This window comes from Microtus pennsylvanicus, chromosome 6, assembly GCF_037038515.1.
Source record: "Microtus pennsylvanicus isolate mMicPen1 chromosome 6, mMicPen1.hap1, whole genome shotgun sequence".
Classification (NCBI taxonomy): Eukaryota; Metazoa; Chordata; class Mammalia; order Rodentia; family Cricetidae; genus Microtus; species Microtus pennsylvanicus.
Genome location: NC_134584.1, coordinates 9,906,798 through 10,483,513, shown reverse-complemented (window position 1 = coordinate 10,483,513; position 576,716 = coordinate 9,906,798). Strand labels below are relative to the sequence as shown.

The window sequence follows — 576,716 nt, the reverse complement described above, 5'->3', positions numbered from 1 at the left end:
GTTAGTCTCCATGCTCCCAGGACTGGGCCTGTCAACTTTACCCTGCCGCCTCTGTCTCTGAGATGCCCTTTCTGATCTCAGGCTTGTGAATATTCCCTGTGAAGTCACTCTGCATCCCACGGCTACTCACTGGTTCTGCTTGTCCTGCTGCCCTTTCTGAAACATAGCAAACCCCTGTTTTCCTAGAACGGGAGGGAGATGTCTGCAAGGCACCCCAATTAGTTGAGGGAGCCTTGAATTCTGGCTGGAGTAGGTTACATCTAACTCGGGGCAGCAGTCGGCTATGATCAATTAGTAATGCCTGCCACAGGCAGTGGCTAGAGGTATATGGACATGCATGCTAAGTATTTTACATGTTACATTGCTAACATGGGTCACTTTCCAGAGGGTAAGGTAAATTGCCCTGGCTGCTTTCTTGGGCAATTGGCTGGGTTTCTGGTATATAGATAAACCCACCCATCTGTCCCAGGACACCAGCTACACGGATGGTTTTATCTACAAGCAAAACTTCTAAAACATTGGCTATAGATAAACTTTACTGACATACATACATATATGTGTATGTGCACACACACATACGACTAGGGGCAAAATCATATCACGTTCTTAGCATCATCTATGCATGAGATTTGAATCACATGTTCACTAACTTTGCACAAAGCTGGGTGTATGCATAACATGCCATTTCGCTTGCTTGAAGACTCCATAGGAGATGAAAATACATAGAAGGTTATTATAATGTTCATTAAAATGTTATATTATTAGACTAAACGTTGCATTAGGATATTCTACCGGTGATTTTCAGGAGAGGAACCTATCTTTTGTACTGAATAGTAGAGAACGAGCAAAGGGCAGAGAAGTCTTCTAACAGCATGACAAGGGCGCACATGCCCATGTGTTGACTGCATCACGGCACGTTTTCAGCTTGATGGGCTGGCATGCCCTAGTAACTTCACTGCTTAGGAGACTTAGGCAGAATATGTTGATGTCACCTTAGGTGGCACAGAGAGACCTTGTCTCAAATGACAACAGAAGAAAAGAAAATTGAAAAGATATCATGTTCCTGAGGCTCAGAATTCAGCTCCTTGCTGCCTTTCCTAGGAGTCGTGGTGAATTTAGATGCCAATATGTCTCATAGGATGTCATTTTTCTAGTACATAAGGCAGAACTTATTAGAACCCCTGAGGCTTCCGGAAGATGTAAAACACAATACTGGCTCCCATGCCGACTCCTGGGGGCACTACCAAGTGAGGCAGGCATTTTGGACCTGAAACTGCCACCGAAGCAGCTCTGATCTAGTTTGACTTCCAAGAGAGTCAGCTAATGTTCTGTCTGAAGGAGGCAGGCTCTGGCCAAGCATAGTCCTTATCTGTTCTTTGTCTAATGTCAGCTCCGTGGCCTGTCCCAAATTTTCCACAGCAGATGGGCATATTCTTTGCTTCACCAGGGTCATAAGGTATGACGAAGGGGATGAGATGACCTTGGCTCTGAGACGTGCCAGAGGATGCTGGCTGGCCCTTCTTCCATCCCCACAGACCACACGGATTGCACAAAGTAAAATTACCTTGGGTTCTGTGAGAGCTGCTTCTCACACTCCAGGGGAAACTTCTGGCAAGCATTCTGTGTCCCTAATGCCTGGAGAAGCATAAAGCCGCTGCTTAGCTTGACAGCAAAGCCTGCTTTGCCAGTTCAGCACTGTCAGCAATAAATTTAATGTTTTGTACATAATCTGCCTGACCCTCGGCTATCTCTCGGTTCTTCCCCAGTTTTGGCAAGGAAAAGCAGGGCTAGATGTTAGCCTACAAAAATCATAAACCTTTGCAGCACAGCCTCTCACTTAATGTGTGCTTGAGCTAGACATTAATTCAGTTCTATTCCCACGACTGTCCCAGATATTCCAATCTCACTGCAGATAAAGAACAAAGAATCAGTTCCATCTTTAGAGGGTTCATAGCTCGGAGAGGACACTGGTAATTAAAAATAAAATCAGAGGAGCCTGTGCCAGGGGCTTGAGAAGAGCAGACATGTAGATGCTCCAAGCGCTTTCCATAGCACGTGAGCACAAGCCCCATGTCTAAAGATGCAACTTTTTGCTGCTGGAGTTTGGAGTAAGCTGAGATTTAGCAATTCAAAAGGGTTTTCAGTCCCTCCTGTGCCATCCCTTGCAAAACACTCAGGCTAGGAGGGAAGACAGTTCCATTCCAGAGGAATACAGAGTATAGAGAAAGGGAGGGCTCCTCATCCTTCCTGTAAGCAGGAGGGGCTTTTCAGAGCAGAGGACCTGAACCCCCCAAGATGGCCTCCTCAGATCAGAAATCTGAGGGAAGGAGCTGTCAGTCAGAATCGACTGTTCTGAGGTAACCAGCTGGGGAAGAGCCTCGTGTGTGGGGTGTCTGTGTGGCTATTTTTTCTTGTTTTTGTTTTTAGGAAATATTCTTGAGTAGAGTGGGTTGTAGAGGGAAGAGAGATGAGGGATCACAGACAATACTAAAGCTGGATTTCCACACTACCCTCTCACTAATAAGAAGTTATGATGTGGGAGTGTCATATATCAATCTGTTGATTTCATTGGTTAAGAAATAAAGAAACTTCTTGGCTGGCCCTCATAGGTTAAAACATAGGTGGGAGGAGTAAACAGAACAGAATGCTGGGAGGGAGAGGAAGTGAGCTCAGACTCGACAGCTCTCCTCTCGGGGGCAGATGCCTCAGAGAGACGCCATGCCCCGCTCCTGGGCAGACACACGCGATGAAGCTCTGACCCAGGATGGATGTAGGCTAGAATCTTCCTGGTAAGACCGGTGCTCACAGATTATTTGAGATGGGTTGATCGGGATATCAGAATTAGCCAGTAAGGGCTAGAGCTAAAGGGCCAAGCAGTGTTTAAATGAATACAATTTGTGTGTTGTTATTTTGGGGCATAAGCTAGCCAGGCGACTGGGGTGCTGGGGATGCAGAACCGCTGCTCTTATCACTACAAAGTTACAAAGGACTTAAAAGCTGTTTTTATAACTCACTTTAAATTTTAATAGATTTTAACTTTCAGAACAATCTTGAATTTACAGGCCAACTTGGAAAGTCCCGCTAAGGAATCCCATATTCTATGCTGCCATTTCTTCCCGCAGTCAACACCATACACCAATTGAGTAAATATCTCTGATGCATTAATGAACTAATACTAATGCGTATCTTCATTATTTTCATACTTTACTCAGTGTTTCCATTTTGTATACCCATTGCCTTTTTTATGTTCCAGATATTACAGGCCGACACATGACATTTTATTGTCAATTTTTCCCTCTCTCCTCTTCTCTCTGACAGTGTCTTGGCTGGGCATTAGGAAAATGATGGAACTAATAGACCATTGTCATCCCTTCAGGTCAAGGGTGCATAGTCCCAACAGGAATGTTTGGCTGTTGGTGTTGCGCAGTCTTTTGATTGAATTAGATTTGGGCAGTTTGCACCTCTCTAAACTTACGCTCCCCTCCCCTATTCTTTCTAGAGTTCTGGTTTGGGAAGGTTGTCAGTGTATGCAAACACAGTTTTCTTGTGTGCGATGCATGCACCCGTTCCTCAAGGCAAGAATCTCTACATGGACCATGTGTATGTTTTAAATTTTATTTGTGTGTGTGTGGTGAGATAAGCACCTCACACACGCCATGGCACCCATGTGGAGGTCAGAGGACGATTTTTGAGAGTTGTTTTATTCCTTTCCTTTCCCCCTGGGGATGGAACACAGGCTTCCAGTCTCAATAGTAAACACCTTTAGCTGCTGAGGCAGCCAGCTGGCTTGTCTGTTCCTACATGGGAGCTGTCTCTTCTTCCCATCTGGAGGCGTATTTAATGGCCTTTCTACATGGATTCAGACCCCAGATACTGGTTTCACTGCAGTTTTGTTTGCTCTCATTTCCACGTGTCTTTGAGAACTCTTTCGGCAGACGCAATATTTAAGAACTACTCTCAGCTGGGAACTCTTCCTGCGGCTCTTGATTCCCATTGACAGACTTCGATCCACATGAAATTTTCCTTTCCATGTCCCCCTCCTGCCAGGCTCATAGATGTGCCTGGCTCCTCTTGTGTGTCTTCTAACCCATCCTAGAACTGTCCATTTCCCCCAGGAGTCTCAGTTGTCTTTGTAGGGTGACAGCCGAAGATCTGGATGCTGACTATACTCCTTGCTGCAGGGGTATTGTTTCTTTCAGGTTTCCAGCCAATAAAGCAAAGAAGAATAGGGACACAACACAGGCCAACCTCCACTATCTGTGACTGTTTAGACATATAACCACTAACACATGAATTAAACTAACTTAACTACAACTTTATACTGTTGTTTATAGCTAACTCACTATGACACAGACCATTCTAGATGTCTCCCACTTCTTGTTTGCAAAGTCTCATTCCTTCAGTGTGTTCAATTTTAGTGGTGTGTGTGTGTGCACATGTGCATGCATCCATGCATGTGTTTATTAGTCTCACCATCACTAACTTACTGCCCTGCTTGAGTTCTGTGTTTGTATGCAGTTTCTTTTATCTTTATTTCTGCAGAGTTTCCTCCTCTCCAGCATCATGTAATCCAGAGCTCCCTCACTCTCTTCTAGGATGTCTTTTGCTGTGCTGGTTTCACAGTTAGCTCCTTTAGTTGAAAGCTTAATTCTTCCCTGGCATGTCCCAACTTCTTCAATCAGTTTGGAGTTTGCATGTACCAAGGTTGATTCCTTGATCTCTAAACTAGGGATTTTGACAGACGCACAATGTTCTGTATTTTCCTTTAGTGGCACACAGATCACTGACTGCTCTGCGTGTCTACTATGCTTCACGCTTTCCTCTTGACCACAAATAACCGCTGATAACCATCTTCATAGGTTTTGCTGTTTTAAAAACGCTACAATGTATTTGGTATGACACAGGACATAACCTTCTAAGAATGGCCTCTTTCAGTTGTCGGTGTGGACTTGGGTTCTTCACACCTCTTTCTGTGGCTGATAGCTCATTATATTTGCTCCTGAATGGTATTCCATGGAACAGGCATATCACAGTTTATGATCTCACTCATTAAATGGTCTATTACTTTTAGTTTGGATGTTTATGAATGAAGTTGCTAAAACATCCACACCTATGTTTTTGCACGGACATACATTCTAACACATGGGATACGTGTCTCTAAGTAGCACTGCAGGATCACATGAGATCATGGTTTGAAAGAAATCGCCAGTTGTTTTCCGAGGATCTCACAGCATCTTGTATTCCCACGAGGACTGGTTACGAGTGGCTCTGGTTCCCCATTTGAAGGGTTGGTATTGTAAGTCCTTTTGATGTTAGCCATCTGGTGGGTGAGAATAACATTGGTCTATCTTTGGTGAAATATGGTCCAGTTTGCTCAGGGTTAAGACAAAATTTTTATTTTCTTATTGTTTACTTTTAAGAGTTCTTTGAACATTTTGGATACAGCCACTTGTGTAATATGTTCAAATGCTTTTAATGTATATAGTTATTGCTTTATTATTTAAATGGTGTTTATTATTTAACGCATGTTGTCAATAGGTTCTTCATTATTATGCCACTTTATGCATTTGTGAATAACTGAAATGTTTATAGTGTCTACTTAGTTCAAGATTAAATGGCATGAAAGCATTGGTTGTGGCTCTCCAGTAGAAACTGACAGTGGGCGTGTAAATGCAGCAGTTTTCACCAGTGCATACATTTTGGCACATGTGGGCAGAGTTTTGGGGAGCTTGGCTGCCCCATCACTTGTTAAGAGTTTTTCGCAGCTCTCTACTGGCAGGGCACAGCAAGAGAACCACAAGGGGACTGGAAAGGAATCTTGTGAGCTGCCTTCTCTACCTGCCTGAGCACCCTTCCCCAAAGCAAGACGAAGACGGAAAGAAGCAACCATCTCGTGACACTAGGCTTCTGTAGCTCCCCTCCCCCCTTTAAAAAAATTCCAGAGAAGCTCATCAAGATCTTTGAATGGATCATTTTCAATTTCTAGTCATAAGAAATAAAAATACAGTTTTAAAAGTTTCTTGAGATAAATCACATTTTACGTCTCCCTGGATCTGAGTGTGTATGGATACAATAGTGCAGCGAGCAGGGCTTTACCAAGAAAGAGCACACAGGTTTGACAGTGCTTGCAGGATTGCGGTTGTAAGCAGAGAGCTGCATAAATTCAGCAGCTGGGAAGAACCATAACACCTGACATATCTGCTGTGCCTCCAGTTCTTTCTTCTCCACATACAGTTAGATTATAAGCCATTTAAATTTACACTGTAGAGTCACAGTCTCCTAGCATTGACTGGCGAGGTACACTGTAGTGCTGACTAAATGCGCGTCTGTTTTGATGTATGTTTCTGTGTTGGGGAGAGGGCTCATGTGGGTAAAGTGTTTGCCACATGAGCGTGAAGACTGGCATTCAGGTCCCCACCACCTCCACAGAAGCTGAGCATGGGAGTGGCCGCTCTAAGGTCCCTGGAGCTCACTGATTAGACAGACAGCCTAGACAAACTGGTGACCTCGGTCTCTGTGAGAGGTTCCGTTTCAAAAGCAAAGATGCAAAGTGATGGCACCTGATGCCAACCTCTGACCTCCGCACATGTGCCTGGGCAAGTGTACTCACAGCCCCTCACACAAATAAATAAAATGAATGAATGTGTGTCTCAAGTTTATAAGACAGCACATGGTAAATAAATATAAACTATTTGTGGACACAAAGACAACAAGTACATCATGCCTTGAATTTACTCGTAAGCTTCGGAGCAAGGCTCAGGCGCATTGCTCCTGACGTGTTTCCCCTGAGAGCTCACCTGCCACCCACATGAAACCACACTTTTCATTCATTTTCTGAAATCTGTACCCTGCATTGATCTTTCCCATATGGTACAGGCTCCAGTGTCTGTAGGTGGAGACTGTTTGTTTGTCTCCCAGCCGCCTAGATCCTAAATAATCACACAGAAACTATATTAATTACAACACTGCTTGGCCCCTCAGCTCACGATTCTTACGAACTAACTTTTACATCTTGAGTTAACCCATTTTTATTATTTTGTGTTTTAACATGTGGCTTGTGGTTTACAGGTAAGGTTCCGGGGACAGGTGTCTTTCTCCTTCTGCAGCTACATGGTGTTTCCCTAACTCCACCTTCTTTTCTCCTCTATCTCTGCTTGGAATTCCTGCCTTGCCCTATTCTGCCCTGCCAGAGGGAGGCCCAAGGCAGCTTCTTTATTAACCAATGGTAAGAAAGCACATCCACAGCGTCCAGAGGGGAGTCCCACATCAAGTATCCTTGGACGTGACTTGCAGTCTATAGCTCCAAACCATGTGTTATTTCACTTCTTCAAGTGTCTCACTCTTAGAAGAGGGCACAGGGAAATTTGCTTCATGACTTCATGAATGGGTGGTTTTGTGATGAGTTCATTCTCATTACACGTCTGTGTAATGTTAGGTTTTGTTCACTTACTTGAACCTATATTTTCTATCCGTAAACAGTGCTCACCTTCTCTGTCTTCTATTGTCTGATAACTGCCAAGTGCCGCTACACCCTCACGGCCCTTTATTAGTCCAAAATATCATAAATATTCATGGAGTCCCTTTGTAGATGCTAGAGATACCTCCACCTGGAAGAGACCATGGCATTGTAGAGGCAGCTCTGAGCTTTATGGCTACCTCCGCTCAGCACATCAGCCAGCCATCTGTTGATAGGTCAGCTGTAGCCACAGCTGTGTTAACCGTTTCTCAGCCACGCTCTTCTACTTCCAGTTAAAGTGCCTGCTTCGATAAATAAGACCTTCCAAAAGGAGAGAACACCCCTTACTAAAACAAATGAAAATCTGAAAAGCCGTTTTTTTGTAATAGTTTTCCTAACTTGTGACCTGCCTGAAAATAAACAACATAAAAAATTCACTATGTCTCTGTTATATAATTTTCCAGAATCCAATTAAACACTCAATTGATTAGTGAGCATAAAATGCATGTACATAATAATACTTCTGCTTAAAGTAGGTTGAGGGAGGGTGGGGCTCCATCTCGCACTTGTATTTCAAAAGTGGGACAGCGTTATAATCACGAAGAGCTCATCTGTTTAATGTTACGCATTATCCCAATGAAAAATGAGAAAAATTTCTTCTCCACTATTGCCATCTTTTATACTTTATATTAATTTCCTTATATTTATTTAAAGGTGAATTTTCAATGTTTATGTAAAAGCGCTTCTACACATGCCGGGCCGTGTGGTATATAGGTACTTAGCAAATATGAAGTAATTTAATTGTCAGTCCTATAGCAAGGCTGTTATTCCACCCATTCTGCAGACACGAGAACTGAGGACTGGACTCCAGTCAGTGCGGTCCACAGTTTGTGGTCCTTCCCAGAACACTAGGGTCTCATCAGCACTTACAGCCCTGCGTTTATCGGCTTCCGGGATGAAGCGGGCTATGACGCAAGCACCGCATCCCAGTCCCACGCTGTGTCTGTCTTTACTAACTATGAATGGAAGGCAGTAGTGAGAGGAAGTATGATCCCAGAACAGGCCACGCCCTTCTCAGAACGGTGACAGCCAAGAGGATGCTGTGCTCAAAAACACATTACCTTACTTGGCAGAAAGGAATTTGCAGACGTAATTAGACTTGCTAAACAGCTCATTTTCAAGTAAGATCTTCCTGGCTTGTCCACGTGGCCTTGGTGTTATCACAGAGCCCTTAGAAGCGTTGGTGGGGTGAAGACTAACGAGATTTACAGTAAGAGAGATATTTAATGCGCCATTGGCGGCCTCAGGAACAGGCAGTCCCATGTCAAGAAGTGGAGGTCAGGCTTCTGGCTGCAAGGAATGAGTTCTGCTCGTGGGAAGAGTGAGCTTTCCCCTCAGACCTTCCAGGAAAGAACACAGCCCAGGTACACTCAGGCAGATTCTGGGCAGAGCATCCAGGCCTTCTGCACTGGGCTCCTGATCCATACAACTTGGAGATGATAAAATGGTCCTTAAGCTGCCAGGTCTGTAGGCTTTATCATGTAGCAATGACACACTAACACAACGGCTTTACACAAGTTCCCGAACAAACACCGAGCCCAGACACTAAAGCGTCCCCCACGGCTCGCACACGTAGGGCGGGTGGAATGAATCAACAGGACAGTCCCAGGCTGGTTTGGCAAATGTGCCTGTATGTCTTCGCTGAGTGTGCAGCTTATGGCAGAGAACTCGCCTAGGATGCACAAGGACCTCGGTTTGATTCCTGCATTATAAATAAAAAAAAAATACACTCTTGCAGTGAGGGGGGCTTACCAGAGAGTCTAAACGAGGAAAATGACATTTTCTCTGTATTTTAAATAAATAGACTCAGTTCTGGGAAACAATGCATATTAATATTTAACCAGCGAAGAATTGAGAGCAGAAAATCTAACCATTTACCCAAGGCTGTCACAATTGCATAGAAGGATGAATTTACATTTTAATAGGCTGACGAAAACAACAGATGCTAGGCTCCATTCCTTCCAGAGGCAACTTTGAGTCCTGAGAATCAGAACAGATACAAAGCCAGTGGAAATCAGTGCACACACATACACACACACACACACACACACACACACTGACTGCTAGCCCGTGCGTGTACAAGGCTGACTGGGTGTGGTTTTCCTTTCGGTTCTGCCCTGTGCATTTCGCATGTGTTGCGAAGGAGGAATGGATGTGCCCAAAGGAAGGCATGGCCTCACATCCACATCTGTCCTTTACACAAGAAGCATTTGATGTCCCAACCACTACTTTTCCACCAAAGTCAAAGGAAACCAGATCAAAATGAAACCACTGAGATTTCAAAATGCTGATCGGCAGACTGCGTTTCTATGGGCTTCTTTGGCAAAGATGGCTCAGTGGGTAAAGGCCCCTGACACTAGATCTGGCAATCTGAGTTTGAGCCTAGGATCCTGGAAGGGAACCAGCTCCTACGAACTGTCCTCTCACCTTACCCCCTTAATACACATGCACATAATATAAATAAAATGTATTTTTTTTAAAAAAAAGTCAGCGCTATAACCTGGCTGAGTTTAAACTACAGAAATTTGTTCTCTCCGTTCCGGAGACTAGAAGTCTGAAGTCAGTGCTTTGGTAGGGTCACTTGCTTTTGGGAGCACCTGGTGAGACCTGATCCATTATTAAAAGCTACTGGTGGCTGCAGGCAAATCTGGCCCTCTCTTATGTCATGGCATGACCATCTCCTGTCTTCATCCGAAGTAGTGAAGGACCACGACCATTTATTTGTTGACGTAATTCAGGATCATCTCTCAAATGCTTCATCACACACTTTAGAGTTTAGAATTGAGATGTGCCTTTTTATTCCGGGGTGTGAGGTCCTCACATGACTCATCCTCAGCACTGGTAGCTAAATCCTGTGAGAAATAGTATGTACCTTCGCAAGTGTGGGGACAACAGAGAAAACCAGAACATAAGGGTTCTCCCTCCCTCCCTCCCTCCCTCCCTCCCTCCCTCCCTCCCTCCCTCCCTCTCTCCGTCTCCCTTTCTCTCTCCCTCTCCCTTTTCCTCTCTCTCTCCCTCTCTCTTTTTGTGGGCAGCAAACCAAACTCTACAACAGCCAGTAGCAACAATAGCATAAATGATTTAATTTGGATTTTGGGTCAACTTAAACCATCTTAAACACGAATAGAAATACTCTAATTCTTAAGTGGGAAAAAAATTAAACCCTGAGGAAGTTGAGCAGTTCTGGACAGCTGAAGTGCATAACCTTTCCTTGTTCCAGATTTGGGAAGAGTCTAACACAATTTGGAAATTAAGAAAAATAACATGCTTAAATACATAGATGTAATTATTTCACTTCAATTTAAATAAGCTTGGCTATCAGGATCAATAATTCCAATTAGAGTTTGCGGTGATTAAAAAGAGAGAAAACATGAAAGCAAAACATAACCCGTTTGTACAAGTATTTTTATTTAGCAAGTTGTGATTGCTATTAAGCTAATTTCCAGTATTATTGTTATCATTGTGTTATGCTGTGATGGAATAGTGTTTGCAGTATGGAATATGATAGAGAATCTGTAATCAGCTTTGAGTGGACAAAGCGATCATGATAACATATTTAATTTAGATGACTGAAGGAGTGTCCAGAGCACCGAAGGAGGAAAGAGCAGACTGTGAACAACCCTACCACCCTTAAAATCCCAAGCTCTGCATACAAAGACGTGATAATATACTAAATACAAAATGACCACTGCATTTTGAAATTGGTTGTATATAAAAATCTTTGCAAGCCTTCCCAAAGGTAATTAGGTATTGATAAGTAAATTCTGTTTGTATAATTATCTCTGGAACAAATACATCTCACTAATAAAACTTTGCACAGAAACGGCAATATTTTCTCCTTTCTGAACTGAGATATAATTTAGCAATGCAATTTTCAGTGCACTGAGATTGTTCTGAGGAGTTTCAAACATCCGAGGTGCCCATGTCACACAGGAGACAGCTGTGGGGATGGCAGTGGGCATAAGTGTGCAGGTGAACATGTGGTATGCTCCCTGTTAACATTGATAGGCAACTTCGCAGGCTCTGGAACCACCCATGAGACATCTGGACACATCTGTGAGGGATTATCTAGACTCTGAGCCTTCGGGAATGCTCTGATGCAGTGGATCTCAACATTCCAGAAGACCCTTTAATACAGTTCCTCATGTTGTGGTGACCCCCAACCAGAGTTAATTTTTTGCTACTTCATAAATGTAATTTTGCTACTGTTAGGAATCATAATATAAATATCTGTCTTTTCTGATTGTCTGGGCAACCCTTATGAAAGGGTCATTCAATCCCCAAGGTTGAGGACCTCTGTTCTAAGGTATTATGTCGATGAGGATAACTGGGGTGAAAAAAACCACCCTAATAGTGGACAGTGTCATTTTCTGGGGTGTGGGTCCCGTGAAAAAGAAGTGAAGCTAGCTAAGACTTCACATCTTGCTCAGCATGGATGGAATGTGACCAATTTCCCTGTCCTCCTGCATCTTGATTCCCTACCATGATGAGAACTTGAGCCGAAATAAATTCCCTCTCCCAAGCTGCTTTTGCCAGGATATCTGCTCACCAGAGGAGTAACTGTGATTCCAGTGTTATCCCTGGTAGGTTCCAGAAATTAGACCTGCAAGAAACCAAGCTGTACTCAGGCCCAGCCAGCAGGCCCAAATTGCACCCTGGAAAGAAAGTGGTCCACAAGATTCAAGGTTTTTATTTTTTTCTTCCTTTTTTATTTTTTCACAGTGCTTGCAGGCAGTGTGGTGTCATTTTTGACCTTTCCTGTCATTGATGGATTTAGCACGGGTGAGGAACGTGCAGGAGGAAGGCTTGAGTTTTAGCCTACATGACTAAGGTTCTTGAGTCAGTGTGTTTCTAAAAGCAGAAAGATGAGGTGAGAACAGGTGTTTCATAACCTTGTTTCTAACTACAAGGGGGCAGGGCAGCTGATGCAGGAGGTTGCGGAAGCAAATTACAGCACATATATTGCTTCTCCTCCTCCTCAGCCTCTTGCTGTGCTGCCCTTGCTGACCAGTTAGCCTTAGCGATCCTTCTCTTTCCACCTTCAGCTCCAGGACTACAAGGACTACACACCGCCACACGTGGCTTTTCTCAGGCGCTGGGGCTTTAACTCCGATCCTCATGCCCGTATGGCAGGTCATTTTCTGAAGGAGCTTTCTTCAGATCTTCTGGGTGGAGACTTAACTGCTGCTTCAGTCTTGCTATCATGGCCTGTGTGAGTTGTCTGTAGCTTTATTTGCTCCTGGGAGGTCAGCTGCATTTGCGATTTACAGATTTTGTCTAGATTTGTCTAGATTTTCCGAGTTCCCTAATGAGCTTCTGGATTTCAACTGTTTCCTAACACCTCCTATTTCGCTTTCAATTTGATTATTTTCAGCTCCCCTGGCTTTCAGTTAGTCTGAGTAGGGGTTTCCACCCTACTTCTCCTTCCTATCCAAGTCTTTGCTTGATTTTAGCCACTGAACTCTCAGTCCATTTCACTAGTTTCTGCCTTAGTCTGGTGCGCTGTGTCTACTGACTTCAGCTTCTGGATTTCTGAGAGCACAGAGGAGCAATGTCAGATCGAGTAAACAAAATCTAACTTTCTAACGTAAGTGTAGACTTTGCTCTTAGAACCGTCTCAGCTACACCATAGAGGTTTTGACTGGCTGGACTATCATTGTTTAATTCTAGGCATTAAAAAATATTCCATCCCTGATTTCCTCAATGAATTTTTTAATTCATAATTTATTTTCCAATTTTCAAATATTTGTATGCTTTTTTTTTCTCTTGCTGACTTTTAGTTTTCTCTTACTGTGGACTAATAAGACACAAGGAATTATTATTATTGTTATTATTATTTAGTTTGTTAAGTGTCTTAGTTAGGGTTTTATTGCTGTGAAGAGACACCATGACCACGGTAGCTCTTATAAAGGTAACATTGTATTGGGGCTTGCTTGGTTGAGTCTCTTATCATCCTGGCAGGAAGCATGGTTGGGTGCTGGAGATGGAGCTCTGAATTCTACATCTGGGTGGGCAGAAAACAGAAAGTGAATGTAAGTCGCACTAGACCTGGCTTGAGCACTTGAGACCTTAAAGTCTGCCCTCTAGTGACACATTTCCTCCAGCAAAGTCAGGTCTACTCCAACAAGGCCACGCCTAATAGTGCCACTCCCTATGAGCCTATGGGGCACCTATTCAAATCGCCACATTAAGGCTTGCTTTGTGGATTACAATTTGATCAATTTTAGAGATGTCCCATGCACTGCTGAGATAAATGTGTGTTCCCTATCTGTTGGATGAATGTTCTGTAGTTTCTAAATATCCTAAAGTTTCTTTGTTAAGTTTTGTCTAGAAGTCCTATCTAAAGATGAGGCTGTGATCTTGAATTATTCTCCCATAATTATATCAAGTTCTATTTTATCTTGAATATATTTTAGTGTTTATTTTATGGAATTGGTAACCCTAAATTTTGGGGCAGGGAGATTTATGATTACTATGTGTCCTGGTGAATTGCTCTGCTTATCAACATGTCTTTTGACTAGCTTGGTTCTGGTATCTGCTTGATCAGATGTGAAAATGCTAACATAGCTCATTCATGACCTCCATTTGCTTGGTTCGTTGACTTTTATCTTTTGATTCCTGGGTTTTGAATATTTGTTCCAGTGAGGGATGTTTCTTAAAGACAATAGGAATCAAGATCATGTTTTTAATCTAGGCCTTCAGTCTGGAAGTTTTAATTGGTGAGTTGAGATTACGTTCATTTAAGGTTATTCTTGGAGTGCGTGATTTCCTGTGGTTTTGTTAATTTTTCTGCGTTGTTGGGTTGCTGGTGCTCCTTTCCTTTCTGCTCTGTTAGTATTAAGTGATGCTGGTTTACTGTCTCAGGTTGGCAATGCCTCCCAGGCTTTCCCTCCTTCATCTGTCCCTCTCATGAAAGGCCTTCTTTCCTCTTCTCTGATATATGAGATTGTCTTTCTTATTCCTTGGTGTCTGCCACTCCTTTAGGTGTTTTCTGCAGTACTGGGTTTGTTGTCATAACTTTTGCGTATAGAACAATATTGCTATTTCTCCCTCAATTTGATAATTCTGATGGGTATAGTAGTCTCATTTCCATTTACTTTCAAGAAATCAACTTATTATTCTATGCTTTCTGGACTTGCAGTGTTGCTGATGAAAGACCCAATTGTTATTTTGCTATTTTTGCCTTTGTAAATGAGTTAAAGTCCCTTCACCTCCCCTGCAGCTTCTCATTTCCTTGCTTGTGCTTTGGACATCTTGATTATGATATGTTTCAGAGAGATTCTTCTCCAGCCATGTCTCTTTGTGGCTCTAACTGCTTCTTGGGTTTTGGCGTCCCTTTCTTTTTCTAGGTTTAGGGAGTTGTCTGCTATTTTAATGAATAAAATTGTCCATCTCTCCTTCTAGCCCATGGATTGTTATCTTTGGTGTCTTCAAGATACTTGAGTTCTTGGATTTTTTTATTTTCATTAATATTGTTCTCTGTATACTCCTGAATGTATCATTTAATTGAGACTTTGTCTTCTATCCATGAAATTCATTCTCATTTCTTTTAATTTTGAGAGTATAGTATAATATACCACCAAGAGTATAGTATAACATCAAGTGTATAGTATGGTATGGTATAGTATGGTATGGTATGGTATGGTATGGTATGGTATAGTATAGTATAGTATACCACCAAGAATATAGTATAACATCAAGTGTATAGTATGGTATGGTATGGTATGGTATGGTATAGTATAGTATAGTATACCACCAAGAATATAGTATAACATCAAGTGTATAGTATGGTATAGTATGGTATGGTATGGTATAGTATAGTATAGTATACCACCAAGAATATAGTATAACATCAAGTGTATAGTATGGTATGGTATAGTATGGTATAGTATGGTATGGTACAGTATGGTACGGTATAGTATGGTATAGTATAGTATGGTATGGTATGGTATAGTATAGTATAGTATAGTATAGTATAGTATAGTATAGTATACCACCAAGAATATAGTATAACATCAAGTGTATAGTATGGTATGGTATAGTATGGTATAGTATGGTATGGTATGGTATGGTATAGTATAGTATAGTATAGTATAGTATAGTATAGTATAGTATACCACCAAGAATATAGTATAACATCAAGTGTATAGTATGGTATAGTATGGTATAGTATAGTATAGTATACCACCAAGAATATAGTATAACATCAAGTGTATAGTATTGTACGGTATAGTATGGTATAGTATGGTATAGTATGGTATGGTATGGTATGGTATGGTACGGTACGGTACGGTACGGTACGGTACGGTATGGTATGGTATACCACCAAGCTATTCATGCTGCCAGTGCACCCTTAGCTTATGGTGCCATGCTGGTCATGGATGTGGTTCATAGCCACCACAGCAGGGCAGCAGTGTCGATTGCCTTGCTCTTGTGGAATTTGTATGGAGGATAGGCCTCCAGGAGGAGACATTCAGGTTGGTTCCATCTTAGGGGTATCAACCCTGTTCCTGAAGTTTATAGTTCTTTAGCAACATGGACCTACCTTCTATCTCTGGGGGGTGGCCAAAGGAACAGTAACAGGCTGTATGTTTTGGGAGTCTCTTGGATGGACCTGACCTACAACTCAGAAGAGAACTTCTCATATCTGGTTTGGGGGTTTTTGTTAGGTGGTCTTTGGCTCTAGGAGGGAGCACTGTAAGCAGAGATGAGAAAACTTCACACACACACACACACACACACACACACACACACACACACACACAATTATGTGTATTATAAGGTTTTCTTAGGTATGATCCTTGTAGAGTTTCAGACATCCTTATTATTTGACTCCTCTCTATCCTCTGTATTTACCGCCATTCCTCTCATCCCTAGAGAGCTTCTTCTTTCCCCATTTCCCCTCTCAGATGACTTCCGACCTGCTGTTCCCCTTTATCCCCCCTCCCGCCCGTTCTTGTCTGTTGATGGTGCTTTCTATTTTTAATGAGTTTTTTGATAGACAAATTGATTAATCCTTTTCTTTCTAGAATTTCTGTTTGTTTTTTTTCCAGAGTATAAATTTCTTTGCTCTTTTTACTTCTATATATATTTTTTTTTTTTTTGGTTTTTCGAGACAGGGTTTCGCTGTGGCTTTTGGAGCCTGTCCTGGAACTAGCTCTGTAGACCAGGCTGGTCTCGAACTCACAGAGATCCACCTGCCTCTGCCTCCCAAGTGCTGGGATTAAAGGCGTGCACCACCACCGCCCGGCTACTTCTATATATTTTAAATTTCTCCTCCAAGTCACCAACTGTCCCGTCTACTTTGATTTCCCTCTGTTCATCTGCTTATTTGAGCCTTGATTGTGGTCACTGATCTTTTCCAAAGATCACGCACTGAACATTTTCTGGCATTTTGATGATCTCGTGATTGTTTCTGGCATGGAGGAACTACAAACTTGTAGAGGTGTCAAAGTGGGTAGGTGGCTCATATTTCCTGTGTTTCTTTGTTGTGTTTTTTATGTCTGTCAAGTTGAATATGTCCTCTAGCCTTTGTTTGCACACTCTTTGGATTCTTTTATCCTACTCGTTCACTTTGTGTGTGTGTGTGTGTGTGTACATGTGCATGTGCCACACTATGTGAAAGTCAGAGACAACTTTCAGGAATTGATTCTCCCCTTCCACCATGTGAGTTCAGAGGATGAGGGTCAGCTCTTCAGTGTTGGAAGAAAGTGCCTTTACCCTTTAAGCCATCTCACCAGCCTCTTTTGTAAAATAATGGGCATTTAATAATAAACATAACATTCATTTTTATTGTGATGATGCAAGTTTGTGATTTTTCTTGCAACTTTTGTTCACATGCCTTAGTAATATATAATAACTGCTTACATTCTTACGTTTTCATATGTGTGTGTATTTTTGTCATCTCTAATCTACCCGAGCACTCTCTTGTTCCGCTCCCTCTCCTGCTGGTCTCCATCCTCTTCCCTCTTAGCTCGCTCCTTGCACGGTGTTTTGTTTTCCACAGTTTATTTCGGTGACCCTGACACTTGGTAATCTTTTCTTTTTTCCACATTTGGTGCTCTCTGTGACTGGGTTTCTGAGGGGTGTGGAGGCCTTACCCACCTGTATTTGTTCATGGGAGCTCATTTTGGCCCTACATAGCAGGATACTAAGCCAGGTTCTGAGACTCATAGCTAATTTCAGACAAAGGGGTGTGTGTGTGCACATCTACTTTGGAAGTGTCATATAGATGTCTGTTGAGAATCTCTCAGCTTTGAGCCCCTGTACCACTCTTCTGCTTTTATACCCACAGCTGGGTCTCCTCTGGATGTCTCTCTAAGGATGCTTTATTTACTTCTGTGTAGTAATAAGGGCGCAGGGGCTGCGTCCCCAACACCCCAAGCCGCCCTTATTACTACACTTCTGTCTGTATTTCTAGACACAGACTTCTAGATCTGGCCACACATGAGAACATGGGGTATAGTCTGGGGGCTGTGACTAGCCGTACCCAGTACCAAAAAGCAGCATAGTGCAGCCGGGTACTGGTGTGGCTGTTGCTTTGTGGGGAAAATCCTGCCTGGGCTTATTTCTGTTTTCTTTAGCTAGTTCTCTTATAGGAATAGAATCTCTGGATTCTTAGCCTTTTTTCCCCAATCCCCTTTTGATCTTACAGATGTGGCTTCTAATCCACCATTTTATTTGGAAGTTCTTTTTTGTCTTTCTCACTGAAGGCTGATGTGAAACAGAGTGCTCTAGTGGACCACAACGGGCATCATCAGTGAAAACAGGCCTTTGTAATTTGGGGGCTAGGATGATGAAAACAGCCAGAAATTCCTCTCCTCTCTGTGTGCATGCCCCTTTGAAATGTGACAGTGCTTTTCTTGCCAAGGGTAAGACTCCGTTTCCCCACCTGCCTCTCCCAAGCTAGGCTGGACTTGTGGCTTGCTTTGATTAGGGGATCAGAAAATAGACATGAAGCGCTTCTGGACAAAGGTTTTCTGAGACCTCACAACTCCTATCAGGCCCTCTTTCAGGGAGACTATGAGTGTTCAGGTAGAAGCCTTGAACCAAGGGATCCACCAACCATCGGCATCTAGTACCCAAGCAACTGAGTCCTAGCTGCCACCAGACATCTGAAGGTGCATGAATGACTTGTAATAAAACCAACAGAAGAACCTTTTGCTGAGCCCCACACTCAGCAAATTGTAGAGACAACCTATGCTCAACCTACGCTCATAGAACAGTTGAGACAAAAAAGTGTGTTAAGCCACTAAGTTTGAGTGGTGTGCCCCATCAATCAGCCATCTTGGTTGATGCACATGTCTGTGTGTAATCTAAATTACACACATATTCATAATATATCAAGGTAATTTTATCAGCAGACTGTATTAGAGACTGTGATCTAATCTTCGTTACATTTATAAGGAAATTCAGATGTTAACTGACATTTCCTTCATTTTTATTGAGATAAATTCACAGACAGCTAGATTAAAGGGGTCTTTAAAAATGAACTTGAGGAACTCACTCATTAATAGCTGATTCTTCTGTAGACAAATGATATTAAAACCAGATTGAGGTGAGTAGATTACTGTCTTTGTTTTTCATTCATTGTGCTCACGTGATCTAGAATGCATACTCAGTCTTTGCTAGACATGATTGAAGCCATCACTAGGGTCAGAGAAGACAGCATCCATTTGCCTTCAGGAGAAAAGATTGCTCCTCTCTTGGCTGGGTCTGCTCTGATGAGTGAAGGACAGCCTGCATAGGCTGCAAGGGGCATGGAAACCCACGAATGATTTTCATCTAGAAAAATTGGAATATAAGAAAGCTATAATGAACTTTTGACATTATTTCTTCTAAGCAGGGAGGTTTCTTTACAAGAAGAAACCAGAGTTCACACTGATTAGGTCCCATGGCTAGGGAGAATATGATTGCCTCAAGTGGAAATGTTTTAATTAAAGAGGGAACTTAAATGGAAAGTATGCATTAATTTTATGTTGTTGCTAAAACAAATGACCGCAAAATCAGTGGTTTAAATGAACTCTAATTTATTATCAGATATTTCTGTAGGTCAGAAGTTTGGCATAGCTCTAAGGCTGAAATCCAGGGGCTTGCAGAGCTGGGTTCTGTTACAGAATCCTCGAGAAGAGGTGTTTCTTTGTTCATTCCAAGGCAGCTATAAGTCATTCTATGGGTGATGTGCAATTCTCCTCTGTATGATGTGAATACCAGTGGTTAATAAAGAAACTGGCTTGGCCTGATAGGGTCGAGTAGAGCTAGGTGGGGAAAACTAAAATGAATGCTGGGAGAAAGAAGGCAGGGTGAAAGAGAAGCCATGTAGCCCTGCCGGAGACAGATGCGGGAACTTTACCTGGTAAACCATAGCCTCGTGGCAATACACAGATTAATGAAGATGGGTTAAATTAATATGTAATAGTTAACCAATAAGAAGCTAGAGCTAATGGGCCAAGTAGTGATTTATTTAATACAGTTTCTGTGTGACTATTGTGGGGCTGAGCTACCAGGCAGCAGGGAAACAAACAGGCGATCTCCCTACAACACATGGTCAGTTGGATCAAAGTCCCCATTTCCTTGCCGGATATCACTTGTAAGCCAGACTTAGGTACTAGGACCTGTCTTCAACCCTGGCATGTGGTCTCTGTGTCTCAGGACCAGTCACCCTCCCCAAGTCCCTCTCTAACTACCAAGTCACTCTTCTACCATTGACTTTTGTTTAAAGTTCTTAACTGGGTAACAAAATATTACTTCTGTTTCAAAATAGGCTAAGCTTATTTTCATTGTAAAAGTCTCCTTTCCTTATAGAGAGACATTCACATATTGGAATATGATCATCTTGGAAAGGACATCGTTCAGCCCTATGATTATAGCCTAAAGTTGGGCAATAAGAAGTAAGGATATCAGGATCATTGGCTTTGAAATTTCAGGCTGGCTACTATTGAGTGGAATTTTGTATCTAGGTGAGCACTGACCAGGGAACTGTATCATTTATTTTTCGGTTGCTGTGAGGAAAAGCCAATGGCTAAGGCACCTTATAGAAAAAACAAAAACAAAAACAAAAACCCCAAAACATTTATTTCGGCTAAGGTTCCAGAGGGGCAAGCGTCCATTGTGAACATAGCAGCAGGCAAACAAGGAAGCAGGACCAGGAAGGAGAGAGATCTGAGCCATGAACAGGAATCAGAGAGAGCAAGCTAGAAGGAGGACGATGTTGTATACCCTCAAAGCCTTCCCAAATAGTGTCACTAACTGGGGACAAAGTTGAAATATTTTTCTTTCAAACCACCGCAGGCCTGGCGTGTGTGAAGTTTAGCTCTCAGACTTCTGTAATGCCTCTCGTTTATCCTTTGACAGCCCTTTAAGTCCCTCCTACTGTGTGCAAGCTGTGTCCTAGATGAATGTCCCGCGTTGTCCCTTACCCAGCTGTGTAAGACTCACTGGGGAGTAAATGCATCTCAGGAACTCATGCTTCTCCCTGTACCAACTCAACCACAAAACACAAGACCTCCCACAGCTGCTTCGTGGGGAGCAGACCTGACCCGTCTCTCTTTCACAGCAGGTGCAGGTGATGAGAATGCCAGCAGCCAGTCGGTGCTTTCAGGCCATCCCTGAAGGGCTGTCAGAGTTAGGGTGACACAGAATTGAATGTAGAGCCCACAGACTCCTCATGGCTTTTCTCCCACCATTGTCTGCTTCGTATCTCCCAACACGGTGACATCCAGCCGGGGAGGACGCAGCTTCCATGTTGGTACCAGCTTGATTTCCTCATGATCTGTGATTCAAGCATGTGATGTCTTTGGCAATATGGTGTTCTATAGGGCAACCAAGAATACAGCAATAACTTTTTTGTTTGTGAGTCTATGGGACCTGCTGACCAACAACAAGAAAAGAAGAAACCTGCTCCTGCCATTGGTCCTTTTATTTGGTAGCTTACGATGTCTAGGAGAGGTCTTCCTTCTACCCTTTATTGTAGCAAATCTCCATTTAAGCTACGTTAATAAGTGTATGTATTAGTATAATTTAGGAAGTCTATACAGTAAAGGTTTTCGTATGGCTTTTTCAAAGGTCTTTAGTGCTGTTTTCCTTTCCTATTCACCTCTATACTGCTCTCCCATCCCAACTTCACTAACCTTCCCTGCTCCCTTATTGTTCATTCCCCCACTGTACAACTCCCTATTCTATCTCCCGTCTCCTGACTGACTTCTGTAGGCTCTGAAATTTAAACACACAAATCTGAAGACTCAAAGCTAGCATCCGTAAGTGAGAAAGAACGTGTGCCACTGTCTTTCTGGGTCCCCTCGGAATGATGACTTCTAGCTCCCTCCATTTACTTGACAATGTAATACTGTATACTTAATTCTGCATATGCACCACATTTTCATTTTCCACTCATTAGGTGATGAGCATCTAGTCTGCTTCCATTCCCTGGCTGTTGTGGATGGAGCAAGTACCAATGAGCAAGTACCTCTGTAGTAGGATGTACTACATGCCCAGGAGTTGAAGAGTTGGATCATATTGATCTTTTTCTAGCTTTTTGTGGAATTGCCACACTGATTTCCATTCTGACTGTGAACCCTTTGAGCTACAATAGCAAGTGTCCTGGGAAGAGTTGCTCAGTGGCATGAATGTTACAGACATAACCAATCACCTTCTGATTGGATTTAAGGCCTGGCACCATTAGTGGGGAGAACCCATAGCTGGCGGAGCATTAGCCTGGGAGAGCCTAGTGCTCTTCTGCTAAGTTGATTTAGTATCACCCTCCCCTATCTCTTAGCTTTACACTACAGATTAGTGCGTCTCTCAAACTTCGTCAAAGACAGTAGATGGTGATGTCACGGAGATCCACAGCTGGTCCATATGTAGATAAACGAGACTGTGGAGTTTTCAGTCCTAACGATGACATCTACATCACACCCCTTCCCCTGAAAACTAAGGGGTCACATCAAGCAAGAGGCAGTCAAAACTTGTCAAACCCAGAGGTGGTGAAGGACTACGGCGAGACAGTCTTTTCCAGCTCCAACATGGCGATCACACCCACTAACCCAAACAGCTATGACTATATGCAGGAGAGCTATAGAAGATCAATCTAGACAATCCCAGCGTGGATGGCAAAAGTGTCATGAAGTCCCACCTCTAGCTGAGGAGGTATTAGCAACTGATGGATGATTGGGGAGGAAGAGTCGGTTTTCTTCAGGACAATGGCTCCTGAGAGACCCCTGACGCTCCAGGAGAGGGTCTCACACATCCATGCAGCACTAAGTAGACTTAGTAGGTTTAAAATAACAAAGAATACATAAGATTTGGATGGTATAGTGGTGCTAGGGGTAAAGGAAGCATTGGAGGGGTTGGGCCATGGGATGTATTTGATCAACACACACTATTTGCAAGCATAAAATTCTAAAACAACAAAAGGGGGTACCTGTGGTGCATGCTTGAAATTCCAGCACTTGGAAGGCTAATAAAGGAGGTTTACTGCAAGTTTGAGGTCAGCCAATTACTTGCATATGTGTATCAAGAGTGCCAGGCCAACCTGGAGCTCACTATAGCGAGCTATAGAATGAGATCTCATATTTAAAGACGAGAGTGGCGTGGCATGGACCCTTGATCTTGTATTCAGACTGACCTCTTGATCTGGTGTGAATGTTCACATCAGGTTTTTCCTCCCAGTAGCTTCACACAGATGGTGAAGTGGTAGTAGGCCTACCCCAGCATGTCCCCGATTTTTCATACTGAGAACAACCCAACTGGGAACCCGAGGAATGGCCTGGGACCATTTCCATTGCCTGACAGCTGCCTCACTTCCTAGGAGGCTCAGAGAGCTGGAAGAACCCAGACTGTAGAAGGTAGTTCTGTGGCCGCAAGGCTAGAATTGGAGTGGAAGGAGGTTAAACCTGAGATCTGTTGTGTAGGACTTGCTATCCTTCTCCACAGGGCATGCTCAAGTATGTGGCCATAGTTAGGGATCCAGCCTTTTAGAAGCTGGTTCACCTGCCTCAGTCCCAGCATCTCTGGCCCTTCTTCTCCTGGGACAGGAGTTCAAGGTTTCAGTGATTCCCTCAGTAATGAGGATCTAGAGATCAACTGCCCACTTTGGGAGTCAAAAGCTTCTTTTATCGGTTTCTTTAAAGGTTAGCAAACTCTAGGGGGTATCAGCCTTGCTGTAAAACTAATAACAGGTACATTTATTAAATCTGGATGCCAATTTGCTAATTTGCCACGGAGGAACGGGCTTTGTAAGCTCAAGGTTGCTCGTATCCAAGGCAACCTCTTCTGATCTGAGAGCGCAGACCAAGAGCAAAGGGATGGAGAAAGGCCAGATGCTGTCGTCGTATTGTGTCTTCTGCAGGTCTCAAAATGATGCTTCAGTGATTAGCAGGCTGTATTGTACTGTTAGGGCAGTTTTACAGCAAATGCCATTTTTTGATTTTCCATTTCTCTAGACTCCCAGCAGGCCTGTCAGGAGAACACATTGCCACATATTGGCTGGAATATAGTTAAATAAATAACGTTTTTTAAATTGGATTATCAACCAATGTTGTTACCAATTACTCGCATATCAATATCAAGTTATTTGGGGTAAATTAATTTGACCTGTGGGTTACTCATCCATTATTGATTATTTACTAGGTTGAACTCTGCGAAGTAACTAGTGTGCTTTATCACAGCGTTTACGGTACACTGCGGAGTTACTCAGCCTGTGGTTCTCAGGCCGGCAGCACTTGTCAGGGACATAGGGCAATGGGCTGACCACTGCTTACTGAGTCTCCCGAGACAGAGCCCAGGAAATGGCTTTAACATGCGACTGTGAGAACTGCACGGATCCTGCTTACGGCATGAGTTCACAGGCTTGTATCCTGCCTGCTTTACTGCGGGCTACCCTTCAGAAAGCTACTTAACCTCTGAGGGGCTTGTTCCTCATCCGCAAAATGAGGTCACTGGTAATTGTCACCTCGCAGGGTTGTGCGAGATTATGTCATTATGTACAAGCTGCGGGTGAATGGGCGCTAAAGGAGGAGACACTTTCTGTGTTGCTGTTATTGGTCTCGCCGTTCTAGACATGGCAGACAGAGGCACTGGTACTTTGCTCTTTGCTCTGATTCTCTCACCTCTCAGACACTCATGAGCTCCACGGTCCTAGGCAAATACCATCTATCAGACCCTACTGGTCACTCTCTTTATTTCTCCCCCCCCCGTGTGTGTGTGTGTGTGTATGTATTTATGTGCCGTGCACCGCGCCCCCGTGTCTGCACTCTGTGCGCTGGCACCCAGTTCGCGAGCTTCGGGCAAGGGGGCTGGAGGTTAAAATACACAAACACACACAGACAGAGAGACAGCGACACGGGCCATCCTTGAATTCCCCAAGAATGGCCCCTTTATTGTGTTCAGGGGCAGATTAGATAGGGATAGCCACGCCCCAGCCAAACCCACCAGAAACCACTCTCCTGCCATCAGGAACTCCTGAAGGTCTCGTGCTCAGAGCAGCTGTAGGCACTCAGATCAGGGGATTACAAGAAATTCAGGATCTGGGGCCTCACTGCTCCCAACATTTATACATGTATGGGGATGCACATGTGTGTGGGTGGGAACACACCTCTGAACACAGAGCCCTCAGCTATGGCTAGTCTTAATAACCAGCTTGCTCTGGGAACCTATGTCCCTGGAAGTGCAGGCTGGGTCCCACACTCATCAAGTCTTTATGGGGATTCAAGTTCTGGTCCTCTTGCTCCTGTAGAAAACACCTTAACTGCAAAGCCTTTGCCCCAGCCTTGTGTCCGCCTCTTTCACACTGCAAACCTACCTCACAGACAGCATAACTGTTTAGTATCATAGCAGTTTCCCGTGCACAGACTTGCTGTGCTGCAGCTCTCATAGCCACAGTTTCCCGTGCACAGACTTGCTGTGCTGCGGCTCTCATAGCCACAGTTTCCTGTGCACAGACTTGCTGTGCTGCAGCTCTCATAGCCACAGTTTCCCGTGCACAGACTTGCTGTGCTGCAGCTCTCATAGCCACAGTTTCCTGTGCACAGACTTGCTGTGCTGCAGCTCTCATAGCAGTTTCCTGTGCACAGACTTGCTGTGCTGCAGCTCTCATAGCCACAGTTTCCCGTGCACAGACTTGCTGTGCTGCAGCTCTCATAGCCACAGTTTCCTGTGCACAGACTTGCTGTGCTGCAGCTCTCATAGCCACAGTTTCCTGTGCACAGACTTGCTGTGCTGCAGCTCTCATAGCCACAGTTTCCTGTGCACAGACTTGCTGTGCTGCAGCTCTCAGGCAGCATTTCCACCCTGCCAATCTGAAACCACTCCCCTCCAGCCCAGAAATCCTTACTCTCCTCTCTCAGGCTGTGGCTATCATCTCTCTAGTTTCTCTCCCTGAGGATTTGCCTATGCCTCTTACTTCACATCAGTGAGACCAGATAGTACCCATCTTTCTTTTTCTGGCTTATTTCACCTCTTTGAATGTCCGCTGGGTTCATCCATGTGTCAGTGCTTTCTTCTTGTTGAAAATGCATACTATTCCACCATGTGGACATGCCATGATGCTAAGCTCTGAGAACCGTCTGTCTGTAGGTGTAGATTCAAGACACCCCAATCTCTTGTTCTGCTGGGAACTCGAGATAGAAAGGGGTATACAGCCATGTACAGCTTCAACCAAAGTTGAAACCCCTGTAGTTGAGGCAAATCTCTCTCTATACAGAAAGTATTGCTTCATTTTCTCTAGAAAACCCCATCCATTACACATCCCCCAGACGTTATGCCTGCCTCTGCTACCAGCAAAAGTGCCACAGTTTAAAACTTCGGCAGCACTGGAGACCCTCCCAGTCTAAAGATGCTGTCTCTGTCAGGAAAGTATTCAGCTCTTGAACACTCACATGTGCCAGGCACTGGGCTGGACCCTAGAGCATAATGCTGCTGACACCGCCTGCTGCCATGCAGACTGAAAGAACTCCATGCCCTGGGTGCGGTTTGGATGGGGGCTTTGCAAGGTGACAGATTGGCTGGCAGAATGTCGCAAACAGTTACCAATCAACTCAGAATGGGCAGCAAAAAAACCACCAGAAAGGGGGGAGGGTCTGACTTAAGGTAAAACCTAAAAGGAACTTCCTGGACCTTCTGAGGAGAAACTGTGATCTTGGAAAGAGAATGGAAAGTTCTGGAGAAGTTGAGAGGGCATTCCTTCTTAGCATCTGCATTTCCTCCCTTTCCAGAGTGGTGGCTGAGCAGGTCTTGTTGTCTATCGCCCTGTTATGTTGTTATTACTCATGTATTCATATCTTTTGCCTTTTTTAAAAGTTCAAATGTTCATATGTGTTGTTCTTGTGTCTGTGAGAACCTCTTCTCACATTGTGTTGGTTTGAATAAGAAGTATTATCTCCAGGTACGAGTATTTGAACTCTTGCTCCCGGGTTGGTACTGAAGGTCGGACAGGTTGTGGTATGAAGTGCAGCCTTGCAGACGGAAGTCTGTAGTCCCACCACCTTTCCGGTTTCTGTGCTCTGCTTCTCTGTGTGTGACAAAGGCATGATCTCTCAGTTTCATGCTGCAGACAACTTCCGTCTTTCTCAGAACCATAAGCTAAAAGAAGCTCTTCACTCTGTATGTTGCCTTGGTCATGGTGTTTTATTGCAGGAACAGAAAATAATTAATACAGAGATATTTCAGCCTCTGGTTCATGTAGTAGGAAGTCGCTTATTGGTCCCTGACTGCTCAGCCCTGAAATAATCACACAGAAACTGTATTAAATAAATCACTGCTTGGCCCATTAGCTCTAGCCTCTTATTGGCTAACTCTTACATCTTAATTTGACCCGTCTCCATTAGTCTGTGTATCACCACATGACACTGGCTTACTGGGTAAATTTCTGGCATCCATCTCCAGTGGGACTTCTAGGCTTCTCTCTTTCTCCCAGCATTCATTTCTGTCTTCCTGACCTACCTAAGTTTTGCCCTGCTATTCTTCCAAAGCAGCTTCTTTATTCATTAATGGTAGTCATAGGATACAGAGGGAAATCCCACATCAGGTTCATGAATTTGGAATAGTGCTTTGGGGCCTAAGAAGGTCTTTGCAAACTGTCTGTTTATAATCTTTGTTCATTTTTCTTTTGAAGAATTCTCTGGCTTCCCCCACCCAGCTTTGAAATTTCTCTCAAAGTTAAGTGCATCAACTCAGCCACAATTATTTTTTTCTAGTGATCAATTATATTTTTAATACTGTTTATGGTCTGTTTGATGACACAGAACTTAAAATTTTAAGTAATTACATTTATCAATGTTTGCAGTATAATATCCATCTTCAGTTACTCTTTATTAAGCTACACGATGCATATGGAAAGACTTGTGGTTCAATGAGGTTTGACAAATACATGCCTCATGTAACCACGTCTGCAAACCAGATGTGGAAAACTTCGCTTCTCTGAGAAAGGGCCTCATGCCATGTTCCCATCTATTCTAGCCACATTCCCTGCCTGGTCCACAGACCATTGCTGCCCCGACTTATACCACCAGAGATTAGCTTTGCCTCTTTGAATATTTCACACGGGTGGAGTTCTGTTCAAGCACTCTTGCCTGTCTGGCTTTTCTCCTGTGTGTGATATTTTTGTCTCTCACCCCAATGTAGTATGTGTGTCGCTATTAGGAACAAAGCCACCATGAATGCTCTGTCGTTTGTCTTTCTGTGGACACATTTTTCATGTGTTTACAGATCAATGGCTGGGGTGGAATTGCTGGGTCACACACAGGGTGGACGTTCAGTCTGGTAACAGGGTGATCGATTCTGTTCCAGAGTGACTGCATCATTTACTGTACACCAACAAGGAAGACTTGTTCCAACAGTTCCTATCCACCGTACACCTTTCACTCCTTAATTACCTAACTTCTCTATGAACTCAGAGGCAACAGGATATAATTAATCCTTCCCAAGGATGGGTTTGCCACTTGTCTCAAAAAAATTCATTAAATCGCCCTGCATGGCCTATTGCTTTAAATATGGAAATGCCTTTGTATGTGTTTCCCTTCCTTGGCCAGTGCCTTTAGATCCTTGGTTTTCCCGGGTTTGTCCCTCGGTTTCCTCTCTGTTGATTCATAATACACTTCAATAGCTCATAGAGAAAGTCCCTGTCCTGCATTTTTTTTATTCAACAGATTTCTGGTGATTCTCGTGCATATAATTATGCAAAATGTTCACTATTTCTAGAAATTTGATTTTTGTTAGTCAAGCAACAATGAAAGAATAGATAATGAAGTCAAAATCATATTCCAGCCTTCTGAAAATTGTTGCCTCTGAGATAATAACCCAAATCTACTTTATAACCTGTCTTCTTCCTGACTCATAATAACCACATGTATTGATGGAGCGCAATGTGATAATTCCATAAATGCATACTATGTGTTTCAGGTCAGGATAATTAGCACGTACATCTCATTGTTCCTTGTGTTCGGAACCTAGACTCTTCCAGTTCTTCATAAACATCTGAGAGCTTGCTGTGAGTTATGGTGGCTGTGTTGTAGATATTAGAGTCCGCTGCTTCTGACTCACTGCATGTCAGAACCCACTGTCCAATACCCTCGACTCCCTCTAGTGATTAACGCTCCACTCCTGTTCCTCTCATCTCAGCCAGAATGGCTATTATCCAAAAATCAAATATAGCAAACATCACTAAGGATGCAGAGAGAAAGGAACTGCTATTCTGATGGTGAGAGTGATTAATGCTCTCACTATGTTGTATAGTTTTGAGGGGGCGTATCCTCAAACCTCTAGCAATGTGGCTGCCATGCACTCTAGCTACCCTATGTCTAGGTATGCAACAAAAATTAAATTGGCATATCAAGTCATACTCATGGACCCATGTTTATTATATCAGCATTCACGATAGTTGAGATATGGTAAGAGCCTAATGTCCACTAGTCAGTGCGTGTATGTGTTTGCGTGTGTGTAAAAATGGTGTGTGCATGCATGTGCGTATGTATAGAGGATGTTCCTTACCCATGAAAAGGATGAAATCCTTTAATTTCATTTTTAAATGATTTTTTTCTCCCCTAACAATCACTTATAATTTTGTATGGTTATAAACTCTGCCTTTTAAAATTTATTTTTAGTTATGGTGAAAGGGTAGCCATGCCCACATGAGACTGTTTTGCCTGCTGAAGAAGAGAGCCCTCTAGAGCCGAAGTTCCTTGTGGCTGTGAGCTGCCTGATGTGTACATGGACTCTGGGGATTGAACTTGGGTCCTCTGGAAGAGCGGGGTTTGTTCTTCACCACTGAGCTATCCTGGCTTGTGAAGTGGATGGCACTGGAGCATATGTTGTTAAGTGAAAAGAGCCAGATGCAGAAGGACAGATACCATCTATTCCCAGCCGTAGGCAAGAGCAGATTTCCTATGGCTTTAAAGGAAGCATTATATTTCACAGAAAATTTAGGAAAGGTGTAAAAATTCCATATCTAGTTGGAGTTCAGAAGCCTTTTTAATTAGAGCCTCAGGCATTATGGGAATTCCTATGGAAAGTAATTTTAAAAGTCTATTTTGGGAGGCGAATTTACATTTCTTGTTAATCTACTCCAGATATGGTCATGCGGTTCTCAAGACCCTTCACCAAAGCCCTTCCATGTGCTGTGAGCTCAGATGTGAAGTCACCTTTAGAGGGTACAAGATTGTTCCCAAGAGATCGCTGCCAAACCCATGCTGGCTTCTGCTCTCCCTTAAACCTCGGAGCCACCTTATGGCTGTGGGACTCGGCTTTAGGAGAGAACAGTGTGACTCAGTACAGAAAAGGACAGTGTAGTTAAGATAGATAGGGCTCGTTTTTAGTTCGGTACCCAGTATTAGATATAGTAATTAAAAGCTATACATACATTTCTTGTTTGGGCCGGGACTGAAGTACATTGTTTGTTTGTTTGCTTGCTTGCTTGCGAGGGAAATTGAACCAAATGTCAGGCCGAAGCTGACTGTGCACTCTGCTGGGAATAGAGGTTTGCATAGCCACTGTGGGCAACGGCAGACTAGGCCTGCTAGGAAAGCTGAAGACTTCCAGAATTACCATGAGCCAGCAGTTCAATTTCTAGAAATATATATATATATATATATATATATATATATATATATATATATATATATATATATATATTATATATCCCCAAAGAACTGGTGCAGAGATAGATCTCTAAAGGTGACACAGCTCAAATATCCATGGACAGATGAATGGGCCAAACAAATGTGGTATATACACACATACATGTACAAGAAAATATAATTGAGCCTAGAAAACAAAGGGAATTCTAATGCATATTACAATATGGTTGAGTGAGAACAGTGGTTTTCAGCCTGTGGGTTGTGACACCTTCAGGGATCAAATGAGCATTTCACAGAGGCCGCATAGATCTCCTGCATATCAGATATTTGCAGTACGATTCATAACAGTAGCAAAGTTACAGTTATGAAGTATCAAAAGTTATTTCATGGCTGAAGACCATCACGACATGAAGAACTGTACCCCAGGGCTGCAGCAGCAGGAAGGTTGAGAACCCCTGCTTTGAAGGGGTAGATCCAGCAGGGTGTGATTCTTCTCCTGCACCGTATTTACAGCCAAACTCATAATGAAAGGAGGTAGAACAGAGGTGGCCAGGGGCTAGAGTGCTAGAGTGGAGAACGGCAGGTTACTCTTCAGTGGGCTCGGAGTTTCAATTTTCCAAGGTGAATAAGTTTTAGGGGGTGGGTTGGAGAGAAAGCCTTGGGTGTGCTTCATGCCGTGAAGCTGATAATTTAGAAAAGGTTTGAAATGGCAGACTTTCTCATATATATATATGTTGCTAGAAGGAAAGCTAAGTTGGGCCACCATAGAGAGTCTCGCTTAAGGAGAGAATACTGCCTAGCATGTACTAAGCCTGGCTCCATCCCAGCGCTACCACAAGGTATAAGAAGAGGAGGGGGATATTAAAAAAAGAAAGAAAGAAAAATTGAAAGCAAATTTTAAAAGTAAATCAAAAAAATTGTTTAGGGTTGTATAATTAGTTAGAGTGAACTGAGGGAAAGAGGTGTGCATAGTGTTCGGAGTTTCTACGGGTCAGAAACTTAGAGTGTGCACATTCGATATAGCCTCATTATGTTGGCAGGCACTCTGTCACAGGGACATGCCACTGCAAGGAATGCTCAGAAATGCTCTGGGAGGCAGAGGACACCTTTGTAGGAACACAGAAACAGTGAAGCTCACTTCTCATGTAGTAATATGTAGCTATACGAATATACACAGAATAATTTCAGTCAATGCATGTCTGATAGGCTGGCACGTGAAGCTGATGGGAATATGCAGGAGGACAGGGAAGGCTCCTTTGCTGCATTCAAGGTGACATTGATCCTGGGGGCTCAGCTCTAGGTGGAACTGGCATGGTGTAGAAGGCTTGCAGGCTACTGAGACACAGAGGGTGTCCGTGAATCTCAGAATGGCATATGTACTGTAGAACTTCTTTTAGTCTTAAAATTCCCATGGGCACTAAGGGCAGGCACTGAATCAACTGAGTGAAATCGTACCCAATCAATTGTGATGAGATTTTTCTATTGATGTTGTATGTATAATTGTAAGTTTAGGTTGGGGTTTATTTTTTCAATTGATGACATTTCTAAGATGTTAGATATTTCTTCATCAAGTCTGCTTTGACTAGGCGTGGTGGTGTAAGCCTGTAAGCCTGTCAACCCAACACTTGCAATGCAGAAGAAGCAGGAGAATTGCCACAAACTAGAGGCTGGCCTACTCTTCCAAGTGACTAGAGGTTGGCCTAGTCATGCAAGTTAGTTATTGTCAATTTAGCATCTGGAATATCTGATGTTCCTAGGTCATTATGAGATGATGTCATAAGCTCTCTCTCCCCTGTTTCTAGCTTGCTTGGCTTCTCAAACCCAAGTCCTTATTGCTCTCTGTGGTGATGTGCATTTGAACAATTATTGCACCCATTATTTAAAGTATAACTTTTTATACAGACCTAAAAAGTTAAGATAGTGAGAGTCAGTTCCCTGATACAGCTTCAGAGCTGGTTGCGTGGCTCCTCCCCATGTCTGACATGACTTATAAAGAGATAAGATCTGATGATGATGTGTGGTAAGTCTAGGCCTCCACAGAGGCTTGGGCAACCCTGTAGCAATGGACCCAGCCACCCTTCCTGGTCAGTGTGCGTGATCTTTACACTCTGACTTTTATTTTCTCCTCTCATACTGCCACATCTTTTGCTCTTTATTTTAAGGTACAAATGCAGAATTTAATGCTTTGTTGTTGAGAATTTCATGGAGGCATATAGTAAATATGATTGTATCTACCCCCTACATTTTCTCTTCCAACTCCCCTGACACTGCCCCCTATAAATAGATAATCTTCAGGTCCCATCTCTTACCAAGGAGATCCTTTTGGCAGTGGATAGCTTCTGGGGAGGGGACAATATTTTTTTTTCTGAGAAGGTGACCACTAGTAGGTTCTCCGTGCTCCAATGAACGGTCCCTCACCTTGCATCTGGTCAGCACTACCTAAACTTAGTGGATAATTTTCTTTAAAGAGACAGTTGTTATTTTTAATGATTCCTTAACAAGGAAAACAAAGTTCCCTTTGATAAAGGCAGCCGTGAACAAGTCCTGCACAGATACTGGGTTGCAATTCTTTTTTTTTTAAATTTATTTATTTATTAAAGATTTCTGTCTCTTCCCCGCCACCTCCTCCCATTTCCCTCTCCTCCCCCCCCCCCTCAGCCTGAAAAGCAATCAGGGTTCCCTGTCCTGTGGGAAGTCCAAGGAACCCCCACCTCCATCCAGGTCTAGTAAGTTGAGCATCCAAACTGCCTAGGCTCCCACAAAGCCAGTGCATGCAGTAGGATCAGAAACCCATTGCCATTGTTCTTGAGTTCTCAGTAGTCCTCATTGTCCGCTATGTTCAGCGAGTCCAGTTTTATCCCAGGCTTTTCCAGACCCAGGCCAGCTGGCCTTGGTGAGTTCCCAGTAGAACATCCCCATTGCCTCAGTGTGTGGGTACACCCCTCCTGGTCCTGAGTTCCTTGCTCGTGCTCTCTCTCCTTCTGCTCCTGATTTGGACCTTGAGATTTATGTCCGGTGCTCCAATGTGGGTCTCTGTCTCTGTCTCCTTTCATCACTTGCTGAAGGTTAATATTAAGGAGGATGCCTAGTTTTTCTTTGGGTTCTCCTTATTTAGCTTCTCTAGGATCACTAATTATAGGCTCAATGTCCTTGGTTTATGGCTAGAAACCAAATATGAGTGAGTACATCCCATGTTCCTCTTTTTGGGTCTGGCTTACCTCACTCAGGATAGTGTTTTCTATTTCCATCCATTTGCATGCAAAATTCAAGAAGTCCTTGTTTTTTATTGCTGAGTAGTACTCTAATCTGTATATATTCCATACTTTCTTCATCCATTATTCCATTGAAGGGCATCTAGGTTGTTTCCAGGTTCTGGCTATCACAAACAATGCTGCTATGAACACCGTAGAGCATATACTTTTGTTGTATGATAAGGCCTCTCTTGGGTATATTCCCAAGAGTGGTATTGCTGGGTCCAGGGGTAAGTTGATCCCGAATTTCCTGAGAAACCGCCACACTGCTTTCCAAAGTGGTTGCACAAGTTTGCATTCCCACCAGCAATGGATGAGTGTACCTCTTTCTCCACAACCTCTCCAACAAAGGCTATCATTGGTGTTTTTTATTTTAGCCATTCTGACAGGTGTAAGATGGTATCTTAAAGTTGTCTTGATTTGCATTTCCCTGATCACTAAGGAAGTTGAGCATGTCCTTAAGTATCTTTTGGCCATTTGAAGTTCTTCTGTTGAGAATTCTCTGTTCAGCTCAATGCCCCATTTTATAATTGGGTTGATTAGCCTTTTGCGGTCTAGTTTCTTGAGATCTTTATATATTTTGGAGATCAGACCTTTGTCAGTTGCGGGGTTGGTGCAGATCTTCTCCCAGTCAGTGGGTTGCCTTTGTGTCTTAGCGACATGGGTTGCAATTCTTGAGCAATGCTAGAATAGTTTCTTTTCTGTCAGCTTAGAAAACACACACTCTACTACCCCATTTACTATTTTATATAGCAAGGAAAAACTCCTTCTTAGAAATCACCAACTGTCCTTTGTTTCTTACTGGAAGTTTTATTTTCTTGTATGGCATTTCTAAGACCAAGCACTGCCTCTGCAATTGTCTCCATTTGGGCAGTAAATAACTTATAATTGGGCTTGCGTTTGTAAATACATTGTTACCTGAAGACTGCTCTACTCAGTTTTAATCCATAGCTGTAATTGTTGGACCTTCTCACTTGAGGTAAGGGATAGCTTTTTACTATTTTTATTGCTGCCTTTAAGAACATCTTTAGAAATATCTGGAATATTATACATAACTTTAACAAAACTTTCTTTTGCTCTAAGACATTAACAGGGATAGATGAAGTTTGCATATTTCAGGCTCTTGGAAAACAAATGCAAAGCAAATGTAAATGCAACTCTCTGTTTAACACACTTTTGCATGGTGCAGAGCCACTCCCTGGAACATGAAGCCATAGTTACGTTTCATTAAAACTCTGTATTTGAGACAGAGCTTGCCCTGGGACATGTTGCTGCTGACTCTAGGTTGAATTACCGAAAAAAAATGAGAAAATAGAAGGTGCTAAAGGTACATTCCAGAGAGGAGGGAGGAAAGCCATCCCTTAGGAGGCATTGTGGGAGAAGGAGATGAGGCCAGGATCTTCCAGAGGAATTACATGGATGTGATGCTATTAGAGTCAGAAGAGTTTGCATAAGTCTTTGGCACTTCCTCCCAGCCCCTGAGCCACAGTATCGTTTTCTCCAGAGCATTTGCCATGTTCTGGCAAACAACAACAACATTGCTTTGAATCACCCCACTGCTTCCACACATTGTGGGGACACATAGCAACTTTATGCTTGGCATTTCATAGGGTCAAATGAATAGTTGTTTAATGGATGAACAAAAACAATGCCCCCAAAGTAATGGCATGTCTCTGACGCTGATGCTGAGAGTTAAGCTTATGCTACTAGCTTTTCTTTAGCAATGAGGAATTGTGGCCTTCAGGTCAGACTCAGTGTAAGAACTAGCAGGTAAAGGGTGTTAGAACATATAACAGCGAGCAGCAGGGGGGTAGCTTTGCAGAGAAGCCTAGAGAGGTCTCCTAGTTGCTGACTCTGCTACCTGCACACAAGCACACGACTTTACTCGAGCTGAATTTGACTTGAGGTCAAGATGCTTCAGAGATGTCATTGGTCACTGATGCTTATGTGTATCATGGTTTAAGTTGCTGATGAAGGAATGACAGCATTTGAGATTTTCATTTTGAAAAAACCATAGTTTGGAAAGCCTGTTTTGGACCTTGATATTTTCCCCTAGGGTTGACAAATGAGGGACCCCTGAAAGCCTAGCCTAGGTGTGTGGTCCCCATTGCTTACCTGTAGTAACTGTCTCATGATCCCATAATCCAAATGCCTTGGATCAGCTTATATAGATTGCCACCTGACTTTATGGAAAGCATAAATGTGTCATCATCTTCATACCAAGCCTCAGCCATCATGAGATGAAACAGGGACACCACAGATCACTGATGGTGCAGCCCCGTTAAGTATTGGAAAGATAAAAGCATGGATAGAAAGTGGCTCCTTCAATTTTAGTTTTAAAAGCATTTAGATACGAAAATTTGGCCTTAGTGCCAGGTCCCATCAGTCTAGGTCAACAGGAAGAATGTGAGCCCTACCAGTGTAAGTGTGAATCACTGGGATCGCTCTTTTCTATTGCTTCTTGGCGTCTTCCCACCACACTTCAACCTGCTGTGTACACATGACTGTATTTGCTTTCTCTGCTTCAGATCAAAGAATGATGTGCTTTAAATATATCTGACAACAATAACTTTTGGAATAGATGAGAGCTCATCTTGCTTTTATGGCCCCAAGCATTTATTTCACAGCTGTCTGAGTTTGAAGTGGGCTTTATGAATCCCTGTGGTAAATCATAGCCAGAAAATAAAAAGTGGACTAAATGTAGCCAACGTGGCACTCCGAGCACTTGCTGGTTGGTGTTGCGCATCTCTACACCTCCATCGTCAGGATTTCTAATCTCCTGAATTACGTTTTATGCAGGGAGGAAAATACATTTAAAAAGCAGCATTGTCTTGCTCTCTGATTGGATTTGAGACCTGGTCCACAGGAGGAAATTCTTACCAGATACTGTAACCTGCCAAAAACAAGCAACCATGGCTGAGGAAGTAGTGGGCCCTAGGGGAGAACTCACTACTTTGTTTAGCTAAATTGACAAGGCACCAAGCTGCTTTGCTAAATATTTATGTTTATATCCACAGATGATTGCTGCTTCCCCAGATTTAGTCAGAGAAGCTTCCCTTTGCAATTATAGCATTGAATGCAGAGACACTTGACTGTCCAAGGAACTTGAAATAGTGACAACCGACATCCCTAGAGAAGGCACTTATACTCCCCTCTCTAAAATTAATGGGTCATCGTGGAGGAGGAAGGGGCAGAGAGGATGTCAGAGCCAGAAGACAGAAAGAAAGGATATAAAAGCTGTCTCCTGGACAGGGCATAGACAATGCTGCCCTAACTTTATAGCAGATGCTCCTGTCTACCATGGGCCTACACAAGACTGAGCCTATCAGTAATCCACCAAAGATGAAGAAAGGGTTCAGAGGGCCCTGCTGCCCCATGTTGAACTCTTGGCTACTGATGGATTTTAGGGAGGAGTGGTCATAGTTTTGGTCCTATACCCACTGAGAAACCCACCAGGCTCCCATAGAGGGTCAAACTAAGTGGCTTCAAAATGAAGCCAAGAGTCCTAAATCTTGGGATGTGACTAATGGGGATGGAGAAGGGGGTTGATGATGATAGGGTGAGGTAGGAGCCAGTCGTGGAGAGTATGGTCAATAATACCTTGTATGAGACTGTCAGAGAGCAAAATCAATACAATCGGGAGCCAAACAACACATCAAATAAAGATCATGAATGTGGGAAAGGAGCCTGTGGTGAGGATGTGGGGCACAGAGATGACAGCGGGTATATTACCATTATGGGGGTGCATTTGCTCCTTGTTGAGCTTGTTTTTTCTTTCTTTCCATAATATTTTTACTGGTTATTTGGGAATTTTACATCATGAATCCTAAGCATCCCCACCTTCTAGTCTTCCCACATCCCCCACTGGTGACCTCCCCCTGACAAAAAAAGAAATATAAAAAACAAAACAGAAATAACAACAACAAAATCAAGTTCAATTTGTGTTGCCTGTATACTCACTGGAGAGTAGTCAAACTCCAGGTGGCTAGCCCCTTAAAGAAAACTTAGTGCTACCCTACCTGTACCCTTGCCAGAACTATCAACTATGGGTGCTACACCTCAGCATCCTTATCACAGTTTTTATGAGTTCTCTTTAGTGGCTTCTATCTAGGCTATTACTGTTGTGGGGTTGTGGTAAGGATAGGGGTTGTCACAGGAGCCTTCTATGTTCATCTTTCTCAGCTGTGAGTCTACAGCCATCAATACCATGGCAAAAGCTGCTTCCTTGCCATTTATAGTCAATGGGAGCATGGATCTTGGACTTACATGTGGTTTTTGGAGACAGCAAAGACCAAACATGTCCACACCAGACTGAATTTTATATACGTATAAAGTAAGAACAAATTGAATAAACACTTTAAAGACTCTCAGAATGCACACTTATTATTGTCTATTTAACCAAAAGAAGACAATATTCAGACTTATAATAACTGAGAAGTGAAATTTTATGAAATGACACACCTATGTCATACAAATACCTAGCACACCAAACAAACAAACACACAGAGGTCTACATTAATCATAAATCAGTTGGCCTATTAGCTCAGGCTTCTTATTAACTCTTCCTTACATCTTAAATTAGCCCATAATTTTTGTCTGTGTTAGCCACGTAGCTTGGTACCTTTTATCAGCAAGGCATTCTCATCTTGCTTCCTCTGAGGCTGGGTGATGACTGCAGACAGAAATCTCCTGTTCTTATTGCCCCACCTCTACTTCCTGCCTTGCTACTGGCCAATCCGTGTTTTATTAAAATACAAGTGACAAATCTTTACAAAGTACAAAACCACTGTTCCACAGCATTTGGTCATGGATTTTCTCACTACCCATCTGCCTAAGTGTGCAAAACAAGTGGTATCCAAGTCTTCCTTCTGTTTTATTAACAAAACTCCAGTTATCAGATAATTTTTAAAGAAGTTTGTTGAGTTCATCATTCTAAAGCTTGAAAGTCAAAAATTAGAGGGCTACATCTGACAGAGACCTTGTGCTATTACCTAGCAGAGAAGCAGAAGGTCAAGTAAGATATAAGAAAAAAGGGGTTGGGCTTGCTTGGAAACCCTCTCTCTCTTCTGTAGGAAAGGCCTTAGCTCTTTTCAATATCCTATGCATATTTCTATATAGCCACATCACCACATGCTATCCTAGGGAGAACCAGATTTCAACCAGATTTATAGGTACAACAGTATTCAAACCAATGCATGTAGTAGATAAAATAATATTCTACAACTCAAGAAAGCTCACAAAGTTTGGACAGTACTAATATGGCACCACAAGCACTTTTTAGAAGCTGAAATGCTTGATCTTGTTCATTATTGGCAATGCAAGGCTCCTTCTAGAACATCTCTGTAACTAACCACATGTGCATGTCTATTTTTATATGCAAAGGTCACTCTTCAAAGGCCACTCAATGATACTCCAACTGTATGAAGTAAGAAAGCACAGAACTTATTCCTCAGCTTTGGAGAAACAAAACAAGGTGCAGCATTCTGGGTCTTCCAGGGTTTGACAAAAGTAGCAGAGGCTGCTTTGAGCAGTCAGGAATCAAGACTAATGGAGGCCTCTGTGGATAAAACCTTGAGACCTGGTCCTGTCATTTCACTATGTCTTCTGGGCAGGATTCCCATCTGTGTGAGGCAAGAAAATAAATTCTAGAATAAAAGAGAGATATCATAAGAGCGAATATGCTCTGAGTTTCAAGACAGCAGACACATCATCTTGAACCATGTGTTCAATCCAGCAGTTGCAGCCAACATGCTTACAGATGTGTATTAAAATATACTTGACCATATATCTTCTAGATAAAGAGCAACCAGTCAATGCCAAGGGTATTACATTTAGTGGAAATGAATTAAACTTTGGATACCCATATGGTAAACTTATGCTTTATAAATTTTTTGTAGCATGATGCAATCTGAGGTGCCAGAGTGAGCATGTGATGGATAAGTGTGTGGATAGAAACCCCCAATGGTTCTGCATTGCTTCATCTTAAAATAATTATTCTAATGATATGTTAAAGGAAGCTCCAACTTCAATGACCAGAGCCCTCAACTCTAATGTCGAGAGCATGGGGTTGAGCCTGTGGTTCACTAAATGGTTGGCTTTAGGCAGATAACTTTTCAGTCTTGAATTCTTAACTGTGAGACCTGAAAAAGAAATCACTGCTTTTCCATATAACCCACAGCCATTATAGTAGACCCCACTCAGCAAAAACCCACCTCAGTCTCAACCAGTAATGCTAATATATGAGTTCATTTCAATGTCAAGGCCAGGATTAAACGAGGGGCTGGCCTAGAGATGACCCCTGAGCAGCACCCAGTCAAGTTCTGGTGGTTCGGACTGGGAGGTGGACCCATTCATAGACAGGTTCTTAGCACTGTCTCATCATGGCAAGATGGCTGCCAGCATCTCCAGTGCAGATAGGGCTGTCTTCTTTAGACAGCTCAATCTAAACTTTGAGGATTAATTCAGACAGACAATTTTGGCCTCATGTTGATCCCTGAATGGATGTTTCTGAACACGCAAGTGAGGTATTAACTGTCACACATGGTTGAATTCAGAGATAGAGCTGGTACCATATGGATAGAAAGGTCCATAGACAAAAGAGTCCAAGGAGAAGGGGTTCTCTCAAAGAAAGGCCAGGCAAATACAGGGGCAGGTGCTGGCCAGGCAAACCCTGCAGCTCTCCTGTCTCCGTTATTGCTGGGTGTTCCCTGAGCCTAGTGATGAAGCGCTCAGACTGCACTCTGCATCTTAGAGACGTTTCTGTTGGCATGACTGAGGGCGATCCCCAAACCTCTCTGCTCCTCAATTTGATTCTACCTAAAGCAGAGAGAAGACTGATTTCATAGAGTTGTCAGGAGGGCAAACGGATGTTCTTTTTCTGTTGCTTAGCATTTTAAACACTAGTATAATTGTAAGTATTTACGCTTTGCCCTCAAAGCCTGTGTCCCTAGATGTCTTCACTGTGCAACTTCTAAATGACATGTTGTTCCCATGCAATTTACATTGTTCTGACACAGATAAAACTTACAAATATTAATAGTTTTTGATAGGTACAGCAAAACACAGCTAACTGAATTTACCAAATTTAACACCGAAAAAATCTTTAGCTCAATCTTCCTTATAAATAGAGAGACAAATAGTTGAAATAAAAAAAAAAAAACAAAAAACCTGCCTCAGCCATGTCTAACAAGCTTAGGGCCCCTGGCTGCTAAGGTTGCTACCAGGCATGCAAGTACTATTTCATCAGAGTTTCCATCTAAAGAGCTGGCAGGAGTGGGGACGAATGTGACACACTGCTTAGATTTCCATTCAGTAACCTCTTCCCGTAGAGTCTTTATCTAGCCTTGTGACTAATGATCGTCTTCCTGCTAGCCAATTCTGAAAGCCAGCGTTTTTCCAGTCCTGTGGCTCTACAAACACCAGACTTGCTTTTTAGTACTTAGTAACCTTCCTAACCTCATAGGCATCCCCGTGGGCCATGCCCTCAGTGGCATTCTTGATTTTAGCTTTCGTCTAATCCTGCATGTCTTAACAAGCAGGACCAGTGTTTATGCCAATGACCCAGAAGTGATTTTTGATTTTCTTGTTTCTTTCTTCCTCCTGTCAAGGCCAAAATAGATTTGTTGCTTCTAGCTTCAGAATAATCCCAATCCACTTTCTTCTTCCTTCTTGTCAGCCGCAGTCCCATTTGAGCTAGTGATATCCCTTGCTGAACCTGATGTAGCCGTCAGGCCTTTCTGCTCCATGCTTGTCCTCTCCTGGCTTCTATGTGTGCTCTCCAAAATGAATGGCTTTTCTTCCGCCTTCTATTCTTATTCTTCTTCATCCTCTTCCTCTTATTCCTATCCTTATCCTTATTCTTCTAGACAAGGTCACATTACCTAGCCCTGGTTGGCTGGGGACTTTTTATGTAAACCAAGCTAACCTTTATTCATATAGGCTCTGCTTCCCCAGTCCTAGGATTAAAGGTATTAGCCACTATGCTACAGTTTGGAGCATAGGTCTTCCTGTACAATATATACCTTCAATCAAGCTTTGCAATGAGTTCTATACACTAAAGTTGAACTCTAGTTGCTTCTGTGATCCAAGTTCCTAATTATCAAGCCATGTCCATTTACAGGAGCATCCTGTTCTTGGGTCCTTTCCCTTGTCTCTGCTTCTGCAGAGAGAGCGGAGGTTTGAACTTAGATGTCTTGATGGCTCCACACTCTTTGTGTTGGGAATTCTATCTTCTGCTTGCTCTGCCTGGAATGCTCATCCCCAGGCCTCCCATCTCAGTCATTTATTCTCTTCCTGTAGGAGACCCCCTCTCTGACCACATGTGCTAACATGTTTCTTTCTGCATCACCGGGAGCTCTTAATTATTTTTTACATTTTTATTCTCGTCTTCCCTGCTGCAATGCAATTTCCATGAAGGTGGAGATTTTCATTTCATTCTTCACTCCGTATTCTATGCTTAGAATAGTACTCCCCCCCACTACACACATCATGAGCATGCATTGAGGTGTGGGAAAAAATAAGGCAGAAGGAAGAAACAGGGAAGAAGAGGGGAGAGGAAGAGATGAAGTAAGGAAAAAAAAAGGAGGAGAGGAGGGAGGCAAGGAGGGAAGCAGCAGCAGAGATTTGGAATTCCACAGAGGACCTTGGGATAGAGCTGAAGGCAATAGTGGGAGGAGGTGAGACTCTCTCCTCATCCCCCAGGGGCATCACGTCTGGCTTCGGTTTCCTCACCGTGACTCATAAAAGATTCTGGTTTGTAGAGACTTGAGTTCTGCACATGAAAGACTTACATGCATGGTGTTCCTCCATTGTTCTCTTTGCTAGAATGTGAATAAACTTCAGAGTATTGGATGGAGTAGGGGAGCCCAAAAAATGTTTTAAGGGGGATAAATGCGAGACAAGGGACACGTGTTTGGAAGTGGCCTGCGTATTAAAGACAACACTTTAGTCCTAAAGATCAACTGCACATGTACATGGGGAGATGAAAATGACAGATTTAAAGAATGATTGGCCTGGAAGAGCCTGGTGTTTGCCAACTACCATGTCGTGAGTTTCTAGTGGAACACACTGCATACCAGCTTTACACGGCTGAGCCGGTCCAGGGAGATTCAGAAGGACGCCAGCTTTGCACTGCTGCAGAGCTGTTACTCCCGTATTTGAAAGAAATTATTAACATACAAGAATGTTAATCCATGCACGTGTTTCTAAAAGTGAGAACTGTGTCCCTGATCATGAAACGTAAAGCACCCCGCCTGTCAGGAAGGGCAGTAAACTGTTGCTCACTCTCATGATGACTGTATCAAAGTAAACGTCTGTGTGGGGTTGGAGAGCAGAAGGATGAACACTGCAGCTCTTACCTGCTAAGAAGCCTGCCTGCGTCAATCTAGCTGCATGTGAAAACGATCACACGTCTTCTCCAGCAGCTAAATGATTTGAATATAAATAAGCAACTTTTTCCGCCTGTCAGTTCCCTCGAGAATATTTAGTGCTGTCTCCTTTAATGAGTGCTCATTACAGATGGGTGCCAGTGAACACATTTAATCAGGGTAATACGGGGTAATGATCATGTGAATTCTCCGCATCGGGTCCCGCTCCATCTGTTCCAAGCCATTTGTCCGTGTAAAACTGTCAACATTTTGAGCCTCTGACTGACAGGTGAAGCCAGACGTGCGTGGTTTTCATCTCAGTGCCAGGATTTCTCTAATGTATTCTTTACACTAAAAGAAACCCCCTGAAAGACCCAAAGGGGCTGTCTCCGTAGGAGCAGCTTTTCTTTAGATTGCTTCATTTATCATTAAAATATTTAGCTTGCTCTTACCTACTGCAACAATGCAGCCAAGGTTCATAGCTGTCTTGATTGGCGCAGTAGGTTCGTAAGAGAGACTGGAAGGCCTGACCTTGGGGGCCTTTTCTGGTAGGCAGTTTCCCAGTGATGGATGGGTCACTCTAGTAGCAATTCCACAGTTTGTACCTGCCATTCACAGACACTCTATTCCACTATCCCTCAGTGTAAGATGTTCCAGAGTTGGAGATGAAGGTCAGTGGTAAAACCCTTGCCCAGGAAAAGCAAGACCCTGGGGTCAGTCTCAAGGACCACTAATAAAATACCAGATGCACTTTTGAGGTTGTGGTAAACTGCTGGCCCTGCAAGTGCGAGGTCCTGACTCCAATCCTCCAGAGCCGAGGGAAATACAGCTAGGCACGGTGGCAAATGCTTGCAGTCCCATTACCAGAGAGGTGGAGATGGGGGGGGGTCTTTGGGGCAGCCTAGGGGTCTAGCCTAGCAGCATCTCTAAGTTTCTGTCCATGAGGGACCCTGTTTTAAAAAATAAGGTGGCTGGAATCCTGAGAAACAACATACTCAAGTTTGACTTCTGATTTCTATGCAAACATGCATACATATGTACCAGCACACACACATAACCATGCCTTTACACACATGCACCTACACATATATGTACCTGCACACACATGCAACTTCACACATATACACACCTTTACACATATGTACCTGCACATATATGTACCTGCACACCTATGCACCTTCACACACATACACACCTTTGCACACATGCATCTGCACAAACATGTACCTGCACACCTATGCAACTGCATACACATACACACCTTTACACATATGTACCTGCACACCTATGCACCTTCACACACATACACGCCTTTGCACACATGCAGCTGCACAAACATGTACCTGCACACCTATGCAGCTGCACACACATACACGCCTTTGCACACATGCAGCTGCACAAACATGTACCTGCACACCTATGCAGCTGCACACACATACGCGCCTTTGCACACATGCAGCTGCACAAACATGTACCTGCACACCTATGCACCTTCACACACATACACGCCTTTGCACACATGCACCTTCACAAACATGTACCTGCACACCTATGCAGCTGCACACACATACACGCCTTTGCACACATGCACCCGCACATATATGTGCACCTGCATACACATGCACGTCTGTACACACATGAGCACAGATATAAAACAAGAAAACATGGCTGTCTCAGACAAGCTGGCGGCTGGACTTGTCCTGGGGTAACAAGTTTTGACAGTCATTATGCTTGTTGAAGAGAAAATGACAAAAAAATTCATAATTAAAAACTGTGGTTTAAGCCTTATGAATTGTGGTTTTACTCTATTGTCTTTGTTTTTCAGGATGGCTCTAACAGTTACAGTGAACTATCTGAGAATGTAGTGGCCTCTACAGCTGCTAGAATGCAAGGGACAATAGGGTTGTCTGTGGTTGAGTTGTTGGAAGATGGTGTGTTCCCTTTCCTGTCAGTGCTGAGATGTTTACTGTTGTTCTGGACTCAGACCTCCCCCACTTCTCACGTGTGTTGTTGTGGGCTCTAGCGATCCAGGTTGCAGTAGTGAACCCTATGACCTGTGCTGGAGACACAGTAGAGACTAACCCATGCTGTAGATGCTAGGGCACTACTAGTACAAACTGACCTGTTAGTGTTGTGCCCCTGCCGTCAGGAAGCCAGAGTTAGACGTGACCCTCACAGAGTGCCTGGGATCTTTCCCTCTGCTATGTTGAGTTTGGTTCACTCCACAAACCAAGCGAGAAATGAACAAATGAACAAATGAGTGAGTTACGAGCCTCGTGGTGCACAGGGCACATCAGCCCTGTTTGCAATTGATGTGCCAGGCACAGCGGCAGGAAGCTTGAGTGAGAACAAGGAAGTCCAGGTAATATAAGGGTTTGGGGGTTCTTGGCTTCACTATGGCTTAGATGGCTGCTCCTCCATTTTTGCTTTCCTAGGCTTCAAAATGCAAAGTAAAAGCGATTTCATTTGGTGGGTTTCCTTCCAACAGAGGAAGAAGAATGAGTCCTATGTCATCACCATGCTCCAACATGGATCTGTGTGATAGTGTCCAATCCCAGACTGCCTCCCTCGACTGCTGCTGGAGGACTTTCCTGTGGATCTTTGTGTGTATGTATGTATGTTGTATGTTCATGTTGAGCGTATTCATTTGTGGGGAAATCTGAGTTCAACCATGAGTATTATTCCTCAAGGATGTGGTTCACCTTGTTTTTTTTTTTTTTATAAGACTTGGCTAGGGTCTGCTGAAATAGCTTGGTTGGAAAAGCATCAGACTGAGGTAGACTAACCAGTGAACTCAGAGATCTGCCTGTTTCTGCTTCCTGATGCTGGAAGGCAGGTGAGCATGTATAGCCTTTTATTAAAACTGTGACTCATGGGGGACTTGAACTTAGATCCCAACGCTTGTGCAGGAAGCACTTTACCAACTGAGCCATCTTCCTAGCACTGGTTTAGCCCATGTCTCATCGTATGTGGTTTATCACCTAACAGTGTTTGCAGTGGTCCTGAATGACTGATTTTTGCAGACTGGAGAACTAGTGTGGGGGGATCTTACATTCCTACCCCTGTGTCATTACTATGACGGAAGTGATTTGTCTTTATGTTGCTTGAGGATGTCTCATTAGCATTAAGTAGAATATAAATAAGTTTAGTCGTGAAGAAGCTCCCCACTAGCCACCTGAAGGGATCTGGTTACACCATTTGCTTTGACACCTAAGCAGACCTAAAAAATGCAAAAACCATCAGGAAGACATAATTTGTTTCAACAATATCTCTTTCTCATTTGACTGTCTTTGAGTTGAGAAGGAAACAGTATAAACAAATGAGTCCCACTTTCCTCTTCCATTGCCTTTCTGGTTAGCGTCGTCTCCAAAGGAGCTCTGGTCCAATTGAAAGAAAGAAATCACTCACAACTGAGACGGTGCAGAACTCTTTGTAGTATTTTAAGAAGCCATTGGTTTTTCCCTTTAAAATGCTGGAAGGTCATACATTCTTCCTCTTTTTGGTTATGATGGTGCAAATGCTCATTGGAATCCTGGCAAATGGACTCATTATCATTGTCAACACCATTGACATGGTCTCTCGGAGGAGAATGATCCCACTGGATCTGCTTCTCTCTTGCCTGGCAACCTCTCGGATCATTCTGCAGTTTTGTATCTTGTTTGCACAACTGGGTATATTCTGTTTGGCAAAGCACTCTATATTTACCGACAACATCACCTTTGTCTTCTTTATAAATGAATTGGGTCTTTGGTTTGCCACATGGCTTGGGGTTTTCTACTGTGCCAAGATTGCTACCATCCCTCACCCACTCTTCTTGTGGCTGAAGATGAGGATATCCAGGTTGATTCCGTGGCTGATCCTAGGATCTGTGCTCTATGCAACCTTTACTACTGTGGTCTTTGGCGGAGAGGCTTCAACAATTCCCAAACAAAATTTTGTAAGTTTTTTTTCTAAAAATTCAACTCAGGTCAAACCAATACCTGCCATGCCTCTTTCTATCTTCCTCCTGGGGCTCACACTGCCATTGCTCATCTTTATTGTTGCTGTTCTGCTCTTGATCTTCTCCCTGTGCAGCCACAGCTGGAAGATGAGGACTATGAGGGGCACCCAGGAGCCTTGCAAACATGGCCACATCAGTGCGATGTTCTCCATTCTATCGTTCTTGATCCTATACTTCTCCCACTATATGGTGGCCCTTGTGGTCTCCACCCAAGGCTTCCACCTAGGAAGCACAGCCTTTCTATTCTGCGGTTTGATGATTGGTATATACCCCTCACTACACTCTGTCATCTTAGTTCTAGGAAATCCCAAGCTGAAACAAAATGCAAAAATGTTCATTGTCCATTGTAAGTGCTGTCATTGTGTGAGAGCGTAGTCACTTCAGGAAGGTGATGCGGTCACTTTCCAGTGCTTGTCACTCATCACTCAGCCAACAAAGCATCCTTCTCAAGTGTATGTAATAGCATCTTAATCATCCAGCCTGAGGCTTACTGCTAGGTTTGCTAAAAATTAACTAGATTATCAGATTGCTACCATCCCTCATCCACTCTCCTTGGCTGAAGATGAGAACTCTTGGGTTGGTACTGTGGCTGATCCTGGGGTCTGTGCTTTATGTAACTGTGACTGATGTCATCCATAAAGTTAATTGATTATAAAAGCACAACACATGTTGGTGGATGATGTCAAGGTCTGTATCTCAGTTCTGATGTGTAAGTTCCATCTTGTAAGATGATGTCACTGATGAAGCAGGACAAACGAAGCAAGGGCCTTTCTGGATTGCTTGCTGCAGTGCTTATGAATCTATAATTTTTCTCAAAGTAAAAAGTTTAAAGAGAAGAAAAGCACAAGATTGGACTTACAAGGCCTGGAGAACAGAATACTAACATTCTGTGTTGGTTGCCTAAACTCAGACACCATCTCAGACTTGAATGAGTTGACTGGGTATGTCTTGATTGCAAGAATATCTTTTCCGTCTTGTTTGTTGAAGTCACAGAAAGCAAAGCCAATCTTCTTCTTTGGGTCAGAAAACAAGCTGAGGACAGCCAGGTCTTCTCTATCCATGTGAGAATGTTCACCTCTTCCAGGAGCAGAAAACCTAGTGGCAACTCATCGACTGTCAGGAAGGCTGGTAGACAGAGCAGGTGGAATTTTAAGAGGTGGAAGAGAATGAAGACGAGGAGGAGGAGGTGGAGAAAGGAGCTCTTTGTTTTCTGTAATTGTACATCTTCAACAGACAATGGCTTGCAAAGGTCTTTCATTTTGCATTTGTGGTCTGCTGCCTGGGGGGTCCTTTTGACTGATAGTAACAATTTGATAATCCCACTTCCATGTCTTCCCAATGAAGCAATATCAGTAGGGGTGAATGGGGTTCATAGGGTCTCCATCTGCTTGAAGTCATAAATACATTTTCTGTTGGGAAGATGACTTAGGAATCTCTCTCTCTCTCTCTCTCTCTCTCTCTCTCTGTGTGTGTGTGTGTGTGTGTGTGTTGTGTGTGTACCAGAGTATCATGTGTCATGCATTTTCATACATGTAAATAATGTAATTAATCACATCTGCTTCAATATCCTCCTTTGCTTACTCCTCTTTCCCTTCCTTCTCTCAAATAGTCTTTTTTTTTTCTTTTTTAATATGATTTCTGTATGTGAGAGAAAATGTGGCATTTCATCTTTCTGAGTTTGGCTAATTTCAGCTAACATAGTGATCTCTAGTTCTAGCTGCTTACCTGCAGATGACGTCATTTTACTATTCTTGATGTATCACTAACCCTCTGCTGTGTTGTATTTATAATACATTCTCTTTGCTTACTGTCGGTTGTCACATGAGTCAGTTCTCAGCTCTTGTGAACAGTACCATTCAGATGCCAGATTCTGACTGTATTACAACCCCTGTTTTAACAATGCTAATTAATAAGATATCTTGTAAGATGTGACTGCGATACTAATATTAGCAAGAGCTTTTGAAAGAATAAACAAAACAAGAATTAAACACTCTGAAGATATTGCACAGTCTACTTTCCTCCCAAACTCGTCTTTGATTATTTTGTTATTGGTACTGTATAAAAAACGGCACCCTCACTGGCTTCATCCCTCAGACGGTCTTTGTCTATTCTTCCAGCCCTCCGCACTGTCTTTCCTTTGCTTGCCCTCTTGCTCCAAGAGCTGGGCTTGCTTTGCTTTGGAGATGGTTTTGGTACAGGATCCCTGGGCTTCTGTTGGAGTTTTTGGAAACTTCACTAACTACAGTATCCAAGTTATTTAGAGGCGCCACCTTTGGGGGTGATGGTGATGAGATAAGGCGTCTCATTATAGCCCTCATGATTGGTCCCTGGTGGGTTCATCATAAGGAGAGAGTACAGAGGAGACTGGTGTGTGCACTCTTCCTCTTCCTCACTATGAGATGCAGTGCTCCCAGATGTTGCTATCAAAAAAGCACGGTAATGTGCCACACCTGACATTGACCCCAAACCAAAAATACAGGTGAAGCTCTTATTTATTTATTTATTTTGAGGGGTTGGGTAACATAAGTTGTTCATGGTATAGTAATATTGGCGATAGAAAATGTACCAAGGCAGGGCTGACTCCTAGGAGCTGTGGGCCTGAGATCTCCTCCATGGTCCACCAGGAAATCTCATAACTGTGTTCCATCGTTGTCACTTACAGCTAACTTTGGGCTCGGAGGAAGGCTCTTTCTGAAAAGGGACTAGCAGGAATATTCTGCTCTGCTTTTCACAGAGGAAAGACACAAATCTTAGTTGAGTCTCTCATTGACCAGGACTTCCCCAGACTCCAGGAGATCTGCACGGGTTCCAGTGATGAACCGTGTGACATCATCATGCACTCTCAATCTACTTGCTTATATACACAGACTTTAAAAATATTAAATGTCATAATTTGGATATTAAAATAATATGCAGCCTAGAATGTCTCACAAGTGATACATGTCTCATACACTCTTACGGATGCAGCAGCTGCTGGAGGGTAGACTACTCTGGAGTTGGAAGTGCTAGGCAGACATTAGCATCTAATGGTTACCCTTGGACTGGAGGGTAGACTACTCTGGAGTTGGAAGTGCTAGGCAGACATTAGCATCTAATGGTTACCCTTGGACTGGAGGGTAGACTACTCTGGAGTTGGAAGTTTTAGGCAGACATTAGCATCTAATGGTTACCCTTGGACTTGAGGCTAATGATTTCTTGAAGCTAATGACCAACCATCCTCAGTCGTCCAGACAGTTCAAAGGTTACGCCCACTTGGATATTTATAATCTTATTTCTCAGGTTATGAATATTCTAATTTTAGGCTTGGGTAATATGGTCTAAAAAATTTGCCCACTTATACATCTTTTGAGTGATACAACACAGGTCAGCAGAAATATACGTGAAAGTGGGAAAAGCTCCCCACTGTGACAATTGACTTTGGTAGCCAGCAAATGATAGATGTTTCGGGCAGATGGCTCCACATTGGAGTCAAATCCAAATGGACAAAGCAGGGAGAGTCACAGGCATTAATGGTCTTGCTAGGAAGTGAGTGCAGAGTCTGGTTCTATGTATTAGCATGATAGGCATGTTTGTTATTATTATTATTATTATTATTTCCCCTCATAACTCATTGGAAAACATCACACTACTGAAATGTGTGTCCCTGGAAAAATCACAGTGAGAAAAGCCATGGAGAGCTGATGGCAGTTAACAGCAACACGGGGGCATTGGATTCCCTGCTTTCTTGACAAACAAATGTAATCTTCTTGGTGTATTAGACCATCCAATACATCCTCACACACCTTTTCATTATGTTCGCTTTTGAGATGTGAAGTTAACGTTGGATTTGTGGCTGCGGCATCCAGGGCTGCTTAATCTTTTTGGGCTGACCATCACAAGTTGGTGACTACATTCTATCGTTTAAGGCATATTCAAATCACTGATGCACAGGTTGTGTTTTTCTTTTTTAAAAAAATCTGTATTGTATTGTTCTTATCTTAAATGTTTCATGGCATTGAATTAGCTAGCTATTACAGAGCACTAATAACATGCCTTTTTTTTAAGTAAATGAAGGTTCCTTTAATTTTCAGTACAGCCTTTCTGAGAAAAAAATATTCACTGCAACTGTTTTTGTGTTTGAGGATGCTCTGGACCTCGGTAACAGAGCTTGTCAGCTTCTCTCAGCTGAACTTCTCACTGATTTAGGGACTTAGGGACACACACACACACACACACACACACACACACACACACACACACACGAGGCTGATGTGTGACAGGGTAGTGGTTGCATCTGGGAAAAAACAGGGACAAAGTCTAATAGCCAGACTGAACCTATCTCTTGATGAGCCCTCACTGAACAACCAAGGTACTGAACCATGGGGAATGTCTGATTCTTGAGAGAATGGAGAGCAGAAAGTGGTGCAGGAACCCAGGCTGTGGGACTGTAGAGAAGGATGACTTCTGGCCCCAGCTGCTCCCATTTGGACAACAGATGTTAGGCTTCCACAGCTTCCTTCACTTGCAGCCCCATGTACTGGCTTCAGAAACACTGTCCCAGTCTGACTGTTGATCTAAAGCTCGATTTCTTTATAAATTTTCTAGAACATTCATAGCTTCTACTCTGAAAAATGCAGGTGGGAGTTCGGAAATGAAGGCTCACACTTCTGTCACAAAAGGTGTAATGTCATCATCAGTGCTGTTTCCCTGGGGAATAGACCCAGACAACCTGCCCTTTGTGATGAGGCAACCAAAGGTATGTTTGTATAGCATGGTTTGTATAGGTTTCCTTAGTCTACAGGTGAGTCAAAGCACTGAGTTTACAAATGTTGAGACCTGTCTCCTTGGCTCTCCTCATAAGGACACCACCTGCTCAACTGGGTCACTACAGCAGTGTCTGTATATATATATGCAAAGCCTATAAGCATCAACCAGAAGTAAGTCTCAGTTTCTCCATCTGTAGAATGGGGAGAAGAATGAAGATAGACCAAATATAACCAAGCCTGAGGCCCATTGTTATCACAAAGAACATTACTATAAGATCGAGAACTGTGATAGAGACTAACAGCAGCATAGCACAAGATGGTCAGAATGTGGGTACACATTCATGGCATCTGATTCTTTAGGTGTAGTCTTTACACATGCAAATGCACATGTCTGTTAAGACAACCTAGGGAGATCATTTAGTATGGCTGATATGAGTTTAGGGATAACCTCATGAGACTGGCTAGGCAATAAGGGAAGGTGTGTCTGGAGAAGAATTATTCTTTCCCTCTCTCCCCCTCCCACTCTCCCTCTCTACCTTCTTCCCCCCTCTGTCTCTCAGAAGCTATCAATTTGTCTGTAGCTCTTCTTCTAGGAGTGACAATTATAAATGAAGTATGAGAGAGACCATCAATTTGAGAAGGAGTAAGAGGGACATGGGAGGAAATGGAGCGAGAAGGGGGAAGAAGAGAATAATTTAAATGTAGTATTTATATATGAAATTCTCAAAAAAATGATGTAGGGACAACCTGAGTTTCCATTAGCAAATGAGGGGTGCTACATGTGGTATGCCCATCCTATGGGATATTATTAAGTATTTTATTAAGGGATAAAATATATGCTACAACAGGGATGAACCTTGAAGACATTATGCTAAGTTAAAGAAGACAGATATTGTACAATCACACATATATGATGTCCTTAGAACATGAAAATCCACGCAGACAAGATAGAGGGTAGCAGGTGCTACAGTGGGAGAGGGAACGGGGAGCCAGTGCTTCATGGTACAGAATCTCAGTTGGGAATGATGAGGAGTTGCAGGAATTTGATGGTTTATGGTTGCACAATATCATGAATGTACTTAATGTCACTGATTGGTTAAATAGTTGAAATGCCAAATGTTATAATACATACACGTATGTATGCATGCACATATGTATCTATGTACATCTATGTACATATGTATGTCACAATAAAAATAATTCTACCATAAGAAAGAAGAGGCTTGGTTGGACGGATGGATGGACTTGCGCCATTGCATCTGTTCATGGGCAGACACAGTTGAGAGCATCTTCATTGTGGGCAGCACATAGTGAGATTTTTGTGTGTTCTCCATAGCCATTGGGACTAGGCTGGCCTCCAGCTCAGGAATCCAGTTGTCTCTGTCTCGTGAGTGCTGGAATTAACGGTGTGTGCCTCCGTGGCCAGCTAACAACTACCTCTCGTAACAGCACCTCCTTCCAAGGTGCACAAGGTGTGTTAGAGGCGTTGAACACAGGAATGTGCTGTAGTTATTGAAAGTACAGTAAGGAAAACTCAGGACCTTTGAAACACATCTCCAGAATCAATCTCAGAGAAATCTAAAAAGCAATTTTCTTTCTTCCTTTGCTCTGTCCCTTTCTTTATCTTCTTTCTTTTTCTTTCTTTTTTTGTGGGCAAATGATGCTTGGCACAAATAGGCAGGGAATAGATGTTACTTGTAGTCAGATATTTAATCACCTGTGACTGGTACAAGGGAACAAGTTCTGACTGGGGATGGTCTATCTCCAAATGCCAGAAATAGACACATTTCCCTGGGCAGGAGCCTTTCCCCGCATCAGAGGAGTATCTTGAGGGTTGCTGCTGAGCCTGGATAAGTGTTAAGGCAGGGTATGACTCAGCTCAGGTGGGAAGCTTCACCTGAAAACCCATCTCTTCTACCTTCGGCATGCTTCTGGCTCTACTTTTGGCTCTATCCTTAGCTCTGTCGTCTGGCTTTATTATAGTCCAGGCTTCTAGCTCTATTTTCATGACTACTTCATTGGCCATGCATCCACTCAAGTGCACAGGGAGGCAAGTGAGTCAGTTTCAGGTAAAGCACCGCCCCTTCTGAAGGCCCCAAGGGGACCAAGTATGAATGGCTGTCTGTCTTTCTGTCTTCACAGGAAGGCAATGAATGATGTCTCGTAAAATAACTCCGATATTTTTCCTGTGGGGTTTTCAATCCTATCAGACAGGAACTGGGTGGCCATGTCCCGAGTGACTCCAGGAACTTTACCTGATTGGGGCTACAAGGAAATAAAAAAAAACCACACAGGAAAATCTCTTTTTGGATGGAGAAGCTTCAGCATCCCAGAAGCTCAGTGCGCTTATCATATAATTCAGCAGAGAAATAGGGTCATTGCATGCATACAAAGAGGGAGGTGGGCTATTGCATGTGGGTAAGCAGGAAGGCGGGGTTATTATACACCTTCAAAGAGGCAGGCTGAGCTAATCTTAGTGGAAGCAGTCTCTAGAGGGGAGCAGTCTTTGGACCATAATCATCCAGGGACAAAGAAAACCCTAGCAGGCATTTTCTGCACACTATCAACATCCTCCCACCCGCTACTCATTCCCAAGGTCTCCAGGCATGGGGGCCCTTGACATGCCAATACAAACAACACACATTCACCCAGGACGTCACACACTCCTGGGTGGCTTCTGCTTCTGTGATTCAGAATACAAATGCTTGAGCAGGTCAAGTGCATGCTGACAGTGGGCAACAGGTCCAGAAGTTTTGCATGTTTAATTAGATCTCTCTTTATTATACATAGTATAAATTAATAAATCATGCCAAAGAACATTATCCTGAATTCATTTTCTGGAAAAGCCATTAGTGGTTTTGAATTGCTGATGTTTCTGTTTAAAGGAGGGAATAAAAAGGCTCATTTTGCATCACTGCCATCGTGGCCAACATGCGTCTTCATAAATATCCTTCCACTTTTTATAGAATATTTTAGTGATTACAGATGTTTTATTAAACCGATGTAACATATACCCAGGAATAGAGGCATTTGGTGAATACTCATTGAAAAAAACAAATTACATTTGTTGTCTGATTCCTTACCCAAGATTCTGTGTTTGATTCCACTTTCATGCTTACCAACAGTGTTTGGTGGGCGTCTTTGTGTATTTCTTCTTATTGTCCTATTAGAAAAGCTTCAAGGACCAGGACGACTAGGTGTGTGGCTGGCAGATTCCTCCTCAAGAGGGCATGAATTTGTGTTTCCACTAGCAATGGACCAGCATTCTCAATCTTTAGATCTTGGCCAGCACAACTAGGTTGGTTAATTTATTTTTTCTTAATCTTTACTAATTTAATTGGTAAAGAGAGCACAACTTTAATTTGCAAAGATCTCTTTTCAAATAATTATCAAGTAACTTTTGCCTTTCATCTTCATTTAATAGGGGCTTTTCCTTATGGCGCAAAAAAACCTAATTGGCTTTTTAATTTTTCTAGATAAACCTCATTCAAGCAAGTTAGAGACCTCAAAATGAGCATGTGGAACATTCTGCACACGCTCTGTCCTGCCAGAAAGCCCCAAGTGCCCATGGTCTGCCATCTCCTTCCTGCCGTGTGTGTGAGAAGCATCATACAATCACTAAGACCTAGGGAAGCTTTCCCACCTGTGTTCTCATTCCCATCCTTTACAGCCTGTAGAAAAGAAGGCTTAGGGATTGAGCCTTATCTGACAGGAGACTATGCCTTATATGATAAAAGACTATGGGTCTTTTCTGGGTGCTGAGCCAGAATCCAAAGACTTCTGGGAGACTCCCTGACCCTGAAGGGCACTAGAGGTACAGAAACTGATTTATGTCAGTGCTGGTCCCCCGACATGTGTGCACGGTTAGTGTAACAAGGATGCTGCTGGGGTGGGTGAGCAGTGGCCGCGCACAGGCAATGCCAGGGTAAGGAGAAGTGCTGTGTGTGTGTGTGTGTGTGTGTGTGTGTGTGTGTGTGTGTGTGTGCTTGTTTTCAGTTTTTCTCTTCGGAAGACAGGAGCATCCACAGGGCACATAAATGCTGATCTTTGCCAACCAAAGGCTGACTCAGTGTTTGTATAATAAGCAGATAGCTGGGTTTCTCCTGAGCTCAATGTTAAAGTGGGAAGAATCAGAGCTCCAGCCCATATTAACTATTTGTACAGGAAAATGACATCTCACTGAGAGTGAGACACCAGGAGACAGTCACAGAATCTGTAACAATAACTGTTAACATAGCAAGAGGTCTCAGCAATTGAGAAAACTACATGTGTGCTCAATAGAACAGGCAAAGAAGGTCAACTAGGCAGTTCCGCAGAGGCTAGTACTTCATTAATATCAACAATGCAACGTATTGGTGATAGGTGGATCAGGATAGTTCCAGAGCTGGGAAATTGGCTCAGTGAGTGCTTGCTATGAAACCATGAAGACCTGAGTTCAAATCTCAAGTGCTCGAATTAAAACAAAAGAAACAACACCAAGCATGGCTGCACTTGCCTGTAACCATAGTGTTGGAGGGTAGGGCCGGGCTGATCTTGGGAGCTGGCTAGCAGGTCAGCCTAGCAGAGCTGTACACTTCCAGTTCAGTGAGAGACCTTGATTCCGATCAAGGCAGAAGGAGATAGAGGAGCACACTGATGTTTACATCTGGCCTTGGCATGTGCACTCACATACTCACATATATGTGTGCTTGCATGCACACGTGTGTACCAGCGTGTCTAGTGTTTAGTAATGAGAAATAAGGAAGCTTGTAAGTACCATAAGTGCCAATTTAGAGGAGCTCCATTATGCAGTTATCTGTGGAGGTAAAAATTCACAGAAGCCTAAAAGATGCGGTAAGTGCTTAGATAAATTACCATATAGCTTGATGATGGGCTAATCTTATGTTCATTACAGATATTAATGTTGACTGACATTTATGGACATGAGGATGTTTATAAAGCATAAAATACAGTAAATTATAACCAACAAAACTTCATTGTATGAAAATTATTATATTTATGCATACTATAATGAATGGGGCTACACACAGCAAAGTAAAACAACGGTGAGCTCTTAGCATATAAATTAAACTTCTTCCTACCTGAATTGTCTATTTTTAAATATTAAATAATGACAATTAATAATAAACAACTTTTACTTATCTGTCAGGAGAGAGAGAACATACTTCCCTAATTTCTCATGGATTTTGCTGCTCTGTTAGAAATCGCAAACCATTTCCCGGTGAGAGAAACTCTGCATTTGACTCTTAACCTGTGCCTCTTATTCAGAGTCTTCATCTGTCTGTCTCTTTCCTGCTCCATTTTCACAGGACCCAAGTCCATCCAGGTCCTCCCCTCTGTAACTGTAACTCCTAGGATCTCGCCCTGTTCTTCCGGTTCTGGTGTGGAACTTCTTTCCTCTTTGAGGCTCTAGCCAGGACCTGGAAATAGGCTATGTATCCAATTACCTATTTGTTACTTCTCCCAAAAGGATCTAAAGTTCCTTGAAGGTAGAAACAGGCTCCATCTTAGCTGCAGCTAACATTCCAAACATTTTCAAACCCATGTTTCTTGGCAGAAAGTCAGAGGTGGTGATGATAATAAACACTGAATTGGAAAACAAGTAATACCTACGTGAGCAAAATCTGGTTTCTGGAGACTCTCATAAAACGATCTGAAGAGGTGATTAAATAGGAAGGCAGGAATGCAAACAAATCACATTAGTAACGACAAACAGGTCAGAACTGTAGGGTAGAAAGGACGGGGAAATCCTAAGTGGCTTCCATGACCTAATTCGTGACAATAATCTGGAATATTCCACAGATGGCTCGAAGGGGTCCTGCCTAGCCTAGCAGCACCTCTGCAATTCTTCTGCCAGTGTGGGCACAGCACAGCTCCAGAAACAAGGTGTGGCGCTTCTGTGATTTGAAAGTCCACTGCCCTCGTTGACATTAACTGCCATCTTGACGCCGACAAAAGAGTCTGTGAGCGTGTCTATGAGGATTGGCTTTATTGCTAACTGATGTGGGAGCTTCCAGCCATTGTGAGAAGCTGGTCCTGGGTTGTATAAGTAAGTTAGATAAACAGAATCCTGAGAGTGAGCCAGCAAGCAGTGTTCCTCCACGGGTAGTACTTCAAGGTCTTGCTTGGGTTCCTGCCCAGACATCCTTCCCTGACAGCCTATGACCTGGAAGTGTAAGCCAAATAGATCTTTCCTCCCATAAGTTGCTTTGGATCAGTGTTTTAGCATCACAACAGGAAGAAAACTAGACCATCCTCCTAGGCAGGCGATTAGAATTAGATAATAACATGAGACAAATGATGAAAATTTATATCCTAAGAAGCTACCAATCATCATCATTAATCTCTACTATCATGGAGAATCACATGGGGTTGCTGTAGGTGACCCTTGCCTGTCTGAACCCTGATGCTCACGGCTCCTGGCTTTTTCCTCCACATGATTCTTTATTCCCTCTTCCTAAGACAACGATTTTGTACTATGATTTTCTGGATAGAGAATAGAACACTAATCCCATCTTTCCCATGGCAAGGTGGGCACACGTGTTTCCTGTTGTTGATGGTTCGGGAAGGCTCTTTCTGCATCTCTCTTCATGACTGGACATGCTGCCGTGGGGTGGTGACTTTCTGAGCAGTTTCTCATGCTCAGTGGGTTCTGCTTTCTTTGTTGATTAGGGGGCGGGCAAAGCTCAGGAGAGCCTGCAAATCTTTGTGTTTCTCAAGTGGCTGGGAATCAGGACATCTCTCAGAGGCCTCAGGTCTTCATCCTTAAATGTTTCTGCAAACAGATGCTGGACTGCTTAGTTTTGTCTGCTTTATACAAACTGAAGTTACTTCGAGAAGAGAGCGCCTCAGTGGTAGATTTTGGAGTGCCTCACCCAATGTGGGTGGCGCCACCAATAGAAAGGTGGTCGTTTGTTGTGTAAAAAAAGCAAGCTGAATCATCCATCTGAAGCAAGCCACTCAGCAATGTTCCTCCATGGTCTGGGTTTCAGTTCTTTTGTTGAGTTCTTGCTTTGACTTCCATTGAAGATCTAGTATAGGCTGTAAGGTGAAATCACCCCTTTCCTTCCCAAGTTGCTTTGGGCCATGGTGTTCATCCCAGCAACAGACAGAAAGCTAGAACAACCACTAGAACGTTTGTTTCAGTTTCCCCACCCTTCTTTCACACTCCGTGTTTTCTGGGCTTGTCCAACCTACACAAGGAGCTGCGCTGAAGCCAGTGATGGTCAGGATTCTCAGCGATCTGTGTGGATATATGCCATCGCCAGCAGCACTCTGCACTCTGGCTCTGCCAGTCCCCCATGGAGCTGGAGAACAGGATTAACCGCTTGGTGGGTCAGTTGCATGCTGAAAACCCTGGGTTTGTTCAACAGTGCATACTGTCTTCTTATGTTTGGAAACTCAGCGTAAGAAAGATCTGGAGAAAGTCTCCTGATACAGAGAACAGAATGATGCGCACAGTGTCCCAAAGCCTCCTCCTGACAGATGACATTAAAAGAAGACTCTGAATTAGTGAAGGAATGAATTAATACAGGAATGGAGACACTGACTTTCCCTCTTTCATGAGACAGGGTGATAGGAGTGTGAGGCAACCAGTAACACTGTATCCTCAATCCGGAGGCGGAGTGATGAGCTCTAGTGGTCCCCCTACTTTCTCTCCCTGAGTCTATGGACCTAGTCAATGGAAGACATTTAAGGTGAGTCTTTTATTCACGTAAATTACTGACAGAAGGAAGGTAACCATCTAGATGCCCGGGAGCACTTCAGTCTCTCTGAGGTCTTCACCTAGCCTTTCCCAACACTCACTATTATTAGTCTGCAGTTATTCTCAACTCTTAGTCCTGACCTAAGACAGCTGAGAAGTAAAACAGGTGCCCATACCTACTCTCAATAAAGGCCACCTCCTCTAAGGCTTGGCATCACCATGGAAGACAGGGCGGAAAGCTTGTAAAAGCCCTAAGATAGGGAGGAGGGCTGCATCTTCTGGGCATGACGTCATTGTAATCATGAGTTCACAGCAACTGTGGGTAACTGCAGTGGGTTTGCACGGGACTGGCCCTGTCAGTCACGAGTTGCGGGGTGGGGTGAGGCTGAGCTATTGGTTAATGAAAGATTTGGAATGAGTGGAAGTCACCACCTTCAGCTGTGTACCTGCTTGGGAGCCCACTAAGCTCCAATGGTCAGTTCCAAGCCCATGGTTGCATGGATGTCCTTAGTTAGATTCAGTGGGTCCCAAAGCAAAACAAGTATGAATCTGGCAAAGAATTTGTGTGCAGGAGGGGGCTTGATCTGGGCGGGAGGTGGGTGTATTAAGAATCTCATACTTCTCAGTCTGAGCTCACTGGGCATATGTTAGTAATCAGAAGGCCTTTGGTAAATGTAAAAAAAAAAGTCAAAGAAAAAATTTAATTCATATTGTTTTAGAGTCATAAATGCCCTTTTGGAGGAAGGCTGTATACATTAAGTAATTTCTTAAACCCAGACAAAACTTTGAGAATAGAAGATTCTAGCAAACCATGAGACAAGCTAAGCCCCAAACCTTTGAAGCGGGGTACGGCTTTGCTGGTGCTCCGGATGTCATCTTCACTGTTTGCCCCGCTGGGGGATTGAGGATTTTAAAAACAAGGTTGCTATGAACTGATTATTCTGGGGGGGAGGGGCAGGAGCTTGGACTAAAGGAAGTTAAAATGTCCTAAACCTACTCTTGAAAATCACTCCCTAGTTTACCCCAAGTCCTTGGTGATTTCCAGAATTCTGAAAATTTTTATTCTGAGTTTTCTCACCTCTTTCCCTTATGTTCTTGAAGGGAATTCTTGGATGTCTGTGCACTTCACTTTCTTCCTCTGTGCGCATCATCTTTATTATTCCGCCCCCAGGTAACTTCGGTCTGGCCCAGGAGAGGCGCTACTCAATGAGTTTGATTTGACCTTTGCTCCCTGTTTACCTTTCTGTGCTGCACTTCCACACCCTGTTACATGAATGTATCTTCAAAGCAAGTAGAAGCAAACTGTGTGCTTATGGCTGGCTTTCAGCATAGTGCACGTAAGGGTGTTGTTGTGTTCTGCATGCAGACGCTGTATATAAAAGCATTACCCAATTGAGGGTACACCTAGATGCATGGACATTGTAAGCTTACTAGAAATCTCAGGCCTTGATGTGATCTAATAAATGAGAAGCCAAGGGTAGGGCCGAGGTAGTGTTTAAACAAACATTCTAGGTGGCTGAGATAAGGCAATGTGTATCTGTCATGCTAGGTAAATATCCTCATAATGTGGTAGCCCTTTGTTCTCCCTGCGCACTGAACTCAGTGGCCTTGGGTGAGTTACTTACTTTAGATCTTAGCTTGTGATAAGATGGAGTCAACACGTAATCAGAGATCTGGAAGAGGTTAGGTTTTTATTCTTCATATACTCTTTATTACCAGGCCTAGAAACAGCCTCCTTCCTCAATGGCTTAAAAAGAAAAGGGTAGCTTTTGAATTTTATTGTAACATTTAAAAGACTTCATCTATCTAAAAGTTATTTTTACAATTTTGCATAAACGCATCCATACTTTTTCCTACCCAAATAATGTTTGCCTTATGTTAGAAATTCAAGTATTTTTTTATTGGTTTCTCAATTCTGTTCTTCCTTGTTTACTGGCCCACCTATTCCTATGCCACAGTGGCATTGTTTTGATGAGAATAACTCCAACATCCACTTACATCCCTGGAACATCAGTTCCCATCGTGTCTTTCCCAGAGCAGTCTGAGAAGCAGATGTCTTTTATAATCCATTTCCTGACTGGAGCCACAAGGTGTTGGAAGTGCTTCTGTGACGAAGGCTCTTCTCAGTCAGAGACGTGACATCTCCACTTGCAGAAATCTTGTTTCATGACTTCAGTAAAACCTTAATGCTGAGATAGGTGTTCCCAACTTATGACTTTCTCTAGAAATACACTTTAATTCTATGTAGCTTTAGTAGCTGCCGTGAGCGGGATATGCCGCTGTTTTCAGTTTTATAATGCCTGGTTATGAGGAGGGGAAATCTGTTGAGTGTCTTTTTCCAAATATTTAGATAGCAATATATTTTTGTGGTTTTTAAAATAGAGTTCTGAAAGTGTTTCTCTTATTACACCTTCTGAATAGTCTATGAGTAAAATTGTATTATCTGCAAAGGTAAAAACTGTCTGGTTCTACTGAGTTTCATCAGATGCAACCTCTCTACCTGGCTGCCTGGTGGAGAGCCTGTTTCTGATCCTGTTTCCACCACTGTATGTATGTAAAATGTGTTCTGGATTTTAGAGCTTGATATAATGCATCTTGACAGCTTTGGATACTACTTCATTTTGTTTTATTAAAATATCTGATAAGAAATTTTCTTTGACTTAAAACCTTTACTCCGAAGTTTCTTCTTCATTATATCTTCTTCTGAGTCTCATGTACTTATTCTTTATCTAAATTATTCCTTGATCGACTTCCTTATTTTGTTGCATTCTCCAAAGTTGAGGCGTTTCAACAAGTATGAAAAATAAACCTTCGGCGTAGGAGATGATGCCACACCTAATATTCAAAGATAAATAGGAGACTCAGAAAAAACACAAGCTACAGAAAGAATTATTACGTTAGGGAGCTGGGAAGGTGTCTCAGGGGATAAAGCACTCGCTGTATAAGCAGGAGGTTCTGAGTTGCATTCTTAGGCTTCCTGATAAGAGCAAACATAGCTTGATCTCTGCTTACTAATTAAAATAATGCATAAAAGGTATAAACAGAAATGTGTGGAAATATATTCTATTTCAATCATTATTTTAAAGACAGAAGTTAAGGTGAGATACAGTCTTGACATTCAAAATGACAGCATCAAAAAGCTACTAAAGACATCAAATCCTAGAGTGTAGGAAAAATGACGCCATCCTACATTTGTAAATTTGAATTTACATGATGTCTTAAAATAAAATATGATTTTATACATTACAAATTATGGTATGTATATATATATATACATTTTATATATGATATATATCATCAGGAAACTCAATGCCAGAAATCTTTACATAAACTATAGGATAAATCCCTACCTAATCCATTAGCATAAACTTCTCCAGGTTTTCCCTGCTACATTTTAGAAAACAAACTCAAAGGCAAAAGTTTTTTAACTGTCGATAGTGGACTTGGTAAGTAAACACCAACACGGTGCTATGGAACACCAGCCGGTTAAAAGGAAAGAGCAGGTTTGAAAATAGGAGTGCACAGTTGAGTTCTGTTCTTCGACAGAAGCATGTACGGCTGCTCATCTGTCTACAGACAGATGCCGGGCACGTTTAGAAAATAAAGGACAATTGAGATTTGAGTAGATCATTAGCTGCAACCCATAGCACTTGGGTTTTGTGTAGTTGTCGAGAGAGAAATGAAGGAAACTGTGTTGCCTGGAGAAAGGGCTTCCAAGAGTTGCCCTCCTGAAGATGTACCCTGAGCAGCTGAAAGCACCCAGGCTTTCTAAAGTTCTGTCCATCTAACCCATGCAGACGACAGATGACATCTGAGTCGGTGCTGGGCTACACCTCTGCAGAAATATGTGTTCCAAACACAACATTCTGTTGTGTTTCATTCACCGTTTTGATCACCAAATTGAACACCCTACTGTGTGTTACCTTTTGAGGCCAACTGCTTTCTGAGGCTGCAATTCTGTCAGGCAGGGAAAACAAAGGGGAATGCCATTCATTACTATTCAACACCGACATGGGACGTCACATCGTGGGACAGAAGAGAAATAGGAGTCTGTGCCACAAAGAATCTGGGGTCTGGGAAACCATGAGCACAGTATGGTGATAGGGTTTATGCTTGGGAGCTGAAGGGTGAATGTTTCCCCGGACAGAATTCTGAAGGAAGAGGAGGGTAATTCCCTCGTTTAGCCTTACCAGGGGCACCGGCATCAGACTGAAAACTCTAAGCCACAGATTCGTCTCTGCCTTATGGAGTGAGAAGCAGGAAAATGATGGCAACTGTGTCGGCATAGATAAAGGTCTGAAGGAAAGAGGGGTCTCTCCTTACAAGCCCTAAATTGCTTCTACGTTTAGGGGAAGAAAATCTGGCCTATTTTTCCACAGAAGTTCAACAATTTCCCCAGGATGTATGACATGCAGCAGGGTTAACGAAACCTCTCAAACTATGGCACACCGTGGTGGAAGTACAAAAACGGGAGCTGCGGAGGCCTGTCCTCAGCAACCACAAAGAAACTTTAAGTTTCAACTTCAAAATATTCTGGAAACATCCTTATTTTGTACAGGGAGTCATGGAATCTCTCTGTTTTAATGTCCAGCCTCCATGACAGCGTTCCGTGACTTGAGTCTTGCTTGCTGGGACACGAGTTGTTTGGGTGAGCTGTCCTAATAGATTTTGCTGGTGCATGCCCCAAACCACATGTGAGTCTGAAGCTGTATATCCTATGTTCACATCTACATCTACAATAAAACATTCTGACCGAAAGCAACTTAGGCAGGAAAGCATTTCTCTGGCTTGCAATCCCAGGTTGCACTCCATTATCAAAGGGAAGTCAAGGTCGGGACTCAGAGCATCATCTCAATGGGCAGAAGTGAAGAGGAATGGATGCACCCATGTAGTCTGCTTGCTTGCTGCTTACGCTCAGCTAGCTTTCTTCATTCTCATATATTCCAGGGCCCAGCCCGTGATATGATGCCACCAACATACAAGGTGGATCTTCCCACCTCAATGAATAATCAAAATAACTCCCCACAGAGATCCACAGCTTGATCTATATACTTCCTTCTTCAGAGTCCCCCTTCCTAGCTGATGATAGGCTATGCCAACCTGACAGTTAAAGCTGATCAGTCCATTGGTGGATTCAGATGAGCTTGTATCACCGAGATAAAGTGAACAAGGTAATCAACTCACAGAGAGACAAGATTAATTCTGACTGACAGTTTCAGAGGTTGGAGTCCATGGCGAATTGAGTCTTTTGCTCTGCCCTCTGATGGGACATCATGGCATTGGTAAGTAACAGAGAAAAACTGCCCACTCTGGGCTCAGAAGGTGGGGAAAGGAAGAGAAAAGAATCAGAACCCACAGCTTCTTCAACGAACTGGAGACCTCCCCCTGACACCATGCCCTGCTTCTTAAAAATCCTATCCCTTCCCAGGAGCCCCATTCTGCTGGGATGGAGTTCTACAAACCAAGCTAATGTCTATGTTTTTGGAATTATACCTTGCAATTATAGCCCTTACGTATTTTGAAAGCCTGTAATGAATCTTCATATGGGGTTTCTCACCCTCCCCGGTGAATCCCACTCTACGTGGAATTCCCGCTCTCCTTTTCATACCTTGTGACCCCCTTTAGCGTCTCTTCAAGTACCCAATGCTTGCTCTGCAAGAGTCACTTTTCTGCTCAAAGAGAGAAAAGAAAATAAGTTTTCCATGAGCAAATAATTTTTCCAAATCGTGTTTTCCTGCACTGTTTATCGTCAGAGTCGGTTGAATATACAATTAGAGGCACGTCCGTTGAATAGCAAACCATTGGTAGCTTTCACTGGACATAAATGTTCATTATCGAGGCATGTCCGTTGAATAGTAAACCATTGGTAGCTTTCACTGGACGTAAATGTTCATTATCAATCTTTGTATTGCCTCAAACGTCACAGTCCCAGAGCTGTGGGTAACACTGCCGATAAACACCTACGCAGAAGGCAATGCAATTGTAAATTATAGCCAGGGCCTCCTGCTCAGAGTCAGGAGACCACAGGCCTCTAGCTGTGTTTACCTAACAGGCCATTAGCAGGGCTTGACTCCCTGTAAACACACCCTTGGCCTTCCCGCACCGGCACCCTCCCGGCCTCTGCTCTACTCTACAGGTTGTCTGTCTGACTGTAGGCTGTGTGGTCTGTCTCTGTGCCTGTGAGTGGAGCTAAGCTATGGGGACAGAGGACAGTGGGAGCCCAAACCGGCTCCTTTCCCTGAGCCTCGAGTAGAGCCAGCCTCTGCTCTTGGGAGCTGAGGGGTATAATCTATTCTTTGGCTTGCTGCCTCATATTAAGCTGATAAGGAATCTTTAGCATTCGCGAAAGTGCTCCTAGTCACAGTGTATCAGGCTTAATTATAATAAAGAAAGTGTTTAATGGCTTCATCTTGAGCAGAAAGAGGACTAATTGAAGGAGATTTTCAAAAAAAATATTTTTATTCAGCGAAGCTTTTTATTAGAAAGAAATGAATTTATGGCCTCAAAAGAAAATTCACAGCAAAGGTTATAGAAATGGCAAAGTGTGTTATTTTCTTTCCTCTGTGTTCTCCGATCATTCAGCTTCTCCCCGTCCACACATGCACAGAAGAGTCCCCAAGTGGCATGCCGGCTTACCTGCCTCCGAGGAGCACTTATCAAGCAGCAGAGGAGAGCAAAGGCATCTGGGTTGCACAGGGACGCATCTCCAATTCTCAAGCTTGAGCACCCAGAAGAAGGGAACCCACAGAGGCACTCAGGAAAGGGAATCAGCTCTCTCCCTTCCATGGCTTTTACTTGTTTTTGAGAGAAAAAAACAAGTATGTGATATTAGTGAAAAAGTATTTTTACATTATCCACAAAAACAATTTATTAAAAGACTTGAAAACTTGGGAATTTCTAAAATGACTTCCTAGTGTTACATTGTGTGGTTTTTCTTTAGATAAATCAGACTAGGGAGATATGATAAGACAATGGGGCATTGCTGACTGATTTTGTTGGTTAGTCCTCTAACTTAAGGAGGAGGATTCTTTTTGGTGTGTGTGTGCGCGCGCATACATAACTGGAGGTTGAGGTTGAGGTCAGGCGTCTTTCTCAGTCATTCTCCATCTTGTTGTTTGAGACAGGGTCTTCGGTTGAACTTGGAGATCACCAATTCAGTTAGACTGGCGGGTCAGAGAGCCCCAAGTATCCTTTTGTCTCTGCTTCCTTAGTACAGGGATTACAAGCATGTGCTATTGTGACCAGCTTAATTTTGCACAAATATTTGAGTCAAACACCAACTTAAATATCCTGGTTACAAGTAGAAAATGATCTTTCACCCCCAGAAGAGCCATGTGTTTCTTCTGTGCTCTGCACTGAGTTTTCTTCACAAAATAGTGTCATGGAAAAAAAATAGTGTCATGGGTGATAGGGTCACACACTGTAATAGGTTCTTCACAAAATAGTGTCATGGAAAAAAAAATAGTGTCATGGGTGATAGGGTCACACACTGTAATAGGGTCACTTACTACCCTCACCACAGAAACAGCCGACTTCTGACCATAAAATGTCCAAGTGAGAGGAACTCTTCTTACCTCATTGTAGCAATCTCCTTTCTCCTTTTGTCATGAACAAATACAAAATATTTTGTTGTTTGTTGCCATGTAGATTGATACATATTTCAACACTCCATGAGAAAAATTAAGAACAAGGAATGTATAAGGAATTGGAATCTGATTTAAAGCCTGGTTTAGTTCCATGTGTTTATTTTAAATGGGAAGTGGTGGTCAAGGAGGACATGGGCAATAAGAATGGGAAGGTAGAGGAACCGGAAAAGAGGCTGGGGGAGCTTTGCAGAGGGAGAAAGCAAAGTCTTAGAAGCAATATCAGGAGAAAATGGAAGGAAACCGCAAAAATGGAAAAGCCAGCAGAAGATGGAGAGAGAAAAAAAGAGAGAGGAGGCATTTAGAAGAGAGGAACAATTTTAGTGGGTGCTGCTGCAGGGCAGCTCCGAGGTGCGGACCTCTCTGCTGTTCTCAAGTGAATTATATCTTTCTGCCATTACCCATATCACAGGTTTTCATCATGAGACCTCTCAATAATAGGGCTGGAGTGCCTGTCCTTTGCCTGCTCCTATTCTGGTTCCTGGAGATCCATGTGGAGGCTTGGGTTCTGATGAGGTGCTAGCCTTAAACAGAATTTCGGCCAGTGCTAAACAGTACGTTTAATGATAATATCCAAGGCCAGTGAGGGATAGTGCACTTCATTACAGTATCCCTCCCGGGGTCATGTTTCCAGCGGCAATTAGTTATCATGGGGTTTCTTAAGCTTTTGCATTTCATAGGAACAATGTAAAGGTCTGGTTTTTTTTTTTTTGTATAAATGATTGTCTTATTTTACATAGGAAAAGAACTGGGTAGGACTGTGATTTGATCTGAGGTTCACACAGGAGGGCGAGGACCATAGCCAAAAGGATATCATCCTAAAGGGCATGTTTGGAAACACTCACTTCATCATTGCGACTCTCCATCTTCCTAGGAAATCAAATCCAGATGTCATCTTCCTCTGGTGACTGTCAGAAAACACTTATTGGCATTATTACGCAGGGAATTAAAACCTTCGGGTTATATAATAAGTTATGCTTAGCTCTTCATCGTTGCAATTGATCTTACTTAAAAGTCGAGCTTCTCCCCTCAGAATGGCAGGGCAGACTGACATGCTTCTGTGATCGATTGGATGGCAAAGGGACTCAGCAGAGAAGACGCAGTCAGTGTAAGGAGCTTCTTTATCATCTCATTCTGGTCAGGTTGTCTGGCGTTGTCCCTTAGAGGCTGGCACGGGGCTGCAGAGATTGCTCCCCTGAGGAACAGATGGTTTCTTCTCTAAGAGCACAGCAGAGCAGAAAACCATGACCAGGGCAGGAGGAGAAGAGGGTGTCGATGGGGTCAGTTCCTGTCAGTGCACAGGGAAGAGGGCTTGATGGGCAAGTGGTGACAACAGCCGACTGGAAAGTATTAAGTGACAACCATTAGGGAAAAGAGGAACTTTGATTAAATGTACCTAACAGGATGCTTGCTGCCAGTGCCAGTAGAGACCAGTGGTGATGAATAACTAGACTGGGTGCAGCAGCGTAGGGCACAGGGCACAGATGAACAGCCTTCAAGTGAGGATTTGGAACTCTTGCTAAAGCGACCTAGCAGTGATTTGATGAGCTGAGGGGGATCAGAAGAATGATGGAAGCTACGAAGGCTCCTTAGCTTTTTTGCAGTTCTGAGCATTGAACCTAGGGCCCGGCACACACAAACAACCCGCCACTGAGCCACACCTCCAGGTCTAAGTAAGAATTTGTGTCACGTTAAAGAGCAATGATCATAACAGGCATTAGAGAGGATGCAGAAGAACAGGTATGTACCTGCACCTGTAGTGTGCGTGCAAATCTATGCAGCTCTAGCCACACTTTGGCTTCACGTGTTACATCTCATTGTGCACACGGTGTCCCCTGTGGTGCTTCCCTTTGGGTTTAGGTAAAATTTACAAATTAAATCGCTCTGATTTCCAGTCCCCACTCTCAGGCAGCCATTCTGGGGGAAAGTCCTTTGTGGTACATCATTTGGCAGCACACACTCGTTTACAGGGAAGGTGGATGACTTTGAACCGTTCAGCTTGTAACATTCTATAAAGTTCTGGAACAAGAGCGAACTGTGTTAGCACAGCACTGTGACTGTGCTCATGGCTGTGGAACCTGAAAGGGATGAACTGCCAAGGTTTGTTTCCTGTGTTTCCCCACAGTGGAGAAATACCGCTGGTTAATTTTACCAAAGTAAGTTAAAGCAAAGAAAACAAAAATGTAGCCAACTGATGACTGACTGGTCCCTGGTTGCCCTTCCAGGTTAGGTTTCTTGCACCCACATGGCAGCTCCCACGTGTCTGTCACTCCAGGTCCAGGGGATCCTACATTCTCTATGTCATCCTCAGGAACTGCATGCATACAGTAGCATCCGTACGTATGCACAGGGCAAATACTCATACACATACATAAAAATAGAAAGAAATATTTTTATTCCTTTATTTATTTTACATTCCTGCCCCAGCCTCTCACTTCATCATTCCCTCCCAGTTCCCCCTCCACTCCTTCCTACCCCCAATTCCCTCCTTTTTCATCTCCATCCAGGAAAGGACAGGTCTCCAAAACTTGCATTAAGACTAAGCACCTCCCCATGTATTAAGGAAGGCTGGGCAAGGCAACCTAGTATGAGAAGAAGGGCACCCAAAGCTAGAAAAAGTTGAACACAGCTCCCGTTCACACTGTTAGGAGTCCCATAAGAGGACCAAGCTACACAACTGAACATATATGCAGGGTGCCTAGGTCAGTCTCATGCAGGTTCACTGGTTGTTCATTCAGTCTCTGTGAGCCCCTGTGAGCCCAGGTGAGTTGACTGTGTGGTGTGAGTCCTCCTGTGGTATCCTTGACTCCTGGGGCTCCTACACTCCTTTCTCCTCCTCCTCCACAGGATTCCCGAACTCCACCTAATGTTTGGCTGTGAGTCTCTGCATCTGCCTCCATCAGTTGCTGGATGATGCCTCTCTGATGTCAACTGGACCAGTTCAGGCTACTTAGCCACCATTGCTAGGAGTCTAAGCTGGGGTCCTCCCCACAGACTCACGAGAGATTCTCCCATGCCAGGTTTCCACCTGACCTTAAAATAGCCCCTCCCAGAAGTCCCCCTCAGCACAATCCTCATCTGTGCCCCCAACCTGATTCCAGTCATGTTCTCACCCCCATCTGCCCTCCAGTGTCCCCCCATGACTCCCCTTGTCACCTAGTCTCTCTGTGTCTATGGATTGTAGCATAGCTGTCTTTTATTGTACAAATAATACCCACTCATGAGTGAGTACACACCATGTTTGCTTTTATCAGTCTGGGTTACCTCACTCAAGATGATTTTTTTTAGTTTCATCCATTTGCCTTCAAGTTTCCTGGTATCCTTGTTTTAACAACTGAGTAATACTCTATTGTGTAAATGTCGAGTAATTGTCTTTGTGGTATGATTAAGCCTCCTTTGGGTATATGTATAAGAATAGTATAGATATAGTTGGGTCTTGTGGCATGTTGATTCCCAGTTTGTTAAGGAACTGCCACATTGACTTACAAAGTGGTTGTACAAGTTAGCACTTGCACCAGCAATGGAGGAGCGCTCCCCTTGCTCCACATCCTATCCAGCCTGAGCTGTCACTTGTGTTTTTGATCTTAGCCATTCTGACAGGTGAGAGATGAAATCTCAGAGTCATTTTGATTTATGTTTCCCTGATGGCTAAGGATGTTGAACATCTCCTTCAGTGTTTCTTGGCCATCTGAGATTCTTCTGCTGAGAATTCTCTGTTTAGATCTGTACCTCATTTTTAATTAGATTATTTGGTTTTCTGATATCTAGTTTCTTGAGTTCCTTGTATATTTTGGAAATTAGCCCTCTGTCTGATGTGGAGTTGATGAAGATATTTTTCCATTTTGTAGGCTGGCATTTTGTCCTAATGACACTGTCCTTTGTCTTACAGAAGCTTTTTCAGTTTCAGGAGGTCGCCATTGATGAATTGTCAGTCTCGGTGTGTACGCTACTGGTGTTCTGTTCAGGAAGCTGTCACCTGGGCCCATGCATTTGAGATTATTTTCCATGTTCTCTTGGTTAGTTTAAGTGTATCTGGATTTATGTTGAGGTCTTTGATTCATTCAGACTTGAGTTTTGCACATGGTGATAGATATGGATATGTTTGAATTCTACATGCTTTGCCAGAATCATTTGGTGAAGATGCTTTTTTTTTCTGTTGTATAATTGTGGCTTTTTTTTTTGTCAAAAATCAGGTGGTCATAGGTGTGTGGCTTTATATTTGAGTCTTTGATTCAATTCTATTGATCTATTGATCACATATCTGATTTTATGCAAATACCATGCAGTTTTTATTACTATAGCTCTATAGAAAAACTTAAAATCAGAGATGGTGAGGCCTCTAGAATTTCTTTTATTATACAGGATTGTTTTTAGCTATCCTGGATTTTTTGTTTTTACACATGAAGTTGAATAATGTTCTTTCAAGGTCTGTAAAGCATTGTGTTGGGATTTAAATGGTGATTGCATTGAATTTGCATATTGCTTTTGGTAAGATGGCCATTTTACTATGTTAATCCTACTGATCCATGAGCATGGGAGATCTTTCCATCTTTTAATATTTTCTTGAATTTAAAAGAAATATTTTTAGCTGTAGCCTCTCTGTGCCCTTCTGCTTTTTATCAATCAGAAGGGTGAAATGAAATTTCATCAAATGTGAAGCCACTTGGTAAAATGTTTTCTGGGTAACTATGCAGTTAGGGTGATGTGGCAAGGGGAAAAACAAAAACAACAAACAAACAAAAACAATGGAGAATAGAAATTCTTCCTTCACAGAATCATAGTTTCTGAGCTCACCATGGAGACTGCTGTGGAATAATCCTTTTGTACACTGTGAAGATCTTTCACTCAGATGGGTTTAATAAAAAGTTGATTTTCTGATAGCCAGGCAGAAAATATAGGCAGGACAACCAAAGTAGGAGAATAATGGGAAGAAGAAGGGCAGAATCAGAGGAGATGTCAGCCAGTCACTGAGCAAGCAGAACATGTAGAAAGTGAGGCAACAAGCCATGAGCCAGGTGGCAATGCATAGATACGAAATATGGGTTAATTTAGATGCAAAAGTTAGGTAGTAACAAGTCTGAGCTATCAGCTGAGCATTTATAATTTATATTAAGTCTCCAAGACAGTTATTTGGGGACCGGTTGCTGAGATCATAACAGAAACTAGGGAGTGACTGGACTCTCCTGACATCAGGTATATCATTTGACACGTGCTTGCTTCCTGTAGGAGATACTGCTATCTCGGGAGTGATTTCTCATAGGGAAACCATTCTTCCAGCCTTATTGGAAACAGGCCCTGGAATGTGGACCTAGCAATCTCTCCATAACAGACCCCTTCATCAAAGCTGAACTGCCCCTCCTCCAGGATACACAGCCAAATACTACTGCTCACCATCTCTTCCTCCCTCTGCAAGCTGAACTGTGTAAGATTTGAGGAATATCTATCAGATCCCCAGGCAAAATGGGGGTTTCTGGCCAGTGGCAAGCTTACTTTTATGATAAAATAATTTGCCCAATGAAATTAACAGTTTGTGTTCCTCCCCTACCATCTGCAGCATAAACTTCAGTTTTATTTAGTTTTCTTTTAAACTTCATAGAACTGCAAATACCATGCATATGTTGGGTAAAGCCAGCCTAGTGAAGAGGTTGACTTGAGCACACAGTGCACCCAGCCTCCTTACTCCAAGCCTCCGAGTTTTTCAAATTTGAAGCAGTAAGAAACAAAGTCCTGAAATTAATTTGTTGATATTTCACTTACTCACATCTTAATACCTCGCCAGAGATGGTGGGTGGAGTGTAACCTACCAACCCCACCCTTCTGTCCAGGCTGTTAAAGAATTAAGAGTTTTCTCTCCCTGTCTTCAGAGAAGGGAGAGAGAGAGCCTATTCACCTGCATTTACCCACCCACCTGAAAAGGCTGTTGATCTTTCCTCTGGTTTTTGCAAGTAAACACCGCCCCTCAGGTTGCCCCAGTTTCTTTTCACAGCTTTGTTAGTATGTTTCGACTTTGCTTGAGGGAGTTTAGTGAAGCAGGTTTAGGAGTTTGCTTTGTTTTGGAAGGGGTTTTGTTACTTTGAAACAAGGTATTACTCTGTAACCCAAACTGTCCTCAAACTTGAGATGTTTCTGTCTCGGCCCATCCAATGCAGGCGAGTACCTCTTTTCTAGATTCAGAGGCTTTTCATTTTAATGTGCCTTTAATTCCTTTTTTCTTTTCTTTATGATTAATGTCCTGTGGGTACTACTTGAACAATTCTGGGCCTATAATATGATTATGAATATCCTTCCATATTTTTTTCTAAAAGACGTATTGGTTTTTTTTCTACGTTGCCAGCAACAAGGCTGTTCCCTTCTCTGCCTACCAAACATTCAGTCACGTATCAGCTAATGGACTGTATGTATGCTGGTCTTTTCTTCTAGACTTTCTATTCTGATTTGTTTGTCCAGCAATCTAAACTATCTTGTAGGGGATCTCAGAAAACAATGTTATTTTCCCTGGACGTAATCCATACTGAGCTACAACTCTAGTCCTGCAGGAACCTTCTGGATTTGATCTTAAACCGACAATCAAATAGGGGAGGTCATGATTTCTTTACTGCTGTTACACAAAGACAAGAAAAGTTAGAGGAATAGTTTTAGAGTTGTTGCCAGTTTCAAGGGGAAGGTATTGTGTTGACTAACAAACCCATGTTGGGTAGCTGGGCCTCTGGAGGACTACCTCTTCACTCAAGACACCAGGGTTGTAAAGGTCAGGGGTGCACTTTGGTCTTCCAATGCACTACACCCCTTTGTAATTTGTGAGGTCGGTGCAGGTACATTTTATGTTTGAGCTTAAGAATTCCATTCCCTTCTAATCTCTGTCTCTCCACCTCTCCCCCCTTTCTCCCTCTCTCTGTCTCTCTTCCAATCTTTTTCATTTCTGTCTCTGTCTCTGTCTACCTGTCTTTATTTATCTCTATCTTGCTTTGTTTCTTTCTCTATGTCTCTCTGTGTATCTCTTTCTCCCTCTCATACATAAATACTTATATTCTTCTCAGGATAAAAATTTTTTTTACCAGACTTCTCAGTGGATATAAGACCCCTTTGTATTTTGTAACCATGCTCCAGGCAAGGCTTATAACCAGGAAAGAATGACCGTGAGGGTGCCCTTTGCACAGATGGGCGTTCTACAGGGACAAGCATCCAAGGAGGCCAACAGGCATATTCTCAGAAAAGAAAAGTTTGTTGGAAATTTAAGTGCCGTTCCTCAAGCACAGATAAAGAAAAAGGTGTTCAGGTGGCCAGTTTTCTGGGGAACTTGGGACTATGTCAAGAGAATGACTGTTTGGTGGAAATTGTGGTTCTTGGAAGTATGAGTCTGGTGTTGGTTGGCCATGGGTGAGTTCCCAGTGCTGGGAAGGGTGGGATAAAGTTGGCAGGTGTTGCCCATCCTAGAAATAATCTCCAAGCTATGCAGACCGGATTCCCTATCTGGCAGACGTCTCTTTCCCTCACACACTTACACCCACGAATCTCTCCCTGTCACGCCCCTGCGTGCTGACATTTGAGATCTTTGCCAATACCCTAAAAGGAATGTTGGCAAGCCTGAGCTCTAGTTCTTCCGCCACCTCCGTGGTATGCGCTGTTCTGAGCTGTGCAGCGTGAGCAAGAGGAAGAGGTGGTGGGCAGAGATCAGCAGAGGCGGTGCGTCCTCTGTCATCAAATGCTGGGTGGTGTAATTGCTATAGATTTTATAGTCATCAGAAAAAAATTAATGTCTTTTGTAGAAAAGAGGTATTAAAAACATGGTTTCTAGGTCTAGGAAGAAAGCTGATTGGGAGTGAAGTCCTTGTTCGCAGAGCTGACTTCAATGGGCTCTTTAATTAGACTCAGGAAAAATACATCTTTAGCTAGTTATCTGCTAAACCCTGTGCGTCCTAAAGTGTTCAAAGACAGAGAAAGAAAGTGATCCATGGACATCAGGAGAAAGGTTGGTTGGGGGGACAGGAAGTAAACAGAATCTCTAGGTCTAGTAAGACCCCAGCCAAAGTCACATCCAGACTCTTCCCATTTTCCTGTGTCTCCGTCCATGTCAAGTGCCTCCTCCTACATGTTCAGGAAATAAAGAAATTTCCCCAAATAGACAGGGAGGACAAAAAACTAAGCATTAGTAGTGATGATCAGATGCTACATTATCAAGGTTGGTGCAGACGGTGGACTTGTACACAGATTGGAAAAGGGGGTAGAAACTTCTCCAGTACAACCGAACATCCTCTTTGCCATGTCGGTGCCTGCTGCTTCCTCCGAGATGGGGGAAATTACCTCCCAAGGGTTTCCCATGTTCCTGGATAGTTCTTGAAGATTCCATCTTTTAACCCCTATAACCCAGGAGAACAGATATTATTGCTATTTTACAGTGAGGAATTGGCTGAGAGGTAAAATCGTTTGCAGAAAACCCCACAAATAGTAAATTACAAACATAAAGTTTCTTTTGTCTGGCTTGAAAGTCTACTGTAAGTGAAGTCACTATTGCTCAAATGTAATGATGGTCTCCAGAACTAGGCTTCAATTAACCCTGTGAATTATTCTATCATTTCCTTCTCAAATAGCTTTAAAGGGCGCTGTGCAATTTCCTCGTCACGTCGGCCCTTAACATGTCCACCTTTTTGCTAAAATCTCTTAAACATTTTCTCGGTTTGACAATTCACTTTTAGTTTTTTAAGTTTTATTTAAATTGGAAACTAACAATTCTATAGGTACAGCGTGATATCTTTGCATATGTATGTGTTGAAAGAGAGAGTGTCGAGTTAATTGACACATCCACACTTTGCCTACTGTGATGGTCAGCACTAATGTTAGAGTCTAAGATCACCCGGAAGATGGATGCCAATGGGGGGTTTACCTTAATTGCAATATTTGATTTGAGAAGATCCATCTTAATTGTGAAAGATGTATAAATGGCAAAAGGGAACTGGGGAAGGCTGGGGGCACCTATCCTCTCTGTTTCCTGTCTCTCCATGCCACGTGAGCATCTGCTCCATGCTCCTGTTGTCCTGACTTGGCCCCCATGACAACTGTGACCCAAAGGAAAGCCTTACCTCTTTCAGGTTGCTTTAGTCTGGATATCTTATCAGAGCAGCAGACATGGGAACTAAGACACTTGCTTTTTTAATTTCACATGGTGAGAGCATTCAGAAACCTACTTTTAATAAATTTGAGCTAGGGTCAGCCCTCTACCCAGGGGGTCATCAGCCTCCTCTTCCTGTCTGATTGAAATGTTTTACCCACTCAACAGTATTTTCCTCCAAATGGTGTTTTTTTTTCCATCCTGAAAATAGTTGGAGGCAATCTTGAAGTTTCTAGATGATCTGAAACATTCTTCGAAGACTGCTTTATTTTGAGAGGAGCAGGTTTCCTCAGAATTCCATAGTAACAAACCGACAATAGCACCATATGCTTAGACGCGCCATGAGATCAATTCAGAATGTGAAGAAAAAGCCCCTTAGGCACATTCATGAGACAGACAACATCTTTGCTCTGTGTCAGAAACATATGAGCCCAGGTACTCTTCACTCAGATCTGTACCCAGTTCTGAGAGTTGGAACTGAGCTGCCCAAAACTTGGCATCAACTCTACAAGCCTTGTCTAATTCCACAGAAAGTGTCCTGGGAAACCGGCTTCCTCATGCCCTGTCTGCAAATGAGTTATTAATGGATCTCTTATAGTTTAAGTACATCTCAATGCAAACAATGCCTTGAAGTTTTGAAGCTGTTGAGTCTGCAATGCTTCAAATGTCGGAGTAGGAAGGCATGCCAAGAAAAGGCTACTCCAGTGTCATGGCCATATGGAGTGTCTGGATTGTGTAATGTAGAGGGGTTACCTGCTTAGGGAATAAGGACAGATAGCGCCAGCAAAGACCTGCCCATCTCACAGGGTTCACAGTAAACCTTCCAGCTGATACCAACTACTTATGAGAAATGAACGGTAAATGGAAACCACTAAACTTTGTAGAAAGTATTACAAAACCAAAGACTGTAAGTAACTAACCTACAGCCACAAATCAATGTGGGGAACCAAGATTAGAAACCTGGCTGCTGGCTTCTTGGCCAGGACTCTTGTTACTCTGTCTCCTTGGAACCAAAATTGTGATTGTGTGTGTATGTGTGTATGTTAGCAGAAATCAGAGATAGTGATGGTCACTGCCAAAGAACAATGTTCAGTTCTTGTAGGACTTGACTATTACTGTTCATAGTCAATATCTTTAAGGATTTATGTTCTAAAACATAAATTTAGTGCTGAGCACAATTTTATCTGATTTCTCTCTCTCTCTCTTTTTTAAACAAACCAAATCCATGCCATTGGTGAAAGTATCTCTGCAGCTTGACGAGAACCCTCTATTAATGCTGTGCCTCACAGTCATCGAGACTGTTTGAGAATCATGTGAATAAATGTGTAATTAGTCCACATTTATTGGATTTCTAATAATCTTTAGTCAAGAGATAATTCCACATATTACCATGAGCAAACAAATATCCTTCTTCTGTTTTATTTCTATGGTTATATAAAATGGTGGTTTGCAAAAAAATTATTCTTTAAAAGTAATCCCCAACTAAAAATACTTTGCATGGAATTGTTTATTTTTACATTTATTTAGAGATTTGTGTGTGTGTGTGTTTGTGTGTGTTGTGTGTATGTATGTATGAGTGTGTGTATGAGCATGAGTGTTTGTGGGTGAGTGTGTGAGAGAGCATGTGTGTGTGTGTTGTGTGTATGTGTGTGTCTGCTCTCATTTTCCACAGTGTGTATCTCAGTGGAGACCAGAGGACACTTTGAGAGAGTCACTTCTCCTTCTTCTGTGCTAATCCTGGGGATCCAGCTCCAGTCACACAGCGTGGATGTGAGCACCTTTAACTGCAAGCCATCTCACTGGCTCCACGCAGTATTTTAATCAGCAGAAACTCTCAGTTGCCTGTCATAAACCTGTCCTTTCCCCCTTTTCTTTACCAATGACAATCCAATTTTCTTCTATTCCCTACCACCAAGTCAAATGGCTGCTTTCTCTTGACTCTCAGAGAAACATGTGGACATATGTTTGGGCCAATGCAACACAAGTAAAAGCTTTTGGTGTGATTGCCAGAGTAGCTCTGAATATGGCACGATCCCCTTCTTCCACTCTGGACCATGTCTGTGACAGATGAAGCTCTGGCCTCTCTCTGGGTACTAAACTCATGAGACACATTCTTGGGACAGCAGAGGTATGAGCTGGGCAAATGCAGGTCGGCGTGTGTCCAGAGCACCAGGCCATGAGCTGTTATTGCTAGTGAGTGGAGTGGTTGCTTTTCTCTGTTTTGTGTGAGGACCGCTAGCTTGGGCCTTCTTTCCTATGAAGCTGAACCTAATCCTAACTGATTCAACCTGTTCAATGGTGTTATTATTATAGATAGGATTATTCTGCTAAAATGTAACTTTCCAGGGCTTTGGGGAAGAATATGGGTAATCTGAACTTTTCTACACTGTTCATCTCATCCATTACAACACATAGCCACTGCTTTGTCTTCCACATGCCCTCACGGGCAGGCAGGCAGGCAACAGGTAAGAGAAATTTGTAGTCTTTTCTGCAACGTGTTGATAAAGATATATTCCCACTAAGCTCGCTTCCCTGGTGTGGGATGGCTGTGTGCTTTATCATGGCGTAGTCTCCAAGTAGTGAGCCAATCTCTGCCTCCTGTGTTCCAGCACACTTTAGCGCAGTTAATTTATGATTGCCACTGACCTCATGCTTGGTACAAGCCCAGAACGGCCTCCTAAATGGAATTAGGGATGATTCTGTGTACACAGACAGACCTGGTGCATGCCTTGTCTGAAAACTAGCCTAGGCTGCTGTAGTGAGCCCTGTCTTCAGAACATTCCATGAGATGTGGTGCACACAGGTGATGCATGCTGGCCCTTATGAGGCTAGCAGACTTGGAGGAATGTTGAGACAGTTGCCTTTGTATTACAGATAATGATACAAAGTGACCTAAGTATCTGAGTAACTTTGGCACAGAGCTTTTGCCCCACAAACACACTCATCTCCCATGTAGGCCAGGAAGCCAAAGTTCCTTCCAGTGGCTTTTTAATACATTGAAAACCAGCATTAAAGTGGCAAATATTTGTATATTAAAAGGTGAGAACTGATTCCAGAAGCAGGACTCCAGGGAAAACATTTTAACAATACAACCTAAATATGTAACTCCTTCCTGAACCTAAATACACTTGCATGTAGTGACCTAGACGTTGGCCATGTAAGTGAAAAGTAGACATGTGCACATAATTATGCAACATGCACAAATAATATCCTTATTTGTATTACTTTGTATGTATGATATGTGTGTATGCGTACTTATGTATTGTGTGTGTGCTAGACATCAAATGTCCTCCCAACTTCTCTCTACTTTATTTTTTGAGACAGAGTCTTTATTGAACCTGGAACTCACCTATTCAAGTTAGTTTTAATAATATAAAAGGATAAACTTAGATTCCAGCCTCTTACAATTTCCACTTTAAAGGTAAGGAATCACAGTGACAACTCAAAGAAACAAGCTGCTTTCACACCTCGGAGGTTATTAGTGGTCATAAGAGTTCTACAGGGAGAGATATTACTATCACTCTTTCTTGAAAGCCAACTGAGGTTTAATTGGATCTTTTTTCTCCCCCTTGTCTGCTCTTTTACATGACTTGGCATGTGGAATGAGTATTCTCTTCAAAAGTATTTGCTCTCAGAATAAGGAGATCAATGATTCATCCTTGGTCAAATATACAGACTTTGGAAATTTTGCCAAACGGTACATCCAAATGCATACATGCCTTAGTTTCAGGCCATGACAGATTGGTTGCACTTAACTGGTTGCTCTTCTTGAGAATTCATCCATTTAAGCATCATTTGAAATGGATCCAGTTGGTGTTGATGAATAACAAGCAGAGGGAAAGCCATGGTTTCCCTAAAAACTACTCACCTGGAATGATGGGTTTTGAGTGAACAGAGGAGATGACAAGGAGCCAAATGCCAGCTGGGTGGGACAAATAGAGGAACAGTAAGAGAAATGAAGGGTGCCTGAAAACATCCTTGTAGTTTCTGGGTACCTGACTCTGAAGGCTGGAGGAGGATGGAGACTCTACAGCATCCAGAGGCCTAAAGCTACCCTTATAGTTTCTGGGTACATGACTCTGGGGGCAGGAGGAGGATGGAGACTCCACAGCATTCTGGAAAGAAAGAAGGGGTGATGGCTCAGCCAAAGCAGGGACTGTGGGTGAGTAAAGTTTGCATCTGGTGAGCACCATTGAGCTTCCTGCTGACAAAGTAGATATTTCTCTCACTCTGTACCCTTATGTGTTTTGTTTTCTTGATAGAGGTCCGTGTAAATGAATACATGAATGTGGTAAACTACAGCCACATGGTGATACACAGATTAATAAAATGGGTTAACTTAAGATGTAAGAGTTAGCCAATAAGAAGCTAGAGCTAATGGGTCAAACAGTGATTTAATTAATACAGTTTCTGTGTGGTTATTTCAGGGTTAAGCAGCTGCGAACTAACTAGCACCTCCTCCTCCTGCATTTTCTTTAGTAAATATATCCAATGGATTTTGAAACTCTAAAGTAATTTGTTATCCACTAGTGACTATTTTTAAAACTACACAAGCAACTTTTTCTCTTTTACAGAAGTTTTACACCATTTCTTTTTCTCATTGAATTTGCATTTCCATTATACTTTTCTACAGTATAAACGCTGGCATATATTTAAACTCAATTTTCTAAAATACCATATGATATTTAAAATTTCTTGTTATGTGTTTTGAATAATCATCTCCAGATTTAGTTATCATTAAAATAATTACTGTTGAATAATAGAACAAATGCAAAACTCTCTCACAAACTTTTGGTAATCACAAGAACACAGCATTTTCTCGAACTAGATGTGTCCTTAGTGAAATGATTACATGATTCCTCTTTCTTTATGCCCTATTCAATTTCCCCTAAGCTCACACGTCCCCAGACGATATTACTTATTGCTAAAATGAAAAGGGGATTAGGCATCAATTCTTTCCCTACTTTTCAGTTCTGCAAGTTCAAGCATTTAGAAAATTCACCCATATAAAGAGATGGAAATAGAATCAATTTGTAATAGGTCTGTCACTCAGCTCCCTGAACTGCTTGCAAACACTGCTCCAGCAGTCATACTGCAGATCCATCACCCAAACTCACTTTTAATGATCTATCAGCTGACAATTCAATTAAGTTCCCCCTCAATTTGGTTGAAAACAAATCACAAAACGAGCGTGAGATCCGACGGCACCATAAAGTCAGAAGCGTGGACCTCTTTCTCCCCTTTCTCCCAAACTCCCCTTCCCACCTCCCTGCGGTGATCAAGAACAGAGAGAGGAGTTGAGAGGTGGTGGCACACACCTTTAATTCTTTAGCACTAGGGAGAAAGGGGCAGACAGATGGATCTGTGAGTCTGAGGCCAGCTGATCTACAGAGTGAGTTCCAGGACAGCCAGGGCTACACAGAGAAACCCTGGAGAGAGAGAGAGAAACAGAGAAAGAGAGAGACAGAGATAGAGACATGCCTTTGTAAAAACATGCCCCCAATCCTTCTTCCAGAGGACGACAGATCCTAATCTGATCTCCGAGTCCAGTGACCTGTTACACACCACGACGACCAGCTCTCTAGATGCTGTCACCGTGCTTCAGATGGCTCCATGCCTGACCTTCCATTACCACAGTGCTTTGAGAAGATGCAGAAGCAGGTGAACATATCAAGGAGAAGATTGCATTACACCTAATTTCTTTTCCCCCTTCAGAAAGTCCTTAACAACTTTGCAGTAAAAAAAAAAAAAAATCATAGGTAGCTAACTTAAATTGTACACCAGCAGAGACATGGAAAACAGGACTTCACATCTAACATCTAAGAAGGGAATGGTTCATTTTAGCAATAAGTGATATCATCCAGGGATGTATGAGCTTAGGAGAAAAATTGAATCCGGCATTAAAAAAAAAGAAGCAAAAAAAAAATCATCTCACTAAGGACGTGTCTAGTTGAAGAAATTCTCAGAGTGAATGTATGGATGAAAGGGGCAGTGGGGAGTTATCCGAATTCCTTTCCAGGGATCCCTTTCTTGGGGTCATCCTATTTAATATTTGTATGTTCTCTCGGGGAAGGAGTGTGTGCTTTGCATGATACTGTGTGTCCTCAGCTCAAACTGTGGCTACCGTCTGAAACTCTTCAAGTGGGCTCAGGGGGATGAAATGAATATTAATTAGTCAGTGTTACCCAACAATGCTTTGTGAACTTGAATACAGATGATTTGTGTAGAGAGATAAAGTCGGAATGTTAATATTGCAAAGCCGTTTGTCGAAGTTACATCCTGAATTTTGAAATAGCACTGACATAGCCCTGACATTCAGAGAAGGCAAGGTGTAGAAATTTGTGAACAAGAATTCAGGAAATGTCCAGGTATAGCTGCTCAGCATACCAATCCCGGCACGTGGGAGGCAGAGGCAGGTGGGTCTCTGTGAGTTTGAGGCCAGACTGGTCTACATAGCAAATTCTATGCCAAAGTCAGCCAGAGCTACATAGATAATGTTTTATAAGACAAAAAACAAAACAAAACAAAACAAAAAAAACTCCACAAAAGTATCGCCCCATAAGGTATTTATGTAACTGAATCTAATGCCTCCAAAATGGTGCTTTTTCTTCCAGAGCATAAAGATGTTTGGCACAAATACTTTCTCAACTTGGGACCACATTTTTCAGATGAACTCTGCATCGACATCTGTCCATAAAGACATTTTTTTTTTGTTTTTGTTTTTGTTTTTTTGCGATGAGCTACAGGAGGAGTTGATACCTTCGTTTCAAAACTGGTGACCTAGAAGCAGATGCGCCCTTCTCACCATTTTTCATTTGATGGGATAGACACAGAGGCGTTCCAGGGGCTGCCCTAGCATCCAGAGGATGGGGAACAACAGATGGAGGCTTGTGCATCTCGGATTCATGAATTGGTAGAGAGCTCCCTACTCACCGGGGGATTTCTCATGGGATCAAGCAGCAACCATCACAGGATTGTTATTTCACAGAGCGGAATGCTAGCTACATGAGTTAGCAAGCCATAACACACGTGGGAACACACTGAAAATGTCTACAGACCAAATATTGTTGAAGGAAATTAATTGATGTCAGTTTCTATTTTATATTTAAAGGATTACAGATCATTTATATTTATGAAAACCTAATGTGTGTACCATTTGTTTTTGTTTTTTCAAACTGGCTTTAGGGAATCTGAACACAGCTTTTTTTTTTTTGTCTCAGGCTCCACTCACTCAAGCGAGCCTGCACCTGCAGACACCTCTGATCCTAAGCACTCAAATGCTAATAAAGGGTAGAGTCTATCTAGCACATTATGAATAATATTTTTTCTTTTTTTTTTTGATTTTTCGAGACAGGGTTTCTCTGTAGCTTTTGGTTCCTGTCCTGGAACTAGCTCTTGTAGACCAGGCTGGCCTAGAACTCACAGAGATCCGCCTGCCTCTGCCTCCCGAGTGCTGGGATTAAAGGCGTGCGCCACCACCGCCCGGCTGAATAATATTTTTGAAAATATTTTCTTTCCAGCAGGCATCAAACAAACAAAACAGTAGTATGTTACATTAGCAAAAAGATTAGTAGCTACCTGTAAAGTTAGAGAGAGGGTTTGGGTGAGATGTGGAAGGATTATTTCATTTGTAGCATCTGTTAATTGAGTTTGGGTCATGTAAATGTGCCTACAATTGGCAGTGTAGGAGCTGGGCTGTCCAGATATGTCCTCCACATATGTGTCTCCATTCAGTATTCCTTCCCCAAATCCAGATTTATTGATGCCATAAGAGAACGGAGATAGGGTGTATGGAGCTTCTACTTATAGCCTGCTGCTGTTCTTATGTTGTCCATGCAATTTACACAGTAATTTTGGAATTGTGAGATTTAATAGATACCTCTCTGCTGTGGGACAATGGTCTGTACTGTGTGTGGAATCCCACAGACACAGCTGCCTCCCTCATCAGCAGGGAGCTGAAAAACTCAGGATAGAATCCAGAATACCACGGGAGAGGTTTTCCTACCACTGGGCAATGAGACAACATTCAAATTCCAGAATCAAGACTGTTTGAGCAAGGGATGCTACATGGGTGTTAGGGAATGAAGGATCAGGGTAGGGGAACTTTTCTTTTTATATATCATCTCTTTTCATTTCCTTGTATTCTCTTATCTTGCTCTAGCAGGCAGCCAGAGGGAAGCTCCTAAGTCACAATGGTGGTGGTTCAGAGTGCTAGTAAAAGACACAAGGTCGTGGGGGGATGGCTGGAACTTTCTTAGGTGGACCATCAAGGGCAGAGGTATCACAAAACCAAAGTCCCCATTTTTCCTTTTCCCAGTTTTGAAGCTTAACAGTCACAAGCAGCAGAGAAGAGGAGAAATATGGGTCTGGCAGTAGCTGCCCAAAGTTGGGAGCTCCCAACTATGCCCTGGGATAGTTATATCCCCTGGGAACCTGGGGATGCTGGGAAAACAATAACATCTAATATTGCCACCTCTCTTCTACACCCCATCTTTTGTGGCTGTCTTAGTTTGATTTCTATTGCTCTGATAAAACTCACGATTAAAAGCTACGGACCCAGGTCACGGTCCGTTGGGAAAAATCAAGGCAGGAGCTGAAGCAGGACAGGAACTGAAGTAGGTTAAGAACTCAAGCAGGGCAGGAACCTGGAGGTAGAAACTGAAGAAGAAGCCACTGAAGAATGTTGCTTAATGCCTTGCTCCCTTTGTTCTTCAAGGCTTGCTTAGCCTTCCTGTGTGTATATGTGTTTGAGACTTCTTAAACAACCGTAACTTTCTATCCTGGGGGTGGCATTGCCCACAGTGAGCTGGGCTCTCTCACATCAACCCTCAATCAATAAAGTACTCCACTTCCCGCCTACAGGCCATTCTGATTGAAGGTAATTCTTTAACTGAGAATTTACTCTTCCTAGATGATATATAACTGGGTCATGTCGACAACAAACCAACCGACACAGTGTCTTTGGGCATCTTCCTTTCCTGAGCCCTTTTCCCCAGCGTCACTTGCCCCAGCCATACCACTCCACACACACTCTGGTACTTCCTTCCAGACAATTCTTGAATCTCAGTCCCTGAGACACAAAGCTTCTTAAAGCCAGTCATTATCTCCCTTGACAATCAGCGTGAGAGCTCCTTGAGAATCCTAAGCTAAAATGACACAGCAGTCCCAGAGACTGGAGTCTGATGACTGCTTTTGTGAAATCAGCTTTTAAACCGTTGTCTATTCTTCTACCCAGGCGCGCTCCAGCTCTCCAGCTTCTCTTGTTGGCAGTTTTCTGCTAAGGCTGGGGGAGGGGGGGTGACATTTCTGTTTTGGTCTATGGTCTCAAGACTGAAATAATGAATGTGTTAACGTGGATTTAGTGTCACGCACATGATATCAAACCTGTGCATTGCTTGCATTTTAAAAGGGAACTGGGAGTATGGCATTATGCAATTGAAGATGCACATGCATTAAGAGATGTATCTACAGTCTTTCCTCCCAGGGAAACCCCTGACACAAAGGCTAATTTATCAGGTTCTCTGTCTCCTGTCACCTGTATCACCCACTGTTCAGCCAGCAGATATTATTGCGCACTAAATGCAGATGTGACACTATTTCCAAAACAGAAAAGACAGAAATTCCTGGCCTTACAGAGTCTACTTACTAGTAAGAGGGAAGTGAAATTGCCACAGTGAAAGAGAAATTTGTGAAGATGGTCCCTGACATCTGACACTTTGACTTTCAAGTTTTTTCAATTTTATGAATTTTAAAAAGAAATATTCAGGGCCAGAGAGATGGCTCAGTGGTTAAGAGTCCCTGCTGCTTCTGCCAAGGACCTGGGTTGTGTTTCTAGCAATTTCCTAGCACGTATATGACAAGTTACAGCCATCCATATCTCTAGGCTCTAAGAGGAGACAGGGGCCACTTAGCTCCAAAATAATCATACAGGAACTGTATTAACTAAATCACTGCGTGGCCCATTAACTCTAGATTCTTATTGGCTGACTCTGACATATTAACTTAACCCATTTCTTTTAATCTGTGTATCACCACGTGGCTGGCTGTGGCTTACCGGCTAAAGTTCCATCTGGCTCTGGTGGGGCTACATGGCTTCTCTCTAACTCTGCCTCCTTTCTCCCAGCATTCAGTTTAGTTTTCCTCACCTAGCTAAGTTCTGCCCTGCTATAAGTCTAAAGCAGTTCCTTTATTAATTAACCAATTTTATTCACAGCATACAGAGGGGACTCCCACATCACCAGGTATCTGATACCCTTTTCTGACCTTCATAAAAACCAGGCATGAATATGGCACACAGATATTTATGCAGGCAAGACACTCATGCACATATTATATATATTAGAAAGTGATATGTATTCAGTAGACCCAATACTTTGAGGCTGAGGAGTGTGGCACATAACTTCAATTCTAGAACCTGGGAACAGGGAGCAGGGCATTATGAGTTCAAGGTCAGCCTGAACTGTGTAGCAAGAGTATCTAAAAAATAGGTAAATTAATAAATGTAATTTGAGTTTTGAATTTGGGTCTTTTCTCAAGCTGGCAGTACTTAATGCAGTCTCTTCCTGTGATGTTGGCCAGTCACAATAAGCTCCTTTTCTCATTGGTCACACCCTACAGTGTGCTTTGGGGCTGAGCTGTGATATTCCCTGGGCTGAGTGTGTTTGGGTATGCAAGGAGTTTGATAAGGAAGACAGGTTCTCAAGAGGTATCTTAAAACTTTCTGATGCAGGCCTTTGAGCAGGCCACCCTCCAAACGTTGTGTCCACTTAGTTAACCATGAACTGGAAAAGCAGCTAGGGGCTTTTGATTGTTATAGATGAACCACCGGCAGCTGCTTTGAACTGACTGCTCCTAGGTAAACCAGTGATGAGGGCATGGCTGTATACTCCTCGTAACTAAACACTCCTAAGTGTAGGGTCTGCAGGACAGCCTTCAGCAAATTGCAGAATTAGAAACCAACACTTAATAGGACATTGTTAATTAGCTTTTCCTGTTTGCCCCAAAGATCAAGCCTGGACGTTGCTCACGTGGGCCTGTTTTTATACACAGAGCCTGTTACTCAGACTCTCCTTTAACCCTCAATAAACAGCTACCAGGAACAGAATCCTAGAGAGTGGGTCTGTGTTCCTTTCCCTCTTTATCGCTCTTGGCTTCTGCACCATGCCCTATCCTCTTGAGTAGTTCTGTTTCATTAAAGCTTGTTTAACCTTCCTGCCTCTGCTTATCTTTGCTGGGGAGACCCTTGTTCGGGGACCCTTGTTCGGGGACCAAGGTGGTGCTCTAATTTTCAGTAACAGGCAGGACGAAAGTTAAGACATCCCTTTAGTTTGTGAGGAGGCCATTTGTGCCCCGGGAAGGGGGACATTGGAGTATAGTTTAGAAAGGGCACTAGGTGTGTGGGAGGAGGGGTGGATATTTAAATCAGACATCTGAGTTGGCCTCACTGAGATGGTGGCAGGTAGACAGTGCATCTGTTGTCATGACTGTCTCCATTTTTGATGTGGAGTCTCTGAGAGCTGTCAGGTCTCTCTCTTCCTTTTCATTTTCTACACCACAGGTGGCTGGTTAGTGGCATCAGGGAGACATTGAAATCACTCAAGCTCCAGCCACGCTTTCATGGACTGAGATCATGCAGCCTGTGCCTTTAACAGGACCACAGTGCTTCCTTGGATGTCCTGCTTTTGACACTGAAGTTCCGCATCAGTTTGGGGGAAGGAAAACCAACACCCCCACTCTTCTTGACAAGTCTACCAGGCAGCCTTGATCTCAAAGAAATCCCAAAACTTCAACTTCAATGCTGTCCATCCTGGTTGTTCAGCCAAATGTCACTCTGTAGCCCTTCAGTTCACTGTGACGGTAAAGTTGAGATGTATATTGAGACAGCTGAATTTGTCTGTAGAGTTATAAGAGCAGTTTCAAAGATCCCAACTACCCTGTGTCCATCCTTTTCCCATAAGAAACACCCTTTTTTTCTAAGGTCATTGTCCTCTTCTGTAACATGTTCATTTCTTGTACATCTTAAACATTTAGATGGGCAGGTCTCTTTTTGCACTGACTTCGATTCCAACAAGCTGAGATTAAAACCTTGCCACTGAGCTTGGGGCCAACTTTGAGAACATTGTTTTCTTATTGTATTCCTCATCTCCTATTCGTCTTTAATTCTGCAAAAGCTGCTCTTGCCAAGGTCATCAGTGGCCTTAACATGATTCCCTGCAATAGCCTGTTCTCTGAATGGCTGCCTTCACAGTAGCCTCAGTGGCGCTGACTTCTGCCTCTGTCTAGACATGTTCATTCAGAGCTCAGAATTGTACATCCGGCTGCTGGTGTCTTCCCACCATCAGTTCCCTGCTGACAATTCTGTTTCCTAAGCTCCAGGTAAGAGCAGCAAAATGTTCTCAAAAGAAAGACGACATCAGCTAGTACCAACCCCTTTGCTAAGTTTTGACAAGAGCTGTCAACATTTTTAGCTTTTCTTTCTGGATTTTATTCTTTATCTACTCTGAGAACTGTAGGAGCAATTGAGAGGCGCATTTCCCACAGTCCAATATGAAGCACATATTTTAACATTAGGTATTGTATTTTCACATGGTATCTAGTTATCTGTATAGCTCTTAACATTTTAAAATAAATTTTATTTTAAACAGACCTAAAAATTAAATCATTTTATTTATACTTTGTGAATGTTGTTCTTTCCTTTTATGCTTAATGTTTTAAAATTAAGTGAAGAAAATTCTGCATGTGTACAAAATATATTGAAATATATTTTACACACACATGCATGCAGGCATAAACGTGAAATTTTGAGGTCAGTTCTGTATCATGACTCTGTGAACTGTTGGTTTAGATTGATTACTACAGAAGCATCATTCTAAAAACATCAGACTAACCATCGAGTTCACCAACTTGTGCTCACATAGCAACATCTCTTAAGGCCCCTGAAGCTCTGCACAGATGGGGTAAAAAGTCAACTCTAATTTCTGATCAACCAGGCAAAAGAGCTTTCCATCTACTGGGCTAAACTTAGGTATAATGACATGAGTCAAAGGAGATGAAAGTGTTTTCTATGGACATAAAGCTCTGTGAGATATTAGCGATTTGATCTGGCTTAGCCTATTGTGTATTACACAATCAGTGTGAGGGGTGATGGAACCGCAAGCCAGCAAAACAATTGTCAATGCCCCTTTTGACTCATTTGTTTAGACACTTGGGCACCAGCTGGTGGCTCTGGTTTGGAATTTTTAGGAGGTGGAGCTTTGTCAGAGGAAGTGAGTCTCTGGGGTTGGGCCTCGATGTTATACACTGGAGATTGCTAGGTGGCAGAACCTACACGCTAAGCCAACTTCTGGAGTTGGTCTATCCAGGAAGTTTGGTTATCAGCTAAGGTCCTTTGCCACTATTGCGTATTGACTGTAATGGCTGGACTGAATCCCTGCATCAGCTGTAGGTACCAGACTGAGAGAAGCAACTCTAGACCTCGTGAGAATGTGTCTCCCATGTGGAGATGACACACTTTGAGAGGAAACAATAGATAGCTGTGAGCTACCTACCTTGTGGGGGTGGTGACTGAGTTCTTTACATAAATCTAAGGCTAGGCACAGATATTTGAATGGTCCCTTACACCACAGCAACCCTGGTTCTACTCTTCCTCCTCCTCCTTTCCTTCTGTTTTCTCTCATAACATAGAATCGTATATTATCAGGTGTGATGATTAATATTGATTGCCAACTTGACATGTTCTAGAATCTCTTGAAAGGCAAGTCTCCAGGAGTGCCTGGTAGTGATTATCTAGTCCGGGATAGTGGAGGTGGGAGCGAGGCTCTGTTCTGCGGGCTGGGGTCACAGACTGCACGGAAAGGAGCAGATGAGCATCCTTGCTCTTGGTGCCACATGACCAGCTGCCTCAGGTTCCTGCTGACACGACTTTCCTGACTTGATGGCTTCTGCCCTTGAACTCAAATGTGTTTGTCCCTTAAATATGTTTTTACTGAGTTACTTTTCCACAGCACTGGGGAGAGTAACTAATACAGAAAACACTGAAAATGAAAAGTGGAATTGCTTGCATGAGGCACTGATGGAGACAGTAGTGAGGGCCGAAGCAGGGAACCGCTTACTTGACAGGAGACGGAGCATCTGTGCCTGATCCTGCTCTGCCTCAGTTAGCTCTGCAAAGGCAGGAAGGATGTGCAGTCCCTCCAGCCCAGTCCCCTTGCAGGAATGATGAGACTGAAAATCAAGAGTCTTGAAAGGCTCTACTACTGCTCGGATCCCACCTTGACGAAGTAATATTAATTCCACAATTTTATATTCTCGTCTTCAGTTCCACCTGCTTGCTGGCCTCAAGAATGCGACCCATTAACTCTGGAATAAAAAAGAGCTTAGAATTTCAGTTTTCCCTTTCATTTGCAGTGAAATAAAGTGCTGGGAGGGTGCCAGCCCCATCTGAGTGGAGGAAAGATAGGCTGCTGGCTTTTCCCTATATGGCTGTGCTCACTTTTTCTCAAAACGAGGGTCAAGGGAACCTCATGTTTGTTTTTAAAGCAAACAACTTTTTTCCTCTGTCTAAATCAAAGTACGTACGAATATTTTAATTCTCACCCATTCTCCTAAATAACATGAGCTGTGGGCCATGGGTGCCCTAGGTGAACTTTGGAACTGAGCAGTTTGCAGGTGTCTAGCCAGCCTTACTTCAGGCTCTCCAGCTTCAAAATCCCTGTTTGCCTGCTCTGAAACCCGATAACTTCTGTCCCTTAGTCTCCAGTCTCTACATAACTGTGCCTTATGGGCAAAGGCTTCTTATGTAGAATCATAACTTTGCACATTCAATGCAACTTGAACAAGACCCAAGACTGAATGGAAAATTCAGATGGTACAACACAAATGAGTTCCCCACGCTAGGCAATGCCATTCTTTTGAATTACTACAATTTTCCCAAAACCTTGGTATTTTTGGCACATTTTGAAATAGTTGGAAACAATCTAACATTGCAATATGGTCATTCATCTTCTTTTCTTCCCATAAGCAAATCTTGAATTCCTTGTCTCCATCATCATAGCAGACACCTGGCTCTGAAAGGCAGGCGTCTGCCTTGAGATTCAGCATGTCCTGTAGACAGGATAAAGAGAGATAATTTGTGGACTTGCAGGTGACCTAATACATCAGAATCAGAGTATGCTGGCAGACACTAATCTGAATTAATAGGTCGCTCTTCCTATGACTTTACAGGACAGCTGGGTTTCAGGGCCTTTGATCTAGAGTTGGGATTGATGCACTGTCACCAGAGGCCAAATTTGGCGTGATTTTAATAATAAATTATTAATAGAACACGATTTGTTTTTATATTGTCTAGAGTTGCAACAGAAACTGGCTGACTCAGAGAGCCTAAAATATTTACTTCCTGGCCCTTGATAGAAAACCTTTGCCAGCCCTGATCTCATACAGAGGAGGTGGTGAGGACTTGATCCTTGGTACCAGCCATGTGGCTGACTGCTTCTGTCTCCACCTCCTGGTGTCTAACCTAGGATTATATAGTCGGCCTGTGTTTCAGTGTGCTCATCTGTAAGGTGGTGACAGGTACAGGATCTATGACAGCCAGTCAATGTGAAGGGTTAGCCCTGTAGACCTTTGCATCATAGCTTGGCCACTGGAGAATACCCCATATGGATTTGCTACCAATAAATGAAAGGCACAGGCACCTACACTTCCGTGGCGTAGCTATCACCCTCTGCAATCCATACCTTCATTGATCCAGCCCCACCTCGGAGCAAATTCCACATTCTATCTGTGCAGTTTTGGGGGTCCCAAGGAATAGAAGGAAACTTGCTCCAAGCAGTGAGTGGAGCAATATTCCCTATGGCAGACCTTGGAAGGCACAACTGGATTTTTCTTTACTGCCCAAGATCCTCGTACAGGACTCCAGGGTATGTTGGGATGACAGGATTCCCTCTGGGCAGTTTCTGGCAAAATAAACATTACTGGGGTTTTTCCACTGGCATGGTCAGACAACCAGCTGGGGAGCTAGGATAGAGACATGTGAGCGATGGTCAGGAAGCCTTAGTGCTTGCTACCCAATGGGAAATACTTTCTTGCCCATACCCCTGACCCCTAGAGCTCTCTGAGTGCCGCTGTGGTAGTCTGTAAGTTGTCATCCTGGAAGAGAGCCTCCTGCTGAAGCAGGAGGATTCAGTTTGAGCCTGGTATCCAGGTTCGCTTCTCAACTACCGTGATAAACCCCACACCAAAAACCAGCTTGGACAGGGAAGGGTTTATTTGGCTCACATGTCCTGCCACAGCCCATGACTGCGTGGAGTCAGGGAAAGAACCATGGGGAAAAACTGCTTATGGGCTTGCTTTTTATTCTTCTGTTCGGCTAGCTTCCTTATAGAACCTAGGACCCCTTGCTCAGGGTCACCATAACCACAGGAGGCTAAGCACTTTGATCAGGTACAACCAAGAAATGCCTCTAGCCAACCCAATTGAGGCAATTGTTCAACAAGGTTCCCTCTTTCCCTGTTTGCCAAGCTGACAGCCAAGAATCGCTGTTACAACAGGTTCTTGTCTCAGTTTAAAAAAGAGAGGAATAAAAAGGTGAAATTTGATCCAAATATAAAGAAGAGGTGTGGTGTGGTGTGTGTGTATGTATGTATGTGCATGTATGTGTATTTATATGTGTGTTTATGTGTGTGTGTGTATGCATGTGTGTATGTGCATTTGTAAGTGTGTTTATGTGTGTGTGTGTAAGAGGAAAATAAGGAGCAAGAGAAAGAAAGATGGAGGGAGGAAAATATGAATGTAGATATCCCCTACAGAAATAAGTCTAAACATTTGCAGAGAATATTATTAATACACATAATGCTTTAAGTCAATTGATAAAGTAAATATTTTCATGAGTCTCTGAACAAAGGGGCAAGTATGAGAAGCCTCCTGGATTGTGTAAGAGTCTTAATAGGAAGCCTGTGTCAGCGCAGCCTGGGTGGGATGAGACTCTCTGCAGGAAGAGTTCTGAACACTGCAGGAGAATCCTAGAGATGGGCAAGAGGACAACTGGGCACTGCCATCTTTGTCCTCTCAGTACCGACAGCACCATACATGATAGTTGATGTTGTATCCATTTTTTTATTTTTTTAATTTATTTATTTATTAAAGATTTCTGTCTCTTCCCCGCCACTGCCTCCCATTTCCCTCCCCCTCCCCCAATTAAGTCCCCCCCAGCCCGAAAAGCAATCGGGGTTCCCTGTCCTGTGGGAAGTCCAAGGAACCCCCACCTCCATCCAGGTCTAGTAAGTTGAGCATCCAAACTGCCTAGGCTCCCACAAAGCCAGTACGTGCAGTAGGATCAGAAACCCATTGCCATTGTTCTTGAGTTCTCAGTAGTCCTCATTGTCCGCTATGTTCAGAGAGTCCGGTTTTATCCCAGGCTTTTCCAGACCCAGGCCAGCTGGTCTTGGTGAGTTCCCAGTAGAAACATCCCCATTGTCTCAGTGTGTGGGTGCACCCCTCGCGGTCCTGAGTTCCTTGCTCTTGCTCTCTCTCCTTCTGCTCCTGATTTGGACCTTGAGGTTTCAGTCCTGTGCTCCAATGTGGGTCTCTGTCTCTGTCTCCTTTCATCGCTTGCTGAAGGTTAATATTCAGGATGATGCCTATATGTTTTTCTTTGGGTTCTCCTTATTTAGCTTCTCTAGGATCACTAATTATAGGCTCAATGTCCTTGGTTTATGGCTAGAAACCAAATATGAGTGAGTACATCCCATGTTCCTCTTTTTGGGTCTGGCTTACCTCACTCAGGATAGTGTTTTCTATTTCTATCCATTTGCATGCAAAATTCAAGAAGTCCTTGTTTTTTATTGCTGAGTAGTACTCTAATATGTATATATTCCATACTTTCTTCATCCATTCTTCCATTGAAGGGCATCTAGGTTGTTTCCAGGTTCTGGCTATCACAAACAATGATGCTATGAACACCGTAGAGCATATACTTTTGTTGTATGATAAGGCCTCTCTTGGGTATATTCCCAAGAGTGGTATTGCTGGGTCCAGGGGTAAGTTGATCCCGAATTTCCTGAGAAAACGCCATACTGCTTTCCAAAGTGGTTGCACAAGTTTGCATTCCCACCAGCAATGGATGAGTGTACCTCTTTCTCCACAACCTCTCCAGCAAAGGCTATCATTGGTGTTTTTGATTTTAGCCATTCTGACAGGTGTAAGATGGTATCTTAAAGTTGTCTTGATTTGCATTTCCCTGATCGCTAAGGAAGTTGAGCATGACCTTAAGTGTCTTTTGGCCATTTGAAGTTCTTCTGTTGAGAATTCTCTGTTCAGCTCAATGCCCCATTTTATAATTGGGTTGATTAGCCTTTTACGGTCTAGTTTCTTGAGATCTTTATATATTTTGGAGATCAGACCTTTGTCAGTTGCGGGGTTGGTGAAGATCTTCTCCCAGTTAGTGGGTTGCCTTTGTGTCTTAGCGACAGTGTCCTTTGCTTTACAGAAGCTTCTCAGTCTCAGGAGGTCCCATTTATTCAATGAGGTCCTTAATGTCTGTGCTGCTGGGGTTATATGTAGGAAGTGGTCTCCTGTGCCCATGTGTTGTAGAGTACTTCCCACTTTCTCTTCTATCAGGTTCAGTGTGTTCGGACTGATATTGAGGTCATTAATCCATTTGGACTTGAGTTTTGTGCATGGTGATAGATATAGATCTATTTTCATTCTTCTACAGGTTGACATTCAGTTTTGCCAGCACCATTTGTTGAAGATGCTCTCTTTTTTCCATTGCATACTTTTAGCTCCTTTATCGAAAATCAGGTGTTCATAGGTTTGTGGGTTAATGTCAGGGTCTTCTATTCGATTCCATTGGTCGACTTCTCTGTTTTTATGCCAATACCAAGCTGTTTTCAATATTGTAGCTCTGTAGTAGAGTTTGAAGTCAGGGATGGTAATGCCTCCAGACGCTCCTTTGTTGTATAAGATTGTTTTGGCTATCCTGGGTTTTTTTGTTTTTCCATATAAAGTTGATTATTGTCTTCTCCAGATCTGTGAAGAATTTTGATGGGATTTTGATGGAGATTGCACTGAATCTATAGATTGCTTTTGGTAGAATTGCCATTTTTACTATGTTAATCCTCCCAATCCAGGGGCAAGGAAAATCTTTCCATTTTCTGGTGTCCTCTTCAATTTCTTTCTTCAAAGACTTAAAGTTCTTGTCAAATAGATCTTTCACATCCTTGGTCAGAGTTACCCCAAGATATTTTATGCTATTTGTGGCTATTGTGAAAGGTGATGCTTCTCTAATTTCCCTCTCTGTTTCCTTATCCTTAGTGTAAAGGAAGGCCACTGATTTTTTGGAGTTGATCTTGTATCCTGCCACATTACTAAAGGTGTTTATCAGCTGTAGGAGTTCTTTGGTAGAGTTTTTGGGGTCGCTTATGTATACTATCATATCATCTGCAAATAACGAGAGCTTAACTTCTTCTTTTCCGATACAAATCCCCTTGATCCCTTTATGTTGTCTTATTGCTATTGCTAGAACTTCAAGCACTATATTGAAGAGGTATGGAGAGAGTGGACATCCTTGTCGTGTTCCTGATTTTAGTGGGATGGCTTTGATATTTTCTCCATTTAATTTACTGTTAGCTGACGACTTGCTGTAAATAGCTTTTATTATATTTAGGTATGACCCTAATCTCTCCAAGACTTTTATCATAAAGGGGTGTTGAATTTTGTCAAATGCTTTTTCAGCATCTAATGAAATGATCATATGGTTTTTTTCTTTCAGTTTATTTATATGGTGGATTACATTGATAGATTTGCGTATGTTGAACCAGCCCTGCATCTCTGGGATGAAGCCTACTTGATCATAATGGGTAATTTTTCTAATGTGTTCTTGGATTCGGTTTGCCAGTATTTTATTGAGAATTTTATTGAGAATTTTTGTGTCGATATTCATGACTGAGATAGGCCTGTAATTTTCTTTCTTGGTTGGGTCTTTGTGTGGTTTTGGTATCAGGGTAACTGTAGCTTCATAAAAGGAATTTGGCAATGACTCTTCTGTTGCTATATTGTGAAATACATTAAGGAGTATAGGTATTAGCTCTTCTTGGAAGTTCTGGTAGAATTCTGCATTGAAACCATCTGGTCCTGGGCTTTTTTTGGAAGGCAGATTTTTGATAATGGTTTCTAGTTCTTGGCCACTAACAGGTCTATTTAGATCGTTCACCTGGTTTTGGTTTAGCTTTGGTATGTGGCACTTATCTAAAAAAATGTCCATTTCTTTTACATTTTCTAGTTTTGTGGCATACAGGCTTTTGTAGTAAGATCTAATGAGTCTCTGAATTTCCTCTGTGTCTGTGGTTATGTCCCCCTTTTCATTTCTGATCTTATTTATTTGCGTGTTCTCTCTCTGTTGTTTAATTAGTTTGGATAGGGGTTTGTCGATCTTGTTGATTTTCTCCAAGAACCAACTTTTTGTTTCATTGATTCTTTGGACTGTTTTCTGCATTTCTATTTTGTTGATTTCTGCCCTCAGTTTGATTATTTCCAGTCTTCTACTCCTCCTGGGAGTGTCTGCTTCTTTTTTTTCTAAAGCTTTCAGGTGTGCTGTTAAGTCTCCGATGTATGCTTTCTCTGTTTTCTTTAAGTGGGCACTTAGTGCTATGAACTTTCCTCTTAGCACTGCTTTCATCGTGTTCCATAGGTTTGAGTATGTTGTCCCTTTATTTTAATTAAATTCAAGGAAGACTTTAATTTCTTTCTTGATTTCTTCCTTGACCCAGGTGTGGTTCAGTAGTTGACTGTTCAGTTTCCATGAGTTTGTCGGCTTTCTGTAGGTAGGATTGTTGTTGAATTCTAACTTTAATCCGTGGTGATCTGATAAGACACAGGTGGACACTGATATTTTTTTGTATCTGTGGAAGTTTCCTTTGTTTCCGAGTATGTGGTCAATTTTCGAGAAGGTTCCATGGGCTGCAGAGAAGAAGGTATATTCTTTCCTATTTGGGTGGAATGTTCTATAGATGTCTGTTAAGTCCAATTGCTTCATAACCTCCAGTAGTTCTCTTACTTCTCTATTAGGTTTCTGTCTGATTGACCTGTCCATTGCTGAGAGAGGTGTATTGAAGTCTCCTACTACTAGTGTGTGTGGTTTGATGTCTGCCTTGAGTTTTAGTAATATTTATTTTACATACGTGGGTGCTTTTATATTAGGGGCGTAAATATTCAGGATTGAGACGTCATCCTGATGAATTGTTCCTGTTATGAGTATAAAGTGTCCATCTCGATCTCTTCTGATTGATTTTAGTTTGAAGTCAGTTTTGTTAGAAATTAATATGGCCACACCTGCTTTTTTCTTAGGACCATTTGCTTGAAAGACATTTTCCCAACCCTTTACTCTGAGTAGATGCCTGTCTTTGTGGTTGAGATGTGTTTCTTGCAAACAGCAGAATGTTGGATCCTGTTTTCGTATCCAATCTCTTAGCCTGTGCCTTTTTATAGGTGAATTGAGACCATTAATATTAAGTGATATTAATGACCAGTGGTTGTTTATGCCGGATATTCTTATTGTTTTTGGAAGTAGTATTTGTGTGTCTCCCTTCTTTGAGTTGTGCTAGTGAAGGGTCGCTAGATGCCTGAGTTATTGTAGGCAGTGTTGGCAATGTTGGATTCCTTGGGTTACGATTTTCCTTCTATTACTTTCTGTAGGGCTGGATTCGTGGCTATGTATTGTTCAAATTTGTTCTTATCCTGGAATGTCTTGATTTCTCCATTTATAGTGAACGAAAGCTTGGCTGGGTATAGTAGTCTGGGCTTGCATCCATGGTCTCTTAGCATCTGCAATACTTCTATCCAGGACCTTCTGGCTTTCATTGTTTCCATAGAGAAATCAGGTGTAAGTCTGATCGGTTTACCTTTATAAGTTACTTGGCCTTTTTCCTTTGCAGCTCTTAGTATTCTTTCTTTAACCTGTATATTTTGTGTTTTGATTATTATATGGCGAGGGGATGTTTTTCTTTGATCCAGTCTGTTTGGTGTTCTGTATGCTTCTTGAATATTCAAAGGAATATCTTTCTTTATGTTGGGAAAGTTTTCTTCCATAATTTTGTTCAAAATATTTTCTGGGCCTTTGAGCTGTGACTCTTCTTCTTCTATTCCTATTATTCTTAGATTTGGTCTTTTTATTGTGTCCCATAATTCCTGTATGTTTTGTGATGAGAATTTGTTGGCTTTGCAGTTTTCTTTGATCAGAGTGTTTATTTTCTCTATGGTGTCCTCAGAATCTGAGATTCTTTCTTCCATTTCTTGTATTCTATTGATTATGCTTGTTTCTGTAGTCTCTGTTCGTTGACCTAGATTTTCCATATCCAGCTGGTCCTCAGTTTGTGTTTTCTTCCTTGCTTCCATTTCAGTTTTCAATTCTTGAACTGTTTCCATTATCTGTTTGATCGTTCTTTCTTGGTTTCCCAGGGTATTATGTACGTATTTACTCATTTCTTAAAATTTTTGGTTATACTTCTCATCCATTTCTATAAGGGCATTTTCACATGTTGTTTAAGGGACTCTACTGCTTTCATAAAGTCAATTTTTTCCTCTTCTTCTGTTGTATCCATTTTTAAAGTATTTTTTAATCTCAGAGACTTTTATACACGTATACAATGAAATATGATCATATATACCCCCATTTCTTCCCTTTGACTCCCCCTGCACTCATCCCCAACACCCCACACCAACCTCATGTCTTTTTCCTTATTCATTATTTATCATTCTGTTATTGAAATTAGATTTTTTTCATCTGATTAGGTTTTCCCCTCCCTCTTTCCTCCCAGTTCCTCCCCTCTTCCTTACCATTTCTGTCTCTCATTAGAAAATGAAGAGGCTTCAAAGGGATACTAATAAAATGAAATACAATAAGATGAAACAAAATCTAGTGCTTTGAAATAGGACTAAACAAGCAGACAGAAGGAAAGGGGCTTAAGAAAAGACAAAGAAACAGATAAATGTACAGAGACGCACCCCTTCACAATTCAGGAATCGCATAAAAACTTAAAATAAGAAGTTATAATACATGAACCTGCACAATAAGAATAAATAAATAAATAAGATAGAAATAAAATAAAAAACCTTGACATTATGACACAAGGAACCTCAAAAATGCCATTGTATTTGCTTTCTGTTGGCCATCAACATCTTGGGATTGGTCCTATCCTTAAGAGTAGTTTGTTTTCCCAGGGAGACTCCCTTGTAGAAAATTAAATTTTCATTTGTGAGTTGTTTTTCTCAGTGGGAGACTGCTTCTGGTTAGGGCTTGTGACCACATCTCTCAGCTCTAAGACCCCATCTAGTACAGACCTGGGAAAGTGATAGTTTCTTTAAACAGGTATGATTGTCAGATTCTGAAATCACAGGTCTGGGCCCCGATCTGTCGAGACTGACTCAATGTGTACAAAGACAGCCATGACTTTTGAAGTTTGGCACTGTCTCCAGCTACTTCTAATCAGTCCAATCAGTGAAGGTTTATCACTATCTCTGTCAAGGAAGCACTGAAGATGAACGTCAAATTCCATTGTATGCTTGTTAGTGTTTACTGTGTTGAGACCTGTAGGTGCAGGCTGGTATAGTAACAAGGATATATAGTTTGGAACTAGAATCAGATACTTCTGTATTCCTTGTGTTATTGGTTTACTTCACATGGATCTTTTTTTTTTCGCCTCTGAATCACACACTCAAAACTATAAAATGATTTTGTCTATGGCTAACTTCATATGACTGCATATGAATTCCACTATATAGGTATAGTCACTGAAGTTTTCTCTTTGAGATCAAATGTCAGCACTGATCCTGTATCTGAGATGTTCGTCTTCTGCCCCTAGCTATCACTCTCAACAAACACAAATGTTCCTTTTTAATCCCATTGCCACAGACAGACCTTGGAATACCAGGCTCCCATGACAATGGTTCGTAGATCTCAGCTAGTGCCCCACACTCCAAGCCATTGACACAGCCACCAGGTTTGTCTCTGGGTATTTAAAAGCTAGTTTGTATTGCATGATGCTCCCAAAAGTACTTCTCACAAACTTCCTCAGTATCCCTGCTCCTCTTGTCTGTTATCTTCTGCCTGGATTCTAGCATCCCATACCTCGCCTGTACTGGAGATGTTCAACCATCTTCTGGTTGGAGTCTATTATCCCCATACCTCCGCCTGTGCTGGAGATGCTTAATGATGCTGGACTGAACCCACCAGGCTGCCGACGGAGTTCATCTGGGGATAAGGACCATGAGTATTCCTGGATCCACGGCGACTCTAGGGCGGCTCCTCGGGAAGTTCCTTTTCCTGATGTGCACCGTGCTTACTCTGTTGTTCCCTTTATCTTTTCATACCTGCTCTCTGCTCCAGACGAAAGCTTTGCTCAGGCCATGTTAGGAAAACGGAAGTCCTCAGGGAATCAGGTATCTACATGTGTCGATAAAGATTCAGTTTCCACCTCAGTTGGGTCTCGCCCTGGTCGGCTTTCCCTTGATAATTCTAGGAGGACCCTGCTCCCTCCAAACACAAATCCTGTGGCCTCTTAGCTCAGCAAGGCCTTTGTCCTGGGATTACTGTGTTTTCCTACTACATAGATACTTAGAGTCTGTCCATAGAAGCATTTCAGGCAATGCTAAAACAGTCTTCCAGTGATCCACTTCTAAACTAGCCCTCTGTGCGCATGTCCCTCCAGCTGCTACAGATTCTTACTTTTCTTCGGGACAAAACAACTTCAATGAGCTTCCTGCACTGACTCTGTGCCTCCTTTCTTCCCATTAACCCTCTTTATTGAATTAGGAAATCTTTTGAGGATTCAGAAAAGGGCGCTAATCTAATGAGTGTCCACCCAAACTGCCCTGTTTGATCTTAACATTTCAGTATGCGCACTATTCCTTACTTCTCTATCAATGGAAAAACAAATCACATCTACAATTGGTGGCCTTTGTTTAGCACTCTACAGTCTTCCCTCTCTTCCGAACAGGAAGTCATGGATTTAGCATTCATGTCTGGGCCTTTTGACTACTGTGCACGTGTCCATACATTGTTCAGGTAAGTTATTTAGTTTTAGGGGTTAGTTTTTATTTATTAATAAACCAACAGTAGTTTTCCTGTACCCCTTGTCCAATGGATATATTGAAATGTGCATTTTCAACTTTACAAGAGTACCCAAAATGCCTTCCAGAGTGATTATAACAATTCACACTTCCAGAGTTATTTTTGCCAGTGTCTGATGTTAGTTTTTGCTGCCAGACTTCTTAACTGTAGCCAGTCTGACTGGTATTTAATGGCCCCTTATTTTGGTTGGCTTTTGTGATTTGGCTAAGGGGGGGGCATGATACTATGGTGCTTATTAGCCATTGAATATCTGTTCTATTTGTACATTTTTGCACTTAGTTCTTTCCCAGTGGGATAATTGGAGATTGCGAGTATACACTGCCTATCCCCTTTGTTGCTTGTGTGCCCGCAAAGTCCCCCAGAGCCAGGGCTTGCTTTTAAGTCGTGTATCCTTGCATGGACATTCTAAACTTTAACGTGGTTTGCTGCGCTGGTTTTTCTTTTTGGCTGGTCTTTGTATCTTATTTTAAGAACTCCTTTCCTAGCCAGAGGTCATGTGGATAGCCACTTATGTGTTTCTTAAATGTTTTTACTGTTTTGTTTTAATTTTTGCTTTCATCTACTTTGAAGCAGTTTGAGTGAATGGCCTGAAGGAAGTGACTCAGCCAACACTTCTACACCTGGAGGGTCAACCGCCTTAGACTCTGGTTGAGTCCCTGCTCTCCCCGACAAGCTACCTGTCACCTGTGTTAAAAAATGCCTACCTTGGCCGACTTCATAGATTCTCTGCTACAAAGTTGTTCTCTTTGTTGACTTTTGGGCTGATATTTCAGTGCTTTTCAGTCTATGTAACTGTATAAACACGGCTGAATAGCTTGCACCAACCTTAGTCCTCTTCAGGTGAAGTTTTTCTCTTTATTGGATTTCACTTTTGCTTTACTTAATAATTACAGGTCTTCTTCAGTTCCATGGAGACGGTTGACTGAGGGGTTCAGAATTTTGTGAAATGATGAAAGTGGGAAGTGTTCAGGATACAACATCCTACGTGGTTCCTGCACCAGCTCATTCAGGCCCTGTTGAGGCTTCTTAAGTTTCCTTGCTGACGAAGTCTTTCCAACTGTTCTCTTTGTTCTAAGAATCTGTTCATTTTCCTAAGGGTTCTTCCTTACGACCAGTGAATCTGCAGCTAAATGTTCACACTACTCTTTAAAATCAGTATTTCGGAGTTGAAGAATAAAATCCAGAAGAAAGGTCTTTTGCTTAATTTTTAAAATTCTTTTATAAAGAAACGACTAATGGTGAGTCGAAAACGTCTTTCTTTCTTCCACAGACTACACAGAGGGACCCAGTCTGAGACGTTCCCTGACCTTCACTTAGGAACATATTTTATGGTCAATTTTGTGAATGTTACACATTGATCTGGGTTGTCATTCCTTCTTCAGTACTTAGATGCCACATTTTTCTAGGAAGCTAGGTAGGTTGCCAGCGGCTTTCCTGTTGTGTAAGGCAGTCTTAAAAAATAAAACAAATTTTTATAGGTTGTATCTTTGCAGTCTATTAACCTGTACAATCTGTTCCACTAACGTGATACAAAGTTTCACATGTCCATCTTGCTCTGTTCTTTCTCTGGTGTTCAGATACTGAGTCTGGTTCTGCTTTCTCACGTGTCTGTATCACATTTCCCTAGGGTTCTTGAGCTGCACCGTAGATGCTTTACCTGCTGCTTTTCCATCTGGACAGAATGTTGGTAGAACTCTGGATGGTAAGCTCATCGACCTCTGCTGAATTGTGTCCCTATCTTAATGCTCTGTAGACTGCAGAATGTCAGGACAATAACGAACTCCTGATGGTATTAGTCTACTGTTACAAATGAACATCATAATCCCAAACAGGTCAGGAGTTGGCATTTTTGTGGTTCTTCCTTCAAACAGGTCAGAGTAAGGCTCTGGTGTTGTTAAAGTGTGGCTGAGCATCTGCAGCAAGGTGCAGTAAAAGCTGCTGAAGTTGGGAACGCTGGTGGAAAGGATGGAGCGGAGTCCTGGGGATCATGGTTAGGGATGACGGTTCAGACTCCTTGGTAGCCTCCTTCTGGATCTGCATTCTCAGCTCTGATGCAGAGCAGATGGATGAAAGGCAACAGGAAGTGATTCAGGGACTTGTGTTTGTTGCCTTTTTCACCATCGTGCCCAAACCAGAGAGAGAATTTAAAGAGGAAAGTATGGGAGGTTTCAGTCTCTCACCCTGGGGAGGACAAGGCAGAAGAGCTCACACCACGCTGTCTGGGGAGGACAAGGCAGAAGAGCTCACACCATGCTGTCTGTGGGGAGGAGGACAAGGCAGAAGAGCTCACACCATGTTGTCTGTGGGAAGGACAAGGCAAAAGAGCTCACACCATGCTGTCTGTGGGGAGGACAAGGCAGAAGAGCTCACACCATGCTGTCTGGGGAGGACAAGGCAGAAGAGCTCACACCATGCTGTCTGTGGGGAGGACAAGGCAGAAGAGCTCACACCATGTTGTCTGTGGGGAGGAGGACAAGGCAGAAGAGCTCACACTATGCTGTCTGGGGAGGACAAGGCAGAAGAGCTCACACCATGCTGTCTGGGGAGGACAAGGCAGAAGAGCTCACACCATGCTGTCTGTGGGGAGGGCAAGGCAGAAGAGCTCACACCATGCTGTCTGTGGTGAGGACAAGGCAGAAGAGCTCACACCATGCTGTCTGTGGGGAGGAGGAGAAGGCAGAAGAGCTCACACCATGCTGTCTGTGGGGAGGAGGAGAAGGCAGAAGAGCTCACACCATGCTGTCTGTGGGGAGGACAAGGCAGAAGAGCTCACACCATGCTGTCTGTGGGGAGGACAAGGCAGAAGAGCTCACACCATGCTGTCTGTGGGGAGGAGGACAAGGCAGAAGAGCTCACACCATGCTGTCTGTGGGGAGGAGGACAAGGCAGAAGAGCTCACACCATGTTGTCTGTGGGGAGGACAAGGCAGAAGAGCTCACACCATGCTGTCTGTGGGGAGGAGAAGGCAGAAGAGCTCACACCATGCTGTCTGTGGGGAGGACAAGGCAGAAGAGCTCACACCATGCTGTCTGTGGGGAGGACAAGGCAGAAGAGCTCACACCATGCTGTCTGTGGGGAGGAAAAGGCAGATGAGCTCACACCATGCTGTCTGTGGGGAGGACAAGGCAGAAGAGCTCACACCATGCTGTCTGTGGGGAGGAGGAGAAGGCAGAAGAGCTCACACCATGCTGTCTGTGGGGAGGACAAGGCAGAAGAGCTCACACCATGCTGTCTGTGGGGAGGAGAAGGCAGAAGAGCTCACACCATGTTGTCTGTGGGGAGGACAAGGCAGAAGAGCTCACACCATGTTGTCTGTGGGGAGGACAAGGCAGAAGAGCTCACACCATGTTGTCTGTGGGGAGGACAAGGCAAAAGAGCTCACACCATGCTGTCTGTGGGGAGGACAAGGCAGAAGAGCTCACACCATGTTGTCTGGGGAGGAGGACAAGGCAGAAGAGCTCACACCATGCTGTCTGGGGAGGGTCTTAGGTTTTTTTTTCTTTTTTGCTGTGATAAATACCATGATCAGAAGGGAATTCGGGAAGAAGGATTTACCTCCTATTAGATCTCTAGTTCTGCACTCAGAGAAATGAGGGTGGGAACCCAAGACAGCAAACTCGAGGCAGAAATTTAAGCATCGGCCATGAAGGAATACTGGTTACTGGCTTGCTAGCTCTCTGGATTCTGTTCAGCTCCCTATCTTATATGGTCCAGGACCACCTAACTAGGAATGGTACCACCCACAGTGAGCCTCACACATATGCCACAGGCCAGTCTGAAGGAGGCAGCACCTCAACTGAGGTGTCTGTCCTTTTCCCAGGCTGCTCTAGTTTTCATCAAGCTGACACAGAAACAAGCGAGTATCGTGGGTCTTCCTCCCTTAGTTCATTTTCCCTGGAAATCCTCCCATAGACACCCACAGGTCAGCTTTGTTAACCCCCATCTCTTCTCAGCATAGTCCACTCAACAGTCAGGGTAAAGAACACAGAGTGGCCATGGGGCCCAGGATTTAAGAGTCGTTTTCACTATCACTTTTGCTCACGGCTTACTTCTGGGTACAGACTAAGGTGGGGACTGTAATTCAGCCACCACATTAAGTTCTGAGCAGACTCAGGCTGGAGAGGAAAGGAAAAAAAAATCACATCTGGGGGTTTATATCTGCCCAGAACCTCACCCGGCGCTCACCTTGCTGCCCCCAACTGAGTAGCAAGGCTACATCCAGCTGCAAGAAAGTTTTGTTGTTTGTGTTTGTTTTAAAACCTGTTATTTTGCAATTCAAATAGAATCAGTCTTGTGTCATTACAGATGATGCTTGGGTGGGGTGATGCTGTTTGAGGAGCAATCACTGCTGTCAGCAGTACTGTGTTTGGAGGGAGAAACCTGACATGCTGAATTAAGGCAGTAATGGAGGGAGTGGGAAGGAAGGTCAGAAATAAGTTTTGACAGAGGACTACAAGAACCCAACAACCTTTATTCCTCCTAATTTGCTTGAGAAGACATGCCCCCCTTTGGTTAATTCTACAAATACCCCTTTTATTGAATTCAAGGTCATTATACTAAATTTAGTTGGCAAATATTGAAATAAACTTGAACAGAGAAATTTGTGCTTCAAAATCTAAATATATTTTTAAAATGTATTTCTGAAAGGATTTGTGCCCCCTCGAAGCTCTGTTTCTCAAAGACAGAAGAATGTAGAAGACATTGGCTATTAAGTCAAAATACCTTTTTAAAGTAAGTACAGCCACTCTTTGCTTATAAACACTGGAGACATATGAGTCCCAATGTCAGAAAATAACTCCAAGGAAACTAAGAGGATGCTTTATCTTCCTGCCAGAAACCATCTGCCTTTCCTGTAGATATTCCAAAAATCATTTAAACTTAGCATTTTCCTGCTCCCCATACCATGCTTCTAAAAGACAACTTGAACTGCTTTGAGGGCACAAGCTTTATCTTCAGGAAACTGGGTTGCCAGAAAACATATCTAGAAATCCAGCCACGAGTGTGTGTACTTGTGTGTGTGTGGAGCACACACATCTAGAAGGCTTTGATTTCTGGAAATGTAGCAGAAGCAAATCGTGATGCCCTACTGAACACTTGGGGTATCACTGAACATGTTCAGAAAAAAAAATAATGGTTGAAGACTAAGTCCTTCCCCTTCCAGAGAGCAAGCATGTCTTCCTGAGGGTTTGTCTGGGGAAACCCTGAATCTATTTACTGCTGTGGCCGGCACTTTAACCAGGCCACTTTTTCGAACATGGCTACGAGGTCAAAGAATGCCATGCTTAGTGTGGCTTGAATCTGAGAGGTAACTAGAAAGCAGAACTCCCCTGGGGTGGGTGAAGGCAGGCCTCTGTCATCCCTCAGGAATAACTGAGGACAAAGTCCATTGTCACATCCCTTTGAAGCTGAGGTAGACCCCGGGTAGAAATCAGACTTTGGAGGGGGCCATGCTGGAGGCTCCTCACGTACCCTAGCAGAGTGGACAACTGGAACTTCACCTTAAGACCTGAGAATCTGCACTTTATACCATATTCTTTAAAGCCCCTTCTGTATGTGTGTGTGTGTGTGTGTATGTTTCTGTGTGTGACTGTGTGTATGCGTGTGTTTATCTGTGTGTGAGTGTGCACGTGTGTGTGCATGTGTGTTTGTGTGTGCATGTGAGTGTGTAAGTGTTTATGTGTGTATAAGTGAATGAGTGTGTATATGTGTGTCTGTGAGATGACAGCTTCTAGGCATGTACCATGTTCTTTTAAAACAAATCTAGTCTCCTTAACACCACTCAAAGAATGAGCTTTCTTGGGGCAAAGGAAGCCTAAGGGGGATCTGGTGAAACCCAGCAGACTAGTGAAAGTTCACACAACTTCTCCAGTTCAAATGCCTGTGAAAACCTCCTCAGGCGGCCATCACAGTGTCATCCGTAACTACAACTGTGGACCTTCTGAATCCTAAACACAGATAATCCCGGAGCCGCTCTGAGCAATGCTACAGTGACCTCAAGCTTCCCATCTTCGCATCAGTGTTTAGCTGTGTTAAAGAGGACAGCATTAGCCAGGCAATGGCGGTGCTCGCCTTTAATGCCAGCGCTGGGGAGACAGAGGCAGGAATCCAGGACAGCCAGGGCCACACAGAGAAACTCTGTCAAAAAACAAAAACAAAGCATAGGATCTTGGCAAATCTTGGAAACCAGGGTGAAAAATTGTCTAACAACCTGGCTCATCTGCAGGGACACACGAAATGTAAAGAGGCCAGGATTCCAGGACTGTTTCTATTTTCCTTTAATTCTTTAGTAGTCTTATTACATTTTAAAGTCCGCAGGTAGTGAATCTTCCTGGGAAAGCCAGCTGTGGTCCACAGCTGTGTCTTCACGTCTCTCAGGCCGTGCTCTCTGCAGCTCTCCCTGCTCCGTTCTCTGGCTGTAATCAGGCCCTGGGAGGGGATATAAAGATGATGGGAAATGGCTGCGTTAGTTCAAAGTCATGTACTGCTTGGTATCGCTGAAGAGCGTCCTAGGTGAGTCAGGAAATGGATGGCGTTTTTCAAGTCACATGAATCAGCGCCCCAGAATTCATCATTTTCACCAGCTGTGTCATTTCCCAGCATTCCTCAGTTTTGATCCTGTACACAAGGCTCACCCGAAGCCGGAAGTAGTTGAGTGGGGGTGGGGTGGGGGGCAGGGAAGGGAAATAGAGAGTTTCAGTGTGATGACAACAGAACACCCTAGGTAAAATCATAATCACATTTAGTTTTACAGTATGGTGATTCGGGTACTTTAACAAGAAAGACTTCTTAAAAGGAAAAAAAAATCAAATTTTATTAGAAAAATGAAATGTTTATAAGCACTTTTAAACAATTACATTTTTCAGAGTGCCTACTTGGTGCTGAGTCTCAGGTATTTGGTGTTTAACAACTCCTTTTGCCTTTGCTGCTCCTGACTGACATTTCTGGTGAGCTGGTCAAGTGGCCCCAGAAGACATTAGCTCAGAAAGTTCACAGACTTTCTGCAAGTCTGCGACAAAATCGTCTTTAGCTTAGAACCAGTCCACTTTAAACCAAGAAAGCATTCTTAATGAAAATTTGGTTTCTGTCCTCACTTATTAAAGGTTTCTAATTCCAGATCACTGGTGATGAACTCCAACAGTGGTACAGTGTGGCTTGTAAATAGCCAGACTGAACCCGTTTCCTGCCCCAGTGACACAAAGTAGCTTCATTTCGAGGGGGAGAGTCTATGTGATAATCATCAGGGTGCACAGGGCTTAGGCCTCCAAGCTAAGATGAGTTTCTTTGCTTGCTTGTGAGTTTATATGAGACAGGGTCCCCCTAGGTGACCGCAAACTGGCCTTAAGCCCCAGCCCTGCTGCCTCAGACACCTGGCATGATGCACCTCACTTTTTCTTTCTTAAAAAATAATTTATTAAAAAGTGTTAACTGTTTTTAACAGTAGCAGATACGAATTAGCTAAACACACTTGAGTCTTAATTTGTCTTTCTTCACGCTGTTAGGTCCCACCCACCCACACGAAGGCTATAGGGTTCATGCGGAAGGCTGAAGTCCTCCACCACCAGACCTTGGCCCTTGGCAGGCCTCCTTCTCCCAAGAGCCTCTCAGGCTCCTGTGCCACGTAGGCAAGGGAAGGAGAGTGTTAGCAATGGCTCCGAAGCAAGGCCAGGAAACCCATTGACTTTTCCCTTCAAGACCCAGAAACCAGGAGCTGCCACAGAGAGCTAAAAGCCAGTCAAACAACTGTGAGGGATGCTTCCCAAATAAGCCCTGAAAAGCCATCCAAGTTGGGCCCCTGGTCCCCTCCGTGCCCACAGTTCCAGCCACTGTGCACTCTGGGGGCTCCCACAGAGGCTTTCAAATTAGTTTCACAGAATTCCTTTATCTGAAAGGTGACAGAAACGACAAATTGGGGGCAATTTGTGCTTCTATTGTTCTCCTCTTGAATCTCAGTAGTCCTGGAAGGGGCTGTGACACATTCCAGCTATTACCAGGTCTCCAGGTCGTACAGTGGCACATGGCACACCCTTACAGACCTCTGAACTGCCCCCCCCACCCCCGCACATTTGCAGCTCGCCAATTACCAGGGTGTGAATGTGGCCCCATGAGGGCGACCTTCGGTCCTGCAGCTAAGAGTCACTCATGAGGTCCCTTAATGCAAAAACATCCCGAAGCCACTAACAAAGCCCAAGATAGGGAAAAAATAGCCTGAAGACGCTCTCACCCCATCCTATACTGAGGGAAGGGGTCACACGTGGCTACAGGGGTAGGAACCCGAGTTTCCTGGCTCTCTTTATCCTGTGACTTTCCCATTCAACAACCACGTAAGTTGTTTAAAACCCCGTGAGTTGATCACTTCCCTACAAGGAGAAAAGAACAACTCAAGTCAACAAAACTGCCCTGCCAAGGCGATTTACTTTGCGTTCCAATATAAACTCCGAGAGGCTCAAATATCCTTGCAGACTGGCGAATTAGCCCAGCTGGCTCTGTCCATGAAGAGACCCTCTCCTAATGCAACCTGGGCCACTTGGAGGCCTCTTGCTCTGCTTCCCTGGATGGCAGATTTGTACATTTGTCTGATCTACGCTCTCCAAGTAAGCCAAAACTAGCTGAGAGCCACGTGGGCCCAACTTGCTTGCAAGAATCCGCGGCGAGCCCCTAGTCCCCCGGCCCCCATCCTGCCCCTGGCCTTCTTAGGATGGCACGGAAGAACTGAATCTTAAATTTCTACCCTCTCCCCACCCATGATCCGCCAAAGGGCGCGCACATACCTGGAGCCTAGGCAGGCCTAGTAGAAGCGCCACGTCTCTGATTTGCGTCGAGCTGCCTCCAGCCCTTTATACAGCCCAACCCGCAAAGTAGCCACGTCGGAGCGACTGGACAGGGGGCGGGTAACCTTAGAAGGTCTTGGCGAGTCGAGAAAGAGAGTCCCTAAAATGTCACCATTTGGGTGAACTTGCTCTCGGGGGGCACAAATGGGACTCGTGGGGTGTGGTGACAGCCCCCCAGGGAGTGTTTAGGGGGGTCCCATCTCGGGAAGAGGCGGGGCCAGAGGAGGGGCCTGGGCAGGTCAGGGGCGGGTGGGGCGCTCAGCTTGCACCCGGGAGGGGCGGAGAAGGGGAGGTGCTGCGGCGGGGGCGTGGTGAGGGCGGGGCTAGGCGGCCCTGGGCTCCCCGCCCCGAGCTCCGGGCCCGCGCGTCCAGCGGGGCTCTACTCGCCGGGAAGGCGGCGCCGGCGCCGGCGGCTCACGCTGTGCCCACTCCCGGGTGCTGTGCTCCGGTAGCGGGTGGGCTTCTCAAACCCTGACCGGCCGCGGCCCCTGCAGAGAGGTGGCCTCTGCATCACAGTTTCTCATTGCGGGGACGCTCCAGCACGTGCGACCCTTCTTTGGGGGTGTTCTTACGAGCGGCTACCAAGAAGAGGGCACCCAACTTTGCCACCTTGAGGGTCGCCCTCGCTCAACGCGAGCTTGCCTGCTCAGCTGCACAACTAGGGACTCCGTGCTCCTGGCGGCGGAGCTGGTCCCCAGCCCGGCGCGCTGCGAGCAGAGGATAGCTCTGGAGAAGTGGCGGGGAGCAGTAGCGGCAGCTGCCTCGATTTCCCTTGCAGCGCGCTGAAGAGGACCCTTGGAGCCCCTCCGGGCCCCGGGCGCTGGATGACTGGCAGGAGGAACGCTCCCCACATCTGGTGAGCCTGCTCCCCACCGCGTCCCTGGGTGTCGTGGCTGAGACCCTGTGCGGGTAAACTAGACCTGGGGCAACATTGGGCTGTCTGTGGGTGGTATAGGTCTCGGTTAGGGTTACTCTGCTGGCAGCTGGGTGGGGACAGCCCGGCAGCCGCGCGAGTAGGAATAGGACCACCGTCAGTGCGGAGGCGGTCGCAGTGGAGGTAGTGCACCGGCTGGAAGTTTGTGTCCTAGCCTTTGCCCAGATCCGAGCGTGCGTTGGAAAGGAGTTGGAGTGTCCGGGTGTGCGATCGGACAGTGGGCGAGCCTGAACCTCGGCCAGCACCTCTCAGGTACGCGTGGAGATCTGTGCGCGCACTCCGCGCGAAGCCAGGCTGGCGTGGTGGGAGCTGCAGCCAGCCAGGTCTGGCAATCGGAATCGCCTACCTCACAGCCCTGTGGGCTCGGGAACATTTTCTTGCTCTCTGTATAGGGGCTTTGCGGTGTTCGGGAGAATCCGGGGATAGTGGGGCTAGGACTCAACTCCGCCAGGCTGTTTTGTTGAGGTAGACTAAGGCAGAGGTGGTGAGGCCTGGGGACCCGCTAGCCACTCGCGGAGCCTCTGTGCACTGGCACCTCTGCCTCATGCGTTTCGTCTGGGGTCAGGCGAAGATCCGGGCTCGGGATGTTCGGAGGAACTGTTGGAGGTGGGGGTTAAACCCCCGCGATCACTCCTGGTACTGGGCCTAGCGTTGTTGGGTTCCAGTTCCCCTGGCTTTGGCGGGAAGCGCTTTCGTCTGTCTTTTTGTTGTTGTACCTGGATGCGGTTGCCTGGAGTTGGGCTTTAACTTTCCTGCGCCCTCAGCGTCCAGAGATCCCCGGCAGGGGGCGCCAAGAGCGAGCTTTCTGAGAGGGCGAGAGGATGCTTCAGAGTCTGTTAGTGTTTCTGTCCTGGGCAGGAGGGTAGGGAATCCTACTAGTGGTAAAACACAGATTTTGCAGTAATTGCACCCCAAAAGGTAGTTTCTGTTACCGTAGAGAGCTTTCGGTCTACTCAGAAGAAGGAACACAAAAGTTGGATGGAAGTCCTCTCACTGGAAAGGTCTCTTCGAAGACAAATTCCTACAAACTCCTCTGTTTGCAAATCTTTCTCCTTTGATAACTGGGTTTGACAAGAAGGCAATTGAAATTGCGTGGAAATGTCATAGTTATGTGCAATACGGAGAGGAGGTTCGGTTCCCGAAGAGCTTATTGGTTAAAAGGCAGGGTGTTAAATTATTGCAGCTATTTATTTATATTTATTTTAATATAGCTGTGTGTCCAGGCTTATCTGGGAAGGCTCTACTGTAACGGCCAAGAATGTGAAGAGCAGAAGTGTTATTAACTACAGAGATCATCTTTGAAAAGGAGACACAGAAAGACAAAACTAGACTTTGACAGCAAAGGGTTTTTAATACCCTATTAGAATAGTTGAATTAGCTGCTGATTAATCGCTGTTTTGCGAGAAGGTGAAGCCTGTCCCTGGGAATAAGCAGTTCACAGTTCCACTGAAGGCATAAGTCTTAAGTGGACACCTTCTACTGTAGATCACTGAAGCCACTTTTCTTTCCTGCGTTTACTCCCAACGAAATGTGCGTTTCTTTCTGCCCACTCAAATTTCTTCTGCATGCTTGATTTACATGGAAGAGCGGTTCTCCATGGGATTATCTAAGCACAGATTTCCTTTGGCTTGAGTTTGTTTATTGTAAAAGTGTTGGGGACAGTGGCTCCCCGAGATGCTACCTGTAGTCACAATGTGTGGTCATACGATTGCGAGGTCTGTGAACTGCTATCCGCTTTTCCACATCTGTAGTCAACACGTGCTTGTCCTCACGGAAGGATGTCGCTAGCGCTTTTGGGTGTCTTAATGGCAGACAGCTGCGGATCCCTGCTGAGAGCAAAGACTTTAGTCTTCTGGGCCAGAAAGCCTGAATTTGACCAGAGAAGTATTTGAGGTGTTCAGAATTTGGTGAAAATAAACTGGTATTTGTCCCTATTCATGTCTGTCTTAACTTCCTAGCCATGCCTGCAAGAATGAAGCAGAGAAATGTAGACCTCAGAGTAAAACTACTTGACAATGATACTAAGATAAATATAAGCGTGTTCTTGCAAGCTTAGCATACGCTTGGATTCCATGGACCACCGGAAGTCCTCCTATCAGTTTCTCTGTCCTCATTTTAGCCTCTTGCTGAGGGTTTCTTGCTCAAGATAGTTGCCAGTCTCTTAGTGACTGTATCAGTTGCTTCTCATACCAGAGAGGGCTGCCTAGTGGAGCCATGGCAAAGCTCCCATTAACTGGCTGATGATCTTTAAGGGCTCTGGATGTCAGATCACTGACACAGAGGCTCTCCACCAATAAAATACAGGAAGGCGGAGAAGGTTTGGGCGGGACTTTGGATACAGGCTATTCCAATGAATACATGGGTGAACATGGACTCCAGAGTTTGCAGATTAGAACCTGCCCCCAAAGAAGAGGCTCGTGTTACAGATCTCGTAGTGTGCACTACAGAATAAATCCATTCATTTACATTAAGTCCTAGCTAAGTAAACCATTTTTAGTGTAGAATATGTACAACCATTTGCGAAAAACATTTCTACTTTCTATAATAAATCCGCGATAATTCTTGATTCTAAAATTATACCAAGTTAGTATTATAAAATGTATCTGGAGTTGTTGCTATAGTTACTCAGACAAATTGCTTAGGGTATAATTATAATACCAAGGTGACAAGTTTTTGTGTTTAATGTTCAATAATGTTGAAAACACAAATTACAGTGTCTAACAAATTGAATTGCAACTAAGTATCTAATGGGGAAGCTTCTCCATGTCTGCCCACCTGCACCTGCTTGAAAATTTGTATTTATTTTCTGCAAAGTACACTTTTCTGGAATCCCCAGATGAGCATATGTCATTTCCTGAGTTGTTTATAGTGTCTCTGGTGCTGTTGTCGGCAACACAGAGATTTTCACAGATGCTCCCGCATCCTTTCTGGTTGAAGATGTACATCTAGTCCAGAATTACTGTGCGTGAAAGCCTCTCCCACCCTGCAGACATGGTGGTCTGCTATAGGTGGGGCATTCTGGTGTTTTTAATTCCCACTGATTGGTAGCATCACAGAGATGGGTCTCCTCCAGCTCTTTGGAATGTACCTTGAAGAGGTGACTGGTATATGTGTTAACTACAGAACTTATTTTTTTTTTGGTATTTTTTAAAATTTATTTTTAAGTAAATGAGTGAGCATGTGTGCCTGTGTGCTTGTGTGTGTGTGTGTGTGTGTGTGTGTGCTTTTCCCATGACAAAGTGAGTGTGTGAAGGTCACATGACAGCTTGTGGGCATTTGGTTCTGATCTTCCATCATGTATCTGAGGACCAAATTTGGGTCACCTGATTTGGTAGCAAGCGCCGTTAGCAACTGTACCGCTGTTTCAGGTACTGATTACTCAGGCACACAGCATCTATTTCTGACAGAAAAGAAACAGGGAATAGAAACTCCACTTCAGACCCATGCAGACTTTCCACCCTCAGCCTAAAATTCTGTTTTGTTCAGAGTTTCAGGAATCCTAAGTTGGTTTTAGCATGCGGATACTGACATGATTAGTTGGTGACTTGTGGAAGATCCTAGGAATAGGAAGCCTGGCCTGCATTTCACAGGGTAGTTTGAAGTCAGAAGCTTCAAAGATGGAGTTGTGTTTCATCTGGGCATGCCATTGAAAGTGGCAGGATCAATGCAGCGTGGACTCAAACAGTCAAAACACTTTGCCCAAAGTATGCCTGTCATCATCTTTTTCCTTCTCTCTCTCTCTTTTTCTGGTCCCCAAATTTATGGTTATTTAACAAGACCAAAGCTGAGTGCATCTTATTCCCCTTTCCCGAGTTCCCAGATGTTTCCCCACATGCCCACAACTGCATCTGGAAAAGTAAGTCTTTCAACTGCTACTTTTTCTTTGCATGTTTTCGGACAGGCTGTCTTATTAACAGCAAATAGGAAACCATTTCAAAAGAGAATGCCTTTGCTAAAGGGTGGCTTCTGTTGTGTTTGGTCACGAACCCACCCGTCTTTTATCTCTCAGTCCTTTTCGTCTCTGCTTTCCTGGGGAATTGGCTGACCTGCAGTTCAAGCCAAGGGACAAGGAAGCACACAGCGGAACAATTCTACTTTGCGTTGCACTTTTATGTGCATTTGAGAGTAAATCCCATTACTGCAGTGGGTAATTCAATTACAGCTATATATGATAAATAACCAGTCAGTGATAATATCAGCAGCCGACACTATTGGAGAAATAATACTGTATTTGCTGAGATGTAAGATTAACAGTGGAAGCTGTAGGCAGGTGACAGCCATGGTGGCACAAGGACATCTTGGTCACAGGCAGTGGAGTCCCTTTCTTCTGGCTCACATTCCCCAGTGTCTGGCAAGGGTGTATGATGCAGCCTTGGAAAGAAAGCCCGTCAACGGCAAGACGGGTCTGCATTGGCCAGATGGTTAGTGCTTCACCGAAACGTCTGTTGTAAATCACAGGTTGTGTTTCATAAACTCCATCCAAACACAATTCCATACACAGAAAATTTCTTTTGGTAAAAGTAGTCAGAAAAACTGGAGCTACCTTGTATCTGGAAGAGGCTTCCCAAAGCTGTCTGTACCCTGAAGGATGCCTAGGGAAGTTTACAGTGTAGCATCCTGAAACCAAATGATGGATTTTAGTAACAGCTGATTTCTTTGTTTCTTTCTTTTCCCTCCCTCCCTCCCTCTCTCCCTCCCTCCCTCCCTCCCTTCCTTTCTTTTGTTTTTTTTTTTTTGAGACAGAGTTTCTCTGTAGCTTTGGAGCCTGTCCTGGAACTAGCTCTTGTAGACCAGGCTGGCGTCAAATTCACAGAGATCTGCCTGCCTCTGCCTCCCAAGTGTTGGGATTACAGGCATGCACCACCACTGCCCAGCTTGAGTTTCTTTTAGAAAGCTAATATTTACATTTTCTGTACTGATTGTAATGCTAAGGAAGTTGGAACTAGTGGCATCCAGTAAAAGTAAATAAGTAGATTAAACAATTGGCCTGGATGTTAAACTTCTTTGGTCTAGCCATAGCTACAATTCAGCCATCATTCCTTCTGCTTGGCCTAAATGTGTCCTCAAAGAGGATGTGCTTTTAAAGCATCTTGTCATTTAAGTCCTTATGTGTTCTAGCCCCATGCTTGACTTTAGGGAATTCCTACAGGTCTATGGTTTAGGGAAACAACTTGTCTGGTTGAGAAAGACAATAGGAGATTCTTCTATCTTTAATTTGGGGTTTGCCGGCAACATTTTGTGCTCCTGAAAGAACGGTTCACTACTGTGCTGGAGAGTGGTGGTGAGGAAATGGCTGGCCAGAGTCTGGCAGTGGTGGTGGCTGTCATAGGCGGAGCAGGGACGGTAGCACCACTGTCCCCATGCAGCTCACGGATGCACGTAGCAGCTTTAGGAGAGTTCAGCAGAGGTGACGAACCATCCAGGCAGACTTGGAGATGGCCCAGAGCCATGTGGGTGAGAACCCCACATCCATGTTGGTTGTGTAGAGCCCTTGAAAAGCTAGTCTCACTGGGGATGGTGATGGAAAGCCAGGAAGACTCCCCGGCAAGGGCAGCCTGGTGGGTGATCACCAAGTGGGGCCCCAGAAAGGACGGTGCGGAACAAAACACTAGGTTGAGGTAATGATCTGGAGAAATGCACGCGGACACAAGAAAGAACTCCCAGAACTTGAAGTCGGCAATAGAACCATGTGAATTTGCCTGGCCGTTTGCCCACTTCAAGCCCACCAACGATCACACTCTGCTCCTTCCATTCAGAAAGGGCCCCAAAGCCAGAGCTCTACAGGAAGGGCAGCGAATGGCTCTACAGCCTGTCCACGGTCACCGCTGGCCCCTGGACTCCAGTCCTGCTGCCTGCTTCTAGGAGCCTGGCCTTGGCGCTCCTGCTTGGAAGGCTTTCTGTGCATTTTTCTGTGGGACTTTGTCTTTAGGCCTGGCCGCCTTGTGTCCTTACTCAAGCATCCCCTCTTCAGAAGAAGAGTCTCCAAAATACAGTCGAAAACATCTCCTTTCCCTATTCCTTCCCTTAGCCTTCATATTTTCTTTTCCCCGTTTATTGTGTGTTGCACTGCCCCACGTGATATATATATTTCTTAATATATATTTATATGTTATATAATATACTATATATTCTTTATATATTATATTTTGTTTTATTATTATATTTATATGTAATTCAATATAATATAATATATATTCTTATATATAATATACATTATAATTAATATATTTCACCAAAGTAGAGTGTAAACTTGAGATTGATGGGATTGCCTCATTTATGTCCCTTTCACCAAGTTCCTAATGATGACTGGCAGACACCTGGGGCCCTCTGGCTCCATTGGATCAGTAAATGCATGGGTAAAGACATTACATACTTCAGACTGCAGTAGAGCTTTACATGTGACATGGATGGTGAAAACGGGTTATATTTTTCACAAGAAGAAACATATTCTCATATGTTCAAATTGATTTCATGACCACAGTCTTAGAATTTAGCTGTGTCTGAAAGCCAGGAGCCATGGGGACTGTATCCTCCATATATTCTAATATATGCTAATTATACATTAAGTAGATACTTGGTAAATAAATTAATGACCTCGCTTGGCTTGGAATTAGCATAGAAATACTTTGTGTGTGTTAAAGCATAAAGAGCGAAATTCCAGGCTGTTATTTGCTTATTTAGAACCACATGCCACCCACACAAAGTTCCAGGGAACAAACTATCATCATTACATATTTTCACACATTATGACTTCAGAAAATTGTAGAAATATGCCAGGCTTTCTCATTTCATTCCTGAGATCAGGGCGATCAGCCTTGCCATCTAGTTGCATGTATATAGTTACGTAATAAGCTCTAGCAGGTAAGTGGTTAAGCAGAACGTTTTCATCTATGCAGCGTCCTACTGTTCAACAGTGGTCCAACTGAGCGCTTGATGTATGCTGTAATAGGTGTGAGCCTCAAAACATGGAACTAAGCAAAAGAAGCCAGTCACAGAAGACCACACATTGTTTGATTCCATTTATAGAAACTTCTAAAAGAGGCAAAACTATAAAGATGGAAAGTGGATAAGTGGCTGCCTCGGGCTGGCAGTGAGAGCTGGAAGAGAGACAAATGGGCGGGCGGCTCTTTCTTGGAGGATGGTGGTGCATTGTGGAGGTGTTCACCCATGTGTGCGCTTGCTCACAGTCACTGGCTTGTAGACTTACAAAGAGTCGGTTTTATAGCATGTAACCCACCTCAGCAATACGGTTAGAAATGGAAATCTGGGACATAATTTCTGCAGTTAGAGTGAATTAGACGGCCAACCGCCTAAACATAGCTCCTGCTGAATTTTTGGGGGGTTTTATTCTGGGTTCCCACAATTTTTTATAGAATTAGTGTCGAGGGTACTGGGCTGTGAGATGTACCAAGTTTCTGGGAGCCTGTGGCACTGTTTTCTCTGTTAGAGGAATAGGTAAACTCAGGTTGTTTACACATGGGCCCCTATAAGCACTCCCATTGATCCACTAAACTTGGCCGGCTCAGCTACTTCTAGAGAGACTCCTGGCTCCAGTGGTTCCCAGGCTTGTTCATGCTGCTTTCCTGCTGGTCCAGGTGTGTTGGGTGTGTGGAGAGCACAGAGCCCTGTTTCCTTAGCACTTCAGCCAGAGTCTGTAACTCACAGGATAAAGCTTCTTCACTAAGGGATGATGCTCTGCTTTGCTGGGGTCAGCTTCACCTGTTTCTGCACTGTGAGCTCTCCTACAGTTGCTGGCATTGGCTCCAGCTGGTGGGTGAGGCTTTTATTTTCTTCTTTTGTGACAGGATCTTGCTGAATAGCCCCGTAGTAGGTAACTTCAAACAACCAAACCTGAAAATGGACCGCAAGATTTTATGTTTCTTGGCATTTTCCTCTACTTCATCTATCCATCCCTCAGCCCTCTCCTGTCATAGGGTCCTTGGCTGTGTTGCTCAAGTGGCCCCTCCCACTTCAATGTCCTTAGGTGAAGGGCCTCGCACCTGACTAGAAGGCAAGTTTCAAAATGCTCCAAACCTGGACACCTTTTACGTGTAAGAGTCCTAGAGCATGTCTGGGTCTTGCTATTCTGCTTTCTGCTTTGGTGCATTCGTTTTGGCTAAGGTGCACAGCTGCAAACAGGATGTGTGTGGAGATACGTGTGAACTACCTACTGCCTGAAGTTTACTTCCTCCTCGGTTGTCTTCCAGGGGAAGTGAGTGAGTTTAGTCCTCGCCACTTGTTGACTGCGACTGCCATCTGTCTACTGCCTTAAAACCCACCCGCCTCCTGCCACAGGCTGCTCAGCTCTCCTGTGGGCTCCATGCTTTCCCCACAGTCATTGGCTTCCACATGGTGACTTTCTGTCAAAGTGTCTGTTTTGGTGCAGGTGCTCTGTGCTCCAAGAGCAACCTGTGTGAGGTTCAGAATGTTGCCACCGCCGGCCGGTGCTCTAGCTCATAGCCATCTTTTCATTGGCAAGGATGCATCTTTTATCCAACTCTGTGAAGGTGCGGGGACCAGCCCTGCCTTTCTCCAGCACCTCATCTCTCCAGTCTCTGCAGTTGTAGGGAAGTGAGACGGGCTGTCTGGTTCCACTGCAGTGTTTTATAGACCTCTTGGAGTACTCTTTCTCACTGGTTAATTCTGAGTTAGTCTCCTCGCAAATAAGCATCCCCAACCTAAGCCAAAATCAGGGTGGTCTTTACAGGATGGCCATGTGTTCCCTTCCCGGGGCTGAGCGCTTGCCATGGGAAGCTATAGGATTTATTTGTGATACTTAATTCTTCTTCCTTCTTTCTGCCCATTTTGGTGGTTTCAAGGGATCAGTAGAATACTGGTTGTGCAGGAATTATTTTTCTTGTTTAATTTTGTTTCCTTTTGTTTCCAATGAGCTAATGTTCTCTAGATTTTTAGGGGAACTTGGTTAGACATTTTGTTAAGCAGTTTGGCTGATGGTTGCATGAGCAGAGAGATTTCTGTGTTGTCAGGATGGATTTGGGCTATACAGTAGACAAGCAATGTGGCTTTCTCTTGTTTTAAGTCCTCAAGAGTAGTTGTTGGCTTGTTTGGGTTCTGATCGCTTGAGCTGGTCACAAGCGTGTATCAGTTGCAGTATGATCTGTAAACATTCTTCTGACTAGGGATGGCACTATTACCTTTGAAAGCTTTCGCTTTTTTCCCTGCCATTTGCTTTTCTGGGACGCATCTGAGATTTCACGTAAGGATTTATCTTTGGATACTGGCAGATGTGTGGGATCCTAACTTTATTGTTGCAGGCTGAAGAGTCAGAAGGGACCCTGAATATCACTATCTAGCTTGAAGGGAGAATGGCTTCATTCTCTTGTATCGGTCGATACCTTCCTCCCCCGTTTTCCCACCTAAAGTTATTAAGCTGGGCTGTAGCTCTGTTGGTAGACTGTTTTCCTAGCATGCGTGCACACAGGGATCGCATCATCAGCACCAGCACTGCACAAACTGAGGCTGTGGTGCACGTGCCTGTAATTCCTGCGTGTGAAATACGCAAGCAGAAGGGTCAGATGTTTCTCAGATGAATAGCAAGCTGGAGGCTAGCCTGGCCTACATGAGATCGTGTCACACCCTGACACCTGAGATCCTGCTCCTGTGTCACCAAAGGAAAAGTCTGAACTGCAAGCTAAGAGTTAAACGTAGACATTGACTCAAAGTTTAGTGTTTTCAATTCCTACACAGCATACAGAAATGATATTTTCCAGGGAATGAGTTCTGTATTAGTGTGATAATATGGCCTCCCTTCCTTTCAGTCTTTGCGTATGTGTGCATGTGTACATGTTGGGGGATGGGTCAGAGGTCAACTTCAGGTGCTGTTCCTCTTGACAGAACTTGTTATAGAAGCCCATCCCTACCTTCCCAGTGCTGGCCGTATATATGATCAAACCACGACCACTCCCTTCAGCTTTGTCATATGGCCTATGATTGAGCTCAGGTCTGCAGGCTTGGGAAGCGAGCACTTTCTTTCTGACTGAGCCATCCCCCAGCCCTCACTCAGTCTGTTAATTAGTATGCTCCAGCTTCACCAGAATCACCAGTCTCAGCCACCTTCCCTTGCCCAGCTATGCAGAATGAGGTTCGCTGGCTTGGCTGGGCCATGCTTGTCAGGACCCACGGATCTGGGAACTGCCACAGCTGCTGTGACAAGAAGCAAGAGTTCTGTGCTCTCCTCAGCCTTGCTCCTGGGTGTTTGTGTCACCTCTGCGGCCACTCAGTCTCACCTGTGTACCCTTGCTGGGCTGCCTAGCTGGGGAGCATGCGTCTGTTTCTGAGGTCACTTTCTCTTTACTTCACTCTTCAGCAAATCCCACTCTTCAGCCCTGCTTGCTTGAGAGACAGAGCAATGTGGCAGGGCTGTGCACACCTCTTCCCTCACTGCCTCCCCAACTTCTGCCAATCATTCTGCCTTTGCTTTAGGTCACACCAGGTGGTCATGGACTGGTGGATGATGCGAAAGTATTTTCCTCCCTCCCTCCCCACCCCCAATTTTTTTCAGGTCACAGCTAGAGCCATCGTTTCCATAACGCTTTTTATACCCAAGGATGTCCCCCTGAATGCAAGCCCTGTAGTAGGGGTCCTGGGGTGGGCTGGGGAGTGGAGTTCAGAGGTCTGGGAGGAGGAGGAATCGAGCAGACTGTGCAAGTCCAGACACCATAGTTGTTGCAGCTTCCTAGTCTACTCTGAAGTCAGGCCTGGAGCCAAATTTACTTTCTGTCTGCCAGCAGTGATGGAATTCCTTGGTCCCATCACGAGCTTGTGAAAAGAAACCATTCAAGGAAGTGCAAGCTGGCAAGGAAGAGTTGGTAGACTCATTCACTTGAAAGCTTAAGCCAGCCTGCAAATGTTATTTAACTGGAGCAGTTTCTCCCGGCCCACCTGCTGAGTTCCCCTCTCCCTGGGGTTTATTTTGGTACACGGGAAAGACAGTGGAGGACTCACAGTGGGGAACTTAACAAGACACATCTGAGAGTCCAAACTAGCAGGATGGGCTTTTAGGGTTCGACATGCACTAAAACTTCAAGGGAGTCAGAGTGTCTTAGTCTGTTTTCCATAGCTATAATGTAATGTTCAAGGCTGGGTAATTTAATAAAGAAAAGAGGGTTATGGTTCTAGAGGTGTAAGGATGTGGCACCAGGGTGGTTCAGCACTGGTGAGGACCTCATTATGGGTGGCATCGTAATGGTGGGAGCAAATTAGACAGGAAATCACAGCCGTGGGAGGGCCAATAGCAGCCTCCCATTCTTTGCACCTCTTAAAGATCCTGCCACACTCCCACCACCACATCCAGGACCAGGCTTGTAATGTGATCCCCTGGGTGGCCGTCATTCGTTATAGTAACATCTAAATGGTTAGAGTTTAGTTCCTGCATCTGTGCACAAGTTAAGGCATCATGGTGTGCACCCCAGTGATCAAAGCGCTCAGAAGACCTTTCTTAAAGGAGTATGGATTGAGTTTTGTTACTTCTTGATTTATGCCAAAGGACCAAGGGTAAAGGGAACATTGACTTACCTGGCCTTTGTAGAAGGTATCCTGAAGTTTTGATGGGAGGAGTCTCTTCCCAGTGTTGATGTATGGAAAAGGGAAGATGATCTCATGTACACGATAACAGAAACATTGACAAGTTCTGGTTGGTGGAGAGGAGTAGGAGACACTTCAAAACATGGAAGACCTGATTTGAGCCTCATTTGATCTGTGTGAATCAAAGCGCCTTAAGAATCTTCTAGAACACTATAGATGGTTTGTGGTTGTTTATTTGTTTGTTTCCCCTCATAGTGTCTAAAAACTTGTTATTTTTTTTTTCTTTTTCTAATAGGAAAAGAATCATGATCTTTGAGGGGTCATATTGTAGAGAAATTTAGTGAGATGTGGCTGGGTTTTGTTTTGTAATTATCCCTCATGTCACCCAGGACCACTGAGTCACCTTCCTTTCCTTACTTGGCAAGATGCTTAGGTGTCAATGCGGGAAGGCCTTGAGAAGCAAAGAACTCCCCCAGTTAGGGAGCTCTGCCAGGCAGACCCTGGGGGCTCCATTTAGTCTCATCTCACTTACTCTAAAGCTTGATAAAAACTGGTTCACACACTGGCTTTTTCTGTTCTTGGCTTCCCAGGCAGATGTTGGGTTTGTTTAAAGTGGGAAAAAAATGCTTGCAGCTTGGATCTTTCTAGCCGTGTGTGATCCTGTTACCTGCAGAAGAGCCGGGAAGCACCTCTAAGCGATTTGGAGCCTCATTCTGGAATATTGGCAGATTCCTTCTTAGAATAACGCTGCTGTGTTCGGTAAACTAAGTTTGCAAGTTCACCCTCAGTCTATAATCAAGGGTGCCTTCAATTAGTGGTGGCAACACATATACTTTTAATAGTTTTGAGATTTACTCTTAAGTACATTTCAATGATCTTTTGGAATTTTGTGTTTTAATTAACAGTACGCATTCCCTGAAGAATGAGCCTTTGGGACCAATCTTCCTGCCTTGAGGTTGCTGGAGATGGCCCTAAGTGGAAGAATTAGGGTCGCAATTGAAAGCATGGCAGATTGTCATTAAGAGACTTGGACAGAGGGGGTAATTAGCACATTGTTCATGGTAGAGACTCCTGGGAGGCCCTCAGGGCCAAGTGTCCTTCTTGGGTTGTTATTTAATTGCACTTTTGAATGAGCACAGAATTGGCTACTGGGTTTAATTAAGCCTGTGGGGCTAGCCTTATGAAAACAAAGCCGACAGGTATTAGGAAAGGCTGCTTTCTGGAGTCTGTAGGATTACCTACATTTATCTTTTTCCTCTTCTTAAACCAGCACCAGGGTTGACCTCTGTCAGCTGGCTCTTGGGCCTGATAATGGTGGCATGACCCAAACACAGTATGGTTGATATTAAATGTTTTAAAATGTTGGAATAAAAGGGGCGTCTGTGTCAGACAAATCCATCTTTAGTGTCTTTGCAAATGCATGCAAAGCTAAAATCACAGACACATTTATATAAAAGAGATTGGAGCACAGTCAGGAACTGTGGGCAGCTGAAGGAATATGTCAAAGTTTGAAATACATGTTTGACGGGCTTTGCCCTTCTGAGCAATTGGGAATTTGTTAGCTGTTTCTCCACATTAATTTAATTTAATTGAGTTAATTGGATTTGTTTAACCAAAGATGCCACATTTCAACAGTTAGAGATGCAAGGAGTATGCCAAATTTTATTATTTTATAGTGAATATCTCAGTTAAGTATTTTGTCCCTAAGCTGTAGTAAATCCTCTGCTTACAATCGCAGACATTAAATCTCGTGTTGATTACGTACCTTTTAATTTTTCCTTCTAAAAGAAGACATTTATTAAAAAAGTAGCTGGTGGAAGTTTCTCCAAGCCTCCCTAAGGAACTCTTTCTTGCCTTCCGCATGTGTCTCCCAGTTTGTCACCAGAAGCACATCTGTTGCTCTCACAGTAGGTTGAAGTGTTCAGAGGGTGGCTGGGCTATTTTTATCAGGTTCCAGTGTGTTCAGTGCTGGATGAGTTCCAATGATCCCAAATTAGTAACGGCCTCTTAGACATCGCAGCGCTGAACACTCAGACGGTTTGGCACATTCAACGTCATTGGATTGTCGACTGGAATCCAACACAAGCATGGTAGGCTTTGTTAAAGCTAAAGAATACCTCTCCAGAGAAAGCAACAGTGAATCTGCAGTGGTGGATGAAGATAACCGAAGGTCTGAAATGAGGAGCTGGACAGAGTGTGTGCTGTGCATGCCTGCAGCCTGTGTGCAGGACAGCTGAAATCACATGAAAGAGAGGTCAAAGGGGAAGGGTGGTGGGCCCCTCCAAAGCAGAAAGAACCTGGTGGTCATGGCGGCCTTTCATCTGTAGGAGAGGGGAGCGGATACTGTTACCAGTGTGAGAACATCTGTGACCCATGCGTGGCTTCCAGTCGTCCCAGACACACATGATCTTCTTCTTGAAAGTGTCATGTGGGCATCTCCTGTGTCTAGGGACAGGCACCACTACCACACAGATACACAGTGCTGTCCCCTCCGCCTTATCCATTGATTCTGCCCCCAACCCCGAGGTTTTTTTGTTTGTTTATAAAATAATCCAAGGTTTACAAAAACCTGGGCTAATTTCAATAGCGTTATGCTGACGTTTTCTATTGTCTTGCCATTAATTGGCATGACAGAAGGGTAGAACAGAAACATTTGTGTCTGGTTTGTTGAGTACGGACTGCCTCTTAGTTGACACTAACAGTTCACAGAGCCTCAGACCCTGAGGACACTCTTGAGGCTGTCCAGTTTCGCCCATGTCCAGGCAGGCTTTTCTGAACCTCCCCAGAGAGATGGTGAAAGAGGGGCTCACACTGGGGTCTTACTCACCAACTGGGCTGGTGATTTGCTTTTGGTTGGCCTAGCTCCACTGAAGACACTGCACAGAGGGGACCACCATGCCTTCCAGGAAGCATTTCCTCTTATTGCTCCAGGCTGGTGCTATACTCTACCCTGTGAAGACTGTGCAGGAGCTGGGCATAGCTTTATTCTCTTTGTACCTGTTTTATAGTGGCCATATCTCCTGTCCTGGAACAGATGCTAGTCATTTGCTGCAGGATACCGCATACTTGCAAATGCCCCTAATGTGGTGCCTGCCTCTGGGGCTTCCCAATGCTTTCCTGGATCTTTCCCTCTCTTTAGAAGTGGTGCTGGTTAGTGGGCCACCTAAGATAATACCTACTGAGTATCTGAGTGTGACATCCTCTGGATTTAATGGTACTTGGGTTTCAGGCATCCATTCAGAAGGCTTAGTGCAGATTTCCTGTTGCAGCTTGGTAGCTCACAGAGGATAAAGGTTTCTTCTGCCTCTTGGTTCTGAAAGTCTATGAGTAGGTGCTCTACAGTAAACACACCTACAGCGTATCTACCGAGGCTCCTTGGTGATTCAAGTCAAAGTGTGATGAAGAGGGAGTGAAGGGACCACAGTGGAAAAGACCATTGATGGCAGCCACTTCTGTGGAAGAACTACATACATCGTTCTTAAAAATAAACCCAACCTTTTCCTAAAAGCTCAGCACTCCTCACGTTGGCAGGTAAACTTCAGTCTGTATGATGATGGGGACAAAGCACACCTGAGCCAAACGATAACCCAATGTTCCAAGGGACCCCAGCAAATAGAAAAGGAATACCTGAGCCCTGACCTAGCAGCCGCTCATCAAAAAGACGACCATTCAACAGTCCGTTCTGCTCCAGCAAGCTTGTTCCCCAAAAGCTTTAAGCAGAATAAATGAATAATAATAACCTAAGCTCCTGGTCATTTTCAAGTATACTCGTGGGGTTTTACAAGGATTTGAATATTAGGAAGGGCGGTAATTGAAAGCATGTGGTTAGTTTACAGGGTGACCAGAAAGTTTGGGCCCAGTTCAGTCCATATCTTGGCACCATTTGGCAGAGGCCAATGGGTTGTTGCCTGGAATACTCCTGGTGTCAGAATTCTACATGTTTAATTTTTTGAAATTGAAATGTATCGGGTAACTTCGGTTCAGTGTCTCCGCATTTCATGTTTATGGTCTTGTCCCACAAAGCTGTTGGGGAAAGCTGTGCAGCTGCAAGACAAAGGCAGGTCACGCATGCCGCTCTCCAGGACGGTAGGTTGCCCACCAGAGGGGTCAAGTGGAACTCTGACCTCTCGCGAAGGTGCTGACAGATCTGGTGGTCAGGGAGGACGCTGTGGGCTTCTGCTTCAGCAGTGCACGAGGAAATGGTGAGCGGCAGAGTTGGCAGGCTCAGATGGGAAGCCCTTCATCCCCAAGGGCTGGCTGCCATCCCTGTAGCACATGGCCACCATAGTCAGTGGTTCCTGAGGCTTGGTGGAGCTGACAGCTGCCTGTGCTCTTGGAGGGTGATGATAACCAGAACCACCTGGGCAGCGCCACAATTGCCTCAGTGCTCGGTGGCTTTCCCCGAAGTACCAAGTTCTGCAAATAAAAGCGCCGCATCTAAGCCCCACCCAAGCTTGAGGTCTTGCCGCAGTTCAGCCTCTTAAGGGTCCTGAAGCCCTGGGTTGACTGCTGGAGCGGAAGTGAAGGCGCTTCTTCTCTTTGGCAGGGCCTTCGTATTTTTTCCACTCTTTTTGAAAGAAAACAAATCAAATCGATAATTGCAAGTGAGTATAGTTTTAGAGTTCAAGCTACCATCATTTATTACGAGGCTGCACAGCCCTCCTGGGGGCCTTGACTCCACTGGATAGCTTTCCGGGTCTCATCCAGATGCAGTCACATACTGGCTGGTCCTGGCATCAACACAGCTGGCCTCTCACAGCTGGGTGTAAGAGCTCCTCATTTGCATATCGGATGCTCCAGGGCCAGCCTAGGTCAGGCCTCTCTCCTCAGTGCAGAAAGATTCAAGAGGCATGAAATGGGAGTTTCCAGACTGTGCCCAGAAACTGGCACAGGCCTCTTTCCTTTGAATCCTTTTGTACAGTGCCAGGGCTTTCCCAGATGTTCAAGTGCGGCCTGATGAGCGAGGGGCAGAACGCACTGCAGAGGAGTGTGTGGGAGAGGAGAGGCCATCTGCCACTCCAGACCCCATGTGCAGTGTCTGGGAACTGAGAAGATCACATGCCATCCTGTGCTTAGGTCAGTCACGCTTGCCTTCAGGTCTGTGCGTACAGGGTTTGGGGGCTAACCCAGGGTAGCTTTACACACAACTCATGGATGCCAGACTTGCCTATTATAGAACAAAGCATTCTTTTAACACCAGTGGCTTTTGCTTCATGACTATTAGCTGCACTGTTTCCTGCAGCAGCACTGCCTTCTGGGTGGTTTCAGTGTACTGACAGGACAATGTAATTATAGTGGTCGTGAGAGAATATTTCAGATGCAGGTTGTATTTGAAGAACGGTCCTGATGCATCCTGAAGGAGAACTTGGACATCTGTTAAGTTGTTCCTGGCTTGAGCTAATTCTGTCCATGTATGTTAGTGTGTTAGATACTCCACTGTGAGCAGTCTGTAGTGCCAGTGGGTCTCACTCTTGGCATGAGCCAGTGAACAGAAACTATTATAGCTTCTCTGTGGTTTGATGTCTTTCTCTACTTAGAAACACATTCACTATGCAGCTGGTTTGCTCCTTGACTAGGTCCGCTGCACACAGGAGCACCTTCACAGGGAAAGGGGAGGGGTAGGAGCAAGGCAGCAATAATTGCTAAAAATACAACCAGGGCTGGGAGTTGCTGCTCCACTTTGCATAAGAGCAGACAGCTCAATGTTAGGGAAAGGGCAGCCTGCTGGTTTCTCATATACTGCTACCCTCCCAGATCCTCCACATATCCCAGGCCCTGGAGCGCATTCTGGTGGACTTTCTCCCCTAGAAGCCGTAGAGATGAAGGGAGGAAAATGGGCTCTTGGCTTGAGGGATATCCACATCTGAATATAGCTGGGTCCCTCTACCCAAAGCCTCAACACATTCAAGGTCTGGTCAAGGCTCTTCCGGCTCCATCTGGCCTCTGAGTGACTGCTATGCCCTGTTAGTCACGCTGACTCTGAGTTGTTCCTTGTGTTTACCCAGCTCTTGAATTGCATTCTCTTGACAGTGCTCCATGGAGTGTGCTGTGCCATCTGCCCCTGCAGGCTGACTAATGTCGGCATCTGTATCCCTTTGGTTTGGTGGCATCCAGTCCTGCAAGCCATGGAAAGGAAGGGAGACGCTAAGAGTGCCATTCTTCACTTGTGTGTGGGGAGGGAGGTTGATGGGGGTCTATCTTCCAGCCATTGTCAACCTGGTCTAAGGAGCCTTCCCATGGCTTGAATAGGATTCACATCCTGGCCAGCTCTCTGCCCAGCACTCTCTTTGGCTATCAGCAAGAAGAGAATCCAGGACCAGAACTCACAGTGTGATGTTGTCATACCCCAGCACTTCTTGGGGCCACCAGTCTGAGCTCTCCATTGTAGCTCTCAAGATTATTGCTGCAGAGGTCACAGGAAGAAACCAGCAAAGGCGACAAAGGACAGCATAGTTTTCATGAGAAACTGGGAACAGTGATGCTGTTGGTGAGTCTCCTTGAGCCAGATAATTCTTATCTCTGAGTTGACATCTTTATCAGACAGTGGGCAGCTATTTACATAATTGAAGGCACTGGTGAATTAATTTCGATAAAACTGGTAAACTATGTTACCTGATGACAGATCTCATAAATGCAATCTAAGAGACATTTAATTTCCTTTATCTAAACCTAGAAATGTTGGTTCATGCACGCACATCCCACTTGGCTTTTAGCTAATCGTAAGCTGAAATGTTTGTCCCCATATTTCCAATAAGCTTTGGCTCGTCAGAGGGAACGGGAAGAGGGGCCCTCTCTGGACTCAGTCTTCTGCCTTTTCACCACACTCCTGGGAGTGGCCTTATGCAGGGAGGGCGTTGCTGTGAGATGCCCAGCTCCAGCTTTGTAGCAGGCATGTTTTTAATGTACTATGTGGTTTATTAATGAAGAAAACAGCTTTTTGCAAGTTTTCTGTCTGACAGTACTATGAAGGGATTCCTAGGCTTTTAGGTCCCTTCATAGTTATTAAAAAGAGCCTCTGCAGTCATTCTAGCTCTTCATCTTTCTGTTCGAACACTGTTCACGATCAGAGATTGCGAAGACGCACTTTTTGCTGTAGGTGCTGTTATTCTCTCACGTGATAATAAACCATCCAGATTCCTGAGATGCCGTGTCCATCGCTCTGCTTTCAAAGAAAAGTGGAATTCTTAGTTGCCTGCCCAAGGGAGTTTGACCTCCAAAACCTCCTCAAACGCTTCTCACTGTTTTCATTGAAGAAGGGACTGCAAAGAAGTGCGTCTTTCTTGGTGTCCCTACTGCTCCAACACCCTGGCTTTTGTGGCAGGGAAATGCACAGCCTTTATGGTCATTTACCACCCTTGCTGATGGCCGTCTCTTTCCACCTGCATCTGAGCTGCTTTAGGACCTGTGACCCTGAAGTCCAACAGAGACAGCTTGGGGACAGGGTGACAGGACCATGTGGGGAGCTCCTCTCCTCATGGTGGATCAGGAAGCAGAGTACAGGAACGAGGGGCCCGTCCGCTATTCTGTGACCTCTTCTTAGCGACCTATGTCACTAGTCAGACTTCCCAGTCCCACAGTTGTCAGAATGGTGCCATCAGCTCGATTATAAGCCTTCAGAACACGAGTCAGTGGGCGGCATTTTGCATCTGAGCGCATGCATGTCCTATCCCATCAGACCCCAGGCCCTTCCTCAGGTTCCATGTCACCTGTGAACAATCAGTGAACACATTGTTAAGAACTTATTTTATATCAATTTCACCCTCTCTGAAAACTCTGCTTCCTTTGTGCTATCACCAGTGAGTTGATGTAAATGCTGAGTTAAACCAGGTGTATTTCAGGCTGCAAGGGCCACACGGTCTCTGTCATGGCTACTCAGTTCTGCCATTGTGTCATGAAAGCAGCCATTGGCAGCGTGCAGATGTGTGTGTGTGTGTGTGTGTATGTGTGTGTGTGTGTGTGTGTGTGTGCGGTGTGTATGGGAGGGTGTTTCAGTAAAACTATATTTACACAATCACTGTGTTTCAGATTTCGTTGACAGACTACAGTTTTCAATTCTTGTCAAAACCTTCTAATAATCTGTTTCAGTAGTTCAGCAGTGCACGCTATGGGCATCTGTGTGCGGTTCCTACTAAGATGTGATATTTCCTTGTGTGTCTTATCACCATCTGGACTGTGTATTCCATTTCTACCCATTTCTCTCTTCTCCCTATGTTTTGTTAACTTCTTTTTAGACATCATAGATGTTTAGTCCATAGTTTTTAGGGACTTGAACATCTATCACACACACATACACTAATGTTCATATCTTTGTTTATGTTTGTGTTAATGATATTTGAGAGTGGGAAAAATCCTTTTAATCTGACCAGAAAGTCTTCATTATTTTGTATGGTTATCTTTAATATCTGTATTTCTTTCCCAAGGCTACTGTAACAAACAATTACCTCATATTTGATTGCTACAGTAATCAATTCTCTCTGGTTTGGATGTTGCCTGTTGGTTCCTTCAGGAGACCCATCTGAGTTACTGACATTGTCTCATTGTCTCCCTCCCATCGCCACCCCCCCCCCCCCCAGGCCAACCTGGCATTCTTTGGCTTGTAGAAGCAGTGCTTCCGGATCTGCATTCGTGGTTACATGGAGTTCTCTGTGTGATTTGTGTCTTCACACGGCCTCCCTACAGAGACAACAGTCACTGGATCCATATTAATCCAGCATGACCTCATTGTAATTTAATTAGTTGCATCTGCAAAAATCCTATTTACAAATAGCGTGGTGTTTGCAGTTCTGAATAGACCGAAATGTGGTGTGTGTGTGTGTGTGTGTGTGTAGGGGGGAACTCCTAGGCTCCATGAACCTCCACACTCAGATGATCACGTTTCTGGTGAAGGAGCCAGGAATGCTGTGCATTTTGTTGTAAGCCTTGGTGGGGCCTAGGAGCCTCCTGTCCCTGGGGAGCCTCCTGGCTTCCTTGCATTGGATGTGGCTCAATGAATGAAGTGCCTGGTTCTTCCTAAGTGTTCCTCTGTGTGTCTGCCGGTGTGTTTGCTCCTGCCAACTGCTGTCACATATGGTTGAGGAGGGTGATTATTCAGTGGCGGTGTCTGACTTGCTCATGAAATATTAGGTCTTGTTTCCTTCCCTTCGGCTACCATCTCTGGGCTTTTCCATATCTGTATAAAAAGGCAGGGCTTATATTTGACTTGTTTTGATTTCTGAGCTTTTGTAAGTATTTTTTTCCCCACCGTATGAAAAGGTTGGAATTTTAGCTACAACATGAAAATGCTATGAAGGTTTTTTGATTTTTTTTTGTTTGGTTTTTTAAGATGGGTTTTCTATGTGTAGCCTTGGCTGTCCTTGAACTCATTGTTTAGACCAAACTGGCCACAAACTTAGAGATCTGCCTCCCTCTGCCTCCAGAGGTCAGGGACTAAAGGCATGAGCTGCCACCTGGCTGCCCTTAATGAAACCAATCCACCCTCTCTAAGAAGCTCACATCTCTCATGGGACCATGACAAGGCTGGAGTGGGGGATACACTTGTCACAATATTTAAAAGAACACTGCTGTTCCGCTCATGTCTGCTGGACTCACCTTGACCTCCGGGGCCAGGTGGCCACCTCTCTCCTCTGCACTTCACTTCTCAATCTCATTAATCCCTCGATTGAAGCCATTTGTTTCTGCTATACAAATAAAGAATGGATTTCTTGAGATGGTAGTAAACACTCTGATTAGCTATGCAAATTAAATCACTTTAATCACTCACTAATTGCTTTATCAAATTTGACAAAACACAAAAACTCCAAGAGTGTACTTGCCTGGTCTTTGGGAGAGAAAAAAGAAAATCCCATTTAAACAATAAGCAAAGGGAAGCCATATCTGTCCAAGTGTATAAAGGTCTGAGCAGACTTAATTTCAACTGAAAAGCAATTTTGTCAAGAGTGGACAAGAATTCTACATCTGGAATGCAAAGGGGCAATATGGAACCATACAGTAGACTTTGTTGGGAAACACGAAATACCATCAGTTCGGTGCATACACTGAACTCAAGGGTTTGGCTGAATATTCAAGTTGAAATTCTTTTTTATTTTTTCTGAAGGTGGGAAGCAGAAACCTTGGGGGCAGGGTGGATACTGTGTTTCTGGGCCCCCTTTTCTTGAGTTTTCCTTCTTTTCTCTGTAGTTCACGCAGCCTGAGTGCTCCTGAGGTGTGTGGTCCAGGAAGGGCCCTGAGGACAAAGGTGACCGACAGCAGTACTTCATTATCAAATCTAATGCATGACCAGGCAAACCTGCCTTCTCTGATGAGTGCTTCTGGAAGGCGCACAAGTCACCTCCTTGGAGAGGGGACAGCACCCTGGGTACCCTAAAAGCTGTGTGAGGGAAAGGAAGCACTTTGGTGGGAGAGGACTATGAAAAGGACAGTTGATGGGAAAGGAAGCTTTCTAGGACTTCATAGGCCTGAAGGAGACGGCGAGAATCAATGGGTGGTGGTCATGATGATGTTGTTGGTGCTGTGTGGGGCACTTAATAATTCAGAGCCTTAAGGAAGTGCAACGACTGGCTTTGGATCCTCTAATTGATTTGATAACCCACTTAGCAGGAATACGGCGAATGGCATCAAATCCTTAATGATTAATCTCTGAAGCTGTTTTGCTTTCATCTTTTCTTGTCTATATGTTGGACACATTTTTTTTTAAGTCTAGAGTCATTACTATGGGCAGAAGGTATTTGGATATTTTATACAAAATACAATTTCCACAGCATTTTGTAGTACTCTGAGATGTGGAGAAAAGCTACTGTTAGCCTGGGCGTTTCTGTTCCTCTACTCGCTTTTCTCTGTGCTTTTCTCTTGGTGGTCGTGTGGTCCGTTGGTCGGAGCACCGATGGCGCCGCATTAACAAAGCCAACACTCCATTCGGCGTCCCCAGATTTTCCTCACACCCTTACTCTGTCCAGGACCCCATCCAAGACGTGGTGGGACTTTATGCACCATGTCTTCCGACTCTTCTAATCTTCGACCAGTTCTCAGACTCTGTTGTTGATCACCCTGCTGAATTTGAGGAGCTCAGGTCAAGGAACTTACACAGTGTATCACAGCTGGGTTTGTATGAATTCTTTTCTTATGACTAGACTGTAGTTATGGTTTTAATTAACTAGCACATTTATCTTGATTTTTCAGTGTGTGTGTGTATGCACTTGTATGGGCAAGTTGGACACAGTGAGCGCGCACATGGAGGTCAGCAATTGGTGGAAGTCAGTGCTCTCCTTTCATCGTAGGGTTTCAGGGATATAGCTTACATCACTTAGGCTAGGAGATGGCCCAGCTGGTCACTTGGTTGCCATAAAAGGACGATCTCCTGCATGTAAAAGCTGGGCGTGGTGATGTGTGACTGTAATCCCAGAAACCCCGGAAAGGGGAGGGACAGGAGAACTCCTAGAGATTGCTAACTAGGTATTCTGTGTTTCCTGATTGATACCCAACATTGATCTAGAGCCTCCGCATGCATGCACATACATTTGTAGGTACATGCATATATCATCCTCGTGGTCACACCATGTCATGGGGGTCTGTTGCCAGTATGCCTTCTCTGATGGTGTTGAGCAGCCTCCAACCCCTCTCTCCTCTTAGTCTCCACGACTTGCCTGACCTTTCCCAAGTCCTTCCGACTCTAACCTACTTCACAACGTGTGTCAGTCCCCTCCTCTTTTCAGTCCCTTCTCAGCTGCCTCTCCCTTCTGTATCCCCACCACCTCTTTCCTGATGCTTCTTGGCCTCTTGTTTAATTCACCTATTTGGGGTTTGTGTCCTCTGGAGTCTAGCCTAAGAGGATGTACAAGTTTCTGGAATGGGCATGTGCTCCAAAGATATTGAACAGCTGAGAGCTGTGTGAGAAGGGAGACTGCAGCATTATAGCATGAACCCCCCCCCCCCCGTGTGTGTGTGTGTGTGTGTGTGTGTGTGTGTGCGCTCACGTGCAGACTCACTCTAGGCTCCCATAGAGCTCTGTGAGGAGTCATAGTGTGAACTGATATTACTTGGTGCTTTCAACCATCTTTCCCCATGGCCTCATGCATCAATAGTTATGGGCTTAGGAGATACTTCGCTCCCTTTAGCTCTTCCCTTCATGAAGATCTGAGTGTAGGTTATGACAACTGTCGTAATGATTTCTGCAGAGGCACATGATCTACAACAATGAGCAAGCACTTTAATGGGAATATGCACCAGAGTGAACCAAAGGAAGGGGACCTGGGCATGCAATAGGATGGATGGAGCGCAGGACGATGGGCCAGCCTTAAAAAGCAGCCTGTACTGGTCTGAACTTGGTCTTTGCAGTCTTGGCCTGTGCGGGCAAGCCCTCAATTGTGTGGATTTTGTAATAGTTTACTGTGCTGGGTTGTTAGTTCTTGGCTTCAGTACATGCTGCTGATTGGAAACATATCTGAGGAATTTTCCCTTCCACTTAAGAAACAGAATGCCCAGTGACGAGCCTATAAAAGACTCCCTTCAGCATTAATTATGTGGTTTGAGAAAAATAAATGGGTAAATTAGAGAATTAGCACTGGATGAAAACGCAGCAGACACGGACAAGGTTGGCTTCAGGTCTGGGGAAATAAATGCTGCTGGTGTTCTGGATCCAGAGTTGGATGGGGAAGCATGTATGTCCAGCCTCCTTTAATGCCATGTGAGAGAGCAGCATCTGATTTACACGCTCACATATGTGCTCATGTACTTACAGATGTACACGTATTTCGACTGCTCGGGGACCACGAGGCTCTGTACAATATTTTGCAAAGGCTACAGCGTTGTACTTAGATTTTCGTTGAAAGTGGGCTACCTGCTCTAGGAAAGGTCATGACTGGAACATGGCTTCACATGACATTAACTCTGTGTCTGCAGAGAGAACACAGCCATGAAGTAATGGCCAGTGATGACATGTTTTACAGAGAGGGGAAGCCAAGGCAACCAGACACGCAAAAGGAGACCAAAGCTCACCTAACATGCTAGGAAGAGAGGGGCGCACAATTTTATTTATGACTTTATAATATGCCAGAATTATTCATTTGACCATGATAGTGACAAATTCAAGTTGCAGGTGACCCCAAATGAGCTTCCATCAATGAAACCTTATATGTATTTTCTGTTCTTTTATGAAATGAAAAAAAGTAGGTAAAAGATAAACATGTCATTTTGACCGTGACACTACCATTGAGACCCACACTTCAGCCCTCTGCTCCTTTCTGCTGTGACCAGCCTCTCGCCTGTTTGAAATAAAGTGGCTGTTTTCTCCTTGTGTCCCCTGTACACACGTTTATCTGAGCAGAGAGCAACATTTAATCTGAAAGCAAAGCTGATGAGCAGGTGAGCAGGGCAGGAGGAAGGGCATTGAGAGAGGCACTCAGGAGGCAGGGTTTGGTGGCGATTCCTGGACAGAGTTTGGCTTCAACAAATGGCTCTGCTTCATTTTTTCTGCAAAGAAAATGACTTTTATTTTGACTTTTACATAAGAAAATTTGAGGAGCCTGTTAGTAAACACAGTAGCTGAGATCTTGGAAGCCATTCATCTTCCCTAGATGTAGTTGTGTGTCTTAGACATATCCTGTCTTTCAAACTGTTGATATGATACCCTCCTGATCATCAATAGCTAATTCACCTCCAAAAGGAATACCTCTCAGTGAACAGCTTAGCAGTCTCAAAAAGGGTTCATGCAGGCTTCCTTGAACTGCTAGCCGCCAAATCATGACACAGAGTCTTATAGTTATGAATGTTTGGTCTTACTTTAGGCTTGTCCTGCTAGCTCTTATAACTTATTTTAACCTATTTCTCTTCATCTAGATTTTGCCTTGGGTCTTTTTTCCTTCCTTCCTTCCTTCCTTCCTTCCTTCCTTCCTTCCTTCCTCCCTCCCTCCCTCCCTCCCTCCCTCCCTTCCTTTCTTCCTTCCTTCTTTCCTTCTTTTTTCTGTTTGGCCTACTTTGCAGCTCCCTCTGTGTCTGTCTGTCTGACTGTCTCTGGTGTCTCCCTCATTCTCCCTCCTTCTCTCCTCTCTTAAGCCTATATTCCTCCTCCTCCTTATTCTCTCTGTCCACCAGCCCCACCTATCCATTATCTGCCTAGCTATTGGCCATTCTGCTTTTTATTAGACCAATTGGGTGCCTTAGGCAGGCAAGGCGAAACAGCAACACATCTTTACATAATTCAAATAAATGCAGTACAAACAAATGCAACACATCTTTACATAGTTAAAACAAATGCAGTATAAATAAATGTAACACATCTTTTGTAGTTAAACAGTTATTCTTCAACACAAACAAATACCACATATCTTTACATAGTTATCTTACTTTATTTTATTATCTCTTTGATGCCCATTTTTTTTCTAATGAGAGATGGAAAGGGTTGGCTCTAGGTAGGAGGGAATGTGGGGAGGACCAAGAGGAGTAGAGGGAGGGTCAACCGTAATTAGGGTAAATTATATGAAAAAGATCTATTTTTAACACAAAAAGTGTGTGTGTTTCTGTGCTGAACAGTGTGTTCATTTCTGCTGTATGTATTGTGTGTGGATATAGAAATGTGTGCATGTTCATGGATGTATGTGTGTATATGAAGTGGGGGATGTGTGGCTGTCCTCTGGGGATGGGTTTGTGGACATCTGTAAAGGCAGGCTTTGAGCTGAATTCAGTGCTGTGGCATCCATAGTGAATATATAGCACAACTGACATTGCTCTTTCATTAGCTTGTTTAATTCGATTGCGTTGGATGCAAGAGTAGTATGTAAGGTAGCGGAGATTGAATTTATATTGATTTCATAAATGTCAAGCAGCTGGATGCAGACATTTACAAATGGCTCAATTAAAGAGAGGTTCTGTCAGTAATCATGTGTGAGACAGCCCTGGTTACCATAGATGCAGAGGTGATGGCCTCTGAGGACCCCACCGCTGGCTTCATGTTCAGATCTATATGTCCAGCACACTGTTTTGAGGAAGCCTACAAGACTAAAGCTGCACCATCCCCTGATGTTTAGATCTCATGCTCCCTTTGAACCATTTCTTCTTTTCTCTTTGTGAAAGCTGCTCTTTGGAGGCCAATGGAGCAGCCTCTAGGCAGCTGATGTCTTGGGATGGCTTTGGGATGGCTGCCAGCACCCCTGGGGCGTAGCCCAGGTTATGAGGACCTGCTTCTGTTCTGCTGCCAGCAGCGGAGAGCTCTCCTGTCTGCGCAGTCCTTCTATCATCTAGGAGTAGCTAGGAACATTGCACATGCCCCCAGCCTCTCTTTGGACTCCTCTGTTGCCATAACCCTATTAGGCATGCATTTTTCACACTTATTTCATGGATCACTGTCAGACTTTCCAAACACTCCCGATGTTACAAAAGCTGCTTTCCATCAAGTTGTTAAAGGGTTGCTAATTTTCAGTTGCTTAATGGACTTAATGGCTTTTGGAAGCTAGTCTCACATGAATCACACTGGGTGTTCTCAGGCCCCGCATGCATGAGTTTTAGACATCGATGCTTTAAATGGATGGGACCAAAAGGATGCACACAGGCAAGCAGGCTTTTGTGATGTGGGCTGCATGGGCCTTATACTATATGACAGCTATATGGCTGTCATGCTCTGATTGATACTTTATAATCCCATGCATAATCGATGTTGGATAAGATATACAAATATCTCTCATGTGCATGTAAAATAAAGCATTGAGTTACGTGGTTATGGGGAAATCCTGTCATTTGCTCTCTGTATTCTGCATATTCAGCCAAGATGCTAGTATAATTCAGTCTAAGTCTGAAGTCCCCAAACCAGTAGAGCCCACACACAGGGTCAAAGGTGGATGTCCCAGCAGGACAGAGGGGGATTTATTCTTTTTTTCCTCTTTGTTCTAGCTGAGCTTTCAGGGGATTGCAGGACAGACAACTAACCTGCTGAAGGCAGATTTTTGTTACTCAGTCCACTTTATCAAATGCTTGCTTGTAATGCTTTCCCGGTATTCAGTAAATTACTTGTAGGCATAGATGATGTTAAATTAGTAAACCTTTGCTTTATAGCATACCCAGAAAAGAGTAGCTAATGGGTGCAATTTTTATTTGTAATTTGCTTGCTTGAATGTAGAAGGAAACATTTTCAGGGATACCACTTTAAATTTTATATCTCTGGTGGAAGGATGAAAAAAAATAAAGCCCTGAGGATCTTATCTTTTCTTCTGAATGGTTCATGATACTTAAAGATTAAATTTAAGTTTGAATAGAATCTGTATTTACAAAAGATTACAAAGATAGGTCTTTTTTATTTAAACGAGATCTTTAAAACTATATATTTGCTTTTGCATAGGAGGTTGGGGAATAGTTTTCTGGCTGACAAAAAGAAAAGCCAGTTCTGCTGCAGTGGCAGAAGAGTGGTCCAAAGACATCCAACTCATGAAATGCAGAGTATGACCTCATACAGCGAGAGGAATTCTGCAGATGTGATTGACAGTCTGGAAGCAAGACATTGTCCAGTATTATCTCTGTCCTCAGTGTAACCATGGACACACTTGGAAGAGGGCCAAGGGGGATGACACAGGGCAGTGTGGGCGTAGCACAGACACCTTTGAAGATGCTGTGTCATTGGCCTTGAGGACGAGGAGCAACCCCAAAAAAGGGTCCAAGAACACAGCTCTGGATGTTGTGAGCATGAGGGAGCAGACATTCTTCCCAGAGCCTCTGGACAGAACATGACCTTGTCTGGAAACCCATTTTGGTTTTCTGAATGCAAGAGATAAACTTGAGCTGTTCTAAGCTACCAACTTCATAGCAAGAGTGTGTTGCAGGGAGGCTGCTTGTTGATTCCTGCCTAGCTCTGCTCTACCCTATCAACAGGCCAAGGCAGTTTCTTTATTAACCAATGGTATTCACAGAATACAGAGGGGAGTCCCACATCAAGAGTGTTAATTTGTTACACGGGAAGATGAGATGCTCTTCTCATATCTAAATAGTAAACTTTGGCTTAACAGTATTGAATTTTTTAAATTACACTCAATATTCAAGTGCATAAATAGCCTGTGTGAAATTAATAGCTTCAATACCAAATAAGGGGAGAATTAAAATGCAAAAACTTTGCTTCAGGTGACTCTGGGTATAGATTGTTTTCAGCAGCTTCTGTGGGAGGTTCTGGTACTCTGCAGCTACTTAGCATCTTACAATGAAGCTGTATCTTGTACCATGATATCAGACAATCAGAGCCTGTAAATTTGCCTGAGTTCCTTATGGTCTCACCCTTCTAACTGTCCCCTTCTGTTCCACCCCCCCTTTTCCTAATCCTCTCCTCTCTTCCCAATCTTCCTCTCTCTTCCCAACTCTTCCTTTTCCTTTCTAACTCTCCCTTTTCGTTCCCAATCCCCTTCTCTTCCCAATCCTCCCCTTCTCTTCTCAACCCTCCCCTTCTCTTCTCAACCCTTCCTTCTCCTCCCAATCTTCCCCTTCTCTCTTCCACCCTCCCCTTCTCTTTCCATCCCTCCCCCTTTTTTCTCCTAAGCACAAAGCTGGTTTTCATCTGCTTCATGTTTTCTAAAATACTACTCTAGATTTTACATATTTTTTAATTTAGTGAAAGATTATGGAGCATTCTGGAAGAAAAAAATTAAACAAGAATCTTTATCTCTTTAATAAATTTCTGGGGATCTAAAGGAACTGGAGTCATTTTAGATGAAAGGCAGGCCGGATTAAGTCTACCCTTGAAGGATAATGAGGCACTCCAGATCATATTCTGCAAAGGGGCTCTTTAAAGTTCCTAGTGCTGCTGAGACACACCTGTAACCCTGATGACTGTGTGAATTGCTTTCTTGACCTCAGCGATTACTGCTAAAACACATTAGTGGAAAACTTCACATCAATAGCACCAGAGTTATTCCCCCCCTTTACCTTTTCTTCTTCCTTCCGTGGAATAAGGCAGAGTGTTTCTTCTACTTGAGTTTGTTTTCCTTTTGTCTTTCAGTTTTCATTAATAACCCCCCTCTTTGGCTCACCCAACACTGCTTGGTGCACAACATTCTAGAAAATTGATAAACTATTCAAGAGCTTTGACTGAAATTTAGGAATAGTGTGCAGGAGAGCGCATTTAGTCAGGCTGCATTTATATGACTTTCCAAATTAGATGAAAATAATACGCTGCTGATGGAGTCAGTGTTTTCATTAAGGGATTTGGTTGTTGATGGGATGGAGAGATGCTGTCTGAGACATCCTGGAATTCTAAATGCCTTAAAAGGAAAAGCAGGCGCACAGCAGAGCTTCTACTGGCAAGGGACCAAACTCTTCTTGAGAGTCTTCCAGAATATTTTGCAGAGTGCAGCCAAATTGAACCTGAATGTTGACTTAAAAAAACCATTCTGCGTGCATTAAGAGATAGCTCAGTTACTATAAGCACTTAATTAAAAAACATGAAAAATAAGATTGCTTTATGAATCAAGTGACAAGATTTCTTTGTTGGGTCATTATTTCCCAGCGGTGTAACTTCAGACAGGTCCCTCTGGCACACTGAGCTTCAGTGTCTCCTGCCAGGGGCTCTTCCTCCTCTGCTTCCCACTCCAGTTTCTGGAGCCCTCAACAACTAGGTGTATGGACATAGTAAAATATGTCATGGAGAATGGGAGTGCTTAATTATGAAGTGATTGTCATCATTGCTGGTGTGATGGGAGCCTTTTGGGACCTATCTGCATTCTGTGGTGGGGTCACAGAGTTTGTTTGCTTTTACTTCGAGAAACACAAAAGATGGGTCTGGGCCTATTGTGAATTTCCACCTCCTCCAGTGCCAGGAACCTCAGGCTGAGGTGTGTGACTGTGTCCTCTTTCATTCCCAAACTGCAGAACAACAGCTTTCTAAAACTGTTGAATCCCTGGCTGAGAATAAGATGTCCGTGTAAGGAAAAGCCAACAGAGAAGTAACATTTTGTAGGTGCTATTATTTATATGAACTTTGGGTGCTGTTACTTAGCCTAATTTCCCCTCATGTTGCTTCTTGGTTACTACTAACGGGGGCAGCTTTGTTTGACGATTTTCCTAGAGACAAGGTAAGGTCCTTATTTTGAAATCTTTCTGGTTAGAGAGGTCTTCTGTGCATGGAATGCTCTCAGGGTCTTTGATTGGGACCAATGTCTCTAGAAAAGAATGAGTTGATGCCCAAGGTTGTAACACATGCATGAATGTGTGAAAGAGCTTAGACCCTCCTGACGTCTCATCGCACAGACTACAATTTAGTTGTTGTGGCGATTTCTATATGTGGAAGGCGTGTCATAGATACATGCTCCAAACTTGTTTAGCTCTGCCTCTGAAATTGTATTCTAAAGCTCCTTTCCTCTAAGGATTTAGAAAAATAAGTTTGGGGTCAAAACTCCTAGTCAGGAGGATGATGGAGGAAATCCCTGTATATGTGTATAATACTATATGTATAAAATACTGTAATTTCATTAATTTGAGTACAGTCTTGAAAATAGGAATTGTTTTGTAAATATGCAATTTTAATTTTAACTATTTTCTGTTACGGAATAGGTAACAAAATCATTAAAAAATTTCCCACAATTCACAAAAGTACCATTCAAATTATGACATCCTATAATGATCCATCAAAGAACACATTCACAAAGTGCTTGAGAAACCAGTTAACCACTCGTTTTTGTTTGAGATCCAGGAAAAAAACAATTACTGATGAGTCATAGAGGTTACCATTCGAGGTCAAAATCTGTTAAGTATTGGAGATATTAATGTGTTCAAACTCAGATCAACCCTCTCTAATACAACAACCACCACAGAGGCTGCTGCCCTGGACATCCTCCGTGATCACTGGGGAGTGGATATCAGATAGTAAAGAGAAGGGAAGACTCAAGGAGCAGATGAGAGACTCTGAGCTAAGCATTGGGCCGGCGGCATGGAGACTAAAAAGGCAGGGCTAAGGCCTTTCCTCTTAGTGTTCTCTGTTGACACTGTGCAGTTAGTGTAGTCTAGCCTAGAGTGTCATAGAGTTCTCCTGGGCCGGCCTGAAGTTACACATTCTTCTCTTTACTGAGTATATGTATTAGTCCTCCAGCTTTCTACACCTTCCCTCCCCCCCTGTGTTTTGAACTTCTGGATAACGTTCATGGTCAGATATCCTTTGCTTTACTCAGTGATCTCTCTATGGTTCTGCCAGATGGTATGTGCTGTAGTTTGGATCTTTAATGTTCTCCATAGCCTGATATATTGAATATATCAAATTTGTGTCCTTAGCATATTGCGATTGTCTCACCACTGTGTGTGTCCATGCATCTGTGTATGTGTGTCTTTCTGTCTGTCTCTGCGTCCCTCACCCCCTCGCTTACTCTCTCTTCAAGGCAGTCTTATTGTGAGCCGCTTCCTTTCTATCCACCCCCACCACTATACACTGTGTTGAGGCTGAAAGACAATAGAGCCTAGTAACAATAGATTGAAATCTCTGAACCACAGAGAAAAGAATAACTTTCCTCTTTGTCAGTGGATACCTTGGGTATTTTGTCACAGTGATTAAAAGTGCACCAAAGTAGTAGGCTCTGAACAAATACATCATGAATGGACTTGAGGAGTGATGCTTTAGTGAAAGATGAGCTGATTTGCCCATGGTCTCACACTAAACTTGGACATTAAAGTCAAAATCTTTGAAGGCATTTATAATGCTTTGCATGATGAAACTTCAGGCCCATGAGAGTGGGTTGAGACCACAGAACTCCTGGGGCATTAAAACCAGCATCCAATCACTCAGTTTCAGGTTGAATGACTGCTAAGTGTTAGGCAAGAGGCACTTAGTGTTTCATAGAAGCTGTGTAAACAAACCCTGTCCTCCCTCTTCTGTCTCCTGCCTCAGTCCCAGTGGTCACCGTGTTTTTGTTAATTTAATAGTGTTGCCCAAGAGAGCAGTAGCTGGGTACACTTTTACCCCACCCCTACCCCACTAACACCTTCTGCTTGGGAAGAATTATTGAATGGTTGTACATTGCTTAGTCTATTTTTGCCATTTTGAGGCTTCGGTTTGCCCAGCACCAAATTTTCACTGTAAGACATGTGTGGTGCTTACTTTTGATAGCCAACTTGATACAACATAGGATTCCCTAGGAAAGAATCCCAACGAGGGGTTGTCTAGATCAGTTTGGCCTGTGAAGACATCTGTGGGGGTCTGTCTTGATTGTTAATTGCTGTAGGAAGACCCTTCCCACTGTGAGCGGCACCACTCCCTAGACAGGAGGTCCTGAGCAGTGTAATAAAGAAGAGAGCCAGCTGACAGCATGTAAGCAAGAAATGACCCACGTGTTTATCCTCTCTGTTCTCGGCTGCAAATGCGATGCTTTGAGTTGTTGCTTTGACTTCCCCAGAATACTAGACTATGACCTGGAATAGAAAGCCAAACAAGTGCCTTCTTCCTTAAGTTGCTTTCTACTGGGGTGTTCGATACAGCAACCAACATGAATCGAGGACAAGCGTGGAGTTAGTGCTTTGCTAAGCTTCTTTCTGGTTGTGTTACTGGGGAATTGTTTGTAGTTATAAATTCACTTTTAGTTCACTGCTTATTTTCTGTTTTAAGTATTTAGTCTGTAGTAGATACTGAGAATGTCCTGATGAACAAGACAGGAAGACAGGCATGGACAAAGGACCTGTCAGAACTTCTGTTGTGCCCAGGAAGATGACTACTTTGAAGTATCAGTAGTGAAGGGAGAGGTGGGCTGGGAAAGCGAAAATAGAAAAGCCCAAATGCCACCCTGAAAGAAAGGTGACAGACACATTTTAGTTCCCTAAGAACGGGAGAAAACCCACATGGGTTGTGAGGGAGAGATGTTTAGACCAGAGACCAATACTTACTGGAAAATAGAAAGTTTGAAAGTTGTCAGAAGAGGAATGACAAATCGTCTATCTGGCCAATCACCATTCAGCAGTTGGTGGCATCCATATGAATTTTTACTTGCACTTGGAAGATGTTTTGGAAGAAGGTGAAGCCATATTCGTGGAGATGACTTGAGAAGCTTCTTCTGCAGCCCGACTCTGCTATTATGGCGGCTACTTTTTTGGTTGAAAACAGACATGGGAGGACATTTATGGGTATTTGTGAGTCCTTATGCATGGGATTGATTGTGGTGGTGGGGAGAGGCTTCATGCCAAAGAGGGAGGATTGTGGGAACTTGTAATTCTTTTTGCTTGATCATTAAAGAATGAGCACTTCACTGTCCAAGTTGAGAGCAGCGGAAAGACAGAGCTTAGGATGGCAGCGAGGAATGATCTGTCCAATTCTTCGTATCTTTAGACCCAGCTCAGTGACTCATCAGTTGCTATGAGCCTCGTGGGCATGGAGAAACTCCTTCTGGTCTGGTGTTTCTGAAGTTTCTGTTTTCACCATTGTGGCTGATACTTCTAGGGTGGAATCCAAGTTTTGCCTGGTTTGCCCTTTGACCTTTTCAAGCTTCCTTCGCTTCAAGACTGCTGGAGAAAAGACTGTATTGGGAGTTGCCTTGTGGAAGCTCAGAAATAGGGAAAGAACCAGTGGTTGGTTGGCCCTGTAAAGAGCAATGATCTCTTAACACCGTATTGTGTAGAAGGTGCAGAAAAGTAAGTCTGACGTGAGAATTGATACATTCCTGAGAAGGTGATTGAGGTTGTGTGGAAAAAGCAAGATGTTGACATTCAGATGAACTGTTTCTTAGTGGGGAGTCATTCTCTGCCAGATCGCACATTCTCTCTAAGGCTGTGCAGGAGGTTTGTCTCTGAGCAGCCAGATACCACATTCTCTCTAAGACTGTGCAGGCACTTTGTCTCTGACAAGCCAGATACCACATTCTCTCTAAGACTGTGCAGGCACTTTGTCTTCCATGGAAATCCTCACCGAAGGACAACCTGAAACTGATTTGAAGGTAACAGAGGCAGAGCTGCTACTGCACTTTTGAAAAGCATCAAGGACACAGCTGGCCCCTTCCTCTGGATTCGAATGCTCCCATATTTCAGTAGTAAAACACGATTAAGTCAGCACACCCTTGTAATTCATTGAAATTATTTCCTTCCTGGCTAAACGTCACCTAAGCTGCTGTTCTCATTTTCTCTTTTCTTACGAGAATAAACATCGTGTCATCGTAATCACCCATCTGATTTTCTTACTCATTTTAGCCCCTGTGTCAGCATTGACCATGACTGTGGTAATTATTTCATTTTAAGGTTTCTTTGGTACAAGCTCATGTTTGTGGGTCGTTATGGAAAAGGGCTCCCCATAAGGACCACAGTCGTCTTGGGGTGGCATCTATGGAACAGGGCATGACTTCAGTGTGGGTGTGAACTCAGAATCGATGTTGGTGGTACTCGGGGACTCAGCAATCGGCTCTGCTCTTTGGAGGCTCCCTCTTCACCTTGGCTTTTAAAGGTTTCGTCTTTGTGGGTTTTATCACGTTCTCAGTGTATTCACTTGGTGTGGTGTTTGCAATCAATAACAGCACAGCCTAACACCTGGAGGTTTCCCACCTCTTTTCCTCACCACCTCTACCTCCGGGTGACACCCTATCTATCACAAGGGCAAGCACTAATTGGCATCTTAAATACACCTTCCTTTTAAAATGGTTTCTCCTAGCAGCAGTCTCTTTAACAACCGAACAGCTCCACTGTCTCTGGATAGTTATTTGTGACCTAAACTAAAGGGTTTCAATTACCCTTTATATTAATTATTTTTTAATAATTTGGAAGTCTTCCTGCACATCAGAGCTGTTCAGCAGCCCATCGAAACCTTAAGTATATATTAGTATACTTTATGGCAGCTAAATGTAGATATGAACAAAGAGATTAGGTAATTTTCAGAACTCTTAACCACTTGTTTGAAGTTAATCCAATGTATATAATTGTTTAACACAATGTCTCCATTATAGAGAATATAAAATGAAATGTCTCCAACTGAATTGGCTTATCTCTAATGCTAAGTCAGTCTTTAAGCTATGCTAGAAGGGAGCCTGGATTATCTGGCTTCTGTTGTTGTTGTTATTATTATTATTATCCTTCTGCAGTTGTCATGAACTTTACGCCAGGTAGATGCCTTGGCTGAATTATAATTGAAGGCCTGTAGCCTCGGGGGTAGTTCCTGTTGACAGCTTTCATTGTTCTCTTGTTCCAGTTTTGCCATTTTCACCTTACTCTGTCTTGTGACTGTGGACAAATCTCTGCTTCGGTGAGTGTTGGTCTACAAGACACATTTCTGAGCGCTCTCTTTGACACTGTTCGTAATATTGATGACTGCAATTATAAAGCAGAAAGCCAAAGGTAGTGAAGATACGACATGTTGCCCGTTGAGCAGCCAGCACTGACCCTCCTTTTGGCAGCTAGAAATAAATCACTGTCTAAGCTTTAGCAAGTTGGTCTTTTGAAAAATCTGCTGGCAGAGAAGTTTTGGCTACATCTCCAAGACACTGCTTCATTTGTGACCTTCTACTACCAGGACTGGGGTAACTTGAGTTTGGTCATTGGGACCTCAACTGCTTTTTGTATTAGAAGAGGGAGATTGAATAAGTCCCTGCTTTGCACTGAAGAGAAGGCAGAGGGACTGAGGATGCTTTAAGAGCCACCATGTCATCACAAAGCATCCCAGCCTGTGGGTCTTGCCCCAGGGAATGCAGTGATGTCATCCAGCACACTACTTCCTGTTTCTCAAGCAGGCTACATCTGTGGTCACCCACTGGCAATTAGTGAACTTAAGTGATAAAATGTAAAATATGATTTTTAAAAATACCAAGTGGATTTCCTCTGTAGAAAAACCAATCCTAAGTGATCTTTCCTGTGAAAAGAAAATTCTTTTTCCTTTGGCCTTCCATGAGCTAACTTGATCCAGCAAAGGAATAAGAAACTGGTCATCACACCTTTAGTTTCCCTAATATGACATTTGTTAACCATTACTGGGCTAACACTAGATATTGCCAGGGAATTTCTTCCAAGTTATTGTGGCTTTTTTTGGTTCAAAGAACAATTTATGTTCAGTTAAAAATTCATTTGTGAGACTGCTAGGGATCAATGGCTGGATGTCTGTCTGGACGCCAGACCCAGGGACCTGCTAGGGATAGATGGCTGGACGTCTGTCTGGACACCAGACGCAGGGACCTGCTAGGGATAGATGGCTGGACGTCTGTCTGGACGCCAGGCCCAGGGAACTGCTAGGGATAGATGGCTGGAGGTCTGTCTGGACGCCAGGCCCAGGGAACTGCTAGGGATAGATGGCTGGACGTCTGTCTGGACACCAGACCCAGGGACCTGCTAGGGATAGATGGCTGGACGTCTGTCTGGACGCCAGGCCCAGGGAACTGCTAGGGATAGATGGCTGGAGGTCTGTCTGGACGCCAGGCCCAGGGAACTGCTAGGGATAGATGGCTGGAGGTCTGTCTGGACGCCAGGCCCAGGGAATTATGAAAATGGGATGAGTGAAAGCATTGGGAGAGAGAAAAGGTGGAGCAGTGTGCTGTGAAGGGAGCAGCTTGTCCTTTATCTTTCTATTGACATTGTACTGCCATCCAGTAAGGAACCGGAGTGAACATGACATCTCTTTCATGGTGGGTGACATGGCCATATCTTCCGTTCACCCTCGTCCTCATTCTCTAGTTTTTTCCCCTTGTATCTTTGCTTCAGCCACCCCTGCAGACGTGATGCTCTAGCACATTGGCATTCACATCTCCCTTCTGGGAGTATTTCCTTATCTTCAGACCTCCTGCAGAGTTTAACCGGCTGCTATGTTTAAGGCCAAAGCACATTTTCACTCCGTCCCCTCCGTTTTCTGTTTTCCACAGTACTTATTGACACCTGCTACTATGTTGCATAGCTCTGGACCAGAGTGCTATGGTAAGGGCCGCCCTGGATTGTTTTCTGTCTCTGCATGTGAATGCATCTCTGCAGAACATGGACTTTGTCTTGCAGACAGAAACTTCTGGTGATTGATGAATGTTCTGCATTGGCTGAGTACTTTGGTGGAAAGAATTTACATTGCCCTTTCTGACAATTATACACATGAAAACAAAGATTCATGTTCCTTTGCTTTCCCAACATTAGCCAAGGGGAAAGATCATAATTTAAAATCTGTAAACTGAAAAATGTTTAGTAATGAAGGGAAGAGTTGATGTCAGCTGTCATTTACCGAGCTTAGTTTCTGTGCTAGATATAATTCTGTGCACTTAAGGTCTTAAATGATGGCAAATGTATGACATTTATTTTTCTCCCATTACCACAAGCAGTTCACAGCGTTTCTGACATTTGAGGCAATGATCTCCTCTTTCCCCAGGGACAAGAGTGATGTCATAAGGGTGGCTCTGCAGGGCTGACCTTTTTCCATCACTGAGTGTCCAGTGCTGAAAGTGTTCGATTAAATAAATTTGAACATAACAATTTTAGAATGTTATTTAAATGTAGGATCATGACTTCACTCACTCAAAATTAGCCTGAGCCTACATGTAGTTTTCTCAGTAAGCACATGGTAGTGGAAAATACATACTAGTGAGGTCATGGATTCTGAAGGAGAACAAATTAGTGCTGTTTTCCTAAATCATCTTTCCAGGTGAAGTCTAAAACCTTACCCTGACTTATAGAGGAGTGCAGATCTCACCCTCATAAAAGATGTGTCTTTTTGTAGTAGAAGATGGTTATTGAAATCCACAACTGGTTCTAATGCAGAGAATAAGCAGCCGTGGGGCACAATCCCAACTGATACATCCACAACACAATGCCTACACCAGTGGAGCAGAGGCCATTATGGAAGAGGGAGCAGGAAGATGCTAAATGCCAGAGGACCAGAAACGGCAGTGAAATAGTGCCCTCTATATATGGTGGGGAAGCTGTACCCATCAATTGTAACTCTGGTTACCTAAACAAGACCTGCATAATGTCACCCACCACCAGTCGGCACTCCAGCTCAGATGGGGAGAATCTCACACCTTGTCCCTAATTTTTTTTTCAATAAAACAATATTTAGAAAAATCTGAAGGATCCAGGTTTCTTACTGGATCAAGTCAATATATAACCCTGTACTCACCTAGGATTATTTTCCCCAAGGGTAGCAGTTCATGGTGGTGACAATTAAAGGAAGAAGGAAGAACTTCCATGCCTGGTTGGAGTCACACAAAAGCAGCATGCAGCAACTTCCTCTTTGCAACATGAACCAAGTGTTCTTTGAATTTAAGGAGTTGTCCCTTTGATACTTTTGCATGCTGGAGGCACCATTTGCCACAGCAAGAATGCGTGGCTATGCCAACCCAACTAGTGCACTTACGGTTTTCAGTAACTGATACCCGTGGCAAGATTGATAGTGTCCTGCTCTCCCAAGACAGACAACGCTGGCCTGGAGCCAGGCAGCCAGGGCAAAACTCTGCATCTCCGGCTTATGGAGTTTCTACAGGCTTCCTCCAGCCAGCCCACTCCTACCCAGGAACACATGCCTCATCTCTCACTTGTTTCTTGTCCTACTCCCAGAGAAACCAGAAAACATGTTTTCTGCTGAGAGGCCCTCATGTTACAGGCCTTAATTTCACAGAGAACAAAAGCCTTTGAAGTCTCTCAGATAGATGCCTATTGCAAGAAATGGGCTACTCCTCTGGCCCTCACATTCCGTTTCCTGGGGTGTTCAGACTATAGGAAGCCAAAGAGAAAAAGAGTCAGAGAGGAAGCAAAGCTGGAGTCGGGACCAGCGCTTTGTTCTGTGATGTCCTGGACTGCTCTCCACACCGTGACACTGGACCCAGTGGGACGTGAAACTCTGTGTTACTCTAGAGAAGCCCTGAACCCTCTGCACTAAACACAATGTGCAGCACCTGTCTCAAAAACAGTGCAGAGAACTCGGTGGACCATACATGTCCCAAAGACAGTGCAGAGAACACAATGGGTCGTACATGTCCCAGTGAGAGTGTAGGGAACACTGCAGACAGAACATGCCTCATTGACACTGCAGGGAACGTGGTGGACAGTGCCTGTCCCAGTGACACTGCAGGGAACACGGTGGACTCTAGAAGGTTTGATTTAATGTGAGGAGAAGGCATAGCCAAACAGTTAGACCAGGGAGATACTCTGCATGGCCCCTTGAAAGCAGACCTTCTTTGTGTGAATGAACAGTGCACATTCCTGAGACCTTGGATTGCATTCGCCACAGTACACCCATGATTGTCATCTAGTCCTCACTCCTTAAAAACTCACAGTGACTTCTTGTGGGAACAAAGGACTTGGTGAGAGTAGGCAGATAATAAAGAGCATGAAGTAATTCAATACGTTCCCTTAAAATCATTTTTAAAGTATTTCATAGGAATTTATGGACATAGATCTATAAATCTTTTTGAAGAATCTCATTAGGCCCAGCCATCACTTTTAGGACCCCCTACTTCCCTCTCCATTGTTCTGCCAGGTGGCATCAGAAAGTAACAGGAGTGCCCTCTTCACCCTGGGGACCCAGCAGGACCGTCTGTGCTGACATTTAGATCTCTGCCTTATGTGGACTCAGTTGCAGGTTAGCATAATTGTGGCATGTATCCATCATCATCACAGTCTCTGGTAATTATAGTAGGCATGCCTTATCATCACATTCCATATCATTTACAGTAACTACTAGATCGGTCTGATAGAGTGAACTGTATAATTGTTAATTATACACACGAAAAAAGGAAATACATTCAGAAAAAAAAACACGTGCTAACTCTTCCATATCCAGGGGCAATTCAGATATCCAGTCTTGACTTGTAATGGCTCCAGGTAAGATAAGATGTTGGCGATTTCTGTCCTTGTATGATAAACCCATTTGGCAAACAAGCAACTAGAGGGTGTATACCAATGTGAGAGTATTTCCATGCAGTTTTGCTACCTGCTGAATTATTGTTGCCTTGGAAACAGACTTGTGAACATGTGATAGAGATGAGACCTTGGTGCTGACTCCTTCCCTGTATAATCCACTCAGTGTTCTCAGCAAGTAGAATACCTACCAGGACTGATGGCTCGTGCCTGGAATGCCAGCACTCAGCAGGCTGAGGCAGGAGCATAGTGAGATGGGTGTCAGTCTGAGCTACATAGCGTGACCCTTCCTAGAAAGAAAAGAAAAAAATGCCTATCTCACTGTCTTTTAAAATTGTTATAACTTCCAGAAATTCTGCACAAAAGTTTAAAAAATGTATTACCACAGTCAAATATGTATGTCTTATAAAATTTCGTGTTTTCTCCTGAGTTGAGTGGATGGTGAATACTTTCTCCGAGAGGCATTGCTATATTTCAGACACTTTGTTTATTTATGTGAGCGATGCTCATCACAGATGTATTATTCTAGAACTGCCTTGCACTGGAGGTAACAGGTGCAGCTTGAACAGGAGCCCAGGGTATGTGCAGTCAGGCCAGTGGCTGCATGCATCTTCTAGAATGGTCAAGTCCACATCAGTGGGTAGATTATTTTATCAGGATTGGCTTCATGTTAATGCTTGGTGCACGAATTCTGGCAAGGACTTAATAACATTTGATTCCTTTAAAAGGAATTACCGTATTCCATTGACTTTCTTCTGGACAAAACAGGAGTTGAAGTTAAGGTCAGATGAAGCAATGCACTAATCCTAATATAATTTTACCCTGACTTCAGAAATGGCACATCCACTGCCCAGAAGACTCCTCTGTCCTTGCTCTCTATCCTGTATCATTCCATGCAAGGCAGCATCAGCAGGAGCAGGAGGATCTTGCAGATCAGAAACCCAATCCCTGAGCAGCTAAGCTTCCTCCTTCTACCTCCTTTCAGACCTTCTGCTGCATCTTGTCAATTATAAAAAAGACACCTTGAACTAAAAGAAAGATAGGAAAGACAAGGTAGGTAAAACTGTGAAGAGGGGGATTCCAGCCCCTTGCCTGAGACATGTCTGCCTCGTGGTAGACACCAAGCTTCTCCAGTGGTTTCAAAGAGGAAAGGAATGTAAGAGCACAAGCCTGAGCAGATGGAGTGGCCCCAAGTGCCTAGCCTCTATCCCTCCCACCCCACCTATCTGACTTCTAGGAAAAGGCTGAGGCCCCTGTTCTCCAGAAGACACCCATTTCAAATGCTTTTGGATCTGAACAATCCTGTGTTCTTCCTGCCTGCCATTCTCTTCTCAGTGACAGTTGGGGCAGAAGGATGCTAAGGAGTCCTTGATTCAGGAAGGGATCGTGAATCTCATCCAAGAGCAGTGGCAGAAACGCAATCTTCCCAGTTGTCTCAGCTATACATTTGCTTAAAAAAATAACATTAAGAGAAGCTGACAGAAAAATGAAAGGGCACCACATTTATTTTTAGTTCTCAAGAGTTTTCAAATCAGTTGTATCTTTCAGTTTAGTCTCATTTTAATGGCTATTTTCATCTTGAGATTAACTGCACTGAAATTTTTTATTCTCTGTGGCATACCTAATTAAGTACAGGAGGGTCTCGGGGAACACAGCTTTTTAATACATACAGGCCTAATGACAGGAGGCACAGCCACTCATACAGGGTCACAGATTGGTGAGAAAAAAGACAACAGGAAGAGGAGGACCAAACCCCTACTGATGTTTCCATGGAAGCAACAAGGAAGACATGACAGAAGGCACAGTTTTGGACTGGCTAGTCTTGATACTTACAGTATCTTGGCTATAGGGACACTAGTTAATTATCAAGCCTCTGGGTCATTAATACTGAGAAGCACCTCCCCCTGGAGTGTGGAGGGATGATGGGTATGTAGCTTCAGATTATTCAGTGGAAATGCTCCAGCAATAACTGGCTGGCAGAGGGAAGTGCAGCCCCTACCCCCCAGTCAGAAAAGTTTATAGATAGCAAGTATAATAAATAAAAGCATTCACCTGTGTCCTTATATGGAAGTTCAGGGGGACAATGTGGAGTCTAGAATGTTGTCTCTGTGGACAACTTTGTATTCTCTCTCTAAGATGTTGTGCAGAACATAACATCGTAGAAGGCCTTAGGGGGCTTCTGCCTCTGAGCACCAGCCAGGAGCCAAACAGCTAGTAAGAAATGGGACACATATTTAATGTGCTGCTTTATTGGACTAAGAAGCGAGACCTTCATGACTGAGCCCTTGTCCCACCCTTTACTTCTTGTGTCATGGGCAACAATGTGACTTCTAGGTGGCTCATGTGCCTCATCTATGGTAATACTTCTTCACAGAGCTGTGTGGAGGTGAGCTGCCTAACTGGCTTACGCACCTACTCTCCGAATGTTATGATACATGATCACAGATTTCGAGGAGCAGTTGTTTCCAGAGAGTGTTGGGATACTGAGCGTCCTACCACAGATTTCTCCAAGTGTGTCACTATTCAGATGCACGAGGACAGAGGACTTGAAGCTGGTTGGTTGTCTGCCACCACCTTCATAGCAGTTATTTCCAGCAAGTTTGTCCCAGTAGGTGGACCCCACATTGGAAAGCATTAAAGGAACATAGCAATCATAGAAAGTGTGCAAAACCTTTATGAAAAGATGCTTGAAAGTAAGCTTGGAAGCACCGTGGGTGATGGTGATATTTTTCTCAAGAAGTCACTGATGTCAGGTACGCCCAGATCAGGTATCTTTCTCCATCAGCCATGGAAGCTGATGGTCTCTACCTCACGTGGTGTCACTAGCTTTCAAGTGTGTCCAGAGAAGTTATGTCCCTGTAAGCCTCCAGTGCCGTCAACTAAAGGGAGCCAGAGACAGGCTTCATAAGATGCGCTCTTTAACAAGTCATTACGTTTGGAAGACCATACCAGATAATCCAATTTAGAAGGCAGATATTGAGTTCACATGCAAGGCTATTTTAAGACCTTTTTAACCATGCATATCAAGAAACAAATGAACGGTGATTATCTCAAATGACCTGCTTAGAGCTTTGTCATTCTTGGTAGTTAGTATGGACTTTAAAAACATTCGCACTGGGTCAGTAAGAACTGGTCCATTGGTAGTCATGCATGGATGGAGGGATGCACGGTGTCGTGTCCCCCACTTCTGCAGTATTTGCTACTAATATATTTTGGAGGGACAGAATCATTATCTTCAGTTGTGTATCCTTGATTGGACCCATCAAGTTCCAATCAATAGTTTTAATCCAATGATCACTTAAACAAGATGGGTCACAAAACCAAAACAAAAATCTTCATTCTCAGACAGGGACTGGAAGAATTATTGGGGTACTGATAAGGATGAGAGGGGAATAAGAGGGTGTATCGAAGAGACAGCAATCAGAATATATTATATACACATATGAAGTTGTCAAATAACAAAATTATTCAATAAAAGTATTTTTCCACAGATGTATATATAAATGATGGGCCTCTTTGACAAATATATCATCCTCCTCCAGCCTGAATAGATTCCCCTGGAATTCAAACAGGATGGTGCCCCTGTGTATACACTGTGACACTTTGGAAGGATATGTCTATGATGTTGCCACTGAGCAGAAGCATTCTGGATTCAAAACCAAGGATTCTTTGAAAGCACCCCCATTCCTGCATTTTTAAGTACAGCCAATACAAATGTGCTGAGTTCTACCCAAATGCGATATAGAATAAAGCCCAGAGTTTCTGTCTGACTGGGCTTGCGTAGGTCATGTCTCTCATCCACAGAAGTTATTACTGTGCTCTGAGAAAGAAAGAAATCCTTTATGTCTTCCCTTCTAAATCATTTTAGATCCCTCATTAAATACCATGTACTAAGTAAAACTCTTCACTAATATCAAGGGAAATAGAGCTCTAAGCACATTAGACAGACCAGTTGAAGCAGAACTCATCTGGGTGAGATTCTAAGTGCTCCCAAACGACCGGATGCATGTGACCCAGCATTCTAGTCTATTACTTCATGGCTAAGAGAAAATAGTGGCTAAAGAATGTCGTCACTGGGCCAGGGAGACGGCTTAGCAAATACAAGTGCTCTCCACACAAGCTGGTGACCCAAGTTCAGTCTCCAGAGTCCACAGTGGAAGGACATAACCAACTCTTTAAAGCTGTCCTCCAGTCTCCATGTGCACTCTGCCACACTGTCGCCTCCATTTCCACATGTAGAAACACCACACACACACACACACACACATACACACACACGGAAAGAGAGAGAGAGAGAGAGAGAGAGAGAGAGAGAGAGAGAGAGAGAGAGAGAGAATGCAGCCATTATTCACTTGAACTTTTACCAGGCTTGCATTGCTCAGCTACCACAATTCTATCAGCAGTATAGTTAAGAGTACGAATAAAGAAGTCCATTTCTCAACATTCAGACCATGATCTTCATGCCTGCGTGGATGGTCAGTCTCCTCCAAGTACCCAGGATGGGCAGAGGTGAGTGCTAGGAGTTGGCACCACCGCAAACTGAGAAATACCAAGTTCCAAAAGTCAAGATTGCAGATAAACCACTTACCCATTGCTTGCTCAAGCTCCAGACCCCCCCCCTACCTTATCTGAGCAGTAAACAAATCTGCCCTTTGCCTTGCAGGGAGCCTCCTTTTCTGTCTTCCAAGCTATGTGCTCAACAAACAGCCTTGAAAAGATAATCTGGGACAAAAGCTGCCAATGCCTCTGGTCAGGGCAAGAAGGCTTGAAAAATCCCCTACTAATGTGTTGCCATCTCTCTTAATGACTATGGCTTCATCTGCTTTTGTCTTGATACAACTGATAATCCTACTGAACTCTTCCAGATGGTCTCTTTCATTGCTCCAGAGATCGCCATTCCCATCTTGCATCCATATCTATTTTTTCCTCATACCAAGTGACTGATTTTCTAACTTCCCTATTCACCATAATCCTCTCCAGGGCTTTCATGTCCAATATTCTGTTCCATGTGTCGTACTTAGCAGTTTTGTAAGAACAATTGTGTGTTGAATGAACCGATGAGTGTGTTCCTGATTTTTAGCAGCAGAAAGAAAAGTTGTATCATCTACTGTTTATATTACTCATTACATGAATAAATAAAGGAGTTTAACAGAAAATTATTTAAAAATTTGCAGTTATGTTTCAATTGCTAATCTGAGCTAGACCTGGTAAGGTCCAAGAAATGGCCAGATTTCTCTCCACTTAAACTCATTTTGTATTTTTGATACTTCTCCTTGCTCCAATTAGGTTTCACATATGTAGGCTGCCATCTTCTAGCAGATTGGTGAAAGAGGCCAGAAGTTCTGGGTATAAAAGATCCTGCATCAGGCACTTAAGATAGTGGAACTTATCCAAAGCTGCCAAGGCAAACGCCTTCAATGTAATTTCTGCTGAGTATCTGTGGTTTATGAGCAAGCTGGACAATGACCAAATGATTTTCATCTAATTCAGGCATTAATTGCTTTTCCATTTTATATTTCAAATGCATTTCTCTCACTTTGATTACAAGTTTTCAGGTAACACCATAGGTGAACACTCAGAAAGTGTTTGAAACACGAATATATACCACAGCTGTTGAATAAGTAAGGTGAAAGTTTTTTGTAAGGAATAATTAATTATGTTTCAGTTATCAAAGAATAAGTCACACATTTTTCACCCATGGACTGAAGAACAGATGGATAATATTCAGAAATACTAACTAAGATGATTACAGTCAAAGTTTGTTTCCCAATTCTTTCTGGTGAATTTCTGATTAGGGCAAATATCCTAAACTGGGAAGAAATTGGAAATAGACCCATAATTGATTACCCATTATTACTTACTTTCAAATGTAACAAAGAAGACAAAAGAAAAGAAACAGAAAAGGAGAGTTTGCTTTAAGAACTCCATTGGCAGTTCACAGCCATCATTAAACCACCCACGCTTGGATGGTCCCCTGGTGCTCCCGTCATCCTTTACCTTGTTGAAGACATGTTCTGCTGAGCGTATCCCTATCTCACCATGACGATGCTGTTGGGCTGGCTCTTCAGCCATGCAAACTTCCAAATGGTTCCTTTCTGTTTTGTACCTTGATATTACAGTGCTTATTGCATGACCTTAATAGGGAGTCTGCTGTGAAATAATCTTCTTGTACACTGTGAATATATATTGCTTTCATTGGCTAATGAAAAGCTGACTGGCTGGTACCCAGACAGGAAGTTAGTTGGAAAAACCAAACTGAGAATGAGGGGATGAAGGAGGGTAGAGTGTGGAGTCATAGGATTCCTGAGTTAGATGTAGAGGGAAGCAGGAAATGAATGTGCCATGCTAATAAGAAGAGTATCGTTCGATGGCAGAGAGGAAATAAGGAATATGGGTTAAAGTATAAGAGCTAGTTAGTAATAAGCCTGAGCTATTGCCTGAGCATTTACAATTAACAAAATTGTTGGCGAGGCAATTTGGAAGCAGCTACTGGGATGGGAAAATTCAGCCAACAGGTGTGAGTAAATATGCATTTAATGTGGGAACAAACTGGTTGGAACTCTTGGTTCAGGTTCTACTATAAACAATGGGCACAGCATTCTTTCTTTGGGGGCTGTGAAATGAAAGGCACAGGACAACATCTCCCTAATAGCATCTCCAGGTCTACTTGCTGGCTGGCACTGAGAAAACTTCCCAACTTGTTCTTGTAGTTATTCTTGTGATGCTTTTGCAGACTCTTTTCCTTACCCCTTCTACCTGTCTGCTCCAAGTATCGGAGACAGAGTTATTACCTGGGAATGGATATCAGTGTCCTAGTAACATGCAGGTTTAACTTGAAGCAGGGAGCCCTTCTGGTTTAGAAAAACTCTAAAATCATGGCAAGCTCAGAGAAGGAAAAATATATAACATTCTAATATAGTTTTTGACAACTTTGTTTTGAAGTGGGTTCACAGACACATGAACACAGTATTTCCACACACAAAGCCCCCCCCCCCCAATTTCTTGTTTTAACTTCAGAATGAGTCTGTTACTACATAGGATATATCTCAAGAATTTTGCAACTAAATACTAAGGATCCACAAATTATTTCTTAGAATCTTGTAGCTTGTTGTTAGATATCTTTTGCATTTAATCTGCATATTTATTATTAAAACCTATGCTTTCTCATCTAAAAGGTACAATAAAGCTTCTGCACAAAATCAAAAGAGAAAGGATCAAGGACATCTTGCAAAGTCTAGAGTGCTATGTAAATGTTGGTTTGGTGGGCAGGCTTTGAAGCTTCCTCACCTGTGATGCATGAGCAGACAGGTTGGAGCTGGGCCAGGGTTGATGGCCAGGCTTGCAGACCTCCTGGTGGCTTGGGGTGCGCAGCCTGGCTGGGTGACCACTCAGCTGCTGATAATCAGCATGTATCCGAGCAGATTCTACAGTCATTAATGTCTGATCTTCAGAGACTCACAGAGAGCAGACATGACACTCAGATGCAGGCACAGGTCTGCTTCTTACTGGGCTTAGAATGAATGCTGAAGTGAATTGAAAGCCCACTTTTGTGGCTGTGTCGAGTTTGAACTTCAGATAGACTTTGTTATAATCTTCTAGTCTATCCTGCTGCCCCCATAATAAACACTTTGAGTTCAAGGTCTACCTCCAGAATATCTGTTAGTCATTGCGATTCCCACAACACTTGGCTAATTATGCAAAAGAGCTTTATAGAGAGTTGCTGATTGAACTTGGCTTTTATTAAAAGCGATTAATTAAGTGCAGTCTTGATGGAATATCTTTGGGAGGGCAGAGCTAGAAAAGAACACGATTCCTTCATATAAAAACTGTATTTTCAAATCTCAGCTACAGACAGGCATGATATTTGGGGCATACTGGGAATAGAGTTCTCCTTTTTAAGGTTACAGTACCCTTGGAGCTGCTGCAATGAATGTGGATGTTTTAAGAGATGAACTCAAATAGATAATTTGTGCTAAATTTTTTTCAGCTTCTTAAAAGGTCAGTTCTAGATGGCGACTGGTGTGTGTCACTTTTTGTAAAGCTGGTGTCTTGCTGTGTCAAGGATATCACACACTCTGCTCTCTGTATCTGCAATTCAGCCAAATGTGGGTTGAAAATATTCTGAGCAAAGTAGCATCTATCCTGAACAAGTAAAGGCCACGTTCCTGTCATTATCCCCCCAATAACACAGTTCAATCCTCTGTGCACATGTGTGTTGTGTAAGTTGCCAGGCACTGGTTTTAATATACAGTGGAAGATGTGTGTAGATTTTATGCAAATGTGGTACCATTTTGTCTGCAGGAGCACCCTGAACATTTACAGATGTACATACCCTCACTGATCAAAGATCCAAATCCACATCAGCCTCACTTGCTGAAGGAAAATTGCATGGGGTTTCCTGGAGTCACAGACACTATGACATGGGAAAAGTTACTTTTTTTCATGTTTTTTCAAGACAAGGATTATCTGTGGCTTTGGAGCCTGTCCTAGAACTAGCTCTTGCAGGCCAGGATGGCCTTGAACTCCCAGAGATCTGCTTGCTTCTGCCTCCTAAGTACTAAGCTTAAAGGTGTGCGTCATCACTGCCCAGCTTGGGAAAAGTTACTTGCAGGCAATGTATAGCATGCATTTCTAAGGAGAAGAGACAAAAACAGTATCAGCTTTGCATATTTGTAGTGAGGAGGAATAGAATTTTAATTCCATTATCAAAGGCTGTCAGACCCCTAATTAGATTTTTCTTTATTTATTCCCTTGCCCCATAGCTTTCAATTCTGTTTTATAAATAGGATACTGTACTGACATCCTCCCCATAGAAATAATCAGTTAACAATTAATAATTAATCTTACCAGGGCACATTCTTGTGGGGTCTTACGGTGATCAAACTAGGCATGAGGGAGTAAAACAGAGGGAAGTCATTGAATAAAAATGTAAGTCTGTGGCTCCGTAATTTTGTTAATACACATGAATACATGGTGGTACCATTAAGTTTTTGATATCATGTACATATTTATATTAATAGGCTTTTTGAAAGAGAAGCTTTATGTTTATAGCACAACTGGGGAGAAAGTCCAGCTATTTCTCACAATGCCTGTCTCAAGACTGCTTATATCTCCCTATTTCTGAACATGCATACCTCTATGAGAATGGGACATTTGTTACTGTTACTTACATTGAGACACTGTTACTGTTGCTCACCTGCACTCATCAACATTGAGACATTGTTACTGTTGCTCACCTGCACTCATCAACATTGAGACATTGTTACTGTTGCTCACCTGCACTCATCAACATTGAGACATTGTTACTGATGCTCACCTGCACTCACCAGCATTGAGACCTTGTTACTGATGCTCATCTGCTCTGAGACATTGTTACTGTTACTCTCCTGTATTAAGACAATGTTACCTCCTAGCACTATGTTTGGCCATTAGTCTTTGCTCTTGGTCATAACTTGCTTTGGACTGGTGTCGAATGACATACACTGTCATTGTAGTGCCATGCAGGACAGGCAAACTGCCCTAAAATGCCCCTGAATCAACCTATTTGCCCTTTCTTGCCACTCTGTGGTTCACTACCACTGGCCTTTTAAACTTTTCTTTCTGTTTCCATGGTTTTGCCTTTTGTAGAATGTCACTTAGTTGGTCACGCTCAGCATGTAACCTTTTCAGACTGGCTTCTCTCACTTAGTGATATGCATTTAAGGTCACATCGTCTCTTTTCTGATAGCTAATTTGTGTGTGTGTGCGCGCGTGTGTGCTCGCATGTGTGCGCAAGCAATAAATAACCTTCCATAATTTGGATGGAGTACGTTTTCTCCATCCATCTCCTAAAGGACACCATGGTTGTTCCCTTTCTTTGGTACTTGCAAATGAGATAGAATCTTTCAAATGAAGTTTCTTTAAATAAGTTTTTGTAAAACTGAAGAACAAATTGGAGGCACAATATCACAGTCTCAGAGAGACAATGATACTGTAATATGGAATTTAGAACCAAATGGGAGACAAATCTATGGTCATATCTGTGAAGGTTTTTCCAGAAAGGTGTAACTAAGGTAGGAAACCCACCCTGAAGGTTGAAGGCACCAGCCCTGGACTGGGATTTGGGACTAAAAAAAAGGAGAAAATGATGGAGAAGCAGTGTTTGTGTTTCCTAACTATGAATGTGATATGTCCAGCCGCTTACATTCCTTCTGTCCTGCCTGCCCCCATGATCATTGCACCACCCTGCTGTGAGCCCAAGCTAGCCCTACCCACCCTACGTCGCTCTTATCAGGTGTCCCATTACAGGGAACTTGAGTATTGGTCCACCTGACTTTGGTTCTTTTGTGTCCATCTGTAGCTAGCTTTGGCTGTAAGGGACAGGACCTGGGCTCCCCCTGTTCAGGCAGTCCTTGGGGTTCTCTCTTCTAATTATTTTTAGTCAGAAAATTGCTAACATAGTGATCTTGCTGGCACTTTCTAGTTATTTGAATTTGAGCAATCACATATACAGTAGGTGCCTACTAGGTAGCTGTTGAATGGCTGAACTTTCCAGATGAACTCATGGGTTGCCCAGGGGCTTCTCTCAAGCCTTCCACTCAATTCCAGGAAGACCTACCACAGAGACCCAGATAGGTAGCAAGAAATGTTTGTCTAGTACCTGATATCCACTGATGGCAAGCCAATTAATTTTTTCTATGATTCCTTCACTCAATAAATATATTAATTAAACATATCCACTAGTGATTGTAATACCATCTAGTGATCCCAAGGACATTAGGGTGTCTTACCCCTTTTTGATGGCAGTGGCAGTAGATTTCTTCTAAGTCTTTCCTATTATTGTGTGTTTATTATTATTTTTTACCATTGTTTTTGGCAATACTGATCAAAAGTAATCAGATTGGAATAGAACATAAAGTTGATTGTAGGAATCTAATATGGGTTTAAGTCATAATGGTTATTGGCATTGTCTTCTCATGTAGTTCACCTGCATTTACATGTATTCCAGTGTATACATTGGTATTTGGTGAAGTCATGATGTTAACACCTTCAGATGTTCCAGTGAGCATTTCCTGGCTGCTGAGAGCAGAGCTTTAGGGTGGGACAGGCACTAAAAGTTCCATAAAGAAAGGTATTGGCCCTGTCATTGATCTCTCCACAGGGTGGCTATATTGTGAGCGACCATCCCTTGCTTCTATCCTGCTGATCTCCCAAGGGGTTTGGACAGTTCTCTGGTGTATAAGCTATGCCACAATGCTGAATAAACTAGGTAGAGTGTCTGTTGTCACCTCTTGTTCATCAGGAAGGAAACAGTGGAAAGGCAGGCTGACTTAGCGTTGGGGACGCCAGCACAGGCCACAGACTGGCTGCCAGGACCAACTCTAAGAGTTTGAGAAAGAGGCTCCCATGAAGGACATGGCTAGTGTTAAGAACACTGGCCCCTGTTTCTCTGTAAATAGATTTTCTCCTTGATGGTGCAAGTAGAGCCCAGGGAAGAAGGTCCTGTTCTCAGGCTCCATCTTGGCATGAGTCATCTTTCTCAGAACTCTGCAGACTTACTGTCTTGATAGTTACACCTGACTTGTCAGCCCTGCCTTTGCGAGCAGAGTAGCTGCACACGGCGTTTGCTCATCTGTCCATTCTGTAGTTGCTCTAACAAACACTTGGTAGCACACCAAGTTGGACACAGAAAGCAGGGTGGGAAGAGCTTTATTTTTGAAGCCATGTGAAAGAAGCAGCGAGTCGCACGGAAAAAGAAAATGACTGTCTTCTATGTTCGCCTCTCTTATTCTTGGAAATTGGATTTATGTTTTTCAAAAGTTGCAACGTAAGGATGAGCTCTGCTAAAACCAACTTGGGTCAATTTAAATTAGACTTACTGTCCTTGTCTTCACTTTTCCTTTCCGCATGTGGTCTTTTGTGAAGTCAAATTGGACATTCTTTTCTCCTTTAAGCAATGTGGGCAGACTGCAAACATGCTCTGCTCTCAAGTAAACATGCAGAAGGAAACAGCTTCTAATCATGAAAAAAATTGCTCAAATAGTTTACATACTTTCGATTAGCTAGAGATCCAGTTTGTTTGGGGAGCAATGAGACTTATTCCCGTTTCCAGTTCTAAGTCCCTGGTGTGTTTGTTTCAGATAGTGTGTGAAATGCCTCACTCGTGTGTGGTAGCAAGAAGAGGGTCATCAGTAGCAGCTTGAACCCCAGGCTCATGAGCTTAGGGTGTTGCTAAGGAACACACAGTAGCACATGACCAGAAAGCAGTTTTGAGTGGTACTTGAACACAGCCCACGTAAAGCTAATATTCCCTCGGGGATTCTGTCTGATAGGGATTTGTACTTTGAATGACACTGTTAGGAGTAATGCGCCCATCAATATGCAGTTTGTAACAGCCATTCCCTATCAATATGCAGCTGATCACAGCCGTTCCCACGCAGGGCTGTCTCCAGCCTCCGAGTTCTACTTCAGAAATCCTTTTGTTTTTAAGTGTTAAACACCTACTTCACTTTAGACAATTCCATCTGCTTCTTTTTTGACCATGCTATTTGAAGAGCAATTTCCCTCACAATTTCTGATGCTGATGGTGAGTATTGAAGATTGGACATATTCACAGTATAATTGACCATTTCTGACACGCTTTTTTAAAACATTTATCACCACCTCCATAAATTACCTGGGCTTCTACCTGTCTTGTATTTGTATCCCAGTATAGGGTCTATGTCCTAGAAAGAATTCTAATGGTAAATGCCTTTTGGCATTCTGACATTTTCTACCCTTTGCCCCATTTTGCTTAGGATGAAAGAAACTTTTGTACCCAGGCCTGACACAACACTTGCCATCTAGTAATCATCTCAAAAGCAGGTTTTAAGAAAAGCCAACATTTTGTTTTCTTTTTATTTGAACTCACTGGTGGAACTCACTGGTGGCTCAATTCTCCCTTCCCCGGTGTTTCCTTCCTCCTGGGTCAAAGCTGCTGGAGGAAATACCTCTGTTGCAGTGACAGCTTGCTGAATGCCCACAGAGCCCTGAAGAAAATGGTATGCAGATTTACCCATGATTCCAGGTTATTTAGAGAGACTCAATGGTTATGAAATGTTAACAGATCTTACTCTGTAACTAGCCACAAAGTAAACAGCCACCAGAGATGACACCTTTCAGGCCAGCAAGCTGCCGGGTATTTCTAAGATGGAACTTCGAGGAAAACAATGTATCGACCCAACCAATAAGGGAACCCAGAGAAGAGTTCATATTAAAATTCAGTTCAGAAGTGTCTTCATCAACATCTAGCATTCTTCTTCCCACATAAATACATTATACCCAACGATGTATTTCAGATCTTCTAAATGTTTCTGTTTTTAGAAAAGACCAGCAGGGGAACTGCCCATAGTAAACAGATGCAAAGTTGAGAATAGTCATTGATCTACCTTACCCAAGGGCAGGAGCATAACATTCTCCATAACAAAAGCAGAGGAAAGTAACAGTAGTCTATAAAACATCAACAGTAAGGTTTGTGTTCTCCTGTGGGCAGTTTAGTGATGTGGAATCAGTCCTTACTCGTACGTCTTGTAGGACATAATGTGTGGTGATGTGATCTTGGGGCGTGGTCATTATGTTTTCATCATATTTCCCATGCACCTGGTCATACTGAAGGGGACAGATCTGACCTGTGTGAAGAAAGATGAAAAAGTGGATGATCTGACATGAAATGGGACTCACAGGACTTACCAACTCTCTCCCTTTAGAAGGCTCTCGAGGCTTCCGCTTCTTTGTTGCAGAATTCAACCACCTTGCTCATAGTTTCTTCACACATTCCTCTTACTGTTGCCCTCTGGGACCCCAGTTCTGGACACTCGAGCTGTTCTGTTTCTTCTCTGCTTTTACTGTGGCATCTCTTTCCATCTATTCCTTTTGCTCTTGCTCGTCCTCTCTGGCCGTTCGTCCCATGGATTCCGTGGCTCACACATCTCCCTTGCCTCTTTCATCTTGCAGCTAGTCAACTTGACATTTAGCTGTGCTTATTTAATTTAACCCCTGGAGTTTTAGTTTTACTTAATTGTCAGTTATTTTTTTATTTTGCGATTCTCAAGCACGTTTACCCCCACTTTTGTCTGCTATCATTCCCATATGCAGTATGATGCCTCAAACATCCAGATGTGTTACACATGCTGATTCTGGAGTTTACTGGTACCTGCTTCAACTGTGTGGTCCCATGCTGACTCTTTACCATCTCTTCATGTTGATGTTGACTTCCCAAAAATTCTTGAGAGCTTTTTTTTTTTTTTACCTTCTCTGGGGGCAGTTTTCCTTCCCTGTGTGGTGTTTATTAGAATCAGGGAGCTGCATTCATGACATGCCCCCTTTTTTATCACTGGTCACCCTACATTTTCAGTCCAGGCACTCACACTGGGGTTGTTACCATGACAACAGTGAACACCAGATGCATGTGGTAGTCATCCTTGCTTAGAGGTTCTTGGTGTGGTTCCCCAAATATAGTGAGTGCTTATCTCGATCAATGCTTCCTCTGTGTCTAAATTTAGAGCGTTTTGGAGGCAGTAGAGCTTTTCCTTGCAGCTTCCCAACTCCCATGTGAGGATGTGGTTTCTCTGTTGAGCGATCTACTCCCTGCTGTCTTCCAGAAATTACTTTTACTCTCCTTGTTTTGTTCTCAAATCATTTAGCCTTCTAGTCATTTCCAGGGTCCTGTGTAAGGGAGAAGAGTAAGTTGTGTGTTCAGACAGCCATGAATACCTTCCCCCAGGCCAGGTTTCTGATTAGAAAGGGTCCTACAGCTTCTAGGATGTGACATGGAATACAGGGTCCTCAGATTTACAATCCCAATAAACAATGAATAATTGTGTTAGCATAAAGCCGACTTATGCTTATGCTAAGTAAATCTCTCTAAAATTTACATTCAACCCCCCAAAGCTGCTGTTTATCTGAAATTCAAATCCTATTGCAAATCCTGAATTCCTATTTGCTGTGAATCCGGCAGCATGAGCAGATGTGGAACAGATGCTGTCAACACTGTAGGCCCTGGTGCAGGGGTTGGGAAGAGAGGAGGAGAGAGGGACCTAAGTTTTCAGGCCTTTAAATGATCCTGGTCGGAAGCCCTGTTGATATAATCCTCCTGGGACCATGATCATGTGAAATGGCAGTTCAACCAAGGCTGAGTTGCCTGCTCTTGATGAGTCTTCTTAATGCTAACTTCAAAATGAACTGCACAGATTGCTCAATATCATTGGATTGTGAGTTCATTTCTTATGATCAATATACTGACAATTTACCATGAATAACAACACTTGTAATGCCATAGAGTCTACTGAGTTGGTGCTTAGCTCAGAATAGGAAATATGTGGCATTATTAAAATACATTTTTTAATTATATGTATAATATTTGCATTTAGTGTCATTAACTTCAAAGCTGTTGAATGTTGAGTATGACAACTAGCAAGATAGTTATTTGCTTATAGCTTCCTCGTGTCACACTGAGTGAGAACCAATGTGTTAAAATGGAAAACTCACATAAGAGAATTTTATATGGCCCTGATTGTGAGTGACCAATGAAATAGTGGTAGCAGTTAATTGTTGGTGACATCTTTGTCAAAGGATTAGAAAAACTATAAACAAAGCTTTTACTCTGCTTTACTGAGGGGCCAATGAACATATCCTTTGCCTGAATATTTGAAAAGAATGTTAGTACAAGTTGGAACTCCTCTTATTTTGCTTTTGTAAAACCCATGGCCACTGACAATTATTTTTTCTTTGTTAGCATAGCATGGCAGGGATTGTTTGGCCTTACCAATCTGGTCCTGTTGTCATGGAGTCAGCTCGGGTTTGCCTCCTCATCTGTCCAGGCACACATTGGCCATGCTGCCTGTGCCAGGTGGAACAAAGCAGATGTTTCAAACGTTGCTGTGGGATAGGGATCTATTTAGGGATGTGCTGTAATTTGATACATGTATATAATATTTCTTGATCAAATTGGGCCAAGTAACATTTTTATCTTATCATTTATCATTGGCTTGGAAGCCTTTAGACTTTCTTCTTTTAGTTCTTGATGAAGTGGAGACTACATTGTGAGTGACTGTCAACCTTCTGAACAAGAAAGCACTAGTGCTCGGTCCTCCTGCTTGAGTTTGGGTTCGGCTTATCTGAGTGCCTTTGATGACCTGACTCTTCACTGTGACCTACGCTTTATTCTCCACTTCTGTGACATCTACTTACTTACCTTCCGTGTGTGAATGAGATTGGGTGGGGTTCTGCTTTCAGTGCCTGGATGTCACTTCACATGTCATCTTCCAATTCCATCCATGTTTCTGACCTGATAGGACCCCACTCTTCATGAGTGAACAAGATTCTATACATATGTCATATGTGATTTATATGTTTATGTACACACACACACACACACATATATGGTTACTTATCTACTTGTCTGTTGAGCGACACCTCAATTGAGTCTATATCCTGACTGCAGTAGTTTGACTTGGTGAATATAATGCCAGTTACCCTGCGGTGTGCTTATTTTAGCTCTTCTGGGTCTTTTCACTGTGACTTGCCATGGCTATATCCTTAATTTATTAATATATATATAGATATATAGATATATACATACATGGCTCCGAAAATGTGAACAGAGTTTGCACAGAAGTGATGGCGAGGCTGTTGCAGTGAGTATTTCATGTCGGTTCATCCAGGTCTCAGTTGCCAGGGGAGTGCTCGTCACTAAAAGTAGCATACTGAATTTCTGCATGCCGGTGGATCTAAATTTCACTGGCATAATTCATCCCCACTCGGGCCTGTGATGGAAAATGAGGAAGGAGAGGAAGAGTGAAGACCACAGCCTAAGGTCTAATTTACAGGCCACTCCGAGAGTCAATCTGTTCCAGGAGAAGTGTGTGAATTATGAGTCTGCTGCTTTCAGAAGTCCATATCCGCTGCCTCTGCAGGCTCCGGGGCCACGGCAGTGCACATCTTCCAAAATGGGAGGCAGCGAGAGCAGATTTGTGATGTACAGTTTTTCTGATTAATTGAAGAATACACATGGCTCATTCCTACTCCCCAAAGCAGGGTCGCCACCAAAAAAATGTGTCTAATTGGCTAAATAAATAACTCCACGTTTTCCTGCCTGCAGCTTTTCCTCTATTGAATTATTAATGCTGTGTCCCCTCTAGATCAGCCGCAGCTAATGACTGCTTTGCCTCCGGTGGTTAATATTCTCCAATCAGCTGTAAATTGTCCTGATGACTTACTTTGCGAACTTGTAGCTTATTTTATTGGCTCAGCTTTCAAAATGGCTGGGGATTCAAGAGCATCATAAAAATTAGGTTATTTTCAGCGTTGTAATTTTTCTGTACTGAGCATAAAGTATCTAGGGTTTTTCTAATAGTCTATACCAATAGTTCTTACCTGAGGCTTAATTCTTTTCTCAAGAGATATGTTGAAGTAAAAGTCCAGAGACAGTTTTAATTGTCACAGCTTGTGAATGGATGTGGTAAGAGTCTCCAGGGAGTAATTGTACAGCCACTCCTACCTAGAGGATAGTGTTCGGGACAGTCCTATGGGACAGAGAATTTGGTAGGGTTGGGGTGGGGAGACACAAAGTTGTGGGGGGGACATTTAGATCTAGAAGGTGTTGAGGGGTGGTGAGTCAGATCAAAATAGTCTGTACAAAGATCCCAAAGAGCCAATAAAAACTCAAGGGGGAGAAGTATTTGGTTCTACACATTAGCAAAGCCAGGGCCAAGATCCTTGATTTACGTTGACTCCAAAGGCAGAAGAGCAGAAGATGAACATATGATCGTTGCTTGGTTCAAGCAGTATTTTATAAATTTTTAACTTTCTTTCCATTTATTCTTTGTGTCTTCCACATCATGCATCTCCATTCCATTCATGTACTCGTCCCTTTGTGTCTAGCCTTCCCCCCAAAATAAAATAAAACAAGATTTAATAGAAAAAAAAGAAGAGGAGAAAAAAATTAAAAGTAAAAAACAATCAGTCTCTTCATGGAAGCTGTAGTGTGACCCTGTGAGTCCTGCAGTAAACCCTTTTATCCATTTATCTTCGCTTGCAAGTGTTCATTGTAGAGTTGTTGGACTGGCTCGTGGCCTCTGGTTTCTGTTATACCCGATGCTGGACCCTCACTGGAACTCCTCTTGGTTATCCTGCTGTTGCCCAGTGTTGTGGAGATCCTTCGGCTTTAAGTTCCTGCACGTGCTCCAGCAGCTCCCAGATGGGGTGGATGTTGGGGTGGGCCTGGGAGATAAGGGTTGGGCAGTCCTCCAGTTCTCCCTTGTCTTCCCCACCAGGGTGAGCTTCTCTGCAGTGCCCTTGCTACTTCAGCCCTTCCTGTGATGAGCAAGCGGCAGGGCGAGTTCTCCCACCAGGATAACCCACCAGGATATCCCACCAGGATAACCATGATGCAGAGCGTGGTATTCTTTTCTTCTTTTTCTCTGTTCTCCGCATCTCTTGATGGAAACACTAATTAAGGGCCAGCAGCACCAGGGTATTCCTCAACCTCAGGTATATTACAAGGCAAATTTACTATGTTCATGTTTTATAATGAGGAACGGAGCAGACAGGTTGTGTATCCTTTCTCTGAAATACTTGGAACAAGAAGTGCATCTGATCGACTTTGGAATATTAACATAAAAATGTTGAGATATCTTGGGGGTGGCACCAAGGCTGAAATATGATATTCACGTGTGTCTCACATACACTTCCTACAGCCTGAAGGTTGTTTGATACAGTACTTTTGATGCACCAGTGTTTTGAATATGACCTATCACACAGAATCGAGCGTAGTTTTTTACTTGTGGTATTATGTATATACCCAAACAGTTTTGCAGCAATAATGTACAATTTACACCTGAAGAGGAGTTTTACACCTTATCACGAAGGCACATGCATCATTTTTCACCTGATAAGTAATTTAATAGTCATAAAACTCACCTAAAGTATTCACTGCAATGAAGTGTTTGAGATTCGGGAACGGCAAGCTGTGTGTCTAACCTTCTCTTCAGTATTGTGTTGTCTTCCACTCCTGACTAGGGAACTCTGCTGCTGCTGATGGACAATTTATTATGGTCCCTGAAAACTGTGGTGAAGAATGGTGAAATATATCAACTGAAGTCATGGTCACATTAAAAAATAATAAGGGATATTACACAGGAAAGGTTTAGACTAAGTTGGCTGGACGGGCAGAGGCTGTGGGTTGACTGAGCACTCTGTGCCAGAACTAATCCTGTGTAGCCCACAGCCCAGGAGTTTCTTATCCGACATCCTTTCAGAGCTCAGCAAGGAAGGTTCCCACCAGCTGTGATCCACAAACACAGTTTTGGTTTTTTTTTTTTTTATGGTAACCATTTTGGCTTGCGTGAGATCATTCAAAGCAGTTTGATTTTCAGTTCTTCATGACTAGGTATACTGGACACTTTAAAGTTGGGAGTTATTGGTTGCCTAGGTTGCTTCTTCTGAGAACTATCTATTCAAATATCCCATTGAACAATGACTATTGTTCCCCTGGTGCTAGTGTTTGCAGTTCTCTCTACCTTCTGGATTCCTGGGCTCAGTTGGAAGTGTCGCTGGTCATGGAGTTCTCCTATCCTGTAGGGTGTCTACTTGCTCAGCTGATAGCTTCCCGTGCTGTGAAGAAATGTTTATATTTCATGGCCTCTCTGCTTATCTCTGGGGATGAATGCTGGGCCCTCAGGGCTCTGTTCAGAAAGACCTTGCCTTCTGCAGTGTCTCGAGTGACATCCCCTCTGCTTCACTAGAGGTTCAGTATTTCCCGTGTTATGTTAAAGCTGCTGTTCCACCTCGAGTTGATTTTTGTACAATGTGAACAATATTAATCTAATTGCATCCTTCTGAAGAAGGATAGTCAATTTGGCCAGCAACATTCGTTGAGCTATCTTTCCCCATGGCATGTTTTCTGGACTTTGGCTTAAAAATTAGGGGACCATAGCTTTGGTGTGCTATTTATTGTTCTTTTAATGTGGTCAATTGGTCTAGTTATCCCTCTTTGTGCCACTACCAAGATGTCTTTGTCACTCGAGCTCTGTAGGATAATTCCGGGTCAGGCATAGTGGTTCATCCTCCATCCGTGTTCACACTCTTTACTGCTGCTCTACCTATTTGTGATTCCGAGTGAATTCTTGTTTTTTTTTTAATATATATTTGTGAAATATGACACTGGAGTTTTGGTGGGTATTCAATTTTGCATTGAATTTGTAGGTTTACGTCCTTCAGATAACTATATCAAATCACTCTCCTATCCTGTTATTTACTGTGCAAAGTATGCATGAGATAATAAATTTGTATCTATGCATGAAGTATGACTTTAAAAAATTCAAAAGGAAAGACACAAAGCAAGTGACAACAGGAAAAGCTGGCTGGCCTCATGATTAGAAGCATGCCTTGCCATCTATCTTTCACCTATAACATTAGCAAAGGCAAAAAGTTAGAGGAAAAAAAACCTCAGGGAAAATGGTCAGCGCGTACAAGGATTGATGAGTAGGTCCCAGCCACTGGTGGACATTAATGGAGCCTCAGTGCTGCTTCTCGGGATTTACTCCTCATCAACACCCACCTCATTATGCAATAGCTCATATCTGTGGGCTTTAACGTTTTACTAGTAGATAGCATGGTGAAGGCCCACGGTAGGTTTCTGGTTACATTAAGTAAGACATAGTACATGACCCTTACAGAGAATGCAAGATTTATTCAGGTAAACATTGAAGTGCACGAGTGGCCCATTGGTGAACTCGCTGCGTGAGTGAGCACCTGTAGTCCCACATCTCTTTGCATAATTTTGGCTGCACATACATGTGTTGTGGGATATTTAAATATGTAGAGATGTGTTACATTTGTTTATACTGCAGAATATTTCTTTAACTGTGTAAAGGCATGTTATATTTGTTTCGCTGCCTTTGTTAACAATGTAAAGATGTGTTACATTTGTTTAGGCTGCATTTGTTTAGTTATGTAAAGATGTGTCACAATTGTTTCACTTTGCCTGCCCAGAACACCTGATTGGTCTGATAGAGAGCTGAACCACCAATAGCTAGGCAGGAGAGGGAGGGAGCATTTGGACAGGCAGACAGATGGAATAAGTAGGTGGAGAAATCTGGAAGAGACAAAGGAGGAGAGAACAAGGGAGAAAGAGAGGGAGACTCTAGGGAGCAGCCAGCCAGGCAGCTGCCAGCCAGGGGACAGAGTAGGACATACAGAAGAAAAAACAAAAAAGTCCCGAGGCAAAACCTAGATGAGAAGAAACAGGTTAAGTTATAAGAGCTCAAAAGAAAAGAGTCTACGCTAGGGTGAGCATTCATAACTAATAAAAAGTCTCAGTGTCGTGATTTGGGGGCTGGTTGATGGCCCAAAAGAAAAAGCCTGATACATATGTGCGGAGTGTCTGAAAAGATGCATACCAATCTGTTTTCATTTCCTGCATCTGGAAACTGATTTGACTTTGGGAGGATGAAGAAACATGTGGTTAATTTTAATTTTCATAGGTTATTTTTTTAAAATTTAACTATTTGGTGCAAAAAAAAAAAAGAATTGCGAGTTCATTTATTGAGCACTCATTAATTTCCATGCCCTCTGCTTACACAGGAAAAAGACGTTGGGAGCTATGAACAACAGTTGTCATCCGTATTTGCCCCATCTTATGATGCTGGATCCCCAGTTTCTTTCTCACTCTTGGCAATTAATACAAAATAAAAGGCTTTGTGCTGATGAGAGAGCAGTGCATACTTCTAAAACTACTTTAAAATATTATTATAAGCTTGGTAAATATTTTTAAAACTATCTTATTCATTAAACATACTTATTATGTCCTGATTTGAAGTGTTCAGATCAAAGACTGTCTGCCAGTGCCTACCTTGGTAAATACCATGATATGGTCCTGTCTACATTTTGGAAGTGCACTTGAGGAAACAGACAACAAATAAACCTGAGATATAGACAGCAAGGGAATGTGCTTGGTGACAATTGTCTCAGTGTAGACTAAGAAGCTCTCTCTGAGGGCATGAATGGGGAGAAGAGCCAGAGGTTTAGGAATAGGTGAGGATTCCAGCAGTTAAAGTGCTTTATGCATGAGAAGGCTCACTACACTTAGAACCAGTGGACTGCTGAGCATGGTTCTGCACACCCTTAATCCAAGTGCTTGGGAAGGAGAGACAAGCAGATTTCTGTGAGTTCGAGGCCAGCCTGGCCTACATAGGGTGTTCTAGGTTAACCAAGACTACACAGTGAGATTTTATCTTAAAACTACAATGAAATAAAAGAAAAAACAAAAGTAGGAGCCATGAACTGCTGTGGTCTATGAGAGCATAGAGCGAGGTGCCACAAGGCAGGAGGTTTGGGGGTTGATCTTCATTGATCTTTAATGACCCCCTGTGGGGTGTGAGTGGCCCTTTCTCTCTTGGTGATAGAAGTGCTTCTTAGATGACTGTTAAAACCCCATGAACTGTGATATAATGAAGATGGCTTCCACTGTACCTTGTCCATGGTTGGGTTTGTACTCCATTCCTGAGTCCTTAGTATGTTTACAGAGTTCCTTAGAACCTTTCTGGTCAAATATCAGATTTCTAAAAAACCAGGGTAGTAAATGTGGTTTCTCAGATGTTCTACTAACTCTTGATCTTTTTCAAACCAGATCCCTGCCACCTGGTGGGAAGGTCTTCGCCTTTCCTTGCCTCATCTGCCACAGCTGGCATCCTTGGCGATGCGTGGCTCTGGTGGAATCCTGCCAGCCCAGCAGAGGTTTCCCCTTAGCTTTGACTTTAGACTCTGCTGACCCTGTATGTCCTATGTGATCTTGGCCTCGCTAGTGTCAGCGGAGAACCTCGAGGTGATTATTTGTGTCGTCGCCACTCACTGGCTAGTCTGATTTTTGTGAACAAGTCCAAGGGAATTGGCTCATCACCTTCCAAGGCTTGTTGAACCAGTGACTCTATTGCTCATTTGTGTTCCCTCTTGGATTTTTTTTCCCTCTTGAGGAAAGAAGCCTGTGATGTGTCCCTCGCTTGAAATCTGGTTTGTCACTGAGGTGTTGTATTTTAACAGCTGATTTCAAACTGTGTTCTTCCAGCATCTAGACCCTGCCCTGCTGATCCAGTCCCTTCCTGACTTATGAATTTACAGCAGTTCTTAGCAGGGGATGGTGATCCCTTGGCACTCTGTGTTGATGCTCATCTGCCCCAGGAATGTCTATACCAATCTAGGGAGGCCGTGCCGACCGTGTCTGAGCCTGTCTACCTCAGTGTATGTTACTCTCGTCTGTGGATCTTCTCTTCACTCCCTTCTGTCTTTCTTTCTTCTGCATCTTCCCTTTCTCCTTCCCCATTCTACTTTTAAGCTAAGACACTGACTATGCATTTCTCTCTGGACGTGGGATGTCTGTCCCTTCTCCTGTCATATGACATGGAAACACACTCAGTCTTACTGTTCTTCACTGGGCCTATTGATTTGTTAGTATTCTCCATTTTTTTCTCACAAATTCCCACACTTAGCCAATCGGTTGCATTAATTAAAGTCATATAGTTCACCAGTAATACGATTTATTTGCAGTTAGTGTTTTTCTTTTGTAATGTTATAATAAATCATCCACATGAATAGCTGCTATAATAGTTCTTTTTCTTGTTGAATTTTGCCATTCTTGCTATTATAGAAATAGAAAAGACAGGGAAAAAAGAGAACAATTTAGCAAATAGAGCAGCTACTGTTGGGGAATCATGAGATGAATAGTGCCATGTAACATGAATATAATGTAGACATTAAAAATCCTACGTGAGAAGGAGTCACATTGTATGCATGGGTTGTCTCCTATGTAAATCTTATCTGATACATTCAAGTGAAGAAAAATGTGCTTTATGTATGCCATGTATACATGTATTTCTACAACTGACTATGGATGGGGAATAAATAAGGAAATTATAATAGTGACAGAACTGGCCTTTATTGGGCAGACTATAATTTTTTTCCTTTATAAAATGTATGCATACCTCTTACATTTAAAGGAAGACAGAGCTAGGATGACATTAACAAAATGCCTGGATTTGAAGGGAAGTATTGATATGGGGCTTTTCTTCTGGTCACCCCCAGTGCCCCTCTCCCACTTGGGTCTGCTCTGTTCTTTATTCTCATTGGCTGTTGCCCCAGCTGAGCTGAGAATTTGTTGGCATTGCTAGAACATAGGGAGATGATAAAGACTCCACAGAGGTCACTGGGTCCTGTGAACCAGAACAGAAGCTTTTCATCGCATTCCTTATGCTCAGCACAGAATTAATTTCTAAAATCACACACCACCAGGGGCCCCACAGAATAACAAAAACTAAACCAAACGTATTTCAGAACACGAGGTGATATCCTTCTTGTGTCCCCAAGAGCCAAGCAAGAGCAGGCAGGAGACAACAAGAGCAAAACAAAGCAGGCACAGCTAGTCTTCCCGGAAGTGTTCATAGGATGGACATCTTTGGGGAAACAGTGCTGGTGTTTCGGAAATAGGAACAGAGAATTAGCTTCAGTAAGTTGCGTGTCCGTCTTCCACCCTGGGCATCGTCCAGTCACTCAAGGGTGCTGGAGCTGTTTCTCTACTTTTTCTGCATTCCTCCTTCAAGCAAAATTGAAAGTAAAAACATGCCATGGAGCATTTAATTCTGAGCAAACGAGTTTGCTCATAGCTGTGTCTTTCCACATGGCGTGTAACGAGTCTTGTTAGAGGGGATCCACACCGACTCATCGCTGAGAAGCACCAACAGTTATTTACCATGAAACCACCGACTTATGAAGCCTAATGATGCATGGTTGAGATATTTCAAAAAGTCTCATAGTCTTTCTAATCAGCCCAATGGCCAAGGCTTTGACAGATACGTTTTGAATTTTCCAGCGGGCTGTCTAGAATGGTCAGTACGTCTGTTTTCACTCCCGTTGGCACAGAAACCTTGTAGTCTTTCTAGTAACTCTCGGGATTCAGGGGCCATGTTACTCTTCTCCTAGCTGGTCTGGTCTCTGGCATGGACCTGGAGATTCGGAGTTAGTGTGCCAGGCAGAGGCAAGTGTATTCTCTCCAAGGACCCCTCGCCAACGTGTTTCTGGATGATCCATTGGCCATCATCAGTATGATGGAGCAATCAGCATATCCTCTAGCATCTTCGAGGCCTTCCTTTCAGCCTTTCCGTGGACAGAGGCACCTGGGGAAGTGCCCTCCTGGTTTGTAAACCCCACAGCACCTTATCCCTGGCTGTGTCCTACCAGAATCAGTCTCTCACTGAGCACTTTGCCTCTTCCACTTTTCATTGTCTTTTTCCTTAGCCAACTACCCTCACTGGAGGTTTTTCATCATAATATTTATTATTAATATTTTGAATTGAAAACATTAGGATTGTTTTTGCTGTCTGCTGACCTAGAATGATAAGGGGCTCATATCCACATCAGTCCTACTGGGTCAGGTCACCATGTGAAAGTAACACTCAACTCTCTGTTGATTCAGACCACAGATGCTTCCAGTTATGGCTGCTTTGGCGGTTACTTGATCTGCTGGGTAAGAATGGCTGAGCGAGTGAACGCTGCCATCTGATAGATTTTTGTGCTGCCATCGAAACCAGACATTTGAATTTGAATACTATTCAAAGATTTGGATAAAACTATTGTACTTGGAATTTTGCGTAATGGAGATGTCTACATTATAAAAACATTCATCTGGGGCTGTGACCCGGTGTCACCTAGGCTCACATGCCACCACAGAGATGACTCACTCCTATTTTCTTTTATTTATTTAGTTTTTGTATAATCCAGAAAGTTCTTATAATAAGTAAGTATCCACAAAAGACCGTAATTTATTTAAAGGAGAGTTTTACAAAAACCACACGGCGGAGATTGTTTCGTACCCACGCCTAAACATACTAGTTGTCCTGGAAAGACCTAGACTGCAGGAAGTGCTGTCAGGTGCCCCAGGGAGGCCAGTCTGCTGCTGGCTGCTGGAGTCTGGTCAGATCCAGACAGTCCACATTGCAATGGTAGCACCTGATGCTAAGCCCCTCAAGTTCCGCTCTGCTCAGTTAGCAAGTTACCACTGCTTACTCTGAAGCCACAAGACAGTGTTACTCCTCTTCAGGTCCACTCTGGATGCTGATGTCCCCATTGTCTGCACCTCCCTCCCAACCGTTGTAGGCCCAACACAGGTGAGGCAAGGGGAAACTTGCTGTGTACGTCTGGGCTGAGACAGACATCACTTTGTCTTCCCATTGCCTGCAGAAGCTTCTTACAGCTCCCTGATCCCCTTGGCGCTCTTCCTCCCTGGTTGCTCAGCTGGCTGACTGAGGTGTTCCAAGGATGACTTAGCGTGAACTTGTCAAACGCCTTTGAAGTTTTAGTGCCCCAAATGGTGTTATCACTAATAGAGCTGTGGAACTTTCATCTGCAGTGTTTCCCTATTTGTAGTGTTTAGTAATTCCTTTCGCAGGCCCAATGCCAGGGCAGGCTGAGGCCTGCCTAGACCGTCCGCCCACCTGGGCTCCTGCCTCCAGGCTGAGGATTGCTGCTGCCTGCCCCAGCTTGACTCATTCTGAGTGGCTCCAGGCGCGTATTTTCTAAATCCTGCTGAGGGAGAAGCCACCCAGGCTCGCAGTTGTCAAGTCTAGGCCGGGAAACTCTTCTTGCCAATAGATTCGCGTGGCCAGCTGTAGAGTATCTTCCTGAAGCATGGTCACTGTGGCGTCCTCCTGTGGGTGCCTTGGAGGTAGCATTGCTCAGGCAATAACCTGGGGATAAAGAGATGCCCCTCTGGACCCAGACAATTTAGTACAACTTACACTCCCATTCTTGGCACCTGTATCTTTTTGTGTCTCAAGTAAGAACAGCCCCCATTTTGTCTATGGGAAAGACGTGGTTTGGCCAATGAGGGTTGCCTTTGCCTCTCGTCTTAACTACTTAGCAAGGGGAGAAACAGTCAGCTCAGGTTGGCACCCACATCTGCCCACTCCTGTGATGAACCTACAACACACTAATCTCAAAAATGCAATCTTTATCTCAGCCACGATTCTTAGAACCTCTTTTGCGTGTGAATGCTTAGTAGGAGGAATGAGAAAATTTAGCTAAATATGTGTGAGACACTAAGTCTAGAGCATTAGCTGTGAGTGTTATGATAGACATTGAAATGAATCTGTGAGACTAACTAGCAGTCTGTCTTCACTTATCAGTGCCTACTAGTTGTGTTCCTTGTCTTTCCCAAGTGGGAAATGCCAGAACCCGGTTTTGAACTCTGCTCTTTCTCTGTGGGTCAGGCAGATGCCCAGTTCTCCCTCAGATCCTCTCCAATCAACCACATTCTCACTGTGACAATTGCCTCCTTGGGCATGCTGGCCTTCTTTACTCCTGCTGGCTTATCCCTGCTTTCCAGTGAAGGCTCACTTCTGTGCTTTCATGGTCCCTGGGCCGGACACCCAAGTCTGTGTAACCTCAGCCCCTGACTTTCCCCTGTAGAAAATGTAAGCAGTGGACGTCCCTTGTTTGCATGGCCCTTTGATGCCATCAAGAAAAATTGTATCAGGTGAGTTAAAGAGATGGAGACTTTGGGACCATGGCAACCAGGGGAGACCAACATCAGCTGCACAGAAACAAAACACAGGGACCGACTCTGGCAGATACTGACCTTGCTGACAGAAACTATGGAGGATGTCTGCGGTGCTGTTCTTGTTATTAGACATCTGAGTTTGCTACTAGGGTTTCACCAAAGGCCGGCTCCTGCCGTACCATCAAGGTTGAGAGGTGGGCTGTGATATCTTTTGTTGATAGTGACCCTCCATAGCAGTGTCTCCTGGGTCCACGAGGAAAAGAGACATAGGCTGTATACCTGGCAAGAGGCTGGGCAAGGTTCTTGTCCCCAGTGGGCAAGAGGAAGGATTTGCAGTGGCAAGCTTTCTCAAGTAAGAGAAGGAATGTCAGGGGCTTGGGGTCAAGAGGATCTTCTATTAAGTTCATTAAAGCTGAGAGGAACTGAGGGGCCATTTTGGTCAGTTGTGGCATGATTCTCCCCTTCTCTCCCTCGCCTTCCCTCTGTCCTTCCTCCCAGCCTCCCTCTCTCTCTCCTCCCGCATCTGCTGCTAGTGTCTTTGCGTTCCGTCGCCTGTAGTTTCTCACTGAAGTTCTAGCAGCTCATCTCCTCTCCCTTCAGGGTTGGGCTTACTCCTTTCCTAGTTCTAGAGACCGATCATGTGTCACCTTGCCACTCCAGGGGTTGGTGCATCCTTTTGTCGCAGAATGTAGCGTGGTACGCAGTTATGCCACGCCTCCCTGACAGTCAGCCCGCTAACTGTAACTGAATAGATTCACCATCTTGACACATGGAGTCACACGCACACTTTTTTAAAATGTGAGTACATTTCTGCAATTTCAAGTTAAGCATGGCAATTATTTTGGAAAAGTTGCTAAATTTAACCTCTTGGTAGTATTAGTCTATCTTCCATCAGGTTCTGATTCTCACACGAAAACTCAAGACATTCTTAACATGGACTCTTGGATAAGCAGAGAGTCGCGGGTAGTCTGGTAATCGGCTCTCATCAGGAGTATTTGTCCTCTTTCTTTTGTCTCCTGAATCAGTGAGCCCAGGATGGCCCCCTGACTCTAAGATTTGATATTTCCTTAGTGATTTGGCTGAGAGCCAGAACTCATCCTACAGCTTCGTAGTTCATTCTGGATAGAAGGAGCTGAGTGCTGAAACTAACAATGTGCTGAAGACTGTCGGGCATCTTTTAGAAACATGGGCACTGTGGGTGCCCCGCATCCCTGGTAGACCACCATTCACTTGACCACTATCACCAAGAGCTGAAGGCTGGCAGGTGGGACATGGCACCTGTTTTAAAGGCAACTCTGCTCCTCCAGACTAAGACTAGATCAGCAAACAGCAAGTGCCCACCTGTGTGCCTGCTGGCACTGTCTGCTGTGTTCTGGCTTCCACTCACTGTAGGCTGTGATGGTGAACATGTCTCTGTGCCAGGGCTGAGGCTGCAGCTGGCCCATTGGCACTGGAGCGTCCCTCTGCCGGGGCTTTGGAACTTTCGATGGAGGGCCGAATCCTGCTTGTGCTGTAACCCACTAGGAATTAAATTCAAAACAAAGCGTGTAGTGTTTAAAAATACATTGAACATGAATACATTGAGCATGGTGTAGTATTATGGGCGGCGGGGCTGCGTCCCCAACACCCCTGCCGCCTGCTCGGCTAGCTTATGCCCGAAATAACAACACACAAACTGTATTCATTTAATCTCTGCTTGGCCCATTTCTATCTAGAGTCTTCTAGGCTAATTCTCACATATTAATTTAGCCCATTTCTAAACATCTGTGTAGCACCCCTAGGTGCGCTTACTGGAAAGATTCCAGCCTCTGTCCATCCTGGGTCAGAGCTTCATAGTGTGCGTCTGCCTGGGAGCTGGGAGCATGGCGTCTCTCTCCGAGGTGTCTGCTCCCGAGAGGAGAGCTGTCGAGTCTGAGCTCACTTCCTCTTTCTCCCAGCGTTTTGTTCTGTTTACTCCTCCCACCTATCTTCTAATCAATGAAATGGGCCAAGGCAGTTCCTTTATTAGCCAATGACCTTCCTCCATCAGCATGGTGCTAAAAATGTTAAAAGTTGTTAGAATTATTTTAAAATGATGGAAAAGAAAGGGGTATGGGAGGAGGGTAAATAATTCAGAGTGGAAAAGTGCATGTCAAGACTGTCTTGGGAGACAGGAGTATTAATGGTGCCTGTTTTGGTTTTTTGTTTGTTTGCAGTTTTTCGAAACAGATTAGATGTGTGCCCCTTTAAAAGACTAGAGCCAGACACTGTTTGGCTTCTCACAGAACTGTTGCTTCTCCAGATCACTTAAGGTCAGCAGCAGACTGTTTCTGTGCTGCATTTGAAGGTTTTTTATTATACAGGCCAAGCACACTGCCTTCTAATCAGGGGCAGTCTTGTTTCCTCCTGGATTTTTGGTCATGTCTAATGATGTTTTTGTTGTCAATTCAGGGAGGGGAAGCGCTCTCCTGGTACGTCAACAGTCATAGCCACAAGTGCTGCTTAGTACCTACGATAGGCAGGAGAGACCCCTGGGCGGGCTATCTGGTGTCACATAATGGAGGCTGCATGAGATTGAGAAACCTGGTTGTAATGTCCGTAATTTTAACCTCTGCTGTGGGTTTGCCTTAATGTATAGCTGATAAAGCTGTTTGCAACATGTACAGCATTCCCCTTATTGCCACAGAAGACACACAGCAGGAGCACCAGCAGGCCCAGTGCTCCCCCTCCCCCAGGCCCAGATGAGAACACATTGCATCTCGCCTGGGCCCTTCCATCTGTAGGCTGGGCAGAGCTTAGCTCTGTCAGCATCTCCACCAGCAAGGCTAGCCCACCTCCTTGCGTGCTCCTTGTGGGTTTCCTTGGAAGTAAGAGCAGAACTGCATTGGTGGTGGCAGCCTCGGTGGCTTGGGACACCTGCTGAACCCAAAATTTTGCTGCAGAATGAGCGTATCTGTGTTTAGCCGAACTGAGAGCTCCTGTTTTGATTTTTCTCTAGTTTTCTGCTTCATGCAGTTTATATTCTGCCTGCTTTATTTTTGTAGCAACCTCATTATGACAACTGCTGGCCCAGAATAAAGGATCCTTTCTTGGTAGGTAGATTGCAACTAAGTTTTCTTAAAAAAGAAACAGTTCGCAGTGAAAATAGTTTGTGATTCTTAGGATATACCTTCTTGCCCTCTTGACATCTTTCAGTGTTGCAGTTATTATCATGGGGTTTAGATTTTTGCAAACTTCAAGCAACTATTTCACTGTAGCTGATAACAAAATTCCCCTTGCCCTGGCTGTTTCAGGGAACTTTTTTTGTGACTGCTGTATAAAAACTCTATTACATTCTTGAAGTCCTTTATTTAATTATATCCTTCTGAAACTAATCTTTCTTGTTTAAAAAGGATAGTCTTTGAACAATCTATGGCTATAAGTCATTAGGAGTCACTTTTATATATGCCTATTCAACAGAATAATAGTAATAGGTTTTCCCTTCAGGGCTATAATCTTGGTAACCAAAGGTTCTCAGCCAAGTAATGGTGTCAAGAATGGGTTTGATCTGTGGCGTGGAACTTAAACCCAATTTAAAAATGTGTTTGGCTACCCTATGATGTTGGTGTCACTACTGCACTAGTGGGCATGTGCTTTTAAGTAGGTTGTTCTTGTAGCTCGCTGTGTTCACAGCTGGACAGAACTGATGATCAATTTTCTCCTCTGGTCGCCTGCCCAGTGCCTTCCAGCCCCGTGAGTGCTGAGTGCTGGCCTGCAGACATGAGGTTTCCAGGTCAGCACCAGTCCGCCTTTTCCAGTTTAGTGACTCAGATATGTGGTATCGTTAGCAATATTATTTATCTTACTGAGAGGTTTCGTTGGGTAACCAAGAACAATGACAACAGCCTGTGACCTTTGGGTGTTTGTGGTATCCTGTTGGCCAACAACTCCAAAAAAGTTACCCATTCCTGGTACTTGGGTTTTTTGTTAGTCTCTTGTGTCTAGTAGGGGCATTGTTGCCCTATTATAAGGCAACTCCATTTTAACACAAACACACACACACAATATATATATATATAATTATATAGTAGGTAGTATTCATATTGTATTTTGGAGTAGGTCTTTGGTGTTGTTTATCCCTCCCAATATTAATAAAAATATTGATAATTAATTCACAGGTGAATCTTCTAAGATTCCTTGAGTGAGTTTTCAGCTGATACAGATCACCTCTCCCAGAAGAATCTGAGAGTCTTCCATGGGGGTTTTATGGGATGTCACTCAATACAAATCCAATCATAAAATGAGAATTTCTGCTGGGGAGCTGCTCAGTGCCTGGCATCTCATTGTTAGTGCTTGTTGGAGCTCAAAGATACTGATGCTCCCTTGTGAGCCCATGTTCACAAGGCAGTGTAGGACTTCTGCTACACAGAAACATTCTTCAAACACGGATACCAGTTCTTGCTGAAGTTTCAGTATCCAGATCCTACAAAGATGTCAATGCTGCCATTGCCACCATCAAGACCAAGCGTACCATCCAGTTTGTGGACTGGTGCCCCACGTTGGGCGCCAGATGTTCCGGCACAAAATAAAGGCAATGCAGATATCAAAGAATATTTACCAGTTTATTGTTAAACTTACTAAACCAAAGTTCCAGCGTAGCACAGGTAGCGAGGAACAAAAAGGCCGAGCCGCCTCTCCGCGCACACTTTATTGGCCGGGATTTGCCTGAGGCAAACCCCGCCCTCTAAAGGGAGCTGATTTAACCCCTTCATACATCCAGCCCCAGAAGGGGTGGCAGCTGTCTTCTGTTCGCTGAACAGTCTCTGCATGAGCCTCACGTGTGAATGAGCTGGGCTCCCTGCGTCTGAGTGCCTGGCACTCAGATATCATTAACAGGTTTATTATTACTTACAAAATCACATGTTTACATAATTGGATGGCTAGAATTTCAGGAAAGGATGTAGTTAGCAAATGCCTATCTTAATCTCAGGGATTTTTTTTTCTTCCCATATCTTGAATCCTTGAGATGGCTGCGGGGCTCAGACTTTTGGAAGGTCATTGACTTGAAGATTGAGAACACACGTGCTATCACCGAGGAGGACCAGGCCATCTGCTCACCTTCATACTCTGTGACTTGTCACCGCTTTGTCCGTCCTCCATAATAGAAACACTGACTTCCAGACAGCACATTTTCTCCCCCTTTGTTTCCTTTCAAAGTCTTACCCAGTCACATTTAAAACGTGTGACCCTAAAAGAGCTTCCCATTGAAGCCTTGAATTTCCATCTCAAAAAGTTGCTAGGAGAAAGAATTTAAGGTTTCTGATAGGGACAGAATCACTCTGGATAGTCACAAAACACTGAGGAAGAAATGAAATTCTCAGCTGAAGAGATGTCTTATTTTTAAAAAATAATAATTGAGGAGGCTCAAGAGAGCCGTGGAGTACACCGCCTAGAGCAGGTGACCCTCACACCCTTGGCCTTCGCCGTGGAGTACACCGCCTAGAGCAGGTGACCCTCACACCCTTGGCCTTCGCCGTGGAGTACACCGCCTAGAGCAGGTGACCCTCACACCCTTGGCCTTCGCCGTGGAGTACACCGCCTGGAGCAGGTGACCCTCACACCCTTGGCCTTCGCCTCCTAGTGTCACCAACAGTTCTGTTTGGCACACTCAAAGCTGTTGAAGGCTTATTGAGCCGCAGTGTGGAGGCAGGAGCATGGCATGCTTGTCAGAAAGTTAGCGAAGCATCCTCATGCACATGGCACACAGGTGACCTCTGAACCTAGTTCATGGACCCACTTTTGCAATGATTTCCAATGTATTCTTAAAGAAGAGAGAGTGCTCCCTTCAGGGCCATTGTGACTAGCGGGCATATCCCCTTTCTTTTTAAGTATCATAGGAAATTTGGGACCATAGTTTGTATAGAATCTAGAAGCAATAGACTTTTAGACCATTTCTTTCCGTCAAATTTCTGAAGTTGGTTTATCTTTGGGTCCATTCACTGGGATTGAGTTAGAGCGTTTGGGGGAAGGGTGCTGCACACAACTCCAGAAGCCTTCAGTGTCCTGGGTTTTGAGGAAGGAAGCATTCACTGGAAGATGAAAGGGAGTTTGTGGAGCAGCCTGAGCAGGCAGGGTTTTTCTGAAGAGCACTGTAATGCTGTCCTCCTTAGGGAAGGGAGGCCCCTGCGCTGTCTGTTAAACACCTCTTTGAATGGCAATTTCCAGTGGCTTTGTGAAATGATGTCTGATGGGTTCCGGTGCTTCTCCACGTTTCCCCAGACCTGCCTATGGCCTCTCCTGCTCCTTGCCTTGAATTACAGTGTTTATTTTTAAAAGCTTTTGTGGTTTGAGCCTCTGCCTTTGTTATTGCAGCTGACTGACTGACTCAACCCTCCATTTTTTTCATCCTCCAGCCACTTTGTGGTTTGGGACCCAGTTCTGCTGCATGCAGACTGGGCTAAAGGGATAGGAGTCCAAAACTGTGGACACATCTGCTGTTGGTTAGCTCCACAGTCACAGGTGCCCTTCACGGTGCTTGGTCTGCTCAGCAGAAATGTCCTCTCTGCCCTCCTTTTCTGCTCGCCCCCTCTTTGTTTCCTTGTGTTTGGATGCTTTTTACTTTTCTCCCAGTGATCATCCCCCTACTCAAATTCTAATTTGTTGGGGACCATTTAAGGGGACCAACAGGCAGCATTTGAATTCACGGAATAGACTGTGCAGTTGGCAAAGCCATGCCTGGGTGAGCCTTGGAGAGGCAAAGCCCCGGTGTCCTGAGGACTTCATGCTGTTAGTGAGCACAGCTCTGATTGTTGCCTTCATGGTCCACACATCCCTCATAATCTATGGGTTGTGTGAAAATTCTCAGGGCATGTCTAGTCCCTCACTGGGCAGTGTTACTAGTACTTACAGTAGTAATGATTGGCTTTTTCCAGCAATTGCTGCTGGAGTTGATTAAGATTCAACCACCACTCTTAGAAAGAATGTTGATGTGTAGAATTGTTAGTAAGCTTAGGTTAAGGTATTTTGATTAATGGCTTTGAGGTGGAAAATCTTAGGGGACAGTTTAAAGTTTAGAAAGACACACTATTAATAGTTGAAGAAGGGACTCATTGAGGTCAGGGAACAGGAACAATAGCAGCCTAGCTAATGGCTGGCTGATACCCCTCTTGCTAGGATGGGTTGGTCATCAAAGGTGATGATTAATTCCTTGTACCCATTTCTGCCCTCAGCTTCCTGATATAGAAAGTTGCTGATGAGTGGGTTTGTACCACGGGGATTAAAATAGAACTTACTGGTTGTTTTTCATAAAAAGTTTAGATTTGTGATTATTTTTTTTAATAAGATTACCTTTTGATATAAAAAACAAAATGGTCAATTTTTTCTTTGTAACCACACAATTCAGGCTGCCAGTAAAAGAACTGGCTGAGAAAACTGCCTTGCTTGCTTACACTCTGTTAATCTATAACAAGTTGCTTGGACATGAATGTAGGTGGGTTCTTGGAGGAAATTTGTTTTTCACCTGTAACACATTAAGTGTTTAATCATGTAAGGGAAAAGGAAAACATGATTTTTTTTGTATTCATTGTAATCATTCACTTAAAAAAAGAATTTAACAACACTGTAATTTTTATATTGCTTGAAAGATTTAGCTGGAGTATATAAGCTGTAAGGAAAAAAATTAAGAACCACCAGAAGGGCTACATCTGGATAGAGGTAAGAAAAGAAATAAAAAGATGGAAGAGAAATGATAGAAAAACCCTAAAGGTGTGTGTGTGTGTTTCCCTCTTTCTGCTGGCTCCAGTAAATTAAGTTCTGTCCCCGTTGCCTACCCCAGAGAATTGACTCTTACTCTCTGAGACTGAAAAGTCAATTGAGTGATTATCCTGCCAACTCCATGGCTCCCCCTCAATTCCTGAGCTGCTGAAGGCTGGTCCTCATGGCAGCACCAATTCTTACCTGGAATCTACTCCCAGTGTTTGTCTGGGAGGTTATTGACAGGCTGCTTTTGGAAGAGAGCCTTAACTTCCCAGGGGGCGGAGTATCCTGGAGACACATAGTTCTCTCCCTGACCACGCCAAGGAGAGAATAGCCTCTTGTTCCAGCTGCAGAGAGATGTCTATCCCCTTTGAAGATGGAGACAGTGAGGGGAAATTCTGCAGGGAGCCTAGAAAGACTTGTTTCTGTTGGGATGATGTGGCCATCTAAACACTGAAATTCCAAGCATTTGGAACAAGGAGAAGCCCCTGCTGTCATCAGTAGAGACCTGAGGTGGAAACTTGACTAGGTTAGGGCTTCCTGTGCTTGCCCTCACATTCTTTTGGTTGCTTGCATTGATGGTCAAGGCTCTGAGACAGTGTGTTTCCTGTCCACTCAGTGTTGAATTTTAGAAAGGAAAGTTGTCTGTAGGGTTGTAGCATAAATAATAAAAACCCAGAGACAGATATTGGGGTTCAACCTGAAGACCAGAAAAGCAAAGCAGCCAAGCCACTAGAGAGCTCTTACCTCAATGAAATCTTCAGACTGAGAGAGAGTGAGTTTCTGTCTCATCCTACCTTATACTCCTCTCTAGTGTTGGGATTAAAGGCGTGCACCACCACCGCCTGGCTTCTATGGCTAACTAGTGTGGGTGCTGGGATTAAAGGGTGTGCACTCATTGCCTGCTTTCACTGACCTTCAGGAAAGCTTTATTTACTAAAACACAAATAATATGCCACTATATTACCCTCTTTGTCTAAAGTGAAAAAGGAAGGCTTTAACTAGTAAAAGAAAACTATATACAATCAGTACAATAACTATATACAATATATACAGGCAATAAATGCATCAACATAGATTTTAGTCAGATCATCAACCATCCCTCTGCTTTTTTAGTCAAAATTTTAGTGGGGCCAAAAATTTCCTTTTTTATTGCCACCGAATCAGTTTAGAGGTCTTTTAACTGGTGGACAGACACATCACATGTTAGAGGTTGATAAAATTTTGGAGCAAGTTTAGATGGAGAAATTCAAATATAATGTGTATTTTTAAAAATATTGATATGCAGGACTGCTGGGTGGCAGTTTGAAAGCTCCAAGATCCTCTTCAGCCTCCTTTGTAGCAGCATTCTGCAGTTCAGACGTGTGTTGAAATAATCACTGGGAGCCCCAGAGAAGGGGCAGTTTGCAGTAATTGCAGCCGTGGGAACTGACTGGACCAGGCAAAGTCAGTTCTGGTGCTGAGATTGGATGGGAATCTGGTAATTGATTCCTGACCCAAATTTTAGAATTGGATATGCCAGTTATTGATTCGGTAAATATTGATTTCCTTTATGAATACTTTATGGCTAAGTTTTGTTTTTGCAGTCATAATCCTAGTTACTTAGTCAATGGAAGAAGAGTGAGCACAGCCTCTTGGAAGCGGTGTTATTGAACCGATACCTTCTGTTGACACATGAATTCTTCCCCTTACTTCCACTCACTCTTGTAGAAACCGACAGCATAGAAGCAGAAGTGGAGAATGACTCTCACTCTTTTTCTGTTTGTTTTGTTTTTAATCACAATAATGGAAGGGGTTGATTTGTAAAGAAGCCAGTTCCACCCAGAAGCAGTGGGGACCGTTCCTAAGATTGTGAAGCAGAGGAGATGGAGGTGAGAGCTGTGACCAGGAACAGTAAAGCGAAGCTCTGTGCCCTTTTACTCTGTGCCATTTTTTAGTTTCTTTGCTTTTTGTTTTGCTTTGCTCTAAGTAGTAAGGATCTCGCTGTACCAGAGTGACTCAACTAAATTAAGATAAGCTGTTCCTGGAGTGGAAAACAAAGTAATAGTGCTTGCTGTTTTCTACTGCTCTCTCGGTGTCTCTTTTATGCACCGTGTGTTAGGAACACCCTTTCCTATCAGATGCACAGCAGACGGGAATACATTAAAGGGGTGCCGTATGACCTGTGTTGGTATTTAGAGGTTCAAGTTAATGGCCTGTATCATCAGGAATATATTATCTCCAACATAATGAGACACAATCAACTCTTTTAGATTGTAATCATTGCTTAAATCCAGGGAACAAAGATTGCCCTTTTCTAATGAGAACTAGAAGAGGTGGCTCACATGGCATTGCTGTAATTAAAGCCATAAGAAGCCCTGCGAGCCGAAGCCTGGCCTCTTATTCTGCTGGTGACCTGAGCCACCAGCCCATCCTCCCTGATGCCTATTAACTGTCTGGATTTCTGTTTCCGAGGAGCCTCATTTTCACCACAGGGTGACTTCACAAAGGTCATTGCTCATGGTGGTTAGTGCCCGACAACCAGGCTCCCAGGGCTCTCCCAGCTTGCTGTTAGCAAGGTGAGTTATGGGCTCCTGAGACAGAGTCATCGCTTGCTTTGAGATGCGCAGGCAGCTGTGCCTCCTGAGTTTCTGCTCCCTGACCCCTTGCATCCCGCTGTGCATTGGAGCTGGCTGCCCTTCTGTATGATCCGTCCTCCAGTTTTTTTTAGTCCTGCAGTCTTCCTACACCTGCTTGTGATGTTCTATGCAGAGCTGGGGAGCAGGTACCAGTTTTCAGCTGCCGCCCATGCTCTTCGGCATGCACCAGTCAGTCTGTTCTTTGTAGTATTTTCCCTGAACTCTCTTCAAATCCTGAACTAATAAATGCTGAGCCACTGTTCCCAAGGAAACCATGGGGTTAGAATGTCCACAGAATTTGTACAAAAATTGAACACCAAATAGTCTATTTGTGGGTGTTTTTGTTAGACATTATAAATACACATATGTATAGTGCTTGTGCCAATGTTCATGTATGTGGAGGTCGGAAGAATACAAGATGTCTTCCTCTATCATGGTGGTCCCCATTTTTCCTTTGAGACAGAGTCTTTCAATAAGCCTAGAGTTTTCCCTTTTGTTCAGGGTAGACCAGTTGTCCAACAAAACCCAGCCATCCTGTCTCTGCATTCCCTAGTGTGTGCTGAGGTCACAGTTGTCTATTCACACCCAGTTTTGTGTCTGGGGTCCTCTCTTTCCCAGTGACTTCTTTCTCCAGTCCTGCATAGTGGTTTTTTTCTTTTAAACCTTATGGACAATTGAATGATATTACTACTTGAATGGCATTTGTTTAGCATTCATTTTCTTGGTAAGGGACATCAAAGACTTTGTACTCAGGAATGCTAGAACACATAGCAGCACTGTTTCTGTGCCACTTAAAACAGATTAATCAGTAACAAAAATTCTACCATGAGTAGCTAGATCAGTTGATAAGATGCTTGCATGCAACATTTTATCTCTAGAGCTAGGAGCAGTGATGCTTGCCTATCATGCTAGTTCTATGGAGGAAGGGATGGACAAGTTGCAGGAGCTTGCTAAGGAGCCAGCCTTGCCTATTTGATGAGTTTCTGGCCAATAAGATCCTGCTTTGAGTAGGGTCTGGTAGTGCCTGTCTTTTATAACAGTGTTGATTAGGAAGAGGCAGATGATCTCTGTGAGTTCTAGGCCAGCTAAGGCTACAGCCCTATAGTGAGACACTATCCTCAAACAAACAAACAAACAAGCAAGCAAGCAAAAATGAATGAACAAACAAACAAAACCCCATTCTGAGAAAACAAGGTGACAACATTTGAAGAATGATACTCAGGGTTAACCTTTAACTTTCACACACATGGGTATCCACATATATAAACACAAGGATAAATTCATACGTGCACGCACACACACAGTACAAGCATAACTGAGCAGATCTTGGGGCCCTGGCTCACTGTATCAGAACAGGGATGAGGCGGCAGAGAACTTCACTTAGAGCTCAGCTCAGATGTGCACTTGGAAGACTCACACTGGTTGTGCTGAGATTCTCAATGACTGTCTGGAAGTGGTTCAAGTTGGATTGATTTGGAAGGAAACCTATTTCAGTTCACAGATGAATCTGTAAATACAGAATCTGTGGGTAAGGAGGACCTGCTGTATTGCCTTTTCCTGCAGTGAAGTTCAGTTACTCTGTGAAATGAACATTTAGAGATACCGAGGAGGGAAGTCTTGCTCAGATGTAGGAGAGCAAAGATATGTATTTCCAACCTTAGCCTTGGTCACTGGAGCAGCACCTGAGGAGGATCATATGGGACTCACTTTGAATCCTTTGGTAAATCTCCTGCCTGAAGCAGCTCTCAGCATGCTCCTTCTCCCTGGGTGATGAATTCCACCCCTCTGGAGAGGAACCTGAGCTCTACAACCACTTTCTGAACCTCCACTCTACTTGAGCTTCATTGCTTCTACACTGGCCTGCAAGGCAGTGGTGCACTTAGCAGCATCTTCAGTAGCATCTTCAGGAGCTGACTGAATGAGAGACCTTGGGTACCTTCTGTTTTCCAGTTTATTACTGCACTTCCAGTTTCTTCTGTTATGAGCTTCCTCTAAGGGGGATGTGGGTAAAACTAGAAGAATTTTGATTTAGTACAGGGTAAAGACAGTAGCCAAAATTGAGGGAGCCCAACCTGACTTTGATCTCAGGTAGCCCTGAGTCTTCACTCCAAACATCATGCCAGTCTCTCTGACTTGTGCAGAATGCTTAGGGGAAGAGACGGGATGGGGATCAGAGATGTGGTGTGTTTGGCTCGGAGAGCAAGCATTGTCATGGGTTATAAAAAGCTGACTGACTCAATTAGTGCTTCCCCCAAACTGTGGCTTCTGGTGATCAGCAAGAGCAGCTTTGGAATTCCTGCATAGCATCTATCCCCAGGCAGTAAGCTGTCCTTGATGATCATGTCTCCGTCAAAGCTTATTGGAGCTGAGTACAAAGGGACTCCCTCTGATGATGTCAGCCAGAATGGAGATGTTTTCTGAGCAGTGGCAGTTTGTGGTGCGAGTGTCCTTGGAGGAACAAAGCTCTTGCCATGGAGACACCTCTCTCCTTGCTTTCTTTAAAGGGTTATCTTAGCATTAGAAGACATGCAAGCCACCCTGAGCTGTTACAGTGACAAGCAGCAGAAAACAGATGGACAGGCACGTGGAGGTGGTGACAGATGAGTCTGTTTATGGCCAGAGGTTCTCTCGTGATACCAGTCCTATTAACTGTATTTCCTGAAGATTATTCTCTTCTTCTTCTGTTACTTGTTATAACCATAGCTGACATTTGCTTTTCATACCTTTCTCCCTATCTGCTCAGAAAGTGACAGGTCTGTCACCCTTGACCAAGCAAGAGAAGGCGGCAAAGCAGCTGGCACTGTCTGAGATTCCTATCAGAGGGGGCTCAGGAAGCTGCTCATTCACTTCAGAATTGTTGTGTTCGATTTTTTCTCTCTCAGCTGCTGGTGTAGGACTCTATGTACCCTAGAATATGAAAACTGCAGAGGACAGATTTGGAGGAGCAGGAGGAGGCTTATCAGTGGTTGACCAAACACCGTATCATTGCTTGTGGCCCAGCAGTTACCTTAGCAGTCCTTGAACTGTGCAGTTGTCCCCCAAGTTTCAGGCTGTTTTTTAGACCTGTATCTCTTTGGCAGCACTTAAAAATAGGTTGTGAGTTAGGCCTTGTCAACAGCAAGGACAGCAGCACCCTGGGCAGAGCGATCAGATGCACACCAAGGAGGAAGCAGCCCACAGGGCAAGCGTTTTCTTTCCCCTCCTATCCCCTTCCCCTGTGCTCTCAGCTTTCTGTTTAAATGTGAGCCTTTGTTTATTATTTAATTTCCCCAGTGTTTTTGGTGACTGCTCCAACAATAGGATGGTCTGTGAGATTCCCTAGTTTCTCTCAGGGGACGCGTGAGGAGAGATGGACAGGTTTTATATTAGCAGTCTGCTGAGTTGCTGGGTGTCTGCTGGCCCAAAAGAAGAGATGGATGAGAAGCGTAATGTAGCTGGAGCCTTTTAGTTTAACACTTGAGTTTATATGGCTTGCGAAAGTGATCCCAGAACAAAGGCAATTCTTTGGACTGCAGTAGCTTGGCTTTATTTCCTCGCTATTGTTTCCTCCTCTTCCTGAGAGTTATATGAGCCTTTCTTTACAGCTCTAGGGTCCAGGCTCAGGCGTATTACTCTTGTGGAATGCTGTTGTGTCTTACAGCTAAAAAGTGGTTCATGGGCATTGTTAACTGTGAATGAACCAAATCAAACACACAATAAAGTCAAGATTAAGAAACACATTTGGAATAGAGCACAGGGTCCTTAAAATACTTGCAAGAACTTTTTGATTTAGTGACTTATATAGTAATGTCTGTTTAATTTCAGTAGGAACACATGCATTTCTTCTAAAGCCACACGTACAACTGAACCTGGACAGTGAGCAGGAACTGCCTCCAGACTTTTATATCTGATATTATCCCAAAGGACCAGAAGCAGCGTAAGCGTGTCTTTTATGTGTATCCCGCTAGGAAGAAGCATGGAGGTTGATGAGTACTTTTGGAGGGGCACCCAGATAACGAGGGTTGGATGATTTCAGAACACTGGTGTGTGAGAATCCCGAAGCAGACAGTGACAGAGAATAGGAGCCTCAGAAGCAAAGTTAGAAGTTTGGAGCAGGAGTTAAGGTCGTTTGTGGGATGCTTGCTTCGTATGTTCAACCCCAGAGTTGCAAATAAAAACAAGCAAGGATGACAAGCCTCGATGTTATGTTGTCATCCGTGACCACTCTGGAGTTACTCTTGTGACAATGAATATCATTAGCTGGAGTAATTTTTATTTATCAGTTATCCTGATATCTATACAAATGAGTTTGCTGAAGGAATTGTAAAAGTTGGGCAAGAAAGCTTTCCAAAGCTAGTGTTTATATTACTGGAAGGACATATTTTCTTACCAGATGCTAGGGCCATAAAGTGATTCTCAGTTGTCCTATGTACATCATCATGTGACAGCTCTGGGAAGACCCCTGGTCACAGAGATTCTCAGTTCATGGAGGATATGTCCCCAAGAGCAGGGGGGCAGTCCGTTCTTACATCTATCAGACTTGTAGATGATCAGAGGAGAGAAATTGGTTCTGTTCACTGGAAAGTCTGCTGGGAGTTGTAATTTCATTCTTAAGTGGATAGGATACAGCCCCACATTAGTGAAAACAGGTGCACCCAATGCTTGGTACCCAAAGCCTCTTTGGAGAATAGAAACACTTGGGCAAGGCAATAGGAAAGTTTTCCTTCATGCCAAGGTGGGATCAAGCTGAGACAAGAGCCTTTGAGTTTGGGATCTGGGGTCTCATCCTCTGTGACAAATTAGGTTATGCTCAGCACATGTCTAGGCAATCTTTAGATCCCACCAGGTTCTCTCTGTATCTCTGTGATGATACACAGAACTGGATGAACTCATGTCAAACCAGAAGGGTCCCTATGGAGATGTATTCTAGGGGCGAGCCATGCAGTGGGTTTTGCATCCATCTCGAGAGGCAAAGTGGCAGTCTCATCACGCGTCTTCATTGAACTCTCATGTTTATTTCAGGCTCCAATGGTTTTTCTTGTTGATAAACAATAAGTGTTTGCATTTATGGAATGTAGTACTATCTTTCCACGTATGTACTCACTATGTTATGATCAAATCGGAGTTCTTGGCTTCTAGGACTATCTATTTTCTTTTCTCTTCCAGTTGATTCGAACTGTTCTATCCATGACTCTTAGTTATTGTCACCTTCTGTGCTTTTGATGCTAGAACTAAATCCTCTCAAGTCTATGTTGCTACCTCTCCACCCTTAACCAGCCTCTCTCTGTCTCCTTTTCAGTCTTTGGCAACTACTATTCTACCCCATACTTCTGCAATTATCTTTCTTCTAAACTTGCCCTTGGAAGAATGTATGATGTTTGCCTTTTTGTGCCTAGTTTGCTTAGCTCCTCCAATCCCCTTTATTTCTCTCTTTGTTGTCACAAATGATAGGAGTCACTCTCTAATGACTGAAGAATAAGTATTCCAGGATCTGATATGTAGAAATTCGGTATCAATCAGTGGAAGCTTGCTCTATTTCTGTTTCTTGTGATTATGAAAGCTCCTTCACTACATGGAGGGTTTAGATGTCTCCTCCACATACTGATCTCCTTCTCTTTGGATGCTTGGCCAGTAGTGAGAATCTTGGGCCATGTGGGACTGGTAGTTTTAAGGACCCTCCATGCAGTGTCTTATAATGACCACACCTGGGCTGAAAAAGAGAAGGAAATAAGCAAATCCTTGTGAGTCACATAGAGGAGCATCCCTTCCTCAGAGTGTTTGAATCCAGACCTGCAGCCTTTGGTTTCTAGGGAGGGTATCAGATCTGCTCAGAATCTTCATAGTGGATTCTGTTGTATGGGCAGATGGCATCATGGGTAATCAAATGCAGGTGGCATAACTGGTTTTGAACACTAGTGAAGCTGCTTGGTGTCTTCATTTGGAAGAAAGCTTCAGTACAATTGGTATCAAAATGGAAGACATGACTCAGAGCCAATTAAAAAAAATGTTTTTCTTTGTTCCCCTACAAGTGTAAACTCAAAACATAGAGGTGTGTATGGGAAGATAAGGCACCAGCTGGTCTATTGCAAAATAGCCTGTTTCTTATTTTTATCCCTAATTTATGTTGAGAGATGACAAAAAGAACAGGATCGCATCTTTGGCAAGGCAAAACACCCGTGTAGTGTTACAGTCTTGATAAAATGTGAGCAAACATTGGGGTGGAATAGCTCTTTTTCCAAGTAACTTGGCTACGTGCAGCAATTCCAAAGTGAGATGAATGTATGAATTTTCATATTTTTGCAGAGATGACTGTTCTGGACAGACTTCTCACTGTAGGCTTGGCTGTGTGCAAACATCATGTCACTTCGTCTTCCAGGCAAAATCATTTGTGAGCTCAGACTACCTTATCTACATAAAGCAGTGACATGTGGGTTCACACCCAGAGACAAAGAAAGGTACTGATGAATCAGAGCTGACTGTACACAGGGCCAGTTAGTCTTCATGGGTTTGGATTGTCTTGCTGTACACAGCGTTGAAGGAAAGCATCCTTTTAATTCTCTCTGCTGAGCTTGTAGCAAGGAACTTCTTAAAAACCCCCTGCTTGTTATTTTCGTAGGAAAATGTTTAACTGAATGATTTAACAGTTAGCATTTCATTCACAATTCACTGGAAATCTCACAGCTAGCTCACTTCCCAAGGCTAAATAAGCCTCCATTTTCCTTCAGGCCCCTAGCAGCAGACGTCTGTCTGCCTTCTGTCTGGCTTTGCCTGCTATGCGTTTACAGGTTGCTGTGACTGAGATCCATCTGGACTAGTTCCTTTCTGTTTAGCGTAGTTTTGTTTAGTTTTTCAGCGCTGAGGAGGCAACCCATGACCTTGTGCCTACGAGGTGAATACCGGGCCAACAACTTGTAACCTTCGGCCCCGAGGAGCTGGATCTTGGAGTTAGCATCTCCTGTGGCTGCAAACCGCAGCTCACAGCCTGAGCCTTGCTGAAGGTGTTGTTCTGAATCTGTACACTCAAGAGACCACAGCACGGATGGACCTCAACCTCCCTTCTCTTTCTGAGTGTTGAGATGCTAGCCTATAAGAATGGATCAATTTAGCTGTCAAAATAAAAGCTGAGAGTCCAATTGCCCATGCAAATTAACCACTTTGTGCAAACACTTGAAAATTGCCTGCGTGAGAAGCAGGCTTGCTCTTTGGAAATTTGGCGGATAGTAACCTAAATAAGGACACTGTTATGAAACCTTGATGTCCTCAGAAAGTCAATTTTGAATTTTTTTTTATTTTGAACAGTGGCTTGATCTTTGGGAGCGTGTTTGCTTCAAAAGCATTTTTTGCCCCCCCCCCCCCCTTTCCGCCTATTCCCTTGCCTTTTTTTGCAGCCAAGAACATAGCTCACTGCATTGCCCCATTGGGAGGCATTCAGTAGCAAGTGTTTTTCTCTAACTTTATTCCAGCTATTGAGGCAATGCGCTGGTTCCAGGGTCAGCAATCACCACCGGCTCCAAGTGCTCACGAAAGGGTAATCTTCAGGAAGACTAAGTGGAAAACAATTGGATTTCTTTCTTCCTGAATGTTGTCAGGATTGGCTAGGGCTCTCCGAAAGGAAGTTGTTTCTTTGTGAGGGTTTTCAGTCTGTGTTTATTGTGTGTAAGTCACTATGTGCCGAAGAGACTCCTCTCTAATAGAGGGAGGCTGGGCCTGGGTGTGAAGACTCAGAGAGGAGGCACACTGCTCCGTGCTGTGCACTGCACTGTTGTAATACAGCGTTCAGCAGTGCCCACCGTTCTCTCCGGAAGCTAGGCTTGCTCTCTGGTCTCTTCCCCCACCCTGGGGTTGGTATTAATTCTATGCCCTTGGCCTGGGGTTACATGTAGTCACATGGGACTGTCCATGAGGCCTTAGTTACCTTTGGGGCTGGCCTCCAGGTTTGAAAGGCATGTGAGATAATGACCAAACAGATTCTTTATTTAATGGGTTTTAAAGATAAAGTATGGGGTTATTTTTTCAAGCAAACAGTGAACTGGTTCCTAGGGAGACTGTTGTAATTTGGTAAGGCAGACTTCCAGAAGGGGAATTCCTGGAGAGCATTCAAATGTCCCCTATGGCTGTGGTCCTTTGCATGTGGTTCTTGCCCTTACCCTATCTTGAAATAAATGTAATATGTCTGGCACAGGTAAGCCGCTGTGCAGAGGGAAACGTGTTTGCTGTTTTAGATGCAGAAATCTATTAATATCATGCTCACATCTTTATTTTAAATGCATATATAATACATTTTACCTTTGTTATGTAAGATTTCTGTCTTCCCAAAGCCTGCTTTGTGTTTCCGTTGAGCGTCTTTTGAAGACAGGGATATTTTTTTGAGAATGAAGGTGGGAGAGACAGCTGGGAGAAGCTCTGCCAGGGGAAGTGTAAGCTTCAGAGGTCCCATGACAGAGCCTTCATTCCTGCTCCTGGAGTCCGACCTTAGCCATCTAATATGTGAGTCGAAGATTCTAGTTAAGAAAATTGTACAATAATTGAGATTGATGTCAAATTGTGGCTGCTGTTGTCAGTCAAAGCCAGGGACCTGAGATTATAGACAGGGGTGCCACTGTAGCTACCCTCCACTCTCTTGTTGTCTATTGCATCATATTGGAAACTTCACATGTGCACACTGAAATTTAGTTTAGTAGGAAAACAGTGGAAACATACTTTATCCTGAGAAAGTATTTGAAAGGGCTGCACCGTGTTGGGTCTTCTACTGAGCCTCTACTTTCCCCTTTTACCTTTCTCCCTTCCCCTCATCCATTGTCCTCTCCGATAGTTTTTTTTTTTATCAAGATGGCCTGTGCTCTGTTCTCTTTTTATGCTTTTTTTTCTTTTTTTCTGGAAGGCTGCGGATTCTAATACAGCACTCTTCTCTCCTTAAGCACCAAGTGCTGTCCAGAAGGATACGCCTTTCTTTAGAGATGCGGTAACGTCACACAGCCAGATCCAAGAGTGTGAACAAAATGTTAGTGGCATACATAGGCCTTGCCACCCCATCTTTCTCATTCCATCACCTGTCAGCTGTCTGCAGGCTCCTCACAACCACAGTGCCTTCTGGGTGAATAGTGGGACGCTGTCCCCTGCTCGATACTGCTCCCCCAAAGACTCCCTCCCTGTGTCTTAGCCTAGCCTTGATCCATCATAGCCAAGTCCATGGCATGGGAACTTACACAATGGGAGAGTCTTGCCTTTCTCTCACTTCACATTGCAGTTCCTGGATAGAAGAGTCAGAGCCTCCTTGTCAATATTACTGCAAAATTCAAGGGCTTTCGTTCCTCATGCAGTATATCCTAGGTTTATTGATAGCTATTTCTGCATAGCTACTTTTTAAAAATAGACCACAATTGACAGTCCTATTTTAAAATACTTAAAACTCATTTTAGGTAGTTAATGTCTATCTAAGGAGGTGGTGTATATTTTGTTTGGGAATAATGCCAATTTGTGAGCTTTAGAGGCTGCTCTTCCAGCTCCAACCTACGCAGCTGGCCAAGGACCCTGGTCACATCTGCAGTGAAGCCTGTGGCCATTCCCTCAATAGTTTACTTTTCCCCAAACCTTCTGATTCCAAACCTGACCTGTTTCTCCTGTGTATTTTACATTTCTATCTAGTCATAAAAATACAGCCTTTCTTTAACAGACAAGGTCTATTAATTTGAGCCTGACAGGGGTTCCCATGTCTAACTTGAGGATCAGTGAATTTTTTCTAGAAAGACTCCCAGGACCTAGAAAAGCAGTTGGGTATATGTCTGTGGTTTATTTTGTCAAAGGAAACAGAAAATGTGCACTAGGATGAACCTGGAGGAGATGAGCGTATCTCTGATTATCTTTCCCAGCGGGGTAAAGTGGACAGTGTTTAATTCTAGTACAAAATAGACTGTGTACAAGAAGTAAGGTCCTTTCACTCAAAGAAGCAAACCCCTGTTCTTGGTTTCCAGGGTTTTATTGGGAATGGCTCAGGTAAGTATGCCTGATTGCCTACGTGTTTGACCCTAGTCCACAGCCCATACTGAAGTCATACCCGTGATGTGTGGTACAAAGCCCACACTGTAGACCCATTGTTAGCATAGACTATCATTACAATATCATGAAATTCAAAGGGACTCCTATAAGGCAGAACACCCGAAGAGACCAAAGTGTACCTCCCAGGAGCTGATTTGAGTCAGAATTTTCTCTGCAATTTGCAAGGTTAACAGGTTTTTTTTATATCTTCTAGTTAGGAAAGGTCTCTTGTTTGGCCTCTGGCCTGCCTCATGCTTCCCTTTCTGGTCCTCTGTAGAACAGATGTGTTGATGCTTTTAAAACCCCTAACATTTCACCAAGCCCCATTCCTTTCCTCTCCTTTGCCTTAAGTCTTGTTTCTTTCTGCCATTAATGTCCCCTGTATTCTTTTTGCTACCTGCCTTTCCCATTGGTTAGTATCTAGCGTGGCTCCTGCGTGTCTTTTTCCCATTGGACATGGGTGGTGGTCATTTTGACATGAATGTGGGGACACACTCCCCTGCCTGCCACTTCTCTGATGCCCCAGCATTTCGACTGCTGTCCCTCCTTGTTCCTTAGCCTCTTCTAGGAGATTCTTCTTCCTTTTTTCTCGTTGCCCATGAAAACTTGGTAAAAAGGCCACCTTTCTGCTTATGGTTCCTATGTCCCTGCCATGCCAATTTACCTCCTAGCAGAATTGCTTTCTTCAGCCATGCCTGGTTCTCATGAATTCTTGTGGAGTCCTTTCTGTGCTGGCCCTATGCAGGAGTTCTATCAATACACCAGGAGCAAGCAACGGTACCAGACTCTCATGCTCTGACTCAGCATGTGTTGAGTGCAGTATCTCTTGAGTTACTGCTGACAATTCTCAGGCATGACTGATGGGCTTGCTATGTGCTCCACCTATAATTTATCTAGTCGGACACACTTCATCTTTTTTCCATATTCTGACCCCTCCCCACTCCAGCTGACGCCAGTGTCACCTACCATTTCCCCCCTGAGTGGCTTTTCTTGACTGTTTCATCCACAGTTAACTCTGCTTCCCTCCAGTTTTATAGTGTTTATTGAATTATGTAACAGGGGAGTCATAGGGTGTTTCCTGTGATCTCCTGAGAGCACGGCTCCTTCCTAAACTGTGTTCTAGCTCCTTCCTGTACACTGCCACCAGGAAGTGCTGTACAGAATTGCTGTGGGACCTATCCACTGATGACAAGATATTGCCACTGCTCCAGTCTCCCAGGTTGGGAAGTCCTAGCTTGACTGTTCCTTGGTTTATTAAGCCTCCATCTGGGAGAGTTTCTCTTAGCCATTATGATACTGAGTGGAAAGTCTGTCTATTTTCATTTGACTTCCGTTTCCATTTGATTTCCAGTGTGGTTTTTAGTCTTCTGAAAACTCCAAGTTGAACTCGGCCTAAAATCTGAATTTATTTCTTGTATTTGTAGAGTAAAGGCTTAGCTGAACTTTGGTCTCCACAAGAATGTATAAATCCACACTACCCCCCGCTGAGCAGGGTGGTCAGAAAGAATAAAGCATATTTATGTTCAAAGCCATGTGCTGACGGGCACTTAGTCGGCTGTAATTGATGCTTGCATTTCATCTCATTTTCTCCATTCGGAGACGTCTTCAGAACCATGGAGGTAGCTATGAGATGAAACTTTGGGGACAATTATTTGTGCATCTATCAGAGTTCTAGTGATAATTCTGCTCTTATATTCGTAGTGGTAGATTTTTTTTCTCCCCGTAGTTGTTCTGTTCAGCTTAAGAGATTGGATCAAGGTTGATACCACGTAAAATGAGAAAAGAGTGATGTCCTCGAGAAATTGAGACAAATTGGGTAACCGATGACACTAAATGAGGCGGGCTTGCCTCCGGGACAATATAGCCTCTTTATTTTTGACTCCTTCAGTTTTCTAGGATATCATTGAGTGATCCCTGACATATGTCTTCACTGTGCCCAAGTCCCATTAGCTTCTCCATCTGGAGGACTGTTCCTGTAATGTGGCTCCTGCTAGGAGCTTGACATGTCACTGCGGTTGCTGCACCTGAGCCCATGCACCTTGGCCCACGCAGGTTTTCCTTTGAACTGCATAAGCTCCCTAAATGCTCCAAAGCCTGGTTGGATAGTGGCTGAGCTTCTGGAGAAGGGTCTTGCTGTTGCTACTTAGCCGACAGGCATGAAGCTAGTGGATATCCACTTCACTGACACAGGCCCAGTCAGAATGCTTCGAGTTTTACCCCAGTCCTCTTGCTGGTCTTTCTGTTCGGATATAGGTTCTGAAGGGGCTTGTGTTTTTCTCAACTACACATGGTCTGTACATCACAGGTGGATATTCAAGGGGAAAGAGGCAGGTTTTGTAGGAAGAGTTGTTCTGCGACCTTCTGGCTGTCCTGGCTATGACTCTCCCTGTTTGGATTAAGGAGGAATGTTCTCTTCTGCATTATTTACTCTGTTTGTACCACAAGCCCTGAGTTCTTAAAGTGTTCTTTTCTGCTTCATCTTCTTTGTCAATTACCAGAATGCTTTGTTCTGAGAATGTTATTTCTAAGTCCAGTCAAAGCTCTACATCAGCTTACCTGTGACCTTTCTTAGGGAGAATTGGAGGGCCATCATATGGAGACATTTGGTTTTTCAAGACAGGCTGGGCAGTGGTGATGCGTTCCTTTAATCCCAATGCTCAGGTGGCAGAGGCAGAGGCGGATCTCTGTGAGTTCAAGGCCAGCCTGGTCTACAAGAGCTAGTTCCAGGACAGTCTCCAAAGCTACAGAGAAACCCTGTCTCGAAAAACTAAAAACAAAACAAAAGGACAGGGTTTCTTCACATAGCCTTAGCTGTCCTGGAACTAGCTCTGTGGGAATAGAAAGATTGTGATGTAATGTTTTTTTTTTTTCCCTTCCAGAGTTGGGGACAGAATTCAGGACCTTATACTTGCTAGGCAACACTCTACTACTGAGCTAAATCTTCATCCATCACGTATTTTTCATTTCAGTCCTATGGGTTGTCCTGTAATTACTAAACAAAGTCACAGATCCAGAACGGGAAGCAGTTGAACTCTCCAATTCTGTTAGTTCAACCTAAACTATATCTAAACACGTGCATGCGGGGAAATTTTAGTAGTGATGGTTATAAAGAAGATTGTCGGGCTCAGGAGGAACAACTCCTGTATCCACATGCTGTTTAATATAACATCCTAATCAACGTTTTGTTGCCACACCCAGAGGAGATTTTATTGGTGAGGAGAGAAAAATAAGTGGAGTGTTTTACATTATTTCCTGGACTGGGCATGCCTCTTTACCTCGGGGAAAGCTCCCTGACCTTCCTTTTGGCCTCAAAGAGTTGCATCTGTACCTTATTCCTTCCAACGGATGATGTCACTGGTCATGAAGACTGCAGTGAGGCCTTGGAGTTGGCAATGCTGCAAACCAGGGTTGCACCTGGGCCGCTCTGGAGTCTTCATGGCAAGTATTTCCAAATGCTGCCTTAAGTCACTTCCTCGCTTCTTTGAATTCTCCGTACTCCCCGTAGTCCTCTCCTAGAAGCAGAAAGCCTCATTGAATGGCATTATCATGGTGTTCTCCTGTTCTCTGTCCCTAGAAACCCAGGCCATCTCTAAAGACATTTTAGTGGATTACATTTTGTACACTTCCAGCAGGTCTATTAAAATGTGCGCCGTTTTATGGAGACTGGTTGGCTTTTGATCATTATTGACATGGGCCACATGGGGCTCATGGATTAGAAGAGTTGCAGAATGTTCTGGAAGGCCTTCCCATTTTCTCATCATCATTCACTGTTGCTCTCTAGTATGTGGGTGAGGATAGAGAACACCAGTGTGCTTCCCATGTACAATAGCCAGAAACCGAGAATAGAAAAAAAAAAGGAGCCGTGAGGAACAAGGAAAAAGCAAGGGCAGGAGCTGGTGATCAGCACTGGAAAGCACAGATTCTTCCCTGAGAGCAGACAGAGACATTTCTGTTTAGATAGCCAGTAGGGGGTCACCTACTGCAAGCTCTTGTGTACATGTTTGGCATTGCAATATAGTTTTCCTGGTTTAATAGAATAAATTTATGAGGCAATACAATAGATTTTCTGGATTTTGGTGAAGTGAATTGATTTTGTGATACTGGACAAATTTCTTATTAAATCTTGTAAGTGTGCAGGAACACGTGGGTGTGTAACAGTGCAAACTCAGACTCATGCTGCACCAACATTTACAACCTTGTGAAGCCCTTTACTCTAGCGACTTTTATCTAAGATTTGCAATGAAGGAGCCCTTATTTTGATTTTCAAATGCTTAAAGTCATTCCAGTGACTTTGAAATAATGGCCCCTTGGGATGTTTCATGAGATTTTTTTTTACGTGTTGAATCACACTAAAATTTTATTTTCTCGGGCTGGAGAGATGGCTCAGTACTTGAGAGAGTATACTGCTCTTGCAAAGGACCTGCCTTTGGTTCCCAGCTTACATAACAGGAAGTTCACAATTGCCTGCCATTCTAACTCCAGGGAATCCGAGGCCTTTGTCCTGTGGGCTCCCACACTCACTTAACACAGATCCCACCCCCCCAAAGAAGTCAAACTGAAATAAATCACGGAAGAAAACAGTCAGCATTATTTTTTAAGTATATCTTTTTCTTCTTTTCAAGAAGAAAGCCCGGTGGTGTCTATAATCTAACTTAGCTCTCTTCTAATGGTGATTACTGAACTGTATACCATGTCTCTTTCTCCTGCCCTTGCTCGAGATTCTTGTTCTGGTTGTTAGGGCATTGCCGGAACTGCCAAGCCTTTATAAGTCAAGACTGCAGTGTGTTAAGATGAGCTCACTTGGCCTCTATCTCTCTTTTTTTTCTTTGTTGAAGGGCTGGTGTTTGAAAACTCGGCGTGGGTGCCCATGTGGCTGTCCAGTTCAGTGTGATTCATGACGGAGGACTCGCGGCTGTACCCTCTCTCTCCTCGGTGAGACACTTGAGTGGGAAGTGCGGAGACCAAGAATGCCACACATTTAGACGGACGTCTCTGTTAAAAATGGTAGTAAATGACAGCTTTCAGAAGGAGAATTTTTTTTAAGGTCAAGCTGTTTGGGTCTGACTGTACTGTAAAGTCACTTGGGAACCTCAAGGCCAGGAAGCGCACTGGTGACTCATGGCGCCTTCTAGTCACAGTGTGACTGCCTACCAGGTTTAATTTTGGATCTGGGCTGTGTCCTGGCTTATTTTGTGGCTTGTCCCACTGTCATCTCACTTTCCAATTGCAGGACTTCCTGAGGTGTCCTGTACCTGCTGAGAAAGGCCACAAATCCTCATGGTGTCCCCAAGGATCTATCTACTTCATCTAGTCTTTTCCTATTGTCCCGGTCCCTGAAGCCCTTTGGTAGTATGGAGACCAGCATCTTGCCTTCCAGAACTAAACCTCTACCCGCCAGTCCTTTTTGTTGAGCCTCTAAAATCCAGCTCCATGTTCTTTCTTTGGGGGAACTCATAAGTGTTTCAGACCCAGGTGGTAACCTCTCCTGTGATACCTGTGGTCTCCTTTCAGAAGGAGGAGGAGAGGGAGGGAAGGGAAAGGGAGTGAGAGCCGAGAGAGAGAGAGAGAGAGAGAGAGAGAGAGAGAGAGAGAGAGAAGGACATTCCCTATATACACTAGTCCACCAGTCACTGGAGACATCCGCTTTATTAAATTATTTATCAACCAAGTTAAGTCTCATTGTGGACAACTTCATTCTGCTTTCCAATGAAAAGAATTGCCAATGGCATACATACATACATACATACATGCATGCATGCATGCATATGTACATACATTCTTTGCACTTGTCGACTGTCACAGTTATGGGACGATGTTGCCAGTTCCCAGTTGCCTTGTATCCTGATGGTTACTAAATTGATTTTAAGAGTTCAGCTTGAAGATATGAAGAAGGGTTTGACAGAGAATATAGACTCCCCAACCCCTATGAATATAATCTGCAATCCCTACATCTCACAGAAGGACAAACTGAGGATCTGGTTTTTGTGTCTTTCTGTAGTCTACATAAACTCAGATTCGCATGGTGTCTGCAGTAAAACTCCAGCACCTGGGCATCTCAGTCTCTCCTATGTGGAGAGCCATGGAGCCTGAGAGCTAGGGAGAGCCATCAAGATGTCACAGAGTGTGTGTAGCTGGGATTTGGATGTGCTGGGACTAGTACATTACAGGAAGGGTATTATCGGCTCATGCAGGTTTCATGGGTTACCGGGCCCTGTGCTGAAGGAAAGATTCCAGCTCTTGCTCCCACTCTATGAGTGAGGTGCTTTCATGGTCCTTACTTTAAAGACGAGTAAACTGAGGCCCCCAAAGAGTCAGAAATTTACCTAAGAAGTCAGAAATAAGGAGAGGGTTTGACTGATGCCAATCTAGAATAAGGAGAGACATGCACTATTATTATTTTGGTGGTGTTTTCCTGGAAATACCAGGCCTCTCAGAGGAAAGAAAAAAAATAAGCATCGAAGTGTTGATTTTTTGAGCATAATTCGAGATCAGAAATTGACAAACTTCTTTTGAAGAAGTAGGGGAAAACATGTTAGTATCTATAAGTCTTAGATTCTCAGCTACATCATCTCAACTCTACAATTGCAATGTGACAGTAGCCACAGGCAATAAAGGAATGAATGAGACTGACCATGTTCCAATAAATCTTTATTTGCAAAGTCAAGAAGGAGGCTAGATGTGGTCCCCAAGCCTCTAGCTTGCTGAGCTATGATCTATGTGTTGTCTGGAGTGCTTCAAGATCTCATCACAAACAGAATGAGAATGTACCAGTCACCATTAAGCCCATTAACAAGATTTATAGAATTTTATCACAAATTTTAATGAAGCCCTGCTGTGCCTGCAGAACCTGGGTAGATATCCAGGGCTTCATCCATTGACATAATCTATATACCCCACGATTGCTAGGCTAAATTTTGGTACCTAAACCATAACTTTGCTCACAGTAAGACCTCAGAAGCATTACTCACTTGGCATGCTTTGTTACACATCTGGCGTGTGTAACTCATTACACAGTGAGTTCCATACTATTTTCTAATTAACCATGTTCATGCCATTTCAGCCATGTACTCTGTTCACACCACTAGATATACGTGTAGGCTAGTGTGCAGTTATTTTTGGTTGTCAGGTAATTATATTGATCTATCAACTGCACTTATTTTATTAAGATCAACGAGAGGTGTCTACAAGAGCCATGTATTTTAAAACAAGAAATATCTTGGCAATACTCTCTACACTTGAATCCAAATAGATGGTTCTGTTTGGTTTTTGTTTTTAGTTTGTTTTATTTCTTAAATTATTTACACATGCATACAAGTAAGATTATACAAACAGAGTAGGTTTTGTTTGTGTCTTTGGAATAGACATATATTTGCATGTAATGACAATCAATGAAAATCGGAACCATGACTTTGCAGGAGGGCAAGGAGGGGTAGGGAAGAGGGATGGGAGGGAGCAGGGAAGCAAAGAAATGTAGCGTTGCAATCTCCAAACCTAAGGGAGAATGCAAAGGACTATTTCTCTTTAAAGTGTGCCTGACGACCCCAAGGCATGCTTGTTGGCAGTGTGTTACTGGAAGCCCAGTTACTCTGCTTCTTGGAGCACTTTAAGCCATGTTCTATTTTTTCCTGCTCATTAACTCACTTATCCTTAATCCCTGACATAACAGCTTTTGTATACATGCCTTCGCCGAGGAGACACTCTCTCCTGTATTCTTTCAGTACACAAGCGGAAATAAAATATCTGTCTACGACATCTTATTAACTGGGAAAAGTAAATTGCCATATGCTAATTAATTTAATTGTATTTATCTTAGAGATGTGTTTATGCTCATGTAATCTCTACCCTCAGTTCGTGTAACTAGTAAAGTCTACTGGACTATACCTAGTTGTACTTTGAATATGTTATCTCCACAGTTGAGTTGTTTATAGTCTTAAAAAATATATATATATATATATTTGAATTTTCTAGACAGGGTTTCTCTGTAGCTTTTTTGGTTCCTGTCCTGGAACTAGCTCTTGTAGACCAGGCTGGCCTCGAACTCACAGAGATTCGCCTGCCTCTGCCTCCCGAGTGCTGGGATTAAAGGCGTGCGCCACCACCGCCTGGCTTAAAAATATTTTTAGAACATTTATTTAACTATTTAGTTAGTTGTCGTGTATGTGTGTGTGTGTGTGTGTGTAGGTCAGAAGACAACTTATAGGAATCAGTTTCCTCTCTCCCTGCCATGTGGGTCCAGGGAATCAAGAAGAGGTTGTGAGCCTTGTTAGGAAGTGATTTCATCCTCTGAACAATCTTGTGGACCCCTAAGCAATTTGTATTTTACAGCTATTTTTAATTTCAATGAACAAAGTAGTTTAATGTAGTGAATAACAACGATGGGTTGTATACTTTAAAGGGACAGATTCCAGTAATGCCCACGGGAAAGTTAACTATGGCTGGTAGTTAACACTCTCCTTTAGGATGCTTGTCACGAGCAATCTGTAGAGCTAACGTAGCTAAGCCATGCAGTTCTCGTTGGAACTTTTCACTTATTACAGTATGCATGCTGCGTGATTTGACAGATTGTTAATAAACCTAACTTTAATGTGTACATAATATTCTATCATATGAAGACTCTATCATATAATTTGATGCTTCTCTTGGGTTGCACGAGTCTGCACTGAGCAATCATGGAGAGGGCTGGTGGTCCATGGTCCACAGCTCCCATGCCTGAATTGAGTGTCTTCCAATATGTGCAGGCAGCATTGCCCTTTTCTTTGTGAAGCATGAATATTTGGGGCCTAAGGCAGTGCTCCATGAGCACTGACAATCAGCACGAAACCTTCATTTAACTGAGGGTTGATTCATGAGCACAGAATAACAGTGGCTGATGTAGTGTTCCTAAAGCAGGCTCTTAGACTGTTGGTTACCGTTTAAGTGTTAACAGATTACGCTTCAGGAACAAAATGCTGGAGAGTTTGTTTTGATAAAAACATCACTCCTGCCGAGGAGGTCTTTAATAATTATTTCAGTATGATAGCACTCACTCATTTTTGGTCTATTTTATTGTTTTTGTTTTGTTGGTGTTATGTAAGGGCTAATTATCTGCCGCCCTAGGACGAGGGCAGGAAACAGGCACTGTGAGGATGCTCTTGGGTATGTCTAGTTAGAAGCTCCAATGTCTGCTGAGGAATTTTTGTAACTAAAAATTTAAGGCTATTAACTCATTGTTTGCAACACTTTTTATTGTTTAACTTTTGAAAACCATACACTAATGGGGTTTCCAGTGTTTGCATGCTCATTAGCTTTCTCGTTTTAAATTTAAAGTTTATTTTAATGTTGTCAGTTTTTCTTTATAATTACTTTACTCGCTGCTTAGAAATTTAAAGTTTATTTTAACATTTTTTCTGATAGAGAGGATTTTCAAAACAAATGTTTTGATTCCACAGGAATTAATTACAATAGATGATGTTTTTCCAGTTGTTCCCCTCGTCTTATCCCACTTGTTTCGGTTTTGAAAGAAGAATCTATTGTGTTATTTTAAATTACGTGCATGTGTGGGTCTGTGTGCAGGTGTGCGTGCATTGGTAGAGGCACTTGCGGAGGTCGAGATGTTGGGTCCTCTTGGAGATGGAGTTACAGGAGGTCGTGAGCTGCACAGCCTGGGTGTTGGGAACTAAACTCGAGTTCTCTGCATGAGTTCCTAACTGCTAGCCATCTCTCTAGACCCTCTCTTTATCAACAAAATCAATCTCTAATTTTAGTGTCAAACAATTTGCAGACACCTAAATATTTGTGCAAGAAGGAAAGACTCAAGTTTTACCTTCATCTTAAGGTGGAGACCCATGTGACAGCCAGACTGTTGAAATACCTTCAGTATTTTCTAATTCCTCTTCGCTCTGAAAAGAGTAACTTTTATACTTTGGCATACTCTGCAGTGCTTGCCTATCATTTTCAAAACAATAAATCCAAGCATAAAATAAATATGTATAGCTATACCTCGATATATAATCCAGTATGCTGGCCATCAGTTTTGGATTTTTGTCAGCACACTTTTATGATACACGATATGTCACAGTGGCGTTTCCATGCATGCACATGTGGACTTCAATCACGTTTAAGTCACTGGAGCAGTTTTGCCTCTTGTCTGTGTCTTGGGTGTTTATGTGGCGTGTGTGAAACACTGAGACCAAGCTGTGAATCTCAGATATGAAGCTGAAGTCACCTGTGTGGTGTCAGTCACCCATCTGTGATGTTAGCCATGGCGTACTTACGGGGGTGACTTATGGGCATGACAGTGACATAGACCCTGGTGCTTCCAGGAGGCTGGATTCGAGAGGACCACAGCTCGGCATTCTTACCTCTTTTGCTGTTTCTTGGAAGTAAGATGAGGAACTGAAGGATACAGTTGTGACATAGGTGACAACTTGCTTATACCAGAGGAAACTCTGACAAAAATAGTAAATACTAAAAGTGATTTGCAGAACTGCAGAAATCGTTATTTTGATGCCCTTGTCCCAGCCGGGGTTTTATTTCCTGGTGTTTGCACATTCATTGTGATGACAGAGTATGTAGCTTGCTTGCACATGCTGAGTGATTGCACTTGGGGTAAACATTTAGCCTGCCATTCGGAATAATGTCACTCCTCATGCCTGTCCTTTTGTCTGTCTGTCCAGTGGAAAATCTCTGTGATAGGATCCAGAGAGGCCTGTGCAGACCCGTCTGTTCGTTACGTGCATTCCGCTCTTTGCTACCAAAGCTCACTAGCAGGAAGGCTGTCTGCTCTCATTATCCACATCAGAGTGCACCAGAATTCCCATCCCGGTTCCTGTAAGCCTGGCCTCCTATTCTGGTCTCCTCTGGGCTCGTGACCTCCTTCCTCTTCTGTTTATGTGAGCGCCTGCCTAACATGCTCTCAGCCTGGAGGTCCCCAGCTTGATGGCTGCTCTAAACATTTTTGAATTGTCACCGATGTGTGGTGAAGTCCACTATCCATGTGCCTTCCATGATGCACTGCTCAAGGCAAGCAGGGAGTGGTGTGCATGCGTGCGTGCGTGTGTGTGTGTGTGTGTGTGTGTGTGTGTGTGTGTGTGCGTGCACACATGTGCTGTTTATTCTCAGATACCCATTCGTGGGACAGATGGCAATGGGGTTAATTGCTGGAATTTGAAGATTTTGATGTGCTGGATAGGGCATTGCCTCCTCAGTTAAATTACATGTAGGAGGATCCTTTGACAGAACATGCCCAAAGGGATAAGTGCCCATGTTTGGGTGATTGGGTTTCATGGTCCCTAGGGGTTTCCTGCATCGTTTCCTCTGCAGACAATCAGAGAGACCTCTCTGCTGCAGGGTCTGCAGGGTGCTGTCCTAAGCAGCCCGTGCTTGCCCAACACTTTCATGTGGCGTCTGTGTGGGTATGTCTCTTTCAATCCGACCACAAAGGGATGTCATTTTACCGCATTGGCTTTTGCTTAGAGCCTGGGCAAAGATTATGCTGTGGAAGCCAAGGCAGAAAAAGCAACAGCTGGAAAGATGGTTGGGAGATTCTGGGAAGCACACAGCACTGTGATGTCATGTGACCATGTCCAGGGATATTTAGCTCCTCCATTGCATTGGTGAGGAATTGTGTGGGCAGTCCTGAGGCATTTGACATGCCTCTGATTTTTAGACTTTTTTTTTTCAAGTAAACAGAATTTGAGTGACTGCCCTGCTCTCTGCACAGAGACTGTATTTCTTGTGCTTCTCCTTTCTATGCAGGAGAATATACTGCTAAAGTATATTGGAAAGACTCACAACAGCCCACTTGCTGCCTACTCTAGTTTATTCTGGTTGAGGCCATGCCCCGAGCGTGACTGAGCTGGGTTTGTGCATTTGCCCTTACCGTTCTTCACTTCTTCTTTTTTTTTGGGGGGGGGGCGGTGAGGAGGTCTTCAGGCTTTATTATCCATCTCCTGCCATCCTTCCATTAAGAGTGGAATCAGCCCCAACTTTAATCATTGACCCATGAACCCTAATTTCTTTTATAGTTCTAGCTCATGTTCCCCCACATACAACCCACATTTCTTGAGGAAAACCTCCTTAAAAGCATTTGCTACACGTGTTTCCATGGCGTGCCTTTGCTCCAGCTCCTCCGGAGCCCACCCTTTATCATCCGCTAGGACTGCCTTGTCAGGAGGACCAAATGGCCACGCTGCTAAATTTGGTGCTGGAGATTCAGCTGTCTGCACAGTTAGGAGTCAGCAGTGTGTGTGCCCTTCGTCCCTCCCTCATCTGTTTAAAAATCTTATTCATCGCTTGCCAGTTTCATACACGACCAGAGTGAATTCTAGTCGCTCCCGTCTGTATTCCCCTCTCTCATCTCCTTCCCTCTCCCACAGGCACCCTCCCCAGAAGCCCCCCTTGTATTTTCATGTGTTATGTTTATCTGTGACCAACTGAGTTCACCTAGAGTTTCTTGCCTGGGCATAGGTGAGAAACCACTTCCTAGAGCAAGTGAATCCTATCAGTGACAGCACTGCTCACCCCCTTCCCAAACAAGCGTTAACAATTTGGTCTTAACCTCTCATCTCTGCTCACATTGTCCCAACCTCACCTCTCTGCCATTCAACCGCATGCATCCCATGTGGTTGAGGAGCTGCACCTACGGTTCTCATTGCTTCAGCATCTCTAGGAGTCTAGTGGCTTTAGTACCATTTATCATTGATGACTCTCATGTCTATCTCCTCCTAAGCCCTGAAATCCTAAGCCCTAGAACTGTCCATGTAACTGCCTATTCGGTTTTACAGATTAAATAGCACATTATCCTCCAGGGGAGCATGCCAAACCTGAGTTCTTTTTCTTCCCATGTTCTGTGTGTTCTCGATTGTACTAAATGCAAGTGCATTCGAGTTGCAAAGGCTCCAGGTATGAAATCCTGCTTGATTCTATTCTTTGCCTCTCATACTATTTCCACGCTATCAATAAATCTATTATCAACCCTCAATATATCTAAAACCTGCCACTTTTCAGCGCTTTCCTTGTTACTCTTCTCTCCTCTCCTTCTAGCATCTTTTCCTTAGACCTAAGCAGACACCTCATGGTCTACCCTCTTCTTTCCTCCCCTCCCCTTCCTCTGTGTTTCCTGGTCTCTTCACAGTCTCCACACCTCTTCTGCTCCATTTCCAGCCTCCTGTCTACCTCCCCTTGCCTCCTGGTTGTCCCTGCTGTGTTCTGCTTGGCATCCTTCAGTGGCTCCTTTTCATTCAGCTGAAAGCACCTTCAGTTGCCTGTAAAGCTCTTGCTCTGTATTCATCCTCTTCCTCGCCTCCTCCTCATCACTAGTCCATCTTAGTTTCTTCTTTCTCTAGCATGATATGTCAAATGGCTCTTTACATACTTTATTCTCGAGGCCATGGCATACCTGATATCTGAACAGAAAGATGGCAGGTGTGACATCTCTCATTTCCGGTTTTCTTAATTATGATTCCTTGGTGCTACTCCCGACCAAGTCACTAATTTTAAAATAATTTCACTATTTTCTTTTTATGACTTACTGTTTTTCTCTTCAAAGTTTTAACCATCTCTGATTATTTCAACATACTGTTTTATAAGTTTGTCTACATTCTGGTCTCCCCCTAGTGTAAGCTCCACTAAGGAGGGGTGATTTTATGTTAGTCACATATTGCTCCATCCTTTGTTGGATGAGAATGACCTCCTCAAAACATAATTGGCTGTCAGTAATCATTTACTTAATGTATGGAGTGATTCACTGATGAATGGATAACTGTTGCATTGCAGCGGGGGGGGGAGGAGTGCGAGTATTCAAAGTTGAATGGATAAAGCCTTGTTTCTAATTTGGTCATGCACAGTTGGACATCTGTCAGCTTGTGTGAAAGAGGAAGAAGAGGGCTCTTCCTGAATCCCAACCAGTGAGCACATTTAGTGTGTGTTCCCCTCTATTGTCTAGCAGTTGGAGATTTGCTTGTTCACCAATCCTTAGCTCTCAACTCCCCATCCCCCATGGTCTGTCCTCTCTCTCCCTGCTCAGATGAATTGAGTTAGATCCCATCTGCGTTGTGTGACTCTTGCACTTTTATACAAAGGGGATTTAACGTTGTAAGTCTTGTCATATTTTGTATATACATCTGTTTCATTCTTTTCAAACTCCTTGACCCTGGCTTGGTCACTGTGTTCATCTCCTCAGTCCTGAGCACTCCGGCATACAGCAGGTGCTGAACTCTGCCACATGTGTGATTTAACCAAGTTAATTAGATGAAATTTTATAAATCTTGTCTTATCTAATGGTTAGAAGTGTAATAAAATGTGTTCCCTTTGACTCCTGAGTGTGCTACCATTCATGTGATATGTTTATTGTATGATTTTACAATTACCAATTAGTGGACTTTGCTGTGGGCATCTCAGCTTGTTCCCATGTTGTTGAACTCTTTACGGCCTTCGTGAAGGGTCTTTGCTATTTTCCAGCTTGATTGACTGCCCTTCTCAGCCTTATCAAAGGTGAAATGTGGCCTTCCCATCCTTTCCAAATATTTATCTTACTTATTTTAATGAATATTGTTTGGGGGAAGAATTTTTTTCTCTTTATTCTCTACTGCCTTTGGACTCACCATCTTCCTGCTTCAGCCCCCTTAGTGCTGGGATTTTAATCTTAGACCACTGCGCATTGCTTGGCTGTTCATTTTGAAAGGGGATGAAAAGGAGGTGAGTAGCCCTGCCCTGCACTATAGGGTCAGGTGCAGTTGCTTTCTGGTGTTTAACATTTCATAACTCAAATGCTTGGATGACTGTCAGGGTCACGGTAGAGTTTTAACAGTGTCATCTTCAAGAAGTCTATCTTGTGAAACACAAAAATAGCGCAGTGTGGCATGGCCCTCAGGTCACAGGGTGAGCCAAGCGTGGAACTCTGAAGTTGTTTTTCCTGTAGCACAGCTATCTGAATGGACATGTCCAGAGAACAGTGAGGTGAGGGGTGAGAGCATGAGCATGCTGTCCAGAAGCAAGCACTGTGGGCTTCACCAGATAAGTAGGTACTTATTAATAGACAGGTCAAGGAATAAACAGCTGGAACAGCAAGACTTACAGGCATAGATAGCTACTTACCATTTTAACTAGATAGATGTACATAGGCAAATGGAGAGATAATGTGTAGAGAGAGCAGGTCCACTGTGCTGCCTGCAGAAATCAATGCCTAAACCTAGGTTTAAAAACTCAGCTAGGTAGTTCAGTTATGAACTCCTGGCACATTATTTAATAAGCTGCTGTAGAACAATCTGTATTATATGGTACCTCTTTAATAAGTGGTATTCACGGACTTACATATATGTACACATTTGCATATGCACATGTGTGTAGACATGTATACACAGCATGTATAGAGCCCCTCAGCCATTCCTGAGCATATTTCTCGGCCACGTTGCCAACTGTGGCCCTAGTGGTGAGATACAGATATGATGTATCTGTCAGACTAGCGTACAGTGTCCATTAGATAATAATGAGCATCCGTGAGGCATAGAAAGGTACAAATTTCTGTTATCAGTGCTCATCTGAGCTGTTGTCATGACACTAGCATTTATTTCAGAGGACACGTCTATTTTGGGACGTTGTGAAGCAGGGCTCGGTACCTAGTTCAAGCTGGCCTGGATCTCACTATGCTATTCAGACTGGTTTTAATCTTGCTGCAATCTTCCTGCCTCAGCTTCCTGGTGCTGAGACTGCAGTCATAATATAACACCATGCCTGCTGTCTACTCATCTACTCAGTTACTCAGTTCTTCTTCTTCTTCTTCTTCTTCTTCTTCTTCTTCTTCTTCTTCTTCTTCTTCTTCTTCTTCTTCTTCTTCTTCTTCTTCTTCTTCCTCTTCCTCTTCCTCTTCCTCTTCCTCTTCCTCTTCCTCTCCTCCTCCTCCTCCTCCTCCTCCTCCTCCTCCTCCTCCTCCTCCTCCTCCTCCTCCTCCTCCTCCTCCTCCTCCTCCTCCTCCTCCTCCTCCTCTTCTTCTTCTTCTTCTTCTTCTTCTTCTTCTTCTTCTTCTTCTTCTTTTTCTTCTCCCTCTCCCTCTTCTTCCTCTATTCTTCGTCATCCCAAATAGCCTTTATTTTCTAAGAATGTCTTCCTTCTTACACCAATTTGATAGTATAAAATATTTCTCAGCCACTATATTTTTAATCAATTTCTTTCATTCAGTAGCTTTATATCTTATATATTATGCTGCATTCTTATATTATTTTGCCATAATTCAGGTGTAAAATGTATCAATAAAGTCTTAGAACTACATTCCAGAATATCTTAACAGTATTGATAATAAAAAATGAATTTTGACAAAGTTAGCCTGCAATCATCAAGCGTCTGTGGGCATCCTCATAAGGGGTCTTGGGTGAGCTTGGTTTTTATGGTAGATTATTCATAACGAATTGTTTTCTGGAGTAAATCCTGAATGGTCAGATACATGCCAAGCTAGCATTTCCAATGAGATGCTCCTGATTTGTGAAGATATCATTGATGGGGGCAGCAGTTCCTTTTCAGAGGGCTGTGCACCTCTCCCTCGTATGGAAAGTCTCAAGTATAGCTACTCCTTGTCGCCTTCACACCCCTGAAGTCACCCATGATGTCTTAAAAAAGAAAGGGTTGAAAAGGCTCATGAGTAGAAGTTGCTAAAGGGTTCCTTAAAATGAAGCAATGACAAAATGGTGAGACGGCTTGATGGGTAATGGCACATGGTGCCAAGCCTGATGTCATAAGTTCTTTCCCCAGAACCTGCGTGATAGAGAGAAATGATCCTTGCAAGTTGTCTTCTAACCACTGCATGTGTGCCCCACAATGCATGTATGCACAATGTACATATGAATAAATTAAATTAAGGTGTATTAATAGTAACAACAATCCAAACATAGAGGGTTTTTGAATTTCATACTCTGAGAAAGTGGGAAAGGGGCAAGTTATTCATAGCAATGGCCAGAAGCATTTGAGTGCTCCCGGCATCCCCAGCCCTGGTAAACTTGTCTACATACATTTGTCTTCTCAACAATCATGTGTCACTACTCCTAACTCACACCATCCTCAGTTCAGAGATGACAGGGAAAAGCTGTATAGATGTCAAGAAATGTGCCAAGGTTATTCCAAGATCACCAAGATGGCTGAGGCCAGTAAATATTATTTAACTTTATTATTTAACTTCTTAATCTAGCATGCATTTCATTGCTTTTGTATCCAAAAAGTCTCCACGGAAGACCCTTGGGAGAATATTTTTAAAAAGAGAACCCGTAAATCATTAAACCCAACTATTCTCAATGTTATTGCTAAATAAGTCAGCTATAGATTTCTACAAGGAGAATTTTAGTTTGATTTCCTGGGGTTTGCAGATATTTTGAGGGTTGCACCTCACCCTTACTGCGTAATTATCTTACAGAAGACATATGATTGGTGGTGGATTTCACATGAAAATCCCACATGCACAAACATCTGTGTAAACAGATGGTGCTTCTGACCCATCTCTTCCTGGACATGGGGGTCACCAAGGACTTGCAGGCATCCCAGTGAATGTCTGGTTAGAAATCAGGCTTCTGTTATTGCTGTAAACCACTGACCAATTTCCTTGAAATTATAGGGAAACTCATGGTGAGAAATAACCTTTCTTCTCCCTCCTTCCCAAACAGATGCTTTGGAGCACTCTCAGTGAGAGTCTGCTTGCTCTAGGCACTGGGTATGTAGCGGTAAAGGACACGGATGGACTCCTGGCTCTCAGGATGCATAAGACAGTCATAACAATTGCAATAAACAAGAGAGGTGTCATGCCTGGATTCAAGTAATAAAGCATGAATAAAAGGTGATCTTGGATGAGCTTGTGGAGAAGGAGGAGGCTATGACCCAAATTAGACCCAAAGCAGTCACAGTATGGAGGATGTTTTCAGTCAGCCAGTGAAACTTATGTGTTTATTGTGGCTTTGGGAAATGCTTGAGGAAGGTGGCTGGGCAAGATTTGTTGGCATTTTCAATTTTTTATTTGAATTGTCATAGTTAACCCTGGAAAAATGAGCCATAAAGTAGGAGGGGAAGTCTGGTGACCTAGGGGAAGCCTTGTCACAGGCCACTGTGCACAACATGGTGGTAGACAGATGTGTGTCTCGGTAGAGGTGGAAGAAAATGGGTGTTGACATTTTTAGATGCCGAGTTTCTGGTGCTCTGACTGAGTATTTAGATGGGAAAGTAAACATGGACTATTGTTGGGAGCCCAGTGAAGGTCTTTGCCCTACAGCTCTCCAGAGAAACCAGGAAAGTTAAGCATGCAGAATCATCTTTCCAATGAGAAATATGAAAAAAAGCCTCTTGTTCCATCCAGAATGCTGAGAATTGGGAGTTACTAATAGCTTGGTCATCTGCATTACCTATTGGGCCAGGCCCTATTAAGCTCCTACAACCAGGACCCTAGATACCTAGTAATCTAAATGACCCTTACAGTCAGGGGTTCTCCAAGCTCTTACAACCAGGATCAGAGATACCTAATATTCTAAATGACCCTTACATTATCTGTATAGCCAGAGGCTCCTCCAAGCTCCCACAACCAGGACCTGAGCTGGCTAATAGCCTAAACAATCTCTACACTGTCTACATGACCAAGACCAGCCTAAACCCTTCCTTAGGTCCTTAAATTAATACAGGCAGCCTTCCTCTAGAACACATCATTGTGAAAGAAATGACATGTATCCTGAGTTGAGTTTTAAGTAATTATGCTTATTTGTGCACCAGGAATTGTATTATACCAGAAAACTTTTTATTCCAAATTGTACTATGTTTTAATATACTGACAATGAACTGCCTGGCTTCAGACTCCCTGAAGTCTTAATCCAGGATGACAAAGTCGATTGGAACCCAATTTTTAGTGCCATCTCTTCATTGATCACCTCCCTGCCTGCTGTGACCACCTGCAGGGTCCCCTCAGAGTATCAGTTTTTGGTTTAAATGAGTAAGTAGTAGACCATTTACTGGGACAGAAATGCCTAGGTTTTGGAAAGAAAGACAAAAATCCTTCCTGGGCCATGGTAAGTTTTGTTTTGAAGGTGTTTTTTTCTCATCCAGGTGGAGTAGGCACTTAGCACAAGTGAGTGTGAGCTGATGTGAAATTATTGGAGCTTGAAGCACATGTTTGTGGTTGCTACCACACTGCCCTCTCATGTACGAGTCACTGTAGAAGGGCAGTGTGCCTTGGTTAGAACTAGAAGACTCACCTAGGGCACTGGCATCTGCTGCAAAGCTCCTGATGGCATTTTATTTGAAGCTTGATCCTTCAGGAGTGATGTCAAATGTGACAGAAAGTCCCAGAAGTCCTTCTCTTCTTGAGAGATGTCATTCAAAATCTTGGCAGTGGGATTCTTCTTTGTTTTTCCCATTAGATTCCAATCTGGTTTTAGCGGACATAACAGGCTCTTACAGTGAGTATCTAATGTGAGTTCCTTTTAGCAGCCTCCCCCCTTTTCCTAATCAGCTCTCAGTGTGCCCAAGGAGACACTGGTCAAGGTAAGGCCTGAGCTCAATGATCTTCCCAGTTAGCTTCTTATCAAACTGCAGCATATAACACGTCAGCATTAGCTGCAGACTGCTCTTTGGTAATTGTTTTCGATTTTAATTAATAAAAAAATGTGTGTGGTTGTTCTGCCTGTATGTACACCTGTGCATGTGCTGGCTAGTTTTATGTTAACTGAGACAAGCTAGGATCACTGGAAGGGAGGCAGCTTCAGCTGAGAAAATGCCTCCATGAGATCAGGCTAGCCTGTGGGGCAAAGCCTGTGGGGCAAAGCCTGTGGGGGCACTTTCATTATTAGTGATTGATGGGGGAGGGCCCAGCCCCTAATGGGCGGAGCAACCCTTAGACAGGTAGTCATGGGTTCTATAAGAAAGCAGGTTGAGCAAGTACTGAAGGAACAAGCCAGTTAGCAGTCCCTTTCCACGGCCTCTGCATCAGGTTCCTGCCCTGTTTGAGGTCCTGTCCTGACTTCCTTCAGTGATAGACAATGATCTAGAAGTTTAAGTCTAATAAACCCTTTCCTCCCTACCTTGATTTTGGCCATGGTGTTTTATCACAGCAATCGAAGCCTAGTTAAGTGTACCGCTTGATTGCCTGGCAAACACAGACGCCAGGAAAGGGCATCTGTTCTTCAACTGGAGTTGCAGACAGCTGTGAGCTGCCAAGTGAATGACGGGAATTAAATCAGGGTCCTCTGTAAGAGCAGCCAGGGCTCAAAGTGCTCTTAACTATGGATCCATCTTGCAAGCCCTTGCATATGGCCTTTTAGCCTGTTACGTCTCCCCTCCCTTGCAAAGGACCCTGGGTGGGGAGCGGCCTGATGAGTGCTGTCAGTTTGGCCAGTGATCTCCCTTCCAGCAGCACTATGCCGTCTCACTCCGTAAGTCTCCAGCGTGCTTTGATATGATGGCTTGGAGGCGTTGTCTCATGTTGTTAATAAAATGTTGCACATGGCAGTGCAGGCAGGAGGCCAAAAGTGTGCCTTGCTACAAGGATTTTAGTTAGCCCTGCTGAGACTGTCAACACCGTTGTGAGAACATCAATCCTGTGACATCATGTCACCGGGGTTTTAGCAGTGGTGTAGAACTTTGATTTTCTATCACAGGAGAAAGAATCCATTCTATTAAGGTAACACTAATGACTCACATTTCTCATTGTTAGTAAAAGCGAGACTTGGTGCTGGCCACGGAGTCCCTGAGGCAGATGTACTTTCCAGTCGAGGAGGGTGTAGGGCTGGGCAAGGGAAGTAATGGCTGTGAACGTTCAGAGTCCATGGGAAGTACTCTGGCAATACGAGATCCCTCATTTGGATGGTGCAGGGATCACTCTTCAGTGTTACCAGGAAAACTGGATACCCATAAGCACAAAAATAAAGCTGGGTCCCTCTATCTCTTCCCTGTTAGACAAACTCAAATTTGTTCCAAGATCTACATGTGAAGTCTAAAACAATGAAACACTTTGACTTATGGGAATAGACAAGGACAAATGAGATGATTCAGATATTGAAGCGTTTATACTGACTGCCAACTGAAAGATGGAAGACCCCAAACAGCTGAAAGAGCAAAGCAACAACTGTGGACTGGGTCAAAAGGGAAGCGTTAGTCTGAAAGGGATCTATATCCTGGGTGCACTAGAATATAAAATAACCCCAACAACAACAAAATGAATAATATGATTAAAAATGAGGAAATGATATAACAGATGTTGTTAAAAGAAAATGTACAGATGGATAAACGTCATACCAAAAAAAAAAAACCCAGATGTTTCTGTCCCTCCAGGTCCCACTGCTGTTTAGTCCCAAATAAACACACAGAGGTCTACATTAATCATAAACTGGTTTGCCTATTAGCTCAGGCTTCTTATTAACTAATTCTTACATCCTATATCATAACCCATAATACTTGTCTATGTTAGCCACATGGCTTGGTATCTTTCATCACAGAGGCATTCTTATCTTGCTTCTGCTCTGTCTGGGTGATGACTGCAGACTGCCTCTTTCCTCTTCCCAGAATTCTACTGTTCTCATCACACTGCCTCAACTTCTGCCTGGTTGCCCCACCTATATTTCCTGCCTAGCTACTGGCCAATCAGCATTTTATTAAAGCAATACAACTGATAAATCATTGTCCCACAGCAAGCCAGGACCTCAAAGACAAATTCTGTATATTCTTAGTCATCTGTAAAATCAATAAAACTTGATCTCAAAAAAAAAAGTACATTTGTGATGACTTGGGTGCGAGGAAGATAGAATTAGAAGTATAGGAAGATCCAAGAACAGCTATAGAATGCAGTTCTTATAGCAGACAAGATCTGATATTCTGCAATACCATGGAGCATCTAGGATTGACAACATTATGTATGTTAGGAAGAACTAGATTCCAAGCACACAAATGTTAAAGCATGTGAGAAAAAGTTGAAAATGTCCATTAACCTGACTTGACCATTATATATATATATATATATATATATATATATATATGTGTGTGTGTGTGTGTGTGTGTGTGTGTGTGTGTGTGTGTGTGTATGTGTGTATATATATATACATATATATATATATGAATTTTATTAAGGCACTATACCCCATAGAATGTACAGTATTATTATATGTCACTTAAAAAGATACAAAAAATTCTAGTGAACCAAGCAATAAAAAAGACAGTGGAGTAATAAGTGAATTTTGCTGCTATTCGATAATGCCATCTATAAAGACAATTACAGAATTTATTTTATAAATAATCTAGAAGACCTCCCTTAAAAATTCATGACACTTGCGGCTGGAGGGATGGCTCAGTGGTTAAGAGTATTTGTTGCTATTTCAAGAGATTCAGGTTTTGTTCCCAAAACCAATGAGGTGATTCACAGCCATCAAATTTCAGTTCAGGATATCCAACGCCTTTTCCCAGGTTACATACTTTTACATGTATACATGTGATGAAAAGGCATTCATTTAGGCAAAATACTCATACACAAAATAAAACAATTATTTTAAATATTTTAATGTCTAATATTTAGAGATTGAGAATCATCTCTCAAGAAATCCATTTGGATGAATTTATATGAAGCAGCCCTATGCCTAATAGTCTGACCTTTAAAACTGTGTGTTTCTCTGTTTCTGCTGCTTCAGGTGTCAGACAATGCATACACAAATGACAAACATGAAGGTCACTAAGGGCACAATGAAGTTGATGGATGATCACTGATGATGGTGAAGGTCACTGAGGACAAGAGGAAGGAGAAGGAACTTGCCTCCACTCTCTATGAGAGTCAGACGATGAATCCCATTTGATTTCATAGTATGATTCTGGAATTAATTCATTCTTTTGGATGGGATAGAGAAAGGAAAGCTGGTTTCACTATAATTTAATGATTACTTTTTTCACACTTTGGGATCACAGACACCTTAGACTACCTCTTTGTTGTTGCTATCGATAACAGTCTAATGAAAGTTCAACAGAACATAATGGGAACACCATTGGCTTAAAGATGCTTGGGAAGATCTGAGAGAAAGAGGAATTCATGCCCGGTTCTTTCTGCCTTACTAAAGTATGTGTTTATGAATTTTTTGTTTGGAAATTCCAGGCAGACAACAGATCTACATATTGGCATGAAAACATCCGGGTGGAATTCCTGGTTCAAGGATTCCATCATGTCTTTTTGATAACGGAGAAAGCGTTGCTATGATGCACCACGCCTAAAGAAATAACTCAGGACTGCCTTTGGCAGCACCCTACTGAAATTGGGTCCCTACAGAGAAGATTATCATGAGCTCTGTGCAAGAAGGGCTTGCAGATTTGTACAACTTATAGTTCAAAAATAGTCATCAGAGATTTCCTCCAGACTCATGCCAGTTCATACACGTGGTCACCTTTTCCCTTTTCATGATCTAAAACTATGCTGATCAACCTTCTGATTCACCAAAACACATACATAACCAGGACAAACACAGAGAGATACAAACAGATGAAGTACCTACTACTTGCCAAGATTCTCCTAAAAATTCTGTTCTGTAACTAATGGAAATATGAATTTCTTAGATTTTTGGAAAAGCAGTTTGATAATAGCTATAAAATGTATACAAATTCCTTTGCCTAACAGTGATTATTCTAAACATACAGACCACAGAAATAAGAATACCAGTATATTTGAATAAATACAGATTATAAAACTAGACATTCCAAGAGAAATGGGTGTGACTCACTGCCCCCCCCCTCTCTCTCTCTCACACACACACACACACACGTGTGTGTGTGTATGAATATGGTTTATAGTTTGGTGTTTAGTGTTTTTCTTTCTGTCTCCCAAAATCTACCTTTTATATTGAACAGCAATCAATAAATTACAGCAGCTATGCTAAAAGACAGCTTTAGAGGTTATGCATTCATTAAAGAATAGTTGAAATCATTAACCCTAACTTAGAGACATACCCATTTTATTACATAAGTTACAGTAGCTTCAAAGATAATAAAATACCTTGGGACAAACTTAACCAAAAATGTGAAAGACATCTATGACAAAAACTTCAGGTCTCCAGAGAAAGACCCGGAAATGGAAAGATATACCATCTTTGTGAATCAGTAGAATTAATGTGAAAATAATCATCCCACCAAAGGCAATTTACAGATTCAATACAATCTCAATCAAAGTACTGACATAATTCTTTACAAAAGTCAAGGGGAAAAGCTTGTCAAAATTAATTGGAATCATAAAAGAAACCAGACAGCCAACGCAGTCCTGAGCACAAAAAAATTATACTGGAGAGATTTTCAGATTTCCATATGTATCTGTAGTAATTAAAACAGTATGTTACTGGCACACAACCAGACATGTAGACCAATGAAATAAAAGACCCAAACGTGAATATTCTTAAATATAACCATCTGATATTTGACAACGTGGCCAAAGAACATGCACCGGAGGAAAGACAGGATCTTCAACAAACGCTGCTGGGAAAACTGGATGTACTCTTGCAGGAGAATAAGATCAGAGCTGTACCTATCACCACGCACAAAAATTAGCTACAGTGGATCAGAGACCTCACGCTGGAACCCGAAGCAGTAAAAATTCTAGAAGAAAACATAAGCTGCAACTTTAAACGATAAACGTCTAAGAAAGGATTATCAGAAAACATTCCATTTCCCATTTTGTACTGCAAGCGAGTTCTCCTGAAGTCTGGATGCTCTATTTGTATGTGACTACAGAAACTTAGGGAAAAGCCTCAAAAGGCATCCGTTACGCTTTAAGCACAGCTTATGTGGGTAAAGGGTGAAGTGATTTCCAAGAGATAACTCTGATATAGGTATTACAGTGCCAAACATTTGAGGGGTTAGGAGGCAGGGGCTGTGGTTCTAACCTTGTTCTGGCTCGGAGACACCTAGCTAGAAGTGAACCTGCCGGACTTCCTTCCCGTTTCTCCTGAGAGTCCAAGATGCTTCCACAAAGGGGCCCAGACTCGACTCTGACTCTTGTTGCTTCCATATGTCAGGAATTATGTTTCTGACAACAGGTCTTCTCCTTTGAACCTTTCCTTCTTAGAAGATCAAGTCATCTCAGAGGATTAAGTCCCTGCGAGCCTGCCTTAGGCATTTGCTGTAAGAGATTTGATACTTCCCCTTCGTTCACTTGAGCTGTCCTGTGTGAATCAAGGAAGCTTCCTGTGTCACATTCTGATCTTCTCGTATGCATCGTGGGCGGTGATGAATGCTATCATTAAAGTAAATTCTAAGGGAGAATTCCCAAAGTTTTACTCAAAAGACGGCAAAATAGGAAGATTGACTCTGACATTACCCCAGACCATAGTTCCTTGTTGGCCCCTGTTGCTGCTATGGTTCACAAAGTGGCAGCACCCATGAGGCTCAGGAGACTGAAACAGGTTTCTCTGCTGGGATTCTTTGTGTCTCCTGCTGGGACATCTTGTGTGCACATGTCCCAGCAAGTAACACAGAGAAACAAAATGCTTTGGCCGGGCTACAAAGTCCCTTCCTGATTCAGCAGCATCTGGAACCAATGTGGCCGCCAAGGGCCCCACAGAGCACGTGTTGAGGCTATTGGTCTGGCTACAGATGGGCCAATAGGAAGGTAGGGATATGTATCAAAGTGTCTTCTCCAGACTTAATGTTTCCCTCCGTGATGTCACAGAGGAATGAAAGCTGCACTGATTTGTCTTTGCCTTGGTTTTTGCCAGTTATGTGTTGATTCTGCTAAACTGAATCCCTTGTCAGACCCCTCGATTCTTAAGAGAAATGAAGTACTCACAGATGAATAAACACAAGTCACTCAGGTGTCATTTATAATATTGTCTGTCTCCTGGCACTTGTGATGCCTGCACACCTTCAGGGAGAGATGAAGCCATCAGTAGTATTGGGGCCTAGAGGTTTGCGCCATGGGGAGAGGCTGTCTTGGTGTGTGCATGTTTTAAGTGGGTGCACACGCGACACCTAGTGATTGTTGTTTCCTCATCCCCTTCTCTCCTGGACTCAAAATCACAGCTTTTCCTCACCAACTATGTTGTTCAGCACGTTTGTATGTTTGTCCCGCCTGTATATTCTTCCTCTATAATCGAGAGCACATACCGTGGCCAAGACACAGGGAGCTTAATATACTGTGACTTGTCCTTATCAATACCAAAACCACGTTCAACTTTCTTTCTCTTGTGTGTGTGTGTGTGTGTGTGTGTGTGTGTGTGTGTGTGTGTGTCAGAGCTCCTGTTCTAGCTCGCATGGAGGGAACTTACAATCGGTATCCCCCCAGTCTTTGTGAACTGTGGAGAATTGTCAGGATAAAGAATACTTTTGAAGGTCAGTAGAATTGCTGGAAAGAGTAAGGGCTTTGACTGACCCCATTGGGAGGGAAACTCATGACTGGCTGGGATGAAATACCACTGCTGTTGAGGCAGAGCACCCAGGAAGTGGACAAGTTCTTATTCTGCTGTCTTGTGTGTACATGTTACCAGTGATCAAATGTCTGGATCCTCACAGATGGCAGGTTTTGAGAGTCTGAGACTCAGTTTGATGATGATGGGGTATGGATTCTTTTTTTCCCTCCCTCCTTCCCTCCCTCCCTCCCCCCCTCCCTTCCTTTCTTTCTTTCTCGTTGTGATTTGATCATGAGAGTAGCTCTTCCGTAGTGGGAAAGGCCTGTAGAAGAAGATAGATCGCTGTTGGCTGTCTATTCTATACCGTATGAAGATGTAGGGAGACAGTCACCTCCAAACTAGGCGTCAGGTGTTTGAATCTGCCTGTGCCTTAAACTGAGACCTTTTAGTCTCTAGAACTGAGAAGGATGATTGTGCTTCCAAGCTGCTCAGTCTGTTGTCACTTGTGACAGAGGCCGTTCTTTCTGAATGGTGGATAGGCTAAGGGTTTAGAGACCCTAAGACCTGTGATAGAGACGTGACCAAGGCATGAGGGGGCTGTCTTGAGGAACAACTGATTATGGAGTCATAAACTGAACCTTTATGATCAATCTTGTTTCCTGTGGCTATGCAAACTACCAGCTGTAATCTGTGGTACCTACTTGGCAAATTGGGGGGTGGGGGACCCAGCAAGCAATTGAGGGTGTGGAAGTTAAAAAATGCACGAACTAAAGACATAGATTTATATGAGAAATTTAAAAAATAGCAGTGCAGATGATTTATATAAATAGGTGTTAAATAGGTTCTGAATATTAAATCCAGTGAGGTCAAAAGTTTAATTAAAACTTATAGAACATAATGTTAAAAGTACTATTTTAATATCATTTGTCTGAGAATTGCATCTAATTGCATTTTCTATGGAAACTTCTGGATAAAATATAAAAGCTGTAGCATGTTACAACTATATACCGTGAGTTCCAACTCTCTCTAAGCATCAATTTTCTTATTTTATTCATAGGAGAATAAAGAAAAGACAATGTCAAACTGTTCAACGACTGTGCCAGGCTTCTTATTTAGTAGCCAGAAAATACTTCAGGGTTAAGAGCAACTGGCCTTTCCAGTTCCGTCATTCTTATAGAGCAAAATATTACCCAGATTGCTTGTTCATGTGCATGCATGTGCATGTGTTTGTGTGTGCGTATGTGCACATGTTTGTGGGTATACACATGTGTGTATGTGTGAGTGTGTGTGCATGTGGTGTGTGTGTGTGGTGTGTGTGTCGTGTGTGTGTGTGTGTAGTGTTTTTAACCCTTGCTCTGTTGACAGTTTTGATTAGATAATTTCTTCTCGTGTGGACATTTCTTCTGTATTACAGTTTTCAGCACCCCAACCACTAGCTCACTACCTGCCATTTCACCCACATTTGTGACAGACAAAAATGCTTCTGGATCCTGTAAACTGTTCTTGGGGAAGAGCTACAAGTCTCTCTTTTGAACCACTAGTCTATGTGTCCTTATGAAATGAAGGTAAGGGAAGATGCAAGTCACAAAGATTTGTGTATTTGGATTATCGCGCAACTGTGAAAGCCAGGTCTTGGACAGGACACACTACAGTTTGACAGTTGTGTTGACAGCAGTAGCAGGCACAGGAGAGAAGCTGCGGAACTGAGGTCTTCTTGAGGGTCTGTTCTCAGGTTTGTGGACGGTACCCTCCCTCTGGACTTCACTGCTGGGAAGAGTGAGGGCCGCGTTATGTTGATGGAATGCACTGAGTTCTCTCCCACTGTAATCAGTAGTAAGTTTGCTCAGGCCCCAAAGCGTCAATGCCCAGCACCTGTGCGTATCTTTGTATTAATTGCCTGGGCAGTGGGAAAGCAGAGCAAATAGAGTTGACTCTTCACTGAGAGGAGTCCAGAGACTTTCTCTGGAATTTTGAGTTAATTTTATGATCTGATGACCCCACTTGTCGTTGCTTATTTGCCTTCCTGATCTCAACGCCTGTCAAACCCACTACCATCTACTGTAGCATGTGTGCCTGATTCAGTGAATAGAGAGCCTTTTGTTTCTCCCGAGGTAGCGGCTCTTACTAAACTTGAGTACAACTTAAGGTTGCCTTTGAAGTGGCACGTTATTTTTTGTTCAGCTTCCTCAATTATGCCCCAAAGAAGAAAGTTGTACAATAGAAGATTTCATAGTCTGTATCTACCAGTTAAGTCTGGGACCTGATGCCAGTTCTGGCACCATGGAACATTTTATGAGCCTTATATGAGCTGGGGACTCTTTGAAATGCATTGAGACCATAAACCAGCAAGTGAATTATAACCATGCCGATGGTAGTTGTTTTGATTTGATAGGTGTTCAGTGGGGCTTCTATTACATATATTTTCCATTTTAGTTAAGGGAAAATTCCACCCAATTTGCTTAGACCAACCATCTGGAAATACTTCTCCTCTTTCTTGACTTCTGGCACTTTGCCATCCAAAAGCAAAAATAAAAGGGGCTAAGAAAATTATTTAAAAGGTACTGATTTAATGCAATTAATGTAAAATGAAATGCATGTTTTCATTTTTCCAGAATGTGTTTCGAGTTAAATTAAGCTGCCTTAAGTCTTTTGAGGTAACTATCCGTTCTCTCTCTGAGAATGAGCCGTTGGATTTCTTACCTTACTGGTGCTATTCATTTTGCACCTCCGGTGCCCAGCGCATCTTAAGCACAGCTGCTTTATTAGGTGGGAGGGTTCTGTCTTCGCAGCAAGCCTCAGCTGACCAGCTGAGGGCCCGGGAGCGGGGCAAAACTGCTTCTGTTCTGCACAGAGACCCCTTGTTCTCCCTTTCACAAAACTGGCTTCAGAAGCCTGTGTTTTTCATAGTAACTATGTCCAAGAATTCCTTGGTAATAGTTAACTTACCATTTAAAATTCGTAACTGATTAAGTTGAGAACTATCTTACCTGCTTAAATATCTAATCTGTGTTAGTATGGCTAGATCTTTCCCTTCTTCTTTTTATTGAGTATAATGGGGTTAGGGAGATCAGTTGTGAGATGGTGCAATTGGAAAGTAGTTGTCTGTGAAAGATTCGATGCTATAGCACAGGGGCTTCATGCATGTCCTGTGCTAGTTACGCTTTGTCTGTTACGTCTGTCAGTAATCACGGGAACTCTCTATCCTTAGTGTATGAAGCTCAGGCACAGAAGTTGGGGAACCCATAAAGTAGACCCATACAGCAGGGATTCATCTCTCTGTCTGATAACCCTAAAGGCCGGTGCTCTTGGATCAATGAAAAATGCCCATCACTTTGATTCTCTTGGTTCTGACATAACTGAAGTTGATATTCTCTTCGGATTAGCAGGTCTAGCAGCTATGCTATGCCTTTGGGTAAGGTTCTTTTTGCATTTGTGTGGATAGTCTAATAAAGAACCAGTTTTCTCAAATGTGATTGGTTGAAAGTGGGAGAATGGATGGCATCATTGTCCTCTGATAATTTGCAAATGCACCTGTTTCCCTCTGCTGACATTTATGCAAAATCCCTGGTAGTTAGCACACTGAATATACATCAGCAGTGATCTATATTCAGTGATCTAACACTGATCTATATACAATGCTCTAACTGATGATATAGACCTAATCAGAGAGACATTGTTTTTATTTGATGCTCATGTAGTGTGACTGAATTGCATAGATATCAGTATAGATAACCAAAGAAAAATTATCATATATGAAAACATTTTGTTTTACACAGAGTTGAATAACTAGATTTTGAAGGGAGCTGAGTAATTTTATGCATCATGCTTCATTTATTATAAAGGAAATTAATTTTGCTCGAGAGTATCCTTTGAAGTCAAATATTATTAGGATGATATATGATGATTATAATAAGATGTGTTTATGAATGTAATGTGTGCTTTCTTAAAATAATTATGTAATCAATTTTCTTATCACAATGGCAGAAGATTCAAAAGTTCTTTTTAACTTTCACCCATTTAGGTCAGAAATAGAGGAAATGATAATTACAAAGCAGATACTTTAGATTAAGAAAATAAATTTTCTCTTATTTCTTCTCTGATGAGTTTCCTTGCTTTTGTGACAAATTTATGCATCTATTTGAAGATCTCCCTTGCTTGAATGTATCAAAACTCATTTACCTGAGCAGAGATGGAACTTCCTGTGATTGCGAGCCTGTTAGGAGCACAAAGACCATAGAAATGATTCAGGAATGTATGGGAGTTGGCTTTTCTTAAGCACATTTGGGTTTTTGTTGTCTACATATGACGGTGACAAACCCTGTCCTGTCACATATGCTCCTGTTCTACCACTGTGGATTCTTAGCTAAGAGAAAGCACAGGTAGTTTGATTTCTCCCACTTGGTATAGTAATTTCAAACATTCATCCTGGAACTTTCTTTATGTTCGTCTTCCTTCAGTCACACACCCCAGGAGACCTCACCCCTCTCCCCAGTTCCTACTACTTCAGGGCTTAGAAACCTTTCATTGTGAAGATCCTCTGAGATGCACCAGAGCGTTTTCATCCATGTTGGTGTGCACCCCTCTCTTAAGTAAACCCTTGTTCTGCCCTGCCCACACTTATACGTCTTTCTACATATGCTGAAACATTCCCTACCTCTCTCAGTCTCTATCCCTGCTCTCAGTCTCCCTGCTTCCATTCTACCTCATCAATCAAATCTGGCTGTTAGTGACAGGGCTTTGTGTATAGCTCTAACTAGCCTTGGTCTTAGGATTCTGAGTGCCAGGATTCCAGGTGGATGCTGAGATACCCAGAAGGAAATCTTTCACTGTCCTTGAGCAGACAGTTGCATTCTTCTCACTGTTCTAATACTCAGCTCCTCATTTCTAGTTTGTCCTCTGAGTATCTTGGGTAGAGTTGTCTATTTCTTCCATAGATGGTGCAGATATGGTTAATTTCTGTCCTGTATCTTCAGAACATCCCTCGCGGGTTTCCTGGAAACAGTCCACTGTTCCCAAAGTCTTCTTGATCCTTGACTCCTAAGAGCCCATACAAGGCTGTGTTATCTAGATCCCTTCTCTGGGAATTCAGGATTTTGTTTAAAGTCTGTCCATACTCATTTTTTGTGCATTTCACAGGGTGGATTATCTGGAATGTCATAGAGTTAAAAGAACAGATACTGCTGATGGTTGGATAACAGGTGTTCTGTTATAATAACTCACTTTATTTCTAGAAGGAAAGAAAACTGGATCTGCTTGATGAAGAAAAATTATTAAAGAAATAATTAAAAGTAAGCTTTGTTTTGTTTTTATTTTTTATAGGCTTTGTGATCTGGTAGACTAAATAATATGATGTCAATCAAAATAGCCATTGCAAAAGTCTTCATGGATACTTATCTAGGATGGTGTAGGAAATGGTAAATAATGTTTTATTTGGTTGAAATAATTCCATAAACTTTAGTAAAGCAATCGGAATAAAAGGATGAGAAAAAGGAGAGGGACACCTATAATCCATAAGTTTTTTTTTTTCTGAGATTTACAGGAACATGACACTACCTTCTCTGAGGAGACAAGGTCTTTCCAGGAAGAGACCAGCTTGCCTGGACTTAGCTCAAACCATCTGTCTCACGTGTTGGGCATCTCCTATACCAGCAATGCCTTGTTATTTAGTTCCAGCCAGACTCAGTTTACTTTCCTACAAGTTACAAGTGGTGATCTTTTCTAATCATGATGGCATATGTCTCAGTTAGGGTTTTATTGCTGTGAAGAGGCATCATGACCACAGCAACTCTTATTAAGGAAAACGTTTTATTGAGGCCGGCTTACATTTTCAGAGGATTAGTCCATTATCATCATGGTGGAAAACATTGTAGTGTGCAGGCAGGCATGGTGCTGGAGAAGGAGCTAAGAGTTCTACATTTTAATCCGTAGGCAGCAGGAGGAGACTGTGAGCCACACTAGGCCCAGCTTCAGAAGACCTCAAAGTTCACCACTACAGAGACACACTTCCTCCTACAAGGCCACACCTACTCCAAAAAGGCTACGGCCCTAGTAGTGCTGTTCCCTATGGGTCAGGTGTTCAAACATGTGAGTCTATGGGGGCCATAACCACCACACTATATCTAATTTTTATTTCTTCTTTCTTACATCTCTTCCTTAATAATTCAGAAGCACAGTTTGATTCATTGACCTTGCATTCAGCCATGTTCATAACAGTAGTGTGTGCGTGGTGGAGAGGGGACTTGACTGTGGGTCATGTGAGAGAATTGAACACTGTACTTGCTGGGGACTTTGTAAGGGATACTCAGGTGTGCTTCATGGATGTGAAGCTAGGGATCAACTTTTCTATGTACCCTAAGGCAATTCAAGGCCCCTGGCTATGGACTGAGAACGAATGTCCTTGTCGTGCCTGGAGGTAGAGGCTACTGCAGTTCAGACTGAGCCTCTGTGCAAATCTCACGCCATGTGTCTGTTTTAGCCTCTTGTTTGAGCTAAGTGCTATCCAATTAGGAAGATTTATTAAATCCGGGGGCCTTTCCAGATAATCAGTAGTGCAGAGAACATTCTAGACACACTGTTTGATCTCCACATTTCCATTGTGCTAACATCTGATCCCATTTCTTTTGGCCAGCAATAAATAGCTTTGTATGCATGAAAATTGAGAATAATTTTTGGACTAGTATTTTAAGTTATTTTATTTATGGTTACGGAGTGTGCATACTTTTTCAAATTATCACAGAATAAAGGAGAAATGCCTTTATAAGAACAAGAGTCCCTCCAAAGCCACAGAGAAACCCTGTCTCGAAAAACCAAGAGTTATTGTCACTCTCAATAACTCAAGAAGAAACAGTGCGGAGGTGCAGAATGGTCTGTAGTAGAGATGTAGGCAGTGTGTAGGTCTCTGTCGTACTTACAGATTGTTTTGTTTGCTTATTTATAATCAGGGAAAAGAGGAGTTTGGATGCTTTACAAGTTAAAGACAAATGAAATGAAAGACAAAATCCTGATCTGGAGAGACTGACTACTGAATACCCAGGGAAATCAGGCAATAAAATAGCCTGGAACAAGACGCTTTTAAAGAGTGAATAAAATGAAGGGTCTAACTCTTTATCTTTTATGTGTCATCAAATAAAATTTTATGCTATATATTCTGTGTTTTTAATCCTTTCTTAGGAGCTAGCTGAGCATATTGCTACTATTCTCCTTATTAGATTACCCTTTCTTAATAGATTCGCCCTTTGTGGAGCTTCATACAACTGATTATCATAGGAGGTGTGTGTGTGTGTGTGTGTGTGTGTGTGTATGTACGAGACAGAGGGGGAAGGTTCACTGTATAGTGCATACTTGTTTGTAAATTGAAAAAGAAATGAAATTTAAGAGATTTTAAAGTTTGGATTTAGAAATAAAAATCTAAAGGCTGATAAAATTCCCGGTGTTAACTTTTAACTTCTACTTCTAAAAGTATTAAAATTCTCATGATCAAAACTCAAGTTAAAATGAAACTTTCTTTTCCCAATTAGTTGTTTTGCCTGGTACCTCCTAGGAAAGTCAGGTAAGCTATTTAGCTCAGGTTTGTAGTATCTGTGGACTGAGAGGAGGAAGAACCCTAAGCGGAGGATAGCCTGGCATACTTAATAAGAAACCAGAGCAGTGCAGGACCTCACTTGTCCAAGCTACAGAGTTCAGAAGTCTTGTCCTGCCTGGAGCTTTTGGTTTGGGTGGCTTTGGATGGCTGGGGGTGGTCGGTCTCCATTTCCTCTTTCTCCCTGGGGCTGAGCGGGTCTTCATCAACATCCAGGTGCACTAATGAGCTCTCAAGTCCCCAGAGGGAGAAATGAGCTTTGCCACAGGGAGAAACTTAGTCATTGAAGTTAAGGTCTAAAGGTCAACCAGCTAATCAATTACAGACCTGCGGCTGGGGAGACTCCTCAGCAGGAATGCGTGCGTGCAGGTGGATGGTTATCTGTTCCAAGGTATAGGTGGGGAGGGGAAACATGGGCTCCTCTGCATTCATGCATGCAGATGGATGACTGTCCCTCCCCAGGTATGGTGGGAGGGGAGAAGATGAGGCTGGATTGTGCACCCTGGTACACACAGAGACTTGGGGTTTTAGCTCTGCCTCCCCCTGGCAGATTACCAATGATTCTGTTATACAGTGTTGTTTTTTTTTTTTTATGTCAACTTGCCTAGTCAATTAATTGTTGATCAAGGTTCTCTATGGAGGGCTGTGAGAGGTACAATCGGAATCTCAGGTTCCAATACGGGATATTGTAGTGAAACATCATAGAGGGTGTTGTTGGTTTTCCTGGTGAATCCATGTGTCTTTATCCATCTTCAGTGCTGGAGATGAGACTATACTTCTGTGAACTGTCAAAGGTTAACTGGAGAGCATCATTTAGTATCAGGACTCCTGGCCTATTAAAGTCAAATGAACAATTTTTAAATGATGCTAACGTAGCCCCAGATTTTCTATGACTGTGCTTGTAGGAGAGACAAGGTAGACTCGCGGGTTTTGAAAATGGGGTTTTGTTATTAGAAAGTTGAAAGCCAAGAGCTGAATGTTCCTGGAAGGTACCCAATATTTTTTTTGCTGTTAAAAAGGTTACTTACTAAAGCATGACTTAAGCCAAATTTGTTTTCATTTTAATTATTCTTGTAGTTATTGCAATCTGAGTGGTCATTACAACTAATGATTCTAAAGTTTGAAAGATGCTAGTGCCTGGTTCTGAACTTTACTAGAGTCTTATTACTGCCACTTTTGTGTTACTTCCTAATGCTTCATGGCCTTGATTTCCTCCTGCAGTAGAGCAAAAGCATTAACAATAACCCTTTTATATCATTGTTTTTTGGGTTTAATTAGTTGATAATGATGAAACACTTATTTCTGTGCTTTCAGACATTATATGAACACTACGAGAGGTAAAAAGATATATGTTCATCTGCTGAAGGTCTCATTTCATAATGTCTGGTTTTGTGAGCATTTCAAACGTTTACTGCATAGCCAATGTGTTTAAAAATGCCTTTAGCACACTGTTGTGGACCCACAGAGCAACCACTCAAGGTTTAGAGCTGTAGATGTGCAAATAGTAGAAAAGTGTAGCACAATTAGGCAGTGTGTGCATTGCGATGGGTGAGTTTGGGCTGTCGCCATGTTCAGAGAGTCCAGTTTCAACCCATGCTTTTTCAGTCACAGTCCAGCTGGCCTTGGTGAGCTCCCAGTAGATCAGCTCCACTGTCTCAGTGGGTGGGTGCACCCCAGTTAGTTCCTTGGGCAGCTGAGGATAGGGAACCTGAAATGACCCTATCCTAGAGCAATACTGACGAATATCTTGCATATCATCCTAGAACCTTCATCTGGTGATGGATGGAGATAGAGACAGAGACCCACACTGGAGCACTGGACTGAGCTCCCAAGGTCCCAATGAGGAGCAGAAGGAGGGAGAACATGAGCAAAGAAGTCGGGACCACGAGGGGTGCACCCCAATGACTTCTATACTATCAGAGAGTATAGAAAACTGAAAGACGCCTGTAGGCTTCTATGTCAGCTAAAATTTCTGGGCGTAGAAATGTGGGGAATAGTTAAGTACCAAAGTATTGTCAGTGAGCTCTGTGTTCCTGAAGCCTGTGACGATCATATCTATGTTCTACAGTTACAGAGTTGGTTGGTTATCCTATTGCCATCTGCAAAGTAACAGAGTCAGTTGCGCCCCCGAGGGGACCAATCATTCTGGAAGGTTCATGTTTCCTTCAGTTTTTAATATGGTGACATGAAGGCTTTCCTTGTGTTTATTTCATTTACTCTGACACAGCTGGGCTGTCCTTGTTACTGTGGTATCAGAAGCATATTTCTTTGGTGCATTATGGCAGAACTATGTGTAGTAATTCATAATGTAGTTCTCATTAGAATGTATAGTACTTGTTATGAGATGGCATAGTAAGAAGAAAGCTGAAATAAAGAGATGAAAGAGATGAAATCAGAATGCTCACTTTCATATTTAGTCTGCTTTCTGTATTATCTATCTATCTATCTATCTATCTATCTATCTATCTATCTATCTATCTATCATCTGTCTATCTATCATCTATCTTCCTGTCTATTTATTATAGATCACTTCTTTGTACATAGACAGCAGTGATTCCTTTTTTTCTTACAACTTTTTAAATATTTAGTGTATGTGTGTGTGCATGTATGTGTGTGTTTGTGTACATGTGCATGCTCATGCATAATGTACCCTGCAGCACAAGTGGTCAAGAGGGTACCTTAGTATGAGTCAGTTCTCTCATTTCATGGGATAGGTCATATGGATTGAACTCAGATGGTTTAGTCTTAGTGGCAAGTACTTTGAAGAGCTGTCTTGTGAGCCTGACAACATTTATTCTAATGGGAAGCTGGGTGATTTTAATCCACTACCCCCATCATTGTAAGCATTTACCAAAATCTAAAACCACCATTTTGTTGGTCAGTGAGTTTTCTTGTAATGGATTTTTTTTTTGGCTTTTTTGAGACAGCATTTCTGTGTAGCCCTGGCTGTCCTGGAACTCACTCTGTAGACCAGGGTGGCCTCAAACTCAGATCTACCTGCCTCTACCTGCTGAGTGTTGGATTAAAGGTGTGTGCCACCAAGGCTCAGTTTGTGTTATAGATATCGTATGATTAGTAGCAAGCAGTATCCTGAGCATTTTCAGGTAACCCAGAGGCTAAGAAACTGTGGTGTGTAGTTTACTGTATGAAGTATTTCCTCTATGACAATGGCTGTCTAAATTTCACTTCATGATCTACTTGAAATTCATCTTTTATAAGAAACATTCTCATAGTGGTTTGTTTTAAACATGCACAAACTGTACATAACATACATACACCACATGTAAACACACACACATATATACACACCACATACACATTCACACATATACACACAAAAACCACTACAAACACATTTACAAACACAAGCACCCACTACAAACACATACAAGTACACGAACACACTCACACACATATGCACACACCCCACACAACACACACACACACACACACACACACACACACACACACACACACACACATTTAATTCTGGCACTAATAAGAATTGGACTTAGGGACTTTTGCATGCCAGGCAAGTATTCTAATGCTTAGCTATGCTCTTAGCTCAGTTTCTTTGCCTTTTTGTTGAAGATTCTCATTGTCTGTTTGTTAGCTCTAATTATTTTTATTTTTAATGTACTATAACAATTCTTAAACGTCAATCTTTGCTCCATTTTTTCAAATTTATCAATAAGTTCTATAATACTTGGTAAATTAAAAATAAAGATTTATTTTAATTTTTCAACTATTCATGTATGTGTGGGTCTTATAAATGGGACTGCAGGTGCCTTGTTGTCCAGAAGAGGGAGCTGCATCTCAAGGAGCTGGAGGTCCAGGCAGTTGAGAGCTCCCTGATAAGGGTGCTGGAAACTGAACTCTTCAAGAGCAATGTGTCCTCCTAACCATGGAGCAATCTCTTCATCCCTTACATTTACATCACTTAAATAATGTAGCCTAGTGCTATTCACACTTTAAATGACCACTAAATGTTCATGCTTAAATTCAGTATCTACACAGCTCACAATGTTGCTTTCATATCTACAATTCTTTTCAGTGAGTACAGAATTAGTATTCTTTTTTTTTCTGTCTAAAGCAGAAATAAATTCAAGTCTCCCTGGGTTTGATTACTGACATGAGGGTGATTTGTTTCATGTTTGAGAAAATGATTCTGGCTTTAGACTTTCCTGGGCTTTAATTACTGTGTTTAGTTTAAGATAAATCCAGAGTACAATCTATAAAAATATTCCCTATAGCCAGCCTTGCAGAAGCCAATGCTATCTTATTTAACATGTTATGAATTAATATCGACTTTTCTGCTGAACTTGACAGTAAGAGATTGCCATTAGGCAAATACTCACGTTTTGACAAATACTGCTGCTGTGGTTGTGTAGTCCTTTGAGACAGAGCCTATTTGCTGATGGTCATTTAGTCTTCTTCTATTCTAGCAAGTTCTTTGCCATTTCTTGGGCCACATAATGCAATAGAAACATAGCAGTGCCCCTGTACGTGGGTGTGGGAAGCCAGAGTCGCTTTGCCTCCTGATGTGTACAGAGCGAACCCAGACATTGTATATTTCAATTGGCCTCTCTTCTCAGTGTGTGAAATCCATCTTGCTCAGCCCGTTCACGCTGTGTCCCACATAGCTTGCAAGTGATCTACTGTGATGGTTTGAATGAGAAATGTCCCCAGCGGCTCATGTCTGAACACTTGGTCTCCAGCTATGTTGCAGTTTGGTGAGGTCACGGAACTTTTTGGACATGGAGGCTTGCTGCAGGAAGTACATCACTTAGGACAGGTTTTGAACATTTTTATTCTCATCCCACTTCCAGTCCATTCTCTCTGCTCTCGGCTGTGGCTGAAGATGTCCTCTCTCAGCTTCTTACTCAAGCCAGTTGCTGCCATACCTATCAGCCATGGTGGCTTTCCCCTTGTAAACCAAGAGCAGGATAAATGGCTTCCTCTATAGAGCTGCGTTGGGGCTTGGTATTTGGTCACAGCAACAGGAATGAACTAATACACGAAATAAGCACATTTGAAATCCTCTCTTTCAAAGGGGATTAGAAACAAACTCATAATATTGACCGTCAGCTGCATGCTCAGCCAAGCAGCCTTGAAACATAACCTCCTGTGGCCAGCAAGGTAGACTAGGATGGGTGGCTGTGGTCCCCACCAGCAGAAATGTTACCTCGGGATATTCAGAAAAGCAGACTTTCACTGTCGTCTAAAATCTGCAGAGTTGCTGTGGCTGAGTGGAAGTGTGGGGAGCCATGAGTTAGGATTCACCAACAATATTCATGAGGAGGCCTGTGCAGTCCAAGACCCTGGGGAGTCGATGTTTCCATGAGGCCAGTGATGTGCAGAGGACGGGAATGCTTTAATGAGGAGGTTGTTTTGCATACCGATTTGTTTCCCGACATGTATAAACAGAGTCTCTGAGAACATTCCAGGACACAGTGTTGGGGCCTGTTGTTTCATAGAGTGGTAAAATAATATCTTGCTTAACATTCTGTAACTTCCAAACCACGGGGCTCCTCATTAAAGGGGGTGAGAGATCATGCCTTGGGGAGCTGCTTACCTGAGTCACCTTCTTTGGGTGGTTAGATAATCTGCTCTGCAACTAGTACCTGTGGAGAGAGCCGGAGGCACTATGCTGGCTTGTGGCCATAAAAGAATATTCTACTTGCATAGGTTAGCGTCTGGTGTCACCTAGACCTGCCACCTAGCTAGTGTCTCTTCATTTATCCGCCTCTTTTCCATCCTGTGACCTGTGACTTAACTGTGTGAAGCTACTGTGACAAGTCTTGACAGAATATCATGACATCAAGAAGTTGTTTTCAAATGGTCTCTCTATTATTTCTTTTATTTTTGAGGATATAGTATAACTACATCCATTTTCCTTTTCATTTCCCCCTTCTAAACCTACATCTACCCCTCCTTGCTCTGTGTCAAATTCATGGCCTCTCCTTTCATTAATTGTTAATGTATGCTTATATGTGTATACATACATATTCCTAAATACGACCTGCTTACTTAATATAATGTTGTTCCTTTGCATGTATGGTTTCCCGGCAGACCATTCGGTGTTCAGTGAGCAGTTGGTGAGCTCTTCCCTAAGAAAGACTATTATTTCTCCTGATCTCAGTATTCCTTAGTTGCCCATAGTTCTTTAAATGGTTTTCCATAAGAGGAAATTTATAGTCACTCATCATTGCAAATACATTTTGAGGTAATTTGATTAAATAAGGATCCTGATGATAATAGCTGTAGAGGCTTGATCTGTTTTACTAAGTCTGTAAATGGTTGGCCTTGATTGAAACATTTATTGCTGGCATGAGAAGATTATGGGCTTCTAAACTACAATTTACTCCATTTTTCTTGACTTTAACATAATATAATGAAATATAATAAATGTTACAAATTTATGTTTAACCATTTGATTTTTTGACTTAAATTACAGAAGTAATCATCAGTACATTCTGGTTTAGCATCCTGTCAGGTAGCTAATGAAAACACGTATCGGGAATATTTGACAGCTTCACATTCCGTAGATGGACAAGGAGGATGCAGCTGTCCTGCAGGAGAGTGACAGCAGATGCAGGATCTGAACACCACAGGGCCATGCCGTGGCCTTTTTGGGGATGTTTACAAGCTCTGGTAGCAGAAGAGCTGTGTTAGCTCCGGCTTCTCTTTTATTTCTTAATCTCCTCTTGTGCTTCATTGCACGGTTTGTTTCTGAGGCTTTAACCCTCTCCACACTGACCGGGAGTGTTCAAAGAGAAATGCCCCACTTTTTCCCATCAGAGTATGAGGCACCTTAAAATTTAAGGTTCAAATCTTTGCTGTATTGTGTCAGTGAATCACCTCCTGCTAGTCACAGTGAGATGAGCCGTGTGAGGAACCCACTATTCTAATCTCCCAGCAGTCCACAGGGAAACAGAAATAATGTCCTAGTTTCATAATCAGGCATTCGAGCCTCAGAAAAGTGAATTAGCTCCTGCGTATCACAGGGCCAGCGAAGTGAAGGAATCGAACCAGCGTCACCTGGTAGAGGGCTGACCCCAGCCTCCCATTGTTCTCCGTTATAGAACGTAGGGCTTACAAGCATCCACTGTGCTCAGGAAACATTTAAGGCTTGAGCTATTCTGTGGTATAAGGGATACAGCCATAGAGATTATTTTTATGATGTCACTCTCTAAATGTAATCGCATATATACATATAAGATAAAGCATGTTTATGGAAATTACTGCCCACCTTTTAGTGTGTTGATGATATTAACAGCACGAGTGTATTTGTTCCTTACAAGAGTCTGCATAGTCGGATGAAGAAAGGGTTGACAAAGGTTAGTAACTCTTCCAGAGTCAGAAAGGATGAGAACACAGTATATTTTAAGCCGCCATATCTAATTCGTTTTAAGATGCCTCACTTCAGGGAAACTTAGTGAATAGTATTTACTTATGCACACAAAAAAAATGCTGAAGTCAGTCCCTTCAAGATTTCTGGTTTTATGTTTACAATATACCTAATTAGTCCTGGCTACACCTCCTTGTTAAGTGTGGGAAAGCTAGGCTGTTCATGGTGTTCTTTTATGATTGACAGTAAAGAAAAAGAGGACCAAATGAGTACGATTGTGACATGGGAGTTTGTGTGCGGGAGGTATGGGTGCATGTGCCTGAGTGTTTGTGTGTGTGTGTGTGTGTGTACATGTGTGTGTGTGGGGGTGTGGGTTTGTGCATGTGTGTGTGTGTGTGTGTGTGTGTGTGTGCATGTGTGTGTGTATGGGTGTGTGCATGTGTGTGTGTGCATGTGTGTGTGCATGTGTGTGTGGGTGTGTGCATGTGTGTGCATGTGTGTGTGGGTGTGTGCATGTGTGTGTGTGGAGGTGTGTGTGCATGTGTGTGTGGGGTGTGTGTGTGCATGTGTGTGTGTGCATGTGTGTGTGTGGTGTGTGTGCATGTGTGTGTGTGCATGTGTGTGTGCATGTGTGTGTGGGGGTGTGTGCATGTGTGTGGGGGTGTGTGTGCATGTGTGTGTGGGGTGTGTGTGTGCATGTGTGGGGTGTGTGTGTGCATGTGTGTGTGCATGTGTGTGGGTGTGTGTGCATGTGTGTGTGCGTGGGTGTGTGCATGTGTGTGGGGTGTGTGTGCATGTGTGTGTGCATGTGTGTGTGCATGTGTGTGCGTGTGTGTGCGTGTGTGTGCATGTGTGTGTGCATGTGTGTGTGCGTGTGTGTGCATGTGTGTGTGTGCATGTGTGTGTGCGTGTGTGTGCATGTGTCTGCATGTGTGTGTGTGCATGTGTGTGTGTGTGTGCATGTGTGTGTGTGGGGGGTGTCTGCATGTGTGCGTGTGTGTGCACAGTTAATTATTGTAAGACCGTACAAATACATACAGGATTTCCATGTCATAGGTCAAAAGAGAAAACTGGCTCCAATTTTTTTAAAGGTTCCTTGAGACAGTGGTTGTGCTGACTGCTCAGAGACGCAGGTATGGAGGAGATGTCGAGAGTTGAAAAAGGCAGCTGTTGGCTGTGACTCTGTTCGGCTTAGGTAGAAACCCTGGGGCAATTCTAATCCCTTTAATTCCTCAAGAAAATTCTCATGGGAAGAGAATCTTTCTCAAGTATTCCCCTACAGCCAGAAATCCTGCCTGGTGGTCAAGGGATTAATCCGTAGAGAGGCGACAGTTAAGGTCTCTTAGCCTGGTGCTTTAGGGCCTGCCTACGTGTTTTGTGACCTGAACTGCTCTTGACAGCTTGACCAGCTTTGCAACCTGCTGTGGTGGGAAGAGTGGGAGACTGGTGGTTTCCATGGGTAAGAGCTGGATCTGAACATGTGGGTCCCTACCAGTGCATAGGTGTCACATGATTGGGGTTTTGCATCAAGAAGAATCCATGTGGTTTCCAAGGTGGCTCCAAAATTCCAGAAGAACTTCTAGAGGAGTCAGGCATAGACCCAGAACCATTCTCTTTGCCTAACAGATGGCATTGTGGCCTCTGCACCCCTCACGATTGGCACTGTGGTCTGTTCATCCAGAAGGAAGTCGGTCTGGAGACTCGGGCACAGTTTCGCAGACGTACTTTGTCCACTGTCATAACTATTGTTTCTTCTATTTGCTCTTTATGTGGTATTGACAAAAAAAGATCATTATATTTCCTTTCTGCTTGAATTTTTTTTTAACTCAGGCAAAAGGATAGAAGGAAAGAGGACATCTCTGCTCTGCTGAATTTGATGGAGAAGACTGCACTGGGGTTTGTCAGAGGTTTGCAGGGCATATGTTTGGGAGATGAGTTTTTGAGCATAGAGCTTGGTCTCCACCAGCACAACTATTGATAAAATCATGAATATAGGTAACATAAACTATCAAGTAATGTTTAATGTTAGGTAATATAAATCCTAACATACTTGGCAATTTAAAGTACTGCAAGGTGTTTAAACTAATTGGTAAAAATCAGCCCCTTCATAAATATGTATGTGTTAATGAAGTGGCTGATGAAATGAAGGTAAAATGTGCTTTGAGCTAAAATTATTGAATAAGGCTGTCAAGTTGGCACCCATTTTTAAATGACCACCTTACTGCTTTATTTATCAATAGCTGTTATGAAGATTCATAGAAAAGCTTTGCATTAATATTTTTTTAGAAATGTGTATAGGAGTGGAATTATGGGGATAGTAGAGTTTGTATGACAGGGACTATGCCCCCAAATTAATCAATTATTATCATTTATTTATTGGTTTGTGTATGCGTATGTGTGCGTATAAGATGATAATGTTCCAATGTTCATGTGGAGGAGACTTTTCACCTGGAGGGCTGAAGGGATTTGCAGCTGGCACTCCTGAGTTGCAGTCACAGCTCAAATCTGTGCCCACTGTAACTCTCAGAGGAAATTGGTTTCTTAATACACGAACAGCCTTGACTTTTCCTTTAACCTTCCCTCCTGTAATCTGTAAGTATCACTATTAAACACTGGAGATAGATATTGGACCATAAACTATTTTTGAGGGTTATGATCTCATTGTATTTTATCTACAGCATGATATGTAGGGGAAACTCACGTGATAAATGGAGATGCTGGCCATAGTGTTTGGAACAAGTTAGTTCCGACTTCCACTTAGAGAGTTTCAGATGGATACCACTGATGTACTTAATTTGGTCTGGAATTTGACGCCACACTGGTGTCATATTTCCTCTAGGTTTCTGAGCTTTGTGATCTTTTTTCTTGATTTGTGTACTTCTACTTTTGCTTCAGGGAGTGAGTCTGTGGTCAACATGCTTGTTGGGTGGAAAAACACTAATTTAGATTCCAGTTACCCAATGTACTTTTGTAGGATTTTTTTGAGAGAAGATATGACATGTGGTTCTATTTTACCTCTCTCTATTGATAAGGGACCACCTTCTTCTTAGATTAGAAGCAGAGTAGATATCACCCAAGCTGTTGGGTCCTGCACGTCTTGGTGCCATTGAGTTACGATGATGGCTTTGGGTCATGATCCTTCCAGGATGATACAATCCTTATTTTCTTAAAAAAAAAAATCTTTGACGCCATCTTCGACCTTCTAGACAATCAAAGGTAACCATGTGCTTCACGTTTTATTAAGGACGGAGGTAGTAGAGGTCATCCTCATGTAATGGTAATTAGAGAGTGTGTTTAGGGTTCTATTCTCTCACGGTTATTTTCTGTAGCATTTTTATAGAAACATAATGCATCATATAATTTATATCATAATTATACATAAATATCATAATAGTTTCACCTTCCTACTTGGAGGAAATGTGGTAAAAAAAAAAACCACCACAAACGCCAAAACTTATACAGAATTGCATAGCCTAAGATATTCTGATAGACAGGCATGTTTTTCTCCACAAAGTAACTGAAACAATAAAGTCCATCCTGTCGCATCGAAGAGTTACTCTGGGCTTCGCATTGGTTTGTTAGTTAGATCCTCTCCTGCCTATGGAGAAAGCTCAAAGCTTATCTCTTTGTGGAGATGGAAATAGAAGACAATCTGCAGCCCAGGATTCATAATCCAAGACCAGGACTTGGACTTATTATCTTAAAATAGCATCCTGTCACTATGTGCTTACTCATTAGTCGACCCCCCCCCCTGCTTCAGGGGAGATCAGGGATCAGTAAATCCATTGTTTGCAGATAGTGTCAGTCACATGTGCATTCAATGGCCCCAAGATACTGAGCACTGTAGCTTAGCAACATGTACACTGTGACATCTTGATTGTTTCCCCTGGTAACTGTGGGGTGACTTAGGGCTGAGGGTTACTACTTCTCAGCATCTCATGAGATCATAAGACCAAATATCTAGAGCTAGGGGAAAGATCTTCATTCAAAATTTAAAGTGTTGCTTCTTTGTAAGGAACATACATCTCTCCTGTACTGCAGTAGCACTGAAGACCCGTGGTCACACTAGTGGAAGTCTGAGCCCAGCTGTAGACACTCCCGGATCCTGCTGGCACACATAATTGGACAAGGATGGATCTATTTCAATTTAAATGTCTGCTAGCATCTGTGTTAAAACTGTACCTGGTATTGCTTTTTATCTCTTGCACTAAGATAAGAGGCAGGAAATGGCTGTTGTGTGGGTTTAAGAGACAGGAGATACCACTGTGTCCATGCAAGGTTACACATGGAAGGGATCACTGAGAAGTAAAACAGCACAGAATGCAACAGCACCCAAGCCTTGGTCAGACTTTCTAAGGAATGGGAGTGAGAGGGGCAGGCAGTTGCCTTGGATTAGATACTAAATCTATCTGCTTGTGCAAGGAGTGACCTCGTAAGTTCACACTTGTGCTTGTGGTTTCTGACCTGTGGGAGTGGAGTATCTGTTCCTGAAAGGAGAACAGATTGTGTCCACTTCCTTCTTTGTGGTTTATAAGTCATCCTTGTGTGACTTTGGCTATAATTAGAAGAAACTGTAGGTAATTTTTTGAAGGGTAAGATTGAACTCAACAGAGACATGACTGTGACTCTTACTTTTTTGGTGTGTGTGTGTTTGTGTTTGTGTGGGTAAGATTGAACTCAACAGGGACATGACTGTGACTCTTACTTTTTTGGTGTGTGTGTGTTTGTGTTTGTGTGGGTAAGATTGAACTCAACAGGGACATGACTGTGACTCTTACTTTTTTGGTGTGTATGTGTGTTTGTGTTTGTGTGTATGTGTGTTGTTTTTATGAGACACAGTCTTTCAATTTAGACTTGACTGTCCTGGAACTCATTATGTACCTAGCCCGGCCTTTAACTCACAAAGATTTGCTGGGATTTGTGGCCAGCCTTTAATCACCTTTTCAATGGAAACCAAGTCCACATCTGAGAGAAGGAGAACCTGTGTGCTGTGTTTTCTATAGCGAGTTTGCTGTTTACCACGCTGAAGGGGTACCCATGAGCATCAAAGCAATGCATTCCGGCCATGTCGGATGGAAGCGCTTGTTTCTGCCTGTGAGTTTCTTCATAGAACCTCAGGGCTTTACATAATGGTGCTGATCTGACAAGGCTGATAAAGCAGTCTCTTTCCTCCAGTGAAGTTTTCACCCAGGCATGAAGCAGCAAATGAGCAAGGAGAAAGAGATCTTGGTATTGTGTTTCACGGCACCCAGTGCCCACCTGTATGGTAGCTGGTCTTGAAACTGTTCTTCACTGACCTGCGTGTGGGAGTTCCCTAGACCGTGTGGAGAGTGTGATTTGCCTTTGCCCTGGCAACAGATGCTCTTTCTGGCTACTCTTCTTCAGACCCACGCAGGCTTTTCCTCTTCCTTGCAGTAATTCTCATTCCTATGACTCAGTTTCCCATTCTCGCCTGGCAAGTTTGAACTGAATCCGAATATCACCTTGAGTTGCCTCACAAAACAATCTCTCCTCACTCAGTTTGTAAGGAAATAAGCTTGCTGTATATTGCAAAAATAACGAACACTCATTGAAATTCAATCGATACGTAAAAATATTTTAAAACATGCTCTTGCTACCTTGGAGTAGCCGTGTTTGACTTTGCGCCTACAAATGTAAAATATTTATTTACTCTCGTTCAGTCAAAAATTGGATTTTTCTGTCTCTCTCCTCCTCTGTTGATAAATGTGCACATTTTGTTTTCACTCTGCATTGTTATTGGATTTATGTGCCAGAATGTCGAGTTTTACTGCATTGGTTTTACACGCTGCATGATATTTAATGGTACGGATATATCATAACTTATTTGATCTCATTACTTAGAACTTTGGTCTATTCATTTCAAACAAGTAAGTGTGTTTGCGCCCCCTCTCTCCAGTAACTTCTGACCTGAGACTTGATAGCTCCCTTTGCCAGGAGTCGGCTACTTTTGTTTCCAGTCCGCTGACATGGTTCCCATACCTATAAAGCTCATTGCTTTTCCACCCTCCTTTCCTGTTAGCCTGTGCCTTCTTTTCTGTTTCTGTTATTGCTTACATGGTTGGTTCTTTACATGAGAGGAACACTGAATGATGAAGGCCCACACTAATGTATGGGCCCTTTCCATGCAAAGAGGACATTAAGCCACAAGTCAGAAGAAGCCAGGCAACATGGAAGCACCTTGTAAGGGCCACAGGATATAGCATCTCCTTCGTTACATCCATCAGGACTTTCCGTTGGGGTACTGATGAGCTCTGATGGTAGTGGGGGATTGGTGCCTGCCCTGGGCCTCCGAGGATGGGTATGACCTAATATAGACCTGGCGGTGTGTCTTCCAGGCAGAAGGGAGAGCGAGAGACCTGAGAACCTTTATCATGACAACACCGTCAGTGGCTCATCCTGCTCAATGCTTCATGTTCATGCAGCACACATCTCTTTCCACATTAGCAAAGTCAGCCTTTTATTTCTGTCTCCTTTGACTTTTGTGCAGCTTCATTCAATTCAGATATCGCTAGTTTTTCATTCTTTGGTCGTAGGTGGCACAGAGCTTTTGTCCCTCCCTTGACTGTGATGTGGTACACCGTGAAGACGCCTGTGCTTCCAGCAGACAGTAGACTCTGATGTCGCATTTGAGGTTTTCCTATTATGAACAGTACAATTAGGAATATTCATGTGTTTCTTGGGCAGATGTGGGATTTTCCTAACACTCAGACAGCATGCACTCGCAGCTGTTGCGGAACACCAAACTGCACCTATTGTCTCTGTTTAGGGGGACACTAATTTGTTTCCCCGGAAAATTATAAAGAAGTTCTCTTTTTTTTTTTTTGCCCGTAGTCTTGCTTGTTTATATTCATCAAATCTTCTTTACTGCTTCCTAATTGCCAAGGAGTAGCCTGACTTTTTTCAACTTGGCTCCTCTGATTTTCAATCATGTATCCTTTCTAAACTATGTATAGGACAGGGGAACTGAGACCGGAGGATAGCAGTAGTGGTGATCTCACACCCGAGCAGTTTGCTCCCACTGGCATTGTCTGCAGCAGCATTCACAGACAGGGCAGTCTACTGCAGGGGGCGTTGCAGCCTGAGTTACTCCGTGGATGGTCCTTAAGCTATAGACGCCATAAACAGGCAACTGTTCATCCTGCAACCATGTTTATGCCCTCCGCGGTTCAGAAGCTCCTTTACAATCGGTGTGCCGTCTCATCCCCTCTTCCAGAGTTAGATCTTGGAGTTACTCTTTTCGTATTTTCATTAACCTCTGCACCATCATTTGGCTTTTAATATTGTGAAATACGGATGCAAAAATACTTGGGAATTACTTTCAAACCATAATGACCTTTAGTGCAATATGAATGCTGACCTTTCCACATTCCAGGATAATGAACTGAACAACACACAGCGCCTTATGTTCCCAGCGCGTACGGATGTCCCCACACTGCGTAATGGGCTAATAATTAGGTGCCTTGTGTGGGCCACTTTGTCTGTTTTGACCTGCCTTTGAAGTCTCACTTGTAAGGCCGTTAGAGATCTGGCAGCTTTCTGTAGAATCTAATGTGAAATTCATCACAAGTATGATTCACTGGCCGAAATAAGCCATTCAGGTTTCTTTTCCTTCATCTGGTAAGAAGGAGACCTTCACAATGAGCTAACCCAACAGCTGGGTATATTGATATTGAGTCCCTTCTGTGACTACCAGGTCAGTTCAGAACACTTACATGTGTGCTACTATGTCCTAGGTCCTAGGGAGCACAAAGAATAAGCAAAGATATCAGTCGATTGCCAAATGTAAATTTCATAGGTCCTCTCAGCATCCTTGAGATGCTTGAGGACAAGGTCATTGGGATATGTTGCTGTCACTGACCAAGTCAGTATGTTTTATGTTATTCTCATTCATTCTCTCAATTATATGCTTCCTTTCTTGATTTTTTTCTTTGAAAATACTGAGTATTTTACTATGTTCTTGTGGAATATTTTAATCTATTTATTGTTTATAACATACATTTAAAATGGTAAATGATGTTTTAATATACATATATTATGCGGCTAAATTATGGTGATTATGACCACTTTTTAAATAAATCTTCTGGGACAGGTTGTAAAGTACTCCATCAATACACCGAGCAAGCCGATTCACATAGTTTCGAGTGAACTGCATTCGGTAGGAGTAACAGGCAGGCTTAGGTCGCTTGGCTTGGGCTTTACATTGCAGAAAAGCTGAGTCATGTGAAGAAAGTACCTCGGAAAGCTCGGAGAAGACTTGTGTCCTAAGAATCAGCCAGTGATGCTGCCAAACCAATGGATGTAGAGGCAGGAGGAGCACGCGGCTGTGTGGGCATGCGTACTGAGGGCTAAGAAGGACCGAGCGAGCTGGAGGAGATGCAGGAATGGTCGGCCTGAGCACAGAGAAGGGCTTTTGCTGGGGTCAGCAATTTCCACTTTAGAGAGGTTCTCTGGGGAGCTTCTGAAGGATTTTAAGCAGCTATAATTACTTTATTCAATTTGTTTCTGTTTTTTCTCTGGTCGTAGCATCAAAAACAAAAACATAAAAACATTTTGGGGGCAGGAGTGCAAAGCACAGTGATCAGTTAAAAGGCTTCTGAAAAACTTCTGCAAAACGAGGAGAGGGTAAAGTGAGAGAGCTTGGTCAAAGCAGACTGTGGCCACCGAGGTGAGCAAAGGGAGCAGGCTGGTGCCTATTTGGACTAATATTGACCATGGTTCCTCACGGATTAGCAGATTAGAACAATAAAAATATGACTCCATCTCGATGAAAGAGACAGGCAGAAAACTGGGCTGAGGAGTGGTAATATCACTGTCTGGCTTGGGCGAGTTTGCAGACATTTCTCTGCCTTACGGCAGTACAAATGAAGAAGTGGATAGGCGGGATTTCAGATACAGGTCGCCAAATGACTGAAGGTAACAGAACACTGAGGTAGCCTTTGCAGAATCCTGCAAGGGCTGGAGTTCTGGCACGCCGTGCGTGCGAGGTTGAAGTTTGGTCAATGAGGTCTCTGGCACCCGGTCAATGATCCCGTGGCTACTTAGCCAAGTTTCACCCTAGTGAAATCCATATTGACTGGAAATGAGGGCCACACTTTCAGGCCAGCAGCAGGGCACATAGTAAATTTTTTGGTTCTTCCGTTTAGCTGAGGGACATCAATGATTTGTATCTCCATGTTTGAAAAATGAAGGGTGACAGTGTATACAAGATTATTTATAGGAAATACGTATATAAATTCCACCTACAACCCATTTTGCAATTTCATATACATTATTATTCATTAGCTACTAGAATCTCTGATTTTAATTAAGATCTCATTAATCTTCATTTTATGAGGCACCTTTTATTCTTTTTGTGCATACTTGCCAAAAACTTATTAATGCTATTAAAGTCTGATTTAGTTTTGACATACAGGATTGCAACAGGTTCAAATAAACAATGCATCAACTTTCTATGGCTGGTGTCAGGTAGACACAGTGTCCTTCCTAGGTAAAAATCTGAAAACAACAAAAAAGGAGGCTTTTCATTAAATAGTCTGTTTTTCTAAGAGCATTAGCCGTCTGTTTTTATCTGATAACATTTCATGATATATCTCTTCCAACCTAGAATAATTGCTTTAATAAAGTTACTCTGCCCTGAATGGCAATGTCTCTTCCTTTCCGTGGTTGCATGTGGTTCTGGTGAATGATGAGAGCTGGAATTACTTCTCTGGACCCCAAGGGCTTGTGGACATGGCCATAGCTCCGTTCTGCCCTCACTGTTCCAGACCCCCCAAAACTCTGCTTTTTAGCTCATCTGCCTGTAATAATCCCTTCATCCCTTTGACCGTTAACTGGAAAATTATGACATTTAGAAAGGACATTTCTCAAAACCATGGGAATTCATGTATTTGTAGCAGATGTTGAGAGTATTTTAATAGGGGCTAAAGCATCTGTGATGGTGAATGGCAGAGCCATGGATGAAAGGGAAGCATGCGTGGCATCTTAATAAGCACATGCGTTCTTGCAATGGTCCTGTGATGTCTCCGCTGCCTCAGACGCTGATCATCTATTCTGTACCACCCAGAAACTGAGGCTTCACAGCCATGCTCTAGAATGGGGCGCAGCAAAGTAATTGTGGCTTAGGATGATGAAACCTATTGCAGAAATAAGTGCTAATGTACTTAAGTGGATGAAGGAATAAAAGCAGGAAATAAAACATCAGAACTGGCCACATAAGATATGATGCTTAAGGATTGAAGCTAGCGGAAGAAATCCCAACAAAAACAGAGAAATTCTAGAGGTGAGAGAGAGGCATGGGTAAGGTTTTGGAGAGAGAAAGAATGGCAATGGTGATTGATTTCCTGGAGGGTGAGTTCGAATATATATGTTCTTGTTTGTCATAGGTAGCAGGCATGAGGAGATAGCTGGTAAAGACATGTCAGGGGAGCCCTAGTAGATCAGGTCCTGCTGTCATACTTATCTGAAGATGCCCCCTTTTATTTATAGATCGGTATTATATGGAGTGGGGGTTATATTTATGTCCCTGTTATTAAGCATATGTAAAGCCACCAAAACTTGAAAAGGCAGGGCCCAAGGGAGTGCTGGGTATGCACCTTCATTCAAGGGAGGCCTGGGAGGCTGAGGAGGGAAATTCTAAGATTATGATGCTGTGGTTCCCAGTAAAGATTTTAGGAAATACCCTTCATCAAAGGGCATAAGGTTACTGGAAGGTCAGACAGTAGCCAGTGGTGATGACCCTAAAGATCCCACAACGGCCTTCTCTACCAGACATGGCAGTCTGTGCATGCATGTTCTCATAAAGAATATACATAGTGATTGTCACAAGAAGGTCCTGTCTTCAATGCTGTCTTCACTTGAGAAAGCATGGCCTGTGATCTATAATATTGCACCCGTGAGAGCCACAACTTGCCTACTGTAGTGTGCCCTGTGAGTCTCCCTTCTTAGGACATGTCTCCATGTAAGTCTGGTAGAAATTGTTCATTATTTAACTATATTTTTTTTTTCACGGAAAGAGCTTCTGTTGGTTTAGCGAACAGAAGTGGAATGAATGAACTTTCACTTGGCTTTAAAAGCTGCTGACAGATAAAATTAATATTGTCTTTGCGCAAATAATAATTTTATCTAATGGACTTCATTTATTTTTATCGTTCCTCGGGGCAAGCTAGAGCTAAACAGGGGGAACAAGGCAAAAGCGTAATAACCATTCCACTTGAAGAGAAGTATAAAATAAGGTCACTGGACCTGAACTATTATTGAAATGTATAAAATAGTTTAATGTTTGCTTTTCCCCATTTTATGCCATGAGGTCATTTTATATAGCTGTAAAATCCCTTCTCATCCGGGTTCAGACACGGTGGAACTCTGAATAACAGATGCCCCTGACTCAGCTGGGAGGTGCAGCCTGTTGTCCTTCTCCATGTAGGTCATATAAGTGTTTTTGTTATCATATTCTTCAAATCAGTTCACAAACCTATCTATCATCAATTCCTTTTGGCTGGACCTTGACAGTAGGGTATATAGGTTAAAACAATCCAAAAGTGTTCATTTTTTAAAATGCAAATAAAAGTTGAAGATTTAATAAATGACGGCTATCTCGATGCCCCCTTTAGCTTCGATAAAGAACAAGAAGCTTTAATTGTAATCGTGACCAGTCACGGTTTTGGAAAAGCGTTAGGATGTCTATTGGCTTGAACAGTGTGTTAACTTAGTGGTATGGTTTTGCCAACTCTTCATTTAATTCCATGTTCTGCCAAGTACCCAGAATATCTGGCGGTACAGCAGAGAGAGAGCAGGGCCTCACTGGACTCAGTCGGCGTCTTCCTTCCTGTGCTGAGGATGAAGGGCTTTAGGCTTCCTGGGTTACTTCTTCCTGATGCCCCAAAGTTTCATTCTAGTCTTGATAAGAAAGCCACATTTCTGTCTTTTGTTTCCATTCTGAGGAATCCCTTCTTGGCAGATGGTGTCTTGAACTTTTGTTTTCTATTTACCAAAGTAAGCACAAATAATCTATTCTAAAAGGGTAAATAGGAAACATAAGAACTACATTTTCACCTGTTTGACAATTGTAAGCCCTGGGTAGCAGTACTGACATGCTGTCCTTTCCACCCTTGCCCAGCCCTGGACTGCAGCTTGGAGGGACCTCTTTTCATATGACCACCTTGATTAACAACACCCTGAGAGCACCTCACCTCCCCGGGCCTGCGGTTCACCTCCGAGCATTTACTTTGCAGACACGACCGAGGTGACTCAGTTTATCTAATCTCCTGGCTATATGTGGGTAGCTGTATAGGCTCAAACAGAGAAGCCAACTTAATCAACACAGAGACGTGGGTTTCTGGGCCCATTCTGACTTGCCACTCACATTCGACCTTACATATATTATAGGATGTGGTTGAGGTCTTGCTTTATCAGATACAAAGGGAAGGATTAAGCATGTGTTTTTGAAATCTTCTTTGACTTCCCAACTTCTGGGAGTGACTGGCTCATTTGTCTCCTGTGGACCCAAAGACTAAGCCATCTCGCAGTACAACTCTGTCTGACTTGTTTATGCAGCCCGTTCAGCCTGCAGGAGCACAGGAATTTGGCACCCGGATGATGAGTTCACCGCCATGGCTTCTGATGAAAAGAAATAAAAATCTTGACACATAACTGTTACGAGACTGTCCAGATAAATCTCTGGAGAGAAAGTGGTTGTGTGCCAGGCACTGGAGTGGTTATGGAGGGATCCAGACAGGAGCTTCCAGCCTGGCAGGAGTGGGTAGGAGCCATGTGTGGAGATAGAATATTGTCTACTCCCTGACCCATGGACACCTGAGCTTATATGAGCACCATGGTGTCAACAACATTCACAGACGGCTGCAACTTTTCCTGTGAGTTGCTCTAGAGAGGCTCAAGGCTAGGAGGTTTCCAGGATACACAATGAGATGCATTTTACAGGGACTTGGCCGTTGGTAAAAGGTGCAGAAATTTTTGAGGTGTTTGAAGAAGGAGGGGAACTTGGAGAGTTTGAGATAGGACAGGCTTGCCCTAACAGCAGCTGCCAACGGCATCTCTGGCTGTGACCTGGGTGCAGAGAGCATGGACTGGGAGGCGTATTTGGATGGTACATGACAGACAGTTCACCCAGCCCCTTTGAACAGTGCCAAGGGATGGGGTGACTGAAATATATGCCCTTCAGCAGGGCTCTCTGTCCCCTTCTTTAAATCTGCCTCTTTATGGTTCTGAGGTGACAAGATCTATAGCTTGCAGTTTCATGGCACAGGTGTAGGCAGAATCTCACTCATCAGTTTCAAATATCTGGAGACAGGACTGCTGTGTTTCAGGCAAGCTTAGGGCATGGCTTTGAGTCCTTGCTGACGCTGCCTTTCTGGGTTAGCTCACTATCTTGACTGGGAAATCATAGATGCCACTGGGTCAGGCCCATGTCAAGGAGGGTGTTATATCTCTGAATCATGCCAGAAGATCTGGCCATATCTAATTTTACAGTACAACTTAGAAACTGCTCAGGCTTCCCTGAAAGGGTGAACATTAAGCTTGTGTTGGATCTGTTTTTATTAATAACTGGTTAGATACTGTTCCCTAAGAAAAACTCCCCATGTAAGCTTTCATTCTTTTGATTTCTTTGTGATCTGACAGTATTTTTATTTTCTAAAAGGAACAGTTATTTTCTGTCCCCCACGTCTATTCAGCTGCAGCGTGGGAGAAATCAGGAAATGTTATGTATTGCACAAACGCTTCTACAGAGCTGTGCTTATTTAGATCCAGATTACAGAGCCATCCTCCCACACCAAGAAACCAAAGGAAAGCTCCAGGGATTTTGAAGTAAATTCTTCAAAATGTATGGATGTCACAGTCCAGATTTGTCTTCTGAAATGCATCGTCCAAACAACAAAGCCATTTTTTATTAACTTGCTTGATATATATTTAATTTTCTTGGATTGGTCAGGCTGTATAAGGAAAAAAACTTTTTGTGACAGTGATTCTTAAAAAGCCTTTCCAAACAAAGTTCTCAAAGTGTAGCAAATAATTATAATTAACATGGCTTTCAATTTTACTGACAAAGTATTGAAGCAATGCAATACAAGCTCTGTTGGGAGATGCATGTAAGTGTACTTTGTGTAGTGACAATAGCTAGAACTATAAAGAGAAGGAGGGTCTGACAAACCTAATAAGGGTTTATCAGCAAGGGGCATTTGACAGTGCTTGGAAGTATTTTTGCTTGGCAAAGACGGGTAGAGGCGTGGGATGTTGACTAATGCACCTAGCAGCCCTGGACCGAGAACCACTTTGCTGTGATGTCGCTAGAGCTAACACCGAGCACCCTGCAACAGACAGCACTCCAATCACTGAGGCGAGAGAGCCTGTGGCTTTTTAGGAGGTGGGATTTCAGCCATTCGAAAGGAAGCTACCCAAAGCTGAGGCGACCCACAATGATACCCTTGACGAGTTGGCTCTCTATGGTGGCTGCTCAGAAAAGTACAAGATTCTACATGACCACTGTGGATGTCTTTGTCCCCTTACCGCTTCATTATGTGTAGCAGTTTATTGTAGGAAGAAGAAGGTGATGCTACATTCTGAAAAGTAAGTCCCCAAAGAGTCCCTGTTATTAAAAGTGCTTCTCAAGGCTTGCCATGGCGAGCACGTATTCTCATGTTCCCTTTGCTGTGTTCTCATCTCCGTGGCATTTCCCTTACTCCCCAAGTTTCTCAGAGTATGCTTGAGTCACCACTTTCCTCCCTTTATCCTTTTATTTAGTAAAGATTTTAAGGCTCAGATTAGCACAATAGGATTTATCGCATACAAAGCATGCTGGTAGATATGGTGGATAGTCATAGCCTGCTTCTTTCAATTGATGTAACTTGGATCTTGACGATTCCCAAGGCTCATGTATAAAGGCTTGGCCTTTGGCTCATGACAGTAGTGGGGTGGGGTAGAGCCTTCAGAAGCTGGGATCTAATAGAAAGAAGTTCAATGCTAGTGTATGTGAGTGCAAGGGAATTTAGTCACTGGCCTCTTGAAAGATTCGGCTTGCCTGCCACAGAGTCAGAAGTCCTCTCTGTTAGCAGCTCATGCCATAGTGTGTCCCGCAGTCCCAAACTGAAAGCAGTAGATCTCAGTGACTAGACTTGAAACCTCTGAAAACACGAGCCAAAATACACTTTCCTCTTAGGTGGATTATCTCAGACATTTTATCCCAATACCAGGCAGCTGACTAACCTAACAGTTGAAGGTATTCTCTTTTGGATTAGACCTGGCAAACTGACCAGCTGTAGTCTTAGCATCCCATGAGTTGAGCTCCATCTTGAAGGTAAAAATAGGGTAATCCTATGGGGAGTGTGCTCTGTGAGCGATCGCTGCTTGGATGGCAGGCACGGACATATGCTGGCATTGGACCTACCATGGCATTAAAAAAGAATGAAGGTTGTTGACACTTGCTTCTCCTTTTGTTTGATCCTATCAGTTGTTAGGTTGGGCTTGGTTTTAGACAGAGCTGTGGAAACTACTTACAGCCCTTCCAGAGTAGCCCACAGGGATCTCCAAACATCCTTTTCTTAACAGAACTGAGCTATATCGAATTCATGTCTATGTTTTATTTAAAATGGATTTTTCCATGTATTATATTCTAATTATGGTTCTTCCCCCCTCTACACCCAGTTCATCCCCACATCACCTCTCATCCAGATCACCACCCCCATTCTGTCTATGGTTAAAAAAACAAGCAGGATCCTAAAGAATTATAATAAAATATAATAAGATATAAAAAAACAAAAACAAATCAATCAGAACAAAACAAACAGAAGAAAAGATCCCAGGTAAAGCAGAGAAATAGATAAATATAGATGCCAAGACCTACTCCTTTGCTCATGCAGCAATCCTAAAATAAACACAAAGCCAGAGCTTTGTAGGGTAAACAATAAAAAATAAAATAAAAGTGAAAATTTAAAAAGAAAGAAAGAAAAGCCTGACATCACACCGTGAAATAAAGAACTTTCAAAGATGCCATTGAAATCGTTTTCTATTGTTCATCTCTGTTGGGCATGCTGTCTACCCTTAAGAATAGTTTGTTTTCTGGTGAGACTCCCATGGAGAAAATGAAGTTTTCAATTGCAAGTGTTTCTCAATTGGAGATAGCTTCTGGGTTAGTCCGAGGGCTAGCAAGTATCTGGTTCTCATTTTAGCCCCAGGACTCCGTCCGGTGCAGACCCATGCAGGCCCTGTGCATACTGCCTCAGTTTCTGTGAGTTTACATGTGCATCGATCCTTTTAGTTTAGAGGGTCTTGCTTTAGTGTACTTCATGCCCTCTGGATCTTACACTGTCTCTGCCTCCTCTTCGTCAGGGTTCCCTGAACTCAAAGAGGAGGGATTTGATGAAGATATCCCATTTAGGGCTGAGTGTTCCAAGGTTTATTATGCTCTGCAGATTGTCTGGTCATAAGCTTCTGTGTTTGTCCTCTGCTAATGCAGGGGAAGCATCTTTGCTGGTGGCTGAGCAAGGTTCTGATCTCAGAGCACAGTGGAAGGTCAGTTGGAGTAATTTCACTCCTATGTTCTTTTGGACAGCAGTATTATTTGGCTTTACCACAGGTCCCTGGGCTTCCTAGTCTCAGGTTCTTGATCATCTAAGCAGAGCTGGGTTTGGTTCCATCTCCTGGAACGGACCTTAAATCAAATCAAATATTGGTTGATAACTGCCAAAGCTTTGTGCTACCTCTGCACTAGCAGGTTTTGCCAGCAGGAGACCATTGTGGGTAGAAGGGTTTAGCTGGGTTGATATTTATGTTTCTCCTTTGACAGTGAGTAGAGTTTATCTTGGTACCAAGGGAACTGGTCAGTAGGGATAAAGGCTCTAAGCAGGTACCAGCTCAACTTCTAGTTCAGTGAGCTGTGTAGATGTTATTTTCAGAAATATTACTTTGTTCTCAGTTTACAGAGAACAACTTTGATATTTTACAACACCCTAGACTGTTTGGGGGTCCCCATGGGACCCCTGTGGGGAACAGGTTGATTAGATGTAATCCATTCTCAGTGCCAAAGCTTCATTTGGCGATGAGAAAGCTCAAACTGGGGCCATGTCACCCTGTTATTTGGCAATTTCATTTAGGTCACCTTCATATATTTACATAATTCAGGAAGCTTCATTTGGTTTCCATGTGCCCTCTCTAATCGCCCTTAATTTTATCTGTCTCCCCATATTCTTTCTCTTGTGCCCCTCTTCTAGATACCTCCCCATTTGATCTTCTTCTTCAAGTCCAGACCTCTTATCTATCCGTCAATGTCTATTCTATTTCCTCTTCCTAAGGAGTGTGTCCTTCCCCCAGGCCCTTACTCTATATCTATACCTTCATAGTTCTACAGATTGTAGTTTTGTTATCATTGACTTAAGAGCTAATGTACATGTATAATAAAATACATACTGTATTTGTCTTTCTGGGTCTGGGTTACATCTCTGAGGATGACTTTTCTTAGTTCCATCCTTTTACCCGTGAATTTCATGATGCTATTTTTGAAGGTGGAGTGATATTCCATGGTGTACACGGACCATGTTTCCTTTATTCATTTGTCCACTTGTAGATTGTTTCAATGTTCTTGCTGTTATGAATATAGCAACAACAAAGGTGGTTGAGCAAGTGCCTCTGAAGTAGGATGACAACCTTTGGGTATATGCCCAGAGTGGCGTAAGTGGAACTCAAGGGAGCCTGATTCTTATCTTTCTGAAGAACTGCCACACTGATTTCAACAGGAGTTGTATAGGTTTGCACTCCCTCCGGCAATGGATGAGTGTTTCGCTTATTCCATACTTTGCCTTCATGGGCTGTCACTTGCTTTATTGATCTTGACTATTTGCACCCTTACAAGATGAACTCTAAGTAGTTTGCATTTCACCAATGGCTTAGAATGAACATTTCTTTAAATACTTCTCAGATATCTGAGTTTCCTCTTTTGAGGATTCACTGTTTAGACATGTACCCTATTTTATTATTGGCTTGTTTTTTTGATGTTTAGTTTTTTTAGTTCTTTGTATATTTTTGATATCATGACTCTATTGATGTGTAGCTGGTAGAAATCTTCTTCCATTTTGTCCAAACAATGGTGTCCTTTCCTGTGTAGAAGCTTCTCAGTTCCATGATGTCTTCTTCTTTGTTTTAGTTGTTTAGTTTAGTTTTTCTTAATAGGGTTTCTGTACACTATCCTGGAACTCCTGAGGTTTTTGTGTTTCTAAAATAAGCTAAAATTTGTTCTTTCAAGTGTTGTAAAGGATTATGTTGGAATTATATTGGGGATTTCATTGAATCTGTAGATCACTTTTGGTAGAATGACAATTCTACCAAACTGTGTTAATCCTTCCAATCCATGAGCATGGGAGACCTTCCATTTTCTGACATCTTCTTCAAGTCTTTTTCTTCAATGTCTTAATATTTTTCAAATCTTTCACTTGCTTGTTTAGAGTTACCGTAAGACATTTTTTATTTTTGAGGCAACTGTGAAATGTGTGTTTATGATTCCTTTTTTCTGTCCATTTGTCATTTGTATGTTAGAAGGCTACTGATTTATGTGAGGCAGGTTTGTATCCTGATACTTTGCTGAAAGTATTTATCAGTGGTAGGGGGTGCCTGGTGGAATTTTTAGGATCACTTATATCTACTATCATATCATCTACAAGTAAATACACTTTGACTTCTTCCTTGACAAACTTTATCCCCTTTGTCTCCTCCTGTTGTCTTATTGGTCTTCAAGTACTATATTAAATAGGTATGTAGAACTTGGACAACCTGTCTTGTTCCTGATTTTCATAGAATTGCTTTGACTTTTTCTCTATTTAAGTTGATATTGGCTATGGGTTTGCTGTAAACTCGTTTGATAGGCATCTCCTTCAGTTTAGGGAAACTTTCTTCTGTGATTTTGTTGACAATATCTTCTTTGCCTTTTGCCTGGGTTTCTATTCCTTCCTCTATTCTTACTATTCATAGATTTGATATTTTTATAGTATCTCAGACTTCCTGTATGTTTTTTGCCTAGAGTTTTCTCTCAAGGGTATCCATTTTTTCTACCTTGTCTTCAATTCCTGAGATTCTGTCTTCCATCTCTCATAGTTCATTGGTGAAGTTTGCCTCTGAGGTTCCTGTTCAAGTTCCTAGACTGTTCATTTCCAGATTTCTCCTAATTTGGATATTCTTTTATGATTCTATTTTTACTTGCAGGTTTTGAACTATTTCATTCATTTCCTTCTACAGTTGGTTGTGTTTTCAAAGGTTTCTTTAATGGGTTTATTTGTTTCCTGTTTGAAGCCCTCTATCATCGTCATAAAGGATATTTTAAGGTTCTTGTCTTGTGCTTCGGCTATGGTGTCTTTCTAAGAGCTATTACGGTAGGATTGCTGTGCTGAGGTGAGGACATTTTGTCCTGGCTATCACTGATTGTGTTTACACACTGGTGTCCAGGCTTCTGGCTTTGGCATTGTTGCATTTCTAGGTGCTGATATCTGCCCTTTTCTTTGTTGGGTGGGTGTTTGTTCCTTCGTTTCTGTTGGTCCCTGTGCTTCTTAGGGAGATATGGTGGTTGTGTGTTACTTGGTAGGGGATGCTTCTGGGATTCTGCTAGGTGCGTCCCCTCAGTGTTCTGGATGCGTTGTTTTTCTGCATACTGGGCACTGATACATAAGAATGGGAATGTGCTAAAAGAGGATTCACAGAAGGGAGGAAAGCGGGTGTTCCACCAGGATCTGCTTAGTCTCCTGGATACAGGGGCAGAGAGAAAGGTGAGTCCCCATCGGGTAGTCTGTTACAGAGCTGGTGATGGCAATAGGAAGTTGGATTTGGAAGCACTGAGGAAGACTGGAGATCTGAAACCCACCTATCTGATTCGTGAATCTACTTACTTCTCTGGCAGTGCTGCCTGCAGGTTCCCATAAAAAGCCTGCTGGCATCTGAGATAAAGGAATGAGTGGAGAGAAAGTTTGAAGAAGATCTATGTGATGCCCTGGAAATGGGAACAAACAGGGAGGCATGGTAAAGCAGGTGTTCTGCTACAGAGCTGGGCGTGAGTCTGGGGGGGTCAGATGTGAATGAAAAGGGAGAGGGATAAAGATCTGTAGTTATCCTGACTGCTTTCTTGGCCTGTGTAGGCAGAGGATGACTAGGCTTTGAACCCTGGAACCTTCTGCTGGAGATGGAGGTTGAACTAAGGGTATGAATGGGAGAAGGCGAGGTTAAGGGGAAGATCTGCCCCACATGGCAGAGAAGGGGTCAAGAAGGGAGCAGGCCCAGCAGGATTAGCTTTCCAGAGTGAAGATCTTCAGGTATATTCTACCTCCTTCTCTGGCCTGTGTGACTAGCAGATTCCCAGAGAATGCATGCTCAGTCATGTCTGTTTTAAGATCCACCAGCTGATGACATTTAACGGCTTCAGCCTCATGCCAGGAGGAAAAGTGAAGATAGGCTGTTTCCCAGTAGGGTTTTAGTCTGCTCTCTAATGGGAAAAACACACCCTTAATATCTGAACTCAGGAAAACTTAGCAGCTATAGTCTGTATCTATTTCAACATCCTGTGTCTGAGGGATCACCAGCTGTGATGGGGCTGAGCTTCTGGCTCCCTGTTTGCCTACCCATTTCATCTCCACACCCCTACACATCTCTTTACCTCTTCCTCCCCAGAAACTCTCTCCTCACTGCCTTGGTTTGTAGCCCCTTCATTCGCATCTCCCCTCTGCCTGAGGATTGTCTCCAATGAGAACATCTAGAATCTTTTACATTGCTGAGGACCTAACCTTTGTCTGCTGAGGGATTCTTGGTATCAGGGAGTCTCATTGCTATGTGTGCTCATCCCTGTGTCCTTGTTGGCATGTACGGCTGTTCTAAAGCTTACCTCCTCCACGCTGTGTTGCTGGACCCCTCTACATATTCACATATGCGTGGAGTGAAGGGTGTGTAGTTGGTATTCAGTAAATGATGAGTGAACGAGACACTTGGATATTGTTACTTTTACCAATACCAGTCAGTTCCTTTAAATTTCCCATTGCTTAGGGTTCTCACCATCCCTGCCTTAGCCCTCAGAAATACCTCTTCATCTACTAAAAATCTAGGACCTTTTCCAAGGATATCTACCCACTCGATGCATTCTTCTATTTCTAAATCTTTTAATATTAATATGAAAGAATATATGCATTTAATATATAAATATAAATATCCACTGCTTCTTAAAGATGAAACCTTTCCTCCCTTTAATTCATTCTAATAACTTATCATTGCAAGTTTTTCTGGGTATTCTCTCATATGGTATCTTCTCTGCCTTTTCCACTGATTTATCCTTTTTGACACTGTTTCACTATGCAGCCCATACTAGTGCTGACCTCATAATCATCCAGCCAAGACTTCTAAGTGCTAGGGTGGCAGGCAGGGCCACCTTCACCTTTCCTTCTTCAATCTCTAATCTCTTCTCCACTCAGCCTTCTCAGAAAATGGACTGTTTTTAATTATCTGTGATGTCGTCTTTTTTTCCCCCTTCACTATAAAATAATCTCAGACACTGGGTGATTTCTCCAAGAAAAGAAATTATTTCTTCTTGGTGCCTGAGGCTAGAAGTCAGGAATCAAGGGGCAGTGACGGATGAGGGTCCCTCTGCTGCATCCTTCATGCTGCTGTGCAGAGCAGAGCAAGGTGGTGTGCATGGGAGGATGAGGCAGAAGCCAAGGACATTGAAGTGGCCTGTCTGGCATCCCACTCTCCGTGTCATCAATTCCCCTCATGCAAATAGCCTTAATCACTCTTAATTGCCCCCACTCAGCAGGCCACTGCATGGAACAGTACATTTCAGCATGTGCTTGTGTGCCAAATTGCTTTCTCAGGCCTAAAAATTCTGAGTCTTTTAGTGCTAATCTTATTTTGTTGCATTTTCTTTGGCTACCTCATGTAAGAGTGAGTTATACTTTACTTCTCTTGGCCTGCTACTGTCTTTGTTACTTGATACATGGCTTCTGTTTCCTTTTCTTTGGAGACCCCCACTTGCTGCTGATGACTATCTATTGGCAGAATCCAGTCTTCTTTCCCATCTAACATGGCCTCCTCCTTGCCTATCATGTTTCCCCTACATGATGATCAGCCCATTTATCATTTCAGCCTTTCCAGGTTTTCTATGCTTCTTCTGATTAATTTCCACATCACCTGAGCTGGAGCTTATGGGATTTTTCATACTATTCATTCAGGATGTACAAAATTAAGTACCATAGTTTCATATACAGCAGGCCTTCGGTGGATACTATTTAAATGAATAACAGTCCCATCCTAATAGTCATTTATATCACTTTGAGTCACTTTGTCCTGACTTCCAAAATCCAATAGGTTAGAACAATAGCCATTTGTAATATATTTCAATATAACATATTGGTGTTCGGGGATTTGGGCAGGGCTCAGCTGGGCATTTATTCTGACTTTGTGACACACGTGAGGACCCTCAGTGTGCTTCTGGGTTAATCTCGGCAATGGTGGTTGGAAGGCTGGGCTTTATGTGTTCTAGCCCCCATACCACCTAACTGAATTTCTGTTCTGCTTCCTCCATTCTTTGGGAAATGCATTCTGGATGGCAGGAGGTGGCCGTCATGCTGTAGGGCCTGGTTTGGCCTTTGGAAGCTGTGACTTCTGTTCTGTGCTTTGCTGCACGGCGCCACTACAGAGCAGCCCAGACTCACAGGGCAGAGGGCCCCATCATGATGAGGAGGGGCTGCAACTTCAACTCTGTGACCCTTCTGACCAGCCATACTTACTCTTAGCCATCCTTTGCCTCTGTTTCTTCCTCATGATGTCCAAAGCCAATTCCTTTCATTGCTCTGAACAATTGCAGTAACTTTAAAAAACTTATTCAACGTTCTGTTGTTCTCACCACAATTACCTCACCAGACTGTTTTATTTTTCTGTTTCTTATATATTTCTTCCAGGGTGAATAAGCTACAGTGGTGTGTGGCCTAACAGTTAATACCTTACACCTTACCACAATTTTCTTTCCATATTATATAACCTATATCCAAGCTCTTCCTCTGCTCTCTGTATTACCTGTCGTCTGTACCAAGTACAGAAGAGAATCCTAGGACTGATGTTTACTGCTGTGTCTCACCTGCTTACTCACTCCTCAGATGCTTTCTCGTCCTCTTCCCTTGGTGTGGAACGACTTTCCCGAAATCCCTGTCGTTTGAAATCCTCTTTATCCTTCAATATTAAATTCCAGTCTGAATCCTTGGTGAGCCTAGACTTGATCCCTCTAAATGGCAGGGGCGCCCTGCCTTCATTCCCAAGGCACTCTCACTTCCTCTAAACTTAAGAGCTTGGGTTGTAGTTATTTGCACAGGTTTGCCTTACTTTAGAGTGTGTTTTGTTCACAGTCTTGAAGGTGGCTCAGTTTCTAGCCTCATCCTTTTACCCCACCTGGGATTGCTCAGTTTTTGTTCTGTTGGATTCCTACCTGGTCACAGGTTTTGCAGATAAATCATCCATAAATTTATACTGCCATTAGGATGATTGACAGGAATTAAGAGCCATATCAATAACCAGATTGTTGGTAAAAGGCAAAGACTGTGGCCTTATTAAATAGTATCTATGAATGATAAAGAGTGATGGAGTTACTGCGTGTCAACTCTGTTTGCACAAACAGGCCAAGACAGACTTACAAGGAAAGCCCCAACAATGATCACAGCAATTAATCACCACTCCTTAAGAGGGGTGTGACCTAAGAGAGCTTAAATGCTAATTGTCTCAGATTTAGTTCATGTATTCACACACACCCATACACATACTTCCACACCCCTACACACAGTCTATAATATGCACATATACACGCCCATACACACACACCACATATATTTCCACACCCATATACATAACAATCTATACTATACACACACACAGACATGCACACATTCATACACTCACTCCACACACACATACATTGCACACCAATACCCACAAATCCATAGTCATAAACACACACATTCATATACCCATGTATGCACACACATCCACAGCCATACACACATATCCATTAGAATACACTCACACATCCACATCCATACCAACACAATTTACCCTATACATACATATGTGCACTCATACGGAACACACCATTACTAAATACATATACACATACATATTCCTTATACATTACATACCCATACACACACACCATTAAACACACACACTAATACACATACACATCTACAATCATACACACAATCTATACTATACACACACACCCATATATAACACACAAACACACATATATCAATACTGTACACATATACTCACTCACCACACACCCCCATATACACACCAATAAACAATATACACATCCACAAATATACAGATATCAATGCCCATACACACACATCCATACCAAATACACACAATGTGTACTACGCATATGCTCACACACATATACAACAAATAGATTCATCTATACTACACACATACACACCCATTTACCCCACACCCTAATACACACATAGCCTTGCATGCAGTCTCTCTCTCTCTCTCACACACACACACACACACACACACACAAACTCTGAAGCATAACTTACTATCAAACATAAGCTCTTCGTATTTTTTAGCATCCCTTGTCTTCGCATATTACAAATTCAAGTTAGTGGTAAGACTTTCACAAAAATGCTATCCACCAGGAAACGAAACATGAGCTCATGTTCACTGGACTGTTCTCTTGTGTGTTGTAGGTACTTTTCACACATGAGGAGAAGGTGAGCTTCGTAGAAGACACGTTCCCAGAGTCAGAGACCCCTTGCCCACCATGAAGGGAGCCTGCATCCTTGCATGGCTGTTCTCAAGCCTGGGAGTGTGGAGACTCGCCTGCCCTGAGACCCAGGATCCCACCCAATGCCAGAGAGCCGAACATCCTGTCATCTCCTACAAAGGTAAGGAATAAGGATATAAGGAATAACGGGAAAGAAATAAGACCATAACATAAGCCCAAATCCCATGTTTATTGCAAGATAATAGAAGATGGATGTTCCTTTTTGTGCAGTGACTGCACCTGGTAATTGTTTAGAATGAGATTATTCCCCTTGAGATCCTCGTGTAGGATCCCAGATGGGATTGTAAGGATAGAAACTGTGTTATTGTCCCATCTTCATTTAGCAGGTGCTGTAGGGCTCCCAGACATCCAATCAAAGACTGAAACCATGGCATCAGCACTGCAGTAAACAGTAAAATGACAGGAAAGGGGAAAAATTCTTCTGACATCTCCTGATGAAGCCAGGGTCTTGCCGGGACGAGCCCCTGGGTTCCATCTAGCACCACAATGCAGTGCAATCCACTGTAGTCTGCAGTGTCTTCTCAGTGTGGTAGAGTTAGTGGGTGAAAGGTGCATTCACTCTTTTCTGTGCCAAATTTATGTACGGTCTTGATGGCCTGGATACTTGAACAGTTCACAGCGAGGAGAACACAACCAAATGTCCCCAGAAAGCCTCTACGACCAGCCCAGATCAGATGCTACATCTTAGTGACTCAACTCAACAGTTTGTTGTTAGGTGTAAAGCGTTGCAACACAGAGTGCATGTGTTGATATGAAATAAAAAAATACTCTAAGTCTCACATTTATTAATTTATGTTCTATTTTGTATCATTAACATACCTACCCCTGATTTGTCTCACATCTGTCAAAGTATGTTGACCCAAATTCAGGATATCATGTAATTTTATCTATAATACTTCAGTCTCCAGCTGTTAATGGAAAGGACTTTATGATGTTATTATTACATCAGACATGGAAAGGCTTCCAAATAAAACATTTCCTAAAACCATGAAGTGAATTTTCAGTCTCATGAGGATGTGAATTCTGTGGGTCAAACAAGGATCTACTGAAAACCAAATAGTAGAGTTTTTTTGGATAGTTCTTAGATGTCTTTAAATATTTTATTGCATTTTTCTCATTTCCCTTGAAAATAAAACATCTTTTAAAGCAATGGAACCAATCACCTAGTGTGCTTTCTGCTCACGGCATCCTGTTTGCGTCATTCGAGTTTTCCTGTGTCCCTTATAACCCATAATTCCAAGTGACACAGGTCCTGATAAGAGCCCTGCTCACATCTTCCTTGACTCCCCACAGCGATGGACTCCGACTGTGAAGCAGAGTGTCCAGTGGCTGTTGGCAGTGATTTACAACCACTGGCTAATGGGAGAAGCTTGAGCTGCTCTCATTTCACCATCTTCTCCCCATCTACTAGTTAGCATGCTTTCACGTGAACCAAGCTTCCTTTGCCTGCGCTCTGAACTCCACTGCCTTGCAGCTGGGAGGGGAAAGCTGGGCTGAGCTTACCCACCACTACTGGCTTTTGTTCCATGTTGTTTTTACTCGAGTTAGTGGGTTCCCTGACATCGAGCTGCTCATTTGTCATTCTAGGAGATCTGAGAAGTTAGGTTTCCTGTTGATTTCCTTTCTCTTTGATCAGATTGATATCAATACATGAATTTAATATAATTGATAGATTTTTTCATTGTTCTTTTTTTTTGCCCCTGGGGATGTTAGAATGATGCTCTTTCAGCCTAGGAGAGCATCCTGAAGTTGGGTCTTGAGTTCAGTGGTAACTTTGGGTCTCTTGAGTCAAAGGTGCTGCTATTCTCTTACCTACATGCTCAGATCACTCTGGGAATGGTTCTTCCTGGTGCTCGGAACACTAGCAGTTAGGGCGCTTCAGTGAACAGCACCTAGTGAAACATGTATGAAGATAAGCCCCGTGAGCTCCCACTGCATCCAGGTCATCTCTAGGCTCGAAGGAGTTAACATCTGCCACCTTAGCCTCAGTTTCTCTCTGCTGTGCCCAGAATCTGTGTACCTTCACAGGGCAGCACGTATTTCTTTTCCTTTTACATACAGCTTGCCCACCACCTCTTCATTACAGTGCATGACCCATCACTCTTTGTTCAGTGCATGCCCACCACCCCGTCATTACAGTGCATGCCCACCACCCCGTCATTACAGTGCATGCCCACCACCCCGTCATTACAGTGCATGACCCATCACTCTCTGTTACAGTGCATGCCCACCACCCCGTAATTACAGTGCATGACCACCACCCCGTCATTACAGTGCATGCCCACCACCCCTTCATTACAGTGCATGACCCATCACTCTTTGTTACAATGCATCCCCACCACCCCGTCATTACAGTGCATGACCCATCACTCTCTGTTACTGTGCATGCCCACCACCCCGTCATTACAGTGCATGACCCATCACTCTTTGTTCAGTGCATGCCCACCACCCCGTCATTACAGTGCATGACCCATCACTCTCTGTTACTGTGCATGCCCACCACCCCGTCATTACAGTGCATGACCCATCACTCTCTGTTACAATGCATCCCCACCACCCAACATTTACACAACAGCAGCTCCACACAATCCCTAGTTTTGGGATTTACTGAAAACCTTTCCAGGTAATTTTTCTTCTTTCCTTTGGTCTTCATGGTATGTACTTCACTGAGAAATTAAAACCAAATAACTACTTTGGTGTCCTGGAGAGCCATCTCATTTTCCATGTCATGCCAAGAACCCCAAACTCAGTTTATTTTAGTTCCTAGATTTTGCTTTTCATTTTTAGAGAATTAATGTAAAATTGATGGCATGAGACTTGTTCATAGAAATCTGTCTTTTCTATCCATTCTCTGTTCTGGGTTCCCACTCTACATGTACATAAAGCTTTACTTATTCTTCATGGTTGATGGTTCTTTCATAGCTCAGACAAAGATGCATACACGTACAAACATAATCAAAGCTGGGAATCTCTCCTAAAAGGTGGTGTGTGTACAATTTGGTGCAATGGGTTAAACCCAGGCACTAGAATGTCCACATCTACACCAGTGTTCTTCCTGTGGTGCCCCTCTCTACTATGCTGTGCTCTGGTCCTATTATAATACCATCTCTGAGTGTTGCAGTAAAAGATATCCCAGGGCTTGGGAATTCTAGGCTAAAGAGTAAAAGGGCCTGGGTGGTTTGGCTGTACATTTTAGATTCCGCCTGTTGAAGGTATCGTTGCCTGAGGGTTTGTTCCCTGCACCCGTGCCAGCAGGGTATGTTGTCAGGGTTTGCCATCTGAGTCCACCCCACAGTTCACAGATGACATCTCAGAGTGTTGTAAATGATTTTTCCCCCAGGGCTAAGCAAGCACTCCATCAGCTCTAAGTTGCCTATTTTTAGTGACCATGTAACAAACATCTAATGAGTGCCTGTAGCCAACAACATCAGCGCTAAACTTCAGTTCAGGAGAAGCCAGTGTCTAAGAACCAAAGGCCCTTCATATCACACTCGGTTAGGTGTCTGTGTCTTGTGCATGGAACCCAGGAGAGGAGCATGGAGGTCAGGCAGCCCCAGCCCCAGCCCCAGCCCCAGCATCATTTATGGAAGGTTTCTAGGAAAAGCTCATGGCAGAGCTGAGTCCCTGATGGCTGCCAGGAGCTTGTGAACCTCGGGAAGGGGCAGATATCCCAGAGGAAGGAAGTGCACAAGTCTTAAGTGCTGAAGTGGGGGAATGTGCCCCACAGGTCCTAGCAAACACACAGAACAGAATGAGTCACAGCATCTTATCCTAGGTAAAAGGGAAGGAGGCGAAGTGGCTAAGGCTATCATAAAGAGTGGGGGTTTCGATATGTGTGCCATGGAGAGATATCTGAAGATTAAACTCCACAGGGAGGAAGGAAATGTGTGGCCATAGGGCCAGCATCTGGGGCTTCTGCTGTGATCACAGGCAGCAAGAGGAAGAAACTGAATTCTAGATGGTAACACAAATATAGAAAATCAGAAATGGACGTGGTTCTAGAAATTGAAGAGAGCTGTAGTTATATATAATAATAATATATAATATAATAGAGAACCCAAGTGTCTAGGAATCTCCATTGATATCTAGGATCTTGGATGTTTACTCCAAATATGGTTATTTAGGGAGGCAAATGCGAGGGGTAGAATACCTGTGGTCTGGGAAGCTTATAAGCCCCAGAAGGATGGATTTAGTCAACAGCAAGACACTCCATATCTCAGTGAGGGATTCTTTTAAAGACAGGGTTTGCCATGAAAGTCTGATAATGCATTGTGCAAGTTCAGCCTGGGCCGGAAGGCAGAGGAGGTACCTTGCCCTGGTTGTCCTGAGCCTTTTCTTCTAGTGTCGAAACTTTGTGCTTTTGAAAAGCCAAACAGTGATCTGCATTCCATAAGAACTCATAGTCTGGGTTTTGCTTGCCTAGGGCTGTTGCAACTGCCAACTGGGTAATTTCACGATCTTGTCTCTCACAATGTGCTAGCCAGCAGGCCACTGTGACAAGGTAGATGAACCATGCTTCCCCTGCTGACTCTAGAGAAGACTTCATGCCTTGTGGCCAGCAGCAGTCCATGGCCTGCCTTGGTTTGTGGTTACATCACCCAGTTTCCTAGGCTATACACACTCTGCAATCTCCTTGTGTATTTTCCTGTCTTCTCTTGTTCTACCAGGTACTCTGTATTAGAGAAAGCTGAATACAGTATCACCTGGTCTTAAACAGTTCATCTGGAAACACAGATTTCAAACTGTGGCACCCACATCGGCAGGTGCTTTTGCTTAAGACCGAAGGTCATCGTTTTGTGTGGCCCTAGCATAGCCCATATTATGTTTTTAACCAGGGCTGTGTAGGAAGAGAAAGTAAAACATATTTCATGTAAAGATACCTGTGAGGGTCCAAAGAGATAAAAATGTTACTTGTGCAGGGACAGGAAGATAGGAAATAGCTTTGAAAAGAGCATTATTGAATAACCTTTTAGTGAAGGTGGGAAGAAGCCAGGTGAAGGAAGAGGCTAAAGAAAGAAAAGAGAGGGGGAGAGATTCAGTGTAGCCAAGCCATTGAGCGGTGGGAGTGGGTGGGGTCCTGAACAGGTGAGAGGCTCTTTGGTAGGAAGCTGAGTCCACCTCCAGTGAGCTGGCCTGGGGAGAGGGGGCCAAGCACCCAGGATGCAGGACAGAGAGTGGGTTGAGGTGGGGTAGGAGTTCCTGGGGAGTGGGCAGGTGATGCCCAAGAGACTGGAGTCTCTCGGAAGTACGCGAGGGTTTGAACATAGGAAAAGCCTACTGACAGAACCCACAAAAGATTGCCTGCGGATGTGATGAGAATAGCTCACGCTGGAGCTGATTGTTGGTCTCCACTTTAGCACAAGAACACATTTTTGAGATGGAGGACCAGCTATGCACTGAAGTTTGAGAAACTGCCCTACAACACTGGCAAGGGAGAGACAAAGGAATTAGATGGTCTGGCTTTAAAATCTTGATTTTAAATGTCATGACTTTTAGTGTTATGCTGTGGCAACATTCTACGTAAGAGGCTATTAGCGAAGTGGATCTTACGCCAATGCAGTTCCTTAATCTCATCAAGCACTGTCTTGATGGGAAGCACCGGGGCAGGCTGAAGATTCAGGCACAGTCTTGTTTCCCAGCCTCAGTGAAGGACTTGCCACTCCTCTCTCTCCAAGTCCTTTGCTTCACATTGTCTACTAGCTTGCTGGCTTTGAAGGCTGCCTCCTTGGCTGCATGCTCGGGAAGATTTATCTGTGTGTGCTCAGTGGTAACTAAAACACCCTGACCCATTGCCAACATTCTATTTCTACTGATGTGCTTGTCATTTCCCTAAACATCTGTTCCAATAAATGGGAAAAACAGTGACCCTTCAAGCAGCGTGTTTCTCAGCATGCTCAGTGAGTTCCATAACCATCATTAGAATTAGCCTTAAATGTTCCAAGTCTACTTGAGGCAATTGTACCTTATTCTGTTTTCGTTTGTTTATTGATTCAAGTTTACCCAGCATGCTGACTGTGGAGAGAGTGTGCTCCACTGATTGAAATGAACTTACAGCAAGGTATTTGCCATTACGAAGGAAGAAAGACCACAGACAAGTGAGTCGTTCCATTCTCTGCAGAGTTTTAGGCCTTAAAACCGTGACTAATTTGGGGCACTTCATCAGGGTCTTTGTTGGAAGCATTTAGTATTAATGTCTAAGATTGCTTCTGCCTGCAGAACCAGGCAGGGCACTATTGATTTCCACTCCCGGGTCCCTGCAATCTTTATTTTTAACTCCTTAGTAATCTTGTAGTGTTCTTCCTACTTACAAGTGTATTGATCCGCTTAAGAATTATTTCAGAATTTATGGAAAAGCTTATGGATGCTTGACAGAGGATTAGTAATACCTTGCACCCAGACCATGGGAAGGGCAGTAAGGGGGATTGTCTTTTCCAGCCGTGGACAATACTGGGACCAAGCTGGGGAGTGATACCTTATCCGAACATGGGGCCTTACGTGGTCAAATGTTTTTAAATGCGGACTTTTATTCCTGTAGCACAGTATGGGTGATTATTTTTCATGGATCCTGTATTTCTCTGAATCATGTAATTATTTCACATTGTACTTGTGCATGTGTTTGAAGCATAGCTTTGTTTAGATGATGATGAGAAAACACAGGGCAGCTTTTTAATGTGCTGGTACTTCATCATGCTTACTGCCTGGGAGCTCTTGCCCTCCTCCCCTGAGAGCTACTTTCTAATCCTCCCCATGACACTGATCCCCAGGTCCCATGGCCCCTATTAGCTACCACTCTGTCCTCTTTCCCACCTCCTTTCACTCTTGCCTTGGCATCCCATAGATTCTCTGCCTGCCGGTCCTGTGTGGCATCTTGGTACTGGCTGCTGGTCCTGTGTGGCATCTTGGTACTGGCTGCTGGTCCTGTGTGGCATCTTTGTACTGGCTGCTGGGACAGGTTGCCTGCCATCTCTTACAATTACAGCTTGAGAAGACATAACCCAGCCAGCCAGGGTAACCTCAGTTACCCTCAAGGACTATGAGAATCATTCATGCTGGGCTCCATGAATGTCCTCCAGTTCCGTGTGTTTCCTTGTTCATGTGTGTCTCCGAAATTCATGTATGTTCTCCAGCTCTGTGTATAAGTCCTATTTCCCTCTGTGGCCTCTGACTACATGTATGTCTCTGGCTCCTTGTGTGTCCTGTGGTTCCATTCACATCCCCTGGTTCCATGTATGACCCTGGTTCTATGTGTGACCCTGGTTCCATGCATGTACCCTAGTTCCATGTGTGATCTCTGGTTCCATGCATGCACCCTAGTTTCATGTATGTCTGTGGTTTGTTAACATCCCTTGATTCCATCTGTGTCCCCAGCTCCATGTTTGTCTCCTGACTCCATGGGCATCCCCTGTTCTGTACACAACCTCTGGCTCTGTGTGTGTGTGTCCCTGGATCTATGTGTGTTCCATGATTATATATTTTTTCCACAAGTACATATATGTTCTCCAGCTCTATTGACTCCATGTCCTTCTTTGTCCATTGGTTCCACATTTTCATGAGTCCATTCCTCCTGACTTCCCCATCTCCATGTTTCCTTGACTTTGTGTTTTCAATGTTTTATTGAGTGTCCCATGGCTTGATGCATGTTTTATAAGTCCCAATGTACACATCAACACTGTGGGTTTTTTTCCTCTGGGTTTTGGGTGACTGGAGTCTTTACATTTTTTTCTTTAATACATTACATTTTGATCATATTCTTTTCGCTCACAAAATGACTCACAGATCTTCCCTACCCACCCAACTTCATGCTATTTGTCTCTATCTTTTAAAAAAAATGAAAATAAAAACATATAAATAAAAAAACCCAATAAGATGAAAATACCAAAACAAAACATGGCTGGATTCTAAGGTCTTGCCTGGGTTCGGGTTCTCTTATAGAATTCAGTGCTCTTGTTGCCAGGAAAGGGACTCACACAGATGATTTTAAGAACCCTTATAATCTACCACAAGAAGCTTCATAGCCTTCAAAATGATAATTGGTAAGCCAGTGGTGAAAGGGCATTTAATATTCATCTCTGGCCAGTCTCAGGCCCACAGAGTGGCCTTTAGAGGTGTGCGTGCTGGGACTGCAAGATGGTTCCTGTTCCCTAGGAGGAGGAATTAGGAACTTTAGTGGGTTAAAATGTATCACAGTAATTAGTTTTAATGTCTTCAATATTTGTATACACTTGGGAGTAGTGGTGCCTGCTTCTATTCCTCACAGCTCAGGAGCCTGGGGGAGGCGAATTGAAGGTTTGATTATTTTGTGATAAATAACAAAATTCTGACTCTAAATGTATAACCTAGCAGTTTCATATGAAGTGTCTCAAAATAAAACACAGGGCTGCCTAGAGTCGACAGTGGTCCGAAATGGAATGGTTTTCTCTGTAGCAATTGAGTTTTTATAAACCGTGTTTGTTCCCTGGTGTCAGTACAGGACGTAAGTGTTCACTTAGAGCAGAACACCATCACTAAGGATCCTTCAGTAGTCCTTCATCCCGGGAACAAGTTGTCCTTTGTGGCCGCATGCAGTCCTGAAAGCCTCGTGTGATACCATGTCAAACTCCCAAAGTCAAAATGTACAAAGCAAATTGCAAATGAAGGCACTAAAGTTTAAGTGCACTGCCCATTGGTTATTGTCCTCAGCTATTTGGAAAGCCCTTCTGATTTTAAACTATGTCGCTAGTGTTCTATCTGTAGAAATGGAGCCTTAGAAAGTGTGCGGTTTGTCAGCCACGAGCGTATGGGGGCCTGGGCTGAAGAACTGCTTGCTCATTCTTTAGTTTTGAAGATTATTGATAACTCTCACGTTACTTTGAATTTTACAGCCCCTGATGAGCAGCGGCTTTGTCCATGTGTCTCTGTTCTGTCTTTGAACACAATTTGAGGTATATTTGGTTACTTTCTGTCACTGGGACAATGCTTAGATTATTTTATGACTTCAAATAGACTGCTCTGTAGTGAAGTTACTCCCCATGATCAAACGTGCCCTGGGATGAAGATTTTCTATTGCTATCATCAGACTCTGATTGAAAACTGCTGCCCTGGACTTGAACACATGACTGCATTTTATTTATCTTTGAGCATCTTGTGTTCTTTCTCCACATTAAGTGGGCAGTTTGTTTGTTTCTTCTAGTAGGGATTAAACACAGCCTTCCTACTCTGTGAGGGAAGAGCTGCGGATGAATGAAAGGAGGTTTTAATTAGGTAGGCCTTTGCTTGGATCCTGTCGTTCTTATAATAGCTGAGCACAAAAAGCAGCTGTGGTTACAACTGAGGGGCAGAGCTTTATTTCACCGTGCACACCACAGCGCTGAGAAGTCTGTGCTACCAGGGGGACGAGGAGAGCACCACTGCTCGCTAGATATTCCTAGCATGCTTTCTAACTTATTCTAGACTTAAACTTTTGTTTTCTTTGGTCTCTCTCAATATGAAGTGAAGGAGAGCCAAGGGGTAGACTCAAAGTTTTGGAAATGCTAAGTTTCTCTTTTCTAATCTCAGGTCCCTCTTCCAAAAAGGAATTTTCCCTACTCATAGCCGAGAGCATTGCTTAGCTCATGGTGACATTCATAATGACAATGTGTACGCTACAGCCAGATGGAAGGAGTCCTCCCATCTCAGGCTCAAAAGAGATTTGTGTTGCTATTTGACCATTCCCACCTTGGAAGGACTTCGGGACAGCGTGTTTTACAGACTGCAAAGCCTATTAGCTAAAATCAATGAAGCAAGACCCTGATGCCCAGAGTGGCCGGGGCAAGGGCTTCCAGTGGCCATCCAAAGATGATTAATGATTATCATTCTTGTTTGTAGTTTTGATTTTTGTCCCACTAAGTGTTCTTGTTTTAGCCCAGGGAGCATTTTAGCTTCTGCTTGTTTGAAGATAAAAACAGAGGTCCATTTCATTAATAATTCAACCAATATTTAGTGAGTGTATGTTATGTCCTGGAAATTGTTTCAGCCACTGGGGTTGCCGCAGTCAGCAGTGCAGAGATAAATCCTGGCCCACACCGACTTTCTGCTCTATTAGGGAGACAGACTATAATAAGCTGATACTGAGTAGACTCCCATGTGGAACTGAGAGAGAATCTAAAGCAGTGGTGGGTTAAAAGGAGACGTTTGTAGCTGTCACCATGGTAACTAGGTGTATCAGACAGTTTCCCTTGGCCTCTCAGCCCCCATTTGATCTTTCCTTCTGTTTATTTATTCTTTTAAATGGACGGGTAGTTATGGTCCATAGTTGTGTACTGTGTAAAAATAAAACAATACATAGTATGTGATTAGCATTCTCCTCTACTTAAAAACGCACCCTCTCTTTATGTTATAAGCCTCTTTTCATTCCCTTTTTATACAATACGTGGCACGTTGTTGTTCCGCCACCTCCTTTTGTTGTTCTGCTCTGGAAACTGACAGGGTGTTGGCCATGGCTCCAGCTCCTTACCTTCTGTGCATGGCGTAGGACAAGAACAGAAGCTGGAGAGACAGGGGCACAGCCACAGGCTCATCTCAGACTCCACGGTGCCCATCTCCGTCACAGCTTCTAAAACGCACTAGCAGAGTCAGGCTCCTAAGTTCACGAGCTGTCAATTAGAATCATTCACTATTTTGTTTTTTTATTTTTAGAAAGATTGACACTGCATGGGAAAAGTCTGGGTAATGGGATGATGTAATATTTTGAGATTTCAAAGGATTGCTTGGTCTGCTATACTAAAGATGGACTGGATTGCAGGAGGATGCATAGTTCAGAGCAGGGCAGCGAAGTGGGTGGTAGTGATGAATCTTAGCTGGAGACCGTGTTGGCTTGCATGAGGACCTCAGTGGGCAGCATGAGGAGCAGCGAGACTATTTATTTGGGAGGCAGAATCAAAAGTCCTGGCATTCATTGTGCGTGTTGTGTGTGTGTGTGTGTGTGTGTGTGTGTGTTTTGTAAAAGAAGAATGACTCCAGCCTTCTCTGTTTGAGCCACAGAATGCTGAGTGAGGTGAATGTTTCAGTAGAGGTATTGTGTGAGGAGTTTCAGAGCTCAGCATTTGATAAGCACACCTGGATTTTGAGGAACAATCTTAGCTGGAAGTAGACCTGTGGGAGGTACACGTGTCATTTCAAGTCTTATTTTTGGTTGAGGGATCTAGGGAGACGACTGTAGAGATAAATGAGATGAGTTGGGGTGAGTCGACCCTGAGCCAAGTCAGAGGACAGATTTTGGAGAGATGCAGCAGCAAACATACTAAGCCAGCATAATTGGGACCCTTTTCATCAGGCTAGAAACTGGAGACATGAGATTTCAGCATGAGAAAACAGGAAGCCAATGAAAATTGCGGGGTAGAGACAAGAGCTAACGGGTCCTAAAGTCTCCAAACCTGGCATGAGTGTACCTACGCGGTGGAACTCTACTACCAATGAATGTCTTTCAAATACTTTGATTGTCAATGGCCAAGGTGATGTATTTTTATTTGCAAATATTCCATGAATTTACTGGCCTACTCTTCTTTAAGAAGAAATATTGTATTGAAGTTGATCTATAAATCTCAAGAGGTTGTTCTGGCTACTTAATGTCATTTTAAACCTTCTCTTGAGAAGTGGTGAAAAAAATACTTAGGAGATGAGGTGTTAGAATTATGTTTTATGCCTTAGCGTATGAACTTGGGCAAGTGACATAAGAGTTCCCTAGTGAGAATTCTAATTGGCCTTAATAATAACAACCCAGAGTCAGATATGGGGCAGGTGGTGAAAACTGAATGATCAAAGAAGCAGAGCAGCGGCCACTAATTCTTACCTCTATGGAATCTTCAGTCTGAATAGACTCTTGTTTCTATAAGTCCTTGGACTGAATGCCATCTCTATGAAACCTCAGACTGTATGTGGAGCTCCTGTCTCCTCCTGCCCTATATTCCTCTCTCTACCCAGCCATATCACTTCCCTTCTCTGGGATTAACAGTGTGAGCCACCACCACTTGGCTCTGTTTCTCTTTTAGACAGATTCAATCTCATGTAGCCCAGGGTGCCCTTTGCCTCTGTCTCCTGAGTTCTGGGATTAAAGGTGTGTGCGACCACTGCCTGACCTCTGTGGCTGTTATGGTTAGCTCTGCACTCTGATCTTCAGGCAAGCTTTATTTGTTAAAGGACAAATAAAATTTCACCAGAGTTCTGTTTGATGATTTATACTTATAAAAACCAAACAGACAAAAACAAGAAACAAAACAAAGCAAAAAAGAAAACAAATGCCAAAACAAAAACAAGATGCAGCATAAAGATTGAGGTTTATTGAGTAGATGAGATTAGACCGTATCTGCTTGTGTATTTATGAAAGACAGCAAAGATATAACAGACATCTAATACCCATTGTTAAAATCAGAAAGCATTCATGTCACATGGAGTCACATAACTCTCTTAAGGGTAAGAAGTTTTGAAAACTGTGTGAGAGTTTAAAAATTTGTCATTGTTAATGAGGAAGAGAAGCTGGAGAATTTGGTTTGCCCAAGTGATATTTAAAGTCTGTTTCAATATTAATCACTCTAAAATACAAAGATACATTGAAAATTTCTCATTTCAGGGCTAAAAGGGAAATATAAGATCATTGTATACACAGGTTAAATTAGATTTAAACACTTATCTGAATTTTTAAAAGGGTTGGAATAATATAATCTTATTTATTTAAATTTAAAACTCACTTGAATTATTTTATTTCTATATTTCATAGCATAAGCTCTATGATTTAAAAGGAGAATAGCTCCAGCAATCAAGTGTGTGACTAATTAGTCCTTCATTCCGTAATTGAGAAACAAGTTCTTAGAGAATACGTGCATGGGTCAAAGTTTTGACCCGAAGCCCAAAATATTAGCTTTGAAAAAACAGATGTAAAATGAAGAGCACATGAATGTGTGAGTTCCTTTGTGTGTGTGGGTTTGTGGCAGAGTTTTAAATTATACTAACTAATATTAGGAAATGAGGGCAGATTGTCAGAGAAATTTCATAACATATTCCCTTTGTTTGTTCAAGGTCTGGTGAGCAGATTTTTGAATTCAGAAAATGATGGCGGGGTCTTTACAGTCTGGGTGAGATGGAAAGTAGGGACTGACTTAACCTTCATAAAGGGAAAACCAGACCATGTTAGAAACTAAACTGTGTAGACCATGGGCAGCAGGCAGATGACATGGCGCGAGTGTGATCACTCAGGAGGAGGAGGAGGAAAGTGAGCTGTTTTCAGGAAGGGAGAGGAAGCGTGATTGAACCGTAAGTGGATGGAAACCATGCATGGTGTTTGGACCACATTAGAGCCGAATTGAAACTCAGCTACAGAGAAGCATGTGAAAATCACTTTTGCAGTTAACCAATGTGTGTAATAACTCATTCTGTACCACCAGCCAGCTCCCAAACAATGACATGAAGATATCTGATTAATTATGAAAGCTAGGCCTTAGCTTAGGCTTGCCTCTACTACCTCTTAAAACTTAAATTAACCCACGTATATTAATCAGTGTTCTATCATGTGGCATTACCTCTCTTCCATCTTGCAACTCCTGATTTTTCTCTTTGTCTCCTGGTGTAATCTGCACCTTGATTATCTCCTCTCATTTTCTCTTTCTGCCTGGAAGTCTCGCCTGTACCTAGCAGGATGCCTAGCTATTGGCCATTCAGCTCTTTATTAGACCAACCACAAAAATATATTTTCACACAATGTACAAATAGCCCACAACAGGTATGGTTCTAAATAACCCACAGTTCATAACAATCTTAAGGGGAAATCTGTATTGTGCCCATCTGAGTAACAATAGATTTATTTAAATCACCTGTCTAAATCTGTGGTCTGCAACTTCAGTACTTGTTGCTTCGATCAGTGATTTTAGGTGCCCATATAGGGATGTTTTAAAAGGCAAATTAAACTCATATAAACAGAAGAAACTTTTAAAATGTAAAGCAAACGCCAGAGAGCCGATTCAGTGGATTAAGAGCTTGTCATACTCATGAAACACCCGAGTTCAAATCCCAGAACCTGTGTAAAGCAGGCCATGAAAACCTGAAGCTGTCACCCCAGTCTCCCCATGTGAGAAGGGAGACAGAAACAAGGGAATTCCTGGAAGATCTGGCCACCCAGCCTGGATGGGCCGCCCAGCCTAAAACCGAAAGCCGGGAACAACAACACAAAAAGAGACACATTGTTGCAAATAAGGTAGGAGGCAAGGGCTGCTACCTGAGGGTGCTCTGACGTCAGCATGTGTCTATACTTACACCAATATGTACATGCATACATAGAAAATTCATACATGTATACACTCATACACACATACACACATTACCACATATAAGAGGATAAGCCAGCTAAGTGTAAGTATAAGGGGAGAAAGTGGTAGGAACTTAAACACTCCTTGGATAAGACCAGAAAAATCAACACATTTTTTACCAAATTAGTAAGAGAAAATGCAAGAGACATTTTATTTAAAATTAGAAATCCCCAGAAGGCACCAAAATAGAGCCCTAATGGACAGTGATAGAAAACAGTAAAGAAAACCTGTCAGTCCTCTATTTTACAACTTACTTAGAACTGAAAAATTCTGTGTAAGATGCAATCTATTGGTTTCACTAAGGACACCTTCAGTCTCACTGCTTGGTGACTGAGTGGGGAGGATCACCTAAAGTCAGAGGTTTGAGTTGATCCTATACAATATAGTGATCCTAATTCTATATTAATTAAAATAATTAAATTAATAGTTCAGAATTTTCCAAGAAGTTAGAAGGTTTAAACTGGAAGAGCTCAAGGCTAAACCCTTTACAAAGAGCAAATAACAAAGTATGTGTATGCAAGACCATGTCTCAAAATAAAAGATAGAAATAGATCAAAGGACATAACTGAATGACAGAGCACTTGCTCAGCATGTGCAAAGGCCTGGGTACAGTTTTAATACCACAAAAATATTGACATAACTTCACATTCACATGACTTATATGATGGATTTTACTAGAAATTAAAGGAAAACCGTACCCATTCTACATGATCTTAAGGAGAGCGAGAGGAACAGAACAATAAGCAGATGGCTAAGTTAGCTCAAGTTGAAAACGACAGATAAGAATCCCCCATCAGCTGAGACACAGAAATCCTGAATGTTATTTAAACCAGAAACTTGTGAAAAGGATGATACACCTTCCCGAGTGGGTCTCATTCCATAAAAACAAAGATGGGCAGTATTTCAAAGATTTGTATCTGAGAATCAGATCAATGCAATTAATAACTTATTTGACTAAAATTATAGCAGAATCCATCTCAGCCCATGAAAGACACAAAAATCTTAACACATGTATAGTAAAACCAAGGATCAGAGATGTTTCCTTGATCATTGGTAAGGCACTTACAAAACTCTCAGAACCTGGAATGATACACAGAGGTGGAGAGCGAATGCCTTCCCCACAGAGAGTTTCCTCTTTGCTATTAGTGTTTCCTTTTACCACCAAACAACATAAAATAGTGGGTAATTAAGTAAGTGAAAATAGATTAGGAAGGAAACATTAGAGCTAAGATTTGTTTAAAAAGATTTCCTATACGGAATATCCTAATTGACAGTCTTCAAAACCTTTTGAAGCAAATGAGCTATTCATAATTTCAGAGCACACAGTAAACATAAGGAATTCAATTGCTCCACGATATGATACCATGCCTTAACAGAAGATCAACTTAAGTCATTTTCACTAGCTTCTGAAGTGTGAATTTAAGAAGGTGTGTATAGGTGCTATGAACTGAAGTTGTAAAGCTCCCAACCAAACTGAAAGGACATAAATCCATAGAGAAGAGCACACAGTGAGCAAGCTAAGACTTAAGGCAGCAAAACCACTCTGTGCATAATGATACACAGAATACTGTAAATCAAATAAAAACCTTATTATGTTCTCGTTATAGAAATTAAATGTTGGTTGCTAAGCTTCCACAAAAATGTGTAGGTTCCAACCTGACACAAATACCTTTGAGAGAAAAGAGCAATATGGCTGAATAATTTTCGTAAAATTGTTATGATGTCACAATACAGTGGGTATGCTTTTAGGTACAATAATGATGATAATGATGATGGGACTTACTCCACCCTCCACTTCTCTCAACACACAGTGTGACAGATTCCACAGGATGATTGTGAGACAGAACATAGAGTCATGAAATAGAGCCATAGATAGGTTGTCAACTAATTTTCAATGGTGCTCATTGGTAATTCATTGAGAATACAAATGTTATTCTCATAATAATGAGATTCTGGAAAATTGAGCACACACATACATATATATGCACATACTCTTGAACATATATATATATATACTCTATATATTTACAGAAAGTGTACTGTGAATGTATCTCAAACAATGTACAAATTTAGCTAATGTAGACTGTACATGTTTTTATTTTTGTTTTTGAGACAGGTTTTCTCTATGTAGCCCAGGCTGTCCTGAAACTCATTTTGTAGAACAGGCTGGCCTCAAACTCACAGAGATCTGCCTCCCTCTGCCTCTCAAGTGCTTGGATTAAAGGCGTGCGTCACTACTGCCTGACTAAGACTGTAGATTTTAAGAATGGAAATTATAGAACTGGGAAAAACATAAGAGAATCATTCCAAAATTTGGGATAGGCAAAAATTTTTAGCACAATTTTAAAACTGCCCATATAAACAAATTTGTTAAATTTGATTGCAATACTCTTAAAAATATTTGCTTTTCATTAATACCATTAAAATGAGTAATCAGGCTAGACACTCATCAAAATAGCTATAAAGTACACACACACATGTGTGTGTGAACACACATATTACATACATTTGCATACACATTTATTGTTTCATTTTTCAGTGGTGATCTTTAGTAGTGATATCAGGAAATTCTTTCTTTGCTTTAAAGAGTACATTTTCAGTAGGTAAACTTTCCCGGCTTCCAGTTCCTTGAGTTTTGAGCAGGGTCATGTGGAGTTGGAATGTCCCCTGTAGGCTCAAGCTTTTGAATACTTGGTCTCCAGGTGGGAGTACTCTTTAGGGTGGCTGTGCAGCCTTACTGGAGGAAACACATCCCCTGTGGTGGGCTTGGCGAGTGTACAGCCATGCCCCAGTCCTGTTTCACTCTCTCTGCTTTGTGTTTGCAGTAAATGGTGGGAACTCTAAGATTCTTGCTCCTGTCATCACCACGATGGACTCATATCCCTCTGGAACTGTGTGTCTGTATAAACTCTTCCTTCTATACCTTGCCTTGGTTGTGGTGTTTGATTAAAGCAACTAACAAAAGGTAACTAATAAACAAAAAGTAACAAGAAAAGCCAGTGGTGTAGAATAGCCCCAGCCAATGGAATGTCTGTGACCCCAGGGCTCACAGTCTACACTGACAAACATGGCAGTCATTGGCTGTTCTCAGCTGCTGAGGACTAGATAATGGGTCTCTTGCTTAAAGTCAGTCTCATTCTGTTGAATTTTAATTAAATCAAATTTAAATAGTCATCAACGTCTGGGCAGGCACCATATTCAGTACATACACTTCTTCCATCAGAGCTGTTCAGTGGGTGTTGACAGGCCTTTTTCTCTTTCACTGTTTGGGTAGAGGCTTCTGTGTCCCGACATCTTCTGAGCGAGCTGTTTGGGAAGTGTCAGGATTCATGTTTACCTAGTTGTGGATTAGGCAGAAGAAAGAGTGATAGTCATGTTTCTGCTATTAATGGCTATTCTGGTTGAAAGGAAATCTCATAATGTTTTCATTTTTGGTGTTTCTTTCTTTAGAGGAGACAATGGTATATTCACTATTATATCAAAATGACTGACTATCTTGATGGTTTTATTGTTCTTAAATTCAGGAAAATAAGTTCAATGAACGTTTGCAGTGTTGTTCAATCTGTCCCTCTTCTCTTGCTCCCCAAGTATTAGCACAGTAAAAGTCTGTATTGTAACATAAAATACAAATTTCTATTTTATTAACATTGTTGATACTGGCATTTTAATCACAAATGTTTAATAGGAAATTACTGTCTTATATATAAAAGATTGTTTGATCTTTCATTCGTATTCATTTTCAAATTATGTACGTAACGAGAGATTCACATTCCAGTCTAAAGTTAGTTCATCTTTTTGTGTTACCTAGCCTCTAAACTTCCCATATTGAAGTACTAACACATACATTTTAACTCGTTAAGGTAGTAGAGTTTGTAAACTCCTGGCCTGAATGCTCTCTGGCTTCTAAGCTATTCCATGATTTGGCTGTGGTCCACGCGTAACTGATGTACCAGCAATCTCAATCACAAGCACAGGGATGGACCCTTAAGTAGCGGAAGACAGGCTGCCTGTGGTTAGATAACAGTCTCAACAGTGAGGTCTGAAGCTCTGTAATTTGCTCAAGAGTCCACATGGAATTGGCCCCTGCTTCTTGTTGTCATTTTAAGTTTGGATGACTGCTGGCGGCATTTGGAGTCAGTAGTCGACAGATGTCGGGGGATCACCAATGTCTTCGTCTCTCTTTCAAGTCTGAAATGAGAACACAAGCAAAACCTCTCCTGAAAACAGGATTGTTTACTTGTAAGTGGCCAGAGCTATGACGCGTGATTGCCCTTAGGTATAAGTGGAAAGGAAACGTCCAACAAGAAGGAATGGGAGAAATTATTTTTGCATCTTCTAAATCGAAGGAGCCTGATCCTTGGGTGAGACAGGAGAAGCAGTCCCTTGGGTGAACCCTTTTGTGTGCCCAAACACCCAGCAACTTAAGTTGAACACTATTTAGAATAAAAAATAATGTAAGAAAATTGATGGTGCTACAACCATTTCACTAAGGACAGGATTCATCCAGGCTTTCACTGTGCCCTGTCATGACTGGCCTCGTCTTTATAACATCACAGCAACATGGTTCATCTTGTTTGCTATATTTGGGGGTTCCCTTTACATGTCTCTCTAGGTGAAGTCTTCAGCCTTGCTTTTAAACCTCATCTGTTTAACAGAATTGCTTTTTGTTATCAAGGAAGAAAATTTCTGGGGCCCCTAAGCTTGTCTCCCAGCCTTGTTCTGGTCTGTGTATTTTCTGGCATCCCTAGTTGGTAAATATTCGTAGTGAGTGTCTTATGTCTCATGGAATATACCCATCTCTCCTTTTGTGTCTAAAACCTGGTAGGTTTACAAAGAACATTGTACCTGACATTTCACAAGATCTTTACTGAGAAGATGGCTTAGTATATTTTCACTGAATGACCGAGAAGTCGCTCTATTAGCCCAGAAAACAAACCAAGCACATGATTCTCTACTAAATGTCAAAAGGAAAGCAATAATTTCCTATTCTTGTATTTTATCATATGTTAAAACTAACATGGAATGACTAAGAAATCTAACGGTCATACACGAACAGCTGGATAGAACAGAATGATCCCTAGGTGCTTTTCCACTGCCTTGTGAAAGGGATTATGGGAATTTGGTTCTTGGAGAATGGCTAAGCATATTCTCAAAGAACTCAGGGCATAAAACTGTGGACATTATAATTAAACAATGTGAAAACCAATGCAAAGTAATTTACCCTTTCTACAGCTTAAACCTTTGATCTGATTAAATACTGTTTGATGTTGATAAGCTATTTATTTGAAACCTCTTAAGCTGTTTTTCCCTCAAGGGGCATGTTAAAAGGAAGATATTTCTCACTGGAAAAGTCTCAAAATTCCATTGGGATAATCCTTGTGAATATGTGATGCTCTTTTAAGAAAGATTTATCCGAAAAAATTTCAGCTACATTTGCGAGGCCTGATTGGTACAGGCAAAGGTGTAAACTAAGTTCATATTAGGAGCCAGATGTGTTATCTGTACCTTTTATACATGTAGATTTCTTATTCTCAAGGTGTTTATGCAAAATTACTCACTGTCTTTTCTGATTTAATTCAGTTTTGAAAGCTCTTGAGGGTAATGTTTAAAATTTAGAGGAAAAAGGGGAACATATGGAAATACTAAATTTATATGGTTGGGTATTAAAGATGCCTGCTATGAAAAAGTTTAACTTAGACGGCAATGAGAATCAGAGTGAAGAGTCTGCAGTGGTTGCCACACATGTTTATCATTACCATTCTTATTTAAGACTTCCCTTGCTCTGGAGCCAAACATGGACATCCCAGGATTTTTTTAGCAACAGATTTTAGGACAGCCAATGGAATGCTGTGTTTTCTTTATCTATACCCTGCTTCACGGAGCCTACTTCCATATGCCCCCCCTTTCCCCCTGGCCTCTTGAGATGCCTTTTTTGTTTTTCTTTGATTTAGCCACCCAGTGCACAAATTAAAAATAGTTTGGGCTGCAACAGAGCCACTGACCCTTGTAGCACTCTGGCTCTTGCCAGGGGCCCTGTAACTGTTGCCTGATGGGGGAGGTGGTGGGAGGGATGTAGTTGGGTGACATTCTGTGGCTTGCTTTGTAATACTCTCCAGTTCCCTGTGCCTCCATGCATTTGTGAAGCTCTAGTTGATATCACCAAGAATTTCACCCTTCCAGTGAGAAGAAGGGATCTCCCAAAGGATGTGGGATTCTGCTATGCAGCGGTGGACGCCGAGCAAAGTAAAACAGTCCCTTGTTCTGGAGACCCCCCCCCCCCCCAAGGCCGTCCCGCCATGTGACTTTCTAGAACTTCCTCATCCATGGAATTTGCTTCAGACTCCTTCTTGCCCTCTAGGAGAATCGTGATCATCTTCTTGCCCTCTAAGAGAATCGTGATCCCTGCCTTCCTGCTGTGCAAATAGGGTGTAGCAATTCCAAACCGCAGATCAGTGCTTGAAGGATCTGCTTCTTGTTCTGTTTGGTTTTTTGTCATCTGTACATTAACCCTTTGCTGTCTGTGCATTGAGTAGGAATTTTCATCAGAGAGAGCCAAACAAAAGGCTTCGCTCTCAGCACACTGTGATGGTTCCCTTTGTACTGTGTGTGTTCATTCACACCGCAAAGATTTGCTTTCTTTATCATCAGAGATGAGGCTTTCCTGACCACTTGAGGTTGTGTATAAAGACCCCATGAGAGCCTGTGAGTGACTGATGTGCTCTGCCACACCACCGTCTATACTTGAGCATTTTCTAACATTGTAAGTAAGGAAACGCAAGGCTGGAGAGATGGTTCAGCAGGGAAGGGCACTGGCTGCTCTTCCAGAGGACCCCGGTTCAAGTCTAACACCCACATGGTGTCTTGCACCTGTCTCTAACCCTAGTCTCGGGAGACACAATGCTTCTTCTGGCTTCCACAGCCATGGATGTGGTACACGGATAGGCAAGCAGGCAAAATTTCTATCTACATAAAATAAATGAACTTTTAAAATGATCTGAAAATGTTTTGCATTCAGAAATCAGCGTACTCCCATGATGAGAGTTAGAGGGAAACCCCCAGGGGCCACATGAGACAGTTGATCATTTCCAGAAGGCCTGGCATTTTTGGGCTGGGCATTACAGTTACCTGGGTAGGGAATAAATATGTCTGCTTTAACTTCAACCATGTACCACAGAAGATACCTCATCGTTTGCATTTATCCAGCATGGGACCATGCAAAAAAGGCTGGGCAATGCGTGGGCTAGAGCTCAAAATTAGGGCAAGCCAACAAGCTTGCGTTCATGGTAGTTTTTCAGTTTTCCCCTTTGAGGTAGAATTTACTGTTAGCTGAGATTTACTAATAGTTTACACTCTGTTTTCAGGAATTAGTTATGAAATAGAAAGTAGGGAGTAAAAACCATTTATCTCTTCCTATGAGGTTTAAAATGTTATTATTTATCAACGTAAAAACATTTTGCAATAGCATGGGGATTAATTCTCTCTGCCTGTTTGGCATAATGCTGCAGGAACTCTGGGATTGGCTGGACGTACAGAGCAGACAATTCTTATATAAGATATTGAACAAGACTGTGGGGGATTTCGTCAAGTCACAAGCTTGAAAGAAACATGGCGTTCTGGATCCCCACATAGGACCAGAACCTGTCTCCTCTCCAGGGAGGAGGGTCAAGCCAGCAGCACATTTGTGGGGTTGGAGCACTCCCTCTAGTGTTTGCTCCATGGCAGTGCTTCCATAGCTTCTGGTTCTGGGCCATGGTAACACAAATCCCTGGTGAAGGGCTCAGAGTCAAAGACAGTGCCTGGCTTGGAGAAAGTCAGTAGACAACAGCGACAGGACATCACAGTGGTAGATCTGCCCTGAACAGGTTTGAAAATGGAAAACGTACACATGTAAAACCAGTGTGCTCACAGCCACAGTCATGGTAGATGTTGATGAGAGAAAAGTTTCATGAGTTGGAAGAAGATGCTGAGGAGCCTGAGCATGTGGCACCTAAAGAGGCAGAGACTAACCTGTTCATGAATGCAGAGTGAGGTGTTCATAGAGTCCTTTACTAAGTCTCACATCACCAGAAATAAATGACTCATTCCTAGATACTGGAAAAGGGAGAGGCCTTGCCATATTTTAAATAACTTCACCCTTCTCTACAAACAAAACCGCATTGCTCTTATTTCAAGGAGAAAGGCATGTGCATAGATTAGATCTGCGCATTTGGCTTTTATCGGGTGAGATTCCTGTCTCAATTGCTCTCCTCAAAGCATTCTTCATGGATGTAAGTAGAAAGACTGGCTGCATGTTACACGCTCCAATGCTGGGAAACATCTGACTTTCTCCAACAGAGGACAACGCACAGGACATTTGGCATTCACGAGATGAATCATGAGCCTTTAAACAAAATTACCAATGAAAATGCATGTGTTTGCAGTGTGTGTTTCCTGCCCATCTGGGCCTCTTATTCCATGGATAAAGACTCTAAAGTGCTTGCATGTGAAGGACCCATGTGGTTATTGAATTCTGAATTCCATATGGACTCAATGCAGTGATGGCTGGTGTTACCTTCATCATGGCTTCATTTTTACCATAATCTGAATGATGTCACTCATGTGTGTAGATTCAAAGTTGATGTGTTTCTTTGAAAGCTGCTGTCTTATTATAACAAGACACAGAACTTAATAAATATTAAATTTGGGGGAATAGCACTAACTGGTTTTGTTACCTATTAATCTATTTTCTATTTTCTAAAGTGACTTTAATTTCTTCAATCATATGCACTTGGCAAAATACTTTTACCAATTTTTACTAAATGCATATCAGCAAATACCACAGAAAATGTCATCAGATTATCTGCTGTATTTTGTCAGTGTCTCTCTGGCTGGGGCTCCCTGCGCTAACCCCAGAGCTGTTTGATGGTTTGACGTTTGCCTTTGATGAATGAGCAGCAACCCAGGTGAGATGGGAGGCCCCAACACTGAAATGAACGAAAGTCCATTTAAGGACTCTGACTGAAATACACAGAAGGCTCAATGTCCAGCCTTGAGAGAGGCCATGTCAGAGTTGAGTTAGCTGCTTTTCTTGAATTAAAAATAAACAAGCAAAACCCCTCTCATTATCTCTGTGTAGAAGGAGATTCACAGAAACTCTGAATTTTACCATCATAATCTCAGGAAAATAAACTCCCCAGCATTATCTAAAATAAAAATTTTAGGTCAACACAGTTCTCATTTCCAGAGAATTTCTCTCCTTCTGTTTCAGTGGTGTTAATCTTGAAACTACAGGTTATCCCTTTGTTCTTAAAACATAACTTTACTCTTTTTATTCCCCCTTTACTGTCAAAGAAGGAAGCATTTAAGAGCCATGCAAATGTGAATACCTTAGCCACTCATAAGGCAACAGTATGGCACAAGATATAAAAGGCAAAAAAGTTGTGACTAATTTAATTTGCATTCTCCAAAGGGATGGGCAAGATTAGAAGCGGAGGGATAAGGACCGTAGGTTAAAAGGTCACACAGAAACCTCCAGGAGGGGAAGGACTAAGTCATTCAGTTTCCACCCTCCTCAGGCTGCCTTGTCACACAGGAGGAAAAGGAAGTGGGGTCAGCTTCTAAATTCCTATGTGTCACTATGTAAAAGAACAACTTACGAGAAATCGTTCTTTTACAATTTATGCCTGCACACATACTCACCCCACACTCATGCAACTTCCCCCGGTGACTGCATCTTCTGTCCCCCAGTGACTATCTTCTGTTCCAGCTTTGTAGCTGAGAATGAGAACCAGAAGACCTAGTCTGCCCACCAGTCCATGGTGCACTGTGGATGGGACAGGAACAGAATGCTGGCATGTCTGATGGCCAAGTTCTCAAAAGTCATTTTGCTATTTTGTTGTGATTGACAAGAGCTGCCATTGTGGGGTCTGCCATGTGTGTGTGTGTGTGTGTGTGTGTGTGTGTATTCTGAGGGTAATGGAGGGGTTTGGTTGCTGTGGATGATCAGGGCCATGGATCAGAAGGTGAGTCTACTAAATCACAATCAACTTGCCCATGCTCATCTTCCACGTTCCCAGGACTCCCCATTTGCTCATGGGCTGACATATTTGCAAGAGACCTTAATGCCTAAGGCAAGAGACACCTTTTCTGGGTTATAGATGAATGAGTGAAATTGCAGGGAAGGAGTTTCCAAATTCTAGTTGAATGCACTCTGGTCCAACCCCCAAGCTTTGCTGTACTTTTGGGGTTCATTTCTTTCCTTGTACAGTAGGTACTACCTGGATAATGTCCATCTGGCTATCTGTGTGGTCAGCTTGCATGCATATAGTTGTCATGGCGTTAGATGGTGTTCATTCACTCTTTAGAGGCTTATTATTTATCCATATTATATATGTGTATAAGGGGCATTGTGCATCTGAGTGCCATGTTTGATGAAGATAGTAGAGGATATTGGATATCCTGAAGCCAGAGCTGCAGGCTGTTGTGAAGTGAATGACTGGGTGCTGGGAACCAAACTCAGGTCCTTTCCAAGAAAACTGTGTTCTTTTAACTGCTCATCCACATCTGTCTACAACCCAACAGTCATTCTTGATATGCAGCTGCATTGGGTCCCTGCTTTGGAGCAGCTTTATTGGTTATTTACTGGCTACGTGTGATGTGGCAGTCCATCTTGCCTTTAGTGAAAACGACATGCGTGTGAACAGCTGAATGGAACACTGTTTCCCATGACCGGTAGGACCAAGTGTAGGCCCTTCATGTTTACTGAAGGGTCTCTCTCTTTCTCTTATTTGGACAGATGTTTGGTGGCATCTAAACAATACATTATAGAGTTCTAGGTAAGGAAATGGGGGTGAAGGAATCTCTAGGTGGTCTCTGGCCTCAAACTCCTTGATATAATTGAACAAACCTATACACTAGGTGACAATAAGAAGGAATGGGTATTAGAATCCATATGGGTGGGGTTTGGGGAGATTTCACCCATAAGGATGCTGAGGAGACGTCCCAGGGATAGGGAACCAGAGGGATACTGTACCAAGGAAGAGACTCTTGGTTACATTCAGGCCCAGGGTATAATGAGAGTTGAATGGCAGTGTGGTGGAGAGGCATTTACTAAAGACGTCTAACAACACTACTGTGCTCGCACATGGGTAGAGTATCGCTGAAGTATGTTCAGGACCGTCTCTGTCTTCAGTCCAGTGTGACTGAAATTCCCGGGCAGGGCAGTGCTCGTAATCCCTGCCCAGATAACTTAAAAAGCAAGACTAGATATTCCCCCATCATCCATCATTAAGGTGCCATGTAGCATATGGTCTAACTTTTGCCACGTGTCTCTGCAAACATGAAAATCAACCCCCCTTCATCGCAGTGCACACTGTGTAAGTCCTTGTCTGTTGTCTGTGCGTCAGGCTGCTCACAGCGCCAGACATCCCTCCACTGGCCCCTTTCTTCTGAACATGGGCTACTTCTTGGTAATAGTTCCTTCCGACTTTTGGCTCCCCAATCCTGTCAACAGAAGCAGCATTTGAAGAGAAACTAATCACTGTGCCCGATGGGTAAAAACACATTGTCAGGATGCCCTGATCACAGCCATCTTTAGTGTAGCTATGTTTATGTTTCGAAAAGAACAGAAATAGAAATGTTTATAACTGCTAAGGGAAAGAAATAACAAATGCAGGCTGGAGTCATCAGCTCAGTTGGTTCTGTTTGTGAGGACAATTTTTGCTAATTATAGTCTCCGTGCAAGGGTTGTGTTATTACACTGACCATATGCAATTAACCAGACTTGCCTCCCTCCGTGTATGAAAATAGAATGGGCAACAGTTTTGCCCATGCCATGGTCCTAAACAAGCTCTCTTCAGCCTTCAGTAGTCACAGTCCAGAATTCATCTTTACCTGAGGAGTTTTCAGATCTCTGTATGGCATTACATTTAATAGGGCTAGTATATCAAAAATAGAATTATAATTACGGAAAGTCAGTTAAAGGGAGGGCGAATGGTAAAATGAAATGAGATTTTTAATGGCTTGCCAGGCCTTATAATTAATGAGCTGGGGATTTGGCCATGTCCATGACCTTCGGGTAAGAAGCAGACAAAATTGTCTGTGAATGGGATCAGGGGTAGAATGCTTTTGTGGAAGTAGAGGAGTCTCTCCTTGCTATCTCTGCCTTTCATCCTCCAGGAAAGGAGGCTGCTTTGAGGTTCTACCAAGTCACCAGAGAGTCACTGGAAGAGGTAGAGCCAGTGACATCCTGGAACCGCTGGAAGAAAGGCATTGTGTTGTTACTCAATACCTCTATTTGATGGGCCACTTGTAATTGTGCATATAATGTGGAGCTTCTTTTCATGACAGTCTCAATTAGTGTGTCTGATCTACTGCAGGGTTTGTTTTGTACTCCGACTTTCTTTGAACACTGGTTGCAAACAAGGAAAGAAGAAAATAGCACAATGCAAGCAGGCTTGCATGCCCAATCCATCCTGTGGCTCAGCTTCCTTGCACACCACATGGACTCCTGAGGCTATAAAAATTGTTTTTGTCTGATTAAACACAAGTCCCTTTGAACTCCATGGGGGTTCGTTTCCGCTTATACTTCCTTATAACTCTGTATGGAGTTATTTTTTTCTTTCTCCTCTTCTCTGGGTTTAATTTGGGATCCAAAGTGTCAACAAGTCTGCCCACCTTACCCTCTTTGTCTTTTTCATAAATTGCAAAAAAATTATCTGTTGAATTTCATACCCCAAGGCACAGAGAGGCAGAAATTGGCATTTCTGTTTGCAACCTCCTAGCTTCTTTTTGTTTATGTACAGAAAATTGGTTTGACTAAAAGTCAGAAGCAAATCAGAACAAATGTCTAGCAACTGGCCCACAAAGGATATTAGTTGTGCATCTAATTACCGCCACTGGAGCTTGCCTTTCAAGGTACCCCAGGGGGCAAGAAACACAGCTTTAAAGATGGCTGAGGACCTGCCTGGGAATGTGACTTCTGGAAAAATAATTTGGATGAGGGAGCATGTTAGAATTTTTATGCTAAGAAATAGGATCCGATTTGGAGGAGTGTAAATGCACAGATGAAGATAAATGACGTACTGGTCTGTGGGTGGGGTTAAACAATTGGATTAATTCTTAGATCAATACCATGGTGATTATTCATTCTGAAGTTCTTCTGGACGATAGAAGTTGCAGATAATTACAGAGGATAAATTGACCCCTCTAATGAAGAATATGGGGTTTGCTTATTCATCTTTGTGTATATTCATTTCTTTCTTCACTCTGGGATGCCTGTGTCTACTTTCCTGATCCATGAAGTCTGTTCTCATGCTAACCTACCCCTGTGGACACCCTGGGCTCTCCCTCAGTAAAGACCATCTCTGTGTTGGCATCTATCAATTTTTTTTCCTCATGTCTCTCTACCCAACCGCTCCAGAAGCAGCCAGCACCTGGAAGTTATATAGCCATTGGGATTTCTAGAAGCCTGTTTCATTTAGTTCCGTACGAAGGATCTTTTGGATTGTTACCCAACCTGTTCTTCATTGATGACCTCCACCTCAGAAGAGGAGCTGTAGATTGGGAGATTTCCTGCAGAGCCTGGGTACCACCTGCAGATCCCTAGTCATTTCATCCAGAGAACCCCCAGTCTTGTTCCTTCCCCTTACATAATCTTCCTCCTGCATCTTGTCTCCTGTGATTGTGCTCGCATGACAGCCATCAGAATCTTTGAGAATGCCATACAGCTCATGTCTTCCCTCCTCTTTCTATACACCTTGGCTTCCCAGGGCCTAATGACAGGAATTTGAGACAAATACACAGCTAAATTCCAGATCTGACCTCTGCTTGTTACTCTGAATCTTACTTTTTAGAAATGAGATGTACCCATTCAAGGTTTCCTGGGCTCACAACAGCATAATTGAGTAGTTATACTCCCGACCGTATTCCTGTTAAGTCAAGAGAACACCTAACCCTTTAGCAGTAGGTTTGTATCTTTGTCACAGACAGCAACCAGAGTCTACTTTGGCTTGCAAGATAGCACATGGCCTGGCCTTGCATCTCCCTCAGCTCTTCCCTCCCTCTGGCACTATGCTCCTGCACTTGTTCAATTACCCTCGGAACCAAGAGGCATCTCCAAGAGGCTCCACATATCATGGCCCTCTGTGCAGCTATTCCTTCTCATGCCCATCCATCTTGATTGTCCCCTGCAGAAGGTGACCCTGTCTGTACGTTCCTCCAAGCCACCCTACCGCTCACGTCCTTCTCTGTCATCATCCTGGCAATTGCTGTCTCTGACTGATTGGCTTCCCTCATTCGGAGACTGAGGGAATGTTGTGAGTGAGGCAACATTCTCTATTGATTCCCCTGTGCTCTCTCTATTTTCTGAAGGATGCCAGGCCTAGAGTTGGTTAGTATTGACTACATGAAACGTTGAAAGGATGCTTGGCCCTTGTGTCTAATGCAGTCTGGTCTACTGAGCAAACATGGCTGGGGTGGAGCCGTGACCATTCTGTGTGCAGTCCCTGAAGTCCTCTGGGATATATCAGGACGTAAGTCCACGAGAGTGTCAAGGTACTAAACACACACTTTGGAATGGGGCTGTGACATTGAATTTACGGCACCCTAAGGGGCTCGGGGATCCCATAAAGACAGCTTCTGGTTTGTCTTCACAATGGCTATGCGTTGTGCTGGGAAGGGTGGGGGGCTGTTAGAAAGCCAGGCTTATGGGTCCTGTCAGCTTCGTTCCTGGAAATGATTACAACTGCAGATTCACCAAAATAAACTTTAAGAGCAGAGCAAAGGCAAAATTTCCATTCCTTTCCACGTCTGTTTGTGGACCTCTTTGTGGTGATCAGTGATTTGAAGGTGTGGAGCAGGCAGAGAGCTCCCCTGGGCTGCAATGGCAGAAATCCACCTCTACAGGAAATAAAACTTTGGAAGTTGTAAAAATCAGTTTCGTGTTTCATGTTCCGTTTTTTAGAAAGTATTTGGGATGTTTAGTTTGCAGCTGCTACCGCCAAGGTAACCCGGGAGCAAGGCATGCAGCTTCTAGAACTACAGAAAGCGCTACCCAGAAGGCCAAGCTGGGAGGCCCAGACAGCTTGCTATTTCCTCCCACATGAAGTGGAACAGCAGTAATTAAAACTGAGGTTTCAAATGATTTGTGTGTCACTGCTGAGAAGGATTAAGAATATTTTTTAATGAAAAGAATAATAAACCAATGTCATAAAGCATTCTGCATTTGCCATTTCCAGTTGTTGGCATGTGGCAAGCAATAATTTATATAGGTCAGGTGATTGAAGCTCTCCCTAAACCAATCTATAGTGAAATCTCACTATATGGGTTTCATCAGGACACAGCCATGTCCAGAGATTGTCAACTATGTTTATACTACATTAGAAGAACACTCTGATATGCAAAGTCTAAACCATTTACTATTTTATTTTATACCAAACCAACAACAGCACTAAAAGCATACAAACCCCTAAACCCATACCACGCAGGATCACTGAGCAAATACATATATTATGACAGATAATCAATGCTTTATCAACAGAGGCAAGATACATAAGTGCACAAGAGAACTCTGGACACATCTATTCAGACGAAGGGCATGCTAAAACTCACCCAGCAAGGCAGCACCATAGGGTTAGAAAGAATCCCGATTACCAGGTCCCTACACATTATCACACATCCCATGACTCCAACTGGCAGTCGCGTTATCAGAATCTTTGAACCTATTGGTTTTGCAGCCGTCTTTTGGGGGTGTGAGAGGAGACACATGAAAAGTCGCTGTGAGAGTCCCTGGACACCAGACGGTGGTGTACGTGTGAACTTGGAGAACAAAGAAAGCTAGTGTATGCAAGGGTGTGGGTTGGCTGCCGGGGATTGGCTGCCTTTGAGTAAGTCCATATGCTGGGAGCTCTATGGGGCCACCAGACTCTAGGAATGTGATTTCTTCTGTCTGTGTTGCCTTCGTAATGGATTGGGACACACATGGCAATGGATAGAGCTGTGCTCTCTTCCAACTCCCTGGGAAAATTTATCTATCACAGACTGCCGTCTGGCTTCCTTTACTTGAATACTAATGGCACTTAATAGAATAATGGGTGTTTGGAATGGAGTGTTTGTTAATTTGTGTAGCCTGTTCGTAATTTACTGGTTTTTAAGGCAAGTGTCTGAAGTAAAAATAGATGTCCGTCCCACCCACCCACCATACACCGTTCCTGAAAATGGAGTTGGGTAAACCGTGTGAAGGGAAAACACAATAAACGCTGCTGAAGATGAGATGGATGGCGTTGTCCTGGCTTCCAGTCACAAGCCTATTATAGCCCTGGGAAGAAGGTGGCAACCCAGGGTCTCAATAAAGAAGAGGTGTCTCATAAATTTTTGAACTAGCCACTTAAGACATGTGCTTATTTTTTTTAATTTTGAAAATACTTATTTTTCTGTGTCTTTTAAATTGTTCAACATAAAAGATCTTCCTAAGTCATCTATATACACATATAGCATGAGTCTTCACTCATAATTACTACAATCCTCAAATTCTTATTTTTAAGATGTTTTTAAAGACTAATTCAGCATGCCATAGTTGTCTTTCTGAGTCTGACTTATTTCTCTGAATATAATAATCTTGTTTGTACTTCTATTTAAAAAGAGAACTTGGATCTCTTCATAGTAGTTTAAATAATCACCAAAGTGACGTAGTAATGTCTATATATCTGTGACTCATTTAGTCCAATTCTTGCTATTTGAATATCATCCAGAAATTTATACGTAGGGTTTTTTTAATGCATGGTGTTTATTATAGAAATGGGAATGATCTATAGGAATGTCTAAGACTTCCAGGTTTGATAATTGACTAAAAGGAATGGCAATGTGAAAAAAACCTGATAATCTTTCAAATGTTTTCCTAAATTGATAACATGTTGATTGAAATTATTAAAGATAAAAGGTACTGTCCTTGTTTTCTTTGGATTGCTGCCATAAACACCATGGTCGCAGCCCACTCCTGGAGGAAAGGGTTTATTTTCCTTACGCGACCCAGTCACAGTCCACCAACGAGGGAGGACAGTCCAGCAACTCTGTCGGAAGCAGAAGCCAAGTCCTGAGGAATGCTGCTTACTCGCTTGCTTCCAGTCTCATAGCCGGCTGCCTTTCTCACACAACAATTTGTAATCAAGGGAATGGCCCAGAGACAAGCGCACAGGCCGGTCTGATGGAGAAAGTTTTCTAGCTGAGGTTCTCTCAGAGTTGCTCCAGTTTGTGTCAAGCTGGAAAACACTCAACAACACAGACGTATGTGACAAGGTTCAGGAGATACACACAGAATCTATTCACAGTGCTAAATTCTCCCAGCTGTCACACTTAGCAGAGTGTTCACAGAACGCTAATCAGAGAGCCTCACCTTGCTTTGATATCCTGTGTTTTCATTGGCGGTCTGTTTACTGTGTGTGTGTGGGGGGGGAGCTTCTACCTGACAGATCTATCTTCATGTCTTTCTGACCTCTCCAGAGATCATACTCAGATAACATGGCCAAAGATACCATGTCCACATCACTAATGTAGAGTATACAGCATGGATTAATTTCCTCAGGTAAGTTAAAGGAAAAGAAATCCCATTGGGCAGGGATGAATGTCAAGGACTCAGTGAAAACGTAGATTCTTTTTGAGTGCATTTGGTTGGAATACCTTAGACTTACTGAACCAGCAAGTAAAGAAATAATTTCAATTTGAGTCGTTCACACCCAGATAAAACCTAGTGATGAGAAATAAAGGTAGCCAATAGTTGGGACTTCCTGGCCAGCAAGCCTAGCCTAATCAGAAAAATCCCAAGCTTAGCCTCTAGACTCCACACGCACCGTCACACGTGTGCAGCTTCAACCCCCAGACAAGCATGCTCGCCACCTCTTCCCCCCAGAGAATACACACATGGAACTTCAAAGATGTTGTAGGTAAGCGGTAAAAATAACACAGTAGGTTTCATTTGGGCAGCATCAAAATATTCTAAGTAAATTGAGTTAAAGTATAGGAATTAATTTTCCTACATTGTAACACTTCAAAGGTGATCACGAAAACTTTCCAGTGACATGTATGGTATTTTTGTTGGACAGAGTTGTACTACAGCATTCATTACCATTTTTTCCCTCATGGGACCCATTAATGCCTACTTCAGTTTATCTTTCTTGTGTGTATCTGTTCTGTTGAAGCTAAATTATTATAAATGTGACTTTGTTTCCCAGTCAGTGCCTGCAGTGGTTTCTTTTATATAGCAGAGACTTAATAAATATTCATTGCCACATGAATGAATAACTGGGCTCCCCAGTATTGTTGGTGCACAATGTGGTAATGATAAGTTCTGGGGGACATGTGGGTCTGTCTTGGGGAACATGTGCTTGTTCTGGTATATCCCTGGAATCTCTGCTTCTGCAAAGAGGCCACCTTGGGGCTTATTAGACATTTCTCCAAGCCTGGAGACTTCTGTTAAGAATGTGGCATGTCTCTTGAGTTCTCACACCTTGCTGCTGAGTTCTGCAGAGGGGGTGGATTACATTTGAATGTGATTTTCGGGGAGCAGGAGAAGGAGAAGAAACTGAGCCTGAGGTCTGAGAACAGGGCAGAAGGAGACCACCATGGCTAAAGAGAGTAAACTTTTCTTTGAGGCTGAGATCAGACCAGTTTGTGAATGTGGCAGAAGCTGATGCGAACTGAGAAGTCTTCAAATGTTTTTCTGCAATTCCTGATATTACCTAGAGCTGACTGGCTCCTTAAATGTGTGCCAGGCTTCAAGTTACTGTGGGTTACATGGCTGCCGTGCACACAGGCAGGCTGTTTGGCTATTCCTGGCGCTGGGCTGGTATGGGAGAGAGGTGGTGGGGGAGGATAGTACTCATTGAATAGAAAGTACTCGTTTTCCCAATTTTAGCCATATTGTCAGCATTTGTAATTCTAAAGTCATAAATCTCAAGGAAATTACTTTTTAATGTCCCCTGGCACAACATTAAGACTTTGCAATTAGATTTTATAGCTTACGGTCATATGTTACAGGTCACAATGCAGGATGAAGACCCTTCTGCAGGACAGACTCAGAAATTTAAGATGGAGCAGGCTGGGAAGTAGCTTCCTGGTAAATGGGGTACTGGTGGTTTCAGGCTGATCCTAGCCTAGAATTTCAAGATCTTGCATTGCATATGAATTTTTGCATCTTCTTTCTAAAATGTTCATTATCGATTACTTCTTGTGAGAGCTACCAGTGAGAAAAGCCGGCTGCTGACCACCGTGGTCCTTAGCTTAAGGAAATGGCGATGAGGGATTTAGTAAAGTAGAAAGCTATGAAGGTCTTAACAATTCTAAGCAAAAGAAAAGAGAAGCCCCATTCAGAAGGTGTTTCTTGAAGTATTTTTTTTAAAACCTTTCCATTATTACCCCTTTTCGGGTGTGTCTGAGGTGTGTACAGTGCAGAGGTAGCTGGGCCATAGTTGCTTGAAACTCTCCTGCTATTGACACCGAGTTCCTGCGATAGTTCAAGTATTTCTCATCTGTGCAGAGAAATCAGAGAAATGAATGGAACTTCAGAGGCAGAGTGGCTGCCGAAGGCAGTGCTACCTTCCAGTAGATCTGTGATGCATGCTTGGGCCATGGTGAAGTGTTTTGTTTTGACTTACTACGAAGTCTGGGCACTAAAATATTTTGTAGTCTTTTAAAGGATTGCAGAAAGACCCGGGAGCTGGAATCCTTGTGAGTCTAGTTTTAGGGGTGATTGTTGGCATGGAGCATTGGCTAGTGCTCACAGGGAATTGACTTTTGCAAATGACATAGAATGATGTGTAGAAAAGGGGGCTGTAGGGAAAGAGAAGTAACAGCTAGCAAGCAGGAAACAGTGGAGCAAACCAGTACAGACCTGCTACCCTATTCTTGGTAGGGCTTTAAAACATTTCACTCCCCGGCTTTTGAATCATAATCTCAGCTTAGATGATGTTGATAGGGCAGGTTATGCAATGCACTGAAGCTGGAAATAAAGTCCACAGAGGAAGAGAGGCTGCCAGCTTTACAGCATATTAGCTATCTTTGCGGTAAGATGGTCTTTGTACACCTTAGATAAAAGTGAGTAAAAGAAAAACCTTCCAGAATGTTCTCTGTACTTCATCCTGCACTCTCTTCCCTGTTGTGCTGACAACAGGGAAGAGCCAGCTGCTACACCATCAGGACAGTGTCTGATTCAAACACCACACACTCATACATGATCACACATCAGCTTTGTGGTCGACTGCCACACACACCCATACACACTCATACACACTCATACATCAGCACTTTGTGGTCGACTGTCACACACACACACCCATACACACTCATACACATTCATACATCAGTGCTTTGTGGTCGACTGCCACACACACACACCCATACACACTCACACATCAGCGCTATGTGGTCGACTGTCACACACACACACACACACACCCAAACACACTCACACATCAGCTCTTTGTGGTCGACTGCCACACACACACACCCAAACACACTCACACATCAGCGCTTTGTGGTCGACTGCCACACACACACACCCAAACACACTCACACATCAGCGCTTTGTGGTCGACTGCCACACACACACACACATACACACCCAAACACACTCACACATCAGCGCTATGTGGTCGACTGCCACACACACACACACACACACACCCAAACACACTCACACATCAGCTCTTTGTGGTCGACTGCCACACACACACACCCAAACACACTCACACATCAGCTCTTTGTGGTCGACTGCCACACACACACACCCAAACACACTCACACATCAGTGCTTTGTGGTCGACTGCCACACACACACACCCAAACACACTCATACACACTCATACATCAGCGCTATGTGGTCGACTGCCACACACACACACACACACATACACACTCACACATCAGCGCTATGTGGTCGACTGTCACACACACACACACACACACCCAAACACACTCACACATCAGCTCTTTGTGGTCGACTGCCACACACACACACCCAAACACACTCACACATCAGCGCTTTGTGGTCGACTGCCACACACACACACCCAAACACACTCACACATCAGCTCTTTGTGGTCGACTGTCACACACACACACACACATACCCAAACACACTCACACATCAGCTCTTTGTGGTCGACTGCCACGCACACACACCCAAACACACTCACACATCAGCACTCCACTCTGTGTGCTTCTCATCTTCATTGCAATAAAGCAGATCTGGGCATGGTTGGCATTTTTATCCTTAATACTTACGAAAGACATTTGGATCCTAAAACCTGGCTAATGGACATGGTAAAAGGTGTGTGTGTGTGTGTGTGTATGTGTGTGTGTGTGTTTGTGTGTGTGCCACAGCATTCATGTGGAAGTCAGAGGCCTATCTCAATGTCAGTTTCTGCCTTCCATATTGTTTGAGAAAGTGTCTTTTGTTGTTTAGCCCCGTGTGCAAGGCAAGCTGGCCTATAATCATCAGAGATGTCTCTGCCTCTACCTCCTACCTCCTGTAGGAGTGCTGGCGTTGCAGATGTGTGCCCTGGTATGTAAGAATTTTCATGTGGATTCTGGGAATCAGAGAATGCAGGTAGTCAGAGTTACACGGGCCTTCTTCCCAGCTCTGAGGGTGTGCCCCCCCAGATCCTAATTGATACGCAGGTCATTATTAATATTAACAATAGTACAAGCAGTAGACGCTTTGTGCAGGCCGAAGGAGAGATTGGCATGGTTAGCCCAGTTATGTTAGGCTGCATTTCATTGTTCTGAAGTCTGCAGCTGAGAAACAAGTGGGTATTGATTTTGCTTAACAATGTACCAATAGGAATAAATTTGCTTTTGAAATGAAGAGGTTGCTTGTTTCCCCTTTGTTTTGTGCGGCTGTATTTCTATGCCTAGTAAGTTTTCCTAGTACAGTTCTGTGACTAGGTGAGTTTCTATGTCATTGGCTTTGGGTCTAAGCATGACTCCCCTCACCATGCTTCCGTCTTCTCACCTATGATGAAGAGGACTGTGGAGATTCAGATTTGTGAGTTGCTTGCAACAGAGCCTAGAACCAACCATCCTGCTTATATTATGTATTAGCTCCGTGGGAGCCAGTGGTCCTGGTGTGTGTTTTCTATGCATAGCTTTAGTGGCAGAGATTTAGCCTTGCAACTTCTTGAGGCATAGAAACAATAGGTTTTTTCTTTGTGCTTCAACTTCTTTGTCTGATGCACATTGCTTTCTGTCTATGGCTTGGGGAATATTTTTCTACCATCTCCAGTCCTAACTAAGTGTACACTATGATTCTGATTTCGGTGTGAACTCAAATCTCCATAGATGTTTTGAAATGTTTTCTCCGTCCTGGAATAGGCTGGAATGAAAGAATTCAGGATGGAATTGGAACTAGGCCACGACAGTCCTTATCCACCCTTATCCACTTTAACATATCAAGCCAAGTTGAGTTGCTGAGAGTTGATGCTGCAGGCAGTGGCCAGCCCCATCTGTGTCCAGTATTGTCCCTTAGCAACAGGATCCCCTTATGGCCATGCTTTCAGATTTCAGCTTACGGCATTATTACCTGGACTATCTCTAGAATGTTTTTGCTTGAGATAGGAGTTCTTCCAATTACCTCTCCTGTATAAGGAAGGGGTTACTGACTTGCATCTGTCTAGCCAGCATACAATTTAAGGTTCCCAATTACTTTTGACCAAATTTATTAACCATCACTCATGTTGATAAAAGATTTTTCTTAAAAGTGTAAACCACATATCTTTTAGAAGCAATTTGTATACTTCTGGCAAAATATTTGCAAAATATAATGTGTGAGCTTATTTTGTTGTAAGAACTCAAATGTCAACACACCTGACTTTGGTGTTGGTATGTGCACACATGTATTTGATTTGCTGATACTATATACTTTTATTTAACATAATATAAGCTGTGTTCTCAGTTGATCCCTGAGATTTATTTTTTATGATGTACTGACTCGCCTTACTACTTAGATTATCATGATAATTACAACCTCAAGCTGAGTTGAGAAAATTTCCCTTTTGTCTGAAATAACTTATAAAACATTTGCATTATATATTCCTTATGAATTACATAAACCTAGTCTTGTCATTCCTCCAGCATGCCATATGGTGGAGTTCATTATGAAATTAGTTCATGTGCTTTTAATAACAAAGTGGTGCAAACCAATAATCTCTGAAACGTTTCCTAGTAGACTTGTATCTGTTGAGGGGCAGCGACTTGGTTATACTGGAGACTTTAAAGGGCAAAAGGGAATGAAGGAATATAAAAAGATGGGATTTTGCAAAAATCAGAGCCCTGGTCTTCAGGAGAGGATGGAGAACACTGTGAGGCTGTGGTCTGTTCCTGCAGGGAATCAGCTGGTGAGCTTGGTCTGAGTAGAAATTCTCAGAATGGTGGCCTCAGTAAGAAGAACGGGCAAATGATACACAAAGTTGAGGCAAAGTAACATTCATGATGCAGTAGACAATCAAAATGAAGAAACTGTACAGTTTGGTTGATTTTTGAATGAAGGTTGCCCCCTGTAAAAGTACACGGGGTTTTTTTTTAGGGGGGAGAGTGAGGGGATACCTTTGCATTTCAGTTAAACCTAATGGAACAACTCTGACTATATTGTTACCTCATTTTCCTTTCCTTATTTAGCTTCATTTCACGTTTGGGGGTGTTCTCAGGAGCACCCTTGTTTTTGTTGCTGCTGTTCCTCAGAACAGAAACCTAATCCTGAAGGGCTTCTTTCAACCAGCTCCAAGGTCTCCACTACCTTTAATGGATGAATGCGTGCTCAACAAGCTAGCTGGCTATTTTCTGATATTTGTAATACTTTTTCTGCTCTTACTTGGTTTGCATTTCTCCACTAGCAAGCAAGGTCAGCCTTGGCTCTGCTAATATTTCCCTCTAGCGCTTGGGAGAGGACCTGGGTTCTTGCCTCTGGAGCCTATAAGTTGATGTGAATGAAGTGAGAGGCACTCCGCCCAGCCTGGGAGTCTAGATCAGGGCTCTTTGTTTGTGGGCTCCTCATCTAAATAGTGATCATTTCAATTTAAGCGTGGTGTCAGCTCTTCTGGTCTTAGTGACATGTGGAAATGGTCTGCAATCCATCTGCTGCCTGTCCACGTTAGTCATTCTTCTGGTTGCACTTTCGGGAAAACAAGTCATGCCCTCTGACCCTTGACTCCCTGGTTTAAGCTGCAGATGTTTTGTTTTCTTTAATCCCCACCCTTGTTGGTCTCACGTCCCAGCAGCTGTCTCATTTCTGTTGTCTACTACTACCTACATTCTATGATATTTAGTGTTTTTAATATCTTGTTCTCTACACTCTCCATAGCATCCTCTCTGTCAAAGGCCACTCTTGTTCCCAGGATCTTTGACTCCATAAATTAAGTGCTTTCTTGAAAACCTGTAAATTCTTTCTTGTTGCATCTGCTCAGAAGCCCAGATGTCACTGACTTTACCTGAATCCCCCATGGTTGACATGAAACAAACCTCTTGATGTCCAACCAAGCATTTCTTAAGCTACTGCTACTTTTCCTTTCCCCCTTCTTTCTCCTTCCTCTTCCTTCCACTTAACTCCTCTGGAAATGACCCACTCATGTCTACTCTTTAGCTCCACACCCAACTCAATGGCACCACATTCAAGGCTCCACCCCTGACTGGAGACACCAGAACTTTGGTTTTCATTGCCCATTGCCTGGAAGTATTCTCATAGTGAGGATGGTTGTATGAGATACAGAGAAAAGAAACCATGGTCTTCGTGTTGGAGTATGGATGGCTAGATGACATAGAGCCAGAGGGAAACCACTGTCCTCATGTTAGAATAAAGATGGCCAATGATGTGCTGGAGAGATGGCTCAGTGATTAATAGTACTGATTCTTCTTCCAGAGGACCTGGGTTCAATTCCCAGCACTCATGTGGCAGCTCACAACTGTTTCCAGTTCCAGGGGACTGGACACCCTTATGCAGACATACATTCAGGCAATAAACCAATGCACATAAAATAAGATTAAATTAAATGATTAAAACATAACCAAAAAATTTTTAAAAGTGTTATCTCCCTCCCCATGGGAAGTGGTATCCTTTCTGAGGAATGGATACTGGGTATAGGTGAAGATGGAGGAAGTGGGAGGAGGGGAGAAAGTGGGAACTAGGATTGGAATGTAAAACTTCAATATAATAATAATAATAATAGTGGAAGTGATTATAAATAGAAAAATAAAAAGTGTAGCTTCCATAAGTTAGGTACAGAGGATCATTGTGGTCTGTATGTTACTCCCTTCCCTGCTCCTCTGAGATATGTGACTCTAGACGTCTCTTCCCTTCCATTATCCGTGCCAACCTCTCCTCTCTGTAGTTATAGAATCCCAATGGCCCTGTAGACACTTATAAATTGTATTTACATTTATAGAGACATTAACACTATTGCCCTAATGGCATTACAATTTCTTAGAAGGATCCTTTTCTCATAACATGTTACAACACTGATGTCTTGTATGTGTAGTTATAATGAGTAGTTGTTTTAATTGATTTATGGTAAACATGAAAAAGTGTTTGTGAAATGCCAAGAATAACACACTTCTGTATGGTAGCATATACATTAAAATTTCAAAACCAAATCTGTGTATAAGCTTAGACCTGTTTTTCTTTAAGAGGAAAATAAATTCCAATCAATATCAATTCCCCAGGAACAGATAATGAAGATATTTTGCTATCCACGCACGAGGCAGTATATGACAAGAGTTTTCCGTACTAGATCTGTTTTTATCTTCAGCGTCTGTTCGAAGAGATTATTGCCTTTCTTTAAGCCAGTAACAGCATTGGTTTGACAGTTAGCATATGCCCATTTAGTCAGCATGATATTACTCAAGCACTAAATCCAAGAAAAAGAACATCCAACTCTATAGTTGGTTGCCAAGGAAGAGGGGAAGGTATCCTGAAACTGGCAAGCAATGCGCGGCATGTTTCTTCAGTGCCAGGAATGAGGCACGGTTCAGAAGCAGTGTTATGTCCTTTTTCATACCCTGTCATTTCCTCACAGTCTGACTCTGGTAAGCTAATGTCGAATGAGAGTTAACAGTGATTGTAAAAAATTAAAAAAAAAAAGAACCAAGAAGAACAAAAAAGAAAGAAAGAAAGAAAGAAAGAAAGAAAGAAAGAAAGAAAGAAAGAAAGAGCGAGCCTTAGAGTGGCTGCCTCCTGATTTCCCTTAGAAAAAATGTAATTGAGCCATAGGAGTAACCACAAATTTCTCATCCCTAAACATTCATAAAGGATCAAATATGTTTAAAAAGTCTAATTTTTCAGGGCCAAAATAGAAATCTAATTGACCTGGAATACTCACTTGAAAGCGACAGAGGTGTCCATGCTTTGTCCTTGCTTCTGAGTCTAGTGGGGTTGACCAGTGTGCAGGGCCCAGCCCTGGAGTCTTAGGAAACAGTCCTTACCATCCCCTGTTGCTCCGGTGGGTCTTGTGAAGTGTGAACACTCAGCCTGCAGCCAAAAGGAAAATGCACATCTGGCTTGTTAATCACGGCCAAGCACCGATGTCTAGATTGCTCTTTGTTGAGTGGCCGCCTTCTGTATTTTTCAGGTTAACATATGAATTATGTGATATCCTGATAAAAAGCCTATAGTGGCACCTGTTAATTGTCCCAGGGGACCTCCAAGTCCTTGCTGCTATGCTTGTTACCTGATCTGCCCTCTCTGTCATCCTGCAGGAAGATCATTCATTCATTTTTTTTTTTACCTTTTTCATTTGTTTCTTTCTTTCACATTTAGAAATTGGTCCCTGGTTACGGGAGTTCAGAGCGGAGAACGCTGTGGATTTCTCGAGGTTAACATTTGACCCAGGACAGAAGGAACTTATCGTAGGAACAAGGTAAGAGATGCTGTGTTTTTGTCTTCAGAGATATTTTCTGATTTCATTGTTTATCTGTACAGTACCCCCCCCCCGGCTTTCTTGGCTGAAATCAGTGTGTACTGAATAATGTAATTTCATCTGAGAAGGAAGGGTTAAGTACATGCCATTTGGTACGTCCTCAGTAAGGGCACAGCGAACTCCTCACTGCAAGCATGGACCATCCCCGCCCTGCTGCAGCAAGTCTGCAGACCTGATTTCATGAAATTGTTCCTACCATAATCCCAGAGGATTCTTTCAGGGTTTTATTCTTATGTTAGAGATGAGGAGACTGGGGTAGAAAGTAAACAAAAACAAAAACTTGTTGTCCAGAAGCATACACCCTGTGAAAGATGGACCCCAATTTCAAACCCAGCCACTTTGATCCCAGCAAACATGTTTTTGACTTCTGTATGTTTTTGAGTAGAGTTCAAGAGACTATACATCTCCATATACTTGGGCTTCCAAACAACCACTGTTATCATGTCTTTCCTTTCCTTTCCTTTTCTTTCCTTTCCTTTCCTTTCCTTTCCTTTCCTTTCCTTTCCTTTCCTTTTCTTTCCTTTCCTTTCCTTTCCTTTTCGTGTGTGTGTGTGTGTGTGTCCACAATGTCTCCTCTGGTGGTAATCAGATTCCTGTGTGGTCAGCACCTGTGTGTATCTGGGCACTAGGGCCCAACCCACAAATGTATATTTGTTTTCATAATTCTGACTGATATTTCCCCTGAAAGTGTGCAATTCCGACATTCAGAAACATACTATTTGTAAATATGGATTCTTCTGGAACCTGAGGAAGGCACCTTGGGCATCTTTTATATTATACATATTTCTATGTGGTAAGACACATATTTTGCAGATCAGAAGATTTAAAAATCCCTTCATAGACCAGAGTGCAGCTCAATTTAAATTGTGTTCTGGGTCTTCCAGATAAAAATAGAATGTCTTCAAGAACCATCTGCTTTCAGATTCTAAGTCAGAGCATTTGGGGAGGACATAAGGGGTCACCGATTCAACTCTAAACCCCACAGTTCACCTGTGGCTCCCGAGAAGCCCTAAGACATGCCTTTGATTTGTACATAGCGTGACATGCTACTGTCCTGTCAGTGAATGGAGAGCAGGCGGCCTGGGTCTCAGTGCCAGGTGGGTGCTGTGTTAATGGTTGTGAGGAGTCTGTGGGTTTGAGCCAGACAGATTCTTGGTGTCGCTTTTTCTCAGCCTCTACTGTGGATGGGACAAGGGGGTTTCCCATGTTGATCTCATCACATCCCATCACTTAGAGTATGGGCTGAGCCATTGCACATGAACTAGGTCTTTTTTTCCTCTGGGATCAGGTTTAATTTTTTTTTCTTGAATACTGGCTAATTCCTTAAACAACCCATTGCAATTTTTCTTTTTGGCTACATCCTTCTCATAGAGAAGGACCTGACTCAATATCCTCTCTGGGTCATGAGCAATGCCTGCACTGCCTGGCTCTATTAGTACCAAGGGTCTACTGTTCTCACTACACTGCTGAGGAGGGTATTGTGTTGTTCCTGCACAAGTGTCTTTGTCCTAGGCATCAGAGTATGGGTCAAGCCTTTTGTGTTTATTTGTTCATTTGTTTCATTAAAATGTAGCATAGTGTCTTCCTCCTTGTAGAAACCCATAGATAGCAGACTTTGCAACATGCTTAATCTCAGATTTGGTTTGTCCCTTTACACATCTGTGGGAAAATTTCAGGAAAACAGCATTGGAATGGCCTCAGGTTTATTTCAAATACCTACATTTGGAGTGAGCATGAGAACGTGGCAGTGGTATACCTCAAGGCTTGCCTTGGACTATGATCCAACCAATGGGAAGAGACCCTCTCCTCTAAAGCAGGTACAGGCGTGGTTCCAGCCAGCGTTGGTCCTGCAGCCCCCAGTCTTCTTTCAAAGCTTTTTAAAAGGCTTTCTACTAGCTTGACTCAAGAGTCTCCACCATCATGAAAAATTTGGCATTTGGGGATGTGAGACAACCTCAGAGTGACCTGAAATTTGTGACAGGGTGTCTTCTGTGCCCACTCTGGGTGCAGTAGTAGTGAGAGATGATGCTCAATGGGACATTGTCCTTGGGCATCCCTCTCTGAGCAGCTCTGCTGGTCTTCATAGCATTGCTTTCCAGGCTCAGTTCCTCCATTAGAGAATGGACCAGTGCCCGAGTCACCCTAGTGGGCAGTGCAAGGTGCCCAGAATGAGCACAGATGAAATACTCAATGACACCTGAACTTCAGATGAGCAAAACATGGTATTTTTATATTATGTATGCTTTGAAATCCTGAATACCCTAGGGATACAGGCTGTATCTTATATTCTAGAACTATCTTTAATACATTGTGGGTACTTGATAAATGAGGAATGAAAGAGTACACTGGGCTTCCCAAGCTCTGAGCATTATTTTCTTATATTTAAAATTGATACAATAGTTTTCACCCTTTCAAGCTGTTGTGCGGATGAGTGAAATAGTCAATGACAAGCCATTGCCACATTAACACACCCCCTGCAAGCCCACAGTGTGACGAAGCCCTGAGCTTTCCAGATGAAGCCACGTTCATGCTCATACACATTTCAGACAAAGAACCCTGAAGAAAGAGGGCAGGAATTTCATTTAGGAAATTTGGAGGAATTAGGCTCAGGACATTTGAGAGGGAGTCTGACCACTTATAAAACCTTAAAATAGCCCAGCCCTCAGGTTCTTTATAGGAAGGCATGACCTAGCAAGACAAGTTTAGATAACATGTGCATTTTTTTCACAAACCAGTAACGGTTTAAAAATATGAGCTGCGGAAAAATAGAACAGGCCTCTTTATTTTGATCCCAGTTAGCAGTAGATATTATGGAACCATTTCTGGGACAGTTTCCTTTTATATCAGTGATGCTCTATGTCCCCGAGAGCGAAGTCAGTTAAAAATCTTTAGCACTCTTTGATAAAGAGAGCTTATTGTGTAGCAGAAGAAAAAAATACTTCTTCAGGCAGTTTGTGCTTCTGTAGCACCAGAAGGCCTTTGGTTTGGAATCCATGCAGTTTCTAGAAGGATTCGCTCCTTTACCGTTTCCAAGGTGTATGGTGACTTTCACGTAAATTCAAATGTCTTGGCGTTCAAATCCTGCCTTGCTCCTGCATCTTAAAAATTTAATAATGTAAGCTGCCCCTGCTCGGGGGTCATGGTGGGCAGCAAGATGGCTTCCGCCAGCAGGGTCGTGCAGGGAGTGAAGCCACATGCTCCATTAATAAGGTTCCCTGACAGAAGAGGCGATCCTAAACTCAGTGCCTCAGACGTTTTGAGATCTGCTGGGCTACCCTCTCACTCTTCTGTAATTTCACAGCATTCTAAAGGAAGCATATCCCCAGATCTGCTGATGCATCTGGGGCCACCAGACACTGCAGAAATACAAAAAACATTACCGCAGAAGTACAGAAGGAAACCTATATCTCAAGAAGAAATGGACTTCATCTAGCGTGGAGGTCCAGAATGACCGCTGTGGCTGCTGCTTGTCGCCAGACAAAAGGATTATCTTTACAATAAAGGACTTCCAAAATGTCAAATGAAAATTGTATATTAAGCAACCTTAATAAATATTCTGCAAAAAGAATGAAGTATAGAAACTCTAGATGGCCACTTGTATCTCCTCAATGTATCTTGGTCAGCTTCTCTAGCAAGCTGGCCTGCATACCTATTAAAGTCACATTTTTACATATAAAAAAATTTAATAATGTTCGTGTCTGCAACCATTACACTTGGCCATCTTCCTTTTAAGGGAATGTGGAGCATGCAGGAAGACAGGAGGAAATCACCACTTCCAGAGATAGCCGCAATTCACCTTTCAGTAAATACAATTACTCGGCTCCCATGTGCTTCCATTTTCAGGATAATTTGTTTCAGGCGGCTATATTCTTCTTGCCACAAAACCTACTGAAATCAACTTCATGGGTGAAAGAAGAAAAGAAGATCAAGCAAAAGAATCCGCAATTGCTTAGGTTTTATGCGTGGCTAACTGTGGAAGCAACGGGAGTGATCATACTTCACAAGCTTCCAGCTTCTGTTTGCTACAGATAGAACTGTAGCGACATACGGGAGAGAGGGAGAAAACATTTTTCTTTTCCAAGTGCGTTCTTGTGCCTGAGATTCAATCTAAGGGGTAGCAAGTGCTGATCCTGAGTCCCAGGGATCTGGACTGTGTGTTGGATTCTAGTGGTGGTTGCAAATGACAGCTGATTGGCTGCACGCAGCATTATGTGTGGTCCAGTCGTTTGGAAGTTAGCTGCATTTAATAATACAAAACGCTGGGCACTGGTCATGAAAGAGCGCATTGTTAAAGCACTTGTAGCATCGTTGCCGTGGAACAACGGGGAAGAAATGGAGGTTCCTTTGTGGCTATTTGGTCATTTGTCCTCAGAGTGACTTTGTACATGAAAGCGCAGTCCACTGTGTGTCTTGTTTCTCTGATGGTTTCCCTTTAAATTCCGTTTGTCTCCTAAACTGTCAATTAGTTACTTTCCGTGTTTTCCTTCTGACTCTCCTATTCTCCACCTACCGTTTTCTGTGTGATGCGCATACGCGTAACTGTGGTGTTTCAGTTAGAAAGGGCCCTGCTAGTGATCCCAAACCAATCCACAGTCTACATGACTCAGTCATCTGTGTGGATGAGGTGTTGAGATTGGGACCCAGACACCTTATATGTGCATCAGATCATACTGAGGACAAAACCAATGATTTAGTTTTCTGGAAATGTTTGCTTTTAATTTTACCGGAAATCTACCGTAAAACAGTAACACTCTGACTATACCATGAAGACAGATGCTGGGTCTGTGTAGGTCTCCTTATATACTTGATCTAATGGGAGGATCAGCCAACCGTGCCCCCACCACAGACCTAACCTCAGTGCAGATCCCCCCATAGCTGTGCACCTGGGATCATGTCAGGACCCCTTTATGGGTGTATATTTTACACACTTGGTCCATCATTCCAGCCCCTGAATCATCATCCTAATCAGCAAACATTTCTCTCTACAGCAGATGATAAGTTTTTATATTCCTGCACAGAAAATGTCAGACATTGTTGACTCCCCGTGGGAATCCTTACCTGCTCTGAGGAGTGGATCAAGGGTGGAGTTGGAGTAGGGAGAAGGTGGGGGAATAGGAGAAGGGGAGGGAGTGGGAACTGAGCTAGATATGTAAAAGGAGAAAAGATTGTTTTAAAAATAAATAAATAAAAAGAAAATGGTATAGATTACCAATAAGCCCAGCTTTTTGTTTTGTGTTGTATGTTTTTATAAGAAAACTAAATAGTTATTAATTCAGTTTGGAAACCAAGTGCTTCCAATACAGGGCTTTAGTTTCTTCAGCAATCACAGTGAGCGGAGTTGTTGAATAATTTCACTGTATTCTTGGACCATTTGTTCTCCTCATACTTAGCTTTCTAAATCTGAAAATCAAAACAAGGAAAGAGTCACACACTTTCCTTCTGGTCGAATTTGCTTGACATATTCAGAACTGCTGAAACTCTCAAACGCATTGAAATTCTGGGTTTGCATGGGACATTCGCAGACTCCTGCCCTGGTCATCACAGACCATCAAATAGTTTAGTTCTTCACTGTGTGTGGCTGGGGAGGCATTTTTATATAAGTTGTTCTTTGAAGCAAGAAAAGGATGTATATAGTTGGTTGAACTGCATGTCCTTAAAATGCAGCTACCTTGCAGTTCCTACCAGGCTGGGCAGTGGCTTTGATGGTTTTCCTTGAGTTGGTTCTGCCTTGTTCCCATTGGAAGCCAAGACCTTGGCGCTGCTTCTTCCTAATGACCTCACAGTGAATTGCTTTGAGAGAGCACCTGTTCTCCTAAGAATGTGATAAATAAAGGCTTTTATTTAGTTAAACTGAGTTTTTCCCTCATGAAGCAAGTATTCTACCACTTCTAATCACGGCGTGTGGGGGAAGGGCTCTTTTAGATTCAGATAAACTTTACTTTTCCAAGATTGCTTAATGCTATTCTCTGTTCTTCAGATAGCGTTAATCCCTGTTTTTGCTTTAAAAATTTTACCTGAGATTTAACCTGCTGGAAGCACCATATCATTAAAAGCAAACCTAGAAACGCTTATAGGATCCACAGTTCAGCTTCCAGCAGATGCACCGCTTCCTGGTTTTGAAGGGTGTGTTTTAGTCGGGCTTATGCATGCAAATGGATGGAAATAGAAAACACTATCCTGAGTGAGGTAAGCCAGACCCAAAAAGAGGAACATGGGATGTTCTCACTCATATTTGGTTTCTAGCCATAAATAAAGGACATTGAGCCTATAATTAGTGATCCTAGAGAAGCTAAATAAGAAGGAGAACCCAAAGAAAAACATGTAGGCATCCTCCTGAATATTAACCTTCAGCAAACGATGAAACGAGACAGAGACAGAGACCCACATTGGAGCACCGGACTGAAATCTCAAGGTCCAAATCAGGAGCAGAAGGAGAGAGAGCACAAGCAAGGAACTCAGGACCGCGAGGGGTGTACCCACACACTGGGACAATGGGGATGTTCTATCGGGAACTCACCAAGGCCAGCTGGCCTGGGGCTGAAAAAGCCTGGGATAAAACCGGACTCGCTGAACATAGTGGACAATGAGGACTACTGAGAACTCAAGAACAATGGCAATGGGTTTTTGATCCTACTGCACGTACTGGCTTTGTGGGAGCCTAGGCAGTTTGGATGCTCACCTTACTAGACCTAGATGGAGGTGGGTGGTCCTTGGACTTCCCACAGGGCAGGGAACCCTGATTGCTCTTTGGGCTGACAAGGGAGGGGGACTTGATTGGGGAAGGGGGAGGGAAATGGGAGGCGGTGGCGGGGAAGAGACAGAAATCTTTAATAAATAAATAAAAATATTTAAAAAAAAAAGAAAGTATAATCAGATAAGGAGAAAAAAAAATTAAAGGTAACATGCGCCAAGGGGATGAAATCAGTGATTGGGAGTGAATCCAAGAAGCAGTGGCACCAAGATGCACAGAAACCTGAGGGGAAGGCATGGCCACAGAGATACTGTGTTCTCATCAATTATGGCTTAGGAGACGCAGTTGAGAGGGAAAGAGGGACAGGGCTGCTCATTGCTACCCCTTTGGTTATATGACCTCACCTGAACCCTTACTACTCGACTTAATTACATTTTTGTCTCCTTTCTATTTCCTCCTTGGAGCTGGCATTGAGTGCATTGGTGCGTAAGATGTGTCTCCCTTGGCTGCAGGCAGGTGCTCCAGGGAGCCAAGGTCTGAAGCCTTCTATCTAGGCACTGTTACTGAGATGCAGTTGTCTAGATATCCTCTTATGTAGACTTGTCTAGGGAGAGTGGTCTTTTGGATTGTTACCAGTTCTCGTAGTTTTTTGATACATTTTCCTGTCCAGGGTTTAAGACCATGCAGGTGGCCAAATTCATTGGTTTTTTTTTTTTTTGTACTGTTGAGGCCAAAAGAGGATTTAATCTCAGGGTGACTTGAGCTTGAGATACTTGGGATAATAATTCTCTGCGCTGGCGACCTAACTCTGGCTTGTTGAGTCAACCCTCACCATGCAGACCTTCCCTCCCCATTATAACTCTTTATTCCTAGATAGAATGAGAGATTCAAGATCTTGAAGAGTTTAAAGACAAGAGTGCTTTTGCTGTTGTTGTTTATTTAAAGAGATGGGTTTTTTGGGAAATACCAGATTTGAATCGTTTCTACTAAAAACCCATGTGTAGGACAGGAAATTATTTTTTTTATCTCCCTCACCTTGTAAGAGTTCTATCTAAATGTTTTAGTCATGCCCACCCAGCAAAACCTTTTTCCATCTCTCTTCTAGGAATTTGGTGGTTTGGCGTAGTGACTCTATTCTCCTTGGAGCAATGCCCCCTTTCCCTTTTCTCCTCCTCCATTTCCTGTGTGCCAGGTTCTCTCACACTAGCCAATTGAGTATGATTGTGAGGTAGGACCCCATTCAATGGGGAGAAGACACAATCACCACATTGAGTTAGAATTAAAAAAATTCAATCCATGTCCTGGTGTGCGTTCACTCTTCCAGGGCACACTCTTTTGAACAAGAGACATGTTTGTCTTGTCCACAACAAACAAACACAACACCAACCAACTAGCCAAACAAACAAATAAACAAACAAGCTTTAATCATATTCCCTTTTCACCTGGTCCTTTCTTTTTCTGCATTGTCTGTTTAATTAACTTGACCTGTGGACTCATACTTTTTTTTTAAATCTTGCCTCTTAAAGATACCCAGCTATGACCTATGGACTGTGTGTGTGTGTGTGTCTTCTAACTTTGTTATCCTTTGTCCTCTATTTTCTAAATATCAGTATACTTAAGGATCAATTACTCCAAATTTAAGCGTCCTCTGTGCTTGCCCCAGCTCTGGTTCAGAGAGATTCCTGACTTTTGGCTTTGCAGGGTGGCAGGGACACGAGGTCACAAGGAATAATTTCTTTGTTAGTAGACTCGGTGGCACGGAAGACACTAGTAATAAGGCAGTTGATGGTTCTTGGGGCAAGGACGGCTGCACTGGGAAGGCATCCATCCTGGAGATGTTTCAAGCATGGGTAGACAGTAGACAAGAGAAGGATTCTCACAGGAAAATTACAGAATGTCCTGCGTCTGGGAAAGAACTTGGAATGGAGCTGCACATAGGGACTCAGAAAGGAACCTGACTGTGGGTGAGGCCCCAGGTCAAAGGCAGAGCCGGGACTTGATCTTCTAACATAGGGCTTGACAGTCTTTCACACAAGCCGAGGACTCTCACCTGGGCTTTGTAGACCTGGGAGGTCTGCCAGACTCCATGGCTGTTCAGATCCTGTCCTAGCTGGCACTGGAGAGGTCTTGCTAACTTCAGGGAGACACCCCTGATTTCCTCATGCTCAGATCTCTGCACGAGGAGATGCTGCTACTGCGCTCTGTGCCAAATGTGCCAGGGTCTGGACGGACCACAGCTGGGGTTGTGGTCAGATAAGATCCAACCTGAAGCTCAGAACAGAAATAGAAAAGGAAACAGGAGGAGACGTTTTTCAGAATTGGGCTTGAGAGTGATTGATGGCAAAAAGAATGGGGTATCTGAGAGCTAGTGTCCAACGGGACTGCTGAGGGATTCTCTGGGAAAGGGAATGCCCATGAATGAGCAATGAGGCCTTGCTTAGTTAAAGCTGTGTGCGCACAAATTCTCAAGTTTTACTAACTGAAGAGAGCCCAGAAAAATAATTGTCCATATACGTAATTAAAATGGTGAACATTGCTAGGAATTCACAAGCTAAAGGAGTCAGAAATATTTAGCTGCTATTGTTCCAAGTGATTGGTTTCTCTATTAACTGGAAAACAGAAAATAACAAATCACATAGGAGGAGAAGTCAGCATGGACCCTGGTGTATTATTAATTCAGCACCAGAGGCATCCAAACCTCATCCATAGGTCTACAAATTGTATTAAAACATAATAAAGTCTATATGACTGGAGTATTTGCTAACAGTGTTGCCTCGTAACTTTTGTCCAAAATATGTGTCTCAGGAAAGATTTCTCTGAACTGTTTCCTAATGCAAGCATTGAAATCTACCATTATCTCCTCATTCTTGCTAAGTAAGAGACTACTCTATTTCTGAGTCTTTTATTGTTATTTAAAAAAAACTATTGTGGATTTGTTTCACAATCCTAGGTTGACCTTCCAAGGGCTGGAATCCTATGTGTACACTACGTTGAGTGACAAGATCTTAGTTTTTCCCTTCTTGTCTTGTTAGGGAACTGGTCCTAGAGATTGCACTCAGCATCTTAAGCATTCTGGGAAGTTGTGTAGCCCTTAACTGTGTTTCTATCCTCTAACCTTGTTTCCGGTTGCAAGAATGGAGCCTACTGTCTGTCTCCATTACATGCGAGGCAAGTGTCCTGCCACTGCAATGTGTTTACATGTGGCTTATGAACTTTTCACTTAAACATGTCCGTGTGGTATTGATATGGCTGAACATAAGTTTTATGTTTTGAGACTTTTTTCTAGTATGTGCCACTTTTAAGGGTTCAATTGAAATACTCTTTTTTAAGTAGAAAATTAAATGAGCCTGTGATAAAGTATAAGGAGAAAAGTTTTCTATGTGATTAAGACCAAAAAAAAAAAATACAGGTGTTTAGAATGAACTGGTAGTCAGTAAACAGAAAGAGTTTGAAATATCCACTTTAAACAGGTTGGGGAGCTGCGTCATTAAATTCCTTCATATTCCTTACATTTGTTAACACGTTTGCTCTCTTAAGAATTTACGTTTAATTTTTATGGAACATTTTATGTTTCATATTGCATGCCTGCCATTGTTCTTCAACTTTCAAATGATTTACGTTCTTTTAAAACTTCACATCTCTTAATATAATTGAAAATTTGAGCTTATTGGGTCCAGGTCAGGCAAAGTTTCAGTTAATAGTACCTTCTTGGACTCCCTCCTATCGTGATTGTTTATATGCAATGCACCAGCTTCAGTCTAAATGTTTGCTAAGCAGTGAAAGCTCCCTGTGTCCGTTGTTAGTCTGTCCTCCATGCACGGATCTGCATCCCAGTCTCCTTTTTTCTCAGTGCCAGGCCCATATCTTCTTCCCTCGCTCACCGTCTTCCCGGATACAAGACAACTTCTGCCTCACCACCTCAAATAAGAATTTAGACTTCTTTCTTTGCCTTTATAGCCATATTCATCAGAGGCCAATTGAGTTATTCTAGATGAATGTCGTCTTAAAACACCAGTGTTTCCTAATTAATGGAGGTCACAGTTACATTTTACACTGTCTCTAGATGAAATGAGTCGTTCGGTTAATATGCTCCTGATGGCTCAACCTTTTCTTTAACAGCTTCAGAATCGTAGTACGTTCCATGAAGACACTATTCAGCTTCATCTGTTGGGGACTGCGCTGTTCCTTCAGAGAATGGATTGTTCTGCTTTCTGATTTGTTGCTAATGTTTCACTGAGGGATGAAATATGACCCAAAGATGAGTTCCTCCATCTGAGAGCCAATAAGACATAAAATCCAATAGAATCAGAGAGAACCTAATTGGACTTCGAATGGTGAGAAGGATAAACAGGCCTTAACATTGTCATTTGGCATCTGTCAAAGGCAAGGGCTTTGAGATTTGAATTAGTCGTCTGCATCTATGGGCTCCTCCGACAGCAGTTACTCATAAACTGATCCGGTTTATTGCATTTGAATGTGCAATATCTAATTTTATTCCAAGACCCTGGGAACTAATGTCTACTTTTACTCCAGAAATACTAAGGAGATACAAATCTACATTTTTATCTAGTATAACAATAAAATCAAACCAAGTTTACCACTTAGCAAACTCTGGCCTCTTATTTCTATAATGAGAAGAAACTCTGGAACTAGAACAGTTCCCTTAACCTGTGTCACCACACACAGAACAATCTGACATCTTAATCGTTTGTACCAATGCCTTTCTCTATTGAAGGATGACCGCGGTCCTCATTACTACCTGTTTACATCTAGAGGTGTTATGGAGATGAATGGGACTGCTTAATGCTTTGAGCTGCTCATGAATTGCCCCATTAGAGAAACAGATGCTAAGAGCAACGTTTGGTTAGCATCTCTGCCTGGCTGGGAGCCCAAAACATTACTCTTTCATGTTGGAGAGGTTGGTGGCCTTTCTCCTGGACCTCACATATATTGTTTTCCCACCCCTGTGTTCACACAATTGCAAGATAAAGTGCATGCCTCCTCTGCAGCACCCTGGAGAACAGCCATTTGTAGGGGACATAGATCTTACTTTGTGGTGTGAGTGGCCCAACATCTGGGAGTATCAATTTTTTATTCCTTTTAGAAGATTTTCTTTCTTTTTGTAACCTTTAACTTCATAGGTCACTGACCTAAACTGTAATAGATCAAGCTGTCTTGAGAGATTTAAGGTTTTTCTTGTTGCTCAGCCGGATTGGAATGGAATTTTTGTGCAGCCAAAGTAGCCTTAAGTCTGTTCTTGGGGGAAAAAAGCAGTTTGAAAAAGAAGTTGGAGGTTAGCAGGGTCCAAAATGTTTTTTCAGATCCTTTGGTCCAGAGGAGGGGATTAAAGAAATCCCATCAGCACCTCACTTGGGATTCATCTTATAAAATATCTTTCAAATGGGTGGGGATTGTTGTTGAAGAGGACTAAAATGTTCAATGTTACATATTTGGACAAAAACAAGGGGATGCACATGGGAGGCCTGGGGGAGGAAAAGAAGAGGGGAAAGTATAACTATAGGTTAATCTCCAAAAACAAAAAAGATAAAAGCTGAAGGATTGTCAGTTACTTGAGTAGGCTGACAGATGGTGTGTTTTGACTCTAGTTTCATAGGTGCAGAGTCTGGCCCTTGCTGACATCAGATGTGGGCAGGCAGGTTGGAAAATAACTTAAGAAAGCAGTGAAGGTGGAGGGGGGCTCTGTGTAATCAGATCGTTCAGACCAAGCTGCTCTCCCGGTGGAGAGACGTATGTCACAGCCAGGTCATAGTCACAGAGGTGAAGGCGATGGCCTGGAAGAAAATGCATTTCATGAGCACCACCAGGGCCTGATCATCTTATAGTGATGTGTCCATGTGTCTGGGGATGCTGATTGGAGATGAGAGCTGACCGCATCCTAAGGGCTGCTGCCTGTCTCTCTGTTGGTGTAGGTGAAGTGAGGAAGAGGAACTTGGATGGTTGATTGTAAAGGCCACAAGACACAGATAAAAGTGAAGATAGGGTTTTCCTCTGAATCTACAAGCATGAACTATTTGTACTGCATCTTTCCATTTGTGGAGCCTTTCTCCTCTACAAATAGGAGGTGTTTGGTTCTTATTGGCTTGCTTCCAGAAGATTTGTAGCCAATGGCTCCCCTTTAGATTAAGACATGATTGAAAATGAGTTAAGAATCCTCAGTGCCCCTGTTAAAACTCAGGAAGTACTACCCAGGGACAAGCCATGTCTTCCTTGATGCTTTTTCAGGGCAGCAGAGTAGAGGTAGGGATGATGGCGGCACTCACAAAGACTCGAGTGATGTTCCTAGGAGACATCATCTCCTCTCCACCCCTTTTATCGCTTGCCAAGTAGCCCTGCTATATAAACTAATTATCTAGGAGATGGTGGGAAGGGAGCCATAGTCCTCAGGTGCTTTGAAAAGAAGAAGATATTGAAATTGGCTGGCAGTGTCTCAAGGGGGTTGGGGTGAGTTGAAAGGCTAGCAATGGGTGAGAAGCAGACAAAATAGTTTAGACATTTGAATTTGTTTAGAATGATGTGGACGGTCATTTTGAGATGTGTGCCTTTCTTTATGAAAAGCACTGAAACCTGGAGGCAGAGACTGTAGTGGGTGATCTCAGTACACTCCTCTCATCCCTGCTTCAAATAGAGAAAGGGCTCTGGACTCTTCTTCCCAGCCATTGTGCCCAGAGCTTCGGAGTATCAAATGGGTACCGCTATCTGCATTTGTTAATGTCCCTGGAGTTTGTCACTTTTTCTTTGGGTATGGGTCTATTTTTCTGTGATGTCCCCTGAAATTGGTACTGTATTATGAACATGAAGATGTCTGTGTATATGACAGTCTTAAAGCTTTACTAATACTTGAAGTTATTTACTTGAACATATTTCTTGAAATGACTACTAAGTCAGAAAAGAAAAGCGTCTGGTCTCAGAACCAATAACAAGAGAAGCAGGCAATGTCTCTGAATACTCAATGGCACTGCTCCCATTCCTACCAACAACTCAGCAGGGAGCCAGCCAGAGTCTGTTGGCTTTGTCTGTGCTCAGATGTTGATCCCCCTCCATTCCTCTACACAGTGGAACATATGCGGAGAACTTTAATGCGTTGAGAGCTCTCAATCACTCTCAAAAATGGATTAGACATTTGGACTGCCAATTGCATGCTTACAATGGGCCAATCATGGTTTTGTGTTTTATGTCTAGACTTAAAACTTCCCTAAGTGTAGGCAGTGATGGAAGATGATTATTGACTTCATTTTATAGGCAAGGAGACTGGAACACAGTCATTCAGTTTTCTTGGCAAGTTTGTTTGCTTGCACAGTCATTGCTTTTGTACGAGCATTCCTAACCCATAGGTCACTGCACTTACAGAAGGGAATCCTTCTGCAATCAGGGCACCAAGTCGGAGATCCTGTGCCTTGGGAGCAGATGGGCTTAGCGAGGCCATGTGGGTGGTATGGCTGGACTTAGCCCTCCTGCCTTTGGTAAGTGTCTTGTCTAAAGTTCTAAACTGGGTGTAGATTCCTTTCTAGGACCGTCACGCTGTCAGTGTCCACATGGGAGCACATACTTAGAAAATCTGAATGTTGCCATAGTCCTCTTCTTTTTCCACACATGTGGGATGTCCTTTGTCCCCTTCATATGACATTACTTTTGGAAACCTGGTCTCTTTGTGGTAACCACCTAAAGTGCTCCCTTTCTTCAAAAATGTTCCAAGTCTGGTGTTGCATATGGGGGCACAAGCTAACCAAGGTTTCTAGAACTTTCTCCCATAGCATATCAAAAGAAAAAATTGAAGAGACAAAAGAAATACAGTGGACAGGTTACAATTGTGATTTGAAGAAGAATTTTCAGAAACCATTTGAAAAACCTGGTAGCACTCAGCTACTGGTCTACAGCACTCGTGATCTCCCCAGTCCCTGCTTCCCACCAGGACCTGTGTAACTGGATAGCTTCTTCCTCAGTGTTCTGTCTACCTGTTTCTGTCTACTGTTGTAGGGATGGTGCCATCAAAACTATGCCCTTCACCTGCTTTGACTGGCACTTGTCTCCATTCCTGGAGCCGTCTGTATGTTCTCAGTTTGTATATACATACCACCCTTCCTTCCCCAACAGTGAAAGTTACCTACATTTGTTTCTTATTGATGTTTGGATTATTTCTCTCTTCCTGCCACAGAAGGAACCTTAAACAAAGCTATTATTAAATTCTTTGTCCTTTGACTTCTCCACATCTCCTGACTTTTTGCATCTAAAGGTGGGCTTTCCTTTGTGTCCAGCCCTCTTCTGAGGTGTTGAGGAATACTTGGATTGCCTGTCACCTCTTCTAAGGGGGTTTCTACTGCCACAGTGCCTCCTCTTCCTGATGTTTTGAGGCTCTCATGATTTTATCTGGAGGCAGAAGTATCACTTGCTATAGAGACCACCCAAAAGCTGTAAGTTCAGAGTCTGCTGTACATCATGTTTATATTCTCCTTTGTCTGTGCTCTTCTGTGTGCCTTGGGCATCCCTTATTGGAACTGGTAGTTTTCTTGTCTCTGATTTCTGTATCATATATGAGCTGCAAAGCTGATCAAATTATTGGCAGTTTCAATTTCCTTGTCAAACTGATAAGTTTGTGCGTCTAAGCTGAACCCAATCAGCAAGACAGATGCTGGGACACAGGTTGGAATCAGGGCCTAAGAATCAAACCAATAGATTCTGACAAGAGGCAAGAGTAGACCCTCAAAGAAGAGTTGTGTTTCATCCTCTTGACATTAAACTTATCTCCAGAGTCAAGTGCCCACAGCCACTTCCTAATTCACAACAACCCTAACAGGCAATTAGAGCATACGTATGCCTCCTGCATATATGCTGCATAGACCACAGCTCTTACCAGTCCCAAGTGCACATCCCCTGAGAAGTCAGATGCTCTTATTCTCTGTTTCAGAGAGTTATTTGCCATATTAGTAGCAGGATGGTATTTTGTCTCCCACATCATTACCTGTTTTTTTTTTTTCAGTCATTCCCATGATGCTTACAGACTTTGACATTTTGGGACCTATTAAAGGTAACGTACTCTCTGTTTTATTTTGCAGGAACTATCTCTTCAGATTACAGCTTGAAGATCTGTCTCTCATCCAGGTAGGTGCAATTTATTAATTTGTTTATTTTAGCTTTTGTTTTTCGTGTCAAGGAGCTGAAAAGAGATGCATGCAAAGTTGTTGACCAGGATCAACAGGGTTCATTTCCTCAGTGGTCAGGCCCCAGGACACTTAGCTACCTGACCCGATGTGAGTCATCACCTCCCTCTTTTAATTTCCGGTTAGTCATTGCCTCCTGGATGTGGTCTCTCCACTCCCTGGACATCATCCTGGCTTTCTCTTCATCAGATGACAACAGTGCCAGGGACATCCCTTGAGGCCTGGAAGCATCTCTTTCCTCTAGTGTGAGCAGGTGTTGATGCATCTACTAGTTATCATGTTTTATAAAATATCCTCTTCTCCTTTGTTTATCATGTATCACAGTGATTGTGTGGGTTAAAAGCCTCAGAAAGCGAAGAGAATATATTAACCTTTAAAAATGAAATTTGTTTTTGTTGTCACTTGGAGACTGAGCTTGGCGTCCTTGTGTTTATTTATTTTAATAGAAGATCTGATCACTAAAGCTTCTTTTCTCGATCTATTCTCTTAGGAAAGTGTGCCAGGCAGGGACTCCTAGGAGGGAAAATGAGGAATATATTCATAACACCCCAAACAGTGTTCCCAGGCTTTTTGCGCATTGTGTTGGAATCTCTGGGTTTTTATAACATTTTGGGGAAAAAGGCTTTAAACAATTTAATAATAGCCTAGTGTCCTATGCTCTAAGGAATTACTGGAGAGAAGCTGACCCTTTCTATCTAGAATGCTAGTGTGTGTGAACATTGATAAATACTAGAGCTAGAGTTTCAGATCAGATCCACCTTTCATTTGCCAGTGTCTTAAAATAAGACAACTCCATAATCAGCTCATATTGCTGTCCCTATCACTGGACTTGTCATCTAGCTCCTGGCTTATTAGTAATTATCAGCTTCTTCATTGACAAAGTGGCCACAAATTACCTTAGCCATATGCTATCCAGGTATGAATGACCAAAGCTTTCAAAGGAGGTGATTGATGCACAGCTAATTTTCCACAGTCGTATATAGCTTTTGCTTTTTAAGTGATGACAATGGATAAATCTTTAATATAGTTTTATCATGTTGGGCAACAAATTTCCTGCTCGCTGCAGTTTAGCATATAGCTTTAGCTGAGCTGACAGGTTGTAATCTGAGAGTTTATTAATAAGCTGTTGGAATGATCAGCAAGCTACGGACATGCTCTTAAGTTAAACAGAAGAGTCACAGAAATACAGAGACTGAAGGATATCACCTATTTGTAGATCTAAAAATGACCAGTTCAAAGTAGCAGAAAATAGAATGGTGGCTCCATAAGGCTGAGAAGATGCAGAAGTGCTGGAAAGACCTTAGCCAAAGTAGGCACAATCTCAGTTAGACTGCAGGAATAACTTGGAGAGACCTAGCATGCAGCTTCTTAAATGCAGTTTAATAACTGTATTGTGTTTTAATAACTGTACTATGTACTTTAAAATAGTTGAAAATGGATTTTAAATGCTTTTTGCACCAAATACTAATAACTGTGTCAGGTAATGCACAGATTATATAGCTTGAAGCTATTCCTCAATGTATACACTTATAATAAAATAATGTTGTGTTTATAAATACATATAATTTAATTTTTACTGAAAACCAAGCCATAGTTTAAAACAAAAATTTAAACAGAATTTTAAAACTTGTTATAAATAATCTTATGGAATATAGACCATCCAATGTACAATATGTTCATTTCTATTCTCATAATGTCACACAGTATTTAGCTTCTCATGTGACGCATGGGCTGTGAGCTGGGGAGATGGCTCTGTCGGGCCTGCCTTCAATTGCAGAACCAATGTGATAAGGCGGAGTGGTGGCATCCACTTGTAATCTCATACTAGGGGACTGGAGTCAGGTGAATGGACCACTGGGCCTTGGCTGACTACCTGGAAAGTCTAGCCTACTTGATGAATTCCAGGCCAGTAGAGACCCTGCCTCCACTTACAAATAAAAGTTAAATTGTGCTCGCAGTGGTCCCCTATCTCTCACATGCATACACATCTATGAAAGCATGGACTCTCATGGAATTATGCATCTGCACACTCCTGATTATGTGCACACATGCTAACACAGGCACACAGTAGGTGTGCAAGTGTGTACAGAGAAGCATGCACGACACAGGTGTGTTTATTTTTTCCTTTCCTTGCTCTCAGGGTTTGGGGGTTCTAGAAGTATTACATTGCAGGAAAGTAAACACTATTTATAAACAGAAGTCTCCACTGTGGGAAGCCAGTGTTTCTAGGAGAAGTGATAATTCTAGGATAAAGAAAAGGCGGTGTGAGGTCAGATTGAAGGAGCTAGTTTTAGAAAGGAAGGAGGTGTCCAAAGATGGATGATGATCTGGCAGGACACGGGGACCATCTGGGAGTGGGCTCCCTGCAGAAATGGAGAAATTGATTGCCAGGAGATGGTAAGAAGTAGCATATTATTGAGCATTGAGTCAGATAAGAATTAATGAGCGTATGTTAACATTAAAATAAAAAATGAAACAAAAAGGCCAACTAAAATATTAACAGAAAAATCTAATAGAATGTTGGGATTTGGCAACATTGCACTGAAAACTCCATGACACAAACATGCGCCTTGGGTGGTCAACTTATCAACTGTATTTGATGACAACCAGGATATTGACATTCTCATGACACTTATCAAGATAATAGTTATTTAGTGCATGTGGAAAACTTGCACCTTGACAGTGAAGAACCCCACTATGAACCTATGACCAAGCAGTGTATCATGACTTCAATAGTAATGAACCAGATTTCTGTTCATTTCTGAGGATGCTGCAGGGTTTCCATGACAACCCACCAAAAAATTATAACCAATCTCATCATATGGAAATATCACTCAAGCCCAGATAAACATCTTACAAAAATCTGGCTTTGACCTATCAAATATTACAATCATGTGATATGTATGTGTGTCTAAATAAAGTTGCTTCATCCAACAACATATAAATACATCTATCAAGTATAATACTTACTCCAAACTGATTCTTAAAGCGTACTTTTTTTCATGCTACAAGTGACCGTTATGAGACAACTCAAAAATTTGCAGATCAATAGATAAGATAGAATCTTAATGTTTTATAAACATGCAAATGTTATTCCCTTGATTTTTTGTAACTATGATGGTAAGAATTATGGACGAGAATGTCTTTATTATTTGGGAAACCATATCAAGTATGTAGGATTGGTATGCTTTGAATATGAAATCTCTTCCATGGTCTTATGTGTCTGGACAATTGTCTTGAGCTGCTGGTACCATTTGGGAAAGTTGTGGAATATTTAGAGGTAGAGCCTTGCTGGAGGAAGAAAGTCAAAGCAATGGGTGACAGGATGGGTTTATAAGCCAGCTTGACTTTCTGTTCACTTTCTGCCTTTTGACTGTGTGTGCAGCCTGACCTGGCCTCCTGGTCCTGCCACCAAGGCTTCCCTGTCATGATCCATGATGGAATGTAGTTCTTTGAACTGTGAGCCAGAATGAAGACTGTCTGTCTCACTTACGTTTCATTGTGTTACGTAGTCCATCACAGTGAAATGGGAAGTAACCAATCAAGGGATAATGGGCATCATGTTTTTAAGTTACTCTTGATTGACAAGTAATACATGTGCAGTCGCTGCAAATGCCTACAAAGTGGGTACTTTGATAACATAGTAAGGGGAAGTTGGAATGAAAGTCACAAATGTTCTTAACATTTCTTGACTTCATATCCTAATAAATGCAGAGAGCTCCAGGCATGTAGTTACTGTTAGCCTTGAATAAGATGTTGCAAGGGCAAGGAGACTAATTGCCTTCCCAGCCATCACTTCCTTTTCCAGGACTACCTATGACAGGTCACATGTAGGTCGTCCACAGCAGTCAACACACTTACTGAGAAAGCGAAGCATCTCAGTCTCTCCACCCGGGGTATCCTTGGTCTGCTCACACTGACCGTGGAAAACAGTGACTTCTGAACAGTGTGGTGGTTCTCAAAACACTGTCCTGATAACAGGAGCCAAATGCCACCCTCCACAAGCACACACCAAGCCGGTCGGCTCTCCTGGCATGTGTTTGTGTCTGCAGGATTGTAGCGTGTTGTTTATTTAGTGTTACTAGAGATAAAGCTAAGAATTCTTTTCAACACTGTTTCTCATGTGTCCCCAGGAAACAGGTCTTGTTGAATTCCATGAATATTTTATTTTTATTTAAATGACTACATCCAAGGGTGGAAAAATAATAATGGATTAAACACTGGCAAACAAAGGGCTGCATTGTTCTTATAAATGGGTCATCTGAGAGGACCTCGGATGGCTCAGCTGATAAAGACACTTGCTGCTAAACCCAAATAGCTGAGTTTGATCTCGGGAATCCCACGGTAAACACACACATGCACACACACATATGTGTGAGAGAGAATGAGTGTCTGTGTGTGTACTAAAATAAAATGCAATATTAAGTCTTAGGTAATTCTATACTATCTGGTAATCTCAGTGCAACATTAAGGAACTACGGGGAAACGTTTTACAGTCATGCATCTTATATGACTATAGCCCAATATGACCATTCTAACACAGGCTCATTACAGGAAGTGACTGAGATATTCCGAACTCATTGCTGAAAGTATCGAGGCTTTGCATTTTGTGTCTCTAGCCTGTTTTGACACAACTGTTTGTATTCGGGTGCTCAGTGTTCCTGGCCGACAGTGCAGTTGTGAGGAGAAACAGGATGCTTAAAACTTCTGTGATTTTTGTTACTTTATACAGATATTGTTTTCTTCTAGAGCGTATCGAGGTTTGTATTATATATCTTATTCCTGTTCTCTCCATGGGCTTAAAAAATCAGATATTGTAGAAAAAGGAGAACTGAGACCATGGAGGACACCAAACTTGAAAGGGAAAGAAAGTCTAAGTCAAGGGGCTAATGACGGCGGCTCCTCTAAAGCCTCTTTCGTGGCTGGACAGGACTTGCTGCTGCTCCCTCTGGCTGGCAGACACCATGGCCTCCTTCACATGGCTGGTTTCTTACTCAGCTCTCCGATCAACTTAGACACCTCTATAATTTTCCTAGTATCAATCTGCTTCTTAGTCCTTTAAACACTGGCTGTTTCTCACATTCACGTAACTTCCCTTGCAGCCAGCCCTCTCTTGATTTCACCTTCTTCATACCCAACAATAATTGGACCCCCCCATCCTCACTTCAGTCATGTGCTTTGGATCCCATGACCTGAAGGAAGGTTGGCTGGTGGCCCTGAGGGGTTTCTGGGAACCATAGCTTTTCTCGCTCCTCACGTGCCAATTATTCTATCTGTTATTTCTCTCTGTATGTTTATTTGCTGCATGAGGGTACCAGGCAGCATCTGAACCACTGACATAGATGTTCTAGCCTCCTGACGTGCAGTAGGTTTCATTCTTCCTTTACCTTTATTAGAGTTACATTGATTGACAGTATGTGTGTGTGTCGGGGCGGGGCTTGCTTGTTCACGTACCATGACACATGTGGAGGTCAGAAGACAACTCCCAGAAGTCAGTTCTCCTCTGCCATTTGGGTCCTAGGGATAGAACCCAGGTCTTCAGACTTGGTGACAAGCACTGATCCATTATTTTGCCTGTTTCTACTTTGTCTTTGTAAAGTTTGTATTATTGAGGTATGCAAAATACTTCTCAGAAGTGCCCTGAAGGAGACACTTGAAAATGTCCACTCTCAGCTCTGTGGAAATCTCAGCACTGGGGTGAGCAGGCAATTCTGGGCTCTGAGATGATCTTCCTTACACACCTGCGCCTGTCGTCTCTATGCTCGCTGCTACTCTTCTTCCAAACAGTTCCTCCGTCTCAGATGTCTCAGATTCCTGTCACGTCTTGACTTTGGACGAGCATCTAGGTTCAGTATAGAGAATGATGTAGAATGATGTGCCTCTCTTCTTCTCTTGAGTGAGTTTCACAGAGTTCAAGGATCTCCAGCAGGGGGCATGGTCCTCTGCCCTGTGTGATGTCTATAAACATTGTTATTTGTTATGAGAAGCCTCATTATGAAGTTGGTTTTCCTGAGAGACCCGATTCAAGGGGCTGGAACGCAGTAAACCAATACTACCAATTGGAGGTAGTAGCACCAGTCAACAGAGGCATCAGTAATGAAGTCCTTGAGAGCCTTGAGTAGGGATGGGGATATAGTCACTCCGTTACTTAATCTGAGGTGATGTGATGTGTTTGATCCTGATCTCCACTGTCCCAGCAGAAATATTCGCATATACATATGCTGCAAAGTGGCTCCATAGGGATTGTTCATTAGAAGTTTGAGCAGACATACTTTAAATATGTAAAGAGGAACACCCAAGAGATGCTTTTAATCACAGAAATTAAACCTGTTTTTCTTCATTGACTTGAGAACCCAGCATTGATGTTGTGTCTTGTACAAGACACCTTGCCACCTAGATATGGTAATAGGTGTCCTCACGTACTGTTATTCAGCCATGCCTGGTGAAGACCAGTCGTTCTCTGGAGTAGTGAGAGTCTACCTGTGGCACGAACTCTAATTGGTCTTAACAATAAAAATCCAGAGTCAGATGTGGGATTAATGCTGAAGAGCAGAGAGATAGAGGCCAGCCACTAGTGTGTTGTTTTTCCTCTACTAATGCTCAGACCGAACTAGCAATTCTGTCCTCAGACTGTGTCTGCCAAACCTCAGACAGCAACTGTCTCCACCAAACCTCAGACTGCCTGCGCTCCCTGTCTCCTTCTGCCTTACATTCCTCTCTTCTCTCAGCCATATCATTCCTGTGTCTACCTCCCTGGTGCTGGGATTAAAGGAGTGTGATTCCAAGTGCTGGGATCACCTTTGTGTGAGCTCTGTTTCTCTTTTAGGTAGATCCGATCTTGTGTAGCCCAGGGTGGCCTTGAAATTGCAGAGATCCCTCTGCCACTGTCTCCTGAGATATGGGATTAAAGATGTGTTCCATCACTGCCTGACCTCTGGTGGCTTGGCTCTGTACTCTGATCTTCGGGCAAGCTTTATTTATTAAAATATAAATAAAATATTACTCCATCTGCCATTCCATGTCTCTGTCTGCTGCTTTGTGTTGTTCTAGGAGATTCAGAATTCTACCACGTTTAGTTTTGCCTCAATGATGACAGTTATTTTAGGGAAAGAACACTTTCAGAAAAAAAATAGAAGAACACAGCTTCCCTGAGAATTGAGTAAACACGTTTGCCAATCTGGGGTTTTACCACCACAGCCATGGCGGAATCCCCCTGGACAGGTCCCAAAAAGGACAAGGGGAGAGTTTAGCTCAGCCCTCACCATCTTCAGGGAAATAGCTCGAAATCTACTTTCATGACCCTTGTGTCCCACAGCAAGGACGAGCAGAAGACCAGAAATCTGTGCGCTCACTCACCGCTGGCCTCTTTATGACTTCTAAAACCTGGTCTCTTTCACTCCACATTATCAGAAGCTACAGCTGGTTTTAATTTGTTTTTCTGTGTATCTGTGATTGGAAATTGACTCTCAGCTTGTGTCAATGTTTAAACCGGCAGTTCCCAAATAATGTAGGGTTTTTTTCTTCTGATGTATTTGACAATGTCGAGGGACACTCTTTCTGGTCCTGATTGCTTATATCCTGCACAGTGTGGAGCAGTGCCCCCCACACCCAGCAGAGAACTCTTTCATCCTGCATGGCAATGCTCCCCTTTGCTGCTACCTCAATTATCATGTATTTTGAATGTGCCAGTTTTCTGATCCATGAATTGATGGTTATTACTTCATTACATCTAGAAAATTCATGATAATCTAGGAAATTCACCTTTTTAGATTTTCTTAATATATACAATCCAAGACATGTTTAAACCCTTAGTGACTATGCCTATCTGTTGTGATTCTTAGGTTTAAATTGCCTCCTTTTATTAATATGAAATTAAATTTAAAAATGGATTAAATCAATTTATAATATACACTCTAATGGGTCATAAGATTCTGATATAACTACCCGAGCTGGAAAGCTTAGAATCTAAAGAATGATTAACTAATTAATAATTTAGAGTAATTATTCCAAAGAGATAGTCACATTGATTAATTTTTTTAATTATATTTTGTATTTATTGAGTTGCAAGAGCCTGGCCTCCCTGTGGCTGTGAGGAATCTTGACTCCAAAGCATCATCTCCCATTTGTCTTTCTTTACCATGTGTTCACAACATCATAATTTCCTAGAAGCAGACGGATTTGATTGCATCCTTTCAAAGATCATTGAATGAAGGCTTGTCAATCATAAAGTTGGATTGCACACAGCTAGGCCGGCTCATTTGCATATTGTTAGTGTTCAGTCATGGCTACCTGTGGCTGCTCATCAGAGAACTTGAGCAGACCCAGCCTAGATCATCAGAGCCTGACGTATTTGTGTTTTCATCTCTGAGCATATGTGTTTTATTCTCCTATCTGAGTGATAGCCAGTTTTCAATGAGTGTGTCACCACTGTCTGAAGAGCTGGGTGGGTAGGATGTGAGTCGGGGTCATAAGCTTCCATTGTTGCTGCTTCACGTTCTCACGGTATTTGATTGATGAGAGTCTTTGTGCTCCCTTCCATGCCGATTAGAGTCTGATGAAGGCCTTGGCCTACAGCCTGGAGCCGAAGCAGCCCCTCCTTCCTCACCTGCTTCCAGGCTCTCATGTCCTGCCCACTGGCCAGGATTCCTGCCAAGTGCTATGACATCTACCACTTGGTTCAAATATTTTCTTTTTTTTTTTACTTTTTTCTTTTATTTAGTTAATTTTTCTTGAGCTCTACATTTTTCTCTGTTCCCCTCCCTGCTTCTCCCCTCCCCTTCAATTCTCCCCCAAGGTCCCCATGCTCCCAATTTACCAGGAAATCTTGTCTTTTTCAACTTCCCATGTAGGTTAGATCCATGTATGTCTCTCTCAGGGTCCTCATTGTTGTCTAGGTTCTCTGGGATTGTGATTTGGGCTGGTTTTCTTTGCTTCATGTTTAAAAACCACTTATGAGTGAGTGCATGTGATAATTGTCTTTCTGGGTCTGGGTTACTTCACTCAAGATGATGTTTTTTAGCTCTATCCATTGCCTGAAGATGTCATTTTTTTTCTGCTGTGTAGTACTCCATTGTGTAAATGTACCACATTTTCCTTATCCTCCCTCTGTAGCTTCTTGGAGGACTTGCTGTTGAATAGGTGTGTTTCACGCAGAGCCTGGTTGAGCTTTTACCGGCTCCAGAACATACTCACCAAGTTGGGTAGACTTCCAGGAAGAGACAAATACTGTCCCCTCACTGTCCGAACACACATAAGCCTCACTTCTCCACAGCCAACATTCCAGGGCAGGCTTTGTGGAGCTCTGTTTTGGTTGCCATTTGGGAGCATCATGAGTCTCGGTTGATAGTGACCCCATCCTCACCCCACATTTTTGAGAGGAGGCTGGGGGAGCAAGCGAAGATGTGTGTAAGCATCCATTCTCAGTCAAATTCCACTTAGTACTGTGTTCTGAAACAGTTTACAAGGCATGCTGGGAAACGCAGCTTCTCTGCCTCTGCAGGATAAACAGCAAAGGCAGGGGTTCCACGTGAGCAGGAAATAGCACAGCTAGGAGAACAGGCTGGACCCCACCAATGTGCTTCTCTGTTCTCTTCCTCTAACCTACCTACCTATTTTAATTCTTTTTAACTGTACACAAACAGATTTATTCATGCCGCAGACATTTCTGTGAATACTGAGCATGATACTCTGAACAAGTCACTTAACCTCTCCAGACCTCAATTTTCTTCACAGTACATTTTGGAGAGGCGATTCAGAAATTGTGGATTATCCCTGAAGTCCTTGTCAGCATTGGAATTTTAATCATCTTGCCTTCTTTCCCTTCAGTTCTTGCTGGAGTGATCCCTGTTTCTGTGTCTTTAAGGAAAGTGGGTCCTATGAGCTTGGTGTCCTGTTTATTTGGTAGAGGTTTAATGCTGTAATCTGGTGAAATAATGATGCCATTAACAGCAACAAGAATGACCGCACGTGTATCGTTCCCCCTACCCTGCATTCAGTGTTAGAAAGCAGTACCCATGTTGGAGAGAATTGCTGAAGTTTGGGTAGAATTTAATCTTATTGACTAGTTCAGGCTCAGGGCACAGGTGGCTTCATCAAGGTTCTCAGTTCATTTGTTGTCAAGCTCAGTTTCAGCAGGGGTGTGGAAGTCTCTAGCTAAAAGTGGCTGCTTCCTCTCTACCTAGTGCTGTACCAGTGGGGAGTGTTTGTGAGACTATCTGTATTGACCCTTGTTTAACAAGGGCTACAGGTGTGACTTTGTGACTGTCATTTACACTGCCCTGTAAAGTCAGGCTCTGTGGAGCCACCTCTCGCATAGAGATTCACCATGTATGGTCTGTGGAAGGTAAGGATTCAGGAGGTGGGAACTGAAGAAGATCACCCAGAAAATAACTAGACTGACCTGCTCTCAGAGCTGGGGCACACCCTCAGCTAGGTCACCCCTGGAATTAAGGATCATAAATTGGCCCAAGGCTCAGGCTATTGAAGCAAAGTGGATAGCCGTTTACACACAATTCCCGATGCCCATATATTAACCCTACTTCCTGCTTTGTTTGCAGATAGAGTGATAAAACTTCCTAAGGCAGTAAGCTCATCAGCCAAGAGGGGAAGAGTCTCAGCCAATGACAGGGACCTCTGGTCCGTACATAGACCGAGGCAAAGCCAATTCGTCTAGTATGATGGTTACTGCTCAGAGTTTTCAGGAATATTATTTAAATTGTTCAGTATTCTAGACCCTGACTACACAGTCCCCTTGGCTCAAAAGAAACAAAGCCAAGAACAAATCCACCGTCATCAAAACAATTGAAGTAAATAAAGTGTTTTTATGGCTTTGTTTCTGGCCATTCTTGAATTTCTGCTTTTCATGCAGTCTCAAATAAATACATAAATAAATAAATAGCAGATAGCATGAATGTTTTCCCTCAGCTGTGTCGATCATTTAGTTTCAGGAAATAAGATCAAGAAATGTCTATAAACCGATGGCAAATATGGTTTGGCAATCCCCGGGCACTAGGTAAATGGAGGGTCGATTCAGTTATCTGAATACTTTCCTACTTTCATTTCAAAAATGGCCTGGTACCTGACATAACGACTGAAGGATGTGCAGGCTTGAGATTCTCTGCCCTGTTTCCATTTCCTTTCCTTATCCTGACCCTCCCCTAAGGCTGACATTGATAGATAAGCTGGCACTTAGGAAGCCCCATTGTTTCCAGCTTAAATAATATGCTTCATATTTAGGTAAGAGATTATATTGTTGAAGCTAGAGGTTTCCAGTTACCTAGAAGTTAATAATTAAAGAAGTGAAAAGGAAAGCCTTAGCAAAAAATAAATAAAAAAATATGGGTCACGTCCCCCTAACATTCCTTAGAGGTGGATGGATTGAAGCTCTTCATCTGATGACTGTGACCCATGAGTCCCTTGTCATCCTGAATTTATTCCGAACCATGATAGATGTGGACAGAGCAACGGTGATAGATACAGCGGTACTGGGCACTGTTCTCACTTAGCACGTTTGTCTGTCAAATATGACTGCATGCCCTCTATTGATCCTTTAAGAGAAGGCATGTTACCTCTTTAGTAGAAATTCTCAGTCTATTTACAGCAGGTCTCACTGTCTCTTGGCTATCAGCCTTTTCCCAGCTGTTCCAGCTAGGTTGATGTCAACTTGACTCACGCTAGTGTGATCTGAAGGGAGGTAGCCGCAATTGAGAAAAGGCCTCCATAAGATACAGCTGTAGGGCATTTCTCAATTAATGATCAATAGGGGACGGCCCAGTCCACTGTGAGTGGTGCCATCCTGGACTGGTGGTCCTGGGTTGTATAAGGAATCAGGTTGATCAAGCCATGAAGAACAATCTGTAATAAGCAGCACCCTCCATGACCTCTGCATCAGCTCCTGCCTCCAGGGTCCTGCCCTCACTGCTGTTAATGATGGATTATTGTATGGGGCTGTGGATGAAATAAACGTTTTCCTACCCAGGTTGTATTTGATCATGGTGTTTCATCCCAAGAATAGTAGTACCCTAACTAAGACACTAAGTAATACCACATGATGCTATATGGGTTGACTGAGCAATTTAACTTTTTATTTTAATTCAGCCATATACAACTTTCAGGTATGCTCAGCTACTTGGTAGCGATGCTCTAGAGAACACACAGAGAAGTTTGAATGGAGAAATTCTACTGAGAGTAGTGGATTCGTTCCAAACATAGGCAAAAATACTTGGGAGACTTTATGTTCATATTTTCCATGGAGTACTTACATAACTCTTTGCTAAAATAATTTTAGCCACCATTTAAATAAATGGATAAATTTAAATGTATCTGATTTTCAAGAAAATATCTCTATGATAAAAGGTAGTGGAAAGAAAACTGTGTGATCACCCATTTGCCAACAAGTAGTTTAATTCCAAAACTGTTGTATAACAGTGGAAACGTCTAGGAACATAAGAAAGGGAACATGTGTGTATGTGCTTATCTAGAGACATGGATGAAATGTGTATCCTTTAAGAAGTCTCCACACTTTGAGTATGTACACTATATAGAGAGACAGAGGAGATGTTAGCTAGCCAGCGAGACAGGTGAGAGACAGGTGATGGACGTGATGATGGCCGAGAGAAGGAAGCATCCTCTCTTTGTAAATGGTAAACTAAATTGCACTAAGAGTGCTCGATACTAGCCAGCGATAATTACTCCAGGAGAAAGAGAAGCAGTGCCCAGAATACACAATGGTACAAATGAAAATCCCTCCCTTGCCTGGCATTCGGCGCGCTGCTCCGGCAATTCAGTACAAGATGGAAGAGCGACCGTCAGTGTGGACCATGGCTCTCACCAGATATGTCATGTTGGAGCAATAGAAAAGATTTAAAGGTCATTACCTTACAGGAGGAACTAAAACAGGATGAAACTATGTGGGGATTTTTTTGGAAGCTAAGCCTTGATGAGATAGCTGCCCCTGGCAAACAGAAACCACATATTGACAAAGGCAGTAACATAAAGGCGTGCACTGGAGTCTCGACTCATTGTGAATACACGATGCCTCTGTCTTGTAGTCAGTACTAAAATCTGAAATTCTGAGGGCTAAGTTGTAGAATTCCTAGTCTAAAACAGCCTAGTCTAAAAATTAGTTAATCATGTTACTGAAATTCTGAAAATATAAATTCCAAGCATATTCTTTTTTTTAACTTTCTTTATTTTTTATTGAGAAAAAAACAATTTCCACCTCCTCCCAGCCTCCCACTCCCCCCCCCACTCCTCTCCCCGTCCCCCCACTCCTCTCCCTCTCCCCCCACTCCTCTCCCCCTGCCTCTCAAGTCTGAAGAGCAGTCAGGGTTCCCTGCCCTGTGGAAAGGCCAAAGTCCTCCCCGCTCCATCCTGGTCTAGGAAGGTGAACATCCAGACTGGCTAGGCTCCCACACAGCCAGAACATGAAGTAGGATCAATACCCAGTGCCATTGTCCTTGGCTTCTCAGCAGCCCTCATTGTCCGCCATATTCAGAAAATCCGGTTTTATCCCCTGCTTTTTCAGTCTCAGTCCAGCTGGCCTTGGTGAGCTACCAATAGATCAGCCCCACTGTCTCCGTGGGTGGGTGCACCCCTCTTGGTCCTGACTTCCTTGCTCATCTTCTCCCTCCTTCTGTTCCTCATTAGGACTTTGGGAGCTCAGTCCAGTACTCCAGTGTGGGTCTCTGTCTCTATCTCCATCCATCGCGAGATGAAGGTTCTATGGTGATATGCAAAATATTCATCAGTATGGCTATAGGATAGGATCATTTCAGGTTCCCTATCTTCAGCTGCCTCAGGAACTAACTGGGGACCTCGCCTTGGGCACCTGGAGCCCCTCTAGGTCCAAGTCTCTTCCCAACCCTAAGATGGCTCCCTTAATTAAGATGTGTGCTTCCCTGCTCCCCTAAACTTTCATTATTTGCAGATGATATGAAAGTGTACATAAGCGACCCCAAAAACTCCACCAAAGAACTCCTAAAGCTGATAAACAGCTTTAGTAATGTGGCAGGATACAAGATCAACTCCAAAAAATCAGTTGCCCTCCTATACACAAAGGATATGGAAGCAGAGAGGGAAATCAGAGAAGCATCACCTTTCACGATAGCCACAAATAGCATAAAATATCTTGGGGTAACTCTAACCAAGGAAGTGAAAGATCTATTTGACAAGAACTTTAAGGAATTGAAGAAAGAAATTGAAGAGGATACCAGAAAGTGGAAAGATCTCCCTTGCTCTTGGATTGGGAGGATCAACATAGTAAAAATGGCAATTCTACCAAAGGCAACTTATAGATTCAATGCAATCCCCATCAAGGTCCCATCAAAATTCTTCACAGATCTTGAGAGGACAATAATCAACTTTATATGGAAAAACAAAAAAACCAGGATAGCCAAAACAGTCTTATATAATAAAGGAACTTCTGGAGGCATTACCATCCCTGACTTCAAACTCTACTACAGAGCTACAGTATTGAAAACAGCTTGGTATTGGTATAAAAACAGAGAAGTCGACCAATGGAATCGTATACAAGACCCAGATTTTAACCCACAAACCTATGAGCTAAAAGTATACAATGGAAGAAAGAAACCATCTTCAACAAATGGTGCTGGCACAACTGGATGTCAACCTGTAGAAGAATGAAAATTGACCCATATCTATCTCCATGCACAAAACTCAAGTCCAAATGGATCAAAGACCTCAATATCAGTCCAAGCACACTGAACCTGATAGAAGAGAAATTGGGAGGTACCCTACAACAGATGGGCACAGGCGATCGCTTCCTAGGTATAACCCCAGCAGCACAGACATTAAGGGCAACATTGAATAAATGGGACCTATTGAAACTGAGAAGCTTCTGTAAAGCAAAGGACACTGTCACTAGGACAAAAAGGCAACCCACTGACTGGGAGAAGATCTTCACCAACCCCACAACAGACAAAGGTCTGATCTCCAAAATATATAAAGAACTCAAGAAACTAGACTTTAAAATGCTAATCAACCAAATTAAAAAATGGGGCACTGATCTGAACAGAGAATTCTCAACAGAAGAAGTTCAAATGTTCAAAAGACACTTAAGGTCATGCTCAACCTCCTTAGCAATCAGGGAAATGCAAATCAAAACAACTTTGAGATATCATCTTACACCTGTCAGATTGGCTAAAATCAAAAACACCAATGATAGCCTCTGCTGGAGAGGTTGTGGAGGAAGGGGTTCCCTCATCCATTGCTGGTGGGAATGCAAACTTGTGCAACCACTTTGGAAAGCAGTGTTTCAGTTTCTCAGGATATTCGGGATCAACCTACCCCTGGACCCAGCAATACCACTCTTGGGAATATACCCAAGAGATGCCTGATCATATGACAAGGGCATTTGTTCAACTATGTTCATAGCAGCATTATTTGTAATAGCCAGAACCTGGAAACAACCTAGATGTCCTTCAATGGAAGAATGGATGAAGAAAGTGTGGAATATATACACATTAGAGTACTACTCAGCGGTAAAAAACAATGACTTCTCAAATTTTGCATGCAAATGGATGGAAATAGAAAATACTATCCTGAGTGAGGTAACCCAGACCCAAAAAGATGAACATGGGATGTACTCACTCATAATTGGTTTCTATCCTTAAATAAAGGTCAGTGAGTCTATAATTGGATATCCTAAAGAAGCTAAATAAGAAGGTGAACCTAAAGAAAAACATATAGCTATCCTCCTGGGTAGGGGAAGTAGACAAGATTGCCAGGCAAAAAATTGGGATCTTGGGGGTGGGGTGGGAGGGGGTAAGGGGAGATGGGGAGAGAAAAGTGAGAAGGGTAGGATGGGGAGAACTTGGGGCAAAGAGATGGTTGGGATCCAAGCATATTCTTGATTGAAAACTGAAAAGCCACATCTTAAGAACTGGGGCGAATGAGATGCATTGGTAAGACCCTTTATCCACATGAAATGCTTTTCCAGCCAATTAGTGGGTGCCTGACCTGGGCAGAACAAACACTGCCAATACTGCTTTTTTTCCACATGTACATAATCTTAGTAACTTTAGTTCATAAACTTGGCATAGTGACTGATTAGCAAAAGGTTAGCTGGGCCGATCACCCTAAGGCTCAAATATTTTCTGTACGAACATTAAGTCCTGATTTTGAATCTCCAGGCCCCATATAAGTGTGGAGGTTGTACATGTGTTCATAACCCCAATACTTTGAGCTGTGACAGGAGGGTCTCGTGAGGTCAACCAAGCTTAGAAAACAAATAATGATCCAACATGGGGGAAAGCAGTGGAGGAGGGCATCTGATATTGAGTTCTGGCCTCCAGGGGTGTATCAAGGTTGCGCACCCTCCATATTCCCTCACACACATGCATACATACACCCGTACAGCTATAAGGATACGCTGGGACAAGAGCAAGTGATCGTGGTCTCTCCCTTTCCAAACAGGTGACAGGCACCCATACCTCCTGTGTCTGTCTCCTAACTACGATTTATAGTAGCAGCTCAGTGGTAGGAGAATACTCCCGTGTCTGTAAGAGAAATCATGTCATAGATGGCCTCCAGGGAGAAGGCATGGATGTCGTGACTGGGATCATGTGGTGTGCTTATCTCCGGGGAAGTCTAAGTCTTCCCCTATGAGTGTTTGTTAATTACCTATAGATGAAGAGCATTTATGGGCTCCGCCTCATACAATTTTCCCATCCGTGTCAGCATGTCAGCTAGTGCTGGGATTGTTTGGGTCTTGTGTAAGCAGTCATATCGTTGAGACTTTGTGGGCGTGGTTTCCCTCTCATATACAGAAGACAGTCTTGCCGCAGGCTTCCTGGTCCTAAAATACATACATACAAGCAGCACTAATTAGATACAGCGGGTTACATGTATATATTTATTCACTTATATGACAATAACAATTAAAGAACCAAATGCCATGAGTCTGAAAAGAGCAGCAGGAAGGGCCATGGATGAGACTGGAGGGAGGAGGGGAATGATATAATTATATTTTAGTTTAAATGTATATTTAAAAATTAAGGAAAAAAGTTTTTAAAATTCCTTAAAATACTCATTGATTTTGCATTTGGGAGAGTTTTCCATTTAATATCTTCAAACTACAAATGGTTTCATGCAACTCAAAGCTGGGAAAGTGAAAGAACAGATAAGGTGTCCACTGAAACCAAACCCCCAGAGTAAACCTTGTCTGGACTTCCTTCAGTCCCTACTTGACTGAGGCAATTGCACCCCATCTTCCTCTCAGCCGCACCCAGCACAGTCACTTATCAAAGGGGAGAAGCCGCTCTCGCTGAGTTTCATCCATACTGTGTTGGTGCGGGAACGCTGCGTGGCTGCCAGCAGATGCACGCTGGATGGCAGATTAAACAAACGGTGGAACAATGCTTGTGTTAGCTCGACCAGCAAAGTCAGGAGAACATGGCTTCACATGACAGTGTTCACTGTCTCTGAGGGAATTTTAGACAGAGCTGGTTTTAAGATGGAGAATTTCCCCAGAAAATTCTCTCTCTCTCTCTCTCTCTCTCTCTCTCTCTCTCTCTCTCTCTCTCTCTCTCTCACACACACACACACACACACACACACACACACACATACACACACACACACACATACACATACACACACACACACACACTCAGAATCCAATGCACTCTTGAAGAAAGGGGGAAAACTGCTTTAGGATGCAGTTTATTTGCAAAGCCTCAGACACCATTTTATTGACTATGGTCATACGCTTGAAAATACCAATGACAAAGGTAGAAAACAAATTTAATAAAATCCCACTTTTTTTTAATTCTACTAGATTTTTAAATTTTATTTTATATAGATATAGATATATTGCCCCTTCTAGCCTACAGAACCTTTGTATATATACTATGACTTCCAGTTTAGTGTTGTTACAGGATTCCTAAGTGAATATGTGGGTCCCTGCATCTATATTTCGTCTATATCTCCTCCTGTGTCTTGTCTTGGGCTCTTTTCCTTCTGTTGGCTTTTTCCTATTCTAATGTGCTCATTTTGCTTTATCATATTAAATTCTTTTTTCTTCCTATATTTTATTTTATTTTGTTTATTTTTTGAAATAAATTTTGTTGAAAAAAATTTTCCGCCACCTCCCCGTTTCCCATTTCCCTCCCCCTCTTCCCACACATCACCCTTCCCCCCACTCCCCTTCCCCTCTCCCCCTCCCCCCTACTCCATTCCCCCTCCCTCTCCAGAATGTAGAGCAGTCCAGATTCCCTGCCCTGAGGGAAGTCCAAGGTCCTCCCACTTCTATCCAGGTCCAGGAAGGTGAGCATCCAAACAGGCTAGGCTCCCACAAAGCCAGTTCATGTATTAGGATCGAAACCTGGTGCCATTATTAAATTCTTATATTATTGTATTAATTTTCCCATAGAAGCATATTTGTTCTTTGATGAAAGAATGAAATAGGGTGGCTCCAGATAGGCTGGGGGATGGGGAGGGTCAGGGAGGAGTAGGTGGAGGGGAAATTGTAATCAGGATATATTATGGGAGAAAAAAATCCATTGTCAGTTGTTGGTGGTGGTTGTTTTTACTCTTGATTCTTTGGCTCTTTTGGGGGGCCTGCCACCCAGCTCCCAAATAAGTCCTCCCCCTTCCTCTCTCTTTCCCCAACCCTTTTCTTTCAGAATTCTCCTCCTATTTATCCTCTCTGCCTGCCAACCCCACCTATTTCTCTCTCCTGTCTCACTATTGGCCATTCAGCTCCTTTTTAGACCATCAGGTGTTTTAGTCAGACAAAGAATCACAGCTTCACAGAGTTAAACAAATGCAACATACACAAAAGTAACACACCTTAAAATAATATTTTACAACCGTCAAAAGAAAAAAAGAATAGATAATGAAAGAACCTATATGAACAGTGTGTGATTAAGACCTTAATTCCCGGAAATAAAGACTCCATTGGCAAAGAAATGAGATGCCTGAGTTGCACACAGGATGGAGTAAGAGGGGTACATTGCAGGACCTAGGATAATATGGGGGATACCAAAGGCTGCTTTCTAGGAAGCCAACAATAGCAAACACTAGAGGTGTTAGCATGTGTTTAGGAAAAGCCAACTTGTGAGTGGGCATCGTGAGACAGACCAGAAGTGCCTGCACATACAGTGAGGATATTAACTCTAGGGTGAATACTTATTGAGGAAAATGCAGTCATGCCTTGTTTGCAAGACCATCTGTATGCAATATTTACCGTAAACACGGTTGCAGGTGAGCAAACACAGCATGTTAAGCAGAACGAAGACAGATCAGCATTGAGAATGTGGGAAACGCAGAGTATGTCTATAGGGAAATAAAATTGATTTTAAAGGAGTAAGTAATATTTCCAATGTAATAAAAAATCTACACGTTATTGTTTAGATTTCAAGAAATATATAAAAACCAGTAAAAGATCGGAGTTCTTCCTGTGAGTGAATAATAGATGAACTACAGCTTAGAGGGTGCATGCTTTTCTTTTTCATATCATGTAGATTTATTTTAAATTAAGTACAGGATTAACATTAGTATACATAATAATATGAAGAAGATATTCTATCAGTTAGACCTGCAAAGACGGAGATGAAATGCTGCGTGCACATCCAAGAGGAGGTGGCAGAAAATGAAGTACATTTCAAACATAAAATTCATTTTAAAAACCTAGAACTTAGATGCTTCCTGAAACTGGCTTTATGAAAAAGGTGTGTTTTCATCCATGTTCAGGATGGGACAGTGGCAAATTATATTAAGACTATTTTTTTATCAATACAAAACCCACCAAGACATTTACAACTTGTCCTGGGAAAAATGGAGATGAGAAGCTATGTGGGCGGAAGAAGACACACCGGAAAAGTGTGCTCCCAATGCAAATCTCACAGGTGGTAATGTTCAGCCTGTGTCTGGATATAAGCAATAAGAGCAAGTTTGTGCATAATTTGAAGATTCCAGTATTTATCTGTGTGTGCCTTCTCAGCCTTTATTATAGTTTGTGATTCTATCAATTTTCCATGATTGTCTACTTTATTTTCCCCCAACAAGTAATTTTTGTCTAAGGAATGGGATGTTTTGTCTCAGCCAAGTTCAGCCTTTCCCTCTGTGTCTCTTTAAGCATCCTGTAAGAGGCAAGCAAGCTTCCCCATTTCCTTTTGTAAGTCTACAGGGTTGGTTAACTGGAGTTGTCGATGTTGACTTTGTCTTCTTTCAACTCCAACTAAATAGCAACTAGAAATATGTGCTATAAAGAATGTGATTAAAAAACAATCCGTAGCCTCAATGACCTGACCCCACATTTCAGATTCTTTTGGTTTACTGTGTATTGTGGAGACATTTTAGGACCTGGTCATCTTGTCAAATACAAATAGACCCTGTCTATATTCTCTCTCTCTCTCTCTCTCTCTCTCTCTCTCTCTCTCTCTCTCTCTCTCTCTCTCTGTCTCTCTCTCTCTCCTTCCCTCCCTCCCTCCCTCCCTCCCTCCCTCGCTCCCCCTCTCTCCCTCCCTCTCAATGTCATCCATCTGTGTTCTTATAAATGCACATGCATGCATAATTCACAAGTTTATGAAGAAACACAAATGTTCGCACCTGATTTGACACCTTTCTTTCTGCATTATAACTATAGCTTGTCAGAGGTTCGTGTCCTCTCATCTAGATTTGGGTTTAAGGCCAGGCGGTGGTGGCGGACGCCTTTAATCCCAGCACTCAGGAGGCAGAGGCAGGTGGATCTCTGTGAGTTCAAGACCAGCCTGGTCTACAAGAGCTAGTTCCAGGACAGGCTCCAAAACCACAGAGAAACCCTGTCTCGAAAAACCAAAAAAAAAAAAAATAGATTTGGGTTTAGATAAAAATGCTGAATGAGAAGGTGTCCTTTGCCCCTTACCATCCAGTACATCTCCCCGTAGGCACCAAGTGGACTTGAGACTTCTAATCTTTGTAGCAATTGATTTTGCATTAGTTTGTAAAGGTTTTTCATTGTCTAAATGTTCCTAGTACCAGTGGTAGTTTTTCTGCTCCAGCCCTGAGACCCGCGCCTTGATTGGCTTGTGATGTCTGCAGTGGGCACTACTGTGAATGACTCAGGTTCTTGAGCAGAACTGATCTGGGCATAGAAATGAGTGGGGCGTGAGATGAGTGGTCTCAGTTACTAACTTTGTGGCCTCACCGCAAAGGAAAAGCAGTTTTGGGTTATTTGGCATAGCCCTGTTTCTGCTTTACTTCTGAGGGTATCCTTGTATCTGGAAAAGAGCAGCAGGGTTAACTGAGCACAGGCATCAGCTTGCCTAGGGCATCTCTTCCTGCCTGTCTTTGGTCTTCCCAGGATACTCAGGGTCCTGTGATGCTGGCAGTATTACCAAGGATACACTACAACAAACAGGAAAATGGCAGGCCTCCAACAGATACTGTGCTATATAGTCCCCGGGGACCTGGGACATGACTGCATGTGGGCCAAGAGCTTAAGATGCAAGGGGCATCCTGAGATACCTCTGTGGCCCCTAAGTACAGTTCAGTAGTACTTCTGAAAGCTCTACAGGGGTGAATTACACACAAAAATCAAGGAAGTTTGTGTGTGTGTTGGGGGAGGGTACCTACCCAGCAGAAACTTGAATAGATGTTGCGTGAAGAACGGAATGATGGGCCCACTGTAAGAGAATGGCAACAATTAGAGCATAGCGGGGCAAGAAAGGGCTATGTCTCAAGCATCCCGAGGGAATACAGCTCTGCTGGCTTCTGACTCCTCCTCCCAGAACTGGGAGAGGATATAATTACTATCACTCACACCACCATGATTATGGTAATTTATCACAGAAGGCCTCTGTCAACTCATACATGTTTTCCTGATGGGCAAGTCAGTGAAAAAGACAGTACCCAGACTTTCTTGGTCTGGGGTTACTGTAAGTGATGCAGCATTACTGTATCAGTTCTTGGTAATGACACTGTGATATGCTTGCCCTTCAAAGCCAGGATTGCTCTGTGCTGCAGACCTGATCTGGAAGCACCACACCAGCTGCAGACACCTTGCAACCTTCTTGTCACCAAGCGGAATCTGTGTGGAATCAGACCCAACAGAGGTCACTGTTTCTAGGAATTTGACTGCCCAGAATCCTTGTGGGATACTTTGAATTATATGAGTTTGTCTGGGCTTCAATCTTGTTTTCATAAGTTCTGCCTTTCAGTTACACAAAATTATTATTATTATTACTATTGGCTCAAGCTGTTTCCATTTGAAGTTTTTAGCACATGCCAGAAAGGGACACTTGAGGGCTTGGATAATGTTTTTTATTCTGAAAGACACATTAAAGTTTCCTAAGGTGATTTTATTGGCACTGTTCACTTTACTTAGAGACATAGGTTGCTCCCTGAAATTTATCAACTCTTTGAAATCAGACTCTGTCTTTGGTGCTGAGCCTGATCTATGTACCATGTGTGAATTGCTTTTGCTGGCATTCATCATTGGTTGTGTGAGACATTAGCTCATAAGCAACACACTTAGCCTGTAAATACAGTTTATTTGAAAATCATATTCAAAGTAGTTTTAATCTTATGAAAGAATATAAACTAAACCTGAATACAGTGTCCATTTTGGAATAATATCTTCTTAAGATTGCCATGACAAAGTGTCATAAAGTCTGTGGCTAACAACTACACAGACCTGTTCTCTCACAGTTCGAGACACCAGAAGTCTCGAGGATGAAGGTCGTCGCTGACTTGTTTAGTTGCAATGGATCTAGGTGTTCTTTGACCTGTAGGTCGTCGCTGACTTGTTTAGTTGCAATGGATCTAGGTGTTCTTTGACCTGTAGGTCGTCCCTGACTTGTTTAGTTGCAATGGATCTAGGTGTTCTTTGACCTGTAGGTCGTCGCTGACTTGTTTAGTTGCAATGGATCTAGGTGTTCTTTGACCTGTTGTTTCATTCATTATACAGCTCCCCCACCATCGTCACAGGAACTTCTCCATGTGTCTGAGTATCTCAACCCTCCCTCTCCTTTAGGACACAAGTCACTGGAGATAGCTCTACCAGAGTAGGTCACGATGATCTTACTGCAGGGTCCTTGATACAGTTATTATGCCATGCCTCTTCCTTGAAATAGGATCACATTAATGGGTTCCAAGTGAGTGTATCTCACACTGGTACAGACGATATGGAGGGTAATGCTTAGAAAACCTCTCTTCGCTCTATGCTTAGCTGTTTGAAAGAGAGCCTAGCAACTTCTGGTGACACGCAGCTTCTCTTTGGGTCAGATTTACAAGAACATACAAAAAAGTGTTTTCCTCTTTGTGTGCCTGTCTCCTCACCAACATGGACATTCATGACAACTCTGTATGTTCTTGGGGACTCCTCTGTGTACTGTTAGATATTAGGTAGAGAACACAGCATCCCTGATGCCATTGTTACATAAAAAAGAAAAACATTCCAGACATAGCCAAGGCCTCTTCAGAGAAACACCTGGAGGTGAAGTGCAGGCCTTCCGTCACCAAGGCAAGAAATGCTTGCTGGGAGGAAGTCAGATAAGAGAGGCAGGAATCGGGAACCCAGGAAGCTATATGAATTTGCCTTCTTCAGACTTGAAGTGGGAGGAATGAGTCTCTGGCTAAGCAGGAGTGCTGTGGAATCTAACTGAAACTGCAGCCCACCTGGGATCTTTCTTTGGATGCATTCTCTGACTCATGATGCCTCAGACACCCAGGACATGATCCTGAAGGACATAATGATGGACAGAAAGTCGAGCTTACCATGCTACCCAGAGGACACAGCAATCTTCCCGAATCTCTGAGATAGGTGTGGGGTGGCATTATTTGTCTTTCACAGTGGCAAGTTTTTCTTTTCTCTCTGAATGTTGCTTCCATACTGTGTATGGCAGTGTTGGGAACCTCAGGTTGCCACCCAAACTGAGCCCTTGATGAGTCTCGAGAACTCTCCAGTGACATTTCCCCTGACTTTGTGCAACTGTGGCTTCCCCCGAAGGGAAGAACAGTGTGTTCAGTGCCCCTGTCTGTGACCTTCACAGTGAGCATTGCCAAGTCTTCCTCGTGAATTGGCTCTGACTTGTTACACTTTCAGCCAAAAGGGCAGAGAGAGGTGTCACACAGCGATGCCTTCCCTCCCAAAATCTGTTCCAGTGACAAGTGTTTGCAAATGACTAAATTCGCCAGAGTCTATACATAAAGGGATGCCCAGTGTTGACACTGGGGCCTGGTCCTTGCCAAGGTTGACTTGGAACACTGGTGGAGCTCTCCTGCCAACTCCTCCTGCAGAGATCCTCCCTACTTCCCGCTCAGTGTCAACACAGGACTGGAAGCTGACAGAAGGAGAGGTTAGCTCTGACAAAATTCCTCAGGGCAAGGTTGCTGTATCAGTGACTACTATAAACTACGGTGGGGGCAAGTAACTGAACGGGGAAAGGGTTTGTTTTAACTGATGGTTCCAGAAAGATGGACAGTTCACAGTGACAGGACGGGTCTGTCCTTGTAGCAGGTGCTGGAAGCTGGATGACCACTGTTTCTATCTATGCACCAAACCAGAGCCAGAGCCAGGAGTAGAAGAAAGCTTAAACCTTTAAATCCCGCCCCCTAGTGATGTCATTCCTTTAGCAAGGATCTACCTCCTAGAGGTTTCATAACCTCTCCTAAGCAATGTCAACAAGGGAAACCAAGTGTTCAAATTCAGGAGCTTATGGGGACAGTTGGCATTGAAGACTCCATTTAGCTTTTCACTCCCAACGTGCCTCTGCCCTGGATTTTGTCTCTCTTTTCCAGTTGCGTTCAGGCTTCTCACTTGTGTCTCTTCAGCCTTTCAGAACCCACCGGCTTCCATCTGCCAATACCCTGCCACTCATTCTGTGAATTAGCCCCTTTAAATCCAGACTGGTTCATCAATCAATGTTTCTATTCCCTCTTCTAATAAACTTTTCTGTACCCCAAAAGGGCTAACTATGATTGACAGATCTTCAAGGGTCCATTTGGATCTAAAATATTTATTTGTGAATGTGTCCACCTGCTATCAATGTGTGCCTCACCTCCTGGACCTTTGCCAGTCAAGGTGACCATCAGTGATTAATTAATATTTGTGTTCCAACAATTATAACTCACTGTGAGCTTTTAGTGGCTGGTTGTCAGTGGCTTACATTACATGGTTTGTCTCAATGACTCACTAAATGTGTTCTAGACTCCCAGTAGCTCTACAAGGGACAAATTTACCCAGACTAGTAGCTTGCTTTCAGTACTGGGCAGAGCAGAAGTTTGTTACTAAATTATTGATGATAATGACATTTGAAGACCATAGAGTGAGGCAATTTTAAAGTGTTTGAATTTTATCATTTCTCTTTAAAGTTCCTATGCTATGTACACATTTCAACTGTTATCCCAGAGATCTTAAAAGGAAAAGTGAATTTTAATCTGCAGAAATTTTTATTCAAATCTTGTTCAAAATAAGTACCAAATACAACAGACCTCATATTTAATATCCATCATAATCAAATCACTGTCTACTAGCCTAGATTTTTTATTTTGGTTTGGGGAAGACCTGATAAAGGTTAAAATAGGATAATTGGATTCTGGTTCTTCTATTCTACCCTGCTATATGATGGCCATAGGCAAGCTGTAATAAAGTAACAGAAACTAGTCACTTAGATGGGAATTCACCTTCTCATCACCTGAGAGGCCATGTGGTGTGTAAGGAGGCTGCTTGTTTGTTCCCAGCTGCCCAGACTCCCAAAATAACCAAACAGAAAATGTATTAATTAAATCACTGCTTGGCCTATTAGCTCTAACTTTTTATCGGTTAGCTCTTAGATTTTAACTTAACCCATTTCTAGTAATCTGTGTATCACCACAAGGCTGTGACTTAATGGGTAAAGTTACCTTTGGCTCCAGTGGGGCTACATGGCTTCTCTCATTCTGTCTCCTTTCTCCCAGCATTCAGTTTAGTTTTCCCTCCTACCTCTATTCTGCTCTGCACAGGCCTAAGACAGTTTCTTTATTAACCAAAGATATTCACAGCATACAGAGGGGGATCCCACATCAATGCTGGGTCTTACTAGGACCTCATCTTCCAGTGGGGTAGGGTGGGAAGGGTGTCCAGGCTGAACTGTCTGCCCTTCCACCTTCTAGAGACTGTAAGCTTTGGTTTTTAATGCTGCTTACAGAGCCAGGACTTCAATCGCTTGGCCAACTCCTCCCAGAGTATCTTCACATCATCTTCTCTTGTGTATATCCACCTTTGATTTACTTTTGACATAAAGAAGTGGGTCATGGTGTTTGGGGGCTGCTCTGATAAGATGCTAATAGCTGCTCACTCCTCAGCCACAGGAATATTGTTCATGATTTGTTGACATGAGAGTCCAAGGTCAAAGCAGAGTTTGTGTGTGGAAGGCTCACTTTTGATAGATTTTTTGTTTCTTTTTATTTATTTTTATTTTTTGAGAATTTTAATGTTTAAAGTGTTTTTAAAAAATACATTTGTAGAAAGAACATTTTTAATAGACACAAAGCATTTCCCACCTCCATAGGAATTCTGAACACAACACTGAGAGCTTTTTCACATGTATGCTCAGACTGATGTCAGGACTCTGTAAATATGTCCTACTATTGTCAAGGAAGAAGAATTTTACCAATGGATGCCTAACATGCTTGATGCAGATGGCTATATAGTATAGCTCATATGTTTGAGGGTCCATTAGGCAGTCCCAAAGATATGTATAACCTCTATATAACCATAGAGATTAGAAGTTGCCTCGATTTTATTTGCTAGTATTTTCATGATATTGGGAAATATTTGCTGTTTGTAGAGTCCATTTCCCTGTATGTGACTTCTCTGTTTCCTTGACCCATTAATAGTGCTTTCAAAAATAGCATGCTGATATTTTTAAGTTGAAATACTTAAGCAATGATCTTTTCATTAAAATTCACTTTATCAGTGGTCAGTGATCACGTGTTTCACTGGTTGAGACAGATTGATATTTAGCAAATGGAGACTATTGTCTATTCATCTGCTTCTATTTAGAATCAATCATAGAAAACATGGGATTATATCTGAATTTTAAAAACGTGCTTTCCACTCAAATCTCCTGAGTACATAGAACGTGATTCCCTGGGAATACTGTACAATAAAGCCAGGCTCAGCTCTTTCAGTCTTGTGGATTCAATATGAGCTATAGGTAGTGTGCAGGCGACAGGTTTAAGTTATTCTCAATTATTAAAGCCAACAAAGGGGAATAGCAAAATATGTTATATAATCAAACAAATGATGCCAAGAGATAGGCAAGCAAAAATCTTCTTATATACACTGTGGCCAACTGAGATCAAGAATCAGGTAGAATTTGAATTTCAAAACACCAATTAGATTCATACTGCTGCTAAAAGTAGCAATTACTGATTACTCGCCCAGTCACTGTGAGACTAGAGTAATGTTGACACATCCGTGTTCAGAAGGTCACGTGTTCCTTCGTCCTGTGGCAATTTTCTCCTGCCATTTCAAATGAGGACATTTTTCTTTCTTTTGGCCTGTGTAAGAAGGTAGGGTAAACGGCTGTTTTAAAAGTAAAAGGTGTTTCCTCAAAAGAAAATGGTTTCCCGAATTCCTTTAAGTTGTTCATTTCCAGTCTTCCAGAATTTATAAATTATAAGGTAAATTGTTTTGGCAAATAGACTGCATTCTGCTAAGATGACAAGACACTTCATGGTTGCTCCAGGCCTCCTATTCCTAATACACAAGATTTAGAAGGTTAAACATTAGCTATGGTCGTGGAGGTGCTGGCGAGGGGCACTCTGAGTGTGCCATGAAATGGTGCCGGAGGAGCTCGAGAACAGCCTGGGGTCACAGGCAGGCCATGGTGGGACATGGTCATGGTGGGGCAGGGTGGATGGAGCTCAATTACTCCCTAGAGCCTGGACCTTCTGACTGTTCTTTGCTTAAAGTTCCCTGGCCATGGGGGATGCCTATGAATTATGGGACATTCATCAGCACGTGTGGTTTTTCCCAGTAGTTTCGTGTAACTCCTCAATACACTTACTTTGATAAAGATGCCCCTAGACATGCCCATATGTTCCCGGGGTGAACTGTCCCTGTTGGAGAGCCACTGATTTGCACTGACACCAGTTACGTTTTGTTTTCAGTTATCCATACAATTCAGACAGATTATTGCTCTTTGCAGTGCTAAGGAATTGAGTGTAAATTTTCAAAAAAATATGATTTTCTACACCAACTTTTGTTAATGAATCACCATGAGAACAGATTGCCAGTCTAGAATTCTGCTGCAGTTAATTTTGCTGTAAATTCCCGTTGGTTTATGGAAATAAAGCAACTTTAATTCATCTGCCATTCTATGTGTAATTTTTTGCTAGTAACAAGAGACAATAAAAGGGAAAGCATGGGGGACTGGAGAGGTTGCTTAGTGGGTAGGAAATTGCCATACAAGCATGAGGACCTGTGTTCAGAACTCCAGAAAACATGTAAACATAGACATGGTAGCACTGAGTTAATACCAGCCCTCCAAGGTAAGGTGGGGAGCAGAGATCTGAGTATTCCTGCAAGCTTGTGGGATGGCTAATCTGGGATACAAAGAGATGCTGTCTCCAATAAGGTGGACAGCAAGAACTGATACACAAGGTTATTTTCTGACATCTGCAGGTGCATTCTGTGTATCCCCCCCAAGGCGTACACACACACATGTGCACGTACACACACATACACTCACACACACACAAGAAGAAGCACAGTTTGTTCTATGAGTTCCCCCTTCCTCTGCTTTACTGGGCACACGGTTTTGGACAGCTTAATTTTGAAGCTCACCAAATCTGATTCTTTGAAGTAATGAAGATTTCTGTAAGGTTTTGTCCTCAGTACGCCCATTACGTTTGCGAATTTTATATCTCAGCTTCACACTAGTAGCTACTGAGTTTGGAGTCTCCTGGTACACTTCAGGAAACGGTGTTGAACAGCTTGGAGCTGTCCAGAGGATGAGTAGACGTGAGGGACTGGCATTTGATAATGAAAGATGGGGATCACACGCTATCTTATCATTTTCACACTTGACATCGCATAACTACGTTGTGGCTCAGGGCAGCTGGGCAGAGAAGGGAGGGGAAGAATCACAGCCTTCAGTGGTTTCAGGACTTAGCGAATCCATTGTTGAATGTGACAGGTGCTGTAATAATAAAAATCTGTGAAATTGTTGTTTCAAATATTTCATATATGCTTTTAGCCTGTGTTATTAAAGTGCAGGTAGAAGGCTTCTAGTACCTCAAATTCATTTTTGTAAATATCAGATGACTTTTGTAGTAAAGATTTTTGATGTCACTAAGGATTGGGATCTATTAGGCATTTTTAGACAAGAGGAATTATATATTTGTAGCTAACACTGCAAAAACAGTTTATTGTAATTTAAGGCAAACTGCCAACAATGGAATTACATCTACATGTCTCTTTGTGGATTTACTTTTAATTGCTTTTTTATAGTAAACCCAAAGTGATTACAAACTCAAAATAACTATACAAAAATTTGAGTCACTGTATCATCACACCACACCATTAGGTGAAGATTTTTAAAATCTATTGGCTAATTAGAATCTAAAAGAACACATATGCTGTAATGTCTTCCATTTTGTCTCCATATCTTTCTTTTAAAACCAGATGCATTGTAACTTGGTTATGCGCACACACTTGCCCAGTTGTATGTGTCCCTGCACAATTGTATGCTTAACTGCATAATTATGGCACATGTACTATGCTGATAAGCGAATATTGGTTGAGTGAAAGCAAACGCCAAGTGTGAATGACAGAGAAGCATGGAATTTGGGAAATATCTGTGTAACAGGACTCATAAAAAAGATGTATTACAACCACCATCAACCTGTCCCCTGGGGGCTTTTACAATTGAAGAAAATGTCACATGGCTAAGAGTCTCTTTACAGAACAAATATATGTAATTTGTAAAAAAAAAAAAAAAAAAAAAGAGAAAAAGAGTTGGCTTTTGTTTGGAGAGTGGGATTAAAAGGGTTGAGTGGTTTGCATTTGATTTTCTCCCCACTTCAGCTCAGTTTCAGCACTGAGTCCTCAATGAAATTAAACAGCTGCATTAGCTCTGGCTGGGTCCGTCTCATCAAGGCTGCCTCTCCGTCCAGTCTGCCTTTCACTATGTTTGTTCCTATTTTAGCATTTAAAAAGAATCATCCTCACCCCTGCCCTAACTGTAGAAAATGAGATTCATTCGTGAATGGGTTTGTGTCTGCTGATATAAACCTTCAGAACACCTTCACATTTATTTTTTCCTGTCCCTTCACCCTGATGTCCCCTCTCTTTTTGTCTTCTTTCTCCTTCTCCATCACCCAGCCTGTATGGCCACTGCCCTGCTCCTATGCCAGGTTTCTGGATAGGACCAATAGAGAAAGGCTGAGTTCTGTGGCCTCAGAGTTTTGGATCCCTCTCACCCCCTCCACCCCTGATAGGAGCCCAAGAGGTCAGCTTCTCTGGGTTCAGGCCTAGAGTGCTCTCTGCCTGGTCCTCTCTTAAGGCATCTGACTCCTCCAAATGCCCCCCCATGGACTCCTGGAGACCCTTGTCTGTCCTTCTCTCCACCTGTAACTTTGTTATAGCCTTCTTGTTAGAGCATCTTCAAATTATCCCATGAGCTGAGTGTCTCCAGTCACTCTTAGGCCCCTGGATTAATGAAGAGTTCTTTTTAAATGTATTCTATTTTCACCTAGGTTTCTGATGGTGATTTTAGATGGTATACATACTATTGCTTCTTTTCAATTTGTCTCATAGCTCTTGCTAATTATCTTTTTCCATCAATGTTTTTGAAGAAAAAAAGAAAGAGGCATTTAGAAATAACACAGCTTTTTTTAACATAATGGCATTTTTTAGAGTTTGAGGGAAATTATTTTCAAAGCACTTTAGCATATTTGACTAGAATAGGATAGAGAAAATTAATCTGTAAAGGAGCAGGTCGTGTGTGTTGAGGATTTGAGAGTGGCATGATCTCCGATGAACTAAGCAGAAATGGTAGAAAACCGCCCACACTGCCAATGTGGAAATGAGTGGAGGACGCTGAGCTCCAAGAACGCTTTGTCATAGCTGGTGGCCAGGTTTCTCCCCCTGGCTAAGCTCTGCCAGTTCCTAGAGGGCGGTCAGAAAACAGAAGGAAATGTCTTTCTCTCTAAAGGTGTATAGGTTATAAATCTGTACAATGGACAAAATTACCACTTAAGTCATAGTTAGTAAAAACTTTATATTTCACTAAAATATTCCAACAAATAAATATCATATTGTATGAATTGGACATAATATATATTACATATTAAAAGACTTGAGATGTCTATTGTGATTGAATTAAGTGCTATTTTTTGAATTAAACTAAACAATATGTTTTATATTAAAAGAAAATTGAATACAGTTAATACTTAAGAGACCCTTAATTAACCTTAACTAGAAAGTGTCACTACATATAATTTTGTAAGCTGTACTCATGCCTATGCTAGCAGAGAAACTGTTGTCTATAATCATTCAGCACACACATGTGAGTATATGTGTTTATTAGTGTATGTGTGTATATATGTGGTGATATGTATGTGTGTGAGTGTGTGTGTGTGAGTAAATGTGTGAATGTGTGTGAGTCTGGATGTGTATATGTATACTTGTGTATGTGCAAATGTGTATGTATGTGCAAATGTAGGTGCGTGTGTATGCATGTGTGTCTGCATGTTTGTGTGTGCACTGTGAGTTTGTTTGTGACTGAGTTTGTGTACATGTGTTTCTTTATGTGTATCTGTGACTGTGTGCTTGTAGACGCTATATATGTGAGTACATATGTGTATGTGTGTATGAGTGTGTGCATATGTGTGTGTAATTGTGGGTGTGTGTATTTGAGAGCATGTATATCTGTGTGTGTGTGTGTGTGTGTATGTGTGAACATTAGCCTGTGTGTTTGTATGAAGAACGGGTAGAGGAAAGGAAGATAATTTGGTAACTGATTCCTGTCCTCTGAAACGTGAGCCAGCAGGGCTAACATTTCATCTTTTTCATTTTATAGGTGAGTGTAGCAAGGAAAAGAGAAATATAGAAATATGCAGCCATTAGGCATGGCTATTTGGGTTGCAACATGCCAAGCTGATGGAACAGTTAAAAGTCAGGCCCAGGTGCTGCCCCTACTTTGAGTCAGACCTCGAACGCCTAGACATGCAGGTCTTCCGTGTCTTCTCTGCTGCTATCTGGTTTTCCTTTGGATATTTGCTGAGCTTCGCCTCCTGTTTTTTAGTATTCATAGGGCTTAATCATATTCTTGTGAATGTGTACCCAAAGGAATGGAGGGGGCATTCTGACATATATGCATGAGAGATAATTGAGTTCACTGAGCAAAACTGGCCTGATCAGGACTGAACAAGGAAGCTGGCTGTACTATCATGACCAGGCAGCTCTTATAAAGAAGCATCTTTCTGGCTGAGCAAGCAGTGGCTGTATTACTGTATTGAGCGGGCTCTTATGACGGAGCATCTCCCGCCATGAGCATTACAAACAACGGAGAGAACCTCAGATGTCTGCTTCCTTTACCCAAAGAGGCACATGGGAAATGGAGCCCAGATGGCATGTAAATATTGTTGAAGCTGGTTTATATGTCCAGATAGACAGGAAAGAGTGGGATCAGGCCCCAGAGTCTGGAGAATATAAATTAACGGTACATGGCAAGAAAGAAAACATTCAGTGTACTCTAAATGTAGCTATCAATCTTCAGAATGTAACGACCTGCAAGTGTGTCTTTTCCAGATGTATATCACGTTGTCAGGGTGGGTCCCATCGGCCCGCCTCACACTTATCTTTCAGATGATGTTATAGCTGCATTTCAGCACCTTGCTTTTGCATTTACAGTGGTCAGGAGGTGGAGCAGACCTCTAGTGTTCTTGTAGGCATTAAACAAGAAGTAAGTGATATCAAATGGGGCTCGGAGGCTGGCTTCTCTCAACGCTGGACATTTGACCTCAGTTTTCCTGGCCACATCTCTGCATTTTTATCATCACTTGTCCTGTCATTTGTCAAAACACTTGGGTCAAGAATCTTTATAAGGTCCCAGGCACCTGTGCTGGTTAAGAAACTTCCCTCGCCATCTTAGTGGTCTTCATCTCGTGTTACATGTATCATGATCTGTCCGCTAAAAGGGTGAAGGGCAGACACATTGACCAGGCATCTGGAAGCAGCTCTTAGGGGAATGTGCCAAACACTGCTTTCAGTTTGGCAAGTGGAAACTTCGAGTCTAGGTATTTTGACTCTCATGCCTGCCTTTAACTAGGCTGTGCTTAATTTTTTTCTTGCTAGTTTCTTGATGACTAGACTGTCTTGTTAATGGCATGCCTCTTTGGAGAGGAAGAACACCAGGTACTTCAAGTCTCTCAAGAGAATTCACAGAGGATGGTGTATGTTGGTTCACAGCCCAGCAAAGAGTATGAGGTTTGCCCGGTTCGCAGAATGCCATCTTACACTATGGAGGCAAGTGCAGGGTTGGTCTTTATTTGTGTGTGTTGGGGGCGGGGCACGGATATTTTCAAGCAAGAAACAATAAAAAATGCCTTCTGCATCAGGAGACATCCTAGACAGTAGTTGGGAGGAAAAGGAAACTATGGAATTGTGTCTAAATGCTTCTAATTACAGAGAGGAGTCTTGAATTGTGTCGGGGGCACGAGGAATTTAGCACACAGCTGCAAACATTGCTTCCTCCTCCGTTGGCTTTGGTGTTATTATTGGAAGAGAAGGATGTGATCCTGGGTGTCCTGATGGGCACTGTGCCCTAGACTGGCAGACTTTATTGGCTGTAAGAGAACGCCCTTTCCTGGGCCAGAGTCCTGCTTCCTGAGGCAAGGACATCGCTATGACAGTGACCTTCCCTCCCCCATTCCTAGAATAGAACAGTAATTGAAGCAATGTGTAGGACTGACATGGAGACAGTCATGCGTTTAAGTTTATCCTTTTTGTACAAGTAGCCAAGACTGGGAAAACAAAAGAGAGCTGTTCCTACTTTTCCATAGGAGAACTTTGTGTTGGTTCTGGTCTGCGATTAGGTCCTTTGTGTTTGTGATTGTCTCAAAGTTTTACCCCAAGAATTGTTCTTGAGGTTTAAAGTATAGGGGAAAAACTCAACCACTGATGACTGTTTAAAATAATTGATAAATAGGGTGGATTTTTAAATCAGAATAACCATTTAAAAAAAAAAAGAATGGAAGTAATTATAGTCTTCCAGTTCCATTTTCACCAGCTCTTTATTCACTGGCAAATGGTCGCTGTTTTAAAAACATAATTCATTCAGGATGCGTCTCCATTGAGAATGTTGAAGCGAGCCAATCTGGGTTTGAGTTTACATTATGAAAATGAAGGCCCTTTGCTATCTCCCTGTCATGATGAGTTTCTTTCAGAATTCTTTATTAGCTACTGGTTTATAGTCAACTGAAAGTAATTACTGCTGTATTCATTGCAATGTATTCTATCTGAGTCAGAGGGTTCAGTCAGGAGAATAAATTTCAGGAAAATAAAATCTTTGCTTGTGTGTGTGTGTGTGTGTGTGTGTGTGTGTGTGTGTGTGTGTGTACCAGCATGATTCATGTACTCTGTTGATTGTACTAATCATTCATAGGACCCTTGGGTTCTGTGCTATTTACTATGACTATGAGATAATGTTTAATTACTCTTAGAAAATTGAGAGGCAGCTGAAGAAAATCCGAGGAATGGACATTGGGTTGAGAGGGTATGCCTTCATTTGGAAATGTCCTGCTAACACAGAGCATGTCTGTATCAGTACATATAACTCACTAACATGCATACATTCAAGGAATTAATTAAAGATAATTAGGCGGATACCAGCTAGCAAAGTACCTTGGTACCCAAGGACAGTGGTGTGCTGAAAATCTGGTTTTGTTGAGGATTTAGCCCTTGATTGATAAGCTCTCTAGAGTTCTTTTCCTTGAGTGTGGGCAGAACCAATGAATACGGCTCTGGTATCACTACAGTGATAATCAAGGTCGATCCTCCTGAGTAAGTTTGTTCTACCTATGTCAATCTCCAGGAGTTTAATAGCAGGTACTCTGTCTTTGACCTTGAATAGACAAGCTTCTGTGTTCTAAAGAAGTATGTGTCTAACATTTTATCCACCTGATGAGCAAGCGTGATTTTCAAATTCAAAGTGGCGCAGTCTCACGTTGGAGGCTCACGGATTCTCTGTTATGGAGTTTCTTCTGAGCACTGCATGGGGTTAGTAAGATTCTCTAGCCTTGACCCACTAAATGTCAGTGGTATCCACCCCTCATTGGAGCTTTACAACAAGAAATGAGGACATTGGCAAATGTCTTCTTAGGGAGGGGCAGAGCATTTATCTACCCTAAGGACTACCAGTATAAACCTAATTTTAGTATAGAGAAAACAGATTGTGAATTGGAGCTGTCACCTGGGTTGAATTAGATGTTTGAACGAAGTAGAATCGCTTGTTTTTAGTACAGATAAAGTCTATGCTGGAGGGAAAAATGGAAATTTTATCCTAACAATAATAAAGATACATTATCAAAGTACAATTATTGTTCTGTGTTTTATGTATCCTTAATCCTACTTGGAGCATTGAATATTAGAAAATAAATTTAGATAACTTCTTAATTTAGTTGTATTAAATTCAGTTTGTCTTCTATAAAAACAGAGATGATAAGGGCACATACACTACAGAATATTTATGCAGCTTGATCTGAACTTTTAAGGTTGTTTTCATGGTGTCTAGAAGCTTTCAGGTCATAACTAATACTGTTCATGAAGAATTGAATTAGAGTAATAAGGAAATCACATTCTGTGAATGTTGATGTCACACAGATGGATTGTTTCTTTTTAAAAGTATGCTTCTTAGCAGATCATTGATACACAGGTCCGGCGAGGATGGGTGGGTGTTGCTGTGGTTGGTAAGCTCTCATCTGAGCACACTGAATTAAGTTTTGAATTCTCCACCTAAAAATCTTACTTTGCTTTTTCTATTCTTATTTCTGTTCAGGTTAGAGGTATCTGGTTTGCAAGCCCACCCAAGCAACTGCTGGGGTCTCAGGCACTTCATGTTTTTACAGTTGGTGATTGGACTTTGAGTGACATGTTTATATGTCCATTTCTGTCGGGATTTGAGACTGGTCCTGAAAGTCTCTTCCTCTTAGAAATTTCTGCAATTTACTGATCCCAAGTGATAACCACAAGAGATTCCTACATGTCTGTCCGGAATCTAGGAAGGGCTGTTGTGCTGAAGTAGGCAGGGCTTCACGTGTCTGTTAACCACATATCTGATAGTATCACACAGGGAAATACCTATTACCACAGGCATAAAATGAAGACCCGCCCCTGCAATCCAGTCGTGTCCGTATAAAAAGTGATTAAATGAACACTGGCTTTGGATGTATGCATGCTTCCCTCCTTATTCCTCTCCTGGACATCCTCTGAGAAGAGCATGTTGAAAGAAACAGTTTCAAAATCCTGTCCCTCAGGCACATGGCTTTCCAGGGCAAGAAATTAATATTTCAGATATTGCAAAGCGAGGAGTAAGACCAAATACATCTCTTTATCTCAAAGGAGAAAAAAGTTTATATGAAGTCCTCAGTGGTAATTTGTAAATTTCAAGCCATTCTTTGTAGACACCCTAAAACTCCGTGATGTATTTTCTGCAAGAGCCGAGGTGCGAAGTCTACCCAGTCAATTTTGTGTTCCTTCTGGCTCCTGCTTTGCCTGTCCTTTTCCTCTTCTAACAGGAAGTTGCAGATGAAACTACTTTATAGCCTTGTCCAGGAGAAAGTTCTCTCAAGGGGTCAAGTGCATCAGGGGCCACTTGTGAGTTCCCAGTCACAAACACCTCTCGTCGACTTTGTCAGAGAATGGGCATTGAAATGAGGGCTCCATTTCCACCCACTCTCCCCTTTCTAAGTCCTCAGTGCCAAGCAGGTCTCACATACACTCGGAATCTAGAGAGAGTTGTGTGTCACGTGGATGCAGGGACTAGCTCTGCTCATGTTTGGGGGCATCTTTCTCTCCAATTTTCTCTTTCATGTAGATTAATCATGGTCGGGGGCACGGAAGCCCTCAGAGACCATACCACACTTTAATGGATCTTTGGGAAATCTAACACCTTAGCATGGGACCACATATCAATGACGGTGAAGACATGAACCAAGAGCTGGGTGACAGTGGGGAAAATAGGATCAATCCTCCCAGTCCCCTATACGGTCACGGAGTTGGGCTTTGTACCTCTTGTAGCAGAATCGTACCCCATGTCCAGAACTTTCATGGGAACTGGCCACATAGGTATCTTTCTTGGAAGGTATTAAACTTTCATGTTGTAGAAGGAATGTCGGTACTTTATTAAATAACCATATAATTTGCATTTAGACAGACTGGGCTGTAAATGCCAGCTCCAGGTACCAGCTCGGGACAGCTGTGCAAGCAGTATGCAGTGCCAGGGTCGTCTTCTGACGCCTCTCTGTAGTTATTACAATGTGACTGGAGCTCAGAGTGATATGCTGCTAATGGGATTGGTTTCCTACCTTAGAAATAAGCCTCAGACCAAATCCTTGCTTTATGTAGTTCTAACATGTTCTGCTATCTCTAGAAGTCCAGAATATAAGAAGATAGATCAAAGAAACCTTGAGATTATTATCAGAAAAATCTTCCCCTCTATTGCTACCATTCGGGGGAATTCTATTGAGAATATTTCTGCTCCGTCTTTGTGTTATGGTATTTTCAAGGACATTGAACTCTTTGAAACTTTTACCTTATTTTCAGGTAAGCGAATAAATACAAGTTAGGAAACTTGCCCAGGTTTGTGTCACGAATAGAAGCCAAACCAGAACGCAGATACCATTCTTCTGTGAATCCCACAGCTTTTTCAGAGTCTGTCTGCTGACTCAGACACAATCACACCTCTAACACAATAGGTTTTTTTTTTCAATATACACCCAAGTCACACCTCTGACACAGTAGGGTGTTTTTCTCAGTACACACATAAGTCGCACCTCTAACGCAGTAGGGTGTTTTTCTCTTTTTTTAACTCATTTTTTTATTTATTTATTAAAGATCTCTGTCTCTTCCCCGCCACCGCCTCCCATTTCCCTCCCCCTCCCCCAATCAAGTTCCCCTCCCTCATCAGCCCAAAGAGCAATCAGGGTTCCCTGCCCTGTGGGAAGTCCAAGGACCACCCACCTCCATCCAGGTCTAGTAAGGTGAGCATCCAAACTGCCTAGGCTCCCACTTTGCTTCCATGTATAAAAAAAAAAAAATCACACAATTGGCTTTTTCTATATTAGCAAATTCTACATCTGTTGATTCAGTCAACCTCAGACTGAAAATTCTCCAGAATAAAAACAAGCAGAGAAAGAACTGTGCTGGCTATGTAGGGAGCTTTCTCTTTTCTCTAGTTCATAACGGGAAACTATGACAACCATTTATACAGCAAGTATATTACAGGAATTATAAGCAATGAGGATAGATTAAAATACAGTGCTGTGTGTGTGTGTGTGTGTGTGTGTGTGTGTGTGTGTATGTGTGTGTGTGTTGCAAATGCTCTATGATTCTGTAGAAGGGCCCTGGGCATCCTCATATTTCAAGACCCAAAGAATCCTGGAACCAATCCCCATGGGAGCCATTTGTCAGTTTCCCCCTGTGTTATCTGTCTGTGTCTCCTATGTCCTTAAGCACCGACATGTGTGTGCACCCAGGGGCTGCAGGTAAACTGACCTGCTGCAGGACAGCTGCTCCAACTCTATTGTACACTTCTGTCTGCATAACTCCCTCTCTGCTTTCAGCTGAATTTCCCTTGGTCCCTTTAGTATTCAGTTTTTGTAACCGGGAGTCAAAGCAGTATTTTTATATAATATCCACAGAGATGGTTCCCGGTGTAAGTGCACTCTGTTCTCTCCCCTTCACTGTGAGGTCGCCATCATTTCCTAAACAAAGTGAAATACACCTTCTTGAAAAAGAAATCATGATGCTTAAAACACAAACAAAATTTATCTTTAACTTATTAAATGGTTACAAATCAATCTGCTGTTGCTGATTAATTATCTATACTAAGTAGCATTTAAAAATCTGTGATAAATTGCGGTAATCCCTTGAAGTGTTAGAGGCGATTATTGATGAAGTGTGATGTAAATGAAATTCACTGCAGTTGAAGGAAAATAAATTCCTTATTAATAGCCAATTATCTTTCTCTCACTTCTGTATTCAATACGTCTTACTTTTGTGTTGACTCTAACTGCTGGGGACAATGATATTTATTATGATGACACTTTTACTCCCAATGTAATTAAGCTCCTTTCACATTCTAATATGGTGCTGCCATATTACCATTTACTGACAGAGCCTAGACTTCACTGCAAAATAAAAATGATAAAACCCAAGTTTTAGATTTCATTATCTGGGCGTCTCAGGACCCCATTTTCTCTGATTTTCCTTTAATGGATGGGTGGGCTTATCACCATCTGCCCAAACATCCTCTCAGAAGCAGCTAGCTATCTGAATCTTCTACACACAAAAATACCTTATAGATTGTTCCCTAGGTCTCTAACCTCAGCCTACCTCAGTACTTCTTTATCAATATTCTAGAAGTATTTGTGTATCAGCCCATTTGATTGACAGCTTTAGTATCTATTGGGCCTAAACAGATAAAATCTGCCAATACATTTGCAGGGGTAAATCATAATACAGTTGGTGTGAAATCCATTACCAACAAAACATGGTAAAATTCTGCTGCGTTCATCAAGAGTGGAGAATAGCAAATAGCATGGATGTCTAAAAAACAAGTCAATAGGCTGAAGTGGCTTGAAAAGAGTTTATCATATTGTTTATTAAACAGCATGTAATATTATGGTATTAAATAGGCCATGTTAGCATTCTGTAATACAGTTTATCAGATTTGAAAGATTATTCATGTTTTTGAATGATACCTTAAAAAGTACTTATTTTAAGAAATGCACATAGAAGTTAAATGAATAATATCTACATTGAAACTCTACATACTCAGCAGCTAATTAAAAAGCTCACCAATGTCTATTCCTTTTGTTCCAAGCTACCCTGAAACACATCACGGATGACCTGGCATTGCCTGCTTTAGTGTGCGCTTGACCTCCGTTCTTCAAAGGGTAGCTAATCAGGATGAAGGATGCAGGGCAGGTGCAAAAACCCGTTCTACAGAATAAGAAACACAAGGAAGATCCTGGGTGCACTTAGATGGAGGAGGTGATTTGAGGACACAGGCGAGCAGAGAACAGAAATATGAATAAGGGTAAAGAATTCATCCATGTCTCCAAGGCATCAGAACAGAAATCATGAGGCAAAGGTCCAAGCACGGAATACCAGTTCTGTGTAAGGAAGGACTTACCTGTATCATGTTGGCTGAGGATGAAAAGTAATGAGGAACTGGTGTTTTCAAATAATTGGGATTTTTTTAAAAATTAATTAATTAATCTATTTATTTATTTTGCATCGCGAGAACAGTTTCCCTTCCCTCCTCTCTGCTCAGTCCCTCCCTGCGCTCTGCCTCCTGTTTCCTCCCCCCAGTCCACTCTTCCACTCCTGTTTAGGAAAGGGCAGGCCTCCCATGAGTATCAACAAAACATGCTTGCAGTAAAATACTTCTCCATGTATTAAGACTGGGCAAGGTGACCTAATATAAGGAGTAGGGTCCCAAAAACTAGCAGAAGAGTCAGCTCCTATTAAGTCCTCATAAGTGTCACCCTCTCCCATACACCGGTTGTTTTGAATTTTTCAGATCATAATATAACTTTATCACTTTCCCATTCCCTTTCCTCCCTCCAAACCCTCCTATATATCCATGCTTCCTTTTTCCAAATTCATAGCTCCTTTTTATCAATTGTTGCTATATACATTATACATGTATGTATATTTATTCTTAAGTAAGTAGAAAACAGTGAGTCTGTATAATGTTACGTGTATATATGTTTTCAGGCCTGAGCATCTGGTATTGGATACCCAATGAGAACATTTTGAAACATGGCTTCAATTAAGTTGCCATGAGGACTTTGTTCTCCCTCAAGCCCAGGCAAGCCTTAAACACTCTTTCTCCTGCTTCAGCATCAACTCCTTAGTTTTTATACAAGCAAAGGATCTAATATGTTGTGAATATTAAAAGCATGCAAAAGCCTTCATCTTTGTGGTGTGGAGACAGACCGCCACAGGAAGACCCTGGAGCTCGAGCCAATAACCTTGAGACTTCCATGAATCCGGCCTGGGCCAGCTCAGCAATGCACACGTTCAGTGAAGCATAAGCGCTCATTGAATCTCAGCTTCCTAATCTGGAATGTCTGGAGGTTGAATTAAGAGCAATAGTTAAAGTCTTTCTCTGCTTTGCACTGTGGGGCAGTCGGTGCTTCATGGCAGCTCTCATCATCCTTGGGCTCACAGCCAGTCTCCCAAGCTCTGCACATTCAAACTCCTTTGGTCTGGATGCATTTTGATGAATTTGTTGTGCGGTGCTAGAGGTGCAGTGTTGAGAGATAGCTCCTCATTACACTAGTAAAAACTGTTGAACTGTGCCAACCCCTTTCCACTGACAGAGAATGGTCGTAATTATTTTATATCTCTTAAGCATCTTATTCTTTTTCCTCAAGGAAAGGGTTGCTTAAAAAAGAAAGCATTGTTTTCTTGTACTATCCTAACTGGCCTGGTAAACATGTCTATTTTAATATAACTTTATACTAAACAACAATGCTTTTTTCCACCAAGCATGAATCCTTATAATGGTAGAGACATCTAGAATCTGTGGAGCCATAGCCCTCTAGATTGTTACAAATGGCACAGCACTCTCCTCCCAAATCGTGTCTCTGTGAGTTCTCATTATTAATAGGACTTCAAGAGAGCCTTTGCCAAGACATTCCATTTACAGGATACTTTAGGAAGGAGAAAAGCCCACGTGCTTTGAAATGGGTCCATGCCATCTAACACTGACCGTTCTTTGAAACAGCAATGCCAGTGTAGAATTCCAGACAGACCCTCTCTCCTTTGGCTCTGTCGCCAACATTGACATCCCACATAGAGGTCCCCACTCTCCTAAGATGCCCCTGGGGCAGATATGAGCAGTCATTATGTAGAACTCTCTCAGAGTGGCACTGAGCACTGATGCCTTCTGTTCATAGATTGGGAACCATGCGCTGAGTGGATGTTTTTTGGGGGTAGGAGCTGTGGGAGTGGCTTGCAAGGAGGCGTACCGTGGGGCAAAGAATGTTGAAACTTTGTAATTCTTCTTTAGTCTTCCTCCACAAAAATCTGTCCTTCTGCTCCCCACATTTCTCAGATGCCAGGTCTGAACATGAAACCACAGCATTAAGGTCAAGTGCTTCACATTCTTACCAGGCAACTCTCGCTTAGGAGAGCCAGGGCGTGGGTGTTGGGCAGGCAAGATAGGCAGACAGCAGTCTTGGGGTGACCTTGAAAGAAGCTGAGCAGACAGCTCCCTTGACCTTGATCCTCCGGTCACCTGGGGATGGTCACCTGCATAAGGTCCCAGGGAGAGATGAGTGTTGACACCCAATGCTGTACCAGTAAGATGAACATTTGACGAGTCAAACTCCTGGGAGTCATGGTGCAGAAAGAGGCTACACACCCTGCACGGGCACATGCCAGTGATACCTGAAAACACAGGAACCACCAGAAGCCGGATCTGTGAGCTAGCCTTCATTTCCAGTGAGCAATGGAATTCGTTTGTTCAGAGAAATCCTATGGGCTAAGCAGAGTCAAAGCTGTCTCTACGTGTGGATAAAATCAACTGGACACTGTCCTTTTGCCAGCAGTACTGCTTGGTTGGCAGACCTTGCCAGTGTTAGAATAAGAAACTTTCAGGGGAGTGCTTTTGGCTCCTCCTGGTTCCTCACAGGTCTGAGGCAGCAGCTGGCAGTGGGCTTTCATCCCAGGCAAGCACCACAGTGCTGAAGGTGGGGGTAGGTTTCTTTGTAATCCTAATAGAGACAGCTCCAGTTACTTGGCTCACATGTGAGTATTTCTCCTTTCTCTTTCTGATATTCACATGCATGGATAGTAAGAATCCCAAGAATTAAACTAGAAGAAATTTCAGATGAGGACCTTTTCAACTTCTTTCTTTGGGGCTCAAAATAAGGGATATTACACGATTCTTGTCCACATTGCATGAATCCTGGCATCTCCTTCTCCATGCCCAAAGCAACAGATCTCTGTGGCAAGTCACACAATTGCTGATGGTGAATGGTTGCATGTGGTACCTGAAAGCTATATTGAATATCTAGATATTTCTCTCTTCAAATATATGTGCAAAATTGCAAGCTCAGATATGTGCTTATTGTGCCTTTCCATTCTTGATTGGTACTGAGTAGACCTTGAGCTGAACCCATGGTGGGAGGTAGCAGTTAGAGGAACTATATTTCCCACTATGCTCTGGGACTGCAAACCTGAGGAATCTAGAGTGTTTGCATTGGAACTTCTGTCTTCATCTTTTAAAATAAATAAATGAAATGGCTTATTTTAATCACAAGACCTTAGGGTATGGTTCTGGAATTTACCTAGGACATTATGTGAGTGATAATATATTTATTGCTTGATTTATTTATTAGTAGTCCGTTCCTTCACCTATGCCTGTTTCTGCTGCTTATCCCAGCCTCTTCCTCCCCTTTTCCACACCCTTCCTTCCTCTTAGTGCTCTTACAACTGGGGTTACTCTAGCCTATGGAAATGTGTTCCACACATGTGCATTATTCCTAAATGGGAGACAATGAAACCAAGCTGAAAGTAATGGGCTCTTAGTGAGTTTTATTTTCTTCCAGTTCTATGACATGGTTCTTCCCAGTCGTCTCCAGTTTAGATTTGTTTATATCTGTCATGGTGATTCCATGTTTTCTAAAGGGAACTTAGGTGAAAGGGAATGAACCGAATGAAGGGGAACACAAATACAGTATTCCCACACTAGCTCAGAATAGGGTATAATAAATGGTTCTTCACTTAAGGTGGAACTCACAGGTCACCACAGGGAACAGGAACAAAATCCAGCATCCAGGTGGGGGAGGTGCAGCAGCCAACATGAATCTTTTGGTACCCAAAGCCACTCCCAACCTGGTCCAGCCTCTCAAAGGCCATCGGCTGAAGGAGGTTCCCTATCACCTGGGTACAAAGCCACCTTCTCAGAGTTTCCAATTGTAAAAGTAGCTTAACAGAAACCACCAAAACATATTGACCAGCTAAGATGGGTTGTTATCACACTCTGCAGGGGAGACATATTGTTTCTGCAATGAGGCAAGAACATGTTTGAGAAAAGATAAATCATTATAGTCTGTGATCACTCTTTCCAAAGGACACACAGAGAAATTGCCATCAGAAATAAAAAGCTCATCTGAGGGAAGTCACTGCTTCTAAGCAGCTGTGATAGTCAGGAGTCAAATGACATCCTGGGAGGACTTGATCTGATCATGCTCGGGCAAACACTTGGAGCAGAGGTGCATTCCACTGTCGGTAATGAACACTGTTCCTGCGGTGGTGGTGCGCACCTTTAATCCCAGCACTTGGGAGGCAGAGGCAGGTGGATCTCTATGAGTTCAAGACCAACCTGTTTTACAAGAGCTAGTTCCAGGACAGGCTCCAAAGCAACAGAGGAAGCCTGTCTCGAAATACAAAAAAAAAAAAAAGAAAAGAAAAGAAAGAAAGAAGGAAAGAAGGAAGGAAGGAAGGAAGGAAAGAAAGAAAGAAAGAAAGAAAGAAAGAAAGAAAGAAAGAAAGAAAGAAAGAAAGAAAGAAAGAAAGAAAGAGGCTTGCTAGGACCTAATTCAAGTCAGAGGTAAATACTAAGTTGGGGGCTGGGGAAATAGCTTTCTGCACAACCATGAAAACTTGGGCTTGATCCCTAGCACTCACATGAAAATAAAATGGTTGTGGTGGTGCACTCTTGCCCTCTGTCTAGGAAGATGGAAGAAGGGGCCTCCCTGAGCTTGCTGCTCAGATAGCCACATCTGTTTGCTGAGGTCCATGCTAGTGAGAGACTATTTGAAAGAAAGAAGGATGGCTCCTATGGAATGACATCCCATGGTTGACCTCTGCCTTCAAGATGCACAAATATGTGCACCTGTGTGCGCACGCGCGCGCGCATACACACACACACACACACACATGTGAAGTGGGGGCAAGCAAAAGAGATTATATATGATAGACTCTCGATGACTTCTAGAACCTTGGATGTGAAATAGAAAGCCAGCATTCAGTTCTATTCCTTTCACGGGCAACAAAGTTTTTTTTAGAAATTCTTAATGCATGGCATTATTCCAACTTTCTCAAATATTGCAATAAGGAACTTACTATTCCAAACAGATTTCTTTTCTGGGTTGGCAGACATCTGTATACCCACCCCCTCCTGACTGAATGGATTTAGCTTTTTAAGTCATTTGGACTCCCACAGGCATTTATTTGGAATTTTATTTTTAAAGCTCCCTCAAAGCAAAGAATAAGTTTTCATTGAACACGTGTAGAAATATTGTTACTATGGACCTTCTGTGAATATTAAAATCGAATCATTCCCGGTAGCACTTTGCGTTTTTCCCTCTCATTGTAGCTGTGCTTCCAAGTTACAGACAGATAAAATAAGGGATTAGAATGTGACTAAAGGGTGCTTTTCTTTAAACAATTAAAGTAATTGCATGGTTGACAACTTCGCAAGCTTGTTCTATGTAGACACTGTGCTGGGTGTTAAGTACAGTCTCCTTAGTCCTCAGCAAGACTCTTTGATATCATTGCTGTGCATGGTATCCAGCAGCCAATGAGAAAAAAAGTGAGAGAAATGGGGGGGGGAAAAGATAAGAAGAAAATTAATGATAAAAGACTGGACTAATACTTTTAGTCAGTGTCTAGCCCAGCTCTCCATACCCACAGTCTCCATAGGTTCCTATGGTCTCATTCTTTTCCCATGTCCTTTGTAAATGTCAAGTCCCCAAGGATGCTAGTGGCTGCGCTATTGAGACTGAAAGGGAGAAGATGATTGATCAACAAGCCTTCTGTATCAACAGCTTGATCAATTGGCTATCCATCTTCATTAGATAATGTAAAACCCATCCCTAGACTTCAGAAGTCTGATCAATACATTTTTATCTGAGATGCAAAAATTTTTATGACATAGTAAAGTTTTGTTCCAGTGAGCCTTTTAGTTTAAGAATGTACATGAAAATGTGGTTATGTCTCTGAGTAACTTTTCAAGTAGCTGTATATGAGGGGAGGGGTGAAATGTCTATATCTTATCCTCTTCACATTCCCTGCAAATCAATACAAATCTTTCTATTTTCCATTAGTGACATAACATCTTGTTTGGCATCTCATCTCCCCATTATCCATTCTTAGTCCTTCACAACTCATTTTCCACACTCAGTCTAGACGAACATCCTGCAGAGCAGGGACTCTGCTTGGCCTCCAGCACTCCTGGGCTGGGTCATCAACTGCAAACTCTGATGGAGAAGCAAACACTGACCGTGGCCTGAGTTCCTTGCTATCTGCAGGTTTCGGGTATAGAGGTCTCTAGGGAACCCCTTCCCTTGCTCATTTCCAAGCTGTCTCTGAGCCTTGTATAAATGCCCTTACTATCCCTGTCATTGTAAAGTATCTGAAACCACACCCACATTGCTGCCTAATTGGAGAACTGGGTTCTGAGCCACTTGTGATGCCCTTCACAGAGAGGAAAGGCAGTAAGGTGGGCGAGAAGAACTTTATTATCGCTGTAGTTCACTGACTGTCTGTGCAGTGAGGAGATGTAGTCAGTTTCCTGGATCCCCAAAAAGTCCCCCGTCAAAGCTGTCCAGATGCACATTTTCAGTGAAGACTGTGATGTTTATATCACATTTCAATTTTTAGGAGAAAGTTAATGATGGATTAATAAAGACACTATATAAGTAATCTGAACTGTTTTGTCAGCTAGGCAGAGCTCAGTCTTTAGAAGGGCTATGTGTGTGTGGCCATTTCTGTGTCATAGGCCATGCACCATTTACCCACTGAAAACAAAAAGCACATCAGTCAGTCCCTTTATGGAACTTTTCAGTTGCTGAGCACAAAAATTTCTGGGTCTGACAATTTCTCCTGAGATGTCTTGGCCTAGAGTTTAGAGAGTACTACTAGATGTACCTTGATAACTCCCACTAGGACCTCAGGAAACAAGAACAGGCCTTATCCCTGCTCTGTGGAAGTATGAGGTAAGTTCAAACTGCAAGTGGATTTGCTCCCACTTCACCCTCAGCTTGAACGTAAGCTCTACAACCCAGTGCTTCTACTAAGAAATGTGGGGAGCCTCTCCCACTTTCAAGTTTTCAAGTTCTGCTACCCACTTTCAGAGAGAGACTCAGTGTGTCTTTTCAAGCATCCAGATTAATCATTCTTTCAGCACGGTTTTAATGAAAATGTATTCTGGGGCAGCCAGAGCTTAAATGCTCAAGAATAAATAATTGAATTACATTACAGGGCTCTTCAGTGAGAAGCTATATAGTCAGACAAACATTTAATCAATTAACAGTAATTAAGGAAAGCATTGATGAGTGATGAGTACAAGCATGCTGCCAAGAATGCGAAAGAGGCAGGAGTGTCCCTGGTATCTTCTAAAGAGGCCCATGCTGCAAGGCAACTCTCAGCATGTGGCTTTTGAGCTTCTGTTGGAGTGATGGGGAGTTAGGTAGCAGTGAAGTAAAGATTCCTTTGGGAGAAGGAGCCAGTAAATATGCAGGCGCAGGACAGGGAATGAGTCCAGCAGTCTGAAAGCATCTGAAGGGTTTTGAAATCCCCCCTCACTGTGCTTAAGTGTCAGAGCATTGACATCGAACAGAGAAATGAGAACAGAACCTAATCAGGCCTTGTGAATGAAGTTGGAGGTTCTGAATTTCATCTCTAAGATGGTGGTAAGTTGCTAGAAGGCACTGAACATCATCTAATTGCCATCTACAAAAGATGGTTGAAGTTATAAAAGTGTTTTCATGGAGCGAGATTGGAAGGAGGACCTCAGAAAGAAAATCATTGCAGATAGATGTAGGGGTGATGTAATGGGAGGACCAGGGTTTGTTTGTTTATTTTCTTTGTTATCGTCATCAGAATTTATGGTAGAGTGGATGCTGGCGATGTGAGAATCAGAGGAACCAAGAATAATTAGGGGATGTTTAACAGCTGGGGAAGGGGTGGTTATCTAGTCAACTCTAGAGGAGGAACAAGTTGGAAGACATGGAGGGAAAATGTGATTTTGATGGGTAATAACTAGGACACTTTGGGACACATACCAAGGGATGTGTCCAGGAGAGAGTTGGAATTGATAGTCCAGACTAAGTAATGCACCCCAGAGAGCAAGAGTGGAGAGGAGGGAATGCCACAGGCAAAGGAGACTGAGAAACTGCATCTGAGGGAGGAAGAAAACCTAGGCAGGATGGTACTGCTTAAAAATCTTTAGTTTTTTTTTTTTTTAAAAAAAAAACAATCAAAAAACCCACTTCATTCAATAGTCAAATGGCAGGCTAGACCACCCTATTAGAGCGAAATACTTTAAACTCACCTCAGAACTGGGATTCAGACCCTTCTGTCTGGAACAACAGATGCCTTTGCCCACTCTCTCTGCAACCTATGATAGCTGTGTGTGTCCTATGCCACTCACCCCAGCCTGCATGCGATTCTGCCCCATTGAAGTTCCTTGAACTAGGTTTCTTGCTTTATCCCCAGAAACTTCAACTACTGATGCTTATGACTTGTTGTCTATGTTTCTTGTATGCTGTGTTATCCCTGTGAACTTCCTGTCTTATTCTGTTAGAAATTTAGGACTCTCTGACACATACAACTGTGTGCAATGTTCCTCAGTTTCTCCTTCCTTATAAAGTGTTTGCTGTCTTCATATATGAAAACTATTTACCACGTTACTGCTTAAAACCCTTCAACAATTTTAAAAATCTACATTTACAGTACAACATGAAAGAGACGTCCTGGTCTCCCATTTTGTGACTTTCCAGATTCAAGATTTCATACCCCCACCATCCGATCCTACCTCCACTTCAGTCACAGACATGTTTTGATGGAGGAGGGTCATCTTTCTATCTGTTGATTTCATTGGTTAAGCAATAAAGAAACTGCTTGGCCCTCATAGGTTAAAACATAGGTGGGAGGAGTAAACAGAACAGAATGCTGGGAGAAAGAAGCTGAGTCAGGAGTCGCCATGATTCTCCCACTCCAGGCAGATGCAGTTTAAGATCATTCCTGGTAAGCCAGCTTGTTGGCTACACAGATTATAAGAAATGGGCTAGTCCAGGTGCGAGAGTTAGCCGAGAAGAGGCTAGATAGAAATGGGCCAAGCGGTGTTTAAAAGAATACAGTTTCCGTGTAATTATTTCGGGTAATGCTAGCCGTGCTGGCAGCCGGGTGGCAGAACACAGCCCCGCCGCTCTTATTTCAACAATGTTTTGTGTTTCTCTGAACATCACCATCCTATCCTACCTCTGCTTCAGTCACAGACATGTTTTGTGTCTCTGAACATGGCATGCTTTTCTGCTCCTTAGACCTTACCACGCTGCTGCTAATTTCCAGCACCCATCTGTATTCTTATTCTACCAGTATCCCCTATTCCTCCCTCCCCTCTCAAATGGCTTTTGTCCTACGTTTGCTTATGGTATCAGCTATCTCTTCTGGGAGAGTTTGCTGTGCTCATGAAATGCAGCCAGGCCATGTGACTGTGGGATCTTCATCAGTAGACTGAACCGCATGTTGAAAACACCTTTATTAGAAAGCCATCGCCTCTGAATATTTGCAGACCTGTTGTTAATCCCTAAACAATGTACTGTAACAACTACTGCAATCCCATAAATATTGCAAGTCACCTACAGATCATTTAAAATATAAGGGAAAGTATGTGGCGGCTGCATGGAACCATGATACTGTTCTATCTAGGGATTTGGGCCTCTGCATATTTGCATATTCATGGGGGATCTGGAATTCATCTGCCTCAGATGCAAAAGGACAACTCTCTTTTCACTTTTCAAGTTGATTAGAACTACTTCTCTGTTATCCTCTGAAGGTTGAGAATTTCTAAACTGCAGGAGGCTTTAAATGGCCTTTGTAAAAAAAAAACCCTGGATCCTTTCTCATAATAGGATCTCAGTAAATATTAGGTGACTGCAGTTTCCATTTTGAAGAAACACACACTTCCATCATCACTAATAGCTAACAGTACCTGTTTTGTGGTATTTTCTCAGCACAGAACTGATGAAATGGTGGCATAAGGTTGGCAGAGCTTCTATTTATTTCATATACTGTGAGTATTTAAATATTAGCTATAGCTGGGCCTCAAGGAATGCCTTTATATAACATAGATTTACTTTTCCATCTTAGGACTATTACACTATAATAATTTTTTAGCATTGATATAAAGACAGTGCCAAACTCAGTTTCTCATATTAAGAATTTATTTCTCTGAGACTCGTGATTATTGAAAGGATATGTAGGGACTGACAGAGATGGCCCAGGAAGGTGGTTTTAGCAGTAGCCATAATGAGAAATCTAGAAATGGTGAGATGATGCGAGTTTTTTCCCCCAGTGCCACATTTGGAATTGCTAGATCTCTATTTTATACCTACATTTAAAATTGGGCAATTGAGCATGTGGATTGTATATTAGTGTGACTATAAATCTAGTATAATATAACGGTGTTTGTCCAAACACCATGGAAAGTAGACTAATCAAAACAGTTATAGATTCAGAAAGTCTTTGTGCAAAGAAAATCATTGAAGACACTGAGGACCCACATAGTTTGCAAAACCAGAAATCATTTCAAAAAGACTCAGAGGTCTCCAAAACACGCTGGGCCATTGCCACTGCCCCGAGTTGCCTACTGTGACTATGTGGTAAGGCTCGTCTACTGAAGACAGTGCATGCTTTGGCTGTGAGACAGAGAGAAGTCAGTTCAAACTGACTTGGAATTTCCTCCCTACTGGTTAATTTTCCCTAGCACCTGAAGGTACTGTGTAGGCTGCTGGGTTTTTTGTTTGTTTGCTTGTTTGTTTTTAAGGCATTTATGGTCTTACCCGGTGTTTGGCCCTGCATGCTACAAATACCAATTTTCCAGGTAGGGTGTACCCCCTGGTGCAGTAGTGGTATGGCAATCATGAGGTAACTGACTTCTGATTAGATTTGAGCTGCTTCACAGGAAGCAATTTCATGCCTGGATCGCTAATTCGGATTAAAAGCCCATGATTTTAGAGGTCTTAGGTTCTAGGCTAGAACCTATTGTTGTTACATAGCTAAACAGCCATGCTTATAAATTGCCCCCTGAACATTATGCTTATGCCCATGGACTGGAGTATCTCTCAGCCTTGGTCCAAGGCAGTCGTTTTTACAATAGGCAACAGTCAATAGCAAAATGCATAAGTGGTAGGAGCTCTGAGACTAAGAATCAGCACTCAGTGCAAGACAAGATTTCTACATTAAACCTAGCCACCCAGGACTAGGGTAACACAGTGGGAGGAAAAGCAGAAAGAAGGTTAAAAGCAGAGTGTGGGCGGGGAGAGTGTTCTCAAGCTTTCTCGGCATAGGGCACTGCGGGCCAGTCACGAAGTCACAGCAGGTGTGATAGCTACATAAGACCTTCACAAATCCAAAGCCGCTAAAATCTCAGCCTAGACAGGGTAGATAACGGCCAGGGTCCACCCCCATTGGGTGCTATCAGCAGTGCATAGTTGCTAGAATGGGAGTATCATTCTTTCTGGAGATTGTGGCCACTAGTAGGTTTCCCACACACATGCACTGCATTGATGGTCAGAACTAACAGAACACAGCAGATAAACATCACCATCAACAGGACATAAAGTTGGGAAGAGTGTGGTGTGAGACATGGAGAGACTAGAACAGGAGAGTGGGATCAGGCGTGATCATATTTCATTAAATACATGGATGAAGCTCTTAAAAATGAAGAAAACAGAAAGCAATGAAATACCTTCCAGTTGATATTTGGCCACATGTGTGTGCAGTCTGATTTTCACAGCTACAACACTCTCTATGTATAATTGACAGACCCAATTATCTGTCATCAAAATTCATTACATCATTGCCACCAAGAGAAAACATATGTGTCAATTTATGGAAGAAAGTTAGCTTGTTTGAACATATAAGCTAGCTTTTTAAATATATATTTTTCTTATTTTTTGAGAATTTTATACAGATTTTCCCAGTGATGCATCTTCATCAGACAGGTAGTACTTAGGGAATGTGGCAGAGAGCTGTTTGCATTGAAGACAGAACTATTAGACACTCTGTTAGCTATCAGCATAAAATATAGCTCCCTCCCGGGATGCTAAGGGATCTTTGGCATAATGGCCAGGGGATTCTCTTGTGTGGAGGCCAGCAGAAACACTACAAATATCGGAGGAAGAAGATGTTTCTCAGAGAGTATCTTAGCACTGGCTCCAGGGTACCAAAGCGCTGTACTGTGGGAGGATGAGAGTGGCTACCGTCTTCCCCTTGGGGATGCAGATGCCTGTCTTTTACCACATGAGAAGAATATGGAAACTCAAGATCTGACCTTGAAGCTCCAGTCGGCTTTCTTTGTCTGACTGTCCTTCCACCTCTGGTTGCAGCCCCAGTCCTGTCTGATGACTACCAGGTCTGAGCAAAGACTGGAAAACTTAGCACAGAAAAATTAAACTGGAGTCTATTCCCAAAGTGGGTTTCTACATTCCATTAAGGGGATAAAGAAAAACTATCCCAAAAACAACAGTGATAGATTCCTTGTGTCTTGAAGCTGGGATTCATATCAAGTAGTTTTGGATAAGTGAACAGAATTCTAGTCAAAAAATGAGGTCAATCTGTGTTTTACATGAACTTCGAGGGCTTAGGTGGGGGTGGGATCAACATTGATACTTCACCACCATTTTGTCAAAATCTCAGAAACGAAAGCATGAAGAGGCAGTTGTCTCCCTAGCCCCTTTCTGAGCTGGAGTCCGTCTTTCTTTTATTAAGAAGATAAAGCACCATGTGTTCCTTATTATAACTCCTTCACAGCAGGCACACCCACCCTTTCAGCAGGACTTTGTTAAAATGGAAGGGAATTGAGAATAAAGCATGTCCAGGCAATTCATTGATAAAATGACTATTGCATGTGGGTTAACAGAGCCTGGAGCCAGGCTGGTCTCAGTCTGAGGTTCGCCTTATTCAAGCGGTGGCCTCGTCACCTCGGGGCACAGCTTTCCATATGCATGCGTCATTTGAACATAATGCTCCTGCCAGAGCTGTGGCTTGCTGGAGGGGTACACCATGGAGATGGGCAGAGAGACAGCAGCGTCATTTCCAGTCGTCTGGTATAAGACCGGTCTGGAGTGACTTCTCTAGGGCATCTTACCCCCGGGGTTGTCTGGTGTTGGACTGTTAGTTTGACGTTCAACCTCCCCTACTCCTTTGCTCCTTCTGCACCGTTTGTCCTTGGAAAAGGGCGTCTTCAAGGGAGGGGAGAGGGTTCTGCTTCACACATTTGTATGTTGAATCGGGTGAAATCCATAATGGTGATGTGAAAGCTGATAGTGGTTAATCACAGTCATTGTCCCGATGTGAAAGTCGGCATAATCCCCAGTATCATAACTAGCATGGATTTTTGGCATTCAGGATTGAAATGGGAGCATGCTTTAGCTGAAATCCTGAACTCTAGCGAGAACTGTGCATTGGCTGGCTAAGGCTAAATGCCCTTTACTGACTGCACTGGAGGCAGAAAAAAGTAATATTAGCATTTAGTAACATTTCCTTTTCAGAATTCTAAGAGAAATGTTAAGACTCAGATGTAAAACATAATTTGCTGCTCGGCTTTCCTTATTTTTCTGCTCATAAATTCCAACCTCGTTAGCTTTGCTGCATGTCCTAGATGGCAAGCTACAAGTTGCCCCTCATTTTTCATTTCTGTCTGTGTCATTTTTTACATCATCTCATTTACTTGACTTAGGACATGAAATTCCAAGCAAATAAATCACTGTGATGTGACTTTGTAGTAAAGGTCTTGTGCCGGACTATTTTGAATTCCTGTGACGTTAGAGGCACCTGTCATGTGATTAATATGGGTTGCCTTGTGTATTTTTTTAACTTGCTCTGAGAACCAGAATTTATTACAAATAATGAAGTGTGTTGGTTTCAAAAGTGTCATGAATTTGTGTGAATTTGGTCTTTTTCAATTAAGCAGTTTGAAAGTAGATCTCCCTTCCTAACATAGTTTTCTTTAGAAAAAAAATTATAAGGTGATTTCTCATGAGCAGAAGTGAGCCACTTATGGGGAGGGAAGGCACAGTGTGCCTGTCACTCAGACCCAGTCCGCAGAGCCAGGTATGGGAGGGAGTGGTGGGAATTCACTTCAGCCAGACTTGAGCTTTCTTATTCTGTCCATGTTTCTAACTTTTCAAAAGACACTTCCCTTCTGGCCCTGAAGTGCCTGGATGTTCTGGTACTTTCCCCCTTCTTGTTGTCTTTCCCCATGTCTGACTGAGCCTGCTAGCAGCAGTCTCAACACAACCTCCTGTTTATCTCTATCTTTTTCTGTGTCCTGCGACTTCTCTATAACATCTCTCTCAATTATTGATCTCACTATCAGTGTCTTGCTTGTACACACACACATACACACATCACACACATACACACTCATACACACATCACACAATACACACATACAGACATCTCTCTCTCTCTCTCTCTCTCTCTCTCTCTCTCTCTCTCTCTCACACACACACACACACACACACACACACACACACACACCCCTACACCCCTCACCTCACCTCTTGACTGGCCCAGCAACTTCTTCCTAGGCTGCCTGCCTGCCTGTGATGGTGCACACATGGCGATTCCCCATCCCAAAGCCCTTGGGTTTCTTTTCTCACTCTACTGCTCATTTCATCCCAGGGCACTAGCTGAATTCTTTGCCGTCCTTAAACACTTTCCCTTCTGTTTGCTTACTCTCTGATCAGTTCCTTTAGATCGTCTCAAACCTCCTGTGCTGGCTTCCGTTTATGTCAGCTTGACAAGGGCTAGAATCATTTTGAGAAGGCAACCTCATTTGAGAAAATGCCTCCACCAGACTGGCCTGCGTGGGTACGTTTTCTTGACTGATGATCACTGTGGGTGAGACGGGCCTACAGGGGGAAATGCCATTATTAGACTGGTGGTCCTGTGTGCTCTAAGAAGGCAGGCTGAGCAAACCAGGAGGTGCAAGCCAAAAAAACAGCACTCCTCCACAGCCTCCACGTCAGGCCTGCCTCCAGGTTCCTCCCTAACTACAAGCTCTATGCAGAAATAAGCCCTTTCCTCCCCATGCTGATCTTAGTGTTTATCACAGCACTAGAAACCCTAACTAAGACATCTTGGTTATTGCTGTATACGTTAGCTTTCTTATAGGTATGGCAAAATTCTTGACAGTAGCAACTTCAGGAAGAGAGGGTTACTTTTGGCTCAAGGTTGTGGGCACAGTCTGTTGTGGAGGCGAAGTCGCTAGAGCTGGAGTTTGAAGTATCTGCTAACAATGTATCTAAAGTTGAGGGGCAGCAAGGAGTAGATGCTGATACTTGGTTTTCAGAGACCTCACTCGGAGGAATGACATAGCTCACAATTAGGGTTTATCTTTTCCCCCTCCAATGATCTGATCTAGGTAATCCTAGATACACCCAGCGTTTTGTTTCCATGGTGATTCTAAATCCCATCAAGCTGATAATTGGGATTAATCATCCACTTGTCCTGAAAACTGCACTCAATCCGTTTCTACACATCCCCACCTGCATTCAGTACCTCATTCATCTGCCTCAAGGCTGTGACATATCTTTCTCTAGGAGCTCTTGATGCCAGTAACCTCATCTTTCACATTTATAGTGTAAGTAAGGAGAATAGAAAGTCTCTTTTACGTTTCTTAGTTTTGGACTGGAACGCCTATAATAAAGTAAAGATTGCAAGGCAGCAACAATAGGTTAGCATCAAGCTTCTCTCATGTATGCATGGAAGGCATCCAGAAAGAGGAATAACTCGAGGTAGATGGCTGAGGATTGGAGTTTTGATATAGTCTTCATCTAAATCCAACACAGAGCAGACTTCCTCTGTATGTGCAAATTCTTATGACAAAACAACAATTTTTCTGCTTTCAGAGTTCCTCTCATTTTTTTTCAAAATATCCAGGTTAAGATAATACTTATGTCAAAGAGGCACATTTTGGAGTGACATATTTTAATCTCTAACAGGGTGCTCTGATGTTTGGTAGAAACACAAAGGTCAACACACCTACTCTGTGCGCTTAGAGTTGTGTCAGTGCCCATTGTGTGTAATAGGCATAAGCCTATGTGAGTGTCTAGGCCAGTGGTTCTCAACCTTCCTAATGATGCGACCATTTGACTCAGTGCTTCATGCTGTGGTGACTCCAAGTACACAATTATTGTCAATGTTACTTCATTAACTGTAATTCTCTATGGTTATGAATTGTAACGGAAATAGCTATGTTTTCTAATGGCCTTGGGCAACGCCTGGCGAGGGTCTGTCTGCCCCAAAGGGATCGCAGCCCACAGGCTAAGAACCACTGGTCTGAGAGTGACCGGTACAAAATCACCACACACTGGAGGCTTATGGCAACATGAACTCATTCCTAGTAGATGTTTAAAAATGATGCCTGTGTACTAAAGCCCAGGAGGCAGCTGGGTGGTGTCCCCAGAGATTTTAGTAGAGCCCCTCTCCTGATTCTTTTAGCTTAGGGTGCCTGGTAGACGTCTCTGACTGTGGCTATATTCCAGTCTGAGTGTCTGCATTGCCTTCTCCCAGATGAAAGTTACCTTCCTCCCTGTCCCAGCTCAAAATCTGGACTCCAATCCATCTGTAAAACCTTCCCTTTGTCCTCTCCATACCATTCACAGACCCAGGTTAGTGGTGTGTGTGTTTTGCAGGGAAGACATTAACTTAGCTCAATAGTTTTACACTCTCGGCACCTAAAATGGCTGTGCGTTAGAGTCTACTCATATCCGTACACCAAAATTCATTAAATTATACAATTCATTTACCCCAAAATTAAACTCATTTCATGGGAGGTTGGGTAAGGATGAGAAATTTGACAATTAATTGTCAAATGTGCCCCATCATAGAAGAAAAGAGCTACTGAGAAGTGGATAGAAGGAAAGGGATTGACCGTAATGAAAAGAATGCTTGTCAACAGTGGTATCATAGACAGGAATGTTTTTTAAAAAAATCACCAATTCCTAGTTTCATTTATCTAAAACAGTTTTAAGAGCTCTTTCAAACCAAAAATTTTGCTAGTAGAAATATTCTAAGACCTATGTTATAGAAGCAATCAGATTACAATGTAAATGGGAAAAGGTTTTTATAAAGTAAGTGACAGAGTTTTTTTCATTGCAATTGACTCATTTGATTTAGAAAGTTTGAGTGAATAGTCATCAATTTTGTTAAGATTAGCTTGGTAATAGGTGTATCCACAATTGTCGTGAGGATCATTTAACACCGCTGCATATCTGCAACCAATGCTCTCCTCGGACACAAGTGTGTCACCCGTGATGCATTATTTGAAAAAATAGTAAACCTTGACTGGCAGATATAGACCAGGAGATGCCTTCCAATGTTCACGTCTCTCCACTCAAAGCAAATGGGGAGAAGGCAGTAGAAGGCTCGTGGGAGACGCTTGAGGACAAGTAGATCGATATGTTCCCAAGCTGGAAGTAAAACCAATCTTTCTAGAAGATCCGTGTGTGGGACTGGAATGATGAGTTCTGAGAGGTTTGCTGGGTGTAAAGTAATTCCCCAACAAAGATGCAGAATTTTGTCTCTGTAAGCACTCTGGTGCATGTGGAGTGCCCACTCTATCCCAGATCTCCAGAGGAAAATTAATGAGATCTCGAGAATTGTTTGTTTTCTTCATGCCCGTGACAGAAGAGGAAAAGAATATAGTAGATTCACAGAGAAGCTGGAAACAGAGCCCCATATATTTGCATCTATATTGGCTATTGATCTGAGCGTTCACGCCAGAAGTACTTTGCGAGGATTTAGTCAGAATATTTGATAATAAAAACCAAACAGGTGACCACAGCTTTGGTGACTTTACATTTCAATTGAGAAACAACCATACAAAATGAAAAAGTGAGACAGTCCTCCTGAAAACATAAGACGCTCTAATAACACCAGTGAAATAAACATGGAGACGAAGGCGGGCAGGCAGGACACCTCATCGCTCCCAGTCCCTGTGCTGGGCATCGCTTGCATCACTTCCCACATCTGTCGCATCCTGCCTCCCAACAGCGGTCCTTCAGGTTCCCCGATAGATATTGTCCCTTTCAAACTCTTCAGACATATTCCACAATGAATCTCATCATGTGGCTAGAGAATTTGCCCCTGTATTAAGGTCAAGGGGTCTGTTTCCACTTCTTTTCTCAAAGTGCTAGCTTATGATCACTGATAGTCCTCAGATTTGTGAAAGAGAATGCTGACCAAAACCACAAAAGCAAGCACTCTTGCATATACAACCATGAGGCGGCTTCCTCGTACGAAGTTACTTGTTCCTAAAAGTATCCCATACCAATATACTGCCTTGGGTAATTTTCTTGGGGTTTTTTTGTTTTTTGTTTTTTGCTTTTGTTATTCAAAACAGCGTTCCTCTATAGCTTTGGAATCTGTCCTGGAACTAGTTTTTGTAGACTAGGCTGGCCTTGAACTCATAGAGATCCACCTGGCTCTGCCTCCTGAGTGCTGGGATTGAAGGCGTGCGCCACCACCAGCTGCCTTGGGTAATTTTTAACGACTGTTTTAGGAGGCCTCGAGTCCATGTTCCTTACAGCACTCAGCTGTGTTTGCTAGTTCCCACACCTTAATCAGCCCAGGATTCCTCTTCAGAGACGCAAAATATTCTTTCAGATAAACCTGATTTTCATTTGCTAGTCTCTAACAAATATCACATTTACACTGTATGCAACACAAGACATAATTAAATGTTTTAAGAGAAAGCATTAAAAACTATGATTCTACTCCCAGAGATACTTGGAACTAATGAAAGAAGAAGCACAGTCCTGGGACTGGCCAACTGTGGTGTCAGTACCTTATCCCGCGCTTGACTGAGTTTGTGTTGCGTCATATACATAGTAATGCTTTCAGGAACTCATGTATAAAAATGACTACTCGTTCCTCTAGTAATTGAATTTTCACTAAATTTAAGCTTACAGAATGGACAAGGCTATATTTCAAGGCAGTCCTACTTGAATCCATGGAAATAATTTATTTGACACTCTGGAGCGGAGAATATTTCTCTTAGGTAATGTTTTCCGACGTGGGGCTACCTGCTGATTAGCTTCTTCCACAGCCCCACCCCGTGGGCTCACTCCTGGTGAGGAGAGCGTCTGTGGGAACTCTCTCTGTCTCACTCAGTTCCTCCGTCTCCTAGTCCAATCCACGTCCTTGACGTCGGTCACCCGAGGCATCTCCCAAAGCCGTGGTTTCTCGTTTGTGCTTCCCGAGACCCCCAATTCTTTGGAGTTTGTTTTTGATACAAGAAGATGACTTGTGCAGAATTTTAAACCTAGGTGTCCCTCAGTAAGTTCTGTTGTCACATTGCCTGGGGACCTTTCTTTACTGTACTGCCCGTGGGAAAGGGATCTAATATCATCTTGGATCTCACCCCCACATAAATGAGATTCAAGATGGCCTTGTTTTTTACTCCTTAGGGGGTGTAAATGTGTATGTTTTCAGAAGTAGTTAGTCAGAGCAAAGTCAACCGGTAAGTGGATAGGGCAGGTGCCGTGATCCAACGCTGCCGTCTTAGCCTCACGCTCTAGGGATCTCTTCTAACACAATGCTTACAGGCCACCTTCATCCTAGCTTTATCACCACCACATTCTTCTGGGAGGTGCTTGCAATGTTATTGGAATAAATGTAGTTATCACTCTATCATTGTGAAAATGTTCTAGATTGTTCCTTGCCCATCTTCAATCAGCCTTATCCTCCTTGCCCCTAGTCAGAAGGAATTGTTTTGGTGGCTAGAGGTGATGAATCCTCTCTGCCAGCCCAGGCTTCCACTTCTATGTGCCTCTCCCCCATGGTGGAAGTTGGGAGCTGGTGGGATGTTCTGGAGCCAGTTTTGTCACTAGTGTAGGATATTTTATATCCATTTTTCTTACAATAATACAGTGTTTGCAGATTGTATGTATATCATAGTTCTATGGGCCACATATAAGAAAGTGAACCAGGCAACCTGGCCTCCTGACCAGTTTGCTTCTTGGCGAATAGGAGAGAAAAGTTAATGCTTTTGCTTGCCTTTGGGATTTGGGGTTTGTTTTTGTATCCCCCCCCCCCATGAACCATATGCTTCTAACACTCTGCACTAGTGATTAACACTAAACTAAATCCCATCCTAGATAGAAATTTGCACATACAATTACAAACCGTTGGGCACAGGTGTGTAAGAGGCTTGAGCAATGGCTATATTGGCTTCTTAGGTCGTGCACAGGCCACACAACCACGCCGTCCAAGTCTGGTCTACGTTCCACAACCTTATTAACCATCACAAACCACCTGGAACAGAGTCAACAGAGGCAGTAATAAAGATGATAGAATGTTCTAGATATGTTAGGCTTTCATTGCTGGTGGAACGGACACAGCAACGGTGCGACCTCAGATCTGGGAGGAAATAGAGCTCTACTATTATATTGAAATCGGGCTGGGTTGGAGTTCTAAAAGCCAACCCAGCTTTCATAGGTCACACCCTGGCTGTGCGGTTGTTGAACTACGTGAATCACGAGCTGCTTAAAATCAATACTTGAGCTGTGAGCGGGTCCAGAGTTTTTAAAAATGAATACCTTCTGTGACACGTGAATCGATGGATTTTGTGATTAATAATCTACTGAATGCCACCAGCTCTGACCTCAGACATGTATAAATGTGTGTGCTTCAGCTGTGTATTTTTCTGAATCACAGCAAAGGGAAGCAAAGAAACCCTGAGAATCAAGTGACCAAGAGATATTTAACTTGGTCATTTCCGTTGCAGGCTAAGACAGGTGCAAAACCAAGCCATGAAGTTTCAGACTTAGTGAGCTACATGAAATCGCTGGGGCTTTGGCAAATATCCAGACAGTATCTTCATGCAAAATCTTATAGTAATTATACTTATCAAATGAATTACAGACAGCTAAGTGAGAAAAATGTGAAAAACAAAAATGAAAACCTTGCTACTGTAGCTAGCACATCCAAGTTCAAAGAACTGTCCTTTTTTTTTTTTTTGCATTAGATATGAGCACAAATTTCACACAGAGCAATGGCTCTTATTAGTGTGTCGTCATCAGCCCAAATGTGACACTCTACTGAGTTTACTATTACACACTCCAATCAAACACACCTCAGAGTGCGACTTTATTTAGAAATAAGCCTTGTTTGGGTATTATAATTTGTATAATGAATACATGGATCATAATGAGGTTGTCATCATCAGTATGTGTTGGGCCCTGATCTCGTAGCTCGTGACCTTACAAGAAGAGGGAATTTTGTTCCAAGAACAGGAGACTGTCTTGTGATATCTGATGGTTGTTGTAAGCACAAGCCAAGGAATACCAAAGGCCTTTTCCCTGCTAAAGTCTGCCACAGAGGCGTAGGCAGAGTCCTCCTGATTTCTAAAGGCGTTCCTACCACTGCGCTGATTTAAGACACCCAGCCTCCAAATCTGTAGGAGCACATTCATCTGGTTAAGATGTTTGTCAAACAGGCCTAGAAAACTACAGCATTATCCATACTAATTAAGAAGCCAAATATGCAAAGAACATTCAACATTTGGAGCCACTATGCATTTAGCCAAAGTGACTTTGTTTTGGTGTTATGTAAAATAACTATAGGTATTAGTACAGTATTTAAAAATATTGTACTATTTATGGAATCTCTAGAGTTAAGACATATAGCTGAATTGCATGTGGGTGTTAGTCTAGCAAGAATTAAAAACTAACCACACAGATACATCAGTTAAACTTGGAGAAGGTTCCCTTCCAGCCTCGTGATCTTGAGGGACTGCCCACAGGAAACAAATGGAGTCCCGGCCATAATCAGGAAGCAGGAATTGTGTGGATCCCTGTGAAGAGTGAACAGTCGCATTTAACACGAGACATAAAGACCATGGCACGCATTAGACAGCTCTCCCAAAATCACTAAGATATTTGACCTCACCACAGTGAAATTTGTGTCACCCTGTAGCAGACATTAATGCCAAATGAAGGAGACTAGTGAAGACAGCCATGCTCCAGGTTGGCTGGACTGACACTCTTCAAACTCCATGGAATCCCCCACTTGCTTCAATTTTCATCTGAGTTTTGCTTTTTTTTTGAACGAAGATGTGGCCTCACATTCCCTGACAATTTGTTCATAACAGAGGTGACAATGTGACACTCTCCAGTGTGTCACAGAAATACATGACATAAGAATATAAATGCAAACATGCGAAAATGAAACCCCTCAGGTGGTTATTAAGTTTTGGTGCTGTGTAATTAAGCTAGTTTTTTTCAAATGTTATTCTTTGCCGATATCTAATTAGCAGATCCATCTGCTGACAGAGCAGTGGCCCATCTGCCTGGGATGTTGTTCTCTTCATTGTTATGAAAAGCATCCGCCACTGCTAGTCCCCATCTAATTAACTTCTCTGCCTGTGGAATGTGATAATACACAACTCTGTTTATACACTTCTGAGGACTGGGGATTTATGTGTGTGTAACAAGTACATAAAAAGAGGCAATCTTTTTTCTTTCTAACATCTGACTTCCTCTTGAGATCACAGCTTCATTTGTCAGGGCTGGAGCATGTCCCTCTGCCCAGTCTACTGTGAAACAGTGCAAAGTTCCTTCCATCCTCGGGTTCCAAAAGTCTAACAGTCATGTTCTGTTGTTCTGGATGCTTCTTTATGGACGAAACTGTAGCACTGCAACTTGCCAAAGAGGGAGAATGCCCAATCATGTCAATGAGCTTGACCTGTGCCACCTTGAAGCTACCGTACCAGGAAAAGGATCCACTTGGTGCTGTGTGGTCTGATCAACGATGCAGTAGACTCTTTTATTTCTAGTTCTGAAATGATTTTATTTCAAGATATTGAAAAAGATACTTTTAATTCAAATTAATACCTGATGTGACCAAATATTATCTTTCTTGTACCATCAAATGTTATAGGACAGAAAGAATTCTACTCAGTAGATATTTAATAAATATTAAATGATGAAAGGGCTCTATGTAAAGAACTACAGCAAAACTTTTAAAACCGATTTAGTATCCCAGAAGATATTTATGTGTCTCTACAGAAAAATGGGCTACATGTCCAAATCCTTAGTCTTTATAAATGTAGATTGATATATCTACAAAATCGTTGATTCGCTGATTATTCAAATAACCACTATTATTGTTTTGTTTGCTTCTGACATGTTTAATAAGCTTGAAATGTTGGATAATAAAATTCACATGTTTCTTTTTTTTCTCCTCTGGTAGAAAAGACAAAGGATAACAAAAACAAAACTTAAGTTTTAAAAAAATATTGAAGAAGTAAGACTGAGTTGACTGAGATTGGAGATGTAAAAACTGCTTTTCGTTTGTTTTGACTGACAGAAAAACAGATTTGAGTTGGTTTAAATGTAGCTAGAATGAACGTGAAGCTAAGTATATGGAACACTTTCTAAGTCAATTATGGGTTTTGCTCCAAAATAATGATACACATACAAATAGCCAGTCTCGGTGAGGCTGGGTTTGGAGCTGGAGTGGAAGGCCTTTCATCAACAAGGATGGGCCCTTACAATAAAGGGCATGAGAACGGAGCTCAAAGGGAGCTGAGCTTGAAGAGAAGAGCAGAACCTTTGAGAAGTCAAATCTAGTGCAAGACAATTCCACTAGCCCCTGTGGCTGTCTTCTGAGGCAGCATGTTTTCATAGCTGCCAGAAGATCCACAAGGCAAAGTCTATTCTGGTGAATAAAGAGGAGGCTGCTGCTAGGTTAATCCGGAACTCTTGATTCTCATGTAAATCTAGAAAAGTCTCTTCCCAACTCCATATCTTATACAGCTCCACAGTAGCTGACAATCTGTTTCTTTCGCTGTCTTCCCTGGGTAAATCCCCACCATTAGATTATAATTTCCTTTTCCTTCTGTTTGTGAATAATAGGAAACTGTAGAAAGTTAAATGGTCATGGTTTTCAATTAATTCTGGATTTGAATATGGCTGCCATGCTGCTGGTACAAAGTTGGAATGCCTCCAGAAGTCATTTCTCTACTTCAAATAAGAGGAAAGTTAGCTATGTACTGTTCTCCCATTGATCCAATAAACTTGTGTGAGCAGTTGCTGCTTTTCAGTCTTCTGGACGAAGTAATAAAATATTTATGAAAACTCATTCTCTTTTTTTCCTATTTCTTTTCCCTCCTGGTCCTTGGCCAATATTTATCTTGAAAATGTGAAGGCCACTTGAGCAGCAGGTAGAATTGGGCAGCTGTTTGTTTACTGGCAGCAGTGAGATCTATCTAACTTTGATGGCATTTGAATAATATTCTCCCTTAATCCTGGGGCTCACCCTGCTACTCAGACCTCTTATGTTTATTCAGGAGATTATTAATATTTTACTTTGTTCTTGCATTACTGTGCATTGAATCTCAGGTTTCCCACTTGGCAGGCAAAGGCTCCATCCTCAGCTCTCTGTTTTATGGCCCCACTAGGTCACCCAGGCTGAGCATAACTCGTCTACAGCCCAGGCAGACTTGAAACTCATGAGCCTTCCTTTCTAACTTACATCAGCATTTAAGGCATGGGTGTCTCTGTGTGTGCAAATGCATCAGATGGCTGCAGGTATACTTATGTGTTTGTATACATATGAATGTGTGTGTGTGCATGTGTGTGTGTGTGTGTGTGTGTGTCAGAGGAGTCCATCTTGGGTATCATTTCTCTGGTGCCACCTACTTTGGTGGGTCTTGTTTCTTTTTCATCATGGTCTCTCACTTGTCTGAAACTCACTGATGAGACTAGACCATCTGGGTAGCAAGCTCCACAGCCCTTTCTGTCTCCACTTCCTCAAAGCTGTGCTCTCAGGCCTTCATATAGAGCATTTTACTAACATTTTAACTAGCAGTGGCCTGACCATATCTTCTCCTGCATTTTGGAGAATTGAAAAACAGTTCTCTCTGGTGCACAGGGTGTAGAGGCAGTATTTTTCTGCTTATTATTGTATATTGGATTTAGTTTAGTTTATTATTTGAAATTTTCTGACCTAACAAGGTTGCTCCTCACATGTTTTCCTGACAATAAATTCACTGGTCCATAACTCTGAATCTTCAGAAATCTAATTTTGCTAGTTAGAAAAATATTACAACAAGAAGATATGAAAAAAAGGAGAAATGCTTTCCATATAAAATTTCTCACAACACAAAATAGTAGGAAAAAACAATAGTTCCATGGCTAATCTGGTGTTAAGCGACTTGCAGACACAGCTTGTGGATCACCTCTGTCTTGGGAACACCCACAATCATCTTATGTGTCCCAGGGTCTCTTTGCGGCTAGTGGTGCTCATACATTGCTCAACTTGGTCAGCATGGGGTAGATTTGAAAAGCTTGAAGAATATTCAACAGCATGGCTCTAAATAGAGCTAGTGACTGCATGGAGATGGGGAACAGTCACTGTGCACTGTGCACAAACCCATCAGACCCTTGCTGGAGTGTCTATGGATACTGTGGTAGCTGGAACATGCACAGCCATCCCTGGCATTATCCTTGTGTATTGATGCATGACACACTGTGATCTGAGTGGTTCAGATCTTTTAAGCTGGTTGCTTACCCTGATTTTCCTCAAGTAATCAACCTTGTTTAACCAGTCACTGTACCTGAATGTCCTGCTACTTTGAATATGAATGGAAAAGTCTTTTAAATGTCTTAATTTTGAAGTTAAATGTGAGCCCATGACTTGTTATCCTGTATTTGATGTTAATTCTATACCACTGTGAAGGTGTTAGCACAAAGATGCGCCAATGATCTAATATAGCCACTGAGACCTTCCTATTTTCCCTCTTCTTCCAAAGCCCTAAAGTTTTGCCTATGTTCTCTTTGCAGGCTGTGAAGTGGGAGTGTGATGAAGCTACCAAGAAGGCCTGTTATAGCAAGGGCAAATCGAAGGTAAGGAAAACAGAGGGTATGGTACCCCACCCTGTGCTGGGAACTGCATATAAAATGTTAGGTTCCTGATAGGAGGAATCCCTGCAAAGTGGGACACGCATGAAGAGTAAATGTTTTGTGTTTTGACGTTCAGTGGAAATGAGTCACAGCAAACAGTCACTTCATGAAAGATCAGAAAGTAAACTAAGACCTAATGGGTACTTTGAATCATTATGTAAGATTCAAAATATACTCGCTATGATGCTGTTAGAAAAATATAAGAAATAATTTTAAAATAGTATTTAGTTTGTCTCTTCTATATTTTGCAGCTAACTACAGAGAACAGTTATGTAGTTGCATTATCTTGTTCCTACAAAACAAATATCAACACTTGCCCGATAAAAGCCCTGCACCAGAATGATATGAGATGCAATCTTGATGGTCTTTGCAAATCCTTGTGATTTGCTCTATCTCCGTCAATGCTGAAATCTACACTCCCAAATTCTCCTTAAAAAAAACACTGAGGTTGGGGGTGCATGCTAGTACTCACACACGATGCTTTCAAACAATTTGGGGTTGGCTACACACACAGGACTTTATCTTTCCAGGAACTCTGTCTTCAGGAAAGGTGAACTTTGTTCCCTGTGGAGTTTCCCTTGCAGCTGTTCTCCAGCGCAGTGAGCCCTGGAAAGTCTGCGAACCAACAGAGGCAGAAGACACTGGTAGAAAGAGGAGAGTGTAGACTTTTCTAATGCTGACTGCACGTTGGTCCGTGGGGAAATGCCCATACAGGCGGCATGGACAGAAGCGGCTGGCGGAGCAGCATTGGCCTCAGGGCCACGAGCATGTGGGACAATACAGCACATGGAGTGGGCAGGAGCAAGGGGCTCTCAGCTGTGTGTCGATAACAGTGTGACCGTCTGTCTTGCTCCCTGTCCCTTAGGAGAATTGGACTACGAAGCAGATCTCAGCAGTGTAGAAGGAGAGAGGTGATAATAAGCTTAGCTAAGCTGAAATACATGGCTGCAGAAAGAAAGGGAAGGGTGAGAGAAAGAGGGAGCGAAAGAAGGAAGAGAAGGGGAGGGAGGAGAGGAAAGAATGCAGAAATTGATAGACCTTGTTTACCAAAAGATATTTAATCATCAGAAATACCTCTGAGCTAAATCATTAAAAATTTACAAAACTACACTAGCAGCTCCAGGTTGCAAAGGACCAGAATATGAAATTCTTGCAAATAAATGAGTGTATAATGATATAAATAAAAAAAAAATAGTAGAGAACTCTCTAACTTGCTTGGTGAGTTTTGTAAAACATAGCAAGGTTGGGAGATGTGACTTCTCCATGGCTGTTGGCTCTCTGGGATGTTGCTGCTCAATCATTGGATACATCTGAGCACTCTTATTTATCCCTGCCAGCCAGGCATCCAGAGTAAGTATGCTCCATTCCCTTGTGTGGTTTTTCCTGAGGAGCCATGAACAAACATCTGTTCACCCTAGACAGAGAATCATCAGCAGACAGAAGAAATGATCCCACCCAAATTGTACTTGGCGAACCAGTCACTGTATTGAGGTTGCCTTTGGGAGCACAAGTGAGAGGTTATGTACTAGTGAGGAATCACGAATAGGGAAGGTTGCAATCTCCAGTATTTAGGTACCTTCTCCTAAAGGTCCCTAAAACTCCCTAAAAATCCTGAGCAGTAAACAGAGAGAGACCAGTTATACAATTACACAGGGTAGGGATAATGATAGGGAAATAGCTTGGCTCACTGCTCAGGAGTGGACACACTGGGCTCTCAGGGCTTCAGCTTCAACACTGTAACACAGTGCCTGCCTGGTGACATAGTTACTTTCCAGAAGGCCTAGGCACTAGCTGGTAAGCTGGCTGCTCTTTCTCCCCATTGGGCTACCCCTCTCCCCTTCTCCCCTTTCCTTTTTATTTTCTCTTCGCTATTGGCCAGTTTTTCCTCTTTTCTTATTTCCTGTTACTGTGGTTGCACTGGTTAACAGGTGCCCTACAATGGAGTCTGTATCTGTAACTTTGATTTTTGTTTTAGATTTTGCTAACCTCAGACCTGAGAATCGCCCCTGCTCCCCCTCCTCAATACTGTCCTCACTGCTCATGAGAATCTTATTCTCTCTTCTCAAACTGCTATTGGCATGAGTACTGTTCCCAGCATGCTTTCCTCAGTTCTTAGGGCACAGCCGATGTGTTCCAACCCTCCTTCCATCCGTTATCCATCTTGGAAAGCCCTGTAGGCTTCTGTCTTTGCCTCATGATGCTGTGCTAATCATCCAATGCCTGACCATGAGCTGTGCCAATGGTTTCTTTATGGCTGTGGTGCCCGTCTGCAGCCCTCTGGCACACAGGGTGGAGTTGCCAGTCCTGTGTGAGTGATGAACACACTAAGCTCGCTCCAGTGGGTCTCATTCAGTTGACCATCCTCACCACTCAGATGGTGGGGGCAGGAAGTATTTTCAAGGAGTCTTTTTCTTTCATGCGGTCTGTTTAGCAGCTCACCTGCCTCTGCCCATCACGGCAGGGCAACCCAATACAACCAAATTGACTCCAGACATTCCCAGGGAATTGGTGACTTAATTTATCAAATGATTTATGCATTGTCAATTTTTACATTGCTCATTTTTTTAATTCTTTGGAGTATTTTTTTTTATTTTACCAGGAACCTATTGGTATATTTGGTTCCCAGACTTTGGAGAATGCTAACAGTTAATTCTATTCCCCTTCCTGGAGTTCCAACTCTTTGTGGTCCTTGTGTGTTAAGAGAGAATACCAACTGGATGACTGCATGGTCATCCAGTTTTCTCTCAGCATAGGCTACAAGTCCTTAATCAGAGCATGCAGGGGGCTTCATTTCCTAGTTTGTTGTCACTACTGTGGAAATTGCTCGGCTGAACCCAGCAACCCACATCCCACCTCAAGACTAAGAATAATGGCAAATCTTGGTAATTATAAGTTAATTTCAACTGTGTTTGTTCACCCTTAAGATTAATATATTAAAATAAATGAAGATAAATTTCACACACCATATAATGTGTGCAAGATAAATCAAATTTTATTTTAGGTTGTAGTAAATATGATTATTAGTTTACCCAGAGTTTTAAAATGCAGTGTTCCATTGAACTAGTATTCAGTTTATGGAGTCGCTTTTGAGCTGATTTCTGCCTATAATTCTAATTCCTGGGGAAACTGATTCAAGGAATCACTAGAGTCCCAGAGATTGAGGACAGCCTGGTGTAACAGTGAGACCCTGTCTCAAAATCAGAACAGAATAAAGTAGAAGATCAGGTACTGTGCACTGTAAAAACTCATGTTTACCAAGTGAGTTGCTAGCTTCACTAACCTGTTAGGATAGATAACACTGTAGCCTGGCCAAGGAGGTGAGAACAAATGATACCTTACCCTAACTGCCTTCCCAAAATCCTCTTTCCTTAATCCCCATCTCTTTTCTTTCCTCACCTGGGCACTGGCATATTTCCCACCCAGTGGGGAACCCAAGCCTAGCACCTGGGACACATAAAAGGAAGAGAATAAGACAGCTTCTGAGAAAGCACCCCAAGAGCGGTGGCCATGGGCAGGCCCTCCACTCAGATTTCAGACATCCTGAAGATCCCCAGACTGACAACACCGAGAATCCAAATCAAGTAACATTTCAATGTGGCCAGAATACAGTGTCTGTTTGGAGGGATGGAATTCACACTTTTCTTGGTGGTCATGAATTTATAAGGAAAATTCAGATACTTACTAAATTTGCTCATGCTGTAGTATTCTGAGAATGTGCACAGAATTACAAAGTCTCTCTTCTCCCTACAGTAGAAAGAACAATGCAAAAATGTGACATTTTAAAAATGCAAGCAATTCATGCGTTTTAACTGAACTCAGTTCTTTTCTACTGTCCCCAAAAGCTGTGTGTGCCATACAGTACAATGCATTTCACTGCCCAGCCATTAAGATGTGGTGTGTGGAAGGAGGTGGTAGATCCTACATCATGGCTTCTTCCTGCACCCACTTCTCTGGTGAGAACATTCCTCAGCTGGCTACAGAGCTCGGGATTCCTCCCCTGGTGTTCCTGGGTCAAGGAAAAGCATTCTTTCATGTGGTGGGGGCATGAAATTTATAACCTAGGGAATTGGAGCCACAAGAAGTTACTCAAATCTTTAATTAAGGCTTACAAGGAAAGTAGGCACTGAGATTGGGGATCCTGAGTAAGGTCTGAGTTTTAATTTACTTCTAGATGTTTCTGCTCACTATGGCTGAAATGCTGTAAGTACCTACATGCATTAAAGCTGGGGAAAGAATCCATTTTTATTGATGCAAAAGCAGTATAACAAGATCTATTACAATTCATTGTCTTTGAAATATGTGTTATTGAAGTCAAACTTTAGAACACTTTAAATACATTTTACATAAATATTATTTTAGACACAAATAGCTAATTGTCTCAGCAGCTAACAAGAACGCCTTGTCTGTTGTTGATTCTTCTGTCTGGACTCAGCTGCCTCCCCCATGGCATTTCAGGACTACACAAAGGAAACATAAGTAATTATTAAAGAATGAAAGAGCTGCTTTGTGCATTTATGACATTTCATAATTTTCAAAATGTTCTTGTTCATGATCTCATTTCAGTACTTTTGACACTAAGTTCCTAGCATTATTGTGCTAAATGGTGGGAGAATTTGGATTAGGATCTAAGGCTTTGTATTATTGTTCATTCTGTGTCCTGTGTCCTGCCTCCTCGGCTGTCAACTTATGCTTGTAAAAAGGTCAACTTCTAGTAACTAAGGAAAGAAAGTCATGGTACCTTCTGCCTGGGAACCTGGTGATGGAGGGCTGGAGCTTGATGTTTTTACCTGAAATGTCAATGTTTAGAATGGTTATGAGTTTAATGACTCACGAGGGATGCTCTAGACATGCCTGTATGCTACACGATTGCTTTAAGAGCTAAGACCCTTCATCCCAGACAAGGCACCTTCTGCAGATTATGCACACCAGATACTGTGTATTTGTGTGATTTTTCTTAATTAAAAGTTTTTTCCTTACATTAGTCCCTAAACAACATAAAATCTGTTCACATAGAATTTATATTCTATAGGTACTAAAAAATAATCTACAGGTAATTAAAAACATATGGTAAGATATGTAGAGCTTAGAGACAAATTCTACATATTTTTGTATGAGGCGTTTGAGCATCCTTATATTTTGTTACCTAGGGAGAGTCATAGAACATGGGAGATGATTCTGGATTGCATCATAAGCATGTATATATACTCATCTGCACACACACACAAATATAGATACACACACACATATATTGTTCCTTCTGATCACCTTAGATGTGAATAAAGGTAATATATCATTAAAAGGAAGACACATATATTATGGGTAACATAAAGTTGTCAACTTCTCAATCTCGTTCTTACCTCATTAAAATTGATGAGCAGTTCATGCGTTGCTGAGAAGACACCAGTGGGTCCACCCTGCTTGACAGACGTATCTGCACACAGCTACACATTTTTTTGATAGAGTGTTCCTTTCCCCTTTTTGCATTTTATTTTGCTTGAACTTGCCCCAGCCTTTCTTTAAGAGAATGAGATGTTTTAAGAATATGTTTTCACATTTTCAAATAAGAGGTAGCGGCTTGTGCATTAAAGAGGAGAGAATCACTAAGAGAGGCACACAAAAGGTGGGAGCCGAGCTAAGCCTTGGCTGAACTCAGGTCTTAAAAGCGTTAAAGACACACAGTGATCTCCTCTGGGTGTCATGTTTGAAGGACCTATAAGCAAGCTTGATTTGGTCCAACTGGTGACATTTAGCCTTTTTAACTGACCTTTTCTATGCCAGGAGGATGGAAGTCCATATGATGGGTCTTCTAGAATATATTCTATTACCCTCAATCGGTTCCACTCATCACAAGCCCCTTGAGGTTTCTAAAGGCTATAATCTGACTTCCACTCAGTCAGAGAGATGGAGCACAGGCCTCCTTCTCTGACCACCTTGGTTCTGGTCTCCTTCTCTGACACCCTGGTCCCTTCCACTGCTCCGTTCCTTCTCAACATTCAGTTGGGGAAACTGGTCAAGGCCTAGCGAATTCTTACAAAGTCCTCATTATCAGAACATGCTCTTTTACCCTCCACTGCAGCTGAAATAATTCCCTGTGCTCTCTCATCCTTGTTTCTTTGATTAAAGAACCACTTGAGCCTTTTGCGCTTCTCTCTGTACATTTCTATATCACACACCCCTGCTGACATTCTGCTTCCCATCAGGCTGTGACTTGCCTGCAGGAAGGTGGCAGCCTTCTGTCTCCCTGGCACTGTGTTTTCATTTGGGAGACTTGCATAAACACACTGTTATCTCTGTCTTTCCCTTTCCTTTCATAACTAACTGGGTTGCCTGCTCTCCCCTTGCCAGGTCTGCAGACATCAGGAGCTGCTTGGGTCTTTTCAGTTGGAACAATTTCCCTTTGGCTTATTCTTTACAGCAGAGTGGTTTCCTCTAGGGAGACTCACTCTTTGGGGTGGCCTCTTGCTTTTTTCCCCCTCACATTGTCCTCGAAAGAATTCCAAAGGCAGCACTCCACCCTCGTCACCGTCTGTAATTTTCCATCCCAGTCTTTATTACAGGGTCATTATCATGACGGTGTATCCATGAATTCCATCAAGGACACTCCGCCCTGTGTTCTGGAAGGTCTTGGTGGAGGCACCTCACACAGACCGCCCTTGGTTTCCTAGGTTAGTTCTCCCTTTGATCCACTTGATCCAAACTCCTAGGTTTCTGTGCCCTGGTCCCCTCATCTGGGAAAGGATCTTTGAAGCCTTTCGTGCTGGTCTTTGCTCCTTGGAACTCTCCTGACCTGTTCCATTTGGGAAAAAAACAAGTTTTGCTCCTCCAAGTGCCGTACTTTCTCAGTACCCACGTGGTTACAATTATACATACTTACTTTCCAAATTTTCTGCTAACCTGCTCCATTTAGGAACAAAACAAGCTTTGTTCCCCCAACTGTTCTACTTTTCTCAGTACCCAAGAAGTAATAATCATTCATACTTATTTTCCAATTTTCTGCTAACTTGGATCTTTCTTGTTGTTTATTCGTTGTCTCTTTGGGAGGTCCACCACCCAGCTCCCAAATAATCCATGGATATTATTATAAATATCCAGTCTTAGCTTTGCTTGTTTCTAGCCAGTTTTCTTAACTTAAATGATCCCATCTACCTGTGACCTCTGGGCTTTTATCATTTGCTGTTCTATACCTTTCTTTCCTTCTTACTCTGTGGCTTGCTGGGTGGCCGGGTGGCTGGACCTTTGATGTCCTCCTCTCCTTCTCCTTTTCTTGTTCCTTTGTTTCTTTTTCTCCTTCTATTTAATCTCTGCATGCCAGCTCCACCTTTCCTATCTCCACCCAGCCTCTGGCCCTTCAGCTCTTTATTAGCCCAATCAAGGTGCTTTAGACAGGCAAAGTTACAAAATTTCACAGTTAAACAAATGCAGCATTAAAGAATGCAACCCATCTTTGCATCATTAAACAAACGTTCTACAGCATAAACAAACATCTTCAGGTAATGTTCCACAGCACTTTCTGTTGTTTTTTCTGTTTGTTTGTTTGTTTTCTCCGTTTTCTCAGCCAGTCATGATATGTTGCTTTTATTGTTAGCAATGGAGCAAAGAGAATCATGTATATTTGATAGCTCACTTTTCTTCCAGAACTCAAATTCTTGTGAGTGAGCAATTTGCGTTGTCTGAGCCAGGCTATAGAGCAGAGCGGATGATGCAAACTCTTACTGTTACAGTGAAGCTCATGTGACCAGAGAGCTGAGTTGCTATACGATTGGATCTTTCTTGTCAGGGATTCAAATCATCACGGCCTCCTGGTACTCTATAAGGAGTGCACCGTGGCATCCTGGCACAATATTAGTCCCATTGGTGGGGTCTGTTGATGGGCCACCTGGTGTGCTCTCTCCTGGGGAAGACATCTCTCCCTCTCTTAGTATTCCATGGTTACATAAGGTTCTTTGCATAGGGTTAAGGCTACACAAGCCTTCTAAGGCAGCTAATATTTCCATGCGAAGCATCGAATAGACTAATTTTATTTATTTTCCTATATGTATCTAAGAAAGCTTAATGTTTGTAGTGCAATTCAAGATGAATTCATGTTTATCAAAAGAAGACATGTTTAGAAGCTATAACTAGATGCACACCTGTATCTAGTTATAGCTATAGTAAATACTATCCACTGAACAAGTGTCTGGGTATAGATATAAGGTCAACAGTTTCGATTGCTGCCTTTGGTCAACACTGGCGAAGAACTAGTCTTTTTCTTTTTCCTGGCAGACATAGTATATCCGTGCTCACCATCCTCGTTGCCTTCAGGACTTCTCAGTGTGTCCCTGATGCTTTTGTTTTCCAGGAGGAATGCCAGAATTATATCAGAGTGCTCTTGGTGGGCGGGGACCGGCTATTCACCTGCGGGACCAATGCTTTCACACCTGTCTGTACCATCCGCTCGGTATGTGTCTGCACTTAACCTCACAAACTTCCATCGGGAGCAACCAGACATGACGCCTTTAAAGCCCCATGTAAAGGTGTCCCTGTACACTAAGGGCAAATACCCTTTGCAACATTGCAGCATTAAGTAAATGCTAAATTTGTTTATGTCTAATCAGTCATGACTGTCATGTATATGAAGGAACAGAAACTAGTTGTATATTACATACTTGGGTATACTTTGAAACTATTTCAGTGTTTTCCCAATTAATGGCCTTAAGCACCAATAATAAACACACACTTCTTTCTTGTTTCCATTATGGTAGAAATACGATCAATGACTAAAATGCTCTAGAATCACAATCCATATAGAAATAAAGTATATATAAGGTGGATAGGAGGTAGGCCAAAAATAAACAAACAAACATATCCATAAGCAGAGAAAAGGCAGGACTGCTATTATAGACAGGGAGTTTCATCTTACAAGTCCCACTGTGGAGGCATGGCAGGATCATTAGACATGCATGCTCTCTTCCTAATTCAGGATATTAATTTAATCTTCCTTGAGAAATATAACTAGGAAACACCATTATGTTAATTTATGGATAGTACAACTTCTCTTAGAACCTTAACTTATCATCTCAGCTTACTGTTCATTATTTTAAAATTTATATTCAGTTATGGGACATAAAGAGAAAGCGCAGGAAGAGGGTACGTGCTGGCCACAAAGAGTTCCCCGATTGGCATTCACAGCTGTCAGCATGTGATCCCTTTGTAAACACCCCATCTTCAGCATTTAAATCATGAGGTTACTTTGCCGGGAACTTTTTTAAAGGGAAGATTCTGAGACTTGAAGACTTTATGTAATTTCCCCAGGACTATGCTTCCAACAGCAGAGGACAGGGTGACCTTGCTATTCCTGTATAAACCATTTTAAGTGTCTTTTTAAACTCAGTTAAAAGTCAAGAACCAAATTGAAATTGAGCCTTGTCAAACACCAAAATACCAAACAAACAGCAACAGCTTCCCTTGTGTTTTATTAGTTGGCAACCAGAGTTTGGCAAGTCAAGGCAACACCCGACATACATGCAGCTTTCTCAAGACTAAAAGGGAGAAAAGAAGAAGAAAAAGAAATGTGTACTACATGGTACAGAATATTGACATATGCTTATCACTAAATAGTATTTAGAACTAGGCTTTTGGTTTTTTGATCAGACTAATATCATGAAAATCATTCCTTATTATGATGATTTATATATCTATAAATATTAAAATTAGTTTCCTCATTGAAGTAGAACACAGTAAATACACATCCTACATCAAATCAATATATAGAATATCCTTGTTTCATATTGTATCACTAGCATGAAGTTCTGTAGCTACAGGGATGGAATCTCTGGCCAAGATTGTGGAGAACTGTTTTCATAACGTCAGAGTTAGGAAACCTTTTCATCTCCCACACTCCAGAACGTACCTGGGACACTTGTGTAGCACAGGTATATGGTGGAGGACATGAGCACACTCGACGGGATTTCCCAAGGATAACTGGGTCCCCTCTTGTTTTCACCAATAGTTAAATAACCTGACTGAGATCCACGAGCAGATCAGTGGCATGGCACGCTGTCCTTACAGTCCCCAGCACAATTCGACAGCTCTGCTCACTGCCAGTGGGGAGCTTTATGCTGCAACAGCCATGGACTTCCCAGGGCGAGATCCAGCCATTTACAGAAGTCTGGGTTCGCTACCTCCTCTTCGAACTGCACAGTACAACTCCAAATGGCTTAATGGTAAGACCTTCATTCACCCCAGCCTCCCGCTGTTGTTTGTGATACCTGGCTTAAATATATAGTCACACTTTATAAAGAAGAGCAAGTACTGGTAATGAGCAGTATGTTCTTTAGTACTAGGAGTTGGCATGATAGCCCCGACACTATAAGCCATGATAATAGGTCTATATTGTCAGCTGGTGCTGACAAGAAGACTCATCTGTGTTACGCTGTTTCTCCCTATGTTGCTGTTTGAAATCTAGGAAATTGAATGCTATGCCATAGATGCATGTAGGCTCATGTGTTTTTCTTAATGTCTACTTGATGAATTGAACAAGAAATTAGTATTATCTCATGACATTTTCAGACAGCCATTTGCCTAGAAGTAACTCCAAATAATTTGACAATCTTAAAAATGTCATTAGTGTGTGTGTCTATCATTTGGGGGCAAGCATCTTCAGAGTTTATTGCAAGGTCTTGAGAGTTCATGGGGACCCAAGTCTTGTCGCTTTAGATTCTGCCAGGCAAAGCCTGACACATTGGTCGTCCTCTCCACTCACAGATGCAGAATCATCACTGTAACTTTAGACTTCTTTCCAGATGTGGCAGTGTCCCCTGGAAGACATACCAGGCTTGTGTCTACTTCTCTTTTATAGAACTGGAAACTGACAGAAAGTATCAGTCCATTGCAAGCAAGAAACAATTACCTGTTAACTAAATAGCCAGAGAATGGAGAGAGCAGCTGCACAGATGTGGGGTGCTAAGGAAAGCCATCTCTGTGTATGTGAGTGTGTTCACACTCACAAGGGGTGTCTGGCACACACGATAATCCATCACCTCAGGCTTCATGTGACCGTTGTCACAAAGGTGGAATCTTGGCTTTGCTAGTATAATACTTGTTTTGATATGTCATGATCTACAAAGATTTAGTGGTCTTATTCCCATCACAAACTGTATATGTCCCTCTCCTATCCTGATGCTACTTGTGGGCTCAGATCATTCTTTATTATGGGAAAGGCATTGTCTTTGCTGAGGTTATTTAGTGTCATTTGTGATCTCTGTCCATTAGAGCCTAGTCATTCTTTCTCCCTCTATAAGTTAATAAAAATAAATACATATATTCTCAAATGTTGCCCAAGGGACGCTATCTCCTTTTGAGGACTATTGGCTTTTACTCAGGAATGTCAAACATTCATCTATCTGTATGTCTTTATGTATCTCTCATCCACCAGTCATCTATCCATCCATCACCTTTCCATCATCCATCGTCTGCCTGCCATTTATCTCTCATAGGTAATTGCTGAATAATGCTGTCAAGACGAGCATCCCAGTTTCCCTTTGGAACTCCCTCCTAGGAAAGCCACTCCATCATCTCTGTGCCTCTAGGAGTTTGGCTAACTGTACTGTTTCCAAAGGGCAACGTGAATAGTTTTCTGAACTGAGAAGCAACTAGATTTCCCATATTAACACCTCTTCTTTTGAACACACTTCAGTTTAACCCACCTACTCCCTATAGATAGCCGCCTATTGTCTCTGAAGCCTTTATTGTGGTACCTTAAAGTTGCTTCCCTATATAATGGCAATTTTCACTAGCTGGAGAGAGTTGAAAATCAACTTTTTTTTTCTACTGGCCAGCTGCTTCAATTTAGTCTTTCTTCAAACATCCTCTTCTCTGTGAACTGTCATCCTGACCACATTATTTAAAAATTGCTTCCTGGGCTGTCTTGTCCTCATGACCCTTTACTGTGAGTTTTACCCTTAGCTATTATAATATTTTATCGTTTAGCTTCCAGCTTTCAACAAAAGGGGCATGTGCCAATCATTGGAGTTTGTCTCTCTTGTGTACTGGTTTATTTTACACTTGCCGAGGTATATAATGAGTGTTTGGATAAGTGAATTAATGGGTGCCATAGTCTATGTCCTAGAATTCACAGATTAAAATCGTATTCCTCTCCCCCATGTGAAATATCTGGAGGATGACTGGGGGTCCTGAAGGTGGGGTTCTCATGACAGTATTGGTGCCCTCTCAGGAGACTATAATGCAGAGAGCTGTCTAACCTCCTCCATCACGTGAGATCTTGCGAACTTGGAAATAAGCCTTCACCTATCATGAAGTATGCTAGTAGCTTGGCTGGTAGTGTTTCGATCCATGCATTTGGGAAACAAATTTCTGTTTTTTATAATAAGCCCCTTGGTGTTTTTGCCATAGCAACATGAACAGACTAGAAAAATAAGTAAAATGGAAATTGACTGTTTTGTTTCCCTCATTAGTTTGTGAATTTCTTGAGGGCAAGGGTTAGGTGGGAGCCATGTTTTAGATTTAGTACCTTAGGCTTAGTCAGTGCTTGTTAAATGAGTAGAAGATAAGAATATTTCATAAATAGAAGAAAGAATGACTATTACATAGGCAACATATCTCAGTTGAAGCCTAGAATCATTAAAAAAAAAAAACAAAGAAACTCAAAACAACAACAAAGGCAAGACTCTTATGTTTGAGAGTGGCTCAGGTACAAACATTTGAAGATGCTCCTTTTCACCCCATCATGTCTGCCCTGCTTCAGTCATTACGTCTTCACTAATCAAATGCAGTATAATTGGCTGAATAGCAGTATGCAGGCATCTGGAGCATTAAATTGTGTGTTTGATGGTGAATATAATTTTCAAGACCAGATTTTTTTCCTCTGTGCCAAAATTACTCTTAAAACAAATTTATGTATTTAGAGAAATTTCTTAACAGCAATGCATTAAAATATTAATCATTTCTAACCCTTATTAAATGATTACTGTGAGACAGAGCAATAAATGTTTAATAGCCAAAGCTTAAAATAGAAGCTATAAAGCTTGCCTTCATGAAAGTGACAGTCAAATTGGGGAAACAGTAAACCCGTGAAAAACAAAAGCAAAGAGTATGTCTAAAAGAATACCATGCAATTGTTTGTAAACTGAGGCAATTGTGCATTTGCTTAGCTTGGTACCTCTCTGAGAACATGGAAAGTAAACTCCTGAGTGGACTTTTAAAAGTTCCCATGAAGCTCAGTGTGGATGTTATCTATTAACACTCAGGGGCTTACTGGTTTTCCTCCTCTGGGGAACCATTTCCCTGCCACCTTTGGTGGACACACAAATTCCTGAGTGACCTCGAATCTGAGCTTCTATGCCTGGTTGCCTCTGTAGGAGTCACCTGAGATCACAAACATCCTCATAGTTAAAGTATCATGTTCTGTGAGGTGTCAAGTTTCTAGTCTAGAAAACGTTTTTGGTGACCATCTTAAACCATCCTGGTTTCATATCTGTCTATATCTTGTTTCCATTGTGCTAGCTCTCTGATATATCCAAGCCTTCAGGAGACCAATTGGAGACTTTAAAGATAGTAATTAAATTTTAATAATTAAAGACTGGAGGAAGAAGATTCCTGTACACATGTCAAAGGGTAGTAGTTATTGCCTACCCCTGAAATGGATTGGTGCCTGCCCTGTAAGGTCCATGCTGGCTCCTGGTAGCCAGTGTGGCTACACTGGGCTCCATTCTGGGAACAATGAGGGTCTGGCTCATAGTGATTATACAGTGAAGTGTTCCAAATGATGTAGGTTCCCCCCTGTATGCTGTAAATACCACTGGTTAATAAAGAAACTGTCTTGAGCCCATGATAGGGTAGAAAGGAGCTGGGTGGGGAAGACTAAACTGAATGCTGGGGAAAAGAAGGACAGAGTCAGAAGTCATGCAGCCCCACCAGAGAAAGATGCTGGAACTTTACCAGGTAAGCCACTGCCACATGGTGATACACAGATTAATAGAAATGTGTTAAATTAATATGTAAGACCTAGCCAATAAGAAGCTAGAGCTAATGGGCCAATCAGTCATTTAAATAATATAGTTTCTATGTGATTATTTTGGGGTTGAGGAGCTGGGAACCAACAAGCAGTCTCCTTACTACATCCAATAAGGAAAATGCTTTGTCTTTTTAGATTGGCATCACTGACTGCAGCTAACACATGCCAAATAAGGAATATGAAAGCAAAGAGGGCTTCGTGGGTAAAATTAAATGAAAAACCAAGTTATTGTCAAGGGAAAGGAAAACACTGTAAAACAAATATGAAGACAGATTCCATGGTCACCTTTATAGTTTTTAATATATGCCTAGGGAAATGTTTAAAATGGACCTTGCTGTGAACAGGGCTCTCTCTTTAGCCATATGACTCCTGAACCTTAAACTGGGTAGGGCACCATGACGGGGTCAGAAAATATACCACATATGTGATATAGTACAGTACAATGAATTTTTTTAATGTTCATGCCTAATCTTATTCATCAGAAAGATGTATCAGGATGAATGTGCTGTATAGAATCCATTTGTTTTGGAAATTCTTGCATATTATATATGCTTATCCCTTTAACATACCAAAATATCTTAATAAATTCTCTTTCTGCACAGTCTGCCTGTTAATACGCCTGCTGCAGACTAGTTACCGTGCAAGGTACATGGGAGAATTGCAAAGGCTGAGTAGACACTCCAGTTGGAAGGGACACCCCACATCCATCTCACTGACAGTCTTCCCTGCAGACATCCAAAGGAGATCCTGGTCCTCAATGTCCAGGTGACACCTGAACCACACCCAATGACAACCTAGGATTTGAAAACAGATCCCACCCCATAGTCTGCACCCCATGCCTACTACGTGATAGCAACCTCCTTTGTGTTTAGACGACACATTAGGAAGTACTAGCAGCAGGCGTGAGCTCTTCCTCTCCAGTGATACATATATATTCATGCAAAACTGCCATGGAAGAGGGCCATATGTACTTTGAGAAAGAGTTGAACATTTTCTTCATTGCTGAAGCATTGCAGAAAAAAAGGTTATAATGAACTGAAATTACCCAACCAAAGAAGACAAGCTGGCAGGATGATTTAACACAGCCCTTTATGGGATGTAAGAAATCAATTTAGTACTGCTTTTTGAAAATAATATGACATTAACTGAGCACCAAGTGACTGAAAGCCGAGGAGCCTCAGAGTCCTTGCCAGTCTCCGGAGTTCCTACACTTGCCAAACAAGTCACTTGGAACCTGGGGGCTTTGATTTGCACATCTCAAAGGAGAATGGGTGATATATTTCAGTAAAGGCTCAAACAGTGTGTGCTGATTTACATGGAACTCCACCTAAAATCCATACTGGGAGAAGGCAATCTCTCTCCAGAGAAATATGAAGACATTTCCTAGGACTGGCGTAAATTAGAGAAACGCTGCCTGCTCATTGTCTCACAATTGGAGCAGCTTCCTTGTGGGAATCTGGCATTTCTCCCCTGCTGGTTGTAAATTCACTTCCTCATGGTCTGCCAAGGGTCCTGTGTTGGACTGTCTTCTTGACTCAAATCATATTGTTATCTCTCTATGTAAGATGCATAGTTCTGAGGGTTATAGAAATCGTTGCTGTCATCTGTTAAGCATTTGGTTTTCCCTAGTTTTCCTGCGTTGGTTCCCTTTTCACTACATATTAGACAGCCGAATCTCTGTGGTTTTATCTTTGTTTATTTTTGTTTGTGCTTTTCCTTGGACCCAATCAAACCAGGAGACAAAGATAGAGCCGTCATATGGTATTATTTATCTTGTTGTAGCTTGTCAGAAAGAAATTTAATAAAAATGTACAGTGTTGCAGCCGAGATCATCTTCCAAATTAATTTCATGTGTTTTACTTTGTGCCTTTTAATAGATACATATATACAATATAATAATGTAATATATAATATATAACAGAATATATTTAATATATGTTATATTATATAGTATATAATATTATATATGCATTTCAATAATTTTCATTTTATCTGAATTCAACCAAACATTCTAATTAAAAATCTTACAGGTATTGATCTGGCAGATTAAGTTATCATTTGTTAAAAAATGAATCCAAAAAGCAAAAAAAAAAATCAGGAAAAAACTGAGTATCACAAATAGAAATGTTCAATTTTCTGTGTTTACAAATATTCATGACATTAATTCTAGCTACGCCTGGGAACCTGTGGGTTGGGGAGTAAGGGTGGTGGTGAGGCCACCAGAGGATGCGTGCCTGAACTGAAGGGAGATGCCCAGTGGACCCCACTGGCTTGCTTTCTTTGAGCAGAAATGTCTAAGCAAACGCCCGCATACTGAGGATCCATCAGCATCAAGAAGGGAAAGTCTAGGAGGGAGCTGCTCTCTAGATGGCTGGGCGAGAAGGCAGCACAGGCTGTAAGGCACTCCTGGGATCAGCAAAGCCATGCAAACAATGTCTTACAAGGGGCCACATTCCCCATGAGGGTGAGAGGAAAGTCACTTGAACCACTGTTTCAGCTTTCCTCTGCCTTGCATTCTGAGAGTTCCTGAGGTGGCAATGGTCACATGATTATAGAGTATAGCCAGGGATAAGCTTGTTCTGGGCTTCCACACCTTCCTGACACCTCAAATTCCATAGGAGTCTGAATATTCCCTTATGTGCCTGAAGCCCCAGCTCCCCATTTTGGATTATTGATCTGTCCAGGTTTTCCATCCCAAACCTTCTGTCCTGACACTGGCTCCATTCTGATCCTGTCCATCCTCACTGTTCTCTCTCAGGCTGTCGCCATCTTGCCCCAGACTAGCTGGAAGCAGTGGGGCCCTAATTTCATAAGCAGAATGGATACTTAATGAGTCCAGCTGTCAAGTAAATAGCAGTGATCTGTTGATTTATGTGTGTGTTTATTGAGTTTATATAATGAGACAGTTATACTTTCTATCCTGGATTTTGATTATTGCCAGCTAAGTACTTGGCCATTGGCATACACTTCTTTGACTCTCACGATGACATTTCAAGTGGGGTATCATTATTGCCAGTTTAAATCAGATAAAATAATGGTTAAATAAACTGAATAAAAGTTCATATAGCCAGTAGATGGAAGTATTGAGCTGTGTATACCTATACCTCAGTCCTACATGTATGTGATACACGTAGGCCTACATGCACACATACATGCAGACATGTGTCGTCTGTGGGGGATCTAGCTATGATTTAGTTGAAATCTCAGGAAAAGAGCTGTGTTTGCAAATTATGGATTAAGGAACCGTTGATTAAACTTTAGTAGAGTTACCTAAGTACCGACATGAAATTGGGTGGTCTAAACACCTAGGTGAAATTAAGCTTAATTTTGGAAGTAACATTATGTGTTACTTGTGACAAAGGTAACAAAGACAAAAATAAGGGAGGGGATATTGGAAAGTTACAAAATGGTATGGAAATAGCTTTATAATGACTGAACTTACAAATTAGAGTGATTTGTTGTTCGTCATATGTAATGAGTATTTTCACTAACACATTTTCCTAACTGTGAAAAGCCCCCTGTTGGTAAAACTCTGCCTAACCGCATTTATGCCTCGCAAAGCCTGATCGTCTTGAAGCTTGATACATGTGGGATGTGTTTGTTTATTCATTATTGGTATTGATTGGAGTTCTGCCAAAAACAAACTAGTCGAAAAGGAGCAGCAGGAATAAAGAAAGGTGCAATGGTCCTAGCCACCATTTGTTGTGCTCTTACTAAGTGCCAGTCCCTTTGATCCCAGTCTTGCAGAGTGTGTCTTCAGTGCTCTAAGTAGTCACGCAGGGTGACAGAACATGTCACAGGCCAGTTGTTCAGTCCAGAGCATGGCTGCAGGCTACAGCAATGCCCAGATCATGCCGTTTGAGAATACCACCTTCCCCTGTGAGTGCTTGGGGCGTTCAAGTAGGAAGTATAGATTAGGAGACTTCCTTCAGATGGCCACTCTGGGACTTTACATGGCCAGACTCATCTCTGGTGCTTGTTGCTCCGTATTCTCGTCACTCCCAGGTGCTCATATCGAGAGTCTCCTCTGGGTACGGTCATCATTCTGTGAGATGTAGCACTATTCTGATGTCCTGATGGCTAGCCCTCTTCATTTGTCTGACATATGTTGCATAATATTCTATAATCTGTACTTCAATGTCGTAAAAATGAGAACAGTCAGCTTCCCCATCCACATATTTATAGACATGCTCAGTTAGAACCATGATTCTTTCTGTCCGAATGAGTCAGCAGAAAAGCTTCTATTCACCTGTAGCTCTGATAGTAATGACGTATAAATGATATCTCAGCTCGTTCTTCCTCATATCCATCACAGAGAAGACAGCAATGCCCGATTTATGGCTTGTTCAATTCCTTCAAGAACGATACATACTAGTTTGCAGTGAATTGCATTTTAACGAGAGACAAGGGTCAAATACTAGGAGACAGTGTGCATCTTGTGATTCTGTCTGATGACACTGGAGTCCTTTCTTCTAGATCTGTGTCTATGAACACAGAAGATACTCGGCTGCCTGTTTGATCTATAGTTTGGTGTGTCTGTAGCGCCTGGGAAAGAAAAAGGATGCTAGATGAATTTCAAAAGACCTGCTCTCCAAGAAATGGAGCTTCCTAATGTAGCAGCTGGTCACGCAGTCAGAAACCCATCATCATCCCAAGGTTCACTGTAGGGCAGCAGGCTGTGTTTCCAAATGGACTCAGTTTCCATGCCGGATGACCTGCAGTGCAAGAAACTGGAGAGCAACAGATCCTGCAGGCTCAACGCAGGTTCTGTTTTCTCAAGTGAGAAAGAAAGGTGCGTCTGAACCTTTCTATGGATGCATCACTGTCATTCAGGCTTGCAAATGCTAGGGGAGGCCTTCTGTGGAGGAGGGAAGCTGTGGGCCAATCTGCTTACCTTTCCCGTGGGAAAACGACACAAGACAAAGTGGACCGCTAGAAGAGCGCCTAATGGCCAGTCATAGATGTTCCTTTAAACCTGCAGTTCTGGGACTGCGTACACGCTCCCAGCAATGTTCTCATTTATGAAGTCTTTGAACAGCTGGCCTCTTCTTCACACTGTTCCCCTTCCCTTTTCATCCACAATGTTCCTCAGTGCTGTTTCCTCCAGCTCCTTAACCATCTCTTCTAGACCATTCTAAACCATCCTTGCTTGTACCCAAGTAAATCTACTTAGCAACATCAGTTGAAGGTTATAGCTCTTCATAAAAGAACACTGACCAGAAATCTAATCATATTATAGTGTATGTGTGTGTGTGTTTATACACTATGTGTGCAGCATATGTGCACACATCTACGGACGCACACAGGTTTGTATTTGAACATGTGGAGACCGTGGAAATAACTTGTTATGTCTTACTCTCGGGCCTTCCACCTTAGTATTTGAAACAGGGCCTATTACTGAACCTGCGAATCAACATTTTGTCTAGGCAGGCTGGCCAGTGAGCTCCTGGGATCCACTTACCCCTTCTCTCAAATGTACATACAGCCACTTCTGGCTGTTTCTTGAGTGCTTAGGATTTGAACTGTGGTCCTGAGGTCTTCTTCCTTGTATAGCAAGTGTTCTTACCCACTGAGCTACTCCTCTGCCCCCAATCCAGTTTTGAAGAACTGAAAGAATAATATGTTTTGTTTCTTCCCAGTGTTTCTTTTTCACTGCCTTGTAACTGCTAATGAGTGTGCAGGCTCTAAGGTTTGCCATCCTGATTCCGGGCTTCCTCAGTTCTCTCCCAAGCCCCGATGCTGCTTTGTGGTCTTGGCTGAGTTGTTAAACATTTTATCGTCCTTCACTATGAAGCAGCATCTTAACACATCAGCCATCTCTGTGGTGTCTGGTCCTTGTGGGTCCAGAGGCACAGAGTCAGCTTAGCTCAAGGACTAGTTCCTTAGAGTGCAGCTGTTTTAATTAGAAACTCAACAGGAAGACTTTGTGCTTGTTCTTCTACTCAACAGTTCTTCTTTACTAGAGAGATATGCACATGCTTCTTTCCCACATTCCACCCATATTAATGGCAGAAGACGCTATCTCTGAGGGTATTTGATAAATCTTGGTGAATTCTACCTCTCTCTTTCCAGTTGAGTACTCTTAACATTAGCCATAGGCAGAACACCTGCTCTGGTGCTGTCTGAATTTTGTCAAGTTCATTGGTTAATGTTCATTTTATTTTTAATTATGTACAATTGTGTGTGGATGTACACATGTGAGTGCATTGGTAATAGAGTCCAGAAGAGGGTAACGGGTCCCCTGGACTTCCACGTAGTTGTGAGCTTCCTGGTGTGGCTCCTGGAAGTCTAACTTGGATCCTCTGGAAGAGCAGAGTGCACTTTTAACTACTAGACCGTCGTATCTCCATCTGTATCTCCTCCAGTTCACACAGGGTTTCCTGTTGTTATCGATGGTGGTGGTGGGTAGTAGTGGCAGCAGTGGCGATCGTGGTTGTGGTAGAGGTGGTGGTAGTCATGAAAGCAGTGACAGAGGTGGTGGTGGTTTTCATTGTCAAGGTGATGGCAGTGGCGGTGGGCGATTTTGCTTGTTTTGGGTATAGCTCTCAGGTTCTAATCTGGCCATTTGAACCTGGGTACAGGATACACTCTGAAATGAATTAAAAGCCTTTTCTGTGAGCCTCTGCATACAGGTGACTCTGGAAACACTATAGCTTTGTCATTGGTCCCTGTCTTTCATTTGGGTGTCTGTTTCTGCAATAATTCTCTACTCAAGATTCTTAGTTGCTATCACGTAAAAGTCCCTCACTGTTTTATCTGTGCCGTGTATAGACGCTTGACTTCATGGGTGTCTCTCCAGGATCCTGACGTGTGCACTAACTGTGGACACATCTCTCATGCACCTCATGTGCTTCAGTGCAGTTCAGTTTGTTTATTTCTCGTGTATCTCTTTCAGGTTAAAAAGCAGCAGTGACCTAGAAAACAAATCCATGGTGGCATAGAAATTAAAATCATTTCTTGTCAAGATTTTCTGTGCATCCTTAGTTTACAGAATTAGCATAAGAGCACTAGAAAGAGCTAAAGAGAAAAGCAGAATAGCTATGTCGTTGTATTTATTTTAAAAATGTAGTCATATTAAGACTTTTTTGATGAGAGAAAAAGATGATTGGAAATTGGTGACAGTTTTGCTGGACATGCTAAAAGTAGGGTCAGCATTGATATTATGTCCTGACTGTCCCAGCTCCTAGATGAGCTGCTTTGTGTCCTATTAACATCAAGGGCTTATCTTGCTGGCAGGGCTGTTCTCAGCCCTCCTGTCAATAGAAGGCAAACTGAAGCAGTCGATCAGACATCATCAAGCACAAGGCCAGGTGGATTTCTCCACCACAAAGCAACTGTCCAGGAAAGAGAATCCTCGCATATATAGCTTTTGTGTCTTTCTAGTAACTCTGAACATCAAAGGTTATTGCCATAGTTATCCTAATTAAACCATAAAATTCTGATGTCTACTCAATGGATTAAGCTGCCTTGAAACTAAATGAAGGAATGACAGGTGGAACTGGTTGCTGGAGTTTTTCAAGGAAAAAACTAGGGCATGTAAGTGTGTGAAAGCACTAACAGCTCCGTCATTAGGCTCAGCTTCAAATTAAGACAATGATACTTTAAACACTTTGCGTAGAATTCTTATCCCCCAATTCCCAATAAGCTTGACAGTTAAATAAATGCTTCACCTTCGTTTTAGCGTTTCCTATATTCCAGCTGATTGTGAGACCATAGCGCTCCTAGACTCTGTTTCAACACTCATTTCCTCTCTGTAGATTCCCTTGGTGACCTAGAAATCAGAAAACAAGGCTTGATTGTCACAGTTGCAGGGTCACCATAGTAACAGCGGATGTGAAAGCTAATTCAGGGTATCAACCTTGCAGTATGAGTTTTTGATTCAGTTTTTGCCATTAAAGGTATCATTTTTAGAACCTTGGTGAAAGCATATCAATTATGTCCAGTAGCATGCAAGTGTGCATGAGTTTTATTGTTATACCCTATTAGAGCCCGCTGTTCCCCAGTGCATTCAGTCCTTCCTCAGAAAGGGAGCTTCCTCTTTCTGAAGCTTAGCATTGTCGAACACTAGAACATGTATGGATCTGTGAGCCTATGTTCTCACTTATTTTGTTTTGTTTTTCAAATATTTTGTGTCATCTCTTTGAGATCATCATACAATTGGGCCATTTCCCCCTTCCCTTTCCTTCCAGCAAACTCTCCCCTTTACCCCTCCTTGCTCTCTTTCAAGTCCATGGCCTCTTTTGTCATTAGTGTTGTTGCCTGTGTCTGTGCATAGTGCACACATATATTCCCAAATGTGTGAGCTTTTCATGGTACTATTGCCTTGTGGACTTGAGTGTAGATTTAGCAGGGTGATTGAGGATAGAGTCACACTGTTGATCTTTTATTATGACACAACCATACACAACCATGCATTTCTTTGTAGCATTTATCAGTGACCTGCTTGCAGAATCTCTCATTTTCCTCTTATTTCTTGTAAGGATTAGTTTTTGTCAAACAGAACCATCTTTCCTTTGAAGAGAACATTATCAGACAAGACTTTTCAAGAAGGAAAGATGTCTAATGTTAATGTTTTCTTCTCTCCTCTCATTTCCAGAACCAAACTTTGTGTCTTCCTATGACATTGGCAACTTCACCTACTTCTTCTTCCGAGAAAATGCCGTGGAGCATGACTGTGGGAAGACCGTGTTCTCTAGGGCTGCCCGGGTCTGCAAGAACGATATCGGAGGGCGATTCCTCCTGGAGGACACCTGGACCACCTTCATGAAGGCTCGCCTCAACTGCTCCCGGCCCGGGGAGGTGCCGTTCTACTACAATGAGCTGCAGGGCACCTTCTTCCTGCCAGAGCTGGACCTGATCTATGGCATCTTCACCACCAACGTGTACGTAGCTGTGGTTGAAGCTGGCGCTCTCTCTCTCTTCTCTTCTCTTCCTCTTTTCCTGAATGAGCCTTTTGTTCTTTGACCTCTGAGAGTTTAAAGTTGCCTTAGAGAAAGTTTTTCTTATTTTCCCCGGGCTAAGAGCCAAAAAACGACAAAAAGAGTCTTTTCAGTATGAATTAAATGTTAGGTAAAGATACATGCTTTGCGTGACTTGCTTCAGGAAAGCTAATTCAAAATATTTTTTTTTACTTGTCCTCGGGAAAAAGTAGTATCAAATTATTGTATTATGAATTGCTCCTTCCTATTGTGTGTTCTAAACACCTTGTGAAGTGCAGGTACATATTAGATAAGATTTTTGTTTTTTTCCATAGGAAGGTCATGCATTTTTGCATAATAAAAACAGCATTGTCTAAATGTCTGAGCTTTGCAGTCACATCATTCTTGCCTGGGCCTCTGCATTGCTTGAATGCAGCTGCAATTTTCCCCTTATAGCACCTTGTGTTTCTCTTGGAAAGATGCTCCTAACCACAACAACAGAGACTATTTGATTTCGGAAAGCTTGGGAAATTTCAGAGCTCTCATTCAGTCAGTCTTTCCTAGGTGGAGTGTCTCATGCGCCTGTGTTGACTTTCCCCTCCTTAGCTGCCTGTCTAGGAACTAGAAACCTTGGAGAACTCTGGGGTGTGCTCCTCTGTTAGCTGTGAGATGCAGTTAAGGTTTCAGCTTGGAGCTCCAGCCTGGAGATCCAGCAACTGAGACAAAGGTCAAGCAATCCTTTCCAAAGGAAAGGATTCAAAGTAGATGCGCAGAAAGATTCCTCGTAAGGGAAATGTTGCTCCCGGTTCGGTATTGATGGTCATCTTACATCCTGGGAAATCTTATTTCTGTCCAAGCTAGACAGTGAGCGATGTTTTCTCCACTGTCTCTGTATTTTTCCTTTAACATTTATGTGTGTGTGTGTGTGTGTGTGTGTGTGTGTGTGTGTGTGAAAAGTGTGTATATGTGCATGCGTATATATTCAAAATGTGTGGATGCACATGTGTTACAGTGTATGTGCATGAGGCTGGGTCCAAAGTTGATGTTGGATATCTTCTTCCATTGCTCTCCTCTATTGGTTGCTGCAGGGTCTCACACTGAACTTAGAACTCGCTAATCCTGGCCATTCCAGCTAGCCAATCTGTCCCAGTGATCCCAGTCTTTTCCTTCCAAGTGCTGGAATTAGAGGTGGCCACCATGGCTGCCTAGCTTTCCATGGGCTCCAGGGTTCTAGTCTCCAGGCCTCACACTTGGGCAGCAAGTGCTTTATCCACCAAACAATCTCTCTAGTCTCTCCTGTGCCTCTATCACTTTGTATCAGAAAGCCTGCCTACAAATGTCATTCCCGAAGGGTCCCTTATACCACAGCCTCCTGCTTCCTCTTTGTCTGCTCTCACCACCACTGGTGAGTGTTCATGCTCACTGGATTTTAACCTGCGCTGCACGGTCTTCGTTAAGAATGAAGTTAGGAAACTGTGTAGTATAGATGGCTTGCTATCACCCCCTTCACGGTGGCCATGCCTGTTGGAGATCTGCTTTGCAACCCCAGAGGTAGTTTTCACTACTTGAAGATTTTCTTTTTCATAAAAAATCAATTTATGGGTTCTAAAGTTGATTTGCTTCCCAAAACCTTGTTTAAGGACTGGTGCTGGCTGCACAAGATGAATGTCCGGGTCCTCCGCTGACATCGATCTCACACACAATGGGAGCTTGGCTTGCTGATTTAATGGCTCTGGGCCAGAAACAACAGCAGCGAGCGCTCCCATTTCCAAAGTTCTCTAAGTCCTGTGTTTGAGCCACTCCAAGGGGAGTCTGTTTAGAAAGACGGGAAAGCTCCTCAACTGCACTCCAGGATGGCAAGCGTTCTCTATGTCAAAAGCCACCCAGCATCAGCTTCTCTCCAGACAGACAGGAACTCAGGAGACTTTCAAGTTCTACTTTCCCCAAGCCAATGAGGAGGAGAAGAGCCGCAGAATGAATAAATCTACACTAAGCACCCACTTCTTTTTCATCTTCTGCAGTGGAAGCATCTGGGCTCCACATGGGGCACTTCTCAGTGCTGGACTCCCAGGAAAACATTCGTCTTGTATGAGCTGTTCCTTAGTACCATATGCTTCTCACAGAACTCTCTCGAAGAGCTGAAATCCAGATCTTTGCTGAAAAGCAGCCAGGATGCTGCTCCCCACTCATGGCCGGGTGTCAGAACCTCACTGAGCAGGCTTCCTTTTCGTATATGGACATGTCTTTTACCCTGAAGATTCCAAGCCTGTGCTGGTATTAGGGAAGTCTGTAGGGTGGTTTCCTTCCCCTCTTCATTATTTGCCAGTTAAGCAAGCACAAGTTGGATGTGAAGTTCTGGAGGTCCTGTGATTTTTCTCTATGATGTAAGGAAAACACTGACTTAATTCTGACAAGATATTGGCTCAGAGCATTAATATGGAAAATACGTTCACACCCCTCATTTAGTCTACATTTCCCTTTGAGACCCGTAGCTCAGCTTGGAATGCAGATTTGAGAAAGAAGCATTTGCTATCCCCGTGTTAGTCAAAGGGCGCTGACCTTCCAGAGCCTTCTGCCCACAGCTCTCTTGTAGAACCTGAATTCTAAATTAAGGCTTCAAATTTTTATGTCAGTGCTCTTTAAATTTTTTTCTTGCTGACCCTTTAGATTTACAATCCCTTCTTAATAATGAATAAGATGAATCTGACAGTCATTCCTTGCAAAACACATTTGGTTTATTATTTTTTTTGAAGAATGACAAACGCAGATATCTGTAGATTTTGATAGGAAGAAAAGTTTGACTAGCTGCCACCTAAGTAACAGGATAAATAGGTGGAAGAGGAAGCCATGCAAGGAGAATGACTGTCTCCGCCCACTGGAAGACAACCGCCCCCCACCCCTTACCCCCCACCCACACACACAGCAGAATTTAAAATTCAGGAAGCTTTTCAAAATCCCTTGTTTCTCCTGTTGTAGTTGAGTGAATTTGGTCCGCAGCCAGCAGGGTCATATCTGTCACTTCCCCTCATTTCATTCTCTGAATGTTTGCTTCCACGTAAAGAAAGTACAAGGCAGACCCAGGCATCACCCTGGCTCAGCCTTATTGTTAGAGAAAAGTCTTGAACTTGGAACAGCTACAGGTGAATGCCATCCCTGTGATCAGCGGAGGCCAGCTGTCACTGGTGGGCTCTGACCAGCCTGTTCCTTCTCCTTTCTTTTCTCCAGGAACAGCATCGCTGCCTCTGCTGTGTGTGTCTTCAACCTGAGCGCCATCTCGCAGGCCTTCAATGGACCTTTCAAGTACCAGGAGAACTCTCGCTCAGCCTGGCTGCCTTATCCCAACCCCAACCCAAATTTTCAGGTAATCTCAGGGGAGAGGGCATCATGAGTATCCTCCAGGAAGGGAGCAGAAACCCAACATAGCCTAGGGAGCCCGAGCAATTAAACCTTGGCTGCATGCACCCTGCAGCTGCAGTCTCCTGGCCCCTAGGGAACAGCACCTCCCTCCCTAGGCTTAGCTAATGTCAATAGAACACAGCCTTTTGTGGGCTATGGCGCCTAGACAAGGAAAGGGGGCCTTTTGTGAGCTGTGATGGCTGACGGTTAACTGAAAAAGGCCAATCCTCTGCAATGGGCTAGGAATCCAAGCTTCAATTACTGTTAATGATTATGTACTGTGTCCCCCAAATCTCTGGTCTCTAATGAATGATGTCCCAAAGAATAGGGCCCAGGGCATGGAGCAATGGGTCTTGACAAACATAATTAGAGCTCTAATTGGCAAGTATGGTGAGGCTTCCTGTTGGGAAGGGTGGATTGTGGCTGTGGCTGCTGAGAAAAGAAGCCTGGCTAGTGTTGATTCATCTTCAGTCACCCAATTAGAATGGTCAAGCTGCGATGTCCTGTGTCAATCATCCCACCTTCTATGTGCAGAAAAAGCAGAGACCGGGGGATGATGGCTATTTATTTTGTTTGTCCTGACAGCAAGTCTATTCATCTGCTTGGGAAGCTGTAACAAAATGACACAGTTTAGATGGTATTGAGAGAGAGAGAGAGAGAGAGAGAGAGAGAGAGAGAGAGAGACTTTATTTCATCATAGTACCCTACACTTTCAAGATCAATATGACAACAGGATCGTTTTCTGGTGAGGTATTGAAGATGACCAGCTTTTCCGTGGGTCCTCCCTTAGAAGACAGAAACATCGCTGGTATTTCTTCCTCCATCCCACTGCGCAGTGCGTGACTGCTATGGCTCTGAGCGCTTCCTAGAGGTCCTGTCTTCAGCTACTACCATGCTAAGAGATAGAATCTTCATACGAGTTTGGGTGCAGCACATACAGGAACAGCCTTCCCTGTAGGCCTGTTACTGTCAACTCAGGCAAAATATTAGCCATCACCAAGTTCCTGCTACTATGCCTAATGTGTCAGGTGTGTAACTTTCCATGTGGCATGAGTGCGACGTGTGATACCGCTCTATGTCCAGAGTCCAGAGTAAAATAGCCATGGCCACATCTGGCTGGAGATCAAGCTCAGCTCCTGCCCTTACCAACAAAGGCAAAATCCCAGTCCCATCCAACTAAGGGCTTGTTAGCCGCGGTCATTGATCAGTCACAGAAGGGAGTCCTCCCCCCCACGGAGTCCTCCCAACCACTGAATCCTCCCAACCACGGAGTCCTCCCAACCACTGAGTCCTCCCAACCACCGAGTCCTTCCAATTTTGGTTGGTTTATCATCCCAGATTATAGAAGCAGGGACTTCCAAGAAAGCAGGCTTAAGAAAAAGTTTGAATTTTTGCACTTAAATTTTGGGTAAACATCAATCAATTACAATTGAGCTTTTTTAAATTTGTTCAATATTGTTTAAGATTTTTGACATTATGGGATTAAGAATAACTACTTTGCACTGCTTTCCTTGGACAAAATCAAAGTGTTATTAAAGTGTTAGCATCTTCTCCTTGATAGAAAGGGGAAGGAGGGATGCAAATAAACTTGAAAGTACCGGTCCATATGCTTGATTACTGCCCAAAGTATTCGATTGAAAGGGCCCATGGGGACCTTCTGTCTGGAGTCTTCTGTGTCCTACACGTTGAGTAATTGTATATTTTGACTGTTTTTTTTTCTTTTTGATATAAGAAGAAAATATATTATCCCCTTTTAAAAAGTGTTTAAACCTGAGGTTAGAAAAAAAAAAAAACAAGACACTTATATTTATAGAGCCTGCCATTGCATTATCCCTTGGACTGCAGCTCTTCCAAATGAACTGAGGGACTCAGCAGCTTCAACCTCTTTTACACACCTAAGGCAATGTGTAGTTTAGCCCAGGCATCTAGATATATCCATAGCACATAGCTAGTAAGTGCCCTCACGTCCTGCTTTTACAATACCAGGATCACATCAACAAGTTTGCTTTCATCTATTGATGGAGGAAGGTCATTGGTTAATTATAATAAAGAAACTGCTTGGGCTCATAGCTTAGAACATAGGTGGGTGGAGTAAACAGAACAGAATGCTGGGAGGAAGAGGAAGTGAGGTAAGACGCCTCAGACAGAGACACCATGCTCCGCTCTCCCGGGCAGATGCGATTCAGCTCCGACCCAGGATGGACGTAGGCTAGAATCTTCCCGGTAAGCGCATTTTAGGGTGCAACACAGATGATTAGAAATGGGCTAAATTAATATGTGAGAATTAGCCTAGAAGAGGCTAGATAGAAATGAGCCAAACAGTGTTTAAAAGAATACAGTTTCCATGTAATTATTTCGGGGCATAAGCTAGAGCTAGCTGGCGGCCGGGAGCTGGGGCGGCAGGGAAGTGCCCGCCGCTCTTATTACAACAATCTATTAGTAGAATTAGATCCATGCAGAATTGTGGAGGGGGCATGAGCAGAGGTGGTACACATGCCAGGCAAGGAGCTGGCTCAACTGACGTCATCCTCTGAGCCTAGATTTGAAACTTTTAGGAAACTGAAGTTGTAGATTATGGTAGTGGTGGTGATATATGTATATGTTTGTGTGCATCTGTGTGTTTGTGTGTGTGTCCATCTCTTACTACAGACTGGTTTCTATTTATAGATTGTGTTTAGTAGTCTCATTGTCATAGGAGCCTGACTATCAGAGAGTGTGAACTCATTTTGTAGCAAAGATCCCTCCATTAGACATATATAAGTGTTGCAACATTGACAATAACCAATGGTGATATTTATACTTATTATTGTTAACATTATTGTTGTTTTTATTTTGGTTTTCTTTTTGACAGTTAGAATTTATGTAGCAAATATACAATAGGAAAGAAAACGATTAACTGGAGTAACTGGTTCAGGAAAAGATGATCTACGAAGAGAAATACATCACACTCTGAAAACTCAACTAAAACCCACAAAACAACAGAAACTACTTCGCCACCCTTAATCAGCCCATTCCCAACACCCTTGGTGGTATTTGTGTGCCCTGGTAGAGGGAGGAGATTTTGACACCCATAAGATCATCAGCCACTTAAAACACTGTCAGGCAGAGCTTCAGAACCTTTCTCAAGTTTTATTACCAACAATCAGAATCGATGCAGTCAACATGAAAACATGGGAGTGCAGGAGCAGTCAGACAAGAAGAAGACGGCTTGGGGAAGGCAGGCTGAGGTTTAGCTTCATCCTGAGAGTCCGTGAACACACACTTCTCTTGGCAGTGAGGTGTGAAGGCACAGGGGAGCCATTGGGCAGAGACACCTTGTCGAGGATGAAGTTAGCCCATTTGACTTGACCATCAAGCTCAAGTGTGTGGGAACGAGGATAGATGGGCCTGATACAGATAACACACAAGCATTTATTATCTTCCGGCAATTAATGTAATGTAATAGAATTACTTAACAGATATTGGACACAGCTATGCTTTTTCCACTCTTGTGGTTTCTTCTTGTGTGGGGTCCCCAGGGTAGTACAGTACCTGACAGTATCTAGGGGAGACCAGTGTATATATAAGGTTCAGCTAGAGAATTTATAGCCCTTGGAGAGTTTGGTGAGCTGCTATACAGCAAGAAATATATCCAGTAAATTTGAATAGTTTTCAAAATATTGGATATTGAGATATTCATTATAGGATAGCAAGAGGAAAGAATGGTAGAAAACACTTAAAATACAGTTCTTGATAATACAAGCAGACAACATGCAGAAAACACGGCCTCCAGGAATGTGCTCTATCTTAGCGCTCTAACAGCCTCCAGTCCGTGATAGCGGTTTTTCCAGGGCAGTAGGAGGCCACCCCCTTCAAAGTATACCTCCAGGTTTTCAGCACGCCATCTGTTTGAAGACAGCAAATGAATATAAACAGTAGCTTTCTGCAATTGAAGCCAGCGGGTGGGTCATTGCTACCACCCACCCTCCAATATTGCCTTTGATGTCAGTACAATGACCACCACACAACAATAGCCTTTAGAGCTAGCATTCACCTGCAAAGGTTTCAAATCACGTCCAGTTGGTGATCTTTCTTACTTTTCAAAACTGTTCCTAGGGGCGTGGAGAAGTGGCTCAGCTGTTAAGAACACACACAGCCTTTCCAGAGGATGCAAGTTCAATTCCCAGAACCTATATCAAGAAGTACACTCATTTGTAACTCCAGCTCCAAAGAGATCTGATTATCTTTGGCCTCTGTGGGCACCTTCTCTCTCTCTCTCTCTCTCTCTCTCTCTCTCTCTCTCTCTCTCTCTCTCACACACACACACACACACACACATATACACACACACACACACATACACACAGAGAGAGAGAGGTGAGGGAGAGAGAGAGAGAGAGAGAGAGAGAGAGAGAGAGAGAGAGAGAGAGAGGTGAGGGAAGGAGAGAGAGAAATTAAAGGTAATAGTTAAAATCTTAAAAAAAAACAACTCACATTCCTGATAGATGATGTGTCCATGCTTAGAGTATTATTATTAAATACTATTTATATAAAAATCCATTGGTACAGTCTTTTCGCAGACCCCAAACAACTGTATGTAGAATTACTTGTTCATTTATCTGTCCCATTATTCATCCACTTATTTCCCCTTGGACACCAAAGCTCCATGGACCATGAACATCCTGCCTGTGTTTAGACAAATGCATTTACAATCTGGTGGGTAGCTTCTGCGCTCTCCAGAATGTTGTCTTCTTCCTGGCATTTACAGGGACTTAATTTATAAATGCTTTCCTCCCGTTGCTTTAGTTTGTATGTCAGCCAGGAGCCAGGAGCAGAGCTTGTGTGTTCCAACCACTTAGCATTTAAGGAGACAAGCTGAGAGGCCAGGCCTCGCTTGGAGCCACAGGTCATCTGCCGCGGGCCCTCCTTTACCCTGAACACACCCTTTACATGGTGCCCAGGTGCTCCTAACAAGAATGCAGCATTAAATTAATTACCAGGCTAGTTTTGTGGAGTGCATTTAACGCTGGGTTTCTCCAGCTCCGCAATCCACCTATCATTTTATGGCATATAGGGTATTTTATCAAATGCTACAAAAATATAATTTACTTTCAAAAAAGCAATATCCATCTTATACTCTGAACCTCTAACCTGTTATAAAAAACCAAGTGTTGGAAATGACGTATTATAAATGGTAGTTTCGGGCCGTGTGGACCCCAGCAACCCTGCTTATGTGGAATACTGCTGAGGAGTCTCACATCCTCCTGTACCAGGCCGTGAAGTTTACAAAGGAACCGAGAAGGGCCGTAGCAGTTTTCTGATCCTGAGCTGGATGCTGAGAATGCCCTGCTGTCTTTCCCACCTGTCCATCACCTTGTCCTTGGCCCTACCGTTGTTTGTAAGAACCATCAGCCTCCTTCCAGCCCAACTCTGAGATTGATTCCCGACCATTTCTACCCTGCCTTTCCCGTGTGTCTAGCAGATCATCTTCATGATATTTTCACTTCCTGAAGACTGTTCCTTCTTTCCTCTTTCTCCATTTTTCCTCAACTCCCCCTTGCTCACCCTCCTTTCCTCGCTGCTTTTATCTTTTCCCATTACCAATTTGCCGCCGTGTGTTGCAAACCCTCAGACTCTAACCTATTCCTGTAAGCTCTCCTCCAGCAAGAAACACTAATACATTTAGTCTTGTCACACTATTTGTGGGGCCCATGTGACCGATATCGTCTACAGAGTAAGATGAATAGCAGAGGACTGCCGTGGAGTTCAGGGTTACTTACGAGCCCACTGTGATAGCGGGAAAATACATACATCTGTATGTGCTCTCTGGCTTCATATCCCACGTCATTTCCCCTTCATCCATCAGATATGGTCATATTGCAATTCGACAGACAGCTTCCAAGAGGTTTAACAGACCACGAGGGGATTCTCTGTCTCTGTTGTTCAAATTAGAGTCAACAACAGTGCCCGCTCCATCTTAAAGTGTCTCATATCCTCTTTACCATCCATTGAGAGAGTCCAAATATAACAGGTTCCCATCCACAGTAAGAGAACAGGTCAAGAAGGGCAAGGGAGTTGGAGGGGTTTCCTGATCTGCACACCCACTCATGTATTGTGGCTTACTCCACTTCCAGCTTGTTCTGCCTACCTCTTTGTCTGGTAGGCACTTGAGCTGTGGGCATCTGGATAGTCAGCTTTTGTAACATGGCCTGTCTTCCCTTACAGTGCGGCACCATGGACCAGGGCCTGTATGTAAACCTGACAGAAAGAAACCTACAGGACGCTCAGAAGTTCATTCTGATGCATGAGGTGGTACAGCCAGTGACCACTGTGCCCTCCTTCATGGAGGACAACAGCCGCTTCTCCCACGTGGCCGTCGACGTGGTGCAGGGCAGGGACACACTCGTCCACATCATCTATCTGGCCACAGGTAGGAGTGCTGCCTTCCTTTAGATGGGTTTCTGCCATCTCGTCATTCCATGTCTTCAGTCCCAATGCTCACCTTGAAGCAGGGCCGTGTGTCTGTACTCTGTCGCAACAAGCCGAACCCACAATGTATGCTTACTCTTGTCAACCTACAGGCCTCCTCTTAGAAATCTTTCCCTCTTTCTGTCCTGCATTAGAATTTTAACTAGAGAGACAATGCCTCCTTTCTTAGCTATTCTTGCTCTCCAGTGGTTCTTGGCATGACCATCTACATTTGTCTAGTTTAAAACAATAGATGTGTTTGTTAGAAGATGCTGCCGGGTGAAATTTTCCCAGAGATTTTCATGCTGAGTTCTGATTGGTGCACAGCAGTGCTCGAGGCAAGCTGTTCCCAATAGAGGTCCATGGAAGCATCTAAAGAACGGAGCAAGTGCAGTAAGTGTTTCCCATATAGGCTAGACAGGAGCCACCTGTCAAACAGTATATAACAACTAGACCTCTTCAGAGTTCAAAGTCACTGAGGAATAGACGCATGCTCTTCCTCGCTGCAGGACTCTGACAGTGCAGGGTGCATAGGCTGGCCTCGGGGACTGACTCAGCCCCACCTACCTAGCCCTAGACAGAGTAATTTCACTGTGGAACGGGTTCCTCCCATTCTTTGGATAGTGTGGTGGATACTTGGCACTTCCTCAGAAAGCGTGGTTACCTTTTTATGTGGTTATGAATACTGTATCATTCATTCTTTCATAGGATTTCTCAATTTATAACTGTGTTTTAATTGCTCAGTTTATTGTATTCACAAACTTGCAATGTCTTGTTGTTCCCCATTGTCATTGAATTCATTTGGCACCCCGGGGGTGCACGGTGAACAGACAGGTACCAGCCTATTCTCCTAGGGCTCACATTCTTAAAGGGACATGTCTGTAATAAATCCATCACCAACAAGAGTGATAAAGAGCCAATAACTGGGTGCCAGTGGAGGGACGTGGTGATGGATATGCCTGGGAGGCTCCCGTTTCGTGGCTGGACAGTGTCCCCCAGTGCCGGAGGCATTAGACACTGCACATTACAGAGAGAAACTGGGAACACTGGGAGATGGAGGGTTGGTTGCCAGTCCTGCTGAGTGGTCAGTGATGCAAGGAAAGATCCTACGATTGGATGGGGATGGTATAGACCCGTCGGGGGAAGCCTGGGGAGTTGCAGGGGGATCCTGAAGAGAAAGTCACGTGGTATAACTGCTAGGAGCAGCAGTTTGCAGAGTGGGGGTGACCAGGTCCTCACAGGAAGTCAGGAGGAGAGCTGCTTTCTTCTTGTTGTTTGTTTGAAGAGAATAAAAGAAATTCCTTGCCACTATGGGATTGTGGCTCTTTATGGCTTTGTTTGTCCTTAAAAACCAGAAGGCTGCCTGACCCACGGTAGATTTGCGGAGTAAGTGGACTGGATCATCCCAAGGGTGTTCCTGGTCTTTTATTGTAAAGGTTAAAATTAATGTGGCATAGATGCTTTTTTTTTCTCCTTGGACTTCTAGAGACAGCTGAGGTTCTCATCTGGCCCTGTGGTAAGGGATGCTCAGGGGTGGAACTGAGCTAGACCACGCGTGAGCTCACAGGCTGCTCTCCTGTTCCCACCAAAGAAGGCAGTTCTGAACTGTTTACTTTCCTCAAGCTCACTATGATTAACAGTGAGCTCTGCAGATGACTTCAAGGAATTCTCATACTCATAATGATGAGTGCCTCTGTTATTTCTGCTTGTTGGCTAGAGCGGGCTCTCTCCTGGTTCAGATGTGGTCACCTGTCCATGCCATACTTATAAGTAAAGAGATATTTCTGGGTTGTGTCTCTTTATTTGAATTTTTTGAACAATAGTCTTATATAGCCTGTCAAGCTGCAAACTCACTGCATAGCCTAAACTGACCTCAAGCTTCTGATCCTCCTGCCTCAGCTTCCCAGGGGCTAGGATACATCTTTCCATAAGGGCAACAGTTGAATTATGAAAGTTTGAGCTTTATGGATTGATTAAATATATATTATGGAAAGCTCTGCTTGCTGATACATCATTTTAGGGTTGAGACCCTCAACTTATGAATCACATGACACAGAGAACTCTATGCCCACAGGAGTATATCTGAGAATCTTTATTACAAATCATACGTTTGAACACATGTGAAAACAGTCCACCATAAGGAAGTTAGAGGTCTGATGTGAAACAGTAGCTGGCATCGGTTGGTTATTAAATGCTTTTAAAAGCCGTTGGCACTCCTAGAAGCTTTCACACAGAAGTCTAATTTGAATGACCTCCTGGCTTGGCTCCCCAACCCCACTCTACAACCCCATGTCATATACCTCACTCAGTTGCTTTTTGACTTGACACGCACAGATAGACGATGGGTGGCCATCCTGCCTTGCACGCGTCTACCTGTGACTTGGTCCTCACAGTTCATATGATCGACAGCATCGTATTAATTGGTTTTAATTAAGTTTGTGCATTGTAAAGCAACTGCTGTTGTACTTTTAGTGAACTAAAATATAACTAAACTTGGACAATCACTGGTAAACCACCTGTCTATGACTTGCTGTACTGTGGTATTTCCTTATTGAATTGGCTGGGTCCAAACCCACAATATCTCGAGGGGTTTTGCGTGTTAGCATTAGCTTAGGCTTGTGGGCTTCAAAGGAGCTCAGGTTTACTGACTCTTTCCCCAGGTTTACTCCTTTGTAGAAAATGAGTCACACCACAATGTCTTTTTTTGTTCTATTGACCTAATGTTTTGCTTCTGTTTTAATATCTTGCCCATTTAAATGCAGAGTACTTACGTGTAAGTAAGCTGTACTACCTGCAATCTCCAGTCCTGTTGGTAGGCAAAGGCTCCACATACATCCTTAGTGAGTCTTCATTGCTCACTCATCAAGTTGTTTCTCTCAAAGGGGGTTTGTAGTGGGATGATGAGGTCCTACAGAGAGTCCTGCTGCAGACCTCATGCGCAACTCAGGCAGGAGCATGTAACACTGCTGAAAGCTGAAGGCCTGTTAGATCAGCTCCTCAAGTCTAGCTTTGGAGTTCTTAATGAGTTACAAACATGTTCTGTTAACCTCTAGGTAGGCTAGTTAACTCTTACAGCATGCCAATGTATTTTCAACATTTTAAACTTTTAATTCACAATACGATTTAATTTTAGTAAAAGTCACTTCTTTGAAAGTTGTCTGAGTAGGAACTGGGGTACATTTCCGATGGCTACTCCTTTAGAATGCTTACAGCAGGAGCCTTCTAAGTGGTTGAGTCTTAAGTGGATAGACTTTTGAGTTTTTTACAGAAAAACTACCTGCAAGTCCTGTTGAGCACTGCAACCTGGAATTTCCCTCCTCCCTTGGTTAGAGAACAGCAGACACCATGACATCCAGTCTACTATTTGAAGGCTCTTTGCAGACGTCCCTTGTCTCCTTTGTCTCATGGGGGCCTGGCTCTTAGCTTTGCCTTGGCCTAGGGATCCTCTTATTCCACATTCCTCCTTTAGCCATGCTGCCCTCTCAGAATTTCTCCTTTCCTTCTAAGATCAGCTGTGGAAGTTTCATTTTTATCTGACCTCACTTCCGGTGTATTCAAACTATTCTGAAGTTAAATTGCATGTAACTTTAGAATGGGTTAACTTTAGATTGTAGTAACTGTTGTATGACTCAGAATAGTGTAAAAATCAGAGTCAATTTTCTGGCATGCAAATTATACTCCAATAACGGATTATTCCCAAACATTTATTTAAAAGCTACCAATAAAGAAAATTAAGAAAATACATAAACGTTTACAAACTTTTTAACATTATGGACTTGCAAATTCCCCTTAGAAAACTCAGAGCAGGCGATAGATGGGCATGAAGAGGAAGCCCACACAGGTTTAACTGCTTCTAGCTGTTTGAACTGATTGCATTCTTGTGTTGAGTACTAGTAGGATAATCCTGCTTTCTCCAGCTGTGGATTTTTATCTTAGAATGAAATACTTATTAAAAAGTTAGAAAAAAGCCCTGGCTGGGGACCTTTAGCAGAGAAAGCCTGAGTTCTTCAGGCAGTGGGGAAATAAACTTAACAGAATCCTCCACTGTAGGCTCAAAAGCCCGTTGGCTGCAAATTTACTTCGCTAGATATGCAAGGCAGGGCAAGAGAGGTAAAATCATGAATAGAATGATGACGCATACGGGAGGAGATGGAAAAAGCTCACAGAGAGGAGGGAACAGTGGAAGGTCTGTCCTGAGGAGGTAAATGGTTATATCCTAACACCATGGCAACAGAAACAAAGGTGAAGATGGCCAGAGTGAGTATATACCATGAGAAACAACACAGATGGATTCTAGATGGGAAGGACACACAGACAAGGCAGCAGCAGAGCAGTCGGTGTGTCTGACACAGAGAACCACACTTCAGGGTCTATGATGTGACATAATTGTCGTGTGCTGTATGCACACCCTGAGAAGCTGGCTCTGGGGTTGGAATCGCCCCACCCTCATTCCACACCTAAGCATGTTTGTCTGTAATTGTCCTCTAAGACACCTTACCTGAGGATGGGCTGTCTTCCCTCATAACTCTGACATGGAGGAGAGACCAGCTGCATAGAAAAAGCTTGTACCCTTGAGTGTACTTAGAAAGTCAGTCATTTCCCACAGAGATATCTATTATGTGACTCTTACTGCTGTTTGTCCCTTACTCTTACAACCCGAGGGGATGCTGTGCCCTGCCTGAGACTCATTCTAATGAACTCATAGCTGAGTGCTTCATGGCTCTTCCCCATTTGACTGCTGATGAATATTTTGTACGCCTGATTTGATGATTGTATGAGTTATATTCCTATTGCTGTGCTGAAACACCATGACATATAGAACAATTATTTGGGCTTAAAGTTCCACAGGATTAGAATTATGACGGCGGAAGAGGCAACAGGTGGCAGTCATGGTGACTGAGGCAGAATCTGATGGCTCACATCTAGAATCACAAGCACGAGACAGAGACAACAAACTGGAAATGGGATGGATGAGTCTTTAAACCAGTGGTCCTCAACCCCTTCAGCAAACCTCTATCTGCAGAAATATTTACCTTATGATTCATAACAGCAGCAAACTTACAGTTATGAAGTAGCAACAAAAATAATTTTATGTTGAGGATCACCACAAGATGAGGAACTGTATTAAAGGGTTGTGGCATTAGGAAAGATGAAAACCCACTGCTCTAAATTCACAAAGCAGGCCTCTGGTGACATATATCCTCGAGCAAGGTCACTTCCCTTACGTCTCCCCAAACAGTGCTGTTTACCAGAAACCATATGAGAGACATTCTCATTCAAATCAATAGCCAGAGCGAGCACTGTCCGCTTACCTAGTTTCCTGCCTGCTACTTGCTATTTATTCTTTTACGTTTGTTTGCTGTGTAGCTGCAGAACTCACTCCTTTAAGGCTGAAAGGATAACGGCTTAGATTTCTCTGGACTGTACATTATGTTTACATGGGGAGCCAACACATATCCCTAAAGTCATCATTAACGAAAGCTTCCCTGAGATAAAATGAGGATTGAGTCTCCATATATCAATACATACCACATCTCAGTAATAAAGATTGCAGGTAAATGAAGAGATTTTCAAATTCTAAGAGTAAAGAATTATAGAGGTATTTACAGATAAAATTCTTACCAATGTGAAAACCAGTTTAGAAGGTTCTCTGAATATTCTGCAGCTGGCTGAGTCCATGAAACATCTAAAAATTTTAAGGAAAACTAAAATGTGATTCAAAAATAATATATCACCCCAAGAATAAAGAAGACATAAAGGCAAATGAAATTTTAAACAAAGCAATATCTAGGATCTTCTTTAGGAACACAAAACAAGACTAAGTAGTGGCTAAATTCAGTCAGCAATGGAGATTTGAGAAGAAAGAGTAAGAGAACTGAGCCCCACCACTTAAATGGGCAGAACATTTAAAAGCACAGAAATTAACATTTCTCAAGAGGTTTATTATAAGCTAAAATCTTTCTTTAAAAATAAATAAACATTGAGAATTTATGGACATACCATGATTTATAATAAGCTAATTTTTCTTTCAAAAAATATATATATTGAGAAATTATTGACATAATACCTGTCATAACAGCTTTTAAAACCAGAAAGTCTCTACTTCTAGACAAAACATATCAAAAGAATAACAATAATTGGTAAGTAAATCGTGGGAGGAAGAAGGTGGTGGCTGAGAGTCTGTTTCAGCATCTGACAAAGAACCAAGGTGTTGTGCTAGATCATGATGGGAGCAAGGCTGGGATGATTACAGGGCACACAGCAGCACAGTCAAGGGTAGCTCACTAGATATCTGCAAGGTGTCCTTGGGTCCTATCCACTCACTCCCTTTCTTCTTAATCCTCAGCTGTTTGCTGGCTATCTGGTGGCCAGAGTCTCTGGCTCTTCCTACTGTGTCTTGACCAAGCATGAAACACCCCAGCACAGGGGCATGGGGTATGTAAGGTGTGGATGAATTGCTTGTAAGGTGGTCTTGAACCAATGACCAGTGGACCAACAAGTATATCTCTTTTTCTCCCAATGTCAAGAGTCCTAGTGGACCACCGCTTTGTGGTTCACCATAAAGTGTTTCTAGGTGGTACCCAAGCACCTAGCATCACTCACAATTCCCTCCCACCCTGTATCCTTTTTCTTTTCACTCATACAACCCTAAGTGTGTGTTAATATTGGCACAACATCAATATTTTGTAGGTAGTCACAATAAGGGGTCCAGAAATGGCTAGAAGTTATGCTATCCCATAAAGTTACATGGGTGCTTATGTGAACAGGGTTGATAACATATTCTTTATTAACCAATGAAAGTAACACATAGACAGATGACTCTCCTCCATCAACTGATACTCATCTTAAGAAACTTGTATTTTTATCCATGTTTAAAAATAGCTAGCAAATTTGTGAAGTAAAAGTCAAGTAACTACTTGTAATCACCAGGAAAAGAATTGGGGAACAGTAACTGTAGACACAGGTGAACTGTGAGATAGAGTTCCTACATATTTTCTACATCTGTCAGTCTATTTTGTCATGATATTAGAATATTATAACAAATAAGTAGATACTTTAGATGTGCTGAATTGGATAATGAAAGCTAGACAGTGGACAAGGATATTTCACTCCTAAACAATACAAGTGGAGATGAATTTGGCAGGCATGGCTAGCAGTTAGCCTATTGATGAGCATTGTATGCATTTTTGCTTTTCTTTTTGGAGTCAGCATTCTCCGTATAGCTCTGGCTGTCCTGGAACTCACTGGGTATACCAAGCTTGCTTCACTGAGATCTGTAGTCTCTCTCTGTGGAGTGCTGGGATTAAAGGCATGCACCACCACACCCAGCCACGCATGTATTCTTATAACAAGGTTAATATCTTTCCCTCAAAGAGGTAAAAAGTGATTGGGAAAGAAAAACAAATTTGTGCGTAAATTACAAATCCAAACACTTCACAAACATATAGTGTCTCTGTGGTATGCGCTTTATTAGTAAGACACTAGGGAAAACATGGAAGTCTTGTGGGTAGCTGAGGCAATTACCAGCAGAATAAGGGCAGCTGTGGGTTAGGCGCATAGAGAGAAAGTAGCCAACCCATTAAGTTTTCAGAGATGTTTAAATGTGAAGGGATAGATCCAACACAGAATGATGTGTGAATGTTCACAATGCGGTCAATAGATAACCTTTGACGGATAAGGAGAGAGTAGACACTTCATGTCAAAATTCGCCAAAGAAGGATCAACCCTGAAGAGAGCAGGTTGACCCCCGCCTTCAAGAGGATCCTTCACAGGGGAAAAAAAATCAAGCCATGAAGGAAAGAAACATGGAAGACAGAATGGGGAGGTGCGGGTTTCACTGGTTGGTTGTTATGCAAGAGGAGGATGGAGAGAAAATGCAGACTATATTCATGTTCTGGTGCTGTTTGGCAGACATCTTTTCCCATGGAATAGCCAGTGCGAAGAGAGGCTAGGTGAACTGAGGAGACAGAGGAGGTCAGGACCTGGCTGGATGAGGCCTCAGGAATGAACTGCAGTGATGTCACACAGGGAGCATGATGAAGGAGGATGTGATGTCAGCATTCTATCTGAGGGTTAGCATCAGGTAAACTGATACAGCAAAGGACACCTATGAGGGCATCTAACAAGTCTCCAGCCGTCACCTGTGCTTGTAAACCGTGCATCCCTCCCTAGAGGTCGGAGAGGAGGCTGCTTCTCCATGTCATCTACACCCTGGGCAGGGGCCCCAGTGGAAAAGCAAGCACTTCTGAGAGGTCAAGTCAATCTGTAGAATGCAGCAGCTGGGAGAACACAAAGGAGGGGCAAGGGATAAGGAATAAGGAACTTTCCAATGAGAAAGACCGGGACAGACCACGAAAGATTTTTTAAAAAAAGAAAAAAAAACCAATGAGTTTCCAAGAGAACAGCTGGAACCCACTATGCCAAGTGCTTTTCACGAGGCGTGAGGTAAAGCTGCCCTTCTACTTGAGGACTTTGATTTAGGGTAAGGTTGGCCTTGACTATTTGCTGTAGAGATTGGAGTCCACAAAGAGACTGGAGCCCATGAATCTACCTTAAGATGAACCTTGTCTCTCTGAGAGCGAGAATGGGGAAGAATGTGAGACAGGGGTGCCAATCAGCATGAAAGGTGCACAGGGAAGAGAGAAGACCCCAGACTCCCTCTGCCACTTTGTTTTGCCTTGCCATGAATACCACCGATGAAATATAGTGAGTGACCTCCACCCACGCCCCTTCTTGTCCTCTTCAAATATACTTTAAATATGGAACATGACATTTTATTGCCACATGTTACTAATGATCAAAATCAAGAAACCAGTGTCTTCCAAAATGAACTTGTAGATTAGTAGGAGACAAAGAATGTTCTAGAAATTTCCGCTGTAAGGGGTATGTTTGCTGACAAGCTCAGTAAATGCTGATGTCCCACTCCTGACTTGATTTCTGGGCATTGTTTATAGCACTTACTGCCTTTCTCTCCTAAAGAAAGCATGTAAAGCCACAGGGTAAGAGCAAGCCCTGTGTTGCCTTTCCCTTTACTGTTGCAAGAACAGAAATTACCTAATTCACTTGCTGTTGCTACCATTGCTGAGAACTCTCAGTATTTATAAGCAATTGACAGCTGCTTAAGGAGTAGGAACAAGTGTTAGTGTTTGTTCAACACTCCTTCTGAAATTAGTTTTAAAAGGGCTCCAAATTCTATCCCTTGCACTAGACATTCTAAATCCACAACTAATTCGTGTTCTGTATGGTGTTTTTATGCAAGAGCTTCTTGTGAACTAAAAGAAGACACTGTTTAGTATGAGTGCCTATTTTATAAAGAAGATTAAATTTATTGAGAACACTTTCAGCAATTAATAGCAGTAGAGCAAAGAAGCCAAGTACTAAAGGACTGAGTTAAACTGTATCCTCCACACCCTGCCCCGCCCCCCACGCACAGAAGATACGGTGCAGTTCCTAACTGCTCCCACAACCTCAGGTGTGACCTCGCTGGGAAATGGGGTCTTTGAAGATGTGCTTAGTTAAGCCAAGATGAGGCTCAATGAGCTTTAGGTTACCTCTAATCCAACATGACTCGATTGCTTACATGCTAAGTGAGGGCCGGGTTGGAATCAAGAAACAACACAATTCAAGCTTCAGTGGCCCTGCTACACGGCAAGGACCCTAGGAGTGGACGGCCACCGACAGCACTGAGAAGAGGAAAGAGACTTCTGCAGAGAACTTCAGGGCACATGGGTCCTTGGAGACTTTTTTCCATCTCAAAGCATCTAGAACTGGGAGAGAAGTACCTATCACCCTAATGCGCCCAGAATGTGGTATGTTTGTCTTTGGTTTGTTTTGCTTGTGTTTGACAGCAATGGGTATATGTATACTTGCATATGTGGGGGCCTGTGTAGATGTGGGTCTTTCTTGATGCTTCCCCACTTGCCATATGCAGATTCTCTCATTTGACCCCAGAGCTGTTGGTTAGGCTAAGCTGCCCAGCTTCCCCAGGGGACCCCATTTCTGTTCTGCACACACTAGGGTTGGGTTACAAACAAATGAGGAATCTGAGGCCTGATTCTCATGATTTCATTGCAAGTGCTTAATGTACCTGCTGAGTCATCTGCCCAGCACCAGAGCTAGCATCCTATCCTACAGCAGCCCCAGCGCTGAGAGGTCCTTGAAGACCGCCACTCATCTATTCTTAGAGCCACACTTAAAGTGTGCCTTCACTTTTGCTTTTCCTCTTTGCCCCACAGTACTGCTCAATGCCCTATACTCAGTGACCAAAATTAGTTTGTGTTAGGCCCAATTAGAACACTCTACTACTGAACAGTGTAATATAAGCCAAACCACTTAAAATACTATATAAAAAGCTAATTGTTTTGTTTGACTAATATGGGGACCTTACCTTTTTTTACATTAATGTTTGATTTTTAAACACGTTTTCTGGATAATTTTGGTAACTTATGTCTGGTCTCCTAACAACAGAATAATATGAAGTTATTTAGCTATGAATTCGTAATTTTTTCAGTGTGTTAATTAAAATGGGATGTAGATACTGTCTATCTTTATGGAGAAGGTGATTTTGCTATTTTCTTTTTGTAGTCTGCTTTCTCCTTCGCTGCCTCTCTTTGCTTTAGATCTGCCTAAGGCAGGTGGTCGTCATCTTTCATATTTTGCATGATCAATATTGATTGAGAATTGCCTCAAGTGGTAAAGACTTTGGTCTTTGAATAACAACCAAAAAAATCAAAATACAAATTGTTAGTTCTTTTCTCTTCATAGCGATCTTTCGCGGTAGATAATTTCATGCAGCCTTCTTAGTCTTTCTGCAAGTTGATAGAAATTAAGCAGGAGAGGGGGCAGTTTCCTCTTCCCCAAACAGTCGTCCCTGGCTTAGCAACACATGTGGTTAGCGTGCTGTGTTTCTGTGTGAGATGACATCATAATTCTGGGGCGTTTTAATGAAGCTCACAGAGTATGCCCACTCCCCCCCCCCGCCACACACACACACACACACACACACACACACACGGTGTTTTTCCTATATTCCTGATCTATATTTCTACTTCCGTGAAAGGCCATTGTAAGCTCTTTTCTTGTGGAAACTTCCGGAAGCTACAGATTTTGGAGACCATAGGGCTGAACACTATTGAGAAGTGTTAGCAGGTGTTTTATCCAGGATAATTCAAAGAGAAGGCCCAGTGACTGTTAACTTGTGATGAATCCACAAAATAAAATGATAAAAGGATTCTTCCCGTTCATGAGAACATAGGTTTTCAAAGGTAGCAGAGGCCTCCCAGTAAGAGGTCCATTCGCCATGATTATGACCATATTATTGTGATAGCCGGCATATGGCGACTGTTTCTTCCATGCAAAATATTGACGTCTTCAAAATTACCTCATACTTTGTTTTCCCTTTGCTATGACTCTGATCAGATGGGGTATGCATGGCGTAGTTGGATGAGAACATCTTTAAAGCAAAACAAACACTGGATTTCATGTTGAGATAGAGACTGCCCATTACTTCTCAGACATGAGAAAGAGGGAAAAGGAGGAAACAGAGCTAGGGCATGATGGAGTCCTGAGGCTACTCCCCTACTGAAATACTTCTTCCACACCCTACTTCCTGCTTTTATAATGACATCCTCCACTGTCCTCTGTAGAATAGTGATATCTAAGAACACTTGTGACCCATCTGGCCATGCTCTGTGTTGGTTTCTGTTTTTACATGGCTGTTTATTGGCCCAATAGACTTTTATTCCCATGAATAAAATCTAGTATTTTTTTCTCGGTTTCTGTCTCTTTGTCATTTTTGCTGCTGGAATGGCAATGACTCCCAGACCCAAACCCTGAGAAGCAAGCCTCTATCACCCTGACTGCATAGTTCTGTTCAATCTGAACTGGGGTCTTCAGTGAAGAGATGAGCCTTGGGTATTCCAGGTAATGAGGTGTATCTTAGGCATGCATTCCCTCTCTGTTTCCTGATTCACTGTTAGAGTCTAGCTTCTTAAACTCTAAGGAGCACCCTAGATTTGAATGTAGGTGTTCATGCTTGAGGGGCAGTGTGTACAGCACAAAGGTCTCATGGTGTGTCTTTGGCTCCTAGGCTGGAGTTAAGCTGTCCAACGTGACATGGTAAGAGCTGACAAAACGACTCACACTCACAGCACATTTGATTTCAAATAAAAATTTTGATTGCATGTTCAGAAACCTTTTATCATCTCAGTGTTTTTCATAACACCTACACTGTCACATGGATTCGAGAATATCAGATGTTATAAATCATAATGATCATGCTATACATATGAAATTTATCCGATCTTACAGAGACCTAATGGTTTAATTATGGAAAACAAATTCTTTTAATTCTTTCTTACAAGTGGCCTTCATCAACCCATATCAAAATATCTATTGTGATAGAATATTTTAAAAATTGCTATTTGAGTTGTTTACTGGAGTTTCATATGAAACCATTAAATTATAATTTCTGAAATGGCCCTAAACATACACCTTACGTTTTGTGCTGCACATTTATGAGAAGCAATGTTCTAGAAATGGACAATTATAGAATCAAAATATCTGAGGAAACGAAGATGCAGTGAAAAGAAAATCAGCTGTAGTGTAATGCTTTATGTAAAGATAAACAAGCAAATCTAACTCATTATGCAAATTTTACTTTCATAATTAATAACTAATGAAATGATTTATATACCAAGGGATTGCATTTCAAAAGTCTTCATGATTTGTTACCAGCAAATGTTTGATTCAGGTAAATATTTTAGAAACCCATAAACAAAGTCAAAATTTATCAGGCAAAGGGGGCTGTGAATGGAAAAAACAGTGTAAGGAGCGCTTGGCCAGTTTTCTGTGGCTGTGATAAAACAGAACAGCAGGAGTCATACTTAAAGAGGAGCCTTTCATTTTGGGTCAGAGCTGCCAGTAAGCAAAGAAACCTCGAGAACTGGGAAGTATGTGAGTGGCCTTATTACCATGTGAACACCAATAGCTGAGAGTTGTCAGTAGTTAGTAAAAGCCCACGATGACGATTCCCAGCTAAGCTCAGTGGAAAACGGGTCTTTGCACTGCAGAGTTAGACAGGGCTTTCCATGTGACTGTTCCATCTACTTAAGACAATAATGAAGATCTGGTCATTATCTGAAATTCGAATGTCCTCATGGAATTCTCACAGCACTAGAAGTCATCTCCTAAGTTAATTACTAGAGCAAGGGCTTCACTTGGGCCCTCTGTGATATTATCTGATATTATCGTTTGATTAATTATAAAGCTCTGACCTTGAGCTTATCAGAGCACTGGCTGAAATGGAAGTAAATAGTCTCAGCTGCAGAGGTCTGGACTTGCCCTTGGCAAATTGGGCCGGTCGAGGCCAGTCTTTACGAGGAGCTGCTGTTCCTTGGACACAAAGTATACATTGCCCCTCTGCTTCAGAATCTCGATGGTTAAATATTGCCAGCACTTTACAGCATCTCTGGGAGGCTTACCCTCCTCTGTGTGAGATAAGAGCTGGGTATGTTGGGCTTTATCAAAGACTTGACTTGTGGCAGAGGTCCTGGCAGCTTCTATCAGAGACTCTGTGATCTTTACAGCTGAGTTCCTCAGCTTCCAGAACCTTCCTGGCCTTCAGTGTGCAGTAGGTCCCAGACTCAGCACTAACTCATGCTTGTCTTTGTTCCACTCTGACTTCTTATCCAGTCTCAGAGACCGGGGATTTGACTTCTGCTCTGTGTCCAATGGATCTTTGGGAAATTCTGCACTTGGGTACTGAATGCTGTTCTGCAAACTATGGCTCACACCATGGCAGGAAGCAGAAGACCATTCCCATATCCCGTGGACAATGGGCACCCTTTTTGTCCCATCTGTAGACCATCTTATTTCCTGGCCCATTTCTTCTGCTTTGATACTGAAGATGTTCAGATATGACTGATTTGGATCAAAGCTACTTACACAACCACCAAAAAAATTTCAAATTTTGGTTAAAGAAAACAGTAAATTTGGTTAAGAATTGTAACTTGCCTTCTAAGTGTTGTTGGTTTAGATTGTCACATAGTAAAGATGCTAACAAACCTACAGCCATGGGAAGATTTAGTGAACCAGACTGGAAGTTACCCCTGAAACAAGTGGCCAGAGGGGCCCTGGAAATTGTCTTTGTTCTCTGGATAATAGTTAGTGGCTGAATAGCACAGCTTCTCTTTTTAGTAACGGGGGTTACAATTTAGAGCTATTCTGTGCATGTGGAGAATTTAAGTTCATGCCATGCCTGTCCTCTAGGGAGCAGTAAGGATCTCGCAACTCTCAGAACCTCCTTTCACCTTTTCAGGTTCCTGATTCCGTCCCTAGCAAGTGCACAAGGTGTCCCAGAGTTTATGCTAATTGGGACTTTGGTATATATTGTATTAGACATCTGGGTCCATGGTAAAGCACTTTCTTAATAACCTGGTTAAGACCTTAGGTTCCAGTGCAGCATTCTAGAAAAATAAATGTATGTAAGGTGAACCTCTTGATACCTTGATATGTATATACACTGTACAATGTGAAATTACACCATCAGACTAATAAATATGTACGTTGACTTATTATTGTCATGTTCTTTTCCTTTAGGGTTGAATGGTAAGGATATGTGATCTTGAGCATCTTGAGAAATGGCTAAGAGCCATTTGTTAACTAATGTTATAAATCTTCAGCAAAGAGTAACTGAAGACTGAACCCTTCACTTGAAGGAGTTTGCAAGAGATTTGCAACAAATCTCTGAAGAATGGGAAAAATGCACATTAAATATAATTCTTCTGATGTTAGCGAATGACCTCCTCACAAGGAGGAAATTAATATAAAATGAAGTCTATAGAAAGAACGGACAGCATGACTTGAAGTTACGTTTTAGCCTGCTTTCAAGCATATGTTCAGATATCTTCATTCCCTTACCATTATGGGCTAGAGGACAATGGGAAATGATTTAACCCTTGTGTTGCAAAAAAACCTAAAACAAGTAAGATCTCTCAGATCTGTGTGAGGCTTGAGCTGCAGTGCAGTAGGTTTGGGAAACTTCTTGGCAGCCAGGAAGCAGAAAGAGAATTTGGCCTAGGACTAAAGCTTGTCTGTAACCTTTAAGTACTACCTGTGGAACCCCATGTCTGCCAGCTAGGTCTCATACCCAAATGATATCACAGCTCCCCAAACTGTGCCACCAGCTGGGGACCAACTGTTCAAACACACAAGCTGGTGGGTGATATCCACTCTGAGATGCTGCACTGTCTGCTGAAGAGTTTCTCATTAGAATGATGAGCTGTCTGTCCACTTCCTGCCACCACAACTAGATGTTCACACCCTGCCTACAGGTCTTTTCTGTTTCTGTGGGAATTTTGACTGCAAGATACTGTATCTGGAAGAGAGGGAGTACTCTTAACCTCGGTGCCCTTGTCCCCATCATCAGTGTGGTGATGATGGCTAATACACAGAAGGTGCTTAGGAGAAAGCACTAATTGAACCCAATGCTTCCTATGGTGCAAGCGTTAGGGCACAAGGATGTCCAAGAAGTCCCTTTTCTCGAAGCCTGTGTTCTGCTGTACACCTCTGCGGTTGCCATCCTCGGTGATGTGGCCTGAAATCGATGGCCCTTAATCACTGGCTACTCTCAGACTCCTTGCATTCACCTGGAGTTGGCATTGGTCACACTGGTCTTTGCCATACTGCATCCCTCCTGCATCCCAGTCTCTGGGACTGCACTGTGAATTTCCACTCCAAGAATAGCTGAGTCTGCATTCTGATATTATAAACCTTAGGAACCAGCCTGCTACACTTAGAGGTCTGCTCCCACCACAACTTCCTGTCCAAACCCCTGCCCTTAAGCGCATGAGCTCTTTGCCTTTCTGGTGTGTTTCAGGGAAAAACATAGCCAGAGAAGTGCATAGACATCAATGACCATGTATCCACCCGAGTTCTTCAAATGACAGAACTTTAAGTATGTGGTTCTCTGCTATTATTCAGGATTAGCAATAACAATGGTACAAGAAGTTCTAAACTGGACTTAAGGAATGACCAAGATTGCAGGCCAGAAGCAGTTTGGAGTAGAGATGGGAGATGCCAGCTCCCTGACAAGAGAGGAGGGGGGTCTTCTCAGGAGAAAATACAGAATAAACAATACCTGCATCTGCAGAGAGGGTCTACATGTTTGGGAAGCTGAGCTGAGGTGATCGATCCACTGTAACTGTGGGCGGGGAGGAAGGAGATGAAACTGAAAACCCCATTGAGTGTTTTGTCCTAACACTCAAATTCTTGATATCTGGTGCTGAGACTTATTAGGGACAAAGAGGAGACCCTTATTTCTGTTTTGTATCCCGAGCTCTTGCTGAGTCTGGTAGGTCTCAGTGTGAGGTACACATTCTTTGAACCTGGGTGGAACGTTCGAGGCCAGTATTAGAGACCTCAGCTTGTCTTAGAGCTATAAAGATGGATACAACCATGATTGAAAAGAGATCACAGACTCAGGCTTCCAACCAGCTTGGCCCATCATGCATTCACGCATTGTTTTATAATGGGCATAGTGAAGCAACTCAGAAGAATGACAAAATAATTTTCCTATTCCGTTGAGGGGAGAGTTATCCTTCTTTTAAATTAATGTTTCATAGGTACTTAAGCGCTTAGCACAGATTTTCTTAATTATCATAATCACTAACTGATGGGAGCAGACAGACTGTGAATCATACCACGGGGGGGGGGGTAATTTAGACAGCAGTGTTGCCTGGTTCGTGTCAGACTAGGGCTGCCAACTGGGTGGTAGTTTTGTAATTCAGATACAATAAATCCAAGGCAAGCAATTTCCTTTTAGAAACCTGAATCGTTTCCTTCACAGAATGGCTGGAGTTAGATTTAAGCCATGAGGTTAGATGAGCGTTTCAGAAAGGATCCCCGTGGGACTCTATTAATTGCACTCTTGTTTTAAATGTAATATGGTTTTTATTCACAGGAAACTCCGGTGGTAAATTTCCTGTGAGCGCCAGCTTAGGATGCAGCCTCCTGAAAGGGCCATTGAAGTTTTGTTTTGCAAGGCAATCAAAGTTGCTATAAAAGAAATATCATTTCCCTCTGCCGCTGTGCACGGAGTACTAATGGAGTTAGGAGGCTGGCCAGGCTAGATGCTCCACTGCGGGCCAAGCTTAGCAAGGAAGGAACGAGACTCAGTGTCTTCTACAAATTCACTTAGCAGTCCCAACACTGTGACCTGGCTACCAGCAGAGAGCCAGAGGTTACAAGGCTAACACTTGTTAGAGCTAGTCGCCCGGTCTGGGCAGTTGGTGTCTGTGGCACCTAATGAACTGTGTGTACTTTCTTCGCACCTACTGTGTGCCAGGCACTGTTCTACAGCTCAACAAGGATACAATGGACAAGATGTGATGTGTGCTGTGTGCCGTGACATCTGTGTCTGTCGACTGTGGTGGAATCTAATTCTCTGAAATTCAAGAATATTGCATGTAATACATAACTGAAATGTCTCGGCTAGTGATCATATTCTTTTGAGGGAAAAAATAAACTGAATCTGATAAAAGAGTTAATTAAAATCTGCTTTTTAGGCACATACTGGCCAGCAAGACCTATTGTAATTTTTTTTTCTGCCCTGAATTCCCCTCTGCTGTATAAAAGTAATGCTGGCTCCTAGTGCCAAGAGCGATTTAATCCATTTGCTCAGATTTCAAGTTAAGAGAAAGAACTTCGGAAATGTATTAGTTGTCTGCCATGTCGGAATAGCAGCTAGCTAAATTGATGAACTTTTTATAATGATCTGTTGCTATAGCAACAGGCTGCCCAGTGTGTGAGAGAAGGTATTTCATCATTACCACACTGGTAATACTTGGACGGTAGCAAATGCAAATACAAAAGGCTTTCTCTATCTTTGCAGGAACCAGGTCGATGAGACACAGGCACGCACGCGCGCGCACGCACACACACACACACACATACACACACACACACAAATGCCTCTGTATCACAGTGGCACAGAAGCAGACCAAGCCTCGAGTACAATTAGAAATAAAGCCGCTTAGCTTCCTGGGTGAGTGGTCCTGGAGTCCACAGTGAATCTCTGGCCATCACAGGGGCCCATTGTATAAGACTCTGTGTACCTTTCCGTCTGCTCTGTATTCAGCGCATGGGAACTGGAATAGAAAACATCCCCTCAAATACGACCGACTTCAGAGGTGTGATAAAGAACAGAGCACAGATAGTAGACTTGGCACTTGGTGATACTCCCTACACCTTTATCTGTATTCCCTGGGAAATTTGCCTTTATTTGTTGGCAGGATTATTGTCCTTTCCTTACAGAGTGAAGTCGTGCATCTGTGGCTTGAACATCTCCGTCTTCTAAAATCATTATCACATTTCAGACAGGACATGTTTATCCTATGTATTGAAAGTATATTTGACTGTTATTCTGAAAATAATAAGACTTTCTGAGTCATCTTTTATTGGTCAGAATGCATAGCTGTATTAAGATTAGGCCATCTTTCTTCATATAAAGTACAATGACTCTCAAGTATGTCTTGAGCTTTTATTTCATCACGTATGAGGTGCAGTGAGTTGAAGATTATGTGATCATGCCCAAATATCAAAAGGCAGTATTGTTTTCACATAGTGTGGCAGAAGTTGCGTGTTGACCATGTCTCTTTTCTTTGCTTTTCTCCTCTCCCTCATTCATCCACTTGCTTTCTTCCTGCAAAATATGTTTTTATGTTACTTTTGAAATGCTTGCAAACCTAGGTTCTAGAAACTCTGTCCTAAGAAATTCAATCTAGGACTGTGGAGATAGTTTATCCAGATAAGAGTACTCACTGCACAAGAATAAAAACCCGTGTTCAAATCTCCAGAAACCGGTAAAAAGCTGGTGTGGTCACACATACCTGAAACCCTAGTGGGGTGACCAGAAGCAGGAGGGGTGCTCAAGCATGGTGGCTGCCAGTCTAACCCCAGATTCAGTGAGAAGCCCTATAGCTGGCTCAAGAAATCAAGGCAGAGAGTAATAGAGCCAGTCCCCTAACAGCCTCCTCTGCGTGTGTGCCCATGAGTTTGCAGACCGGCACACACACACACACACACATACACACACACACACACACACACACACCATCTCTCTCTTTCACACACGCACACACACACCATCTCTCTCTCTTTCACACACGCACACACACACACACACCATCTGTCTGTCTCTCTGTCTCTCTCTCTCTGTCTCTCTCTGTCTCTCTCTCTCTCTCTCTCTCTCTCTCTCACACACACACACACACACACACACACACACACACCATCTGTCTGTCTGTCTCTCAACACAAAAGTTTGAACAAAGGCATCTTCTATGAAAATTATTATATTTTAACCCACACATTATCAAAATTATACCTGTCCTATATCACCCTCTGTAACTTCTGTATGCCATAGGTGTGTGCATGTATATGTATACTCTATGTATGTCTGAATATATCCAAGTCCTGCATTATGTATGTGTGTGTATATATATATTTATGTGTATATGTATATGTATATATATTCTGTATATATGCTAATATGAAAATGATTAAAAAAATAAGCTGCTTACAATATTAATTCTGTGATCATACAAAATTAAAACAATTTAACCTAACATTCATTTATGTTTCTATTGTACAGGGATTACCTTGTGCATGTTTGGTGTATATATAGCACTGGCTTGAATTCCCATCTCCTAGTGCAAATTTTACAAATTGTTTGGATTGAAATTTGAATTACAGTAATTTAGAAAAAAGATAATGTAGTTTTTAAATTGCTCTGGAAAAATTATCTGGAGAACCAACTCTACTTTTTGTGTTTCTTGACTTTTGACTTTGATGTATATATTTATATAGAGAGATATGAAAATATATAGTTATATATGAAGATATATGGGTATATATGAAGGTACATGTGTGTATATATACCATATATATACACATATATATGTGTGTATAGTATAGTATGTGTATATATATATATATATATGAACCTGCTAAGATCACTAGAATGAATGCTCAGGAGATGACAACTGTGGGGGCTGGATGTGCAATGTAAAACGTCTAGGATTCCTTCATCCCATTGTCTGTATCCCCGGCTTGTAAACACCCTAGTCTCTCTCTTTCTCTCTGTCAATCCTCTCATGGTCCTGCTCTGTGTCTGCCATGTGTGCATGTGCGTGTGCGTGTGTGTGTGTGTGTGTGTGTTGGCCTATTGTTCCTGTAAGGACACCAGTCCCATCAGATGAGAACCTACACTGACCACATGTATACAGTTTAAACACTGTATCTCCAAACACAGTTGCATCCTGAGGCAGTGTCGACTTTAGTCTTGGCGTTTTGGGCAGATGCAATTAGGTTCATAACAGTTCCTGTCTTATTAAATGCCATACCTGCTCACCAGGGAGAGATGGTTACAACTGATTATATTTAAATTGACTAATGCTGTCTAAGTGAAAAATAGAGTCTTGTTGAAACTCTTGAAATTAGAAAAGATCCGCTGTTTTCCCCCAAAGGCAAAGGAACAATTAAATCTCAGCCACTAATAATGAAATTTTGTTTATTACAACTTATGCATCAGACCAAATGCTTACAGAAGGGCTGTTTTATTATAAACTCTAGTGTTTATACAAGCCTTTAAGTCTTTAATTTTTTTAAATGAAATAGTAGTAGTTCTTTTTGGCTTGGGATTTTTGTTGCTGTTGTTTTTTTTTTTCCTTTTTGAAGTGGTTTTGTTGCTTTGCTTGCTTCATCTGCCCATGGGTTACTCAGGCTATACTGCCCTGGAGTTGTCCTGGGCTTGGCAGCGCAGGAGTGTTGGATCTTCCCAGTGAGCTTCTTAAGACAAGCACAGGCCCGGAAACCAAAGCTTCAGTTCTGTCTTGAGTAGCCACCAATTATCAAAGGTTCTGCCCTCTCAACTGCCATTCAGTGACACACCAGCCATACTGCTGCTGCTGACAGACAGTTGGAGAGATTCTCTGCCTGTGATTTCAGAATAAAGATATTCCAGACAAATCCAGACAAAGCACTTGGTCTGTGTAAAAAGATTCCAAATACTGGCTTGGTAGCCTGTCCGTTGAACTTCTGGAGCCTGGCTTGGCATTGATTTCCTCAATGGCCAAATTGAAAATGTCACAGTAGGTCCTGCCAACTGTTGTGTGCTGGCATTTGAAAGTTTAATTTAGACAAGTGTTTCTATTGACAGATGACAAAACCCCATTATTCATATTCCCCAAGAAAAAGACTGACAAAATGTTCTACATTAGAGGGAAATTTTACCTGCGTTCTGTCTCCTTCTGTTCTTCTACATTATGATTTAGACCTTTTAGCTTCATGCAGGAATAACTCATGTGTCCTAGTGAGGGTTGCTGTCACTGTGATAAGACACCATGAACAAAAACAACTTTGGAAGGACACTTCCAAGTCACAGTCCATCCTCAGGAACTCAAACAGTGCGGGAATCTGGAAGGAGGAACTGGTGCAGAGGTCATGGAGGGGTGTTGCTTACTGGCCTATTCCCCAATGGCTTGCTCAGCCTGCTTTCTTATAGAACCCAGGATGACCAGTCCAGGGATAGTACCACCCACAATGCATCCTTCCTAATCAATCACTGATTAAGAAAATGCCCTACAGTTGGATCTTATGGGGAAGATCCAACTTATTTTCTCATGTGAGGGTCTCTTCTTTCAAATGACTCTAGTTTTTGAAATTAGCATAAAACAATCAAGTATTTTATATTTCATTTCTTCTTGATTTCTGTCTGTATCAGCATGTTGTGTCATCCTGTACAGGTGTTTAGGATCTTGACTATAACATGTGTGTTGTATTGAGGCTGTGGCCATCCTGTCTTGTCGATGTCATTCTAACACTGTGGTAGAGAGCCACATTCCAACCAAGAGCAGTGGACACTTCACTTCTAGAAGAATGGAAAACTCTAGGCAATGAAGAGCTGGTAGAACCTTCCTTTAGGTCAGGCCTGCTTTGTATCAATCTCTCTGGTTCGGAAATGACCTCACAGTAATTGCATCCACTCTCCTGGGTCATCAGATACCTGCTTGTGATCCCTTCTCTCCCAGGAGTTATAGCCTGGGTTCTGGGCTCATGGCTGCACTCACTGGTGGTGTAGTCTGTACAGTACTGCTTCACCTTCGTGGTATCATTTTAATTGACGTCCAGGGTAATTGGGACAGTTCAGCGTGTGAGCCATCCTGTTGTGACAAATGCCTTACGAGACATAACTTAAGGAAGGAATTATTCCAAGGACATGCCATCGTGGCAAGAAAGATGGAGGTGGGAGTCGGTGTTTTGGGGGTAGCCTGGAGAGAATGCTACTTTCCTGCTTTCATTCATTCTGAGACCACAGCTCGTGGGAGAGTGTGACCCACATTCAAGGTGGTTCTTCCATTCCTGCTTGGTATCTCTAAGAATGTCCTCACAGACACACCTGGAGATTTATGGCCTTGGTTAAGCTAAATCTCAACCATGAAAATCACACTCACAGATTATCGAATATTTTATTGAAAGGGAATAATATAGCAGCATTTAATATGTTATTCATAAAGATGAAGCTCTTCATGTTGGGGTTGGAGTTGTGGCTTGTTTAGGGGTGGGGTGGTAGGCACCTGGCTTTCTATAGACAGTACCAAGATCTCATCATATATATCCCTGAGCTGTCGGTTACCTTAAGCTGCGGCATCTGAAATGGCTATAATTAATTAAAATGAACATGTCTTTCAAAGATTTCATAAGACAATTAAGATATCTAAATAATCTTATGTTCATATACTAAAAAATCACATAAATAATAAATATTGTAGCAAATAAAATATATATAACTAAAATCAATATCTGAGCCATTTGAAACCTATGGCTTCAGGACAATACTTTAGTTACTTCCATGGACTGTAGTCTGCCCCCACTGGATGGTGCTGCTCTAGATGTCCTGTGCATTTCCAACTCTTCACATGAGTAAGGCTTGGCGGGGTCCGCCATTGTTGCTTCTCTGCCACATTCATCTCTCCATTTCCATGAGGAACTCTGCTCTCGTAGCTTGATAATCAAACTCTACTCCTAGAGTATACTTTCATTCTATTTCGACTTATCTTCCTAGTGAAAAGACTCAACCTTGTTTCCAGTCACTCTTCCCATAGCTTGTTCAGTGACGTGTTTGTCCTAAGACATGAACCTATTTTCCTGTGGAGGAGGTTGGGAAAGCAAGGCTTGAGTTTCCAGGGCCATTTCTCACGTCTAGGATTGTTTGCAAAGATTTTGAAATATTTCTTTCCCCAGTAGTCGAGTTGAAATTAAACTTAGTCTCTTTCTTATGACACTGCAAACTTTACCTTTTTAAACCATTTTCTTTTTACTTCGTCTTCCCCTTCATTCTTTTTCCTAATGGCAAAGATGGTTGACAAGAAAATTACTCTTTGTTGTTATAATGACGGTTCCCCTGAAAGGTTCGTTTCCTATGCACCCTCAGATTTATGCCTGGTCTTCCATGCTTTCATTGATCATTACCCAAAGCCAATGTTGGGGGTTGTTTCTACAGAGTATTGATCTCAGCCAAGAAGAATTCCACTCTTGTCACTAACAGGCATGCCATGGAAGTTTCTGGAGGGGTGGTCTAGGGAGACACCCCTCCAGAAGATATAAAATATATTCTTTATATCTTCAGGCTGTCACCCTCTTCTCTTGCTCTTTGAAATGTTCATTTCATATATAATTATTTAAATGTGTTTACATACCTGCCTTGTTTTTCTAGCATAAGAATGGTTATGCCGCTGTGTCTGGCTGGGTATGCCTGCAGTACTATAGTGAGTGGTTCCCTTATCAATATAATTTGACCTGTTATGTCTTCTGACTGATTTTGTCTTGACTTCTTTATCAGATGTGACAGCAGAGACATCTACTTAATTTTTCTTCATTCTTATTGGTATATTAACTTACAACCTTTGCTATTGAGTTTGCATGTGTCTTTGCCAGGGAAGTGTGTTTCTTGGAGACTAGTTCTTCTTAAACTAATTCCCATCGCGACTCCATTTCATTTGATAAATCTCCCAGTGACTCAAGGTATATATACATAAGAAAATGGCCTACACATTAAACATGCACTGACAATAAAGCCTAAGGAAATTTGTTGTAAAACAAATTCTGGATTTCTAAGTACACCTATACCCTTATCGTTTATTAAATAAAATACCAAGACTGCATACCAGTGAATGTGTTTGTTTAATGTTTAACAAACAATTTGAATCTGGTTGGTATTTGGTCTTTCAAGTTATAGAAAACAGAATGCTGTTTTGCATAAATACTTAGTACAAAATGGCAGAAATCTGCTTACATCCAGTCATTTTAGGAATGGCTGGAAATTCTGTTGGAATCCAAAACCAAAATTTATTTAGCAGTTATTAATAGAATTCATCAGCATACTTAAACAGCAATTTTTATAATCAAGCATTCCAATACAATGCACAGGTAAACCTAATTGATCATTTCATTTTATGGAATATAGCAGGATGCTAGAAGAACTTTTTATTCGCTATAAGTAGACCGCTATTTCTATAAGCTTTGTAAGTCCAATAAAAACACCGCCACTCATAGCATACAGTCATCTCATCTTAGCAAAAGCTTTCACACAGCATCTGTTGTTTTTTATTTTAATGGCATGTGTGCATGGATAATTTAAAGTGCTCCTGCTGTGTGGTCAGAATCAAAGTTGTGATCAAATTCTCCAGTGTGACATGGCAGGTCCTGCCAGAGAGGCCTCCACTTCACTATGTTTGATGACTATAAACAGAAAGAGAGACCATTTACTAAGAAAGAATGCTGCAGAGTAGAGAGCTGGAGAAAGGATACTCTCTGAAAGCCTATGTGCTTGATTTGGGGATGTGTGTGTGTACTTGTGTGCACACATTTGTCGATGCCTACATTGAGCTGTATTGTGACATATAAGAGCAGAGCGTGAGCCACAGGCAAAAACAATTAGAAGGTGTTTTTATCCAATCAATTGGGCTGTGTATTTTAATTCAGTAGCTAAGATCACTTACATTCTGGGTTATTACTGAAAGAAAGTAACAGATTCTTGAGATTTCTCCCCATTGGTTGATTCAAATATCTTGTTTTTCTTCTCCATTCTTGTAATATAAATAGTTTCCCAATTTGCTGATTTGGTCGTGATTTATTTTTTATTATTTCTAAAAAAATGTATTTCTTCCTATGCCCCCAAATTAAGACATTTTTCCTCCTCTAAATTCTTTTAAACTTGTTCTGCACCGCCAGGTTGATTACAAATTGCTTCAGTTTGTGCTTTTCTTGAGATGCCTTTATTTCTTCATCGGTTTCAGCTGATAGTGTAGTTGGAGAAAATATTTCTTCATTTTCTTTCAGAAGCAGGACTTTATTCTTCCAAACTTTGCTAGTACTCAGGGCTTATGCCAAGAGGTCTGATGCTGGACTGATGGTTAGTCCTCATAAAATCAGAGGATTTCTCTTGCAATTCTTAATACTCGTTCTTTGTCCTGTAGTCTTTCAATTTTAACTATGACATGTTGATGAGGGACACCCCTCTGTATGCTGTGAATAGGTTTTATTACCTTTGGTTAATAAAGAAGTTGCTTTGGCCTATGGAAGGGCAGAATATAGTTAGGCAGGAAAGCCAAATTGAATACAGGGAGAAAGAACAAGGAATCAAGGGAGAAGCCAGCAGCTTCTGGAAAAGCAATATGTGAGGTAACAGGCCACAAGACTTGTGGTAAAAATATAGAATAATAAAAATGGGTTAGTTTGGCTTTCAAGAGCTAGTTAATAATAAGCCTGAGAAAATATGCCAAACAGTTTGTCATTAATATTAAGTGATTACTTGGGAACTGGAGGGTGGAAGAGAAGCCTTCAGTTACAATGTGTCATGTAGACCTTAGTACATCTATTTTTGGTTTGAAGTTTTATCTGCATAATATATATTTATGTAGTATTTATAATATGTATTATATATAGTATATGTATTATATATACTTATATTTCCATATGCTCAAAATATCTCTGCATTAATTTCAGTAACTAAGTATTCTATGTCTTCACCAAAAATGTTTACATTTGTTCTCTTGATCATAGTCCAGTGCTCTTCAAAGTTGTGGCTGTGCTTGTCTGTTGAGTGGTTGTTTGGTTTAAGATGTTGGTTAAAGCTAACTGCTGTATCATGATTGAACAGAGGATGGAAAACTATATGAATAATATACAATACGTTAGATCCTAAGAGCCAGAAATAAGTCAGAGGAAATGGTGTTTTCCAGCACAATAGAGCATTGCATCCAGGAATGCCCAGCAGTTGAGACAGTGCACCCAAGACCTGTGTAAGCTCAAGTCAAACAAAATCCTAGTATGGAGGTTGTGCAGGGGAGAGATGGCAGGGAATCCCACCACTAGCTGAAGGGCTATTGGCATGTGATAGCTGTTAGGAGAGAGTCAATTTTCTTTAATGATGTGGACCCTGGTTCCATATCAACCATACTCCATACCCCACTGCCAAGAGAAGGTGGGCAACACAACTTGTATTCACTTGTATTCAGTGTGTTTAAAAATAAAAGATCACTTCAATTTGGGTGGGTAGGTACATGAGGCTGAAGAGGGTGGATCTGGGGGTAGTTGGGGAAGAAGATGTGACTATGATCAAACATTGTATGGAATGCTCAAAGAAATAATAAAAATATTATTTAAAGAAAAAAACAAAATCTGTAATTGATTGAAATAAGGGACAAGATTAGTGGAAAGAAAAAACACAAATAAAAGATTGGGACATGAAAGAACTGGAGAGGAGTGTCATAAAGTAAGTAAGCAAAGAACAGGGGTAAACATAACTACATAATAAAGAGAAACGTGCAAACAAAACTGTACAAACATCAGGATGATGTGAGCAAATCATACAAAGGCTTTTTTTAAGATAAAATAAGGTCTATATAATGCTGTGTGGGAAATGGAGAAAAGTAGATGCATAAGAGGCAAAAATAAAATTTAAATTAATGTAAGTACAGGGAACTGGCATGGCTTCTTACCTAGTGTGCTGTCATCTTCAAGGTCACTAGAAGAGGGTAAGGTGATGACAGGGTTGGGGAGCCAAAAGCAAAGATGGGGCTCAGTCAAGCTAGGAAAAGGCTGCAAGGATATGGAATTGAGCTTCATTGTGTCTCAGGACCATCTTCTAATAATTCTGACACCAAGGGAATGACAATTTCACAAGTGACAAGTAAAATTTCACAAATTTTACTAACACCATACACATTATTATGTAGCCAGTTCATTGAGAAAATGTTCAATGAAGAAATTTCAGATTTACATTTTAACTAAAGTCAAGCTAGTATATGTGTGTACATGAGTTTTCTCTTTAAATGTAAATAGTCTTATTATCTAAGGACTTCTATGAAGATAAAAAGTGTAAAGATAAAAAATCGTCATATCACTGGATGCCCGTAAGGAGAGACAGCAGAACTCTGGATCATAGACCAACATTTATCTGTTTGCTTACCATCTTTCGCTCAAATGCTAAGATCCCATTGGCTGGAATGCTGGGTACAGGGTATGGAAAAAAACAAAAGACATGTGCTGAATGTTTCTCATCATTGGTGGCTTATTGAAATCAAATTATTAAAGTCCTATTAAAGTTTGGTACTTTATACAATTTTATAAGAATTTTAAATACCAATGAAGTTGATTCCAGTGCTGTTATTAACGTTGGCAGGTTTTTCACAGTGTTAATTCATAAACAAAATAAATATCAATAGAAAGGGGTCTTGGCTTAACTACTGGGTGTGTTCTACTTTACCATTACACATGGTACTCGGGCGTCACGTTCACAATGCATTCCCTGTCAGTCTCGTGATGGACTCTCACCTGCCCTGCCCCTCACTGCCTCAGACACTGGTTAGAAGATTCTGCTTTACCCCAATGATTCTTACTATTTGAGCCATGTCATTTACCAAGGGTAGCCGGTGACTTCTTCCAGACTCCTGACTTGAGCTGACATCCCGTGCCGCTGTGATGTCCCCAAGCAGAGTACTGACTTGAGCTTACACCCCCACTCCCAACCCCGTCATTGCTCTTAGATCCCACCACAGAATAGGATGCTCTGTTGCTCCCCGGGAAGATGACAGCTCCATCTGCCAGTGTCTTTTGGGAGTCTCCAAGATTTGTGACTGAGATATCTGAATGCAAGTCACCTCTTGTCCCTGAAGCTCCTATCATGCCCTGCCTGGGTCTCCATGCTGCGTTTCTTGATGCTTTCTATCGCCCTGGGAAGGGGGAAGCACAATCACGAAGGCTGACTGAATTTTTCACAAGAACACGAACTCTGGTCACCGAGCCAGAAAATTTTATTATAGAATAAAGGCTCTATCAACATGGTCTTTCATATTTATGTTTGTGAGTCATGGATTTTCTGAATGGACATTGTTGCCCATTTTCTAGTGCACACAGACATATTCCATTCCGTCTTCCATATAAGCTGGATTTTTTCGAAAACTAATATATTTAACCAGCTAACTCAAAGTAAAATTGTTGTTGTTACTAACACCGTACACATTATTATGTAGCCAGTTCATTGAGAAAATGTTCAATGAAGATATTTCAGATTTACATTTTAATTAAAGTCAAGCTAGCATACGTGTGTACACAAGTTTCTCTTTAAATGTAAATAGTCTTACTATCTAAGGACTTCCATGAAGATAAAAAGTGTAAAGTATTTTCTGTTCTGTCTTTTATACTTGTTTGTTTGAAACTCCTTCCAGACAAAACTTTCTGGTTTTATTTCTGCTTTTAAAATAACTTCTAAACCTTATTCTGTGCTTGTAGAATAAGAATCACTATGATTTGCGACATGAAATCATGGTGAATTTATTCAGGTTTTGCATTTGAGATGACTACTGATATAGGTGATAGTTACTAGAGGTGCTTTAAGACATCAGGATTTTCCAAGACAATGAAAGTGGCCTTCGAGCTCCCATTCATCTCCCTGATGCAAGAGTTATCCATCCCCGTTAAACCCCTGGTGTGTGAGCTAAAACAGCAGTTCTTAACCTGTGGATCACAACCCCACTGGGGGGTCACATGACCCTTTCACGGGGGTCGCATACCAGATATCCTGCATATCAGATGTTTACATTAAGAATCATAACAGTAGCAAAATTACTGTTATGAAGTAGGAAAGGAAAATTGCTTTATGATTGGGCTCAGTGCAGTATGAGGAACAGTATTCAAGGTTAATAGCATTAGCAAGATGGAGAAAGACCGAGCCTGCTCTGCATCCCTAATGTCTATCTGCAAAGTCTGTGTGGTGTGGAGAACCCTCGCCACGGGAACCTGGGGTCCAGGAGATTTGGCTCAGTTCAGACATGAGTCAAGTTCAAACACACAAAAATGACCTGTATTAGCACGAATCTCTTTGTGCCTGGGCAGCCGTCAGTTCACTGACGTGAGGGACCCCAGATTGTCCCTTTGGGATTTTTCTCCCCTGGCATTCTGCAACTGTTTTGATGGGCGATGGGGGTAGCATGGCCCTAGTTCCTGGGCTTTCAACTGAAGACACAAGGGGTAGATCAGCCACTCTCATCCCTGTCTGAACTGGAGTATCACTGCCTGAGTGGCCCACTGCAGAGGTCTCTGCATTGTTGAGAGATGCCCAGATGATGCCATGGGTTGGTGATCATGGCTGTGTGCCCTGTGTATACTCTGCTTCTCTGAGGATGACTGTGCTCCCCGTGAGCTTTATTTCCTTGCTGTCTTGTCTTTGCAGATTATGGCACCATCAAGAAAGTACGGGCTCCCCTGAGTCAGACCTCAGGCAGCTGTTTGCTGGAAGAAATCGAGCTTTTCCCAGAGAGGAGGAGGGAGCCCATCAGGAGCCTGCAAATCCTCCACAGCCAGAGTGTCCTGTTTGTGGGACTACAGGAGCATGTAGCCAAGGTCCCACTGAAGAGGTGCCACTTCCACCAAACACGCAGGTAAGGAATTCCCAGGCTAAGGGCCCCTGTGCCAAGAAGCCCGTCAAATCTCCTGCAGTCAGAAGTGTGTAGGAACTTACGTCTATAAACATCTTATGTTCCAGGATGCAGGGTCTTCATGAAAATAGGTTACTATGATACCAGTAAGCCCTAGTTGTCATTGGAGGAACCATGAGGGTAATAATTGTGAGCAGTCATAGGTGTAAAAATAAATTATTTATGCCGGGCAGTGGTGGCACAGGCCTTTAATCCAGTCCTAGGGAGTCACACACCTTTAGTCTCAGCACTAGGGGAATATAAAATGGGAGGAGAGAGAGGCTCAGTCTGGTTAGTTTGCAGCCGCCCAGCCTGGATAGAGGTAATACTTCTCTAGAGGCTTGGCTACCTTACTTTTCTGGTTCTCGGGGTTGAGGCCAATTTTTTGTCTCTGAGTTTTCACTATTCGTGCAGCACAGAGTTGACCACAGTGAACTCTGAAGTTTAGATTGGAGACATGCAGGCCCAGGTGCTTAGGAAATGGAAGGGGCTGCGAACTCCGTGAACTTTACTAGTACTGTGTTTGCCGTGGTGGAAACTGGCTTTGTATTCTGGCTTCTGACACGGTTCTGCTCTGGAGGGCTTGTCAGCCTTGTTCATATCCAGCCCCCTAAGCAAGGCGTGCCTGAAGGTCTAAGCCAAGGTGACATTTTTACTGTACTTACTTCTGAGACTCCCCGTGTGCAGATCATTCTGTTTCTATCCAGGGAGCCTGAGGCAGGAAATTCATAGTATAACTGTTGTAGATAATTTTCACTATGACTCCCAAAGTACTTCAGCCTCACTGTCTTGCCAAATACATGTGATTTTCTATAGAATCAAATGGAATGATATATGCATGGTGAAATCACAAGGTCTTTGCATATTTATATGTGGAAGGAAGAAGGGTTTTATGTTTTTTGTTTTTATATATAACTATTGCAAAGTTATTCTATAAAATTAAATCCGTAAGACATTCCTTGGTATCAGAAAGAGTTACAGAATATGATCGGGGTACTCTTACTGACAAACTGTGAGTCTTGTTAGTGGATAGGGGCACTTATTAGCGACCCTCTGTTGTGTATGTCTGCTTTCGAACTTCAACCAATGGCTGTGGAACTTGTTCCTGTGTGAATTTCTGTGAGTCTAGTCTGAGGCAGATGTCACTGCTTTCTGGGTGCTGATCATTTGCTGGATAACAGCAATGGTTGGGGGACAGCCCAGAGCAACAGCCTAGCCAAGTATGGCTGGAAGGATCCCAGTTTTCCAAATTTTGCTTTATTAGATCCAAGTTCTCCTGGGGATTTATTGGGGTCAGGACAGGATAACAGGCAGGACAGCATGGCCCTGTGCCATGTGAGATGTTTCTGGCACTAAATATGGAGTGTTGTTGCAAAGCGTGACAAATCCATTGCTTTCATTAAGCTTTCCTTCAATGAGTCTAGGTCATTTCAGCTCAATATGCTAAATCCTGGGTCAGTGTGGCAGTGTGAGTGTAATTGCCCCCATAGTCTCATGGGGAGTGGCATGATTACTAGGTATGGCTTAGTTGGATTGGGTATGGTCTTGTTGGGGGAAATGTGTAACTGTGGGGGTGGGCTTTGAGGTTTCCTATGCTCAGGATACCACCCAATGTCTCAGTTGGCTTCCTGTTGCCTGCCACATGTAGGACACTCAGCTATATCTGCCTGCATGCCACCGTGTTCCCTGCCGTGATGATGATGGACTGAACCTCTGAAACTATAAGGAAGCTACATCAATTAAGTGTTTTCTTTATAAGAGTTGCCTTGGTCATGGTGTCCCTTTACAGAAATAAAAACCCTAAGACAGTCCTACTGCTACCAAGAGAGGTACGATGCCCACTGTCTTTCATGCCATGGTCCATCAACCCCATCTTGAATCCACAGAGGCTGGAACCACCAGTTGCAGATGCTAGGCATGAACCGTTATTGCTTCCTTCTAGGAGAATAAGGCCAGGGGTATATCTTCATGGGCCCCCCCAGGAGAGGAGGCGCTCATGTTTCTCTCATAGCTGAATCCCCCCTCTGTTTATTTTTCACTTGCTCAGGGTGAAACAGCCAGAGATTACAGCTCCATTGTGAGCAGTCACACTGGGCTTCTGTGAGCTGCAGTCGGTAGGCTTGTGCTTGGCTCTTAGTATTCCATCTGAGAAGGGAACTCTGACGACCGTGAACCAAGCATCCCTCTGTGTGTCTTCTGATGCGTGTCTCTCAGTGTCCTCTTCATATGGAGGGATGAGAAAGGCTCCTCAGTAAAAGCTCACAAGGAGACTCTATTTTGTAAACACTACATGCTTGGATTTTTAAAATGAATTATAGGAAAAATGGAATCTTTTTAGAGAAACAATTTTAATTTTCCAGAAAAAATGCTTAATGAAGCACACTGATTAAGAATAAGCTAACAACAGGGTTATGTGATAATTTCTTTGCCAAATGCCATTCTGTAGTAAAATATCAATAATTTGGTTTTGGAAATAAATTTCAAAAAATGAAATTTTGTAATAGTTATAAAGGGGAAAGGAGCTTATGTAAATATGACACATTTGAAGAGGAAAACTGTATCACAGAATTTTTATATTCTTCCTTTTGTTGGCTACCTGTTTTCCAAAGACAATTCATACAGTTTTGCAGCAGTGTTTGCGTTTCTATCACATTTTCCTTGACTGTTGAGCCAACTCTGAAAGTAAAGTACCATTCCATTCTCATTGTTCAGATGAGGGTGCGGAAGTCTAGATGTCAATGCCCTTCTTAAAGCCACACTGAGATCAGGGCAGCCTGTATGCCCCCGGTGCAGGCGATGTTGTCGATTTTCTCTTGGTGCAGAGAAGTCACCACAGTTAGGGTTCTCACGGGGGGCTGCTGGAATCCAGTCAGACTGTACAGGACAAGGAGCGTGGAACTTGTTAGCCATGATGTCATCCTATCAGCTTCCTCGGTGCTGTGCTTGCCTTGTGCCAGACGGACCCAGTGTGGACCTTCCCAGAGCACTCCATGCTGAGTATCTGCTTTCTCTTGGGGTGATCCTGCATCCTTGGGGAGGCTGCCAGCACTGCTGATAGCTTGTCTTCATTGTAGCTCAAAAAACAGCATGGTAGCATGGGCATTTCTTTAGAAAAAAAAATTTAGTTTAGTCAAATTTTATCACAAATGTGAGTTAAAAATTTTGTTTTATTATTAGCTTCTTTAGATGCTGCCTCTTAATAAATAGCATAGACAACCATGCCGATGATGGAACCAAACCCAGAACCTTGGAGTTGGTGTCATCTCTTTAAATATTCTTTTTTAAGCAATGGAAGAGCACATTATATTTATATATTTCATGACATGAAGTGATATTTGCTGTTTTTGTTTTGAGGTACCTGGGATCTAACATCCCTGCTGTAGGTCAGTGTTTGACAATACCTCATGAGTGCCACCTCCTGGGCACTTGATGTGCATTGTCAGTGTCACCACGTAACCTCTGAAGAAGCAAAAGCTCCCGATGGCATAGAGCAGGATGGAACTGGCAGGAAAGGCAGTAACTAAGTGCCTGCCTGGGTTAGATTCCAATGCAAACTGGTAATCTTGCAGTCAGATGGTTGACAGACTCGGGCGTTGGACTGGGCGAGTTCCCATTTATCATGTCAGGAAGCAGAGGTGACCACACAACTAGGCTTTCACGGCCGTATCTAGGAGTCAGGCTTTTATCCCCTCCCACCTCGGGAAGTCTTGCACTTCCTAAGATAGTTACAGCTCTTCAACTCTCAGCAAACGGAAGCTTGGAAGGCTTAGTGGGAGGACACACACTGTTAAAGCCATTTTAAGAAGTGTGCACTGACTAGATCCGCAGCTCAAGAAACTTTCTTTGCAAAAGGAAGGAAAATATTCCAAGTGCAAAACTTCTATAGCAAGGAATGATAAGAAATTATCTTCACCCTGGTCTCACTAAGGCAATGGACCGAGCCAAGCTTGACAATGAATGGCCAGGTAAAATATATGAGTTGCTTTAGGATTCAGAAAGTTGATGACCTATACAACCAGCCAAGACTAGAAAAGAACATCAGCCCTTACCCATCAGGTAAGGGGATGGCTCTATATCTACTCCTGGAAAGCATTGCGTCCTGGGATCTGATTGTTGAGGCATCCTCCTGAAGCTTCAGAAGGGGATTTGCTGCTGAGCCATACGTGGTGGCTGGGATGGGCTTATGAATGGTTACTGGGGTGCTGGAGTGAAAAGTTGTTTTTAAGTCAAACTCAGCAGAGGGCATATGACCTATAAGACTTTGATTAACTGGTTCCTGAGTTAAAGTAGTATGTTTTTGACTGGATGTGTTTCTATTGCATATATGTGAATACAAGTTATCAAACTTACTAAATAAGTGCTTAAGTTGCAAATACAAAACCCAATACTTTCTGAATCTCTCTCGTGTGTGTGTGTGTGTGTGTGTGTGTGTGTGTGTGTTTTATGTGACACTCCTTGAACTTTTTTTTCTCCTTGAACTTTTAAAGATAAGATTAGCCCACCAGGCCATAGAGCCTGCATTCTGTGTTTGAGGGATCCATCGGAATCAAAGCGACAGTGTGTAAGTAGCAGCGATTACTGTCTTAGAGCAGAAGCGAAGGTTCTATCTGGCTACAAAAGCTTGAACCCTAAGGCCTAGCTGGTCTCTGGCTCCAGGTTCCTTCATCTTCCAGAACTCTGTGCACCTTAAAAGAGGCTCCGTACATATTTGATGAGTTAACATATGGGCCCTGCTTCTGCCTTCTCTGCTCTCTTTCCATAGCCTAGTGGGCAGAGTGGGGGCTAAAGTGTTGTGAAAACGTAGGAAAAAAGTATGATGCTATAAGTAGCCAAAAGAGTAGAAACCCACGATCCTTCAGTACTTCTGTTGTGTGACATAATGGGGAGGAAAAAAAAGCCGGCCCAGGAACAGACAGAGCCCATTGATAAAATGGATAATGGACACCTCTAGAATTGTATTTTATCAAACTAGAAAGATGGAACCATTAAGAAACAGTCTTGGGCTTCACTGGACAGAGCTTGTATCTGGTCACTATTAATCCATTTACAGTGTATAGTGCCATTAAGCTAAAGGAATTAATACCTCATTAAGAAAATTAGTATGGAAATTAAGTACTGTAGGATATTCACTGTGCTAAAGGGCAAAGTTTTCAAAGGTAGACTTAATAGGTTGTCACCATTATTAATGAAATGTTCTCTGAAGACATTATGTGCCCAGTGGAAAGGTATACTGCATGCTGAGAAAATAGCAACACCCTCCATGGTCCCAGTGATATGCCTTCGGTCAGCAGGTTGCATATTATTCAAGCATCCAGGAGGACTTTGAGATGAACACTCACTTTACAAAGCAAATATTCTCCTACAAATAATTTATCGATTTCCACGTCTCAGTGTCCTGAGTTGAGCTACAGTGGCATCCGTCTGCTTGGCCTGTGAAGTCTGTGGATTTCCTTCATCACTTCAGTCACGGAGTATTTATAGTCCATTCTGAGCACAGAGCCGGTTCCTGAGTGGATGGTGACAGATGATGCATCCCTGACCCTGCCTGTGTAGGGCTCAGCATCTAATGAGAAATTCTGCCGTAAATAAAATCATCTGAATAGCTAATGTAGGACTGAGTCAAAGGTTCTTGGGGTTGTATTACATTTTATTCCAAAATGAATTTATCATTAAACCTGATCCCAGACCATGCTAGGAATTAATCCCCTCACCTGATGTCTAATTATTTTTAAGCTATAGCTGGATTATAACTGGTTTTCAAACTCTCTGCTTCTGGAACTGAGCATCAAGGTGTGACAGACACATTCGATGGGTTCTTCATCCAGTGGGTCACTCTGAAGCCATTCAGTGACTGTGGCGACTTCTCTCCACCTTCGGTGATTGCAACAACAAAGGCAGGGGAGAGAAATCCTATGCACCCACATGCTACTTACACTGGTACAAAGCTCTCAGCGTTACTAAGAATACACACGCCCATCCAGCAGCTACTCCACAGGCCTCCTACTTTTGAGCTTCAGGTTTATAGCTGTGCAAACCTTTCCATGAAAAGCCCAAGCTGCAACAGCATCCTTGGTTCTAGACCTGCTCCAAAACTGTCAACATCAGTGGCAACTGAGCTCCCCCTGAGATTTTTATTGCTGTATAATTTACTGAACCCGTGATTTTAAAAATAGGAACATTACCATGAAAACGTCTTACTCATAAAGATACTATGAACTAGGGGCTCATTTGGAGCCTGGATGTGACTGACAGTGAGTTAGAGCTCAGACTCTCTGGGTCTGTGGTCATAAGAGCAAGAGCAGAGACTAAGATTACATAATAGTTGAGCACATTATAATAATTTAGTCCCACAAGGTTCCTATTCTTTTCTGATGTAGTTTTACTGTTGGTTAATGTAGGTCCTTCTGAGATGGCATTGTCCACGAGAGATCTTTGTACTTATATGCAGATTCCATTGATTCAAAACCTGTGTTCCACCTGCAAGTCAAAAATCAAACAGACTAGTTAGACATGGTAGTGTTTGCTAATGTCCCAGGACCTGGAATACTGAGGTGGTGGGGTATCAAATTCAAGATCAGCCTTGGCTACTTACAGACAAACTGACTTATAAAACCAATAAGTTAGGGCAGTCTGAGCCAAACTGAAGATAAACTGACAGGCCCGTAGGTTACTTTTACACAGTCGCATCCCTTGTACCAGATTCCAAGCCATGCTACAAATTCTTCACCAGGTGCTTTATCTTTCTGAGCAAATAAAGAGACTCAAACATGTGGGGAAGCATGCTTTCTTCTCGGGGTTTCATTTGCCCTTTAAAGTGCACAGCATTTGCAGGGCAGCCTAGATCTTCAATGGGTCTCAAAGGCTCTCAACAAGGTCTTCAGGCTGCGGAGATGAGCCTCCGTTGCTTTAAACGCTGGTATTCTGCCCACATGAGCACCTCCCAAGTGAGTCTTTGTCAAATATCTTCCGTCTTTTTTATGTAGCAAGGAAGAATAAAGATTTGGGGAAAATAATTGAGTTTGATTGTGTTCAACAATCGGATGCTGTTTCCATAACTGACAGAATCATTTTCAAATCCTGCTGCTGTAGTTTGCTTGGCTTGGTAACAATTCTACACTTGATAATTATGCTGTAATATAATAAAGATTAATGTTTTGCCTTATGATAGCAACTATTTAAATCTAAGGGGCAAGATTATTGTCAAGAGGGCAGATAAAATCATACTAATAATTGGTTTTACCCAAGTTTTTCACAATGTGACTTTCTCCAATCAGGACATCAGACTGATTGAGTTTTTTTAAATCTCTATTCTTTATTGTATTCTTACTGAGTATAAGAGTGGTAAAGAAACAAAAATTTAAAAAGAAATGCCACTTTCACTATGGCTATATCCATCAGAAACTCATGTTTTCCATATGGCCTCTTTAAATGATTCAAATTCCAAAAATAATAAGTCATAGTGATTGGTTCAGTGTAGACTCAGAGGAAATTATAAGTATGTGGGCTTTCTACTGAATGGGCGTTTGTGTTTGGATAGCAGTTGTGATATTTTAAGAGTGATAGAATGTTAGAAATGACCAGAACCCACAGCATTGTAGGATGACAGCTGTTATTACAAGCAGAGTTTTGGAGCCCCAAACCTTCACTCAGTGCAGAAGCCCTGTTTCAGGTCTCCCGGTGGCTTTGCAGGCAAGGATGCCCTGATCAGAAGAGGGAGTCCACCAAATCTCTCCCCTTTGAGAGATGGATTTCACCTAGTACTCATGTTAATATAATAATAGTAGTAGTAATAATAGTAATAATAAATAAAACATAGAAAAGAACTTGAGCCCTTAGAATGGTTCTGCAAATGTAGCTAGGCTGTAGTCACCCATAATGGCGAAAGTGGGGTCACAGGCAGCGCAAATCCCAAGGTGAGAAGCATACTTAGTGTGTGGTTCTATCAGTGAAGAATGATTCCCTGGCCTCTCTGGGGAGCTACACGCAGAAATTTGTGACTTTGAGCTAGTTCAACACCAGGTCACTCCCAGCTCCAGGCAGCCTATCTGGCCAGGTAATATCAAAGCAGGAAGCAGACACCTTTCAGTCCTGCCCCGAGACCCTACCTCACCTCAGCCTCCTTCATAGGTTACACTTGAAAAATCTCCATATTCCCAGAGACATCCTGTGGGTGTTTTCCTACAGCTAATGATCTGCGCAGTCAGTGTGTTTTCCTGTGTGCTTTCAGTGCCTGCATTGGTGCCCAGGACCCGTACTGTGGCTGGGATGTGGTGATGAAGAAGTGCACGAGCCTGGAGGAGTGTCTGAGCATGACACAGTGGGAGCAGAGCATCTCCACCTGTCCGGTATGTGCCCGCCCTGCGCAGCCTCTAAAAGCGTTGTCGGCGGGAGGCAGACCCATACGGCTAGCCTTTCCAAGTGGATCGGTCCACTATTGCAAACCCAAAGCCAAGATGTGTTTTCTAAACCTGTTCTGTTCCTGGCTTGCAGGAGGACCACACAGGGTGCTCTCACCCGCTTTACACTGATTTGAAACACATACGATTCGACAGCACTGTTAAGCATAAGACCCTGGTTTTTACAATTTTTATTTATTTCTTTTTGTGCAGAATCTGGTGTGGACTCTTGTCCCTGTCACGCTAATAAAAATGTGAACTTCCACACACATTCATTTCCCCGGGGCTGTAATTCTCCGAGCTGACATAAGTAAAGGTTTGAAGAGTAAGTTAAAGGCTATTACCGTGGCCCCCGTGGAGCAGATTCACAGACCTTGGTCAGGGTCGCTGGAAGGCCTGGAAGAGGCAGCCATGTGCATTTCCACATGGGACCCTGAGGAATGAAGAGAAACTGGCCTGTGTTTACAGCCAGACCCTGAATCCAAGAAAAGCAAATCTCACTGTTTGCTCCGTCTGTCTGCTTGGATCCTCGCTCTTGGAGAAGCCAGTTTTCCTTTATTTCTGTCTTCTGCCTTGTATTCTAGCATGTGAACATAAACTACCAACATTAATGTACCAACAGTACTGAGGCAGCTGTCACTTGGTGCCACACAGCTGTGAATTTCTGCCTGCTGTTTCCAAGCACCTCTGCAAGGCAGGGCAGGGACTTTACTTTCCCTGAATATATTAGACAGGCCTCAGGCTTCTGAGCTGCCAATGCGACTCCCAGGAGCAGCCCTTTCACTATCTAAGCCGTGTGCTAATGAAGCCTGTCCTCCAGCCTGTAAGGAAATGGAGCAGAGTGAACCAAATGTTCCTATGGGTGGTGAGTCCTTCACACAAAGGATCCTGTGTAGGCATCATCACTTCTAGCATTCAGTGCTCCCTGTGGGGGTTAGCCTAGACCAGCGGTTCTCAACCTCCGGGTCAAGACTCCTTCAGGGATCAACAGACGGGGTCACATATAAGGTATTCTGCATATCAGATATTTACATTACAAGTGATAATACCAATATTAAAGTTATGAAGTAGCAACAAAAATAATCTTATGGTTCTGGGTCACCACCATATAAAAAACATCACTAAAGGGTCACAGCCTTAGAAAGGTTCAGAACCACTGGCTTAGACCCTTTGGCTTTGTACTGCTAGGTCTTTTATTTTAAAAAAGGAATTTTTCTTCCTTATCTCTTGAAAATGTTTTGAAAATATCATGAACTGAGGAAATCCCCTTCTCAGCAATGAACATGTTAAGAGCCCAAGGACAGTCAACTGAAATTTCTTGTAGAAGGTGAAAACGCAATAAACAGCATTCCAAATGTCAGTCTGTGCAGACATGTGCTCGTAGACAGTCATGCATCTTCATGGGGCTTTTGTCCTTGCGTTTGATGGCTAAAAAAGGTGTAAGAAGCAGACGGCACCACTGCAGTTCCTCTCGAATGGTAAGAACATTTTTCCTGCAGTTATGGTTACACGTGTGAGCATCTGAGCAGAGATGGCTATGCAGAGGGACACTCACCCCCATGTCTTTACTGTAACAGATGATTGTCTTGGATATTCTACAGAGCGAGTGTGAGATGAAGGGATCCAAGGTTTGAGACATGACCAAATGTGGTCACCCATGTTGTCTCACGCTAACGAGAAGGCAGATTCAGTTAAATTCTCAAGACAGTGTGGGCACGTTGTAGTGCTAAAATCACGGCTCTGAGATGGGACCTCATACACAGTATCAGTTACACAGAACAAGATCTTTTTCTCTAGACAGGGGTATGTCTATTATATAGAACCTCATCCTCTTACCCAGTGGATTTGTCTACATCAAGATATACTTTTGGCAAGTTAAGAATATTAAAAGAAAAAAACAGCAATAGGTTTTAAATTTTTACTTTAGATGTCACTTCTATCTTATTTGCTCTTTCACTTAAATGAAAGATTTCACTCATTAGATGTATCTGTGATATGCACATGTCATGAGTTTGATATGATATTGATTTTAAAGTGTGTGTTTTATATGTTGCTGTCTTTGTAATATAGTCTCCGCAGTTGAATTTTCAATACTGAAGCCTAAACCCAAAAGTTCACACTTGGTAGGCCAGTACCGTGTCATCAGGGTGTGTCTGAACTTGTAGGTGCAGTATTGAAGGGGTTCTAAGTACCAGCTTGTTTTTGACATAATAAATGCCAACAGGGTTTTTTTACAGTCAGTTAATATTTCCCATTCCTTCTGAAGGATGCTTCCCTACATCTTTACTCAAAGAAAGTCCAACTCCATGTATAAGTTGAGAACTTTGGAAAGAAAACAAACGTTTCATAGTCTATGTACAAGTGTATGTTGGCAGAAAGGAAGATGATCTTATTACATTGAGTTCAGTGAATTGAAGACATGATGACAAGAAGTGACACCCCAGACATACTTATGTGAACCCACAAAGGAAATAAATCTCCAAACCCCTAGATTAGAGACTGGGTGAGCAGTTAAAGAATGTATACCGCTCTTGCAGAGGACCGAAATTCGGTTTCCAACACCCACGTGAGGAGGCTCACAACTTCCTTCCCATCACCTCCTGGCCCATAGGGCACCTGCACCTCCCCACACACGTATACAAAGCACTAACACTGAAACAGATGGCTCTTGAACGAACACTCTGCAGTGGCAGTGGCCCAGCACGGATGCTCCAGTTAAACTTCGCGTGCCGTGTGAGTCACTGTTGTTTCTCTTTGGTTCTGGCAGAACACCTGACACTGCCTTGCTTATAAAGCACGAACATTTATTACCCACAGTTCTGGAAGCTGAACGGTACAAGACCAAGGCAACAACATTTGCTCTCTTGAGAATTTCTTGCTGGGACTCCACACGGGGGAAAACAGAAGAGCCATGTTGCCGGGGCCACACTGGCAATCCTCGAGAAAAACATGTCACACGTTCTCTAAAGAGGAACCTTCATGGTCTGATCAGCTCTCAACAGCCCATTTCTGAATGCTATCACCATGGCAACGCTTGGAGTTTTGGAAGAGGCACCGTGAACCCCAGCAGTAGTTCTCTGGGGCTTTCGTTTTAAAAAGCACACCTATTTTCCACCAAAGAGGACCAGTTTTAAAATGACTAACACATTTTTTCTCTCGAAAGAAGACTGTAAGATAGTTTACTGGCATTCTATAGAATATCCTATTTCTTTAAAAATTAATTAAAAGTATTTCTGCCCGGTTTAAAGAGTTGTGGTGCTTGAGTAATACACTTAAACTAGCATGCACAGACCAAGGTCAATTACATGTCCTTGTCTGAGTCTCAGCGGTGTGAAAAAGAGGACCTGTGGTCTTAGGAATCTGCCTGGGCTTCGCTTACGCATTCATACCATTTATGTCCTTTGGGCAAAATGCGCAGCATCACGCGACAATACGATGCATCCTTGTTTCCAAATATGTCCTGCGAGAACCAGCAGCATGGGCCAGATGAGCATTTCAGAGTCTCCTGGCGGAGGTTCTACTCGGGACACTGCACAACCAGGAGCTTAGTTCCAAAGGTACTCAGGCAGTGGCTGGAACTACAGCCTACATTTAGATGGCAACAGCTGAACTTCTGCTGTGCTTCCCTGAGGGTCTATAACCATTAGGAAAGAAGCCAGGCTTTGCATCCCGAGTTTCTGGCAGGCTCCAGTCTAGAGGAATATGACTTCCCAGTTCTCAGCCTCTTCACAAATGATGGAATGATAAAGAGAAGAATGGCCCAACCCCACCCTTTATATTCAGAGAGCAGATGAAACATTGTTGCTGCATGTTGCCATAAAATGCATAGGAGGGAAAGAGAGAAGAGAAGAAAATAGAGGATGTCTGTCCCTGGCCGAGGAAGGAGAGAGTTTGTTCCTATAAATCATATTTTTACTTAGAGCTGAGCTTGGCCAAGCTCCTGGTCCCAAACAAGGCTTGCATGCACTTCTGGGTGCCTTTTCTAGGGTGTGACCCCCAGGACAGGACCCATATGCTCGTCCCCATCTTTCATTGTTGAGCTCTCTTGTGGTATCCTTGAGAATGCCCCTTAGGTATCATTCCGCCTCTATGAACTGTGGGATTGACTCTGCAAGTGTTGTGTCCTACTTGGCTTGTGGACTGTTTAATGTCCACTGTGCTCTCCAGAGATGGGCATTACTGCTTCATTTTATTGATGCACTAACTGGGAATGACAGGCACTAAATAGAGATCGCCCCTATGCACTAGTCCGCTGCATGCCACACAGGACTGCAGCCCAGTCCTCTGCTAAGGCATAGTCTTTGCTTACAATTCATCTGTAGAGATAGGCTTGGGGGGGGGGATATTAAATTGATGTCATAACACGAGTCAGCTTCCTGAGGAGCTTATTCAATATCCTGCTTCACTGGAAGTAGATATAAATGATTACAAAAATAAGGCAAGATCTAGTAATTCTGAAGAAAAATAAAATGTCCAGATAAACATTTGAGACCAGGTTAGCCAGTGAAGAACAATAGTTGGGGGGTTTGGAGAGGTGGCTAGGTGGTTAAAGCACCAGGAGCTTAGTTTCTTCCACTAACTCTCCATGCGAAGGCCTGCTCTTCCTGTGTGCAGATTTCAACATGTCCCTCTCTCCTCATGTTGTGTTGTGTTATTCTGGATTCAGACATGTGTGTCATGGCAGGTGGAAGGAGCCTTGGATTTATCTCCCTTGCCCTTCTTCAGTTCAGGGCATTCCTGCCAGGAGTTCATAATTCCATGACTAAGGCTGTGCATGGCAATACCTGTCTAGCTCTGACTGCCACCTGGCTTCAGCAGTACTACCCACCTTGTCACCCACAAGCGTAGGATAGCTGAAGCTCCTACCTTGTCACCCACAAGCGTAGGATAGCTGAAGCTCTTGCACAGCTGGTCCCTGGATTCTGCAGCATCTCTTGATATGTTCCTAAAGCTCTCTGGTCTCTTCACCTCCCTGTACAATCCTACAGGTTATCATTCTGCTTCCTGGCAAGGTCATGACAGTCACAGGTGTGTATTCTTCAGTGTGACACCCCACCTACCATGTAGCTCCATTACTTCCTGGGCTTGTTTGCTCATTTGTTTGTAGGCTTGCTTTTCCCTGAGATAGAAGTAGTGCTCTAGAGGCTTCTGGTTCCTTCTCCCACAACAGGATGAGTTTGGAGTCTAATAAACAGAAGACTGAAAAGAGAAAATGCATGGTTTTCTCATCATTGGATCCTTATCAAACTAAGACTTATCTGTCTTCATATTAAAATGAAGAGGCTGGGACTTTAGTCCATTCTGTTTTCTTTTGGAAGGAAGGCCTTGGACAAGGAAACTAACCTTTGGCCCCATGAGTCCCTCTTTTCAAAGATATCTTACCATATGACTCAGAAAGTTGCTCACTCTTCACTGTTCAAACACTGATGTCCCAAACATGCTCAAACCCATTGCCACATGCCAGATGAGGCTAGAGCCCAGCACTCTGTGTTCAGTGACCTGAAGGAATTTCCACCACTGTACACTCAGCTCTTTCTCAGTGCTGCTACCTTGAACTCCTTCTTAGATCTCCAATGACAATAAAGCACCTGCCAATGACTCTCACTGACAGGGAGGAGCCCAACCATGTGATCCTGCAACACGCTTATTCCTGTCATCACTCAAGCTGTCTGTAGAATCAAGGGTCCTGGGCAGTTGCTTTCCTGGTCCTTTTCCACTCTGAACAACTCCACATAAGTACCCTACAAGTTTGTTTTTCATCCTCGGCAGTACAGCCCTACAATACCCTTAGTAGCTATTACATAGGGTCATAAACACGTACCAAGCCCTTCCTGACCAGAATATAAACTCCAAGTGATACTCCAGCATAGCCCTGGCAAGAATAAGCCTGAGAACTATAACTATCTCATTACTCAGGGCCACTAAGATGTGCATGGCATCAAATATTGTCACATTGAGGTAATGTTTGTGTAAGCAGAGACTATTCATTCATTTTCCAGCTGCCCAGATCTGAATAATAACACAGAAGCTATATTAATTACAACACTATTTGGCCAATAGCTTAGGCATATTTTTTTAGCTAAGTCTTACATCTTAAATTAACCCATGATTCTTATCTGTGTTAGTCACGTGGCTTGGTACCTTTTATCAGTGAGGCATTCTCATCTTGCTTCCTCTGCATCTGAATGATGACTGCAGATTGAGCATTTCCTCTTCCCAAAATTCTACGCTGGTCACCCCGCCTATACTTCCTGCCTGGATACCAGCCAACCAGCATTTTATTAAACCAATACAAGTGACAAATCTTTACAGGGTACAAGAACACTGTTTCACAGTATATTTGGACCAAACCAGGATAAATTCTTCATGGACTTCTGTTGTCTTTAAGGTGTATAAAACTATACATCAGAGGTGTACATCTGTGGGGTTTTCTTTTTCCTTAAGTTTCCCATATTGATGGGTCATTCTGCCAAAATCTCATTCTTTCTCCTTTTCCTTGTTTTCTGTTCTACTTTATCTTTCTCATAATCTCTAGCAGTGAGCTATGCTACATGACTTTAAAATATTCCCACGTATGCTGCCAATTTTAATTTTTAAAAACACTCTGAAAGAGTCGTCTTGCCTTTTGAGATCTCTTTGTTTTCATGCTAGTTCATTTTTCACAGCTTCACCCTTTCTGACACCATTACTTATATTTGCCTTCCAGACCAGAAACCTCACTGTGGATGGGAGCTTTGGCCCGTGGTCTCCATGGACACCCTGTACACACACAGATGGCACTGCTGTGGGATCTTGCCTCTGCCGGTTGCGCTCCTGTGACAGCCCAGCTCCACGGTGTGGTGGCTGGCAGTGTGAGGGCCCTAAGATGGAGATCACCAACTGTTCCAGGTATGTGCCTCTGATCACTCGAATGGATAGTCACATGTCACCTAGATGGTTGAGAGACCTGGGCAATCACTCTTAATACAAGCTATCTCTGTAGTTGATGAAGCAATTAGCAAAAAGAGAGGGACACCCATCACTTAACTATTATAGCATTTGTGGAAGAACACTGTCACTTGAGTAGTAAATTAAAATTGCTTTTAAGCTCATAGTTAGATAGTAAAACATTAGTAATTTACTCTATGTATTTGGCTTCTTTGAGGGAAAGGCCCATTACATAATATCTCTCTGAAATATGTGACAAACAATCCCTATTGCTGGAGTCTGATACGTTAGCTATAAGGAGTCTCTGCTCCATGCAGTGGTAGAGCAGAACTCAGTATTCCCCGCCTCTGCTGACTTCAGACCCTTGATAATCTAGACAATCCAGATGTGATCCACTGAGGTCGTTTGAGTTGTCTCGTGTTCTTTCCTAACTGCACTCGCTTGTCCTGTCTGCTTGCCCATACCCTGTAGCATCAGAAGTACTTCTTGAGTTCCTTGTCAAGTCCCTTTCTCCTGTGACTATAAAAAGCCATTTCTTAAAATCTTACCTGCTTTTCAGGAGTTTAAAATGCAGAAACAGTGAGGGAAATTATCTCCAAAGGCACTGATGTAAGGTAGACTTGGGTAATCGAACTGTGTGAAGAGCAGGAAGACATGACTAACATGCCCGAGAAGGGTAGTCACAGCAGTGTATATGATACAAAAAGGCAGGCCTTGCTCTTGTCAGCAGTTTTTATATTATTCCCTAAAGTTTAAAGAAGCCAAGGAGGGCTCCAATGATAAGGCTGTATAATAAAACAGAGAACACAGGTGTGTCAACTTTGTGTCTTGATCCATATAACATCTCTTCAAGGAGGTGGTTTCCATGAGTGCCTGGCAGGAACCTGACACAGGCTACTAGACTTACTTTGAAGATGACAGTAAGGCAATTTCCTGCTGTTTATGGAGTTCGGGGCTATCATTGTTTGTCCTCCAAGCTGTAGTTCTTGTTGGAAACTCACCCTCTCAACAAGCAGGGTAGCTTGTTTCTGATTAACATCACAAGTCAGCCTGCTTCAGTGAGGCTGCGGAAGTGTAAGCACATGGCCATGTACTGACTCCACTGTCAAGACCTCCCATCCTGTGTGCCATTACTTCGTGGGGCTCTGTGGTTACCATCCACTGCATCTCAGCTGCTCCTGGAAGTATGCAAAGCTAAGCTCATATACTAAAGAGCTACTGAGAAACTTGCCTCACTCCACTCAATGTCTTGATTTCTTATAGTCCTGCTAACTTTAGACACTTTCATTTCTTTACTTTTGCACACGCTACATATTCTTCCTGTTATAAATTGAATATATCATAAAGTACCACGTAATTTTTTTAAAACATAGGAAACTAAAAATTTTAAAGTGATATAGAATCAGTGTGCTTCTGTGTTATCTAACCATTTTCTTCCCTCAGATGAAAACCTTTAAAAGCAGAAAGAGCTAGTTTAGGTTGAAGTTGTTGTAAAGTTCTAATAATCTAGCAAATTGCTTTCACAGTGTGTAGAGCTCTAACTTGTTATTTTTATGAGGAACATATGAGGGTTGGTATCATTTTAACCAAATTATCAATAATCAATAATTTGCCACACATTAATCTAACAGGATCTGCTTTGTTCCTCTAAGTGCTAGGTTTTAGCTGGTAAATTGTAAAACTCCAAAATATATTTTAAATTTCTCAGAAAATTTTATTTTAAATAACTGTTAGTTACTTTAGTTTATATATTTAATCCTATGTCTTCAGTGTTACCATATAATACGTTTGTGTCTTAAAGAAATGCATGAAGGGAAAATGAAGGCTAGGTAAACTGATCTTGTTCTGAGCTAATGAAAATCCAGTAGCTGAGGACACCTGTGGGGATGCCTTTGTGATTAGCTAATAGGAGTTTTAAGGCTGGACCTTGCTCCGGGGTTAAGAACCCTGGCTGCTCTTCCAGAGCAGTATTCAGTTCCCAGCACCCACACGGTTCTAGGTGGCTCACAACCGTCTGTGACTGTAGTCCCAGAGGACCCCAATGCCCTCTTCTGGTGTGCAGATACTCATGTAGATAACACATAAATGCATAAATAAATGAATCTTAAAACAGAGTTTCCACATGCATTATGCAAAGGAGCTTGGGTCATGCACTAAAATGAATGCTTTCATGCTCAGAATGATAAAATACTTACAACGTATTTTTAATAGCACAGGGAAACGTCTATGGGAGATATTTAAATTATAAAGACTCTTAATTTATTATCACTATATGAAAAATTGCACTATTGAAATAGTGTGTGTCAACAGCAATCTATTTTGTAAGCAACTTTGGTGAAATAGGATCATTTTGTTTTTCTTTTATTCTTAGTATGACTGTATTATTCTGTATGTACAATAGCTCAATAGCACAGTTACACACGAATTTATGATTCTGTATTAAATATCACCCCTTTGGGAAGGTTCTACTTGTCTTTGGCATGCACACTGCCTATAGGGCTACGCATGCTCACTGGTGTTAGATTCAATAGAACGTGCTCTATGTAATTTTTCTGTCTCAGGGATACTGTTCACAGGTTATAATGGATGTGATTGGAGTCAAGTAAAATTGGGAATTCTAGAGGTTTAGGACTCATTTCAAATACTTTGCAGTAAAATAACATTCTAAAGTTTGAATTTCTCATGACTAAAGTTTCGTAAGTGTTTCAGACAAAATAAGCAAGTTTGGAATGATTTGTGGCTTTCACATCAGAGGCCAACAGTAGCAGAGACCTCACAGTAGCAGAGGTGACCATTCTGCTCCATCCAAAGGCTGTGGTTCCACACAATCTAATAGTCCACCCACTGGACAAGAGCACTTGCAATCAGAGCAGACAGAGCCCAGAGTCTGAGCTGGCTTGACTGAGATATGGAATCACTTCTTCTCCCACAGGAATGGAGGCTGGACTCCCTGGACCTCTTGGTCACCCTGCAGCACCACCTGTGGCATTGGCTTCCAGGTGCGGCAACGCTCCTGCAGCAACCCCACACCCAGGCATGGAGGCCGCGTGTGTGTGGGCCAGAACCGGGAGGAAAGGTAGGTTCCAGCTGGGCTCCTATGCCAGCATCTCCCTGCTTCCTGCCATCCCGGTATGGCCAGTACCCTTGGAGGTCTAGCTTGGTTTTTGTCTATGGAATTCCTCTTTTAAGCTAAACCGCACCTTATTTTTCTGACACCCTTCAATTTTGACCAAAGGTTCCCCACAAAGAGCCTTGTTCTGGTCCCCTTTCCCTGCATGTTTGAACTGACTCAGGGAATCCATTCTCACGTCACTGGATACTTAGGAACTAAGGGTATCTGTGTGCTGATTGTCTGTGCACCCAGCATATGAGCCTATTGGAGGATAGTTGTTGAGATATTAGGTTAGCCCTGTCTCAACAGCTACCAATCTCTAGAGGTCCTGGTGATGAGGGCAGGTAAGATAAAGATGTCCCCATGAGACTGGGGTGCAGGCAGTGAGAACAAATGCAGGAGCAGATGTGTCTGTCTACCCTCTAGTCTGTGAACAAGCATCCCTCATGAGCCATTGCTTCCCAGGAAGACTTTGACTCTTCAGGACCCCATCAGGACATTTCACCATAGACGTGAATCCAACAAGCTGTTTTTATTGTTTGGTTATAGAACTAACCACTTTTCTTTGTCTGCAAAATCTACTCTTTGATCCTTTTCTCTCCCTTGCCTACTGAATGCATATTCCATTCTGTCACTGTTGGGAGGGAAAACTTGCAGTTGAAGTTCATGTTACTTTTAGTATATCACAACATGCACACATGTGTGTACCCCCCCCCCACACACACCATCCTATTGAATGGCTCCCAGTGCCTTTTAATAAAAAGATAGAAGCTCCTACTCAGTGTCATGGGTTCAGGGAGTCTCATAAAAATTCCTTATCTCTATGTGGCCATGGACTTTTGGGAACAGAAACAGGCTCACTTTTCTTTTGGGTACATTTTGAAAACAACAAATAAGACCATTTTGCTTCTTTGTTCAAGTTTCTTACTTACTAATTAAGATTTCATTCCTTTTGACTAAGAATTAGAGGGAGGTACCGCCACACATGTCAGGATTTGTCACTTTTGAAATGGTCCACTGAGACAGTCTTGATAGGGTCGTAGTGTTCCATCTAACACCAGTTGATAGGTGAGAAAGCTGAATACAGAAACATCTTCTTATTACTTGCATGATTTTAAACTAGCTGGAAGGTTTCAACACTGTGAATCATCACACTATGTGTCCCATTCAGATAAAATCGCATCTGTCTGTGCAAACACTTCCCTGGTGTCCATGCACCGCACAGGCACCATCTTCTTCCCCAGGCTGAACAGACAAGAAGGCCAAGGCTGCATAACTCTGTGACTACATGTGCCGTCTTCTGTCCCTCCACTTGACTTCAGAAAGCCTTACTTTCAGAAAAGAGTTTAAAAACAATGCTAGACTGTTTGGCTGTCTCACACCTAACATGTTCTGCATTTGCAGGAGACATGTTTTGGGGCATTAGATAAGGGATTGCTTACTAGAGGAAATTTTTTACTTCAAATAATAAAGAGATGGAATGTATGACTGGACTGTGTATTGTTATTATAAATGGATGCCTCTCTTAAGTATGCTTTCCAGAGGGCAACAGGAATTTCAGAAAAGCCAAATACTTGATGTGCCTTGGTCTCTGCTAACCAAACAGTTCTTAAATTTATTGCCATGTTACATGGGGAGATCACCACATCAGGAAAACTCATCCAGATCCTGGTGGTGGAGATATCTGATGATGGATTAAGAGAGAGGGGTTACAGGATTCTAGGATCAAGCAATTGAAATAATCACTACTTTTTATGATATTTAAATAGCACTAAACTCTCTCCAAAAATTCAGTGAATGCTGTCAACATAGCTAATAATTTCTGCAAAAAAAGTTTTCAATGTGTGGCTTAATCCAATGGGAGATTTTACCCCCAAGTAAAATTTCCTTGGATTTTCACAACTTCTTTTTTCACGTGTGCTATAGAATATATGAATGCTCTTTTTACTTCTAATACTTCTTCGGAATGAATTTCTTGAGAGCCTACTTGAGGAACCAATTCTCCAAAAGTCACCAATAAGACAGTATACGGCAAACATTGGTGCAAGTATCAAAGCCCGGTTGAGTTAGTTTCTACTGCTTTGTCACTATGGCACCATTGACCCAAATGTAAACAATGTGCAATTGCTGCCCCACCCTGTCAGAGGGACCACATGTCAAGGCTTCCAAGTTGTCAGTCAGATACTGCCCCAAGCCCTTGACAAGTGAGCCTTCTTAGCGTGACCTCTAACTCATCACAAACTGAACTTATGAACTAATTGCTATGTTCACAAGACACAACCTCATCTGGCCATAGTGGCTTAGTAACAAGGAAATCTTGGGCCCTGCCCACACTGCAGAGAAGGGGATTGTAGGATGACAGGGTAGTTTCACTGGTGTCTTGTAAGATTCTGTTGATCACAGACAGTTCTCTGTCCTCACGTAGCTTGAACCCTTCCATCTGTAGAATGCTGCTCATCTGTTTGCAGGGTTCCCAATGCCACATCCCATTCAATTGTACCCCAAAAGCTCAAAGTGCCGCCACCTAAGTCAGGTGTGTCTGAGGCCCTGTTGCAGTAGCGCTTCTTGGTCTATCATCTCCACTCAAAAGTAATATCACTGTTGGGTATATATCCAAAGGATGCTCAATCGTGCCACAAGGACATGTGCTCACCTTTGTTCATAGCAACATTGTTTGTCATAGCCAGAACCTGGAAACAACCTAAATGCCCCTCGACCGAAGAATGGATAAGGAAAATGTGGTACATTTACACAATGGAGTTCTACACAGAAAAAAAAATGACATCTTGAATTTTGCAGGAAAATGGATAGAGCTAGAAAACATCATTTTGAGTGAGGTAACCCAGACCCAGAAATACAATTATCACATGTACTCACTCATAAGTGGTTTTTAAACATAAAGTAAAGAAAACCAGCTCTCAAATCACAGTCCCAGAGAACCTAGACAACAATGAGGACCCTGAGAGAGACAAGCATGGATCTAATGTACATGGGAAGTAGAAAAAGGCAAGATCTCTTGAGTAAATTGGGAGCTTGAGGACGCTGGGGGATGGGTGAAGGGGAGAGGAGAGGCAGGGAGGGGAGCGGAGAAAATGTAGAGCTCAAAAAAAAAAAAGACAAGTTACCTCTCGGCAACATTCACACTATACAGCACAGGGGTGGGCAACAGGTGACAGCTGTGCACATTTCCTTTTCAAAAAAAAATAGTAGAAATGGGAGTCACTAAATTTTCTTCCGCAGGGCCCCTGCAGTGTTGCCAGGTGACGGTTGGGAGTTGCTTGTGATAAAGGCATCCTGTGCCATGGACCTCGGCCCAGCCTTGTGGGCTCTTAGCTCAGTTCCTGATATATCTTCCCTTTGCCAGAAAGGCAGCAGATGTTTGCAGCTGGTGAAACTTGTGTCAGCCTCCTTCTATCAGTAGAATTTGGGCTACTCAATAACATTTGTTATTAGCTCCCATGTTTCTTTCCATCTAAGTTGCTAAAGTTACTCTTTTTTTTTCCTTTGGTTTTTCGAGACAGAGTTTCTCTGTGGTTTTGGAGCCTGTCCTGGAACTAGCTCTTGTAGACCAGACTGGTCCCGAACTCCCAGAGATCCGCCTGCCTCTGCCTCCCGAGTGCTGGGATTAAAGGCGTGCGCCACCACCGCCCGGCTGAAGTTACTCTTGAAAAGCTTTAAAAGACTTATGTAAACCTCTTTGGGGTTTCACTACCGAACCAAAGGCACAGCTCCAGATCTTTTCCATCCAGCCTTCCGCTGCCTCACAGTCCTGCTGGGATGACGAGAACACAACAGCTGGCAGCTTGCTAGGCTTCCTCAGGGTGACGAGGAGGGTCCCTGGGGCACCCCCTTGCTCTTGCGCTCTCATGGACTCTATGCATGCTCACAGTCTGCCCCTATTCTTCAAGCTTGCTGAGCTTTCCTCAAGAGGTTAAGCAGGCACGCCCCAGCTTTCCCTGGCAGCAGATCGTGCTTTACATAAGGATGGCCGCTGTGAACTCATGTATCTGAATGCTTAACCACTGTGGAGTGGAACTCTTTGGAAGGATTAGCGGGATTAGGAGGTGTGGCCTTGGTGGAGTAGGTGTGGCCTTGGTGGAGTAGGTGTGGCCTTGTTGTAGGAAGTGGATCACTGGGGATGAGCTTTGAGATTTTAAAAGCCCAAGTCAATCAAGTCCCCTGGAAGGAAATGAGAGGTGGCAGGGAAGAGACAGAAATCTTAAATAAATAAATACATACATACATACATAAATAAATAAATAATAAAAGCCCAAGTCAGGCATAGTCAGTCTGTCTCTTCCTCTCCCTTTACCTCCCCCCTCACTCCCTGCTTATGGATCAGGATGTAGGTTTAGGCTACAACTCCAATGCCTGCCTGCATGCTGCCATGCTCCCTGCCATGATGCTGATGGACTAAGCTTTCTGAAGCTGTAAGCCAGTTCTCATTCAGTGCCTCCTTCTTCAATCGCCTTTGCATGGTCTCTCTTCACGGCAACAGAACAGTGACTAAGACATAGTACTTGAATGCTTGGGAGTTATTTCTTAATTTTAGAAGTTTTTTTTTCTTTGCTATCTGCAAAGTCTAATCCAGGCACCAGTTGGCCCTTGTTCTTTTCATGGTCCACCCTTGTGTTTTCTCTTTCTGTCCTGTGAGCTGCAAGAATGGGGAGGGCCTTGGTCCTGCCTTAAGCGATGTGACAGACATTGTTGACTCCCCATGGGAGGACTCACCCTCTCTGAGGAATAGATGGCGAGTAGGGTGGGGGAAGAAGGTGGTGTGTGGAGGGGAGAGGGAACTCGGATGGATTGATATGTAAAATAAAAAAGACTGTTTTTTAAAAATAAAGTAAATAAGTGAAATAAAAAAAGGGGCATGTTCAACCATGTTCAAGGCGATTAGCTTACTACCCAAAGAATAAACGTTTTTCTGAGAACAAGACAAAAAAAAAAAAGAAGCCAGTGATACCTTAGCACTTTGCTCTGAAATGTCCTCACCTGGGTGACTTCCTTCACACTTCAAAGTCCTATTTCTCATATCAATATAGATGAGAATTTTGAAAGCTCTGTAGCTTTCTGTAGCCACATTCTCCTAACTACTTATCTTAAAAAAATAAAAACTGTCCCATTTTCTTTTTATATTTTTTATCTTGGCAAAATACAAACAACATAATTAGCCACTTAGCCACTTTAAATGCAGAATTCATTGCCATTAATTAAACTCACATTAGTATGCAAAAATTACATCTCCCTATTTCCAAAACTTTCTCGTTACCACTAAGTAATGATTTCCGTACCTCTGTTCTCAATACCCCTGGAAACCCTGCTGGCTTTCTGCCTATTAATGTGCACATTCTGTATGTCACATGTAATTGAAACTCTCAAATGTTTGCCTTTTGGTGTCTTGTTTGCCTCACTTACATAATGTTTTCAAGCTCCATCAACGTCGCAGTGTGTATCCGAATGGAGCCCCTTTCTGAATGTATGGCCTACAGCTGCCTTCTGCTTGTTCAGTTGCCCATCAATGGACTCAGAGCATTTCTTCCCCTTGCCTATTTAAACACTGTTAGGATGAACACTGACTTGCTGAAGTTCCTGTTCCAATTATTTTGTCTAAATAACTCCTAGTGGAAGCGATGCTAGTATGTTCTGCTTCAGAGGGGGACTAGACTACCCTCCACTGTGGCTTCACCATGGTCTCTTCACACCACAGAGCTCAAGAGTCTGGCTTCTCCCCATTCCTGCTAATGCTTACTATTGCTGACTTGGGTTTCTACCATTCCACTTGATATGTAGAAGTGGTTTAGATTTGGATTCTCCTAACATCTCCCTCATGCTGAGCATCCTCTCCTATGCTTGCCGTATATCTGATGAGATGTCTCTATTCCACTTGTCTGTCTACTTTCTAACTGAGCTGTCTCTTTTGTTATTCTGTTACAGTTCTTCATTCTCTTTCCTTCTACCTGCCTTCCACTGGGTTCGACAATGTCTAAATTTGTAATACTCTGTATAAAGTGATTTAGAATTTTTGCTGCCTCTGCTTCTCAGAATTCTCACACCCACCTGTTTCTGGGTCTCAGAGCCATTTTCAACACTCTTATCCGTGCCTCTTACATTAGCACTGGGTTCTGTGGTACCTGGTCAGTTTTAGAGTGCACGTAAGACTACACACTTAACTGTGAAAAATCACTTGTGCACCTGTGAGCTCCTAACCAGGACACAACCCCTGTCTCCTTGGATGCAGGCTGTTGGAAGGCTAAAGAAGCCCTGGCCTGGTACTCTGAGGCACACCGGAACCAGGGTCTGCTTCCTTGTTTGTACTGTTATGGGGAGCCTTCATGTCTGATGGGGCTGTTAGGATGAGGGCCTCAGTTTCTCAGTGTATCTGAACTTGGGGCCACTGTTAGGTCCTTAGCTTATCCTACTGTAATGATATTTGATCTGTTTTACCAAATAAAGCTTGCCTGAAGACCAGAGTGCAGAGCTAAGCCACTAGAGGCCGAGGAATGTTGGCACACTCCTCTAATCCCAGGACTCAGGAGACAGAGGCAGACAGATCTATGTTAGTTCAAGCCCTGGGCTACACAAATCTGATCCACTCTAAAAGAGAAACAGAACTCATACAAAGGTGTTCCCAGCAGTTGGGATCACCCACCTTTAATCCCAGCACTAGGGAGGTGGAGACAGGAGTGATATGGTTGGGCGGAGAGAGGAATTTAAGGCAGGAGTTGACAGGAGCTCAGTGCATCTGGGGAGCCTCGCAGACTGAGACAGTTGGTCTGAGAAGGCAGTCTGGGGACAGCATCTCCCCTTTGGTGTGAGCATTGGTAGAGGGGCACATGAGTTGTGAGTTCTGAAGGGTAAAAAGCATGGGCTCCTCTTAGAGACTGCACAATATGTTCTCAAGGTCTCGGGGACTCACGATTCTTACTGGAAATGCTGTTGTTCTGTGATGACTGAAGTGATACCGACTGCAGAAGTTACTATTCTCTCCTGTGTGCTGTCTTAAACCTCACGGTGTGTTCAGTGGATGCACAGTTCTCTGGTGCCATAAAGGACTTCATTCTTCCGGGATGGGCCTGTGAAGGGATAACAAGGAAATGTGAACCAAGAAAAGCAGTTCCTTTAAAGGTCTCAACGGCGTGAGGCTGACAGATTGTCATGAGGAACGAGCACGGACTCAGCCAGATTAGAAGAAAACATAAGAAGATGAATTTGGTGATGTTCTCGAGCCTTGATGGGATTATAGAATACCATATGTTTAAAGAAAGTGGGTTTATGGAAAAATGGACGATTTATAGAGAGACAATGTGAGGTTATTAGTTAGTTTCTAAATGTAAAATAACAGCAATCACGAGAAAAATTAAAATATTTATTTTAATGCATCATAAAATGTGTCTGTGATTCTGCTTTCAGACCCTGAAGACCCAAAAGAGCTAAAGATATTAGCCTGTTGTTTTAAATCCAGAGGACTGGTGAAATGGGACCCAAATGTTGGGCAAATATTTATCCGTAATTAGTAACTATCTACGCAGCCAGAGATAGCAGCATTACTGCTGCTTAGACAGCTCTCTAAGGAGTGTGGGTTAGGTAAAGGAGCTCAGGAAGAAAATGTTTCTCATCATTGAGGAGGATCTAGACCGAGGCCCTGAGCAGAGTCCAGACTCCAACCAACCCCACTCAGTTGGAATTCTGCATACAGGGCTAGCCCAGTCGTTTCTGCCCCCCTCTGACCATTCCTGTTACAGGTTATCGCCTTCTCAAATCTCCATGTAGTTGGCTTCATTGGGGAACTGGAGAAAGAGAGAGAGAGAGGGAGGGAGGGAGGGAGGGAGGGAGGGAGGGAGGGAGGGAGGGAGGGAGAGGGTGAGGTGGGTTGTTGGTGGCCTCAAGTCCCAGCCCAAGGGATAGTTGATTAACACTGGTTCAAAGTCCAGTGTTCCATGCACAAGTCTCCTGCAGGAGACTTTTAACTGTAATAACATGCTGAGAATTCTCAGAGATGGCTGCCGCTGCAGGCAAACACAAGGAAGGATTTGTGCAGGCTGATTCATTTGGCTCTGGGGATGTGGTAGCACAACTACTGTGTTCTTCATTAGAAGTCAAGGGTTTTATAGGCGTTCTTAGTGGGATTTCCTTTGCCTTCTCTGGTGTGTGTGCGTGCATGTGTGTGTGTGTACGTGTGTCTGCGCGCGTGAGTGTGTGTGTGTACGCACCTGCCGTGAGTACCCATATCTGTGCTCGTTGAAGCTGAAACTAGGGGAAAGCAGAGTAAAGAACCCATCCGTTTAAAACATCAGCGAGTCAGCTCGTAAGTGGGAGATGTCTTCTTTTCTCTTTTTCTCCCTCTTGTGAGTTATGCTTGTAGATTTTGAATTAAATGTGAAATGTTCTGAATTTTCTCATCTTCTCAAAACCTGTTCTCAAAATAAATAGCAGTTCCTTCCCGGAACTCTCCAAGCAACAACATATACATGAATATTTACCTACTGTAATTCCAGACCTCTGGAGAGACTTGCTACTTTTAACTCATTTTTATACTTTCCCTGTCTTTCTCTCTCTCGTGTGTATGTATGTCTGTCTATATCTCTATCTCTGTGTCTCTCTGTGTGTCTGTCTCTCTCTGTCTCTGTGTCTCCCTCAGTGTCTCTTTCTCTCTCTCTCTCTCGTGTGTATGTCTCTGTCTCCTTTTGTCTCTCTTTCCCCTGTCTACATGATCCCTCCTTCTGCAGGTGGACACATAAGAGTATTCAGTGGCTTTGACCCAAAGAGCCCAGGCATCAGCTGTACGTGCTGCCATCTTGAGAGCAATACCACATATTTTTCTATGGTAAAATTTGCCTAAAAAGACAAAGAGTGACAAATACACAGGGCCATTGTTGACTGAATATGTCAACGTTTGGAGATGCTAACCTGCTTCCATGGGTAGTACTTGAGTATCTTGAGGCTCATTCAGCCATGACATTGCCCACTGGCTCTCCCTGGAGCACTTGCTAGCTCTGGACTCCCTGATTATTCTTCTGTGCATCACACAGTAACTTTATGATGTTTCCACCACGCCCAGTGCCATCCATTCACACACACACACACACACACATACACACACACACACACACACACACACACACACACTCGTCTCTCCACCGCCGTCCGATCTCACCTATAGTGTGTCTCACTTTCTTGGCTGCATCCAGACTCCAGTGGTTAGTGTTTCGTACTTTGGCTCTTCCTACTTGTGACCTCCCCTAGATTCAGACTCCAGAGTGAGCTAAGAAAGTTTCTCAAGTCTTAGGGCTTTTGCCAACAGTGGGATGAGGTGTCAGGCATGGGACTTCCATCTCACTCTGATAGTGCTATTTTCCTTGTAGAGTTCTGTGAGACTTTCTTAGGGTTTTACGATTTGGCAAAGGTGGATCATCATTCTAGTTCATGCCGTTCTTTCTGTTCTCTCAACACGGTTACTTTTCTGGTTTGATTCTCCCTTTCTGCCTTTAATTAACATCCAAAACCCCAGCTAGTACTCCTTACACTTCATCCCCCATCATCTTCCAGCTTGGCCTTTGGTCCTCACACGCTGAACTCATTCTCAAAGTCTCCTGTCCTCCATCAGGTTCCCATTTGTTTGATGGGAGACAACTGGACCTTACAAGAGCATCTGCTGAGCGATTGTCCAATTCCCTTTGTGGTTTCTGGTCACCATTTCTCTTCTTTTCTACTTCAGAATGCATTTTAATTGGTGTATCAAGTGCAGTCTCAGTGTGCAGTAAATGATAAAGGTATCACCCTGACTCATTAAGGCTGCCGTGTGCTGTGCACATTTGGAGAGTGTGTCTGATTTCTCTATTCATCTGAGACTCTGAGCAGCTATTCAGCAATCCCTTTGCGACTGCCTGTGCACAGCACTCTCCAGAATCCAGTTGTTAACAAGGGTGACCCCAAGGGCACGGGCTTCGGCCCATAGGACTGAATCTTTGTGGCCTATTTCTTAAGGAAGTTGGCCTTGCAAGTGAGAAAGATGTGTGTGTGGGGGGGTGGGGGGAGTCTATTAGTTTGAGACTCCTGAGAGGCTAAGCTCAGAATCAGTAGATGGACAAATGAGTGTAAATCATTCTGGAAATCACCCAGGTTGTCATTGAATTTTGCTACATTTACAGTTAAATTCTCCTTCTGCATGTGCTAATACTTTAGAACAGCAGTCCATTGTCCTTGTGTGCTTGTTTGTCCCTCTCACTTCACTCCGTTTCATAGATAGCTTTCAAGACTCAGAAAACTTAAATCATCACAGAGCCAGAGATGAGTTGGGGTGCTTAACTTCAAAGTTGGCAGCATGGATGTATGTGTAAAAGTGTGGAAATAGCTACTCTAAAATAGTTCTAACCTTAGCAAAAGTAGAGTCACCAGATATCTCTGTTCTCTAATGGGAAATCACTTCAAGTTGTTCTGAGAACCTAAAAGAAAAACTTAAAAAATGTAAGCTAAGCAGCAAGTGTCACAGGCCCTCGGGCCAAGCTCATGCTTTAAGTCTTTGTCTTCAGAAAACCGTCAACTTACTTGATTGAAAGATAACAAACTCCAAGTAAGGCTGTGCTGCCTTTGAATTCATAACCTACGTTACCTTTTGATGTTTATGCCTAGCAGATAAATGTCCTACCTAGATATTTTCTGTTTGCTCCTGTTTTGGGGTATCTATTGAAGGGTTTTGTTCTGTCTTGTTTCTCCTTTACTTGGCTGCACAGGAAGTTCCATCCTGCCTTGTGAGTTCAGCATTCTCTTCGCTGTCTGCCATGTATCCCATTGTCTGTGCACACTCAGTATGGCCAGCACCCCTCTGCCCCCCGTATGGTGCAAGCACTGCAGACTCAGAGAAAGCCCCTCACACAGAGCATGCCCATCCGTCCGACATCAGGCCCAGGGATGGGAAGTGACATGTCTGGTGGCCTCCAGTGGCACTAAACAGTCTCCCTTTCCTCTGGGTTTCCTTCTCACAGATACTGCAATGAACATCTGCTCTGCCCACCGCACATCTTCTGGACAGGCTGGGGACCTTGGGAGCGGTGCACGGCCCAGTGCGGGGGTGGCATTCAAGCCCGTCGTAGGACCTGTGAAAATGGGCCCGACTGTGCAGGATGTGATGTGGTAAGTCCCCGCCTCACTCCCAGCCCACAGGCCAGAGTTGAGGACCCAGACTTGAAACCTCCTGGATGTTCTACCTGTGCCGAGATGCTCCACACTCCGATAGACACTAGCCCCAGGAGTCTGCACACACCAGGGACTATGCTCACACTTGATCCACTGATAACACTGGATGTTTTTTACACTGGAAAGTCTGCAAACCTATGGTTTGCAGAACCTGCATGTTGTATAGACATGAAATGGGGAAACATTTAATGCTCTATTTTTTGTTTTTGTGGGGTTTGGTTTTTTTGTTTGTTTTGGTGATATCACACACCAACTCCTTTTTAAATATCAACTCTGTTGTAGACACTATATGTTTTATAAACATTAAATGCTCCTTAATTACTAGATCTGTTTTGTTCTGGTCCCCAAGGCTCTGAAACTCTAGAGGGTGTGCGAGTGTTCATGTTAATGAGAATGTGGAGGGCATGGTGGAAATTTAAAGTACTTGAATTAAGTATTCACATCTGGAATAAACTGAAGAATCTTCCAATTCTAAACCTAGAGCTCTGACAACATCTTGCCCCTAGCAAACTTTCATCACCCCACTTGTTCTGAGGGAAGGAATGACTTCCCTGTGCTGGGGTCCTAGGCACACATAGTGCAATGTGGATGTGACCCTTGGTGACAGAGAGACTGGCACCGTTGTCAAGGTGAACTGGTAACAGCAGAAGAAGTCAAAGACCAGCTAATGGTTCTGTCTTCCTTCTGCCTTAGGAGCTCATATTTCTTTTAACACTTCAAAATGTCAAATAAAATTTCCTTGGCACGTACTCTTTTCTAAATGCCCAGTGTTGTTTACCCTGATTTTCTGTTGGGGTAGCTGAGCACTGAAGATGGCTGGTAGCTCGCTTTGCCTGCCTTCTCCATGCTGGCCACAGTCTGCATGAGATATGGAGGGAGAACAGGGTAGAGAAGCTCACCGTGGGAAGTGCTGACTTGACCTTCCCTTAGTGGCCTTGGCAGTCAGGTTTTTGATACTTCCACCCCTTGTTTCCTGGGGCTAACCAATATCTTTTATGCTCCTGTAAAGCTTGTTTTGTGAAATATATAACCAGAACAACTCCAGAGAGCCAATGGGACTTTGGGAACAGCAAGAAGGTTACGAGGCACTGTATCAGGTCTCACGCCAGACAAGTAGCCTTTCCTTGCTAGGATTTGCAAGTAGTTTTCTTCCCCTTCACAGTTGTTAAGTTATTGTAGTGTTATTAACCAAGTGCATTGGTGATCCTGCGCTCACTTTAGACCATGAAAAACCTTCATATGGAATAAGTAATTTGGATGGATGGATAGATAGATAGATAGATAGATAGATAGATAGATAGATACATATATACATACATACATACATACATACATACATACATACATACATAGAATTCATTGCAGGTGCTAAAATTTAAAATTGGTTATACATAAATGCAAATCCCTGAAGACTTAACATATGTAATGTTTCAAAAATCTTCACTCTTTGCTGAACTAACTCAACTTCTCCTGTTGTCTATTGTGCTGTTTGGGCTCTGTCCTTGCATGTAACATTTCCTGTAGAAAACTATGAAAGAAGTGTCCTGAGTTAACCAGATACCTGCATCCTAAACACTTTCAGACCAAAGAACTCAGAAACAGTATAGAGCGCTCTTATTGTAAGTTGATGTCAATAATGAGATTGACAGACAGATTAATCCTCAGAAAGGCCTGCGAAGGGAAGCCAAGCAGGAGCCTTGTGAAGGTTGCCGTACTTGCATGGTGACAAGTTTGATTGCAAATGTAGATATTGCAGGTTCACCAAAATGTTGGTGTTTGTATATTTTTATGGTGCAACATGACGAAACTTGGACATATTTGAAGGACAGATTTCTAACACAGAGAGGAGACCTAGACCTCACTGTACACCTGAGTCACACTCATTGGCCACTGTGTCTCTGTATCCTCAAACATCAAGTCAGTGTCTGGACTGCTTCGATGACTCCAGCACCCCTACTATGGACTCTAGAACACAAGTTTCCAGCAGAATGACTGAGTGTGTCCTGCAGTGTCCCTTCCTGGTGACTAAGCTCTTTGATGAACTCAGAATGTGACGTACCTGGACAGTAGGACACTTACTGTGGGGGTGCTGTTAGAACCCAACTCCAGGCCAATGAATAACTGGGACTTCTGGGCTCTTCTCTGCCTGCCTGTGCCTCACAAGGCAAATGAGAGAGCTAGGTGTCTGCCTAGAGCCCACACACCAGGACCCTGCTTCTGAATTTCCTGGAGCCCTGACTGACTGATGCTGCATCCACCCCGGGGCTCTAGCATCTGAGAAGCATTGAGGCTTGGTTATATATAATGCACTGTGTTTTCATTTGTTCTGTCTAGTGCCAAACCCAACATGGCCATCAATCAAAGAGAAGGTAATGTCATCACCATAAGGGCAGGAACAACTAGTCAAAAAAGAAATAAAATCGTGTCCTTTAATATAATAACCACAGCAGAACACATTTTATGACATTGCATTTTAAATTATCTCAATCCAATATGCAAACATACTTTGTTAGCATAGAAATAGTAATAATTTGTGTTGACAATTTTTCCTATATTTATCCTTATGTCCACCTGTTTCCATAGTAACTAGTGGCCCCAATATTGTTAGTTCAGATCTTGCGAAGTGCAGCCTACTGTAGACTCCATTTTGCATTCTGTGATAAACACCATGACCAAAAGCACCTTGGGGAGGAAGGACAATGCTTCCTCTCGCAGCTCCTAGGTCACACTCCGTCACTGAAGGAAGCTGGGGACAAAACAGGAACTGAAGCAGAGACCACGGAAGAGTGTTGCTTACTGACATACTTCCTCTGCCTGACTCGGCAACCTTACTCCTACTGAGTCCCACCTGCCCAGTGCCTGCGCCACCCACAGTATCTGGGCTCTTCTTTATAAATTATCTGCTAGAAAAATGCCCCATAGACATGCCCATGGGCCAGTCTGATCTGGGCAATTCTACAACTGAGGTTTCCTCCTCCAAGGTGACTCTAGATTTGTGTCAAGTTGACAGTTAAAGGTAACTATGACTCTATATAATATCAAATATGCATTTGAATTAAATGTTCCCTGTGTACATTGATTCACGTTCCACACAGAGATGCTTCCCTCTCAGTAAGCAGCTCCTATGTGCCACACATTGAACTGAGGGAAGATAACGTGCACACTCTATGTTTCCTGTATTAACAGAGGCAGTTCTCATTAAAGACTCTTCGTGAAGATGGGCAAGCTCAACCTGACAAGAGTTAATGAGGCTGCCCAATCACAAGATGCCAGCAGATCAGTGGAGAACTAGACAAGATGCCAGTAGATCAGTGGAGAACTAGACTAGATCTAATGCTCTGACATACATGAAATACAAAGATTTCATTTACCTACTGTATTTGGGGGGCACCTGGCTTTTCTTTATTCCTATTTATTATGAACCATATCCTAAAATAAAGAAAAAGGAGATTTTTTCTTCTTTTTAGTTTGTGTTTATGTTTTGATCTGTCATTCATAAGCACCCTTGATTTTTTTAATTTTTTTTTTATTTTGAGAATTTCATATATGTGTACAATGAAATATATATATATACCCCTATGTATCCTCTCCAATTCTTTTCATATTCCCCAATATACCTCATTTCTCAAAATTATGTCTTTTTTGAAAAAAAAGAACCCACTAAATCCAGTCATTGTTGCCCTCATGGACATGGTGTGGAGCCACCCACTGGAGTCAGGGCAAACTCCCACTGACTACATCCTCAAAAAAGAACGGTTCTCCCTTCCCAGCGCCTACGCACTTCCAATAACTCCATGCCTTAGACACTCTTGAGTTTTAGCAATAATAGTGGCCTGTTATGATGGCAACATTGTAAGGAGATTACTGTGAGTATAAAAATGAAAAGGAAAGGAATTCATGTCAAAAATATTAATCTGATGGTCTGGTTAAAGGTTAAAACACAGGAAAGAAAGAATATACCAAGTGTCAAAAGCTGTATTGTGTGAGTATGGTCGCTTCTTAAGCTAATGCAACCCAAATCCCTCAAAGAGCAGTAGATGCTTTATAGGGAAGAAATAAAGGCAGCCTCACATACAACAAAAATAATTCAAAGAATAAAACAGACTGAGTGCTGCCTGTATTGTATTTCTTACAGAAATACCATACAAAAGATGAAGCCATGGACCAGAAGCTATGATCTAAAATATCAACAGGGAACAAAGGACATATTTGTGTCCTAGATGTAAAAAAGGGTCGCAGAGGACCCTGTAAGGTTGAGAAGAAAGACCTCGAAATCAATACCATCGAAAGTGATTCTGTGACAGTTAATCAGAGATGGGTGAACACACTTGAGTGTGTTTTTATCCAGGGATGGCACTGTGAATAGATTTAGAAGCTAGCGAAATTGGTAAATAAAACTTAGGTGGGTTTTGATGGACAAAATAATGACAGGATTGCATATCCCTTGTTTTTGTGTTAGCACATTTGCAAAATAGCACACTTGCACAATACATTATATATATTCCCTATTTCTCAAATGAGAAAATCGAGGACCATAGAAAACCAGTTAATTCCCTGAAGCCCCGTGGATGGGAGAGAAAGACCCTGTTCAGCCTTTGTTCCCTGTTCCTGAGTAGTCCCTGTGTACGCCAGTCCTTCCCGGGCAAACAATACTGAGGATTGGGATGGGGGTGTTAGTTCCAAGCTCCCCCCACACACCCAGTTCAGGAAAAAGGGCCTAAATAGACACGTTCTCTGTTTGCCTTGAACTCTACTTTGTATTTATTTCTAGAGTGTCCATAGACTTTCCCTCGGGCCAGAAATGTACAAATCAGCTCAGTTTTAAAGGGCCTCATGCTCGGAGCAGAAATTATTTTAGATGTTCATGATATTCATTGTGTTTGAAGTCTGAGCTGCACACAGTGTCTCCTGTTCACCTGCTTCATCTTTCTGAGTTTGGTCACAAGTTTGGTTCACAACCAGGTCACCTGCTGTGTCTCTTTCTTTGCTCATGTGTTTTTAATAATTTAAGATAATTATGCTGTCTATAAGTTGGCAATATTCTATAGGACACTAGAGATCACCTTTGTAATTTTATTTTTAAAAATATTCTTATCCCAACTTCTGACACTATTAACATTTTGCTGAGTGTAAATAATCTAGTAGTGTGACTTGAGTATTTTATAGTATAGTTCATCAAATATTTTTCAAGAATTCTTTTCTATAGTTTGTTAGACTCTGATGCAATTTTGACTGCAGGGACAGTGATATATGTTGAATTTCTTACCTTTTCGGGATCACGTAGCAACATTAGAGTGTTGGGCAGACAAGTCAATACCCATATTAAGAAAACTATCTTTCTGCTTCGTAGGGTGGTGAAATGGTTGGCAGAACATGTTTAAATTTTAGGACAAAAATATCACAAGATGCAACAATTTCTCTGCGACATTATTTTTCTTCAAATAGGACAGTGGCAATTTCCTGTCGCAAACAGGCAGGAAGGACCTGGGAGACTGGGGTTTATACACTGAACAGGACTTGAAAATTGTCTGATTGGTTCCTTTTAGTGAGTTCAGTAATTTAATTTGGCCCTTAAATACCCTGAAATTGTCTGTGTAATGAAGACTCCATCCCCTAGCCCATGATACAACCAAGAAGTCAAATAACCTTTAAGAGGTTGAGCTTATTGGCGAAGGTTAGGCTATTGCGATACTGGGGCCTCCCTCTCTTCTTCCCCCCTCCACTTCCTCTCCATGACATGAAGTTTGCTCCTCTGTCCTACTGTGATATACTACCTCACCTCAGAACCCAGACTGACCAGCTAACAAGGGTCTGGAATCTTTGAAAGTATGAGTTAGCCTGATCCCTTTTTCTGAGTCAGTCGATTACCCCAGGAAACAACAGAGTGAGCACAATTAGTGGCCTTTGTGTAATGTTTGGTGTTTCCTTATCTTGAACAGTGGTTGCCTGGGCAACCTTGGCCCTGCCTTGGATGGAAAGAGAAGCCCTGCGAGGAGGTGCATGGCAAGTGTTCTACCCTCTAGTTTGCTTGGATTCCCTTGCAAATTTGACCCTAGGCAGCAAGCACTGGCTTCCAGCATCCAGTTTATGTTATATGCCTGGGTTACTTGGTGATAACGCTTTGAAACTAGATCAACTTTATTTGCTGCCCCAGAAACCCACTCACCTGAATCCATTTGCCTATGCTGTTCTCAGGGGCTGCGTTGGCTGTGTCTGGAGGCCTTTCTTTAGGGAGCTCAAAGACCTTTCTGGTTTAGATACAACAAATTTTGTCTATGATTTATGACAGTTCTGTAAACCTACAAAGGTGATTTTCCTAAATAAAGTTTGATACCTACAATCAACTAGTTAATTCTAATTCTATTAAAACAAAAATTATAGATTAGAATATTATTCTATTATTATATCATCATAATTGCCATTGGATTTTGCTTAATGAAATTGCAAGGGAAGTTATTATTTATCTCAATGCCTCAGATATGGAATTCATGTTAAAATACATATCTTAATAGAACTTGAAGCTTGGCACCAAAAGTGAAAGCGGCTTGGGTCCGGCTGTGGGTCAAAGCTCAAGACCAGGTACTTACTTTGACACCCGTGTATTTCTCCTCTGCAATGGTGAGACCCCATCTAATATCTTAAAAGTCATTGAAATGAATAAAGAACTTGGGTTTCCTGTTCAATCCCAACATACAGAAATCAGCTTCAGCCACTTGAGCATAATCAGCCCTAAATTTGATGAAGTGAGCAATGTTAAAACTGAAAAACCATTAATCATCCAGTGCCTCCCGAGTCTGCATAACCTGGATTCTTGGGGAACGCAACCATTGGATGCTGACTTCCCCATGCTCCTCTCGAGCTTCTGCATGCATTAGGCAGGTTGTGCACTGCATGATGCCAAGGACATGGACATTAACAGAACACCGGAGATGGACAATGTACCCTTGGTGTCATTCCAGTCCTGTTCTGAGTGCTTGAAATCTTAATGACTTAATCTTCAAAACCTGAGACATCTTGGCCCCACCCTTTATTTCAGATCCTGTTATGGTTCACAGCTACTGAGGGGCACCAAGCATCACATCTTAGCTTGAGCTTTGTGTAAAATAGAATAGACCAGACAGAAAGATTATTTGAGAGATAACATTACAGCAGTAAGGAAAGAAAAAAAAACCAAGAAAGGACTAAGGAAGGAAAAGCCACTTTTGGTGCTTGCTATTGAGATCACTAATGTAGACAACAAGGACCTGATTGCCTTTTGCAACAGAGAAGCCAGAAAGTGCCTCTCCAAAGCTCATGATTTTCATGAACTCTTGGATGAAGAAAGCTACCAGGCTGCATCCCATAGTCTCTGGGGACTAGAGAAGACTCAACACGAAGAGCCACCTGTACCCTAGTGTGTGTGCGTGGATTTAAAACACCCACTGCCTTTCCAAAGCAGGGAAGAGAGATGGTTTACCTCAAGTTACTTGCCACATCTGACTTCATTAAAAGAAATTCAAGCTTTGCTGGGACAAACCAATGGGAACAGAGTTTATGAAGTTATTGTCCAATGGTTGCAATTAAAGCCTGCTGGGCCCCTCCTGCCCCGCAGTGTCCCATAGGCCCCTGGGGAATTTCCACCCATCAGATAGTTGTGAGGACTTACTGTTAGACTACATCATTTCATTTTCCACCAGGCACTGTTAGGCATCATGATGACTCTCTCCATCCTTTGGAACCTTTTCTCTCCTTGGCTGCATGAAAAACAAAAGCTGCTTAGAATCTCCAGACAAGATCACTTTGATTCTTAGAAAGAGAAATATGAAGGTGAGGTTCCTTTCCCCTGGAAGTTAGTATCAGGAAGTGGAACTGCCCACTTGCTGGTGTCCTGAGGGGTCAGGAGCAAAGCCAGGAGACGAAAGAGCCAGCTCGAAGCAGACTCTCTTCCTAGAAGCCAGCCTCGCTATGTACAGGACGAAGTTTGATGTGTGATATCAAAAGCATTTCATGGCTTCAGTTAGTTTGAATCTGATTCATTTTAACCGCAATCTCCTTTTCTTTTCCTGTGAAGAAGCCTGCCCTCCTAATGTCATTTAATAACTGACAAGACAAATCATGTGCTTCCTTAGCAACTGCTGCAAGCGAATGAGCTGGTGCAAGGGTTGCCATGCGATGCCTTCTTAGGAAGGCTGAACAGACAACCTTGACCTTCACGGTGAAGCCCAGATGATGAGCTGTTTCATCGTGCTGTTGGTAAAGGGCTTTTACTTACACTTGCAAGTTTTCTTCTCAAGAGAAATGATTGATGCCCCTCCCAGAAATGGAAAATTGCATCTTCATAAGCTTGGGAATGTAAAACTTGCTTTCTTTTGTTAGGAAATAGCTCAACGAAAAGCTGAAACATATGAAAGATTGTCAGAATGAAACCAACACATGTTGTTAGAAGAGGCTTGTGCGTTTTGTAACAGTTAATGTCGGTACACAAAACTGAGCAGCGGGTGGAGGGCCACAGGAGTATGAATTGTCTCAAGTCTGGCATTCCATGTTTGGCAATCAAGTTTAAGAATGATGCATAATACAGATGGAGAGAAAAGGGAGAATGATGGATTACAGGAATTAATCCATCACAACTCTGCCTGTAGGACTTATAAATAATCATCTACGATCTCAGAAATGGCTGTTGGTACTGAGATCTGGAGAATTTCACACACACAAAAAAATGTTTTATTTATACAGTCAGAAAGCTCTGCTGCCCAGATTTCATTCTGTAAAGAAAAATGCTAGGTTTTCCGTTCCTGTCTACAATGATTCAAATGCTGTGGTGGCAAACCTAATTAAAAATAGGTTTCACGAAGAGAATGATTTCCTGTGTATAAGTGATATAAACCATACACACATGCAAATGCACACTCACACGTGTGCGTATGTGCATATACACACACTTCTTTTTTAGAATTCACCAATGAATTATGTGATAGAGATATCTAATAGTTAATATCAAAGTACCTAAAGTTCACTTGCAGAAGCGTGGCAACAGTATTTCCTCATGTTTGTACACTATTTTAGGTCTAATGCACATATAATATCTACAGAGTCAGTAGATTCTTATAAAGGCGTAATAAGTACAATGTTCAGCTAAAGGAAATCCATAGTATTTTAATATAACTTTTTTTTATTACTTCATGTATGCATGGAATGAATTTTGACTGTTTGCCCCCAGTTCTTCCCTTTCTTCTACTTGCTATCCCTTTCATGTGTCACTCACTCACACACACACACACACACACACACACACACACACACACACACATCAGTAAGTAATATTAGTGGTGCTTATATATGTATAGGTATGAGGTCATCCACTAGAACATGATTGACCAAAGAAAATTAAGTGTCTCTCAGTCATAACAGCCATCACCTTTCAATGACTTTTACGAAGGGCTGGGATCTCACGAATATTTTATATGAGCAGCTGAAGAGATTTTGCTCTATATTCGAGCACTCTGAAAAAGCTATTCTGAACACCTTCAAATCATCTTATTTCCCAGTTGTGCCCCCCCCCCCGGCATCCTTCACTTAACCCCTGCTGACGTCATGCTTGTTGTAGATGATCCGATCAGTGTAGAGCATTCGCTGGGCCTTTTAGTCCACTGGGGTCTCATGTCCACGTTGAGAGCTTGATTTGTCATCTCATCTGTTTCTATTCTTACTGGGTATTTGCCAATTAAATTAAAAGACTGCATTCGCAGCACTTCTGGTCATATTTCTAAGAAGACAGTCATTCATATGTAGACCTCCAGCTAATAGACCTGGTCCCTTCATGTGGATAGTCCAGGAGAACAGGAAGTCCTGCTTATAATATAGAGGATGCTTCTTGAATTCATCAGACTACATTACATCTGGAAATATTTTAGGACATCTTGTTGCTCTACACACTGGGGACATGATACCAATCTGAAATTTCATACGCTATGGCAGCCTAGTCTGGGTGGTCCCATCTGAGACGTGAATGCTGACTCTACTCAACCAATGTCTAGAAAAGGGAAAGGCAAAGAAAGTTGTGACCCCTTAAGGTTCCGAGCTGTAGGGGCCAACATAGCCCCTCATGGACACATTCCTACTACCAAGCATGATCCCTCTGGTAAGAAGTTCAGCACCCCATGCTACTGGGCTGCTTGCATTATAATTACATTGCCTTTCCTCTCTGAAAGCCCTGTGTGTCTCACCGTCCTAGATGTTGTTTATCTGAACTTTATACTCCTTGCCTACATTCTGAGCATCGTGAATCCCCCCTCCATATTCTCTATCATTCACATGATAAATATTAAGCTGTTCGCCCAGAAAAGGGTGACATTAAAACCACTGTGAATGAGAGAGAAATGGCCTCTCATAATCTTTAACCAAAGTGGCTCAAAGGACAGTGGGGTGTTCATGGGGGTTTGTATGAATGCTGCTGTTTAACACCGGTTTCAACTGGCAAAGATGAGGGCATACTGGACAAAAGCTCCCACAGATGCAGATGTTAAATAAGTCTGATCACATTGAAGATTGGTGTTGGTTTGGCTCCTGGCAGACCACTCTTCTGTTGGAGAAATAACTTCAATGTTTAATTACATTCACAATGCACTTTAATATGTATTTTTGCATAAGGTTTTCAACTTTGTTTTTATTCTAGTCCCGTGCCTCTTGTGCTATTATTTAACATGGATAATTTCAGTTGTTAAAAGTAATTCACATACATAATAATTTTCAAAGCAACTTATAATTAACTAAAGAAGGAAGCAACAGATGTTGGAGCATAAAAAATGCTTTAAAACTTCGAACATTTTTCACAGATGCCATTGTTTCTTCTTTCTCAATGCTTCACTATAATGATCCTAAGGCATTCTAACAGCTTAAGCCTGAGTCCACACATGGCAATGTGAACACACACACGGCAATGTGAACACACACACACATGGTAATGTGAACACACGCACGCACATGCTTCCACACACTGTAATGTGAACACACACATACACGCTTCCACACACTGTAATGTGAACACACACACACATGCTTCCACACACTGTAATGTGAACACACACATACACGCTTCCACACACTGTAATGTGAACACACACGTACACGCTTCCACACACTGTAATGTGAACACACACACATACACGCTTCCACACACTGTAATGTGAACACACACGTACACGCTTCCACACACTGTAATGCGAACACACACACATGCTTCCACACACTGTAATGAGAACACACACATGCTTCCACACACTGTAATGCGATCACACACATACACTCTTCCACACACTGTAATGTGAACACACACACACACTCTTCCATACACTCTAAGGTGAACACACACACATGCTTTCACACACTTTAATGTGAACACACACATGCACGCTTCCATACACTGTAATGCGAACACACACGTACATGCTTCCACACACTGTAATGTGAACACACACACACACTCTTCCATACACTCTAAGGTGAACACACACACACATGCTTTCACACACTTTAATGTGAACACACACATGCACGCTTCCACATACTGTAATGCGAACACACACACACATGCTTCCACACACTGTAATGTGAACACACACACACACACATGCTTCCACACACTGTAATGCGATCACACACACACATACATGCTTCCACACACTGTAATGCAAACACACACACACATACATGCTTCCACACACTGTAATGTGAACACACACACATGCTTCCACACACTCTAATGTGAACACACACATACACTCTTCCACACACTGTAATGCGAACACACACACACATGCTTCCACACACTGTAATGTGAACACACACACACACGCTTCCACACACTGTAATGTGAACACACACACACATACACATGCTTCCACACACTGTAATGCGAACACACACACACACATGCTTCCACACACTGTAATGTGAACACACACACACATACATGCTTCCACACACTGTAATGCAAACACACACACACATACGTGCTTCCACACACTGTAATGTGAACACACACACATGCTTCCACACACTCTAATGTGAACACACACACATGCTTCCACACACTGTAATGTGAACACATACACACGCTTCCACACACTGTAATGTGAACACACACACACATACACATGCTTCCACACACTGTAATGCGAACACACACACACATACATGCTTCCACACACTGTAATGTGAACATACACACATGCTTCCACACACTGTAATGCGAACACACACACACATGCTTCCACACACTGTAATGTGAACACACACACACATACATGCTTCCACACACTGTAATGCAAACACACACACACATACATGCTTCCACACACTGTAATGTGAGCACACACATATACTCTTCCACACACTGTAATGTGAACACACACACACACATGCTTCCACACACTGTAATGTGAACACACACACACATGCTTCCAAACACTGTAATGTGAACACACACACACATGCTTCCCCACACTCTAATGTGAACACACACACACATGCTTCCACACACTCTAATGTGAACACACACAAATGCTTCCACACACTGTAATGTGAACACACACACACACATGCTTCCACACACTCTAATGTGAACACACACACATGCTTCCACACACTCTAATGTGAACACACACACACATGCTTCCACACACTGTAATGTGAACACACACACACAGGTCTAGCAACAACTGGTCCACTTAGATGGCCCTATTAATATTTTTTAGCTGGAACACCCCGTTAACCTTTAGAAGCAATTAAGCTTTGCCAGTTAAAATCCAAGTGATTAATTGATCTGCCCTGTAGTCCAGTGGTATGTCATGATTCCCGGCTCTCTGAGGTCAGGTGTCTCCTCATTTCACTTCACACCATGCTATTTCTAGACCTGGCTGGCAAGGTTTCATTCTGTTCTGCTTTGAAAGAAACAGCCTCCACAAAGACCTTTGAGGTGGAGCAGGCTCCCTCTACGTCACATTCTTGCATGTTTGTATAAGCCATGCTGTGTGAGATAGAAGCGTCCACACGTGGTGACTTGGCATCTTGCTTCTGTTATGATGGAAGACTTGTTTTGCATGTGCCCTAAGCTATGCTAACCCCAGGAACTGCTCAATTTGAGACTACTAGAAAACAGTCCATGAAAGAAGCAACTCTGTTGTCATCTTGTGGGAGAAAGAAATGGCTGTAGCCCAAAGGAAGGAAATTCTGGAATCTTCCCAAAATTTTATGGCACCTCTGAAACCAGAAGCATATGTGCCATGGCTTCCCCAAGTTAACAGAGTGAGGGCAAAACGCAGCAGAGCAGCAACACAGAGAATCCGGACATCAAGCAGGACCCTCTCTCATTTGCCAGGCAATTTCATCAGAGGCCTTACCTAATAGATTCCTTTCTCTTATCTTTTTGTAACTGCTAATAGCTTTTAGTGATAAGGCCTTGGCATCTGAAATGGAAAAAGAAGAAAAGAAGTCTGTCTGCTACACGTTCCTTCTTTGAAAATTAAATTATCTACTCCTTGGGGTGACCTCTGCTGTTACTGTTCACTTCTAAATAGTTTTTCATGAGACTAAAACGTAAATTCCTCAGGATGAATTTACACCTGTCTGTTGCCCCATGCCATGTGTAATGTCCAGATCACCCTCCTTGTGTTTAGTCACCAGGGGGTTCCTTATAATGACTTTGTAAAAATTGGTGGTGGGTGAGTGAGGTAGGTGGGTAAGGAAGGTTTCTAACATTGAGAAGCCTCCTTTCCAGCTTAGGAGAAAAGATTACAAGTCAAACAGGTGGGAAAAAGTGAAGTCACGTGCCATGGAACAATTAAGAGAGATCTCGTGAGAGCTGGGAAGGATGGGTCTCCTGTAGCTGAAGAGTCAAGCCCCTGGGTGTGGACACACACACACACACACACACACGCTGTCCATACTGAGATGTAGGCCATGAGCTATTAACATCATACGTAGAGTTCTGAGATGCACACAGGAATGGTCCATATTCAACTTTGGAGACTAATTCACGACATTTATGGAAATCCCGAGCAGGGCTTTGGTCTGTCCACTCCGAGGTTTGCTCTTACAGTTACAGTGCCGGAGTTACAGCACCGGAGCAGCTGACCTTTCCCTGTTTAGTGTTAACACAGTATCAATTCTTTCACGTTTTCAGCATATGCAAGCTATAGCATACTTTTTCTTAGTAGTGGCAAAATTATGTTGTATTTAAAAGAACCTACCAAATTGAGTGTGTGTGTGTGTTTGTATGCACGTACATGTAGCCATGTATGTGTATTTCCAGTGTCTACACACACATATGGACATGGACTTTCAGTGTGTGCACATGTGTGTGGATAGTATGCACTCTATCTCTGCCGTTCTTTCAAATTCACTTACAACCTCCATCTCTGCCACATCCAAAGGGACTTTGAAAACTGACAAACCCATTTAAGGCAAACACCCCTCTGAAATGTGTCGTATAGAGTACAATTTAGTCCCATTCTAAAGAGAACCATCCCAGAACACCAACATTAGCTTTCTTGTTGTTTCAGAATATTAAAATTGGTTTTAGTAATAGACAGTTTTGTCAGCAACTTTCCAAGATTGTCTCAGGCAAAACTTACATAGACATCGGTAACACAGAGGGTTTCAGGAAAACCTACTTAGTCCTTCATGTGCTACTCTTTCCAATGTCTGAGCTCTTCCTTGTAAACAAACTTTAAACACACCAGCCAAAGATGTGTGTGGAGTATCACGTCTGTGCTTGTCCATACACAGCTACCCAACCAGACCTACATGGTCCCCTAAAAGAGCAAATCGTAGCCTATCTGTGTTTGAGCTGGAGCTTGGAGGATGACTAGGTTGGCTCTGATCTGAAGGTGCCTTCTCTGAGGAAACAGGAAGAGTACCAGGGACTTGGGGAAAGGAACACTTGCTAAGAACATGGCAGAAAAGTGTAGATCACAGCTGTCGGGTAAGGCTGGAAAAACCATGTTAGTACCTTCAGGTTGCTTGTGCATGAATGAATTCCCTAGGATGCAGGCCCTCACTGCTGCTTTTACAGTGGCTGAGACTGTTTACCACAGGGGCTCCCTGGGATCTTTCATGCAGTGGGTTGCTCAGGCATCTGGTGCTGGAAGCCAGTGGTTGCATCACTGCTATTTTACAAGGAGTCTTTTAGGGTAATCTGCCTCTACAGTCAGTGTCCTCTGAGGAACTCCTTGGTCTGCAGAATAGAAATTTTCATCAATGTTTCCATGGTTTGCTAATCTTGCTGAAAACAAATAATTTTTAAAAAAATAAACAAAAGCAATTTCACAAATAAGGGCTTAAAATGGAAATACAAATGCTACCCAACTGAGATTGCTTTCGAGATCTGTAACCCTCACTATCTAATGCCATCAAGCAGATGCAATTCCACTCAAGGGCCCTGGAGACTTAGGGGCCTTTTTTCAGTCCTCACAGCTCTCCTGATCTACAATGGGCCTTGTCTATCATTCTCCAGGTTTAGTTCACAGATTGGCCAGGGGAATTGGGTGAGGAAAAGCCCATTTCAAACCTATACAACTGTAAATTTGTAAAATTCTGTCAGCCGCCTGATACTTTTTCCCCTCAGATTTGGGGGTTTTGTTTGTTGTTGTTTTGTTTTGGTTGGAGGTTGGTTGATTTTTTTTGTCTTTGTGTGCATGTGCACGTGTGTGTGTGGGGGGGGGTGACCTTATAACTTGACTTAAGCAGATGCTGTTGCTGTTGACTGGTGTTGAGGGGGAGCCCTCTGACTAAGTGGGTCAGTCAGGATAGCTAAGATTACTGCACTTCCTCCTTTGTTTGTTTTATGGAGGAAAGCTGAGTTAACTCTTCAGGTGTAAGTACTTAGGGAAAGGAAAGACAGGAAGGGACTCCCTGCATGAACATTTATAACACGACGGATATTACAGCAGGGGCTTCTCCCAGCCTGCTTCTTCGTATGACAGGCATTTGCTTGTCAATTCTAAATCAGAGCCATGTGGCTCTGACTGTTTCCAGGTCGGTCCACTGGAGAAAGTAGAGGTAGAGGGGGTAGATGAGGACCAGATTCATGTGTCTTCACCACTGCAGTCTTAGGGGTCCAAGGTGCAGGTACCCTGTCTCCATGGCTCACTTAACACCCATAGCTTCTCCCCATGCCTCGCATGAGGTAACTGCACAGTGGGTAGCTTGTTAGGTATCACTTTATTCCTGTTACAATCCAAATATCCCTTGTTTGGGACCAGTAGAGTATATCCATATTCTTTCTAGAGTATCCGAACAGCCATTGTCTTCGTAAGGAGGCATGCAGGCAAGAGTTGTTACAACATTTTAAATTGAATGCATGTTGTGGCCTTGTTTGCACTGCTGGGAGCTTTTGTTTGGGCACCTTTTGACTATGGTTAATGCATTAGATGTTACAAAGCTAGTGCTACTGATTAACATAGCTACCCACAAAAGCCCGAGCAGAGAAAATGTTGTTTGAAAGCAAAGGCTTCTGTCACAAGTGTGGGTTTGACCAGGGGTTGAGTAATGGGGATTAAGTTGGGGATTAGGAGACATGGCTGAACACACTGAATCTGCAGTGTCGTGTGTACTAAAGCACATCTCTTCTGCCAAATGTCCCAACACCACAGGCCTCAATCTTGGCAACAGTCAGAATGTTCTAGAACAAAGCTTAAAGGCCCATTCCTCTGAGTACAGACAGCCCAACACAATTCTCATGGCTCTCTAGCTCATACATCTCCACCCATCTCCACTTTTATGCAGCACACAGACCATAGATACCTTTCTTGTGCAAACCAAATTTGCCTGGTTTACATACATGTATATACACAGAATATGATCACATTTCACTTATATTCATATTCGCGATGCATTTGTGGGTGACGAAAATGGACAAATCGATGCTATTGTAAAGACTATATCTTCCAGTAATAACACTAAGAGGAAACACACTAGGGTAATTCAAATCAATGCAGAGGGATCATTGGATAAAATTCAACACTTGTTCACAAGAAGTTACAAAGAAGTAGCGCAATACAGATGGAAGTAGCTTCTCCTACGTCGTGAAGGATGGTTAGGAAAAGCTGACAGGAATAGAAGCCTTTCAATTAAAGTGAAGGAGGAGATGAAGATTCCTGCCAGCGCGGCCAATGTTTACTGCTAATACTGGATGGCAGTCAACTCAGTACATCAAAGCAAAGAAGGTGTAAGAATGTGGCAGTTGGGAATAGCGCATTCAATACCCCATCTCAAAAGCTGGAAACTACTAGTTAATGGCCGTTCATTAGATGTCTTGTGTTACTCTGTCTCTAGTGAATGGGGACATGCTGAACCTCAACAGGTCACAGTTTGCAAGGGGTTTTTAAATAAATGACTTCTTGATTATTCCCATTTGACCCCTAGAAGCTTTATCTTTGTTTCTTTTGACTGTTTGAAGACTTATTCAGTACACCCCAAGCTGATGGGTACCATTGTGACATTATCATGAGTCACTCATTGAGCTGTGGTTTGTCTTCTGGTGCCTGAACCACATTAGTGTCATGTTTGACTGAGGAAGGGAGGGCTGTGAGGGCCGATGCTTGCCAAGTATCTGCTGATAAATAGCAAGTTTGCAATGCTCGGCTAGAACCAGAGGAATGAGAAACAGACTGTCACTATCTGAATCTCCAACTCTATGTAGGAGATGCCTATGCACACAGATCAATGAGCATTGCTTCTTTCCAATGGTCTACACAGTGGTAGCATGCAGAAGAAGTAATCTTTTAAAGGAAGTGTAAGCACAGGCTGGATTACAGAGAAGACGACAGCCTTGGCAGAGATGCGGAGGCCTGAAGTCGCAGCATTTCCTATAGCTCTTGATGGTAGTACCAGTGTGCAGCACTCAAGGCGCTACAATACAGTTCACGAGCTTAGGGCAAGGGGCTGGAGGTTGAAATACACAAACACACACAGACAGACAGACACACGAAGTCTAATCACTGTTACAAAGCCCTTTATTTCATAGCACCATGGCTTAAATACCCAACAGCCAAGTGGGCCAAGAGGTGAAAACCCCATCATCTGATCCTCAAAGCACAGCTGTTAGTAACTTCAATCGGAAGACTCTAGCAGGGAGGAGCAGCTAAGGCCAGGACTCCAATTGGTCCCAACCCCAGTGAGTGCACTGAACAAGAGTACAGGAAAGACTGGGACACAGTTGAGCAAACGCTTTGAAATATCTTGTGTTATACTCCACTGTTAATGTGAAGCCACAGAGATGTATAAATACTGACACCAATGCCTGCCATGTACTGAGCCAATCCATGCATTATGCATCTCTCTCTCTCTCTCCCTCCCCCCCACTCTGTGTGCATTTAGACTTTCCACTGCTAGTATCCCTGTGGGTGCTGATAGGTTTTCTTTCCCCCTGAACAAACCTAACATGTCTCTCTGCTAACATTTTTAATGTTGCAGTTGGACATGGATTAAAACACTTTGTTCTGCAACCAAGTGCAAAACAGTTTTACTGCAGAACAGCAAAAACAAAGAAGTGCTTGCATCTCTAGCCCTGAGAAACATTCTAAGATAACAAAACCGTCTACTGCGGGACAGCAAGGATCTGCTTTTACCTCTAGTCACACTAGCTAAGAAGGTTTTTTTAAAAAAAAAATTAGACGTGAATATTTGTGAGAAACATTAAGAAAATTTAGAGGCACTTAGACCATATTTTGGGACAGCATATATTTTTTTTTCTTCACCATCCTGTGAAAATTTTGTCTGAATGGACAGCATTGAAACAAACAAACCAGTTTGCTTAAATTTCACAGTGTTTTTCTAGAAGAGAGAATAGATCAAAATGTTATCCATAATCAGAACACTATGAATTTCAACTGGGACCTTTTCCATAGGCCGAAAGGACGACTTAGAAGTAAATCATACACCTACCTTTTTAAAAACACATTCTAGAACAGGAGAGTTCTACCCATATTACCAGATGTAGATAGTATTAAATGAGTCATCTACCAGCTTTACAGACTTTATGCATTAATATACGAAACTGTGTGTGTGTGTAAGAGAGAGACAGAGTGTGTGTGTGTGTGTGTGTGTGTGTGTGTAGAACAAAGATAAGAAAGTCTTATACAGCTGAAAAATCAGAACATATTTACTGTAAGCATTATGATAGTTATCTGTGACTAAAATATGGATTTGGAAGGAATTTCCTTAATTATTTAACCACTACTTTATATGTTAAAAATGCAGGATAGAAAGATTTCCAAGTCATGCTTTAACAAAAAAATCCATTGTGTAGAATAGCATCTAAACATTAATTTGAACAATTATCCTACAGGAAATGTCAGGATCAATAAGCTGCTCTATATCATCACATATGTAAAGGGTTTTAACGTCTGGAAATGCTTAGTGTAGAAATTCGAGCGAAGCATCCTGAGCATCTTAAGTGAGATGCTTCCTCCGTGGGAAAGCAGCTGCAGCAAATATGGCAGCTGGCATCAGTTCCGTGAAGAAAGCAGGTGACTGCAGGGATCTCGTTGACTCACACAACAGGGCAAAGACTGGGGAGCCCTCACGTCTGCCTACCTGACTTTCCTTCTGAATATTGCATCAATAGAATCAAGCATCTCTTTCCTTGTGTGCAGGTTTGAATGCAAAGTGTTCCCCATAGGCTCTTGTATTTGAACCTTGACCCTAGGTGGTAGTGCCTTTTGGGGAGGTCGTCGAACTTCTCGGAGACAAAACTTTGCTGGAAAAAGCATTACCAAGGTCTAGCTTTAAGGTTTTGCAGCCCTGCCTCACTTTCTCTTCTCTGTCTCTCTCTGCTTCTTGTGTAGGGATGAACTGTGATCTCTCTGTTTCCCTCAATGCCCACTGGACTCACACTCTGGCTCTCAAGTCTTTCCTGCCATGGAGGACTTTGTCTCCTCTGGAATTTCAAGCTCAGATTAAACCCATTGCACCTCTAAGTTACTTTGGGTCACAGTATTCTGTCACAGCAGCAGAGAGGTGACTAATACAGTAAAGTACCACACGGGTAGGCATGGAGAGAGAACCACAGAGGGTGGCAGAAATGCTGCAGGACAAATGAAAACAAATGAAAGTAAATTCAAAACAGTTGCAAAGAATCTGCTGCAACAAAAAGAAATAACAATTTAATGCATCAATAGTATCATCAGTAAGTGTTCCCTCTTGGTTCAAGGACACCCACCCCTTGGATACCAAAATCCAAAGATGCCTGCATCTTTGAAATGAAATAGCATAGTGTCTGCGAATAACTTGTGCATATCTTCCTGTATGCTTTAAAGTCTCTAGGTTGATTACAGTACCTCATCCATTGTAAATGCTCCATAAACACTTGCACCTTGTTGTCTGAGGATTAATGACAAGAACAAAGGCTGTACATTATATGCTATGATGAGTGTTAATTTTAAAATCCATTCAGTCTGCAGAGTGGAACTTGTGGCTCTGAAAGAACAGCTGGAAAGAATAAGTTCAACCCCAACATAGGCACAAAGTCCTAAGGTGGAGAGAAAGGATTGCACATCTTAGAAACAACCACATCAAAAATGCTCAGGTTGTTCTGTTATGATGTTCTCCCTTCCTGTAGTCAGACTACTTGGTATCAAAAAAAAAATCTCTTGCTGGCAGACCATAATTTTCTCTAATCTCACAGAGAATAGCCAAGACATGATGTGGAGAGGGAGCCCCGTGCAGGACAGTGGTCTTGGAATTAACCATGGCTCTCTGTGGTGACTGTGTAATCAGGATGGGCCGCTCTCACACTTCAGACATTCCCCACAGCCTGAGTTTTATAGAAATCAGATCCCTAATGCTTTTATCCTTATAGGATAAAATTAATCATTTTCCTCAACTCTTTTGATAGCTTACTACTTCAATTAAAGAAACCTGTTTTCTGAGATGGAGACTTGAAAGTTTATTTTTTGTTGTTGTTGTTGTTAGCATCAATCATGGCAATGTTTAGGCAGAACTAACACCCAAGGCAAATAAAATGTTGACTGTAGCCCACCTTGGCTGTTGGGATTGAAAAAGACTGTGGCGCTTTAACATGAAAACAGGTCTGCCTGCTAAGTACAGACTCCTTGGAGAAGTACTGCAGGGGATTCTCTGGAGTTTTCATTACTACAATATCAAATGCTTCCTCCATCTTGACTAGCATGTGTACAATCACACTCACACATGTTCCCAGAATATTTATATATACAAATAAATTATATATATTATCTATAATATCTTATATATTATATATACATATATCATCTAAACATAGTATATATAACATAATATTATATAGCAACAATGAAACATAATATATAAAACTTTCTTTTTATTCTTTGTGTCTTTCACATCATGCATCTCCATCCCATTCATTTTCCCAACCCTTCGTATCAACATGCAACAACCCCCCACCCAAATAAAATAGAATAAAGTTTAAGAGAAAATAAAGAAAAGAAAAAAATCAGTCTCATCATGGAAACTGTAGTAGGACACAGTGAGTCATGCAGTAAATCCTTTAGTCTATACATCTTTATTTGCAAATGTTCATTGCAAAGAGTCATCGGTCTGGTTCGAGGCTTCTGGTTGCTACACTATCAGTGCTGGGTCCTCACTGGGACTCTTCTTGGATATCCTGTTGTTGCTCTGTATAGTGGAAATATTGCTGCTTTGGTTCTGAAGGACCGGCCCCTTATTTGCTCCAGCAGATCACAGATGGAGTGAATGGTGGGGTGGACCAACTCATAACCCTGATTCTAAACCTGGGTAGTTGGTGAGCCAGCCAGCTCTCCCTTGTCCTCACCACCAGGGAGAGCTCTTCAGCCTTGCCCTAACCCTAACCCTAACCTTATCCCCTTGCAGCAATGAACAAGGGAAGGGGTGGAACCCCTTCTCCTGCTTTCAGGGAGAACTCTACTGCTTTGTGCAGGCAAGGAATAGGGGCCACTCTTCAAAGTGTCTTCATCATTTCCCATAAATGATGAAAGAGAGATGTATGATGGACCAATTCCTGAAAAGCATGGGCTTTTATTTTCTTGAGTGTTGTTGCAGAAAGTACCACTTGGACAATATTACTTGGGCTTTTAGTTTGAAAAATATGAAAGTTTAAGGCTATGTATTTAGATCATTATCTGTAAGTCCTGACAGGAAACACTGCCAAAGCAATAGAATTCTAATTTATCACTGTCATTTATAAAAATGAAATCATTTAAATATTCTTATTTAAAATGAACATAATTTCCCATAGCAAAGCTTCCAAAAGGACAAAAATAAATGCAATTCCATGGGATTTTTAAGTGAAGAAATATGTTGATTTTTAAAGTATGTTCTCAGTTTCCCAAATAATTTAATCTATCATAGAGCATCAAACAAAAGCTCTAAATGTCTTCCAACAGTGAAATGAAATGAAATGAAACAAGGACTTGACCTTAGCTGTGTATACCCAAGATGCCTCACTCATGATGTGAAGCTTTCAGAATAAATATTCCTATTGCTCTCTCTTAGCATGGGAAATCTTATTTGAATTATGGCCCTGTAAGAAGACAGCTTTATGCAAACCCAGATGAGAGTCAATTTAGAAGACAATCAATTTCTACTCCATGATCCCATCACAGATAGAGTGCAATGATTCTCAGAGGACCATAGGTGAAACTTAAATTTAAGCTTGCTTTCCCAGCTAGATAAATACAGTCTGCTATATGGACCCCTTGTGGGAATCCTGTGTTACTGTGACAACCTACAGTTCCTGAAGATAGCCGCTTCTCTCGTCACCATGTCTGGAGAACACCCGATAGTTCCATACAATGTGTGATGTGTTTACTTCCGTCAAAACTAAGACATCATATACACCAGGCAGTCTGCTGTTTGGCATACACTCATTGTTGTACTTGACAACTATGCATCCCAACTATGTTGTTCTTCTTAGGATGTTTCACTCCTGTTTTACAAGAGAGACAGCTGAGGGACTATTGAAGTTATAGTGGAATAGAGCACCAGACAGACGGAAGCTGCTAGGCTCTCCTGCTTGGCGCAGGTAAACTTGGGAGTGAACAAAATTTCAGAGGAAAGACTGACCAACCTTCCTTCTGGAAAGACTGAAGCGCCCAGCACTCACTGGGAAGTCGTGAAGGAGGAGGAGATTTTCAGATGGTTTTTCTCATCAGAGTGTGGAGCTGATAGACCAAGAATTTTAGGAAGAAATGGCTCAAATTCTCAATTATTGAATTGTAGATACATTTAGTAGAAGGCACTAACTTCTGTCAGCCTCATTCTAAAGGGCCATACTCCCAATTTTTGTTTGAGCCAATGAAACCAACAGTGGAACCAGCCCCACAACAGCATCACTGGCCCCTTAGAGAACTTATCTTTTTTTATTATTTTTGTTAAGCTCTATATTTTTCTCTGATCCCCTCCCTACCTTTTTCCCTCCACTTGAACCCTCTCCCAAGGTCCCCATGCTTCCTATTTACTCAAGAGATCTTGTCTTTTTCTACTTTCCATGTAGATTAGATCTATGTACATTTCTCATAACTTGTTTATCTTAGTGTGACATCATGTCTGGTGGCTCTTAGCTGACTTGCTGCAATTATGGTCCTGATTTGACCCTGAGAGGCATCTCTGAGAACAAATAGCCGCCGTGCCATCTCTGTTATTTCTTTTTAAGAATCCCACATATCTTGGTATAAGCCAGAGTCTCTTGGTCTTTCTGCCCAGCCATATCCCTTCCTATCTCGTTGGGATAAAAAGCACGTGACTCCCAAGTACTGGGATTAGAGGTGTGAGCCACTGGTGCCTGGCTCTGTTTCTCTTTTAGAATGGATCAATCTTGTGTAACCCAAGGTTTCCTGGAACTCAGAGAAATCCAGCCATCTGCCTTCTGAGTGCTGGGATTAAAGGTGTGTGCCACCACTCCCTGGTCTCTATGGCTAACTAGTGGCTTAGATCCACACTCTGATCCTCACACAAGCTTTATTTGTCAGAAACAAACAAAATATAACCGCATTTTCTGGCAAGAAACTACATAGTTTTTGTTTTGATCCAGGCGTGTTTATTTCCTTATAACATTCAGAGATGATGGTTCCCATATATTCTTTGAAAAACAAGATCCTCGAGAATCCTGCCAAAGCCTCATCTTATCAACACAGCCTCGCCTCATCTCTTATCATTCAAAAGCCCTCAAAACGCCACATAAGAAAAATTAAATTTTGTGCCGGCTCTCAAGTGGATGTAACATAGTAAATATTTTCTTGGAAAGAACATAGTCATTCAAAGACAAGAAGGGCATCCGAGCTCAAGGTCACCAATGACTTCCCTCAAGGGTAGGTGTTCCTTTTACCCAAAGGGACTTTCTCATCTCATTGCAAGACATTTGCCAGAAGAAAAATAAACGTCTGCATCTTTGACTTTCACTCCTAGAAATGAAGAATTTAAAGGCATTTTAGTGAGCGAATAAAGTAGATAGATCTTCTCACTTGAGATGTAAGTGTGCAGAGGCAAAGGCACCCACAAATCACACCCTGAGCAATAAAGAAGAATTCCAGAAGACCGTTGATTTGCTTATTCTCTTAGTCTGTCTGCAACAGTACTACAGAACAGAATGTCTAAAGCATTGTGGGCGAAGGAAGAGCAGCTTGCTGTTATGTGAATACGTATATATTCTACTGCACACAGATGTACACACACATGCACACGCAGACCCTACATCCTTTTTATGTTCTTATTTGCTAGTCTACATCTGGAAGAATCCAGACTCCTGGTAGAAAGTGGATGGCATGCTGAGGGACTAGGCTTGCTCACTCCCTCTTTTGGGCCACTGTAATGCCCATCACTCCCAAGTTTTACCATGGAAGTAGCTGAAGTGTGAAGCTCCATTCAGCCCCCTCTTAAATAACTGTGAAACTCACTACTCCTGGGCTGTGACATGGAAACTCACAGTCCCCTGAGACATCATTACAGGTGGGTGATACAATAAAGACCTAGGAGGGCTAGTGTGGTGTGTGCTGTATGTTGTCTTGCAACTTTACAAAAATATTTTATTACATCTAAGAGTTTTCTGGTGGAATCCTTAGAGCCTTCTAACTGTAAGATAATTTCATCACCACCCCTCCTTCGTTGTTTCCTCTTTTATTCCTTTTTCTTGTCTTACTGCTCTACCTAAGATGTCAACCACAAAACTGAATGAGAGAAATCAGAGAGGGTGTTCTTTTCTCCTTCCTCATTTGAAAGCAAGTATCTTCTGTTCCCCCTGTTTAGTATGCCGTTGACTATAAATTTGCTGTGGAAATAAGGGTGGAATTGGAACTCGAGGAAGATGCAAATGGGAGTGTGTAGGGGTGGGAAGGTTGGAGAAATTGCTAATTCACACTTTTTTCAAAAATGCCATCATGAGACTAACACTTCATGTGTTAATTTTGAATTATTCATCCTATGAGTCGTCATAAAGAATGGTGCTACCCAGAGGGACTCTAAGGAAATGTCGCTGCTGTGAGCAGCAGGGAAGTGTGGGTGTTTTCCGGCATAAAATCATTCACTTTCACCCCAATACAATTTTCACATTGTCTTTGTCTTCCATTGGGCTTCTCTGGCAAGTAGCAGTGTAGCAAGAATGCAGGAGCAGCCTTTACATTGCCAGTGTTTGCTACTAGTGGGCACTGGGTTTAGCGTCAGAGTTGACCGTTTAGATGTTCTTTCATGTTCTGAGCCTCACATAAAGCCATGCACTTCGGTGTGTGGAGCCGTTGTCTAAAACCAAGACTTGGCGTGTAAAGCCATCTAGGTACTGGGAGACCAGCATGCCTGAGCCCTCAGCTGGCAGGACATAAGAGGAGGTCCTACTGCCTAATGACATCAGGAGGATTATACAGGGATAAAAGCTTGCTTGATATTTTTGGCTAGGCCCTTCCTTCTGCTGTGTGATTTCCTAGGTCTTCTTCACCTCTGCCAGCGCTCTTAGCGGCTGTTTGCTCATCTTCACCGGTGTGAAATGGCTGGAGGGAGGAGCTGTCTGTATCTCCCTACTTTTTGACTTGGTGGGTTAGTTGGTTTTGCTTGTTGTTTTTGTTGTTGCTTTGTTTGGCTTTGTTTTCCTGTGCATGTCTCCCCTTTCTGACTGCAGCCACGTTGGCATCCCCAGATCCCATCTCTATCTCTTCCACTTCTTTCCAGGTCTGAACCCGAGACTCTTTTCCATTCCCTGGGCCCCTAGCTAGGAACATCTGCAGGGCTGTTCCGTCCTCCTGAGGGTCCTCCCATTTACCACCAACAGGCAGTCTTCATCCTCTCACTGACTGATGGCTGGCATCTCAAACATTGCTGCTTCATATTACTTTGGGCGGTTTTGACAAAAGAGTTAATTTCCATTGCTGTATCTTGGTGGTGAGCAGGCCACTCTGCGATCATGTTAGTCCAAATCAATGACTTTCCCTGTTTGCCCAGCATCCTAGGTACCACTAAACTAATTCTCAGTGCTTCCTTTTAATCTTTTCTTTGTGGTCTCAGGTCTATTGGCCTGCATAAGCTCCCACGCGTGGTCACTTTGTTAACACGATTGAGTGTCCTTTTCCTTTATGGAGGCTAGCTCTGTCTCTGCATGCCATGTTAAGTTATTGAAAGAGAACTTGATAAATGCACCAGAAACCACAAGTATTCTGAACGCGCATGAATTGGTTTGTATATGCAGCGATTGATGGGATGGCTGTAAGGATGCTTCCCCCACATTGTGCTGAGCATATGGCGTGAAAATTCTTCTTGGATCATCTCCATCTCTCTACTTTCCTTTTCATCTGTAAACTGGTTTAGATTTTTCAAAGGAAAAATAAACAGCAAAACAGGAGGCTCCACATAACCATCTGAATTGGCTCCCCAAATTTATTCGAACTCATCTTGAATAGGCTTATCCGAACCATGTTCAGTGTGATTTAGCTATTCGCCAAGCAAATTCTGTAACAGTGTTCAAAACTGGTGATGCAAGATAAAGAGGAAAAAGTTCTTTTTCTCCCTGAAAACTTGTAGTGTATTAATAAAGGCAGAATTTAGACAGGCAATTAAGGAATAGCAAAACACATGCCTTGTTTCTCTAACACGAGCTGGAAGTGATGAGTGATGGCCATCTTCTACTGAAAGAGAAGAGAGAAGGGGGCAGCGAATGGACACAGGAGGCTGCACTCACAGGCCCTAGCAGAAAAGGGAGCAGGGGCGCAGCCGAGTGTCTCACAGATTTCTGGATTAAAATGTTAAATAGATGGTTTTACCCTTGATGACTGAGATAGAGAATCCATGGGAGCACATTCGGAGGAATTTCTTAAAATTGCCTTAGTCATTATTCTTATCTATTAATTTCTACCAGAATAGTAAGACTGGTGTGTGTCAAATAATAGTTACTAACTCCTTAAAATAGTTTTTTTAGGCAGTCAGCATTTCTCTGTTGTTCAATATTGTGCTAGTCATTCACAATTCCTTTAAATTTGGGTAGTGTTTGTCGCAGTAAACTGTAGAAAACAGATTCAGTTAAGCCATCTAAGAGACCACAACTGAATTGAATTAGTGGCTAACTTGGAGAATTAAGGGAAAACAGATTGGTCTCGCTGTTTCCTAAGCTTTCATAATTAGATAATTCACAGAAAATGCAAGCATGATCCAGCCTCAGAGATGGGTGAGCTGAGTTTTGAGTTACATGTTAAACTCTTGAGGAGATACAAACATAGAGACAGATGCCTTGTTAGAGACTTAGATACAATGAACCCAAATTGAGCACCTAAACTCACTGCTAGGTATGTGTGTCATATGCCAACCCGGACTCTGGAGCCCACTTTCCAATGCCAAGTACCAGCCACAGATTTCAAAGGTTGGATATCTTCAGATGCAAAGCTATGGATTTGAAGTAGTCTTGTGGGTATAAAGCCATAATTATTCTATAATCAGTGTTGAAGCTATTGGTGTGTAGGAACTACACAGTTCACAAGTCAACCCCTCAGACGCTTTTTTGAGCATATGTTATCAAGGCATCCCTGCACACTTGCTCATCCAAGCTGACATAGGGTATCAGACAATAGTATTGTATGATTCTTGTGGTACCATACACAATGGACATGGAAGGGTTAAGATAGGAGCTTATGCCTCATCTATCCGATAGCCTCTATGCCAAGTACAAGAGAAAGCAGGCCTCTGCTGCCTCACCTCCTCACCCAGGTGGGTTTATAGAATTTGAGGGAGCTATTTTTTTCATGTAGGAGGAAGCATCCAAAATTTTACTATCCCCAGAGAAAAATGAAGGCATCTATTTTTCTAGTTTTGTAGGAGTGAGGTTAGTGTGAACTGATAGGAATGGTTGTGGGTATTAAGTCAGAGAAACACATATAATGGCTTTACACAGTCTGTGTTAAATTCCTCTTGTATTACAAGCATATGTCCTGAGTATTTCTCATTGCAGAAAAGGAAGAAAGTGATAAGACTGCTTAGGATAATTAGAACAATGGTGAGATGCGAGTAGATTAGCCTTTCAGGTTAAGCTATTGTCACCGGCACACAAAGGTGACCATTTCTAGAAACTCACTAATTCTATATTGGGGAGATTGGTTTTCCAATCCTTGATCCAGAAACATACAAAAAAATAAGAACCAGGTTTCACTGTTTTCAGTGAAAATCTAAATGAATCTAGACTGACAGAGATGGACATATCCAGAAAAGAGTTAACATAGCCCCCAACCCAGACTTTGAGGTTAGAGGGCCCTGCTTCCCACTTGACAATTGGCTGGCATTTAGAAATTGTATTCAGGAATTTGTAGGCTGATAAAAAAAGTTGGCTCTGTGTGCCCAACGTATTTATGGAAACAATGCAGAAAGGAATGAATCAAAAATTCCCTAAAATGTAGAAGGGAGATGAAATAAAAAATAAGACATAGTAGATGAGATAGTCAAAGTTTAACCTAGGAGATCATATCCATAGGATAGAAATTCTGACAAGAAAAAAGGTGGGGACAGAGACCTCATAACAAAGCCATCAATGAAATTTCTAAAACAAGAAAAAATTAATTTATTATTTAATAGAGTTTCAAAAATAGCCCAAAACAGGTAGCTGATCAGCTAATGTGGCACTTCTCAACTGTGTCAGTGGGAAATAAGAGCACAGGAAGTGTTCCTCTCTGAAAAAAATTTATTCTCGACCTAAAATCTCTACCAATATGTAGATTGTTTACATATAGTTTGACACATGGAGATGTTTTTTTTAATTTGAATAATATTTTATTTCCTATTTAATGTATGCCAGCAATAATAATAGCGAAAGAAAATGAGATCATCACTAGGGACGAGTTGAGGCATTTTGAAAGGGGATGAGACAGAAGCTGTTGGAGAAAAGAAAGTAAACAAGATCCCATACTAAATATACAAATATTATTATGTAATTTTAAGATAAAATATTTCCACATAATTTGTCTATGCATTGAATGCCATCATGGTATACAATGTGGATTTATTCCCTACTGAGACTCATTATATTTTCTTTCTTTTTTTTTTTTTTGAGGCAGTAAATAAAACTGAAGTTTAATGAGTTACTGTAGAAATGGTAACCCTCATGTCCACATAAAGAAATCGTGGGTACACAGTGAACCTCATAGAACCCATTTATGTGAGTGTCTCAAATACTTTTAGTAGTCAAATAATTTTTTTTCAAAAGTCTGGGGTATGGTCTTGTCCAAGGGATAGACACTTCATTTGATGAGAAACTATTTCTCCCACAGCATGCAGCTATGATATATTACCAGTCAAAATTCAAAATTCAAAGCTATCAGAAGCCCAAATTTCAGCTAATTTAGGCTATTTTGATCCTCAGGCCATTGAGAGAGACACTGTCTCAAAAAAGCAAAGGTATCCTGAACAATGATTCTCAAAATTGACTTTCGGGTTCCACACACATAAGCTTGTACCTGTACACACAAGAGAGTGTAAGCAAAGCTGTGAGCCACAAGACCCTTCTCATATCTGAGAGATCCAAATCTTTAATGTATCGATATTTTCAGTAGGGTTAAAAGTTTCTTAACAATTTACTATGTTTCCTTGAAAAAGCTTAATAAATAAAATGCTGGTTGACATCATAATATTTTCAGTTCATTTTCTCTTTGGGGGGGCGATGTACTCACTCATAATTGGTTTCTAGCCATAAATAGGGGTCACAGAGTCTACAATAGGTGAACCTAAAGAAGCTAAGTAAGAAGGTGAACCCAAGGAAAAACATGTAGTTATCCTCTTGGCTAAGGGAAGTAGACAAAATTGCCAGGGAGAAAATTGGGATCTTGGGGGTGGGGTGGGATGGGGGTTAGGGGAGATGGGGAGAGAAAAGAGAGAAAAGACATGGAGATGTTTTATGAGGGTAACAAAGAGTGCGCTCTTTGTCTTGAAGGCATCCTTACTTAAGAATGCGACTATGGGATTTATTCCAACAAAAAGGAAGCCATCTAAGGGAAATGATGGCTTTCCCAACAAGAAATAAAAAGCAGAAAGGAAAGGAAAGCCTAGCACAGAATTGCAGCACATCAAGCACAGCGAAGCTTGCTTCTCTATTGGTTTCTCTGTGAGACTCACGTACATGAGTCCACGTCTTTATCTAATGTCCCCCAAATTTCCTCTCCTTCCAATCTTCCCCTTTCTCCCCACATTTTCCTCCAAGCTTCATGCACTCCTTTCTTTAGAAAGCCTACTGTGTTCACTTAGTGTGGACTTTGCTCCATAACTGTAGGTATAGGACCATCTGCAGGAACGTGGGTAGCTTCTCATGGGCCACATCCCTGAATTAGCCTGAGTCCTCCCAGCAGCCATCAACTGCCAATAGTTGCTCAGGAGTGGGATTTCATTAGCCTCTCCGTCATCCATGCTGGGACTCTGGCTGGCTTGATCTTATACAGGTCTTGTGTGCTCAGCCACAGCCACTGTGACTTCATGCGTGCAATGCTGCTGCTGTGTCCTGAAAACAGCTCAGCTCTTGCTTTATATTTAACACTGATTTAAAATTTTACAGAGTGGTCAGAAGTTGGTGCATTACACTGTTAGTTTTCCCCTAGTGAAACAACCTTTACTGGCAGTTGGAGGAACTGCGGCACAGAGCTGTCTCAAGGGTCAACTATTTACCCCTCATTCAATACCCTTAGTATTTACGGCCAAGTACCAGGCACATTTCTATCACCTGTGTCCTTTTTACACCCCACCCAGACAGTGTGTCTCACTTTATAGATGTCTTCAAATCTCCTCTCTCCTGAGCTCCAAACCCTCCGCCCTGTGGTTACATGTGGGCAAGGGAGAATGGAGGAGAAATTGAGAAGTGTCATGGGGGAATAAAAGGGGGAATCCTACAGGCTGCACATCCTCCCTGTGCTGCAAGGACTCCCCCCTACTCCAATGCTGTGGAGCTTCTCCCAAGGCTGCTAGTATTCATTAATCTCACACTAAATCATCTGGGGTCTAAGGAGCATATTCTAAGGTTTTTATAAAATAGCTAAACTAACCCCGAGATAAGCAGCATTGTGAGGAACTTATTAAGAAGAGGGAAGATGTCATTTTAGGTGTTTACCATGTTTACACATGCGATTTTATTGATTTTTCTCAATTTCGTTGTTTATACAGGAGAAACCATGGGTTTCTTTGGAAAGTGACTTGGAAGCTAAGTGTCTGTTAACGGACAGTTTAACATAAATATGGTTTTGATTTTGTGAAGCAGCTTTGAGTGTCTTAGGCCCCACAGAAGACCATGGCACAGCCTGAAAGGAGTCCCCTCCCCCCCCCCACCCCTGAGCTGACTGGACATGCTTGCTTCCTCTCCTCCAGGAGTACCAGCCCTGTAACACTAACGCATGCCCAGAGCTGAAGAAGACCACGCCGTGGACGCCCTGGACACCTGTCAACATCTCGGACAATGGTGGTCACTATGAGCAGCGCTTCCGATACACTTGTAAAGCCCGCCTGCCGGATCCCAACCTGCTGGAAGTGGGGAGGCAGAGGATTGAAATGCGGTACTGTTCCAGCGATGGTACCAGCGGCTGCTCCACAGATGGTAAGGGGCTCCTGTGGGGACTGGCAACTGCATGGAAAGCCTTTGAAATGGAAAAACTAGAGGGAGCCTGTGTTCAAATAATGTTGTGACTATGGTTGATCCAAAATAGTTTTTGTGAGATTTATTTAATATTGGAGAATATGATGAAAAAAGTAGCTGTCAGAAAAATAATAGCTGAGAAGTAGACTTTCCCCTTTCGAAAACCCTAAAGTAGACAGGCAATGGTAGCACGGGCCTTTAATTCCAGCACTCAGGAGTCAGATCTTCAAGAGTTCAAGGCCAGCCTGGTCTACAGAGTGAGTTCCAGGATAGCCAAGGCTGTTACACTGAGAAACCCTGTCTTGTGGGTACAGGGTGGGGTGGGGTGGGTGGGGGTGGAGACTAAAGTAGACAAAGACGGTAGAAGCACATTTGTTTATTCATACCATGCAGTGGCTTTTCTGTTAAATAGCACGTTGGATCCATCTCTGCTAACACTGCTTTGCCTCCGTGGTTTTGTGAATGCTTTGAATGTGGCTGTGGAGAGCCAGGCCAGGCCAGCCCTGCACTCTGCCTGGCTTGGACACTGCCCATGGTGGCACTTCTGGCAGGTCTGTTCCTGGACTTCCTGCAGGATGTTTCCCCGGACTTCCTGCAGGATGTTTCCCCAGACTTCCTGCAGGATGTTTCCCTGGACTTCCTGCAGAAATGGTTGAGTTTTTTCTCCAAATTACATTATTTGTTTTCTTCTTTGTTTTTTAAAAAACACTTTTATATAACTGCACAAAATTTATTCTAGTTCTCAAAAGACAAGAGGCCCTCACAGACAAGTGCCCAGGGGATGGCTTCATGAGAAAGACAGTCACATCTATGTCGGAATACTCACGAGCCTCTCTCAGCACTCCGTGATTGGGATCTTTCTTGATTCTCCCATGAGTGCTGCTGTTCAGAGACTGATGTGCAGATGCAGGGAGGGTCAGATCAGTGGCATTTATAGAGGACTTGATGGGTTTCTCCTGTCCCAGTCAGTTCTAAAGGGTGGACTGCAGTGCTCGCAAGCCACAGGTCCCCATGCCTTCTCTGGGAGCAGGGAGCGTGCCTGGAGACATGAAGAGTAACCATTCTTATTGAACGCTATTCACTTCCACAGCACCCCTCCTCATCGTCTGTATTTGCAGGCTCTGACATGTCTCAGACTGCTGATGCCTACAGTTCAACAACACACAGCCTGTTGTTTTCTACACGGGAGTCTGCTCTGATGAAAGGTCTTATGAGCATAAATGTACAATGTAGAACTAAAACCATGACCTGAAAGGGGAGGTGCAGATAGCAGTCACCTTGGCTTCTTTTATAAAACCCTGCTGTTGCTCGAAGAAAAGATTTACTTAGAAATTCCAAGGGAAGGGTAATAGGAGGCCCAGATAAAAAGTACACATTCTGAAAAGGTTGATCTTATTAGTTTAATCAAGATTACAAGATAAAATATGATAATTCGAGATGAATTTCAACTGGGCAATGGTGGCATATGCCTTTAATCTTAGTACGTAGGAGGCAGAGACATGTGGGTCTCTGTGAGTTCAAAGCAAGCCTGGTCTACAAAGCGAGTTCCAGGACAAATTCCAATGCTACAGAGAGAAACTTTGTCTCAAAAAAACCCAAAAAAACAAAAAAAGAATTTCAAATATTATTTCATTTTTTCCCCATTATATTCTATATAACATAAGTTCCATGGCACTAATTGCAGAAAGTCTACAAACCCATGGAAACTGAACAGTATTCAACTGAATCACCCCTGAGTCAAGGAAAAAATAAAGGAAGAAGTTAAAAACTTCCCAGAATTCAACAAAAATGATTGCACAACATACCCACACCTGTAAGATACTATGAACTCGGTTCTAAGAGGAAAGTTCACAGCACTAAGTGCCCACATAAAGAAAATGGAGAAAGCTCACACTGGTGACTTAACAGCACACCTGGAGGCTCTAGAACAAAATGAAGCAGACTCACCCAGAAAGAGTACATGACAGGAAATAACCAAATTGAGGGCTGAAATCAATAAAATAGACACAAAGGAAACAATACAGAGAATCAATGAAGCAAAGAACTGGTTCTTTAAGAAAATCAACGAGATAGATTATATCTCATATAATGTCTTAAATACAGCTGTGTTCTATGAATCTTTCAAAGTCTAAATTGAAAACACATATCCTAAAATATTAATTGTTCATCTTCAATTCACACTTAATTGCTTTCCTTCATTTCACTTGTTGGGTCTGACGACCTTTTCGCCAGTTTACTTACACCCTTATTCTGCATGAGCCTTGACATCTATCTGTTCACTGTGCCATCAAAGGGAAATATTAAAATTTAAGCATGGTGTATCTTTACAACTGATTTCATTTTCCATCCCAGACATGAATTTTTTATTCTTTCCATTCTGATACATATAAAACCAAAGCTAGAATGTTTTAAATATTAATAGTATATATTATTCATGAAAAATTTTGTTTCAAAAATAATTTTATAAAAATTTATAAATTTTTGTAAAAACACATTTATAAAATGATAGCCTATATTTTATTAACACTGTGAGCATTGCCCATGGTATAAGGAAATGCAAACAGTCTGTTTCGATGGCTTTGAGTTCTCATGTTCATCCTCGCATCGTGTTATTGATGTCTTGGAAACTGAAAATTGGACTCCTGTGCTTCTGATCACACAAAAGGAGGCTTAAGAGCCCGTTGTTGTTTGTTTATTGATAACTACAAAACACTGGCTGATTTCAGAAAGCTGTTCCTAAAGCCTTCTCTCAGAAAATCACCCGCCTGCACTTGACCAAACAAGTTGCTCAGGAATGGCTGTGGGTGTTGGGTGTTCGCTTGCTTGGGAGAGCAATTGCCTACTGCTTCACCAAAAAGCTAGCAAGGCATTGGTGAAAGCCTCACCATTTCTGAGACGATGACCGAATGGGATTACTAGTGTACTTCAGGCTGCATCTTCTTCAAACAACTTTTGACAGAGTCTGACTAAATAAGTTCAAAATGCTCAGAGCAGGCCCGACATTCAAGGAGTCTTCAAGAACAATTCATATATTCTTAGAACGCTCACCCACCCTCAGCCATCCCCACTGCAGCCCCCTTCCCTACTGTTCCATTTTGTTAGCAAGCATGCTCACAGCATTCTACAACACATGGCAAGCTTATTCAGGGATGGGATGTGGGCAAGCTCTCTGAAGCAAAGGGTTGTCTCCATGGCCTGTGATTCGAGTGGGATTAACCCTGATACTTCCACAGCATGAATTCACACCGGAATGGTTAGCTGGAAGGAGACAGGTCTAAGCTGTGTCCCTTTCTCCAGGCGAATGTCCTATCTGTAGCACCAACCCCATGGTACCTGAGGACAGTTTGCAGTAGAGCTCCTCAGGAAAGTGAGGTGGGGTTTAGAGGCTGTTCTATAGAGATGTCTACAAAACAGAAGAATTTCCAGTGTGGACTTGCTGCTGACTGCAAGCGTGTTAGCACACTCAGATGGAGTGCCATGTACACCCTGTTTAAATAGTGCCTGCAGGAAAGGAGCTTTAGGAACTGGAGGCTGCTATTCAGCTACAGCAGTATTTTGGCTTGTGAAGTGTAGAAAGGGTTTGGTCTATTAGGGCAATTCTAGACATAGAGCATACAGCCTATACAGGAAAAAAAAAAAAACTCCTGCAGAATCACATTTTGAGTTTCCTTGGCAGGACTTTCTGGAGACTTTCTACGAGCGGGAAGATACTCTGCCCATACTGTCAATGGGGCCTGGTCAGCCTGGACTTCCTGGTCCCAGTGCAGCCGAGACTGCAGCAGAGGCATTCGGAACCGGAAGCGTGTTTGCAACAACCCAGAACCCAAGTATGGGGGCATGCCATGCCTTGGCCCGTCTCTGGAATTCCAGGAGTGCAACATTTTACCCTGTCCAGGTAAGTGGATCACAATGTGAAAAAGACTGGGAAAGCCGTGTGCCTTTAAGAACCGAAAGCCAATGGAGGCCTCTGTTTTTCTCTCTCTGTCTCTCTCTCTCTCCCTCTGTGAAAAGTGTGTTCTTAAGAAGTGTGTGGGGTGATGGTGTTCACTGGAGAGGATGAATGAAACAGGTACAGCTAAAGAGGCCTAGATTCCTCAACCATCCTAGATGTCTGGTCCCAAATCATTCCCCCGCTTTAAAATTTTCCTCAGTCTCTGTTCAGGCATGCAAACAGCTAGCTTAGGGCTAGCAAGGCTCTCCTCTCATATTGCCTGGTGCAAAGACAAACACAATATAAAATGAATCATGTCTATGTTCTTTTGATTTGATAAGAAACCACACATGAAGCACTTTGTTAGGGTTAGTATTGCTATGATGAAATGCCATGACCAGAATAACATGAGGAGAAACAGGTGTATTTCATTCACAGTTCCATGTAACAGCTTGTCATCAAAAGCAGTGATGGCAGGAACCAAACAGCTGGAAGCAGGAGCAGATGCAGAGGCCGTGGAGGAGTGCTGCCTCCTGACTTGCTCCCTCTGGCTTCATCAGCCTGCTTTCTTATAAAACCCAGGACCAGCAGCCAAGGGATGCTGCATGAGAGGCTGGGCCCTCCCCTATCAATCACTAATTAAGGCAATGCCCTACAGGCTTGTCTGTAGCCGGAATTTTTATGGAGACAATTTCTTGACGCTCCCTCCTAGATGCCTCCCACTTGTGTCGAGTTGATATAAAACTGCGCAGCACATACTCAGATCTTACAATCTAAGCCCAGTTACTAGTTTGCTGTCCCCTAAATAAGTGTTAGTCACTTTCAGGACACAGATATACGCAACTCTTCCACTATGACCTCTACCTGGTTCATAGTCACAGCTGCCAGAGAGCTACACCAGGCACACCAGCCGGCTCCCAGGTCCCACGTTTTCCATAGAGGGCCCTCCTCATGAATGAAACCCTTTGAGGACAGGCTTCTCTTCTGGTGACTAGGAGACCTATGTGTCACCTGGCCTCATAGTCTCAGGTTCTTCAACACAGTCTTAAAGCTGTTAGAGCCTTGTCCCTGTGTAGACCACTTTTGCTTTATTCCCAAGTGGAAGCCCCAGGAAGTTAAGGATTGCTGATCAGGCTCACACACCACAGTGATCTTAGTTATGGCCTGTGACACCTGGAAATATTTGTGGGCGGTTGTCAGATAATGAGGGAGCAAGGCACTGGATAATTGGTCTTCCTTCCACAGAAGACACTATTGTGCATTGTACTTGTCAGCAAAGTTGTGTGTGTGTGTGTGTGTGTGTGTGTGTGTGTGTGTGTGTGTGTGTGTGTGTTTCAGACATCTTACTACTATTTACCTTCTTTCTGTATTCATCTCCCTCCCCTGTCCCTAGTTAAAATCCCCATTTTCCTGCTCCCCTCAATCACCTGTATCTAGATTTCCCTCTCTATTGCTCCCCATCACCACCACCCCATGATGGTCCCTTTTGATTTTCCTGGCTTCTATAGTCATTCCAGGCTATATACTCACAACTGACAATTTGTAGCTAAGAACATCAGACAAGAGACAACATGCAGTGTTGCTTTTCTAGGTCTGGGTTACAGCACTCCACATGATCTTTCCCATTTCCTTCCATTTACCTGCAGCAGAGATTTTCAATGATGTCTTTGCTCCTACAGCTGTGCTCCTCCCATGAGGCCTCTATGCTTGAATTTCTCTGGCCTCGGGCTATTCCTCTGCAGACCACACAGCTTTCCCAGCCAAACTGATGCTGAGATGCTGGGAAAGGTCAAGGAGTTGTTCTTTCCCACAGCCCATGGAGAAAGATTCCTCTCCCGGGTGCTTGGAGGCAGCGTGGGCGATAGCACCAGATTTGAATCAGGGCTGTGAACTGGAGCCAAGGGGAATGAGTTACGAATGCCAAGTTCCCCCCATCACCCTGCCTTCTCCAGACTCCTGACTTTATTTCTTGTGTCCATTAGTAGCTCATGTGGAATCTGAGAGAGGCTTGGATGTGGTCCTCGTCCCTGAGGATAAATAGTTCTTGACCATCTTTAGGACACTCTGATAGCATCATCTGTGGGAAGTTTTAATTTTATTTTTGTTGATTTGCTGTTGAGCTAGGACTATGTGTACATGACCTGAATATCTTAAAATAGCTCTGTCCTCATTTTCTTTTAAAAGCCAAAATTCCTTTGTAGAATTGCTCATGTCTTTGCACAAGGGACTGTCAGATTCAAGGTTGAATGTATGAGCATCAACTTTCTCTTCTACCTCCCGTAAAATTCCTAAAAGTGTGATAACCTATAACTCAGCTAGGAGCTGCTAAGAAGCCCCCCTGCACTGCATAGGTTGAGCTATATGGCCAAGGAAAACCATATTTGGGGTAATTTTTACCTGATTTAGAGCATATTTCCCATATAACCTGATATTTTTAACTATACTAGGTCAAATACAAAAAGCACTGTCTTTTTAAAATGTTGTCAGACTACAACAGATCAATGGGTCACAGCACTTGCTGTATAAGTGTGGATTTGCATTTGAATTCTCAGCATCCACAGCAATGGACATGTCTGTGTGTGCCTGTAACAACAACATTGAGAACAGCAACAGGCAGATCCCAAGATCTCCCTCACCAGTGAGCCTAGACAAGTGATCTGGTTCATTGGGAGAGCCTATCTCCGGAAAGTAAGAGAGTAGAACACACCAGTTTCCTAGTCTAAGCATTGGGTGCTTATCTCGAATTCTGGAGGCTCTGGTTCTGTCTGTGGCTCTAACATAAGCAAATAATAATAAAGAGAAGTGTGTACTAAAATAATTATCCTTCACCTTTTGAACTTGCTCCTGCATAATTTATCCCAACCCTGAGAAGCTCATGACTGTTTCTGATCATGACTTTTTCTCCTGGTACATTCGATGCGGCAGTAAAGACTCTAGGCTGGAGACCTTGCCTGGCAAAGCTAGAGACAACAGATGGTTCTTTGTTGCTATGTGTATTCAAATAAGATGAAAGCGACTTAGAGTTGTGCTTAGACACTCATAAAACAGAGAGCAGTAAACGTAAGTTCTTTTGATCCAATTTAACTCAGCGAGTTTTATTTGTCTTTCTTCTGTAAACAACAAGGCCCAGGTAAAAGGAACACAAGGAATATGATGGAAGGGCACAGGGTCTCAAACCCGTGACCCTGGCAGGTGTGTCTCCTTCAGAGAAATAAAGAGACCTATGGTGTGCTGAGGACTCTGAGCTTTCCGTCTGCAGTACCTTTGTGTTCTTGGAGCCCCACAGGGTAGCAAAGGAGACAGAGAGCACAAGAGACTTCTTCTCAGAGGACAGAGGCCATACTGCTCCTCTGTGTAGACTGTGAGGTCCAGGATTTAGCATACAGAGGTACAGGCAACACATGTTTCCGTGAGCTGACAGGCTATAAATGTTCCACTTTGTCCTCATAGCCACCCACAGTGTGACTGGCACTCTGGGGTTAATCGTGCACCTTTATCTCCTTCATGGTGGGTAACTGAATTCTCTCTTTATCTTACTGTAGCAGTAACCACAGTTACAAGAGCAATGATTTTTTTCTCCTTGTCCATTGAGCTATTTAATATATACATTTCATTTCAACAAAAATAGTTCTCAGTAACTAATTGCTTTCTTTCCTTGGAAGAAATAAGGATCTAAGCTTCAGGGTGTTTGATCTTCTCATGAACCAGTCTTACTTAGGATATGTTAAATATGATACAAGCCCTGGGCAGAAACCAACATGGATGGCAAGAATAATGTGAATTATAGGGAGGTCTGTTGCCTGAACTATTGATTTTTAGCTTTAGGTCTTTTCAAACCAGGTAGATAGTAAAACCAGCAAAGGTGAGAACTGGCTAGGGGGCCTCATATTAATTACTATAGCACGTGATTTGTGGTTCCGGAAGAGGAAGTTCCACACCACGTGCATTGAACATGTGTGTCATGCTGGATTGAATGTTTGTGCCATGCTGGTGCATAGAAATCACATGTTGAGAAATAGTTTCTGAAGAACCAAACAATGAACTGGAAATTAGATGGGTTCTGGGATTATGGGGGGATTCTTTCAGCTTGTATCTACCACCAAGTAGGAAACCCCACATGCCCCACACCATGGCTTCTTGCCGTGTATGTCGTTGTCTTCTATGTTGCATAATCTCTAGCTGTGTCATGTTGATCTGGTGGGGACTTCAGACACGCTGTGCTTTGTGTCCTTCCCCAGTGGATGGTATGTGGTCCTGCTGGTCATCGTGGTCTAAATGCTCAGCAACCTGCGGGGGTGGACACTACATGAGAACCCGCTCTTGTACGAATCCAGCCCCAGCCTACGGAGGGGACATCTGCCTGGGACTGCACACGGAGGAGGCGCTCTGCAATACGCAGACCTGTCCAGGTACGTAAGGCCTTGGTTACTGCATAACTTCAGTGCAAACTCACCTTTCTGAATTACGAACGATGACAAAGATTGTGAGTCACAGTAGACACTGGCAAGTCAGTCTTACACTGTTACCTCTGATTTATTTAACGACACTTTGTTCTACAGCAAAATCATTTTCATACTGTGCTCTGTTTTCATCACAAATGGGAATGTGCATGCATGTTATAGCATCTATACTACCTACTGAGGAAATATACCCCAAATCATCTTTGACCTTACTAAGTAACACTGATGACTCCCAGGTAGCACCTGACTTTGCTGGAGGAGAGAGATTGGGAGAAGTAAGTGGAAAGTGAGTAACACTTGTAGAGCCTCCACCCTGGTGTGCAGGGAGGCTCACCTGAGGCCTGTTTCACACTTTCACAGCTTATCCCGGCACAAGCACATTGTATGCTTGGAATAAGGCCAGAAATGTTCCGGGGGAACAGTGGACATTGTGAGATGACACCTCACTCGGGGCCAGGGCTGTTCTCAAAGGCAGTGCAGTTAAAGAAATAAGGCAGGAAGTCCAGTCAGCGTTCAGAGGACCAAAGCAAAGCAAGGAACAGGGAGCAAAGCCTTTAGGAAGTGAGTCTTTTCAGGGCTGTGAACGGGGAAGCTCTGGGCCTGTGCTTGATGCAGGATGTTTCAGACAGCTCCTTACCCGAGAGGTAACCAGGCATTCTGACACTGAAATGAGTTACCATTCTATACTTAACGCTGACAGTGAAAGACTTTATCAGAGTGCATGCACAGGTCTTTCTAGAAAATCCCACCTATATTTAAGAGGACCTCAAAACCAAATTCTCATAATCATTCCAAAAATCAGTCTTTTATGTCTTTGAGAGGAAATGTCAATTCGTTTGTATGAATCAGTGCACAAGTTGTTTTTTTGAGTTGTAAAAAGTAATAATAAAGATATGTGTGTGTGTATATGAAAATATACTTCTTATTGATAAATAAATAATGAGTTCATTCCTTAACATAATATATGAGTCTTATCCTTGTTTCTGAATATCTGTACACCTGGGAGGATTGAAAGACAAGTCCTCCACCTCCAGTCATTGCTCACCCTTGGGTCCTGACCAAGGCTGTGGGAACTGACTTCATTCATCTCAGAAGGTCTGAGGTGAAATGAGCTCTCCTGGCTGGCCGCCTTTGGGGACTTTGCAGAGGTGGTTTTGCTGCAGAAGAAAGGTGCTTTAAGCTTCCATTCAGAAACCAGGGATTTTAGCGTGTGGTGCTGGCCAACACGGATCCTGGGGGAAATGTCCGGGATATAATCTGAGAGTCTCTTTGTAGGGGAGCTTACTCTGTAGCTGTCAGCACTGATGGTTTCTGACTCCAGATGTCATGTTTGTCTCAAGAACTGGCTTACTGACTATTAAATAAAATTGTTCATAGAATTGAAATGATATGGGACTTAAAACACTCCCTTCAAATACATTATATCTGACTGAAATTTTTAGCACATTTACCTTGTGTGGATTTATTTACTGGATTGGCACAAAGTTATGGCCACATCTTGTTTATGTACAGAGTCATTAAAAGCACAGTGTGGAAGCCCAAAGTCAGTGTGACTTGACTGTGATTGGTTGCTATCATCGGGTAACCTCGCCTCTCCCCTTCTGGTCTCTGTAGAGAGCTGGTCAGAGTGGTCCCACTGGACTGTGTGTGATGCCTCTGGCATCCAGGTCCGTGCTCGGCAGTGTATTCTTCTGTTTCCTGTGGGCAGCCAGTGTTCCGGAAATACCACAGAGAGTCGGCCATGCGTGTTTGACTCTAATTTCATCCCAGGTAAGGGCGGAGATGTTTATCAGTATGAACAGAGTCATTCCAATATCCAGCGAGGAAATGACCCATTGGGTCAGTCTTTTATCTGCTCTTTGAGGCTGCCTTTGCTGAATTGAAAATGATTCTGTCTACTGTTGTGGTTTCAAGGTGACTGGAATATAAATTCACATGTAACCGCAAATTTAGACTGGAATTTAACACAATGTCTTATATAATTTATTGATGCTAATGGAGTGTGAGGATTTTACTACAAAAACTGCAAACTGATTGCTTGTTTTAATATCAGCATAAATACTTATTATGGCAATGTTTTGTATGTGTCTGCACAGCGAAAGTGGTCATTGTCTTTCTGTAACTCTCAATATACTTGGGAACATGATGCCTGTCATTAATATTGCCTTGAAAAACAGGTTACGGTTCCTTTTGCTACAGCCTTTTTTTTTAATGAGGAATCAACATTTAGTTATCACAGGGGACCATTAGTTATTGCAATGACCCTGTACAGTGGTCTTCTACTTATGTCTAAAGCCCTAAACACAACCTCCCTTCCTCTGTGGGGCATAATATAGACTAAAGCCAAGATCAAACTGGTGGGAAGAAATAATGAGATTAAATTACGGAAGCACAGTTTATTTGTTTCTTTTTATGCAGAACCGTTAGCTTTAGTATACCCTTAGAAGGTGCCTCAGCCACGTACAGCCTACGAGTGATGCTGCTTTCTGTTTAACATACTTTCAGTCTTTGTTATCTGATGAAAAATACCTGTGGCAGAGTCTGGCATTTCCAAACACCTGGAGTGTCACCATACTGGGAGACTGCCATGTCGTTCATGTCCTGTTTGTATCACATGATCACAGTATCACATGAGGCACAGGAAGGGAGTGCCTTGGCTTCTGAGTAGAGTTTTCCTTGAGCTCTGATGGTTCAGCCTTGATTTCATAAAGGATGCAACACCAGAAAAACAATACAGGACACCGTGATTGGGGCTCCCTGGGATGGGGCATGCCATAGCAGAAATCAATACTTCCTCTTGTTTCAAGCCTGAGGGACCATGGCCTTTCCTTTTTTTGGTATTGAATACCATACCCTCGTAGTCAGGGTAACAAAGCCAAATCCTCCTCAGGTTTACTAAAACAAGAAACAGTCAATGCTTTTGATAATTAGCCAAGCTTTTGAACCTTAGATTCATATTGAATTCAAAATCATTAGTGTTTGAAATGAAGCATGGATATGAACTTGCCTCCCAACTCATTTGTGCATAGTGATTGCATTTTCTGTTTTTCCAGAAGTGTCTGTGGCAAGATCCAGCAGTGTGGAAGAGAAAAGGTGTGGAGGTGAGTTCTCCTGCTTAGAAGAGCTCTTGCTGGAACTCGGACATATTGAAACCTCTCTTTTCCCAGGATGCTCTGCTGTTGGATATGGGTGGCTGGTCAGGGAAGTCTCTGAGTATATGGGTCATGATCTGCAGACACACAACTAAATGCTTCTAGAAACAGATGTGTCCTATAAGCATCTCACAAGGCTGCCACCATCTACAGCTCTTTGTGTGAGACAGGCTTTCGACATCCGCAATTCCGATCCTAGATGGGAGGCTTAGGACATGGGCTAAGACCACTCAAATCCATGAGCACTGGTTCTGTCCAGAACTAGCCTCTGTAATGATGCTATCATCAGATTGGGCCAAAGGAGTCAGCTTGTCACATTTTGTTGCCATATAAGAGAAGAATAACATTTTCCGGAGATTTTATATTGGCCATTGTACTAAAAAATCCTAAGCATCCATTTTAATCTTCCTTGTATGGGTAAGAACGATGGAACTCAATGAGATAGGGCTCAGATCCAGATGGGTCATGAGTAGGGGATTCAGGGATAGCATCCTAGCAAAAGAATGCAGCAAAGGTTTTACATTGAAAACCTCCTAAGAAAGGGGCCCAGTAGATCCCTGGGAGATGCATGGGAAGACTCTGCAGCAGCCATGTCTGGGTCATACTATTGGGCAGCATCAGAATCTCAGGCTATAGCTGATAGGTTTAATATAGCTGATTATATAGCATGAATGTTTGCAAGTATAGAGAAACATTATAGATGTCTTATCTCCATGATTACTAATCAATCAAATGTTGCACAGAAAGCTGTTCAACTGAACCAACTGGGTGTTTGATCTCTAGTCTAGCCTTATTGTTCAAAAACCAAGAAAAAATAAAATAATAGTAGAATTAGTAGGAGAACATGTCTTCCACCAAGACTAATGACCTGACCTCCATCCCAAGGTCCTGTGTAGTGAAGAAAGCAAACTGACTCCTGACGTTGTTGTTTGACCTCCATGTACATGCCATGCTACCTGCACATATATATGAGCATGCACACATGCACACAGACATAGACACACACACATGCATGCACGCACACAAAGTAAATGTTAACAAGACAAAGCATATATTTAAGGAGGAGCGACAGTGTACAGAACCCCGGGAGATTTAGTAGGCACTATTTCTCCCTTTGCAGAGAATGTGCTCCTATGGAAATCTTCCAGCTTAGCTATTTTTAGTTTCAGGAGACACAAAGACTGAATAATCTTGTCATAAAGATGTCAGCTGGCCACAACTTCCCCGGGCACTTGCAGGAATAATTTATATGACTAATGACGCACATCTGCATACGGAGACCATTGTACATCTTCCATATGCAGCAATGAAATATGAGTTATCAGTGCAGTCGGAAGTATTTTTATCAGTGTGTGGCACTGACTCAGGGGCGTCCTCACAGCTAAAATAGAGAAACACGGGAGCGCATGAGAAATCAGCCTTGCTTATCACCACTGCAGCCCCCATCTGCAGTAAAAACAGCATAATTCTGATAGAACCTTAAGACCCTGGTACTAGCGTCCATTGGTAAAGATTAGCAAGTGATCTTTTGACAAGTGTCAGAGCCGGACTGGTGCTAAGATGGAGCTTTGGGTGGGAGTGTGGTGGAGCTGCTGAGCTATAGTGAAGGATGTCACTCCATGTCCACACCAAGCCCAGTAGCTCCACCACACTCCTTCTTGGCTCTGAAGTTGAAACTACTGGATGACATTGCATTTCCTGGTACCACGTGAGGAGACAGCGAGGGGGTCCTGTGGATGCTCCCTGAGCTGTGAGAACGTGAGGTTAATTACCTGAACAGAGTTAGTCCTCCAGTGCTAGTACAGAGTAGGAGAAAGGAAGCCACCTTCTGCCTTACGTGACTCTAATTTATCTCAGCTCAGAGCCCTGCAGGAAGGCTGAGAACTTCAACAGCAGTGTTTTCCCAACAAACACGGAGGTTTCCAGATGGTAGTTTCTTAGGCATTCTGTGACTATTGATGCGTTGCCAGGATGCCAATCAAACTATTCGTGTTCTCTAGACACATCGTTGCAGCTCAGTTTTTAGATATCTGTTATCCAAAGCTTGTGAAAAAATTCAAAGAGAATTAATACCTATTAAATAGACAACAATGGGTCAAAATAGAATTATTTGTGTCCAGCTACAAGATTATACTAAGTGCCTTTAGCACAAATCCTTTATTTCTTACAGTAAGACAATTTTTATAAGAACACTAAATGCAAGTTAGAAACAGTGGCCCACAGTCTAACATACAAACTAGAGAGATGGAGGGAGAGAAGAAAGGAGGGAGGGAGGAAGAGAGGGAGGGAGAGAAGAAAGGAGGGAGGGAGGAAGAGAGGGAGGGAGAGAAGAAGTCTGTGTGTCATCTCTAGAAAGACACAGCCAAAACTAGAGAGAGAAGAGTGACTTCTGTTACCTTCATAATCTTCAAAAGTTTCTATTATTGAACAAAATTTGTATCTACAAAAATACTATTAATAGCAGAATTCATGTAAATAGAAAACAATTTGAATAAAATGAAACAGAGAATAAGAAACGGCCTGGCTTATAGGAGTAGAGCAACTGAGGGCCCCAAGTGAGTTCTCCCTTCGTAGACTGCAGCCATGTTGGATGGATGGATGCTCAGTCTGTTAATGTCCATAGACACACTGACAGAAAACCCTCAGACCAGTGGCCACTGTGTTCTTGAAGGCTCCCTGGGACCTCCAGAAGAAAGCAAATGTGTTTCAGATGTAATACTAACAATATTCAAAGCGTTTGAGGAAATGGTTATAATCCATAAGAACACTAATTTGAACTAGGTTGCTCAGTGTGGAGACGTTTTTACATGGCCCTGACGTTTCCAAGAACAAAGCTACTGTGACATCTGTACCTTGGAGTATGCAGCACCTCCTTTCATCTTTTTTTTCAGTCGGGCACTTTGAGGGTCTGGTAGCATGTTCTTCCTAAGCACAGTATAACACTGGCCCTGTTTCCCAGAGTTCAACATGTTCCACATGATGGCCGTGGGACTCAGCAGTTCCATCCTCGGCTGCCTCCTTACCCTGCTTGTCTACACCTACTGCCAGCGGTACCAGCAGCAGTCCCATGATGCAACTGTCATCCACCCTGTCTCCCCTGCTGCTCTCAACAGCAGCATAACCAACCATATCAACAAACTGGAGAAATATGATTCAGTGGAGGCCATCAAGGTAAGGAACGGACACTGACAGCTGTAGCCAGGTAGACCACAAAGGCAGCGAGGTGGTGCTGGGGCTGCCAGCAAGGATCAGTGGTGGCGGTTCTGGTGACAGACAGAGTTGGGGTACCCCAGACCTTTGGGTGCTCTCTGGGGAGTGTAGACAGTCTGTAGGTGTTGGTAGTTCCACTGTGGTACTTGTAGGAAGTCTACAAGTATTGGCTGGATACTCTTGGAGACGGGGGGGGGGTCTTTGGAGATTCGTTTTTCTCATTTGCCTATTCTTAATGGAAATAAGAGTTTGAAAACAAAAGCAATTATATATAAAATTCTAGGAATAGTAAGTCTTGGACCATGTCCAGCTGTGCCTCATATGTGTTTTTTGCCTTTGAAGAGAGGTCTTCCAGCAAAAACCTCTAACCTAGGACCAAATGAAAGACTGAGCAGCCAAATAAAGTCCACACTACGGCACTCAGATGTCCATGTCCATCTCAGGAAGACCTGAGTTTCCTTTGACCTCAGTGTACTCCTTTATAAAATGGATATGATAGTGAACAGCTCCATGCAGTTCTGAGGTTTCAGTGACCTTCCTTGAGAGTTAGCATGATAGCTGCTGTTCTTCCTGTGTTTGCACGAGAAGCCGGTGTTTTCCTTTAAAGACATCACAGCCTTTGTCTGCTGCACCCAGCTTCTGTTATCTTCTACACTCATGAAGGGAAGTCTCCTAAGCAAATATTGACTAAGCTTCTGTGTCCCTGTTAAGTTAGTTGTTTCCCATAACCTATTTAGTGAACATTCGTATAACTTCTCTCCCTGTCATGATAGCTAACTTTGGAGCATTCTCTTTTATAAGAATATGTATTATGCACCACACGAAGGATCAGGGATCATTTTGGGATGGGGCGGAGGACAAGAAGAAATACTGTGAAATAATATCTTCTGGCTGCCATGTGGCTATCTGCCGTAATCATGATCTCACCAGATCTGTGTCTACCTGCACGAGATCATGGCATAGATAGGGTGTAGATGGTCTCAGAGTCCTACCTGGTCCTGAGGAGCAACTGGTAGTGGGTTGTTGCCATGGAAGAGAGAATCCCTATTAACTGAGGATATGGTCCATGGTGGGTTTTCCATGCTCCTGTGGAGATTGCCACACCCGTGAGCATATGGACAGTATTAACCAGACATAGTCGGTTATTAAAAAACAAACATGGAGCTGGGAGAGAGAAATGTTGGGGTGAAATGAGAGGAATTGGGGTGGGAAATGGGAGAACAGATACCATACTTCATTGTGTGAGTTTTTTAATGGTACGAAAATTTCCAAAGTAAAGTCTTTGAAAAAGAATACAATGAAATCCACAATTAATTTCATTCAGCTCCATCAGCCTCAGGCAGGAGATTGATGATCCCAGGGCTGCAGCATCCTCGCTCTCTTCTCTGCCACTCAGGCAGAGATGGGGTCGGTTGATTTTTTTTTGTCTGTTTGTTTAAACTCAGCTTGAACCCAAATCCCAGATGTATCAATATCTTCCACCTTTTAGACCCTGAGGACTCACCCGTAGTCTATCGAAAATGCACTATACAGTTGAGAGAAACTTTGCACTGTGGACCTTCTAGACAAAACTGCACACCCCTATAGCTTGATGCCAACACGTCAGCATGTCTGTGGTCTCGCAGCTTCAGTCAGCAGCAGGCAGCTGAGCTGGTCTGTGTTCTCGCCTCAGGTGCAATCCCCCACTCTGAGGTGATATTAGAAATGTTGCCGCCATGAGGAAAAGAACCCCAGTGTCTGGCCGTATGCCTGGTCTACAGTGAATCCTTCAAGCACTTGCTTGGACTAATTATTTGAAGCCACCTTCCACCTACCCTGTGTCATCTTTTGGTCTTCTCAGTATTTACTTTCTAGTTGGTATAAGTTAATTCTTTGAAGTTGCATGGGACATTAATGACAGTCAATGAGGGCATCTGTGTCACAGAGGGACACGGTGAACACCTTGTAATGAGCACAGAGTGAACAGAGACTATGGCATTTGTTCAGATACCCTTGTTTAGAAAAGTTCTGTGAAGTCTTGATAAATGCTGATGGGCTTTGGTGGGGGGAAGACTGGTTTCTCTAAGGGCGTGACCCTGCTCCATGCTCCAGTGGATGGCCCCACACCCACGAGTATATAAGCAGCAGAAACTGGAGCCATTGGATTATCTGTTTAAACAATTAAAAATAGGATAGTAAAATGAGGGCTTGGGAGGTAGGAATGGGTCTGAGAGGAGAATAGGAAGGGATGCAATGTGAATATGGTTAAAATAAATTTATAAATTTCTCAAAGAATTAGTGAAAATAACATATTAAATGTAGCTCTTTATATAAGTCTAAATGCATATTAGTGTATCCCCGGGTATGGAAAATCACTGCCAGTGTCTATAAATTTGCATGAGTCTGAGAGATTTTCTAGAAATTCAGACTTTGGATTTCTGGTCCTGTCTCCCTCAGTTCCTTCCTGATTAAAGTGCTAAAGTAGGCCAGATGCCCCCGAAGACAGCCAGCCTCCTCCAGTTATCAGCCAAGTCTTCCTTGAGGCAAATGTGCTGAGGAGCCAGTAAATGAGAAGACACTTTCCAAACTAAAAGAGCCTTCAGAGAGAGCTCCAGTTCAGCCCAGCATCTCCCGATTTTATTCTATTGGAAACATCACTTACTGAACGTTCTAAATCTTTTCAAACATATTTTACAGGCATTTAACAAAAACAACTTGATCCTAGAGGAGAGAAACAAATACTTCAGCCCCCATCTCACTGGGAAGACCTATTCCAACGCCTACTTTACAGATCTCAACAATTATGACGACTACTAGCTGCTCTTTCGCTTCTGGCTCCTTGGAAACGCTCTGCTTCTCAAAGCCGTGCTCCATGACTGCCCTTGTTTCTGAGGCTTCAGAGATAAAGTGTGGATCCATTTCAAGTGCATTTCAAGTCAGGACTTTCCCATCGCTACAAAAGACACACACCCCTAGGCACCTACGTGTTGGGCTGTGGCAGTCTGGTCTGCAGCGAACATTTGATTGTTGCTAAGTGAGCCGTGCTGTGAAGTTTCGCATTGTGCTCCTCCCAGACTCTAACTGCTCTCTTGTTTCATGAGTTTAATTTCATAAATGTGCCAACCATGTTAGAAAGTGTCTTCAGAAATGTAACATCTTCATGCAGGGCTTCGTGATGTTTTAATTTGAAAACAGACAAACAAACAACAAAAAGCCAGGCACTTTATCTGTGAGATCCCTTCCCTCACAGGGTCCATTGTAATTCGAAGAATGAAGATATGACTGTGGCCAACTCTCCCGACCTGGGTTACTCTGTGGGTTCTTGGAAAGAGCTTGCTTGCACTAGAAGTGATTCCTGCCCAGGGAAGACCAGGATCCCGCCTGCCCGGGACCTGCCGTGTTGTGGTTCCCTTGCTGTGGTCTGGGATCCTGACTGTCACCACTGTGCAGCGGACACATGAAACAGAGAACAGACAGCGAGATACACAGCAGTGTTCTGCGGTTTGCAGCGAAACTAGCCTTACTCTGATTTTCCTGTGGCATTCCAGGGAGCTCCTTGCCATGCTATAGGCCTGCAGGCCACTGGCTTGGGCAGTGGGAATGTGCCGAAGAGCCAGTCTTAGCATTGGGGTACACTCCATGCCCTTCTCTCCCTCCCTGTGAAAAAAATTCTTGAGCATTATGATGCCAGTTATGGAAAACTTTGAAAGTACCAAACTGTAATGGAAAGCTACTCTTTATTTTTCTGTGTTATGCAGTGTTGAGTGAACTGATGTTTATTGACAAACATTTTTTTGTATTCAGCATCTTTGATGTGTTTAATGTACATCAATGGGCCCCTATCAAGAGCATTAAAGGTGTCTAAAGCTGTTCTCCTGGACCTTAGCACGGTCACACTGGACTGACACTCCAGTACCCTGGTCCCCTTGTTCGTCCCCTGTTGCCCCCAGTCTTTAGGAGGCAGAGGCTCTGGCAACTTTACATCAGTGCTGTCTTCCTGTGCATCCTGCCTAGCGGGTCCCACTTCTGCCCCGAGGCAGTATCAGTCAAAATGTACCTTGAGAGGTCACAGGCACTCTAGTGACCCTTCTGCTCTCAGTCATGGGGGACTGTTGTAAGACCATTCCTGAGGTCCTCAGAGGAGTAAAGGAGACTCATTAACGGCTGATACAGAGTATATGAGTATTGATTGAATGCTTTTGAAAAGCAAAGACAAATTAGTTTGTGCCCCTAGTCACTATGGCAAAGACCTGAGTAGGCACTCATATGTGTGCTTACGAGAAAATAAACTTTCACATCTATGCAAACGTATAGCATGGGGAGGCGAGATTACAGGGTTTTATGAGTGCGTTTCCCCCTATCAAATATAAAGAAACAATCTCAGAATACGTATAGCATGGGGAGGAGAGATTGCAGGGTTTTATGAGTGTGCTTCCCCCTATCAAATATAAAGAAACAATCTCAGAAAATGTTCCTCAAAAAAGAATCTATGATTAATCACAAATTAGTCTCATATAAACACATTTTTCAGACATAACTCAATGTTAAGATTGAAATTAAAGCAGCAGATGAGCTCTGGGAGATAGATGTATCAGGTTGCGAAGAAATGGCAGATGGGAATATCCCAGTGGGACATTGTGTGGCATTTCTCACACTTCTACAGCGGATCCAGCCTCCGTTGCACACACGTTTTTAAAATCCACACTCAACAGATAGATGTGTAGGGTGATTTATTTGTTGTCTCTAGGGTGGATTTCATTCGATGCCTGAATTCATCTCATTACTTTCTTTTAAGAAAAGAATAAATCCTCTTGGTATAGCACTAAATTTTCTTGTTTTAAAAAATAAGCTCACTTCTTGAATATTTCCCTAACTTGAAAGGTCATTTTCTTTCCCCTGGGAAGGAATATGCAAATATTTTAAGAACTTGTCACTAAACTTGATAGGAAATGCTTTCTCAGTGAACTCCAATCTGGTCTCTATCCATTTGACATAGCAACCCCACCCCGGAATTCTCATATTCAAAATAAGACAGTCTTCTGACATTAGCACTAGCTTTCTAAAGCCTCGTGTTTGGCTCCCTGGTTCTCTACCCCCAACCACCAGGCCTCTGCTCTGATTTAACCAAACAGTTGGAAGAACTGCTTATGAACCCCATGGGCTGTATTCTCTTTTCCCCTCCACATGACTGTTTTTCTGGAACTCTACTGCTGAATGCCGTTTTCCAGACTCAATAGCCTATCACAGAGGTGCAGAGGATATGGTTCCAACCTGGAACCTCCTTGTCAAAGTAGATCTGCTCTACCTGGGGACTGTTTGGGATTAGGCTGCAACCTGTGGGTCATAGTTTAAATTCCAGACTGGCTTTCTTGTTTCCTTCCCTCCTCCCTGCTGCAGCTCTCCCTCCAGCCCTTCTTGCCTTCCTTAATTCCTTCATTCTTTCCTTGCTTCCTTTTGACCTTTGATGCGAGAAACACATGGAAGAATTAATATTTTTAAGCTACATCTGGCCGAACCTGTTGTCAAATGACATTAATCAACCTATTTTCTAGCATTCGGGTTCAAGTTCGGCTGGTTTTCGTTAAGAAACTGGCTTCAGTCGCATGCTTACATACTTTGGAAGTTGGTCCCTATGTTGTTTATGGTCCTCTCTCTGATTAGACCATCGTCAATCCTGCTAAGTGCTGACATTCTGCAGAAAGAAGAATAGAATCTTTGCACACTGCATAGTCTTAGACATTTCCAAATACCCTGAGGACTTTCTTGGAACTAGGGTCTCTGTCACCACTGACTGAAGTTAACTCAGTGAGTTCTAAGGAACTCTGGGACATTTGGTGAAACTATGCTACACACACACACACACACACACACACACACACACACACAAGCCTCTGTCATCATAGTTCTGGGATTTTTCTTCAAAACTTCCCAACACAAGCTAGGCATCTTTATGGCTCTGCCTCTTAAAACTTACTCATGGTACCCAAGCATCTCTGGTCCTGTTTGATACATCAAAACACACATGAAAGTAGATTCTACCTAGAATTAACATTGACCTTGATGGAAGTGAAGTCTGTTTCTTATGTCCATGGTGGAATTTCAGAGACACTAAAGGAATCAAAGACAAGTCATAAGCAGTAAATGTCTACTACTGAGATGCTTCTGTCACTAGGAAGGTCCAATTCACATAGTCCACTGGGACGCTATTGACGCGCAGGTGATAGTGAAGAATAAAGAAACAGATGTGGATGTGAGATGCAAAGGCGAGGGTTATGTCACTCTCTTTGAATATGCTGCATAGGCCCTGGTGGGGAGTTGGCCCACAACCAGGTACTGTGGTCCTGACATTTGGACTCTTCTATAATCACAATTCCTGGGTGCATGAGTCTTAGTCAAGGGCATCGTTACCTCCTTAGTTATCTATAAAGGGATGGAAATGGCCAGTTCTGACACCTGTGCCAGCAAATCTCCCACATGAATCTTGCCTCCAATACTGTGGACAGTTTTTCATCAAAGAGGATTTCCCTTGAGGGTCATGTTATTGTGTGATTGAACAGCTCAAAAGATGTTATCCTAAATATGCGTCAGGTTTGCATTTGGTCATTCTGTCAAAATACAGACTGCTGGCATATGAATTCACATATATCCTCATGTTTCACTGTTGAATTTTCTTGTGTTTAGAATAAATCACAAATAGTTCCTCAATAGGTCAAGCCAAATTCTTCATCAATTGTTCCACAGAGACATGAACTTTCTTAGCTTTGAGGTATCCTAGACTCTTCAGTAGCCTTTCATGTTTTAAGTCACACTTTGGGGTCCACTAAGTTCAGCACTACAGTCTCAATGACAGTTTGGGGACCTCAGCCAGAAACACAAGACACCATTTACCAGTGGGCAGTATAGTGAACTCGGTCAGCGTCAGATCAAGCTCTTTTTCAAGTGACAGATTAAGTCCGAGTCTCAGAGCCCCAAAAATTACTTGCCATGGAGGTCTCAAAACAGTAACCTTTGCAAACTTTCTGTTTTTCTGGAGTTCAAGGATAATATTAAACATGCCGAGCTCATCCGTACATTCCTACCCCTTTAGAACTTCATGGAGCATCTAGCGATTTATGTTGATACATCATTGTCAATATTTCAAAACCTGTTATTAGCCATGGGTATCTGATATTATCTATTGTCAAATACTAACGGACATAGTGAGCATTCTGCTTCTTTGAGAAATGCCTGTGAGATGGGAAAACCTAAGTTAATGGTCTAATGGACCTAAGAGATGCAGCCCAGGGAATGCTGTGAGAGAGATGAATGCCCAGAGCCCAGAGATCATCTATCTCTCCAGCTTAACTTTTCATTTGTTATCATTAATTAAAATGATGGAAGGAGATTTCAAAGCTCTATAAATACCAAGCCAAGGCCTTCAGGTTGTTTCTATGGATAATCTCATGAAACAAAGGGGATGTGTTGCTTTTCAGTTTGCTGCTGTTCCCTTTGGGAAACTGAAACCCTGTGGAAAACAAACAATGTTAAACTATTGACAGAACTTGCAAAACTCACTCTTCTTCGTGGACTTACATTGAAGCTGCATTTACACTGTAATGTTGCATTATCAGAAATTTGGTCCATGTTATTGAAGCATCAGGGATGGAAACACCTCTCTAGAACAGTTCATATTGCAGAGAATGTGCCGCCTCTTTAACACCAAATTTGAAGCTGATACAAATAGTATAGTTCATAATGAGAACCCAGCCCCAAAATGTGATCTCACTGAAACCTGACATTCTGCCATCTAAGCTTATTATCCATGACCAGAGCCTGTAGCAGCTCTGCCCCCAAGCAGGCATGCTTTAATGGGGAGGCATTGTACAGGTAACTAAACTAATCAAGGGTGCTATCAGAAAGAGAAAATCGGAGACGGAAATCACTAAAATGTAAGCCCGGCAGGAAAATCTCTACCCTCTCATAATCAGTCAAGAACCTAAGGGTAGTAGGTCAGCCATAATCCTTATCTTTCCCAGTTTCTTGGTAATTTAATACCGGATGGTTCCAGTATTAGATAAATACAAGCAGAAAGCTAAACCTGGACTCTGATAAACAGAAGCTGTTCTTCTGTCAGGACCTAAAGGAGGCCTGTTGTCAGCAGGAGGTGATTGACTTTCCTTACAAGGTTGCTAGTGCCTTTTAAAAGCTCTGTGCTGTTCCTCTTGGTGATCGATTGTTCCACTCAGAAGCCAAGGGGTTGGTTGTGTACACTTTGAGGAAAAGTACTCTTGTGTGTCTCTTTGAACTCAGGAACAGACAATGAGAGAGAAAAGTCTTATGTCCCAGTGTGGTTTCGCTCTCAGAACAGGATCAAGGAGGTGCCCAGATGAGGTGACTTTATTTCAGCCTGCAAGAAAATCGTTGCTTTAGTTTTTAAATCTTCATGGAAACCTGTTAGATCCTGTCCTGTGGTAGGAAAGTCCACTCACTCGGTGTATGTACAAGTCACAGTTTGTTTCCTGTGCTCTTCAGGAGAGTAACAGGATAAGGCAAACAGCTGCAGGTGACCAGCAGTGACAGTGCAGGATGACAACCAACCGGGATGTTTTATTTTTCAACTCCAATATCAGAACTGTTCAAAAATTTAATAAACTTTATACTTTCAACATGGGTTTAAAATGTTAGCAGTGTCTTCTACGTCAAGTTGACCGCTTATCTCTTACACGGTGACTAGGGACTGTCATCCAGTTTCGAGATCTGAAAAATGTGCACAGTGAAAGCCTCTGGCCACTGACTCACCATGATGCTCACCTCATCTGTCAATAAGACACACCAGCTTGTCCCAGTGTAAGATTCTGCAAACGTGTCACCAAAGCCTGTGCTACCCGATTTGATCTGACTTTATGCCTGCTATGCTTTACCCCCTTGCCTGATCTGTGATACAGAATAAAGCTGTTGGGATTGTCTCATTTCCCATTCACGGCAATTTTTCCTAGGCCAACTTCAGCCCTTGGTAAGCTTGCAGACTGTTATAGGTCTTAGGATTTAAACGTCAAAGGCAGTCTATGTTAGCTACTCCAGAGCCATTTTAAGAGTGAAGTCGGTCTGCATATCCCTGTCAGTTCCCTGGGGAAACAGCAGCTTGAGTCTGGTGGCGATGCACCTGGCTGGTGGCTGTTTTCTCCCCTGAACATTGGACAACCCACACTTCTCATCCTTCTGTCTGGCTGTCAGTATTTCCCCTGGACTCTGGGTAGACATGGGCACAGACAGGAAGTTTCCTGCGGTCATCGTCTCTTTGCTTCCCTCACTGACACACTGGTTTGATGTTCTCCCTCAGAGCCGGCCATCCTTGCTTCCAATTGGTACTTGATGATACCTGGCAGAGATCTTGTTTTAAGAAATCAGCTTAAGTCCCTAATTGTGTCAGCCCAGGCAGGGAACTCATTCTGTGTGTCACTGAACCAATTATGGATGTCCCAAAAATTAGCCAAAACCAACTCACACCTGTCTAACTAACCAAACATATTACTAAAGTGAAACTTACACTTATCACAGCAGTGGAAATGCCCCTAGGCTCAGTCCCAGTAGCTGTGTCTCTCCTTCTTCATCTCTTAACAATGAAGTCATAAAATGGTTCTGCATATTGCCAAGAGCATAGTATTTCCTTCCTAGAACCCCCTCCCAATCCCGCTCGTCATCTCTCTGCCAACATTTTATGGAAACTAAGAGAATCATAATTATGTACAGATAAATTGTATTATATTTTTTGTACTTGATGTTTTGTGTAAATAGTTTGGCTCATTCAGTTGTATGTGAGTATTGAAATAAACTCTGCCATTTAGGAAACGATTCGTGTCATCTTTCTTTCCGGTCTCCTCCAATGTGGTAAGGCTTTGGGAGGACCACGTTTCATCAGAAGAGAGGTGTGGGTGACCTGCTGGGGAACCTGCACAGCATACTTGTTTGGTCTGCTTCTCAGGCCTCTTGTCTGCAACACAGAGCAGAACCACACAGACTCACGCAGATATGCTAACCAACTTTTATCAGTGCCCCTGTGGGAAATATGAGCTGTGTGGTGAGGAAAGCCAATCGAGTTCTCTGTTTAAAGGGTGAGCATCAGGTGTTGACTGTGATGGATGTATCCAGTGGTTGGCTCATCCTCCCTAGAACACTTCAGCTGCTACTCGCTGCTGCCTAACAAGGTTTTTCCTGAATGAAATACAGTCAGCATAAACATAACTAGATAGCCATATTTCAATATCAGTACAATATTTCAGTATATTTATCAATGTATTTAAAATATATGCGGTATTTATGCATCTTACATATACACATATGGTATGCACTCATAAACAGACATAGCTCCAATTATTTTGTATATACATATATGCATATATTTCAATGGATCCAAAACTCCAGTATATCGTGGTTAATATAGAGGTCAAATATTAATATAATAGAATAAAGCTATATAAACTTAAGCTGGCAATAGTTACAAAGACTAAACTGTTTGGACCCCAAGTAATAAAATATTCAAATATTTGAAGCAACCCATGAAGAATTTCTATTTAGCTATTAGTTTTAAAATTAGGAAAAATTTACTGTTGCTCAATTTTCCTTTTTCATTTTTGTTAGCATTCTTGATCTCCATAATATATATTCTGATATTTAGATAGTCTCACACTGCTCATGTATGAACATCCTCTCTGAATTTTCTTTATTTGATCTTTAAAAAATAAAGTTGAAGTGGGATTTAAATGAGTGCACCCCTTAGAAATTTATAATGTGATTTTCTATTTAAAGTGTCTCTTCTGGCCAGTTGGGAAAGAATGGCAGAAATGATTGAATGCATTGACTCCACTGTTCTAAACAGTTGATGGAAGAGGAAATTAACCTCAGAATAATCTCGGGAAATATCATTTCCTGAAGTTATTGTTTTTAAGTGGTGCTTTTATTAAATCATAGAGAAAATGAGGCCTGAAAGTGAGTTCTCTCATTAATTTGCTTTTTATAATTTCCCTTGAAGCTTTCACCCGATTTCAGCAACCCCAGAGCTAGGAGCTGAGTCACAGGTAGCATTTGGAAAGTACAGTCTGGGTGTTACAATCAGATAAGGACAAAGGAAACTTGAAGATAATCCGTGTTAAGCTTTTCCCCATACAATCAGCCAGAACTCCCAGGAAATCTCTAGTATCAAGGAATGCTACTCAAGTTTTAAAACAGAGCCTTAGCCCCCCGAACTGTGGTTTTTAATTACACACGGGCTTGTGCGAGTCAGGTATTTGTGAAGGTCTGCTTTCGGATTGCTTGGATTTCCTTTGCAAGCGACATGAAGTTAAAAGCACTCTTTCTGACTTGACCCTAGAGGGGCTCCCAGGAACCCATAGTGATGTCCCCTGTTTGTCCCTTGGGCAGCTGAGGATAGGCAACCTGAAATGACCCTATCCTAGAGCAATACTGACGAATATCTTGCACACCACCATAGAACCTTCATCTGGTGATGGATGGAGATGGGGACAGGGACCCACACTGGAGCACTGGTCTGAGCTCCCAAGGTCCCAATGAGGAGCGGAAGGAGGGAGAAGATGAGCAAGGAAGTCGGGACCACGAGGGGCGCACCCACCCACTGAGACAAGGGGGCTGATCTAGTGGGAGCTCACCAAGGCCAGCTGGACTGTGGCTGAAAAAGCATGGGATAAAACCGGACTCTCTGAACATGGCAAACAATGAGGGCTGATGAGAAGCCAAGGACATTGGCACGGGGTTTTGACCCTACTTCATGTTCTGGCTTTGTGGGAGCCTAGCCAGTCTGGTTGTTCACCTTCCTAGACATGGACGGAGTGGGGCGGACCTTGGACTTTCCACAGGGCAGGGAAACCTGACTGCTCTATGGACTGGAGAGGGAGGGAGAGAGGAGTTTGGGGGAGGGGGAGAGGGGTGGGAGGAGGGGGAGGGAAATGAGAGGCTGGGAGGAGGCGGATACTTTTTTTTCCTTTTCTCAATAAAAAAAAAAAGAAGCTGGCTCGTGAAGCAGTAGGTATGGACAGGTAGGGACTAAATCCCAAATGGGAGAAAGATGCTGAGGACCATGACTAAGTATCACCATTGCTCCAGTCCAGCCTGGAGACTCCTACTACGAATGCTGCTTTGTGCTCTCACCTTTTCCTCTACCGATTTCCCCTCGATCAAAACGTGCTTCCACACCCTATCTGAGAATGCCCACAGCAGCTTTGTTTGTCTGAGTCCCTTGGAAATTGTCTCATGCTCCTTTATTTGCCCCATTCCCGCTGCATGGAGGAAATAGTTCTATTTTTAATTCTGGGTTAGGAAGCCTGCAATCACCTAAAGTGCTGTCAGACACAGAAGGAGGACAGGGCTCTTGCCCTTTACATGGGATGTTTTCTTGGCTTTTTGAGTCTTTATGAAAATGGTTCTAACAAAATTTAAGGAGATTCAGAGCACACGGTGAACACGTGCATAACAGCCAGGGGGTCACTAATCAGCTTACACTGAAGATCACCTGGTACCTTCAAATTCAAAGCCAAGTTAAAAATAGACTGAAATATAACAGAGACAGACATAAGTCTACCTTTCATTCCTTATCAAAGAACCTCTTTTTGCAACAGGAGACCGTTATGAAAAAACAGCTAGTCAAAATACAGAGAGCAACTGACCATAAGATGCTCAGCCCCGTCTACACCTACAACTCCTGCACCTAAAGCTCGAGGAGCACTGATGGAAGTGGGGCTGGAAAGATTGTAAGAATAAAGGTGGGCAATGCAGGTCGAGAAGCACACCCATATATTCAGTATCATAAAGGACCTAAAGATGCCAAAGTCATTTATCGATGTAAAAATCATATTTCAAATATGAATCTGAGGAAAAGTAGTTATATCAGTACGGGAAAATATGTCACAAAACTGTGATCCTTTTTAATTGTCAACTTGACACATCTAGAGTCACTTGAGAAGGGATCATCAGTGAGAGGCTATCTGGATCAGGTTGACCTGTGGCCATGTCATGTGGGGACTAACTTAATGATGTCAACTGAGATGGAAAGACACTCCCTGCCCCTCCCCCACATTCTTCCTCTAATAGGAGATCCTGGAATGGCCAGGGAACAGATGAACAATGCACTAACATGTGTGCTTCAATCAATACCAGAGAGGATGCCTCAGCTCTTGCGTGGATGGGCTATGACCAGATCCTTCACGTCTTGCCTCCGTGACTTCCCGGCAATGACATCATCAGGAACTGTGAGCCAACTGAACCCTTTCTCTCTTAAGTGGCCTTTGTCAGGATACTTTAGCACATAACAAAAAGAGAAAAACAAGAATGCAATGATCATGTTTCCTTCTATGTGCAAAGTAAGTCCAAAAGCATTTTATCTAAACTAGGAACTTAAGAGCATAAAGCTTCCAGACCTTGGGACACACAAAGATGTCAGAGGACACAAGGAACATACCCCATAAATGAAAACTATGATGAAAACACATGAGGCTATATAAAAGATATGGTTATATTTTATGGATTAAATAATCAATGCGGATATATATTTGTGTGTGTGTGTGTGTTAATAAATGAAGATAGTGGCAATTGTTTCTGCTTGATGTGGGTGCTGGGAACTGAGCTTCAGTCTTTTTAAAAGCAGCAAGCTCCTTTAACCACTGAGCCATCCCATCAGTCCCAGAAAAGCTTTGCTAATGATGTGAAAAGACAGCCATGTTCTTGGGCAAAACCAACTGTGGTATAAATATTCTGTGTCCAGACAGAATTAAATGCATATCTCATTAAAACAACAAAGAATAAGACACAAGAGCTTGACATACCCTTTACCAAATAAGACAACAAAGAATAAGACACAAGAGCTTGACATACCCTTTACCAAATAAGACAACAAAGAATAAGACACAAGAGCTTGACATACCCTTTACCAAATAAGACAACAAAGAATAAGACACAAGAGCTTGACATACCCTTTACCAAATAAGACAACAAAGAATAAGACACAAGAGCTTGACATACCCTTTACCAAATAAGACAACAAAGAATAAGACACAAGAGCTTGACATACCCTTTACCAAATAAGACAGTCACACGTAGTGCACACAGTGAACGTGGTTGAACTCATTAACCCCTTGGAGAAGGTAAATTACGTCACCTTGACATATGGCTGTATTCCTACTACAGGAATTAAACTCGGTGACAATGTTAACTGTTGGGGAGGATTTGGATCTCAGAGAAATACAGATTGTTGGTAATAATCAGAATGGAATGGCCACATTAGAAAACAGTTCAGCAGTTTCTTATCAAGCTGTATGTTTATTACAGAGCACTGCAATACTTAAATATTTACTCATGGAGAAATGAGAACATATGTCCACACAAAGATTTGTACGCCAAATGCATAGGATAAAATCCACAGTCGAGAAAGGCTGGAAAGAGTCCAAATGTCCAGCAATTAGCGGATGAGTGAGCAGATTGTGGTATACCATAAACTGGAACATGCCTTAGCAATAAAAAAGAAAAAAAAATGCTGGCATGCACTGCCACATAAATGAAGCCAAGAGCATTACACCAAGTAAAATAAGCCAGTCTCCCTTGGAAGAAATGGTACGCATAATGATTCTATCTATTCTAAAAACAAGACAGTCATGGGGACAGAAAGGAGTTCTGGGCTTGTCTAATGCTGGAGGCAAGAAGAGGAATATTCTCTCTAAGGAGAGTTGCATAGACATGGTAATGTTTTGGATAGTAGATTCAGGCTGTTGCAGCTATAATTTCCAAATTGGTAAAACAATAATTTATTTTAAACTTTACTTGTACACTTTAGTTTGTGTTATTTGTAAATTTCAGTAATACTGATGGAAGGTAGGAGATGACGGAAGGTGGGCGAGCTGGTGCGTGCCTGCAGCTCAGTTATCTGAGAGCTGGAAGCAGGATCGGGTGCAAAATGAAGACCCGTCTCAAAGAAGAAGAAAAAAAAGAATGAAAAAGTCTAGACTATTCCCTCATAAACACAATAAAAAAAATTCTGCCAAAGAGAACAAATTGTCTTCCAGTTAGTAGCCTCCTCTTGAAGTAGGGCAAAAAGGAGACCATCAGTCTTGGCAAGATTCGGAGTGATCACTTAGGTTATATATAATTTGAAACCACAGTTCTATGAAAAACTGAAAACAAATGTGTTAGCTTCATGTTGCTATAATAATACATGAAGCAGCTAGTCTATAAAAATAAAAGAGATTTAGTGCAAGTGTTTAGTTGTTAAAGCTACAACCATGATGCCTCCTCATTACAGCTGCCTAAACAAGACCTGAAAATATCAATACCAATAAACATGCTAGCTCAGTTGGAGGAAATGGCACAGGGTCCCACCACTAGACAAAGAACTATATCTTGTGACTGGTGATGAAAAAGGAGGAAATTATCTCTCCCAGGGATGAGAATCCTACCCCCTAAAAAAACTGGTTATCCAATACCAACGACTCAGCCCTGAAATCAAACACATACAAGCAACACTAAACAGATTCAATAGACTGTATTTTTATATTTATGCATATGGAACAGTAATAAAGGAAATTAGCCATCAAATTGAGTGGGGGAGTAGACATGAGAGGGAAGAACGGGAAGGAATCAAGTGATGTACTTAGGTTTTAAAATTCTTAAAAATTTAAGTAAAAAAAAAAAAACCAAAGGGTAGAAATTTAAAGCCCCATCATTGAGTAGCCCCAGTGGCCTGGACGCTGAAGAGAAGGGGACTTAAGAAGGATAGAGTAAGGATTGCTCAGTTTCTAAACTATTTTCTCTTAAGGGACTGCTCACGAGTTACCATAGACCCTCAACAAGAATCTTCTAGATGGTTCCACAGCCTGTCATCAGTGGCACCCTGGGGCTTAAGCATTTAGTCACAGAAGACGATGACAGAACACAAGCTATGTCAAACCGTACCAATAAGTTTGGAGGGTGTCTGGGATATAAGTAAAGAAATGACGACATGGGCTGGGGATGTAGCTCATTGGTGGAGCACTTGTCTATCCTGAGGCCCTGGATTCAATAATTAATACCATAAATTTTTTTTTAAAAAAGGAAGGAAAAATGAAGGAAAGAAGAATGAAGAAATTTATAAATAGGAAATTGAAAGAAACCATTGAAATGTGGAAAAAAGACAACTATTTCTGGAAAATTATCTCTCTAGACATAATATAGTAAGTGGGAGATTAGTGATGAGGGCAAAGATTAGCAGCTGGAACTGAAGGAAATCGTGAAGTTGAGAACTGAGAAAAGAATGAGAAGTTTTAATGGCTATCCAATAGTGAATGCGAGAGTAGAAGCAGCGAGAAACAATGTTCAGGAACAGTCTGAGCACCATCTTAAATACATCGAAATCTGTTTGGATAAAAAAGGATTAGTGCTGACACTCGGGGAGGGAGGGGCTGTCCAGTCACCCCCTTCTCCACTCACTGGCAACTGGGGAGTAACTTTTGCTCATGAGCCTCTTCCCCTTTGTCCTAGCTGTGACAAGATACAATGGTGTTGTGATAGTTTTACAGAAGGCGCTGACCCTATATGCAAAATTTCCCAAGACAATTGTCAATTCATGACAAGCCTCCAGTCTTATTCAAATAAAAAAATATTTTATTTATTCTAAATAAAATCAGTGTGGCTGGAGGAGACCACATATCATCCTTCAGAAGATATGTGTCGAAGGTGTTCCTGTGGGGAGGCCAGCTGGGCACAGAGAAGGTCTCTTAAGTGCACCATGCTCTAGTGTTCAGATGTATGAGTGAAATGACAAGATAATCAGCCAGTGGAAAATTCCCCCTTTTTTCATCAAATTATTCTCTTTATCTTAGTCCAAGGGAAAATATTTCCCAAATTTTAGACATAATTGTGCAAAACTTCCTGAAATAGTTCTGTATTTGCAGAAAAAAGCATTCAAACTACTCAGGTTCCAACAATGCCTCCCAAACATTGCACCTGGAGATAGCCAGGATGATTAATAAGCGCACAGAAATGCCTGCTTTTTATTCCCATCCCACTAGGTTGACAAGGAAAAATTATGTGCTTATAAGTTAGCCTGAGTAAAGGGATTTGAGGTAATTTATAATTCCCTTTCAAAATTTGTTTATCTGTTTGTTTGCTTATTTAATCATTTGTATTCTTTCATATATAGCATTCAGATTAAAAATTCCCCATCGTCTCCTCCCCTCTTAGCCCCATCTCTCCCTTTCCTCAGATCCACCCCCCCTCCCCTGCCCGGGTCTCTTATCAGAACAGAGCAGGCCTCCTAGGGACATCAATCAAACATGACATAATACGTTACAATAAAGACCAGGCTCGTTCCATCATATGTAGGATGGAGGAGGTGACCCAGTAGGAGGAAAAGGGTATTTTGTCCACAAGCAGGCAAAAGAGTCAAAGACAACCCTCACCCCCACTGTTAGGAGTCCCACTGCTAGGAGACCCACATGAACACCAAGCTGCTCAGCCATAACTTATATGCAGAGGATCTAGGTCAGAACCATACAGACTCCCCAATCTCTGTGAGCCCCCATGAGTCCCAGTTGGTTGACTCTATAAGCCATGTCCTCATGGTTCCCTATCCCCCCTGGTTTCTCAAATCCTTCCTCCCCTTCCTCTGCAGGATTTCCTGAGCTCAGCCTCTGTTCCCGTCAGGTGCTGATTGAAGTCTCCCTGGTCTCTTTGATGAGGACTCTTGTCCCAGAACACTCTGCAGACAGGACAAGCTGTAGGTTGAAGGTTTTGTGGCTGGGTTGTTGTTCCAATCCCTCAACTTGAGATCTTTCCTGGTTATAGAACTTGGCCAAGTCAGGTTCTATGTCCCCCATTACTAGGGTTCCTCTCATAAATTCCATGGAGTTATCCTTGTAATAGGTTTTAACTTTCCCTCAGAAATGGCCCCCAATTCCAGTATTTTCTCCCAGTATCAAAATTTGCTTTTTGTTAAAGATATTTAAGGATTTTGAACGTGTGCACTTAGGTACTACTGGTGGCAAATCCTTTTGAAAATAAGGACAAGAACACAGAGTATGAGAATGGGGGGAGGGTAGTAAAAAGTTTTTGCACCCCAATAAACCTCTCGGCTGACACAATAATCCAAATCAGTCCAAATCAAACTGAATTAGAAAAAGCCCAGGTTTAATGTATACCGATGCTCCTGGATGACCTCCCAGCCCTCCAGAGAGGAGACAGGGAAGGAAGACCAGAAAACCATGTGCTTGTTCTCTGGAGTACAATTTAAATACCCTTTGGGAGTGGTCTTGAGTATCTCTAGGGAGGGGTCATTTTTGGTGAGCTTTCTCAGAGGTGGAATCTGGAATAAGGCAACTCCCAGGGGAGGGGTCTTGGCATTGGAACTTCCACCTAAACATTGCAGACTCTTTGGATATATGGATGCCAGGGGCTGGGATGACGCTTCCACCCAAACAAGTAGGGAATACTGTGGTCCTTACAGAAGGAACAGAGGAACGGTTAGTCTCCACAGTGAACCGGCCACTTCAAAGTGGCTTGATCTCTTGAGAGGGGTAGTGGCACTGGCATCCGCACCAGGACCTATCCCAGGTACATGAAGTGGCTTTTTGGAGCCCATTCCCTATGGTGAGATACCTTGCTCAGCTTTGATACCAGGGGAGGGGTTTGTTCCTGCCTCAAGTTGGTATCCCCAACCTTGTTGACCCCCCCAAGGAGGAGTAGATGGGGATGGGAAGGGGGGTGGGGAACAGAAGAGGAGTGAGAGAGAAGTGGGATTGGTATATAAAATGAAAAGTAAATTTTTAATTAAAAATATATATAAAAAGAATATTGTCACAGGACTCTGAAGGTGAATGGAAGGGACCAGTGGAAGAGGAATACTCCATAGGTTGACGTACAAAGCTCAATTCCAAAAATGGGATGGAAGAGGCAAGATGGAGACACACTCCCGTGATCTACAGTAAGAAGTGCAGGTTGTGTTTTGACAAAGGAAATGGATGCTGGAGGAAACCTGGCAAATCAAAGAAGTCAAACCAAAGGGAGGTCTAATGGGAAAGGGATTTGATTTGGATTACTCGCTTTCCTGGAAAGGGGAATGGTGCGACTCGGAGGCTGGCATCTGAGAAGCCCGAGCCAGCCAGACAGCGCTCATTAATCTTCTCCTGGGGATTGTCTAGACACAGCATCCTGCCACTTTTGTGTTCGAAAGTATTTTCTTACAGGCGCATGTCTGTAGATGGATTTTCAAATGGATTTGCTTTTGCTCCTCCACATCTTGCTATTAGCCAAAATGTCCCAGTTAGGAATGGTGGGTAATCCCAGATTTGCAAAGAAAGGTGGCTTCAAGTAACAAGAGCCTGTGTGTCTCACAAAAGAAAATTGAAAACTGCCATCCCGAGGCCAGCACAGGGCAGACTCCTTCAGGCCTGCTGCTCTTGCTAAGGAGCGAGCTCTCTGCCCTTCTTCTCCAGACAGTGAGGCTAGGGTGGTCCGGCAACAGAGGTTTTTGTTTTCTGTTTGTTTGTTTGTTTTTCTTTCTGAACCCATGGCTGGAAAAGCACCAGAACTAGAGGCAGGGAGTTCCCAACAAGGAAGGCCCCTGCATTGCCTGCCACGTGATACACGAATAAAAACGTGCAGTCAGTGTGAATGGCTGTGGGCTCCACACTCGGAGCGTCAACCGCCCATGGTTTTAATTACTGTAAGCAAGCCTGTCGAGCATTTTCCTAATTAGCAGTTGATGTGGGAGCGAAACCATTGTGGGTGGGCCCACTCCTAAACTGGTTCTGGGTTCTGTAAGAAAGCAGGCTGGGCAAATCTATAAAGAACCAGCCTATAAGCCGGAATCCTCAACCGACCGTGAAATACCTACTGCCTCCAGGTTCCTGCCCTATCTGAGTTCCTGCCCTGACTGCCTTTGATGATGAACTGTGTTAAGGAAGTATAAGCAAAATAAATTCTTTCCTTCCCTACTTGATTTTTGGTCATGGTGTTTCATCACAGCAATGGAAACCCTAAGACAGAAATTGCTACCAGAGCTTGGGAATTCTTTCAACATTGATAAATTATTGCACCTGGCTCCTCCGTCACAAAGAAAGAATCACCACACTTAGTGGGCCCATTTGGATCTTGGAGACAGCGTATTCTTCACTTGGGTGAGTTACTCTAACCCATGCATCAAGTGACTCCAAAAGCTGCAGACTTTGTGAGGGGCCTGGAACAGAGGGATGATTTTCAACAGGTCCAGGCTGCTGTGCAGACTGTTTTCTATGGTCCTTATCACCTGGACCATATGATTCAGCAGATCTGACAGCACTTGAGGCAAATGAGGTGCTGTTTGGTGCCTTTGGCGGCCCCCACAGGTAATCACAGAAGGAATTTTTGAGATTTGGGAACAAGGCTCTACAATCTTCTGCAGCAACAGTCCTCCCTTTAAGAGACATCTGTTTGGGGCCTCAGTGGAAACTGAACACCAGGTTACCATGTGACCTGAACTGCTGGGCACATCATGAGCTAGATGTCATCTGACCCACCAAGTCATGAAGTAGGGTGTGCACAGCAGCAAACCACTATCAAGTCAACACAGACCTAGCCCTAGGAGGTACAAGAAGCTGCAGAAGCCACCCTGTCTCTAGGTCTCAATAATACCCTTAGGTTTGCAGGGAAAACAGCATTTTGGGGGAGGGTGAGTTTTTTATTTTAAATTTTTATTTATTTACATATTAACCATAGTTTCCCCTCCCTCATTGCCTTCCATTCCCTCCCCCACCTCCTTTCTGCCCCACCCCATCCTCAGAAAGGGAAGGCCTCCCACAAGGAGTCAACATACCAAGTTGGGGCAGGACTTAACTCTTTCCCCCTGCATCAAGGCTAAGCAAGGAAATGGGTTCCAAAAAGCCAGCTCATGCAGCAGGGACAAATCCTGGTCCCACTGCTAGGGTCCCCACAAACAGACCAAGCTATACAACTGCCACCCACAGGCAGAGGTCCTAAGTGGGTCCCCTGCAGGCTCCCTAGCTGTAGGTCCAGAGTCCATCTGAGCTCTCATGAGTTCAGACAGTATTTTCAAAAAGGTATCGCCTGGTGATTTTTATTTCTGGAAATGTTGGAGCTCCAGACTTTCAAATATTAACCTACTCAAATATGATTTTAAAAGTCGCCCAGGGGCCTAGGAAGAAGGCTCTCTAGGTAAAGCACTTGCTGCACATGCATGAACTACGTTTACACCTAACTGAAGAAACAAGGATGGCAAACACCACACCCAACACTCCAGCACTAGGGGGTGAAGACAGGAAACTCCTTGTGAACCCCAGAGGCTTGCCAAACAAGCAGTCTGCTCCAAGTTCAGTGAGAGACCTTGTCTCCAAATATATGGCAGAGAAGTGATTCATGAAGACAATGTTTGGCTTCCATAACGGCCACACACGCGAGCCACTAAGTATGAAAGAGAAATGTTCTATATATCTTGCTGGGCATGACTACTATGGTCTAATACTCAAACCTTGCAGTTTTTGTTTCAACTGTATTACATCAGTGTCTAGAGACTGGAATTAATCTTTATACTCAGAAGTGCCTCTCCTAAAGCCACGGAACGTGCAGAAGGGGCTCAAAAGCTTCCAATGACTGTGGGCTCCGCTCACTTTTTTCTATCCCCAAGTGTAATAAAATGATTTTTATTGGCATCCTCTAAGCAATCATTTGGCTTTGTTTGGAACAAATATTTATGTAGGTGAAATTAAAAGGCACCATCTTGGACCAGGGTGTAGCTCAGTGGTGTAACAGCCACGGCATCCTGAGCTCACTGCAGCACCACACACAGAGAAATATCTCATTATGTTAAATAAGACATGTAACTTTTTAACTGAAAGAAATTTCAAAATACCTTCATAGTGGGTTTGTTTTAGTCACATTGTAATGTGATAGCATTATTTTGAATTTGGGTAAGATAGACAAAAATAATTCCACCATCTTTTGTTATATACAAAGTGATTTCCAACACTTACAGGTAACATATCACAAACTGAAGCTAGAGTTGCAATTCTAGAAGTAGAATTAAGATTACCATGCACCTGCCAGGCGGTGGTGGCGCACGCCTTTAATCCCAGCACTCTGGAGGCAGAGGCAGGCGGATCTCTGTGAGTTCGAGGCCAGCCTGGTCTACAAGAGCTAGTTCCAGGACAGGAACCAAAAGCTACAGAGAAACCCTGTCTCAAAAAATCCAAAAAAAAAAAAACAAAAACAAAAAAAGATTACCAAGCACCTGACCATGAGACAAGGCTGTTCTGAAATAGCCACAGAGACCCATATAACCACAAGGATACTAGAGCTGGTAAATCGAGACAGAGAACCCTGAGTCCATGTCCTATGTTGTGTGACTGGCCTTGAAGAAGGAAAGAGCCACACGTACAGCATTTGAGCAACCACTCTGAAGAAGAGAAGGCAGGCAACAGGATTCTCTCCCAGAAATTTCAAAAGGGACTTAACCCACAATGGCAGGTGAATTTTAAACCCATGAGGTATGTTATGTTTAGGATCTTGGTCTTTAGATATATGATGATAATTTGGGGGGCTTAATTGTGGAGGCCCAAAAATGTGAACCTGTTTCCACATTGACCAAAGGTCAGAGATTTGGAGCTTTCCTCTAGTTCCTTCAAGGTTATTGTGGTTCTACCTTAGACAAAGGTCACACCTAGATGTTGAGCAGAGAGTTCTGCTCTCTCAAGGTAATTGTCAACAGGTGTGACTAATAGTCGGCCCTTGTACTTCGGGAATAGAGAAGCAGATTGTTCCTACCTCAAACAAGAGTCTAAGGATCCAACTAAGTTCCAGTTCCCTTAAGGAAATAACTTTGGATTCCACCGAGGGAGTGGTTTGGTCTAGTGTGTGAACGCGATTTATTTTGTAGTAGCAAGAGAACGCTTAACTAGGGATGTAGCCTTGACCTTCAATTGATATGTTCATTTCCTTGTGTCGTGCTAATGCAGTCTTTTGTCTTACTCCTATATTTTGGGGTCAGGGGTATTTTAAGTAGTTGGAGATTAAATGCAGGCAAATTTTCAGTACTCACTGGAATTCCCTCCTGATACTATCCTATATGTTTCTCTGTTTTATTATTTTCATTTGTGCCTTCATATTCTTTACTATATTTCTAAAATTCCACACCTTTACTTGGGAGAAAGGTAATTTTGTCGAGGTTGGTCCCTGACACTTAACCACTAACAGTTTTGGCAATCTGTTATAGACACAATAGAAAACAGCAGAAAACTGCCTCCTGTCTTCTTCTTAAGTGTTTGAAGTTTCTGATCTTGTAGAACTGTCAGATTAATTTGTCCCTCTTTCTTCTCAGTTTGGGCTTATCTCCTCCTCACATCAGTGAAAGGGTGATAAACCCTGTCCTGCCAATGCCATATCTGCTAAAGATGCTTATGGTTCATGTCACATTCTTTATCCTGGCTGTGTGGGTCAGTTTTGGTCAACTTAAAATAAGTTAGGGTCATCTAACAAGAGGAAACCCAAAGTGAGAAAATGTCTTCACCTGTTTGACATGTAGTCAAGTCTGCAAGGGCATTTTCTTGATTAATGAATGATGTGGGACGACCCTATCTGCTGTGGGCATCACCATCCCTGGGCAGGAGTTCCAGGCATGTATAAGAAGGGGTTGAGCAAGCCATTAAATAGAATTCTTCCATGATCCATTTTAGTTACTTCCTTCACTTCTCTCCTTGACTTGCCTTCATGATAGACTGTGCTCAGGATGTGGAAGCCAAATAACCCCTTCAGTTGTCAAGTTGCTTTCGGTAATGGTGCTTAGCACAGCAATAGAAAGTAAACTGGGACATTGGCAGATAATGTAATGTCTCAGCGACCAGTCACCAGGATGCCCCTCACAGAAAACTTGTTTATACTGCCGGATGTCCTTGCAGCTAGCCACCTTCCATGAGAGCTCTGGTCAGACAAAGTTATGTTCAGCTGTGCTGGTCACATAAGACACAAGAGGCAACTCATCAGAGCACATGACCTTACAGCAATAGTGTGTTTACTTAACAGGACTTGGCCAAAGGAGGGCAACATGCCTCTCAGGACCAACAGGAAATCGTAAGCTTTCTAGAGAAATTCTCTGCCTATTAGAGGAGAGCAAGGGGGAACGTGAGGAATGTGTTGGATTACCAAGGCAGAGCTCTGCAGGCAGTGCTAAACAGTGACTCTATAAAGAAGTCAAGGCCAGCTGGCCTGGGTCTGAAAAAGCATGGGATAAAACCGGACTCACTGAACATAGTGGACAATGACTACTGCGAACTCAAGAACAAAGGCAGTGGGTTTTTGATCCTACCGCAGATACTGGCTTTGTGGGAGCCTAGGAAGTTGGGATGCTCACCTTACTAGACCTGGATGGAGGTGGGCGGTCCTTGGACTTCCCACAGGTCAGGGAACCCTGATTGCTCTTCGGGCTGATGAGGGAGGGAGACTTGATTAGGGGAGGGGGAGGGAAATGGGAGGCGGTGGCAGGGAGGAGGCAGAAATCTTTACTAAATAAATAAACTAAAAAAAGAAGAAGAAGTCAAGCGCATGCTCCTTAGGGCCACAATGTGAATAAGGCATCATCAGTGTGGCATGTCGGTAATTATCTCTAGCTGTTCTGTAGGCATGTGATGACCACTATGTGGCTCTATGAGGCATAATTCTATTTCAATACCCTAGATAAATCGGGAGGACAGAAAAATGGGAAACAAAGTTTATATTGACTAAGTCTGCCTTCTGCTAATTAAGTTCAACTTACGTTCAAGAAATAATGCCAAGGCAACATGGACCTATTGGAATCCATTGTGTTTCTCGTTAACCCCTGCTTCTTAGTGTGTAAGAGAATGAAACAAGACCCTATGTGCAAATAGCATCAACCAGGCAGTTCCAAGCTTGTACACAGCATAGCATGTTCTGTCCTGGCCTTTTTGCTAACAGACAGCCAACTGCTTTCATTTTTAAGTTTGGATCTTTGGTAAATGAATATAATTTGACAAGTATTGTGTTTCAGGAGGTAATTTGATTCTAAATATTAGTTCCACTGAGCTATTTCAATCTTCACACCAAACCAACTAAAGCATATTCTGTTCCCCCTTCAGAAAAGTGAGTGAAGACGCTAAAGTTCTACAGTTAGTAAACTGGTGTCTGGGCAGTGCATCCTGATAGGCTTATTTCACACAGTCCCTCTTCACACCACAAACACACACATCTGTATCTAGTATCTAATACATGATGAATTCCCATGATCACACAAGAACAGGCTTGACTCAGACTAAGAGTTCATGGTCAACACCTTTCTCAAGCTGACTCATGACATGGGCATTTGAGAGGAGGGAAAGCCATTAAACACAGTTTCACCTCACCCAATATCACACCTATCAAGCACAGAGACTGCCAACTGTGAGTAGTTACAGTGTGTTCAGCCCACTGATCTTGTTTCAAGGGGATAGACACTATTTCCATTCGTGAAGCAGTGCAGAGGACTCTGTAGACATAGTCAGGTGAGAGATACAGGGGGAGTGAGGGACTGAGCTTTTCTTAACAAACACAAATGGGGATTGCCAGTGAAACCCGGGTCTTAAGAGCATCGTGCAGCCAGGAAAACTGCTAGCGCTGCAAATGAGGGAAATGGACTTGTTTTATACCTTGTTTGATGAGTCAATCCTGTTTTGATTTAGAGAAACTAGTTAAAGTAGATTTAATGGATAATGGGCATCTCCATGTTTGGGAATGAGTCAGGGTCCTAAGGCCAGTTCAGAGGAGAAATTAGGATGTGGGTTGATCCTTCATCATGGACCAATTCCTCTACTGACTGTCATTTATAAAGAACAAATCATAGTTGCAAACTGCAGTGATATTTTGTACTCATAAACACAGCAGGATTCTGTACTCTGAAAACTCTATCTATAGATGCTGGTTTACAAATGCAAAATGAGAGTGAGTTTGTCCCCAGAAGCAAAGAATTCCCAGGGAATATGTGCATGAACACATTTATTCTTCTTTGCTTCATCAGAAGGCCTTTCATCACACGAACACTGAATGTTTAGTTGATACCAGTCCATCAGATATGAATAAAGTCGACACACATTTCTCGTGCATGCTGTGGATGCACAGTGTCTTTCGGGTGTTGAAAGGACACGGAGTAGTGAGATGGTGTCTCTGTTGCTGATGCAGTCACACTAGACTGATGAGGGAGACACTGCAGGCAGCAGTTCTGATGTGCCAGGAGGCAGTTGATCTCTGGGATTCGACAGCCTCAGTGGGAAGACTATGTCCTCGCTGCCTTCTGAGGATTTCTTCTGAAGAGAGACCTGAAGGCAGAGGGCTGCTTATGTACACCCGTCTGTTACCTCCTGTTTCGCTGTGCCATGCTTCCCCAGACAACCTCCGTGATGGCTTCTTTTAGCTCTGTGGGGTCTGAGCTGGGGATAACATGGGTAAAAAGAGGGAAGTGGCATTTAAGGACTTCTTCCTAGGACCGCTGCTCATGGCCGTGCTCCATCACTAAAGGTTACTGCTTGTTTAGAAAGTGCCATGTACTTGTCTACCCAGAAGCAGCTCCCATTACTTGGCATGTATCTATGATTAACATGGTGCATAAACTACACAGAGACAGCGGCGGGGAAAGCGATCCCAAACTGAAAAAGAAGTAAGATGTATGAGGAGGTATGAGCGGGGTGTGTTGTATAGGTACACGGTGTACACGTGCGTGCCGCATGAGGCTAGAAAAGGAACACCAGGCATCCCCCTCTGGAGCTCCCCATCTTGGTTTTTGGATAGTGTCGCTCCTTGTACCTTAAGCTCACCACTGGCCAAGCTGACTGGCCAGCAAGTTCCTAGGATCCACCTTTCTCTGAGCCCAGATCTGGGGTTACAGGACCTACTTGGTTTTTATGTGGGTGCTGGAAATTTAACTTGAGTCCCCTTGATTGACTACCAAGCATTCTTAACCATCTCTGAGTCATTTTCCCACACCCTTGAATCTAGCGTCTAAAAACCTGTTGTGTAGCCCAGGTGTGTTAAATACGACAGATATGAAAATAAGGTAGTGTTTTTATCCATAAACTGCACAATTACATGCTAACTAGAGAGAAAATAAATGATCTCCATGCTAAAACTTCGTGTGCCATCTCCTTTCTTCAGTATTTTCCTTTTTCGATGTTCCATAGCAACACTGAGAGTTAGCCTGATAAGCACCCATAATGAAGGGGGAATAGAGGCCCTCATAGGAGCATGGGGAAAAGATCACATCTTTGAAGATTCAGTAAGCCAAATCAAGGTTATTATTCCAAACTCCCCTTAAAATTTAAATCTTAAAAAACCTAAAATGTCTTTAAATCTGTTAAAATGCTTTTGGAACCAGATTTTTCTCACAAGACTTTCTCACAGGAATCATTATTTTCAGGTAGGAGGGTGACCACAGTCAACTGAGAAATTGACTCTTAGGGAACAGGATGGACTTGTGTTTGTGATGCCGTGTAAACAAGAAGATCTCTTCCCCTTCATATTGAGCAGCAGAGCACAGAGTGTGGAGTTGGCCCTTACTAAGAAGACACCAGCATGACTGTGGAATTCAGACGGTATGAAGATATGGTTCTCTGTCTTTCTCTTTCTGGATCCCTGAGGAAGATGGCTTCCTCTGCTCTGAACTAGGATATTCCATCAACCACTCTTTTGGAATTTATCTTATCTTCCCTTATATTTTTACTAAAATGCAAGCAGATGATGAAATCCGGGAAGAAGTGATTCCTAGCTGAGGTGCAGGATTTTGCCCAAGGGAAATCCTGGTAGCAGCTACTGGATAGGGAAAGAAATAAAATAACTTCAGGAGACTTAGAGGCTTTTAATCATCTCTCCATCAGCAGCAGGGTGAAAGCAGCCCATCCATGCCCCTGCCATATTAATGAGACAAAGTTTTCCAGGGTGTGAAAAGATGTTCGTATTTTATCCTCAGAATTCACAGCTAAGCTCTGGAGGCCTGCTTAGCCAGAATACCAGCAACAGAATTGAAGGATTCTCCTTTCTTTCTTAGCCCTCTTGTTTCCCCCTGCTTTCTCCCCTACTCCTTCTCTTTCCCTCTCCCTCTTATCTCCTCTGCCTTGCCCTCCCCTCCTCCTTTCTACATACCTACCTAAATAAGTATCACATAAATTACATATTTATATGAATAAATAAATTTATGTGTGCATATTTTGTATATTCACCTCAAATCAACATCATGTAACAGTGCACCATGAACTTGGACGAGACTTCAGGACACAGGATTGTTGACACTGCTCCTTAATCCAGAAAAAGGATGGGTTTGTGTATGAGCAACAGATGTGCGGTAGCAGAGACTATCAGGCACAGCCCACGACAATGAGGCATTTTTATCTTTACAGGCTGCAGAATACTTCATCCCCTCTGCTTAGTCAGACTGAGATCAGGAAGTAAGTAAGACAAAACTGAAGGGAAGCGGAACTAGCAGGTCTCCACCAACAAGCTGATAAACTGAATGTGAGGAGAGATGCCATCGTTTGCCTTCAAGACAGAAGAGGCAATCCAGCTGATCTCAGGAAAACAGAGAATCCAGCCTCGACTCTGGGAAGTCACTTCACCTTCATGTCTCAGTGGGAGTTTCCCTTTCTGGCAACTACATCAGGCCCAAGTGCACTCTAGATTTGATTCTTTTTCACTCTGAATGTCAGAAGCAGAGGTTAGAGAAAAGGCTTAATTGGTAAACTTCTTGCTGTACAGGTCTGAGGACCCAAGCTTACATCCACAGTACCCACATAAAAATCCAGGCGAGGCAGTGTGCATCTCTGCCCAGCAATGATGGTGGAGGCTGGGGAGGCAGATCAATGGGAGCTCTCTGGGAAGCCAGACTAGCAGAATGTGTGAGTGCCAAGACCAGTGAGACCGTCCCTAAAAAATAAATGAAGTGGAAGATACCAGATGCCACCCTCTGTCACATCACATATTTGACAGAGGTTTCTGTCCTCCCAGTCCTGCAGCTTTTCAGTCCCAAAGAAACACACACAGACCTACATTAATTATAAACTGGTTGGCCTATTAGCTCAGGCTTCTTATTAACTAACTTTTACATCTTAACCCATAATTCTTGTCTGAACTAACCACACGGCTTGGTACTTTTTATCAGTGAGGCATTCTCATCTTGCTTCCTCTGTGTCCGGGTGATGATTGCAGGCTGAGTCTTTCCTTTTCCCAGAATTCTTTTATTCTGGTCACCCCACCTATACTTCCTACCTGGCTACTGGTCAATCAGTGTTTTATTAAACCAATACAGGTGACAAATCTTTACAGGGTACAAGACCATTGTCCCACAGTACCACATATCACACACACATACACACACACATTATATACACACATACATACACATGCAAATACACAAATACATACACACACAAACACACAATGCACATATATACATACACATGCACATACATGCATACACACACATTATACACATATAAACATACATACACGTTATACACACACATATACATACACATACATACTGTTAGAAACAGTTGTCTTGCTATGCAACTGGAGGATGTGCCTGTGTCTAGGGGAAGGGTTAAAGTGGAATGTTTTACAGTTGTCCTCAGTTCCCCATGATGGGCAGCTCATCATGTGAATATGGGGGCATGTGTCCCAGAATGTCCCCAAATGCATAATTTGTGTTAAAGATCCCCAGAATCCAGAGAGCACAGAACTTACTGTGGAAAGTCTTCCCAAAGAGGAGTTCATCCAAAGCACAGCTGGTGCTCAGTGATTGTTGGCAGGAAATGAGAATGTGAGCTGCAGCTCTTCGATTTGTTTCTGTGCAAGAGGATTTTTTTTCATCCATTTAAACTATGTTAGTCTAGATTGAAATCCGGGAGAAAAACCATAAGGTCAAAAAACTTTTATCCACATATGTACACCATACAGTTGCCCCTTGAAGCATATAAATGTCTTTTTTCAGAGGTCTTTGCTTCCTAATGTAATAAATGATGATTTGGGATTAAGTTTTCTTAAATGATACAAATATTTGACATGTATATTAAAGTTACCAGTATGCATAAAATATAGCAGGGTTTTATTTTTCAATATTCTTCTACAATTCCATTGCAGCTATAGAAGATTGCAATGAGGCACTTTTGTTTCCACATCCTACTCTGTGAGGTGCTTTCAGGATGTGCAGCATCTTTGTCTGTCCTTTGAGGAGTGATAATCTGCCAGAGACGATGCCCAGAGCAGTAACCACAAAAAAGTGCGGAGAGAGGCAGGTCCACCGAAGGTGCTTCTCTGTCTCTGTGGTTCATCCCTCAATGTTCCCCTTGTGAGTCCTTTCCACCAATTTGTGGGTGAGAAACGGGTGGGTGATTTTATACTGAATTTTCTAGCAAAGATGTAAGGTCGGATCACCCAAGGGCACAGTCAGGAAGAAATGTAAGTTTCTGTTTCCTTTCAATACAAGAATATACACTTTCAATTCAGAGATGATTGAAATACGTGATCAGGTACATCACAGATACAATAATTGGAATGAATTCTTCCCATCCTGCAGCTCCCACTTAGAGGCAAACCCTTCATGACTGTCACCCTTTTCTTGGCCCTTTGACAGCTGTGTCTGAACTAGCCACTTCAAAAGGAAGTTTCTCTGACTGAGTCTGAGAGAAGCATTGATCTACAGGTATAAGCATGTGCGACCTGACACACGTCCAGTAAATGGAGATCTGGATGGGGTTCTCTGAGGAATCCTGGAAATGAATGATTACCGGAAACTGGATAACAACTGAAGATCCTTCAGACAATACATGATAACCACTTGTGCTTGAGACTCTCAGAAACAAGTTTTCTGACATGCCTGGAACATGCTTCTCCAGGACTGCTTTGGTTACAAATTTTAGCAATGGTCATGATATAATTTCTCTCTTAATCCCTTCTTATGTAATAATAATTCACCTAACTTGATGGCTTTTCTACAGGTCACTAAAACTCAACTTCATAGCTTCATAGATATCATGGGCAAAGTTTTACAAACTGTCATGCTCATTGCCTCTTGCTGGTTAGAAATATCAGGTGATGCTTATAAAAGCAACAAATGCGGGCCAGGCGGTGGTGGTGCACGCCTTTAATCCCAGCACTCGGGAGGCAGAGGCAGGCGGATCTCTGGGAGTTCGAGACCAGCCTGGTCTACAAGAGCTAGTGCCAGGACAGGCTCCAAAGCTACAGAAAAACCCTGTCTCGAAAAACCAAAAAAAAAAAAAAAGCAGCAAATGCTAGTAAACTACATCTCAATCAAAACTCTCCTAAGAATTACTTATCTTTAACAAATGGTGGGCTGGTAGGATTAACTAGAGGAAGCCTTTGATTTTATTATACAACAAACAAAATTAATCCAGTCATGTGCTTTGCCCAATCCTCAACCATGCTGTGTCAGTTATGTTTCTCTGTGACAGGAGACCTTGGCAAAAGCAACTGAGAGGGTTATTCAGGCTGATGGTTCCCGAGGGACAGCGTCCATTGTGCTGGGAAGGAATGACAACACAGAGAATAAGTGTGTCCAGTGTGGATTTAACCTTGGATAAGTGACAATCTGAATATTAATTCCTAACTCTCCAGGAAGTATTTATAGTCCTGTGGTCATAGCAACCACCCGAATCAGCTTTCATTACAGATGACAGCTCATCTTGAAAGCTCTACAATTCATTGCATCAGTGCAGGGACACCAATATCAGTACATGCAACAGTGACCGTGACAGTGACCAAGAGCAAATCCTTAGCTCAAAAAGCCTGCCAATGCCTTTACCTCCTCCTCCTCACAGCCCTGAGTCTCCTGTGCTTTGCTTGGAGGGCTCGTCCTCTCAGGCATAGCTTCCTGAGTTGCATAAAGTATGCAGAACCCTTTAAAAACATGTTCATTTGTGTTCTCCTTCTTCGACAATCTGATAAAATTCCAATGCTGTATTGAACATTGTATAGTGATGAAATCATTTTTCAGCTTCAAATATGCAGGATATGTTATAAAATACTAGAGAGAACAGGCTGGCAAGCCAAATGCACAGATATAATTCAGCAAATTTTAAATTTTGCCAATATGAAAACAATGGATCATTAAAACATATGTGTATGTATATATGTGTATATGAGTGTATATTTGTGTGTCTGTGTGAGTACGTGTGAGTGTATATTTATTTGCACACATGTGTGTGCACATGCGTGTGTGTCTCTGTGTGTGTAAGCTTTAAAAGTACCTGATTAGGTATCTCTTCAGAGAGGCAAGAAAGTACATAGTTCTCTGAGCAGTTTTAACTCTAGGGAACCTCGGGGCCAGTGCTACCTATCTGAGGCCTCTTCTGTAGCCCTTCCGGTGTTGCTTCCTAAACCTATTTTTCTTCTTTTACAGCCTTGTCTGATTTTATTGAAGATAAAATGCCAAGATGCACTTATGTAGCACAGAGGTTCTACGAGCTATTACATTCCATACACAGCCTTCTCTGTGTTCTCTCCCAAAAGCAACCTGCTACAAGCCACACCATTATACAGTAATTGTTCAGCCATCTTTTCATGAGTGACTTATCAGAACCAAGGGATCTGATAAAGGCTAAGCCAAAAGGCACAGCTTTTTGGTGTTGATGTGACTAAAATGGCTGTCTTTTTCTGTAGATTTTCTCTGTAACTAACTCCCTTTCTGTTACATATTTGGGAATTAATTCCCACAGTTCAGAGCTGTTTCCCTCAGCTATGTGTGAAAACAATTTCTCACTGCCAGGCCTCAATTCCTCTCTCCTAGGAAAACACAAAAATCTGCCTTCCAGCAATTATCTTCATCAGCAGGCATTTGGTCAGTGGTTAGATTCCAGAAAAGAGCATTCCATTTAAGATAGTCTCAGATATCAAAAAACATAGAATTACTACCTGCCCAAGCTGCTGCTTTGATTTTACCTCAATTAAAAAATTCTTAACTCCTTATGCTCACTTTCACCTCAGATTACTGATGATTTTAGTTCAAGAAACTTACTGCTTGTGTTTTACTCCCAAGAAGAGCAGAAGAGATCTGGGCCACAGATTCACAATGCTCACAATCAGAATGACTGATAACAGCATACCCCAGCAATGAGAATTTAGAGGCCTGGGTCCCTTATTTGTTTTTACCACCTAGAGCAAAACTCAAGACCGAGGCCAGTAGAAACTACAGTGTCTTGTATATGTGCTATCTGATCAAGAGCTGTGGCTTCTCCCTGACTGTTTATATAGGTTGTTTGGTTACCTGATTCTATGCATGCTGGGAAAGGAAATAAGGGATGTGTTGAAATAAACATTTTAGCTCTTGATTACCCACCTAAAAATGTAGTGTAGCACACTAATCCTCCCCTCTAGAATTCCCTGATGATTTAATTTCTTTCTTAATTAACTTTCTCCATTAAGGAGTTCACTGGACATGCACTAATCACTTCCATCTTTGATCTGACAATCATGAATCTGTGTGTGTGTGTGTGTGTGTGTCTGTGTGTGTCTGTGTGTGTGTCTGTGTGTGTGTGTGAAAACCCTTATCTGATTTTTTTATGGGACAAAAGAATCCCAGCTCTAGAACCCGTTAGGGCTGGACAATTGCTGGTTTTAAGGATATAATTGACTGGGAATGTTTGTAACAGGGAGAAGAAGGGAAAACAATGGGGCATAAAGAATTGGATTTAGAAAAGGAGACGAATAAAGAAACATGGACAGACGAATCCCATTGTGAGTAGATTTTTTTTACCCCTTAGATTTCTAGCCCATTTTTAACTGATTGTGGTGTCTTTAATTGGACTCTGGGAGGGATCCCTAAAAGCTGGACTTTTAGGCACCCCGTTAACAACCATTGAGCTCTGGGTTTCATGAGAACACACACACAGAAATCACCCCCAGTTTAGTCATTACCCTTATGAAACTCTTCCAGAAAAGTGAGCCATAGAGGTGTGCAGTCCTTCAAAGGAATGCAGCATGAGGCCAGGGGTGAGAGTATCTGCTAACATCAGACATCATGACCTTAACCCATGTGTGACTGACTTGCAAGCACAGAGGGCTTCTGCAAATGGGAAGCTGCCAAAAATGAGAGAAGGGATACAGTGCTCAGAATTATGTAGTTTGTTTCCCCTATCGTGACGAGGTAACATGCCCTTGTTAGTAGACACACTGTGGTCCCAAAATGTGAAATTTACATATTTCTGAGATACAATTTCAACTTTTAGTACTCACTGGTTTTTCCAGATCTGTAAATAGGTCATAATTGATTATGCTACTATTGAGTTGACTTTTCTTATATTGGCATAATTTAAGAAACAGTAAGTACACTCAATAATTTGAAATGTTTCTTTAATATCCTAGCTAACATTCTGCTGCTAATGAGCTCTTTTGAATTGCATCGTTCCTTGGATAATATACTTAAATATAGTCTTTCTTTGAGACTCCTGATATCACAGTTTGCATAGCCACATGGAGAGAATTAGTTATCACAAACTCTGTAGGTAGAGGAGGACAAAACAAAGTCTGAGCCCAAGGAAAATGTGATAGCACATATTCTTATTCTGTTTGGATTTTTCTTCATTAAGACCATGGTTAATACTCTCCACAAGGCTTTGAGTGTTCTTCTAGCCTTTGAACTGATGCTGTCCAAGGATATGCCAGCAAACTACAGTTATTTGTAAGTTTTGCATTTCAGAAAATTGATTTCAATTAGTGTTCCAAGGGGACTGAGATGGCAGGCTCAAGAAAGGATGTCAGAACTGGTATGAAGAAGGTTAAAATAAGCCCTAAGAGGTGTCCTCATCAGTCCCCTGGAGGGGGCAATGGCAAAGACATGCTATCTGTCATTCTCTGCCTTATCCCTTGAGACAAGTCTGTTTCTGAACCTGGTGCCAGCAATCCTCCTGTCTCTGCCTCCCACTGCACTGGAGTTCCAGGTGCACTTATCTACTCCTGGCTCCTCCCCACCCCATAGGAACTGGAAAGTTCGGGTCTTCATACTTGCCTTCAGTAAGGGCTATTGCCCACTAAGCCATCTCGCTAGCCCTTAATAAGGTAATTTACACGTTTTAATAAATTTTTAATAATAGAATCTTTGTTGTGCCATTAAAATATGTAAAAGTTGCTTGTGTCGTGTAATGAACCATGCACATAGCATGCAGACTTATCCTTTCCTACCATGCCTTCCTCACATACAGCAGGTGGCATGACCTGAATAGCCACTGAAATAGCTGGCAGCATCTGGCTCCTTCATAAATGAGAAAGTCTATGGCAATATGTCTCAGTCAGGTTTCTATTGTTGTGATGAAACACCATGACCAAAAAGCAAGTTGGGGAGAAAAGGGCTTATTTGGCTTTCATTATTGTTGTTGATTATTGAAGGAAGTCAGGACAGGAACTCAAACAGGGCAGGAACTTGGAGGCAGGAGCTGATGCAGAAGCCATGGAAGAGTTCTGCTTACTAGCTCAACCCGCTCTCTTATAGAACCCAGCACCACCAACAATGGGGCAGGGCGGGGCGGGGCGGCCCTTCCCCGTTAACACTTATCAAGACAATGTGCTACATCTGATCTTATGGAGGCATTTTCTCAGCTGAGATTTCCTCCTAGATGAGTTTAGATTGTGTTTAAGCTGACATAAAACTAGGAAGGACAGTAATACTCTCTTTTCAGAGTTTTTGTTGAAGAGAGCCAAAGGGAAGAAGAAAGCATATATAAAAATGTAAAGGGATGGAGAAGCAGTCAGCTCTTTTGTCAAGAAGCTGGAGTTCTATTACAAATGAGGAGAATTTATGGATAAAATGCATACGTCTCTCAGTGCTGAAAATAGCGTAATTACTCACTAAAGAAAGACTGCTGTTGGGCAGTAGAGGAAAGTTTTCTCCATACAGCTTGAGAAATTCGCTGCCCAGGCTTCCCTCACACCAAGCTCATCTTGATGCTTCGTCTTCATCAGTCTGATTAGCACCCCAGGTATTCAACCAGATCTTATTCCGAAGCTGAGTTTCTAGCCAAGAAATTAAATTACAGCAGAAACATCAAATTGACCACAGCAGGATTTGCAGGGATCATAATTGAAGCACAGGGTTAAAATTTACTCTCCCCTCCCTGCAAGCCTGCCCTGAAGGGCTGGCTCTTAGGCTGTCTTTGGAAATACACGCTTGACAGGTCAGGTGAGGAAATAAGAGGTTCCTGATGTGTAAAATAGCCAGAGAGAGAGAGGAGTTCATGAAACGGGGATGCTGGGGGATGTAGTCATGAGCAGCAGCCGTGGAACAGCAGCTGATGTCAAGTTGAGATGGCAGCATCTGTAACAGAGACTTTGGGAAGAGAAGTCATAATAACCAAAATGTAATATGTTCCTACAAATAAGACCAAAGTGAACTACTTTGTTGCAGCTCCTTATATAACTGGAGTTTATACAAAATCCTCCTTTCAAATGACTTTTTAAGTGGGGTTCACTTCGCATTTACTTCCCTGTGTCTTGCTGATAACTGGGGTGCTTGGCTTTGGTCACGGCAATGTAGTTATTTGGAGACGAGACTTTTTGTAAGGATGGATGTTGAGCATCAAAGCATAGCTGCCTTCAGAAAGCGGAAGCGCACTAGCACTGGGCTTGAATATAAAATGAAGAGAAAGGCTGCTCCATCTGTACTTAGCAGATATGATAAATCTTAATGAAAAATGAGCCCCACAAAACATGGGTGTGAAAAATGCCCACGATTTATTTACATATAGTTAAATATCAAATGTATCCTGCCAAATGATGCCAAAGTAAAGGTCACTGGAAAATTATTCTCTGATGAGAAGAAAATGTCGGAAGAAAAGTGATAAATCATATTGTTGTCCTAAGCACTTGAGGCCAAAATAATCCATGTTATATAAATTATAAAGGATATAAATCACAAATAGTTACACAATTATAGAAAAATGTCCCTAAAAGTAAAGATTCACAGAATCCATGGATTCTGTGAATGTGGAATTCAAACCAAGTACATCAGGGACAATTAGGACCTGAACAATATGCAGGTCCCCCTACAGAAGGACCAAAGTTCAAAGTTCTCTGAAAATCCATTCCCTTAGCTCCCAGCTCTCAGCTGAAGGAAGACCCCTCCTTTCAGTCTTTTCTTTTTTTTTTTTTTGAGGGTCAGGGAAGCTGACTTGTTCACGTTCGCTTAAGTCATGTTGCGGGCTTCCAAGAGCAAGCCCAGTAATGCATGGGATCATACTGAGTTGAGAGACAAGTGAGATACTGTGGGCCAGCCTTGCACCGTACTGTAATGCCAGTTTCAGGCACTCTGTTTGTCTGCCTCCCGCATGGGTCCCCAGGTACGGGTCCTGGAATGTCTCCTGAAAGGGGTGTCAGCAAAAAGGAAAAGATAGATACTGTTTGTCTGCCTGGAGACATGTAATCTGTCTGAAATTCTAAGCACAAAATGTTTGGTAGGCAAATATTTTGAGGGGACTAGGGACAAAGAAAGAAATGGGCCCAGTAAGGAGGCTTACCTGAATTCAAAGTCTGTGTGATGGGTGAGAAGCCCAGTAACAGGGCTTCTTGTGAAGACTTGTAATACTTCTTTTGTTTTCCAATGCAAGCTAAAGGGAACCTGTCAACTGACTATTGAATTATAAAATAAAGAAAAGGTATTCACAAACAATACAAATGCACACTAATAGATGAGCAAATATAAGCGATTGAGATTTAGAACTGTTTCTGATGTAGTCCTGGATTAAACTGTTTGCGACTATCGCTGAAAGCCTGCACCCAAAAAGAGAAGGGGGGAGGAGAGTAACAGTTTGCAAAACTGGTTTTAGTATTTCTGTTTCTTTTCAGTAGGTTTGAACACTTTAATTCATGAAACTCAAATGATAATATCAACCATGTTTTAAAGGTTCAGCCTGAAGCTGTTTCCCATTATGTTATCTTAGTACTCACACCTGTAATTTTTGTGACTGGCATTCTGAATGTCTACCTACTAGGGTATTGCTGATCCTCTGTTTGTGATGGATATATTTTATATATTTATATAGTCTAACATATTTTATAATATGCTAGACATATGTTATAGCCTTTATTAATTTTTCTTCTGTTACATTTGAAATACGAGTATTTGATTCTTCATGATTTGATTACTTTGAAATATTTTATATTGTTTTCTAAGTTCTTATGCAGAAATATTATTGGAAAAAACTAAACAATATTCCCAATAGGAAAACAAAATTCTTACTCCAATTTTTAATAATGCTGTAAAAAATCTTAAGCCAAAATTTAAAATACCTAACAGTATTTATTTTTCAATTAAAAATTGAATTGGTTTTAGGTTCTTCCTCCCAGTGAACATCTCTTCTGACAAATCACCACACACTCCTCTTACACAACTAGTGTCTACACTCCCTAAATACTGCATTGACAGACTTGAAGCTCTCTTTATTTCATTTGAATTTTTGGATGATAGTCTGGCCGCGCATAACAATTTTGCTAGGAAACTATTTACTCTGAGCACATAGAAGATGCAAGCCTCCAATGTAGCTGATTCACCTCTGCTTTCTAGTGGGAAAGTTGGGAGCCCCTTGCTCTGTTCAAGGCACTGATATGGTCTTATAACTCACTGTCCCTTTCATTGGTATCTGGAGACAGCTCCTCACTGACCTCAGTTTCTGATGCTTTAGTAATAATTGCAATGTTTTATCTATGCTTAATCTGTTTTAAAATCTATTGATATGGACTGTGTTCATTCATTTTTAAAATTAACGTATTTATTTTTCTAATTCTGAAGAACACAAAGTCATTATCTGTTGCATGTGCTCTCTGTCCCCCTTTGCTGTGCATATCCTTTCTTTCTTGAACTTCTCCTCAGGCCTGCAGGTGTGCCTTCAAGTCTCACTCAGTCTATGAAGGGATTCTCTCTCTCTCTCTCTCTCTCTCTCTCTCTCTCTCTCTCTCTCTCTCTCTCTCTTGCTCTCTTTCTCTCGCTCTCTCCCTACCTTCCTCTCTCATTTCCTCTCTATTATTACGATTCTTTGTTGTTTCTATGTGAGCACCTTTATCTGTTTTTCAATTGATCTATGTTTTTTCCAACTGCATATGTCTTCTGACACTGTAGGTGATATGGTTTTACTGGTTCAATATTCACATCCTTTTAGGATGCCATTCTCCCATTTCTGCTCTCATACTGTTAATGATTTCTTCTGTTTTCCCCGTGCTCACTGTTGCTGAGGAAGCTGTGCGACACCACCGTTCTAGAGCAGAGCATGCCCTGTGTTAGCAACTTTGGGACGCCTCCCAGTGTATCTCTCTGTTGTGCCTGGGAGCCAGCCCTCAGATGGCTGTGTGAAGGTTTTTGATTCTTCCCCTGTCATGAAAAGCAAATTACTCCCATATGGCACCTCAAGTACCAGCAATTTTCATTTTCAGGGAGTTTGTTGGTGTTCCAGAGAAAGTGGGTGTGATGTTGCTCTTACTGAAAGGCAAGCTGCATTTGCTCCTCTAACTTTTGTCCTAACTCTTGTGTCCTTTGGGCATGTCTGGCCCCATCCAGTGACTATATACACCTTACCTAATTTGGATTCGAGTGTTGATCTCCATCTTCAGCTCCCTGTTTGAGCAGATGGAAGCTGCTCTGGGAATACCCTGCTCTTTTGGCTGGAACTCTAGTATGAGAAATGATGATTCACTTTAGGGACATAAAGGAATGGAAAAGAATGGTTTTTCTAGATAATCTTAAAAATTGCCCTTGACTTTTGATTAAAACTGCTAAGAAATGGCTTGCTTCTATTGCTATGCAGATTAAAGGTCTGATTGATTCAACAGTGCTTCATTAGCAAACCCTTTCTTCTAAACAGACGAAAAGAGCTGTAATAGAGAGGCATTGAAGTATTGCCTAACTTTGTCATAATCTCTGAATCTTGAGCATTGAATAGCACAGGAGACCAAATTTAAATAAATGGTTTTTAGGTATAATGAGTACTTATTTTACTTATGAACTCATTTCACCATAAAACTTAAGTTTTATGTTTTGATGATATAATCCATAAAATGCCCCTCATTCATACAACCCACGCTTAAAAATTATTTGCTTTAAAACAATCATAATCACATGACTTTAGTTCCTGACACCTGCTTAGAACTTAGCTGTATGATGTTTTAATTTTTGTAGCACAATAAGTGTTAAGTGTTATGAAATACTCAAAAATGATCATGAAAAAGAATGAGAAAATGTTTACTTTCAATTTTGAGAAATCAATTTCTTTTAGATGACAATGAATTCCATCAAAAATTAGAGGAGTAGGTGACCAACGCTGCTCACCTGTTCTTTGTTCTCTGTTGTGTACAAAGCAGGGGGTAAATCATGTCTAAATGATTCTGGAGGAGAAAGTATGTTGTAGAATGTAGCATGCATCATTTCAAGTTTGCTCCCATGGGTCGGCTGTCACAGGAAGACAGACAGAGACATTATAGATGAAGGAAAATAATGTTTGGAAAGGCCTCGGGCTGTCACTAATGTAGGCAGACATTTGTCCTTAGCGTATAGCAGGTTAGGAAAGCCAGCAAATGGAATGCCTTTATCAGAAATGGAATGGATGTATTAGTTGATTAAAATTCCAAGTCAGAAGATATGTAGCTTCTGAGACAGAACAGCAAGTATAAATTAAAGGCAGTGACCTTTTCTGTCAAGTTCATTAACGTATTTCTACTCCAGGGCGATTCCTGGGGACTGTGAGCATATGAAAAAATTAACTTTATTAATCAGTAACAGATCTGGTGGAAAGATGCAGATGTGTAGAACACACTGAGCTGGGGATCATGACATGGTATGTTGCTAAGCTTCTCTGTGTATTGAACTTTCTGAACTAATTCTTAGAAAATGAAATGAAATCATTGACTTCCTGAGAGCACTGTAATTCTTGGGGAGTCAAATTAATGGAATCGCTAGAGTAAGTCCTGGGGGTGAGCGGAGGCAAGGCACACATTTCAGCAGGTGCCCAGCTACGTTCTCTCCTCAGTCCTACGAAAGTCTAACAAATAAACTGCAGAAGCACCACAGCCCAGAAACTTCTCCAAACAGCTCCCTTAAGCAGTGAGCCATCAAACTGGGGAAGCTGAAGGACTCAGATAACTAGGAAATAAAACAGCATTGTTTCTGGCTTCCCACTATGTTTCCACAGACTCTTCTTACTCTTGCTCTACTAGCAAAGACAAATGTATGGATACACGAGGGAATAAAGCAGGAACCATGGAGTGCTGACGGACCGTGGCCTGGTGGCCATGCTGGCAAGAGAGCCCATGGCTGTGACTGAGCCTCTTTCAACTCTTTGCATTCTGTTTGCTAAAATCTGTAGGCAGGGAAGGCTCAGTCAACAGCTCTCCTCCTTTCCATGATTCCTTTATGGTTTGTTTTACTAATATAGTTTTTTTTAATTTATTTATTTATTAAAGATTTCTGTCTCTTCCCCGCTGCCGCCTCCCATTTCCCTCCCCCTCCCCCAATGAAGTCCCCCTCCCTCGTCAGCCCAAAGAGCAATCAGGGTTCCCTGACCTGTGGGAAGTCCAAGGACCACCCACCTCCATCCAGGTCTAGTAAGGTGAGCATCCCAACTTCCTAGGCTCCCACAAAGCCAGTACGTGCAGTAGGTTCAAAAACCCATTGCCATTATTCTTGAGTTCTCAGTAGTTTTCATTGTTCGCTATGTTCAGCGAGTCCGGTTTTATCCCATGCTTTTTCAGACCCAGGCCAGCTGGCCTTGGTGAGCTCCCGATAGAACATCCCCATTGTCTCAGTGTGTGGGTGCACCCCTTGTGGCCCTGAGTTCCTTGTTCGTGCTCTCTCTCCTTCTGCTCCTGATTTGGACCTAAAATATAGTTTTAATATTCTGACTGAACTGCTGCAGAAATTAAATTATAATATATATATATATATATATATATATACACCTTAATGTCCTTTCTTTCTTTCTCTCTCTCTCTCTCTCTCTCCCTGCATGCCTTTCTTTCTTTCTTTCTTTCTTCCTTCCTTTCTTTCTTTCTGGCAAGGAGTAAAAATTTCCCACTTTCTCACCAGAAATGGGTATCAGCTACAATTTCTCTCTCTTCACCCTCTTCAATGTAGTTATTGGTAGCTGCATGTGGCTAGTTGAAAGCTGGTTAGAGATGGCTGCCCAGCTCATGAACAAATTTAGGCACTCTGCATTGTGTCAGGATCCCTGCCTCACTTTCTAGCTGCCCTGTTAACCTGGACAAAAGCTAGCCGCTCTCTTCAAAGTATCTCGAGACTGGTCTCTAGGCCACATGCTAACATTCTTCTCCTCTGAAATCTCTTGATCCAGGCACCCACAGTTCAAATAACATTCAGTACCACTGCCTTCCGCCTTCCTATTTGGATGGCCCATTAAGCAGAAACTCCATCCGTTCAACTGCTTTTCTAATGTATTGTCCCCAGGTCCATAGTCCTTCCAACAAAAGCATGGCCGGGTGTCACCCCACTCCCGGCACCCAAGTCTCTGTTAGTCAGAGTTGTTGAGTGTACAGAGCTTGTAGACTGAGTCCCTCTCTCTACATAGAAATAGAAGGGAGAAGCTTCTCAGTTTTAGTAGGTCCCATTTATTCAATGTTACCCTTAATGTCTGTGCTTCTGGGGTTATACCTAAGAAGCGATCTCCTGTGCCCATCTGTTGTAGGGTATTTCCCACTTTCTCTTCTATCAGGTTCAGTGTTTTTGGGCTGATATTGAGGTCTTTAATCCATTTGGACTTGAGTTTTGTGCATGGTGATAGATATGGGTCTATTTTCATTCTTCTACAGGTTGACATCCAGTTGTGCCAGCACCATTTGTTGAAGATGCTTTCTTTCTTCCAATGTATACTTTTAGCTCCTTTATCGAAAATGAGGTGTTTATAGGTTTGTGGGATAAAGTCCGGGTCTTCTATACGATTCCATTGGTCGACTTCTCTGTTTTTATGCCAGTACAACCCTGTTTTCATTACTGTAGCTCTGTAATAGAGTTTGAAGTCAGGGATGGTAATGCCTCCAGAAGATCCTTTATTGTATAGGATTGTTTTGGCTATCCTGGGTTTTTTGTTTTTCCATATAAAGTTGATTATTGTCCTCTCCAGATCTGTGAAGAATTTTGATGGGATCTTGATGGGGATTGCATTGAATCTATAAATTGCCTTTGGTAGAATTGCCATTTTTACTATGTTGATCCTCCCAATCCAAGAGCAAGGGATGTCCATCCATTTTTTGGTATCCTCTTCAATTTCTTTCTTCAATGCCTTAAAGTTCTTGTCAAATAGATCTTTCACTTCCTTGGTTAGATTTACCCCAAGATATTTTATGCTGTTTGTGGCTATCGTGAATGGAGAAGCTTCTCTGATTTCCCTCTCTGCTTCCATATCCTTTGAGTATAAGAGGGCGACTGATTTTTTGGAGTTGATCTTGTATCCTGCCACATTACTAAAGCTGTTTATCAGCTCTAAAAGTTCTTTGGTGGAGTTTTGGGGGTCGCTTATGTACACTATCATATCATCTGCGAATAACGAAAGTTTAACTTCTTCCTTTCCAATTTGAATCCCCTTGATCCCATTATGTTGTCTTATTGCTATTGCTAGAACTTCCAGCACTATATTGAAGAGGTATGGCGAGAGTGGACAGCCTTGTCGTGTTCCTGAGTTAAGCGGGATGGCTTTGAGTTTCTCTCCGTTTAATTTGATGTTAGCTGTCGGCTTGCTGTATATAGCTTTTATTATATTTAGGTATGACCCTTGTATCCCTAATCTCTCCAAGACTTTTAACATAAATGGATGTTGAATTTTGTCAAATGCTTTTTCAGCATCTAATGAAATGATCATATGGTTTTTTTTCTTTCAGTTTATTTATATGCTGGATTACATTGATAGATTTTCATATGTTGAACCAGCCCTGCATCTCAGGAATGAAGCCTACTTGATCATAATGGATAATTTTTCGGATGTGTTCCTGGAATCAGTTTGCCAGTATTTTGTTGAGGATTTTTGCGTCGATATTCATGAGTGAGATGGGCCTATAATTCTCTTTCCTGGTTGAGTCTTTGTGTGGTTTTGGTATCAGAGTAACTGTAGCTTCATAAAAGGAATTTGGTAATGCCCCTTCTGTTTCTATATTGTGGAATACATTGAGGAGTATAGGTATTAGGTCTTCTTGGAAGTTCTGGTAGAATTCCGCATTGAAACCATCTGGCCCTGGGCTTTTTTTGGTAGGGAGGTTTTTGATAACAGCTTCTAATTCTTTGTGACTGACAGGTCTGTTTAGATTGTTCACCTGGTCCTGGTTTAATTTTGGTAAATGGTATTTATCTAAAAAAGTGTCCATTTCTTTTACATTTTCCAGTTTAGTGGCATACAGGCTTTTGTAGTAAGATCTAATGACTCTCTGAATTTCCTCTGTGTTTGTGGTTATGTCCCCCTTTTCATTTCTGATCTTATTAATTTGCAAATTTTCTCTCTGCCATTTGACTAGTTTGGATAGGGGTTTGTCAATCTTGTTAATTTTCTCCAGGAACCAGCTTCTTGATTCATTGATTCTTTGGATTGTTTTCTGTGTTTCTATTTTGTTGATTTCAGCCCTCAGTTTGATTATTTCCAGTCTTCTACTCCTCCTAGGTGAGTCTGCTTCTTTTTTTTCTAGAGCTTTCAGGTGGGCTGTTAAGTCTCCAATATGTGCTTTCTCTGTTTTCTTTAAGTGGGCACTTAGTGCTATGAACTTTCCTGATGGAGGAAGGTCATTGGTTAAAATAAAAGAAGCTGCTTGGCTCTCATTGGTTAGGAGATAAGGTGGGAGGAGTAAACAGAACAGAATGCCGGGAGGAAGAGGAAGTGAGGTCAGACTCCGCAGCTCTCCTCTCCGGAGCAGACGCTTTAGAGAGACGCCATGCTACCCGCTCCAGGGAAGATGCACGCTATGAAGCTCCGACCCAGGATGGACTTAGGCTAGAATCTTCCCGGTAAGACCGGTGCCACAGATTATTAGAGATGGGTTGATTGGGATATCAGAATTAGCCAGTAAGGGCTAGAGCTAAGGGCCAAGCAGTGATTAAATGAATACAGTGTCTGTGTAATTATTTCGGGGCATAAGCTAGCCGGGCAGGCGGCTGGGGTTTTGGGGACGCAGCCCCGCCACTTCATATTACTACACTTTCCTCTTAGGACTGCGTTCATAGTGTCCCATAAGTTCGAGTATGTTGTTTCTTTATTTTCATTGAATTCAAGGAAGACTTTAATTTCTTTCTTTATTTCTTCCTTAATCCAGGTATGGTTCAGTAGTTGACTGTTCAGTTTCCATGAGTTTGTAGGCTTTCTGGGGGTAGCATTGTTGTTGAATTCTAACTTTAATCCATGGTGGTCTGATAAGACACAGGTGGTTAGTAATATTTTTTGTAGCTGTGTAAGTTAGCTTTGTTACCGAGTATGTGGTCAATTTTCGAGAAGGTTCCATGAGCTGCAGAGAAAAAGGTATATTCTTTCCTCTTTGCGTGGAATATTCTATAGATGTCTGTTAAGTCCATTCGCTTCATTACCTCCATTAATTCTCTAATTTCTCTGTTAGGTTTCTGTCTGATTGACCTGTCCACTGGTGAGAGAGGAGTGTTGAAGTCTCCTACTATTAGTGTGTGCGGTTTGATGGCTGCCTTGAATTTTAGCAAGGACATTGTCACTAAGACACAAAGGCAACCTACTGACTGGGAGAAGATCTTCACCAACCCCGCAACAGACAAAGGTCTGATCTCCAAAATATATAGAGAACTCAAGAAACTAGACTTTAAAATGCTAATTAACCCAATTAAAAAATGGGGCACTGAACTGAACAGAGAATTCTCAACAGAAGAAGTTCAAATGGCCAAAAGACACTTAAGGTCATGCTCAATTTCCTTAGCAATCAGGGAAATGCAAATCAAAACAACTTTGAGATATCATCTTACACCTGTCAGAATGGCTAAAGTCAAAAACACCAAGGATAGCCTTTGCTGGAGAGGCTGTGGAGGAAGGGGTAGCCTTATCCATTGCTGGTGGGAATGCAATCTTGTGCAACCACTGTGGAAGTTAGTGTTTCGGTTTCTCAGGAAATTCGGGATCAACCTACCCCTGGACCCAGCAATACCACTCTTGGGAATTTACCCAAGAGATGCTTTATCACATGTCAAAAGCATTTGTTCAACTATGTTCATAGCAGTATTATTTCTAATAGCCAGAACCTGGAAACAACCTAGATGCCCTTCAATGGAAGAATGGATGAAGAAAGTATGGAATATATACACACTAGAGTACTACGCTGCGGTAAAAAACAATGACTTCTCGAATTTTGCATGCAAATGGATGGAAATAGAAAACACTATCCTGAGTGAGGTATCCCAGACCCAAAAAGATGAACATGGGATGTACTCACTCATAATTGGTTTCTAGCCATAAATAGGGGTCACGGAGTCTACAATAGGCGAATCTAAAGAAGCTAAGTAAGAAGGTGAACCCAAAGAAAAACATATAGTTATCCTCTTGGATAAGGGAAGTAGACAAAATTGCCGGGGAGAAAAGTGGGATCTTGGGGGTGGGGTGGGATGGGGGTAAGGGGAGATGGGGAGAGAAAAGGTAGAAGGGAAGGAGGGGGGACGTGGGGAAACAGGAGGATCGGGATAAAGGAAGTTTGGATAGGGGAGCACGGAACCACAATTCTTAGTTAAGGGACCCACTTTAGGGTGGGCAGGAGACTTGACCCTAGAGGGGCTCCCAGGTGCCTAAGCTGAGGTCCCCAGTTAGTTCTTTGGGCAGCTGAGGATAGGGAACCTGAAATGACCCCATCCTAGAGCAATACTGACGAATATCTTGCATATCATCCTAGAACTTTCATCTGGCGATGGATGGAGATAGAGACAGAGACCCACACTGGAGCACTGGACTGAGCTCCCAAGGTCCCAATGAGGAGCAGAAGGAGGGAGAACATGAGCAAAGAAGTCGGGACCACGAGGGGTGCACCCACCCACTGAGACAGTGGAGCTGATCTACTGGGAGCTCACCAAGGCCAGCTGGACTGTTACCAAAAAAGCATGGGATAAAACTGGACTCTCTGAGCATGGCGAACAATGAGGGCTGATGAGACGCCAAGGACAATGGCACGCGGTTTTGATCCTAGGCAATGTGCTGGCTTGGTGGGAGCCTAGTCAGTCTGGATGTTCACCTTCCTAGATACGGACGGAGGGGGGAGGGCCTAGGTCTTACCACAGGGCAGGGAACCCTGACTGCTCTTTGGACTGGAGAGGGATGGGGAGAGGAGTGGGGGGAAGGGGCGAGGGGTGGGAGGAGGGGGAGAAGAGTGGGAGGAGGGGGAGAAGATTGGGAGGAGGGGGAGGGAAATTGGAGGCTGGGAGGAGGTGGAAATTTGTTTTTTTTCTTTCTTTTCTTTATTCTCCTTTTATCAATAAAAAAAGAAAAAAATAAAAAGAAAAAAAAAGGAAATATAAGGGAGTGTATTTGCAACGACTCATAAGAAGCCCAACAATGGCTAGCTGTAAATGGCAAGTCCAAGAATCTAGTAGTTGCTCGTTCCCACGAGGGTGGGTGTCTCAGCTGGTCTTCTGTCTATGCTGGAATTCTAAAGAAGTCGGCTCCGATGACCATGAAGGTGTGGATGTGCTGGCAAGGGGAGGGCAAGCAGGTGAAGAAGAAGGAAGCCCCTTTATTCAGTTGTCCTTACATAGGCTTCCAGCAGGTGTGTCCCCAATTAAAGGTGTGTCTTCCAGTCTCAAGATCCAGAACACAAGTAAGCACTCCATTTCTGGCTTATAGTTTATTCTAGACATAATCAGCTGACAACCGAGAACACCCAAACCTGGATGGATAGAGCCTTACTTTTATGTCTCCCTTTGTCCATCTCCGAAAACATTAGGAGTATTCAATCAATTGAATGTCTTTTCTGGCAACACGGGGGTAGAAACATGAAACTAACGTCTAAATAAAAATATTCTTCTAAGATCTTAGAGAAGAAAGGATGCTGATGGTTGGGAAGGAGATAAGAGACAGGAGAGAGAGAGTAAGCACAATACATTATATACATGCACTTAATTGTCAAATCACAAACTTAATTAATAAAAGATATCATTTCCTAAACTGGGATTCTCAGAGGCATTTGTATTGGGATTAAGAAGATGTCCTGTGATCCCGGGACATGCCAACCTGGGGTCCACATTTACATTGTGGTAACATTCTCCGGGTCTGGTAATGTGCTCCCCAGACATCTTTGGTTATCATCAGAATATGCTCAGATTACACAGATGAGCCATAGCACAAAACTTCTTCATTTTTCCTCAGTAAGCACTCTGAAGAATCGATTCTAAATGTTCACCTAGTTAGCATAAATTAATCCAATTTATCATTTTGTACCATTTTTAGATTGTCCACATCAGGCGAGAACAAAGGGTTTCAACCTTTGAAAGCTTAGAATTCTATAACAGTAACTGCTTCAAAAATGCATCTCACTGGAACTATTCACATTGCTAATTTTTCTCCACTGGTGCTCAATATTATTTTGTTATTTCATTCCAATCGCTTTCCTTTGAAGTACTTAAAATATTTCCCTGGCAAAAGCCACTTATTCAAAAGGATATCCTTTTTTATTTTTAGTTTTAAAAATTACTTTTATACATTTTTAATTAAAA

The 576,716-nt window shown here is 42.7% G+C and overlaps 2 protein-coding genes, 1 long non-coding RNA gene, 1 other non-coding gene and 1 pseudogene across 6 annotated transcripts; 3 read left to right on the top strand and 2 right to left on the bottom strand.

Annotated features, from left to right (window-relative positions):
• Positions 1-46,667: 46,667 nt before the first annotated feature.
• Positions 46,668-47,590, top strand: Tas2r1 (taste 2 receptor member 1). The gene is given in 2 exon segments (XM_075977978.1): positions 46,668-47,568; positions 47,571-47,590. Coding segments are annotated over 2 exon segments (921 nt in total).
• Positions 47,591-107,783: 60,193 nt separating this feature from the next.
• On the bottom strand, positions 107,784-110,596 carry LOC142851766 (uncharacterized). Its single transcript, XR_012910866.1, has 2 exons — positions 110,289-110,596; positions 107,784-107,946 (listed from the first exon to the last, which is right to left on the bottom strand). It is a non-coding gene; the product is annotated as an uncharacterized LOC142851766 (long non-coding RNA).
• Positions 108,030-108,099, bottom strand: LOC142853235 (small nucleolar RNA SNORD123). Its single transcript, XR_012911153.1, has one exon. It is a non-coding gene; the product is annotated as a small nucleolar RNA SNORD123 (small nucleolar RNA).
• Positions 110,597-110,683: 87 nt separating the features above from the next.
• Sema5a (semaphorin 5A) lies at positions 110,684-537,883 on the top strand. Of its 3 annotated transcripts, none has more exons than XM_075975776.1 (23): positions 110,684-111,534; positions 204,306-204,402; positions 265,435-265,632; positions 306,618-306,717; positions 322,540-322,585; positions 388,681-388,743; positions 397,139-397,237; positions 398,789-399,002; positions 411,408-411,693; positions 414,955-415,090; positions 421,330-421,534; positions 451,363-451,570; positions 459,834-459,951; positions 466,709-466,890; positions 469,862-470,005; positions 481,027-481,174; positions 513,056-513,281; positions 516,997-517,215; positions 521,490-521,660; positions 523,326-523,481; positions 524,765-524,812; positions 527,823-528,034; positions 530,750-537,883. In XM_075975776.1, exons 3-23 carry the CDS (start codon positions 265,509-265,511, stop codon positions 530,867-530,869), a joined length of 3,225 nt encoding a protein of 1,074 aa, XP_075831891.1. In that variant the 5' UTR covers positions 110,684-111,534; positions 204,306-204,402; positions 265,435-265,508; the 3' UTR covers positions 530,870-537,883. The 3 variants fall into 3 exon arrangements, with proteins under 3 accessions (XP_075831891.1, XP_075831890.1, XP_075831892.1); XM_075975775.1 differs by having other exon boundaries at positions 110,701-111,204; XM_075975777.1 differs by lacking the exon at positions 204,306-204,402 and having other exon boundaries at positions 110,719-111,204.
• LOC142852761 (alpha-ketoglutarate dehydrogenase component 4 pseudogene) lies at positions 309,901-310,345 on the top strand (annotated as a pseudogene).
• Positions 537,884-576,716: the final 38,833 nt, after the last annotated feature.

Excerpts from the sequence above, each read along its gene's own strand:
- Sema5a (XM_075975776.1), top strand. The coding sequence starts at position 265,509 with ATGAAGGGAGCCTGCATCCTTGCATGGCTGTTCTCAAGCCTGGGAGTG. Across the intron at positions 451,571-459,833 it reads CACTTCCACCAAACACGCAG|TGCCTGCATTGGTGCCCAGG; the intron begins GTAAGGAATTCC and ends GTGTGCTTTCAG. Across the intron at positions 481,175-513,055 it reads ACTGTGCAGGATGTGATGTG|GAGTACCAGCCCTGTAACAC; the intron begins GTAAGTCCCCGC and ends CCTCTCCTCCAG.